Raw genomic sequence first — 518,109 nt, 5'->3', positions numbered from 1 at the left:
CACAGAGGATCAAACTAAACTAACTTTTCTTTAGGTTACTTTTTCACCCAAAAATGTGTCTTAGGCATTTTTCCATGGGAATGCATTTTTTTTTAGTGGTTCCATAGCATTTTATCTTATGGCTGTACCATAATAATTTATTTAATGAGTTGGAGAAGGCAATGGCACCCCACTCCAGTACTCTTGCCTGGAAAATCCCATGGACGGAGGAGCGTGGTAGGCTGCAATCCATGAGGTCGCTAAGAGCTGGACACGACTGAGCGACTTCACTTTCACTTTTCACTTTCATGCATTGGAGAAGGAAATGGCAACCCACTCCAGTGTTCTTGCCTGGAGAATCCCAGGGACGGGGAGCCTGGTGGGCTGCCCGTCTATGGGGTTGCAAAGAGTCGGACACGACTGAAGTGACTTAGCAGCAGCTCATGATGACATTAGATGGTTTCCTGTTATATACTATGCCAAGCAATGTTGCAATAATCATATGTACTTGTATATGAGTTTATATGTAAGAACAATTTATAAAAATGGAATTTCTAAGTCAACAAGTATTTCATTATCAGATGTTACCAACTTGTTCTTTAAAAATGTAATACTGGTTTACACTACCAGCAACAGTTGATGGGAATGTCTTGTTTCCCTTCCCTCTGGCCTATACTGAGCATCATCGATCTTCTTAATCTCCAGTGTATAAGATGAAAAATGATATCCTACTTCTGGCTTTTATTTTGTTTTGTTTTGTTAGAAGTGCCAATATGAGGAAAGTCTTAGTGATTGATGGAACCATACAACAATAAGCAAAGTACAATGACAGAATGTGTTAAACTGAAACTACCAATGTGAGCCATAAAAAGCAATCTTTACTGTGGCAGTCCAGTGCAGCCACAGAAGAGGCACTTTTGCTTACTACCATGCTTATAAAATCCACCTCTGGACCCATACTTTGACCTCTAATGTCATTCTCTTCTAGAGGAAACTGAGGTTTTTGAGGATAGTTAATGTCATGTCCTGCATCAGGAAAAAATTGGAAAGCATCCCCCCCAAAAATTTTTTTTAAAGAAAGTCAGGATGTTCTTGTGATCATTAAAAGGAACTCTAAACAAGCAAAACAGGCCAGTTTAAGGATGTTTCCTTGACCAAGTTGAGTCAATTTGATAATAAGAAATTATAATAATCACGTTAAATTAGAGCTCACTGAATTTTTAAAAGACCATGAGTTTCTAATGATACCCCAAAGGAAAATTTATACAAAGTATAAAAGTGATAGTTGCAGTATAAAAAGATAAATAGAATAGATTATGCCTAACTTCTGTTAATTTTAATAAGTAGAAAAATCCTTATTATATATTACAATGCTAATATTACAATACTATACATTTACATATAATACACTATACATATATACATATGTAGATTAATGAAATGTAAAGAAGAGTCCAGAAATAGGCATATATATGAGATCAATTGATTTTTAACAAATACATAAAGCAATAGGGAAGGCATAGTCTTAAGAAATGGTGCCACTGGTTCTATTGGATATCCATACACAAAAATGATGATACCATATCATCATATATCATATACCGTATTATATTATATCATACCATATTAGTTTTCTATGCTTCCGTAACAAATCATCACAAATTTAGTAGCTAAAAAAATCCACAAATTTATTATTTTATAGGTTAGAGGTCAAACATGGTCCTCACTGAACAAAAAGTAAGGTGTTGGCAGAGTTGTGTTTCTTTCTGGGGGATTTAAGGAAGAATTTGTTTCCCCATTGTTTCTAGCTTCTAGATATTGCCCACATTTCTTGTCTCGTGGTCTCTTTCCTCTGCCTCTTTTTCTTTAAGGTTTTTTTATTTTAATTTGGAGTATTTTTAAAGTCTTTATTGAATTTGTTGCAGTATAGCTTCTGCTTTATGTTTTGGTTTTTTGGCCCCGAGGCATGTGGAATCTTAGCTCCCTGATCAGAGATCCAACCCACACCCCTTGCACTGAAAGATGAAGTCTTAACCACTGAACCACCAAGGAAGTCCCTCCTCTGTTTTTAAAGCCATCAAAGTTGCATTTCTCTTGACCCTTCTTCAATTTTTACATCTCCCTCTGACTGTAAATAGAGGGCACCTGTAATAAGATTGGGCCCACCAATAAAATCCAGGGTAATTTCCCCAGCTCTGTAACCTTAATTACATCTGCAAGTGCCCTTTGCTATGTAAGTGACTTCAGTTCAAAGTATCTGCCAAAGTGGATATTTTTGATCCTCTTGACTAATTTTAGAGTATATCTTTTAATGTGAGGTAGTGGTAATCAGTGCCCTATCTGATTAGATAGGGCAAACTTCAGGATAGGCAAATGGTAGGATTGTTGATAAGGTGAGCCAAGGATTAGGAAGCTGGTAAAGCCATTTGAACAGTCATTTGAGTGATCTCTTGTTCTGGAAAGGGAGCTATTTACACTGATGAAGGCTGTGTGAGTAGTCTTTTGTTCAGATCTATAGATTTTCAGGACATTCTTAAAACAAGCAAAAAAAAAAAATTTATAATTTTATTTTCTGGGGCAAGAATTTCCTAGAATACAGTCATGTTAATGAAAACAGTTCTTAGCTTCTTTAAGCTATGTTGCTTTCAGTTGTTTCAGCTTCAGTCATGTCCTCTGTAAGATTCATCTCATCTCTTTTGTTTAGAAGTCATCTTTTTTCCATTTTGTTATTCAGTATCTGTATCTCTGTGGTTTTTTAAACATTAATTAAAAGAGTACATGAGGCTAGATTATTTACACCTAGTATTCACATTCACACATAGATATCCCACATCTGTACTAGAACATGCAGAGGGCTTAAAACAGTGCCCACCTAGAATAAGTGCTCATTAAATGTTAACTAATAATTATCCCTCACTACAATAAAACATATCAGTAAACTGTAACCAGTTTTCTCAAGGATCAACTCCCTTGTTGTCTTATATATTTTCTATACATCATTATGCTATAAAAGTTTCTGTCTTTTTTTCCATTTTGAAGCATACATACATCCATATAGGCAATGCTGGCACATTCCTGTATGTATTCCAGTCTAAGTTTGTGCAAGAGACATCCTTAACTAACTTAAGTGCACCTCATCAATGTTGTGGTTACACATTGCAAAAAATATAATTGCAAGGTACAGGGTCTTCAGGCATAAACAAAACCCTACTCCATCATTCTCAGGCTCTCTAGTCTACTACTGCCTGAACTTACTCCTGAGGAAACATAGCAGTCAGTTTCCTAGCCCTTTCCAAGAGATAGATATTTGAGCAAATGGTTTGACAACTATTGGGTTTGTGTTGAATGGGTTCTTGTAACAGTCTGTATTTGCCTCTATAACATTTACCACACTTTGAAATTAAGCTCTATGAGGGCAGGGATTTTTATCAATTTTGTACATTGCTGTAATTCCAGTGCCTGACACAGAGATAGAACTTCAATGAATATCTGTCAGTAAATCCCTGGGTTGGGAAGATCCCTTGGAGTAGGAAATGGCAACCCACTCCAGTCTTCTTGCCTGGAAAAGTCCATGGACAGAGCAGCCTGGTGGGCCAGGGGGTTCCTGGGGCCACAGTGAGTCAGATATGACTGAAAGACGGAGCACACACACATGCACACAGTCATTCAATATGTCTCCCGTCTTCTAGAACCAAACGGTTTGCTTATCTCAGCAATATGCATTCAGAGCACCCACTTCTGTCTTGCCCTTGCAGAGAAAATTATTTTCTGTCTTGAATGACTCCAAAATATGTAGAAATGTACATGTTTTCCTCTTCTCCTACTTCTTTTATAAATTGGTGTTGACATTTTTGTTTTTATTAATAGTTTGGAATTTATAATAAAAATCAAAATGCTGACAAGGTCTGTCTCTGATAACAAGTTTTACAGATAGCTCAGAGAATAAAGCTTCCCTGCATTGCATTAAAATTCATCTCTTGGAAAATTATATAATGTGGTTGGCTGGAGATGAAGATAATTTATCAATTTATTTTGTTGATGCATATTCCATGATTGTAACTTTTCTAAAATTAAATCTGAATGTATAACACTTTAAAACACCTTAATGCTAAGCCTTGTCGCTTGAGTTAGCGACTTTTATCAAACTAGAGCTCTAAAATTACCTAGCATCATTTATCCCAATGATGTAACACATCAATGACTTACTTTGTATCATTTATTTTCATAATTTATCTTTCATGAAAAATATTACCAAAAGTGTTTACCATAAAAGTGAGTGAAACTTAAAGACAAAAATAATAAAATTCAAATTAAAGAGAAATAATTCAGAGGATGGGAATCATTGATAAATAAAGAGTGAATGAGGGGATTATAGAAACATCTTATGATGTTCAATTATTGACCCTCTGTAAAGCCAAAACAAAGATCAACAAAGGTCCGTCTAGTCAAGGCCATGGTTTTTCCAGTGGTCAGGTATGGATGTGAGAGTTGAACTATAAAGAAAGCTGAGTGCCGAAGAATTGATGCTTTTGAACTGTGGTGTTGGAGAAGACTCTTGAGAGTCCCTTGGACTGCAAGGAGATCCAACCAGTCCATCCTAAAGGAGATCAGTCCTGGGTGTTCATTGAAAGGACTGATGTTGAAGCTGAAACTCCAATCCTTTGGCCACCTGATGCAAAGAGCTGACTCATTTGAAAAGACCCTGATACTGGGAAAGATTGAGGGCAGGAGGAGAAGGGGATGACAGAGGAAGAGATGGTTGGATCGCACCACCAACTCAATGGACATGGGTTTGGGTAGACTCCGGGAGTTGGTGATGGACAGGTAGGCCTGGCATGCTACGGTTCATGGGGTCGCAAGGAGTCTGACACAGGTGAGTGACTGAACTGAACTGAAAGTCAAAACTCATTTTGCATATGTAAAAAAGTGGTTACATTATTCACATAGCTACATTCTGGGATAAGAGTAAAGTTGGAAGTCAGTATGGTGGAAGATGAGTCACTATGGTGGAAGATAGTGGAAGATATTCAGGGCAAGAATATTATTAAAGTTCTCTAGAGTAGAAATGTTGGGATGATCTCATAGAGAGTATAGGATATTTTAATTGTTGTTGATGATTTCCACTAAGATAGGCTACATTTATGACTATAAGCTTTTAATCACAGATAATAGAATTAGGGAAAACTTCAAGTAATTAATTTACTCCTCTTTCACCTCTGAAACAGTCCATTGGTATACAGTGCAAATATTACTAAGTGTAAAATTAAAAAGAGATACTGTGACCCCTTTCCATAACCAACCCCTTAAGGTGTATGCAACCTTTTTGTTCATTTTCTATTTCTAGAGGATTACACTTCTGAAATGTCTTTAGAATTCCAGATCTCTTTATCTTTTCATTACTACTGTTCTTGTCATCTTTCAGAGTCTAATCAGGTAGCTTCCTAAATGGTATCTCTGTATCTAGGTTTTCTCCTCTTCAGTATATCTTCCATTCTTCTGCTATTTACATGTCTAAGTAAATAGATAATTACATTACTTTTCGATTCACACACATCTGTTGGCATATCACAACTTAAATTTTAAAAATTTCCAAAATATTTAATATGGCATTTGATCTGACTCAATCAATTCTTCCAGATTCACTTAGTAACCAGTTCCCATCCCTTACCACATTGAAATGTGGGCAATATTATTTAAACTTATGGTACTTTATGTTCTCAAGGCATTTCAACTTCATCCACCTGAAATGCTCTCTCACCAATCCTTTCTCCTCTTTTTTGCTTGCAGAGATTTTACTGTTCCATCACAGCATCTTAAATGTCATCTCCTATGTGAAGCTTTCTCGGGTCCTCATTCTCAGACAGAACTGTTACTTCCTCTTGACAGCTATGATTCTTCATTTAACCTCCATCATAGCACTTAGCAGTGTGAATTTAAATGAGACAGTGTCTCTCAAACTCTTAAATAAGGAATGGAGCAGAATGATAGGTTTATTGCTATTTTAAATATAAAGGAACAAGAAGGACATTATGAAGCTCTTCATGCTTAGTGGAGAAATCCTGCAAGCATTTATACTTTTCATAAAAAAGCAGTCAATTTAAATGTTATTATTTGAGCAAGAAGTTATTACATAAGTCTACCAATCATAATTACAGTTTCTGACAACTATAAGGTCCCTTTCACAGGATATAGCAATATACTGAGAAATTCAGGTATCTTAAAAGACTCTTCTTTTAAACAGAGGAAGGTTAAAGTAGATTATGTAGTTTTTACAAGGGCTTCCCTGGTGGCTCAGATGGTAAAGAATCTGCCTGCAGTGCAGGAGACCCAGGTTTGATCATGGGGTTGGGAAGATCCTCTGGAGAAGGGAATGGCTACCCACTGTAGTATCCTTGCCCAGAGAATTCCATGAACAGAGATGCTTTGCAGGGTTGCCAAGAGTTGAACACAACTGAGCGACGAACACTTTCACAGGTCTTCACATTGGATAAGAGATAAGAGTGATATTTTTGTGAATGTTCTAAATTTGTTACTTCATCAGAACTGGATTTACAATATGGGATAATGTGTGCTCTTTTGCAGATCAAGGGAATGTTTTCTTTTCTTCCTGTGAGTCTTATTGTGAGAAGCATTCTCAAAGTCATTAGATTAGTTAGAGACTAAAAGGAGACTTGAGAATCTTAAAACTTACAGTATGGCAAAGAAGAGAGCAGGATAGAAGTTTAACAAATGGGATATTAGGCATATAATATTTTGCTTCCATATCAGAGTTTATTCTGCATGGTATTAGAACATCTTAAAGATTGGTCCTTAATATTATTTAAACTAATACTTTCCATCCTTAACATAAGGAGGTTATTTAAGTATTAGAATGTTTTGAGTGGTGTAACCAATATATTCCCTTGTCTGTCAAAGAGGAAAGAAATTATAATCATCTTTCTATCTATTAGTAGAGTCTCCAATGTAATAGAAGATCACAGGACTAATCCAAAGTGAATATCTAGCCTATTTCCTGGAATAAGCTCAGATTTACTATGAACTTCAGGGAACAGAACTCAAGAGACTTCATCCTAACCCTATGTTTTCCTCTTACTTGAGCAGGCTTCATTATGTTTAAGCACTTTTCCGATTAAGAAGTATATTGAAGACAAGACTACAGGCTCAAAATGGAGATTCTCATACTAAGCCCCCATGTCACCAAACCCAGACTTAAAGAAGCTAATATATGTCTGGCACCCACATATACCGAGTTCAGAGAAATTGCTTAAGTCTGGAGTCTCCCAATTTAGATTCTTACTAGTCCAAGCCAGCGTCCCAAACCTAACATCTTTCTCTTCATTTATTAGAACTTGGTGATTCTTCCTGCTTTCCCAGGATTCTGCCAGCTGACTGGCTAATGTGATAAATTGTACTTATGCTGCTATTTATCTGAAGTAATATTTGCACTTGTACTGAGGTGCAATACATGATTTATGTGGGAAATATAAGGACCAATAGAGACATTTTATATTGGGGGGAAAAAGCTGTCTTGGGATTCCTAAAATTTCAGCTTCCTAGCTTACTCTTTATTCTGAACTTGCATCAACTTAAAGTCTAAAGAGGAGCTTTTCTATTTCCTCAGAATTTCGTTTTGTAGGTATGACTTGAAGTGATGGGGTTTCTGTAATTTTTTCTTACCGACCATGCACAGGTCAAGTAGCTCATATGTAAACTTTGTAGTGTAAACAGTCCAGTGTAAGCCTATGAAGGGCTTGGTTACCACAGACACTTAGCAACTGAAACTCAGTCAGTCTTCAGGCACCAGCTCAAACTGAAATAATTTACAGGTGACAAGCCATGCATGATGGATGATGGCACAGAAAGTGAACCCGTTTGAAACTTTCCTATTTCCATTTTAAGAACAACCTTGGAAAAGAATGAAACCTCAGTACAAAGCACTTAAAAGTGAAGAGGAAGAGCAGTTCAGTCTTTATTTCAGCCAGTGACATACATGAAAAGTCAGGAAGAAGCCTTGGTTCTTTAACTGATGTTTGTTTGAATTGTATCTTCCAAACCATACAAGGTTCAGAGGGGATTAAGGGGTTGGGGTGTGGCTCCTTCATCCTCTTCAATCTGCCCTCAGCATTGTAAACGGCATGATTCCTTCAGTCTGTCAAGATCCATCCCCTTTGTACCCTTCCTCTTCTCCCTCCACTCTGCTTTACAGCTCCTGAGTTTCTTTAACCCAGTGATTCTCAATCCATACTAGACATTAGAATCCCCTAAGGTGTTTTTCAAATTTATTAATACCTAGGCCCCACACCTAGAGGGTCTGATTCCTTTGTTCTGGGGTAAGGTCATGGGGATCTTTTTTTCCCCCTTAAACTTCCACCAAGGCAGCGTACCATCTAGTTTGAGGACCACTGCCCACCTCTGCTCCTTTCACCCTGTGTCCCACTTCTTTATCCCGTTAATCTTGCTAGTCACTCAGTTCCATCAGGTTCCATTACAGGTGGAATGAGAGTCACTGGAAATTTATAATGGAGTAGTTTCAATGTCATTATGTTTCTCATTTTGACTAGAAAGACTAGACAGATCTCCTCTCAGCATGTCTTCTCTTCATCATTATGCTGAGTGAAAAATGTTAGTCACTCAGTTGTGTCTGATTCTTTGTGACCCCATGGACTGTAGCCTGCTAGGTTCCTCTGTCCATAGAATTCTCCAGGCAAGAATACTGGAGTGGGTAGCCATTCCTTTCTCCAGGGGATCTTCCCAACCCAGGGATCAAACCCAGGTCTCCTCCACTGCAGGAAGATTCTTTGCCATCTGAGCCACCAGGGAAGCCCTATTAAGCTGAAACTGCCACTATCTCTTTTACCACCTTGGATTACTTGACCAAATACACCTGCTTATTATCTTTGCCTCAGTACATGCTGGTCACAGCCTTTGAATCTGATCCTGTGCTAACTCAACAAGTATATTTCTGGGCCAAGAAATTGTGCCTTCATTTAGTCCTTTGTAATTTTCTTGAGAATTTTGAAAAGATAACATTGACTTTTTGTTCTATAATTAAGAGACTGAAGCTCAGCAACAGTATGAAGTTTGCTTGTTTATATGTCTATACACATCTGAATTTTAGCTACTGGATTTATAGCCTTTGGATTGGCCCTTAAAATATAAGTTTAATTTGTAAATTCTTCTCTAGTGTGCTCCAAAGCTCCCTCAGTTGCTAGCAACAGCCCTTCAGATTATGAAACACTAAGGAGTTTCTTCAGACATAATCATTAAAAATTTAAATATTTAATAGGCTATTGGCTACTTATCTCTGCTATTGTTATTGTTGTGTAGTTCTTGCTCCTTTATTTACTGAATTTACCTAGTTGAATTGTTTCAGCCCTGCCATCCATATTGAACCTGGGCTAATTTGTTGAAATAGTATCCTCTTATCTTAAGAAGAGAGTTGTTAGATGCAAACTAGAAAAGTGAACTTGGTGTCCATTGTATCCATCAAAGAAAAGCTCTTTTTCTCCTCTGTCATAAAGTAATATGCTATATTTCAGGGCCAAAGCTTTAAATTAAAATAAAGGTCTTTGGATTTTGTATTTGGAAATACACAATCAGGTCTGCTGGAGTAGGCTTTTGGTGCAAGTAGTAGAAAAAAGGACTTCCTGGTGGCTTAGTGGTAAAGAATTTACCTACAATACAGGAGACAGGGGTTCAATCCCTGGGTCAGGAAGATCCCCTGGAGGAGGGCATGGCAACCGACTCCAGTATTTTTGCCTGGAGAATTCCATGAACAGAAGAGCCTGGTGGGCTACAGTCCGTAGGGTTGCAAAGAGTCAGACACAACTGGAGCAACTGAGCACAGCACAGTAGGAAAAAGTCCTCTTGCTGGTGCTAAGTGACCCCAGTCAAGTTATTTAACTTCTTTAGGCTTTGGTTTCCTCATTTATAAATGAAATAATATTAGCCATCTTGAAGGGTTGTTGGGGAAATTAAAGTTAAGAAGTATTTATAAAGTACGTGGTATTTAGCAGGATAAATAAATGAAATCTAATGTTATTGTTTATATCCAAAAATAGCAATGTAAGTTCATATTAGTAACTTTAAATTATTTAAATTATTTTATCTATGCGTGTCTGCATGCTAAGTTGCTTCAGTCATGTCCAACTCTTTGAGACTCTATGGACTGTTGCCCTCTGTCCACAGGATTCTCTAGGCAGGAATATTGGAGTGGGTTACCATGCCCTCCTCCGGGGTATCTTCCTAACCTAGGGATCAAACCCACATCTCTTATGTCTCCTGCATTGGCAGGTGGATTCTTTACCACTAGCACCATCTGGGAAACTCTATTTTATTTGTACTATACGTCAAAGGTAGTTTTGCCTAGACTTTTTTTCACTTTTTTCCTGATGTTACATAGAGTTCCAAAACCTAAGAAGCAAAACAACAGTAAGGGAACTTAGTGTATCTCTAACCTTTTATCAGTTTCTGGAAGACAATCCAGAACGTGACCAGAAGAACCTGGTGGGCTACATACAGTCCACAGGGTTGCAAAAAGTCAAACACAACTAAAGCAGCTAAGCACAGCCCAGTACCAATCCCTTTCTCACATTAAGGCCTTTATGTTTCCATTCCCCTCTGACCTGGAAACCTTTTACTCAAACTGTTTACACAGCTGATTTCTTATCTTTTAGTTGTAGGCTTAATAACACCTCCTAAGAGAGGCCTTCCTGAACACCTTAGCTAAATTGGGCCCTCCCTTCCGCTACTCACTATTACAGTATCTTATTTCCTTCAGAGAGGTTGTTGCAATCTGAATTACTTAATTGCTTTGTTTAGTTGATTACTATCTGTCTCTCCCACTAAGTTCCAGGAGCTGAAGGGCTATGTCTATCTTGAGGAACATTGAAGACCCACTACTTAGTGTATGTTGAAAAGCTAGTAAATATTTGCTGAAACAACTGATTAGTAAGTTCTGTTCAAGTCCTTTCTTTTCCTTTTTTTTTTTTTTAAATTTTCTTTTTAGTTGAAGTATAGTTGAATTTCACTGTTGTGGGAGGTTTCTGCCTTTTTTAATTTATTTTTTATTGAAGTACAGTTGAATTACAATGTCAAGTCCTCTACTTTATAGATGAGGCAGGAGAGATTAAAATGTGACTAACGTAACAGAAATAGGATAGCCAAGCTTCCGAGAGACATTCCAGGGCTCTTGCCAGTGTGTTAAATCCTGTGTCCCTGGACCATACTACCACCATATTGGTATACTTTCCTTTTCCAGCTTCATATCCCATCCTCTTGATCCAGCACCCTTGGAATCTACTTCCAGGCTTATTCCCTGGATTCCTGCTGGTAAATGTCAATCGGGTCCAGGAGATCCTTTGCCATATATTTCTCTCTTCCCTTAATAGACCCTGCACTTTCCCAGGTGGGTCATAACTAAAATTTGAGTCTAGAATTAGCTGGTAAGAGAGAGATAAGACAAGTTCTGAGCAGGGCCAGTGTTATTTTGTAAGATGTGTGACTAATTTGAAGCTTCTGTACAGGTTTTCAAGCAAAGAGAAATTTTTCCTGTCTTCCAGCAAGACAGAGGGCCCCCTCTGTAGGGCCAGAGGGTGTTCAGGGGGAATGGAGTAATCAAGGTCCCAGCAGAGGGGCATGCCCCTCACCAGGCCTTTCATAAGATCACTCACCGGCTGGCACCTGGGACAAGTACGTAGGAAGGTCAGTCATGTGAGCAGGGTGTAGGCGAAGCAGCAGATGTACAGAGAACAAAACAACCACCTTGAGTGGACTGACCGTACAAACAGGTATCTGCATCCCAAGTTTCACAGTTCACTCCTTTCTAATTAGGGCCCTGATTCTGACTGTGGGCCCTTGCCCAGGCTGAGAATCCACCTTCTCTGAAGTTCTGCCACTGTGAATGAAGGTGTAGGCCTGGTCTTCAGCTTAACCTGACCTCTGGTTGCCAGTGCTGAGGATCTCTTTAAAAGCTGCCAACAAGACCCTGGACTCACATTGGGATTTCAGTTGGTGCTTAATAGCTCTGTTCCTGTCATCTACATGGCTCAGTACATCAGTGGTGCTTAGCAACAGCCTCCCAGTTTCACAGTCTTTCAAGTCAGTCTTTCTCCTGTATTGTCAAACACTAGATGCATGTCTACCTCTCAGAAAATAGGAAATAAGACTCAACTCAGTTCAGTTCAGTCTCTCAGTTGTGTCCGACTCTTTGCAACCCCATGGACTGCAACACACCAGGCTTCCCTGTCCATCAGCAACTCCTGGAACTTATACTCAAACTCATGTCCATCGAGTCGGTGTTGCCATCTAACCATCTCATCCTCTGTCGTCCCCTTCTTCTCCCATCTTCAATCTTTCCTAGCATCAGAGTTTTTTCCAGTGAATCAGTTCTTCGCATCAGGTGGCCAAACTATTGGAGTTTCAGCTTCAGCATTGGTTCTTTCAGTGACTATCCAGGACTGATTTCCTTACAATTGACTGGTTGGAGCTCCTTGCAGTCCAAGGGACTCTCAAGAGTCTTCTCCAACAGCACAGTTCAAAAGCATCAGTTTTTCGGCGCTCAGCTTTTTTTAGAGTCCAACTCTCAGATCCAGTCATCCATACATGACTACTGGAATAACCATAACCTTGACTAGGACTTTCTTGCAAAGTAATGTCTCCGCTTTTTAATATGCTGTCTAGGTTGGTCATTGGAGAAGGAAATGGCAACCCACTCCAGTACTGTTGCTTGGAAAATACCTTGGATGGAGGAGCATGGTAGGCTACAGTCCATGGGGTCACAAAGAGTCAGACATGACTGAGCAACTTCACTTTCCTTCTTTCTAGGTTGGTCATAACTTTTCTTCCAAGGAGCCAGTGTCTTTTAATTTCCTGGCTGCAGTGACCATCTGCAGTGATTTTGGAGCCCCCCAAAATAGTGTCTGCACTGTTTCAACTGTTTCCTCATTTATTTGCCATGAAGTGATGGGACCAGAGGCCATGATCTTGGTTTTCTGAATACTGAGTTTTAAGCCAACTTTTCCACTCTCCTCTTTCACCTTCATCAAGAGGCTCTTTAGTTCTTCACTTTCTGCCATAAATGTGGTCTCATCTGCATATCTGAGGTTATTGATATTTCTCCAGGCAGTCTTGATTCCAGCTTGTACTTCATCCAGTCCAGCATTTCTCATGATGTACTCTGCATATAAGTTAAATAACCAGGTTGACAATACACAGCCTTGATGTACTCCTTTCCCGATGTGGAACTAGTCTGTTGTTCCAAGTCCAGTTCTAACTGTTGTGTCTTGACCTGCATACAGATTTCTCAGGAGGCAGGTCAGGTGGTCTAGTATTCCCATCTCTTTCAGAATTTCCCACAGTTTGTTGTGATCCACACAGTCAAAGGCTTTGGCATAGTCAATAAAGCAGAAGTAGATGTTTTTCTGGAACTCTCTTGCTTTTTCAATGATCCAAATGATTTCGGCAATTTGATCTCTGGTCCCTCTGCCTTTTCTAAATCCAGCTTGAACATCTGGAAGTTCACGGTTCATGTACTGTTGAAGCCTGGCTTGGAGAATTTTGAGCATTAGTTTGCTAGCGTGTGAGATGAGTGCAATTGTGCGGTAGTTTGAGCATTTTTTGGGATTGCCTTTCTTTGGGATTGGAATGAAAACTGACCTTTTCCTGTCCTGTGACCACTACTGGGTTTTCCAAATTTGCTGGCATATTGAGTGCAGCACTATCACAGCATCATCTTTGAGGATTTGAAATAGCTCAACTGGAATTTCATCACCTCCACTAGCTTTGTTCATAGTGATGCGTGCTAAGTGATGCTTGACCCCACATTCCAGGATGTCTGGTTGTAGGTGAGTGATCACACCATTGTGATTCTCTGGGTCATGAAGATCTTTTTTGTACAGTTCTTCTGTGTATTCTTGCCACCTCTTCTTAGTATCTTCTGCTTCTGTTAGGTCCACAATTTTCTGCCCTTTTTTGTACCCATCTTTGCATGAAATGTTCCCTTGGTATCTCTAATTTTCTTGAAGAGATCTCTAGTCTTTCCCATTCTATTGTTTTCCTCTATATCTTTGCACTGATCACTAAGGAAGCCTTCCTTATCTCTCCTTGCTATTCTTTGGAATTCTGCATTCAAATGGGTATATCTTTCCTTTTCTCCTTTGCTTTTCAGTTCTCTTCTTTTCACAGCTATTTATAAGGCCTCCTCAGACAACCACTTTGCCTTTTTGCATTTCTTTTTCTTGGGAATGGTCTTGATCACTGCCTTCTGTACAATGTCACAAACCTCCGTCCAGTTTTCAGGCTCTCCATCTATCAGATCTAATCCTTTGAAAATGTTTGTTACTTCCACTGTATAATCATAACAGATTTTATTCCAGTCATACCCGAATGGTTTAGTGGTTTTCCCTACTTTCTTCAATTTAAGCCTGAATTTGATAATAAGGACTTCATGATCTGAAGAAAGATCTCCAGGAAAGGAGACTAGAATAAGCAAAACAGAAACATGATATTTAAAGAAAGAAAGTAAATGAAAGAATGAGATCTAACTGAAGTAACTAACTAGGCAAACCTCCATAGGGAGGTTTTAAAAAAAAGTGTTTAAGAGGATTGTGTGGATAATTGTTTTCAGTCAAATAAACTAATTCTCAGTAGTGAAAGATAAGGACTCCAGCACCAAAGGGCTGTAATGACCCTGAGAGAAGACAAGAAAATCCCTCTGCATGGGCCCTGGGTACTAGACAGCAGGTGGTGCTATCAGCTTGCATAGCAAGGCTGCTCCCCAGAGCGGCAATTCCGTGAAGAAGGAAGCTGAAGTGTAAAAGAACCATTCACCAGCATGGGACTTTTCCAGCTGAGTGTTCATAACTTGAGTATTATATATTTCAGTATTTAAGACCTCACATATCCAGTATATCAACCGATACTTAACTAGTGTTAGCTAGTGTTAATAATATGCCTCCATTGACCAAAAGGAATTTTGGAATGAAATAAACCTAATAACTAGTGCCACCATTCAAAAAAAGTTTTGTAAAAGCACCACATATCTATAAAATTTTTCAACTATCTCTTGATATTCATTCAACTGAAAATCAAATATACTTTGTGTCAATTCTCAATATTTAAGATAAATGTTTTAATTTTGTTTTTATTGCATTTTACTTTTGTTTAATCACTAAAATTGTGATACAGTGTTTCACCATTGTTAAAGATGGAGAGCATTTCAGTAACTTTATAGATTAAATAAATATTTGCTGGCCAGTCTAGAAAACCAAACAACTATTTAAAGATGAGGAAAAGATACACCAGAATAAACAACCAAATATTAAAAGCAGTTCCTGATTGCCATTTTTATATATACGTTTTTTAGAAATACTTGATTATTTCAATTCTCTATGTGCATTACAGATCTCATTTTAATAGAGTGATTTAAATTTTTGTGTATAAAAATTGAAAGGAAAAAGGTAAATTCTTTCTGGCTGGTGAAATGAACTATATTTTCCAAATAATCTAGAATGTATTATTAATTAGATTTGACTTGGGTTTTGTTTTTTAAATTAGACCAATATGTTTAAGATTGGACCAGCATTGTCATGAAGCATGTAAAATTCAACTGCCAAGCAATATCTTAATCTGTTTATCATGTACCCTTACAAGGAACACTATAAGCAATTCTAGGTACCTATGATCGCTTGACAGTGCCTCCTCTTGAAACAATAAAAGAACTGTAATGTGAAAAGTAAAATATTTTGCCATTATAAATTTGGTAATGAAATGCAATGAAGGGAGATTATATTCTGCATTTAAGAAAGATTATAGGCTATGGAGGATAACTCTGGAAAGAGAAGTTTAATAATGAAAAGAAATATGAATTGTTTTAGAGATACAGTGGGGGTTTAAAACATGAGAAACAAGACAGACAGAAGTTGAGGACAGACATGAATGAATTACCTTGCTTTCAGGATGACAAAAGTCCAAGACAGACAATATCTCCATCCAGGACAAGGAAGCTACTCAATCTGCAATAAGACATCTAGCTCTAAAGAGAGTCATTTAATCATAGAACAGAAAGGAAGACTTGGGATCTACTGCTTTTTATCTCAAAGTACCTGGGAGGAATAGCTCTAGAGTTAGAATAAATGTATAAATAAAGGATGAATCAGGCAGACAATCTAAAACTGAGAGTCATACCTATAGAATTCCTGTATACATATTATTATTTGCTAAGCTAATGTGAAACATGGGATAATGTCCATGATTATCTGCGCTATATTTGTATGTATGGAATATGGTACTTTGTTGGTCCTGGACTGGACCCATAAGGCTAAGAGGCTTACAACACTGGGAAGAAAAGACTGGAGAAAAAGGGATAAGGGAAGTCTTAAGGTCTTTGTTGCTTGCTGGGATATACATTAAACAGTGGGTGCTGGCATTAAAAGCACAGAGCATCAGGAAGTTATTAACACTGAGAGCGAGACACATCCCCACAGTAAGAGTTCACGGAGAATGTCCACCCTGAGAAAACTGCAGGACAGTCATTTTCACATTCGAAGTAACTTTACTTCTGCACTTTAGGGGCTCTATTACAGAAGAAGAAGCTGAAGAAGAGGTAAAAGAGAAAAGATTATAGTCCAAAGGTTTGGAGGAGGAACTCCAAGCCAGCATTTCACCAAGTCCTGTACTATCTCATTACCACCACCTTTTAAAATCCCAATGGGTAGAAAATTACTTAAAGGGTGGGAGCATCATAAGCAAATACAATTAGGAGATTATTCTAACCATCTTTGGTATTGTATATGGTGGTGGTCCTCGGTTGTGTACAACTCTTTGCTACCCCAGGGACTGTAGTTGACCAGACTCCTCCGTCAGCGGAATTTTCTGGGCAAGAATACTGGAGTGAGTTGCCATTTCCTACTCCAAGGGATCTTCCTGACCCAGGGGCTCAGTTCACATCTCTTGCATCTCCTGCATTGGCAGACAGATTCTCTACCACTATGCCACCTGGGAAGCCTACTATCTTTATTTCGTTACATTCTCAGCATTCTGAGAAGGATGATAGTGGCCGCCATCCTTCAACCAAGCAAACTGATGAGGGCAGTAGGATGTTGCTTTGGGGGACAGCCTGCACACTGGGACTCACTGATGTGAAAGGTAGAGATCCGAGGGCATCATCGAAATCCAGACAGCCATGAAAGGTGTAGAAAAAGAGACGTATTCTACTCACCAAATCCTAGGATAAGCCGAAGGGGCATCCCTAGAAGTTTGAAAACGTTTTTGAGTAACTAAGATGAAGACAGTAAAATTTAAAAATTCTTTACTTTAGGTAGTAGTGCAGGTTGGAAATGTATATTTATTTAGTACAGATTATGTGATAAGCACTGGGAATAAAGTCAGTCCTTGCTCTCAAAAGGTTCATGGTCTAAATGAGAAGATAGATGTTAAAAAAAAAAAAAATCCCACAAGCGTTTAGCTCAGTTGTGAGAAATCAGGAAAACAAAATTGGACATTGTGATATGAAAGAAAATCTTTATAAAATATAACAAGATCCTAAACACACTGCCATTGATTATTGTATTAAAAGGTTTTAATGTCTTTGATTTTCTCTAATTTCCAGGTTTACTAGAAGTAGATGGTGTGTGGACTTTTCAGATAAAAGCAATGTTTTGGTATAGATTTATCACTTATTATGTTCTTTTTTCCCTTGAAAAGGATTATTATCAGGCAGAGAATTTAGGACAGAGGAGCTGAAAAATATTTATTAGTCTCAGGAATAAGTTTGTTTTTCCAATTGCAAAGTTTCATTACAGACACTTAAATAGAATTAAAGACAGTTAACAATATCTGTAAAACCAAAGATGCTATTTACTTAGCTGGACCCAATCAACATTTGTTTACCATTATTTTAGTTTTTCTTCATGTAGACAGGTACTTTATTTCTTAGAAGAAATCAATGTCCATAACAAAAATAATTATGTAATTGTGAAATTGTATTATTTAAATCAGTCTTTTCTGATTATTGAAAACTTCACATGAAATTAATCTTTATGCACATGATGACATATCTGAAATAGTTTTTCAATTCTTAAAAATTTCAAAGACATCTTTTTTACCATAAAAGACTAAAGGCATTTCCTATACATTAGCAGAATAGGAAAATTAATCTTAACCTAAGCAAAAGCTAAAATATAATTAGGTGAATAAAGAAAACTGTGACATTTGCCCATGAACTCTTCCTTCCCATAATGTATCTATTTTAAGAAATCATAAGACCAGAATAAGACAAAAATATTAGAAGATATTAGGTTTCTCTTACTAGTAATTGTTGTGTACATGCATGCTAAGTCACTTCAATTGTGTCCAATCCTTTGCGACCTATGGGCTGTAGTGAGCCAGGTTCTTTTGTCCATGGGATTCTCCAGGCAAGAAATACTTGAGTGAGTTGCCATTTCTTCCTCCAGGGGATCTTCCCAACCCAGGGACTGAACCCACATTGCTTACATCTCCTGCATGACAGGCAGTTTCTTTACCACTAGCACCACCTGGGAAAACCACTAGCTATTATCAACTATTAGGAAATGAATGTATCTTTTACCTGTGACCTTTTCAAAATCTATACTAAAAGAGAGTGAGACATTTGGCTTAAAACTCAACATTCAGAAAACTAAGATTGTGGCATCTGGTCCCATCACTTCATGGCAAATAGATGGGGAAGCAGTGGAAACAGTGACAGGCTTTATTTTGGGGGGCTCCAAAATCACTGCAGATGGTGACTGCAGCCAGGAAATTAAAAGACGCTTGCCCCTTGGAAGAAAAGTTATGACCAACCTAGACAAAGGTCCATCTAGTCAAAGCTATGGTTTCACCAGTAGTCATGTATGGATGTGAGAGTTGGACTATAAAGAAAGCTGAGCGCTGAAGAATTGATGCTTTTAAACTGTGGTGTTGGAGAAGACTCTTGAGAGTCCCTTGGACTGCAAGGAGATCCAACCAGTCCATCCTAAAGGAAATCAATCCTGAATATTCATTGGAAGGACTGATGCTGAAGCTGAAACTCCAATACCTTGGCCACCTGATGGGAAGAACCACCTCATTTGAAAAGACTCTGATGCTAGGAAAGATTTAAGGAGGAAGGAGAAGGGGATGACAGAGAAGGAGATTGTTGGATGGCATCACCAACTCGATGGACATGAGTTTGAGTAAACTCCAGGAGTTGGTGATGGACAGGGAAGCCTGGTGTGCTGCAGTCCATGGGGTCGCAAAGCGTCAGACATGACTGAGCGACTGAACTGAACTGAACTGAACTCCCACATTGCAGGAAGATTCTTTACTAGCTGAGTTACCATGCCATGTAGGGTCACCCAAGACAGACGGGTCATGGTGGAGAGATCTAACAAAACATGGTCTACTGGAGAAGGAAATGGCACGCCAGTTCAGTATTCTTGCTTTGAGAACCCCATGAACAGTATGAAAAGGCAAAAAGATAGGAAACTGAACGATGAACTCCCCAAGTCAGTAGGTGCCCAATATGCTACTGGAGATCAGTGGAGAAATAACTCTGGAAAGAATAAAGAGACAGAGCCAAAGCAAAAACAACATCCAGTTGTGTATGTGACTGGTGATGGAAGTAAAGTCCAATGCTGTAAAGAACAATATTGTATAGGAACCTGGAATATTAGGGCCATGAATCAAGGTAAATTGGAAATGGTCAACGGTGAGATGGCAAGAGTGAACATCGATATTTTAGGAATCAGTGAACTAAAATGGACTGGAATGGTGAATTTAACTCAGATGACAATTATATCTACTACTATGGGTGAGAATCCCTTAGAAGAAATGGAGTAGCCCTCATAGTCAATAGAAGAGTCCAAAATTCAGTACTTGGATGCAATCTCAAAAATGACAGAATGATCTCTGTTCATTACCAAGGCAAACTATTCAATATCACAGTAATCCAAGTCTATGCCTCAACCAGCAGTACTGAAAAAGCTGGCTTTGAACAGTTCTATGAAGACCTACAAGACCTTCTAGAACTAGCACCCCAAAAAAGGTGTCCTTTTCATTATAGGGAACTGGAATGCAAAAGTAGAGTCAAGGGATACCTGGAGTAACAGGCAAATTTGGCCTTGGAGTAAAATGAAGCAGGGCAGAGGCTAATAGAGTTTCACCAAGAGAACACACTGGTCATAGCAAACACCCTCTTCCAACAACACAGGAGAAGACTCTACACATGGACATCATCAGATGGTCAATACTGAAAGCAGCTTGATTATATTCTTGCAGCCAAAGATGGAGAATCTCTATACAGTCAGCAAAAACAAGACTGGGAGCTGACTGTGGCTCAGATAATGAACTCCTTATTGCCAAATTCAGACTTAAATTGAAGTAGGGAAAACCACTAAACCATTCAGGTATGACCTAAATAAAATCCCTTATGATTACACAGTGGAAGTAACAAACAGATTCAAGGGATTAGATCTGATAGACAGAGTGCCTGAAAACTATGGACAGAGGTTCATGACATTGTACAGGAGGCAGTGATCAGGACCATCCCCAAGAAATAGAAATGCAAAAAGGCAAAATGGTTGTCTGAGGAGGCCTTATAAATAGTTGTGAAAAGAAGAGAACTGAAACGGAAAGAAGAAAAGGAAAGATATACCCATTTGAATGCAAAGTTCTAAAGAACAGCAAGGAGAGATAAGAAAGCCTTCCTCAGTGATCAATGCAAAGAAATAGAGGAAAACAATAGAATAGGAAAGACTAGAGATCTCTTCAAGAAAATTAGAGATACCAAGGGAACATTTCATGCAAAGATGGGTACAAAAAAGGGCAGAAATAGTGTGGACCTAACAGAAGCAGAAGATACTAAGAAGAGGTGGGAAGAATACACAGAAAAACTGTACAAAAAAAAAAAAAAAAGATCTTCCTGACCCAGATAACCACGATGGTGTGATCACTCACCTACAACCAGACATCCTGGAATGTGGAGTCAAGCATCACTTAGTATGCATCACTATGAACAAAGCTAGTGGAGGTGATGAAATTCCAGTTGAGCTATTTCAAATCCTCAAAGATGATGCTGTGATAGTGCTGCACTCAATATGCCAGGAAATTTAGAAAACCCAACAGTGGCCACAGGACAGGAAAAGGTCAGTTTTCATTTCAATCCCAAAGAAAGGCAATGCCAAAGAGTGTTCAACCTACTGCACAGTTGCACTCATCTCACATGCTAGCAAACTAATGCTCAAAATTCTCCAAGCCAGGCTTCAACAGTACATGAACCGTGAACTTCCAGATGTTCAAGCTGGATTTAGAAAAGGCAGAGGGACCAGAGATCAAATTGCCGAAATCATTTGGATCATTGAAAAAGCAAGAGAGTTCCAGAAAAACATCTACTTCTGCTTTATTGACTATGCCAAAGCCTTTGACTGTGTGGATCACAACAAACTGTGGGAAATTCTGAAAGAGATGGGAATACTAGACCACCTGACCTGCCTCCTGAGAAATCTGTATGCAGGTCAAGACACAACAGTTAGAACTGGACTTGGAACAACAGACTAGTTCCACATCGGGAAAGGAGTACATCAAGGCTGTGTATTGTCAACCTGGTTATTTAACTTATATGCAGAGTACATCATGAGAAATGCTGGACTGGATGAAGTACAAGCTGGAATCAAGACTGCCTGGAGAAATATCAATAACCTCAGATATGCAGATGAGACCACATTTATGGCAGAAAGTGAAGAACTAAAGAGCCTCTTGATGAAGGTGAAAGAGGAGAGTGGAAAAGTTGGCTTAAAACTCAGTATTCAGAAAACCAAGATCATGGCCTCTGGTCCCATCACTTCATGGCAAATAAATGAGGAAACAGTTGAAACAGTGCAGACACTATTTTGGGGGGCTCCAAAATCACTGCAGATGGTCACTGCAGCCAGGAAATTAAAAGACACTGGCTCCTTGGAAGAAAAACTATGACCAAACTAGACAGCATATTAAAAAGTAGAGACATTACTTTGTATAAAAAGGTCCGTCTAGTCAAGGCTATGGTTTTTCCAGTAGTCATGTATGGATGTGAGAGTTGGACTATAAAGAAAGCTGAGTGTTGAAGAATTGATGCTTTTGAACTGTGGTGTCGGAGAAGTCTCTTGAGAGTCCCTTGGACTGCAAGGAGATCCAACTAGCCAGTCCTAAGGAAATCAGTCCTGGATATTCATTGAAAGAACCCAAGCTGAAGCTGAAACTCCAATACTTTGGCCACCTGATGCAAAGAACTGACTCATTGGAAAAGATCCTGATGCTGGGAAAGATTGAAGGTGGGAGGAGAAGGGGACAGCAGAAGATGAGATGGTTGAATGACCTCACCGACTCAATGCACATGAGTTTGAGTAAACTCCAGGAGTTACTGATGGACAGGGAGGCCTGGCATGCTGCAGCCCATGGGGTCGCAAAGAGTAGGACACGACCGAGTGACTGAACTAAACTGAACTGACGGGCTCTAGGATGTGAAGGCTCTGTAGTTGTAGCACATGGTCTTAGTTGCTCTGCGGCCTGTGGGATCTTTCTGGACCAGGGATCATACCCAAGTCCCCTGCATTGGCAGGCGATTTCTTAACCCTGACCACCAGGGAAGCCCAAGTCCTATCTTTTGGTGCTTTGACTCCATCATTTGTCTCACTAGACCAGTGGTTCTCAACTTTGTCTACGCTTTAGAATCACCTAGCAATTCTTTTCCTTTCCAAGATTCAATACAGGAAATGAAAGAGAACCAGTTTCAACAAACTAAGTGTAACAGTTTTTACTAAAAAAAGAAGATTCCCTTAGTGGGAATTCAAGATTGAAAACTAACACTTTACAATCTTTCTACTCAAAGTGCCCTATGTACTAACAGCATTTTTATTACCCAGGATCTTGTTAGAAATGCAGAACTTCAGTCCCCGACTGTGAATTAGATCTGCATTTTAACAAGATTCTCAGGTGATTCACAGACCCATTGAAGTTTCTGTTTATTTTTTCTGTGCTGTGTGTCGTTGCTCAGTCATGTCCGACTCTTTGTTACCCAATGGGCTGTAGCCTACCAGACGCCTCTGAGAATCCCTCATGGGGATTCTCCAGGTGAGAATAATGGAGTGGGTTGCCATTACCTCCTTCAGGGAATCTTCCCAACCCAAGGATCAAACTCAGTCTCCCACATTACAGGTAGATGCTTTACCGTCGGAGCTACCAGGGAAGACCTATTTTTTGTTTTCATTTTTATCCATTCATTTCATTATGAAATATTTCATACAAATTAGGCAAGCATATAAACAAGCCCTCATATAGCTGACATTTTGTGCTATGCCTTAAGATGAAGACTACAATGAAAAGAAAATAAGAAATAGATGCAATACTCTTTGTGGTCTTTCTAGACTTTTTTCATATACTTCCTTTCCCAGAGGTGAGGTTGTTCTGAAACCTCCCTGCTATGATTTTATATCTTCATTGTATCCCTTCCTATTGTTTGGTGCTTCCAAACATTATATCTGCATTATTTCTCTTTAATTTCTAATTTGTATGTTCATTTAACATTCTATGTTGAGAATACCCATGCTGATAGATATAAAACCAATGCAATTATTCTACTGTAGTTTCATAGTCTACCATGTGAACATACTGTGCATTATATAATTCATTCTGTATTTTAAATTAATCATTAATCCAAAAATTCAAAAGGTTTTTCATTTTTCACAGTTGCAGTGTTAAATAAACATTTTACTCTGGCTTTCTTTATTACCTATGCAAGTACCTCAATAGGTCATATATCTACAAGTAGATTTTCAACTTTTGCAATTTTATGAAACTCTACTCCAAACCCATTGTGCAAATAGCACAGCCACCAAATCCCAATATTCTGACCAACATTTAGTATTGTCTACATTTTTTCTCATGTGGAATAAATGATATATAACATCTGTATTGGTTTGCATTTCTGTGATTATAGGCATAATTGATAAAATTTGTTAGTTTAGTAACTCTTTAGTTTTGCTTTTCTGCCAGATATTAATCAAATTCTTAATCCATTTTTTAACATATAAGTATTTATAACTAAAAAAGCAATTTGCTTAATTCTACAAATTCTGATATATTGTGTTTTCATTTTTATTCAGTTAAAAAGAATTTCTAAGTTTTTAAGACTTCTTTTTCTTAAGCTGTACAATGGGATGTTGACACATGTATGCATGCGTGCTAAGCCTCTTCAGTCGTGTCCAACTCTTTGAGACCCTATGGACTGTAGCCTGCTAGGATCTTCTGTCCATGGGATTTTCCAGGCAAGACTACTGGAGTGGGCTGCCACTTCCTTCTCCAGGGGATCTTCCCGACCCAGGGATCAAACTCAAGTCTCTAATGTCTCCTGCATTGGCAGGCAAGTTCTTCGATGTGAAATCATCACCACCATATAGCTAATAAGCATATCTGAGTCACAGTTATCATTTTCTTTCTTTCTTGTGTGGTGAGAACACTTAAGACCCTCTTAGCACATTTTAAATATACAGTACAGTATTGTTAACTATAGCCACATTGTTGTACATTAGAACTCCAGAACTTACTTATCTTGAATAACTGAAATTTTGTGCTTTTTGACCAATATCTTCCCACATCCCCCTTCCCACCAAGTCCTGGAGACCATTATTTTACTCTCTGCTTCTCTGAGTTTGACAATTCTAGGTTGCACATACAAGTGAGATTGTGAAATAGCTGTCTTTCTGTGTCTAGCTTATTTTCCTTGTATGATGTCTTTTACCTTCATCCATGTTGTCACACGTGGCAAGATCTCCTTCTTTTTTAAGGTTGAATGATATTTCATGAATATACATAACACATTTTCTTCATCCATTCATCTGTTGATGAACATTTGGCTGTTTTCAATTCTTAACTATTTGCAAATAATGTGGCAATGAACATGGAGATGTAAATATCTCTTTGAGATAAACGTCTCATTTCCTTTGGATATATACCCCAAAGTAGAATTCCTAGACAATATGGTAGTTCTAGTTTAAATTTTTTGAAGAACCTTCTTACTGTTTTCCATAATGGATATATCAATTAACATTTCCACCCACAGTGTACAAGAGTTCCCTTTTCTGCAAATCTTAACCAACATTTATCTTCAGTCTCTTTGCTAGTAGAAATTCTAACAGGTATGCAGTGATAATTCATTGTGGTTTTGATTTATATTTCCCTGATGATTAGTGATATTGAGCACCTTTTCATATATCTGTTGCCCATTTGTATGTTTCCTTTAAAAACAATGTCTTTTCAGGTCCTTTGTCTGCTTTTTAACTGGGTTGCTTGACTTTTTGCTATTGATTTGTATGAATTCCTTAAATGTTTTAGACATTAACTCTTTATCAGACAAAAGATTTGTAAATATTATCTCTCATTCCACAGGTTGCATTTTTACTCAGTTAATTGTTTCCTTTGCTATGCAGTCCCACTTGTCTATTTTTGCTTTTGTTTCCTTTGCTTTTGGTATCATAGCCAAAATAATTATTGCCCAGACCAATGTCAATATGTTTTCCTGTGTTTTCTTCTCAGAATTTTGTGGATTCAAGTTTTACATTGTATTTAATCCATTTTGAGTTGATTTTTGTATGTAGTGTGAGATAAGGATCCAATTTCATCCTTCTGTTTGTGGATACCCAGTTTTTCCAACACTATTTGTTAATATTAAAGTGTTTCTTTCTGCTCCCACCTATCCTTCACATGCCTCCTCTCTTTCCTCAGAAGGGTCAGGGAGGAGACCAGAATCCAAGAGTTAGGAGAAATGATGGTGCCCTATGTGCACTGATGGCCACCCCTGCAGAAAGCAGAATGTATGCTATCCCATCCCTTCATGCTGGAATGCAGGCATCACTGTCCCTCTGGACCCTTGTCCCAACGGCCACTTTGTTATGGTGCCAAACTTAATGATGATGTGGCCCACCCTAGTCCAGAGCTGGTCAAAGCTCCCTTCTGAATACTGCCCTCAGAGGTAGACCAGTTCACCCTGCGCCTAGGCCATGATTCTCATTGGTTTAGTTCGCCATGTGGGGCTCTATACTCATATATCATGATTCCTATCCAGATACCTCTGCCCACTTGGTGACTGGTGTCTCTAATAATTCAGTGCAGTGCTCTGGGCCACCATTAAAAGTGCCCATGAACTTTTTGTCCTTTGGACTGGCATCACTAGCTTTCTCCACATTGCAGATACCACATGTCTACCAAGAAGGGAAAATGAGAGAGTATATGGACTTAAGCAGAAATTAGACAAGGGCAAAGGGGTGTGGGGCTAGGAAACACTTCTGAGAGTTTCCTAAGAAAAAACTCATCTTGGTTATATTCAAACATGAAGTATAAAGCACAACAGAAAAGCAGAACAGTGGGGATTTAGAAGACCTAGTGTCTTGTCCGAGTTCCCTGTGTGACCTTAGGGAAGTCAACCAGGACCCTCAGTTTCCCTCTTTTTAGAATGATGAATAAAAATATTTGCACAACCTGTCTCCAAGTTCTAGTCAAGTTCTGCTGCTGCTGCTAAGTTGCTTCAGTCGTGTCCAACTCTGCAATCCCATGGACTGTAGCCCACCAGGCTCCTCCGTCCATAGGATTCTCCAGGCAAGAATACTGGAATGGGTTGCCATTTTCTTCTCCAATGCATGCACGCACGCATGCTAAATCACTTCAGTCATGTCCGACTCTGTGCAACCCCATGGACAACAGCCCACCAGGCTCCTCTGTCCACGGGATTCTCTAGGCAAGAATACTGGAGTGGGTTGCCATTTCCTTCTCCATCTAGTCAAGTTCAGTGAGATATTTGGAAAGAGGCTTTGAAATCTATAAAATGTAGCATTAATACCAATAATAATTAGCATCATGGTAAGAAAAAAGATAATCTATGCCAAAACTGGCCTCAAAAAAAAAAAAATCATACCTGCTTACCCATGAATTACTTTTACATATTATAAGGCCAAGAGTAAACCTGGAGACTTGTCTAGATTAAAAATTAACAGTGCATTATTAGAAAGTGATATATAGCTTCTACCTTGTAGGGGAAATTGAGGCCATCCAGAAAGAATAAAATGTTTATTACAGGGGGGAAAAGGCATTTTGTTCTAAAAGCATATAATAAAAGATTATCCATATCTTATTTTCTCAAACATCTATGCAATTGTTCAGATCCTAAATATAGGAGGTTTTTGTATTTCACAATGTACCTTTCTATCTCCATAGATTTGAGGCAAAATAAACACCATATACATGCAGTATAATGGCTTTGTTGATTTGGCTAGATTAGCTGAAGGCATTGTTGACTTCATCATTAAAATTCATTTCTCAATGTTTCTTAGCTTTATTAACTCTTCCATCAATTCTTCCTCAGTTCTGTCCTCATTCTTTTCCTCTTGTCTCTTTCAATTTCCTATCTGTAATGCTCCAAAATAATTATCATAAAAACTTTAGAGAGATGATGAAGCTTTTTTTATTGGAAAGAGGCAAACCTTCCAAACTCATTCTCAGCTCATCACCACAGCACCTAGAATATTGAATAGAAATTTGTATCTTGAGAGTGCCTCGGTGCTTAAGCATGCAGAACAGATGTTTCATTTCGCAAGTTTTCCCAATCTATTATACATGATATCTCTATCTGTGTGAGAGGAACACAGCTTTGGGGAATAGTCCTTTCCATTTTTCTCCCCAGCAAGCTGGTGCATGGAAATGGGCTGTTGAGTCAGCTTCCGTTCTCCTCAGGAGAGGTTTTTCTAGTGCTGTTTATTTTCTTACAAGGGCATCAAGGGGAAACAAGTGCAGTTCCACGCTCTTACCTCTGCACATGTCATTTCCCTACCCAGAATGCATTTAGTTGGATGCACCTATCTTGCAAGGCATGGCTTGCATGTGAAATCAACATCTTTTGTGAAATTGATGAGCTTGACTTGGAGTGATAGCTCTTTCTTCAAACAACTAAACAGTATCTGTTGGTGTTACTGTTTTCATCATCATCATTAGCAGTGTTAAAGGGAAAAGTGTGATATTGGCTAAGAAAATATTATCTTCACCTCTTCCTGTTGCATTGTTAACTCTGTGATTACAGAGACCATTCTTATCACTCTTTGCCATCCCTCACAACGGTTAGTAAAGTGCCTTTCATGATTAGTGTTTAAAAGAGATTGTTTAGTTAACTATGTAAAATGGCCTTGTTAACTTTGCTCTTGCATTAAAGTTGGAAGAGAGGAGAAAGAATAAATAAGAAATCAAAAACCCATCCTGAAAGCTAGTAGGACAAAGAAGGGTAAGGAATATTATAAGAAAAACACAAAAATATGAATCAGATAACCTTCAGGTCTGAAGGTCTAGTTCCTCTCCTGGTCTAGACCCTCACCCACCTCTGCTTCTCTTCATTCTCTTTCTTCCCTTCAATGGTTTTCCAGACAACCATGAATTAGTCTTCTAATTTCACATTCCTAGGATATCCAAACCACTTATTCTCAGACACTGCCGGTAGGTGGGCAAATTGATATAACCCTGAATGGTAAGCAACTGGGGAGTATAAACTAAGAGTTCTAAAAATATTCATACCTGTTGTCTCTGTAATTCCACTTCTGTAACTGTATCCTAGCTCTGAACAAAGATGTGCGCCTTAAAGTTTTCAGTACAGCTTTATTTACGCAGAGATGGGAACAGTTCAACAGTTTTGCACCAGTGGAAAAGGTGAAGAAATTATGATACACACCTCTTGCTGGAATGATTAGTAACAAGTTATTTTAAATTATATTTTAAAAGCATTTCAACCTTTCTATTTTTAAAATTAAGATACAATGAAGTTGATTTTTTGTGTTACCAGTTCTATGAATATTAGCATCTATATAGATTTATATAACTACCACCAAAATCAAGATAAGAAACAGTTTGATCACCCCAAAAAACTCCTTGCTGTATTCCTTTGTTATCACACCCTATGTTTGCCTCCCCACCCCAGTTCCTGACAACCATAACTGTTTCTGTATTTATAGTTTTGTCTTTTCAGAAATGTCATATAAATGGATTCAGTGGTATGCACTTCAGTCCTTTGGGACTGACTTCTTTCACTCAGTATGACTGAGTTTCCTCAGTATTGCTGCACATGTCAATAGTTCTTTTCCTTTTTACTGGTGAGTAGTATTCAGATGCAATGTAGCATAGTTTATTTATTTACCCATTGAAGGACATTTGGGTCATTTTGCGTTCAGCAGTGAATAGAGCAACTATATACATTCATGTACAAGATTTTGTGTGAGTATAAGTTATTATTTCTCTAGGGTAAATACTTAGGAGTGGGATTACTGGGTCATGTGTTAAGGACTAACTTCATGAGAAGTTCTGTTTTCTAGAGTTAAAGACATTTTTAATCATAAGGAGAAGTGCTGATGTTACAAATGAGAAAGTAGAAAATGAAATTGTATATACATTATAAAATAGTGCTCAGAGGTCCCAGTTCCTCTATTAACTATAAATATCTAGTCTTGTCCAGAGAACTTCCTCCCTGGTTTTTTCTTATATTAACAGAAGCAGAGCGATAAAGCCAGAACAGCTTCCTGTATCTCTGAAGCTTGCCTCTGTGATGTCTGAGGGTTCTACTTCCTGCCTCTGTGTGGTCCGTTGTGCTGTGCTACCCCCAGCCTGAAGGCTGCGCTTCTGAAAGCTTCCTCAGAACCACCGACTTTAGCTGCTCTTTCACCTCATTCACCAGGAGAGCGCCTGCTGCTCCTCTGGTGGCTCCAGGTAACACCTTTCCTTCTGTCGTTTGCAGGCAAGGTGAAGTGAGGCAGAGACGGCAGGGGAACGATCGAACACTGCTCCCTCCACTGTCTCGCTGACACTAGACGTGAGCCTCACTCACAGTGTGTTCTCTCGGGGGCTAATGACTCTCCCTCCATGCCGGCTCCGGGAGGAACCTAAGACTATCAGGTAGGTCTGTGCATGAGTGAAGTCCACAGTGGATCACAGATGGAGTTCCCTCGCAAGGGACTCCCTCCCTTGGTTGAAATCAGTAGGCCTGCTTCAGCATCCATAGGCCTCCAAGACCAGAAAGAAGCTGCTGGGCAGTCTCAGGCAGCACACCACAGACCTCTAGGGGGCAATGTTGTCTCAAACCACATATTTATCTCTGCAGTGCAACTGGCTCTCAGCGCTCACCCAGCCAAATTATCACTGCTCCTGAATTTTCCAAATTATTTAATGAGGATGCACTACTTTTATAAATCAGAAAAAAATAATAAATTAATAATAATCTGAAGAAGTCACAGTTATTTAAACATGAAAGCAAAATACTCATAGAAGGCATTATCTAAAGTGCAAAATTAACTTCCATTTTTAGCCTACTGTCTAGACGATCACTTTAACTTTTCTCATGATTCAAAGCCCAAAGTTAAGTTGCTAGATTATATGACTCTTGTTTTAAATTTTCTAGATTAAAATAGCATTGACCACCTAGTTTTTAAAATGTTTATTTATTTATTTGCCTGTGTTGGGTCTTAGTTGTGGCATGCACAACTTATATGTGTTGGGTCTTCATTGCATCATGCGGGCTCTTTCATTGCCATTTGTGGGCTCTGTAGTTGTGGCGTGCGAGTTTAGTTGCCCTGCAGCATGTAGGATCTTAAGTTCCTGGGGCAGGGATTGAAACTGTGTCCTTTGCATTGCAAGGCAGATTCTTAACCACTGGACCACCAGGGAAGTTCCTGACCACCTATTTTTAAAGCTTCTAAAATAATTTCAGTAATATCCTCTAAACTTTTTGGGGAAATGGAGAATAATGCTTTTCCCCTTTCTGTTGTACAGAGATAGCAGAGAACTAAAGAGAGAGATATTAGTTCTTACAAGAACATCTATGTAAAAATGCAAAATAAACTTTAAAAAAATATTATTGAAGTATAGTTGTTATATTAGTATAATAACTTACAGGTGTACAATATAGTGATTTGCAATTTTTAATGATTATGCTCCATTTATTGTTATTATAAAATTATAAAATATTGTGTTGTACAATATACCCCCATAACTTATTTTGCAACTAATAGCTTGTGCCTTTCAATCCCCTGCCCTTATATTGTCCCCCCCTCATCCTTCTCCCCACAGATAATCACTAATTTGTTCTCTATGTCTGTGAGTCTACTTATTTTTTCTTATATTCACTAGTTTGTTTTACTTTTTAGATTTCACATATAAGTGACATCATACAGTATTTGTCTTTCTCTTTCATCTAAATGAAATGTAAAATATTCTAATAAGTGAAAAGATAATGTTACCAGTTTGTCCACATAAGAGCATGAGTTTTGAGTCTTTTGCATTGACTATTCAACTTAAATGAGTTCACCCACCTCTATCCTGTGACCAATCCTTCTTTCCCTGTTGCTAGTGGTAAAGGGAGCATGCCGGTTTATCAGTTGTATGGCCCAAGAGAAATAGGCTGTACAGAGTTATGGGTTGACTATAAAGATAACATGATATAAATATATAAAAATATGTAGATCTGACATAAATTCAGATTCAGAAACCAAGCTATTAGAATAACACTTTATTCATTCGCCAGATATTTACAGAAAGCCCTCTACTTGCCAAGTACTGTTCCGGGTACTGGGATATGGTGGAAAATTACATAGACAAAATTCCTGCTCTCACATAGTTCACACTCTGGGCATGGGTAGGAGATAGCAACAAAAGAAAACTAAATAAGAATATTTCTTTGAGAACTAAAATAGGAAAGAAACTGACTTGTGGGGACTACTTTGTATTGGGGGGGTCAGGGAAGGCCTCTTTGAGGAGTAGTATTTTAGTGGAAATCTGAGTGATAAGAAGCTAGTGTTGCACATAACAGATTTGAGGGAGTATTCCAGGGAAAGGAAACGCCTGATACAAAGGCTGGAACATATTGAATGGTTTTAAGAAACAGAAGTAGGCAAGAGTGGCTAGAGCAGAGCACCCAGGGAAGAAGCTGAAATCAGAAAGGTGGGTGAGCATCTACTCATCTAAGTCTTGTGGGCCAAAGAAAGGAATTTGAATTTTATTTTAGTCCATCAAGAGATGTGGGGAATTTCACACAGAGGAATGAAATGATCTGATGTAGTTTTTTAAAATTCACTCTTACTACCATTAGGAGGGCAAGCTGGGGAACGTGGAGATTATTATTATCATTTTAATTAAAATATAGTTGATTTACAATGTTGTGTTACTTTCTTGTTTTCAGAAAAGTGATTCATTTATACATATATATATATATATACATATACCTACCTATTCTTTTCATATTTTTTTCTGTTGTGGTTTATTACAGGATATTGAACATAATTCTCTGTACTACACAGTAGGACCTTGTTGTTTATCCATTCTATATATAATAGTTTGCATCTACTAACCCGAGAGTCCCAATCCTTCTCTCTTCCATCCTCTCCACTTTGGCAATCATGAGTCTGTTCTCTATGTTTTCGAGTATGTTTCTGTTTTGTATATATGTTCAGTTCAGTTCAGTTGCTCAGTCATGTCTGACTCTTTGCGACCCCATGGACTGCAGCACGCCAGGCCTCCCTGTCCATCACCAACTCCCGGAGTTTACCCAAACTCATGTCCATTGAGTTGTTGATGCCATCCAACCATCTCATTCTCTGTTGTCCCCTTCTCCTCCCGCCTTCAATCTTTCCCAGCATTAGGGTGTTTTCAAATGAGTCAGTTCTTCGCATCAGGTGGCCAAGGTATTGGAGTTTCAGCTTCCACATCAGTCTTTCCAATGAACACTCAGGACTGATCTCCTTTAGGATGGACTGATTGGATCTCCTTGCAGTCCAAGGGACTCTCAAGAGTCTTCTCCAACACCACAGTTCAAAAGCATCAATTTTTTTGGTGCTCAGCTTTCTTTATGGTCCAACTCTTACATCTATACATGACTACTGGAAAAACCATAGCCTTGACTAGACAGACCTTTGTTGGCAAAGTAATGTCTCTGCTTTTTAATATGCTGTCTAGGTTGGTCATAACTTTCCTTCCAAGGAGTAAGCATCTTTTAATTTCATGTCTGCAGTCACCATCTGCAGTGATTTTGGATTCTCCAAAGCCAGGCTTCAATAATGCGTGAACCATGAACTTCCAGTATATGTGTTCATTTGTATCTTATTTTAGGTACCACATAAAAGTGATATCATATGGTATTTCCCTTTCTCTTTTTTTTAATTTTATTTTTTTATTGAAGTATAGTTGATTTACAATGTTGTGTTAGTTTCAGGTGTAAAGCAAAGTGATTTGGTGTTTTTTATGTATATATATATTCTTCTTCAGATTATTTTCCTTTGTAGGTTATTACAAAATATTGAGTATACTTCCCTGTGGTTTATAATCAGTCCTTGTTGGTTATCTATTTCATGTATAATAGTATATACATGTTAATCCAAACTCCTAATTTTTCCCTCTTCCTCTTTTACCTTTGGTAACCATAAGTTTTCTATGTCTTCAAGACTGTTTCCATTTTGTATGTAAGTTCATTTGTATCATTTTTTTATATTCCACATATAAGCAATATGTGCTATTTTTCTTTCTTTGTCCGACTTACTTCACTTAGTATGTTAGTCTCTCCATTTATCCATGTTGCTGAAAGTGACATTATTTCATTCTTTTTATGACTGAGTAGTATTCCATTATATATATATATATCTCACCCCTTCTTTATACATTCATCTTGATGAACATTGTGGTTGCTTCCATGTCTTGGCTATTGTAAAGAGTGCTGCAATGAACATTGGGGTTCATGTAGTTTTTTAAGTTAGAGTTTCCTCCAGGTATGTGCCCAGAGCTGGGATTGCTGGATCATATGGTAACTCTATTTTTAGTTTTTTAAGGAACATTCCTACTGTTTGCCATAGTGACCATACCAATTTACATTTTCACCAATAGTGTAGGAAGATTCATTTCTCTCTATATTCTTATAGCATTTGTTATTTGTAGACTCTTTAATGATGGCCATCCTGACCAGTGTGAGTAGGTACCTCATTGTAATTTTGATTTGAATTTCCCTAATAATTAGCAGTGTTGAGCATCTTTTAATGGTTCTGTTGGTCATCTGTATGTCATCCTTGGAGAAATGTCTATTTAGGTCCTCCACCCATTTTTAAAAGATTTATTTTTTTTTTAATTGAAGGATAATTGCTTTACAGAATTTTGTTGTTTTCTGTCAAACATCAACATGCACCCATTTTTTGATTGGGTTATTTGGGATTCTTTGTTACTGAGTTGTATGAACTATTTGTATATTTTGGAAATTAAGCCCTTGTTACTTGTGTCATTTGCAAATATTTTCTCCTGGTTCATTTTGCTGTTGCTGTTCAATCACCAAGGACTGTCTGACTCTTTGCTTCCTCATTGACTGTAGATGCCAGCCTTCCCTGTCCTTCACTATTTCCTGGAGTTTGCTCAAACTCATGTACATCAAGTTGATGATGCTATCTAACCATCTTATCCTCTGTTGCCCCTGTCTCCTCCTGCCCTCAATCTTTCCCACCATCAGTGTCTTTTCCAATGAGTTGACTCTGCATCAGGTGGCTAAAGTATTGGAGCTTCAGCTTAAGCATCAGTCCTTCCAATGAATATTCAGGACTGATTTCCTTTAGAACTGACTGGTTTGATCTCCCTGCTGTCCAAGGGACTGAAGAGGCTTCTCCATCACCACAGTTCAAAAGCATCAATTCTTCAGTGCTCAACCTTCTTTATGGTCCAACTCTCACATCTGTATGTAACTGCTAGAAAAACCTTAGCTTTGACTATTTGGCCCTTTGGTGGCAAAGTGATGTCTTTGCCTTTTAATACACTGTCTAGATTTGTCATGGCTTTCCTGGTTCCAAGGAGCAAGTGTCTTTCAATTTCATGGCTGCAGTCACCATCCACAGTGATTTTGGAGCCCAAGAAAATAAAGTCTGTCACTATTTCCATTGTTTATTCATCTATTTGCCATAAAGTGATGGGACAGGTGTCATGATCTTAGTTTTTTGAATGTTGAATTTAAGCCAGTTTTTTTCACTCTCCTCTGTTACCTTCATCAAGAGGCTCTGTTAGTTCCTCTTTGCTTTCTCTCATGATGGTGGTATCATCTGCATATCTGAGGTTGTTGATGTTTTATCTAGCAATCTTGTTTCCAGCTTGAGATTCATCTAACCCAACATTTCACATGATGTACTTTGCATGTGTTAAATAAGCAGGTGACAATATACAGCCTCTTCATTCTTTCTGGAGCTATTTCTCTGCTCTTCCCCAGTAAGTGTATTGGACACCTTCTGACCTAGGAGGTTTATCTTCCAGTGTCATATCTTTTTGCCTTTTCATACTGTTCATAGGGTTCTCGAGGCAAGTATGCTGGAGTGGTTTGTCATTCCCTCCTCCAGTGGACTACATTTTGTCAGAACTCTCCACTCTGACCTGTCCATCTTGGCTGGCCCTGCATAGCATGGCTCATAGCTTCATTGAGTTATGCAAGCCCCTTCACCATGACAAGGCTGTGATCCATGATCTCCCAGTCCATCGGTTTTCTTTTCATTTTGCTTATACTTTCCTTTGCTGTGAAAAAGCTTATAAGTCAGATTAGGTCCTATTTGTTTGTGCTTTTATATCTATTTCCTTGGGAGACTGATCTAAGAAAACATTGCTATGATTTATGTCAGAGAATGTTTTGCTTGTGTTCTCTTCTAGAAGTTTTATGATGTCATGTCTTATAATTAATTCTCTAAGTCATTTTGAGTTTATTTTTGTGTATTGTGTTAGAGAGTGTTCTAACTTCATTGATTTACATATGGCTGTCCAGCTTTCCCAACACAACTTGCTGAAGAGATTATCTTTTCTCCATTGTATATTCTTGCCTACTTTGTCAAAGATTAATTGACCTTAAGTATGTAGGTTTATTTCTGGGTTCTGTATTCGTTCCCTTGATCCATATGTCTATTTTTGTGCCAATACCATGCTGTTTGATTACTATAACTTTGTGGTAGTCTCTGAAGTTTGGGATGGTTATGCCTCTAGCTTTGCTCTTTTTCCTCAGGGTTGCTTTGGCAGTTCTGTGTCTTCTATGGGTCTATATAAATTTTAGGATCATTTGTTCTAGTTCTACAAAAAATGTCATGAGTAATTTGATAAGGATTGCATTAAATCTGTACATTGCTTTGGGTAGTGTAACTATTTTAACAATATTAATTCAATATTAATTCTTCCAACCCAAGAACATGAGATATCTTTCAATTTCTCTGAATCATCTTCAATTTCTTTTATCGATGTATTATAGTTCTCAGCATGTTTTCACCTTCCTGGTCAGGTTTATTCCTAAGTACTTTAATTTTTTTGATGAAATTTTAAAAGGAATTTTTGTTTTTTTATACTTTCCCTTTTTGGTATTTCATTATTAGTGTAAAGAAATACAACAGATTTCTGTATGTTCATCTTGAATTCTGCTACCTTGCTGAAGTTGTTGACTAGTTCTAGTAGTTTTTGTGTGGAGTCTTTAGGGTTTTCTGTATATAGTATCATGCCATCTGCATATAATGACAGTTTAATCTCTTCCCTTTCAATTTGGATCCCTTTTATTTCTTTTTCTTGCTGTAACCAGGACTTCTAATATTATGTTTAATAGAAGCGGTGAGAGTGGTCCTCCTTGTCTTGTTCCAGATTTTAGTGAGAAGGCTTTCAGCTTTTCACTGTTGAGTATTATGTGGCTGTGGATTTGTCATAGATAACTTTTATTATGTTGAGAAAAGGAGCATGGGGATTATTTAGGCAGCTCTCACTTAACTAAGGATAGAGGTGATTAAGGTTTAGAGCAAGAGTGTATTAGTAAAGGAAGAGTAAAAAGTCACTAAATCTTGCAGGGATGGAGCCGCTAGGGTTAATTGATTCATTAGATATATGTGGTGGAGTATGGGGAGAGGTGGTGAGTCAAAGGATTACTCCTAGATTTTTAGTTTAAACAAGTAACAGGGTGGTAGTTCCATTTCCTGAGATGAGAAGATTGACGGGGGCATGTTCCAGAAGAAAAATTTGGTGTTGAACATGTGGGCGAGCCTAATAGCCAAGACTTTGGGTGACTTCAGGCCTGTCCCTCTGCAGCTGCTGGTTGGAAGGGTATACTCAGACTGGCAAGCATTCTTCTGATCTGATTGAAGTTTTATCTGGAAGGGGATATCCAGGGCTGTTTAATATCTAAGGTCAACAACCTGTCACACCAACAGAGAAGTGTTTCCTAAGGTGATCAATAAATAAGCTTCCAGAAGGAGTAGCTCCTCAAAGTGGTTTAATTCCAACTAGGTGGCTATTACTCATTTGACTCCCACCTCTTGGTAGAACTTTCTTATTTTTTTTAAAGCTATTTAGAGTTATATCTTATATATATTCACATGAATTGAAATCACATATATAATGTGAATTCCAAATACTTATTTTAATATTTCAATATCCCTGAAAATTAAATAAATGGTTTTCATAGAGAGAGCAAACATGTCTGAAAATAAGAAGTCTGAAATGAATAAAAAGAACAAAATTGTAAACAGCTCTTAAAAGCATATTTTCAGCCCCCCAAATCTTTTTTATTTTATTTTATTTTATTTTATTTTATTTTATTAGTTGGAGGCCAATTACTTCACAACATTTCAGTGGATTTTGTCATACATTAACACGAATCAGCCATAGAGTTACACGTATTCCCCATCCCGATCACCCCTCCCACCTCCCTCTCCACCCGACTCCTCTGGGTCCTCCCAGTGCACCAGGCCTGAGCACTCGTCTCATGCATCTCACCTGGGCTAGTGATCTGTTTCACCATAGATAATATACATGCTGTTCTTTTGAAACATCCCACCCTCACCTTCTCCCACAGAGTTCAAAAGTCTGTTCTGTACTTCTGTGTCTCTTTTTCTGTTTTGAATATAGGATTATCATTACCATCTTTCTAACCCCCAAATCTTAAAATGTAAATAAATGCTTTAGCTCTAAACTCCCAACTTAGAGAATTTTCTGTGTTTGAAGAATTTTGAAGTGACTACATTTGCTTATAAAGATCTTGAATAATCGTAGTCCTTAATTGTTCTTACCTCTTCATCATGGTGAGTGTCTTTGTTAATCACTACAAAGATCCTTTTAGTGGAAATGCTCCCATAGATTCAGTTTCCTTTTGGGGAATTAGACCTTTCTACTTCAGCAAATTCTTTCCAGTTGCTTCCATATTTGAGTCTTCAGGGAAAGTCATATTCTTATGAAAGTTGAGGGGTCCCCAGTTATACCCTTGAAGGGGTTGAAGGTTTGGGAGCATGAGAGTTGGACCCAGCAGCCAAAGTCTTATAACATATTTGAAATCTCTAAAGCAAATGCTTAGGGAGGGTCTATCTAGGCATCAACTTCACCTCCTATTTATTTCCCCAGGGTCAACCACAAATTCCTCTGTAGAGGGCTTCCTCTGCACAATTCTCTGATTAGTTGATAGTGAGGTAAGAGGTTAATATTTCAGGAATCTCAGTCATCAACCTTCTGATACTAACTAGTCTGAGGTCTACCTGCTTGTGATGAGCAGTTTTCATCTGGTGAAAGTCTGGTCTCCATAAAAATAACTTAGGAATATGCATCAATTATTATCTATGTCCTTCAGGGAGAAACTAAAGGTCCTGTGACTCTGCTTATGACTCTTTTATTGTTTAAATTGTTATCAATTCTCCTCCCAACTGCTATTTGTCTCTGCATATTCTCACTCTTCTGAATGTTAACCGTTGAGTCAGACTTTTTGAAATTCAGGGAAGTGTCAGAAGACTGATTTTTTTTTTTCTTTAAGAAAGAGATGAGGAACACAAAGGGGTCTGTTATGAAGAAAACCTGTCTGGGGATTGCTCAGTTTCAATGCCACCACTGCTGCCCGTGACCTAACCCAGACATACAATGTCAGCAACTGGTCTGGATCTAAGACTCTTCAAGCCTCAAAGTCCTTTCACAGTCTATGTCTGCCCCCTGCCCTTGCTCCTGTCCACATCGCTGCAGATTTCCTACCTGTCAGTTGGCACCTCTCCCCAGGGAAGACTGGCTGCAGGACAGGATCCCGTCTCCTCTGCCCACCCTTCTATGCGCCTCTGCAAGAGCAGCTCTTTATCCTGTGAAGATTTTTCTGCCAGGCATTAAAGGGAAACAGACCTGGGTTAATAAAAAGCCAAGTACTTTAAAAGGTTTTGAAAGATAAAATTTTCAAAGCTGTGTTTCTCATCTATATTTCTTGACCTTTTTGAGATGTTTGCATAGAATCATCTCTTTTTCTTATGTACCTACTGTTGGGTAAAAAGTACTGTCAGAATCTTTCAGTTATGTAGAATAGTAATAGGAAAAAATTATTGCGCAATTACTGTGTGCATGGCATCATAATACATCTCGGTACAAAATTATTTCATTTAATCCTCACAACATCTCAGTGAGTTTGATGCTGTCAATCTTCCTGTTTTACAGAAGAGAAAACTGGGACCCAGAAACTTTAAATATACTCCACAATATACTTACTTACACAGCTAGTAAGTTGAGGGTTCTAAATTTAAACTACAATTTATCTAATTTGAGAATTCAGATTTTCAACCACTGTAAAATATCTCTAATCATGCAGAAGGCTTATGGGTGCTATCTTCTGAAATTTCCAATAGCTGATGCCATATGTTAATCCATTGAACAAATGTTTTATTGTTTATCATCAATGTAACAGGTAATACTCTAACCGCTGAATAAATAGTGAGCAAACAAAAATGGCCCTTGCACTCATAGAACATGTTTCTTCTTAAAAGCAAATTCCTGCAATCAGGATCAATAGACTTTAAAAGATGTATACATAACCTGTAACCAAGAATTCCATTTGCAAAAATGAAAATAATCTCAAATAGATACAAATAATTATACATAGAGATGTTTATCAGAACACTATTTGTAATAGTTACAAGTGGAAATAACTGATATGTCCAATAGAGGGGGAATCATTAGGCAAAGTTATGGCACTTTCATACATTAGAATATAATAGCCACTCAGAATGTTTTCAGAAAGTTTTTGTATTATGAACAAACACTTAAATTATCATGTTAAGTGAGAAAGGTAAACTACAAGGTAATCTTTTTAGTATGCTTTTCTGTAAGATAATATGTATATGATATTATTTAGAGCAAACCACATGAAATTAGCATTTCTATAGGTCAAAGGATCATGCAGCAGTAATTTCTTGATGGAAAAAATATCTGAAATCAAATAATCTAAAATATTAATGGTTATTATTCTTTGGTGGTAAGATGATCAGCAATTTTCATTCTCTTCCTTACATTTTTCAATATTTTCCTATTTTCAACATTATACATATATTATGTTTCTAATAAAAACAGTATTATATGACAAAAAGAGAACAAATGTTCCTCTTTTGGCCACTTTACTAAATCATAATGCTAAATTCACTCTGGTTGAGTACCTATAATCCATCATGTCAGTAACTGTAGCAAATGTAGCAATAAACTGTAATTTCATTTTATACACATTATGGTAGAGATTCAGCCTAGAGTGATATTTCAGGATAGCAGTCTGAGGCAGGGAATTGGTTCAGATAAAATAGATGCTAGGCTGTCCACACTTCATAGTAATGGGAAACAACTATTTTATACTGACTGTCTTAGAGATAGGTTTCTAGGACCCCACTCATTTCCAAAAAAGCCAACTGAATTTCTTTTATATATATATATATATATATATATATATATATATATATATATTTTGTTGAAGTATAGTTGACTTACAATGTTTCAGCTGCACAGCAAGGTCATTCAGTTATGCATATACACATGTATTATTTTTCAGACTACTTTCCACTACAGGTTATTACAAGATATTGTCTATAGTTCCCTGGGCTATACAGTAAAGCTTTGTTGTTTGCTGCGTATCTATTTTTCTGAATTCTTACTGATGATTTCAATTACTTCCAGAGAATTTTTGGAAAAAAAAAATACATGTATAACCAAAGAAAAGTATGTTATAAAGTTCTAGCTCTTGTGGATATTGGGGAGAAATTTTATATGCTGGAAAGAAGATGTCTTTTTTTTAATGGATGATCTGAAATAACTTATCAGCCTTTCATCAGTTTGTTCTGATGAACAGTCACATCTGTTATTATAGTCAGGAACATTAAACGTTTAAATAAGACAGGTCATCCTTTTCAAAATTTAATGTAGCTGCTCTTTGTACATTTAAGCTTTTAACTCTGAAAAATATACATCATAGGTATATTTTATTATTTTTTATTTTATTTTATTTTATTTTATTAGTTGGAGGCCAATTACTTCACAACATTTCAGTGGGTTTTGTCATACATTAACACGAATCAGCCATAGAGTTACACCTATTCCCCATCCCGATCACCCCTCCCACCCCCCCCTCCACCCGACTCCTCTGGGTCCTCCCAGTGCACCAGGCCCGAGCACTCGTCTCATGCATCTCACCCGGGCTAGTGATCTGTTTCACCATAGATAATATACATGCTGTTCTTTTGAAACATCCCACCCTCACCTTCTCCCACAGAGTTCAAAAGTCTGTTCTGTACTTCTGTGTCTCTTTTTCTGTTTTGCATATTGGGTTATCATTACCATCTTTCTAAATTCCATATATATGTGTTAGTATGCTGTAATGTTCTTTATCTTTCTGGCTTACTTCACTCTGTATAATGGGCTCCAGTTTCATCCATCTCATTAGAACTGATTCAAATGAATTCTTTTTAACGGCTGAGTAATATTCCATGGTGTATATGTACCACAGCTTCCTTATCCATTCATCTGCTGATGGGCATCTAGGTTGCTTCCATGTCCTGGCTATTATAAACAGTGCTGCGATGAACATTGGGGTGCACGTGTCTCTTTCAGATCTGGTTTCTTCGGTGTGTATGCCCAGAAGTGGTATTGCTGGGTCATATGGCAGTTCTATTTCCAGTTTTTTAAGAAATCTCCACACTGTTTTCCATAGTGGCTGTACTAGTTTGCATTCCCACCAACAGTGTAAGAGGGTTCCCTTTTCTCCACACCCTCTCCAGCATCTATTGCTTGTAGGCTTTTGGATAGCAGCCATCCTGACTGGCGTGAAATGGTACCTCATTGTGGTTTTGATTTGCATTTCTCTAATAATGAGTGATGTTGAGCATCTTTTCATGTGTTTGTTAGCCATCTGTATGTCTTCTTTGGAGAAATGTCTGTTTAGTTCTTTGTCCCATTTTTTGATTGGGTCATTTATTTTTGTGGAATTGAGCTTCAGGAGTTGCTTGTATATTTTTGAGATTAATCCTTTGTTTGTTTCTTCATTTGCTATTATTTTCTCCCAATCTGAGGGCTGTCTTTTCACCTTGCTTATAGTTTCCTTTGTAGTGCAGAAGCTTTTAAGTTTCATTAGGTCCCATTTGTTTAGTTTTGCTTTTATTTCCAATATTCTGGGAGGTGGGTCATAGAGGACCCCACTGAGATTTATGTCGGAGAGTGTTTTGCCTATGTTCTCCTCTAGGAGTTTTATAGTTTCTGGTCTTACATTTAGATCTTTAATCCACTTTGAGTTTATTTTTGTGCATGGTGTTAGAAAGTGTTCTAGTTTCATTCTTTTACAAGTGGTTGACCAGTTTTCCCAGCACCACTTGTTAAAGAGGTTGTCTTTTTTCCATTGTATATCCTTGCCTCCTTTGTCAAAGATAAGGTGTCCATAGGTCATAGGTACATTTTAGTGAGTGCTTACTACGTACCAGGCACTCTGTTGAGACAAGGTATAGATTATTGAACAAGACTGAAAAGTCTCTTAACAGCCTAGTGGCAGAGACAGACAAACATGCAAATAAATGCAAAATTATTCAACATGAGTCCTATATATATGTAATTTTTTATGTGTCATTGAAGCCCTCATGAGGATATGAAGATCCAAAGAAGCAATTAGAGTTGAACGCTTGTATACTGAGCTGGATTGAGTAGTGAATTGTGAAAATGTGATAAGGCTGAGGGGGCTTGAGCTAGGGTTGTTAATAGTAGAGAAGTGACTAGGAAGATGAGGGTTAGTTTATAAGGTTTGTAGAGATTCCTCTCAACCACAGTCCCCGTTCCCAGCACTGGTCAGTTGCTGGCTGTAAACAAGCCCAGCAAGGTGATCACCCAGGGTGAGGTGACTCTGCAGCTGAAGCTATCCATGAAGGGTCTGACAGCTGAGGACACTCTGCCAAAACCTTTCCCAGCAGCTGGGGGATAAGTCTTCATTCCTGAAAGGGAGTCTGAGTGGCACATCCTAACATCCATCACAGTGACAAAGCTACAGCTGCTGCAATTTCTACTGCGCTTTGTTGCTGACACTCATATTTGAAGAAAATGAATTTGACTTACAGGTTGGTGAAAATAAATATGTAATTTCTGAATGCCATCAAATTCATGGACCCCCTACATGGACCCGGGTTAAGAAAAATTTTGAGTGAGAAAGAGGCTCCATATTCAGAGGCGCTGTTCAGGCTCTGTGGCTTGCTGCACCAAAGTAAGGCTATCTTGTACTGTAGGGAAAAATGAGCCTGCTTTCCTGAGCTAGAATGATGCCCATTCACAAAGAAAGTTAGACACAAGAGAATGAAGTCCTTGAGGGAGAGACATAGAAACTGAGATGCAGTTATTTGAATTTGCTTTAAAGTTCCAGATTTTAATTCCCCATGAGACGGAAATATACCTCCTTTCTTGATGTCCAAAAAACACCCCTGCATTTTTTAAGGGTTTAATTTTTTTAGATTAGTTTTAGGTTCACAGAAAAATTGAAAGCAAAGTACAGAGATTTTCCATATACCCTCTGTCCCCACACATGCATAGCCTCCTCCATTTTCAACATCACTTACCAGAGTGGTCTGTTTTGTTAACAACTGATGAATCTATACTGATAAATCATAACCACCTAGTAGTTTACCATATAATCGTCCATAGTTTATGGTTTACTCTTCATGTTGTACATTCTATGGATTTGGATGTATGTATAACGACATGTAGCCATCATTATGGTATCATACAAAATATTTTCACTGCCCTAAAAGCCCTTGTTTTCCACCTATTCATCCTTCCCCAGCAACCCCTGATCTTTTTACTGTCTGTGTAGTTTTACCATCTGCACACTTTTCCACAGTGTCATATAGTTGGAATCATGCAGTATGTAGCCTTTTCAGATTGCCTGCTTTTACTTAGTAGTATGCATTTAAACTTCCTCCATATTTTTTCATTTCTTTTTAGCATCCCTGTTTCTTTATAATGAATTTTTATGGTCACATAAGATAATTTAAGTGGGTATCTACAGCTTCCAAGCTAAAGTGCCCTGTTGGAAAACAAGAGATACTTTTTTTTTTCCCTAGCTGCACTGAGGGGCTTGCAGGATCTTAGTTCCCTGACCAGGGATCATACTTGGGCCCTGGTCAGTGAAAGTATCAAGTCCTAACTGCTGGACTATCAGGGAATTCCCCATAAAGAGATATTTTTAACATCCCTTTCCCCAAATTCTTGAAATCTGTAGGAGTTTAGGATGAGGAGCATCTGGCAACAAATATGGGATTGGGAACTGTTACAGCATTGGTGCTAAGGTGTGTCAAGTAAGGCTTTGAAATCTCCATGAAAACACTGACTTTCTCATTGGAGACCCTTGCTATATTCTATAACCCACCTATAAAAATGAATTCTGTTGTAACATACTGTGATAGACTTCAACATTTTCTTGACTGTCACCCTTTAAACTGGGAATAAAGATAGCTATTATATTTTTTAGTTTGACAGAGCAAGGCAGACAATAATGAAATAGTATTCATATGAATAGCAACCTTTATTTTTAAAATCCAAAGGCAGTCAATAATGTGATCTATGTACTTTGCCATTATGATGACATATAGCATATAAAATGTTAAGTATGTCTAATATTTATTTCATTTCAATCACATCAGTCTGTCATTACATAATAAATCAAAAAGAAAGTCTACCAACAGCCCCACAAGCATTTCCTATTGAACTACTCTTAGCTTTTTTTATGTAGCCTCAAAACATGAAAATTGCCTCTAAATTAGCATAGCTATTCACACATTATTTCCACCACTGACAGAGAAATGCCACTGTAACAGTTGCTGAATAGTTTTTTTATGCAAAACTGATGTTAGTGACAGATTTTTAAGCATGTAATTTGTCTCAGCACATGTGTCATTTTATTTGTAAAAACTCCTAGGACTAAAAAATGAAGTTTCAAAAGTTATTTATTTTGTCTCCTTGCAAGGTAGAATAGATATAAACTAATGGACCAACGGAGCTGTGTGATGGTCTATTAGGTTCAGAATCGTACCATCATTACAGAGGGGAAATAAAAGCTATTTCCATTATATCCCACCCCCTATGCTAGAAAGAAGTGAAGAATAAATATACCAAATGGACATAAAGTTGTCCATCGATATCCATGGGAATTAGTTCCAGGACACCTGAAGATACGAAAGTCAATGGATGCTCAAATCCCTTACATAAAATGGCATAGTATTTGCATGTAACCTAGCATATCCTCCTGTATACTTTAAACCATCTCTGGATTACTTGTAATACTGAATACAATGTAATAACTATATAAACAGTTATAAACATGGTATAAATATTATGTAAATAGTTGCCAGCATGTGGCAAATTCAAGTTTTGCTTTGGGAAGTTTCTGGAATTTTTTTTCAAATATTTTCCTTCTACAGTGGGTTGACTCTGCTATTTTGGAACCTGTGGGTATGGAGGACCAACTGTACTTGGATTTGATTTGATGATGCAGCATTTTATAAAGGGGAGCAAATTCCTAAAAAAATTACTCTGCCAGCCCAGTTCAACCCAGGTCTCCCCCTACCAGTTTGAAACCACTGAGTTGTCTGACTGCTAGATCCAAGGGGAGTGTCTTTGGTGGGCTAGCTTTAGCCTGCCCCAGCAGAGGAATATCCAACTCCTTTCAAACATTTCAATTTAGCCTCTATCCTAGGCACACAAGACCCAGTAAGTAATGTTTCTTAAGGAACTCACAATCAAGTATAGAGAAAAAGATTATTAGGAAAACAAAAGATTGAATCTTCTAACTGATGTGAAAGAGGAAAGGAGTTGTGTAACCAACCTCTGGCCAAAGTGAACAGGGAACTAGACGTATAAGAAAGCTATTGTGCAGAACCCAAAAGGCGTGTAATGGGTTAAAAAGGAAGCTAAAAGTTGAGCAAAGATGGATTGTCTAACTTCCTTTGATTCTATTTGCCCCTGTGAAGAGAACAACAACCATTCACTCCTTGGGGCCAGTCAAAATGTGTTTACTCTTGAGGTATCTTTCCTCAGTATTCTCAGGAGAACCAGGAGACCAGACCCACTGCCGCCCTTTTATTCTTGCCTCTGCCAGAGCTTTAGTCAGAGATCTGGGATTGCACCAAACTTTTTTCCTTTATACTGCTAAAAACAAATTGATCATAACATTTTTGAAAATTCACATTGGCTGGATACTGCATTTATTGTTTATTGATTTCTTCATCTGTGAAATGGGGATAGCTACAGTATCTGCTTCAGAGTTGTTTTAAGGTTAAAGATTTTGTATATGTATATTTATAAGTACACATACACATACTCTATATATATATTATATATGTTCTTTACAACAATGCCTGCACATAGTAAAGACTATCATGTGTTAACTGTTGTTTTGTTATATTTGAAATATACTTAATTTTAGCTTTTAGCAACCTAAATTATTGTGTCTTAGGATATTGAATTAGTCTATGCCCAAAGTGAGCTTCACGTGAATATTTGCATTAACCAAGAATGTGGGAAACTGCGTTTCTGGACCACATGCTTTTCAGTCCACAGAGTGGGATTTATCATTTTACCCAGGCACTAGACTTGCTTATGTCAAAATTCTTTACGCTTCGCTCAGTTGAAGGTGTCATTTCCTGAAGCATCTTCTACCATAGTTTTTTTCAAACCGATTGTTTATGAGATCTAAATCACCACTGGGGGGAAAAAAAAAAAAAAGAAGAAATAGGAAAAAAAAAGAGTCAGGTGGTATCACACATGGTAATCTAAGTTGTTTTGTTTAATTTCAGTTTTGTGTGTGTCAGTATATCCAGGATCACAAACCCTCCAATGTTTTTTCTTTCTTTTCTCTCAAAGGTAGCCAAAGTCCTGTTTTTTCTACAGGTTTCTATACCAGTGCCTTTCAAACATTTTCTACAAAAATCATCTATAAAAATTTATGTTCTGATTCAGAGGCAGGGCTCAAGAGTATGCATTTATAACAAGCTCGTGGTGGTGATTTAGTCACTAAGCCATGTCTAACTCTTGTGACCCTATAGTCACACTCCTCCTTTGAATGGCTCACCACTCTACTTTCTGTGGGTCTTGGTTTCAGTGTCATCTTCTCAGTGTGGTCTTCCCTGTTTGACGCTGACTCTGCTTCTACCCCAGCATTCCCTCTTTCCTGACTGATTTTTCCATTAGTCTCATCTCCATCAACATACTTTGCATTCTTTTAAAAAATTTATTTATTACTTTTTCCCCCTTCATTAGACTGAAAGCTCCATGAGAATAGAGATTTTGGTCTGTTTTTATCCTCTGATCTCTCTCCAGCACCTAGCACAGAGTACCTGGCACATATTTTTTTAAGAGTTAAAATATTTATTAGTTTTTAACTTTTCCTTTTTTGTAGGCTAAGTCCCCAAAGGGCAAGCATATGGATTGTTTTTTCACCCTTATATGTAATGTGCACTTGCTTGTAGTCATATGTGATGGCTAATGTTGGGCTTTCTGATATCTGTATTAATTTTTCATTTATTTTTAAATTAATTTCTTTATTAGTTTTTTGTTGATTCTTTCCTGTAACCTTATTTCTGGCCCCATCCTCTTGCTTGTGTAGTATTTAGCCTACACAAGGAGGAATGAGTCTTTTTTAGATGCTGTGTGTAACTAGTCAGCTTACTAGAGATCTTCTCTAGACATTGGAGATAATTATCAAGTTAATGAGTGATCCAGACCAGAACTATATATAATACTGGAAAGAAACTTTAACCCAGGATCTTTACAAGATGGCTGTTTTAGTCTGTTCAGGCTGCTGTAACAAAAATACCATAAACTGAGTGGCTTAAACAATAAACATTTATTTCTCACAGTTCTGGAATCTGAGAAGTCCAAGATCAAGGCACCAGCAGATTCAATGTCTGTTAGGGACAAGCTTCCTGATTCATAGACAACTGTCTTTTCTCTGTGTTCTCCATGGCAGAAACTGATAAGAGAGCTCTCTACAGTCTCTTCTGAGGGTATTAATCCCATTTTTGAGAGCCCCACCCTCATGACCTAATCACCTCCCAAAGCCCCTCCTCCTAATATCATCACATTGCGGGCTAGAACGTCAACATGTGAGTTTTGGGAGGACACAAACATCCAGTCCATAACAGTGACTAAAGGATTTATCAATAATTACTCTATCTTTGGCTATGATGTAGTGAGAGAAGTATGTTCAATTTACCAGGAACTATACAAAACAAGTAGGAGATTCTGATATAAGTTTTCTCTCTCCTTGCTGTGGGTCTGCCGTAGCAAATTATTTGTAGAAGAAGGAAAGTTATAAAATTATCTTTCTGTCTCTCGTTTTGAAGGAAACGGGAGAAGCTAGAAGGATGGGTTTCTGTTCACATATTTTATAGTCTGGCATTCTCTTCTGTCATTCTTGTTCTTTTTTTTTTTTTTTTTTGTCTGTTTTGGGTTTTCATTGCTGTGCGCAAACTTTCTCTGGTTGCGGCAAGCAGGGCTATTCTTCGTTGTGTTTCACAGGTTTCTCACTGCAATGGCTTCTTGTTGAGGAGCACAGGCTCTAGGTGTACAGGCTTCAGTAGTTGCAGCACATGGGCTCAGTAGTTGTGGCTCTCTGGCTCTTAGTAGTAGTGGTGATCAGACTTAGTTTCTCTGAGTGTAGAATCTTCCTGGACCAGGGCTTGAACCTGTGTCCCCTGCATTGTAAGGCAGGTTCCCATCCACTGTACCTCCAGGGAAGTCCTATTCTTGTTTTTTGACTATGCCCATGTTCTAGGTTGAGGCAATAATTTCCCAATTGCAGGAAGTTCTCCATCCCTACCCATTCAAAGCTCATTCTCCTCATGGTGTTTTCTCTTTCATGATGTATGCTCTGTGAAACGACTGCTATGAATTTCTCATTACCTGAGAATAGGCTTCACTTTCTTTTCGATTTATTCTCTTCAAATACTCTCCCTGCTCTTCAGTGCTATCTCTCTACCTTCTTCCTAGGTTGCTTGTCATGAAGGGATTAATCCTTCTTGTGTTTGGGATCGGGATTCAGAGTGACTTCCAAATTGGAAGTGGGATTTAGAAAAAAAGTTCTCTGCATGGCACTTCCTGGGGGTGTAGGATTGGAGGGCACTGGGATACCCGTCCAGATCTCTCTTCGGGAAAGACGTTCTGCTTTAGGAAAGACTAAGCCTCTTTCTTTACTTTGCCAACAAATGTCCGTCTAGTCAAAGCTGTGGTTTTTCCAGTGGTCATGTATGGATGTGAGAGTTGGACTATAAAGAAAGCTGAGTGCTGAAGAATTGATGCTTTTGAACTGTGGTGTTGGAGAAGACTCTTGAGAGTCCCTTGGACTGCAAGGAGATCCAACCAGTTCATCCTAAAGGAGATCAATCCTGAGTATTCATTGGAAGGACTGATGCTGAAGCTGAAACTCCAATACCTTGGCCACCTGAAGGGAAGAACTGACTCGTATGAAAAGACCCTGATGCTGGGAAAGATTGAAGGCAGAAGAAGGGGACGACAGAGGGTGAGATGGTTCGATGGCATCACCAACTCAATGGACATGAGTTTGAGTAAACTCCGGGAGTTGGTGATGGACAGGGAAGCCTGGCGTGCTGCAGTCCATAGGGTCGGAAAGAGTTGGACATAACTGAGATGACTGACTGACTGACTGACTGAAATCTCTTTAGGATTTATTCTTCTAGCTGCTAGGAATGCTGGTGGAAGAATGCCCTCTGGATTAACCCCCTTGAATCTCAGCTGAAGCACGCCCCTTGCCTGAGGTCATGCTTCCTGCTGGCGGCCCACATCCAGTGGCTAGTGGACTAGAGGTATGAAGGTTTGGCCCTCTTGCCCTGCCAAGTGACCTCTGAAGGCTTAATCTCATTTTCAGAACTCCCCACAGGATCAGTTCAGGCTTTATTTGAGACTGAATTAATAACTGGACTTCTGTCTCTGTCGCACTGGCTCCCCTCTCTTCCCTTGCCACTTGCTAATCTCCATCTCAGAGTGGGCTCCTCAGAGAGCTCAGCCCTGCAATGTACTGCTCTATATCCTTCCTGATTTCTTTTCCCAACAATTTCCACCCTGACAGCACTGGAAATGGGAAATCTGAGCAAATAATCAAGAAAGTGACACAAACATAAGGGAAAATAGACAGAGCTCAGTATGGGGACTGAAGACTGAGCTATGGGAAGTAATCTTAGCCAGAAGGCAGAGGTCTATCTACTAGAACTAGTGTAAAGATGAAGGTTGAAATAGCAATAGCTTTAGTACTGAGTAAGCTTGTTAAACATCCTCTGGCTGGGGTCAGGATTCATCTCAGAGTTTGGGAACTGAAAAGGTATAAAGGTGTAATAGGAGAAGAAAGGATATTTGGAGCCTAGAATCTGGTCAGTGTGTTAATTGTAGAGACAGGCAATTAGGCAAGTTAGTCAGCATTTACATGCTCACACTGCTGCTTTTGGGAAAAGAATTGAGCTTAAGGAGCAGTATATATTTTAATTAGCTCTACTTTCCAAGGATTGCCCATCAAAATTAAAGAGTAATTTTTTTTAACCACACCATTCAGCTTTCAGGGTCTTAGTTCCCTGACTGGGGATTGAACCCAGGCCACAGCAGTGGAAGTGCTGAGTCTTAATCACTGGACTGCCAGGGAATTCCCCGAAAGACTAATTTTCTTATTTAAAATTCTCTAATAGATTCCCTGCATGCATTCTCCGTAGCATACCTTACGTACAGGTAACAAATCTCTAGGAAACCCAATGAAAATGTGAAATATAAAAAGAACATCTATATTTATGAGCACAGGAAGGAAGTGTCAGCCAATGACAGGAAACAGAAAAGGGATGTTAGGGTCTAGAAAAGAGCAGCTGGACAAGTCTCGTGACTTTGCTTAGTTTCTTCAGGATTGTAGAATTTGCATTTTGAGCAAGTCCAGCAGATGGTGCTGCTCCAGCAAAGAGCAGAAAAATCATTTCGTTTCCTAAGATGCAATTTATCCTGTTTACAGTTCTGAACTGATAAGATTTTTGCCATAGTAAAATTTCCATCTTGTGTCTTCAGCTGTTAATATATATACAGAAGTTTGTGTTCAACAATAGTTGCCTACCTGGGTCATTCTTACTTCATATAGTGGGTTTTTATCCACAAGGCTCCTGATTTTCCCTTTCTATCTCCTCCTACGACAAGACGTTCTTCAGTCAGTCCTGCAGTAATTGTTATCACCATCACTTGCTCTGTACTGTGTGCTTGCTCTTTTGGTGTGCAAGGTAGAACACCAAAATCTATCTCCAAAAATGCCACTGTTAATGCTTTCTCTGCATCTGTAAATATATTAAGGTATGTTAATATACATTATTATATATAAAAGCTGCAGTAATATAAATAATGTTATATAGGGAGGAAATAAGTTAGTAAATCAGTGAAGGACCACTGTCTTAGTCTACCAGGGTTGCCATAATGAAATGCCATAGACTAGGTGGCTTTAACAATAGATGTTTATTCTCTCACAGATCTGTATGCTGGATAGTTCCAGATCAAGGTCCAACAGCTTTGTGGTGAGAGCTTTATTCCTGATGTAGATAGCTGCCTTCTCACTGTGTCCTCACATGGAGGAGAGAAGAAGAAAGCTTTTTTTCTCTTCCTCTTCTTATAAGGCCACCTATCTATCAGATTAGGGCACCACCCTTATGACCTCACTTAACCTTTATTATCTGATGAAGCTTCTAACTTCAAATAAATTCACCTTGGGGATTAAAGTTTCAACACATAAATGTGGGGGAGATGTAATTTAGTCCATAGCAATCACTAACTACAAATGGACTTAATATCAAGATGTGTCAGTAATGGCAAAATGCAGGTACTATCATATATTTTTTGTCAGATGGAATACCCATTATCCTTGAGTCTAAACTTAATATGTTGGAACAAACAAAATTTTCTGTTTATTTCTAAAATGATTTAAGATTTTCAGCCACCAAGTAGTTTCCTTCGTTGTTTGTTTTCCAACTTAAAAAAATTTCAAACCCTACAGAAAAGTTGAAAGAATATATTCCCATATATAGGCTCACCTTTTTGTCACTTTCTCTTACATCTCAATCATAGCCTCTTAACTTGGACTGCATCTTAAAGAACATTTGAGTCAACTCTCGCCTCTTACACAAAATCAGTTCAAGGGGTCATCCAGCCTCTACTTCTAGATCTCTGATGATGGAGCACTCACCTGTCTTTGAGTCAGCCCCATCTGTTTTTGGAGGCCTCTTTTTGCCACTAAGTTTGTCTTAGAATAACCTGACCGTCTGTAACTTCCCTCTGCTGGACTTTATATAACCCTCTCGACAGACAAACTAATCCTAGTTCTTTTCTCACATGACAGCTTTAAAACATTGGAAGGCACTGCTCATGTCCTCTTCCTTACTCTGAGGGAAGAAGGACTTATCAGTCCTGATTTCCTCATCCATGTTTCATTTGGAGTGGTGAAGAGACCTTACTTGCTTTGGTAGTAGGTTCATGCATTTACAAAGTGTCACTCAATGTTGACAAGACCAATGAGGCTTCTTTATTTCTCTAAGGGATGTGATATTCCTCACTGACTGTGCCAGGTGACTCAGTTTCCTGGAAGTGTGTGGACATCGAGAGTCCTCAAGACCGCCTTCAATTTCAATAATTCACTAGAATACTTGTAGAACTCACTTAACATTGTTATGCTCATGATGATGGTTTATTACAGCAAAAGTTTACAGATTGAAATTGACCAAGGAAAGCAATGCCTGGGGTCTAAGTCCGAAAGAGTTCCAAACACAAACCTTCCAATTGCCCTCTCCCAGAGGAATCTCTGACAGGGCTAACTTCTCTCAGCAATGACATCTAACAATCCGCACAGAGCGTTGCCAGCCAGGGAAGCTCAGTTGAACCACAGCAACCACTGTTTTTACTGGGGTTCAGTCACATAGATATGATTGACCACCTGCATCTTAGTTTCCAGCCTCTCTAGAGGTTGTACTGATGGGGTGGCCCAAAGTCCCAACCATAAATCACATTGTTAGCATAGATTATCTTGAATGCCCCCAAGGCTCCCAGGGTAAACAGCCAGTCTTATCAGGCAGGACATTCCAATGACTTAGGTATTACCTCCCAGAGTAAAGGCCAGATTTTGGGTAAAATTATTTTCCAAAGAAGGTAGATGAGCCATCTTTTCAGTTTCCTCCCTATTCATTTCCCCTTTCTCTATCAGCATGGTATCTGGACATCTGCACCCCATTATGACAAGAGAGATAGGCTTTCATCTAAGTACAGGTCCTTTTCTGACCTGTGCCTCTACTGCAGGGTATCTGATCTAGTTAGGTTTCTGCAGCCTTAGAATGCTGCTTTCCTAAGTTCAATGTTGTTCTTTGGCTCAGTTAGACCCACTCCACCCTATATCAGTCAGGAGCACAGACCCTAAGGAAATAGGAGGGAAGGGAGCAGGGCCCATTTAAAAGAATGGCATAGCCTGAGGACACAACATATACTGATTAGAATCAAATGGGTCCAAGATGGCAAACAAGTCAACTTTGACTTGATCCTCAGTATACTCTCATTGTAACACATTACCAAGCTAAATGACATACCCAGAGGCACCATGACAGCTCCAAGGCTGACCCTCAAAGACCAGAAAGTGGGTGGTGACCCGATTCCTGGAAATCTCTGCCCTTTCCCCAAAATGGTTGGAATAATCCTCCCATTCATTAGCTTATGAAATTAACCAGCCCATGAAAGCTAACCACACGAGATTTTACAGCCACACTCATTCTCTGCGAAAGTCCACACTCTTATCTGTGGTATGTGTTTCTTTCTAAATAAATCCACTTCTTACCTGTCACTTTGTCTCTCACTGAATTCTTTCTGCCAAGAGACATCAAGAACCTGAGCTTCAATAAGTCCTGAAACCAGGCATGTGATCTCAGTTGGAAGACTGTGGGGTTTGGCTGAGTTTGAGTCCTGGCCATGTGGGTTAAAGTCCCAAGCTGGGTTTTGACCAGGTTTGAGTCCTGAGACATGGGTTCAAGTCCCAATCTAAGGTGAACAGATTCATCAAGTATCAGTCAGGACTTCTCTCTGATCCCTGACTGAAAGGCATCTCCCCTTTAGCCTCAATTTTAGGGTTATGTTACACCTAACCCTGAAGCCCTACCATAGCTGTTCTCGAGGCTGCCAATTCTGTTACTTACCATGTCTCCCACAGGGGACTGTGGGAGTTCTTGGAACGCTGACACTTAAGAGCCAAAGCAGGTATGGAAATTGGGCATACAGGTCCTCTCTCTGATTAACCGTAATACCTTGCCATCTTCATTGTACTGTGGTAGTTCTGTATGGTGAGGACATTCTATATGGCAGTCTCCTCTCAGAGTTCTAAACAAATTGTGGTACAAGTCCCTCTGCTTCTGTGTCTGGCTCTCTACCAGTTTATGTTCCATCTCTTCTTCCACCCTATTCCAGATTGTGACCTTGAGGGAGCATAATGTTGTTCTTTAGTTGCTAAGTTGTGTCTGACTCTTTGTGACCCCGTGGGCTGTAGCATGCCAGGCTTCCCTGTTTTTCATATCTCCCAGACTTTGTTCAAACTCATGCCCATCAGGTCGGTGATGCCATCCAACCATCTCATCCTCTGTCACCCCCTTCTCCTCTTGCTCTCAATCTTTCCCAGCTTTGGGGTCTTTTGCAATGATTTTGCTTTTCACATCAAGTAGCCAAAGTATTGGAGCTTCAGCTTCAGCATCAGTCCTTCCAATGAATATTCAGGGTTGATTTCCTTTAGAATTGACTGGTTTGATCTCTTTGCTGTCCAAGGGACTCTCAAGAATCTTCTGCAGTACCACAATTTAAAAGCACCAATTCTTCAGTGCTCAGCCTTCTTTATGGTCCAGCTCTCACATTCATACATGACTATGGGAAAAACCATATCTTTGACTATATGGACCTTTGTTGGCAAAGTGATGTCTCTGGTTTTCAATATGCTGTCTAGGTTTGTCATAGCTTTCCTTCCAAGGAGAAGCTGTCTTTTAATTTCATGGCTGCATTCACCATCTGCAGTGATTTTGGAGCCAAAATTTGTCACTGCTTCCACCTTTTCCCCATGAAGTGATGGGACTGGATGCCATGGTCTTAGTTTTTGAATGTTAAGTTTTGAGTCAGCTTTTTCATTCTCCTCTTTCATCCTCATCAGGAGGCTTTTTAGTTCCTCTTCATTTTCTGCCATTAGAATGAAATCAATCTGCATATCTGAGGTTTTTGTTATCCCAGCCATCTTGATTCATCCAGCCCAACATTTCACATGATGTACTCTGCATATAAGTTAAATAAGCAGGGTGACAATATACAGGAGGCATAATGCTTGTCCTTTTTCCTGTTATGTTTTTTTTTCTTTATTTTTGTTTTTCCCCACAACCCATCAGGCTAAAGGTAGGAATTCACTCACATCATATTTCCCTCTATTCCGATTAAGGATTTCCTCAGGCTCTCCTAGGAGAATGGCTGCAGGGAACCAGATTTATAAAGGAAAGTAAGGAAAAATTTTCACAATATTACCTCAATTATACTTGTAAAAAGAGTTGGGCAACAATGAGAGCCTGGAGTCACGAGAATAGGCAAACCTCTTTCCCATTTCCTTCCCTTTTTTCCATCTTCCTTATTGTCTGAAGTGATTACAAATAGCTTTGCAACTGCAAGTTCATGGTTTTGAAATCAGAGGCAATTCATGATTCCCTAGATTGTCACTTTTCATGGTGATGAGTAGCTTTTATTTATTTGAATACTATATACCAACTATTGTGCAGACTTCATTTAATTCCCCAAAGTGCTATCATTATACCCATTTTACAGATAAGAAAATTGAGTCTCAGAGACGTTAAGTAATCCCAAATCTTATAGCTAGTGAGTTGTGTCACTGAAGTTTAAGCCCAGCATCACTGACTATAGGGACATGCACTGATTAACCACCACTCCAAACTACCTATCCATGAGGCTTTCACATTTCTCCTTTCTTTGTTATCACCATATGAGGGCTTCCAGTAAAGCACAATCACACTCCCAATTTTACAAGCTTCCCAGGATCCCTTGGTGAGAGAGTGGTAAGTGTGGTATTTAAAACCTGGTCTGGTGTTGGCAAGCACCCCGAAAATGATGCTGGGATTGCTGAGGGAATCTGCCGCTTGGGATTCTGTCTTTCTAATCGCTTCTTAAGGGAACTTGTAATGAATCTAATTGGAAGCATCAACTTGATTCCCTACAGGATTATGTCACACAAACTAGTAGCAGGAAAGGAACTAAAATCGGTAAATGAACAAGAAAGAGAGGAGAAAGTTGAAAACATAGAACCAAGGGGTGGAGGGCAGGCAGGACATTGACTTTGTAGCTCAGAAGGGAAACTTGAGCACTTTTTGATTACTGCTATATTTGCAAAACCAATTTACGGTTTGGGTATGGGAACTTTGGGTACATATTTTCCCTTTGACATTTGGTAAATGAAGCTTTGGGAATTGCTATGAGTACTGATTAAAAATGTGTAATGGTGATATATTCAAAGGACAGCACTGCTGGTGGACTTCAGGCCATACAGAGAATCTAGGCTATGTGACTGTGATCAAGATTGTCCTTAAGCTTCTGTTCAGTTATTCATTTACCCATTAAAGAAATGAGCTGGGCTTGAAGGATGGGTAGAAATGATAGGGCTAGACATTTTAGGTGGAGTCAATACTAAGCAGAGACCTAAAGATGGGAAAATATGGTGCATATTTGGGCCACGAGTGTTTCCTTTAGCCAGAGTTTCAGATGGGGAAGAGAAAGAAAGAGACAAATTCCTAACAGTGGAGTGGGATCAAATTGTGTAACGATGACAGTGAGGGTCCCAGGAAAAATTCTCGGTATGAACCTGCAGTAACACTGGGAATGTCTGGGAGTAGAAACAGCAGTGATGTTCTGAGCTTGGGTGGGACAGAAAGGAGAGTTTTATATTTGCTCCTTCATGGGCTACTCATAACAGGACAGTCCTTCAGTCAACCCTTGCCTCATGATTGTCCCGCTATGTGTGCTTTGCAGGTTCCTCCTCTTGGTGAGCCTTCCCCATCCACCAGAGTTGTGTCTGTTGTCTTCCTCTCTTTTTTTCTGCCTCTGATTCTAAATTTCTGCCTCCCCTTTCATTATGCATCTTGACATGTCAAGATGTCTTTTTTTTTTTTGAACAGTTAACATATTAACCTGTTTCATTTAGCGATTCATATGCTTATCACAAATGCAATTAATAATTTGAGTATTCCTAGATACAACATGTAAAATTTTGCTAAAAGTATCTTCATTCTTACTAATTCATTTTATTTTTTTTTTTTTTTTTTTTTTTTTTTTTTTTTTTTTTTTTTTAAATATTATTTTATTAGTTGGAGGCCAATCACTTTACAACATTTCAGTGGGTTTTGTCATACATTGGCATGAATCAGCCATATAGTTACACGTATTCCCCATCCCGATCCCCCATTACTAATTCATTTTAATCTACAGTCCTTCCTCAGCTAAAATTAGACAGTGAGGCTGAGACATCGCCTCGGCGGGGGACTGAAATGGGGAGATAGAAATGAGCCTTGGTTTAAATTAACATTTCTAGAGAGATAGCCCTCAACATTCTTTTATGAAGAGTAATGTCAGCATGGTGGTAGCAGTGGTCAGACTGCAGAGTTGAGGCAGTGACTTAGAAGTAGAGGTGATATTGTCAGTGAAGGTAGAAGAGAAAAAGGTAGGTCATTAAATAATCTTGGAAAAGTCTGGAGACGGGAGTGAGGTTATAGGGTGCTACAAGGAGGTAATTTATGTGCAAACTAAAGGAGAGGGCAGCAAGAATCAAAATTTATTAAACGACTAAGCTTAAAGGATAGTCTCATTTAAGCAACTGATTAGGCTCCCAGAAGGGTAGGGAAGCTACAAACAAATCTAGATATACTTCCCAGTTTGCTTAGGGACATCCATGTTAAAGGTAAAAAATTGAAATCAAGTGCATTTCTATTGCTGTTTTTCTTTCTTTGAAGCATCTTAAAATTCACTTCTTTAATATCTCCTCATGTCTAAAGATCTCTGCCTCTGAGGAAATAGTTCCTCAATTTTTTCCAACATGTCATCTCTTAAAGCAGAAACAACAAAAACCTAAAATTCATTTTGTCATAGGTTTAATAAGTCAATCATCTAGATGTTCAGTCTGCATGAAATCAAATGTACAGATGGACTGAACTGTTAAATGAAATTTTCCTTCCCATAAATGTCTAATTTGTATCCTACCATCTCCATGGAATCATCACCACCTCTATGAATTCATAATAATTGCTGCTTCTTTGAGCTCCCAGATCTCTTTTCTCTGAGTCATGCATTCTAGATGGTAGTCTGAGGTGCATCTTTAAATCCACACACATACACATATATATATATATATATATGTATATGTATATGTATACACACACACACACACACACATTCTAAATTTGTTTTTCCTCCTTTTGGCACAACAAGGCATTTGTGTAGTAATTCTTTTTTCTTTTTAAGATGTAAGTATATGTAATGGGTTGTTGTGTTTTTGTTTTTTTTTTTTTCCCCAAGCATTACTGGCTGGGAGCACAAAAAAATTTCCTGATTCAATATTATTCTAACTCATTTCCTTCAGGGTATGACTGTTCCTTTTTAACAACAACCACTACCATTATTATTGTTATAAGAATAATGAAGAAAATCTTAAAATGCTAATATCCTTGGGAGGGCTTTTATTAGAAAAAGAACATTTTTATTAAGGAACAGATAAACAATACAGATTTGATTTCTTTTTAGAGGTAAGATTTGAGAGGGGAGGCTATCAGTTCTGAAAAAGAGAGAAGTAGGAAAAAAAAAAAAAAAGGCTCAAAGCAACTGATTAGGCTCCCAGAAGTGTAGGGAAACTACAAACCAATCTAGATTTACTTCCAAGTTTTGCTTAGGGCCATCCATGTTAAAGGTAAACATTAAAACTGAGTGCATTTCTATCTGTTTTTCTTTCTTTAAATTTGAAATTCAAGTTATCAGGTATCTACATAAATGTGATGCTGTTTTTCTTTCACTACTGTACTCAGACAAAGCTATATTTATGGTCTGTCCATGCATTGGAATAAATTGAGTTTAAAATGATTTTCAGGGATATTATAAAATGTGTTGACTGCTCTGAAAAAAACCCAAAGCAACTCTGAACAATTCCTGTGGAAAATGACTTTCTACTATTTAAAAAAAAATCATTTGCTTACAAAGAAATATTTCTTTTTAAATTTGGAACCTATGTCACAGATTTAATGCTATGCTCAGCTTGTTGTTCCTAAAAATAGTGAACTGTTGGCAAATTTGTTAATTAGGGTCATGTGTTTAGCAATATCTGTTTGTTTAACATGAGACTTGTGTTCATTACTGCCTATTTCATAAAACAGTTCTGTCCTTTAACTGCACAAGCATGCAGTAAATTATAGACTTGAAATTCCCTGCTAGAGGTCTAATTTAGGTCAGTGCTGAGATAATTGTGCTTCACAACTTAGCCACAACAGAATCCTGATGAATTTGTAAAAGAGCCTCCATACATTGAGAATACTGTCTCAGATGATGCGTATTAAAATGACTGGTACCTTTAGGCAACTAGTGCCTTTTAAAAACCCTAGGTGAAGAGTGATAGCTAATAGAACAGAAGCAATGAGGATCAGAAGTTTAAAGAAATGTTTTGATCAATCAGTTTCCATAAGGACCAACACCTAAGGACCGCCGGTTCTAATTCTTGTGGAACGTCTCTAATAATAAAGCCACTCATTTAAATCCTGACTCTGGACCTTGTCTATAAATATTTTAAAGCTGATACCTAAATTCCTTTTCCAGAGTTTTGATTTTATTGGTGTGGGTGCAGCTAGACCTCAAGATTTTTATGAGTTTCCAAGTGATGGAAAAAAGTAGCAAGGTTGGGAACTTTAAAGGTTTACAGCTCCACAGGTTTGACGGCAACCCAACAACAGCTGATCATTTCCTTTTAAGCCTAATAATTCCATTTAGGGAAGCCAGTGTATGGTGATATCTCTCTAGAAAATAAATATTCAAATTTGGACCTTTCTTGGACTCACTGAATGAGAATTTTTTTTAAAGTGGGCCCCTTGGCATGAATACCTCTCACATCTCCCCAAGTGGTTCTAATGTACAGTCAACAATGCACATTTCTGTTTGTAGTTTTCTAGACCCAGCCATGTGACACTCCTTCAATGTAGACAATGGAAGAAGCTACATGTGATTATTCATTAGAGCATTTTAATTTAAAAATGGATTTTTGTTGAATAACAAATTATTATTTATATTATATGTATAATAGGCTTATTATACATATAGATATTATATTACATATAGAATAGGCTACTTGATCTAACAATAGCATCTGAGAGGTAAATCCTAGTACCTGAGCAAACTGCACCAAGTAAAGGAAAGTGGCATTGTGAATACATTTTAACAGTTTTCTTACCTAAACATGAATGTCTGTCACCCAGTTGCTGATATCAAAAAATTTTTGATAGCTGTAGGGTGTCTACTACTTATTGTGGGTTACTTCAGGCTGCTAACTTGAGGGAAAGTGCTATTTCTCTGTTAAAATTTACCCCTTGTTAACACTATGAAGTTCTTGTTTGGTGGCTCCCCTACTATAAAAGGTTTTATTATCTCTCAAGTGAGCCACATCTTGTCTGCTCTTCTGTGCCTCTGGTCTTGAATATTCCTTCTGCAGTGGGGCAGGCATCCCTAATATCTTCACTGTCCCCCCATCGGCATCAGGACTTCTCTTTCAGTTAATACCCTTTTGATTTGTGGCATAGTTTCATTCATAGGCTTCCTTTGGTTAACTAAAGGTTTAAATTCCTTTTGAAAGAAAATTTATTGAAGTATAGTTGATTTACAGTGTTGTGTTCATTTCCGCTATTCAGCAAAGTGATTCCATTAGACATAGATATATGTATGTACATTTTTCTAAAATATTCTTCTCCATTATGAATATTGAATGGAGTTCCCTGTGTTATACAGTAGAACCTTGCTGTTTATCCATCCTATATATAATAGTTTGCATCTGCTAGCCCAAAACTCCCAATCCTTCCCTCCCCCACCCCCTCCCTCTTTGCAACCACCAGTCTGTTCTCTGTTTCTATATATATATTCATCTGTGTCATATTTTAGATTCCACATATAAGTGATATCACACGGTATTTATCTATCTGACTTACTTCACTTAGTATGATAATATCTAGGTCCATCTATAGGGTCGCAAAGATGCAACTGAAGCAACTGAACATTCCCACATTCACAGGCCTCTCATAAAATAAAATCATTGGTGTGTAGAAATTTTGCCTATCACATTTTACTTTATCAGAAATAGTGTATTAGGGACATAGAGATATCTGTAAATAACAAAACTTCTGTCTAGAATAATTGTTTCCATTGTACAGTGTATCCATATTCTCTCTTGACTTGTATTATTAACCAAAATGAAATATATCCTTCTACCTAGGTTCAGTACTTATTATATAGCCACTATAATCAAGACTGTGGTGCTGGCAGAGGGATAGACTTGTAGACTGATGGAACAGAACAGAAAGACCCAGAGTTTGGTTCACGCAAATGTGCACAAATGATGTTTTGACACTGATGTAAAAGAAATTCAATGGAGTAAAGACAGCATTTTTAACAAATGGTGTTGAGAAATTCATAGGGGGAAGAAATGAACCTTGACTCCAAACTCACATTTTACAGAAAAATTAACTCAAAGTGGTTTACAAAAGTTAAATGTAAAAGAGAAAACTATAAAACTTTTAGTAAAACACATGGAGAAATTCTTCATGATCTTGAACTGGGCAGAGTTATACTTGACACCAAAAGCATGATTCATAAAAGGAAAACAATTAGACTTCATCACAGAAACTTTTGCTCTGCAAGACTCTGTTAAGAGGATGAAAAACAAGTTGCAGAATGGCAAAAGGTATTTCCAAACCACATATTCAACAAAAAGGGCTAGTACTTGGAATATAAAAGGGAACTCTCAAACCTAACATTAAAATCTAACAATCTAATTAGAAAATAGAAAAGACATGAAGAAACTCTGCACCAAAGAGCATATTCGAAGGGCAATTAAGCACACAAAAGGATGCTTGGCTCATTAGTCATTCAGTTCAGTTCAGTTCAGTCACTCTGTCGTGTCTGACTCTGCAACCCCATGAATCGCAGCACGCCAGGCCTCCCTGTCCATCACCAACTCCCGGAGTTTACTCAAACTCATGTTCATTGAGTCGGTGATGCCATCCAGCCATCTCATCCTTTGTCGTCCCCTTCTCCTCCTGCCCCCAATCCCTCCCAGCATCAGGGTCTCTTCCAATGAGTCAACTCTTCTCATGAGGTGGCCAAAGTATTGGAGTTTCAGCTTCAGCGTCAGTCCTTCCAATGAACACCCAGGACTGATTTCCTTTAGGATGGACTGGTTGGATCTCCTTGTAGTCCAAGGGACTCTCAAGAGTCTTCTCCAATACTGCAGTTCAAAAGCATCAATTCTTCAGCATTCAGCTTTCTTCACAGTCCAACTCTCACATCCATACATGACCACTGGAAAAAACATAGCCTTGACTAGACGGACCTTTGTTGGCAAAGTAATGTCTTTGCTTTTTAATATGGTATCTAGGTTGGTCATAACTTTCCTTCCAAGGGGTAAGTGTCTTTTAATTTCATGGCTGCAATTACCGTTAGTCATTAGGAAAATGCAAATTAAAACCACAGCAAGATATTACTGTATACCTATCAGAATGCTGCTGCTGCTAAGTCACTTCCATCATGTCTGACTCTTTTTGACTCCAAGGACTGTAGCCCACCAGGCTCCTCTGTCCATGGGATTCTCCTGGCAAGAATAGTGGAGCGGGTTGCCATGCCTTCTTAGGAAGGGGATCTTCCTGACCCAGGGATCAAACCTGTGTCTCTTATGTCTCCTGTATTGGCAGGCAGGTTCTTTATCACTAGTGACACTGGGAAATCTATACCTATCAGAATAGTTTAAAGTAAAAAAGTAGTGACATTACTTGCTGATGAAAATGAGGAAAAACTGAATCATTCATTCTTTACTGTTGGGAATGTAAAATAGTGCAGCCAATCTGGAACAACTTGATGGAACAAGATTCTGGAACAACATTCTTTATGCATGACAGATTCTAAAGGTTAATATCATATAACACAGCAATTACAATGTTGAGATTTCATCCCAGAGAAATAAAGACTAACATTCAGATGAATGTTTAGCAGCTCCATTTATAATCTTCAAACACTGGAAACAACTCCCATGTCCTCTAATGTATGAATGGTTTAGCTGTGGTACATTCGTACCATGGACTACTGCTACTCAATGAAAAGGGAAGAAACTATTGACACATAAGTAACCTTTATGAATCTCCAGGCAATTATGCTGAGAGGAAAAAGGCAATCCCAAAACGTTAAATACTGTGTGATTCCATTCTATAACATTGTTGAAAATGACAAAATTTAGACATAACAAAAGTATAGAGATTACATTAATGATCACCAAGAGTTGGGAGGATATGAGGGAATTTGCATGGCTATCAAAGGGCAACAGGAAGGATCTTTATGGTTTTAAAAATATTCTGTATGTGACTGTATCAGTGACAGTATCTTGGCTGTGATATTGTATTATATCAACAGTTTTGCAACATGTGACCATTGGGGAAAACTGGGTAAAGGGGAAATAGGATCTCTCTGTATTATTTCTTACAACTTTATGTGTATCTATAATTATTTCAAAATAAAGCTTATTAAAAATAATAATACTCAAATCTTACTATACCACCTCTTTTCAGTAACTTCACCGTTGTTGTAAGGTAAATAAAAATGCTTCATGGTGCTTGATTAGAACTGTGTGATCTAGCCCAGTGATTCCCAGCCCTGGAAGCCTGTTAGAATTACCTACAGAGCTTATAAAAAATTCTGATGCCTGGACCTTTCTCCAGCTCAATTAGATCTGGATCTTTAGGGGTAACTAGACACTAATTCATGTTTTGTTTGATTGAAGTCTGTCTCAGGACTTCCCTGGTCCTGAGAATCTTTGAAATCTTTATTGGGTTGCTTCTCTGGTCTAGTGGCTAAGACTCTGAGCTCCCCATGCAGGGGGCCTGGGTTCAATCCCTGGTCAGGGAACTAGATCCCACATGCTGTAAACTAAGACACAGCACAGCTGAAATAAATAAGTATTTTAAAAAATTAAAAAATTATTAAGAGGATAAATTTGGGAGTTTCTTGGTAGTCCAGTGTCTAAGACTCTTCATTCCCAATGCAGGGGGCCCAGGTTCTAACCCTAGTCAGGGAGCTAGATTGCACATGCCTCAACTGTTCACATGCCACAATTAAAAGATCTGACATGCTGCAACTAAGACCCAGCACAGTCAAATAAATAAATTATTTTAAAAAGTTAAAAAAAAAAAGGTCTATCTCACCACCAGACCATAGGCTCCATGAGGGCAGGAACCAGCCCTGTTTTTGTTGTCTGTTGTACCTCCAGCTCCCAAAGCAGTGTCTGCCAGCTAGAAAGTGCTGGTAAACATATGTGATGGGAAATGAAAGAATGAATGAAGGGAGGGGAAACATAAGTATCCTCCTCCCCTCTTTTACTGCCTCTCTGAAGTCACAGAAAGAGAGAAGGAAGGGATAAAGTGCCTTCCCTCGTCTCACCCTATCTTTCCAGAGCATCATTACAAAACTGCAGTAGAGATCACAGCATTGCTCCAAGAGACATCTAGCCCATAAGAACAAAATCTGAAAATGATGATGGTGCCTCCTCCTTCACACTCAATCAACAAATTTAATGAAAGTGAAACAGAAGCTGACAAGGAGGCTGAAATGACACATAGTCTTACTCATACAGAAATAAAAAAAAAACATTTTAAATGCAGCTAAAAAAAAAAAAATAAAGGCACTGATAAATGAAAAAAGATTTTAGGGAAGGAGAAAAGCTGGGGGAAAGGAGGCTTCCAGCCTCACAACCTAGTAAGCACATTTGCAGAACGTCTTTCTTGTGTGCTGCTCATCAAGCCAGCCTGGTTCATTTAATTTTCATGAGCAAGTGAAAGGATGCCAACAGACACTGAAGGTAGCAAATTCCAAGATACTCTTGAGGTTTATGCTGATTTTCTCCTATTGCCCGCCACCCCCCCCTCCCCCCGCATCTATGTCAACATTTCTAGTGAAACCACAAGAGTTAATGTTTTAAACTATTGCCTTGAGACATCGCAAATTCTGGAATTTTATACAAATCTTGGTGTACAAATCTGCAAACACTATTGTGTGGGAAACATAAATTTATTTTTGGTAACTCCATTTAATCTCCATTTCTATACCACCATCATCACCACCGCCACCACTGCCCATTGTCCCTAGTTGATGGAAAACCTACCTTTTTATTTTCTGAAGGGTCAATGTTTTTCAAATGCTCCCTGGAATCGTCAAGGTTTAGAGTGGTAGAGGGACTTTCCCGGTGGCTCAGAGGTAAAGAATGCGCCTGACAATGCAGGAGATGTGCATTTGATCCCTGGGTCAGGGAGATCCCCTGGAGAAGGACATGGAAACCCACTCCAGTATTCTTGCCTGAGAAATCTACCAGGACTTGCCTGAGGAGTCTACCGGGACTCAAACTTCTGTAAACAAAAGTCAAGAAGTCTCACAGTCTCTTTCTTCAACAAAGGCTGTGAAGGTAGATCTGCTCAAGAAGGGGTTGGGTGGAAGGGGACGGAAAAGAAGGAAAAGGGGACCTGCAGTTAAAGAACATAATTATCTCAAAATATTATCTTAAAACAATAACATTTATTACACGCTTACACAGTGTTCTAGATGTTGCTTTGTGTGGATTATCAAGTAATCCTCATAACCCAGAAATAAGTTATTATTCCCTGGCGGCTCAGACCTGGGTTCGATCTCTGGGTTGGGAAAATCCCCTGGAGCAGAGCATGGCAATCCACTCCAGTATTCTAGCTTGGAGAGTCCCATGGACAGAGGAGCTTGGCAGGCTACCGTCCATGGAGTCACAAAGAGTTGAATACAACTGAGCGACTAAGCACAAACACAAGAAGCCACATTGTACAGGTGAGAAAAATGTGTCCCCAGGAGGTTTAGTCTCCTGCAAAATGTCACACAGCTAGTACGTGCAGGGCCAGAGCACAAACTCAGCTTCTGATTCCAAAGCCCATTGCCTCTGGCCCTGCTCCAGTGTCTGGTTTCTGGTTCATGACACATGTCCCAGAAGGAATTTCTGCTTCATATTTGCAGTGGCCCCTAAGGGCTGATCCAGTAGACGCTAGCTAGAGTAGATGCCAAGGGCTCATCTGAATTACTTCATTTTTGCCAATCAGGTTTTCTTGGAAACTTCCCCTTTGTTCTTTTTCTAGGTGCACACCATGCCCAGCTTTCCAAGGCTACTTGGTGAGTGAGTGAATGGTTAGGCTCAGCAGTACCGTGGAAGGGGGCCACCATCCCATGTTGCAACAGGTAACAGAAGTATGTCCATACATCTCAGGCTTCTATATTAAGAAGCCTTGTAAAGGGCTTTACTGGTGGTACAGTGGATAGGAATCTGCCTGCCAGTGCAGGGGACAGGGGTTCAATCCCTGGTCCGGGAAGATTCCACATGCCACAGAATAACTAAGCCTGCATGCCACACCTACTGAAGCCCAGTCGCCCTAGGGCCCGCTAGCCACAAGTACTGAGCCCCTGTGCTGCAACGACTGAAGCCCTCACACCTAGAACCCCTGCTCTGCAACAAGAGAAAACACCACAATGAGAAGCCTGCGCACCGCAACTGGAAAGTAGCCCCCGCTCACCGCAATTAGAGAAAGTTGATGTGCAGCAACAAAGACCCAGCACAATGAAAAATAAATACATAATTTAAAAAGAAGCCTTGTAAAGACCTATTCCATTTAATGGTAGAATAGTTTTCCAGTGGTCATGTTTGGATGTGAGAGTTGGACTGTGAAGAAAGCTGAGCACTAAAGAATTGATGCTTTTGAACTGTGGTGTTGGAGAAGACTCTTGAGAATCCCTTGGACTGCAAGGAGATCCAACCAGTCCATCCTAAAGGAGATCAGTCCTGGGTGTTCATTGGAAGGACTGATGCTGAAGCTGAAACTCCAATACTTTGGCCACCTGATGGGAAGAGTTGACTCATTGGAAAAACCCTGATGCTGGGAGGGATTGGGGGCAGGAGGAGAAGGGGACGACAGAGGATGAGATGGCTGGATGGCATCACCGACTCGATGGACATGGGTTTGAGTAAACTCCCGGAGTTGGTGATGGACAGGGAGGCCTGGTGTGCTGCAATTCATGGAATCGAAAAGAATCGGACACGACTGAGCGACTGAACTGACTGCCTGACTGATGCACCATGCACTGAATCAGGCAGGGCGGCTCCAAAGCACTGAAGGCTTTTAGCTCATAGGGAAGCCTGTTACATCCATCTTGAGATGAATAAGAGGCTTAAAATGATTAGCTTGCCCAACAGGCAAGCGTGTTAAACACACACACACACACACACACACACACACACACACACACACACACACACAATTGTCCTGTTTTGGCCCCAAGGAATAATAGAGCGTAATAGTGGTATGTAGCTACCACTTTCAGCCTTTAGAACTACCACTCTTACTGTCATTGAGATAGCTCAACCAAAAATACAGATGGGTCACCAAATTACCTGCGCTGAAAACAGGAAAAATGATGAGGTTGTTGGGGGAGCGGGGGAGACACACAAAAATGTAAGGGAATATAAAAAGAGAAAATAATGTAAATAATTATTATAGACACATTGAAATCTGTGAATTTACTGAGTTTTGTCCTTTTAAATTTCCCCCTTCCATGAAGCTTCCTTTGGTTTAGATGTGATTATTGATTCTCTGCCTTTTTTTATCTACGTGGTCTCTTTCAATCATACTGAAAGCCCTGTGGAGAGTTAATATCATCCTTCGTGTAGACATGAGAGAATGTGACTTCAAGAGGTTAATGAATATTTAGGCAGAACTTGGGGATCAGGAAATTATTTTTCTCTCTTTCTATTATATCAAATTGACTCTAGGAGGTCCTTAAAGAGTGGATTTAGAGCTTTGAGGAAAAGACCACATATTAAACAGGTAATGCCTGTCCATTTTGCCTTAATGTAAAGTTGACCTGGGCCAGAACTAGAAAGCATTACATTTGCAATGTCAGGAGCTTCTCTTCCCTTTGGCATTTGAAAATAAATACTGTAAAGCAGTGGTGCACACTGAGAGCTTTAAAAAAATCTTGATGCCTGAATTGCACATCAGACCACTTAAATCAGAATCTGTTGGGGGTGGATTCCAGGTAGCAGGCATTTAAAAAACTTCCCAAGTGTTTCTCTTCTGCATTCACAGTTGAGAACCAGGGCTCCAGAATTTTGGCTCTCAAACTTGCATGTACATCAGAATCACCTGCAAGGCTTGTTAAATACCTGATTGCTGGGACTCACCCCTGGAATTTCCATCAGTAGTTTGGGAGTAGGGTCCAAGATTATGCATTTCTAATCAGTTCCCAGGTGACTAGGGAGGCGAGCTGAAGGAAAAGTAAAACTGCTCTGAGCTTCTCCTCTTCTTCCTGCCTAGGAGATTACGAGGGGCTTCTGTGTCAGTCTACTCCATGACTTCTCACACAACGACTCACTAGACAAGAACACTAGAACATCATTTGCCAGGTAAACGCTAAGTGGCCTGTGAGCATCAGAAGCATTTTGAAATAAATTACACAACGAATCCCATTAGACTTTGAGTGGATTCTAAGAAGTTTCCACAATTTTCGGTAAGAGAATAAATATTTTTCAAAGGAAATTTACCATAGTTAAATTTAGTTATGTCCCTCCTTCTACCAGCATTTCTTCTTCTTTTTTTAAAAAATTCCTTCCAATAACTGGTTTTTATTATTCTTCACGAAGTCAAGTTATAAAGTTTCTGGAGCCAGAACTCAAGGGAGAAGCATAAATTTTCAGGTCTATAAGGTTGCCAGATTTAGCCGTTAAAAAAAATATACCCCAGGACATCTAGTTAAATTTGAATTTCAGGTAAATGATGAATAATTTTAAGATATAAGTATGTTTCATTCATTGTTTGAGAATCTTGATGATGGGGGAGATATTAGCATGAGAATAACAAAGTGCCTGCTTTGGAGAAATAGAACATATTCCATCCATTTTTACTGTGGATACACAGAAACGACCCTCAAACTTGTCCATCAAGAGCTGAACAATCATTGGCTGATTTAATTCAATATGGATACTTAAGGTATAAACATAGTATATAAAATTGCTGAGTGACATCAAAGAAGGATGCTTGATAACTCGAGAACCCAAGATTTTTCTTTTCTGTTACCTCATTTTTGTTACTGTCTAAATCAGTGGTTCCCAACTGAGGGTGATTCCGACCTCCACCCCTTCCCAGGGGACGTTTGGCAACGTCTGGAGACATTTCTGGCTGTCACAGCTGGGAGGGGCAGTGCTACTGGCTTCCAGTCGGTTGGGACCCAGGATACTGCTAAATATTCTACGATATACTGGACAGCCTCCCACAGTAAAGTATTTTCTTCTCCAAAATGTCCACAGAGCCAAGGTTGAGAAAGCCTGGTCTAGATCACAGTGCACAGTATTTAACAAATCTTTTGTTAAGTTACTCCAGATACGTCTTCCAGGTGTCAATTTGGCAGAGAAAATGTCCTCAATTTGCTGTACTATAAAGGTAATCATGGAAGAATTTTTATATGCTCCTTTAACATTTTATAGAACAAAGGAGGTGCTGTGGAGGTTCCAGAAAAAGTGCCAGTCCTCAATTGCTGCTGTTCTCTCTAGCATGTCCTAGATTTGAAGCCTTTGAAGAGTTTGGGTAGAATCTACGAAATCCAAGTGATTGCACTGTGTAAATCTCTCCCTTAGTATGAGAGAGAGAATTTTATTTTCAACCCTCCAATTAGTTCTGGCCATTCAGGACTTGTTTACAAACGATAGTTGGAGGAGACACTGACCCAGTACATAGTCATTATTTTCTGTACTACAGCTGTTGCTGTAATCATTATCTTTAGAAGGCAGATGATTGCTAAATACAACAATAAACATTCTTAATACCTTGACAGTATCTGATATTTTCATTCTGTCTACTGCTAATTAGTTATAAGACAGTTAATATATTCTTATTAAAGACCTAATTAACACCTGTGAAACCCATGGGGAGCAAAGAGGAGGTGGTTTATATTATTCCCGTTTTAAGAGGCGATAATCAAGCCCTGCCTGGAGTTACACACGGACTATTTAAAAAACTGGGAGCAAAAAAAAAAAAAAAAAAAGCTGGGAGCAAATTACAACTCTTGACCAGTGTGATGTGTCTGTTCGTCAGTGCAGCATTCTGCTGACAGTACTGACTCATCAGACCCTGGTTAGTGCCCGGTCATAACTGTCTAATTTCAAAATCCTTTTTAGCTGCACACAGCAGACTGTGAAGAGTGGTTGCTAATTAGAGGACAATACCGCAAGGACATTGCCATGCCTAGTCGTTTACCCTTTTTAAACAAAAACACAGCAACAGAAAAGTAAAAAGGAGAAAAGTGTAAAAGTTCAAGAAATACTATGGGCTACCTGATGCTAACTCCTGTGCTAGGTACTATGGGAGATTAAAAATAAATAAATATCATCAATATGTTATTTAATAGGTAAGCTGTAACTCAAGACTTATCTGCAGAAAACATACAGAGAATTGTCGAAGACATAATGTAACTTAAATAAATGCCAAAATGTGTAAATAGGAGATTTCTATGTCCTGGAAGGGAGAGAAACTTTTATGAAAAAGGTAGACTTGGAGATGGGTTTTGAAATATTAGTAAGAATGGTTCTAGTGGACAGTAGGAATCTGGGGAAGGGAAATAACATTCAACTAGACAAACGGAATAATGAATATGGGTTGTTGTTGCTCAGTTGTGTCGAACTCTTTGTGATCCCATGGATTGCAGCATGCCAGCCTTCCCTGTCCTTCACTATCTCCTGGAGTTTGCTCAAACTCACGTCCATTGAGTTGATGATGCCATCCATCCATCTCATCCTCTGTTGTCCCCTTCTCCTGCCTTCAATCTTTCCCAGCATCAGGGTCTTTTCCAATGAGTCTGCTCTTCGCATCAGGTGGCCAAATTACTGGAACTTCAACTTCAACATCAGTCCTTCTAATGAATATTCGGGGTTGATTTCCTTTAGGATTGACTGGTTTGATTTTGCTCTCCAAGGGACTCTCATGAGTCTTCTCCAGCACCAAAAGCATCAATTCTAATGAATATGGGTGGAGTGAGTCTTGCTAGTCTTTGGAAGAGAAATAAACTTGGGAGCTCTCAAGTGGTCATTTCCTTCTTTGTAAACTGAAGGTGTTACCCTAAAACTGGGTTTGCTTCTTGGTGGGTGTTAAACCAAAAGATACAAGACAAAGATAGGGAGAAGGAACGACTTACTACTTGCAGCAAGTAAGGAGAACACAAAGAATCTTCCCCAAAGCAGTCTCTCTAACAGCAAATTGGAGAAGTTTTAAGTTAAGGATACCTGCATATTCCAGGTATCTTCCCAGGTGACATAGTGATAAAGAATCCACCTGCCAATGCAGGAGAGGCAGGAGACTCGGTTTCAATCTCGGGAAGAGCCCCTGAAGGAGGGAAGGGCAACCCACTCCAGCATTCTTGTCTGGGAAATCCCGTGGACAGAGGAGCCTGGTGGGCTGTAGTCCATGGTGTCACAAAGAGTCAGACACGACTGAGTGACTAAGCACACAGCACACAGCATGTCATGAGAGCCACACCTGGTTTTCCTTCTCCCGGGACTTGCTACCTTATCTACTTAGAAAGGTGGAAAAAGCCATAGTGTAAGGGGAGAGAGTTAACAGGGAAACAGAAAAGGAAACAGAAGGAGACTTCCTGGGTTCCTGTCAATACTCCAGTTCCTGGTTCTGATCTCTGTCTGAGCCTCAGCTGCATCCCTGATTCATCTCAGTGTCTTCAAATAAATTCCAGCTTTTTGTTGCCCAGGGAGAGAACCCAAGCAGTCATAGAAGCCAGGAATCCTAGCCACAGACATAGGAAAAAGGCCAGACAGAGGTTACCAGATCCAAGCCTCAGGGTAAACACTTGGAATCAGCATCTGGTTCTTCTGATCTGATCAAACTTGTTTTGGAAACTGGGCTGTGGGTTGTCCAGATGATGACCTCGAAAAAGGCCTCTAAAGGCCTAAGAGAGCTTACAAGGTCTTGTTTCTGCTACTCAGGCTTTGTGGTTCTAGATTCTCCCACTGAGACAAATTGCCATGGACATACAGAAGCCTCCTTGCTTCTTGAATACTATTTGACTTTGACTATGGTTTGGCGACTGACAACTTCTGCTTATAGGTCAACAGTCAACTGGATAAAACCACTGCATTTTTGATCAGGTACATTACCTTCTGGGCTTCCCTCATAGCTCAGTTGGCAAATCATCTGCCTGCAATGCAGGAGACCCAGGTTTGATTCCTGGGTCAGGAAGATCTCCTGGAGAAGGAAATGGCAACCCACTCCAGCATTCTTGCCTGGAGAATCCCATGGATAGAGGAGCCTGGCAGGCTACAGTCCATGGGATTGCAAGGGTAGGACATGACTTAGCAACTAAACCACCATCACTACCACCACGTTACCTTCTAAAGGTAGAAGGAGTCATTCATCAGGAACTAAACCACCTACTTCAGAATAGCTGTTCTGGCAAGTGAACTGCTTGCTCTAGTATTCGCTCTTAATACTAATTTAAAACATATTTTAATGACAGATTGTGACTTGGAGGTGATTCATTTTTATTTCATAGTTGTCTTGACAACAATGTAATTTATGATATTCTATGTACTTGAGAATCCTAAAATTTTACAACCAAGCAGTATGCTGTTTACTTAAATTTTGAACAGAAAAATACACTGGTAAAACTCATTAGTGTTGGGTGGACTAGAGAAGGACAATTATTTGTTTTCCTTAATTTTTTTTCTTCTTTTTTTGGATACAAATAGTAGTGACTTAACAACCATGACTACATTGAATATCAAGGAGGGTCATCTCAAGTATTTCTTAAAATCATCTCACCTAGAATTTATTTTCACTGCTTTTCAATTTCTTATTTTCCTGAGTTTATTATAGCTCTTTCTCTTTGAATTATCTTATGACATTGGAACAAACTAGAAATAGTTTTATAATTTGCTTTTTTCCATGTTATATATGTATATATACACACACACATGCATATATAGTCTTAAGATTATTCATGGAATTTAGAATGCTTTTTATTATGAAACATTTCAAACAGGAAATTCAGGAATTAAGGGAAAAAAATTACAAGTATCACCCTAGTAAAAGCACTTACAAACAAAAACCACTACTATTTTACAAAACTCAGTTCAGCTTTACATTTGGGGGGTGGGGCACTTTTGACTGGTTCCAAATCAGGAAATGAGTATGTCAGGGCTGTATATTGTCACCCTGCTTATTTAACTCATATGCAGAGTACATTATGAGAAATGCTGGACTGGGTGAAGCACAAGCTGGAATCAAGATTGCCGGGAGAAATATCAATAACCTCAGATATGCAGATGACACAACCCTTATGGCAGAAAGTGAAGAAGAACTAAAAAGGCTCTTGTTGAAAGTGAAAGAGGAGAGTGAAAAAGTTGGCTTAAAACTCAACATTCAGAAAACTAAGATTAAGGCATCTGGTCCCATCACTTCAGGGCAAATAGATGGGGAAACAATGGGAAAAGTGACAGACTTTTTGGGCTCCAAAATCACTGCAGATGGTGACTGCAGCCAGGAAATTAAAAGATGCTTGCTCCTTGGAAGAAAAGCTATGACAGACCTAGACAGTATATTAAAAAGTAGAGACATTACTTTGTCAATAAAGGTCCATCTAATCAAAGCTACTGTTTTACCAGTAGTCATGTATGGGTGTGAGAGTTTGACTATAAACAAAGCTGAGTGCCGAAGCATTGATGCGTTTCAATTGTGGTGTTGGATAAGACTCTTGAAGAGTCCCTTGGACAGCAAGGAGATCCAACTAGTCCACCCTAAAGGAAATCAGTCCTGACTATTCATTGAAAGGACTGATGCTGAAGCTGAAACGCCAATACTTTGGCCACCTGATGGGAAGAACCGACTCACTGGAAAAGACCCTGATGCTGGGAAAGATTGAAGGCGGGAGGAGAAATGGACAACAGAGGATGAGATGGTTGGATGGCATCATCGGCTAAATGGACCTGAGTTTGAGCAAGCCCCAGGAGTTGGTGATGGACAGGGAAACCTGGCCTGCTGCAGTCCATGGGGTCGCAGAGTCGGATACGACTGAGCGATTGAATTGAACTGACTGAACTGAAAGACTCCTTGACACATGTCAACACCAGCTGCTTCCTTGAACGGCATTTTCTAGAAGTCCAAAGTCTGGCCATTCTGCATAAACAGCACTTCAGGGAAATCAGCCAGCAGTTTTCTGGCACTTCCTCAGTTTGAAAAAATTTACGTCACAAGAAAGCAAGCCTTTCTTGCACTTTGGTGCAAACTGATGAAAATATTCAGTAGGACTGCTATGACTCAAAGAGCTTTGCCCTCTGTACACTCAAAATATGTTGCTGAACTGAATTGCAGTTGTTATTTTAAACCCCTACGTGACAAATGTACTTTAAAAAAATCTCCCTGAAAGAGCAGTATAGTGATGTAACAGTGAAGCAGCCAGAGTGCAGGGTTAAGGATGCGATTAAACGCCGGCACTGGGTCACACTGTCCCACCAGTTCACCCTCTTCTGGGGCAAAATTTCATTGCCTCATTTATAAAGTGAGGAGCCCTAAAACTTAGTTGAAATAAATAAGTATAATGTTCACCAGAACCAGCTGGAGCGCTTACTGAGATGGCAGGATACCTCCTCTCCCCTCGTAGTGTTTCTGATTCAAAATGCTGGAGGTCTAGCATTTCTAACAAATTCTCCGGTGACGGCCAGTCATCTGGTCCTAAGGCCACAGGGACCCCAAGTGGTTCGTGGCAGGCCATCAGTAAAGGTTCACTATTAACACTACCATTCCAGCTGCGCACCGCCAGGGGCCCGGGGATATCACATCTCAGGGACAGCGACGGCCTCTGGCCAGCTGTTCCTGCCGACCCACCACGTCTCCTCAAGGAACAGATCAGGAAAGGGAAGCAGCCGGAGCAACAGCGTCACTGCCTTACAGAAGGGGATTCCTTTCTCCAACTTGCGCCTCTGGCAAAGAGCACAGGCCATCCACCCCCGGAGTCCTGCCCTCTCGATTTCGCAGCCGTTTGTTTTTAGCCCTCGCGGAAGCCTGCCCTCTCAGAAACCTAGGGCCAGAGCCCGGATTCCAGCGCCCTCGGGCGGGGCGGAGGCAGGTGCGGAGCAGAAGCTGGAGCCCGGCGTGGGGCGTGGCGGGGAGCCGAGCTCTCTGCTCCCATCCTGCCAACTCTCCGGTCCCTCCCGATTGCCCACCGACCGAGGGCCCAGCGGAAGATGGCTGCCCGGAGCGCCGCGGACAGTCACGTGTCACGGCGATACCGCCGCACGCCCCCTCCCCCGCTCGCCGAGTCCCGGACCCCGCGGGACGCGCAACCCTAGGCTGCCTCTCCGCCACCCGGGTACCGAGCGGTACAGAGGAAGGGAGGATCCCACTGCAGAAAGCCGAAAGCTCGCCCGGGCGCCCGCTCCCCGGGCGCAGGGGTCCGGCTCTGGCAGCCAAAAAAAAAAAAAAAATCTTCCTTCGAGCGACCTGCACCAGGTCGGGCCACTGGGCATGCGCAGTGCTCCGGCCCGCGTTCGCCGGCTCTCCAGCTTTTTCCCGCAGCTCCGTCGGGTCGGCAGGAGGTGGGGCCGGGAAGGGGCGAGGGGCGGGTCGGGGCGGGTCGGGGCGGGTCGGGGCGGGCCCGAGTCTCCCCCCTCCAACTGAAGGTACTCCAGGCCTTGCTCGCCTTCGCTCCCTGTTTTTGGGATGGGAGTCTGTGAACTGAGGTTTGGAAATGAACCGTGGAGTCTTAGGTCCGCCATTTAATTTTTTTGTTTGTTTTTTTAATGATCAGTCACGAGTTAATTCCAAGTGCTGTGCTCCTAGGCTTGGTGGGAAAGAGAATCCTCGGGCAGCCTGCAGCCTCGTGCCTGCGAACCGGGTCTCCAGAAGGCAGAGTTTGCGTTCTCTGTTCCGACCAGCTCCAGCTCTTCAACTCTCTGGTTTTGCCCCAAGTGGAATACTGTCCCCAACCGTAAAACCTGGCTCCCGTCCGGCCTCACTAAACGGCCCCAGAAAAATGTGCAAGCAGGGCGTCTCTCCTCGGTGGAGAAAACACTCGTCTCCCGAGCTTCCAGCTACTTGGAATAACAGGGTGCCAAGCCTCGCTTGCCCCTAGGTGCGCAGTCTGGCCTGGGTCCCGCTGGGTCCCAGGACAAGCTCTCTGCAGACCCCGCCCGCCTGCCCCGCCCTCCAAGCTGCCGCGAACACCCGGAGGAGCGGATTTGCGTAGCGCGGGCAGCTGGGCCGGCTCGGGCAGCGGACTGGGCATGCTCGGCAGCCGGGGAGGCTCGCGGTGGCTAGTCGGAAGCGTTCGCACCAGCTAGGCAGCGGCCGGGGCAGCGGCGGCGGCAGCGAGGGGCAGCACGGGAGCGGGAAGGGCCGGCCAGGGAAGGCTGCTCTCTCCTAGCGCCCGGTGAGCCGGAGAGAGAGCGCAATCCGGGTACGGAGCCCCAACGCTGCCCTGCCCCGGATTTCATTCCGCGGCTGGGGGCTCGGCGAGCGGAATTCCGGCGGCTGCCGCGACTCCGGTACAAGTGAGTCGTGGGGCGGCGGGAGAGAGCCGATCGCTGGGGAGCAGATCGGACACCCACCTCCGGGGCCTGGCCTGACGCCAGGGAAGGTGTGCCGGCAACCCCGGGGCGAGGGGGCGTGAGCGCAGCCCGCTCAGTGCCTGGCGCGTACCTGGCTGGCACTCCCCCCGCGCCGCCGCTCGGGGGGCGGGGGGGGGGGGGGGGGCGGTCCCGCAGCTGTTCTTGGGGCCACGAGGGGGCGGGCCGCCTGCCGGGCTCCGGGATCTAGTTGGGGCGGGGAGAAAGGCGGGGGCGTCAGCGGGCACCTTTTCAGAGGTCCTGCGTGCGGACTGGAAGGCTGCCTAGTGTCGGTTTGGGGCAAGCGGACTGTGGCGGGGCCGAAGAACCTTCGGACAGTGGCGGGCGGGGGTCGGGAAACCCGCAGGTCCGACCCCAAATCACGGCCCTACCCCCACCTGGTGGCGGCGTGACAGTTGGTACCTCTGGGTCCGATCGCAGCTGGGCAGACACTCTGAGTTTCGGGGTACCTCCCCGCCCCCCCCTCCCCCGCTCGATGTCCGTGGACAACATAACAGGTGGGACCCCTTTCGCTGAGCAGCTCGTCGCCCTCCACACACCGCTTAGCAGCCTCCAGGTTTGGGGGCGGCTCTGACACCCGGCGGGGCTGCCCCCACGCTTGAGAGTGCTTAGGGGTAAGGCCTTGGAGGAGCCATCGGCGCAGCCTGGAGCTGCACATTCTTTCCAGGACGCGGCTTTTCCCGTGAATGAGGGGTCTCCGCGATTCCGAGGCGACTTGTCAAGGGCAGAGCAGCGACAGCAGAGCTGCTTCTCCCACCTTCTTAGCCCAGGCTCGGGCTTTCTGCTTCCTCTGGTGGGTCGGGTACAGTGTCCTGGTCCGCCAACGGATACACACTGGAGGCTCCTGGTTAAAGCTTGTTTCCGTCTCCGGAGCTTCGAGTGCAATTCGGGATGAGGCTTGTCAGGGCCGGAGGGAGTGAAGAGAATCCGGATTGCAGGAGCTTCTCAGATGTTTCATTTCACCTTCAGACAGTAGCGACTTCAGCGGTACACGCTGACGACACGAAGAGTGAAGGCTGCTTTTCTGAAAAGGAAGTTTATTTTCTGTGTTATGGGGCCTGCTTACTATTCTAGCTCCGTTGACATTTACCTTGCCGGGCCTTCAGAGCTGTTTGGACAGGTTATTTTGCTGGCAGGTTATTTTCCGTGCAGACTTGGGGGTGTTTGGGGTTGGCTCCCTGGGTGTGGAAGTGGCAGGTGCCTGTCATGGTGTGCTGTGAACTCCCCACGCTTCCTGGCACCGGGGGTTGAACATTCAGGGAGCTGGGGACCGAGCGGGCCGAAAGCGAGGAGTGGGACTAGTGACGTAGCGGCGGTGGGAGTTGCCTGGGGCTGCCCAGACGGAGCGAGGTTGGTTGGCTGTTTTGGCTGGTGCGGAAAGGGAGAGGGCTGGGCGTTTCATTGGTTCGGGGAGTAAGGTGTTCACGGGAGAAGCCGGGCGGGGGTTGGGTCCCCGTCTGGTCAGTGCTCCAAGGGAAGCCCAGGGATGTTTAGTGATTCAGCAGGTGGCAACTTTCCAGCCCTGAAGCCATACCTTGGCCAAGCAAGCCAGCGGCAGCTGCTTGTGCCTGCTGTCAGAAGCGCCAGCTTCTGGGGAATCTCCAGGAGACTTCTGCCTAGAGCAACCGACTTTCCTTATCTTGCTTTTGTGTGTGGCAGGAGGCCCTGGTCTTTTGGGTTCCTTCCCCCCTCTTTTCAAGTGTGTAGCATGTTTTCGAACCTCTCTAGTTCTGTGACCCTCTGAATAGCAGGAAGTGGCAGCTGCCACCACGCACCGTTTATTAGTTAATGTGCAGAAAAAGATAGCAATATGTAAAACAGAGAAATAGTCTGTTCCTTCTGTTTCTGCTTCAGAGATTAGAAATTTACATTTTTAGTTAAATAGTAGGGTCTATTCCTGCAACTCTTCATTGCTGGTAGTGAGCTGTTTCAAATAGCAGAAAGCAGGAAAGAATTAATTCAAGGGATAGATAAATTGACATTAAAAGGACACAATTATTAAAATTGGATGATCTCTAGCATCTTGCACAGTGCCTAACTCAATAAATGTTTATTCGGCTGAAATTTAAAGAATTTTTCATAATCGAAACTTGTTGGTAAGTTTTGACACTTAAAGAACTTTGTGTGTTTTCAAATGTCAGAATTGCCTATGTTGACCTTAGACTTTCAATTTTAGTTAGAAGCCGCAACCCTTTTACTTTTTCCAGGTGAGGCCCCTTAATTTTCAAATTGTGACACATCCTGCAGGTCAGCTGAAAAAGCAGGCAGGCGTGTTTTGCTAACTTATCTCATGAAAATCTTGAAGACTCCTGCATATAACCATTATACTTTTTTTTTTTAAACCTAGAAAGTGGTCCAATTGCATATCAAAACACTTTATTTACAAATCTTAATTTTGTACAGAACGTTTCAGGACAACTGTAGAGTTCCTAAGCCTTTATTATTATATTATCAATGAAAAGAGCTGCCGTAGAAAAGACAAAACAGTGTTTGGAAAATAAAAATTCTCGCTTATTTGCACAGGGGATAATTGGCCCTGTCTTTCAGGGCAGCTGGAGTGTTTGTCTAGTTCTTTCTGCATTTTACCTTTTCTATTCTGTTCCTTCCTCCAGTTGTTAAGCTGTTTCTTCTTCCCCTAAAGACATACTTTCCTGGCATGGACTTGCTGACTTAAAGCTGCTGCATTGTCTGACCTAAAGCTGCTGTATTTTCTCACATAAATTCTATTAACGATGACCTTTATTTTTTAATTGTCCCAGACACTTTCCCACCACTTTATATGATAAAGTGTTCGATGGTCCTTGGAAAAATGGGGGCTGGTGGAGTTGGTGGGGGATGCGGAGGGAGGGGGATGTGACAGATTGTAGTTGGCTCTTTCTTTGCCTTTTTTGGCTGATCTCTGTAGCCACAGCAACAATCTCTTCTGGAAGGACTGTTAAAGTATGCCCAGTCTTAGAGATTTTGGACTTTCTGTTAAGGCTCTCGGTAGGGAATATTAATGGTCACTTATCCTCTCCTTCCACATCCCGTCCCAGGAGTTGGTGATGGACAGGGAAGCCTGGCTGCAGTCCATGGGGTTGCAAAGAGTCGGACACGACTGAGCAACTGAACTGAAACACATTCCAAGAATTTTGACTGTAAAGTATGTCACTTTAATAAGCTACCCAGTTGCCAGAGGACCATATTTTGCATCAGCCCATTTAGACAGGGGATTTGGGAAGCAGTACTGGATGTGGGGGAGGCGCGGGTATAAAAAGGGGAAGAGAACAGTGAGTGGGGTCAGGGAGATGGCTTGATTTTGTAACTATGACTTCTGGTTTCAGTAAAGCAGAATCAAGTGTCTTATCAGTGTGTGTGGCTCAGTCTGTGCTGGAGTGCTCTGATGCCCTCTCTAGTATTCTTCCTTCCTCCAATAAACACACCACACACACATGACCTCAGACAAATTCATAGACCCACACATGCACACACATACTGGCAAGAGACACAGACACAGATGTAGACACATGTATCCTATGCCAAAAGCTAAGCATCCCAACTTCTTTTTAAAACCAATATGTCACACAGTAGCAGGTTGAATTTGGGGGATCTGAAATCACACCAATCATGTATTTCAGAAAGATTCCCCTTTTCTCTTTCCAGGGCAAGCTGATCTGTCCCACTTAACCCGCAAAGCTGCTGGGGGCTTTCACTGAAGCAAACATTAAATGTAAATGTAGCTGAAGTGGTTTTCACCTTTTAGACTTTCTGGTGCTGGGGTTGAATTAACATTCCTCAGTTTGGGGTACCAGATCTCCCTGTACAAAGCCCCTTTCTTGTTTTATGTTTTTCCTTCTTCTCCAGTCTCATTCCCTCTTTGTCAGAGGAACTTCCTCTCCTGCGTTGGGTGTTCTTGGGTATGTCTGTATCCTTGTTAAAGGTGTTGTGCTCTTGTGTACGTGTTTTTAGTTTAGGTAAATAGTGCTGTGCTGCTATAGTTCATTCAGTTGCTTTTCCATTCAATATTAAAACTTTTATTATGGAAATTTTCAGACATTCATAAAAGTTGAAAGAACTTCATTCAGCATTTTATTTGCTATCTGTGGTGGCATAGGTTTATCCAGGGCTTTGCTATCATTGCTACTTGATATGGCTGGCCTGCTACATACCCACTAATCTCACCCATTTTTCTAATTATGTACACTTAGTTCACTTCCATTCCTGCTACCATGAGCAAAGCTGTGATGAAGGAATATCCTGGAGCATCTCTTAATGATACCTGTGAGACTATCTCTACAGTGTTCTTACAGTGGTCCACACCCAGCAGTATCAGCCTCCCCTGGGAAGATACAGATAATCAGGATCTAACCTAGACCTCTTGAATCAGAAACCCTGGGGACAGACACCATCAGTTTGTGTTTTAGAGCAAGTCGAGGGCGTGCTGCAGTCCATGGGATCTCAAAGAGTCGGGCACGACTTAGTGACTGAATAATAAACAAGCTTGGAGACTGGTGCCTGGGAAAGTTTGAAGACCACTGCTCTAAGTGAATGTACCCAGGAGTGGAAAGGCCGGGTTAAAGAGAGCAAACACCTATTTTTACTAAATACTGCCAAGTTAGTCTCCAGTGTGGCTGGATTGGCTGATACTCTCACCGCAGTGCATGAAGGATTCCTGATTCACCACATCCTCCCTAGTGGTTGATACTAACCATCTTTCTAATTTTTTTTAGTACTTGATGGCTATAAAGTGGCTCCTTATTGTTGTAATGTGAATTTAGGTAATTTCTTAATGAATTTAAGCACCTTTTAATATATTTGTTAGTTATTACAATTTCTTTGACTTTAGTCTGTTTTTCTAATGTGTTGATTTGCAGGTGTCTTACATATTTTGGATATTAATTTCATTCTGCCATCTAATAGCAGAATGAGATTATCAATGGTTTTATTCAGTTCACTCACTCAATTGTGTCCGACTCTTAGCCACCCCATGGACTGCAGCACACCAGGCTTCCCTGTCTATCAGCAACTCCCAGAGCTTGCTCCAATTCATGTCTATCGAGTTGGTGATGCCATCCAACCATCTCATCCTCTATTGTCCCCTTGTCCTCTTGCCTTCTATCTTTTCCAGCATCAGGGTCTTTTCCAATGAGTCATCTTCACATCAGGTGGCCAAAGTATTGGAGTTTCAGCTTTGGCATCAGTTCTTGCAATGAATCTTCAGGACTGATTTCCTTTAGGATTGACTGGTTTGATCTCTTGGCAGTCCAAGGGACTCTCAAGAGTCTTCTTCAATACCACAGTTCAAAAGCATCAGTTCTTTGGCACTTAGCTTTCTTTATAGTCCAGCTCTCTCTCACATCCATACCTGACTACTGGAAAAACCATAGCTTTGACTAGACAGACCTTTTTTGGTAATGTCTCTGCTTTTTAATATACTGTCTAAGTTTGTCATAGCTTTTCTTCCAAGGAGCAAGCGTCTTTTAATTTCATGACTGCAATCACCATTTGCAGTGATTTTGGAGCCCAAGAAAATAAAATCTGTCACTGTTTCCATTGTTTCCCCATCTATTTGCCATGAAGTGATGGGACCGGATGCCATAATCTTAGTTTTTTGAGTATTGAGTTTTAAGCCAACTTTTTCCACTCTCCTTTTTCACTTTCATCAAGAGGCTCTTTAGTTCCTCTTCGCTTTCTGCTATAAGGGTTGTGTCATCTGACGTTATGTCTGTGTTATATCTGACGTTATTGATACTTCTTCCTGCAGTCTTGATCCCAGCTTGTGCTTCATCCAGTCGGCATTTTGCATGATGCACTCCGCATAGAAGTTAAATAAGGAGGGTGACAATGTACAGCCTTGACGTACTCCTTTCCCGATTTGGAACCAGTCTGTTGTTCCATGTCTAGTTCTAACTGTTGCTTCTTGACAATTTCAGTGGTAATTTCAGAAATTTAAAATTCTGATACAGCCCAGTGCCATTAATTTTTGCCTTTTGCACAGTAAGAATCTTAAGATGTTCTTCCTTACCCCAAGATTACAAATATATTCGATAGTTTATTGTATCAACTTCCTACTTTTGCCTTCACGATGACAGCTGTGATCTGTTTGAGGTTTGTCTTAATACATGGTATAAGGAAGGAATCTGGTGTTATTTTTTTCCTTTCCATTTTGTGAGCCAGTTTCCCCCAAATCATTAAACTATATCTCTAGTATTTTAGGGATAAGTGTAGAACCACCTCTATCATTCATCAGATTCCCTCATGTCTATTTTTCTACTTTATTGAGTTATAATCTATCTATGGTAAACTTCACTTGTACATTTAAAGTGTACAATATAATGATTTTTTTTGTTGTTGTTTTGGCCACATCTCATGCTATGTGGAACTTCCTCAACAAGGGGTTGAACCTGCACCCTCTGCAGTGGGAGCATGGAGTCTTAACCACTGGACCACCAGAAAGTGAAAGTGTTAGATGCTCAGAGGTGTTCAGCTCTTTGTGACCTGTAATCTGCCACGCTCCTCTGTCCATGGGATTCTTCAGGCCAGAATACTGGAATGGGTAGCCATTCCCTTCTCTAGGGGATCTTCCTGACCCAGGGATTGAACCTGGGTCTCCTGCATTGCAGGCAGATTCTTTACCATCTGAGGCTCTAGGGAAGCCCCCAATTTGATGAATTTTGACAGGATGTGTACCTCTGAAACCACCACAATCAAGATCCAAACCATTTCCCTCACACTAAATCTCATTTGCCTTTCATCTCGCCTTTGTCTCCAGACTCAGGAGGCAACCACTGGTTTGCTTTCTGTCACAAACAGGTTTATTAGCATTTTCAGATTTTGAGATTTTTCACAGGGTTTAAATTCTCTATTCTGTCCCCGTCATCTGTGTATTTCTCTGCCAGATTATTTTTATTATTATAGCTCTGCAGTGTCTTTATGTTTCAGAACTTGTTTATTTGTGGACCTTTCTTCTTCCGTATACATTTTGGAATGCTTATCAAATTCTTAACAAAGTCTTAGAAGTGCAGTGACATTGCATTGAATGTATAGTCTAACATGGGGGAGAATTGACACCTCTTCCTTCTTAGTTGTAATGCTGTCCATGAACATAGTTGTCCTATCTTTTTCTAATGACATTTAATTGAGCTTAGATTTTCTCTATCATAAGATTTTGTTTTAAAACAAAAGTAATGTATTGTTTTGAGGAGAATTTGAACCTGGACTTCTTAGTCTGAACTTTAGAGGAAGGCAGAGTGTACGGGCTTGGGGAACAGAACTTGTTTCAATCTCCATTCTCCATTCCCTTGCCTTAAGTGACACTGGGCAAGTTCTCTCCTTTGGTGGCCCCAGGTTTCTCCTTCCTCAGGCTGGATGCCAGCAGCCTCCTCCCCAAGGCTGCTGAGCTGCTGAGGGCTTTAAATGAGATAATGTAGGAGAGGCAGGGAGTACAACTTTGAAACATTTGCTGGTTAGTGAATGTTGGTGTCATATCTCTCCTGTGCGTGAAAGTCCCTCAGTTGTGACTGACTCTTTATGGCCCCATAGACTATACTTACAGTCCATGGAATTCTCCAGGCCAGAATACTAGAGTGGGTAGCCTTTTCCTTCTCCAGGGGATCTTTCCAACCCAGGGACTGAACCCAGGTCTCCCGCATTGCAGGTGGATTCTTTACCGGCTGAGCCACCAGGGAACCCCAATACCTCCCTTCAGTTCAGTTCAGTTCAGTCACTCAGTCGTATCTGACTCTTTGCGACCCCATGAATCACAGCATGCCAGGCCTCTCTGTCCATCACCAACTCCCGGAGTTTACTCAGACTCATGTCCATCGAGTCGGTGATGCCATCCAACCATCTCATCCTCTGTCATCCCCTTTTCCTCCTGCCCCCAACCCCTCCCAGCATCAGGGTCTTTTCCAGTGAGTCAACTCTTCCCATCAGGAGGCCAAAGTATTGGAGTTTCAGCTTCAGCATCAGTCCTTCCAATGAACACCCAGGACTGATCTCCTTTAGGATGGACTGGTTGGATCTCCTTGCAGTCCAAGGAACTCTCAAGAGTCTTCTCCAACACCACAGTTCAAAAGCATCAGTTCTTCAGCGCTCAGCTTTCTTCACGGTCCAACTCTCACATCTATACATGACCACTGGAAAAACCATAGCCTTGACTAGATGGACCTTTGTTGACAAAGTAATGTCTCTGCTTTTAAATATGCTGTCTAGGTTGGTCATAACTTTCCTTCCAAGGAGTAAGCATCTTTTAATTTCATGGCTGCAGTCACCATCTGCAGTGATTTTGGAGCCCCCAAAAATAAAGTCAGTCACTGTTTCCACTGTTTCCCCATCTATTTTCCATGAAGTGATGGGACCAAATGCCATGATCTTAGTTTTCTGAATGTTGAGCTTTAAGCCAACTTTTTCACTCTCCTCTTTCACTTTCATCAAGAGGCTTTGTAGTTCCTCTTCACTTTCTGCCATAAGGGTGGTGTCAACTGCATATCTGAAGTTATTGATATTTCTCCCAGCAATCTTGATTCCACCTGTGCTTCTTCCAACCCAACGTTTCTCATGATACACTCTGCATATACCTCCCCTAGTGCTGACTTTAAATAGCACAGACTTCATACTTCTACTTCTTAGGGACTGATAATCAAGAAGTGTCAGAAAAGCAAAGTGAACAAACCTATTGGTTAACTGTATAACCCTCTCCAGGTCTAATCATGTAAGTCCATGCTTCTACCTAGTTGTATGGGGTTTCATTGACTGGGGAATAAAAGACCAATATATAAGACACAGTGAGGGACTTCCCTATTGGTCCAGTGGTTGGGGCTTTGCCTTCCTGTGCAGAGGTGGGGATTTGATCCGTGGTCTGGGAGCTAAGATCCCACATGCCTTGTGGCTAAAAAACCACAACATAAAGCAGAAGCAATGTTGTAACAAATTCAATAAAGACTTTACAAATGGTCCATATCAAAAATCTTAAAAAAATACCAAACAATTAGGGAACTCTATGTGACAGATGGCTTATAATCAAGGTTAAGTGGTATGGTGCCAGGGGAGTAAGGAGTAGGGAGAAATGCTGCTTGGCAAGGAGTATTTTTTTAATAAATTTTTTAAATATAAGTATTGTTAATTTACAATGTTGTGTTAGTTTCAAGTGTACAGCAAAGAGATTCAATGATACACATACACGTGCATATATTCTTTTTCAGATTCTTTTCCATTATATGTTGTTATACTATATATAGCTCCCTGTGCTATACAGGCCATCCTTGTTTACCTCCTTGTATATAGTAATGTGTGTCGTTTTTTCAGATTCCACGTATAATTGGTGTTACATGATATCTGTCTTTGTCATCTGACTGACCTCACATGTCTAGGTCCATCTGTGTGTGCATGCTCAGTTGCTTCAGTCATGTGTGACTCTTGGTGACCCCATGGACTATAGCCTGGCAGGCTCCTCTGCCCATGGGATTCTCCAGGCAAGAATACTGGAGTGGGTTGCCATGCCCTCCTTCAGGGGATCTTCCTGACCCAGGGATCGAACCCAGGTCTCCTGCAGTGCAGGTGGATTCCTTACTGCTGTGCCACTGGGGAAGCCCCTATGTCCATCCATGTTGCTGCAAATGGTATTATTTCATTCTTTTTTATGGTAATGTGTGTATATATATATATATACACACACACACACATATATACATATACACATACATATGTATATGTATATATGTATATTTATATATACATATAAAAATAAATATACATATATGAATGTCTAAATACACATACACATACATATATACATATACACATATATATGCATATATATATATATGTTGTATATATGTGTACACTACATCTTCTTTATCCATTTACATCTCAGTGAACATTTAGTTTGCTTCCGTATCTTGGCTATTGTAAATAGTGCTGTGATGAATATTGGAGTGCGTATATCTTTTCAAAATAGATATATATAATATATATATGCCCAGGATATGCGAGATATATGTCCAGGATATGTCAGATATTTGCCCAGGATTAGGATTGCAGGATCATATAGTAACTCTATTTTTACTTTCTTAAGGAATCTCCATACTGTTCTCCATAGTCGCAGTATCAGTTTACATTCCCATCAGCAGAGTAGGAGGATTCCTTTTTTCTGCACCCGCTCCAGCATCTGTTATTTGTAGACTTTCTAATGATGACCATTCTGACTGGTGTGAGGTGATACCTTATTGTAGTTTTGATTGTCATTTCTTTAATAGTTAGCAATGTTGAGCATCTTTTCACGTGCCTGTTGGCCATCTGTGTGTCTTCTTTGGGGAAATGTATTTAGGTCTTCTGCCTATTTTTTGATAGGGATTTTTTTTTTTTTGCTGTTAAGCTGTATGAGCTGTTTGTATATTTTGGAAATTAAGCCCTTGTCGGTAACATGGCTTGCGAATATTTTTCTCCTAGCTTGTAGGTTGTCTTCATTTTGTTTATGGTTTCCTTTGCTATGCAAAAACTTATAAGTTTAATTAGATTCCAGTTGTTTATTTTTGGTTTTATTTCTATTATTGTAGGAGACAGATCCGAAAATGAATATTGCTGTGATTTATGTCAAAGAGTGTTCTGCCTATGTTCCCCTCTAGGAATTTTATTTCCATTTAGGTCTTAAGTTCATTTTGAGGTTATTTTTGTATGTAACATTAGTGTATGTTCTAATTTCATTCTCTTGCATGTAGCTGTCCAGTCTGCAAGAGTTTTGGCTCGACTTGAGTAGAATTAGTTTACAGGGTAGTGAAGAGGCTGGAGAAACGAAGTGTAATTAGCATTTCTGTCCAGGTTTTGGGAGCCTGGTATTGAACCTCATGATGCTAGATTTTGTGCCAAAAGTTAAGTGTCTTAAAAATCATTGCTTTGGAATCAGTGATAAGTGACTAGTATTGCCTAGGTAACTAACAGCTCTTTGTCATTTAACATAGAGGTTAAGAGCACTGTTCCTGGGTTTAGGTCTTGGCCTTACTATCTAGGAGCTATGGAACCTTAGGCAAGTTATGCAAGCCTTCCATGCCTCAGTTTCCCTAAGCCTCACTGGTGGGTCTCATAACAGTAGTCCTCAGAGGTTGAGGACTATAAGTAAACCTTTGTCAGGTGCTTAGTTCCTGGCAGAAGGTGATCACAATATAAATGCTGTTCTTATGTCTACTGTTGTTAATATTCATTGCCTTCCTCTCGTATCTCCCTTGAGGTGTGTGAGGCCTTATGCTCCAGAGTTGTTGGATGTCCAGAAAGCCTGCTGGAGGCACAGTCCTGTAGAGAGAATTTTTTTTTTCCCCCTGCAGATTGCGGGCATATAGTGGGCACTTAGTTTGTAGGCTGAGCAAGTAAATGCGTGACAGACTATGAAGCCACGCACTGCCTCTCAGGCGCTGTCTCTTGATCCTGAATGTCCTCCGTCAGGTGGTTGAACCTGGGTCTCCTGCATTGCAGGCGGATTCTCTACCGTCTGAGCCACCAGGGAAGCCCCTTGGGAATAGCAGAGGCTTGCAGTTCAGGACAAGCAAGCCATGGCAAAAATCATAGGCAAGTCCAACAGGTAAAGGAGAGAAATCCAGTTAAAAAAAAAAAAACAGGAGGAAGTTGGAAGGGTAGTTTTGAAGGAAAGTCCATTGGAAAAAGGTGAGAGTTCAGGGTGATGATAGTGTCTCACTCACTGAGTCGCTGGAGTATAGTTGATATCCTATAAGGAGATGCAATGTTCATCTTTTCCTGTTGGGCCATGTAAGGTTTCCCTTTATTAATTTTCACATTAGCATGCTAGAAGCAGGTTTTATTCTGCTGTATTCCTATTTTGATTAGACCTTTTAGCAAAGGTGTAGTAATTATAGGGATTCATGCTTGTTGAAGATGAGCTGTGTGCCAGACCTTGTGTAATAAGCTCTTGACTCTTGTGACAGTCCTATAAGATGGCTGTTCTTATTATCCCCTTTTAGAGAAGAGTGTGGAATACAAGTAATTTGCTCACGTAGGAGGGTCCTGAACTTTAGTGTTTGAGGCCTTTGCCAGTTGGCAGCAATTACCAGGGTAAGTGCTGTTGGTATGGCGCCATTATAATTACATAGAATTGGGAAACACACGTTAGCCCAGCAGGTCATTCCCATGACCTTGGAGTTTTATCAGCCTACATTGATGGCTCTCAAATTTCAGCACGTGTTAGAATCACCTGGAGGCTTGTTAAAGCGCTTGTGCTCGGTCCACCCCTACAAGATTTTTTGAGGCAAGTATCGATAGTTTGGGCTGGGACCTGATAGTTTACATGTCTAACATGTTCCCAGATCATGCTGATGCTGCCGGCCACTCTGAGAACCACTTGCATAATCAATACTCACATAAGTGAAGAGTCAGCTGCTCTTACTTCTACTTACACAGGTGAGACAATTGCAGATTCAGAAATTTTAAATACTGGCCACCTAATGAAGTAAAAACTGAACTCACGTGGTCCAGTTTATCTAGGCCAGCAGAGGGATGTCTGAGCCAGGCCACGGCAGTGTAGAAAATGCTTTCTGTCCTTGCCAGTGTTTTCTGATATGGGTTAGATGGATGAGGACCCAGGGTGGAGAGAAAATTTGGAAATGCAAGTTAAGGCTTAATATTAGAAGCATGAAGTGCCATCTAGTGCATTCTATCTTAGGAAGATGCCTGACTTGTTTTTATTTTGTTATTTTCCACCCTCCGCACTCCCTGCCATAGCCACAAAAAGGCTTGGTGTCCATTGTTTTAACCCTTTGGGAAACTTTACACGTGGAGAAATAAAAAATGTATGACGATGCATAGCCTAATAGTAGAAAGATAGAAGATTATCTTATTTGACAGGATTAATTTTAGTAGAAAATTACCTGTTTGTAGGAAAGCACTTAAAAAGAAGGGCTGTGTACCCCTCTCCAGTTGTGAGGTAAAATAGCCACATTGTGTCCAAATTTAGCTCACACATGGAAAGCCCTCACCAAATGCATGATCCACTGTTATTCCAGCCGAAGTTTTCTGTTTTGCAATTAAAAAAGACTGCATTTCCCTCATCTGAGCAATGTTACACATGAAACAGAGGAATCAGAACATTTTCAAATTGCAAGATTTTGTAGGAAATGGTGACTTAGGATCACCTCAGAGAACATACAAGTGAACTGGGAGGAAATGTTCCAGATTTTCCCCTGTGCTAGTTGTCGGGGCTCTCCTGTGGCCCCAGGAGCTGGGATTAGCTTGTTTGCTTGGTGAGGTGATGTGGCAGGGCAGAGAGGATGGGAGAGGGCCAAGGGAAGACTGGGCAGGCCAGACAGGCCTGTGCACATAGGCCAGGTGTTCTCAACCTGGGCTCCACAGCGGTGGAGGGTGAACATGTGCTGGGGGTCAGCTATGGGCCAGACCCCCGTTGGGCCTTGCGATGCTGAAATGCGTGAGATGGGGTCTGGGTTCCCAAGGGGCTCATGGGGGAGACAGGCACATCTGCAGATAAAGCCACCGCCAAGTAGTGGGTGCAGTATGGCAGCTGCACACCGGGCCCCCTGGGGTGGGGCAGAGAGCTGGACAGGGAGGTGGCCCCGCCCTGGGTCCCCATGTGACAGAGCACGGGAGAGGCTGGTACCATCGGGTAGCACAGATGGAACTAGATCTGGTGCATTTTGGTTTTGTTTCCTTTTTTCTTTTGTTTTTGTGATTTCCATTTTAAGTGAGGGGATTTTGACTGCAGAGGGGAGTCTGGGCCCACAGATGCTATAAGAATCCAGAGCCTGGAGTGCCCTTCAGAACCACTCAGGAGGTCAGGGGGCACGTGCCCGTTGACTATCTTTGATAACCGTGGCTAATTTTTAGCTATTTCCTAGGAACATAAAACCTGCAGAAGATGAATGACTTTCTATCTTTAAGGTATATCAGCTTTTAAAAGGAAGATTCTTTATTAAAAGCAAGGTTCTGTTTGCCTTTAATTTCTGGCAAAGTGCTAAATTCCACTTTCATTTCTGTTTTCGGTGGTTTGTACTTCTCATTTTCCTGGTCCTCGCTTCTCCCTGCCCCTCCTCTCCTTAATGCCTTTACAAACACCATACCAGCCAAGGCATGCCTGCCCCCACTGTGACCTTGGTGAGCTTGGGCCTCAGCTTCCTTATCTGTCAGTGGAAAGCTTGGATTAGCTGACTCCTAGTCACCTGGTCCCCACATCTGTGAGTCCTGTGACTGGCCGACACCTGAAAGAGTGACTGGTGAAGTCCCTTTCATCAGTCGTTTATTATTCTGTTAATAAAAAAAAGTTATTTTAGAACTGCCTTCCTCGATCCTATTAGTTGTGTATCCAAACCTCTTTATAGAAACAGCAGTAAGTGGTTGATTCTCCACTATCGTATTTTACAGCTTGTGATCCATGTCCTTTCTGGCAGGCTGTCTGAGCTAAAGGTGCAAAATGTGCAGCGTTCAGTGTTTGATTCACAGGCCCACTGTGTGAATCCAAGAAGGATGTTATAACAAATGTTACCTAAGGACAAATCCTATGGGACGTTACCATTAATCTCAGGTTATGGGGTGGGGCGGGCTCTTCAGCTAAGCTGGCGGGGATGGGATGGCGGCGGCGGGGGTGGGGGGCTGCTGGTTGGATGATACTCAGGTTAGGAATGGACCTTCCAAGGGTCACAGGTCAAGTGAAGTTTGGGGGTGGAAGGAAAAAGTCCCAGGAGCTGAGAGGTGGAGAGAGAGTCATGAAGACTGTCCGCTGAGGAGGAGGGGAGGGTTGGCCGAAGGGCTCCCCCTTCCCACTGTGGGGGACAGTAGCATAGGCCGGAGGTATCAAAAAGGGGAGAGAAAAAGCAGCTGGCAGGGAGAGGTGCTTTTTCCCTCCTGGCAAACATAGGCTGAGGGTTTGCCTGAGGCCAGTCCAGAAAGGGGGCTTGAGGCCAGAAGGGCAGAGTCTATTGCTCTGAGGGAAATCAGGAGGGATGGGCAGGCTGGGTGAGTGGAGGCTGGGTCGTTTGGCATCGGCTCTACTGCCGCTCTCTGCGCAGTGACACCTGAGTTCCTTTGAAAGGCCCTGGAGAGTTGGCAGCAGTTGTGCTGGGCTGGCTTCCAGGTTTCCAAGGGGCCCTGGACATGGTGGACTTTCCCCTCCCTCTGATTTTAGACAGAGATGGGGCAGCATGAACACCCCAGGAATATCTCAGGCCTCCTTTTGGCCATTGGTTTGAAGACCCAATCAGTGGTTCAGGGGTTCTTATTGGGGTCCATAGATGAACTTCCGGAAGCCACTTCAATCCGGTTTGTCATTCCGGGTGTGCATTTTTCTGGCGAGAGTGTCTAAAGCTTTCATTAAATCCACCGGGAAGAGCTCTGAAAGGTTTATTTTTGTGAAAGTGGATGAAAAGATAGAATTGGGCCATTGAGGGCTTCTCCTTATTGCCGCCTGTCCCCCTTTTAGAGGAACTAATGAGATGTGATTTGCCTAAAGCGGGGAGGCAGACACAGGCTGAGCGCCTCAGTACAGTTATCTGGGACTTGACATTGCTGTGTCTTACGGTGGGAACGCATTCAGTTATTCCTCTGAGAAAAAAGAAGCAAACGATAAAGCTAGCATTGTGGAAGACCAGCCAGCTCACTGGGAGAGGAGTAGGGGAGGCGTGTGTGATGCTGCAGCGTGGTTTTGTCCTCCGCTGAGCAGGAGACGGCTGAGCCTTGGGAGGAAAGCAGAAGACCACTTGAGCAGATGCTGCTTCTCAGGTTTCTGGGTCTGATGGGTACATAGGTCTAGAGAGGACACTGGCTGTTGGACTTTGGCTGTTGGTGTCAAAGTGTCCTGTCTTAGGAGACTCCTCTGCTTGAGACTTCCACAGTAGTTTCCCCAAATACTAGAGTTCATGACAACTGGCCCTCAAGATGAGGGTAACTTCTAAGAGGAAAGGCATTAGTAGTGAATTATTATTTGATTCAGCAGTTCTATTCTAGGGGTTTATTTTAAGAAATAAAGACCATTGTTTATCACAGAGATGTTTGTCATAGTGAAAAGTCGAAAAGCTAAGTATACAACAGTTTGGGGTTGGTTAAGCAAGTGACATATATTCAAATAATGGAATATTTGGCAACCCTTAAAAAGAAGGTTATCAGAGGAATATCTGTAGAAAGTTTTCCAAAAAGCATTGTTATGTATAAAGAGTTCTATACAGCATTCGTGAGAAATACATCTTCAGAAAACACTAGTTGGGTGCCTCCTGTGAGCCAGGAGCCCTGCTGGGTGCTGGTGACGCAGGGATAAACTAGGCGTGTGGTTCCTGCTCTGAACTAGCGTATAGTATCCTAGCAAGATAGGCAAGCCATATCGACTCTCTCATTAAGCTTTATAAATACTCATAAGAGGACTGTAAAAACAGCGACTCCTGAACAGGCACGTTCAACCACCTGTGAGGTCAGATTTTGTCTGTTATACCTGTTACTGGCTACATCCTTGACCTGAAATCACTGATTTTCTGGTGAGCTTGAAGTAAGTCACTGAGATATTTTACTGATAACACCTTCCTATTAAACTGTCTTCGCTTCTACACTGCAGTGCACGGCTCTGCGGGTGAAAGGGTGGTGAAGGCACAGTCGTATGGGGAGTGGGGCACATTCCCGCTCTCCCTTCTGGCTTCTGTTCTCAGCGCTCGAGTTGTCACAAGCCCAGTCAGCAGCTCACCTCGAATTGCCTCTTGCTCACTGTCGCCTCTCGTGGGCCTCACCTCATTCTGACTTGGGCCCCTGACTTGCTGTCGTCCGTGGTGTTTGCCACTACGTGGAAGAGTGCTTCATTCTTAGAAATCCCTTAATTAATTTCATTCCCTTCTTGGAGCCTGGTGAAGCCTGGACTGGAATCTGTGCATCCTGCCTCCCAGATGGGCATCTTTTCGATGAGGCAGTAGTGTGGCTGCTCCGTCACCCAGGGACAGCTCTTCCAAGCAGGTCTGCGCCCAACACCAGCCTGCATTTCAAACTGGTGGCCCCATAAATCTTCAAGAAAGCTTGATTCCTTCCAAGGCAAACGGGCAGCAGGTTTCTTGAGGAAGAGGAACTGAATCCCTGAATCTGGTCGTGTGGCCGCCTGTCCCAGTGTTGAGACCCAGTCAGAGTGTCATTTGGTGAGCCTGGGAAAGGGCTGCATTCTCGGCCAGACTCCGCGAGCTCCTACCGCGTGTGAGCAGGCCAGCTCCTGGGGTCCACGCAGGACGGCATGTGGGTCTCTCCTGTCGGGGGTCCCTCTCCAGACCGAGCAGTCGAGATGGGCCTGACGACCATGAGCTTGAGTGCATGAGATGCCCATCAGGGACTCAGGACGCGCAGATTCCAGTCCAGGCTTCTCCGGGGTCCAAGAAGGGATTGAAACTAGATGATTTCTAAGAATGAAGCATTCCTCCGCATGGTGGAAACACCACAGACGACAGCAAGTCAGGGGCCCAAGTCAGAATGAGGTGAGACCCATGGGATGAAAATGCGGTCACGGACTCCTAACAGCTTGGACTAAAATGTTCAGGAAGGCAGTCCCTGGGAAGGGTGGCTTTGAGGACAGGATCACTAGGGACACAGCCAATATCAGAGTCCATGTGAAGGTGACTGCTGGAGGCAGTGGGCGGCCTGTGCTGGCTGTTCAAGGCTGCTTGGCACTTACTTGCCTTTTAACCTAAGTTTGGCTTCTCTTTTTAGAAAACCTTTTCCACCTTCTCCTCCTCCTCCTCTCCCCATCTTAGCCTGTTCCTTTCCTTTCTCCCTGACTCCTTTTGCTCCTCTTCCATTTAGAAAATATATAAGCAGAAAGAATATCCTTCATAATCCCATCACCCAGAGATAACTATTAATACTGTTGTTTGGATGTGTTTCCCTCCCATTTTTTTCCTGTAAATACTAGACGTGCACATTGAATAAACATTTTCACCAAATGCCCAAGGATGGAAATGTTAAAATCTAAGTATCGCTGTTTCTAAAATTGACTTCTGAGATATGGAATATAAATCTGAAATTTTATAAATGTTATTAACGATGCTAATATGAAAAATTATAACAGAGTTTGACATTATGCCACAAGAACTTCATTTTTCAGCATGTGTGATCAGTGTTGTGAACATTTTTGAACCTGGGTACATGTCGACTTTCTGCTGAGGTGGAGGAGGTAGGGGCAAGGCTTTTATTCATTTATTTTGTTATTTATTTGGTTTGGTTTTTGAATTATTTTTTATTATTTTGGCTAGCTGTCCATCTAAGATGCTGTAAGGGGTAGTTTGTCTCCAACTTACTGAACTTTTGAGCAATGACTGGCATTTCCTCTTTAACTCCTGGACATAAAGATTTCCTTGGTGATAATACAGGTTCCTTTGAAGTTATCCCTCACCCTGGCTTAGTGTGGTATGCAGAGGAGAATATGTCTGAATGATCTCAGAAGCAGAAATAAAATCTTACACACATTTTCCTTTGATATTTTGGCCTGTGATCGCTGCTTCCCATAGCAAGCTGAGAGAAGAGCGCATCCTTAAGCCTGGGCTCTGGAAGTGTGGCGGTGGAGCAGTGTAATTGGCTTTTAAGATAACAAAGCTATTTTTCAAATCTCCATCTGCATCTCAGCTTTCACTACGTGCACACCAACTTCAGCATCTCCCCTGGGGAAGAATGACAAAAGAATCTTTGTGGAGGTAATATGTGAGAAATGTTTGCTCCTTCAAGGCAGCTCAGTTCCCAACAATCGACTCCTTTCCCTACAAGCAACCCTGGGTTGTCAGCAAGCAGGCTCTTTGATATTGTTAGTAAGCGTCCTGTGTCAGGGCTGTTATCTGCAAAGTGCAGTGTTAGAATTTCCTTTTATGCAAACAGCCTTTTCAGATATGTAATAACCAGCCTTCCCATCCCGTCTTTGAACATCTTGTGTAAGTACATGACAGAATCCTTTGGGCGTCACATGGTTTGCCTTTGGGTGGAGGAGCGTTTTCTTCCGAGGTATGCTTCTGGGATGCTCACCAGCATTTGGAAGTGAGTCTTTGGATGTTAACAGAAACTGTCTGAAGAATGTGCCTGGTTTATATGGCTGAGGCTGCCATGCTCATGTGTAACCTGAGTGGTGATGCAGTCACTGATCACATGCCTATTTACGAATGCTAGCAATGACGTTTGAAGAAAGCATTCTGCTCTTTGGCCTTCTATGTCAAAATCAAAGATGGGACTTCAGCCAAGAATGGTAACTGGAGACAATTGCATTGGATCCTCAAATAAACAGAAATATATGTATATATATATTGTATTTGTATAGGTCTAAAATATATTTCTAAGATGTGACTAAGCAAATCTATAGTTTGCTTTTAAAAAGAACAAACATCTTTTATTTATTATTCTGTTTTAATTGTGGTAAAATATGCATAACTTAAAATTTACCATTTTAACCATTTTTGAGTGTACAATTCAGTGGCATTAAGGACATTCACACTGACGTATGACCAATACTACCGTCGGTCTTCAGGATGTTTTCATCATCCCAAGCTGAAACTTTGTGCCCGCTAAATAATAACTTTCCATTCCCTCCCCCCTCTAACCTCTGGCACCACTGTTCTACTTGCTCTATGAATTTGACTATTCTAGGTACCTCATATAAGTGAAATAATGCAGCATTTGTCCTTATATATGGCTTATTTCATGTGGCATGTTTTCAGGATTCACCCATACTATAGCATATATGAGAATTTACTTTCTTTTTAAGGCTTAATAATATTCCATTGTATGTAGAGCCTGTACTTTTTTGTTTGTCTGTTGGTGGACACTGGAATTGCTTCTACCTTTTAGTGTGACTAATGCTGCTCTTGTGAATTTCTTGGAGTGAATCATCTTTAAATAGACTTTAAAAAAAAGAAAGAAAAATCTGTGTCATTTTGTGATTAGTTTTATTAGAGGGCTACTATGTCCAAGTTTGGTCCAGGAAATGCCTACCTCACAGACATGAAAAACACCCAAGTACTTTCAACAGTGTTCAACTGAAAGCTTTAGTATTTGCCTGAGGTCAAGAGAGCAGTTTCATACTACTTCTGAGCGGTCTCACCAGTGAACTTGGCAGCAATCTTGAGTGAGGCCTGTCAGGGTTCTTGGAAAACAGCCTAATGTTTTCATACCTTTTGCCCTGCTAGCTCTTGCCTGTCAGTACCTCAAGAGGGAAAAATCTGGCAGTAGCCCTGCTTCCTCACTCAGTTTTAGCTGCTGAAAGTCTCATTCGAACCCTTTCTGGATATGCAGATAGGGTTTATGTAAGGAGTTTGCCCTTCAGTGAGCCTGTCTCTCTGTCTGGAGGGGAGCTCAGGGTCTGGGCTGCAGGCTGTGTGTATCCCACAAGCCCTCTTAATTTAAACTTACATATTTTTCAAATCAGTGTGATAAGAGAGGCCTGGTGGAGAATATAGGGTGGCAAACTCTCCTGACTCCACTCGGTGGTTTCCTGGCTTAGCGGTGCCTGGTCATCCTGCAATGACATCTGAGGTAATTTCTGGAGAAGTGGGAAATTAAGGTTAGTTTCCTGTTTTGTGGAAAAAGAAGTGAAATGTTTTGTACTTTGCAGGCTAGATAACAGTTACCTGTAATTAACCATGGTTTAACTGAGGCCAGTCAAGTCTGTTTGCTTATGCTGCTCATGTTTTCTCAAGACAAATGATATATCTGAACCCTGCCCGTGAGTTTAGTGATAGCATTGTGGATTAGATATATATATATTTATTTCATTTTATTTATTTGGCTGTGCTGGGCCTTAGCTGTGGCACTCAAGATCTTTTTCTTTCTTTTTTTTTAGTTGTGAGATGGGAACTCTTAGCTGTGCCTTGTGGGATCTAGTTCCCTGACCAGCGATCGAACCCAGGTCCCCTGCTTGGGAGTATAGAGTCTTAGCCACTGGGCCACCAGGGAAATCCTAGCATTGAAGATTATAGTTTTATACTAAAGGTCTGTTTCCTTGCTGTATGCTCTTTCTTTTTGTTCAATTAACTTTTGTCTTTTCTCTTGGTCTTTTTAGTGATATGTATGTGTATAGATTTGTAGAGCTGTGGAATAGATTTTAAAAGGTCCTCAACTTTAATAGGTGATCTCTGGAACAAAATAACATACATGTTTAATGCTCAGTCATATAATTTATATACAAAAGAGACTGATGATCTCTTTTGACTATCAGTCAAATTTTCTACGTCAAAGAATAATTATATTACTGTCTAAATCAATTTTTTTTATTCAAAATGCAAGATATAATTGGGGGTGTGTCTTTGGGAAAAAAGATAATTGGGATCTTTCTGTATCATTGAAATTTTGAGTGCGGCTCACTCACCTGGCAATGTGTCAGGTATTTAGGCAAAAACTTCTTTCTCTTCCTTCTGGACTGTTGGGGAGCTCCTTTCTTTCATTTCCTTTTCCTTCTTTGGTTCTTGGGGACTCCGTGTATTCCTGTCCTCTTCTCAATTGTTCCTTCTCTGACTCCTTCCCTAATACCTCTACCTGATCTGTATGGATGTGTGCATGTTCCTGAGGTTCGACCCTCAAGTCTCCCTGCGCAGCAGCTCGGCCTATACAGGTTTCTGCAAGGGGCCACTCCCCTTTCTCAGAGGTGGGAGGAAGGAGGTTAGGGTCCAGCTGGTAGAAAGGGCTCTGGTTCCTCATTGTTTGGGACCTGTGGTCAGAGTAGTTTAGGTCCTGATATCCAGACTGTGCGGGAAGAAGTGATGGAGAAAGTGCAGACCTTTTTGTACCAAGGTCTCTATTTTAGGAGTAAATTTATTGATACATAGATTAAATTTGATCATTGCATTTTCTAATTTGTATTTCATTTCTAGACTTGTTAATGTGACTACTGCTGGAATAAAGAGTGGCCTGTATTTTGAATTTAATGCTATTCTTAATTTTTGAGAATTCAGTAAATGATAAAAATCTCAGCATGCTCACAAAGGCTCTGGTTTGTCTTATTCCTCTGTTGACATGTAGAGGGTGAGTTTTATATACTGTCCACAGTAAGAAATGTCTAAAGATAAATAGTATTAGAAATCGACTTTAAGAATTCATTTTTTTCCTCTCATCAGTTTGTTGCCAGTTGCATCTTTAAGATCCCTTCAGATGTTATGGCTGTTTAAAATAGTTACACGGTATTTCTTTTATGACTGTAGAGGATTGTATGGTTGAATTCTTTACCACTCAATTTTGTTTATTACTTTGAATTAACATTTGGAGGTACTATTTCTGACACTATGCTTCAAGACTGTAGTTTTTTGGATTTTTTTTTTTTTTTAATTTACTAAACTGCCTAGTGGAGATTTTCTTTATCAGATTCACTCATTTGTGGAGCCCAGATGTTTATGAAAAATGAAAGGGATTATCAACTATTGGAAGGCACACAGCATGGTGTAATGAAAATAAAATCAGGGCTTTTGTGTCTTGGCAGAGATGGGTTTGGGTGCCTGCTCTGCCATCCTTGACAGCAGGATGTTGATCTAATGACTTGAATTATTTGCATCTTAATTGTCACGTCTGTAAAATGGGGACAGTAATGCTCATCTCACAGAGTCATGATGGGGTCATGTCTGTAAATGCCCAGCACACCGTGGATATAGAGTAAATGGTAGTCATTATTAATAGCACTTCCTCTCCTGTGGCCAAAACGTGCTAGAAAGTGATTATAGTTTTCTGTTATTTTCTTTTATCATTTACCATTTTAGACGATATGGAGGTAGAAATGAGGAAAGTCTAGAGTGACTTGAGAATCTCATTTATTGTTGGATTAAATTCATATCATCTATGTGTGTGCATTTCTGTCTTTCCCCTGATTGCTTCTTTCCCCTGCTGTGAAATATGGTGTTAAAAACAAAACAGGTTACAGTAAGATTTTCTCTGTGTAGAACCTTTGTAAATGAATCAGTCTGACTAGCTAGTTCCTTCCCCAGGGAGTGGAGGCTTTTCACTTATTTTTTCCTCATCTTAAATATTTTTATTATGAAAATATTTTGAACAATTAGAAAACGGAATAATATAATGAACCCAGCCCTCAATTTTGTTGGATGTTTGTTTGATGTGTTTTGGTGTACATATGTTATTATTATTATTTTAAATATCCTATCTCCACCAGACTATAAGTTCCGAGACCTTGGTGTCTGGTGCCTAGGACAGCGCTGGGTGAGTGACAGGCTCCAGATAAGCTCTGTGCATCCTTCTCCAGGGCCTGGCCCTCCCTTCTTCCCAGAGGTAACGCTGGCATAGGTAGGAGAGCCAGGAGGAGGAGAAATATCATGCTGGGTTCAGCCAGTGATACGAATATGTGTAAAATCAGGACTACCCTTGAGGATGTTAGTGCCATGATGTAAGATAGGACAGATGAATTCAGAAACAACTCCTATAGAAATCAGAACATTCTCCCAGCATTTGCAGAGCCACAGAGTAGCTGGTTATCAGAAGTAACTGTTGGAATGAGCTTTAGTAAGCATGGATGGGGCTGGATTCTGTAGGCTGACAGGACAGTTGGGCCAGCGCTCAGCAGTAGACTGTTTCCAGGGACTGGAAGGAGGTAGTTCAGGCCTGGACTCTGTTATTGGAAGGAAGTGGCAAAACAAGAGTAAAGTGGCCACGGAACAAGACTATTGAGCTCTTATTATGTGTAAGTCATATCACTAGACCCTTAATGAGGCAGTGTAGTATTCTAGGTGAAAAAGTGACTTTCTGGAAGCAGACAATCCAGGATTAAAGTGAAGTCCCCTCTTTTGCTAGCTGTGTGGCCTGAGGTAAGCCACTTAACCTCTCTGAGCTTCAAGTCTGATGTGAGGGCCGTTCCTATTTTGACTACTGAAGGTAAGAGCACCGAATTGAGTTCCTGCCCAGACATTCCATCTTGCCTGTGGGAATTCAAAATAGACAGGTAAATGTTGAAGAGTGTGACTTTTTGGTTGGTCAAAAATGTACAGAGTGACCTCAGATACGTGAAGGCATGTATAAAATGACACAGTACAAAGTGAACTCACCTTGCCCGCCGTTTCTATACTTCTCTAGTATCTTGTGAAAAGACCATCGTCTTTCAAGTCATTAAGGCAGAACCAGGGAGGCATCAACAGTTCCTGCCCCATTACCCCTGTGTCCCTCCAGCCCCAAAGCAAGGTCACTTTACCTCCTTACCATCTCTTGTGTTCATCTGTATCCCCAGGCCCTCATCGCTTCTTGCCTGGATTTCTATGTGGACAGCCCTCCACCTCCCGCCCTGCCTTCATTCCATTCTCCCACCTGTTGTCGCAGCCCTTTTCCTCACCTGCGGGGGTCGCCATGTGAGTCCTGCCTAAATAGGTCCATGGTTCCCATTGCCCTCAGGAGAGACCCTGAGCGTGAGTCTCCATTGATGGTCCCTCAGGTACTCTTTCCCTTCCTGAGTGGGTCCTGCTTCCACGCCTTCTGCCCACTTAGGATGCCTTTCCCCTGCTTGGCTCCTCTCATTTATTCTCATGTTTCAAGACTTGACCGAGTCAAGTGAGGAGCCCGCCCTCCGAACCCACTCGGCGCTCTGGGCTGGGGTTTCCCCTCCGCCTGCCTCCTTTATGCCTCCAAGCGGCTGGGTTGTGAAGGGGTCCTTAGCTGTTTGCAGAGTGAACATGCTTGGGAGCACAGCCTGTTTTGTTAAAAAAAATAAAAAAAAACAAGCTCATGCTTCTTTGTGCCTAGCCTGGTGTCTGATACACTGAAGGTTCTCAAAAAAGATGAGTGAAATATACACGGATGAGAAATGACTTTTTTATCTTCCTCAAACCAGGAGGACTGAGGCTGGGTAACCGAAGCGTTCTTCCTCCCCGCTTTCTGCCTGTATCCATTCCAGCATCTGCTCAACAGCCAGCTGTGACGGAGGAGAAGCATATGGTTCTTGAAAGAGGCGGTTGGGATGTGACTGCCTGTGAAATATATTCACCTGCCCTTCCACCCCAGCCCATTCAGGATGCAGTAATGACACCTCATATTTGTCTTTTTATTTGTGTTCTCCTTAAGTGCCTCTGCAGACATGATCTCATCCGGTGCGAGGGGCTGTAGCCTGATTACTGGATGGGAGCATGCAATGATGATGACCCCTTCTTTGTAGATGCGGAAAGGGAGATAAGGAGTGAAGAAATTTGCCCAAAATGGACATGGGTTTGGGTGGACTCTGGGAGTTGGTGATGGTCAGGGAGGCCTGGCGTGCTGTGGTTCATGGGGTCGCAAAGAGTTGGACACGACTGAGTGACTGAACTGAACTGAATTGAGTGGTGGAAGGGCTTCCCCAGTGGTCAAATGGTAAAGAATCCACCTGCAGTGTGGGAGACCCAGGTTTGATCCCCGGGTCAGGAAGGTGCCCTGGAGAAGGGATTGGCTACCCATTCCAGTATTCTTGCCTGGAGAAGTCCATATGCAGAGAAGCCTGGTGGGCTTCATGAGATCTCAGAGTTGGACATGACTGAGCGACCTTCACTTCACTTTAGTGGTGGAAGAGACCAGATTTTGAGCTGAAGTCATTTTCTCTTTCTCCTCTTTTGTAACTGGTAGAACCGGGTTGTATCAGATTGATATTTTCACCTACAATCCTTAAAAAGGAAGATTGGCTGAAGAGGTGGTGGTAATTTTTCTGTGTATTAACTTGGCTTGCAGGTGTGCTTTTTGACTCTTAATTTCCCTGATCTTCCTTTGGCTCTGGCTAAGTGCTCAGAGTGGTAGTGTCATTGGTTTCATTTGGCTGAAATAGCTGAGGCCCTGTAAGTGTGGTTCTGAGGCCTGTTCTGGGCAGAAATGAAGAAGTTGCCTCGCTTCAGTTGGTCAGTTTGGGAATATGATTAAATTCAAACAATTTTCCTGCTTCACAAGCCAATAAAGTGACAACAATAAAATCTTAATCCTTTTTAAGGTGTACTCTTGACATTCTACTAAACCCTTTAAAAATGATTTTTAAAAATTTTCCTGTTCTGAAATTCTGGAGTCGTCGCATAAACTTATGCAGCACAAGAAAATGGCTTGCTGTCCTTCAACAGTCCCATTGTCAATTTCCAGGAATATCTAAATTTTGAAAATTGCAGCCTCTGAAGTGGGCTATTGCAAGGGAACCATGCCTGCATGTTTAAATTAAACTTTGGGCTTCTGACAGCAAAGATGAAGGTAGAAGGAGATTGAAAATGCAAGGGTAAAACAATTAGGACACAAGATAAATTCAGAAAGGAGCAAGTCTTGCGTGGTAGACTTTTTGTTACTTTGTTGGGGGACAGGGAGTTGAACACTCACTCTATTGAGCTCTGACAAATCTGTCTAGTTTTGTTGTCTTGTCAGTGCTCATTCTTCTTAACTCATTCAGTGTTTGGTCACTGAGTTGTTCCAGCCCCCACTACATTCTTCCCCCATGCAACCTTCCTTCTCCTTCTACTATGCAAAAAATGGTATTCTCAGTCTTCTCCGATCTCTTGCCTGCTGTTGGTTACTTCTACCACCATCACTCCACCATCCAGACTCATCTGTGATTTTCTCATTATTTTGGTCCCTGATGGTGTTTGTGTGGGTGCATAGCAGTTTTTCTGTATCTAGGTATTTTTACTTATTTTTCCTGTTGTCTTCCTAGACTCGGTAGCTTAAAAACAAACTGACTTTGCAGTGTTTGTGGTGGAATGAACCTTTAAGATCATTTGCTTTGTTGTCTCATGCTAGAATTAAAAGGCTCAGGGAGGAGATGTGGTTTGTGTAATTTCAGAGTCATCAGTTAGTGAAATCAGGCGAGAACCAAGGTTAGGGCCAGGCTAGAACGCCTCAGAGCCTCTGTGTTGATCTCTCCTCACACATGGACTCTTCATGGTCTCCTGTACCACCACTGTTCCCTCTGCAAGGAACTTCAGAGCTATTTGGCTTTCATGTGTCCCCTCCATCACCACAAACCAAATGTCAAGTATCCATTCACCAGGACTTACCAATTCTTTCTATTGGTAAGAATTTCTATTGTAACAATTTCATTCTTTAATAATGAAAAAAAATTTACCAATAGTGAAATTCTCTTTTTTGGAGCATGTAGTTCTATGAGTTTTAACACATGCATATAAACAGAGCAGAGAATAACCCAGCACCTCTCACATTCCCTGGTGCTGCTTGCCTCTTTGTAGTTAAACCTTCCTCCTCCCCCTGGCAACACTGATCTGTTCTCTGTCACCATAGTTTTGCCTTTTCCAGAAAGTCGTGTAAGTGGAACTGCGTAGGGTCTATCCCTTTGAGACTTGCTCCTTTCATTTAGCATAATGCATTTGGGATTCATGCATGTTGCTGTGTGTATCAATAATTTGTCCCTTTTTATTATTAAGTGGTATTCCACAATATGGATATACCACTGTTTGTGTTTACTCATCATACCAGCAATGTGTGAGAATCCTACTTGCTCTGAGTTTTTGTCAGCATTTTATAATGCCAGATTTTAACATTTGATAGATGTGTAATGATATCTTATTGTGATTTTAATTTGCATTTATTTCTTTAATGATTAATTATGTTGAACATCTTTTCATCTGTGTATTTGCTGTGCAGATTTGCCTGTTAGGTATATCTGTGCATCTTTTGTCCTTTATGATGTTTGTTTGACCCCACATCAGTATCACAACCCCATTCCATCTGGTTATTGTGCCTAACTTTCTATGTCAGCATTATTTCCCAGGTACGTAGTACATTCCAAGGTCAAGGCCTGAGCTGGGAACTTTGTATACATAATCTCACTTTACCCTTATAAAACCCTTGTGAGGTAAGCGGTGTCTTCTGTTTTTATGTTGCAGAGCCCCTGTTCAACAGGTATTTATTGAATGCCTACTATATGTATGCAATGAGCCATTATTATACTCATTGACAAGTTCAGTGACTTTGGGCCAGTCATTTCACCTCCGAGTCAGTTTTCTTATCTGTTTAATAGGGATCTATGTCACAGTATTTTCTCTCAGGGTTATTGAACAAAGGTTTTCTTTCTTTCTTTTTTTTTTTTTAAGATTATTTTTTTCGGGTTGCCCTGGAGGTCAAGTGGTTAAGAATCTGTCTTGCAATGAAAGAGACACTGGTTCGATCCCTGGTCTGGGAAGATCCCGCATGCCACGAGGCAGCTAAGCCCTTGTGCCACAACTGCTGAGCTGACAATCTAGAGCCTGTGCTTCACAACAAGAGAAGCCACTGCAACGAGAAGCCTGTGACCTTCAACCAGAGAGAAGCCCCCTGCTCAGCGCAGCTGGAGAAAGCCTGCACACAGCAATGAAGACCCAGGGCAGCCTAAATAAAGAAATAAAAATTTAAAAAGAAAAAATAAAAACCACTTTATAGAAAAAAGATTATGTAAAAAAATTATTTATTTCTTTGGCTGCTCCGGGTCTTAGCTGCAGCGTGTGGGATCCGCGATCTTTACTGTGGTGGGTGGGATCTCTAGTTGTGGTATGGGAGATCTTATTATAGTTTCCTGACCAAGGATTGAACGCAGGCCCCCCTGCATTGGGAGTTTTCGCCATGTCCCCATAAGCAAAGGTTTTAAAGAGGAATGTAGAAGGTCATTCATGGTATATATTGGCAGTGGCGGCTTCTATTATTCTTTTCAAACACTTCATACTGTACTGAGGCTGTTTCTGCCCCTTGCTGGGTACCTTCCTTTGAAAAATTGCCCCTTAGCAGGTCTCCTCCTCCACTCTGGATCGAATATTAGAACCAACATGAGATTGAGCCTTTTTGATTTTAAGAAATATGTTACTCTGGTTGCTCTGTGTAGTGACTCAGTACAAAGTGGCCAAAGTATTGGAGTTTCAGCTTCAACATCAGTCCTTCCCATGAATATTCAGGACAGATTTCCTTGACTAGACAGACCTTTGTTGGCAAAGTAATGTCTCTGCCTGTTAATATGCTGTCTACGTTGGTCATAACTTTTCTTCCAAGGAGCGTCTTTTAATTTCCTGGCTGCAGTCACCATCTGCAGTGATTTTGGAGCCCAAAAATCTTCACAGTAACCCTTTGAAATAAAAGTTAGCCCCATTTTACAGATGAAAATGTTGTGTTCAGTGGCCATTTGAGTTGCACAGTGTGACTGCTGGATCTTTGATCGTGCTCACTGCCCTTATTGGAGACCACTCTGCCTCAGAGCCTGTCAAGGAGCCATGACAGCTGCTGCCTGCCGAGTGCCAAGAAAGCTGGCCCATCTTCTCCCTCTGTGACATCTGTTTCCTTCATGGGGGCTGTTCCCAAGACCCATGGTCAACAATTGTCTCCCCCAAGCCTTGGGATCAGGTATTTTTATTTTTTCCAGAAAGTCCATGATAGAAAGAATATGAACTTTAAGTCAGAGACAAGGTTCAAGTGGTGTCTCAACCATTGTCTTTATTGCCTATGTGACTTTGGCCAAGTTATGTAAACTCCTAGAGCATAGATTTCTTCAGCTGTAAAATGGGAATAATTCAGGCCTGGTGGAGATGTGGGGATAGAAATAACACGACACAGCACTTAGCAAGTGCTTGGCCCGTTGCTGATGCTTTGTAACTGGTAGCTACAGTTACTGTCACCATGGCAGGCAGGGCGTTCTAGCTAGTCTTAGGAGGCTGAAAAAGCTGCTGAGAGTAGTGGTTAGAATGTGGATTCTGGGGTAAACCGGGTTCAAATCCTCGTTCTACCACTTATCAGCTGTGTGCTGTGCACAACCTAATTGCTTTCTCTGCCTCAGTTTCTGCCATCTGTGAAATGGGTGTAGCAATAGTTGCTACCTCACAGGGAGAAATCATTGTAAAGAGACAAGAGGTTGAGTTGAAACAACCCCATTTAGGTCACTAACACCATTGCTTCTTTCAGTGACATGATACAAGTCTCCTTGAAATTTATAGTAACCTTTCTACTCTCCTTCCTGCCCAGATTGAAAGAATTTCTCATTTTTTAAAAATTTAATGCCAACAGAAATGTTTGATACTATGATTTTACTGGAAATACAGATTAAATTGTCACAACATTACTATCTCCACCTAAGACATTGAAATAACTAAACCTAAATAGAATGTCTTTTTGTCTAGAGAATACCTAAGAGTTTTTAGGTGACTATATAAAAACACAGGCAACTCTGTATTAAAACAATAACAACAACAACAGCAACACACTATTTCTTTGAAAGGATTAATCTTGAATTTGGCTGGATTGCATGTGAGTTAATTTTTTTCCCCTTCAAGTTGACAGGAGTAAGCGGGGACCATAGCTGTGAGTCCATCAGGTAGAAGATAACCTCTGAATTTAACACAGGTCTAGAAATCTAATTTGACTGATACCCGTGGGCAGTGTGTGGTGCCGGCTGGGTCTGCATCATTATTCCGAAGTCTGTCCTGTGACTAATATGTTCCAGCTGTCTGGGTCACTGCTTTGGAGTACTGTTTATTTGCAGCAGCGATGCTGCAAATAGGAAACGCTTTCCCTTTTGTTGGTTGAAAGCTTTGCTGGTAATTAGCAAAACAAGCAGGCCTCTTATTTGGAGAGAGACGGAAAGGGTGTCTAAACAGTCAATTGTGGCAGCTCCTTTGGAAAACGATCTGGCATTTCTGAGAAGCTGAACGTATGTGGTCCCAAGCCCTGTTCTCTTCTCCTAGGGATACGCCCTGGAGAAACTCTTGCTGTGTGCACCAGGGGACGAGCACTAGAATCTAAATGGCAGCATTATTCTTAATAGCGAAAACCGAACAATCCCCAGATGATCCTCAGCAGTAGAATAGAGCGGTAAATTGTGGGTAAAGTCACACAGTGAGAACAATATGGTGGTGAAAAATCAGCTATAGTCACATGAGTCAAGAGGGATGAATCTCAAAATCAAAATCTCAAGAGGCAAGTCTGAATACAGTCCTGGTTTCCTTTGTATAAAACTTAACTAAAACCAGGCAGAACACGACAATATATTGAGAATACAGATGTGATAAAACCATAAGAGAAGCAAAGGAGTGAGTCAGAATTCAGGCTAGTGGGTTATCTCTGGTAGGGAGAATGGAGGGTGCAGAGCAGAGAAGAGAGGATCTTTAGTAACACTCACACCAGGGTATGTGGCATAGAGATGGGATTGTATGTATCTAGACTTTATCCCACATGTACCTAGATCTGGCAAAGATCGGGGACTCCTGAGTTTGAAGAGAATACCCTGAAACAGACCATGATGAGTTTTCTGGGTGTACTGTGATATTAAAATGCCCGCCAGCTTGACATGTTCTCCGAAGGCCGTCTTTAAGGAAAGAGAGAGATTCCAGCCCTCACTCCCTTCCTCCACCTGTCAGGGTGTAACTAGAAATGAACTAGGCAAGTAAGGGTAGGTATTTTAGCTTAAAAATTCATGCAACAATTGCATTCAACTTCATGATGCATGTGTGTTTCATAGTGTCACAGATTCATGTGCTTATCCTTCCTTGCCCCAAATCTGGGAGTAAAGTTGCTTCCAAAGGTACATCATGTTTTTTCCCTTGGTTTAGCGTTGCTCTTCTTGGTCAGTATTCCTGGGCTCCAGGTGCTCTTGTCTGTGGGACGTTGAGTCACATCCTGTATTTTTTGTGAGCCTCAACATCCCTGTGAGCAGGTATTCCAGTCCACAGGAGAGGCGGCTGCTGGGGGAGGTTCTCTCCGTTTTTCATCAGGCGAGTGAGTGGAGGAGGCAGGACTGAGGTCCAGGGGAGGGGGTCCTTGACTTTTGTACACCAGCACCTTCATGTGGCAGACTCGTACCCTCTAAACCATTGTGTATTGCCTGCAGCATTTTGGTGACCTGCGATGAAGGGCCGCTTGAGGCCGTCGTGGAGGGCTACTGTCTTCTTCCAGTGGTAGTTTTGATACTGCTTCCATCTTTATTGGCAGAACAGTCAGTGTCTGTGCTGTTGTATTTGACTACATTTTGCCTTTTATAAAAAAATGAATGGAAAAATCCTCAACAGTGAGTGGTAATGGTCTATTGTTGTGGCAGAGATGAAAATTACCTGGGGTGCCACGTGAGGCTTGTTTTACTTCCTTTGGCCAATAGTGTGCCCTCTTGAAAAAGAAGGAAGAAAAATGAAATATATATATGTATATATGAATGTCAAAAATACATTAATGGTTACTGTGTTTCAAAGGGAAGTATAATTACTGATAGTAATTATAGTAATTGGTAATCACAAGTACAATATTCATGGTACTATTAAGAATGATTATTAATAAATACTCTTAGGCTGTGTCTGCCCTCCATCCACCCCACTCCCTCTTCCCCACCCCCACCCCCCATAATGACATGTGGCTCTGTTGTTTGGTCATTTGGCATTGAGCTTGGTTTTCAGGATGCTGCTGTGTTGGTGGGTGGGGTGGGGAGGGTGGGGACAGCCTGTATAGTGAGATAAACCCTGAGCTTGGGGTCAGAAGATCCAAGTAGCAGTTTCATGTCTGGTGTTTTCTAGTTGAATGCTGTGTATCATCTCTGACACGTAGCTGCCTTCTCTGGAAAATGCATTAAGCAAACACCCCTTGCCTCACAGGGCTGTGGCGAGATCAGATGTGATAGATAACGTGAGGTGTGGTGGAGGCATCAGGTCTGTGGCCGGCAGGCCCCTGGGCCACGGGGCCCGGGGAGCACAGTGCTCGAGCGAGCGTGTGTCGTAGTAATAGATCCGTCCTGGATGCCTTTGCTGGGGTGCAGCAGGAAACGCCAGTTTCCTGGAGGTGCAGCAGGTCTGGTGTGGTTCTGCGAGCTAAGTAGGTGCCTTCCAAGTGTAGCCTCAGAATACAAAGTCAGAGTCAAGTTCAGGTCCTTAATAGAGCCTCAGTTTTTGTTCTGTTGGAGTTTGGGCTGCATCACTGCCCTGAACTTTATGTGAATTAAAAGAAATTTGCTGAGGAATTCCTTTGTTCCAGAAGTTCCTTGAGTGGGTGAGGCCAGCGGTTGCTCCCTGCATTCAATATGCGATGGGATCGTTTTTTTCTCCTTTCACTTTTCTCCTTGCCTAAAAAATAATTACAACCGTATTTTAATCTACAGGCTCAACACAGATTAAGAACATTGTGTCAACTGAAATAGCATTAACTTAATAAAAATCATTGATGGTAACATGCTGTTTTGCTTCTTCTTGCAGGATGAGGACAGCATGAACATCCCTAAGTGTGCCTCTGGGCATATTTAGCCATTCGCTTCTGATTAGAAGAAAGAAGAAGGCCATCCACTTGAAAGGTGAGTAAAGATTTCCATGTGTCTTTTTATTACAAAAATTTTCAAACTTACTGAAGAGTTGAAGGATGAGCAGCAAGTTTTCATGTGTCCACTACCTACATTTAACATTTGTTGCATTTTGCCATATTGTGTGTGTGTTCAGGTTTCCACATTTTCCTGCTGAAACATGTGAAAGTAAGTTTAAGAGATCATGATGTTTTTATCCTTAGTTCTTGGGGATGCAGTTCCTAAAAATAAGGCTATTCTCTCCCAAGAGGCAGTTTAGAACATGTATAAACTCTATGGCAGAATCATTTAGTTAAGTACAATTATATTTAGGCAGTGACTTACTTAGTGGACAGACCTGTAATGTGAATTTGTTTGACACGAAAAACATCTGAATATAAAGAATTGGAATTTGCGTTCTGCACGTGCCCTGCGTGGCAGAGGATTCCTGTGCTTCCTCTGTTTCTGGTAATGTGCTGGTCTGCCCCACTGTGGCTGATGCTTGTTCTTAGGTCAGGGGATCAGATTGCTGTTCTTCCTCCTGCCTAATCAGCCTTCACACGTAGCCCAGTCTCTGGATCTAATGTGATCAAAGGTCTTAACTGATTTTTTTAAACCAAAACTTACAGGAGAATATGAAAAGAACATGAGTAGTAACGTCTAGTTGAGTTTCAGTTCAGTCGATCAGTCATCTCCGACTCTTTGCAACCCCATGGACTATAGCACACCAGACTTCCCTGTCCATCACCAACTCCCGGAGCCTGCTCAAACTCATGTCCAACGAGTCGGTAATGCCATTGAGGTACTAGTTGAGGTTAGTATAGTGAAATCAACATTAGAAAGTCAGAATGATTCCCTGCCCTGTAATTTGACTACCTGCATTGAAACTTTACATGCATTCTTAGAGATGTGTGTTCTGTTCTGATTACAGTTATATCAAGGTCAGTTACACAATTGGTCATTAAAATTCTGTGTAATTCTTGCAGGGTGGCTGTTGGCTATTCTACATTCTAATCTCAGTTATGTTTCATTTATGGTATCTTCTTCAAGTAGTCCCTGAGTATTGAAGCATTTCTTCATAGATGTTTATGAACTAGAGTTACCTATTCAGAGCATTATTTTAAAAGACGTATATTTAAGTGAGCCACTTAGAGTGGTGGAGTCCTTTTTAATATTCTCTCTTCTCATTTAGAACATAAGTTAGCAATAGCAGTAAACTTTCTGAAGGGCACTAACATTTTGAAGGAGCTGAGACTGGAATTACAGATATCTCGGAATGATCTAGTTTGCTTTTTCACTGTCTGATTATGCTTTGAGATGATGAGAAGGATGGTTGGGGCTCCATATGAGGCAAGAGGCTCTGAAGGATGGTGGAAGGGGAAGCCTTATGGGGTTCTGTGTGGGGCCTTCATATGGCTCTCTGGACCACTTCCAAGTGGTGGAATGTTTTTATTTTATTTTTTAAACTTTCTATTGAAACAGAACATATATGCAAGAAAATATGTATAATGTAAGTGTGTAGTTCAGTGCAGCTTACAAACTAAGCTCACATTTGTCACTAGAAGCCAGACCAAGAAACATTTTTACCACAGCCTCATGCCTCCTCTCAACACTCGATACTGTACACAACCTACTCGCTGGGGAATTGCTCTCTTGACTTCTAAGAGCATAAATTAGTTTTGCTTGTGAGAGACAGAGAGACAGAGAGAGAGGGAAAGAGAGAGAGAGAGATAACATGATTGTATAATGCAGATTGTATTCTTGTGTCCAGCCTTCTTCAATCAACAATGCATTACAGAGATGCCTGCATATTGTTGCATTTAGTTGTAGATGGATCATTTTCATTGCTGGAGAGCATTCCATTTGTGAATTCAGCAGTTTATTCCTTTAGTTAGTTGCTGGTGATTGGGGTAGGGCACCCTGAAGCTTTAACCAAGGTTTGATCCTTATTGTGGTTGTGGTTGAGATGTCCTGAGTTGTCCAACCTCTGCCCAGCTTTGCTGTGATATGAAGAAGAAATCGTGGGAGCGGATATAAGGTTGAGACACAGTTGGAAAAGATTGGTGTTTCAGTCCTGTGATGATTCCTGTTGTTTTTCCTGTGACTCACCATGTCCCTTTTCTCTTTGCTCTCCGCTCGCACATGTTTTGTCCATCCTTTTGTCAGCCACTAGAACTTTTTCTGCAGCCCCTCCTAGGAGACCATGACTGTATCAAACACTAGGCAATCAATAAATATTTAAAGTTCATTGGGTGTTGATATTAGGTATTAGATGAAAGGTGAAGAGTTGAAAGTCATGGGCTTGCTCTTGAGGAGCCTATGTTGTGGTTATGGATTCATGGTTATGGATATGGGCCACATTTCTGGAAACGAGTTGTGCTGTAAAGTTTAGGGTGTAAACTCAGAGGCTTGCATGGGACTGGCTTGTAACATGATTGAAATTAGTAGGGGGCAGTGTTGCTCAGTAAGGGGTGATGGAGCTGTGAGGGATGATTATATATGCCCTGCCCAATTTTTGGCCCATCAAAACATACCTGGTTGAATTTAGCAAGTCCACCAATGTCCCGCCTTTAGGAATAGAGTGTTCACTATAAGTAAGTGGTTCTCACGGGATTTTAATGATTTTCTAGCCAAATTCTGTTTTTATAAAGTTTTATTTGAATAGCACAGTCATGCTCATTTGTGAATATATTGTCTATGACCGTTTTTGTGTTACAAAAGCAGAATCAAATAGTTGTGAAAGACATTGGAGTATCTGCAACAGTGACCATATGGCCCACAATGGCTAGAATATTTACCATCTGGCCCTTTGCATAAAAGTTTGCCACTTTCTGCTTTACTTCATCAAAGCTAGGACATAGTAATAATAACCTCTCTAGGCTTCCCAGGTGGCACTAGTGGTAAAAAACCCACCTGCCAATGCAGGAGACAGAAGAGACATACATAGGTTCGAGCCCTAGATCAGGAAGATTCCCCTGGAGGAGGAAATGGCAACCCATTTCAGTATTCTTGCCTAGAGAATCCTATGGACAAGAGGAGCCTGGTGGGCTATAGTCCATAGGGTTGCAAAGAGTCAGACAGGACTGAAGCGACTTAGCATGCGTGCAGAGGCATGAAATGGCCTTTATCCATTTATTTATTTGTTATTTTGGCTGTGCTGGGTCTTCACTCTGGCACGTGGGCTCGTGAGTGGGCTTGCTCTAGTTGCACAGGGGCTTCTTTGTTTGTGGCTCGAGGGCTTAGTTGCCCCATGGCATGTAAGAACCTTTATTCCCCCACCAGGGACCAGACCCAGGTCCCCTGCATTGCAAGATAGATTCTTAACCACTGGACCACCAGGGAAGTCCTTTAATGCCTTTATGGATTCATTTATTTATCCAACATACAATATATTTACAGAGTGCCTATTGTATGTCAGGTGTAAAATGGTGATAGATATGATTCTGGCCCCTGTGGACTTGACAGAAACCCCTATGAATTTAAAATTCCATTGTAGGATTGTGCTTTTTGTGAATCAGAACAAAAATATATTATGGAAATAGCTTTACTAAATCCTCAATTATACATTAATGTGTTGGCTATTTTTGCTAATTTTATACATTTGATGAACACATTCTATGTAAACTAATGGTTAGCTCAATTTTAAAAAAGTATGTAGTATGACATCATATAAGCAATTATGTGTTTAAAGACCCTACTAGTTTACATGTGGTAACAAAGATGGTTTGAACACAGACTGTCTGGATAGGGCTGTGAGCTTTGAAGAGCTCCCCAAAGCAAGCCAAGCCAACCTTCAATCTTAGGTTATAATGATAATAAAAAATAAACCTCAAAGGAAAGAACCACATACAGGGTAATAAAGTTTGGAATGTAGTTAAACAGATTAATCTATCTTTGTTGGTATGCTTATCTATTTGTTTACTTGAGGCTGTTAAATTTGTCTCTTCTTAATAGGAGCAGGTGGTGCTAGTGGTAAAGAATATGCCTGCCAACATGGAGACTTAAGAGACCTAGGTTCGATCTCTGGGTCGGGAAGATCCCCTGGAGGAGGTCATGGCAAGGCATTCCAGTATTCTTGCCTGGAGAATTCCATGGACAGAGGAGCCTGGTGGTCTATGGTCCATGGGGGTCACAAAGATTTGGACTTGACTAAAGCGACTTAGCACACATGCACGCATAGAGGGTGATGCAATGAATGTAGAAAAGAGAGAAATACTGTAAACTTTTCTCCAAGGAATGTGAAAAGTGAAAGTCACTCAGTCGTGTCCGACTCTTTGAGACCCCATGGACTATACAGTCCATGGAATTTTCCAGGCCAGAATACTGAAGTGGGTAGCCATTCCTTTCTCCAGGGGATCTTCCCAATCCAGGGATTGAACCCAGGTCTCCCACATTGTCGGAGGATTCTTTACCAGCTAAACCACAAGGGAAGCCCAAGAATATTGCGGTGGGTAGCCTGTTCCTTCTTCAGGGGATCTTCCCAACCCAGGAATTGAACCAGGGTCTCCTGCATTGCAGGCAGATTCTTTACCAACTGAACTGTCAGGGAAGCCCGAAATGATATATACCCATACATAACTTTCTGTTGTGTTTAAAATGTTTTTAAAAAATCAACCCTGTTCTTCATTTTAGTAGTTTTTTGTAGTGGTTTGGATTTAGGGGTAACTGAAAAATCAGAAGACCAAGAAGAAATAAATATCACAGTTATTCTCCTTACAGAGCTGAAAACTCCAGGGTTAACTGTTTTGGTTAAAAATAAATTTTCATGAAACAAATTTGATGATAGGCCAAGTCACTCCATCTATGGCATTAAAAAACAAACAAACTGGATCTTCTGTTCTACATAATATGGAGTTATTTTGTCAGGAACTCCAGCTTCAGGAGTGTTTAATTTGTCAAGGCTAACTAATTAAAATTTACTTTCTCAGTCTCTCAAGTTTTATTTTCAGAGCAGGAAAGGACTGAAGTGGTGCTGAATATAGCTTGATAGAATGAAACATGTTTTAGAAAGAGATCAGGATGATTCTCTTGGTTACAAGTAACAGAAAACCCAGTTCAAATTATCTTCAGTAAAAAAAAAAGTGATTGGTTCAGGCAGTTGAAAGCCTTGAGATGAATCTGGCTTCAGGAAGCACTAGACTGGGGATTCAGACAATGTCAGGAGGGAGGCTCATTCTTGGCTGAACGTTCTTGGGCTACAGCTGAGACCGCCAGCATCTTCAGATTGCCGTCTTGGCAGAGACAAGAAGACAGTGCAGAGACAATTCTCTTGGCCTGGTGCTTAGCACTAGACCGGTCCCTGTGGACAGGGACACTGACCTCTCCTGATGGGATCGCCCAGGTCATGTGCTTCACACCTCGAGTCTGAGATCAGCACCTCTTCAGCTGAAGATGAAGCATTAATGACAGTGGAGAATGTCATTATCAGAACTGTAGAAATCAGGGAGGGTCAGTGGATGCTGGGAGGCAAAATAATAATAGTAATAATAATCATAATTGTATCTTTTTATGGTTTGCAAAGCAAACCATTCAGGTATATTCTGTTTTTAAAAATGTTTTAATTGGAGGATGCTTGCTTTACAGTGCTGTGTCGGTTTCTGCCATACATACAACAGCCTGAATCAGCCATAAATATATGGGTGTATTCTCTTGTTTGACCTGAAGGAAGTATCAGGGAAGCAGGATAAAGAAATGATTAAGAACATGGATCCTGGGGCCAGACTGCATGGGGTCAGTTATTAGCTATGTAAGATTTTGGCAAATACTTAACCTCTCTTTTCCCCAGTCTTTTCAGCTGTGCAGTGTGGGGTAAAGGTATCCACCTTATAGGGTTCTGGGAAGGATTAAATTATTGGGTATTTGTGGGGCATTTAGAACAGCAACCGATGCAGGCTGGTCCCTCTGTCTCTTGTTACTGTTGTTGATCTTTGAGACAATCCTGCCAGCAGACTGACAGGTGTGCTTGCGGAAGTCCAGGGTCACATGGCCTATGAGCAGTCAGGTATCCCGGCTTCTTCCTGATCCGCACAGTCGCCTTTGTGTAATGATTGTGGCGCATTTGGATTTAATAATAGATCGAAGAGGCAGTGAGAACTTCTACAGAGGAAGCCTGCTGTTTGGCAATGTCTACATGTACAAGCAGGGCGGTGTTACATATTCTATTTGCAAGCCGATCTTTAGCTTCTCAGGTATAGAGTGCCCCCAGGGATATTTAGGGGACATCACTGGGGGGAGCGTTCGTACTGGCATTGTTTCACTCTGGTGGGCACAAGCTTGGGACAATCGGCCGTATCCAGAGTTGGCACTCATTCGGGAAATGTTTGCTGATTGCTTAATCAGATCCAGTAATTGTGAGCTTTTGGGCTTCCCAGGTGGCTCAGTGGTAATGAATCCACCTCAAATGCAGGAGACGCAGGGAACATAGGTTCAGTCTCTGGGTCGGGAAGATCCCCTGGAGGAGGAAACGGCAACCCACTCCAGTATTCTTGCCTGGGAAATCCCATGGACAGTGGAGCCTGGCGGGCTACAGTCTGTGGAGTCACAAAAGAGTCAGACACGACTGAACACACAAGAGCATGTAATTCTGAGCTTTAGAGGAAACCAAGACTTGTGTCATTGGAAGGTGATTTGAACCCATCAGTATGGTGTGAGGATGTAACTTCTGACAGAGGGACTCCCACCACCCTAGAATGCTTCCAAGGCTTTTAACTGTTTCCGTCTAGAAAAAGAAACCATTTTCTTCATTAAGAATGCATTCCCACGACAGTGAGGTTTTGTGGGGAAATTACTCAAATGACTTAATGCAGGAGGCTTGCCCTGGGGACTCAGCTTTGGTGTGACCCAGACATTGGAGGGTCATGTTGCTTTCTGAGAATATAGACAGTGATTTCTTTGTGCTGACTGTGGACTCAAGACACTGTGGCACTGTGGATGACCTGTAACCAACCCCTACCCCCAACATGCAGCTACACGTGCAAGAAAGAAATGAGCAGAAACCATAAGCTTTCCTCTCCCTACAGTGCTTTTGAGGAAAAAGGGTGCGATTCAGCATTCCCAAAGCTTGTTTCATGGGCAGACCCACATGGGCAGACTTCTCTGCAAGACAGACTCTGCCCTGCAGTGAGTGACGCGTCCTCCCCCACCGCTGTTGTGCCTGGTATGTGGGAGGCACTCAGATATTTCTTGAATGAACAAACCTCTTTGAACTATGCCTTTGTCTTCATTTTCAATCTCCTTTGACGAGAGCTCGTTTGCCACATAGACGTCTCCAGGAGTTTCTTCTGAGTCCTACATTACCTTCTGTGTGAACTCATTACATGATGTTGTTTCTTTAGATGAGGGATGGTGTTTGAGTATTGATTCTAACATCTGCTTTTTACCATTTATACTCCAGATAACAACACCTATTCAGAGAGTAAAGGGATTAGCTAGTAATTCTATAGAAACAACCCTTGGTTTGCCAAATGCTTGTAGGAATCATAAAAAGTTCTTAGATTTAATCCCCCTTACTTTGTTCTTAGGTCCTTGGGAGCTTTTTGTCTTGCTTAGTGGCCTGGGATTGAATATTAATAGATTCTTCATTGTCTTTAACCTGACTGCATTTCATAGCTGGAAAATCAGGGGCAACCTTGTTTCATGTAAGTCAACAACAAAAGCAATAAAGTTATTGTTCCTGTGTGATGGGTACTGCCCTGAGTTCTTTTGTTGATTATTCTGTTTAATAGTCTCAACACTCCATAACCATTATTTTATAGATGATGAAATGGAGGCACAGCCAGGATATGGCTGAGTAGCCCCAGGCCTCCTTGCAGGGCTCACACTTGCTGCACTGCGTATTGGCATCCAGGCCAGGGGCTCTCAAACTGCCTGCATATTGGAATCGCCCTTAAGGCTGTAAAAGCCCTCCGTGTCCAGGTATTCTCCCACTTCCTCCCTTCATGTTTTTATTTACTTGGTCTGGGGTTTTGGGTGAAAGTGCTGCACACTTAGGACTGAGAACCTTTGAACCTGAGCAGTGGTTCTTAAAATTTTGTCCCCAGAGCCGTAGCATCAGCATCACCTTGTCACTTCTTAGTAGAATTTCTTAGGTCCCACCCACACCTACCGAGTTGAAACTCTAGGGGTGACGTCTAGCCTTTCTGTTTTGATGAGCTGTCTGTGTAATTCTTTTCCTTAAGTTATAAAAAACATAAACTTCACCATCGTAACCTTTGTTGAACGTACAGTTAAGTTGTTTAGTCGCTCAGTTGTGTCCTACTCTTTGCAACCTCATGGACTGTCGCCCACCAGGCTCCTCTGTCCGTGAGATTTCTCAGGCAAGAATACTGGATTGAGTTGCCATTTCCTCCTCCAGGGGATCTTCCCAACCCAGGGACTGAATCCACGTCACCTGCTTGGTAGGCGAATTCTTTACCACTGAGCCACCAGGGAAACCTGTACAGTTCAGTCACGTTAAGTATATTCACATTGTAGGGAAACAGATCTCTAGAACTGTCTTGGACATCTGAAGCCCTATACCCATTAAACAGTTCTTCGTTACCCTGCCCCTCTCCAGTCCCTTGGTAACCACTATTTTACTTTTGTTGCTGTGAATTTGACTACTTTCGATACCTTGTGTAAGTGAAACTTCGGGTGATTCTTATGCACAGGCAAGTTTGAGAACCCCCGAGCTCCAAAATTTGATTTGGCTTATCTCCCTTTAGAGTCCTACCCACATCATTAATATCAAGCATACTGTGATCTCAAACACACCCTCTGCGTGCCACCCTCTGCCTAGTTCTGCCTCTGCCCCTGTTATTCTGGGTCCCTCTCATCAAGGTACTTAACTTCCTTGTGGTGGTTCTCTCCTCTGTATAAAGGAGGTAACCTAACTTGCAGAGTTTGGTAAAAGTTCAATGGTTAGACACCTGTGACAGTATTTTATAAGCTGTCAGGTGGAGTACTAATGAAATATTAACGTCTCTTAATGAAATATTAGACGTCTCTTTTAAAAGTTTAATTGTTTTTTAGTCACTCTGTCATGTCTGACTCCTTTGCGACTCCATGGACTGTAGCCTGCCAGGCTCCTCTGTCCCTGGGATTTCCCAGGCAAGAATACTAGAGTGGGTTGCTATTTCCTTCTCCAGATTTTTAAAGTTTAGCTTTTGTTTTATTAAAGTTACACAAGCTTGATTTTTAAAGGATCTGTGCAAGGAGGTCTCTTACCCCTATATGCTCTTGTTCCCCCTTACCCCCAGTTTATTTGGTGTTATCTTCTACTGTATAAACAGTATTCACAGATATGCCATATAGTCTAGTTTGATTACCTTAACTTCCCTGCACACACTTTTTTCTTAGATTTAATAATTGTCTTGTTTTTTAAATTTTTGTGCACTTTTCACTAAGTTAGACACAAAGAGCCTTCCATGTGAATCTCTTCCTAATATCTTAGGTATTTTATCAACTTTATCGTATTGACATTCTCTCGCCTGAAGTCTTAGGCCCTGCCCCAGTCTAGACTGCTTCCTCTCCAGGCCTGTTGTGCACCATGCCTTGAGATGGACTTTTCCTTCAACAACATTCTGGGGATTTCTCTTATCTTACTTCTGTTTGGGCCTCCCTGTTTTTCTCACTCCATATACTTGTCTTTCTTGGTTTATTCCCTTATTTTTGCAAACCATATGCTCTAGAATCTTCCAAACAGGTTACACCGGAGGTAAGTCTGTGAGTTGTTTTAGGTCTGAGAGCATCACATTTATATTTAATATACAGACTGGCTGGTGTCCATCTGCCAAAGAAGGAGACATAAAAGATGCGGGTTCGATTCCTGGGTTGAGAAGACCCCCTGGAGGAGGACATGGTAACCCACTCCAGTATTCTTGCATGGAGAATCCCGTGGACCCAGGAGCCTAGTGGACTATGGTCCATAGAGTTGCAGAGTCGGACAGGACTGAAGTGACTTAGCATGCATGCACACGTACTGGCTGGCGTAGACTTCCAGACTGGAAGTCTCTGAACCTCAGAACAGTGAGGGATTTCTCATTACCTTCTGGCTTCCAGTTTTAGTGGTGAGAAGTCTATGACAGTGTAAGTCCCAGTCCTGGGCAGGTGACCAATCTGTCTGACTTTTTCTCTGGGACTTCTAGTTCCTCTCTTTATCATCAGCGTTCTGAAATGTCATATAATATTCCTTGGTGGGGAGGGTCTGTTTTTGTTTATTGTGCTGAATTCCAAACAGGCATTTTCAGGCTGGAAACTCACCTCTTTCATTTTTGGAATTTTCTTTAAGTCTGTCATTTTTGATGTCCTCATCTCGTTTCTCCATTCTTTCCTTCTAGAATTCCTGTTAGATGTTGACTGACTTGTCCTGTGCTGTGATCTTTTCTCCTGTTTCCCACCTCTGTTTTTAAGGTGTTGTCTTAAAATATTTCCTTAACTTTACTTTCTAGTCTTCTAAATTTTTTCTGTTTGTTATGTTTTTGTTTTTTGACAGCGCTTTTTTTTTTTTTTTTGGTTTGTTGTTCTCTGATGCTTTTTTTTAAAATATTATTTTATTAGTTGGAGGCCAATCACTTCACAACATTTCAGTGGGTTTTGTCATACATTGACATGAATCAGCCATATAGTTACACGTATTCCCCATCCCGATCCCCCCTCCCACCTCCCTCTCCACCCGACTCCTCAGGGTCCTCCCAGTGCACCAGGCCCGAGCACTTGACTCATGCATCCCACCTGGGCTGGTGGTCTGTTTCACCATAGATAATATACATGCTGTTCTTTCAAAACATCCCACCCTCACGTTCTCTTTATAGAGTCTTAATGACAACACACTCCAGTATTCTTGTCTGGAGAATTCCATAGACAGAAGAGCCTGGCAAGCTATAGTCCATGGGGTCATAAAGAGTTGGACATGACTGAGTGACTGTTACTCACTCTTTTCTTAGCTATTCTCTTAGTTCTCTTAGGAGATTAATTATACTTTGTTTTTTCTTTTTTAAAGTTGTTTGTGTGTGTGTGTGTGCACACGCGCGCGCACCATATGTATCAAGTCACTTTTTCCCCCTGTTTGTTTCTGTCTTTCGTATTAGATACTTTCTTTCCATTCCTGGTGACTCTTGAGTATAAGTTCACCTTTAAGAATTCTTTCATTCATGCTCAGTCACTCAATAGTGTCTGACTCTTTGCGACCCCATGGACTGTAGCCCTCCAGGCTTCCCTGTTCATGAGATTTCCTGGGCAGAAATACTGGAGTGGGTAGCCATTTCCTTCTCCGGGGGATTGAACCCATTTGTCCTGTGTCTCCTGCACTGCTGGTGGATTCTTTACCCGGTAAGTCACGGGGGAAGCCCACGTGTGAGAATGTGGCTTCCCACATTGGAAGATATGGCTTCTTTGGGTCTGCAAAATCAGTTGCCATTATCCAATTGATTCCCAGCTTTAAAAAGTTTAAAATTTAAGTCTCTCTTATTATCCTCTGTCCTTATGGATTTATGCCTTTAGAAAGCAGTAAGTGTTTGTATTGGGGGTTTAGGAGAGAGAAGAACTAAACATGTGTGTCTATCCACTGTCTTTAACCAGAAGTCAGTATGGAAGTCTTAAGAAAAATGCAGGGCAGGATTTGTAGCATTGTGGTTCTTTGGTCAGACACATACCTGCAGTGGTGAGTCTTAGTTGGTGTTCTTTTATTTTTAAGTCATGGTATATATTTAGATTGCCTCAGTAGAGATCTTGGCTTTCTTGTTAACATTGCAGCAGCTGCCTCATTTTCTTGGTTAAAGCCTTTCATTTAAGATGTAAAATACCAATAAATTTATACATAATTGGGCTTTGAGATAAAAAAACAATCCTTAAAAAAAAATCCTTATTGATGTTTCTAAAAGGAATTTTCCGAGGGTAAGCATCTAATCCTTAGATTAAAATGCAGCTGACACATTAAGCCTTCTTACATGAAAAGCCCAATAATAGGCTTTAATGCCATTTGTCCTTGACCACCCATAAAGGGCACTGCCGCAGGCCATGGAGATGAGACATAAATACAGCACGGGGTGTGAGGCAGTGTTTGTGTTTGATGCTTCAACAAAGCATTCAAACTCAGATCATCAGAGAGTAGGTAAAAAACTAGCCTTTATCCTGATAGCAGGTCTCTGCCAAAATTAAGCGGTTTTGGGGAGTGTGGTGTGGTCCTTTTAATATAAGCCAGCTGACCGTGGGTTACTGGGTTACTTCCTGCTGTGCCCCTTGTGATGAGGAGTTCAGTGGCTTTCTCTCCCCCCTGAGTGTTGGGTGTGTCCTGTGTCCGATCCTCTTGCTTCCTTCCCGATCATTGGAACACAGCGCCTCAGAGGAATGGCTTGGTCACCCGGTGATAGCTGAGATGGTCGTGGCTGGCCTGGTGGTGATTAGATAACAGCTCCTTTCCGGAGACTTGCAGCTCCGCACACAGCAGCCCTTCAATAGCTCTAACTTCACCACTGGGAAACGAAGAGAAAATGTCTCTGCTTCTGTGCTGATTGCTGTGGAAGCTTGCCCAAGAGCCTTCTTTTCATGCTGGGCTGTGTGCAAAACCGAGAAATTGCTTTCTACTTAAAAGCATTGGCCTTTTATTACTCTATAAACCTTTGGGGAAATCAGATTCATACGTTTCCTAAGTTTAGGAAGTCCGTTACTCACTCTTGTTATTAAAGCTACCGACAATCTAGGGGTAATTTTAGTTATTGTCTTGAGGCTGAATTAAAATTAAAAGGAGCACACTATGGTAGAGATGCCTGGTTGGTTGCTGTGTTTTTTTAAACAAGCGAAATAGAAATAAATTACAAATTCTTGTCAGTTAGGAAGGGACCCGTTTTGTTAAACTAGCTACTTCTCTCTCTGTATATACTTCTGTCTCCTTGCCCCCTAATATATATGGTAGCAACATGCCCTCCTGGCACTGTGTCTGTTACTTCGCAGGCAGAGGCTAAAGTTCTTAGTGCAAGAGGGAGACTTGCAAATGATGACAGGTTAGCTGATCAATGCCCAGCCTGAGTTTTATGAGTGTTGTTATCCTTGTTGATTATCAGCATTGCTGCCTCTGTCACACTTCCACTTTTAAGCTCTAGCCAAGGCACGAGCAGAATATTTCCTTGGTTACTCTCAGCTTAATTGACGCAGCCTGGATTTTCTATTTTCTACATTCTGAGGGTCAGCAATGGAAAACAAACCTTTTTTTTTTTTTTAACTTAAAAGGAGAACTATGACTGTTCTTTGCAGAAACTGCCAGTTTCTGATCTTGCTAGAGCTGTTTCACTCCCAGGGCTTAAAATCCCAGCTCTGTGCAGTATTTATAGATTCCTGAATAAAGAGTCAAGGAAGAACCAAATATGTAGAGCTTCTAAGTGATTTCTATTATATGCCCTGTGGCATTTTATCATTAAAATTCCGTTCTGTTGCCAACATGATGTTGGCACTTAGTATGTGATAGTTATGGTTTGTATTCTTCAACAAACTTCTGTTGGCAGAGGTTTTATCACATACATACATTATAGTGTGATGTATAATATCAAAAAGGGAGGCTTGGGAGGGAGGGGACGTGAGTGTACCTATGGCTGATTCTTGTTGATGTATGACAGAAATTCACAAAATTCTATAAAGCAAATATGCTTCAATTAAAAAAATAAAGTGGAAAAAAGAAATGAAGGGTTAAATTTATGAGATAAATAATTTTGTGATTGAAAAAAATTATCAGATGGACTATAGTTTTGTTATTTGTGACTTGAGATTGCATGAATAGGCCTTCATCTGGGGCCTATTCTCAACCTCATCTGGTTGAGAATTTTAAGTACCCAGTTTCTCTATGGGAAAAATTATTCTTCAGACAGAATGTGAATGAAATATTCTATCCATTGTGGGACTCCCCTAGCTCTTGCAGGAGGATGAGAAGAAAGAGTGGCATTTATGGCTGTTTTGCTGAAGTGAGTATGTTCCTCCAGCTACAGTGTAGAGGCTGCTGGGAGGACGGAGGAGTCAAGGGTGTCTAAAGAGGCTCTAAGATCAGGTACTTGGTGAGGGGTTTCTGAGGTTGCTGGCTTTTCACATGAGACCCAGATTTGATGCCTTTTATGGAGGCCGTGGTTATAAACTTGTTTGAGAGATTTACTGTTGGGTCCATGGCGAGGATGAACTGGCTGTGCTTCTGTTGAGAGAAATTGGGTCTCACCTGCAGGGTGAGCTGCTTCAGCTCATCCATCACCCACCTTTCTGTGGGGTATCTCTGATCAGAAACTGGGCTGATCCAAATTAGGTGGTTGTGTTGGTGGGGTTACTGTCTCCCGCTTGGGAGCTGTTGGAACCTTCTTTGGTGATATGGTGTATAAGAGCCCAAGTTTTGAATTAAATAAAACCGATATGGGTGTGTATCCTAACGTCTTGCCTGTGCCCCAGGGAAAGTTACCTAACCTTCCTAAATCCTGGTTTTCTCATCTTTTAAGATGGGGATGTTGTTTGCTTCAAGGTTATTTTAAGGATTAAATGAGATTTTACATATATATTTAGTATTAATTGTAAATATATTAATATATTTAATGTTAAATATGTAAAATGTATATGTTTTCTGTGTTACTATATGGATTTTTATATTATATATGTGCACATAGACATGTGTATTGTATACACATATAGTAGTACCTGGCATATATGTGCTAAATAAACAGAGGATGCTATTATCATTGTTGTCGTTCAGTCGCTAAGTCGTGTCTGACTCTGCGACGCCGTGGACCATAGCATACCAGGTTTCCCTGTCCTTCACCGTCTCCTGGAATTTGCTCAAACTCATTATCATAGTATAATATATTATATGCTGTGAAAAGTGAAGTTTTAGTTGCTCAGTCATTTCCGACTCTTTGCAACCCCATGGACTGCCAGGTCCCTCTGTCCATGGGATTCTCCAGGCAAGAATACTGGAGTGGGTAGCTGTTCCCTTCTCCAGGGGATCTTCCCAGCCCAGGGACCGAACCCGGGTCTCCTGCATTGCAGGCCGATTCTTCACAGTCTGGGCCACCAGGGAAGCCTTTCCTATGCTGTGGTTACGCTCAACTATTGTGATGTGCTGGCTACTGTCTAGTGACCCTCCTGGTACCTCCCTTCTGGACCCATCAGTGCTCACTGTGGGGAAGTGGAAAAGATGTCTGGTTTTGTTTTAATTGCATCCAGATTTGAATTTGCTTTTCTTAGTTCTTATTCTTCTGACTCTTCAGCTCTTGCCTTTCTTAATGTTCCCCATGTTCTCTTAAAATATTAACTATTAAAATGGACAGGACAATTCTCTGGGCAGGGAACATAGCCTGCCTGGGCATTGGCAAAGTGGCTGTATAAAGATGTGTTTCTTCATTGACTTTTTAAAGTTTATGTTTCCATCCATGAAGGCAGTTTGTTTGCAAAACAAGCAACATATTAGTCAGCCATTAGTTTTTCTACTTTTTGTCAGTAATTTGATCCTTGGGTAGCAAGAGAAAACTGGAGTTTGCAGTTGGACTCAATAAAATTCTTGCTGGAGGCAGACCATTCTATCACTGCAGGATAGTAGACAGAAGTGGTTTCTTTTACCCTTTTTTGAAATAAAAAATTGAAGGGCCCACTATATGATGTGATTAGTAACGTAATAAGGAACTGTAGTTACTCTGCAGTAGCACATAGACTTTGAACGTTACCTCTCATTTTGTTCATTGGGTCTTTATTCTTACTTTGGAAGAAATGTAGTGGTACTAGCTATACTTATAAGGGTCCGGGTTATGCTGATGTTTTTTGGGATTATTAAAAAAAATAAATTCAGAAAATTTAAGGTCCACAAGGAATAATGTTGGCAGAATTAACCTGAGGCTTAACAGCAGATTTACCAGAAGAAGGTTTCTGTTATGTTCAGTAATTTTGTGTAATTGAGCTCCAGTCCATTATTACCTCTGCTACCGAGGGACCCAGAATCAAAGATGTTTCTTGTGTGGCTTTTTCAGCAGGCGAGGAAGGCTGGTTCAAATAGTAAAGATTATGCAGACACTACCTTCCATGTTCCCTGGACTTCCTTTAGGGGACGAGAAGCCAGAAGCCTTGAAAAGTTTTCCATTAGTCTTTATGGCATCTTTCCCTCGGAAGGTCCACAGTACGCAGTGCTTCGCCAGCACACATACACAACTGTTTTGGAAAATGGAACCAGACGTTCCTAGAAGGTCAGCAGAAGACCTTGAAAAAAGGCGGGGGAGAAGCTGAGCCCGTTTCCGCCGCTGTGGCAGTCCGGGGGCCGGGTGGTGCCATCTTGTCGCTTTGTCACACCAGCCTCCCTTGGTGGGGCTCGCCCCAGCTTCTTCACAGGGGACAGAGTCTCTGGGAGGTTCTGCCCAGGTTGTGTTTTGGTGGCTGAATCCGCACTGGCTCCAGGGCCATCCGACTCCAGAGTGCATGCTTTTTTTAAATTTAATTTAATTTTATTTTTTTTTATTAGTTGGAGGCTAATTACTTCACAGCATTGCAGTGGGTTTTGTCATACATTGATATGAATCAGCCATAGAGTTACACGTATTCCCCATCCCGATCCCCCCTCCCACCTCCCTCTCCACCCGACTCCTCTGGGTCCTCCCAGTGCACCAGGCCCGAGCACTTGTCTCATGCATCTCACCTGGGCTGGTGATCTGTTTCACCATAGATAATATACACGCTGTTCTTTCGAAACATCCCACCCTCACCTTCTCCCACAGAGTTCAAAATTCTGTTCTGTACATCTGTGTCTCTTTTTCTGTTTTGCATATAGGGTTATCGTTACCATCTTTCTAAATTCCATATATATGTGTTAGTATGCTGTAATGATCTTTATCTTTCTGGCTTACTTCACTCTGTATAATGGGCTCTAGTTTCATCCATCTCATTAGAACTGACTCAAATGAATTCTTTTTAACGGCTGAGTAATATTCCATGGTATATATGTACCACAGCTTCCTTATCCATTCATCTGCTGATGGGCATCTAGGTTGCTTCCATGTCCTGGCTATTATAAATAGTTCTGCAATGAACATTGGGGTGCACGTGTCTCTTTCAGATCTGGTTTCCTCGGTGTGTATGCCCAGAAGTGGGATTGCTGGGTCATATGGCAGTTCTATTTCCAGTTTTTTAAGAAATCCCCACACTGTTTTCCATAGTGGCTGTACTAGTTTGCATTCCCACCAACAGTGTAAGAGGGTTTTCTCCACACCCTCTCCAGCATTTATTGCTTGTAGACTTTTGGATAGCAGCCATCCTGACTGGCGTGTAATGGTACTTCATTGTGGTTTTGATTTGCATTTCTCTAATAATGAGTGATGTTGAGCATCTTTTCATGTGTTTGTTAGCCATCTGTATGTCTTCTTCGGAGAAATGTCTGTTTAGTTCTTTGGCCCATTTGTTGATTGTGTCATTTATTTTTCTGGAATTGAGCTTCAGGAGTTGCTTGTATATTTTTGAGATTAATCCTTTGTCTGTTTCTTCATTTGCTATTATTTTCTCCCAATCTGAGGGCTGTCTTTTCACCTTGCTTATAGTTTCCTTTGTAGTGCAAAAGCTTTTAAGTTTCATTAGGTCCCATTTGTTTAGTTTTGCTTTTACTTCCAATATTCTGGGAGGTGGGTCATAGAGGATCTTGCTGTGATTTATGTCGTAGAGTGTTTTGCCTATGTTCTTCTCTAGGAGTTTTATAGTTTCTGGTCTTACATTTAGATCTTTAATCCATTTTGAGTTTATTTTTGTGCATGGTGTTAGAAAGTGTTCTAGTTTCATTCTTTTACAAGTGGTTGACCAGTTTTCCCAGCACCACTTGTTAAAGAGGTTGTCTTTTTTCCATTGTATATCCTTGCCTCCTTTGTCAAAGATAAGGTGTCCATAGGTTCGTGTATTTATCTCTGGGCTTTCTACTCTGTTCCATTGATCTATATTTTTGTCTTTGTGCCAGTACCATACTGTCTTGATGACTGTGGCTTTGTAGTAGAGTCTGAAGTCAGGCAGGTTCGTGGCCGAGTGATTAAGGCGATGGACCAGAGTGCACGCTTTTAACTAGCATGCTCTGTTGCCTCCTAGCTAGGAAGAAAATGTGCCGTCTCCAGAACCTGGGTTCTTTCCACTGTACCATGCTGGCCCCATGCCCTGGCATCCTTTCTGTTCATTCCTTCAAAAAAAAAAAAAAAGCTTCCAATCCACACCATTTACTACATCTATAGGCATCCCAGGCAGTGCTTATAGCCCTCATTTCTTTGGGACAAAGAAATACCACCTCAGTGTATTGTAGATTATTTTTCATTATTTATGTAGGGAAAACATAATCACAGGAGCATAAATGTGAGCTTGCGTGTTGGTTTTTATAAACCAACCTTACTTTTAGTAAAGGTTTTTAGGAAAATGAGCCTATAGAGTATGAATCCTAGCATGTGGATGGCAGTGGTGGGAGAGCTGATGGGCTGGGTTTGGACAGATAAAGGAAGGGCATTTAGGCAGCTGCAGGCCCTGGAGAGCAGGCAGTGAGGGCTCCTTGTGGGGCCCTCTGCCTCAAAAATAATGTTATTCTGTTCTCTTTCGTTTCTGTTCCTTTGTTCATTCCTTCATTCCCTTTTTCATTCAAGCTTTCAAGCACTCACCAAGTGTTATTAAATGACTATTCAAGCTCTTTGCAGTGCTATGTGTGAACTAAAGGTATGAGCAAATTTTGCCTGCCTCCTCTTAATGAGAGAAAAAGGAAATTTGGAAGAAATAGAAATATGTACATGCAGCAGTTTCAAAATATTGCCCTGATAGCATCAGATGCCTTTTACTCTTAAAAAAAGGATGTTTGATATATTAGAGAAATACGATGGTCAAAGCAAGAGTGTTTAAAAAGTCTTGAGGTTCTTACCCCACCTGGTTTTTTTTCCTTCTAAACTTGACAGGTGTTCCCAGGCCCTTCCCTACATCTAAAGGGTGTTATGTGTATAAACCAGGGAGGCAGAATGTTTTGTCATTTCCTGAAAACAAATATTTAAGTACAAAGTGTGATGCAATAAGAGATGCAGTACTTTATAAATTAATATTTCCAGAAAGTTTTAAAATCCAGGAAATGTTTCAAGTTGGAAAAATTTTGTTCTTCCTTTTTTTCCCCCTTGTGGAAAAAGGAAGTTTTGAAGCATCTGAATTACGTGTGTGTGTGTCTCTTTTTTAAAAGCCCACTTTATGATGTATCTAAAACAAGAATCCATAGTGCCTCTTTGGACCAGGCAGGTAAAATAAATTTGTAAAGTGGACTTGATATTAAATAAAATATCAGAGCCTGGGCCCTGTGACACATGGGAGAGCTTATAACTGGAGCAGAGGGGGCCAGAACTCTCTCCATGTTGTTAGGTGGCAGCCCAGGCCAGGAATAGGGAACTGGATCTTCCAATTTTCATAGATACACAGAGCTTTAAGTAACTGATAGGAAACCTGAAAAAACACCAACGCCATGTAGCTTAAACAAAACATGCCTGTGGTTTGCATTTAACTTATAGGTCACCACTGTGAACCCTTTTAGTTTTATAGCACTAGGATATATTGTATGTAACCGTAAGTGCTCCCACAGTAATTACTTTGGTGTTTTACATTTAAAATAAAAATTTCAAACATTAATTACAAAATTTCTAGTTGAATTTGAATAGAAATATCTCCATTTGTTATGAGTTTAGCTTTAATGCATAGCATAGTGCTTTGCACGTAGTAGGCCTCAGATAAAGATTTGTGATGTACAATATGAGAGTTGGTCCATAAAGAAGGCTGAGTGCTAAAGAATGGGTGCTTTTGAATTGTGGTGCTGGAGAAGATTCTTGAGAGTCCCTTGGACTGCAGGGAAATCAAGCCAGTCAATCCTAAAGGAAATCAACCCTGAATATTCATTGGAAGGACTGATGCTGAAGCTAAAGCTCCAATACTTTAGTCACCTGCTGGGAAGAGTCAACTCATTAGAAAAGGCCCTGATACTGGGACAGATTGAAGGCAAAAGGACAAGGGGATGGCAGAGGATGAGATGGTTGGATGGCATCACCGACTCAATGGACATGAGTGAGCAAACTCCGGTAGACAGTGCAGGACAGGGAATCCTGGCGTCCTGCAGTTCATGGGGTCACAGAGTCAGACATGACTTAGCTACTGAACACCAACAACAAACTGAACTGAATGCTAAGGAGTTTAGTAAGCTGTCACCTTCCAGTTTCTAGGAATTGGCAAGAAATTTGAGAAGAGAAGAAGCTGTCAACAGAATAAAACAAAGAAAATCAATGTGTTTTCTGCTTGTAGCATCTTCCACTGTGTCAAGCAAATAGAGAGAGCATCAGTTTTCAAAAATGAGGGTGCTGTTGTAAAGGTTACGCTGCAGAAAAAGAGGAGGCAGGGTCATTGAATACCACTCTAGCAGCGTGAATCTTTTGCTTGGTCTTATTTTCTGAGCCATCGCTTCTCTGGTTTCGCTCTTTTTGATGTTTTATTTTTGTCATCCTCTCGCACTTCTCAATGCCAAAGGTCATCAGAATTTTCCCACTTCTGACCATGTGTTCTTGGTAGCAAACAAGAACTTAAGCAGAAGGATACACTGAAAGGATATCCCGCAGTTGCCAAAGGAGGCTGGGCTACCAGAAGCACAGCAAAACCCATAACCTAGAAGAGTGACACCATGTGTTATGAACACCCAGTGAGGACATGCTTGCTGGCTCCAGCCAGGCCCTGGATGTACAGTCTCTGCGGTGCCACTCTGCCACATTCCCCTCTGTCCCTGTCTCCTGGGGCCCCTCACTCCAGATTCAGGGTCCTGGCCGGAAGCATCTGGTTGTCTAGGCCTTGCTGACACATGTACACACGAGCTGCCAGGGATGGAGGGGACGATGGCCTTTCTTCCCAGGGTCTCTGATGGGGTGGGCCCCCCTCCCACCAGTGCTCACTTATCAAGGAGGGCACCCCAACAGAGGAGATGCTGATGTTGGATGCCAGCTTGTGTTAATTATTAAGTCACCCCCAGAGGGAGAGGCTGGAGATGTGGAACCTTCCTAGAGATGAATGAGTCAGATGGCCTGTCCTTTATAGGACCTGGAACTTTGTGACCAAATGGAGGGTTCAGAGAGGTCAAGCGACTTGCCCAGGATCTTTATACTAGAGTTGGGTTAGATCTTAACCCATTTGTACTCGACTCCCAAACCCAGGCCTTTAACTACTTACTAATTCACTTCTTAACCAGATGTGTCTTTCCTGTAACACCAATGCAGCATTTAAGAATCCTTCCCCAGTCTCCAGGCTGAAAGGTGCTGGTACTTTCTGTTCTAAGACGGTGTGGTAGTAGTCAGCGCTGCTGCCTTGACATAGATTACAATGTAATCTGCTTTGCAGCAGTAGGAAGTTCCCCAGTGTTGGTATAGATGCTTTTGGACATATCAGTTCTGTTCAGTTCAGTCACTCAGTCGTGTCTGACTCTTTGCAACCCCATGAACCACAGCACACCAGGCCTCCCTATGCATCACCAACTCCCAGAGTCCACCCAAACCCATGTCCATTGAGTCGATATGCTATCGACCATCTCATCCTCTGTCATCCCCTTCCCCTCCTGCCCTTAATCTTTCCTAGCATCAGGGTCTTTTCTAATAAGTCAGCATCAGGTGGCCAGATTATTGGAGTTTCAGCTTCAGCATCAGTCCTTCCAATGAACACCCAGGACTGATCTTCTCTAGGATGGACTGGTTGGATCTCCTTGCGGTCCAAGAGACTTTCAAAAGTCTTCTCTAACATCACAGTTCAAAAGCATCAATTCTTCGGTGCTCAGCTTTCTTTGAAGTCCAACTCTCGCACCCATACATGACCACTGGAAAAACCATAGCCTTGACTAGACGGACTTTTGTTGACAAAGTAATGTCTCTGCTTTTTAGTACACTGTCTAGGTTGGTCATAACTTTCCTTCCAAGGAGTAAGTGTTTTTAATTTCATTGCTGCAATCACCATCTGCAGTGATTTTGGAGCCCAGAAAAATAAAGTCAGTCATTGTTTCCACTGTTTCCCCATCTATCTGCCTTGAAGTGATGGGACTGGATGCCTGGTTCTATATAAAAATTCCTCTGTGGAAGGGATCCCAAATACTGTGCAAAGTCCAGAGATATCCTACCGAATTGAGAAGGACCATTTCTACCCTTCAGTATGTACTTTAGGGGCACGAAAAGGGTATGGAACAATATATAAACACCTTGCTTAGTTCATAAAAATCTGACAAAGGGAAAACTTTGGAGGGTAAAAAAAATGTTAGAAGTCCATCTGATAAAAGAAGAAAATCATTTATGCTCACCCGTCCCCCAGTGCTCCCATGACTCATGACACGGGGGTGAAGAGAGTGGGTGCCAGGAAATAGGCCAGCCAGCCAAGGACAAGCCGGGGCACAAGACCAGTGAGAGCACTCAGGGTGTGTCCTACCTGAACTAGCCTTTTCAAATCTGCTTATCTGCCCTTGTCTCATTCTCTGTTCTCTATGACGTATTTTCTTTTCCCAGTGGATAAAACACTGGTTTATTGTAATCCGTTAACTGTGGGTAATTCGGTAATTCCCATCTTCATATGTTCTCTTCTGCCCGTAAAGTGCCACGCTGGCCAGCCCTACATTTGAGCTATGGAGTTTGGAGAACCTTGTAGACAGTGGACGCTGCTCCTAGGTATGTGGCCACCAGGGGGAACATGGTCGATAGCTCTGTTGTCACATGCTCTCAGTTTGATCAGCCGTTAGGGATGTGCGATCCCAAGAGCTGGAGCCTGGTCTTCTTGTATAGTTTCATATCAGGTGCCTTTTAAAAAAGCTGGACACTTTCATCAAAGTACATAAAACAAAGATGTTCACAGTGTGAACACGTTATCATCACCCAGACCATTTTAGAAGCTCTCCTGTGCTCTTCCCAATCAGGACCCTGTCCCTTCCCACAGGGTGGCTTCCTTGTCCTAGTCCCTTCTTGCGGCCTGGATTTGCTGTTGCACGCTGCGTCAGGTCCTGTCTCCCTCTCCACGTCTCTAACTGTGTCCCGTCGGGGGACTCAGGAGAGCCAGGGCTCTAATATGCAGACTCCACGTGGCTGTACGTGGTCTGGAATGTCTTTGGGTGCCAGGGTGTCGCGTTCCTTTTGTGCTTTAATGTCACATAGGACACAGGTTATTGTGCTTGGCTGGAGGCCTGATGTGGCCCAAGGCCCTGAGTGGTGCCTGCTGTTTTTTTCAGTCTGAGCCTCCCCAGCCCCTGTAACACTTCCCCTGGTGAGGTGCTGGGTCTGGGAGCCGTCATCCGTGCACTTCTGGCATGGGGAGGTAGATTGTCGGTACCTTTGTTCCAAGGGATGCACAGTGTAATCAGAAACCCTGCACCTGTGGATTCCTGTAACTTGAACCCCAGTCACTAAGGGACTGATTGCATAGTAGACGAGTTCCATAAAAAGAATTTCTTATATAAGAGGATTTAACACGGTTTTCAGTATCGTGGTATTTTAGCCAGGTTCATTTTAACTGTGGTGTAATATATTCCTCTAGTTGAATTACCAGCCTCTTGGCATGATTTTGTCCCAATAGTCACAAGACTGCTTGGCCCATGTATACAGGATGCCCTTCCTGTGGGCACGGTCTGTGAGTGTGGAAACTCGAGGCTCTCGTCAGGCCAGAGAATGTTGGGTTCAGAAGCAGTGATCATCAGGGGCTAGTCATCAGGCCCAGGTGGTCCACTGTATCCCACCACACATTTGTAGGTGCCCCAGAGTGCTCGATAGGAACTTGGCATCCACTTATATAGTTCCCGAGTGAAGCTACTGCTCTGACGTTCTCAAGGCAGTCACTCAGTGCTAGGAATGATTTCGTGAGGCTGCCAGGAGCTCTGTTGCTGGTTTTTTGTTTTTGTTGTTGTTGTTTTTTGACAGCACGGAGCAGAGCTCACCCAGTGAGGGCCACAGCAGTGCTCAGATCAGGGGAGGGAAGTGTGTTTTGAAGGTGGGTTTGGGAATCACGGGCAGATGCACAGGGCAAGGGAAACCAGAGAAAACCTTTCTGTTCATCTACAGTATGGTTTAGGCTATGATTTAAAAGAGATGTGACTTTGAGCAATAATTACCAGAGGGGAAGGGGTTTGGCGGGGGTGGGGTGGGTGGATCAAATGGATAAAGGGGGTCAACTGTAAGGTGACGGATGGAAACTAAACTTCTGGTGGTGAGCACGCTGTAGTTGTACAGAAGTCGAAATATAATGTATACATGAAACTTACATAGTGTAATAAACCAATGTCACCTCAATTAAAAAACAATTAAAGAGATGTAACTTTGTTCTTACATTCTCTGTAGCATTGTTTTTCAAAGTGTGGTTTTCTACCTGTGTACATGGTGGAGGAGGACGGGGCGTGTTTGTGTGTGTGAGGCATGCATGCAGGGAGTGTTAGGGGAAATGTGCATTCTTGAGCCCCAAAGCAGGTCCACCAAACCATAGTCTACTGGTATAGAGGCTGGGAGTCTGCATTTTAATCAGACACCTGGACTTTTGTGCACAGCTGAGTTCCTAGGATCTCTGATCTAGAAAGTGGTCATTTCATTCATTTATTTGGGTAAGGTGAGTTGAACTGAGGAGAGATTGGAACTTGAGAAAAGAAAGAAAAGAAAGGGTGGCCTCAGACTACTTTGCTGGTCTGAAAAGAAGGAATGCACGTGAACTCGGGTGGGCTTCTCTGATCCTAGACGAGGACATGGTCTCTGATGGCTTGGAGATGTCGCTGCAGTCCCTCCTCTCTTGTTTTGCCTAGTCGTGGAGGGTGGGCAGGCTTCTGGAGTCCTCAGTAGCGGGGTGGGGGAGGCCCATCTGAAATACTATTGAGCGGAAACCAGCTTTTGAGCCTGGAAGCTGTCTGTGGTTTTATTTCCAGTTTCACTTATTCCAGAAGCAAATGTTTCTCTGTCTTGCATCCTTCTGCTTTTCAAGTTAGTTAATAACTCAGTTCTTCTGACATCAATGGAGAGCTGAATCTTCAAGAAGCATTTGAAGCACCATATGGATTTCTAGTTTGTTTTAGGTTGACCTTTCATTAAAGTCAGAGTTTGAAGTCAGTGGTTTGGTAGCTGCTTTAAATCTCACAGTGTTTGAAGATAAAAGATTAGTTACTTGTGACCAGCGTTGAACAACTACAAAAAGCTGACGTGAATGTGACCAACTAAGCACTCGACTGTCCGAATCACAGAGGGTCTGAGCTTTAAGGAACCCCAGAAATCCTCTGATCTAGCAGCAAGATCTGGCTGCAGATGGCCTATGCTCTGTCCTGGCTCTGCCAGTTGATACACACTTTGTAAGTTCATGCCCCTGTTTCTTCAGCTGTTAAATGGGGGTGATGATACCCGCTCTTCATGTTGTTGTGATGGGCTTCCAGTGAGCCGAGGTATGCAGAATGCTTGACCAGTATCCAGTGCTCAGTTAACACTCACAGGCCGTATCACAGATGGAAAAACAGACCCAGAGAAATTTTGATTTGCCTGAGGTCATATCCTTACTTCATATTTCAGAAACTAGGCCTTTTTTTTGCTCCAAGTCTTCTTTTGTGCCTATTGACTGTTTTAGTTTACTGGTTCTTAAACTATGATTTAAAAGTTTTTATCTGCCCTATGTAAGTACTAAATTGGGTGACAGGCTGCTTAGCTCAGAGACTGTTCTTGAATAACAAGGCATGATTACAACACAAAAAGACACAGCAGGTCTCTTCCATCCCAATGATTGTGGTCCCTTACTAAGTAATGCAGTCTTTGAAAACTGCTGTTAGGAAAACTGTGTAGCTGGGTGCAGAAACTATATGTGGACTCTGATCACAGCTGGGTAGAAACAGGATATGAAGAATGGGAGGAAGTTCACGAATATGACATGCAAAGGGAATAGGAATACTGGGTCAGAGAGTATGATGCCTTTTTTTTTTTTAAGTATTTTTATTTTATTTTATTTATTTATTTTATTAGTTGGAGGCTAATTACTTCACAACATTTCAGTGGGTTTTGTCATACATTGATATGAATCAGCCATAGAGTTACATGTATTCCCCATCCCGATCCCCTCTCCCACCTCCCTCTCCACCCGACCATTAAAAAATTTGACATGAGCTAATTTACAACACTGTGGTAGTTTTAGGTGTACCACAAAAATGATTCAGCTATAAATATATTCTTTTTCAGATTCTTTTCCACTATAGGTTATTACTAGATATCAAATACAGTTCTCTGTGCTACATAGCAAATTCTTGCTGCTTATCTGTTTTATGTATAGCAGTGTGCACGCATCAATCCCCAACTTTTAATCTTCCTCCTTCTCTGCCCCTTGGCAACCACCCCCCCGCCCCCGCCACTGTTATCCCCTTTGGTCAACGCAAGCTTGCTCTCCCAAGTCTGTGAGTCTCTTTCTGTTTTGTAAATAAGTTCATATGTATCATTTTTTTAGAGTCCACATAAAAGTGTAGAGATCATATGATATTTGTCCTCTGTCTGACTTACTTCAGTTAGATTAATAATCTCTAGGTCTGTCCATGTTGCTGCAAATGGCATTGTTTCATTCTTTTTTTAAGACTGAATAGTATTCCATTGTATACATATATACCCTATCTTCTTTATCCATTTATCTGTCAGTGAATGTCTTGGCTACTGTAAATAGTACTACATGAATATTGGGGTGCACGTGTCTTTTCAAATTAGAGTTTTTTTTTCCAGATACATGCCCAGGATTGGGATTGCAGGATCATGAGGTAGCTTTGTTTTTAGTTTCTTAAGGGACAGCTATACTGTTCTCCATGGTGGCTGCACCAGTTTACATTCCTACCAACAGTGTAGGAAGGTTCCCTTTTTCCCACATGCTCTCCAGCATTTATTGTTTATAGATTTTTAAATGACGGCTGTTCTGACTGGTGTGCAGTGTTATTTCATTGTAGTTTTGAGTTGCATTTCTGTAATAATGAATGGTATTAAGCATCTTTTCATGTGTTTGTTGGTCATCTGGAGTATAAGCCTTTTATGGTTGTTGTCAGATCTTTTGCTGAAAGGATTGGGCCACCAGAAATTTGTAGAGAGGGCCTCTCGCACTCCATTGATTTGATTTGTACTTGTCATTGTTAATATTCTCTTTTTGTTGTTGTTGTTAATATTCTTTCCTTGTTTTCTCAGTGCCTGGCATTAAGACTTGATAGTTGTATTGCTAGAATCAAGAAGGAAAAATATAAAACAGTGTACACACACTTCCGTACAAATGTATATGTATGAATGTATGTATCTACAGTAAATTGAAGGAAAAATTATGAAAGTTCCCACTAAGAATCACTTTCTTGCTGAGCTATTTATAGCTGCCTAGTTCCTTTCTTCCATCTTAACAAACTTTCATGTATTTAAGCAAGAGATGTCAGATGCTTCCTCCAGCTTACATAGCCGACTTGAAGTCCTTATAGTTTTACATTGGAGAGAGCAGATTTTGTTTTTAGGAGTTTCTAAGTGATGGGACATACATTGAATATAATCTTATCCCCTATGTGACTCCTAAGTGCCCCTTCCATGCTGTGGGTGTCTCCCCAAAGCTTGCTGTATGAGAAGCTTTATTCTCCTCTGCTGGTGAAAATATTTCCTGTGTCCTTTGGGCAGGATCAGCCTGCTGAAACTGCTGACACTAGACAGATAGACCTTTACAACCATGGACAAGTTACTTAACTTTTCTGGGACTCGGTTTCCTTAGCAGTTAAATGGGTTTAAATCTAGAATATGTCTGATAGACAGATCTCCCATATTCAGACATTAGGCCAAAAGGTAACTATATTTAACCCTTTCTCTTTTCCACTTTCACTCCCAAAGCAGTCTGTGTATTTATTGTGTGTGACTGCCTTTGTGGACAGCAGAACAGATGTGGCAGCAGACACAGAATATGAGTGACTGCAGATGACGTGGAAGGAGAGATCTGGCACGCCTCTGGCAGCTGGAGGGGAGTGGGCTTCGTGGGTATACAGTCAGTGGACGGGACACTGTTGTTGCTTAAAGAAGCAACAGTAAGTGGAGGTAAAAGACTGTGGTAAATAAAGCAACAATTAGCAGTCTTCCTTGTCCAAGCCTTGTAGTTTTAGTAACAGGTCTTTGATATGTGGTGTGTACTCTGTGGCATGTTTGCCAGTTTCCCTTAGCTTTTGTGGTCTGCTTTAGGTCAGATTTCTCTTTTCCTGCTGTTGTCTCAGTGGATCATTGTGGGGCTGCCCTCAATAGCTTCTAGACCAATGCATATTTACATATACTAAAGCAGTAACTATTAGGTCCAAGGCCTTGAAATGTCATATCCTGGAATACTGACAGCATCCAGTTCTCCAGTGAATCAAAAGATGCCAGCTGCCATTTTTCATCCTGGTGTTTTGGCTCATTCCAAGTTGCTTATCTGGGATATTTCAGGCATGAAGTTTAAGCAGCCAGGAGTGACTTGTTTATTTTTTATGGCAAGAATGGGGAAGCTTCCAGTCTGGGGAATTAGATTCAGCACATGGGGATAAAAGCTGGTGTGGTACCTTTAGGTAAAATGTTCTTATAATTAAAAAAATAGATAAGCAGTGATAATGATGGTGATGATGATGGTGTTAACGAGAGTTCATTGAACCATTAGCATGCAAAACTTGCCAGTCGTACTCTGAAATCATAGGGTCCAGTTGAAGTAGCATGGATAGTGGCTAGTAGGATGGACCTGGAGCCAGAATCCATGTTTGTGTCTGGCTTTTCCCTGGTGATTCAGATGGTAAAGAATCTGCCTGCAATGCAGAGACACGGGAGACGTGGGTTCAGTCTCTGGGTCGGGAAGATTCCCTGGAGAAGGGAATGGCAACCCACTCCAGTATTCTTGCCTGGAGAATCCCATGGACAGAGGAGTCTGGCGGGCTATAGCCCATGGGGTTGCAAAGAGTTGGACACGACTGAGTGACTTTCACACATACATCACCGCTTAGTCGCTGTGTGAAAACTAGCTTCTTTTCTCTGTGCCTCAGTTTCTTCTTACAAGATGGGGGTAGGTTTAATAATAGCATTTATCTCTTTGAGTGACTGTGAGGATTATATAAATACATATATGTTAAGTGGCAGGAATAGTTTCTGTCACTGAATATGTCTATGTTAGTTCCCTCTGTAACCTTTAATCTTACAAACTCCCATACTCTTCCTCTGTCTTTTCCTGTTGTCCACCTGCCTACAGCTGGGAAGAATGTCCCCATGGGTTTCTCTTGTCTATGGAGGCAATGATTTCCCTTGTTTGTACAGAGAATAGCCTTGAAATGGATAGTATCTCTGGAGCAATGGACAGGCATACTCATTGCTTTTTATAAAAGATTTGGATTCCATAAGTTCACATAAAGTCATTTCCTTCTCAAACAATAAAATTATTTTCCTGGTTGTCTTGCTTTGGTTTTGCTGTTGAAATATTGTTATTATTATTTTTGCTACTTTAGATTTTTAAATTAGAGTCTGATTTCTACAACAGTTGCATCTGTTCTTTGCATTTCTTCTGGTAAGCACATTTTCCTCTTAAACATCTCCTCGTTTTTATTAAAAAGTTTACAGTGTTTAAAGCATATCTAGCAACAAGCTAGTTAATTTGCTTAACCTCTCTTAAAGTACTTCCAGTGTGTTCTTATTGCTCTTTACTCATTATTATGGATATCTAAAAAATATTGAATAAATAAGAAGTACGTTTAGTACATTTACAAAAAAAGTACCCTATTTTTAATATTCAGATACTAAAAAATGTTTCTGAACATGATCCGATAATGTCTAAATGATGTTAACATTTGGGTCTTCCAGCAAGGTTCGCAGCACTATATAGAACCAGGGTTTGTAGATGGCATGCTATGTGTAGCTTATTAACATTGACTCTGTGGGACCGACTCAGCATTGGCAGCGGACAGGACTGAGAACACACTTTAAGAACAGGGTAACAGCTGTAAGCAAGACCAGGTGACTGGATAGCGGCAGTATCACTTCTATGTGCTCCTGGCCCAGTTCTGGAAAATGTTCGCCTTAACCTTCACCTCTGCACGTCAGCATCTGTGCTACTCCTTTGGATTTGATGTCCTTGGATTCTAGGTTGATGGCTGAACAAGCGGGAGATTTATGATGCTTTCCTCCTATTTCTCAACTTATTTTTCTCAAGATTTGGAAGAACTGTACATTTTTCAAGAAATCCCAGATAGGAATTGCTGCAAGAAAGCCTCGTTCCCATTTCACTCCAAAGGCACTTGTGGTGGTCACCGTGAGCCCACACACACTGCGGGCTCTGATCCTCTCTGATCGCACCTCTTAGGAGTCTCGCCCTGCTCGCTGTGGTCCAGCCACCCTGGCCTCTGCTGGCCTTAGATGCACAGGCTCGTGCTCCTGCCCATCTGGAATACTCTTTCTCTGATCTGTCGGTCCTCTCCCCTTCCGTCAGGACAGGCTCACATTTGCTGACCATGTAAATAAAGTAACCCAGCCCCCCGCCCCCCATCTCCCCCCACGCACTTCTTGTCACCTCCCCGCCTTCTTTTTCTGATACCACTTGTCTGATACCACTCTGGGATGTTCCTGAGGGGCAAAGATTGCTGGTGTGCCTGCTCCATCCTTGTGTCTGAAACAGTGTCTGTCACTTACGAGGGGCTCTGTAAATATCTGTTGAATGAGAGAAAGGGATTCTTGGCAGTCTTGTAGGGAACAAATGGGATTGGCGACAGAGACGAGTGAGGAGGCTCTTATTGTGGTCACCCTGAAATTTGGTGATAGCCTAAACCGAGGGGCTGGAGAGGAGAAGAGAGTCAGGAGACAGGGGTGGCTAGGGTGGTGGATTCCACTTGGCAATGGAAAAGAGAGAAAAGGGAGCCATGTGGAATATTCCCTGTTGCTAGCTTGGCAATAAAGTATACCAGAAAAAACCCCTAAGCATTTCTTTTCTAAAGCAAATTGTATTAATAGGATAAGGAATAACTTATTTCTGCAATTTGTGTTTATCTGAAATACAGTTTCTCAAAGACTGTAAATAACCCTTGCTGAAATGCTGATTTTAATTTGAGGTCAAGTTTCCTAAAATGTTTTGAAAGCTAGCCATGCCAGGAGGTTTGGGCCTCCAGGGAATTTATAAGTTTAGACAGAAAGGTTTTTCTATATCCGGGAGCTAAACTGGAGTTTCTGAAGGTCTGAAACTTAATTAGCTTTTTGGTATCTTGAGTTAGTAACAGCATTAATGTTTCAAATACAAAGTTTAGAGTTCTTTCTTTTAAGACTATTTCCTTTTATAAGAATGGCCTCTGAGGCAAAGGCCTCAACCACATCCTTTATTCTACTAGTTCCCCTCTGGATTTACCCCTGAGGTCCAGGAATTGGCATCTTACGGATGGCTGGAGTAAACAGCTTACTTGGAGGCCAGGCCTTGCCCTGTTTCTTTAAGGCCTGGATCAGGAAGATGGTGAATTTCATGAAAATGTCAGTTGATTCCACTTCATGTGTGTTTTGGAAATAGATAGAACATGACTGCTAAGGGAATTCTAAGTAACTTGGGTGAATTTAGAGTAATTCCAGATATTTGCTATTAATAATTTAAAAAAAAGCCAAGTTGATGGCTGTGAGGTTCTTCACTGATTACAGTTCATTACCTTGTTTTTAGATACTTTAGCTCTCTTTTTGCTCTTCATCTCCCATATTGGAAGCTCTGCTCTTCTGAAAAGCTGAGATGATGATGTGATGCTGACGTCACCCTGTGTTGGGGGGCTCTGCTTCTTTTCTGTGTGGTTGAAGGACCTGGGGACCTCTGGGGACCACATCACAGAAGGGAAGGGATCGGCCTAGAGACTCTGCAGTCATCTTCTAGCATGGAAATTCTGTATTCTAACTAGTTATGGTAAGAAGGATGCAGTAGATCTGCATGTACTGATGTGGAAGACTGTCCATGACATATTGTTAAGTGAAGCAACTTGTAGAACATTTTGTGTGTCTAGAATAAGAAGCATACATAGTGATCCAATCTATTAGCAATTGGGGGAGTCAAGGGCAAGGATTTTCACTTCATTTATATTCCTTGGAACCATATTTTATTCACTCACATGACTATTATAGTCTTAAAAGGAAAGCAAGCAGACAGTCAGTGGTTCTGTGACTGTTTCGATGGCCTGTGCTGGCGACAGCCTGGAGCCATCTCTGGGGACCCCCGCATCCCCACTCCCACGGCCGCAGCGGCCTTGGGCTGAGCAGTGACTGCCCCCTTGGACGTTCCATCTGGCCCCTCATGCCTGCCAGCTGCAGCCGTTTGCTCTCCATGCCTGACTCCACTGGCGTTTGGGTTTGCGATCTCTGTTTTAAAATTTTAAAATAAAGGAAGTGCTTCTTAAAAATCTCTTTTAACCTTTTCAGTAGTTGAAGCTAACTTTTCGAACTAGCAGACCTCACTGAGGTTTTGGTGGTCCCTGATCGACAGACCAGGACAGCTTGTCGTGTGTGTTTACTGACGTGTACACTGGATGCCGTGCGTCTCTTTGTCACCACCAAGCAGGTGATGCTATCTCTCCGTCTTGAATGTGGTCAGAGGTGTGACTTGTTTTCATTTGCTCCCCGCAGCCCCAGTTCTGCCATAACTCTCTAGTGTGACTGGTGCCTCTGCAACTCCTCGGTTGTGAGGGGATGGCCTGTGCGGGTGTAGAAATCAATGTAGATATTCTGAACTAACTCGCACCGGCTGTGCTCTGAGACCCCTACTCTCTGTGCTTCTTGCTAAGTCCCTGTTTCTCTCTGCAGATCCCAGGGGTGACTCAAGATCCTTTAAGTTCTTCCAAGCCTAGTCCTAGAGCTGACCCCAGCTCAGCTGTCTCCTTTGTCACTAATGGGGCAGACCGTTGTGGACTGGCGTTTAGGGGTGTGGTGGGGGTGTGAAATTTGTTGGTTGTGTTGATGACACTCTTTTTTTCGTCCTTGTCCCATGTGACCAGGCAGTTCTCTGTTCATCTGTGGTCTGTTTCTTGTGCTCTATCAGTGGGTGCCTTGTCTGCCTGCAACAGCCCCCAGAAGTTGAGGAGGCCCTTTTACACCTTTGTTGGATGTTCTTAGTTCCTGTGTCTTAAGGAGATCTTGATCATTTTTCTTATGATATCTGCTGGTTTCTCATGCAAATTCAAGTCATCACGGCCCATCCTGCTTCACCAGAATTCTAGGAAATTTATAGATTAGGTTGCTTGAACTATAATTTTTTTTAAGAATTCTTGATTGTGACACCCTAAAGGAGAGTGAAGGTGGTATGATTTTTTTTCTATATCTTTTTTCAGAAAATGCCTAGTATCTTCCTACAGCCCTACTTTGACTCTTTTACTCTAATGAGTACCAAAGTACAGAACTAGTATTAAAATACTAATTTTGCTAAGGATTCCTGCATTTTCATAGAAGTCTCTTAAAGGCTTGAGGAGTTGAAGTTCTGTGTCTCAAGCACCTGTGATCAATGGTGAGCCAATATTTATGATCAGGTATGTTGTATGGTAACTCCTAATTCACTCACGTAGGCTGGTCTCACTATAATGTGACAGCAAGTGGTGCCTAGGTTGTCTGCAGAGAATAGTGGTAGATGGGTTGAGACCAAGAGGTGGAAGACATGCTGGGAGGCTTTTCTACATTACGCCATGACCCTTATCTCTTTGCTGTTTTCAAGGGCCTTGTGACAGACCTGTATTGGGGCCTATCAGAATCGTTCTATCTGTTGCTGTTAATATAAGCATAACCACACATTAAGAAAAAGACTAGCAAATGGAGCATGCAGCTTAATAATTAAGAAAATACGTCTTTGTTGACTCTTTGAACTAACTAATATAGATAGCCCCTACAAGGGAAATAGCGGTAGGCCTTTTAATGAACGACATAATTTTAATGCATGACACTAAGCGCCTGTCTTAGAGCTATTAGCTGTCATAATTTATCAAGTTGCATATTAAAAGCCATGATTCAGAGAGGCAAGCATGAACTTTTCCACTTGCCTTACCTTGCTGAGGTCATTTTAAATGTCTTAAGTTAGAAATTGGGTAAAGATATTTAGTTTGCCAAACTGAAGATAACAGAATATGACATTTAGCTTGGAGTTGAAAGTAGATTTTTTTGGCCTCTAAGTCACAATACTACTGTAATGTAATAATAGTGATTTTCATTTTTTGAGTGAGTATTGTATGTCAGAAATTAAGTGCTTTTTATACATAAGCTTATCTAATCCACAGAGCAACTCTGTGAAGATAGTCCCATTTTACAGATGAGACAGCTGAGTTACAAAGAGGATAAATGCCTTGACCGAGGTCATATAACTAACTGGTAAATGTTAGAGCTGGCATTTGAACTGAGGTGGTTTAACCCAGGTCCAGATTCCTGACCACTGGCATCATCCCTTAAATGGATGATGACACCTCACTTTCTCATTGTTTAGTTGCTAAGTCATGTCTGACTCTTTTGCAGTCCCCATGGACTATAGCCTGCCAGGTTCCTCTGTCCATGGACTTTTCCAGGCGAGAATACTGCAGTGGGCTGTCATTTCTTTCTCCATCTAGGTGATCTTCCAGACCCAGAGATCTAACCCATGTCTCTTGCATTGATAGGTAGATTCTTTACCACTGAGCCACCAGGAAAGCCTGGAAACCTCACTAGCCAAGGCTAACTGTGACCTGGATTGTGGTCAGGGCTAATTTGACTTCACTTAGGAATGTTTAACCTCAGCAAACAGCACAGCATCACGATGTGTGTTGTGGCTGTATTACTTTTCTATGGCTGTTGTAATGAATTACCACAAACTTGGTGACTTAAACAACACGCATTTATTTTCTTCCAGTACTGGAGGCTAAAAATCCAAAGTTAGTTTCGCTGGGCTGACCTCAAGGTGTTGGCAGGGCTGTGTTCCCCCTGGAGGCCCCAGGAGACAGGCAGCCCCTTGGCTCTTCCAGCTGCTGGTGGCTGCTGACACTCCTTGGCTTGTGGCCTCCGTCCTCTGGTCTCTACCTTCTGGTCACGTTGCTTTTTCTTCTGTCTAGTGTCCAATCACCCTCTGCCTCTTTTTTATAAGGATACCTTTGTTTGCATTTAGGGCCCATCCGGATAATTTTCCCATCTCAAGAACCGTAATCACATCTGCAAAATCTCTTTTTTTTTTTTTACCATGTAAGGTTACATCGAAAGATTCTTGGGATTGGAACATAGGTATCTTTGGGTGGGGGGCCTGCATTATTCAGTCTGCCATAGTGACAAGTAGAAAGAATTAGAACTTTCAGTCTACCTTGTAGGAGTATGCTTGATTTCAACAATTCCCTAACTGTTCTGCAGACACAGATGCTAAAAATGTGAAAAAAATTTCATGGTCTAACAGATCTGAGAGTTATTGTGTAATATATCCCTCTTTAAGGAGATTCACAATGTACAATGAAGGCTTTGAAAATTCTTAGGACAGAGAAAGTTGCTTAACTTAGTTGAACCCAGAATTCCTTAGACATAATTGATTTAAAAGCACTTCCTTTTAAGGGTACACCTATTAACATGCATTGATATACTTGTAACACACTTTAGGAAGTATAGTACTAATAAGCAGGTACTAGTATTTATTACCTGCTAGTCTTTGGAAGGCATGGGGGAATGTCTTCACTGGCTTTGTGTTACTTAATAACTTAAACATACTTGGAATTGATTTGAAAGAACTACCCTAAACAAATACACAACACTGAATGATACTGTGATGATTTTTAATATTTTCACTGATATTGTGCCAGATGAGTTACAAGGGTCCAGATAAAGCAGAAATTTTTCTTGTGTGGAATGATCTGAAGACCCTTCCTAGACAAGGGACCCTAATTCATCTAACCGGAGGAGAAGTAGGAGTACATCCACGTAGGAGCAAAGAACTTAGCCAAAGGAAGGAGGGCTCATCTGGAGAGAAGGGTCAGGGGTTCTGTGGATTATGCCTTGAATGTTTGTTTAAGGGTTTAGACTTGATTCACCAGGCCAGGGTTTGACCCACTAGATATATGTATGCCCCCTGGGCCAAATCCAGCCCTGTGCCTGTCTTTGTTGGAACACAGCTACAACTGTTGGTTTACCTATCTTGGATGGCTGCTTTAGTGCTATATTGGCCAAGTAGGGTAGGCTTGCCCAGCTTAGAATTCTTACTGTCTGGGCCTATATGGAAAAGGTATGCTGCTCCTGATATAGATAAGGGGGTTGGCTATTGAAGGGCTGTGATCAGAAAGGTGTTATCCTCAGATTTGTGTGTTTGAAATCTTATTCTGACAACAGTGTGGGGGATGGATTGGGGAATAAAGACTAGAGAGGGTAATGACCAAGGAAATGGGAGAGAAGAGAACAGAAAGAGACATTTTGGACGACAGTAGGGAAGATGGAGGAGCCAAGGATAATCTTTCAAAGCAGACTTTTAATTTTAGATTAGTTTCAGATTTAGAGAGAAGTTGCAAAGACAATACAGAGAGTTCCTGTATGTTCCTCTTGCTCAGTTTTCCCTGCTGTTAGCATCCTATATTAGTATGGTACATCTGTCATTAACTAATGATTCAATATTAATGCTAAAGTCACATTCTGTTCAAATTTCTTTAATTTTTTACATAATATCCCTGTTCTGTCTCAATATCCCATTCAGGGTGTCATGTTACATCTAGTTGTCATATCTCCTTAAATTCCTAGAATGTTAGATTATGGTTGTTTTCAGATATTACTCATTTTTGATGACCTTGATAGCTTCGAGGATACTATTTTTTTTCCAGGTATTTTATAGAACGTCCCTCATTTGGGATTTGTCTGATGCTTTTTCATGATTTGACTGCGTTATCCATTTTCATTGTGTCTATAGTACATAGTGTCAGCATGTCTTACCACTGTTGATACTGACATTGATCCCTTGATTGAGATAATGCTTGTCAAGTTTCCTCGCTGTACAGTTACTTTTCGCCCACCTTTCCATCCTCTGTTCTTTGGACAGAAATCAATTTGTACCGCCCACACATAAGGAGGAGGGAGTTATACTTCACTTTCTTGAGGGTGGAGTATTTACATAAATCATTTTGAATTCTTCTGCACAGGCTTGTATATACTCCCTCATTTATTCATTCAATTATATCAATAGAGTTCCCTGACCATTTAGTTTATGTCTGCATTATTTTTTTGTTGCTCAGAATTGCTGTAGCTTTGGCCATTGTGAGGTCTTTGACTTGGCTCCTGTAATCTTGAACAGGCTCCCATTGTTTTGTGTGTGTGTGTATGTGTATACAACGCACGAATGTGCATTTTAGCAATGTTTCTGTCCCTACAGCATCTTTTAGGCTTATCTTGTGTATTTCCTGCTCCAGCCTAGAATCAGTGAGTTCTCCAAGGAGCCATGGCTAGAGATAATTTTGAAATTTCTGGGTAAGACAGCACTACCTCCATTTCTGACTCACAAACTTCTACTGCTTAAATGAAGAAGGGAAAGGGGTAGGATCCTGGGAGGTGGCTGTCCATTTAGGGATTGAACAGAAGTAAAAGTTGTCAAAGGATGCTGAGGAAGAGGGGTAAGAGAAGCAGGTGGCTAACAGGAGTGGTAAATAATGCGGCCTCCCAGGTCGAGGAGTGTTTCAGAGTGATCAGCATGCTTGTAAGTCAAGGAGAGCATTGTTTAGGGGTGGATAGTATAGGAGTCTGGCTGGACTGGAGGGTTGGGAAGGAAGAGCAGTAGGAAATAAGGTGGGGCTGGATGTCCGGCCTTGCAAACAACAGCATAGAGAATTTGCCTCTGTGTTCAGGAGGAGGGCTGAGCAGAGTGTTGCATTAGGATAATTAGTTTGGCAGCCCTACACAGATTAGATAGAGGGGTCAGAACTTGTAGCTGCTTCGTTGGGAAGCTCTTAGAAACAGGTGTCTGGAGAAATAGTGAAGAAATGTGGAACCCTTAAGGGACCATTAGCCATCATAGATTTTTGCATATACTAGGATTTTTTTCCATTATATGAAGAAAAAAAAGTGGAATTAGTGATTAAGCATTCTGCTTACAAACAATAAGCTTAAACCACTGAAACATCAGGCTGTCTTGGGACTTCCCTGGTGGTCCAGTGTTTAAGACTATGCTTCCATTGCAGGGGTGCAGGTTCAATCCCTGGTCCGGGAACAAAGATCCTGCATGCCATGTGGTATGGCCAAAAAAGAAAGAAAGAAAGAAAGAAACTGGTGGGCAGGTTTCTCTGTTCAGGCAGGAGAGAGGTTGGAGCTGATGAAGATGGATGTGATTAGGAAGGTGCCTCAGCTAGCTAGACCAGCCTGTGATTTGTTATTTGCATTGGGTGGACATGCTTAACTGAAAAACAAACAAACAAAAACCAGATTGTCCTAAAATACCTACCTGCCTTGTTGTAGTTTTGTGTCTCTCCTTTTCTTGGAGAAGAGTTAGAGATGAACTTGAGCTCCGCCCAGATTGGAGCTCACACCATCCAAGTTAATGGGATATGAAGTTTAAATTTGGTTTTCATAGGCTGACTCCAGTCAGTTTCAGAATGATTTCCTGGAACTTCCAGGAACTTTCCAGGAACTTCCAGGAATGTTCCAGGAACTTCCTGCTTCATCCTCTTTTGGTGGTGGTTTTGTTTTAAAAGTTGTGATGCTTTCTGAGATAACTGATGGTGGAGAGGGACTTACTGAGCCACAGTCTTGCGGAGAGAGTAAGCCTGGGAATACTTACTGTTCACTGGTTGCTGGCATTTTGAACTTGTCATTTCTTTTGCATACAACTAGGAAGATAAATGTTCCTACACTTGAATCTACCTGTTTTATTAAAAGGGAAGCATATTCACTAAATTAGTGGTATGATCTGAACTTTCAAAAATCGCCCTATTACTCCTGAAACATTTTGGACACATACCTCTGATTCTGAAGTAGAATCCTATTTTATTATCTAATTCAGTCAGCCTCAAATGCTGTAATTTGTGCATTTGGTTCAATAGAAGCAGTGGGTAGCTCTCCTTTGCCTTATTTCCACATCAGTCCTCTTTAGGTGAGAGTGAATGAATTTAATAAACCAGATCATCCTCATTTATGTGACCACCAGCCCATTTCTATCAACCAGGAGCCTCTATTAGGCTCTTTTCTGTGCAGTGACACCCACTATGGGGTGGAAACAACATTTTGTTAAAGAGAACTTCCAAGATTTTTTTTTAAATGAGGATAAAAATTCCTACCTCATGTGGTTCTTAGTAGGTCTAAGGGATGAAATCCAAGTGCCTCATGTTCTACGCAGTCTTGTTTTTTAAAATTCTGTCTCTGGATTTTGCTGCAATGGCTATGCCTTGTGTTTGTTGCTACAGAGTGCTGTTTATTTAGCAGGAAAATCATATGACACAGATCCCCGAAAAAGGAAATCGTTTGGTCTCCTCTCCTATCATCCAAACAGCAAAATCACCAATGAGGGACACACCAGCACTTCTTTCCAAATTCACTGCTTATAGGAACAGGAAGGAGAAATTTTAAAAAGCACTGTTGAGGATGGCCACTTCCTCTGTGCTCCACTAAGGCCAGGAATCTCAAGTATGCCAGGCACAGAGGGGCCTTGTGATTGCCTGTAACGTTACAAAACTTCCCCTGTTGAGGCAGGTTCCCAATGTTCTTTCCACACGTGTTTCAGAGAAACAGCTGCCTTGGCATCCTCAAAGCTCGTCACTTCCCCTTTGCTTCACTTTGGTAATATTGTACACATCTTCTTAGAGCGACCACCCACGCCTCGGCTGCTTTCCTTTCATCTCTTTTTCCTCCTTTCAGGCCAAATCTATGAAAATTTAACCAAATTATTTACTAGCTGCAAATCGAAGATGAAGGTGGTTTTGATAGATCGGACACATAAATGGAAACAAATGGCACACACTTCTCAATTCCTTTTGGGCACATGAAGAGGGGTGGTTGCCTCGGGTTCCCACCCTCGGAGTTTACAGCAAGTTTGGGCAGAGCTTACAGAACACGGGGCTGTGTGTTGCAGGCGCCCTGGGCGTCATGCCAGCCCCTGCTCACACTTTCTGATTTTCCCTCTCCCTCACGTTGTCAAAACCCTTAACCCTCTGTAACTGCAAGGTTGCGTTTTAGTTTATTGTTGAACAAAGGATCTATCTCAGATTTACTTCGTGGATTTGAAGTTAGTTGGACCTGATACTTGGGTCTGTCTTAGCTTTTCAGTAAAAGCTTTTGATTTAATTTTCTGTTAAGGAAAGAACAGAATGTGAGGATAAACAAACTCTTAGATGCAACTGAGAATCTATCTTAGAGATGGGAACACAAATGGAGTGAAGAAGACTCTTCAACCGACTTGCCTTCGCTGCAGCAGGCTTGTGACATGGTTCATAGAGTGTTTAGGTTTAGGGGTAGAAGTATGGGGTGTAGAACTCCAGGTTCCAGAGTCAGAAACGGTGTTTGCAAGAGTAGACGCTGTGGTTCATCCCCTCCCTGTGTGACCGGCACACTTCACCTCTCCTTTCTGACCTTCAGTTTCCTGACCTGTGAAAAGGGACAATAAAAGTAACCCTCTCAGAGTTACTGCGAAGATTAATGGGTTAATTCGTAATAACACTTCAGACACGCCCAGCATTCAGTAACTGTTATATGATATTGTGTTATTATCACAGTCCTACAAGTTATGTCAGCGCTTGTGAGTATAGCAGGTAAGTACAGCAGACATTTAAGAAATAGATGCATCAGCACTTGTGCATCCGGATGGGCCATTTTCTTCCTCAGAATGGTCTCTGGTAGAGAGTGAGTCCTGACTGTGATAGTTCTGCCTGTGCAGGACATTCTGGGGATGTGTGCCCCGGGATTGCCTGTGATGGCTTCTTTACTGGCTAGTTTACTGTCACTTGAGTGAATGTAGGTTTGAATTTATTTATTTTTTGAAGTTAAAAGATATTTGGAATCAAGTCAAGTGAAACAATGTTGTGCTTTAAAAACTTATCTGTAAAGTGTACTCATAAGCATAGTCACTGGACCACACTTAAGTTTTTGGTGGCAACATGCATATTATTTCGCTTTGGCTTTTGGGAGCCAAAGGCTTCCCTGGTAGCTCAGATGGTAAAGAATTTGCCTGCAATGCAGGAGACGCAGGTTTGATCTCTGGGTTGGGAAGATCCCCTGGAGCAGAGCATGGCAACCCACTCCAGTGTTCTTGCCTGGAGAATCCCATGGACAGAGGAGCCTGGGGGGCTACAGTTCATAGGATTGCAGAGTCAGACACAACTGAGTGACTTTTACTTTCACTTTTCACTTTTTCACTTTGGGAGCCAGTAGTTTATATCTACTTCTTGCTGAAGCAACTACTCCATGCCTGTTTATTTTGCCCTCCCTTTCTCCTCCGAAAGTAGAACATTACATCTGTTTCAACTTTGTTTCAGGGATTCACTCACTTGCCCGTTATATCCCTACGAAAACTCCTTTTTACTTGAATTTTTACCCCAAACCCTTTTGTTCTAATGGTTAATACTTTTTAATGACTAGATATGTAACATGTATATCCACTTGCCTTGGCTTTTTAAAATAACGATTGTCAGGCCTGCTGCGCGGATGTGCTGGAGCATACTGTCTCATGTCCTCAGTCTCCTCCACTCCGCTCCCTCCCTCTCCCCACTGATTCCAAGTGATGTGAAAATCCCTTTAGAGTCACTCCTAAGTCAGGTTGCCAGCCCCTCTAAGAGTCTGTTTTTCCAGCAGCGTGTTGTAATGGAAAATATCTATTTGCCTTGAAACATTCAATGCTCTGCGGAAAGTCAACACTTGGTCTCCAGCACGGTTTCGGTACAGACATAACTCCTCTGTGCTGTCTGGATGGTGGCAGATCATGTTACAAACAGTAAAAACTAGGAGATTAGAAAAAACTTTATTCTCTTTCACAGTTGGCATTAAATTGCAATAACTAATCCCCCTTCCAAAAATATGCATCAATGTTTGCTGAAAAATAAAAACTAATTAACAAATAAAATTGGGACTTTCTGAACAATATATATCATTGTGATATATATGTATATAATTTATAGACAGCTAGCTTTTTATACTTTTATATGTAATATACATAATATACATTATATATAATATGCATATGTATGGTTTTATACATTTTATGTATTAAATACATTTAGCTTTTCTGTTTTCTCACAAACTTTTCTTTATGGTCCTTAAAACAATTTTTTTTTAACCACTTTACTTTGACTCATGCTATTCATAAATTCTCCCTCTTCTGACCTTTATTATTTCCAGACAAAAAATATTTTATGCATATTTTCTGCTTTAGCCTAGATGGATGAAGGTATAGAAATTCTAGTTTCTCTGCTCTCTCAGTTTTCAGGTGTCTCACAAGCTATTCTTAAACAGATGTCTAAGAATTCAATGAGTGGCGGCACTTCAAAATAGTGGTTTGTAAATATGTGCATCAGATCTTTTTGAATTTCTAAAAATAATTTGGAGGGGAAGGTGAAATGCACTTCTGGTGATTTTAGACACACAGAACCTGGAAAATTTTGTTTACACACCTCTTTTGGATGAAGTGCAAGTCTTTGAAGAATGAAAAGCAGAAGTTAGTTATAGGGTGTGGTTGTCTTAAACTTTTTTTCCCACAAGGTCTAATTTGGTTGCTGGAACTTCTAAGCAGTGCCTTGAGAATCCGGTGTTAGTGGTGGTGGCTGTGGGAGGATTTTAAGAAAAAGTAACAGTTTCCACCAGAGTGATTTTAGGCAAAGGTGTGAGACATGCAGCCTTTTCCATGTCTATGCACCAACATCTTGAGCTTTTCCTAGTAAAACCTGTTTGCAGGGAAAGAAGTCAGAAATTCTCTTTGAAGCGAAATAACTGTCAGTTTTAATGCCTTCTTCCTAGGAGATTTGTGTTTTATCAGAAAAGAAAATGTTAGTCCTCTTTTTTTTTTTTTTAGGTGGATGAGTCCAACAGTTGGTTCTAGTCACGACTTTCGGAGACGCTACTCTAGTTCTCTTGATTGAATTTGCAACAAGCCTTTTTATCCCCCCCAATCTCCTGAGAGTGATGGCTCTATTACAGTTTCAAGGATCTTGGCCCCATCTCCTAGCCTTGAATCCAAGTCCAGCATCTTACAACAGCTCTATGCACTTGGAGTATGACAGCAAGTAGAGCTAGGTGGTCCCCATTCCCTGAATGAGGGGATGTTCTGGGAGGGGCTCGAGATCATCATATAAGCCGAGCTCTGAAATATCAGTTAATGCCCCTTATGAGGATATCGTTAGGGTATATAAGGTATTTAATCTCCAGAGAAAGATAAAATTATGTTGGTGTGCCATACGTAAGAAGGCAGAAAAGTACAAAATTTTTAGGAAATATTTTCAACAACAGGAGTTTTCTTGTTGCTTGAATTAACTTGTTATGAGACGTGAAAAATTGGAGTTAAGTGCTGTAATTTAGAAAATCAGACACTTATATGATAACGTTTCTGCTGCATTAAGTCTTTACAGGTGGAGTAGCATAACTGTTAAAAAATTTAACTAGATTGGAAAGCAGAAGATACAGGATTGATGTTTTTGGTCTCTTCTTCGTCTGTTCCTACAGCCCCCAGATTTTCAAATCTTAAATCTCTCTTAAGATCTCCAGCCATGGTTGGTCCAGCTGCCTTGTAGAGTTTCCAGTTGAATGTGTTCAAAGCACTTTAATCACAGTTGCATCTTAGTCTCCTTCTTTCCTCTCATCCTTTATATCACGGGTCCCTAGCCCCCAGGGTCTAATGTCTGATGATCTGAGGTGGAGCTGATGTAACAGTAATAGAAATAAAGTGCACCATAAGTGAAATGTGCTTGAATCATCCCAAACCAACTCCCAGTCTGTGGAAAAATTGTCTTCCACAAAACTGGTCCCAAAAAGGTTGGGGACCGTTGCTCTGTATTCTTTCCCAAACCAAGTCACTATTGATTCCATCTTCCAAATGTATCTAAAATCCACCTACTTCTCTCCAACTCTTTGCCACCCACCTGTTCTGGTCACTTGGGTCACCTCAGTCACTCTCTGTGTTTACTGGGACTCTTTCCCATCTTCTTGAAATGCAAATTTGCTGTTCCTACTCCACCCAAAAAACCCAACCCAAAACAAAACTGGGGAACAAACAGGCATTTCTCAGCTTTTCCGTCATGTCCCATAATCTTCAGTTGAAATTATGATCTTAGAGTCCTGTGTGACCTGGCTATTGCCGGTCCACCCCAGCCTGCATACCCTCCCCGCACCGCCCTGTCGGTAATCCAGCCCTGATTGGCTTGATTTCAGTTCCTCAGAAATAGCATTGCCTTCCACTTTCCTCCCAACTTTTTAGGATTTGGTTGACTTCTATTTTCCTTCAGCTGTCCCCTTAAAATGCCATCGTTGTTGTTGTTTAGCTGTTAAATCACATCTGACTCTTTTGCGGCGCCACGGACTGTAGCCCACCAGGCTCCTCTGTCCATGGGATTTTCCAGGCAAGAATACTGGCGTGGGTTGTCATTTCCTCCTCTAGGGGATCTTCCTAACCCAGGGACTGACCCTGTGTCTCCTGCATTGGCAGGTGAATTCTTTACCACTGAGCCACCTGGGAAGCCCTTAACCTACCATCTTGTCAGGTAAAGCCCTAGGTTAGGTACCATCATCCTGCACCATCCTGGTAGACTAAGTCCATCCTGTTGGTAGACTTAGCACTCTTGGTATATCCCTGGTACCCAGCGTAAAGCTTGGCATGCACTTAGTGGTATTTGTTCAGTGAAGGAAAGCAGTGATATTTACAAACAGGTTAGCTTCTACATCTTCCGAGGGGTGACCTGTCTGGCCTGTGTGCACAGTTGTTGTTGTTGAGTCACTCAGTCACGTCTGACTCTTTGCGACCCCGTGGACCACAGGACGCCAGGCTTCTCTGTCCTTCACCATCTCCTGGAGTTTGCTCACACTCATGTCCATTGAGTCGGTGATGCCATCCCACCATCTCATCCTCTGTCATCCCCCTTTCCTCCTGCCTTCAATCTTTTCCAGCATCAGGGGCTTTGCCAACGAAGAAGTGTGCACAGAGGTCTCCCCTTTTCTCTCCTGTGCTCGAGGCAGACATTGCTCATCTGCTGTGACCCCCTTCTCTCGGGCTGGCTCTCTTAGTTACTGTGTAGGCAGCTGTTTCTGGTCTGCTGGCCCGTCTGAATTGGCAGGTGGCACAAACCCTCTTTTCCGTTTCTAGTCTAGGAGGAAAAGATACAGCATTCCAGAAGTGTAGGTTCTTGTTTTGTTCTTTAGACATTGGCATGAACTCTTTATGCCTGTTTGCATGAAGTCTGATGCAGATAATCATATGGTTACCTAAGATAATCTTTCATGAAGATAAAGTAAGAAATACTGAAAAATGAGTAAAACTATCCAATTATAAGGTAATAAAGTTACAATCAGTGTGCTTTGTATAACAAATACTCATCTTGTGATCAAGCACTTATGTGGAGAATAAAATGTAAAATTTTTAATACACATAAATACAAATTTTAATTGCAGGATTGCCATTATCTGTATATAAGTACTTTACAACAGGGACTCTAATTTCCTCAGAATGAAGTTGATCTCTCAGTTTTTTTAAAAAAAAAATTATTTCTTTTTAATGGAAGGATAATTGCATTACAATATTGTGTTGGTTTGTGCCATGTATCAACATGAATCAGCCATCAGTACACATGTGTCCCCTCCCTTTTGAACCCTTCTCCCACCTGCCACCCCATCGCAGCCCTCTAAGTTGTTACAGAGCCCTGGTTTGAGTTCCCTGAATCATACACTGAGTTGAGTTGAGTTCCCTGAATCCCACTAAATTTTATGTATGGTAGTATATATGTTTCCATGGTATTCTCAAGAGAAAAACCAGTATCGTTTAGTTTTTATTTTGCTAGTAAAGAGTACATTTCAAGGTGATAGAATACAAAGTATCAAGAAAAAGCTAGTTTTTTTCTTTAGTTTGCAGTCATTTTGTGACCATGTTTCATAAAGTATCCTCATGGATCATCTGTATCAGGAACACCAGGGACAGGTTAAATTACAGATTCCTGCACCCCTCAACTGAAGCAGGTTTTCTGAGGCCTGGAAATCTGCTTTTTAAATAAGTCTGAGCACCACAGCCATATAATACCAGTATACGGTGCATCAATAGCAAACATTGAACAGGATCTGTAAAAGACGCCTCATTCAGACGCCTCATTCACTGCTCTCTTCAGTCTCACCTAAGTGTAGCGGTGACGTCAGAAAACATGTCCCTGCCAACACTGTCTGGTGAAAGGTGAAGATATTGATGGTGGCCAAGGTTGAAATCAGTCAATGACCTTATGCAACCAGAGCACGGAAGATCAAGGACTTAGACACACTCACCCTCTGGGCACAAACTCATCCTTTGATCACAGCCGATGTGGGCAGAAAGGAACCAGGAAAGGCAAATCCGGGCCAGTCCTGCGGTGAAGGGCCTGTGCTTCTTGTCTGGGTCTCTGGAACAGCCCAGCAGGGTTAGGCTGGCAGTGTGGCCTTCGCCTTCCGCGGGTCTCCCCGATTTCCTGCCTTCCCTGAGAGCCCAGAATGCAAGGAGAAAACTTGCCCCGAATTGGAAGGCAGAAACAATAACAGCGTTTTAGAGTTGGCATTGTCAAGCATGTAGGATGTGGTTTACTTGCAGTCACTGGTGTAATCAGCTTACCTGGTGGGGGCGGGGCGGGGGGGGGCAGGCCTCGGTGCTGGTGAGACAGTACATCACAGCAAACTTTCACCCCGGATTGGACTCCTTAGAGAGGTCACAGCTGTCTCTCTCCCATGCCTACAGCCTGCTTTGCACCTTTCACCTTCTTTGATCCTTGGACCCTTTATGGTGCTTAGAATTTGCGTAATTCCATATCAGATTGATAATTGTTTTCTGTCATTTCCTAAGTGTTCATTCCATCTCAGCAAAAAGAAACAGAGATTCTCAATGGGTGATGGTGTCCTCTGCACCCTCCCCCCACCCCGCCCTCTCCACCCTAGTGTTTAGAAACCTGTAAGGACATTTATGGTTGTCATGGTGACGAGGGGTGTGTATCTTAGCCCTGAACATCCCGAGGGTGTGAATACTAAGTGTCCCCCAGACCGTGGACGGTTGCCCACAATGAAGGACTGTCCCATCTGGAATGCTAATAATGCACCCGCAGGAGGAGCCCTAGAGCTCTCTGGGTTTGCCCACATCTTGTCCAGAGGTTCCTTGAGAACAGACCTAGCGTCTATCTTGTGATGAATCTGCGCTACATAATAGATGCGGTCTGGGCTAAATTGCATGCTGGGAAAACAAACGAATGGACGAAGCCATTTCTGTGACTGGCGGTCGTGCCCTGACAGCGGAGCTGTCACTCTTCTTGGACTCCGCTTTGCAGCGTGGCCCTTCCCGAGGGGACGCTGTAGACTAGTTATGACCCAGACCGTAAACCTGAGCTGCTGCCGCTGTTCCACTCAGGAGACACTCTGCCGTAAAAAGAGTACCTCTGTCTGCTGTCCCACTGACACCTTGGTCTCACAAGATAAACAGGGTGATGCTAAGCAAATTGAATATTACATCGTGAGAGGGGGGTGGGGACAGGAAGTTCATTATTTTATCATGGACATCCTCCCAGGTGAGTGTTCATATCAGTCATTCAGTTAAAGCTATCAAAGAGACAGACAGATGGATAAAAATTTAGGAACACAAAAGAGAGGGTGACATCAGCTCTTCTTTTAAAAGACTAAGAGTTATACCAGAAAGCTTGTTGACTTAAGGATATCCCATAGACCCTGGGATTTGAATATCTTGCAAACCAGATAATAATTAGGCTGACAGTAAAGGCGACAGGGACAGACTGGGGAAAGGCAGCCACATGACGTTGAGAGAAATGCAGACTGAAATGACTCAGAGGGCCGGGTTTTCCTTCCAAGGTCTTCTGTGACCCAGTGAGAAACACAGTGTTCTTCTTTGGACTCAGTGAGCCTACTTCTAGGAGTAATTTCTGAGGAAATGAGTAGAGCTTTGTTCAGAGACTTAGGTCAGAGAATGCTTAGTGAGCATTGTTTGAAACTGAACACTGGAAGCCACCCAGATACCCCCAAAAGGTCTGGGGTGCGTTTGCTATGATTCATCTGTGTAATGGAATATTCTGTAACCATGACAATGATACTGAAGGAAAATACTGACCTGGACGTATAAAAAATAGGCTGTCATAGAATATATAACATTAACATTTTCAATAAAGAAATAAGTTAATATAAAGGGAAAAAACCAGCAAAGGCATTAATCAAAATGTTCGCTTGGAGTGTCTTTAAGTGGTTGAATTCCAAGTACCTGAAATTCTTTCTTGGGGCTTAAGTTCTTAAAAGGTTTAATTTGAACATGTGTAATTATTTTTGTGGTTAAATAGCTTAATGCAGGAAGTAAAAACATGATCAAATGTTTTAAAAGGTGCTTTGTCAACCTGTTATCCAAATATTTCAATATTTAATCATTTTTTAAGTCCAAACATTCCTGGTGGTTCTGAGGTGCTATTAATTCCTCACATCTTATTCTGGATTAGTTAGCACAGAGGAAATGAGGGTTCTGATCACAAGGAATAAATGTAAGCGAAGGTCAATTAAAGACTGGAAGAAAGAAGGGATATCAATGTTGTTGAGAGGAATATAGATAAATTAAGTGAAATACATTAATAATGGCTGTATTTGCCCAGTTTGAGACTCTGCTTAGGAAATTCCCTCCTGATCCATCACACACTCGTGTCTTTTAGGGTGGCTGGGGAACCCTCACTAAGTCTAGGCTTGACTCTCTTGCCCCCAAAGTGACTGAGTCAGATCTGCGGTGCTATAAGTTTTCCAGCCCAAGACCTAGTCTATGGGAAGCCTCCAGTCCCAAAAGGGAGGCCACTGAGTATATGAATGAATCAGTCCGTCAAGAATTTAGGTCTTATCTTAAGGAAATACTTTGCAGCAGCATTTCTTAGAAAATACTCAGTGGGGCACTATTCCTATGAAAAGGCTCCATGGGGAAAAATATAAAAGGAGGTGGGAGAAGCCGGTTTGTGACGAGACAGGTCAGCATGTCCACCAGCCCTAGGCCCTGACTTGCCTCTCACAGTTAGTGTGTTGAGGCTCCAGAGGTCTTACCTTAAAGACATCCTTTGAGTTTGGGTTACCCCTGAGTTTACTAAGTTTAGTTAGCTATGGATTTTTTTTTTTCACATAAAGATTTTTACAACTATTTAGGTGAAGATGGATACTCTTGTATGTGAATCTAGGGCAGTCTTTTGTCTGGAGGATCCTCATTCTAGCTAGAGTTTAGAGCTGAGAGCTTTGAGTGGATGAGGCACTCCAGGAAATACAGAATCTTCTCCACCCATGTGGTGTGACCTTACTCTTCTGGGAATAACACTGTAAAGTGAGGTCCAAGTTCACTTGATAATAAGAAGTGTCTGTCTAGCTTAGTGATCTTCATAGTCTAGGATCCTGTCTTTGTTGAAATCTCGAATGACAGAGGTTGGCAAGAAATACTTAATGATGTGAATGCCTTGTCCCTCTCTTCTGATTTCCCTTCAGTGAGTCTATCCTGGGCTTCCCAGGTGGCTCAGTTTTCAAGGATCCACCTGCCAGTGCAGGAGACGTGAGTTCGATCCCTGAGTCGGGAAGATCTCCTGGAGAAGGGAAAGGCTACCCACTCTAGTATTCTTGCCTGGAGAATTCTCATGGACAGAGAAGCCTGGTGGGCTACAATCCATGGGGTCTCAAAGGATCTGACACAAGTGAACGACTTAGCCACACACATGAGTATACGTTACTATGTGAAGCTCCCCTTCCCTCAAAGTTTTATTAATAAGACAATGGGCATATAGTACTTTCAAGCCATTTCCTCTTGAAAAGAACAGGGTAGACAGGCTGCTAACACACTCTGTAGAGGAAGGGTCCCTGGTTGTCACACCTGACATCTCTGCTCCCCCATGCTCGAGGGAGGAGTTCTGGAGAGCAGAGGGGCTTGTGAGCCAGGGGTGATTCCTGCTGACCCCCTTGACCTGGAGATACTGAGGTATCGGTGGGCCTGGGCCTGTTGGAAAGTCCGAGAGGGAGAGTCAGACTGGGAGCTGATGCTTGCAGGTCGCTGCTGCCTGCTCTGGCTGCTGTGGTTCTGTTGGGGCTGGAACACGGAAGCAGCTTTCTAAGTCTGGGAGGTCAGCGGCAGTCACCCTGAGATAAGAGTTTGATTTCTTAAACTCCATTATAGGGCCTCACATGGGAGACCAGGGACATAGAAAGATAGTGTAGAAAAAAGTTATTTTCAGTAAAAATTGTTCGTGTGTACTCAACTCACTCAGTCATGTCCAACTCTTTGTGACCTTATGGGCTGTCCATGGAATTTTCCAAGCAAGAATCCTGGAGTGGAGTGCCATTTCCTTCTCCAGGGCATCTTTCCCATCCTGGGATCAAACCTACATCTCTTGCAAGAGTCTCCTGCATTGGCAGGTGGACTCTTTACCACTGTGCCACTTGAGAATTGGCTCTGATTAAAAAAAAAAACTTTTTAGACCCTTTAGGAGAGTGCTCATCTTGTGAAAATGTGGCCAGTAATACATGTGGAAAATCTGCAGAAGTGTAAGTAGTGATAACTCTGGGCAGTGCATCTTTTCTTTTTTTTTTTGACATGAGTGAGAGCCTTAATGAGTCAGCTCAAGCCAAACCAGAACTCTGGGAGGTTCACGGGGGCTCAGGCCCCTCTGAGGCTCATCATGGAACCGCAGGCTCCCTTCCTGCTGCCCTGCAGCCCCCACCTTCACGGTTCAAAGCTCAGTCAAGTCCTGCTGTGGTATTGGTAACAGGAAGTGGGCCAACAATGGGTTTTGACCCTGGGGATTAAAATGTTCAACTCTTCTGAGTTCAGCAGGAGCAAACAGTTTGTCCTGTTTTCAAGTGAGACCCCTCTGGGAAATGAATTAAAAGGAAAGTATTCTTGAAAAATAAACCTTTAATTAAAACTTTGTTACTGGCACTTCTAGTAAAACCAAGTGGAACACATTACCCACAAGGCAATTTTAGATAAGAAACTAAACATCTAGGTGTCTCTTCCTTTCTTTAATAATTCTACATTGATTTGGTTCCTGTCACAAATGTGGAAAAACAAGATAAATGGTACTCGTATGACTCTATTTTCTGGCTCCTGAGAATACTTAGAGCGTAGTAGACTCATTTAATTCCGTAGCTGGAATGAACCTTAGAAAGTCGGTTTTTGCTGAACATCAGGGTATAGGTTAAAGATAACAAGGACACTAAATTCCCAGGAACCTAACTCTTGAGTCACACTCACGTTGGTAAAGCGATGGAAAGGAGCTGAATATCATTCCTGCCAAGTGAGCTTTTTACTGACAGATGGGCCAAAACCTCCCCCTCCCCATAAGTGATGTTTTCACTTCAGTGTTCCAAACCGGAACCTCCTTTTTCTTTTTTTTTTAAGTCACAGTGTATGCATGTTGGATCTTAGTTCCCCAATGAGGAATAGAACTCGTGCCCTCTTCAGTGGAAGCGTGGAGTCTTAACCACTGGACCACAAGGGAAGTCCCCAGGCACCTCTTCCTAACATATGTTTGATATATTTGTTATGAATAGCCAGGGCACAAATAAAAAAGAGTGGACACTTTAAAAAATGATATTTCTTGTTTTTAATGGTGAAAATGGTTCATTCAGTTATGTCTGCATGCCTACCATGAGCTGGAAACTGTTCTAATTGCTATGATAAGCAAAGAAGAAAGGCACAAAAACATTATTTTGTCAACTTACATGGTATATTTTGCCTATTCCTTTTCTGTGTATACATATTTGTATGTTACCTTATAAGGATATATTTGTATCCTGTATTCCTCATTTAATATTATATCTTAAGCATTTCTGCATGATTGTAATTTTTAATGTTGGCATAGTATTCTGTTTTGTGGCTATTTCACAATTTCTTAAGCCATTTTCCTATTGATCAGTTAGAAATGTTTGAATTTTAGTAGTGAAAACAGGGATAAACTGTGATGTATAAAAGTTTATACTCATTTCGAATTATTTTCTTAAGATAGGTTCAAACTGGAACTGCATCAAATGATATGAGCTTTTTAAAGGCCCTTTGTACATGATGCCAAATGCTTTCTTGTATAGGAGAAAGTATTCACTTCACTTTATCCTCATGGCATGTTTCTTTTCTTTTTTTTTAGTGCTGATGCATGAGAAAGCATTTTGGATATTGGTCTTTCCTAGAAGGTCTTGTTTCCGGGACCAGCTTCTCTGTGACACCTTCCTACACAAGGTGTTTTCAGTCATCTTATTTAGTACTCTGGTGGCGCTAGTGGTAAAGAACCTGCCTCCCAATGCAGGAGACGTAAGAGACATGGGTTTGATCCCTGAATAGGGAAGATCCCCTGGAAGAGGGCATGGCAACCCACTCCAGTATTCATGCCTGGAGAATTCCGTGGACAGAGGAACCTGGCAGGCTATAGTCCACGGGGTTGCAAAGAGTCAGACATGACTGAAGTGACTTAGCATGAACACCCACATTTAGTACTTTTAAACTTGATAGAAAGAAAAGGTATTTATTTGGATATTGTCAGTGCCTCCCTGAGCACCTTCTTTGAAGTACACTTTAATATTAGACTCATAGTAAAAATATAAGGAACCATGTAACACTGCTTCTTCATGTATTAGATAAACCATTGTTTAAAAAAAAAAAGATTCTGTTTCTCATTACCTAGGGGGAAAGGCCCTTTTCTGTGCTTCCTTTGATCAGAATTTTGTGGCCTGCCTCATTTCCCCTTTTGCTCTGGTTATTAGGACTGTAGAAATTTTACTATTCAAGTACACCAGCAACTTTATCTTGTAGTTGGAAAACCAACTTTTTTTTTCACTTCATGACTTTATATTTGTGACTTCCATGTACATATGTATCTTTTATTGAATGTTGTCTCAGATCTTTCTTGCAGATGGGTAGCATGTAAATAATTCAATAAAATGAGCTACTAATGATGAGGTGATGATTTTAGATAAAGAATTCATTTGGCTTGTATCTTTAAGATTTTTGGACAGAAAATTACATACAGAATTTTGGACAGAAAATTAATTGGGTATAAGAAAGCTAGTAATTTGGGAGAAAACATTAGGGCCAGAAAATTCTGATACAGCTTTTATAAACACTCAAATTGTGTATGTATTTTAGCAACCGGTATTATATTTGCAACCAACCGGTATTATGGTGCGGCTGATCATTAATTGAGAAACTTCTTATCTAACTAGTGTATATTAATGTGCAGTCTTTCCTGGGGATGTGATGATGTTTGAGGAGCATGGTGACTGTTTAAAGTACTTAGTATATAAACAAACTGTGCTGCTTTTTTGCTTTAAAGAAAAATGCGGATTGGACAAGGAAATTGCAAAGGACTTTGGGAAAAGAAAGATCCTTCCTCATATGTGGGACTGAAACGCATAGCAGGCTTAGTCATGCCTTCCTCTGCACCCTTCTGCACTCAGCTCTCTTTGCCAAAAGCTCTAATTATATGGTATTGTAATTATTTGTTTACAGTCTGTGTCTCTATTAAAATGTAGTTGGCCCAGCCTTGTTCTCCATTGTGTCGGCTGTGACCAAGCACAGTTCTAGCTGTAAATTTTTAATGTATATGATTCATGTTTCTGAAATAGCAGGTTAGAAGGCACATTTTAGGTCAGTAAGTATCTCAAAATATTGGTAAATATTTTGAATAGTCAAGAGGAGTTGGGAGGCATTTTTTTGCCCCTAGTGTGTACCTTCCAAAAAAAAAAAATCATAAAATCTACTTTCCTGAAATCCCGTGTTTCTTTATTTTTTTTAATAAAAAAAATTTTTTTTTGATGTGGACCATTTTTAAAGTCTTTATTAAATCTGTTACAATGTTGTTTATGTTTTGGCTTTTTGGCCATGAGGTATGTGGGATCTTAGCTCCCGAATCAGGAATTGAACCCTCACCCCGAGTTGGAAGGTGAAGTCTTAACTACTGGATCACCAGGGAAGTCCCAATCCCACATTTCTTAGAAGTATTCAGTTGCAAGCAGCATTTTGGCACTGAGGCCTGCTTGAATGAGCTAAGCGATCCTTCCTGGGCAGCCCTTCTCACCCATTCTCCCCTACTTTTTTTTGTGTGTGTGTGGCCTTGGAGCGGTTTGTGGGTTCTTTGTTCTCTGACTCTGAATTGAATCTGGTCCCTCAGCAGTGAAAGTTTGGAGTCCTAACCACTGGACCGCCAGGGAATTCCCTCCCCTACAGTTTTATATTTTTCTGGGTGTGAACATCACACATATTTATTGGAGTCCTGTGGTCTACCTGTCCATGTATTGTGCTGAGGATACAGTGGTGACCAAAATGTGAACTCTGTGGTCAAAGATGGAGTTCATATTCTGGAAGTTTTAGAAGCAGACTCAGGTCTTACAGTGAACTTCCCTGTTGCCTCCATTTTTTTTGTTGTGGACAAGTTGACACATGCAGAACCACAAATAAGTCTGTGAGTCACTGATTTGACTATTTGTGATAAGGATCCTCTGCTCTAGACAAAATGAGAAAAGGATATTTCAACTCACCTTTTCCTTCTGTATCCTCACCCCAAACGTACTTGGTATGGTGCTGTCAATATTCATTTTCACAGTGTCCCTGCTCTAGAACCCAGTTTGTTCTTGTGTGGAAATCTAGTCGCTTTTGGAGAGCCATAAGTGTAAGTGAAAATCGCTCAGCCGTATCTGACTCTTTGTAACCCCATGGACTATACAGTCCATGCAATTCTCCAGGCCAGAATACTGAAGTGGGTAGACTTTCCCTTCTCCAGGGGATCTTTCCAACCCAGGGAAGATCTCCCACATTGCAGCAGGATTCTTTACCCACCGAACCACCAGGGAAGCCCAAGAATACTGGAGTGGGTAGTCTATCGCTTCTCCAGGGGATCTTCCCAACCCAGGGATTGAACCGGGGTCTCCTGCATTGCAGGGGGATTCTTTACCAGCTAAGCTACCAGGGAAGCCCTAGTAATTTGTAAATCCCCTCACTGATCTTGTTCCAAAGGGCCATAATGACTAAATTGGGTGATAGAATGAGATCCATGGTAGTTTGTCACCTTAATGGGCGACGTATCCTGACTTTGCAGTGACTTGGAAGTCTTCCTTAAAGCACAGAACACATCTTGGGGATGGGAGCTGGATTGCACGGAATGTTTAAAATTCCACTGGGTGCCAAAGAAATGCTTAGTGGAGGGACTGCCTGATTCCGAAATTGCCAACCTGCTTGTCTCATTGGTGAGTCTTCTAATTTTTAGCAGCAGTTTCCACTGCTTATTGTGGAGCCTGTCGTTAACCAGTGAGAGGCTCAAAATCCTCACCTGTAAAATTTGTACTGAAAAACTTATTTACAGGGCAACAGTGGAGAAACAGACATAGAGAATAGATTCATGGACAGGAGGAAAGGGGAGGAGAGGGTGAGATGTATGGAAAGAGTAGCATGGAAACTTACATTACCATGTGTAAAATAGATAGCCAACGGGAATTTGCTGTGGGGCTCAGGAAATTCAAACAGAGGCTCTGTATCAACCCAGCAGGGTGGGATGGGGAAGGAGATGGGAGGGAGGTTCAAAGAGGGGTGATATATGTATACCTATGGCTGAAGCTGAAACTCCAATACTTTGGCCACCTCATGCAAAGAGCTGACTCAATGGAAAAGACCCTGATGCTGGGAGGGATTGGGGGCAGGAGGAGAAGGGGACAACAGAGGATGAGATGGCTGGATGGCATCACCGACTCGATGGACATGAGTCTGAGTAAACTCCGGGAGTTGGTGATGGACAGGGAGGCCTGGTGTGCTAAGATTCATGGGGTTGCAGAGTCGGACATGACTGAGCGACTGAACTGAACTGATGGCTGATCCATGTTGACGTTTGACAGAAAACAACAAAATTCTGTAAACCAGTTATCCTTCAATAATAAATAAATAAATAAAAACTTGGGATCATTTGATGAACCTCTGAGTGGTTTTGAAGACTGAGTAACATCTGTGAAGTGACTAAGAACAGTCTGCTCTTAGTACACACCAGCCTCTCTTATCTCTTAACATGGAAGACTTTCTTATTCCCTAGCATTTAGAAACACAGGTTTATAGTGTTTTTAAGTTACAGTAGTTCATATTTATTAATAATGAATCCACAGTGTATTTCAGGTACCATAGATTGAATTCTTCTTGATTTATAAACTAATATTATCTAGTTGTTGGGATTTTTCCATATGGCTTAGGACAGTGTAGAAAAGCAAATTTGCAATTATTTAATTAATGAATATTATTATTTTACTTGTATAGTCCTCAGTACTAAGTACTAGAATGAAGTTCTCTATATAAATTATATCATTTACTCCTTACAGTGAAGATGCTGAAGCACACAGAAAGGTCAAGTAATTTGTTCAAGGCCAGATTGGAGGGCTCTGAGCACTCCTCTTTCCCTTTCGTATGTGTTAAATCACTGAGAAGCGGGCCTCTCGGAGGGCAGACATCAGTGGTTTGTGGATGGCTTTCTGTCCGGGTTGGTATCATATGCCTGACCATGTCATTTCGTGGTTAGAAGGACTCATGCTCAGTGTTAGGTGTAGAGCTAGCACAGCTCACTCATGAGCACTGCATTTTATTTATGTACCTTCTGGGACCTTCCTGTAGTCTGTCCTCTCTCTAGTTCTTAGTGGCCTTGGAGGAAGCAGTATAGCTAGCAGTTAAGAGCCCAAGGCTCTGAAATTGGACAGCCTGGAATTAAATTCGAACTGTGTCAGTTACAAGCCTTGTCAGCTAAAGCAAGTTACTTATTTCTGTGTCTCAGATTCTCATCCGTAAATTGAAGATAATAAATAGTATTTACTTTAAAGAGTTGTTGTGAGGATTAATAGAGTATACACACACACAGGCTTCCCAGGTGGCTGGCTCAGTGATAAAGAAACCACCTGCCAAGCAGGAGATGCAGGTTCAGTCCCTGGGTTGGGAAGATCCCCTGGAGAAGGAACTGGCACCCCACTCCAGTATTCTTCCCTGGGAAATCCCATGGACAGAAGAGCCCGGTGGGCTACATAGCCCATGGGGTCACAAAAGAGTCAGACATGATGTAGCCACTAAACAGTAACAACAACAACAACATACATGACACATACACGCACGCACGCACGTGCGCACACACACACACACACACACACACACAGAGTACTTGAGGTGCTTAGAACAGTTCCTGGCACATGGTGAGTATTCTGCAGTGTCTGCAGTTGATAATAAGATGATGGTGTTCTTTGAGCATATCTATGGGCCATGTCATTTTTGTCTTCATATCCTGCACAAGGTCTGCCCCAGTGTTCTACATGTGGTGGGCATTCCATAAAGGTCTGTTGATGAAATGGATGGATGTGGCTGGGTGGAGTGGTTGAATGCATGACCAGTTCTTTTTTACCCTGAAGTGGTATTTGCCTCATTGAAATAAGGTCTCTGTTTAGTTTCTGATTCAAGATTGAGTAATCAGAAGTTGACCCAGAGAAGTTAAGATTATTTGTCAATCATAAATAGTTATTAAGTGCTTGCTGTGGTGTGGGCACAAGCAAACCATTTTATGGTTACCTTACAGGGCCTTGAGAAGCAGGTCCCACCCCATTTTACAAACAGCATGTTCCATGTTGCATTGTGTGCTTGCTTCGTTGTGTCTAGCTCTTTGAGACCTTATGAACTCTAGCCCGCCAGGCTCCTCTGCCCTTGGGATTTTTCAGGCAAGAATACTGGAGTGGGCTGCCATTTCTTCCTCCAGAGGTCCTTCCTGACCCAGAGATCAAACCTCTGTCTCTTGCCCTGGCAGCTGGCTCCTTTACCACTGAGCCAGTTGGGGAGCATTCATTTTTATCCCTGTAGTTAAGAGGTAGGACTTTGAATCAGGGTAAACTGTGAAGCTGTCATCTCAGCTCTGAGATGTGTGACCTTTAGCCTAGAGTAAAGTACTCATAGACAGTTGTATTATCTGTTATTATTGCAGCTTCTCTGAGGCAGAATCATAAACACCAGTACTACTTGGATACAAGTGTGAGAGCCGTGGATATTTGGTGCTTATCATATCATAGCAAGCATGTCATGGGTGTACAAACTACATATTCCTTTGTTGAAAATTCTGGCTTTGGGGAAAGTCTTCATATGGAAGCTAAAATTTTAGTACTTAAGTTTAAAATTATTTTCTATATGATGTCCTTGGTGGAAATGGAAAAATGCTGTCCATGGCTCTCAGTAGTGCTTAAAATGAGTTAAGTGTGGAGTTGTCTTCATTTTCTCTTTCATAGGTTAAACTTTCTCTTTGGGTTTCATACTTTTCATCCCTGTGGGTTTCATTTACCTTTGGTTCTTTTCTGGTTTTGTTTTCAGTTTTCCCCAGAAGTATTAAGAGCCCAGTATTAGTCACTCTGAGCCTGGCTGATATTTATTGTGACCTGAGGTAGTATATCCTCCCTCACAGTCAAAGTCTGTGGGATGAAGGATGAAGATGCCTCTCCTGTGTGAGGAGAAGATGCCTCCCCTGTGTGAGGCGATACACAGTACTGAAACACTGGTTGGAAAGATCCACTGGAGAAGGAAATGGCAACCCACTCCAGTATTCTTGCCTGGAAAATTTCATGGTCAGAGGAGCCTGGCAGGCTACAGTCCATGGGGTCACAAAGAGTCGGACACAACTGAGCGACTGTGCACACACACGCACAATGTGCTTATCCAGTATGGAGAACATATGCTCGAGAAGCAGAAAGAGGTCATTCCATTCTGCCTGGTGCACTGTATGCAAAGCTGTGTGTGCATATACATGTGTGCAAACATGTGTGTGTGTGTGCATGTGTATGTGCACGCATGCTGTCGGCACAGATCTGCTGACTTGTACCAGGAAAGACCTATTCTCCATTTTCCTGAATGGCAAACTCCTCTTTGCTCACAGTATGTGAGATGAAAATATTATTCTTGTTGCCAATTTCCTTTTGATTAGCTTTGTATCTAGGGTTGCAAGTTTTCCTTTGGACTATTTTTTTCTGATTATTTTCTCGCCAGTGCTTAGGAATAGAAATGGAAGGATGCCAGAAAATGACTTATCTGAAAAGGAGTCTTTTCCCCACCCCTAAGTACATGCGCATAAACAGGAAGAAAAACGAATAGCAACTAACTTTTGATTCCTTGGCTAGATTATAGTGTTTTATTGTGCCACTTAGAAGAAGAGTTATGGAAATATATGTCAGAGTGATAGCCAGCTGGCTATCTGAAGTGAGTATCAGCTTTCTGGAAGCAGTAGAGACATTTTCCTGTCATTTTATAACATTTTTTTAGAATTGCCTGACTGCTAGAGAGTGTTTCTCTTGCCACAGTGCTGCAATAAAAGTAAACACATACATTTCTAAGAAACAGATTATTAGGGAATTTCTTTGAAGTGTTTAAATAAAGAGCATTTGTTATATGCTCCAAGCGTTTGATTCTTAATTCTTCCCAATCGAGCAGCCTCGTGCCTCTCAAACATCACTTAGCACTGAAGGACTCTAGGGAAATTGAGAGGCAACCGGTGCTGGCCCTGCCCTTCTCTGATAAACTGGAGACCTGGATGGCACACCAGGCAGTTACTGTCAGTCACAGGAACACGGGCAGCCAGGACTTTGGTCCTTGAGGGAGGAGTCACATGAAGTAAGACACACATTTGCCCTAGTTTTCTGCTGGAGCTCATTCCCTGTTGTCTGCTCTCCTTGGTCTGGGTACCAGGCGGGGAAGCCTGTTACAGCCTGGTGGTCTTCAGAATTCAGGGCTGTTGAAGAGGCTGAAGTTTGCATGGCAGGCTACCAGGGAGGAGGGAGCTGTGAGAGGGGAACCCAGAAGCTGAGGTGTGTATCCGTACTGGTTGAGAACTAGCAAAGAGCAGCTTCTCCCAGGTGGGAAGGAGAATGGCCCTGGCTGGGGTCATGCAGTCTGGAGAGAAATGGAGGGTTCTGGGTTAGCCAGGGTGGAGAGACCTCATTGAGCCCCTTAACTGTTCCCTTGAGACACCAGAAAGACCACATCTAGGGATTAAGGTCATGCATTAGGACTGAGGACATAACTCATAGACCCATCTTAACCAATTATAAAGCCAAAGTTGACAGGACTGAGAGGATCTGCCAGTGACTTAGCTGCCATCAGCTCCATTAACATGTTATAGCCATGGTAGTGAAGTTCAGGCCAGGCAAGGATCACCAATGAATGCTAAATCTAAGGGGAAATTTGATGAAAGACAAGATGTTTGCATGGGCTGAAAGTATCTCCCCACAGATTACTTATTATAAGGGGAAAAAAATAAAATTTCTGGACAGTGCTGGAAATTGGACAGCACTTTGGCTCAGTGATCAAAAGTTATATTGCCAGGGAGGGGCACATAGACTTCACATACTTTCAGCTATGACACCAAGAGAAGAAAACATCACCTCTGTAGTTTTCTGGATGATAATGCATAAGGTGAATTGAATCATGAGGAAATGTCAGACAAGTCAAAATGGAAATGTTTTGTTAATATAAGAAAAGGAAAGTGAAAGTTGCACAGTTGTTTCCGACTCTTTGCGACCCTATGGACTGTACAGTCCATGAATTTCTTCAGGCCAGAATACTAGAGTGGGTAGCCTTTCCCTTCTCCAGGGGATCTTCCCAATGCAGGGATCAAACTCAGGTCTCCTGCATTGCAGACAGATTCTTTAGCAGTTGAGCTACCAGGGAAGCCCAAGAATACTGGAGTGGGTAGCCTATCCCTTCTCCAAGTGATCTTCCCGACCCAGGGTCTCCTGCATTGCAGGTGGGTTCTTTACCAACTGAGCTATCAGGGAAGAGGAGGACTATATAGCCCCTTGAACAGCAAGGAGATCAAACCAGTCAATCCAAAAGGAAATCAACCCTGAATATTCATTGTAAGGATTGAAGCTGAAACTGAAGTTTCAATATTGGCTACCTGATGTGAGAAGAGCCAACTCATTGCAAAAGACCCTGATGCTGGGAAAGATTAAAGGCAGGAGGAGAAGGGGGTGACAGAGATGAGACGGTTGGATGGCATCACTGATTCAATGGACATGAGTTTGAGCAAACTCTGGGAGATGATGAAGGACAGGGAAGCCTGGCGGGCTGTAGTCCATGGGGTCACAAAAGAGTCAGACAAAACTGACTGAACAACAACAACAAATACTCTTCTGAAGTGTCAGTATCATAAGAGATATAAGAGCTATATGTCTCAGATTAACGGCAGCTAAATGCAATATCTTACCCTGAACTGGATCCTGAATTGGAGGAAAAAGAAATGCTGTATAGCACATTATTGGGTTAACAAGATGGTTGTCAATTGAAGTATTGTATCAATATTAGATTTACTAAGATTGATACTAACATTATGGTTATATGAGAATATGCCTATTCTTAAGAAATAAATTCTGAAGTATTTAGCGCCATGATGTATGGAACTTTTTCCCATGTGGTACAGACACAAAAAAATGTTGAGTGAATGTAGGTATCTATAGAGAGAGAAAGAGTGAATGATTCTATGTGTTAAATGTTAACAGTAGGTGAATATTTGAGTAAAGAGTACATGGCATTCTTGATATTATTATTATTGTACAACTTTTCTCTACACATGAAATTATTTCCAAAAAGAGAGAGAGAAAGAGAAACAGAGCCTAGCAATTCTATGACTTAAAGAGAAAAAGAAGGTATGTGGAAAAGAAACATGTGTTTCTTAACTGTCTTGTGGATTTTCCACCCTTTGAGTTGTCTCTGGTAAATAAACATTTAATTCTATGGCACTGTCTGTGTCACTCAGCATCTGCTGCTGCTGCTAAGTCGCCTCAGTCGTGTCCGACTCTGTGTGACCCCATAGACGGCAGCCCAGCAGGCTCCTCCGTCCCTGGGATTCTCCAGGCAAGAACACTGGAGTGGGTTGCCATTTCCTTCTCCAGCGTGTCACTCAGCAGGCAAAGGCATTTCTGTATCTGTTGGCTGAGAAAGTGTATGAAGCACAAGAAGAAATAATAGTGCTGCTTTTCAGATTGAAACCATTGTATCATTTGGTGCCACGGAAGAGATTGGAATGAGGAGTCATCTAGTTCGGTTCAGTCACTCAGTTGTGTCCGACTCTTTGCCACCCCACGGACTGCTGCATGCCAGGCCGCCCTGTCCGTCACCAACTCCTGAAGCCTGCTCAAAATCATGTCCATTGAGTCGGTGATGCCATCCAAACATCTCATCCTTTGTCATCCCCTTCTCCTGCCTTCAATCTTTCCCAGCATTAGGATCTTTTCCAATGAGTCAGTTCTTTGCATCAGGTAGCCGAAGTATTGGAGTTTCAGCTTCAGCATCAGTCCTTTCAATGAATATTCAGGACTGATTTCCTTTAGGATGGACTGGTTGGATCTCCGTGCAGTCCAAGGGACTCTCAAAAGTCTTCTTCAATACCAGAGTTCAAAATTATCAATTCTTCAGTGCTCAGGTTTCTTTATAGTCCAACTCTCACATCCATACATGACTACTGGAAAAACCATAGCTTTGCCTAGACGAACCTTTGTTGGCAATGTAATGTCTCTGCTTTTTAATATGCTGTCTAGGTGGGTCATAACTTTTCTTCCAAGGAGCAAGCGTCTTTTAATTTCATGGCTGCAATCACCATCTGCAGTGATTTTGGAGCCCCCCAAAATAAAGTCTCTCACTGTTTCCATTGTTTCCCCATCTATCTACCATGAAGTGATGGGACCAGATGCCATGATCTATTTTCTGAATGTTGAGTTTTAAGCAACTTTTTCACTCTCCTCTTTCACTTTCATCAAGAGGCTCTTTAGTCCTTCTTTGCCTTCTGCCATACAGGTGGTGTCATCTGCATATCTGAGGTTATTGATATTTCTCCAGGCAATCTTGGTTCCAGCTTGTGTTTCATCCAATCCCGCATTTCTCATGATGTACTCTGCATATAAGTTAAATAAGCAGGGTGACAATATACAGCCTTGACATACTCCTTTCCTGATTTGGAACCAGTCGGTTGTTCCATGTCCAGTTCTAACTGTTGATTCCTGACCTGCATACAGATTTCTCAGGAAACACATCAAGTGGACTGGTATTCTCATCTCTTGAAGAATTTTCCACAGTTTGTTGTGATCCACACAGTTAAAGGCTTTGGTGTAGACAATAAAGCAGAAGTAGATATTTTTCTGGAACTCTCTTGCTTTTTTGATGATCCAGCAAGTGTTGGCATTTTGATCTCTGGTTCCTCTGCCTTTTCTAATTCCAGCTTGAACATCTGGAAGTTCACAGTTCAGGTACTGTTGAAGCCTGGCTTGGAGAATTTAGAGCTTTACTCTGCTAGTGTGTGAGATGCATGCAATTGTGTGGTATTTTGAGTGTTCTTTGGCATTGCCTTTCTTTGGGATTGGAATGAAAACTGACCTTTTCCTGTCCTGTGGCCACTGCTGTTTTCCAAATTTGCTGGCATATTGAGTGCAGCACTTTGACAGCATCATCTTTGAAGATTTGAATTAGCTCAACTGGAATTCTATCACCTCCACTAGCTTTGTTCTTAGTTATGCTTCCTAAGGCCCACTTGACTTCGCATTCCATAATGCCTGGCTTTAGGTGAGTGATCACACCATTGTGATTTTCTGGGTCATGAAGATCTTTTTTGTATAGTTCTTCTGTGTATTCTTGCCACCTCTTCTTAATATCTTCTGCTTCTGTTACGTCCATACCATTTCTGTCCTTTATTGTGCCTGTTTTTAAGGAGTCATAGAGTGTTCATTCCTACTCTGATGCTTGCTGGCTGAAGGGTCACTGGAAAGTTCCTTAACCTTGGGAAATTCGGCCACTGCATTTTACAATAATATTTGCCTAGCCTCAGTATCTTACAACTTCAATGCGAAAACACATATGAAAACTTTTTGTAAATAATAATGATTTCTTCTACAAACATAAAATTACTATTAATAGCTTAGTTAAATATGCAAATTGCCTTGGACCAACGTAAAGACTTCCCTTAATTCAGGTGGCCTTTCTTCCTTTTAAATGTGAAGAATGATTGTACAAGAGTGTGTTCCCCCCACCCCCACCCTTGGACCTTTTTGTTCCTTCTGGTTGCCTCATTTCTAATTCCCTGCCTTTATTATTCTAGGCAAAGCTGCAGTGACCAAAGAAGTGGTGTAATTTCTGAATTTCAGGAACAGTGACTTAGGAGATGGCAGAGAGCGTATAAAAGGACACGTAAGTCAAACTGAGTGTTTTATCTGTTCTCAAACATCTCATGGATCTGAAGTTCCTCAGAATCTCTCCTGCTTAGTTCTGCCATGGTCTGTGAGGCTCTGATGGATGGAAGGATCTTTCAGGTCTTCAGCCCCAGATGAAAATCAGCCAAGGAAAGGCCAGGGTAGTTTGCGGGAGGAAGGAGAAAGGTTTGAAGAGGCCACTTTCCTCGTTGGAGGCAGAAGGCAACATGGGCCAGGGTGGGAGAAACACATAAAACAAAGGGCACCAGAAACAGTGTCTCTCTGAGTCATTGGAAGTGACGGAAAAGGGCCTTGCCAGATCAGAAAGCTTCAGGGAGGCCGGGGGGAGTCATTTCCTCTAATCAGAATTGCCTTGGGTCATAACTCCTTATCCAGGAAGATTACATTTACCAGGTCTGCTCCTTCTCTGGAGTTGAGGAGTCTAGGCCAGTGCTTCTCAGACATGCGATTAAGAATTTACCCTAGAACTAAATGTGAAAACTTCTTCACTTCTTTTCAGAGAAAGTCTGTCTACCAAAAGTAAAAGTCATTTGAACTGAACAGTGTTCTTTGTAGTGGTAGTTAACTTCCATTCTGGCGCATAATGTTACTATGTCCATATATATATATATATATATATATATCCAAACAAAAATTGCCTGGTTTTACTTGTTTATAATCTTGATAAGAATAGTATATTGAATGTGATATTCTGCAGCTTTCATTTTTTTCACTCAGTTGTGTTTTTAAGATTCACTTGTTGCATGTAATAGTAGTAAATGAATTTTTATTGTTAAATAAAATTCTACTCCAAAAATCTATCATAGTTTATCTGTTGCTCCACTTTCTTCTAACTTTTGGTGTTTTGTTGCCATTCTAATGAGTATAAAATGGTATATCATTGTGATCTCAATTTACATTTTCTAATGAATGGCGAAATTGAGCATTTTTTTTTTAAGTGTCCTTTGGAGAGCAGAGTTTATGACTTTAATGTAGAGAAATTTTTCATTCTTGAAGTTTTGTTGGTTTGTTTTTTGATTTTGTTTTTTGAAAATAATCTAACAGTCTCTCTTTCAATTATGTTGAGGTTTCATTGCTCATCTTCATTCTTTTTGATTGAAATTTTTGTTGATTTGTGTTCTCATATATTATATCCTTACACATTTACTTGGGTTCTTTTTCTAGTTCTTCCATTTAATATTTACTTCCTTGGAAGGTGGAATCGCTACTTTTAGAATAACTCCTAAGAACAGAGTCATAGTCTATTTTCTGCTAAAGTATCACTTTTCTTTTTACCCAGAATCCTAGATATGTGGATCTCTGACTGAAGAGGCCCTTCTTCCATGTGTGGAGTACAGGAAATAGATATTTACTGCTGTGATTTAGAGGCATCATCTCTGTAGACTTCTGCAGACTTATATTCTGCATCCTCTTAATGGACATAGAAAGTAGCTTGAAGATTTTGTTCTCTAAAATGTTAAATTGCCTTGTCCTTCAGCACATGGGAAAAAAATATTATTTCAAAATAGATGTCAACTGAGAGTGCTGACTTAATAGTTTTTTAATTCATTCTGCAACAGAAACATCATCTGTAGGCAATCATACCTTTTCAGAGACCACACAGATTTGATGGAAATGTGTGGATTAGGATTTTGTATTGACAGTGACATGTTAGGCAGGTTCCTACTCTGCAGAATCTTTGTGCTTTGCAGGCTATAAATTGGATTTTTTAATGTTAGTGTTATCATAGAGAAGGTAGGCACAGAAAACATCCCCGGAGAATGCTGAACTCTGTGATGAGAGATTCTCCGAGGGGCTACCTCTTATTGGACCCATACCTTCACTTGGAAGATATAAATATCAGGTAATTCTGTCTTTTCCTCCCTTGGATAGCAAATTCTAGTGAGTGGTTACTTAGTCTGTGTTCTTATTTGCGTGGTTATTGTTGGCTGTCAGTTCATGTTCTACTGCCATCTTGGTTTGGTTGGCTGAACACTCCAGAAACTTTGCCTGGAGCGCTAGGAAAGAGATGGAGAAGAAATGGAGAAGTTTACCAGGAATGGCCAGTGGGTCCCTGAGGAGATCCTGTCCAGGCTTTGGGCCGGGGAGCCATCATTCACAAGTGCAAACCGCTTGGGTCTGAAGAGGGTCTGATTACCACTTCCCCCAGTTCTGTTGGCCGGGACCTGCAGTTCATTTGATAGATCAGCAACTGGCCCTTTGAGCCATCCAGTTCTCCTCTTTTAACTATAAATGTATGCCTTGGAAGAGTGTGATTTGAATCATTAGCATGATTTTAATACAGTTCATCTGAATGCAGTTTCTTTCCTGCTGCAAAATTGTGACTCCAGTTGTATCAAAATGGTGCAGAGAGAGAGCTCCAGAATGTGGTCTTTCAAGTGTCATTTTTAGTCAGGGCATCAAAACTAGGGCTTGACAGGCATTGTCAGGATGAGTGAGCATAGACCTGAGTTTGCTCGCCAGGCCCCGTTGTGTGACCCAGAGCTATGCTTTGCTTCACGCTCACCGTGCATCTCCTAGACTTCTGTCCTGATCGTGCTCTCTAGACCAAGAAAGGTTCCTCACTGCTCTCTGACTCAACCCTGGAAAACTTAGCCATTTGTAACATTTTCCTCCTTTCTCACATGACATCATAAATTTGTATATTTCTAAAGAAGGTTCTGAAACATAGAATTGTTTTAAACGCCTTCTTCTCCATCCTGCCCTCCTTGCTCCTCACCAAATTCGCATCTGAATACTTGTTATTGCGCCCTTTGTCTGGTGCCTGCAAACATGCCCACAAAATAATTTCTGTTTGCCTTTGTCTCAGGCCAGGTGTTCGGGGTGGGAAGCATGATTTAGAGGGAGCCACGTTAGGTTTCACTTTTCACTTTCATGCATTGGAGAAGGAAATGGTAACCCACTCCAGTGTGCTTGCCTGGAGAATCCCAGGGATGGGGGAGCCTGATGAGCTGCCGTCTGTGGGGTCGCACAGAGTTGGACACGACTGAAGCGATTTAGCAGCAGCAGCACGTTAGGTTCATTAGTAGCCAGATGACCTGGCTTCAAGTTGAATGTCTGCTTGAAGTCTGTATGACTTTGGTTAATCACTTAGCTTTTCTGTGTTTTCATCTTCCCACCTCATCTATTCATATGCTGGAGCAATGATTCTCAAATGTTTTGGTTTGAGGCCCCTTTATACTCTTTAAAAATGATTGAGGGCCCCAAAAGACTTTGTTTATATGAGTTATAGCTAGCATTTTGCGACAGGCAGAGAAATAAGCCCCCACAGATGTCTACTTACTAATCCCCAGAACTGATGCATATGTTACTTTACCTGGCAAAAGGGACTGCCAGTGTGATTACATTAAGGATCTCGCAGTGCGGAGATTGTCCTGGATTAATCAGGAGGGCTCAGTGTAGTCAAAAGAGTCCTTATAAGAGGAAGACAGGAGTGTCAGAGTCAGAGAAGCAATTACAGGAGCAGAGGTTGAAGTGATGCCGTTACCAAAAGGGGGAACCATGAGCCAAGGAGTCCAGGTAGCCTCTAGAAACTGGAAGAGGCAAGGGACACGTTCTCCTCTGGGTTCAGGAGGAGCTCAGCCCTGCCAACACCTCTGTTTTAGCCCTGGAAGGCCTGTTTGTAGACTTCTGACATCCAGAACTATAATTTGTGTCATTTTAAGCGACCCATTTATAGCTATTTGTTATAGCAGCAATGGGAATCTAATGCAAATATTTTCTGTTAAAAATTAAAAGTGAGAAATTTAAAAAAAATATTTATTTAGAAATAATAAACTCTTATAGGTTAGCATCAATTACTTTTTTGGGGAGGAATAGCTATTTTTCAACTGTTAGTGAGACAACTACCACTGCTATACATTTTTATAAATCTTTTTTAATGTCTGGCTTAATAGAAAGTACCTGGATTCTCAAATCAGCTTCTGCATTCAATGTGTGATATCACATGTCATGTAGCCTCTGAAAAACTCCCCTGAATATACACACAGAGAAAGAGCATTGAAAAGGCAAATACCATCTTAATATTATTATAAAAATAACTTTGGCCTCACGGATTACCTATAACATAGGCCTCTTTGGAAGTACCCTACTTTGAGAACAGCTGGGGTAAAACATCGCCACACAACTATACCTAGCTGCCAAGAGTCTGAGAATTACAGTTCTTATTCTAGATGCTAGCTTTTAAAAGTGAGGGTTTAGAAAGGGACATTAAAGGACATTGATTATTATATATCAAAGTTTGATACCCATGGTAGGTAGACAATTGCCAGAATGTTGGTTTCCCTTCTCCTTGTCCTCTTATTAGCTAGGAAAAATGGGCATTCTGCTTAGACTACATCCTTTAGAAATACCTACGATGGAACACAATGGCATGTAGGTGGAGTCATAACTGCAAGGAATTGCATTTTTAGCATTTGTAGATTGATAATATAAAATATCTTTTGTTTGGTGCTCACAGACAGCTTTTGATCCCTTGTTTGGGCCTTTTGAATTTAACAATGCACTTCCTTTCCTTGGGTAGGATTATAGTTGAAATTGAACTTCAGCCTAGCTTTGATTCATAGTTGTCCTTTATGGGTTTGAAACTACAAGGGGAATAACATTCCCTCTTGGTCATTTTGTAGATAGTTCCTGATTCTCCCTGTCAGTATTCTTTTGCTGAAGAATAACCCAGTTCCAGTTTCTGATGTGAAAGAGCAGTTAGGAATATTTGTGCAAAATAGCTTATAGTTTAAAAAAAAAGATGTATGTAAATATAATAAAAACAGTTTGGGGTTAAGTGGTATGATTTTGAGCTTAATATAGTGCTTAATATATAAATCTCATTAATTGATAATATGTGTTTAATGCATTTTTTTAGTGCTATTATCATCTTTAAATTGATTATTATAATAGCTTTTGGGTGAATAAGGACTTGGAAGATATTTTAACATCCTGAATATGGTTAGTTCAACCTCTGGAGTGGGAGAATCCTTTGTATGTTTCACAGGGTTGACTGTCTATTTCCTGACTGAACTGATTGGAAACAAGTTTTGATTTTGGAATGGGTGTAGGGGAGGGGAAGCAGAATTTAGAGGCTCAAGCACTTGGGGAAAATGTGTACCTGATGTTTCCTTGGGGAAAATGTGTACTGGCTGGTGGGTACTGTGGGCCAAAAAAAAAAAAAAAAAAAATACTGCCTGTTGTTTTAGTAAAGGATTTAGTCAGGCCTGTTGTGGCCATAAAGCCATCAACCACTGTAGCAGCCACCCAGACCTTGTAGCCTGAGGGGAGCTCAGGAGGGAGAAAAACAGGCTGCTAGCCTTCAAACTGTCAGCCACTTCAGCCACCTGGATGGTGAACCATGAGGGGAATTCAGGATGGAGAAAAACCCGAGACTGGCCCTGTATAGCTAAGATGCTTATCAAAGGAACAGCTTCAAGAAACCCAGACTCTTGCGTCTTCCACATACATAAATTAGCCTGAGATATCTGGATTTTGTGATTAACAGCAATCTTTTGATGTTTAACCAGATTTTTCTTTTCCCTGTAGGAAAAACTCCTATATCTCCTGGCTCCTCCCTTATCTCTTGGAAAGAGTTTTTCAAAGCTATCTGCAAGACAGCAGTCCCTGGCTATCGTCCTTAGTAAGGTCTGCAAACAAACATAACTCTCCACTTTTAGGCTGTGCATCTTTTTCAACTGACAGTGCTCTGGGGGCCAGAGGGTCCTTGCAGTGTCTGCTGACAGTTGTGAACTGGAGCTGGTCAGGGCAGTTTTCCTCGCTTTGCTCCTTTCCCCAGTAGCTCCTGAAAACCATCTAGTGATTGTCAGTTTCTGCTCTGCCCTGTGGTATCCTGTGTTAGCAGGAATTGGATTGAAACCTTAGTTAAAGCAGAGAGAGTGGAAGCAATTTTTTCGTGACTCCAACTTGAGGTACCACAAACCTCCTGGTACTAGGCTCCCTGGATCTGGGGTGCTCAAAGTTTTTAGTAACCAGCATCATAATGGCAGCACTTATTACACATATATGAGCAGAACAGAAAAACTGTAAGTGAAACTGATAGGAAGGGTTGTCCCTATGTTAGTTTTTGAGTACATTTCAGAGCATCACCGGTGGTTCTCCAAGCAGGTCATCCCTGAGACTTGCTAGGTGTTTCAGGAGGCAGAAGTGAGGTTGCCCATAGCGCACCCCCCTCTTCAGGGGGTTTACAGTCACATCCATGGTGTGGCAGAGGTTAGGGTGCTGATTCAGCGAAAGTCTTAGTTAAAAGTCACATGGTCATTCATTGCAGCAGCTAGTGATTTTGAAAACATGGACTGGAATATTTTTCTGATACTTTAAAATAAGAACAAAACAGTTATTTTAAGATTGCAAAACAATGAGTGTTTTGATTTGGCAGTTCCTGCATTTACTAATCACTAAATGTAAACGATTTCTCTGTGCAAGAGGCTCCACTAGCCAAGAGCTGTGCTTTATTGTATTTTTTCATCAGCTCTTTAGCAAGCCTGGGCCCAGGAGGCCAGCCCTCCCAGGCCTCCAAACACACTTTGTTGCCTCTTTCACAGAGGGCCCCAGGGTGTTTTGGAAGCCATGTGTGACTTTAAGAAAAAGATTAGAAAGAGGCAGAAACATGTACTACAAACTAGCTGCTTTGGGGGATTTTTTTTCTTTCACTCTCATTTCTGACTGATTTCCGGGCTGACTCCCACAGCAGCTGTTGCACGCGCTTGCTCCTTTTTGAATTCCTGGCCTCCCCTAGCCCAGCCCAGGGCAAAGGCCCTCAGAAACGAAGCCCTGGAGGGACTTCTCTGGTGGTCCAGTGGTTAAGAATCTGCCTTCTGATGCAGGGGACACGGGTTCGATCCCTGGTCGGGGAACTAAGATCCCACATACCATGGGGCAATTAGGCCCCTACACCACAACTAGAGAGCCCGTGTGCTGCAGTAAAGGTCCCATGTGCCGCAGATAAGACCCGATGCAGCCAAACAAACAGAATGTTTTTTAAAAAAAGAGAGAAATGAAGCCGTGGGCACAGAGCCTGCGCTCTGCCTTCCTCCTCTCCACCACAGCCTAGCTGCCATTTTCCTGGCAGGTGTCACTGCTGGGCTGGTCCTGAGCTTCATCGGGTACAGGCGTGTCTTATTTCTTCCTCCCTCACACATCTCCCGTGTCCTGCCCTCCCCTCTCTCAGGTGTCCAAGCATCCTACTGTTACATTTAGCTACCCTGTTGTACGATTCTTGAAATGGGTCAACTGTCCGATGCCTGCAGTGGTGTCTTTCACGTTCAGACTCATTCATTCCCTCAAAGCCACACCTCACACATTACAATCTGATAGACGTGCCTTGAATATTCAGAAAATGTTTACTGACCACCTCCTGTGTACACAGCAGCTGTGTGCAGATGCCTGGAGATACAGAGACAAATCAGACCCTTTGTGCTGTTGGTGGAGAAGGGGAGAGAAATGTGGGAGCGAATAGTCAGAGATGACTTCTAGTAAAAACATGGACTAGCTATAGTGAGGACACAAGGGGAGAGGGAGCAACTTGGTCCTGGAAGGTGTGTGAGTATGGCCCCCGGGACAGAAGAAGAGGGTCATAGCAGCCAGCAGCCAGAAGCGGATGGGGCGTTCCTGTGACTCACCCCCTTCCCGATGGATTCCACTGTGACTAGTCTGGAGCAGGGGGACGCCTCTATAACAAAAGGATCTCTAATGGTGGATTTGGCTCCCTGTGGCAGAGGGTTGAAAGGAATTTGGGAGGCTGCAGCTATCCCTAAAGTAACAGCATGGGTGGGCTTTGACCTAAGAAGGTGAACAGTCCTTGGTACAGTTCCTCAGTGCTGGAGGACTTCCTTATATTCTTCCGCTTTAAGAATTTGTTGGTCACATACTCACTGTTTAATGGCCCTGATACTTAGATGCTGTGTTTTTGTGGGAAGGCCTCATAAATACTGAGTTTCCGAATGAGCGTAGAGTACAAAGACCTCCCGGTCCAAACCAGATCATGTTTTACTTCTCATTCATGGATAGCACTTGTCCCAGTTTGTAACTGTGTGTGTGTGTAAGTATCTCTCCACTCTTAAGTCCCTTTATAGATGAGAACTGTTGGTCTCCTTTTCAACTTTACGTCCATATTGCCTCCGCTGGGCTTGGCATATAATAAGGAAAGAATGAACAGGGCAGACACCCAGCCTGAAAAGTGAACAGAAAAGTCAATGGTGGGGTTTGCACAGTGAAGCCTGAGAATAGATAATTGACATTTTTTTTTTTTTTAATTTAAGTGTGGTTGATGTACACAGGTGTACAACATAGTGATTCACAATTTGTAAAGGTTATACTCCATTTATAGTTATTATAAAATCAGTGGCTATATTCCCTTTGTTGTGCAGTATATCCTTGTAGCTTATTTTATACCTTAGACTTAGTACCTCTTAATCCCCTACATATCTTGCTCCCTCCCCTTCTTTGCTCTTCCCACTGGTGACCACTAGTTTGTTCTCTATATCTGTGAGTCTGTTTCTTTTTTCTTTTAAATTTTGAATAACAGTGTTCTAATTTGGTCAAGGAAAAAGGACAGAAGAAAGTCATCATTTACTGGTAAAGTCCCTTCCAGCAGATGATGTTTACAGAACCAAAAATGTCTTTTCAGAATAGAATGTGCTTAATGGAGCAGATATATATTCTGATTATAGTAGTGCTTATATGAATCTATACATGTGATAAAATACTATAGAACTGCACACGAAAGAAAGGGGCAGGAATTGAACATGTCAAAACTAATGAAATCTTAACAGGATCTGTATTTTGGTTAGCAGTATTGTACCAATGTCAAGTTCTTGCTTTTAATAGTTTTATTGTGGTTAGGTAAGATAAGAGGTGCATGCATGGGAGCTCTCCACTATTTTTGTAACTTCTGTATGAGTCTCAAAGTATTTTGGGAATCCCCTGGTGGCTCAGTGGTTAAGACTCTGTGCTTTCACTGTTGAAGGCGAGGGTTCAATCCCTGGTTGGGGAACTAACCACAAGCTGTGTATCACAGCCAAGTATCATGGCCAAAAAAAAAGAGTTATTTAAAGGCAAATAAAAATAGATATTATCAAGTCCTGGCAGAGATACAGAACAACTTAAACTCTGTTGCATTGCTAGCAGGAATATAAAATGGTACAGCCACTTTGGAAAACATGTGGGGTTTTTTGTTTTTGTTTTTTTTTTACAAAGTTAAATATATACTTACCATACAGCAATTTCACTCCTAGATACTTACCCCAGAGAAATCCTCTGTTCACATAAAAACCTGTAGGCTAATATTTGCAGCAGTGTTATTTATTTTATTTATTTAGTTTGGCTGCTTGCAGGAACTTAATTCCCTGACCAGGGATTGAACCCAGACCCTCAGCAGTGAAAGATCAGAGTTGTAACCACTGGACCACCAGGGAGATCCCAACAGCTTTATTCCTAATTGCCCATAACTTGAAAAGACTCACATGTCCTTCAACAAGAGAGTGGATAAGCAAACTGGGCATCAATGGATATTACTCAGTACTAACAACAAACAACTAACTGGATGAATCTCAAATGCATTATGTTATGTGAAAGAAGTCACACTCAAAAAGATACATTCTGTGCATGATTCCAATTATATGATATTCTGGAAAAGGCAAAAGTATAGGGTTAGAAAAAAGACCAATGGTTTCCTGGGACTGGGAATTGGGGAGAAGCTCGACTGGCTCAGACAGTAAAGCGTCTACCTGCAATGCGGGAGACCCGGGTTCAAGCCCCAGGTTGGGAAGATCCCCTGGAGAAGGAAATGGCAACCCACTCCAGTACTCTTGCCTAGAAATTTCCATGGATGGAGGAGACTGGTGAGCTATGGTCCATGGGGTCGCAAAGAGTCGGACACAACTGAGCGACTTTACTTCACTTGACTTACAAAGGGTATAGGGAACTTTTACCCGTATCTTAACTGTGGTGATGATGACATGACTATATGTTTTGGTTGAAACTTATGGAATTGTTACCTAAAAAGGATGGATAACTGCATGTAAGTTATATCCCAATAAATCTGACTTTAAGATGAAAACACCACCACCAACAAAAGTGAATAATTAATGATGTTCTTTAGATTAAATACTCATGAAGAGTTCAGTGTCTGTCACTTGCCCATGATTGGATGAGGATTTGTGAAGTCACTGATTACAATGATGTCTTGTTCAAACACCAAAGTGTAGCCTCTTTAGTACTTTGGCCTCTAATTGAGCAATGGAAATAACTATGACTGTAGAGATAGATGTTCTAATATTTTTAAACAATGCTTTTGGGAGATTAAAACAAAAGCTTCTGACTCTTGCTTTAGCAGATGCAGTCTTTAGTGCGTGAACATTTAATCAATTGTTGCTCTATCTCCTTTCCTGGCTTCTTTGCCGTTAGAACAGTCATTAATGGAGTAGACTTACATACATTTTTAGATTGTTTTAAATCTCAGCTATAACAACTGGGCTGTGACTTTTTTTTTTCCCCTAGAATGGATGATACAATATTGTATTGGGAAAAACCCAAGTTTTGATTTAGATGGGAAGAAGGAAGGCTTATTTCATCACTATAGCTAGTATAATTTAAATATAACTCGCAAATGTTGATAGCAGGAATTAGAAGATTCAGACTGAAAATTCAGTGGAGCTCTGAAGCAGTATCTCTTGATAAGCACCATCTTCTGTAAATTGAAGTCAAAATTTGATTTTGAAGGAAGATTGAACTCTGCTTGGTTTGTGGGGCTGAAGGATATAACTTCTCCCTTTATGGAACAGATAGCTGGATAATGTATGTGAGATTGCAGCAGTCTTTTCCCAGTAGAAGACTCCTTGTTAATTTAAAACCAGGGCTTACTAGGTTGGTTTGGATTTAATGCAATCCAGTATTTCAGCGGAGCAAACACTTAATCATTAACCACTTGCAATGCCTATTATGAGGGTTGGGTTTGCATAGCCAAATAAGCCGCAAGCCCTCTTTTCAAGGAGTTCACCATCCAGTGTGATCACCTGAGCTGTGTGCAACCACCTTAAGTGCAGCTGCAGGAGAGACCCCCTAAGGAGGAAACCCTGACCTGGGATGTGTCGCTTCAGTTGGGTCTTGTAAGTAGACTTTTGTTTGGTCCTGAAGGAGAGCACTCAGTTTTTCAGGCAAAATGAACCAAGTGCCATATGAAAGCTTTTGTGATCAGGGAATCATAACACTGAAGCAGGATAAAGAATTTCTTCTCTTCCTTCCCAATTAAATAAGAGTTAAAGTCATAATATAAAAATTCAGACAAGAATATGGATAGATATAAATACTAGAAAGAATATTTAAAATCATACTAGAAATACTGGAGTACTAGAAGGATATAAAATTATAAGTAAGTTACCCCTTTTACTCCTCTGTTAGTTTCTATTACTGGTATATTTTTTACCACAATATTACTGTTATGAAACAACACAAATTTATTATCTTAATGCTTCTTTAAGTCAGAAGCCCAACATGGGTCTCACTGGGTTAAAATCAGCGTGTCTGAGACTTTTGGCCTTTTCTGGGTTAAAATCGGTGTGTCTGAAACTTTTGGCCTTTTCTGGGTTAAAATCAGCGTGTCTGAGACTTTCGAGAGGCGGCCACTATTCTTTGGCCTGTAGCCTCTTCCTCCATCTTCTCTCTGATGTTTATTTGTGGTCAAATCCAGGAAAGGGTTTCTGATTTGAAGGACCCATGTGATTAGATTGGGGCAGCCTGGATAACCAGGATACTCTTCCCATGTCAAAATCCTTAATTTATCACATCTGCAGAGTTAGGTAACATAGTCACAGGTTCTGTCCACAGGATGTGGACATGGGGCCATTATTTTGTGTACCATATCTGTCTACCCTTATTCCTTTTATTCTCCCCACTAGTAAATTATTTGGACACCAAAGCTAACATATACATAGTGTATTTATTTATGAAAGTCACTCAGTCATGTCTGACTCTTTGCAATCCCATGGACTGTAGCCTGCAAGGCTCCTTTGTCCACGGGGGTTCTCCAGGCAAGAATACTGGAATCGGTAGCCATGCCTTCCTTCAGGGAATCTTCCCAACCCAGGGATCATACCCCAGTCTCCTGCATTGCAGGCAGATTCTTTATCTTCTGAGCCACCAGGGAAGCCCATACCTTACTTTCCTTTTATTAGCACTCACTGAACTGCCTCGTTTATTGCAAGTGCTGTGATTGAATTCTAGTGAGCAGGTATTACTTTTTTTTGAAGATCACAATTAATGCTGGAGTGAGCATCTTTGGACATATATCTTGATATTCTTTTCCACACATATTTGTAAGGAAAATATGAATATATGTGGGTTGTTAATTTTGAAAGAAGATTGTAAGCAATTAATAAAAGAGGAAAAGAAAAGGAACACATGATACTAAAGAAAGTTCTCTAAAACCATTGAAGAAGGAAGCGAGCATTAATTTGTGGTTTATTATGTGCCAATCACTGTGCCAACAGATGACTTCCTTTTTCTCACATCATGTTCCATGGTGATACCAAGAGATCTGTTGTTAGCCCGTCTACTGATGAGGGAAATGAGTGGTAGAAGTTCGTGTAACTTGGTCCAGGTTGCGGCTCTGGGATCCACATCACCCTGCCTCCCCAAAGGACAATGGGGACCCCTTCAGGTTATACCCCCTGCAGCCCAGTCCTCAGATGTGGGCAGCATACCAACTGGTGACTCTTCTGACACCATTAGGTTGTTTAACTCTTTGAATATTTGAGGTGCCCTCACGTGCATCTCTTTCACTTAAAAAAAGATCTCAGGGAATGAGTGACCGCAGTTTTAAATCCGGCATTGCTGCCACACAGCACCCTCCAGGGACTCGTGTGTTGTGACCAGTGGCTCTGGCTGGGCAGCGGGGGCTCCTGACAGTGGGCGACCGTCAGGGCACTCAGAGAGATGTCCTGATGGGTTCTGCTGTGGGGGCTGATGTGGGCTGCACCCTGTCCTGGGCCAAGCTGGGGCTCCCATGTTGCCAGGGGACCAGTGGTCTGGAGGCCCGGTTGGAACAGAAGTTCTCCTGGGACTCCCCCTGCGAGGTGTTCGCAAGCTGGGGTTTGACCCTCCCGAGGAGGGCATTAGGCCCAGTTGGGCTGCTTTTCCAGAAGAGTTTCCAAACACCAAGCACGTGTAATTGCCGCCCCGGTCCAGCCTGGCAGGGCTCATGCTGGCTGGTAACCAGTGTGATACCAGGCTGTTGGCTGTCAGCCGGCTCACTTGGGATGAGGGCAAGGGCTTGGGTTCCATGGTACATTGACCTTGATGCGGTGATGGTTTTGCTCCTGGGGTCATAAAAATCAGGAGGCTGTTTCAGGGTGCAGGAATGACTTCCCTGGTTCAGGTCTTATTCCTGAACTTGCTCTTATACAGAAAGAAGCGTGATCAGTGTGTGCAAAATTGTGTTTATCGCTTCTCCAGAGTGAACAGCGTTTGATGAAGAGATGTCAGAACCGCTTGCTTTTCAGCCTGTTCAGCATGGCTCCAGCTGGCCTGGGCCCAGGGCCTCTGTGTTCCTGGGCTTCTGTCGCTTGAAAGAGCTGCGTGGCGGCCGGAGACAAGGGGCTGCTTGTGTGCGTTCCGACCAGTGGCAGCTGCAAGAAAGGAGAGTGATAAAGTCCTTCTGTTTTGCTTTTGCTCAACTCTAAAGGCTACTTTAGGATTTTTATGACATTACCGCATTCCTTAGGAAAGCTTGACTGGGGACATTTATTCTGAGGGTTTTAGAGATCTTTTGTGAGGAGAGGTACTATCTGTCAGGAGGACAATCCCACAGGGATGGAACTCTTGGCTGCCCCCAGCTACCATCACGCTGTGTGATCTTGTGCCAGTCACTCCCCCTCGGTCCTGTAAGCTAGGGAGCTGGGACGAGAGCAGCCAAGTCATTCACACTCAGAATCAGCACTCTGGACACACTTGGTACTAGAGCACTGCGTCCCCACTGACATACTTAGCTGAGGATTTGGAGCCTGAAAGAGCTGCTTCTGATGCCCAGGCCGTGCCACTTATGACCTCTATGAGCCTGAGCAAGTGACGTTATCTCTTTGGTCTCCTTGATCAGATTGAGGATCAAGTCACTTCGATCATGGGGTGGCTGCCAAGATTCAGTTCAGTTAAATGAGGTGGTGTGTGGGGAAGGCACTCTGCCCAGGGTCTAGTTCCTGGTTAGGGTGCAGCTCAGGGTAGCCGCCCACCGTTAGCTGTGAACTGTCTGGTATGTGAGGGGCTTGTGACACTGTCCTTTTACTTCTTGTCACAGAGCGAGTGGCTCCCATTAGCTTTAATTAAAATGAAAAAGTTCTGATAACTGTGAACCAGAGGGAAGTCTGCTCTTCCCTGTTACTTTAATTTGCTCCTTGAGGAGTCCTGTGTGGTCTGAGGAATGGGCTCTGCTTAACTGGGCTTCCCTTTAGGAAGACAATTTTGTAACATGAAACAAAACTAAAAAAACAAACATGACCCAAATGGCTCCTCTCGGGACTTCTCAGTTTGCAACTTCATTATTTCAGCATGGCCTTTTCATAGTTCCTAACTTTAGTCAGGAGAAGACAGATTTGTGAGGTGTAGATGGTGCGGTGGAAAAATGCAACCCCGTATTTTCCTTGAGAGAGAATACAGGGACGTGTGAGGAGGAAGGCTTAACTTCCCAAATATGTATTGAACTCGGCTATTTTTTAAGACATTTGGAGAAGCAAAAATGAATTTAACTGATGTGGTCCTTGTCGCCATAGAGATTAGTTTATTGGAACAGGGCAGCCATTAAATTATAGAAATAATGATTTAATTAAAGCTGTGATGGTGCTGGGAGAAATGCAGGGTATAATAAGTGGGCAGTGGAGGATCGCATGTGGTGGGAAGAACAGAAAGTCACCCCCGGGCAGTGGCTTCCAGCTTAAGGTCCAAAGAATGAGAGGGAAGTGTGTCCGGGGAGACGAGGAATGCGTCTCTGCAGACAGGAGCAATTGGCAAAGGCAGAAAGAAGCGAGGCTTGTTAGAGAGACTGGAGGAAGGCCAAGGCGGCTCAGCAGCTGGTGCGCCCTGGGGACTAGGATCTGAATGACTTGGAGAGGTAAGCAAGGGCTGGACTGTGCCGTCAGGCCTGGGCATCCAGGATCCAGGGTTTTTTTAATTCTAATTTTTATTTTGTATTGGAGTATAGTTGATTTACAGTGCTGTTAGTTTCAGGTAAACAGGAAAGTGATTCAGTCATACTATGTATACATATCCATTCTCCCCCAGATCCCCTTCCCATGTAGGTCATTACAGAATATTGAGTGGAGTTTCCTGTGCTATAGGGTAGGTCCCGATTGATTATCTGTTTTATATGTAGCAGTGTGTATATGTTAACAGGATCCAAATTTTATTTCAAAGAGCAGTGGGAAGCATTGAGCTAGAAAAGGGCCTTGGTGAGACTTCATATGTGTTTCCAAGCGGTCACTCTGGTTTCTTACTGGAGCTTGGATTTTCGGAGATAGGAGCACAGAAAATATGGGGAGACCAGTTTGGAAGCTGCTGCAGCCATCCAGGTTTATTACCATGTCCTGTTCTCAAGTGGGGAATGGAGATGAGTATTTAGGAGGTGCAGCCCACAGGACCACCTTGATTGATGGGATGGGGAGATGCGAGGGAAGGGAAGGAGCCCAGTGCAGTTCATGTCCTGAGCATCTGGGAGAAGGGTGGTACTGTCTGGGCAGATAGAAAATTTGGTGGGGGAGGACTGTGGTTTAGACGGGGATGGAGGAGTGTCTGCTGGACACAGTTCTCTTTCTTTGGGGATGCACTCACCCTAGATGTTCGCCCTCTGTTTCCCTGAGGCCTCTGCTCAGACGGCGCCTTGTTAGGGAGGCCTTTGGAGATCACTGCTGCAGTCCTCTCCATAGCACCTGTCACCATCTGACAAACTGCTTCTTTTCTTATTTCTTTAGAGTGTATATCCTCTTAAAAGAATGTGAGCTCCTTAGAGGCAGGAGTTTTTTGTCTGTTTTATTCTCTGTTGTGTATCCACAGCACCCAGAACAGTGCCTGGCATATAGAAGGCCCTCAATAAATACTCACTGAATGAATCCAGGAGTATTATTTCCATTCTGGTTTTTTGTATCCTGTTCAAACTTGAGTGACTTCTAATTAACCCAAGCCCAGGAAGAGGCATAGGGACACTGTTCATTTGTTATATCAAGTGTTTTCTTTTTTTTTTTTAATCTAGGCAGAATGAGCAGAAAAATTTGATTTTCTTCTTTTTTTTTTGTTTTTAGTGTTAGAAGTGATAGATGAGGGCAGTTATGAAAATATTTGAACATCACACCTTTTTTTTGTTCTTTACCAATCAGTATAAACATCTAGCCCTCCATCTGATATATTGTTCAGATTTGGGGGCTAAATTATAGCATTTTGTAATTCCTCTGAGCTTATTATCTTTTTGGGGGGGGCGGGTGGTCATTGACTTTTTGATTACATCTTTTCAACTTGCTGGGGAAAGGTATGGAGACCAGGATCCAAATTTGCTTAAAGGCGAAATAAGAGGACGGAACAGAATAAAAACCTTTTGTTAGAGATATTGCTGGATCCCTGGATCTCTGCATGGCTAGTAATTTGAAAGTACTAGCAATTCGTAAATAGTTTCCTAAATCTTTTTTACTTTGGGTTCTAAATCAGTTGCTACCACTTGTAAACAGAATGTCTGCTTGTGAAAGAAGAGGTTGTATATATAATGGTTAAGGGTGCAGCTGTTAAGAGTCACACCTCTGTTTGAATCCCTCCCCACACTCCCTCCCACAATCATTTGCTAGCTTGTAACTTTGTACAAGTTACTTAACCTCTTTCTTTAAAATGGATATTACCAAAATTGTATTATTTGAGGAGTTAGGAGAAGACAGATACTCATTATTGTTACCATTTATAAGCTTAACATGATTGATGGTATTACTAAACGGGATTTAAATGTAGACATATCTTAAAGAGAACTAAGTGTTATAGAGTATAATTGACTCAATTCAGTGTTCTCCAAACTTGCCAGAATGTAAGAATCTCCTTGAGGTGCTTGTGAAAAATATAGATTCTCAGGCACCTCCCAGATTAACTGACTCCATCTCCAGAGGAGGAAGCCTGGGAATTTTGCTGGGTAGGCAGGGCAGTGACGCGACCTGGATTTTGTGAGACTGTCCCGTGCTGTGTGCTGCGATCAGTCACTTCAGTCATGTCTGACTCTGTGGCTCCATGACCGTAGGCCACCCGGCTCCTCTGTCCATGGGGATTCTCCAGGCAAGAATACTAGAGTGGGTTGCCATGCCCTCCTTCAGGGGATCTTCCTGAGCCAGGGATCGAACCCAGGTCTCCTGCAATGCAAGTGGAGACTGTCTTTTCTTTCAGAGATTCTGTTTAGATTCTAGATGTGTGTTTATACTTGTCAGAATGTGCCCCAATTTTGAGATAGGAAACATGTCACCATTTATATACGCCATCTTATTCAGAATCTTCTCTCTAATCAAAGAAGACATAACATGCTTCTGGGTTCCAAGGAACATGAGAGGCTGGATAGCTACAAATTAGCCATGTTGGTGTAAGTTACTCAGCTTTCTTAGCTGCCTTTCTTTCTCATTGCAAAACCTATCTGATCTTACTAACCTGCTCTGTGAAATATAGGCAGGGACTGGTTAAGTATCTGGGCAGCCTCTGTCCTCGGAGTCTCTGAGGTCTCAGTAATTCCGGGCTGTCCCAGCGGCAGTGACCATGGATGCAGTGTCTGTGCGTGGCGGCGACCCCCGGGCTTTGTTCAGTGGAGGCCAAGCCTGAGGGCTGCCCTTTGCTCCCCTGAGAGCCGGGAACCAGGAAGGAACGCTGCCCTCCACTGCACTTAGGACAGTGTGTTCTTAGTCAGCTGTCCTGGAAAAACAGCGTTTTGTTGTTTTCACACAAGCCTGCAAGTTCATTTCCCTCCTCTGGCCCAGGCAGTAGGGAATCAGTGACAAAGGAAGATGAACAGCTGAAACTTTTTATTCTGAAGGCTGAGCTTTCTGCAGGCATCACAAGTGGCGTTGACTTGTGTATCCCCTAAGGAATGCGGGATTCTCATTGTCTGGAAGGCAGTTCCTCCCCAGGCCGGGTAGGGCTCGGGGTAGCTGTGTTCTCACAGGAGTCTATGAAGTGTAAAAGAAGTTTCTTCTGGGACTTCCCTGGCAGTCCAGTGGTTAAGATTCCATGCTTCCAATCCAGCGGGTGTGGGTTCCTGATCGGGAAACTAAGGTCACCCCCACCCCAGATGCCGCACAGCATGGACGAAAAAAGAAAAATTAGTAAAGAATTTTCTTCACCAGCCATTATTCATATTGGTCATGGTTTCATATTGATAGTTTAATTTCAGGTTGGGCTTAATTGTACCTTTCTATTTACATTATTGTGGGAGAAATTGATTTATGCTGAGAATCTTATTTGGATGATAAGTACATTTTCTGACCTGTAACAAATCAATCCACTGTTTATAGCTCTTGTTAAAATGGAAAAGTTGACATCCATTTATGAATTTGCACATTACTACTTCCTTAGAAAAAGCCTGTGAGGGCTTAAGGACACCTACCTGGATGTAGTTAAAGTTGAGGATCTGGAGGTTGGTAGGAATGGGAAAGGCGTTTCTTCTTTACTTTTTCATCCTAGTAGTCTTGCCTGACAAAACTTTCTATCTGCACAGTATTAAATAACAGAATCCTGAAATTTTAGTGAATTTAAGAAGAGCTCATTCGGGAAATGTTGTGAAATGTGGGCAGATAGATCTTTGTCATTCTGTGGGCAGACCTAAAGGACTGAACCTTCCCAGTAGAAAAGGCAGGAGGCGGGTCCGTGTGCAGGTGAGTTTTCCTGCTTCTGGCCTGCGGGCAGATAAGAGGAAGCAGGCCTGGAGTGGGGACTCCCCTCGACTCCCTCAGGAGCTCGGTTATGGGATGAGTCCGGGCCTGCAGCTTTCTTTCCCAACTTCTCTTGCTGTTTCAGCTTTTTTTTTTCTTTCCTCATCTGAAATCATCTTTGTATGGGGAGAGGCTGGAGGTGGAAATAAAGAGTCTTCTTTTTAACAAGGAGTAGAGATGATTACCCAGGTAAGTGGTATTCTAATCAGCCATAGTCACAGATTCCTATCTTGTCAGGTAAGAGGCGTCTCAGGGAGGAGGGAGTCTGTGGAAGGCCCTCTGGTTCTGTTGACAGGGAGGAGGCAAGGCCCAAGGCCTAAGCCAGGCATTTCTAAAGTGCAAATACAGCATGTAATAAAGACACTGTCTACAAAGCCAGACCTCTGTTTAAGCAAATTAAAAACCAACCAACTCTGCCTTTCCTCCAGCGAATATACATATAAACAACAAAAATGGACGGTGATGCAAGATGTGCAATTTTAATTTTGTTAAATACCCCTGCTTAAAATTGCCATTATTTATATAACTATGTGTAATAATCTAAGAAATAGTCCTAAGGTTTTTTTTTTTTGGCTAGAGTTTTAATGATACCATATATTTTAACATCTTACCACATTGTCTAACCTTGTAACATAGGAACCTGAGGTTCCTATCTCACCATTTTTTTTGCAAACTCCTGTGGCACCAAATAGAGAACAGAGCACCTTATAAGGACTTAGAGGCGACTTGTTGAATTGGATTGAAGCATGACTCAGTCCATTTATGTAGGTGGAATTCTACATTACTTGCTTGTGGGTGTTCACATATTCATGATGTTTATTTACAAGCTGTCTAAGCTAGAGAAATGCCTGCTAATTTTCTTAGTCTGTGTGTGAATCATATGGAATTATCTCTGCAAATTAATTCCTTTAATTAACCCAGAGAAGAGGGAAAAATCAAACATTAGGTTTTATTAAGTGCTCTGCTGAGCGTAGTTTAAAAATGTAACGAAGTACCCTTGAATATAATACAAAATTTTGTATAAAATGTCTACAACGAAAAGCTATAAGTAAGAATGGTAGTTTGTGGACAGGCTTCCTTCCTCCTCTCTAGTCCTCAGCATTGAAGCGCGGGTCCTGGAGACATGCTAGAAATGGACAAGGAGAGGAGTTCCTCCATGTGAGTGAGGGGTGTAAGAATGGGGGGCACACTGAGGGAAGCAGAGATGTTACTGCCAGCGCATAACATGGCGAGAAGATGACAAGAGATGAACGTGGCAAGGCTGGGCACTCCTCCAGGATCCTGGATGTCCAGAGAGCATGGTGCTCTTTGGATTTTAAGCAGGAAGGAACAAGATGCAATTTCTGCTTTAGAAGGTTCTGCACCTTTTTGGATCCCGGGCTCAAAGCCACGACAGCAACACCAGCTCAATTTACTCTTTCTCCAGTCCTGCCTGCCGGTCTCGGCTTTATATCCTTAGAAACACTTGTAACCAGGGTGCCTGGTGTATGCTTTATTTACTTGCCCACTATCTGCCTTTCTAACTAGAATGTAAACCTCCTGAGGGCAGGGATATAACTGTTTTCCCAGTGCAGCATCTCCAGTACCACCAGCATGCCCAGCAGGTTAGCAGGTGCTCAGCAAATAGCTATCAACCAATCAAATGCAAGGGTTGGTTTCTGAAATCAGTGTGTTGTTGTTCTCCTCACAGATTTAATAATTGATTACAAAAGGAAAAAAAAGTAACAGTTCAGTGGAGACCCTGGACAACACTTAACAAGGAGTCAGAATCCACCAGTAGTGGCTTCCCAGGCGTCACTAGTGGTAAAGAACCTGCTGCCACTGCAGGAGATGTGAGAGACACAGGTTCGATCCCTGGGTCAGGAAGGTCCCCCGGAGGAGGGCGTGGCAACCCACTCCCGTCTTCCTGCCTGGAGACCCCATGGACAGAGGGGCCCGGTGGGCTACAGTCCATGGAGTTGCAAAGAGTCAGACAGGACTAAAGCGACCGAGCACACGGGAACTCACATAGTAAGAAGCAGTGAGTGTCACATGTCTCTGGGTGTCACACTCCGTCAGGAGTCGAGATCCAATCATGAATAGACACCAGAGAAACCTAAATTGAAGGATATTCTCTAAAACTTATTGGCATGTATTTTTCAAAAATATCAATGTCCTGAAAGACAAAAGCTGAAGAACGGTTTCTGTTTAAAGGAGATTAAGGAGACCTAAGAGTTAAATGCATTTGTGATCGTATGCTGGGTCCTGGGAAAAAGAAAACTTCTGTGAAGGACATTAGGATATTTGATGAAAGCAAAATATGCAAGGGGAGAGGGGACAAACTATGAGTTAGAGTACTTCTCTGCAGCTGAACTCTGGATAAATGATCAGGATTCAGAAGCTACATCTCTGGGTGGCCTGCGCTGTGCTTCAGGACCCAGGGCAGCAGATGAAAGATCTCTAAGGGAAGGAACCCTGGCCTGGGATTCTGGAGACCTGGCCCTGATACTGAGCTGCTGGCCCATTGTTTCTTCTCAGAGGTTGGGGTTCTGAGGCTCAGAGACTCTGGCCGCTACATAACTTTGAGCAGCAGACTTAGTCCTAGGGCTGTGAACTTTAGGCAGGCAGAGGTGGTAGGAACACCTACAGGTCAACTGTGGCCGCCTCTGCGGGTGGGATTCACATTTCAAAAACCAATAAAGGAAGAAAAAATAAGTACAGTGACTTAACAGGGTGTCTTGTTTGTTAGCGCTGATGTTCTTATTCTTGTCAGTGTCTTTTTGGTGGTCAGATCATAGTGAAAACTCAGAGGGAGGTGGAGACAGAGAGAAAAGATTAGTATTCAAAACATACAGCTTTGGGGAGAATGTGTGGTCTTTTTGTCATTTAAAGCAGTGAAGCTAATTGCAGGGATTTATTTTATAGGGCAATAACTTCAGCCCTTTTCCTTCTACCTGACTCTAGTGATCACTGAGAGCCAGTGACAATAGTCATTGACCATGAGCCTTTCTAGGATTAAAGAGTTCATTGAAAAATCAGTTGAGATCACTCATTAAATCTTAAAACACCAAAGAAAGAGTTAAAAATTATATACCAATATGCATTAATTTTTGAAGTTAGAAAGTAATTTTAAAACAGTTAAAGTAATAATGGTTGTGGACTTCAGTGGTCCAGAGGTTAAGACTGCCTTCCAGGGCAGAGTGTGTGGTTTCAATCCCTGGTTGATGAGCTGAGATCCCATATGCCTCTAGGCCAAGATACCAAAATATAAAAATCAGAAGCAATATTGTAACAAATTTAGTAAAGACTTTAAAAATTGTCAAAAAATCTTTTAAAAAATTGAAAGAAGGTAACAGTGGTTGAAACAGAATTTGCTGATTTAAATCTGAACCAATAAACTGAAATAAATGCCATTATCAGGATATCCTAATGTTTTGAACCACTTGTTCGGGTGGATGGGAGAAAGAGTCTAGTATGAGTTTGTATTAGCCAAGATGGAGAGATGAAGACCATCTAGAAATCTGAAGCCAGTAACATAATTAAGGTTTTGGAGTATTGTTTTACCTGAATAGTTCTCAGTGGAGTATATAAAGAAATAATATGTCCAAATTTTAAGGAATAATTTAAAATACATTTATAATATTGTTGGAACCCAAATCAGAACGCTTTATAGATGTCAAAAGTGTTAATAAGTGTAAAGTCCTTAGAATGCCTAATGTACATGTGCACACGCCCTGAGCAGTCTTAAAGTGTTTTGATGATGAATCTGTACCCTTTTGATTTGACTTTTATTTTAAAATTCGTTTGTGTCTATTTGGTTTGCTTAAATTTGAAGTATGCATAGATCATTTCCACCTGCTTTGGGTTCCCAAGTGTTTTGTATGTTACTGTAATTTATCAGTAAGTCAGTAGAAACATATCTAACTATAAGTGGTTATATGATTTCTAAGTATTTCTCTCAGGTCCTGTGAATTTAAACAAGAATCCAGATAAAGATGTAAAGTAAAAAACACCTAGAGATGGGACTTCTCTGGTGGTCTGGCGGCAAAGACTCCATATTCCGAATGCAAGGGGCCTGGGTTCGATCTCTGATCAGGAACTAGATTCCACATGCTGCAAGTGAAGATCCTGCATGCCACAACTAAGACCTGGCACAGTCAGATAAAATAAATAAATTAAAGAAAAATACCTGGAGAGGCTTCAACAAGTAAAGCTTGTTTTTTTAAATGTAGTGTGCAAATTTAGCCTAAGCCATACTTCAGAAGATAACCATTTAGCATTGACTCTTTAATTAAAAGAACAGAGAAAAACAACCTTATCTCACACTGTACTCCCACCTTTTTTCTCTAACTGGATGAAATATGCTTTGAACTATGTGACAAGTTATCGTTACTGCTTTTTCAAATTTTGGAAAGTGCATTTTGGGGCTATGCTACTATTGCTTAGTTTCTGATATCCTGCATACACTGGAGAAGAATATTTATGTTTATATATTTATATATAAGAAAAATGCTACCGTGGCTACAGTGACACCTTTGAGATTTGAGGAGTAGATGTATAAATTGTGTAAAACAATACCTGAATAAATGAGGAAAGGCTACGCATATATAAAAGGCAAAATAAAAGATCTTTTTGTGACTTACCTTTTAGTAAGTATTCTCAGTATTAGTATTACTACTAGTATTAGTAGTATTCTAGTAATAAGAAAACCTTCCTGCTCCTTATCATCATATGTCGATCATTTAGTGTTTGTTCGGTGCTAGGCACATGCTAATGTGTACTTTATACAGTGTTGTGATTCAGTTCTCCCACAACTGTAAGAAATGAGTCTAGCTTCATTTCACAGATGAGAAAACTAATATTCAGAGGTGGTACTTTCCGTACCTCAGAAGGGGCAGTTTCAGATTTTAATACAAGGTGGTTTTTGTGTCCAAAACTTTTTGACTCTTAGATGCTTTATTGCAGTTACCTCTCAGAAGATTAATATTTAACACACTAACGAGAATCAGATTTGCTAATATTCTTAGCGAACTCCGTAGGTGGAAAAAAAGTTAAGTCAGTCAACCATTTTAAAGTTAAAAAAGTAAAGGATTGCCATTAGGATGCTACTATCAAGAAATTAACCAGAATTTAACAGAAATTAACTATCAAGAAATTAACCAGAAATTAAAAAGTGTTGACAAGTGTGTGGAGAAATTGGATCCCTTTTGCGATGCTAGGAATGTAAATGTGCATCTGCTTTGGAAAACCATATGGTATTCCTTTAAAAAATTAAAAATAGAACTAACATATAATCTAGAAGTCTCAGCTCTGGACATATTCCTCCCAAAGAATTGAAAACAGGATCTTGAAAAGATACTTGCACACCCACGTTCATAGTAGCAATATTCACAATACCTGACAGGTAGAAGCAACCCAGATGTCTATTGCTGGGTGCATGGAAGACAAAATGTGATAGAGACAATGGAATATTACTCAGTCTTAAAAAGGAATGAGCTTCTGATACATGATGAACTTAAAGACATTATCTGAAGTGAAATAAGCTAGTTGAAAGAGGATAGACATCATATGATTTCACTTAGATGAGATTCCTAAAGTGGTCAGATTTGTAGAGACAAAGTAGAAAGGTGGTTTCTAGCATTTGGAGGAAGGAAGGAATGGAGAGTTCTTGTGTGGTGGGTACAGAGTTTCAGTCTGGGTTGATGAAAAAGTGCTGGAGATGGGTGGTGGTAGTGGTTGCACAACAATGTGAATGTTCTTAATGCCACTGAACTTGACTTTGATGTGGTTAAGATGGTACATTTTATGTTATGTGTATTATATCACAATTGAAAATAATAGTTTAAAAAAAGGTTGGGGGGAAGAGTGAAGTGACTGCCTGTGAACTCTTCCTTGTGAAGGATAAAATGGATTTTTATCATAGTCACATATACTGCAAGTTGAGTTATTCCTGCCCACCCTAACAGCATTCACTGGAAAAGCAAGGGTGGTGGAAAATCATGGAGATGTTGAGTTTTATTTCCCTATCCCCCAAATTGCTTGAAGCCTTCATTCTTGTCATCTTATCCAACGCAAAATGAGTTAGACTTTTCTTAGAAGTTGAATTCTTTGGAGGGTGGTATCCGGAGCCTTTCACTCTGAGTACTTCAGCAGCAGCTTTCTCAGCCTGAGAGGAAGAGCCAGGGGCTCACATTCAAACAGATAAATGAGATGCTTCCAGACATGACACTTGTAACCGAGAGTTACATATTCTTCAGTTAGGCTTGGTATTAGATGGTAGATGGATGAATCATCTAGTCTGAGCAGGTCAACTAAACGATGAGGAATTGGACTAATATCTGGTTATCTTTAGGTTTATTGCTCAGAGTCTCACTGGTTCTATTCAATTCCAAAAGTTTAACGTGATGCAACAGTGAAGCTGGTTTTCCTGGCTTCCAGCTTTTCATGGTTATAAGAACTGTAATACTTGAAAAGAGGGATCTGTGACATTTCTTGTTGGTTGACAGCTGTTTGAATGCAGGTGTCTCGTGGTGAATGGAGCTCACAGTCTAGCACAGAATGGTCCTTATTTGGCTTCTTTTAATTTATAGGTGGGAAAAGTTCAATGAAGTATTGGGAGCATCTGGCACGGGCCTTTACCCTCTCTGGGAGGAGAGCAGTATGGGTGGAGCCAGAGTGTCCCGAGTTAAAGGGCTCCCTGGAGAGGTTTGCCCCAAGGCTTCTGGACTTCATTCTAGCAAGTGGGGGCTCTTATCACTTTTCAGTGGGGAGAGGAGGGTAGATGTAACCAGGATGATTAAATCCCTCCCTGCTTTTTTCCCTGTATTTATTTTTTATTTTTATTTTTTAAACTTTCTACTTTATATTGGAGTGTAGCCAGTTAACAGTGTCATGATAGTTTCAGGTGGAGAGCAAAGGGACCCTGTCATACGTATCCATGTATCCATTCTTCCTCAAATGCCCCACTTTGGAGGCCACTTTTACTGCTGGATAGAAACTAGAATTAGGAATAGGGAATTAGGGAGACCAGATAGGAGGCTTCTGCAGGCTTGTATCCAAAGATGATGGTGATGGTAGGAGCTGACACACATGGAAGGCTACCTTGGGTCAAAAGCTCTACTTGTCTGGTCCTCACACTGTGAGCTCTGTGTAGGTCTGTGGCATTACTGGTACCATTTCATAGATGACAAAATTCAGGAACAAAGAGACCAATAATTTTTTTTTTTTCTTTTAGATAATACAGCTTGTGTTGAATGGATCCAGGATGGTAGGAACTAGGAGCTGGTAGAGAGGAGCTGTTTTCATCCTTCCAATGCCATATGATCACCAGGAATGTAGTGTAGGAAGGAGCAGAGGCAGTTGATTGTGTTTAAACTGGGGTTTGGAAGCCATGGTGCATCCCTGACCACGTCTCTTCCTTCTTGGGATAGATGACAGCTGTTGTCAGGAATCAACCAGGTTGGCCTGAGTTTGGGGAGGAATGGACCGGGTGGGGGTGTTGATGGAGCTGTGTGCTCCCGGGTACCCGGCTGCTTTTCTGGATGTGGCAGTGGTGGGGTGATGGGCGAAGTGTGGGGGTGGTGGCAGAGTACACAGTGTAATTCTGATTGATGAGCGAGCTCTTTGTGGATGTTTATTGGTGTGAGCAGGTTCTGTCAGTCCCCTAGGCATTTGGTTGCGAGATAGCGAACAGTCAACAAGCCGTGGAGTGCTTTTTGTAATGTTTGCTTAATGGAAAACTGGGTTTGGCACTACAACCTGTTTGACAAGAGAGGCAGCAAGAAATTCAGAGGCATTTGAGTTCTTTATACCAGAAAACAAACACGGTCTTTTCAAGTGTTTTATAGGCCTGTTTCTTATAGGGGTCTGTGGAAATTGTTTATTTTGTCCCTTAAAATTTAGGAAAGGTGGTTAGCAGTTTTATAGAGAAGCAGGGAACTGTAATTTTTCACTTTGTTTTTAAAAATCTACCTGCCTTGGTCATGCTTATTGTTTAATGTGTTGGATTTAGTATTAAAGGAAAACTGACAGGTGGGGAGCATCTGTTCCTTTGCTTTAAAAAAGTTAAATATATTGTTTCTTTTTTTAATTAAAAAATGAAATGCAAAAAATTCTCCTGATAGTCCTGTGGTTAGGACTTGGTGCTTTCACTCACAGGGCCTGGGTTCAATCCCTGGTCTGGAAACTAAGATTCTTAAAGCTACATGTTGTGGCTAAGCGCCCCCTGCCCCCGAAATAAAACAAAACAAAAAAATGAAAAATAGGCACATGGTTTTAAAAAATTTCCTAAGCAGCATAAAAGCATAAAAGAAATCCTCCTTTAATTCTAGTCCTCCCTTTCCTTCTCCAGAGATAGTTTCAGTTTTTTGGGGTGTATTTTTCATGTATGGGCTATGCAAATACAAACATATCCTGCATACTAAAAAACAATAGAATGGGAAAGATTAGAGATATCTTCAGGAAAATTACACATACCAAGGGAACATTTCTTGTAAAGATGGGCACAATAAAGGACAGAAACGGTATGAACCTAACAGAAGCAGAACATATTAAAAAGAGGTGGCAAGCATTCACAGACCTATACAAAAAAGATCTTCATGATGCAGATAACCATGATGATGTGATCACTCACTTAGAGCCAGACATCCAGGAGTGTGAAGTCAAGTGGGCCTTAGGAAACATCACTACAAACATGGCTAGTGGAGGTGAAGTTCCAGGTGAACTATTTCAAATCCTAAAAGATGATGCTGTGAAAGTGCTGCACTCAGTATGCCAGCAAATTTGGAACACTTAGCAATGACCACAGGACTGGAAAAGGTCAGTTTTCATTCTAATCCCAAAGAAGGGCAATGTGAAAGAATGTTCAGACTACTGCACAATTGCATTAATCTCACATGCTAGCAAAGTAGTGGTCAAAATTCTCCAAGTCAGGCTTCAACAGTACGTGAACCATGAACTTCCAGATGTTCAAGCTGGATTTAGAAAAGGCAGAGGAACCAGAGATCAAGTTGCCAACATCCATTGGATCATCAAAAAAGCAAGAGAGTTCCAGAAAAATATCTACTTTTTTAAATTGACTACACCAAAGCCTTTGACTGTGTGGATCGCAACAAACTGTGGAAAATTCTGAAAGAGATGGGCATACCAGACCACCTGACCTGCCTCCTAAGAAATCTGTATGCAGGTCAAGAAGCAACAGTTGGAACTGGACATAGAACAATAGACTGATTCCAAATCGGGAAAGGAGTACTTCAAGGTTGTATACTGTCACTCTGCTTATTTAACTTATTTGCAGAGTACATCATGCGAAATGCCTGGCTGGATGAAGCACAAGCTGGAATCAAGATTGCCTGAAGAAATATTAATAACCTCAGATACGCATATGGTACCACCTTTATGGCAGAAAGTGAAGAAGGACTGGGGAGTCTCTTGATGAAGGTGAAAGAGGAGTGAAAAAGTTAGCTTAAAACTTAACATTCAAAAAACCAAGATCATGGCATCTGGTCCCATCACTTCATGGCAAATAGATGGGGAAACAATGGAAACAGAGACTATTTTTTTGGACTAAAAAAATCACTGCAGGTGGTGCCTGCAGCCATGAGATTAAAAGACACTTGCCCCTTGCAAGAAAAACTGTGACCAACCTAGATAGCATATTAAAAAGCAGAGACATTACTTTGCCAGCAAAAGTTCGTCTAGGCAAATCTATGGTTTTTCCAGTAGTCATGTATGGATGTGAGAGTTTGACCATAAAGAAAGCTGAGCGCCAAAGAATTGATACTTTTGAACTGTGGTGTTGGAGAAAATTCTTGAGAGTCCCTTGGACTGCAAGGAGATCCAACCAGTCCATCCTAAAGGAAATCAGTCCTGAATATTCATTGGAACGACTGGTGCTGAAGCTAAAACTCCAGTACTTTGGCCACCTGATGCAAAGAACTGACTCATTGGAAACGACCTTGATGCTGGGAAGAATTGAAAGCAGGAGGAGAAGGGGATGTCAGAGAATGAGATGGTTGGATGGCATCACCGACTTGATGGACGGGGGTTTGAGCAGGCTCCAGGCGTTGGTGATGGACAGGGAAGCCTGGTGTGAAGTCCATGGGGATGCAAAGAGTCGGACACGACTGAGCAACTGAACTGTGCTTTACTGTAACTGTATCCTGCATAAATATACACACTATTCAGTGCTTTGCTCTTTTCTTTGTGTGATATTGTACTTTTTCAAGACGATTTCATATCAGCACATATAAATCTACCCCATTTGTTTTAATAGTTATATAATTCCAATGAATGGAAGAAGCAGAATTTATTTACCAGGCCCGATTGAAGACCTTGGGCTTCCCTGATGACTCAGTTGGTAAAGAATCTGCTTGTGATGCAGGAGATCCAGGTTCAATCCCTGGGTTGGGAAGATCCCCTGGAGAAGAGAACGGCAACCCACTCCAGTATTCTTGCATGGAGAATTCCATGGAGAGAGGAGCCTGGCAGCCTACAGTCCATGGGGTCTCAAAGAGTTGGACAAGACTAAGCAACTAACATACTTTGAGACCTTAATGCCTTTAGAACTAATATTGAGAGGTATACCCTTCTGTGTCCTCATTATTTCTCACTGTGTGAGTATATGTATAGAATAAACTTCTCTGTCAAAGTATAGTTAAATTTGAAATCTTAGAAGACTTACTCTTGGGCTTAGTGAAAGTAGAATTTGAACACCTGTTGGCATGAAAGATCAGTTATTTTGGGGAATTTTGCTTGATTAACGTGGTTTTTAATCATGCCAGGGCAGCAGTTGTGAAAAGATGCTGATTAAATATATCACATCTATTTAAACATTTACTCCTAAAAGTATTTCAATCAAATGTTATTTCAGGAAGATACAATTTAACCATTAATTAAGCCCCGCCCTTGACAGAATACAATCTTGATTCTGAGCCCCCAGCCTCCCTCGCCTCCCTGCCCCCCATTAACATCGAAGAACTTCAAGCTAAGCTTAGTGAGCACAGGGACCATGCATGTTCCTGATGAGAAACTTCGTGATCCTGGAGTGTGGCAAATGGATGCATGTCTGTTAAAAGGACAGCCTTCAGCTGCTGAGGGACCTGCAGTTTATTGTAGCCAAAGGACTGTGTTGCTGTTCCTGAGACATTTTTCTACCAGCTTCATGCTTGTCAACCTGCCTAGTGGCCTGGGGGCTTAAAACTTCTGATCCATGTTAATGCATTTCTGCAAATGGTGTTTGTTATTTTTCACCATCTTTCCAGAATTAAATGTTATTCACAGGGTGTGCTGCTGCTGCTGCTGCTAAGTCGCTTCAGTCGTGTCTGACTCTGTGCGACCCCATAGACGACAGCCCACCAGGCTCCCCTGTCCCTGGGATTCTCCAGGCAAGAATACTGAAGTGGGTTGCCATTTCCTTCTCCAATGCATGCATGCTAAGTCCTTCAGTTGCATCTGCTTGAGGGGTTTTGAAAAGCTAATAATGGGTTTTTGTTTTTGTTTATGTTTAGATTTTTCAGTATTTACCTGGGGGTGTCGAACCCGGACTTTGCCATTTGATCCTCTAAGCTATTAATTATGTTTTGGGACACACCTGGAAACCTTGTGTAGGCTATGCCTCATTAGTCAATGCCATTAGCATGCCTTAAAAAAAAAAAGGCACTAGCATACAGATTTGTTTTGAAAGACAATTTGCTAAAATATCAGTTAATATCATTGAAGAACAGGCCCTACTTCTTTTGACTGTTCCTGTCAGTTGTGATCTGAGATGGGTGTGGTTACTAAGCTTTTGAAATTGTGTACCTAGGTTCCGTAATATGGCCTTGAGAGGCCATGGAGTCAGAGTACTCATTGAACACCTGTTAATAATCAGCCCTGCACTAATAATAATAGCTAACATGCCTTGAGCCACAGCTCATCAAAACCCTGCACTTTTTTTGCCTAAGTTTTATGGGTAAGGACAGTGAGGAGGTTAAGGTGAAACATACAAGGGCCTACCCTTTATAGAGCCAGGATTAGAATGTGGACAATTTGCTCATGCTGTTTTATATGTCAGGCTACAAAAGAAACCTTTGAAGTTGATAATTATAGTCCCATTTTTACCTTCAGGGAGCTTGAGGCTCAGAATTAAATGACTTTAACCACTGGTCATTCAAGGTCACAACTCCTGAGAAACCATGTGATCTGAAATTCAGATTCTTCCTTGCTTGCTCACAGCTGTGATTTAAGGGAGGACCTCATGTGTGGGTCTGCCCCACATTTTCAGGATGTTTAGCATCCCTGGAGCCCACTCATTAAATTCCACTAGGGACCTCTATCACGGTGCCATCCAAAAATGTCCCCACGTGTTTCTACTGTTCTTCTACTAGGTGTCATATTTACATTTCTTAATTTCAAACTTGTCTCTTGTCATTATACTACATTGCCTCCCACAGCAATTTTTTAATCAACAGTAATCCAACTCAACTCTTGCTCATAATATGGAATAGTTAGAATAATTGGAATAATTTTAATGCAAATCATTTCAGTACAAACTTACAGATGAGAGAGAGCATCTCCTCCAGATCCAGATCCCTATTTTATATGTAAAACACACACACAGACATGCCCACAGACACACACGCACACACACCCTCTACCCATGCTGAAGCACAGTCGGTCAGTTCAGTTGCTCAGTCATGTCCGATTCTTTGAGACCCCCATGGACTTCAGCACTCCAGGCTTCCCTGTCCATCATCAACTCCTGGAGCCTACTCAAACTCATATCCATTGCGTTGGTGATGCCATCCAACCATTTCATCCTCTGTCATCCCCTTCTCCTCCCATCTTCAATCCTTGCCAGCATCAGGGTCTTTTCCAATGAGTCAGTTCTTCGAATAAGGTGGCCAAAGTATTGGAGTTTCAACTTCAGCATCAGTCCTTCCAATAAATATTCAGGACTCATTTCCTTTACGGTTGACGGGTTGGATCTCCTTGCAATCCAAGAGACTCTCGAGGGTCTTCTCCAAACCACAGTTCAAAAGCATCAATTCTTCGATGCTCAGCTTTCTTTATAGTCCAATCTCACATCCATACATTGACCACTGGAAAAACCATAGCTTTGCCTAGATGAACCTTTGTTGGCAATGTAATGTCTCTGCTTTTTAATATGCTATCTAGGTTGGTCATAACTTTTCTCCCAAGGAGCAAGCGTCTTTTAATTTCATGGCTACAGTCACCACCTGCAGTGATTTCAGAGCCCCCCAAAATAAAGTCTCTCACTGTTTCCATTGTCTTCCTGTCTATTTGTCATGAAGTGATGGGACCAGATGCCATGATCTTAGTTTTCTGAATGTTGAGTTTTACACCAACTTTTTCACTTTTCTCTTTCACTATTATCAAGAGGCTTCCCAGTCCTTCTTCACTTTCTGCCATAAGGATGGTGTCATCTGCATATCTGAGGTTATTGATATTTCTCCCAGCAATCTTGATTCCAGCTTGTGCTTCATCCAGCCAAGTATTTTGCATGGTTACTCTGCATATAAGTTAAATAAGCAGGGTGACAATATACAGCCTTGACGTACTCCTTTTCTGATTTGGAACCAGTCTGTTGTTCCATGTCCAGTTCCAACTGTTGCTTCTTGACCTGCATAACGAATTCTCAGGAGGCAGGTCAGGTGGTCTGGTATTCCCATCTCTTGAAGAATTTTCCACAGTCTGTTGTGATCCAAACAGTCAAAGGCTTTGATGTAGTCAATAAAGCAAAAGTAGATGTTTTTCTGGAACTCTCTTGCTTTATTGATGATCCAGCGGATGTTGGCAATTTGATCTCTGGTTTCTCTGCCTTTTCTAAATCCAGCTTGAACATCTGGAAGTTCATGGTTCACGTACTGTTGAAGCCTGGCTTGGAGAATTTTGAGCATTACTTTGCTAATGTGTGAGATGAATGAAATTGTGCAGTAATTTGAGGATTCTTTGGCATTGCCTTTCTTTGAGATTGGAATGAAAAGTAACTTTTTCCAGTCCTGTGTCCGTTGCTCTGTTTTCCGAGTTTGCTGGCATATTGAGTGCAGCACTTTCACAGCATCATCTTTCAGGATTTGAAATAGCTCAACTGGAATTCCATCACCTCCACTAGCTTTGTTCTTAGTTATGCTTCCTAAGGCCCACTTGACTTCACATTCCAGGATGTCTGGTTCTAGGTGAGTGATCACATCATTGTGGTTATCTGGGTCATGAAGATTTTTTTTGGTATAGTTTTCTGTGTATCTTGCCACCTCTTCTTAATATGTTCTGCTTCTGTTATGTCCATACCATTTCTGTCCTTTACTGTGCTCAACTTTGCATAAAGCACAGAGGTGGCAGGAAAGACTTTCTCAAAGTCAGAAAATACACTGGCAGCTGACTAGACTCAACCGTATTTGTGGAGGGCTGATTGGCATTTCTTTGTGTTATCAGTTTGTTTCAGGCAAATGTATTTGATTGAGCTGTGTTTATTTTCTAATGAGTGATTTTGGCATTTTAAAGGGCGACATTTGGAGGGTTGATGTAGTTGAGTTGAAAAGGCAAGCCAAGAGACTGCAGTACAAGATTGTGGCTATTTTGCAAAAGTTATTCTGCACATAGTTTTTTACAGTTTGATAGTGCTGGCAAAACTAGACACATTTGATGAGGCTTGTCACTGTTACCTTGGCAAATGTTTGTGCAAGCTGCCATCGAATTTAAGTGGAATAACAGGTAGGTTGAATAATCTCATATATATTAATCCTGATGGTTCTCATGGAGCAAAGAATTTTGGTGAAAGAAAGATGTTATTGTTTGAGAACCTTCAGTTGTTCAGAAAATTTGTTCAATGCCTATTATGTGGCAGATACAGGTTTCAATTTTCATGGATGAGGTGGGCGTAGATTTTGCCTGTTGTTTACGGTGCTGATTGTTTCCAAACCCTTTCTGTATCTTCACTAAAGGACAACTTAAAAAAAAAAAGATGACTTGCCTACATCCACTGAGGACAATACACAACTGTATTGTCTGTTGTATAGAACCAGGGTTACAGGTTAGTTCTGGTAAACATCTTCACCTTATAGTACAATCTCACTTATTTAAGTGTATGCCTCTAGAATATCAAATGTGTTTTTGGGAACAGATTTAATGAGGAAGTTACATGGGAGGGTCATCAGATGAGTCTATCTTTTATTTATTTATTTATTTTTTTGAGTCTATCTTTTAAAAAAGCATTTCTAATCTCACAGAGTTCTTAGCCCTCAAATATGAATCTTTGTTAATCAGTTAAGTCACAACGCTTGAATTCAGAAGCCATGACCAGTGCCAAATTGTCTTCTGATGAATGATGAGAGAGAATTTGCAGATGTTGGAATAAACTTGCTCCAAATACTCATATACAAATTTGAAGGTGATGAGGGATATGCGTTTCTTACTGACTGTGGAAAAGAAAAAGTTGATTGAAACTGTTGACATAGACTTTTCATTAGTGATTCAGAAATAGTAGAAGTTGTTTTGAAATCACCCAAGTCATAGTAACAGGAACATGATTTTTCTCATTCTCATCTGTTTCCCCTTCCTCATTATTATTATTATTAAGAGAGTAGGAAAATGACTTGGGAAAAGTCTGTTTGAATTAATAACTCACTTGGCAGACACGTCAACTGATTGAAGTTTTATGTCTCTTTTACTTTCATGAGGAAGAGACCACTGATTAGAGAGCTAGTTATTGGAGAACTCTTTTAAAAAACAACATAAACAAACCAATAAATCAGCCCAGACTTATTAGTCTATCCTGGCATCATTACCCTGATTTGTATAATGTATGATTTGCATCCAGAGCTACAATATATTACAATAGTCAGTGTTCTTATTGGTGACCTTTGACTCATGACAATCATGTGAAACTGGGTTCTGAGTATTCTTCTTGTTTTTTAGAAAAATCAGGCAATAACCCCAGAAGTATTTAAGGAGGTACAAAAATATTTGGGATATAATGTGAGTAAAAACAAATTATAAAGTAGTATGTATCTATATCCTCAATTTGATAAAGCCCAAAGGCATTTTCCAAAATTTTACAGTGAACCTGGGTAACTCTTATAAAAAACTATTATTAGAAGTTGGGAGGAAATCCTGATTCTCCACCAAATAGTTAGGCAACCATCTCAAAATAGAGGAGGGGCAGAGGGCTAAGATATAGAAGAATATTGAATAGTTTAATAGTCTGGAAACATATCCACATGTTGTAACATGAAAAATTATTACAAAACAGTATGCATAGTCCTAAATTTGTAAAATGAATGAATTTATAAGGTGAGAAGTAAACCAAAGTGTGTATAAAAATTACACCATATATACAAAGTTATGAAAAAAATACACAAAATTTATACAGGAAATAAAAGTATTTATTTATGGACTTCTCTCATAGCTCGGTTGGTAAAGAATCTGCTTGCAATGCAGGAGACCTGGGTTCGATCCCTGAGTTGGAAAGATCCCCTGGAGAAGGAAATGGTAACCCACTCCAGTATTCTTGCATGGAGAATTCCATGAAGAGAGGAGCCTGACAGCCTACAGTTACAAAGAGTTAGACACGACTGAGCAACTAAACATATATATATATATATATATATATATATATATATATAGTGGAATTCTCTAGGCCAGAATATTGGAGTGGGTAGCCTTTCCCTTCTCCAGGGGATCTTCCCAACCCAGGGATTGAACCCAGGTCTCCCTCACTGGGGGCAAATTCTTTACCACCTGGGCCACAAGGGAAGCCCCCAAAAACTGGAGTGTGTGTAGCCTATCCCTTCTCCAGCAGATTTTCTGACTCACGAATTGAAATGGGGTCTCCTGCATTGCAGGCAGATTCTTTACCAACTGAGCTATCGGGGAAGCCCATATATATCTTTGGGACACCAGAAGGTCAAGGATTTTTGTTTGATCCAGTCCTTCTGGTGTCCTAAAGAAAGGCTAGAAAGAAACATTTCCAAATAGTGATTCTGACTGAGGGCTGAGGTTATTGGTAATTTTTCTTGTCTGTGTGTATATTTTCTAATACCATTCAGAGAGTATCTGTTACTTTTACTAACGGGGGAAAGCAAGAAAAAAAAATGTAATACATTTCAGAAAGATCTTCACTTACTAAAAGAGAAAAAAAAATTATCCCAGAAAGTCACTTTTCTTTCATCTGGCAGTTAAGCCTCCACTTTACTGTTTGATAACTGAGCCATTTGAGGATTTTTGTTTTAACCAGGTCTGCTAAGGGAGGCAATGCTTTGTAGCCCATGGTTGTTACTACTTTAATGATGCAAACTTAGAACATCAGGGCCATGAGTGAATGGATGCATAATTCTTGGGCAGTTCTTCATGTCCTCTAGTGACACTTGGGAGGTGAGACCCCCTTGTCCCTGCATGTGGTTGGCCTGGATGGATACTTAACTCTTGGCTGAGAAATAAACCTGATGGAGGAAGCTCAGGAGCCAAACCAAGAGCATCATTTTCCCTAGAAATTTTATTTCCAAAATCTAGTCTTTGGAGTTCTGAGAAGTGAGAGGCGGTATGTTACTGCAGCCCTTTCTTGGAGACTCTTGTGCTCACTAGTCTCTCTGCGCTTCTGAGAAATTCCAGAGCAACATAATTACTGCCAAAGGAAAGTTTTATTTATTTTTTTTTTTGGAAAGTTTTAATTTATTTTTATTTTTTTGACCACACTGTACTTCATGTGGGGTCTTAGTTCCCCAACCAGGGATCAAACCTGTACCCCTTGCAAGGGACAAAGTCTTACCCACTGTACCGCTGGAGAAGGCCCCAAAGAAGGGTCTTTGAAAAGCAGAATTTGGCTGACTTCTAAGCAGTGGGGAGCTGGATGAATGGGGCTCGGAAAGGAAAGAGTAGTTCTTGAAAAGGAGGAGGAAAAGACCTTATGCATTAAGGGGGTCCCTGCACAGATCTGGGAGTGACATGAAGTTTGGTGTTTCATGGATGTGGTTTCAACAGCAGCAGTTTTACATGTGCATGAAGTTTTAAGTGGTTTCCTGAAGAGTTGTCAAGGCCTTCAGAAGTATGCTTCGATCACATGTTATAAATTACATAAACTTATTTTAAGTCTTAGTAGGACACTTGTGACTTGCAAATCGTTGTGATTTTGGCTGCATAAATGGTTAGTGGAAATACAGTTTCATACATCATATTTACTTATATCAAGAAACTCCTATTGACTCTCAGTTGATGGGTGTTTTCTTTTTTATAACATTTAGAAAAATGAATGATTCAATTACTCCCACTCACTGTTTCTATAAAGTGGAATCATTCAACCCTGTTTTCTGCTAATGTTTTTCTTTTAAGGCAGTCTTATCAAATGATGAGTAGAGACGCTTAAGCCCACAATTTTGAGGAGTTTAAAGGTTGCCAAGAATTATTTTTTTAATTGCCTACATATATGTGCCTTGCTTTGCTAATTTAGACGTGTACTTACTTAGCTCAGAAAATGAAAGGACAAGAGCAACAGGATAAGAGCAACAGATTACAACCAAAGTTATTTATTTATTTTTCTAAATAAATAGGGTTGCTTCACGTTGTAGGTTATGTGTCCCACTGGTCTTTGTTGCATGGATCTGACTGTATATTTATTTGTGTTTTTCTTTGTCACACACACACATTCATATGATTTTCTATATGAATTTATTTGGATTTTATTTACACTGTATCTGTTAAGAAGTAGATGCATGATATGTATCTATGCAATCGGGATTCAAGGCTTGATACCCACTGAGGTACATAAAAGACCAAGAATGTAGCTTGCTTTACTGATGAGATTGCTGTGTTGTCATTTCCATTTGTCACTGTATTGCAAGAATCTGGCTCCCAAATAGCACAGACTCGTTATTCATAGCCTGATAGGTTATACCATGACCAGTTGCTGTGAGTGACAGCAAACTCTCTTCTAGGTGTTTATAACAGAGTTAATTTTTAAAATCATATTTGCTAAAAAGTAATTTTCAAAAAAAGTTTAAGAAGTATTGAATGTAGATATAAAATGAACATATATCATAGTTTTTGTTCAATTATTGGAATTAAAAGAGTATTTGAAAAACAATAAAAAAGCAGAAATGCTATAATGAATTTGTTAATAAATAAATTTTAAAATAACAATAAAATGTAACATTTGCGTCATGTTTCATTTCAGGCAGGTCAAATTTTACTTACATTGGTATGGGTAAGAATTGTTTGGAAGTACTGTCAGTTTTATAGAGTTGTAAATTAATAGTGGGTCAGAGATGGATTGCCGTATTGACTCAGAAAATCCCCAGAAGGCCCTCTGGGTGATGTCTAACACTCACTGAAGGGACAGGCACCTAGGAATGTCTTTCGCTTGTTACAAAGTCTTCAGTTCAGTTCAGTTCGGTTGCTCAGTCATATCCGACTCTTTGCAACCCCGTGAACTGCGGCATACCAAGCCTCCTTGTCCATCACTGACTCCCAGAGTTTACTCAAACTCGTGTCCATTGAGTCGGTGATACCATCCAACCATTTCATCCTCTGTTGTCCCCTTCTCCTCCTGCCCTCAGTCTTTCCCAGCATCAGGGTCTTTTCCAGTGAATCTGTTCTTCCCATCATGTGGCCAAAGTATTGGAGTTTCAGCTTCAACATCAGTCCTTCCAATGAATATTCAGGACTGATTTCCTTTAGGATGGACTGGTTGGATCTCCTTGAAGTCCAGTGGACTCTCAAGAGTCTTCTCCAACACCACAGTTCAAAAGTATCGATTCTTTGGTGCTCAGCTTTCTTTATAGTCCAACTCTCACATCCATACATGACTACTGGAAAAACCATAGCCTTGACTAGATGGACCTTTGTTGGCAAAGTAATGTCTCTGCTTTTAAATATGCTATCTATGTTGGTCATAACTTTCCTTCCAAGGAGTAAGTGTCTTTTAATTTCGTGGCTGCAGTCACCATCTACAGTGATTTTGGAGCCCCCAAAAATAAAGTCTGACACTGTTTCCACTGTCTCCCCATCTATTTGCCATGAAGTGATAGGACCAGATGCCATGACCTTAGTTTTCTGAATGTTGAGTTTTAAGCCAACTTTTTCACTCTCCTGTTTCACTTTCATCAAGAGGCTCTTTAGTTCCTCTTCACTTTCTGCCATAAGGGTGGTGTCATCTGCATATCTGAGGTTATTGATATTTCTCCCGGCAATCTTGATTCCAGCTTGTGCTTCTTCCAGCCCAGCGTTTCTCATGATGTACTCTGCATATAAGTTAGATAAGCAGGGTGTTAAGAGGAAGCTAGTGTTCAGTAATTAATGTTTCAGAATCTTATTTTATTTGGAAATGACCTGGCTATTCCATAAACTTTCATCATTTAGTTTAGCCCAACCCTAGAAATTAAGTTACCCAAATTTGGAAAGACTATTTTAGACAGACATTCCTAAAGCATAATTATTTTTAATAGAGTTTATCTAAAAGCTCATATGTCATTTGCATTTTCTTTTCTTAGAAGTTTCATTGCTCGAATTACTTTCCCTGCTGACATATTTAGAACAGGTGTAACAAGACATTAAACCTAGGTACAATGAAATATTATACTTAATTGTAATGACCTTTAGACATATCTATATTAATTAGATCAACAAACATTAATACCAGGTATTAATTTCATATTGAATATTTCCCAGTTCACATGAACCTGAAATTCACTTAGCTTAATTTCTCTTGTGTTTAGAATTATTTGATTTGTTAACACTTACTTTTCTTTAGGCCAGTTAGATTAGAGCTCATTTACAAATTAACCTCAGCAATATTATCCAAAGACAAAGATATATACTGAGACATATATCCAGACATACATACATATATCCAGATAGATACAACAAGAGATCTTTATTTTCTAAACTTAGTCATGAATCAGATATCACAATATACAACTCACTTATTGTAAATAACAGTTGGAATAAGAAAATTTTAAAAGGCTTTGTTCCCCTCCTCCCTCCCGCTCACCCCCAGTTTCAGAAATTGGAGATGGTCTAGGTAAGATAAAAATCTGATAGTCCACTGAGTGCGGGTTTGACCCTTGGGTCAAGAAGACCCTCCACAGTAGGAAATGGCAACCCACTCCAGGATTCTTGCCTAGAAAATCCCATGGACAGAGGAGCTTGGCAGGCTCTGGTCCATGGGGGTCGCAAAGAGTTGGACAGGACTGAGTGCCTGAACAGGTAGGCAGATAAAATAAGTGGTCCAGAGAGCTCTGATCTCAAGAAAGAGAGAATGAAAATCAGGTTCACCTAGTAGGAGTTATTCCCTCAGGGTAAGTTATTCCCTCAGAGAAAAAGCTTCTGGGCCAGCGAGTTCAAACAGAAGAGGATGCATGGGAAGAGCAGAAGGAAGAGGCAGTTAGTTCTAGTGGCCTTTGCTAGTTCTGATAAACTTTCAAGCAATTTCTTGTTGGTTTCCTGCAAAGCAGTTACTTTGTCATTTCCTCTTTTAGAAGCTTCTAGATACCAAAGTAGGCATTCTGTTCAGTATGTTTGATCTTATAGCCAGCTTTTCTAACTGTGTGCACAAAAATACCCGTTTTAAAATATCAACAAAACCCTGATTTAGCCATTTTAGGTTGAGATCTCCTTTAGTATAAATTCCACAGCTAAGTAGGTACTTGGAAGTATAAATTTTGTGTGTACATAACCCTGGCTGGAGTGTTGGAGGCTGCTTTCTGATGCCCTTTCGTTTCTCTGTTTGAGAGGCTTTTTTCCCCATTTTAAGTTGAATTTTTATCACTAGATAAAATTTACTAGTGAAATTGTTTGGTGGGCTAGTGTGCTTTTTGTGAGCTTGACTTCTCTGGGAATTACTCCAGAGCCGATTCACCTGGTTTTTACATGTCATGGTTTCTCCCTCTGGCAGTCTAAGACTACTTGTGGTTGCTCGGATCACTGAGTGAGTAAGCAATTAATTAATAAGTGGGTTTCCCTATGGGACCACTGCATGGTGTAAAGACTTGGTCTCCGCCACTCCCGCAAATTTCTCAGTCACCTGAGAAAACCATGACTGGCCAGGAGAAGTTTTGTCCCTTTTCTTTGGAGCTAACCTCTCATGCGATATCTTCACTTTTATCCTGACAAATTCTGTTACGGCAGCTGAATTGAGGAAAAGCATCAGATCAGCCTCTTACCTTATACTGAACACAGACCAATCTCCTACAACTGAGCAACCTTGGTATCTTTCAGCCGAGCCCCAGGTATTCCTCAATATCTTTGAATCAGACTCCACCTGCCCCCCTCTCTAGTACCTTTCCACTGGGTGGGTATTCCCCTGGTATCTTTCAGCTGAGCCCCATTTACTGTCTAGGTGCTGAGTGGATATGCCCCAGTAAATCCTCTCCTTCAGTTTCCACATTTTAATAGACTGCTATTTGTTAACCTGTCCTTTTCTTTGCAATGAACTTGTTCTCTATTCGAATGCATTTTAGAGAGGAAAAGGGAAAGGAAAGGCCATTTGAGAGGCAAATTGGGCAGTTGCTAAACTCCCAGGGAATTTAGTTAATGGATGGTCTTTTATATTTTGTGTTTTCTCTTACACCTCAGCCAAGCAACTCAAAGAAAGAACTCTTGTGATTTACCCAAGAGAATCCAGACGGGTTGCAAATTGAGGCAGGCTTTGGGGAAGGGCTGAGAGGAGACATTCAGTTTATTCTTTGTGTAATTCTTTTAATTTGGAAAAAGTAAGGATGTGCTGCAGTGAAGGAGAGAATAAGGCTGGCCTCCCTGGTGGCTCAGAGTATAGAGAGTCTGCCTGCAATGCAAGTAAGACCCAGGTCTGATCCCTGGGTTGGGAAGATCCCCTGAAGGAGGGAATGGCTACCCACTCTAGTATTCTTGCCTGGAGAATTCCATAGACAGGAGCTTGGCAGGCCACAGTCCATGAGGTCGTAAAGAGTTGGACATGGCTGAGCAACCAATTTTTTTGTTTTTTTTCACTGAGTGGAGTTGAACCATGTTCTCCCTGGTGAAGAGTGCTGGTTCCAGCTGCTAGCAGGAGGAAGCCTTGCGATGTCTGCAGCAGGAGACTGAAGCTTTCAGTCACCATGAACTAGACAGGATGCCTGGGGCTTTGCAACTGTACTCTTAAGACTGTAAAGATTCCTCTCCAAGCCAAGAAAGAAAGGAAAGTTTCAGTTAAATTGTGTTTACTGAGAGTTAGATATTAGAGGAAGAAAGCACTAACTCTGTACTTTGGATTTTGAATTCTCTTCAAATTAAGATTTAATTGGCACAGCACGCTGTTTATGAGTGACAATGAGGAAACTTTCAGTGGTTTTTCGTATTCTAATAAAGGGTAATTCTAACAGAAATTTTCATGAAAATAGAAAAATATAATGAAATCAATCTTGTGCTATTATTGGTCTCTCTGTATTATTCAAGTCTAATTACACCGTCTTGCCCCTGAGAAGAGGCAACTGAAATATAATAGTAGTGTTTGGGACACAGCTGCCACAAAACGAAGCACGCCTGCTGTGATTTCTGTGTCTTATGTCTATGTGGACAGTGGCAGCTGGTTCCAGAATTGTCTCCCCGTGCTGTTTCCTGGGCAGCCACTTCCTGTCAATCTCGCAAGCAGCCCCAAGATGATCCATTGCCCTCTTTGATCTCAGAAGAGGTCATAAGCCTTGGAAGGACTGGCCCTCCTACAAATACAAGCTTGTAAAGTAGGAGTGTGCCAGGCCTTAGAGAATGCTGTGAACTCAAGTCTTTTCCTTCCTCAAACTTGCTCCTCAGGATCCTTCCTTTTTACTTTGAATCTTTTACTTCAGTGTGTTTTTTTCTTGGGAGGAGGTCTCCGGTAGTAAAAACACAAGAGTTTGAGTATTTCTCTACTAGAATTATTGAGAATAAGCAAATTCTGTCCTTCCTCTGTCCCGCCTCCCCCAGTATTCTTCCGAGTATCACTGGGTTAATGTCTACCAAGATCGTTGCCCTACTACACTCGTTATCACTGAAAGCTTAGAGCCACGGCCATCCAAGTGTAATTTGGGTAATTCTTTTTCTGCTTTAGTGTGCAAGGTGAACATAGTTAACTCTGTTACTCACTAGTCTTAGGGAGAACTCACATTGTATCTGCTCAGCATGTGTCCACTGTCATCAAGCCTGCTGCTTTTACTATGCTTCCCCTGTGCTAGATCCCATATAAAGACAATCGCTGGAGAGCTCTCAGCTGCTTTAGCAGTTATCTCATCTATAAAAAGACTCCATCCAGACCTATTTTTGTTTCCTGTCCACAAGCCAGTGGCAAACAAGACACTTCCCCCCATCTCACAGAAGGAAGACACGTTCATAACCTTTGCTTAGGGCATATCAAAAACAGCTTGAAACTGGAAAATAGTGAAATAATCATTAAATGATTTGGAATTGAAAAGCCACATTTGGTTGCTTTCATCATTAAACCCAAACTGTCCTGTGTCTTGGGCATTCAACACTCTTGATTTGGGACCTTTTCCTACTTCCTTGCATTGTGCTCTTGGACACACTTGTGACTTTTGTCACAAGACAATTTTCTGACCTTGGACAAGTTAAATATATAACCTGTTTGGGCCCAGTGTCTGCATTTGATTAGTTGGTGATGCTGACCCCTCCCCCCTGGTAGGATTCTTTTGGGACTAAATGTGAAGGCATTTCATGATGTGTGACTATCATAGTTATTGTCATCAGCACATTATTTTGTATTTATAAGTGAGGATGCAAGAAGGCCTTGTCACATAGCCTGATAACAGCTTTTCTAGGTATTTTATTTCCTCTCCCTCTCAAGGAACAGAATACCAAAGTTCCTGTTTTGAAGAGTGTTCCCTTTTTGGCCCCAGCTCTTTGTTTTTAAAAAAAAATTTTTTTCTTTTATTTTTATTAGTTGGAGGCTAATTACTTTACAATATTGTAGTGGTTTTTGCCATACATTGATATGAATCAGCCTTGGATTTACATGTTTTCCCCATCCTCAACCCCCCTCCCACCTCCCTCCCCATCCTATCCCTCTGGGTCATCCTAGTGTACCAGCCCTGAGCACTTGTCTCATGCATCCAACCTGGGCTGGTGATCTGTTTCACACTTGATAATATACATGTTTCAATGCTATTCTCTCAGATCATCCCACCCTCGCCTTCTCCCACAGAGTCCCAAAGTCTGTTCTGTACATCTGTGTCTCTTTTTCTGTTTTGCATATAGGGTTATCATTACCATCTTTCTAAATTCCATATATATGTGTTAGTATACTGTATTGGTGTTTATCTTTCTGGCTTACTTCACTTTGTATAATGGGCTTCAGTTTCATCCATCTCATTAGAACTGATTCAAATGAATTCTTTTTAATGGCTGAGTAATATTCCATTGTGTATATGTACATAGCTTTCTTATCTATTCATCTGCTGTTGTGGCCCCAGCTCTTTGAAAGTACTTATTACAGCATTAGATATTCATGCAGGTCTGGCATGTCATTTGAAGGTGATGTTCTCATAGGTTCTGGTGATCACTTGCCTTCTGCATCTGTGGCTTTCTCTGAGGGACACCTTGTTCTTTTCAAGTCCCCCATACAGAGTGGCTAAAACAAAGTAGCATGTCAGAAATGTATACCTTGTGAAATTTAAGCATTACTTTTGAAACTTCTCCTTTGAGGTACAGAAGGATGAGTAGACCTACTTTACAAGCAAAAGAATCATTTAACTTTTTAGTAATTCAGAAGAAAAACTTTAGGGAATTTGAATTACTTGGTTCTTTTTCCTTTAATGATTCATGGGCGGGGATAACACAGTATATTCTGTATCTAATGACAATGACTTCTTTTCTGTGAACATTTTCCTTTTTGTTTTCGGTATCTCTAGCCCTGCATGCAAGCTGCAAAGAAGAACAACTTTGCATCATCTACTAACTGTTTAACTTTAGGCACTCTGCTTTGAGACTCAATATCCTTCCCTGTCAACAGGCAGATAAGATAGGCTATCTTCAGAGCAATTAGAAGATCAAATGAGATGATGCCTCAGTAACTTAGTCAAGCTTGTTAGAAGGTGGTAAAGAACCTACCTGTCAATGCAGGAGACATGGGTTCAATCCCTGGGTCGGGAAGATCCCCTAGAGAAAGAAATGGCAACCTACTCCCAGATTCTTGCCTGGAAAATCCAATGGACAGAGGAGCCTGATGGGCTACAGTCCATGAGGTCAGAAGAGTCAGACATGACTTAGCAACTGAATAATAACAACAGACTAAACCTACTAGTTTGGTAATTATCTTTTATTTTAAAGGTGTTTTTGTATCTATAGAAAGGAAATTCAAACTGCCTTGCCTTCTCCCCTCTGCTCTGCTCCCACTTTCTGTATCTCACTCCCAGCAGTACACACATCCTGGACAACGTGAAGGAGGGCCCTCTTCTGCTATTTATATCACAAAACAGCTTCCGTTTCCTCCAGTCTCTGGAGACCTTGCAGATTGATTCCACACAACCACGCAGCCAGTCAAACAGTCGTACCATCTTAGACACGTGAACATCTTTCTGAAATAGTATCTTCTTGCTGTCTCTGACTACTTGCTTCTCTTTTCCTAAAGCATTTTATTTTGGTTCAGACGCAGAGATTCTTAGACTCTCAGAAAAACCCTTGATCCGATAGGCAAAACTAACATGTGGTATTTGAAGTCATCACAGTGGTGACCTTTGGGGGAGAGTGGTGGTTACATGTATGTGTTCACTTTAGGAAAATTAATCCACTCAAGATTTCTCTGCTTTTCTTGGAGTAGGAAATGGCAAGCCACTACAGTATTCTTGCCTGGAAAATTCCATGGACAGAGGAACCTGGTGGGCTATAGTGCATGGGCTTGCAAAGAGTCAGATATAACTGAGCGTGTGCACACACACAAACACACACACGAGATTTCTGTGCTTTTCTTTGTGCATACATTAATACAAATGTTTATTTTTTAAAAGGTAATTTTCCTCCTCTTTTTGCAGATGCTGTAATTCACATGTATATATTCACATATATATTTTCAAAGGGTTATATTTCATTTTTAGTTGAGAAAGTCTTTCATGAATGTCAGTGAGGGAGCATTTCTAAACCTTTAAGATGATGTGGGTTTAAGTCTATTTATAAACTTTGACCGTGTGTGCATGCTTAGTTGCTCATTTGTGTCCGACTCTTTGCAAACCCATGGACTGTAGCCTGCCAGGCTCCTCTGTCCGTGGGATTTTCCAGGCAAGAATACTGGAGTGGGTTGCCATTTCCTACTCCAGGGGATCTTCCTGACCCAGGGATCAAACCTGTGCCTCCTTCATCTTCTCCTGCATTGCAGGTGGATTCTTTACCACTGAGCCACCCATAAACATATTTACATGGTCTATAGTTTCAGCTGATATGCTCTTTTTTAAAATTTATTTTATGTAAATATAGCTGATTTACAATGTTGTATTAATTTCTGCTGTCCAGCAAAGTGATTCAGTTACACATACATATATTCATTTTCATATTCTTTTCCACTATGGCTTATCACAGGATACTGAATATAAACATGTTGCTACCTTTTTCACTCCAGAGTTACAATTCTTATGTTTTGAAAATATACTTTATAGCTTCTTTATCTTTCTCACTGTTGTCAGTTAGCCGTTACTTAGCTGAATGGTGATAAGATAATTTATAAAATATTAATATATGAGTCTAAAACTCTTGTGAGACCTTCCCTGGTGGTCCAGTGGTTAAGAATCCACCTGCTAATGCAGAGAACATGGGTTTGATCCCTGGTCCAGGAAGACTCCACGTGCCATGGGGCAACTAAACCTGTGTTTCACAACTGCTGAGCTCACGCACCACAACTACGGAAGTCCACGCACTCTGGAGCCCACGCTCCGCAAGAGAAGCCCCCACAGTGAGAAGGCTGTGCCGGGCAACTAGGGAGTAGCCCCCGCACCCCTCCCCCTGCCCTGCACAGCAACAAAGACCCAGTGCAGCCAAAAGTAAAACAAATAAGTAAATAAGTTTAAAAAGTGAAAAGAAAACTCGTGTGATACCTTTAGATGCACTTGGATGCAATTTTTTATTGGCATTGACTTTACCTGCTTGCTTCTGCATGGCTTTGTGTTGTAGTTTACTCTGAGTACCATCCCAGCTGGAAATTAGCTGGCAAGTGCAGAAGAATGGTTTTTGCTATGACGAGGGGACAAGAAGTAAATAGTCACCTTGGATTTTAGCAGTTTTTTTTTTTCCTTATAAGCAGCTCATTACCAGAAGAATGCACTTTAATTTACTTCCTATTTTCTTCTAGATTGGAAGAGAAATAAGATGATTCAGGTCAATGGAATTAATTTCTTTATGTACCTTTTATGTTTAGTTTATATTTCTCATGTTTTCCCACTGAGAAGAACAAAACAATTTTTGTGGTCAACTTCAATGTATAAGGGATGTTTTAGGCATATAGAAGTATTAGTCAAGTACATACTTAATGCCATTTAATTAATTTACTGACACATGTGTATTTAATAAGAACATATTTATATGAAACATAATTTTACAAGTAATACTTTTTCCTACTTCAGAATAATTTCCTTCCAATTCTTTACATACCGTATTTGATGCCAATGTCTTTATTATTAGAGTCATCTTTGAAGCATCCAGTACTATTTTCCAAGTATGTTATCATTTTACTTGTTGGTGATATAGCACTTTTGGAATTCATGTATGGTGCTGTAACTGGAAATTTTGTTCCAAGTCACAAGGATCTATTTGCATAATGTTGGAACAGTTGCTATTTTCATTCTTTCTGTATAGATGAACATTGGAGATCTCCACTGTGTAATAGTTTGTAGATTTTCTCTGTTGAATATTCTTGCTTTCCTTCTTCCCTCTCTTCCTTCCATCCATTTATTCATTTATTTTACTTATTTTGTGGTAATCGCATGTACATTGTTGAAAATTAAAATAGTGCAGCTGTACCTGTTCTTGTATCCCCATTGCTCCTTTATCCAAAGATAGTATTTTTCAGTTCTTTTAGTTATATTTTCTGATACTCACCTTCCAGTTTCTAAATGGCATGATGTATGCTTTAAGTGGAGGCACTGAATTTTTTTAAATTTTAGACTGACACACTTGTCCTCCTGAGGACTTGCCTCTCATACACAGTTCTTTACCATCAGTGCTCATCTACACTTCTTGCCTCATGCAATCAGGCCACAGTCCATGGTTAAATACATATTTAATGTTTGCTTTATTGTGACAGTATTTTTTTTTTAATGACTGAATTTTTTGAGACTTATGTAGCTGTGTCTCAGGCCATTTTGTTTTCTAGTTGGTTCTGTGTGAACTGTTTGATTTCTCTGGAAAATGTTTGACTCTTCTTTATCCCCAGAATTCTGAAATCCATATTGGAACCTATGTCATACAGTTTATCGATGTACATGATCCTTTCAATTAAAAAACTGATGTCCTCTGATTTAGAAATTTTTCTTTTACTGTTTCTTTGACAATTTCCTTTCCTACACCCTTTTCTCTATTTTCTGTGTTTGTTAGTTGGATATTTGGACTTACTGGCTTAATTTTCTAATTTTCTTATGCATATTTCTTAGCTATCTTCTAACTTTGTGTTTTTTTCCCCCCAAGAGGTTTTCTTAGTATGTTTTGAACTTTAATTTCTGCCAGCATATTTTTCATTTCAAATTTAATTTTTCATTGGCTTCTAAATATTTCATTTAAAAATAGGATCCTGGTCTTATTTCATGGAAATAATGTTTTCTCTTTCACTTGAGAATATGAATTGAATTATTTTGCTGTTGCATAGTTTTTGCCTGCTCTTCATACTTTTCTTTTTTTAATCAGCTTGTTTTGGCCCCTGATTTTAATGTTAGAGGCTTTTCCCTAATGGTGAGACTTTAATAGCCTGTTCGTATTTGGGAGCGACACTATAAAAAATGGACGGGAAGCTTGTTTACCTAGTGGGCTTTACTATAGGTTTTTGGGGTAGGAACCCAGATGTTTGAGCTGCTGACTCCTAGATATCAGAATCTGCAAATCTTTTTTTCTTGGATCTTTCTATTTCTCCAAAAGGTCCTCCTTTGTTCACCTTTTCGTGGGGTAAAAGCCTGCCTGTGAGGGTTTGGGTGAGCCACATGGGGGAGGGGGCAAGAGGTCTCACCACCCAAGCCTATAACCACTGAGCTCTTGATGTGTCTCTTCTGACCCTCTAAGTCTGAAATCTTGCTATATCATTTTCTCCAGAGAGTAAACTACTTTCCGTCATGGAAGTAGGGACGGTTGGTCTGGCTCTACCAGTTGGGGAGAAGACCTGAGGTATTAACTACATTTTTTGGTTATTGTTTAAAATAACACAAGTTTATTACCTTGAAGTTCTGTAGGTCAGAAGTCTGGCATGGGTCTTACTGGAGTAAAGTCAAGGTTGTCTGCAGGGCTACATTCCCTTCTAGAGGAGAGTCCATTCCCTTGCTTTCCCAGCTTCTAGAGGCTGGCTGCATTCCTTGGCTCTCGGCCCACCCCCACCCCCTCCTTTAAAGGGGCAATGCAGGTCAGATACATCTCATGTTGCATTTCTTTGACCTTCTCTTCTGCTTCCCTCTTTCATTTTTGAGGACTCTTATGATTATGTTGCCCTGGAGGAGGGCATAGCAACACACTCAGTATTCTTGCCTGGAGAATCCCCATGGACAGAGCAGCCTGGCGGGCTACAGTCCATGGGGTTGCAAAGAGTCAGATATGATTGAGTGACTAAGCACACAGTACATGATTACACTGAGCCCATCTAAATAAATCAGGATAATCTCCTTAATTTTTTTATTGGGGTAAAAGTCATAATTTAAAATATACTATCTTAACCTTTTCAATGTGTAATATAGTAGTGTTAAGTGTATTCACATAGTTAGGCAACAGGTCTCTGTAATTTTTTCTTCTTGGAAAACTGAAACTCTATACCCTTTTAATCAACTCTCCTTAGCCTAGCCCCTAGCAACCACTATTCTATTTTCTGTTTCAATAGCTGGACTTCTTCAGTTGTCTCATATAAGTGGAATCTTACAGGATTTGCTTTTGTGATTGGCTTATTTTATTTAGTGTAGTACCCTCAATCAAGGTTTATCCTTGTAGCATATGACAGTATTTCGTTTTTTTTTTAAGAGTAAATAACATTTTACCTTTTGAACTTTTTATTTTGTATTGGGGTAGAGCCGGTTAACAATGCTGGGATAGTTTCAGGTGAATAGTGAAGGGACTCAGCCATACATGAACATGGATCCTTTCTCCCTCAAACCCCGCTCCCAGCTAGGCTGCCGCATTAACATTTAGCAGAGTTCCATGTGTAAAAAAAAAAGAGTAAATAATATTTTATTATATTTACATACCACATCTTCTTTATCCATGCATCTGTTGCCTCCTGGTTATTGTAAATAAAGCTATAGTGAACAAGCTTGTGCAAATACCTCTTTGAGATCCCGCTTTCAGTTTTGGGCCTGGGGTAATAGACCTGGAAGTGGGGTTGTTGGATCATGGGGTAGTTCGGTTTTAATTCTTTGTAGAACCTTCATGCTGTTTTCCATGAAGGGGCTGCATTATTTTACATTCCTACCAGCAGTGCACAAAGTGTTCCCTTTTCTCCATGCTAACACTTGTTATTTGGGTCTTGATTGTGGTCATCCTCACAGGTGTGAGATTGTATCTTATCTGGTTTTGATTTTCATTTCCCTCATGGTTAATGATGTTGAGGATGCTATCATATGCTTGTTGACTGTCTGTACATCTTCTTTGGAGAAATGTCTCTTCAGGTTTTGTACCCATTTTTTATTTGGGTTATTTGGCTTTTCGTATTGAGTTGTAGAAATTCTTTCTACATTATGGGCATCAATTTCTTATCACAAATATATTTTGCAGATACTCTCTTCTATTTCATTGGTTGCCATGTCACTGTTTCCTTTGCTTCACAGAAGATTTATGTTTGATACAGTCTCATTTGTCTCTTTTGAAAGTTTTTCTTGCCTATGCTTTTGGTGTATAGTTAAGAAATCATTGCCAAATCCAGTGTCATGAAGATTTTGCCCCATGTTTTCTTCTAGGAGGTTTATAGTTTCAAGTCTTACACTTAGGGTTTTAATCCATTATGAGTTCATTTTTATTTAAAGTATAAAGTAAGGGTCCAACTGCCTTTTATACAGTCTGTCAGTCCACCTCCCTCTTCTCAGCTCCTTCCTCTCTTCTCCCAGGAACCAGAAGCTCCATTTCCTGAGCCTTTCTGGAGCAGTCAGGGGGATTTTTGTTTGCTTCTAAGGCAGTGAGCTTGTGGCCTGCTTTCCTCTGCTCTACTCTGTTCAACAGTCATCTCTGCCTTCAGCTTACAGAATGCCATTGTGGCCTTCAGCTTACAGAATGCCATTGATGTCTGTTGTCCTCACTAATTTTCTGTTCTCTTTGTCCTTATGGATTTGTATCTTTTGTCCTCTTTGCTATAATTTTAATGGGATTCAGAAGGAAGTAGAGATAAACAGACCTATTCCATTGGGCATCCATAATTCCGATATCCATGTTGCTTTTTAAAGTGATATTTAAAAGACTAAAAAAATGATAATTTGCATTTGCTATTGTTAGATCCTACCTCTGAAAATAATTGTTCAATCTGTTTATTTGATTCTTTTTATTAACCACTTTCTGTCAAGTGACCTATAAGCATCCAAGGATAGCGTTAATTAAAATTATTTTCCCAAACATTATTTCATTACTCAAAGTAAACAGATTTTTGTTCATGAGACTTAGTGAGGTCTTGAATATAAGATGACACCCTGTTTCCTGAGGTTTACTTTTTTTAGGTGCAGTGGAGCCCTTGACTTACCTTTAGGTGTTTACACTCTATTTTGGTCAAAAGATGGTGTTCTTGGGAATTCCCTGGCAGTCTAATGGTTAGGACTCTATGCTTTCACTGCCGAGGGTGTGGGTTCAATCCCTGGTTGAAGAACTAAGATCCTGCAAGCCATTTGGCATACCCCTTCCTCCCCCTCGAAAATAGAAGATGATAATGTTCTTTTGTATAAATATGTTTTTCTCTGAAGCTTTAATTGAACAGTTTAAAGGTAATGGCAAGAGAGTCTTTTTTGTTTGTTTTTAGTTAGTTTGTGACAGCTTTCTTTTGACTGATTATTTACAAAGGTGGCGCTATTTCTTACAGATAGGATAAAGACTGGTTAAAATGGGAGATTGCTTAGTGTAACTAGGTCCTTAGGGACTATCACAGAATTAAGCCTGCTAGCTGGCTTAAGATAGGAACCCAGTTTGGTCCATGTAAATCCCTAGGGATTTTATCCTGGGGGTCCAGGGATAGGCTTCAAAGAGTTCAAGATCCTCCTGAAATTTGAGTGGTGGTATCCCCTGGAAAAGGAAGTGGCAACCCACTCCAGTATTGTTGCCTGGAGAATTCCATGGACAGAGGAGCCTGGTGGGTTACAATCCATGGTGTCGCAAAGCGTCGGACTTGACTGAGCAACTGACACTCTCACTTCAGAACAGGCTTGGTTATCAGCAGATATCCTATGATGCAGGGCTTATGTGATCCTGAAAAGAGTTGAAGACCCACATCTAATAGACTAATATAAAGAAAAGAAATAGAATGTTACTGATTAAATCTAACATGATCAAAATAGATGCCATTGGTTTCCACATTCTTTCACATGTAAGTACAAATCACCATCAGTAAGGGACTAAATGAACAACTTTCTTAGTATTTGTTGGATGCAAAACATTATCTCCAGCTTCCTGATTATGCACCCACCCATTTATACATATGTAAGTATAAAAAGTATCATTTATGAAGGTAATGTTTTAGCCTGGAGGAAAACACCTTTTTATCAACCAACTTTTAAAGTGGGTAATTTAGTAATTGCCGTTTGTTTTCATAGTGAAACTGCTATAATTTTTGAATATCAGTTATTTGTTGACAATTGAAGATAACAGATGATATATAGAAGGAGAGATGCCTCTATTATAGAGGCATAGATAGAGGATTACAGACTTTAGTCTTCAGTTAAAAAAAGATGAGATAGGTTTTATGTTATGCATATTTTATGACAATTTTTATAAAAAGCTTGAAAGAAAGAGATAAAGAAACAAAAAGCTGGGAATGAGAAAATATGGGGGTGGGGAAGGTCAGTTGTGAATTTTTTGTCTCCAGCCTGATACTTTAAAACTTATTTATGCTCTTGTTTACAGTGAAGTGTATTCATTGGTAAGATCTCTTTCCACATAGGAATTCCATTTTCAAGGTGATTAAGCTTAAATTGCTCTTCTCTTCTAGGTACACCATTAAGTTCTTTGGAATACACAGAAGTATCTGACAAGAAAGCTTATGAAATAGAAGACAAGATCCTGCCTCAGGAAGTGTACATGAGAATAATTTTAAAGGAACCCAGCGATAAATGCAAAACAGTAGCTGTTGGAGGTATGTCATGACTTAGAACTTGCATTGAGCCTGGTGTGGCACACTCTGCCATAGGAAGTCAAGTGGAGCCGTTCTCTGGGAACCTTCAGAGAGCAGGACCTCAGTCTCTGGCCTCACACACACTAGTGGCTGTTGTTCTCTGAACTTGACTTTGTAATGGGGTGAGTTCAGTCAGTCAGTCAGTTCAGTCGCTCAGTCATGTCCGACTCTTTGCAACCCCATGAATCGCAGCACACCAGGCCTCCTGTCCATCACCAACTCCTGGAGTTTACTCAAACTCATGCCCATCAAGTCAGTGATGCCATCCAGCCATCTTATCCTCTGTCGTCCCCTTCTCCTCTTGCCCCCAATCCCTCCCAGCATCAGGGTCTTTCCCAATGAGTCAACTCTTCACATGAGGTGGTCAAAGTATTGGAGTTTCAGCTTCAGCATCAGTCCTTCCAATGAACACCCAGGACTGATCTCCTTTAGGATGGACTGGTTGGATCTCCTTGCAGTCCGAGGGACTCTCAAGAGTCTTCTCCAACACCACAGGTCAAAAGCATCAATTCTTCGGTGCTCTTTACAGTCCAACTCTCACATCCATACATGGCCACTGGAAAAACCATAGCCTTGACCAGATGGACCTTTGTCGGCAAAGTAATGTCTCTGCTTTTTAATATGCTATCTAGGTTGGTCATAACTTTCCTTCCAAGGAGTAAGCGTCTTTTAATTTCGTGGCTGCAGTCACCATCTGCAGTGATTTTGGAGCCCCCAAAAATAAAGTCTGACACTGTTTCCACTGTCTCCCCACCTATTTGCCATGAAGTGATAGGACCAGATGCCATTATCTTAGTTTTCTGAATGTTGAGCTTTAAGTCAACTTTTTCCCTCTCCTCTTTCACTTTCATCAAGAGGCTCTTCAGTTCCTCTTCACTTTCTGCCATAAGGGTGGTGTCATCTGCATATCTGAGGTTATTGATTTCTTCCAGCAGTCTTGATTCCAGCTTGTGGTTCTTCCAGCCCAGCGTTTCTCATGCTGTACTCTGCATATCAGTTAAATAAGCAGGGTAACAATATACAGCCTTGACGTACTCCTTTTCCTACTTGGAACAGTCTGTTGTTCATGTCCAGTTCTAACTGTTGCTTCCTGAGCTGCATACAGGTTTCTCAAGAGGCAGGTCAGGTGGTCTGGTATTCCCATCTCTTTCAGAATTTTCCACAGTTTGTTGTTATCCACACAGTTGAAGGCTTTGGCATAGTCAATAAAGTAGAAATAGATGTTTTTCTGAAACTCTCTTGCTTTTTCGATGATCCAGCGGATATTGGCAATTTGGTCTTGGGTTCCTCTGCCTTTCCTAAAACCAGCTTGAACATCTGGAAGTTCTCGGTTCATATATTGCTGAAGCCCGGCTTGGAGAATTTTGAGCATTACTTTACTAGTGTGTGAGATGAATGCAATTGTTCAGTAGTTTGAGCTTTCTTTGGGATTGCCTTTCTTAGAGATTGGAATGAAAACGGACCTTTTCCAGTCCTGTGGTCCCAGCTGAGTTTTCCAAATTTGCTGGCATATTGAGTGCAGCACTTTCACAGCATCATCTTTCAGGATTTGAAATAGCTCAACTGGAATTCCATCACCTCCACTAGCTTTGTTCGTAGTGATGCTTTCTAAGGCCCACTTGACTTTACATTCCAGGATGTCTGGCTCTAGGTGAGTGATCACACCATTATGATTATCTGGGTCGTAAAGATCTTTTTTGTATGGTTCTTCTGTGTATTCTTGCCACCTCTTCTTAATAGCTTCTGTTAGGTCCATACCATTTCTGTCCTTTATTGAGCCCATTTTTGCATGAAATGTTCCCTTGGTATCTCTAATTTTCTTGCAGATACCAACGAGTTCTAAAGAATAGCCAGGAGAGATAAGAAAGCCTTCCTCAGCGGTCAATGCAAAGAAATAGAGGAAAACAACAGAATGGGAAAGACTAGAGATCTCTTCAAGAAAATTAGAGATACCAAGGGAACATTTCATGCAAAAATGGGCTCAATAAAGGACAGAAATGGGATGAGTTAACTCTTTCTTAAGCAGCTCTGATCAGCCCCTCTGGAGCCCTTCCTATTGCTTGGCAGATGATAAACAATAGAGACAATATTTGACTCTGGACATTTGAAAGCAATAGTAAATTTCTAACAAGAAACCTCACTGTCTTCTCTTCTGAGAATGGGCCAGCCAGTATCAAAGCTCAGTGAATGTGTCCTTTGAATAAGCTGTTATTTATTGGCTTTTTCTCTGCCCTATGTGACATCAAGGCCATATCTGAGTCTGATTGGGTGGTGGCTACATTGGATTCACTAGTTCCTTATTAGTCACTGAATTTGACCTGCTAGTCTCCTTGACCTTCCAACACCCGCCCCCCACCCCCAACCAAGTTACAGTGTTAAGTGGTAAACTTCATTTTCTTGCTCATAGCGATAATTCTTATCTTCTCAACTAAGTTTATCATCAGGGTCAGTGTCATGCATTGTTTTGTATTTTGTGACTTTCAGCAGATGTCCATCTTTTGATTCACAGGCTCTTTTTTTAATGGCATAGCCTATGTCATGTTGTAAGTCACGTTGATACTTTAGGGTTTTTTTCCCCATCTACCAATGTAAAATACTTTAAATGAACCCTGTGCCAAGTAATTTATTTCTTTAATCATCACACCATCATGAGAACATTAAACAACTCCTGCTTTTCTAGATGAGGGTGCTGAGGTTCCACATGGTTAAATAACCAGCCTACTATTTCTGAGAGAGTAAAGGCAGACATGGGATTCAGCACTGGGTCTGTCTGTCCCGTATTGTGCACAATAAAGACAGTATACCGTGCCCTTTCCCCTTTTTGAAGCAGGGCTGGAAAAATATCCAAATGTTTATTGAATTGTAACCTTCTGCTCTACCTTCTTCACAATTTTTTGTTACTTTTTCCCATTTCGTGGTTTCTTATTTGGTTTATAATTATATATATTTATAGCATTAATTAGCAAATTAAAATCAAGTATTTTCTAACTTTATAATTTTACTGAGAATATATTGTTGGTATGAGACATCACTAAAGTATGTCCTCTTTCTAACTGAGGCTCTGATATCTTTGTTGATGCATTCTGAATTGCTTATGAGGCCAGTATAGGAAGTACAGGGCTTCCCCCGTGACTCAGGTGGTAAAGAATCTGCCTGCAATGCAGGAGACCCAGGTTCAATCTCTGGGTCAGAAAGATCCCCTGGAGAAGGAAATAGCTACCCACTCCAGTATTCTTGTCTGGAGAATTCCATGGACAGAGGGACCTGGAGAGGTACAGTCCGTGGGGTCCCAAAGAGTCAGACACGACTGAGTGACTAGCACTTTCACTTTCTTTGGGAGTAAGAGTGGACCTTGACGTTTCTGATGTAATCCTGTTGTGTCTCCAGCATTTGCACCAGTGTCCAGATACTTTTAATATTGAAGATGATATAGATAAGGAATGATGAGATTTTGCTAGAAATCTTCTTGCATGGTTCACAAACTTATTTCAGAGCCTGAATCCTTTAAAATATAGAACCACCTATTCAAGTGCTTAGTTTTGGCTCAGATGATTGTTTTGAAGTGTGTATATAGGTTGGACATTGCCCTGAAAGATGTGTTTTAAGTTTGAGTTTAAGAATACATCGTATCTTTTTTTTTTTTTTTTTTCGATCCCCAGTAGTGGGCTGCATGAATTGAAAATCTGTATATTTAGACTTCTAAAATATTTTTATTAAATTAGCAGAGGCTCTGTATACTGAGAGGTATTTTGAATCTTCACTAAAATCCTGGGCGGGTTGGTGTGGCAACCTTCTTTGAAAGATGGATAACCTGAAGCTTGTGATATTACAAAGCTTGCCCAAGCCTGTGCAGTTAGAGAATGGTGGAGCCAGAACCCGAACCTAGATTTGTCTGATTTCACGGATTGTGCTTTGAACAATTACTCTGCCCCACTGATTACACGGTGGTGACATTCAGATTGCAAATGTGTCCAAGGATTTTTTTCTGCTTTGTGTTAATACAAAGGCAGTCTTAAAACAAACAGTTAAATAGGCCTCGTCCTCACAGAAGCAAAGGCTTCTAGATAGGCCTGGTGCAGTCACTGATGGGGTTACAGCCAAACAGTGACAGTTCTGTTGTGATGGGCTGAGAACTGGGAACTGTGCCTCGCTGTTTCTGCTTGTCCTTTCCCACACGGAGCCTATTACACTTCGTGTTGTGTACTTACTCGGTAAGTCATGTCTGACTCTCCTTTGACTGCACGGACTGCAGCCCACCAGGCTCCTCTGTCCATTGGATTTCCCAGGCAAGATTACTGGAGTGGTCGCCATTCCCTTCTCTAGGGGTCTTCCCAACCCAGGGATCAAACTCAGGTATCCTGCTTGGCAGATGGACTCTTTACCGCTGAGTCATCAGGGAAGCTGCCAGGAACAATTAGGCTTGGCTCACCTGAGTCCCCTCCAAAGCAGGTGTGGCTGGAGTTTGTCTACACAGTTATACAGGTTTGGCATTGGGATATGAGTCTCAAAATTTATGAAATATACAAACCTTGGAACTTCAGGTATATTGTATCAATTTTATTAAAAGGGAAATTTCTTTTTGTTTTTAAATGTACTGTTTTCCTGATTCTAAGTAGAAAGTTTGGTAAGTATTAAGTTCAAACAACAACAAAAAAAGCCACCATTCTGAGGTAACCACTGATAATATTTTGGTGTGGCTGCTTCAAGATTTTATTCTTAGGACTGTGTATACCTTGTAAAAAGTTCAAAATTAGAATTAAAGTTTTCTAGATCCATTTTTGCTCAGTATAACTTGTTTTTCCCCATTTTTAAGTTTTCTTTTACATCATGCTAAAAAGTGGCAACAAAGTATTCCATGTGGATAATAACATAAGTTATTCCATTCAGTCAGTCAGTCAGTTCAGTCTCTCAGTGTCTGACTCTTTGCGACCCCATGAATCACAGCACGCCAGGCGTCCCTGTCCATCACCAACTCCTGGAGTCTACCCAAACCCATGTCCATCGAATTGGTGATGCCATCCAGCCATCTCATCTTCTGCCGTCCCCTTCTCCTTCTGCCCCCAATCCCTCCCAGCATCAGGGTCTTTTCCAATGAGTCAACTCTTCACATGAGGTGGCCAAAGTATTGGAGTTTCAGCTTTAGCATCAGTCCTTCCAATGAACACCCAGGACTGATCTCCTTTAGGATGGACTGGTTAGATCTTCTTGCAGTCCAAGGGACTCTCAAGAGTCTTCTCCAACACCACAGTTCAAAAGCATCAATCCTTCGGCGCTCAGGTAGACCTAATTCTCATTCAGTTTTGTTAATACCCCTCCACATTAGGACACTGTGGTAGGACAGAAATATTAAAAGAAACAAGAACTCCATAAATGCCACTAGTTTTCATGGTATCTTGTAAAATAACTAATGCTGGTTAAGAATATGATGAGAAAACCCACATCACTTCTTCTGACACATTATAAAGAGAACCTGACTTGTGAATTTCCCATTACAAATGCATGAAGGAAGTACTGGAAATTCCCCATTGACATGTAAAATTTGAAACCTCCTTTTTCTTTCATTGAGGTAACCCATCTATGACAGGTAACTTCAGTTTTTTCTGTGTTTACAAGAAACTTCTCAAATCCTTATTTGTAGATAGTAGTTTGGTCCTATGAGCTTCTCAAGGTACTTGATGCTTCATATACTAGTTAGTTGAGCATTTCTCCCTCGGTTTTTTTTTTTGCCTAAATATTTTATAAGTGTTCAACACTAAGTCAGGCAGCTGTCGTGACCTGTGGAAACCTGAGTGATGCTGCTTTGCAATCTCTTAGATAGACATTCACGGTACAAATATGGCTTCTCTTGAGCTGACGAGTTCTGTGCTTCTAGGAGTCAGAGTTCTGAAACAGAGAAAGTAGTTATAACTGAGATGGGTCAGCATTTAATACATGCTTTCTATTCAGGACGGCTTCCCATGTGGCATGGTGGTAAAGAATCTGCTGCTAATGTAGGAGTCACAGATTCTATCCCCGGGTGGGCAAGATCCAACAGAGGAGGAAATGGCAACCCACTGCAGTGTTCTTGTGTGAAAAATTCCATGAAGAGAGGAATCTGAAGGGGTCACAAAGAGTCCAACATATCTGAGCATACACAATACTCAGAACAGGCTGATATGGAGGCGGGACTATAATGTATTGATGCTTATTATTCTTCTGTAAAGATATCATTGTTAAATTAAATAATCATCATTATCATTATAACATCATCACCAGGCCAGTGTTTTTCAGACATGGTTCCTTTTTGCCCTTGGATTTCCAAATATACCTGGGGGTACATGTGAGGGAGGAGGGCAAGACTTTTGACCTCCAGCAGCTCTGCTTTTATATGTTCTATGTAGTGAACTTCCACAAAGTTTTGTTTAAAGAAAGCTTTGTTTACTTCCTCGAGGAAGTAAAGACTGAGAATCATTGTGGTATAGAGAACCTACAGAAGTAAAACCTACAAAAGTAAAAAACCTAAAAAGAAGTAAAATAGATGTTCACAACAGTATTACTTCCAGTTTTTATCATGCCCATAATTCTGCTCTAGGGACACAATCTGTCTTGGATTTGGTACTTAACCATAGGCCTTCCGGTTGGAATTCCTATAGACTGACCTGCTTTAGGACAGTGGTTTCCCTAGAGGTGCCTTAGAAGTTCTAAGGTTAGGAGAGACGAAGTGATAACCTTACACTCATTGGTGGTTGAAGGTAATCTTTGGTGATGGGGCCAATGAATGGTGCTAAGTGTAATGCCTGAAAGTTTAGCCCTAGGAGGCTAGTTAGCCCTCTGTATTCTGGTTGATGTGGGTAATACAAGGTTTTCTTGTCTTCAGGTAATGTGGTAGTGAAATTGAGCCTGACATTCTGTGAAATCTTCATCATCTATTTCTAGATTCTTTTAAAACTTTGTGGGTGGGCTGTCTTAAATTGAAGATGGATAGTAATGAGTCACAGACCTGAGCCTTCTTGAATCAGGCACTTTAGCTATGTTTGTGTTACAGCTCAGTGGATTAAATAAAGAATTTCCCTAAAGAACAGCTTAGTAATATTTTTTAAAATAAAACTTTGCTTCTTTTCAAATTTTTCTTTATTGAGATATATTAAGTACACTTATTTTATGCTGATAATTCTAGGATTTCAAGTCTTTTTAGATCTGATTTCATTTGCCCATTTCATGTTGGTGCTCATTCATAGTACCTTACTTCCTTGTGTTTATAATTTACTGACTGCGAGCTCATGTTCCTTGAAAATTGTATATGTGCGAGTTCTTCAGGGTCAAGATTAAAAAGAGGTTTTTCCAGGATTTGTTTATATTTGCTTCTGCCAGGTACCTCTGAAGTCGCTCAGTCGTCTCTGACTCTGTGACCCCGTGGACTGTAGCCCACCAGGCTCCTCCGTCCATGGGATTTTCCAAGTAAGAATACTGGAGTGGGTTGCCATTTCCTTCTCCAGGGGATCTTCCTAACCCAGGGATCGAACCCGGGTCTCCCACATTGTAGGCAGACAGTTTACCATCTGAGCCACATCAGTCTGGATAGTCTTAAAGTTCTCTGCTTGGGCTTTCTCAAAGCACATAATATGAATTTAGACCACAAACCACACAAGTAGTAGTTGTTGGCTGTGAATTCTCAAGGGAGATTTTCCACCCAGACCACTGCCGTGCCTCACCCCACCCCTAAAACGCTGTTAGGGTTAAAAAGCAATTTTTCTTCTCTTATGGTGGAGCAAGTTTATTTCTCATTGCCCATATCCTGAGGGCATAGTTCTGTGAAGTTCCAGTTTTAAGATGGGATCTCTTTAAACTCACAAGCTCGGTCCTGGTTTTATCTCCTCTCTTGCTCTATGTAATTGTTACCAGGGTTCTGGCTTTGGTGGTTTCTTACTTCCCAGCTTTTCTACTTTTACTGTCTCTTACTTTGTTGTCACTCTACAGGTACATTTAAAAAGATATTTTCTTCTTTATTGATCTTTAGGAGAGTAGTTGAAGGTATCTATTGTGTCATTTTACGCAAATGAAAGAGATCTTTTTTCCCTGCTGTTAATAGGTGCTTCTAATAGATGAGGTGGAAAGATATTTAGGGCAGAGCTCAAAAAATTATTAAAAATTTAGATACAAGTCCAGCTTCCCCCACACCTTTTAAAATGTTTATTTTAGTTTTGGCTGTGCTGGGTCTTTATTGCTGTGTGCAGGCTTTCTCTAGTTGCGTTGAGTAAGGGGCTGCTCTCCAATTGTGGATAGGCTTCTCATTGCAGCAGTTCTCTTGTTGTGGAGCATGGGCTCTAGGGCGTGTGGGCTTCAATGGTTGTATCATGTGGACTTAGTTGCCCCACAGCATGTGGCATCTTCCTGGATCAGAGAGCAAACCCATGTCCCCTGCATTGGCAGGCAGGTTCTCAACTACTGGACCACCAGGGAAATCCCCAGCCTTCCCTTTTAATTGGAGTATCTGCCATGTACAGTTGAACTAGATCAGGACTGAAGTGGAGAATAATTCCTCGTAATATGCTGTCTGAGTTGGCAGGGACCTTGATGTCTTTGACTCATTACTTACTGAGATGAGATTTATTTTTGTTCCTTGATTTGACTGATTAATTATTTGCCTAATATTTTACTATATCATACAAGTTTACCCTTCGAAGTAAGATTCCTAAGTAACTCCCCCACTTTATGAGCGGTTATTTCTTATATTTTTCTTATGTTATATCTGCTAATCTGCCGTGGGTCTACATGATGATGCCCTGAGAGGCTCTGGTGTATGTTGACTCATTTATTTAGTATTATTTCATTTGATTCTGAATTAGTGGAATATTATTTGAAAGTGAAAGTAGTTGCAATTAATATAATATTAATAATAATTAACATGTCAGCAATACAAAAAATAAATCAGTCTCAAGGAGAATTTCTTAATGTTATGGTTTAAATGTACAACATGTAGATCTGTGGAATCAGTTTAATCTGATAATTCAGCTGACTTATTATTCTTTGACCACAAAATAGGGAGATAGCAAGAAACATTGCCATCTGATAGAAATTTGTAATATGTACTGTGCCATTTACTAATCCATATGAATCACACACTGTTGTGAACTTTAATGCCTTTGTTTTGAGACCCCCATATTAGATTAATTTTGCAGAGGTGGACCTGCTATTGGGGTTACTGATCTAACGTACCTAGCCTTCCTTGGTCCATCTGTCAGTCTGCGCTGCTATATCAGAACAGTTTCCTGGAAATAGCCATATTTTGGTATGACTTAAACTAATGAATACTTTTTTTCAGCATATAGTATCAGTTCAGTTCAGTTGCTCAGTCGAGTCCAACTCTTTGCAACCCCATTGACTGCAGCACACCAGGCCTCACTGTCTATCACCGACTCCCGGAGTTTACTCAAACTCATGTCAGTTGAGTTGGTGATGCCATCCAACCATCTCATCCTCTGTCATCCCCTTCTCCTACCTTCAATCTTTCCCAGCATCAGGATCTTTTCAAATGAGTCATCCCTTTGCATCAGGTGGCCAAAGTATTGGAGTTTCAGCTTCAGCATCAGTCCTTCCAATGAACATTCAGGACTGATTTCCTTTAGGATGTACTGGTTGGATCTCCTTACAATCCAAGGGACTCTCAAGAGTCTTCTCCAACACCACAGTTCAAAAGCATCAATTCTTTGGCGCTCTGCTTTCTTTATAATCCAACTCTCACATCCATACATGACTACTGGAAAAACCACAGCCTTGACTATATGGACCTTTGTTGGCAAAGTAATGTCTCCACTTTTTAATATGCTGTCTAGGTTGGTCATAACTTTCCTGCCATGGAGTAAGCGTCTTAATTTCATGGCTGCAGTCACCATCTGCAGTGATTTTGGACCCCCAAAAAATAAAGTGAGCCATTGTTTCCACTGTTTTTCCATATATTTGCCGTGAAGTGATGGGACTGGATTCCATGATCTTTGTTTTCTGAATGTTGAGTTTTAAGCCAACTTTTTCACTCTCCTCTTTCACTTTCATCAAGAGGCTCTTTAGTTCTTCTTCACTTTCTGCCATAAGGGTGGTGTCATCTGCATATCTGAGGTTATTGATTTCTTCCAGCAGTCTTGATTCCAGCTTGTGCTTCATCCAGCCCAGCATTTCTCATGATGTATTCTGCATGTAAGTTAAATAAGCAGGGTGACAATATACAGCCTTGAGGTACTCCTTTTCCTATTTGGAAGCAATCTGTTGTTCCATGTCCAATTCTAACTGTTGCTTCCTGACCTGCATACAGGTTTCTCAAGAGGCAGGTCAGGTGGTCTGGTATTCCATCTCTTTCAGAATTTTCCACAGTATGTAGTACGGTGCTAAGCAAATGTGAAATGGAATCAATGTTGATTTAAATTGGAAGAAAGTTCAAGTTATGATGACTAGGATAGGGATAACGATTGCCTGGAACATTTATGTATTTTGAGGTTATGAAAATTAGTAGTGTGTTTTAAATATTTGCTGTGGAAGGAATAGAAACATAACCTGGTAAGCATGCCAGCTGGATTAATAGCATGATTTGTCAGCTGTACATTTAGATAAGACCACATTATGATTAGAAATTTTAAGATTAATATTTGAGGGGCTTAGGAATGTTTATTTATTATGATTTTTGAGTAGCTGTGTTTGGAAGTTTTAATTTTGTAAAATGTGTTAGCTTAACAGATCTTCATATTTAGTTCTGAAAAAATGGCTGTTTGTTTATTTTAAAAATATTGTAGTGTTTACTTTGAATTGGCATTGGTGGAAATAGTTTCTAAAGAGGAAACTGGTTTGCATTCCATGTTGCAAATATTTTCAGACTTTCAAACTAGTCAACCTAAAGAACCACTGTTTATTATTTTTGCTTAAATTTTGAGAACATAGAATTTTCCTAGTGTTTTCTTTTTCTCATCACAATTATATTTTTCAGCAGAGTACATTTCTGAAAGTTATACCATTGATATTTTAAATAAATTGAATACATTTAAATTGACAAGGAAAGTTCACTAATTTTAGATGAATTCTTAAGAAATCTTTAAATAAAATGAAGAAAGCTTTCTTGATGTGAATAGGTTTTTTTCTCTTTTTTATGCAGAGTTTTTTAATCTTGGAGCACTATTCTGATATTAAAAACCTCTTTTAATATCACATTTGAAGATATGTGAGTATATTTTTTGACTGCATATATTTATTGCTACCTGTGTTAATTTGGGAAAGAAACCATAATAGAAATGAAACAAAGATTATATAAGAAATAGCTCATCTCTAGAATTTTTTTCTTCCTAAATATTTGATGGGAAAATGTTAATTATTAACACAGTCACTTTCAAAGTTCCACACAGTCAGAAAAGCAACTGTTAAGACAAACGTTTAAAGATATGCTTACTGTTCTAACATTCTCATGTTCCCTCCAAGAGGGACTGCTGATGACTGGGCATAACTGTCATTCCCACTGGGGCACCTAAATTTGGGGTACTAGCTGTGATTTGAGTCCATATGCATTACTTTTCTTTTTTTTTGGTCAGAATGAAGAAAAGTATTTTTAAAACCTTTCTTTGGATAAAACATTTGTTAATGTAGGTTCTGTTTATGGCACTATGAATTTGATATTAATTATGATGAAGTAATCCTGACACCCATTTTTGGAGTCGTGACCAGATTGATTTACTGTGGGGTTTTCTGGTTAGTTTCAGTGAATTTCAGCGGCAATGAGAACCTAGTTTCTATTCTAGTGTCCTCTCCCTCTTGGAACCACTTTGTGAAGATGCCTGAGAAGTTAGGGTAGAGCCTGAAAGTTTGGCAAGTAGGCTAAGAAGGCTAATCATTTTCCTCTGTATGGACCTTTCCTTCTTTTTTGTGTAAGAAAAGAATTATGTCTATAAAGAGTATAAGATTTTACTGAATTGATTCAGGTGACATTCAAAGGAAACATTCTGGTTCCAAATATGTTTGTGTATTTTGGATGAATTTTGAGAGCTACTATTAGAGGTGAACAAATGTTTGGTAATTACTTAGTTCTCTGACCGGCTGGGAGTGCTATCCAACAGTAGTTCTTGTCTCCTCTTATTTACAGCCTCTGTTTGGTAGTGCTACTTTTTCCACTTTTATGGTTTCTTCTTCACCGTGCTGGTTTGCATGTGGTTCTCCTGGCCTTTCCACCTCATCACTTCTGCCTTCAACTCCCAAAGCTACTTGGACTCACATCTCTGTTCATCCACTCAAACTGCACATTGAGCACCTGCTCCCCAGTAGACAGTGTTCTAGGTACTGGGATCCAGCACTGAAGCAGACAAAGGCCATCTTCTCATTGCATGAGGGCAGGGAAAACAGACAAAGAGCAGACAAATGTGTCCAGTAATGACAAGTTTTAGGAAGAATAGTAAAACTGGGAAAAGTTATGAAGTGGCAGTGGGAATGGCATCTTCCATGTGGAGTGTTTGAGTGCTGATCCAGGAAACAAACCTCAGTCAAGGCGATCTGAGGGGATTGGGCTTCTGGCAGAAGAAACTGTAATTGCAAAGACCATGAGAGAGTGTAAGCCTGTAGACCAAGGGGCCGGGGTGGCTACAGTGCATTGTGCAAGGGGAGAGCTTTAAGAGTTTGGAGAGGTGGTCCTGGCCCAGCTCTCACCTCTGTTGGCTCTGATGAAGAGTCTAACTTTTGCTCTGAGTGAGGTGAGAAGGTACCTGCCGTCTTAAGCAGAGAAATGACTTATGATCTGACTCATACATTAAGTCCCTCTGGTTGCCGTGTGAAGATTATGCCTAGGAGACATAAGAAGATGCTTGCAGACCAGGTAGGCTGTTGCCAAAGCCTAGGCCAAGATGTGTAATTTTGAACCAGGATGGAAGGAGTAGTGGAGAGATAAGAAGTGGTGAGATTGCAGATATATTCCTGAAGGAAACTCATCAAATTTGGATATGCGGTTAGATGTGGATTTGAAACAAACAGAGGCATCCTGGGTTTCTCCCAAGATTTTGACCTGAGTTGTTGGTAAGTTAAAGTTATTATTTACTGAGATGGGAGAAAAGTGCAGGAGGAAAATGTTGGAGTAGGGCAGGTGGGGAGTAAAGACTTTATTAGTTAAAATAGTTACCTGTTAGACATCTGAGTGAGAATATTGCATAGGCACTTGGCTATTTGAACCTAGAGTTTAAAGAATGCAGCCCAGAGGTTATCTTTTTAATTGAGAGCTGTCCTAGAAGAGATGGTATTTAAAAACCATGGGCTTGGATGAGAGCATCTAAAGTAGTTCTCAAAGCATAACAGGGATCTGTGGGTTCCTTGGACCTTTATAAGGAGGTCTGCAGAGTTAAAACTTTTTATAATAATACTGAATGTGCCATTCAGTAGTGTTTTCCAGAAGCATGTGTGACATTGTTGCAGATTGAATGCTGATGCAGATCTGGGAATCTGCTTTTTTATATTAAGCTAGGTGTGAGGAATATGTTTTAAAAATATAAACTGCTATTCTTCTTACTAATGTATGTATTTTTATTTTTGAAAATGAATTTCTATTGAAGTATGTTATTTGTGTTGATTTGTAATGGGTTTATAGTTGCTTTTAGATGCATTAATATTTAAAAATCTTCTCAGTTTTCTAATGCAGTAATTATCTATAGGTATCATGCTCATACACAAAAAATTTTTTGAGTTTCTTATTAATTTTTAAAGTGTAAAGGAGTCCTGAGACCAACATACTTGAGAACTGCTGACCTAGAGAGCTAATGATAATAAGGAAGAGATCTGAGAATTGAGGGAACTTCTGGGCAGAACTCACAGAGATAAGAACGAGCGCACAAAGGAAAGTGAGAAGAAACTGCTGGAAGGAAGGCAGTGGAAAGAGTGTACGGTGTTCTGGGGACCAAGTAAAGAAAGCATTTCACATGCAAGCAAGAGGACAGCTGTGTAGCCTGCTGCGGATAGGTCATATTAAATGAGAATTGAGAATCAGCCATTGGCTTTGACAATGTTGGAGGTCACTGCTGATTTTGAAATGGGTAGAGGGAACAAAAGTTGGCTCAGGAGAGAACAGAGGGGAAGGGATTTGTATGACAATTAGTGTCCTGAGGGTGAGAACTGACTCAGCCCATTGCTTCATTTTGAGGCGTAGTCTGACCAGCCTTCAGGTTTAACTCCTATAAGCACCCACCTAAGGCAAACCAGCTGTGAGTTTGGAACGGAGGATGTGGGCAAGTGGTACAAGTTATCTAATCCCCTTTGCTGTGGAGATCATTTCCTTTAAAATGTACTGGGGTTCTTTTTTTCTTGGGTTAGAAAAAGGTTTGTCCTTCAAAAAGAATAACTGAATTTACTATATTTACTTCTCGTATATTATTGATCATTATCAAATATTATGGTTTTAGAGGGAAAAGAAGTGATATATTTTCCCCCAGTGGGGAAATTTAAATTACTAATTTAAATTTAACTGCCAATTAAATTGGTAGTTGTAAATTACCAACTTATATTCTATTTATTTACTTACACTTTACAGTAGTTTATCTTCCCCCTGACTGAGAACTCTTCAATAATAAGGTGGAATTTTTTCATTTTCATTTCCCTAGTGACTATCATCTTGCCTGGAATACAGTAGGAATTTAATAAATATTTTAGAATAGTAAGATATTAGAACATTTGAATTTATGTTTCATAGTTTACTTTTGACTCCTTTTTTCATTCTGCTGTTAAAAGTAAACTTTAAATTGTTAGTGGGGTAAATAGCTCAGCTGGTAAAGAATCCACCTGCAATGTGGGAGACCTGGGTTTGAGCCCTGGGTTGGGAAGATCCCCTGGAGAAGGGAAAGGCTACCCACTCCAGTATTCTGGCCTGGAGAATTTCATGGACTGTATAGTCCATGGGGTTGCAAAGAGTTGGACAGGACTGAGCGACTTGTACTTTGACTTTTCACTTTCAAAGGGAAGATTGTTTTAATTCCACTAAGTTGGAGCAAATATCAAAAAGAGAATTTTGATAGGAATCAGATAATGGTTCTTTTTCCTTTGCTTTGTTTGGGTGTATATTTAAAAAAAAAAAAAAAAAAAACAGCGTGACTAAATATACACCTTCTGTTTTTGAGGCTTTAGAAGTTGTCCCCAAAGATAATAAGAGAGATAGCTTTGACCTGTGAGAGACCATATCTCCTTCAGAACTAATTCAAAGGAAGTTGCTTGTGAACTTTTTTAAAATTTGGATATAATTTTGCATACTACACAACGTACAAATTTTGTTGTCTCTCTCAAGGTATAAAACATTTCTGTCACCCAGAAAATTCCCTTCTGCCATTTCGAGTCAGCTGTCTCACCCCAGAAGTAAACAGTAGCGTGACTTCAATCAATAGAGCTTACTTTTGCCTATTCCAGAGCTGTGTAGAGTTATACAGAGTGTACTTGTGTGTCTGGCTGTGTTTGCTTCATTTAATGGTGTTTTTGAGAGTTCTATTTGTTATGTGTATCAGTAGGTGTTTCTTTATGTTGCTGAATAGTATTCTATCATATGAAGTTATCTGTTTATTGAAGGACATTTGGGTGGTTACAATTTTTGGCTATTATAAATATAACATGATTATACAAGTCTCTTTATGGACATATGTTTTCATTGCTTTTGGATATACACTTAGAAGTGCATCAGAGGATAAGTATATATTTAATTTTATAAAATATTGTAAAATATTTTCCTACAGGGGTTGTATAATTAAACATGACCATCAGCAATGTATGAAAATCTCCGATATGATCCAAGTCTTAGCCAGCACTTGCTATCATTGTCAGTCTTTTCAATATTAACACTATAGTGGGTGTAATGTGATATCTTGTGGCTTCCTGATTTCCTTTATGATAATGATGTTGAAAAACTTTGCTTGTACTTATTGGCTATTTCTGTGTCTTCTTTGATGAAGTATTTAGTAAAGTTGTTTTCTATTTTAAAAACTGGGTTTCATGACTTTTATTCTTGACTTTTTATGCTTTTCAATTCTTTTAGTATTGATAATTCTTAATGTATTCTAGGTATAAGTCTTTTGTCAGATATATGTACTATAAAGATGTTTCAGATGTGGTTGCTTCTTCATTTTCTTGATTGTTTTTTGATTCCTTCAAAAAGGAGCAGTTTTAATTTTGATGCAGTCCAGTTTATCAATGTTTTCTCCTACCCATACTGCTTTGCCTAGTAAAGCAGAAAAATATCTATTTCTGCTTTATTGACTATACCAAAACCTTTGACTGCATCGATCACAATAAACTGGAAAATTCTGAAAGAGATGGGAATGTCAGACCACCTGACCTGCCTCTTGAGAGACCTGTATGCAGCTCAGGAAGCAACAGTTAGAACTAAACATGTAACAACAGACTGGTTCCAAATAGGAAAAGGAGTACATCAAGGCTGTATATTGTCACCCTGCTTATTTAACTTGTATGCAGAGTACATCATGAGAAACACTGGGCTGGAAGCAGCACAAGCTGGAATCAAGATTGCCAGAAGAAATATCAATAACCTCAGATACGCAGATGACACCACCCTTATGGCAAAAAGTGAAGAAGAACTAAAGAGCCTCTTGATGAAAAGTGAAAGAGGAGAGTGAAAAAGTTGGCTTAAAGCTCAACATTCAGAAAACTAAGATCATGGCATCTGGTTCCATCACGTCATGGGAAATAGGTGGGGAGATTTATTTTTTTGGGCTCCAAAATCACTGCAGATGGTGATTTCAGCCATGAAGTTAAAAGACACTTACTCCTTGGAAGGAAAGTTATGACCAACCTAGACAGCATATTAAAAAGCAGAGACATTACTTTGTCAACAAAGGTCCGTATGGTCAAGGCTGTGGTTTTTCCAGTTGTCATGTATGGATGTGAGAGTTGGACTATAAAGAAAGCTGAGTGCCGAAGAATTGATGCTTTTGAACTATGGTGTTGGAGAAGATTCTTGAGAGTCCCTTGGATTGCAAGGAGATTCAACCAGTCCATCCTAAAGGAGATCAGTCCTGGGTGTTCATTGGAAGGACTGATGTTGAAGCTGAAACCCCAATACTTTGGCCATCTGATGCGAAGAGCTGATTCATTTGAAAAGACCCTGATGCTGGGAAAGATTGAGGGCAGGAGGAGAAGGGGATGACAGAGGATGAGATGGTTGGATGGCATCGCCTACTCAATGGGCATAGGTCTGGGTGGACTCCGGGAGTTGGTGATGGACAGGGAGGCCTGGCGGCTGCGGTTCATGAGTTGCAAAGTGTCAGACACGACTGAGTGAGTGAACTGAACTGAACTGATAGTGCCTTGCCTGCTTAATGGTCACAAAGACATTCTCCTGTTTTCCTGCTTCATAGTTTTAGCTTTAGTTAGTTGTGGCTCAGTGGGTAAAGAATCTGCCTGTAATGTGGGAGACCTGCATTTGATCCCTGGGTTGGGAAGATCCCCTGCAGAAGGAAAAGGCTACCCACTCCAGTATTCTGGCCTTGAGAATTCCACGGACTGTATAGTCCATGGGGTCACAAAGAGTCGGACATGACTGACCGACTTTTACTTCACTTCTTTTCAGTTCTATGTGAGATGTTGATGTCAAGATTCATTCTTCTTTCCATATGGATATCTATTTGTTCCTGTCTAATTTGTTGAAAAGACCATCCTTAAATCAACTAATTATTTTGGCCTCCTGGTAAAAAAAAAAAAAAAGTAACAGTTGACCATCTATGCATTCTCTATTCTGACTTCTATTCTCCTGCATTGTTCCATTCATCTGTCCTTATACCTTACAGTAGTCTGTTAAGGATTTTTGCATATGTTTTCTGGGTGTTAGAGGCCTACAGTTTTCTTTTACTTTCTTTGCCTGGTTTTTGTATTTTGGTTGTATTGATATATCCACCTGTTTATCTATCTGTGTCTTTGCATTTATGGCATATCTGTTGCATTTAAAACACATCTATCTTTGCATTTAAAAACCAGTGTTATTAATATTTGGGGATTATTTTTTATGTATTCTGGCAATCTGCCTTTTAATTGAAATGTTCAGTCTATTTACTGTAATTATTGATATGGCTAATTTTATATATATAATTTTGTTGCTTCCTATTTGTCCCATCTTTTAAACTTTTTCTTAAATCCTGTAATTCCTTTTCTCCCTTCTTGTTGTTTGTGCTTTCCTGATGGCTCAGATGGTTAAGAATCTGCCTGCAATGTGGGAGACCTCGGTTTGATCCCTGGGTTGGGAAGATCCCCTGGAGGAAGGCATGGCAACCAATTCCAGTATTCTTGCCTGGAGAATCCCCATGGACAGAGGAACTTGGTGGGCTACAGTCCATGGGGTCGCAAAGAGTCTGAGTGAATAAGCACAGCACAGCCTTCTTGTTATTTAGTTGAATATATTTTAGCATTACATTTTAATTTCTCAGATTTTCAGCTACACCACTTTGCATAATTTTTGTAGTTTCTCTGCAGATTATGATATTTATCCTTAATAAAAAGTCTTTGTTGAATTAATATTTTACTACTTTCTATAAAAATGTAAGAAACCTACAACATATGGTTTCATTTGCCCCTCCCCATCCATTGCACTATAGTCTTCATATATTTTACATCTGTATTTGTTACAAACTGTATAATACAGTATTATACTTTTAATATAATATGCCAAGTATATATAAAATACTTCTATACATAAACTATATTTATATTTGATATAGTATAGAGCATGAGATGGCTGGATGGCATCGCCGACTCTACGGGCATGAGTTTGAGCAAACTCTGGGAGTTTGTGATGGACAGGGAGGCCTGGCGTGCTGCAATTCATGGGGTCGCAAAGAGTCGGACACGACTGAGCGACTGAACTAATTAACTAATAGGTATATCTTAAAGAAATTATGAGAAGTAGTCTTTCATGTTTACCTATAAATTCACTATTTCCAAGGTTCTTCATTTCTTTCTGTTGCTTAAAATTTACATCTGAAAAAAAAATTTACATCTGGTATCACTTCTCTTTAGCTTGAAGAGCTTTCTTTAGTATTTCTTGCAATCAGACAGTTTCTCTCAGTTTTTATTTATAGGGAGGTTTAAAATTTTTTCCTTTATTTTTGAAAGATAATTTGGTTGTCAACAGAATTCTAGATTGACCATTTTTTCTCTGCTTTACTTTCAGTGATTTGAAGATGTTGTTTTTTTGTGTTTTGGTCTCCTGTTTCTGTTGAGATGTCTGCCTTCATTCTGATTATTGTGCTCACTGTGTAATATGTCCTTTTTTGTTTTTTTGCTGCTTCTAAGATTTTGTTGTTGTTATCTTTGGTTTTCATGACTATGTGAGGTTTTCTTGTGGCTAAGATTTCTCCTCTGGTATTGTCCTGGTTTTGCTCCATTTTGAAAACTTCTGGCCTGTGTTTCTTTACACATTTTTTTCTGCCCCATTCTCTCTACTCTTCTTTAATGTTTACATGTTTAGGCCACTTGATACTGCCCCGCAGATGATTGAAGTTCTTTTAAAAACATAGGTTTTTCCTCTGTACGTCAGTCTGGATTCTTTTTTTAAAGATTTTTTTTTATATAGACCATTTTTAAAGTCTTTATTGAATTTGTTACAATATTGCTTCTGTTTTATGTTTTGGTTTTTTGGCCACAAGACATGTGGAATCTTAGTTCCCTGACTGAACCCTCACCCGCCCTGCACTGGAAGGCAAAGCCTTAACCACTGGACCACCAGGGAAGTCCCAGCTTGAATTCTTTATACTGATACACCTTAAATTTCACCAGGCCTATTTCTCTATTATGTCCAACCTGCTATAAATCTAATTCAGTATGTTTTTATTTCAGATATTGTAGTTTTGAGTTCTAGAACTTCTTTTTTTATTTTTACTTTTTGCAGTTTCTGTATGTCTCCTGACATTTCCTATTTCTTTACCCAGTAAATCTATCTTTCTCTGTAAATTCTTTCAATAAGTTTTGCATTGTTACAGTCTGTCTTCTGATTCCATTTTCTGGATTATTTGTAGGTCTGTTTCTGTGCACTGATTTATCTTTAATTATGGGGTTGCATTTTCCATTTGCCTCATGTCTATTAATTTTTCATTGTATGCTAGACATTGTAGATGCTACATTGTAATGACTGGGGATTCTGTTGTGTTCCCTAGAGAAGAGTTGAGTTTTGTTCAAAAAGTAGTTAAGTTGGGAATCATCTTGAATGTTATACAGGCTCCTTTTTGTGCTATTTCCATTTTGCCTATATTTCCCAGGAAATATCCTATAGTCAGGATGTTCTTTTTTCCTAATCCATGATGCTTTTTTGGCATCACAGAAAAGTCTGAGGCCTTTACCAAGCCCCTGAAACCTGGTACAACTTGAGCTTCAAACTCCTCTGAGGGGGCAGCTGTTGGAATTTGTCAGCTTTCTGAAAACTTTTCAAGTGTTGTTTTTCTCCTCCCTGGGATTCTGGAAGTCTTATAGTTCTGGGTGTAGCGAATATTGTGTAGAATTCATTTGCAAATTTGGGGCTCTGTCCTCCATGACTTCCTCATTTGGTGGGAATTTTCTTCTGTTTTTAGCTACCTTGACTGACCTATATTCTGACCAGCAAGGCTGTGGTTTCCTGCTTGAGTTCCATCTGCTGCAACATAAACCTCTTGGTTGTGCCCTAACAGAATAAGTGGTACAAATGTAAATTACTACTCAGTGTGGCTCCCTTATTTAAGGGCTGGAGATCATGAACTTTTCTCCTGCTTTTGGTTATTTTTCAGTGCCTTCAAATTGCCTTTTACATTCGTTTATAATTGTTATTGGTTGGAGGGCAGTTCTGCTACCATAAAGCCAGTCTCTTAAATAATTTGTTTTTCGTGGTTTATTTCAGTCATTTGTAAAGAGGTGTTGAATCTCATTTTCATGTGGAGTTTAAAAATACCTTTAAGTCATGCATAATGGATTAAACTTTTGTTATTGGCCAATACAACATTGTTTAGACACAAGACAATATTTTTGAAATGATTAGTATTTATGAAAGGAAATGTAACCTATTAAAGCATACTCTAAGATGGGAAATTTGATAATCTCTCTGATTTAGTCATAGGCTGGTGTTAGATAACCACAAGAATTCTAATGAAAGATACTTATTATATGTATTTGAAGACTCCAGTGTAAGCAATGGAAGTAAATTTCAAGTAAGTACTTCAGCATTTCCAATGTCTGACTGCCAATTTCTGACCTATATAAATAACCTTTAAGAAAGAAGATCTCACTTTTAAAGTTTTTTATCTGCTCCTATTGCATTTTGGTCACTAAAATTGGCTAGGTAAGTTAGTGCAGTTCTCAGAGTCCAAGACCAGAAAGAAATTAGGCCAACTTAAAATATATCATGCTCCAGGAAAAGTAAGGATGTAGTTAGAAACTGAAATTAACACCCTCAGCATTGGTACTATTTCACTTTTGTCTGCTGATGCTCGCCATGATAAGATATATCATTATTATGGTATTGGTAGGAATGGGTGAACCTTTAAGGAGGTCAGAAACTTTTTTTTTAAACTCTGTCTGCAAAGCTGTGTTAAGTAATACAGCACTGTCCTGTTTCACATTTTTGTTATGTATATTGTTTCTTTCAAACAACTTTGAAGTATCAGCTAATCAGCAAGGATTTTTATTTTAAATGAATTAAAAAAAAACTCTTTTAAAAATGTGTGATCACTGTATAGAAAGAAGAAAAGACTGATAAATAAAAGGGGAAAAAATTAAATTAACCCAAATTCCTCTACCAGGTATAACTACTTTGGGGAGGGCATACATCCTTTTAGTTATTTTCCTGCTTTGGACTACACTCTTACGTATTTTATAACCCATTTTTCACACCCAAGTAGTTCAAGCAGTTCTATAGGCATGTGTATGTATTTAAATATAAAGGAACTGTGCAGATATTTCTTTTAAATCTATCCTGCTAAATATCTTTGAATATGCTAGGGCCTAGGCTAGTAAAAATTTTATCATTAACCAAAACCACGTTTGCTTCCCCCCCCACCCCTCAAACTTCTAAGAATGGGTAGCCTTCTCTGATTCTGTTTAAACATAGGGCAGTTTGCTCCCTGGCACCTAGTCATAACCTTCCCTCTTCCACTTTATCGTATCGTACTTTTCTGAGGCTGGGAAAGACCCAGAGTTGCCCTGTGAAGTCGTGTGTTGCTGATCATCACCAGCTGTATACTTAGGCACTGGGTGCAGGGTGTCAGTTTGAAACATTCAAGCCTTCTGTTGAATCAAGGTCTCATTTCCAGCTTTGTACCCAGGTGTTGAGCAAGGCAGGTTTCTGGACCTTGTAGTCTAGAAGGGAAGCAGACATTAAGCTAGGAAGGAATTATAGGAGAGTCATGAAGTCCAGTGTCACTGAAGTGTATGGCCGGTGTCTTGACCTCCCTGGCATGTTTTTCTGGAGAAAAGGGTGTTTAAATAGACACCTAAATGAGGAACAAGAAGTAGGTAGGGAAATGGGACAGGGAAAGTCAGGGAGAGTTTTCCAGGTGAAGGAACTGTCAGAGACATAAGCTAGGATTCATTCAGTTGCTTCTCTTGCCTCTCAGTTTTCTTTTGTATTTATTTTTGAAACATTGGGATTGATTTTTCCTATAATCATCCATGTAAAATATAGGGTAAGCCTGGACCTAACAGATCTGTGAATCATAATCAACACAGTATTTTACAGATTGGTTCTTTGCATGTGAATAATTTCGGATAAGCTGTTACTGAACAAAGGCATCACTCAGTCACCTAATCAGAAGGCCATGCTAAGCCCCCAGCAGACTCGGTACTTATGGGAATGGTAGCACTCGGAGTACCTGCTACCAGCAGAATGATTATGTTGTTCCTAGATTTTTTTCTGTCGGGTGCAGCATCTTTCTTTTTGCTTCTTGAGTATGTCATAGGCTTCCTGTTGAGGCCAAGTGACTGTCCTGGTCAGGCGTTAGCAGACTAAAACTGAACAGCCAAATTTGGCTGGAGACTAGTTTTTGTCAATAGAGTTTTATTGGCATACAGCTATGTTCTTTCATTTTCATGTTACCCATGGCTGCTTTTGGACTGTAATGGCAGAGCTGAATAGTTTAAAAAGATATCCTATGCCATGCAAAACCAAAAATATTGACTATTTGGTCCTTTATGGAAAATGCTCAAGTTATCTGCATTAAAATCTATAACACCCCCTCCCAATCAATATTACTGAATGAAAGCCTTTTTAAATGTATGTTTAAAGTCAGACATATTGCTTTTTGAGATTAAAGGAAAGATCAGATGATAACTCTAAAAACTAGAGACATCTTTATTCCTGGATGACATAATTATGGGTAGTATTTTTGTCACTGTATTTTCTATGGTAGAAATTGATGCAATTGATAAAAATACAGACTTGGCCAGGCTGAAGATAACATATACTATTGAAATGTATAACCTGTTTTGTGAAAATAATGTGACTAGCAAAGCTAAGGAATTTTCCATTATCTTGGATTAGGGTACAACAATAGAGAAGGTTACCTATGTGGTTTTGTCTGGAAAGGAGATGGTGGTTTGAGGTCCAACACAGAGAAGAAAGTGGAGGAATAGCCTTGTCTTTTAGACACCACGTGATAGTGAGTTCAAAGAGCGGGTTCACTAATGACCCGCTCTGCAGATGCTTTGTTGAACTGTGTAGTTTATGTACTTATATCTCTTTGAGGAGGGTTTTGTTTTACTTATTTTGTGAAAGAAATATTTACCTTTTTCACAAAGATCTTGTCACCCATTTCTGTTTTAAAACTTACTGGTGCCAGGGCTTGAGAGGATGGAGAGTTGACTAATACCCTTGTTTCTCACCCAATTTTGAGACCAATGGCTAGACCGGCCAATGGGAGGTAGACAAGCACAAGTTTATTAGCATTGAAGCTGATTAGAGGACTGTGGCTGAGTGGGTTTTCTGGTATTTCACACTTGATTGAGACCAATTTCCCCTCACAGTGTTGGAGGGAGCAGCCTGGACTGCCCCCTAACCTCATCTGTGGGCAGGCCAGCACTGAAAACAGAACTCAGGAGAGTCTGGGCCATGTTGTCCAGACCCTGCCCCCAGACTCACCTTTCACACCGTTCACTTCTCACCTGGGGAGGAAGCTGGGAGGAGACTGGACTGTTGGCTAATGGAAAGTCCTCCACGTGGAAACTTGATGCCGGGGAAGTAGAGGTTTCTGCTAAGGCTTCAGTTAAAGATGCCTCTTGAGTGATTGTGCCTGCCTTGTCAGTAACTCTATCTCAGTTTTATCTTCTGTAAAACCAGGATAACAATAGTAACATGGCTCATAGTGCTCTTGTCAAGATGAAATGAACCTGTGAAACATTTAGAAAAAGTCCCGCCTGTGGTAAACAGTTTGTTTTTACCTTGAGTAATATCAGTATCTGTAATACTCTGTCAAAGCATGTAGTTAAAACAAGGGGAAATCAGTCCCAGCGAGGGTAATACCCGTAGCGTGTAAGTTTCATGTTGAGGAGAGAAAACTGCTTGCTATCTAGAAGAAAATAAGACCTATTTCTTTTTTGTTTGTTTTAAAGGTGTGTTTGTTCTTGCGGCTGAGAGGAAAAGATTAGGAAGGAGAATGTGGGGGTGAAAGACCACTTTCTTTTAGGCCATGGAAAGTGTTCCCTAGTGAGAGTTCTAGAAGGATACCACCTGTGGATGTTTAACCCCTTCATTTTGGTAACTCCTGCTATTGCCCTATAGGCAGTATTATTACACAGAAAAACAAGTTGAGGGACTTCCCTGCTGGCCCAGTGGTTAAGACTCTGAGCTCCCAATGCAGGGGGCCCAGGTTTGATCCCTGGTCAGGGAACTAGATCCCACATGCTGCAACTAAGACCTGGTGCAGCCAAATAAATGAATAAATATTAAAAAAAAAAAAGAAAGAAAAGAAAGAAAAACAAGTTGATTTTTATTTTAAATATGGAAGTTTCTGGGGGAATTAGGAGAAGACCATTAAGTCTCCATTCCTAATAGTATATAAAAAAAAAAAAAAGAAAAACTGCTGGAAATCTTGGTCTCTACAGTGGTTTCTTATTTACATGTGGCTACTTCTGCTGAAAATATTAATAAACATTACTTAGGTTCAAACAGTTTCCTTTTATACAGCACCTACTATGCCTATGCCAAAGTGTTTGTGTAATGAATATATCTGTGCAGTGAGTCAATGAATTTATGAGTGGGGATTTATGAAGCAGGAGAATAAATGCACTTGCATAAGTGTTTTTTCTATGTTTTTGATTTTCCTTCATACTTAGCATTCACCAAAAAAAAAAAAAGGCAGAGCATTCATAAGAAAAGGCAATCTATTTTAGGGGCATCTTAGTTTACTTAAAAAGTTCCACGAATTGCTTTGGAAAATGGATTGAACACTTAATGTGAATGTCTATTCAGTGTTATTTTTCCCTCCTGCCACAGATCTTAGTTTTGTTTTTTTTTTTTTAACTTTCTATTTTGTATTGGGGTATAACCCATCCTAAAGGAAATCAGTCCTGAATATTCATTGGAAGGACTAATTCTGAAGCTGAAACTCCAAAACTTTGGCCACCTGATGCAAAGAATTGACTCCTTGGAAAAGACCCTGATGCTGGGAAAGATTGAAGGCAGGAGGAGAAGGGGATGACAGAGGATGAGATGTTGGATGGCATCACCGACTCAATGGACATGAGTTTGAGCAAGCTACGGGAGTTGGTGATGGACAGGGAAGCCTGGCGTGCTGCAGTCCATGGACTCGCAGAGTCGGACATGACTGAGTGACTGAACGGAACTGAACTGAACTGATGGCCCCTTAGCAATGTTATCATAGTCTCAGGTGAACAGCAAAGGGACTCAGCCATACATATACATGTATCCGTTCTCCCCCAAACTCCACTCCCATCGAGGCCGCCACATAACATTGAGTAGAGTTCCATGTGCGGTACAGCAGGTCCTTATTGGTTATCCATTTGAAATATAGCAGTGTCTACATGTCCGATCCCAAACTCCCTCACAGATCTTAGTTTTTACAAGTTGGGACTTTGTAGAGTCAGAGAAAGTTTGTCCCAATTTTCTTCCTCGTGGAATATTTGATACCACTGATTTTATTATGTCTGGAGTTGAAGATAAGCTTTGGTAGTGTTAGGTTGTTCACTTGTGTTTGACCTATGGACTGTAGCCCGTCAGACTCCTCTGTCCATGGAATTCTCCAAGCAAGAACACTGGAGTGGGTAGCCATTTCCTTTTCCAGGGGATCTTCCCAACCCTGAGATTGAACCTGGGGCTCCTGCATTGCAGGCCGGTTCTTTCCTGTCTGAGCCACCCAGGAAGCCCCAGAGTTTGGTGAACTTGAGCGCAGACGCCCGGGCCACAGCGGTCCAGGCTGTGCTGCTGGGTGACCCTGAGCAGGCTTCCTCAAGCCTTTGGGTCTATGTGTCGTTATCTGCCAACTCCGAGCTAAGACAAAAAAACTAATGAGGATATTCCAGCTTTCAAATGATGCGGTTGTAGGATTTCCCTACCAGTTTCTGTGTGTAGCAAGACGGCCCATTTAGGTAAAAGATCTCTGGTTCAGTGAGTCGTAGCTGTTTGCTCTGCCTGAGAATTGTTACTGGAATGAATTTGTAGAAGCTGTTAGGTATTTGCTCAGCAGATTTCAAACTACATGTTTGATTTTTTTAAGAGCCTGTATTAGCATATGGATGGAACTTTAGATGTTTGAATTTTTATTCTGTCTTCAAAAGCACTGCTACAGAAAGTAGAAAGTCTTTAATGTGTCTCTCTAGATATGTGTTCTATAAAGTGTTTAAGTCCATTACATCAGATTTAAGACACACTTTTACTAAAATTATTTATAGGTAGGGTCATAGTATAGCTCATAAGATGGTCAAAGTCCTTTTGCTGTTTCTTTTCTTCTTTTAATTAATTAATTAAATTGAAGTATAGTTGATGTATAATGTGTTAGTTTCTGGTGTACATCAAAGTGATTCAGTTTGTATATATATGTGTGTGTATATATATGGGCTTCCCTGTGGTTCAGAGGTAAAGAATTTGCCTAACAGTGCAGGAGATGCAGGCTAGATCCCTGGGTCAGGAAGATCCCCTGGAGAAGAAAATGGCAACCCTCTCCGGTATTTTTGCCAGGGAAATCCCATGAACAGAGGAGCCTGGTGGGCTATAGTCCATGGGGTTGCAAAGAATCTGGACATGACTTAGTTACTAAACAGCAACATTTTATACACACACACACACACACACACACACACACATATATACATACACATACACACATATATACACATACTTTTCCCTTATAGTTTATTATCATATTGAATTCCCTATGCTATACAGTAGGATCTTGTTTATCTATTTTATTATATAGTGGTATGCATCTGCTAATCCCACACTCTTATTTATCCCCTTCCCACACCCCTGTCCCCTTTGGTAGTCATGTTTATTTTCTATGTCTGTAAGTCTGTTTCTGTTTTGTAAATAAGTTCATTTGTATCATTTTTTAGATTCCACATACCAGTGATATCAAGTATGTCTTTTTTTGTCTGACTCACTTGACTTGGTATGATAATCTCTAGGTCCATCCGTGTTGCTACCAATGACATTTAATTGTGTCAATGTTTGGCATGTTAGATAGCCTTTGCAGGCCAGGCAGGGAACCTGACTGCCGTTTATAAAATTGTAATTTCCTTGGTAATTATAGTCTACTTTGTCTTCCGAATGATTAAAAAAAAGAATGACAGGATGTGTGTGGTAAGAGAGGAAACTGAGTGTCTGAGTCAGAGGTAGTTGAAGAGGAGGATGCGTTGCCAGTGTGACGGCAGGATCACTCTCCCAGGCCCTGGCCCCGGACCTCCTTCCTTCCCCTCCTCTCTCAGAAGAACAAGTGGTTGCATCAGGAACCTGTGCTTCACCTCCCTTCTCTATTGGTTATGCATAGCTGCATGACAGCACCACTACCAACTTAATTGCTGAATTAGTGCATAAACTCTCTGGGACAGTTTCTGAGTGTCAGGAATCTGGCTGTGGTTTGTCTTGGTACTTTATAAGGCTCCAGCCAGGGTGTCAGCCAGGGCTGCTGTCTCATCTGAGGCTCGAACGTGGAAGGGCTTTCTTCTGAGATCACGTCATTGTTGGCAGAATTCAGTTTCTGGTGGGCTCTCAGATGCTTGTTCACTGTCAGCGGGAGGCTGCCTCCCTCTGGCTCCCTCTATAGGCAGTCCACCACTCGGCAGCTTGCTTCTGCTTTCCCACAGAGAATCTTGCTGCAGAATGGACGTTACTGTCTGATGTGCTATAACTACGTGCCCTGTCATTTTTCTCTTATTCTTTTGGTTACAGGCAAATCACAAGTCCCACTTGCAGTCAAGGGAAGAGGATTACACAAGCATGGATAATAAGAGATGGTGGTTATGGGACTGTTTTGGAGACTGGCCAGGAATATGACTTCTTTTTATCACTTCTCTCCTCTCTGGGCATTCTTCTACTTAACTTAGGGCACAGTTCTTCTGTCTTATCCCTTCCTTCTGGGGGGAAGGAATTCCAACAGGGGGAATTCAACACCCTGGTGGCCTTTCTTCAACTCTTTTCTTCTGTAGAAACACCAGGAAGAGGTAGCAAGAAACTCAGTCTTGGTAAGAAACTCTCATGCTTTTGGGGCTCTCCTGTAACACCTTGTATTTTGTGTGTGTGATGTGATTCCTGGCAGGTGTTTCTAAGCCATAATGCAGCTAACACAAATGACCTAAGAGGCATCTTCTCAGCTTTTATGTCTTCTATTCACTGTTGACTTTAAACAAGTGTTGAAGCCCAAAGCTAGTTCACTTTCCCCTGGTAGCTGCCCATTTGTGTCATTTCCCTTGGTACCCTCTCCTTTTCAGTCATCTTTACAGGGTTTCTTGCTTTTCTCTGGCCTGCTCCCGGCCTGTGACTTGGTCCATCTCCAATTACTGCTCTTCCTCAATGCTGAGGAGATAGCATAGTATCAGGTTAAGAGCAAGGACCGAAGCCAGACTTCCTGGTTTTGAATCTCAGCTTTGCCATTTATTAGCTGAGGAATCTCAAGCAAGTGGTGCGGTTTTGTTTCCAGGTGGCTGCTGTGAGCTGTTCTGATTTTCTCACTGGCCGACAAGCCTCTGCTTGCTGCTCCTGCTCTCACTTTGCTCCCAAGATACATGCACAGATATTAGACTGATGTGTGCTTTACCACTCACTGGAACTTTAATAGACAAAGCCTTTTTTATCTGGTGAAGTAGGCCAGAACATTTCTGAGCTTATGAGGATACCTCTTTTTTTGGTTAGTGTTGCCTTGGAACTTGCAAACCTCCTAAAGATGAGGATAGTTTACTTCTTCCAATAGCCCATTTAATGAGCACTTAGTGTTTGTCATGAGCTTTATAAAACTGTGCAGGCAGTATATCTTTAGCCCATAAAGCAACAATACGTTGTAGTACTACTGTTACTCCCATTCTATTGTTGAAGAAACAGAAAAGTGAAAGTTTAAGTCGCTCAGTCATGTCTGACTCTTTGCGACACCACGGTCTGTAGCCCATCAGGCTCCTCTGTCCATGGGATTCTCTAGGCAGGAATACCAAAGCTCAGCGGAATTTAATGACACACTCAAGGTCTTCAAGGTAGATTGGGGAATGCAGTTCTGTGTAATTGCAAAGCACATGCTTTTAATGACGGAAGGACACCATCTGCTATAGAGAAAATCTAAGCACTTTTCGTGAACTCTTTAGGAGAAAAGAGGCTAAAAATGCAAAGCAATCACGTCTTATGATACAAGAGCTCCTATCTACTTCTGCTGCAGTTTTAGTGCAAAGGCCATCCTCTAGTGTCTCAGCTCTCAAATGATCTTGGCTTTGATGCCCTCCAGTCACCTTCAACCTTTGGGAAGTTTGGCCTCACCCTCAAAGATAAAGTGGGTGTTCGAGAAGTTCTGTATTCTTGTTAGCCAGATTTCTTCATGACTGTTGCAGAATCTTAACATTGTATATGAGATGTGATTAAGAAATACGGGGTTTTTAACTATCCCACCCAAGATTTTATACATCCAGATTGTTCTCCTTAAGTGCCTCAGCTAAGTTAATTCCTTGTATTCTGGTAAAACTGCCATTGCACAGCATTCTTTTAAATGAACTTCACCTCAACCACCTTATAACTCCTTCCCCACCTCATTAGTGAGCACAGTGTCTTCTGCCAGCTGCATAGTCCATTGTTGAAGTCACTTATAATTCTTTCAGATAACCATGGTGGTGGCCAGTGACCATCTTTGAGGAAGAATTTGATTCCTAGAGCCTATTAAAATGCTTTCCATCATAGCAAAGAATGTGTTTTTGTTCAAAAATCAGGAGCAACTAAATTGTAATGAGACATTTTCTCATGGGTTTTGAAGGTACAAGAAGAGTATACAATTTACTCTGAGCAGTCAGCATCACTGGAGTGAGTCCCAAAGAGATGAACGGGATCAAGGAGTACTTTTTGTAGATAGAAAGTTCTGTTTAAACGTGGGTATTGCTTTACCTCTTGGCCTTTGTTTTCCTTAAAAACATAGCTGATAAATTCTTACTGTTGTTGATGAGGCTGTAATGCAAAGCTCACCTTGGAAATAAATAGGTGGATTGCCACTCTCAGTGTGGCTTTTATTTCCCATAAATGCCCACCAAGTGTTTGGCATTATAATGCAAACCAGAAGAATTAACACTAGTGGAAACCATTCATTCCCTCTTTTAAGAATTTATCATCAAAAAAAGAAACTTGGTACTGATACAAAAAATGCCAACAAATGCATAACTAGAACTTTTGGTTTGCATGTTAGTAAAGGCTGCCAATGAAAATGGAGATTTTTATTTAACACTTCATTAGGATCGAGATAGAAATGTTTCATGTTGCTGTCAAAAGTATCACTTGTTCCAAAACGTTCACCTACAGAAGAGTCTGAATTTAATGGACTCAATACCATAATTGTGCTGGTAGCTATGAATTAATAGACTATCATGCTTGCACTAGCAAACACAATAATTATAATTACATTTGAGGGACATATTCTGTGGCAGATACTGTACATGCATTATTTCTAATCAGCACAACTACTCCCCAGGGGGCTGTATTATTGTCCCCATTTTACAGACCTGGAAACTGAGGCTTAATAATTAAATTACTTGGCAAAGACCACGTTGTTGTTAAATAGCAAAGGGTGGAGTTCACACCTATGTGTTTTAAACTTACATGAAATCCTCTGCATTTTCCATGCTTTTAAAAGGCTTCCATGCCAAGTGACCTGGAGTATAAAGCTATGGCCAGCGTATGAGCAAGTTCCTCTGTGCTGGGTATAATCTATAAATCTTTGACTCTTCATTCCTTCCCTGCTATTTTTGTTGGTGTTGACAAGAACTAGGAAGTTTTCCAAATTGGTGCGGTGTTTTTCATTTCTCTCCCTTCTTTATGCCCCTCTTACACACACACATACACATACACCCTAATGGTCTGGATAACTTGGAGTTTCTGCCTATTCTGTAACTGAGGTTAACCCTGTCTCATGGTATCTCAGTGTGTGGGGCCATTTTATAATTAATATTATCTCCTGTCTCTGAACTCCTTTAACACTGTGGCTTTAGGTGAGGAAAGGTAACAGGTTCCTCTTTTAAAAGTGTTGTCTACTTGGAGCCATATGTTCTTCACATAAAATGAGCAGTCCTTGCATTCTGCTTGGTAGCAGTGAGATGTTTTCATTTGGGCTGTACTGTAAAAGGAAAGGAGAACTTCCTATCCCTTGGTGGTGGGCCCTAAAATGTTATGAAATTGAAAAACCGAAGTAAAACATACTCTGAATCACTTCCTTTAGGTAAAAGGGGGACAGTTTGCTGAGTGTAATCCATTCAGTTCAGTCGCTCAGTCGTGTCCAACACTTTGCCACCCCATGGACTGCAGCACGCCAGGCCTCCCTGTCCATCACCAACACCCAGAGTTTACTCAAACCCACGTCCATTGACAGTAATGCCATCCAACCATCTCATTCTCTGTCATCCCCTTCTCTTCCTGCTTTCAATCTTTCCCAGCATCAGGGTCTTTTCAAATGAGTCTGCTCTTTGCATCGAGTGGCTAACATTGGAGCTTCAGCTTCAGCAGTCCTTCCAATGAATATTTAGGACTGATTTCCTTTAGGATGGACTGGTTCGATCTCCATGCATTCCCAGGGACTCTCAAGAGTCTTCTCCAACACTACAGTTCAAAAGTGTCAATTCTTCGGCACTCAGCTTTCTCTATAGTCCAACTCTCTCATCCATACATGACTACTGGAAAAACCATAGCTTTGACTAGATGGACCTTTGTTGGCAAAGTAATGTCTCCACTTTTTAATATGCTGTCTAGGTTGGTCATAACTTTCCTTCCAAGGAGTAAGCATCTTTTAATTTATTGGTTGCAGTTACCATCTGCAGTTATTTTGAAGCCCCCCAAAATAAAGTCTGACACTGTTTCCACTGTTTCTCCATCTGTTTGCAATGAAGTGATGGGACCGGATTCCATGATCTTTGTTAACTTTTTCACTCTCCTCTTTCACTTTCATCAAGAGGCTCTTTAGTTCTTCTTCAAATTCTTCCATAAGGGTGGTGTCATCTGCATATCTAAGGTTATTGATATTTCTCCCGCAATCTTGATTCCAGTTTGTGCTTCATTCAGCTCAGCATTTCTCATGATGTACTGTGCATATGAGTTAAATAAGCAGGATGACAGTGTACAGCCTTGACATACTCCTTTCCTGATTTGGAACCAGTCTGTTGTTCCATATCCAGTTCTAACTATTGCTTCCTGATCTGCATACCAATTTCTTAGGAGGCAGGTCAGGTGGTCTGGTTTCCCATCTCTTTAAGAATTTTCTACAGTTTGTTGTGATCCACACAGTTAAAGGCTTTGGCATAGTCAATAAAGCAGAAATAGAAGTTTTTCTGGAACTCTCTTGCTTTTTTGATGATCCAGTGGATGGTGGCAATTTGATCTCTGGTTCCTCTGGCTTTTCTAATTCCAGCTTGAACCACCTGGAAGTTCACGGTTCAAATACTGTTGAAGCCTGGCTTGGAGAATTTTGAGCATTACTTTGCTAGTGTGTGAGATGCGTGCAATTGTGTGGTAGTTTGAGCATTCTTTGGCATTGCCTTTCTTTGGGATTGGAATGAAAACTGACCTTTTCCAGTCCTGTGGGCACTGCTGAGTTTTCCAAATTTGCTGGCATATTGAATGCAGCACTATCACAGCATCATCTTTGAGGATTTGAAATAGCTCAGCTGGAATTCCATCACCTCCACTAGCTTTGTTCATAGTGATGCTTCCTAAGGCCCACTTGACTCCACATTCCAGGATATCTGGCTCTAGGTGAGTGATCACACCATTGTGATTATCTGGGTCATTAAGATCATTTTTGCATAGTTCTTCTGTGTATTCTTGCCACCTCTTCTTAATTTCTTCTACTTCTGATAGATCCATACCATTTCTGTCCTTTATTGTGCTCATCTTTGCATGAAATGTTTCCTTGGTATCTCTAATTTTTTTGAAGAGATCTCTAGTCTTTCCCATTCTATTGTTTTCCTCTATTTCTTTGCATTGATCACCGAGGAAGGCTTTCTTATCTCTCTTTGCTATTTTTTGGAACTCTGCATTCAAATAGGTATATTTTTCCTTTTTACCTTTGCTTTTCATTTTTCTTCTTTTCACAGCTCTTTATAAGGCCTCCTGAGACAACCATTTTGCCTTTATGCTTTTCTTTTTCTTGGGGATGGTCTTGATCCCTGCCCCCTGTACAGTGTCATGAACCTCTGTCCATAGTTCTTCAGGCACTCTGTCTATCAGATCTAATCTCTTGAATCTATTTCTCACTTCCACTGTATAATTGTAAGGGATTTGATTTAGGTCATACCTGAATGGTCTAGTGATTTTCCCTACTTTCTTCAATTTAAGTCTGAATTTGGCAATAAGGAGTTCATGATCTGAGCCACAGTCAGCTCCTGGTCTTGTTTTTGCTGACTGTATAGAGCTTTTCCATCTTTGGCTGCCAAGAATATAATCAATCTGATTTCCATGTTGACCATCTGGTGATGTCCATGTGTAGAGTCTTCTCCTGTGTTGTTGGAAGACGGTATTTGCTATAACCAGTGCCTTCTCTTGGCAAAACTCTATTAGCCTTTGCCCTGTTTCATTCTGTACTGTGAGGCCAAATTTGCCTGTTACTCCAGGTGTTTCTTGACTTCTTTCTTTTGCATTCCAGCCCCCTATAATGAAAAGGACATCTTTTTTGGGTGTTAGTTCTAGAAGGTCTTGTAGGTCTTCTACCTTTTGAAAGAGGTCCCTTATCATCATTACCTCCACCATAGTTTGGCCCCAGGTAAATAACAGGGAGTGAACACAGCCCCACCCATCAGTAGAAAATTGGATTAAAGATTACTGAGCATGGCCCCGCCCATCAGAACAAGACCCAGTTTCCCCCTCAGTCTGTCTGTCCCATTAGGAAGCTTCCATAAGCCTCTTGTCCTTATCCATCAGAGTCCAGACAGACTGAAAACCAGAATCACAGAAAACTAACCAATCTGATCACATGGACCACAGCCTTGTCTAACTCAATGAAACTATGAACCTTGCTGTGTAGGGCCACCCAAGACCGACGGGTCATGGCGGAAAGCTCTGACACAATGTGGTCCCCTGGAGAAGGGAAAGGCAAATCACTTCAATATTCTTACTTTGAGACCCTCATAAGCCGTATGAAAAGCCAAAAAGATAGAACACTGAAAGATGAACTCCCCAGGTCAGTAGTTACCCAATATGCTCCTGGAGATCAGTGGAGAAATAACTCCAGAAAAAATGAAGAGATGGAGCCAAAGCAACAACACCCAGTTGTGCATGTGACTGGTGATGGAAGTAAAGTCTGATGCTATAAAGAGCAATATTGCATAGGAACCTGGAATGTTAGGTCCATGAATCAAGGCAAATTGGAAGTGGTCAAACAGAAGATGGCAGCAGTGAACATCAACATTTTAAGAATCAGTAAACTAAAGTGGATTGGAATGGGTGAATTTAACTCAGATGACCATTATATCTACTACTGTGGGCAAGAATCCCTTAGAAGAAATGGAGCAGCCATCAGTCAACAGAAGAGTCTGAAATGCAGTACTTGGACGCAGTCTCAAAAAGGACAGAATGATCTCTGTTCGTCTCCAAGGCAAACCATTCAGTATCACAGTAATCCAAGTCTATACCTCGACCAGTGTAATCCATTAGTCCACAAATTGTATGGATCACCAATATCTGAACTGGAAGTATAGACGAACTAGCAAGTTTTAGCACTGAGTGCCCCTTCTTAGATCAAATCATGGTTGACTTTGGCAAATCATGGCTTTCATTTTATTTAATCTGAACAACCACAGAGTATAGTAGGGGCCATTTGATCCTCTTTCAAAAATAAAGAAATTGAGGCTGGGGAATGTGAATGGATTTTTCCAAGATCATGTGACTAGAAAGTGGTAGGACTTTGAGCAAAGCTTTTATCTAGGCATTGTCCTTTGACAGCTGGTGGTTTGGGTTGCCTAATCACTTGTCTCTTCTATCCTGTAATCTTTAAACAGTTTGTGAAATAGAGCAACAATTCAAGTGGGAATCAACATAGGTAGTAACTTAATTATTGATAAAAGCAGGATTGGAAAACTCAGAAGTGTCAGTTCCCTCTTTCTGTAAAACATGCATTGGCCCCCAGTAACCCTAATGGAGTCATCCTAGTCCAGTAACTCTGCTGGAGAGAAGCCAACAGAGAGAGCTGGCTGATCCTCCCAGAAACAGGCGGCTGTGGTCCTGTTTACTGTGGGGAAACTAGGTTGACTCCCGGTGCTGGAGAGAACTGGGGGGAGACCCTTGCTGCCCAGCTCAGCGTGGGGCCTCAGCACTAGACCAGTGCTTCCTCTAGCCTTCCCAAGTGGTTAGCCACTCACTTTTGAGAAGGAAGAAGGGGTTTTGGGAAGAGGGGAGAGAGAAAAAGTGGCTTACTCTAATACTGCTTCCTCCCAAGAGACAGACTGAAAATTTCTTCTGGAAAACATAAGGGAAGGTATTTTAAAAGTCTTCACCCCAACCCCCCACAGTAGAAATAGGGCTCTTTAAAGTTTTTTCTCCTGAGGTAATCTTCTGTGTTGTTCTCTCCTGCCTTTTTGATTTTGGAGAGAAAGGAAGAGACGACCACATTTCTCTCTAAGTTATAAAGAAAGAAGACTAATGTAGTAGAAACCAAGAAATGGACTTTATGAGACAGATAATCAGATTCTCTCTTCTCATGGCAGGTGATGGAAACGTACAGGAACAGTGGGAGAAGCTGGTAACTTACAGGAAGCCAAGATGACAAGAATTTTAAAGAACAATCCGTGAGTAAAATTTTGTTAGCTCTTTGGCATTACTTTGACTTCAGGGTGAATTTTCTGTAAGAAACAAAGTTAAAATAATAACAATTAAATACCTTAAAAGTTTAAAAAAGAAAATTTTGAAAAGTAAGTATCTGAGTAAGTAAATACTTCTGAAACTTGGTGCCAACATTTCAGAGATTCTTTTGCATTGTTCTTTCTTGGCAGAGTGTCTCGTTTTAAGTTGGGTGTGTCAGTTTGGTGGATAGAGTATAAATATTTAAAAAACTGAAAGGGGATCCCTCTTACATTAACCTTGGACTTAGCCTGTCTCAAATGCAGATCATTCTTTCTTCCACTGGTTCCATGGGTCTTATTTCTTACTCACTTTTTGTGGGTACATTTTGGAGGTAAATATGAATAAACTTGGTGAATATGAAAAAATCGAGCTCTTTGTCAATTCCTCTTCAGTGTACCTTTTTTTTTTTCTTTTAACATGTAAGAGGCCATTAGTATTTGCAAATTATCTGACAGTTATATGTGATTGATTTTAGTTTCATTATGGTAGTCATAATGCTAGTAAGTAGGTAGTTAGTGGAAAGATCATACATTTTTGAGTCAGACATTCACACACCTGACTCTGGCTTTTGCGCTTTTAGTCGTTACTCAGCCTCTCCACCTCAGTTGACTCATCAGTATCCTGGATTTGATAATATTTCTCATGAAATGAAAGACTTTTGGATAGTACTTTGTGCTGTAACTGTTACATTACAGGGCCACAGTAAAAGCAGTTACTTTCCATCCTTATATTTGCATCATGATTTCTAGTTTACAAACCTTTATTTTGATTTAGGAGACTGACCAGCTCAACTTCCTGAGCTACTGTCAGGCAGTGGTGGGTGAACATTGCAGATATTGATATGCAAGTAAATGTTCAGAGTCAGCCCTGAATGGTGGCGGGGGCGGGGTGTGTGTGTGTGTGGTTGTAGTGTTTGCAAATTTCTGTAGTGTGAACACTCCCACCATCGCTGATTTCATGCTACCAGCAAGCATTATGGCCGGCAGAGTTGAGAAGTGATTGCAGGAGCACACCTTTATATGATTTCCTACCAACCAGGTACAGTAGTTGCAGAGAACATCAAAGATCATTGATCATAGTAAAACAGGAAATGATGTGTTTTGAATACTTATGATCTTTGTTTTTAGTATAGTTTATTTTAATTGTATGTTTATATAATTTAGCATTTACTGATGGTGTGTTTAACAATCACCTTGCCCCAAATCCTGAGAATATACAAGGTTTTAAGGGACTGATGCATGAGCTGGCCTCAGCACACCAATGATGGTAAGTTTCCTATTGTGAAGACATTTCCAAGCCACAAATCTTCAATTATCTTTCTCATCCCTGATGGTAAGAGTTTGGTTTGGTTGATAAAAGCAAGGTCTGCTTTCGAATCCATGCTAGGTAACCCAAGCTGTCATGCCCCCACAGCTTCTGGAATGCAGATAATTGCCAAGATCAATCCAGAATTTAGATCTATTTTCATAAGTGTGTGACTAGAGTTCTATGTTATTAACTCAGCTTTGTAACTGGCCGCTGGCACCCCTCACTTCTGGCTTTTGAGTGATAGTGTGTGGAGATAAGTCAGACTGTTTATATCTTTTGAACCCTTTTCTTTCCCTTCTTTGTACTCCGGTGAGTCTGCATTTCCTCAGGTAGTGACACTTTGGGGACAAGCAGCCAAGGTGCCTCCTGACTAATGATGGCATGTAGCTTTGCTTTTGACTCAGAAATTAAGAAAAAGGAATTGCCTCTAGAGAGAACGAACCCAAACCAAAAACCTGAGCAGTTTAAAGTTCATACCAGCTGCATTAAGATCTTAGGGAGTAAAATGGAGAGAAGAAAGGAAACTGGATCAGATATCTCAGTGTTTCTTCTGGAAGCAATTTCTTCAGTCTTGTCACTTGCCCTTTAGAAGGGAACAATTGAAGCCTGAAATTGCTAAGTAACAGCTAAGATCGTGGTGCTTGTATTTATTTTAAATCTCACCCACCTAGTTCTCAAAACACATTCTTTATTGAACCTTCAAAAAAAAAAAAAAAACCACACGCCTTGGCTATTTCAAAACCTTCGTTTATGTCAATTCCCTGAATCAGACTTACATAATCTTAAAACATTTTATTTCCCTTATTTCTTCCTAAAACAATAGGTATTTATTTATATTTCCTACCGAGTCAGGATTGGACTTGGATTGTTATAAAAGTAGTTCTTGTCCTTTTGAAGAGGAAACTCATGGATAAAAATCTGAGAGACTAATCTCTGGACTAAGTATTATTGACTTACATCTTAAACAAGTTGAATAAGGGTGTCTTTGGTAACTCTGAAAGCAAACATGGGAGTAATGATTAATAGGGAAATGTTGCCACAGATAAAATATCCTGACTGATAATTTTTCTCTCCAAAATGGACCCTATGCATCTTTGGAACATCCCCACAGTAGATGAATTTTTGATTACAGCACTAGGTGTACAAACTTCAAATGTGCAGATTGTATAGCCTTGCTTTATGTTCAAATCAACATACTCAGTAGTGTCTGGATACTTGAGAGTCATGGGTCATTATGGTAGATTCCCTGATGACTCAGATGGTTTAGAATCTGCTTTCAATGAAGGTGACTTGGATTCCATCCCTGAGTTGGGAAGATCCCCTAGAGAAGGGAATGGCTACCTACTCCAGTTTTCTTACCTGGAAAATCCCAGGGACAGAGGAGCCTGGAGGGCTACAGTCTATGGGGTCACAAACAGATGGACAGGACTGAATGACTAAGCACCAGTAAAAATAAAACAGGTTTATTCCACTTATTCAAGAATTGATAATCAAGCCTGAACAGAGAAAATTGTCATTTCAAAACAAGTGTGGTAAATGTTATAATAGATATATTAAATACTCAGGAAACAGACAAGAGAGAGGAATTACCTGTGTGATAAGAGTGAGCTGGGGTGGGCTGTGTTCAGGATCAGATGACATTTGAATTGCGTATTTAATGATTAATGCCTTTTAATTAAAATGCCTTTTTTAGGTTATAAAAGTTAACCGTGCTAATTGGAAAGAGTGTTAAAATGTGAAAATTATTAAGATTAGAAAACTCATTATCACTACTCAGAGATATGATTATTAGGGATTTTTTTTTTGTATTCTGCATACTGTTCCTGTGTCTAAATTAGATATTTTTCTCCCTAAAATGGATCATTATCAATATTACTTTGAAACCTGATTAGACTAATAATAAACTGAGACCACACCAAATCAATAGGTATAATCTACATCATTTTTGTTACTGTTCTATAGCATCCCATGTATATGTGAACTATAATGTATTTAGCCATTTCCTTACTAGTGAGCATTTAGTTTGTTTTCAACTTTCCATTCTTTTAAAGCACACTGTGATGAACATCTTTGTGTGTGCACTGGGGTTCACTTAACCAGTTATTTGGATAGGATCTTTGAACAGAGTGCGTAGGGAATACTCTATGCAGAACAAACAGTTTTTGAGCCAAGACAGAGAGGTGGGAAAGGAGGATTCCATTCTGGGGAAAGGTCAGAACTGTAGTTTGGTTGAATGCAAAGAGAGAAGGCAGATAGTGCTAGTTAGGGCTAGAGGTAGAAGACAGAGGTAGAAGCATCTTTGATGCTAAGTCCTTTATTCACTCTCAGTTGGAAGCCACGTGTGGAATCTCTGTCATACTTGAAATGTAGACTGTCTTTAATTGCCCTTCATTTCTCTTGTTTGGGAAGAAATAAAAAATTAATAGTGCTGCCTTCTGAAACTTCTTGAGAGTCTTAAGAAACTGACCAGTCAGGAAGACAAGTAAGAGAAGTCATGGGGAAAGTATGTGTGTGTGCTTAGGAAAAAACTCGACTAGAGTAGCTTATGGTTTTGACAGGGGAAGAAAATATCATTAATAAATGCATTTTCTACTTAAGAAATTTAAGGATAAATTAATTAATTTGGGAAAGATATGGGATAAGGGATAAATATCATAATTTAATAATAATACAACTTTTTTTATATTTAGCAAGTACTTTTTGTGCTTATGTGTTTTAAATATATTGTTTCACTTAATCTTTCAACAACTGTCTTAGAAAATGTCTAAGATTATCTCCATTTTGTGGGTGAAACCGAAATCTCAAAAGGCTGCTTTGGTAAGAGATCACCAGAATTGGGTTCCAATTCAGGTGCCGATGGGGCCTTGGGCAGGTCCTGGAATTGCACTAGGATAGTTGTCAGAATACGGTGAGACAATATCTGAAAGCTTATGAGAGCAGCATAAAGTACCATAGAAATGAAAAGACTGCTTTTTATAATAGGAAACCTTCTTCTCTCATAAAACTTCCCTGGTGGCTCAGATGGTAAAGCGTCTGCCTACAATGCAGGAGACCCAGGTTCGATCCCTGGGGCAGGAAGATCCCCTGGAGAAGGAAATGGCCACCCACTCCAGTACGCTTGCCTGGAAAATCCCATGGACAGAGGAGCCTGGTAGGCTGCGGTCCATGGAGTCGCAAAGAGTCGGACACGACTGAGTGACTTCACTTACTTACTTCTTCTCTCATTACTGAAGGGAAGAAAGCACTTCTCTAGCCATTTTCCATTCCCTTTGCCGTAGGTTACATTACCATCAAAACATTTGCTATTCCTTCCTACCCACGCACCATCCTGTGGGAGAATTATGCTGTCACACCCACTGAGGGTTGAGCCCCATGGCTGTCTTGGCCCTTGGACTTGTAAATAACAATGACATGTGCCATGTGCAGGCAGAAATGGAATCTAAATTGCCTGGTTCTACCATCTCTCTTTTCTCTTTGCATGAGATCAACCTGTCCCAATTAGGGCTGCTACTTCTGCCTTGGTCCCAGAGGGAAAAGGACATGGAGCCCAAGCTCAGCTCACCTGCAGAGAACCAAACAGGAGTCAGAAATAAACCTTCCTCTGTTGTTGGCCTCTAAATTGTTGGTGTTACTTGTTACTGCAGCATAATTTAGCCTGAACTGATACACCCCTTTTTCACCCCTTAAGTACCACCCTTTAGCCCTTTCAGGACACACACAGATACTCTGTACAGAGAGCATCTTTGTAAAGTTGAGAAACGGTGCTCCCCATCATCAGTTGTATTACACTCTCTCCTGCATTGAAGAGGCCAGCCTTCATCAGAGGTTATTACTTCAAATAAGGCATTTAAATAAGGTACTTAGGGTTGACCAACTTGACCCTTATTTTTTTCCCCTTCAAACATTTGTAGAATGTGTCCCATGTCAAAGTATGGACATCTAGAGGTTTAAAAAAAATCCAAGCCTTGGTCCTGGTCTTAGAAATCTTAAACAGTCGGATGCAGTCGGATGCTGTGTATCTAATGCAGGAGACACAAGTTTGATCCCTGGGTCAGGAAGATCCTCTGGGGAAGTAAATGGCAACCCACTCAAGTATTCTTGCCTGGAAAACCCCATGGACAGAAGAGCTTGGCAAGCTATAGTCCATGTGGTTGCAAAGAGTCAGACACAACTGAGCGACTGAACAAGAGCAAATCCTAACAGCTATAAAAGAAGGCAATGTCGGGTGGTGAAGGAGAGTGCCACTTTGATGAAGGTGTCTGTAGGTGTTCATATAGGTGTCCCCGTTTTGTTGTATGCCATCCTTAAGATGTTCTTTAAGTATTGTTATTTTCTTAGTTAAGCTTATATTCCTTTTCCCATCTCTTCCTTAGCATGTATTTATTGTGTCATTTAATTGTACTATGTGCTAGGCTTCCTTATTCTCGGTATGTAGTTTTTAGTCAAACAGTTTATACTGACTCACTCACTGAGTGCGTATGCCCTTTCTCTTTGACATATGGTGTAAACTCTTTGGGCTTCCCTGGTGGCTCAGCTGGTAAAGAAGCTGCCTGCATTGCGGGAGACCTGGGTTCGATCCCTGGGTTGGGAAGATCCCCTGGAGGAGGAAACGGCTACCCACTCCATTATTCTTGCCTGGAGAATCCCATGGGCAGAGGAGCCTGCCAGGCCCCAGTCCATGGGGTTGCAAACTCTTTAACTTCTTTACCTCAATTTTTCCCTACAACTTAGTTGCTTAACACACATTAAAACAAAATTATATTCTTAATAAAGGATTGACTCTTTTCTTTGGTTTTTCCCACTCTCAAGTTTTGAGTTCTTCTCACCATGATATATGAAGTGAAGTTCACAGTTGTTAATCCATGTGCTCCGTTTTTTCTTCTTCTTCTCAGGGTATCTGATGTGCTTAAGGCTCTGCATGGGAGAACCAGTTTGTCTTGGCTTAGTAACACCTTACCTCAATTTGGAATAATTTCCAGATGACTTGTCATATTTCAGATCACATGCCTAATAATGTGACTAATGACTAGTCCTGGCTTTGGATGATGGAATAAAACCAGAAGCTTCTACAAGTCTGTCTGGCCAGCGGTTGCTAGGTTAAGACAGTGTACAATCTAGCCATCCCCTTGCTTTATGATTGAATTCAACTGTTTTCTATCTTATTACTTCTGGCCATCTCTCCAGTTTGATTTCAAAAGGCATAACAAGGTTAATTTATTATCAAAGTCCCCTCTTGGATCAAGGGCTTTTAAATTCTTTGTCCAACATGCACAGAAAGAAGGGATTGTCCACCTCCATCAGATGGGAAGGAACACTCAGGGACCTGCCATAGTTTATCACTAATGGTCTGCTTTTAGGTTGGGTGATAGGTTTATGATTGCTGATTTTATTATTATTTTTCCTGACCAATATGTTAAATATATTCTCTTATATGTAACAAATACTTCTTAACCATTTTAAACACATTTTTAAAAATGTGATATACAGCTAAAGCTGTAAAGTGCATCAATCACATTTATTTTGGCAGAACTGAGTCACCTCAGTTATTTTTGCCACTTTAATCTTTTTAAAAACACCTAAGTGCCCTCTTAAGATAGTGCCATCTTTTTTCAACAGGGCAAAACAAATTTTCTATGAAGATCCTATTTATAGACCCTTAATTTTCAGACGATCTTCATGTCAATACCAGCATTTGTATAACTTAAGGCTTACCCAGAGAAATATATTCTTTTGTTTTGCCACAGAGAAATACCTTTTCTTGGGAAGATATAGAAAGTTAATGTCTGGCTATTGACTATGACTGCCCACTAGTTCCTTCTCTTGTCTGCAGGGAAATCTCGATATTTACACAGAGTTGAAAATGTTAGCTCAGCTCTCAGTCACCTGAACTAAAAGCCCACTCTTGTCTGGCTGCTATGGATATCGGACAGAATACTACCAGCTCTGGGGTCAGACATTCATAGCTTTGAAGCAGGCTGTGACATGTCTTCATGATTGACCTTAGGCTTCAAAACCTTCTCGAACGCCCAGTTTCCTCATGTGTTCAGTGCAGTTGTTAATACCTGCCTTGCTGTACTGTGTGTACAGATTAAATGTCAAGTGATACGTGCACGATGGAAGCCACCATCATTACCAGATCCTCAGTAAGTGAATTCAATTGAGCATGTTCTTCTTGCTGTAGGTGGAATTTCAAGTACATTTTCCTATAGGAACAATGTTATGAATGGGGTTTGAGTATTGTATTAGAAATATTAACATTATACCTCAGATAAATCATGAGTTAAATAGGCCTCTAAAGACTGGCCAGAGAAGCCAGTCTCTCTACGTCTGGTCTCTAGTGAAATGCATTTCAAGTGCCACAGAAGAGTTCATTAAACAACTTTCAGAATGTAATTTATTACCAAATTGAAGGCTGTTTAGGTAAGCTTTTGTGTTAGACTTGAAATAGAATTTCTTGATGGGTGCTGATGTTTGGGGGACAGACAAAGGAGCCCCCTTTCTACTTCTGGGAAGTGAACACCTTCTGGAGAACTTAGTTGCACTTTCCTCTAGTTCAGGTAGGTAGTTCTAGTGTAGACCGGTCAGTCATGGGACCTTGGCCACTGGGGTGGCTACATGGTCCACGCTGCCCAGTGTGAGTTTTCCTTCAGAAGTTTTAAGATTATAACTATGGGATAGTCCCTCTTAGTGCCAGAGCTGGGAGTTAATTGGAAGAAGGCAGGTTTAGGAAGGGAGAACAAAGCCAACATGTAGAAGCAAAGATGCCCTTTTGCCCTGGTGGAGTTCACAGTGTAATGGCCCAAAAGCCTAGCCACCCCTGTGACTTTCATGTTGCTAGCCCTGATGGCTCAGCAGGTAAAGAATCCACCTGCAGAATCCACCTGCAGTGCAGGGGACACAGGAGACGCAGGTTCTATCCCTGTATTGGGAAGATCCACTGCAGGAGGAAATGGGCAACCTGCTCCAGTATTCTTGCCTGAAAAATTCCATGGACAGAGGAGCCTGGTGGGCTACAGTCCGTGGGGTTGCAAAGACTTGGACATGACTGAGTGACTAAGCACAGAGTCAGTCAATCTATCTTACTTTTGCCTCTGCTGCTTCAAGTGCCATGTTACCTGCAAATTAAAGAATACTAATTAGTTTGGCTCTTTATATTTGGAATATTTAAGAAGTGTGTCCTTGTCGTGAGCAGTTATAATAAATGTCATTGCATAGTAGGGCAGCTGATTTATCACAGCTCTTTTAGAACAACAGTAGTGTTTATTCTTATCTCATAAAAGTAGAATTGCATTAGCACTAATCAAAAGATATGAGTGACTCTGTATGGATGAGAATGACTCTTGAGTAGAGGCTTGTTCTAATGCAAATGTCATATAAGTTTTTATTTTAAAATATATAAGCAAATGGAAACTTATGATGTTCTAACAGTTATATGTTGCCTCAGACAACTGCCATTTGCTAACTTTTATGCTTAGGAGCACTTTAAGGTAAACAAGTCAGATATTTCTATTTAAGGAGGAATTGGTCTTTGGTAAGATTGTCAACTATGTATGTATGTGTTCCTTATTTGAAAGGGAAGATAGAATGACTTAGTCTCTCTGTTCTTGTGAGTGGGTTAGTGTTTGGGGAACTGAGATGGTATGTGCTGACACTCTTTTGTAAACTGTACTTCCTTTTAGGAAGTATCAGATTTGCTTTCTCAGTAGTGGCATTCTTTATTGTTGGAACATGTCGTAAAGAGCAAAGACTCACATCTGTCGCTTGGGTTCTGATTGCCAACTGGGTTGAACAGCTATAATGTTTGTGTATTCTTGATGCGTCAGCAGTCAAAAGGAAAGTTTTCCTTTCTCCTTTGTGGCTGTTATATGACTTAAACACCATTATATCAACAACAACTATTTATTCAGAATCTGCTAGGTCCTGGGGACACAAGGCCTCTGAAACATTGTCTGTGTCTCCAATGGACTTTGTCATCTGAGAGAGAAAAGCCAGAGATTTCAAACAGAAGGAAGACACTTAGGCTCTCTAAGTTAGTTTTGAGATGGAGGTATTAAAGAACAAGTCTGTAGGCATCTGGAAGAGAGGAGAGTTCCCTGAGATTTGAACCAGTCAATAGGGGTCCAGGAAAGGAAGGGGTTTGAGAGGATCTGAAAGGTGGTAACTTGTATGGAGAGTGGGAGAGACAGAGGCCATGGTGTAGGCTCAGGTGTGGAAGTGGTAATGTGCCCGTTGCTTTAGGGGAACAAGAAGTAGGCTGGTGGGATTATTTGGCCAAAGGTTTTTTAAGTGGAAGATGGGGGCTGAAGAGGTGAAAGCCAGCTTTTGAATTACTAAACATTATGGCCCCCGATACTGGGAAAGATTGAGGATAGGAGGAGAAGGGGGAGGCAGAGGATGAGACGGTTAGATGAAGGCAATGGACATGAGTCTGAGCAAACTCTGGGAGATAGTGAAGGACAGGGAAGCCTGGTGTGCTGCAGTCCATGGGGTCACAGAGTTGGATACGACTTAGCAACTAAACAACAGCAGTGTCATGGCATTGGGATTGGAGCTAATTGTTTCTTTTTTGAAACCATGGATTGCAAAGTACAAAGATTGTCATTTTAACTTTGGACACCAAAGACATCCTAGAAATAGTGACCCTTTTTCTATTGTGAGAACGTTCTGATAACGTTGGTAATTGTGTCCTTATTTCCAAAGCATAAGGATCATTGTAAACATCTTTCAGGTGCTTTGAGCTATGATCACAGGTGCACTTATTTATGAACCTTCCTTCTTCTTGAATGGAGCACCAACTCTATACATTCTCAGCTTGACTGGATCCCAGATAATGGAAACAAACTAGAGTATCTCTCTCTCTTCCTGTGTGGGTTACCTTTCCCGTCCTCTTTTATCTGCATATGGCTGCACAAATGCATACAGTTGCATATTTTATTCTATTTTTTATTTTTTGGCCATGCTTCACGGCATGTGGGATCTTAGTTCCCCCAAAAGGGACTGAACCCACGCCCTGTGCATTGGAAGTGTGAAGTCTTAACCACTGGGCTACCAGGCAAGTCCCCAACTGCACATTTTAAACTCAAGGTCACGAAGCTTACTGAGTTGCTCATATTCACATAGGTTTTATATATATGTATACACACATATTCACACACACACATATAGTCTTTTCATATAATATAAAAGAGCTACAGTTCTTGATGTAACAGCCAACATATTATCAGTTTGGCCAGTATAATTGACAATAATGGTTTCATAAGCAGAAAATCAATGTGCCTAAAAATCAGTATTAATTTCAATGACTGTTTGAAGAAAGTTGCCTGCAACGCACATGTTTTCCTCTTGATCTCTACTACAAAACTCTATTTGTTTAACTGATAAGAGAGAGGAAGGGTTTATGACACGATGGCATGCTGGACTCTGACAGTTACCACGTGACAATGATGTCCTGGAAGCAGAGAGGATTGGACCTGGCGGCAGGAGCAGCAGTTAGGAGACTCAGCTTTAGTAACCCTGCCATGAGGGCGTGGATGCCTGAACCAGAATGGAGAAACCAGGACAGATATGAAAGACATCCAGAAGCTGTCATCCCGCCAGGTGATAACTGAATTGTCAATAGGGAGGGAGGGAGCACAGATGATTCTAGACTTCAATTTACAATGTCTAAGACCATAAAATTAACTTTATAAGGAATATGCGGGTCAAGAGACATTTATCAGTTTCATCATCTAGGATATAGGCCCAGTTTATGTGAGTCCCTTGGACTGCAAGGAGATCAAACTAGGCAATCCTAAAGGAAATTAGTCCTAAATCTTCACTGGAAGAACTGATGCTGAAGCTGAAGCTCCAATACTTTGGCCACCTGATGGGAAGAACTGACTCCTTAGAAAAGACCCTGAAGTTGGGAAAGACTGAAGGCAGGAGAAGGGGATGACAGAGGATGAGCTGGCTGGATGGCATCACTGACTGGATGGACAGGAGTTTGAGGAAGCTCCAGGAGTTGGTGATGGACAGGGAAGCCTGACTGCAGTTCATGGGCCCGCAGAGTCGGACATGACTGAACAACTGAACTGAACTGACTGACTGACTATGCCTGTTGCTAAGGTTAAATGTTAGGTCATAGGCTTAGCTTGTGCCTGCCCTGTTTGGGGCCATAACTTGCTCTTAAAAATGAAAGAATGCTTAGGAATCTGCAGAGAGAGATGAAGCAGTTTACGCAGGGCCACGTACCCGATCACTTACTGGCAGAGCTGGGATGAGGACAGGACCTTTGGACTCCTGGTGAAGCGTTCTTTCTATTCTTCCATGATGGTTCGCAAAAAAAGAGTAGCATTTTAGAAAGAGCCCTGGATCTCCCTTGAGATTTTATCTTTGCCTTAAAAGAGTATTTTAAAGAAATCCTGGCCTATGGAATGACTGGTTTTAAACAAATACAAGGAAGTTAAATTTAGGAGATCTTCTCTAAAGCCAAGATGGTTTAATTGGTAACTTAAAAAATAAAAAAATTATTCCTCTGTAAAAACTCTGCCCCCACTAGTAATCAACTGGTGCTCAGGACCTAGCAGTTCTATGGGCTCCTGTAATTTGCCAATTCCAAACTACTTAAAGTTTCTCTTTTCAATCTTTCTATTCCAAAATGGTGTTTAGGGTACAGTGACCAGAAGAATGAATATTTCCAAAATCACGCTTACTTTTTAAAAGTTGGTTTAACTGTGGCATAAATGGAATCACTCCAATTCTAAGCTTTTTTTTTTTCCTTCCTGCTACTAATTAAATTTCTCTGGTAAAATAAGAACACCATATTCAAGAATTCTAAACCAAAAGCTCCTTGAGTTTTTTTACTGCTTAAATAAGGGACACTCACACCATGCAAATACCAAAGAACTATTCGAGTTCAAAAATTTTTTGGATATTTTAACTTAACCAGAATTTAAACAGAAAAATTACGGGCCAGTTTGGCCACAATTTTGGAGATTTTGAGTCCCAACTCAGAGGGACAGACAGCATTGTCTGAATGCCTAATCTACACGTCACTGTGTCAAATACTCTGCCTGTATTATTATATATAATCTGTCCAGCAAAGTGCTGGATGGGCATTTTATCTCCCTCATTGCAGATCATTAACCCCGCAAGACCAAACAGTGTCAGAGGTTAGATCTCAATCTTAGAGGTTAGATCCCAATCTGCTCCGACGCCAGATTCCAAGCTGCCATTCAGGATCGCTGCCTAACTCAATTAACTAAGTAACAGAAATTAACATATGTCCACTGATCAAGTTATCTATCATAACAGAATTTATCCTTGTTTTTCTTGACGTTGTGAAAGGCTTAAGTTTTCAAAAAAAAGGAAAAAAAAGTCTGTAAAAGGCTCCTAAGCCTGACATAAATCAAGAAAGGCAAGTTCCGCCTTAACGGACTGTGAACACGCTTATTGGTTAGGATCGCACGGGCTGACTCATTTCTTTTTTGCTGTGTTAGAGGGCCACACCCTGAATTCCAAAAAAAAAAAAAAAAAAAAAACCCAAACCTCTGCTGCCCGGCCACACCCGCGGCTTCCCTGCTGGAGCCTCCGGGGGTTAGAGCCGGCGTGCGCGCTCACAGCTGCCCCCCGGAGAGGATCCTCCCGCCGCACGTCTGTTCGTCCGCCCGCCCGCCCGCCAGGGCGCCGGCTGCGAAGCGCCGCGGTCCTCGCACGCCGGCCCCGCAGGCCGCGGGAGAAGGCGGGCCGGGCCGGCGGAGGCGCGCCCGGGAGCCGGAGCCGGGGGTCGGCGCGCCGCCGGCCGCCTTCCCCACTCCATCGGAGTCCCGGCGGGCAGCGCGCACCCTGAGCGCGCCGTACCCGCGCGCGGACTTGGCGCCCCAGGAAGTTTCTGGAGACTTGGCCTCCAGGGAGGAGAGACCGTAAGTACTGCTCATTCTGGGATGCTTGGCTTCATTAATAGGCTCTCTGGGGGCCGCGTCGTAACACTGTCAGACAGAGAGACCTGGTTAGAAGCTGGGAGAAACAGCCTTCCCTGCCTTGCAGAAAACACTTGGTACCGCAGGCTTTGCTATTCCCTCTCCTAAGGGACTCTTAGTTTTTACTGGATGCGCTTTGATGATCCAACAGGCAATTGCTATTGATACCTGAGAACTCTAACACGGTAGTGACTTTAGAAAGTGGGGTCTCAGTAGAGCTAGGTAGGCTGCATCAACAGATGCTTTAAGTGTTGGGGGTGCGTTTGAGAGTCACGGGGTCAGGGGTTGGTTTCAGTTTGGGTTTATCAGGCTTTCCTAATGGAGGGTTTTGAGGGAGTGGGGTTGTATTTACAGCTTGGTTGCTCCGTGTTGGGGAAGTACTCACTTTCTCAAACTCCAGTCCTGGTATAGAAAGGTTCTTTAGCCAACTCCTGTGCCTGATTGGGAGCAGCTGGTGAGTGAGCTCAGCGCGCAGTGCCAGAGGAAGGCACGTGCTCCGGGTATTTTGGAATGCGTGTTTACTCCACAGCAATGCTCTCTGCTTATTGTGGGCAGGTAACTGCTCCTGTGGAATTTGGGGAAATAAAAACACTGAGAAGGCATGGTACTTGCTTTCCCGCACTACCCCACCTGTTTGTGTATGCTATGTGTAGACGGTACTTAAGTTGTAACGGGAGCCAGAAGATCTAAGGTCTGTTGACTCTGTTGAATTGATCACTGTTAAATTTATGTAGAAAGAGTGAGCCTCTATGAAAAGTCTGGTTTTATTTAAGACTGCTTTTATGTAAAAAGTTATCAGCACGTGCATAGCGATTTGTATGGTGCAGGCAAGTATTTTCTTCTGAGAGGGGTGAGGAAGTAGAGAAGCAGATTATTGCTGTGATTATTGCTGTTTTATTGAGGACGCAGTATGACAGTTGTCACCACCAGAAACTCTGTACTGAAAAGTCAGGCTGAAGATACAGCAAGAGCATAAAGGATGACAGGAAAATGTAAATGAATTATGAAATTACACCTGTGAATTATAAAGGTATGAATAGTGCCTTTACTCTTCATTTTTGTAGATACAAACTAATGCAACAGAGAGAATGAGTTAAGTACTTAAGCAGCTGACTTTTTTAAACTCTGTAAAGGAAATGTTTCTGGAAAGAAATCACTTCTAAGTGGAATAATTAGAGTAGTTTGTTAGAATTTTTAATCAGTTGCCCTTTGAATTCCTAGTTCCACTGATTTTGTGCTCATACGCTCATGGTTAAATTCAGTTGCTTCGAGTTTAACTAATCAAAGGCCTCTACATGAAAGGTGACATCTTGGGATCCCATTTCTTTTGGAAAACAGACTGTGATGTTGACAGAAATGACCATAAGTCCACTGGGGTAGTTGGAAAAGCACCCCCCGCCCCAGGTGGTGAGAATGGGAAAATATTTAATTAACTCTAAGATGTCTAAAATCTACAGGGATAATTAAATCCAAATTTTGCTTTGAGTTTCAGCTGGTAGCTATAACAGACCAGAACATTTAAGTGAGATGCTTCACACCTGCGGCCTCATTTTCGTTTTTCCCAGTAATGTTGAGAGGTAGAGGTATTATCAGCTCTGCTTTCTAGATGAAGAAACAACCTCAGCAAATTTACCTCATCTCCAAATTTTGTAGCCGGTTAATTTAGTTTACAAGGTAACATTTAAAGTTTGTCATTTTTCCCCATGTGGCCCCAATTGCTCCTAATGTAGTGTTGATTTTCCTGTGTGAAGTAATCCCGAGGAGGTTCTGGGTTCAAAGCAGATTTTCAAAGGGGTTTTAAGCTCCTCATTGCCCCAGTGCCAGAATATCAAGGTTCAAGGAATAATGCATTTACTTTGGAAGCTTGCCGTTTTCAAGTATTTACTAAGCAAGCCCTCTCCTTCACAAGCCCAACTGATACCCGATGCTGCCTCATGGTTGCTGGTTTGGGGGAACTTTACCTTTTTTCCTGAGGCCCTGCTAGTTGAGTGTGTGCAGATTCTTCTGTTTCTCACCAAGTATGGCTCAGCCATTCTCTAATTTTAATACCAAGCAGTTGAGCTTATGGTCATCCAGTGGTTGAATGTCTAAATGCACTCCTGCAGTACTTTATATGCTATGTGAAATGTTTTAAAATTTCTACTAGCATTTAGGTTAGTGCTGAACCTATTTGTTAGCAATGATAGGGTCGTGAAAAGCATGCTCTGTGAATGGTAAAGATTTTGTTGTTGTTGTTGAAGGTGGGATAGGCTCAGCGCGTCTCACCAGGGGTGGCCAGTTCTGAGAGTCCATCTGCTGGATCATCTGTTGGTGACTTTCAACCTCACAGAGCCTCTCTGCCAGGCTCCTCTATCCATAGGATTCCCCAGGCAAGCATACTGGAGTGGGTTGCCATTTCCTTCTCCAAGTGATATTCCCAACCCAGAGATTGAATCCATGTCTCCTGCATTTGAGATAGATTCTTTACCGATTGAGCCACCAGGGGATCATCTGTTGGGATGTCACATAATACAGAACAATGCCACTTTCTTAGAAGACAAAGAACTACATTGTCTGTTCCAGGATGGAATATGGCTCACATGCCACCTCATCATTCTTGGCATCTATCTGACACTGAATACCCACCCACCTTCCCAGGCAAAACAAGGATGCCTTGGCTTCCTTCTTAAACCTCTCTGAACCTCCAGCTGCTTTAAGTAAATGGAATTCTTGAGGGTGTTGAAAGGACATGCCCATGTGCTGAGAAAACCATTTTGGGGTGATCTTGAGAAAATTGTGGAGAGGAGGAATTGTGCCAGTCCACTTTGATTTTTCACAACTGGGGAGATGGTAAATTATGGAAGTTTCAGCTGCAGCATGTATGTTGCTATTTAGCAGAATAATGAATCACATTTTTGAAAAGATGAATTGGGATCACTTAAAAAAAAAGTGGTGGTGATCAATATTTAGCATCACTCATCTCCAATAGACCTCATTTCTTTTTCAATCTCTTGGATCTTGGGTGTGCTTTGCTTGCTCAGTCGTGTCCAGCTCTTTGCGACCCCATGGACTGTAGCCCACGAGGCTTCTCTGTCCATGGATTCTCCAGGCAGGAATATTGGAGTGGGTTGCCGTTCCCTTCTCCAGGGAATCTTTTGACCTAGGGATGGAATCTGAGTCTCTTGTGTCACCTTCATTGGTAGACAGATTCTTTTGCACCTGCGTCACCTGCTACTTAAAAAGTATACAAGGATGTGGACATGCCATGCTATGGATACAACATGTCTGCTCTGGCAAAACATTTAACAACGTGCTATGTGTTCTTTACTCAAGATGGACAAATATGGGATGGACAGCAGCGTCAGTAAGTGGGTATGTGTCTTGTCATTCCCAAGGAGGGATTATCAATAGGGTCACCTCAGACTTGAATAAGGTGCCCACAGTATCCCTTGATGAGGGCATTTGCTACAACTGGACAACAAAACTCACTGGTAGAGACAGAGAATTTAGAACCCGGGAGGTGATAACCCTGCAGTTCTTTGAAGTCCTGTAGATAGTGGTTCAGAACAGGGATTTTGGAGCCTGATCTTGGGCAAGTTATTTGAGTGCTCTTTGCCTCCGTCTCTTCATTCATAAAATGCAGGTGATACTACTTCCTTCACACGGCTGTTGAAGATGGTAAGGATCAAATCAGATGATTCAACCCAACTGCTTGAAAACAGCCTGATCGTAAATCGTGTGTGCCGTTTTAGTCTTTGTTGCTACTGCCTTTTCTCCTGTGGCAGTGTTGTGCCTGTTTCTGGGTCTGTGTTTAAGTGTGTCCGGAATGGAGTAATCAGGTTTTCGGAGAGGGCCTATGAACTCTATGAACAATGGTTGAAGATGCTGAGGATGTGTACCATAGTGTAACAGCTTAGAGACAGTAAGCATATACCGAGAAGTGACCAGAGGTGATCACTTCTGAATTCTGAGATACTTCATCCAGTCTAAATGCTTTCTCTTAAGGAACTGTAGCTTGGTGTAAAAGAGGTCTCCATTAAACTAGGATTTTGTGGGATTCTTTTCTGGCTATCAGTACAATCTTTAACCAGGCCATTAACTTAACACAGTGGCTTTCCATGGCGTGTGAGCTACCCCTCAGGAGACGTTTGGTCATAGTTTTGATGGGCACAGCTAGGGTGGGAAGAGTGCTGCTGGTATTTAGCAGGTAGAGACCAGGGATGCTGCTGACATCCTGCAACGCACAGGACGGCCCCAAACTGACAGTTATCCTTTTCAAATGTCGATGGTGCCAACATTTGAAAAACCCTGGCTTACCTCTTCAATGTATGTGTTTCTCTTTGTGAAATCTGAGTACTGATCTTGGCTTTAGCAACATCACAAAGTAGCTTGAAGAGTGTATTTATGAAAGGGCCTTTGAGAGTTAACATTTTCTGAAATCTGCAGATGTATACAGCATATACATTTTATCAGCAGCAACACAGTAAAGTATCACTTGCTCCATTGCGGGGAGAGAGAGATTATGGTGGTTTGAGAATCTGATAAGTCTGTGCTTGAGTCTCAGCCCTTCCAGTTTAACTGGCTGTGTGATTTGGGGCAGGTTTCTTTAGCATATCCCTAAAATCAGTTGAAAGTTAATGTCTTTGACTTACGAGTTTCACTGTGTGTGTATGCGTGTATGTGAGAGAGAGAGAAGGAGATAAGGTTTGGATTGAAAGATCCCCAAGTGTGTATAACCCACCTGCTGTCTACCTTGTAAAAGCAGAATGCTTTGTAGCAATGTTTATCTTTCAAGGAGGTAGCGGTAAAGGTTCCCTGAGTTAGAGAGAGGTTCTTAACTCAGGTTGGAGAGTGGATGTTAGTGGTTTTTTAAAGAGAAGTTACTTCCTAACTTTTTTCTCACAGTCCTCACTGCATTGGAACTGAATTGTTTAAAACTCACATAAACACATGAGCCGAGCCCTTAGGTGGAGGAGGTGTTAGTCCCCCGACAGCTGGCCTCTCTGTGGGCATCGGGAAATGTTCCTCCCGGAGCGGTGGGGAGAACTCGAGGCTGGCTTAGACCACGAGAGCGATGGCAGCCTCGAGGTGAAGTGCAGCAGCCGCAGCCTCCGCGGCATGTGGAAGGGAATGACTTGAGGACCAGCTTATACTTAGGAGAAATTTATAACCCAGATTAAACTTTGTTAGTGCTTGGAGCCTTTCATTAAGCTAACCTTCAAGCTAGCCTAAGTCTCCTGATGGTACAGAAATAGAAGGTGGTGTTCAGACCCTCAGGGTCTCCAGCTGCCCTTGAGTTGCTTGGTAAGCACTCTTAGTGAAAGCTCAGTGATTCTAATGGAGAATCTTGAACTGGTTACACAAAACTGCATACCTCTGTGGGGTCAGAAGGCAAGAGTTTGATATTCAAGCCAACTTGAAAGTCAGGTTAATAATAAACTAAATGAGGTTAACAGAGGCATCACAATTTTAGATAGTACCAGTGACCACAATTCTTGAGACAGCTTAGATGATTGCTCCACTTTGTAGGTACATCCTTATATATATATCAATCATTTTGATTTCTCCGATGTAGGTGAGACCAGAAAATTCCACAAGCTGCTGAAAGTGTTGTTGAAAGTGTTGGAAGGCTGATTATGGGTTTGCAAAGGCCCCTGGGCATCAGCTTAGTGAAACTGGGCAGTAGTGGGTATCAAAATCCAACTTGTAACCTTGTGCTGAGTCAACAGATCTAAAGATAGATTTCTTTGAGTCTTGAAACTAGAATCTCACCAAAAGACCCCAACAAATTTTAGACATAGAAGGAACAAAGAGATTTAAAATGTCAAAGTAGAGTGCAACAGGATAGCTCACCCTCCACATCTAAGGCCTGTTGGTTTTTTTGGCGTTTAATGATTTTTAAAAAGTGTACGTCTTTCAATATAAGTTGTGAGTGGAGTTTTTTTGTTTTGTTTTGTTTTGTTTTTTTTAAAGCAGTCCATCCCCCTTCCCTGAAATTCCTAAAACCTTCATCTCTCTGTGGAATCATTGGCTTCTACCCAAAGTGTGGTATGCATACCATATACATGAGGGCCAGCAGGGAGAGCCCTTCTGCTTTCAGACCTGAATTAAAAGATGAGACCCCAAAAGAAACTGTAAAATACCTCTATAATGAATGGATCACAGAAAAGATAGGTGAAGTAAGTAAAGAGATTAAATGGCTTCTAGGGTAAAATTATAACTTAGTCAAAGGTACTGACATCTTAGTCTGATAAAGCATCCCTTTGAAGGGGAGTTCAGTGGAGTGAAACTTGGAGAGGTCAGGTTGGCCTTTCTATCAGAGAAGGTCCCCTGCCCCTCATATAGCATCACTGGATCTGCCTAATGATCTTACCCCAGTGGTGGGGCCATCTGTGGGTTGACATCAATTGGTTAGGTTGCAAACCTGACTTAGACTGTAATCTTGCCCTCATCACTGAACACCGCTGAGCCTACCTGAACGCTCACATGCAGTGTCAGGCCACACAGGAAGCCACAGAAGCCCTTCTGTGCCCGTGATGCATTCTTCTGATTATACTTTGGGTTCCTCATGAATTACGCTTTTTGGGAGACATAGGATCAGCACACATCAGCATCGAACATCTAGTCTACATCCTGGTATTAAACTGACGTTTTTACTTGAATGTCACCCTGAGTGTGGTTAGCCCGAGCCATCTCCTGATCACCACATTTGTGAATGCAACATTCAGGGGTCAGCCTTGAACTGTGGCAAGTCCACACCAAATGATGGTACTCTGTGGAGACTAGTTGGCTTCTCCAGCGTTTATCTTTGCCCTGAGTACCCTTTTCTGTATGACCAGCAATGTAAGAAGGTGATGCCCATCTTAATGGTAGTATCTTTTTTGCTTTTTTGATAACAGTGGGAAGAAAAATGAGTATAACAGTGCTTTATCATGATGGAAATAACGGTGGTCTCTTGTTAGTGAGTCACATAAACACAAATAAAGCTAACTAGAGTACATTGTTATCGGTACAATTACAATGTAAACTAATTCCTGCTTTGCTAGTTAGCATATCCTATAATTCTCATTTAGATGGCACAGATTACTAAACAATTACAGAAGTCCCCAGTCAAAGCAGTTCCTAACCAGCGTTTCACAGTAGCATTTTGCAGTGTGATTTAGTATGGCTAAGATTCTTGTAGATTTATAAAGCATACTTCTATTTGGTTCTCAGGATAGCATGGCCAGGTCTTTGGGGGCATTTGGGTTCCAAAAGCTGTGGTACTTGTAAAGTCCATTCAGGTAAAACTATGCTTTTAATATTATTATATTCCCACAGATATACTGAAAGAATTCCCTGAAGTTAAGTACTGTTGATAGGAAGTGATTGTGTGCTGTTGAGGCATGGTTAGATAATACCAGTCTACCATCCTGGGAGAGTCTTAAATCTTTAGCATTTATTTCCAGGAGCGGAATTCTCAGGAGAAGCAGGAGCCTGGTGATGTCATTTATGCTGATGATGTCCATGTAAAGGTCAGAGATGTGAAAGTGCATGCTTCTAACCCAGAAGTTAGTCATGGCTGGTCTATATCAAAGGGAATGTCTTTCTCAATTGCAGCAGCGCAAGGACAGATGAAGGTATGTCGTGTGGCCAACGCACAGTCCCAGGAGGACTCTAGAGGAATCCTCTGGGAAAGAGAGTAAGGATCGGGCTGGGACAATAGGAAATTAGCATGGCGTGGAATAAGCATGGGGTAGTTCCCATTGGGTTGAAAACTAGGGAACACAGAGCAAGAATTCTGTTACTTACAATTCCAGCGCTCCTCCTCTTACTGGCATGAAGCCTGTACTTCTCAACAACCCACATTTCCTCCAGACCTTCATTCTCCGGCTGTCATTGTGTTTAAAGGAAGTTTATTCTCTAAGAAATTTGTTCACCGAGGTCTCTGAGTAAATTGTGTGCTCCTGTGGTTGGGGATAAGGTAGGCCAGAGGTGGTTAGAGTTTTACACTGTGAATAGAATGAACAAAAGGGCTGATAGTTCTACAGTTACTGTGCTTCTCTCTCTGCCACCTGTTCCCCACCAAAGTCCACAAAAGCACCCACAGCAGGAATCCTTTCCCACCATAGAGATGACCATATGCTAGACCTCTGCTAGCCAACACTGTAGCCCCTGGTCACTTGTGGATATTTAAATACAATTAAATGAAACATTCTGTTCTTAGTCATGCTAACCACATCCAAGTACTCAGAAGCTGCATGCCTGGTGGCTGCCATCGTGGGGTGGAGCAGATACAGAACATTGTCATCAATTCACCCCAGGAAGATGATTCAGCCATAAGAAAGGACTGGATTCATTTTCGTATGTACTGGCTCCATCTCCAAGGAATTCCTATATAAGCCAAAACATTTCTAGGGTCTAGCAGTTGAGTCTTTTAGGCCACATGAAGATACATTATCGAAAATCAGAGTTTTCCTCCAGTTTCAATTTTGAATTCCAGCAGAGCATGACTGCTTTTGAGTCGAGGTGAATTATCAGCACATTAAATGCAACTGGTTCGTGAGGGACTAAGTGGGAAAACAGAAGCCGTCTTGTTTAGAGTTGAGGGTATTTAGTGAAGTTCCTCCATGGGTGATGCTACAGCAGAAGTCCAAGGAAGAACCCTAGAGATTAGCCCCAGCCAGAAGTCACTACTCTCCTTGGGCTGGAGGGACTCGTGGTGGGACCTGTTACTGAAGCCCAGGGGCAGATAAGAGCCAAAGCCCCAGAGGAGAACCCAAGATAATCAGCAGATATCAGCAGATAGAAAGGTGACAAGCCTTCCGCTTTGCTGTCCGCTCTGCCCTCCAGTCTTCTGCCACTGCCTCCTGTTGGTTGAATCCAGCAGGTTGATTCCCTGTGACTGCAGAGCAGAGGTGGGGACCAGAAGGGATGGATCTGTTAGCCCAGGACTGACACAACTGGTATCTGTTGATAGAGACAGCTGTTACACGTAGGGTGACCGCCTCAAGTGGCCCCAGGCAGGCATGCACAATCATGCGGCTTTCTGTACGCCACTTCCCGGGATGCTTTCTGTGTTTCTCTCTCGAGAGGAACTGGAAGTCCTGGGCGGCAGGGGCTGTGTTGCAAGCATCTAGGTATTTCGGGCCCCTGGCACATAGTGGGTACATGTTTAGGTTTTTAACAGATTGGTTCACAACTTACTAAAGTACATTCTCTGGAAGATTCTCAGAAAGTTTCTCAGAAAACTTTTCTTTCTTTTCTTTTCTTTCTTTTTTTTTTTTAAAAGAATATGTTTGCAGCTGCCAGTGTCCTCTCCTAGAGGGTAGGAACCTAGGACTGTAGTAACATGAGTAAGAAGAAGAGCAGGAGAGGGGAGGGCCTGGAGACAGGGAACCAGGGTAGGAACATTCTGGGGAGTTCATTAGGGTCTCATAAATAAATGTCTGGATGAGCCTACTTATCACAAGGGCTAGCTTCTCAGAATCCCTGCAGCTTGTCATTTTGGCCTCAACTAGGGAAAAGCGGAGGCCTCTGAAAAGAACATCCCCCGGCAACTAAAAATACTAGACACCGATTATACAGAAATGTAATTCCTAGTATTATAGAAGAGAAATCAATTCTTGGTATGCTGTCAGCTTTGACTTTTTCTCCCAATATTTTAAAATTTATTCTAATCTCAGAGATTTTCTACACTGAGCCCACTACTGTCCTGACTCATGTGGTGTTTTATGATAACAGTAAATTTGCACCTAGCATAAAGTAAGTATTTGATAAATATATGTTCACCAGGTGAATGGGCGTATGGTTAGGAATCATAATTTAAAGCATTTGGCTGTTTTTCATAACGCGAAATCATTGTGGAGAGTGCTGATCTAAACCTGTACATTTCATTATCTACACTATGTCATGTAGCAATATTAGTTTACTTACAGCTGTGCACCGTGGTTGGGCCTTATCTCTTTCCTTCACAGCTGTTGTGTAAGGTCGATATTATTATTCCCAGTCATGGATAAACTTGCTGCTGCTTCCATGTAATGGCTAGATGTTCAGAGAAGAGTATGTACAAGTTGGTGTCTGCCCTAGAGGGGTTCAAAACCTTGAACGTTGGGTCCATTTCAGTGGAACTAATCCTGTATCCAAGGGGGTCTCTTCCAGGGGCCTTAGAGGAGCAGGACTTGCTGGGAACAGGAGGGGACCCACACGAGACATCTGAGCCCAGGTTCAGAGGCCTTGTGAGGGCTTGGAGCCCTCAAACAGCCTGGCACTTTGGGGTTTCTTGAGCCACTGAGGCAGACCAAAATGCAGAGGCAGGTAGAGTGGTCTCCTATAGGATGATGGTGGTGTCACGGGGTGATTAAATAACATTATACAATTTTGTTTTTAAGCTGAGAAACTCCGATGACAGGGAGGATCTTGCATCTTCCTGAATTGTAATAACCCACATGAGCCCCTCTGAAGGCCAGAGTGTAGGCAGCAACAGTGGTTCCAAGCAGGAGGGGACATATTCCATTTAGGAGAAATCTGTGGAGTAGAATCGGTGGGATTTGGTGGCCACGTTTATGTGAGAAAGTGATGGAGTGGGACAGGGTGATGGCACTTCTTGACCCACAAGAGAATGCCTTTCCCTACTGTTCTTTTTCTTCCTCCCCTCATACTCCAAAAAAAGTCCCTTTTTTCATGACATGGAATTTAAGCTTACAATTAATTACACAGGTCTAATCTAACCAGGAGGTCCTCTAGGGAGAACCACGCTTTTTTTCCCCCCAAAGTTATGTTCATCTAAACTCGGAAACAGTTTTAATACAATCAACAAATCATAGAGCTTCTTACTTTCTGCCCTTCTCTGACTGTTACTTAGAGTTTTGTTGGGAGAATAACTTGAAAAGTGAGAAATAGATATGTCAGATTTTTCCTGTCTCCCTTTTTTGCTATATTTGTTTTCTGAACAGATCTCCTGATCTTTGGAGCCTGGAGTACTCGGCAAATTAGGGCTCAGGTTCTCCATGTGTCAGAGTGCCAGGTGTGGATAACTAAAGGCATGTCAGGTACTTCGGGCTGGGTGCTGGGTTTGTGTTTCGCCTATGCTAGCTTAACTTAATCGTCACAGCGCTATATTATAGATAGCAAAATTTTATATATATATATATATGTATATATATATATATATATTTTTTTTTTTTTTTAAGTGAGCAACTGAGGATGAGAGAATATAGGTAAGTTTAAGGCCATGCAAACAGGGACAGAATTGCAGAATGTAAATTGCCTGATTGAATGAAAGAAAAATAAAAGTTCTGAGAAAAGGGTGGGCTTTTGCCCCTCCTTATGCCAGTTATCAGTTTACTGCTTGTCAGTCACAAGCTCACACTTTACTGGTCTGCAAAAATGGATCTGAACCCCTGAATTATTTTTTCACTAGCTCACTTGCATGATGTTAACCACTGTTGGCAGAAGATGCCAGAAGGGCACTGCTGGGAGGAAGGCCCTGCGCTTCCTGGGTCCGTTGTGCTCCTTGGCAGCCCCGTGCTGCCTGGGCAGTAGTTAACGTCCTCAGACTTTGAACACTGTATGGTTTGATTACCTATGTTATCCATATAGTGACTGGCCACTAAGGGTGCTGAAGATTGTTTCTTTCCTTTTTTATTGTTTGCCTCTTAAACCTCGGATAAATACATGGATAGTCAAGAGTTGGTGCCGTTTATGAAGTGTCGTCCAGCCAGATGACATCCCATGCTTTTTGTTTAATGCCTGTGAAGATGTTTGGTGCAGCCTAGAATTAAAATTGTTGTTCAGTCGCTAAGTCATATTTGAGGCCCCGTGGACTGCAGCACGCCAGGCTCCTCTGTCCTCTACTATCTCCCGGACTTTGCTTGGTTTCATGGCCACTGAGTCAGTGGTGCTATCTAACCATCTCACCCTCTGAATTATAATAACATGTGAAATAATTCAATTTGAGATTTATCTCTGAGACTTTATAAATATTTGCCAAAGGATGTTACAATATAATATGGGGTTATGGTTTTATTTGTCTGTACTGAATTTTTTATTTGGTTTGCTAGTGCATTTCTTTACTGTTTTCTTGTGAATTTGGAAGAATAGACCTTCCAGAAAAGCTTTTTAAAGTTTTTCCCTCCAGGTTGTTTCCTGCGTTCCATAGCTTTGAAACTACTACATTTCATGGCAGTCTCTTGCTCCCTAACACCATGCAATGCCTAATTTATCATTTTGTTATCATTTTGTTTAAAACATTTGAAAGGGACAGATGCTCAGCCTTGACCTTGAACCCAAGTTGATACTTGATCTCTCTGTGCTGCTTTCATTCTCTCTACTTAACTTTTTATTTTGGTGTGTTTTTCTCCCTCAGAACTCTCCTAAAAAAACCTTTAGCTCATTAAATATATTTTCAGAGGTTCAGACTTTAAATTTAAAAAATATTAGATTTTATGGAAAAACAATGTATAGAGAGATAACTGCCCATAATCTTACATTTAGGTAACCCATGTTGATGTTGAAAATAAACAAAAAACAGTGCACGTATGTGGTTAGCATGCAAATGGCACCAAAAGATACAAAAAGAGAAGGAAAAGCCTTTCCGCAAATGTAACTGTTAAGTTTCTTGTGATTTCTCCCAGGGGAAAAATGTTTTTGGTGTATATCTACCTGTCTGTCTCTGCTTTTCACATTTTTTTCATAAAAGGATTCAATTACACTTTTTCTGTACTATTTTTGATATATTTTTCCTGTGTGTGTGTGTGTGTGTGTTTAGAGCTCTTTCCTATTAACATACAGATATCTTCCTTATTCACTTTAATATGATATGGTTAAGATTTCATTGTTTCTCCACACTATGGGTGTGTAGTAGTTGACTTTACCTATGTCTTAATTCTAGCTAGTTTAGTAACTGCCAGGTATTTGTGGGGAGGAGTTGTGGTTACCTAGTGGAGTTACTGTAGTTTGCCTTTTTGTAAGTAAACATCCTGCTGATATATCAGTAGGTTACATTCCTAATAGTGAGATTGCTGTCAGAGAATAAGTGCATTTTTAACTTTGTTATTATTCAGTCACTTAGTTGTGTGCAACTTTTGGGGATCCCGTGGACTGCAGCACGCCAGGCTTCCCTTTCCTTCACTATTTCCCAGAGTTTGCTCAGATTCCCGTCCATTGAGTTGGTGATGCTGTCTACCCATCTCGTCCTCTGGCACCCCTGTCTCCTCCTGCCCTCAGTCTTTCCCAGAATCAGGGTCTTTTCCAGTGAGTTAGCTCTTCATATCAGGCGGCCTAAGTATTTTATCTTCAGCTTCAGCATCATTCTTTCCAATGAATATTCAGGGTTGATTTCCTTTTGGATTGACTGGTTTGATCTCCTTGCTGTAAGGACTTTCCTGGTACCTCAGCTGGTAAAGAATCTGCCTGCAGTGCAGCAGACCCCGGTTTGGCTCCTGGGTTGGGGAGATCTGCGGAGAAGCGACAGGTTACCCACTCCAATATTCTTGGACTTTCCTCGTGGCTCAGCTGGTAAAGAATCTGCAGTGTGGAAGACCTTGGTTCGATCCCTGGGCTGGGAAGATCCCTTGGAGAAGGGAACAGCTACCCTCTCCAGTATTCTGGCCTGGAGAATTCCATGGACTGTATAGTCCATGGGGTTGCAAAGAGTTAGACACAACCGAGTGACTTTCACTTTCACTATCCAAGGTACTCTCAAGAGTCTTCTCAAGCACCAGAGTTCAAAAGGATCAATTCTTCAGCACTCAGCCTTTATAGTTTAACTCTCACATCCCTACATAACTATTGGAAAAATCATAGCTTTGACTATATGGACCTTTGTTGGCAGTGATGTCTGTGGTTTTTAATACACTGTCTAGGTTTGTCATAGCTTTCTTTCCAAGCAATTGTCTTTTAATTTCATGGATGCAGTCACAATGGCACCCTACTCCAGTACTCTTGTCTGGAAAATCCCATGGATGGAGGAGCCTGGTAGGCTGCAGTCGATGGGGTTGCTAACAGTCGGACATGACTGAGTGACTTCACTTTCACGCATTGGAGAAGGAAATGGCAACCCACTCCAGTGTTCTTGCCTGGAAAATCTTGCCAGGGACAGGGGAGCCTGGTGGGCTGCCATCTATAGGGTCGCACAGAGTCGGACATGACTGAAGTGACTTAGCAGCAGCAGCAGTCATAGTCCGAGGTGATTTTGGAGCCCAAGAAAATAAAATCTGTCATGGTTTCCATTTATTCCCCTTTTATTTGCCGTGAAATGATGGGACAGGATGCCATGACCTTAGTTTTTTGAATGTTGAGTTTTAAGTCAGATCTTTCACTCTCTTCTTTGACCTTCATCAAGAGGCTCTTTAGATGCTCTTCGCTTTCTGCCATTAGAGTGGTATCAACTATGTATCTGAGGTTGATATTTCTCCTGGCAGTCTTGATTCCAGCTTGTAATCCATACAGCCTAGCATTTTGCTTGATGTACTCTGCATTTAAGTTAAATAAACAGGATGACAATATACAGCCTTGATGTACTCCTTTCCCAATTTTGAGCAAGTCCCTTGTTCCATGTTCAATTCTAATTGTTGCTTCTTGACCTGCATGCAAGTTTCTTAGGAGATAAGTGAAGTGGCCTGGTATTTAACTTTGATAAACATTACCAAATTGTACTCCAGAAAGGCTACAGAGATTTGTTTTCCTTTACCAAGTTTGTATCCTTCTCAATCTTCTGTTCCCAGCCCCTGTAAATCACCAGACTTTAACAGTTTTGCCAATCTGAAAAGTTAAAAGTGTTATCTTTGTATTCACTTGCTTATCTTTAATTACAGGTTTAATATCTTCCCATAGGTTTGTTGAGCATTTGAATTTCTTTCTGTAAATTGTCTGCTCTTGTGCCTTATGTTGTACTATCTTCTTCCTCTTCCCCCTCCTCTTTTTCCTCTTCTTCCCTATAGGGTTCTTTATTTTTGTCAAATTGATTTATATGAGCTCATTTTAAATTAGGGAAATTAGTCCTTTTATATATGTGTTGCAAATATTTTTTCTCCTGTTCTATCCTGTCTTTCAGTGTTCATTAAAAACTTTGTTGCTGTAAAAATATAAAACATTTTTTTTTCTTAAAGAAATGAAAGAAGGGTGGAAATTTAGAAAAGCTGGGCATACTTTATCCTATGTTTAAGTGCTAGTAGTTGTGGTTTGGAAGAGTGTGTCTTCTTAGCCCTGGAAACCCCATGCCATCAGACACACCAAGACCAATCAGAAGGAGTAATGGGTATTGGTGTCCTTCCAACCTCCAAATTTGCCTAGGTCCTCAGTAATTTGTTGGGTTTCTTAAGAGCAGGTGAGCTAATGAACAGCCATATCTATAAATGCCAAATTTAGCCACTTGATGAGATGATTCCTGGTGGCCAGACACCATGGGTAATTCTCACTTCTGTATCTCAGTACCTAGCACAGTCCCTGAAGTGAAACACTGTGTGTTGAATTTATGGATGGAGACCAGGAGTAGCAAGAAATTCTAGTAAGAGATGAGCAGGAATAATGAGCTTGAGCAAAGGATTGACTTTAGAATGCTCTAGTCAGCTTGATGTGTGCATGCCTGACCTATGTACATCCCTAGTGTCCAGAGCACTTCATTTCCTGCCATCGTAACCCCTTGAAGAGGTTTAGCTTCTAGACAGCAGAGTTGATCCTAAGATAATGATATATTATTTATCTCATGATAAATTTTATAGAATATTGAATGTGGAAATAGTGAACTGGCTCCAGGTTCACTGGAATGAACCTCTTCTTTCTTTGTGTTCACATGGTTACCTGTCCATTGGCCAGTCAGAATCCTATCTACTCTCTTGTGAGTAGAGTGTTACCAAAACATTATTTTTTAATCTACTTTTAAAATCATGAAGAGATCAAGAATGGATACCTCTCCAAATTTCTTCAAAGAACACACTTTTCATTTGAACGTTTAAAATGTAAGATTTTGGTTAACAAGAATTGAGTATATAAAGGCTCGTCTTATATATATAATATAAATGAAGACTCAGCCTATACCCAAGGAAAATGTTTATTTCACTAGTTCTTTATTTAATTAAATATCTCCAGAGAAGATTTTAAGGATCTCTTGAAACTTTATATTATATATATATATATAATATACACTTCATACTTTCACACATACAGAAAGCCTTTTAATGGTATCCTGTAAAGGGCAGTATTATGGTATAGTATTTTCTTGGTTTGACCTACAGTGCTACTCCCTGAAAAATATCAATGTCTTAATTTCCAGTAGGATCCTGGCCTTTTCTTCAAGTCATTTGACCTAAGATGAGATGTCTAATGGGTTTGTTTACTCTTCATTGTTCCATGAAGGCAGTTGATTCTGTTAAGCTGAATTTACTGAAATAAGAGCCTTACAATAGGAAGATGGATTTATTTTTGAGAAAGCTAATGCTAAGCTTTGACTTCTGCAACTGCTCAGTGATATTCAGTGCAAAAATAATTGGACATCAGAACATTGAGAGAACTAACCATTGTTGTTTTGGATGATCATGGTGCTTATTAAGCCTTCCTTTCAGTGCAGACTGCTGAAATAAGTGATGATGTCATTAATTGGTCTTAACCAGATAAAATTTTTTGTAGTTTGATAATGGCACTTTTCTTTTCTAAACAGGATATCAAAATGAAAGACAAATGGAGATGTCAAAAAATTCCTAGTTGTGACAAAGGGAAGCTCACAAATGATTTCTCGGGCACAATAGTTCTGTACCACTGTAATCCGATTTGTATCCCCAGCTTTAGCTTATTAATCAAGTTGACTAAATAAGGCTGACAGAAATTCTTTTGTAAATTTGTCTTTGACATTTTATACAGGAGGATAAATGAATAAGATGAATGGACTCTACTTTGAAAAATGAGTTTGTAAAATCAGGGATGTCTGTGGTTTGTTCTACTCAGTGAGGATGGGTTGGCAGGTGACAACTTGGTGCCTTGTCAAAAGGCATCAAGTGGGCCTTAGAGAAACTAAGCAAATGAAAAGTACAATATTAATATCAACAGTTACCATTGTAAAAATAAAAATATGCTTTGAGAAAATGCAGGACTTTTGTGGGATATTTTTGATTAACTGGTGTAAATTCTTGGTGGTTATACACCTTTTGGAGGAATGCTTTGCAGTTGAAATAAAAAATGCGACCCACTTGAGAATGAAACTAGTGAGACGTACAGTGAGTGGGAAGTCAGAGGCTTTGAAAATAGAAATTTCTGCATTTGATTCTTGTGTTGCCCCTCAGGGCTGTTCCCAAATAGGGAACACACTCTCTCCAAGCCTCTGTTTTTTTAATTTGTAAAAGCAGAGGTTAAAAGACCTCCCTCAAAGAGTTTTGAACTCCCGTGGATGAAGGAACCTGGTAGGCTACAGTCCATGGGGTCGCTAAGAGTTGGACACGACTGAGCGGCTCCTCTTTCACTTCTCACTTTCTTGCATTGGAGAAGGAAATGGCAACCCACTCCAGTGTTCTTGCCTGGAGAATCCCAGGGACGGGGGAGCCTGGTGGGCTGCCGTGTTTGGGGTTGCACAGAGTTGGACACGACTGCAGCAACTTAGCAGCAGCAGCAGATGAATTTGGTAGATAATCATCACTGGACAAATATATGTATCCTTCCTCTAAGGAGGTTTCTGGTATTGTGCAGGTGGAGAGAGCAGCTGCCAATAACGGTCTGGGTCTGCTGACACTGAATGGACCTCTTACAGCATCAGGTATGGGAAATGGGGCTAGTTGAGAACTTGCTGTTTTTCAGGAAAGCAGAGATGTTGCTCTGTTATTACAATGTGATAGTTAATGATTTTTCTCATTGCTGGCTCAAGTGTCAGATAATTGACCCTGGTTTATGTTGTACGTCTCGAGATGAAGCTACAAGTCCCACTGAGGTCAATTATAGGCAGAAGTATTTATATTGGGGCATTTGTGTTTCTGGAGTCCTCTGCCACTGGGTCTGGTCACACAGGCTAATTATCGCCACTGTGAGACAGCAAAGTTGCTTTGGCGGCAGCCGCATTAAAAATTGGTCACAACACGTTGAGCCAGGGCACTTGGGAGCTTCCCACCCAGGTAGCCTCTGGCCTCCCGGTGGCTCACAGGGAGGTTGATTACATCATTGTTGGTCATAAGACAGGCTCTGATGACTTCGATCAATGCCTGCTACATCCTGCTCACATACTCATATTGAAATACTTGCGGCAGTGGAACAAAAACACAGTGCATGTGATTTTTTTTTTTTACCCCAAAAGCATTTTGTGCTAGCATATACCTGATTAGCAATGTTGTGGTAGTTTTAGGTAAACAGTGAAAGAACTCAGCCGTACATAATACATGTATCCATTCTCAACTAAACTCCCTCCTATCTAGGTTGGCATATAACAATGAGCAGAGTTCCGTGAACTATACAGTAGGTCTTTGTTGGCTATCCATTTTAAATATAGCAGTGTATACAGGAGCCTGGCGGGCTGTAGTCCATATTGCAAAGAGTTGGACACAGCTAAAGAGACAGAGGAGGCACGCACGCACATGATGAGTGCATCTGATTTTATACTTTTCTTCTCCCCCACAATAAAGTTTCTTTTCATGTTTTATTCCTAACTAATAATGTATTTATATATATGCTAAGTGCTAACAGGTAATACTTACTATGTACTGTACTCTAAGTGCCTTGTGTTTATCATATACTTAGTTAATCCTCATAAACTATAGTGTAGGTGCTATTATTATCCTTGGTTTACAGAGACAAAAAGCTGTGGCACAGAGTGGTTGGGTAATTTGCTCAAGATCTCACAGCCATAAACAGAGGAGCCAGGATTTAAATCTGGGTCATCTCTTGACTACTACTACTATATCAACCTTCCTCTTCAATAAGAAAATTAAGATAGTTAAAAAGAACATTAAAAAAAAACACATATAAATCCTGTGTATCCGGTGACATCCATTTTCAGCACTTCGATGCACTTACTTCCAGATTTCTTCCTTGAACTTTGATGGAAAATCCTTTCTCCCCATTTCTGCTTCCAAGGGCTAATGAAGCATCATGAACAGCTTGTTATTTATCTTCCCAAATATACATGCAAACACATGCACAGGCATAGATAATTCACATCCATTTCTTAATGTCCTACCATATGTATTGTTTTGCAAGGCAGTTTTTCACTTAGTATATGCTGGACATATTTATCTATGTATTGTATATAATCTAACATATATATTTTGACTGATAATTTAGTTTGAATTGTACTATTTCAGAGGATGACTGTACCATAATTTCTTCCAGTGTACTGCTTTCATTAATGGACATTTAGATTGTTGCCCACTTTTCCCTACACCATTTACAGTAACTGCATATATTTTACTATGTGAAATTACTATAACTAACTTTCCTCTTACGAGAGTCAGGTTGTTAGAAAGTATTAGGATGAACATTCTCACAACTGAGGATGTGGGTACATCCTTACTTAGTTATTTCCCAGTCCCTAACCAAACTTAATATTGAGGTATATTTTACATACTGTACATAATGTAAAACTCACCTCTTTTAAGTGTATAGTTCAGAAAGTTTTAATAAATGTCCTGAGTTAAGAAACCAGCACCATAAACCAGTTATATTAATGAAACATTTTCATTGGTCCAGTGAGACCCCTTTTGCCCTTTTACACTTACTCCCCATTCTCATCCCCAGCCCCAGATGACCACTGTTTACTTTCTGTCTCTACAGGCCTTTTCTGGACATTTCACATACCCTATCACTTTTAAGAGTTTAATATCCATGAGTAGTATTTCTTTTCTTATTCTTGAATAATTTGGCTCACATAAACTCCTGGCTAGAATTCATTCACTATATAAGAGCTTAGTACTGTCTTTCTTGAATATTATTATTATTATTATACATTTTTATCTTATGTTCCACAAACTGCAGTTGTGAAGCTTCCTCAGTATCCCTTGCCGTATCAAAAGAGAACTGTTGGGTGGTTTTTCAACTTGTTTAGTTAGTTTCTTCATGTGGTGGCTTGATAGTAATGGAGATTCTTGACTTAGTTTGAGAATATATGCTGATTTCACAGAAGACATGCTACTAAGACATGTCAAGAACTTACCAGGATCTCACCTTTAAGAAGGGGTGCCAAAAAGTTCTTAGCTGTGATATCCCAAACCAGTTTGGGGTACTAAGTGTTAACTTCATGTTGCTTAGAAAAGTTGGGCAACCCATTTGGACTGAACAACTCTGTAGTGTTAAAATAATTTAAAAATTGTAAAAGTTACAGTTGCCATTCAATGCTTTTATAAATTATTTTGAATGAAAAGCTGATAATTTTAAAACTTAGGATAATTTCATTTCAATATTTATTATTTCAATATCTGATTATCCCTGCAAATACTTTCGATAGAGGTGTGAATAATCTGATTATTTTTATATCATCTGTTTGGGGATTTCCATTTGAAGTATACACACAATTACTTTTGTTATTTCAAGTGAGTAATTACTATTGCCCAAAGAGCTTTTCATTTTTAAGAAGCTCAGAGAGAGTAGAGAAATAAGCAACAAGCCTGCCTCTTTTGTTAATGAGAAAAAATGCAGTATGATATTAACTATATGCTAAAATATTTGTTAGCACACCAGAACGCGGGGTCCAGGTGTGGGATTATTTCTGTGTGTAGTCTTTTGACAGTATCTGGTACATGGAAAAGATCCTCCCAAGTCATACACCGAAGAGATGTGAAATGATTCAGCATCACAGTTCTCAGCTGCCACTTCACTTGTTGAGGTAAATTTCATCACCATCATCCCTGCGAAGGCCCCCAAACTCATTTGCCTTTAGCGGCTCCTTTATGAGTCAGTGATTAACTTCTGTGGAAGGGAAGAGCTCTTTCTTTAGAAGCAGTAACAGATTTATCTTGAATACCTTTGAAACCTGAATGATTGCTTAGGTAACAGCTGTTGCATCTTAATGATCTTTGGCAAACGGGAAAGGCAACTTTCTCAACTTGTGTTTGTCCTCCACAGAGAAAACCAAAGTAATGCAGAGTTGTGGATGTTTACCCAGAAAAGGTAACTCATGTGTATAGAGGCAGAGAGTTGTAGACATCTGCGTACACCCAGGCACTTTGTTCTTCAGAACTTTTAGAAATTGATTTTCTCTGTCATGGAAGGGAAGTGAGCTGTGATGAGCTGTGTGTGTCCGTGAGTGTTGTCGGAGTGTTGTTAAAGCTGGCTCTGTCCTTTTGTTTCCCCTTTCTCTTTTGGTTTTGTATCATGGCTGACGCCTTTCATTTATGGGCCAGGTCACTCCCAGACTTATTCTTTCCTGTACTCTTCAATGCTTTCATCTTGCTTTATTGTGCATGTGTACGATTTCAAGCTGCAGGATCCTTCTCTAGAATTGGGCGATGACAGTATAAACAGACACTGCCTGTGACCACGTATCCTGCCTGGTACCCATAGAGCACCCCATCCTGAGTCGGCTCTCATCTAGGTGTGCAGTGAACCAGCACCTCAAGGATGAGAATCTGCTGTTTGCAAAAAGTGTACAATTTGAATCTCTAAATCTAGAAACTACATCAGATATCTTAGATGATCAGATTCACTGCGAGAGAACAGGTTGAGGGAGTATTGATGTAAAGAGGATGAACTGTTTTCTGGGGGGTTTGTTTATTTTTTATCTTACAGTACATTAATTTTGAGTAAATTTAATAAATCAACCGATGTTCACATTTTGAGTGCCCCATATTTTCACAAGACTGAGCATTATTTACAAGTGTATATCTTGTACATAATGTTACCTCGCCATATATAGCTTTCTTCATTAACAGAGCCCCTGAGTTCTTGCATAGGGAATCATTGAGTTGTGGGAACCCAGCTAATTATAAGAGAATCTTTCGAGTTCTTTGGGGAGGCAAGATGTGAAAAATAATGCCATTGGGGGGATGTGGTTGTTAGTGGGGTTTGATGTGAGGAAGTAGACTACTAAAAGCAGCCATGATTGATTGAGTACCTACTGTATGCCTGGACTGTAATAGGTACTTTGTAATTGTTTATTTCAATTAATCCCAAGAAGTAGGTGGTGGTGCCCTTATCTTTACATACAGGGAAACTGACTTAGAAACGTTAATTTTCCCAAAGTCACAGATGGAGTTTAAATCTAGTTCTTTCTAATTCATAACTCATTTACTTTGAAACTAACCTGTTCCTTGCTATCCCTGGTTCCAAAGTATCTCCCCCCTCTACAGTCCTGTGTTTTAACTTCCTTTTTGTATTCTCTTAATCTGCTACCACTTACAGATAGATCTTCTGAAATACCCACATCCTGGGCAAAAGGAATACCTTTGTAGTGTGAGTTGACTTTGCTTTACTTTGCCCAGCTCCTAGCTGAGCAGACTTGGATTTGAGATACAGAGGGTTGTAAATGCAAAAGAGAGAGAAGAGGCAATGTTTAACCTTGGCCTCCAGACAGACTGCCCTTAGAGCCCCCCCTACAGAGCCTGCTGCTGCTGCTGCTAAGTCACTTCAGTCGTGTCCAACTCTGTGCGACCCCATAGACAGCAGCCCACCAGGCTCCCCCGTCCCTGAGATTCTCCAGGCAAGAACACGAGTGGGTTGCCATTTCCTTCTCCAATGCGTGAAAATGAAAAGTGAAAGTGAAGTCGCTCAGTTGGATCCGACTCTTAGCAACCCCATGGACTGCAGCCTACAAGGCCCCTCCACCCATGGGATTTTCCAGGCAAGAGAACTGGAGTGGGTTGCCATTGCCTTCTCCAGGGCCTAGGAAAGTGCAAACTCCGGAGAACTTGACTGCTGCAAAGGGGGAGAGATTTCATCAAGGCCAACTGTCTCCCTTTCATTTTTGCTCAAGTTCTTCATCAAGGAAAGAAGAAAATAGAATGGGAGAGTCCAGATCTTGGTTTAGTTCCTTAGAGAAAGTTTTTTCAAGTTCAGTTAAGATCCATAGTTGTATGATTAATCATTTGAGAGTAGAGATAATGAAAAAATGACATGCTACCTTCAACATTTTATTAAACTTAGAAATATCAATGCTAAAGGGATTGGTTAGTCTTTCATTGACTATCGAGAGTGTTTTTTTGGATGTCAGCCCTCTGTTTCGTGTTCCGTATTGTCTTTCCTTCACAAACCATAGTCTGATGCACCATCGATGATGTCCAGTTTTTATTTCTTTAAAGCCAGAACATGAAGACTTTGCAAGCAGCTCAGTACTGAATCCCTCTAGATTTTAAGTTACATTTTCCATTAGAGTCTTACTTCCAATACACCTAATTTTTCAGCAGTCATTTTTAGCTAGTTTCATATTTCAGGTGTTCCTAAAGCATTCAGTTAATTTTATAAAAACGACAGCTCACTTTTTTTCAAACTCAGATTTCATTTATTACTTCATATTTTGTTAAATTATGTAGTAACAGAAACAGGTACAGCCTGCCCAAACAGGTTTAGCAGCAGATGTCACTTGAGTCTTGGTTAAGCATTGCACATCTGCCAGCAGAAACAGAGCTGTCAGGCTTGTCTGAATTAACTCCAGTCAGTGACAGTGGGTGGTTACTTAGCCATCCGCATGCTTTAGTATGTTGTGAGGGAGGGGTTAATTTAGTCTAAGATTGGTTAAGGTATCCCGGGGACCCCACCAACTCGTTACTATGCTTTTTACTATGAATTGCTTGGTGAGTTGTAGACATTCAAGACACTAATCATCACAGTAACCCATAAAGGTGTTTTTTGGTATCTAATCAACAAAAACAAGTAACCATGTGGCTCGAGTGAGCAGGGCATGGATTTTGCCATCACCTCAAGGCTTGCTGGGCTTCCCAGGTGGTGTGGTGATAAAGAACCCACCTGCCAATGCAGGAGAATAAGAGGCACAGATTCGAGCCCTGGGTTGGGAAGATCCCCTGGAAAAGGAAATGAAAACCTGCTCCATCATTCCTGCCTGGAAAATTCCCTGGACAGAGGAGCCTGGTGGGCTGCAGCCCATCGGGTCTCAAAAGAGTTGGACACGACTGAACAGCTGAGCACATGGCTTGCTATCTTATGATATCCCTGGATTCAAGGGATAAGCTCATGAGTTAGACATGAGCCAAAACTCTCAGCTAACTCAAGTGCTTCTGCCAAGCTTTTCCTATTACTTAAAAACTAAAAGGAATCCATGCAGATTACAGTGTTATTTATGATAATTAGTTCACAGAGTATAATCATTTCATGTAGTGATTTGTTAATTTGGTACATTACTTGATTTACTTTTAAGAAGCAGTCGTTACCTTCATTATCTTTGCTTTTTAGTTAGGCAGCAGTTTTCTTTGTAGCTCAGTCAGTAAAGAATTTGCCTACAGTGCAGGAGACCTGGGTTCGATCCCTGGGTTGGAAAGATCCCCTGGAGAAGGAAGTGGCAACCTACTCCAGTATCCTTGCCTTGAAAATCCTGTGAACAAAGGAGCTTGGTGGACTGCAGTCCACAAGGTTGCAAAGAGTTGGACACGACTAAGCGACTAACACTAGACAGAAGAAGTTCATACCACTCATAACTTGGTAAACCATTTGGTGTTGAATGAGAAGCAAAAACCTAGAAAGAGAGAAACTTTCACTCTTAACAGCCTGAACGCTGGGGTCAAGCTCATCTTGCTTTCCTGCCTCTCAGATTAAATTAGCTATGACTTTAAGCAGAATGTATAGACAGCTATTAAAAAAAAAAAAACTCTAGTTTTTTTGCTATTGCGTGTTTATTTCACATAATCTCAGATTTATTTTTATTTGCATTTCTTAGTGCCTGGCACCAGAATTTGTATAGACCTCTTGAAAGACCACACCCTCTGAGAAAATTCACACTTTGAAAGTTACCGATAACTGCATGAGAAGAGAAGTTTCTTAGTGGATGTGGTTCTTGATCAAGTCCGGAAAATTCTTCCCTGTCATGTGTCATGAAATATGGTCCAGAAGGCATCTAACATGCCAGGGGAAAACCAGCTTTATGCCATCACCCATGTGACCATCCCTGACTCTCATTTCTCTTGAAGAAAAAACTCACGTGGCTGGTGACATTTTGTTTTGGGATCCACGTAGCACACACTCAGACTTGTTAAGCATCAGCCTTGAATCTTTACATCTACTCCAGTTGTTAGATTCGGCTCAGGGATTCCTGGTGGGCACAGCAAAGTGGGAAACATTGTAAGATTCATATTATCCATAAGATGGGAACTGACCAGTTTTTTTTAGAAAAACAAGTTTCTTCTAAAAGTTCAGAGAGGGACTTCTTTGGCGGCCCCGTGGTTGAGCCTCCATGCTTCCACTACAGGGAGCACAAAGTGAGTTTGAACCCTGGTTCACAACCTGGGATCCCGCATGCCACAAGGCATGGCCCCTCAAAAAAATTCAGAAAGAACGGATGTGAAAATGGAATGTAAATACTTTTGCCCTTTAACCCAGAGAATGTCCTTATGTGACAGTTTTTCCTCCAGTTTTTATGTGTCTCTATATAAAGAGGATGTATGACTCAAGGGGCGAAGGTCAGGAATCTGGACATTTGGGTAGGGAGTACCTTGCTCAGGGAAGATTGAGCACAGTCTCCCGAGGACACATATGAGCAATAAGGTTCTCCTTGTTTGGGGACTTTGTCAGCTCATCTGCAACATCTTTTTCAGCTGCCCTGTTCAGCCATTGCTTTGGTTACCTGTATCCTGGATGTCCATCCTAATAGAAAACATTTTGCCCAGAGAATCTTTTTTTCTTGTTGAGAGACAGATATCAGATTCACAGTCTGGGTAATTATCCTCACTAATTCCTCTCAGAACTCTTTATCAAATGGAATTTCTGGTGTATCATTGCTTAACCTGCCTCCTTATCTCCCACTACTAGAGTTTCTCAGATATTTCCTGATTTTCTTATCAGCCTCTGGACCTAAAAAGGAAATGTGGAGTGAGTGAGGAAATAGTTAACAGTGATAACAACCCCCCCACCCCACCCCACCACATACACACAGAATAAAGCTTTAGTGTGTATCTTCCTGGTAAATGGCAGACGGTGATTTTGGTGTCTTTAGATTTTTATCATTCATCTGATGTGAGGTGTTCTTACTTGTCAGTGTTTGATCTTTTTGCCCCCCCCCCCCCCTTTTTTCTCTTGTTGACTTGACCTGATTTTTGGTTGTTTTTTAAAAATATATGTATAATCATGTTTATTTATTTTTAATTGATTGATTGTTTTATAATATTGGTTTGATTTCTGTCATACATCAACATGAATTAATCATAGATATACATATGTCCCCGCCCTCTTAAGCCTCCCTCCCACTTCCCACCCTTTCCCACACCTCTTGGTTATTACAGAGCCCCAGTTTGAGTTCCTTGAGTCATACAGAGAATTTCCACTGTCTGTCTGTTTTACATATGTTAGTGTATATGCTTCCTTGCTACTCTCTCCATTCATCTCCCCCACTCCTTCCTCTCTCCCACCCTTGACCACAAATCTGTTCTCTGTCATTGCTGTCCTGCGAATAGGTTCATCATTACCATCTTTCTAGATTCCATATATATGCATTAATACATCATATTTGTTTTTCTGTTTGACTTATTTCACTCTGTATAATAAGCTATAGGTTCATCTGCTTCATTAGAACTGACTCAAATGCATTCCTTTTTGTGACGGAGCAGTATTCCATTGTAAATATGTACTACAGTTTCTTTGTGCATTCATCTGTCAGCGGGCATCTAGGTTTCTTTAGAGAATCTGGAAATGTTTTCATTCTTTGAGGAAGAGCTATGGGTAAAAGCCCCATTGCCTGTGGGTACTTTAGGGTGGGTAATATTGGGGTATACTTTTAGGTTCAGGTATCACCTTGCTCAGAAAATGTTGTGTGAGTGGGTAGGTTATTAAATAGACAGTAGTTTGACACAGTATATTGTGTATCAACTCACTGTATTGTGCAACTTAAAAAAACAATTAAGTGGTAGGGGCTCCAGTAAATGTTGGTGAATGCATGAGGCTTGGTGGAGAGAGCTTCTGTTTACTGTGAGTACTGGTTAGTAGCTGTGTGTTTCATTCTACCATGCAACATAATTTTTTTGATGTATTTGTTTTAAATAGCTCTTAACATTTTGCCTGTGTACTTGACAGTCTCCACTTGGTCTCTGTATACTTCTTCCATTTATCTCATCTTTCCTGCTCACTGCCCAAATACACACTTGCCCTGTGATTTCACCTCCTTCTCCTCCAAATCTCTGCCAAGTGTATATTGTTTGTGTTTTTATTTATTGTATTTTGTTTCTGTCAGTAGAAAGCCTAGCTGAACATTTCTGTAGTTTTGGCCTGGGAAAAAAAACTTGATACCATTGACAACAAAATGGTAACTGAAAACTACAAAGAAATAAAAATGATAGAAATTAATACTTGAATATCAAATGCCTGATATATGTCAAAAAAGACTTGAAGGAAAAAGGTGAATGACATGTAGAAAGAACATTTCTTACAGTCAAGTATATAATAGAAATACTACTACTGATTGTTATTCTACAGTATTTTATACTTTACATTACACATCCACACAGTTTATTCCACAAAGACTTCATAACAGTCCTGCAAAGAAGGTGGAAAGCAAGGTTTCTGAGCATAGGCACTAAGGACAGGTCATTCTTGGTTGTGGGCATTGCCCTGCTGAGTAGCACCCCCTGGTCTTTACCTCCTGGATGCCAGGAGTCTCCCGACCCCCACCCTCGCCCATGTTTTGACAAGCAAATGTCTGCAGACATCACCAGATGTCCCTGGAGGACGGAATCATCACCAGTGGAGAACCACTGCCAGAAAGAAATAGTATCTCCTTTTTTATAAGCTGGGTGAAACTAAAAAGTTAATTGTTTTGCCCCAATACACCCCTGCCCTAAATGCCCTATAAAGCTGACAGAGGACACTACCATGAACGCCTTGGGTGAAGCACTAACTGCCATCACATGGATGGATTGTGATTTTTCTAAGCCAGCTGTCTTCTGTTACAGACCTCTCTGAACTCACTCTCTTCTCAGTTGATTCAGTCATGATTTCAGGCCTCTTTCTTTCCCCAAAAGAAAAACATTCCATTATAAGTTTCAAGTTAGAAATACACATTGAGAAAATTTTACAGCACATGCCTAACTCCTCTCCCCAAGGGAGATTGATTCTGTCTTAATTTGTACAGGATTTATGAAAAAAGCTATTACTCTTATTAATCAGACAGCTAATATACCATCCAGCCTTTGTGATCCACCTCTGTCAGACACATAGGAAACACTGAAAGTATTCTCTTTTTATACAAGCAGCATAGCAGGAAAGCTAGTCATATACTGGGAGGAAAAAGTAAACTTGAAGACACTTTGATTTATATGACCAAAAATACTTCCAAATAGACTTGAACTTCTGTTGAAGCTTTGTGAGTTTCCTTAATGATCTGACAGTGTGTGGTCTTATTCAGTGCAATAAATAGCAATTCTTTCTTTCACATTATCATCCTTTCCCCATGTCTGAAAAAATACTAGATTCTCATATTTAATAATTCTAAACACAGACACTTCAAACAATTGATCAACAACTGTGTCTAAGCTGTGTTCTTCCTCTTTTCAAACTGCTTCTCAGCAACATAGAAAAAGAAGAATGGAATTGTTTCATGTAATGATTGCCATCTGTGTGCAGACTGATCAGATGAAAAGAGAATATTTGAAAGTCAGGGGAACTTGGTTGCAGAGCACACCTTCCGTGACATGCACCAGTGACCCCACCTCTCCTTCTTTGATGATGCAGCTGTCTTTGCCCTACTCCACCGGGTACATACAATCCACAATCTCTTGGGTCTGCGACAGCTCCAAGTTCTTCATAAAGTCATTGTCAAGGATGGCTCCTTTATGAGATCCTTGGACCTGCGGTAAGAGAGAGAAGATTTACTGGCGCAACTGACAAGCGCTTTCAGTTTGTGAGGTTGAGCAGAGCCGGAGAGTGTGAGGCATACTACAAAGGCATTTTCTTGTTAGGAATCCAATAATTTCCTGACCAGCCTGAGAAAAGAGTGATTCTATGGAAGCAGGAAAGACCTGGAGAAATTTTCCTTTAACTATCACTTAATGAATACGGGACCAACAAATAAGCAAAATTACACAATTCCATTTTGTTTTAGGACCTTTTTAAACCCAAAGATCATGAGCAAGCCAGTGGACAGACATTTTAAACTAAAGCTTGCAACTTAGGTGAAGAATGAATAGGAACAAAATACAACAAAATTTTATAGAACACATAGTATTATTGCCATGTTTATGTTTTATAAAAGACTATCATGATGTATTGTACTACACACAATTGCAGTAAAACACAATTTGTTTATTTTTTGGGTGCCTCTTCCACTAGATGTTATACTTCATGAAGGCAGGGATCATCTTATTTTTTTTCTCTCGTATATGTCCAGCGTCTGCTATGTCAGTTAAAGTACAGGTGTTCAATAAGTATATTGGATTAAAAAAAATGCTACTTAATTAGCTGTTAGGAATAACTGGTATAAATGTGAAAGTTGAATATTTATTTCTTCAAGCAGCTTAAATTGAGGTAACCAGGCTGACAGGCAGATAAAACTCTATTGAGCAAGTTGTTTTACACAACAAGGCCTAGGGATTAAAGAGGTAGTCAGTGGGGAACATGTTTACAAATTCTTTGAGAATCCGTGGTTAACAGGAAAGTTTTTCAGAACTTGAAGGAGGGTGATCATTTAATTCTTCGTGATAAGAAGTGCCAGATGACTTCTGGGATATAAAAATCAAAGTAAAGGGTAGTGGAGAAATACTGTGTCAGGAGCTGCACAGAGTACTGTCAGAGAAGTCAGGAGCTGGATGAGACAAAAAAGACCTTAGCAACGTGGAGGGTAAGCAACACATCTGGAATTTTATATTAAACTTCTTAGTTTGGAAAGCATCTGACTACAAGCCGGTCCTTATCCTCATTTGCTTAATGAGTGGCTTTCAGGGAAGCGACCTGCCGTGGTGAATGCTGACTACGGCGTCAGCACTCCCCAGTTCTGCTTGACTTCCACCCTAGAGAGGTCTAGGGTGAGTCTAACTCTTCCAGCCTTCACACATGATAGTTTGTAATGACTTGACTCTGAGTTAATAAAAAGGTGCACATCAAAATGAAAACAATGTAAAATTTATTAACATGAAAAACATACTTAAAATGGACTGTTGTGAGACAATTAAATTCTTTATGAAGAGTGTTAATGACATAAGATGAATTATTATACTATTTTTAAGTGAAAAAGCAGGATACAGAATTGTTTTTAGAATATGAAAGTGTGTGTGTGTGAAGTGTAAAGAAAATAGGCTTTCACATTAGATATATTTGAGTCCCAATCCTAGTCCTGACATGTATTAAACATTTAGCAAGTTGTTTTACTTTTCTAAATTTTCATTTTATGATCTGTAAAATGATATTGAAAATTACCAGCCACCAACAGGGACATGAAAAGATGCTCAACGTCTCTAGTCATTAGGGAAATGCAAATTAAATCCACACTAGATATCACCCCCATGGCTATCAGAATGTCCATCACCAAAAAGACAGGAGAGAACAAATGCTGGTTTGAATGCAGAAAAAAGGGAACTCTTGTGCACTGTTGGTGGGAATGTAAATTGCTACTGTTACTATGAAAAACAGAATGGTGATTCCTCAAAAAATTAAAACTAGAACTACATCATGGCCCAGCCATTCACTTCTGTGAGTATATCCAAAGGAAGTGAAAGCAATAACTGGGAACAATATCTGCATTACCATGCTCATAGCAGAATTGTTTACAGTCACCAAGACCTGAAAACAACCTAAGCATGCCTGAGTGAACAGATAAAGAAGTTGTGGTGTGTATAGCTATAGATATGCAATGGAATATAATTTAGTTCTAAAAAAATGAGAAAATCACCATTTGTAACAACATAGGTGAATCTTGGGCATTATGCTAGGTGAAATACATCAAACAGAATGACAAATACTCTATGGTCTCACTTTATGTGGAGTCTAATTAAAAAATAAAACTCATAGAAGAGATCAAATTTATGGTTATGAGAGGTGGTATGTGGGGGGAGGAAGAATTTGAGAAAAGATGGTCAAAAGGTACAAACTTCCAGTTATAAGATAAATAAGTACTAGTGACATAATGTATGAGATTATGACTATAGTTAATTACCATATAATACATAAGAAAGTTGAGAGTAGATCCTAAGAGTTCTCACCACAAGGGTAATTTAACTATTTTTTTCTTTTTATTTTATCTACATGAGATGATGGCTGTTAACTAAAATTATTGTGACAATCATTTCCCAATATGTAAATCAAACCATCGTGCTGTTTTGTACACTTTAAATACATATGGTGATATATGTTAATTATTTCTTGATAAAAGTGGAAAAAAATAGGTGAAGAGTGGTAAAAATACAATGTTACTTTGAGTACATGATGGGTGAAAAGGTGGTGGTAGTAACTGCAGTAGGGGTAACAGGAAGAGGAGTAATAGAGTGTACAGTCATGACTTGGAACAGTATCAGAAGGAAATAAGTAAAATGTTGGCATACGTTGCCTTTGATGACATAATTATATTTTCTTTATTCTTTTCTCTATAAAATTTTCTCGAATGGGCATACTGGTTTTTTTTTTTTAAATATGGAAAACTCTTATTAAAGGTAGTTTCTGAAAAGTAACTGTGCTATGAGGAAAAGTAAGAATAATAATATATTGCTCATTCAAATAATGACTCAGATACTTAGTATTGGTTGACTGCTATTGGTATATTCAATACTACTCTTTCTAGTAGATTCCCTTTCACATGGCGTGTGTCTAAATGCTAATGATGGGAATTTTCACTTAATAAACGGATAGTTATGGATGGCCCAATGGTTAAGGGCTACAGGATAGACTCTTAAAAAATCTTTTTTGTGAGAATTTCACTTTAGTTACTCAGAATAATTTAGCTACATGTTTCCTTTAATGTTGCTTTTTTTTTTTTTAAATTCCAACTTGCCAAAACTTTATTTCTCCTGAGACAAAGAGTTGTTTTCCTTGAGTATTCAACACAAGGTGTAAAACTTTGTCCCCGTTTATAAGTTTCATAAGCTCTCCTTTCTTAATTATCTTCACCATTCTTATTTCTTTTTTTCCAGGTGCCTTATGTTTTTGTGTGTGTTTGTGTATAATTTTCAAAACAAAATTGGAATCCATACTGTTTTATGGCTTAAACATTTTGCAGTGACCGTTTTTGCAAATGTGAAGTGACCAGTAGCACCGTCTCGATGCTTATCACCCAGCATTGACAGCCATCAGCTTTCCGTGATTCTTGTTCCATCTTTGCCTCTGCCCTACTTTGTTCAGGGTCAGGGGAGGCAGCAGAGGGAGCCAAAGCAAACTTCAGACATCACTGCCATTTCCTTCCCGGTACTTTGTTCTCATGTTTGTTGTTCGGTTATTTACTTTTTGTCTGTTGACCTTTCTTTCTCTTGTTATTGAAGTAGCTCTTGGAGTGTGCCCTGGTGGCGTGATGCAAGTTTGCTCTTTTGGAGGCATGTCCTCTGCACGGGGCTTGATGGGCTGGTCTTCAGGGAGCCCGAGGAGGATGGCACTGTTGGTGTGGAGTTCATGGTCCAGTTGCTGGTAGAACCCAGAGGTATGCTTGTTGCCTCCTTAGCCTGTGGAGTCAGATGTACAGCAGGCCTTTATTGTGTGATGGTGTGTTTAGAAGAAGTAGACCCAAATCTAAGTCATAATGATTTGTATTATTTATTAAACTCATACAGAAAGCATAGCGTTGAATAAAACTGTCTAAAGGATTGTGTGTGGATCCTGTTTTGTTTCTTTAGCTACCTAGACAGGAAGCTGTTGATATTACATTTTAATCATTTATAAATTTGCCATCCTTTGGGTACTGTAGTGATTCTGTGTAACATTTCACGGTTTTGGAAGGTTTGTCATATTCAAGTCTTATAATAACATTGTGAGGCAGGAAAGATATGAAATTTCTGCTCAATGGACTCAACAGAGAAATTGGAAGATGAGAGAGGCAGTTATTGACTTGACTTGAGGTCTTATGTCTTCCTGCCTAGGAGTCTTTATGCTTTGGATGGTTTTTGAGTTGCTTTAGAATGTGTTGTGAAATTGGAACTTGCATTTTCCTTTATACTTAAACATTGTTGTTTTAAATGGTTGGGGAATTTGCACCACCTTGGATGAGGTCTTGGAAATACTTGGGGAAGGCCATACTCTTACTGGGCCTAATTCCCAGACAGGGCTGGGGCAGCAAGCAGAGCCCTTGTGGAGTTGTCTGATTGCCAACATCAGCGTCCCTCGCCATGACACTGGTTTCCGCCTCCCTCCACTGTTATCCCAGACCCAGACTCCCATTGCCATCTTTACCTTCATCCACTGGTTACTTTTGTGACAGAGTAAAATTCATTTGAGCCGAAGATCTCTGAAATTTTTCCTGGGAACTGGAGATACTTGATCCAGTAGAGAAATTATTCGAACATTCCTTCACTCCCATAGGAATTTGTGCAAGCTCCAAATACCTCAGTCCCTCCAAAAAAAAAAAAAAATCTAGACGTGAATGTTCTATTAGCTTAAATTCCCTGAGGGAATACAGTGATTCTTCAGAGTTGACGCTTTGTTCAGAACATTTTTATAGTAGCAGTCTAAAAATGTGTATACTTATTTCTCCAAGAGATAACTTTTTTTTCTTTCACCAGTTAAAATTGGTTTCCTGCTAAAGTGTTTTGCCTGCTGCAGGTGTCTTTCGTAAAACATGATTTATGCATTTGATTTATGGACATTACACACATATAAAGTACCAAATATTTTGAGGAAGAATGGAACATAATTTCAGTGCACATATTTTAACCCATGTTTATTATTCAAGGACTTCTTTGTATAAAATAGATTAATCTAATTTTTAATATAATTGTATTTAGGTAGTTAGTTTTGGCTGTGCTGTGTCTTCATTGCTGCATGGACTTTTTCCTCTAGTTGCCGAGAGTGGGGGCTATTCTGTAGTTGTGGTGCGCTGGCTTCTCATTGTGGTGACTTCTCTTGTTGCGGAGCACAGGCTGTAGGACGTGCGGGCTTCAGTAGTTGTGACTCCTCGGCTGTAGCACGCAGGCTCAGTAGTTGTGACGCATGGACCTAGTTGCCCCATGGCATGTGGGATCCTCCCGGATCAGTGAGCAAGCCTATGTCTTCTGCATTGGCAGGCAGATTATTTACCACTGAGCCACCAAGGGAGGCTGGTTAACCTAATTTTTTTCGGGGTCCAGCCCCAGCGGGTCCAGGAATACCTAAAGGATGAGTGGTGTCGGCAAGGAAGAAGACAGACACACACAGGAGGTTGCGTAGAAGAGATAGCTTTTTTTTTTTTTTTTTTTTTTAGGACAGCTCAGTTTTTATAGAATGAACGTTACCTCCCCCTTAAGTCACCACATATTACATCAGATATTGGTTTTGTGCTCCTGTCAATATTTTTCTTTCCCATGTTTTTCCCCTATGCATTCATCTGGAACGTTTCTGATTACAGGGTTTTTTCTTAAATGTCTTCATTAATCTTCTTGCCTCAATGGCCTAACGTTTTCATTCTAACAAAACAATGTTCTACAAATCTCAGGTAGAATGTAAATTCTTTGGACAATAGAACAATACATGGGAAGGGTCACAGTAACATGTTTGACATTTCTGAGAATAGTACCATGAGAAAAACCTTGATATTTTTCTTTACCTGAAACCACAAAACCTCAATTTACAATGATTACCTGTTAAACAGCAAAAACACCTTTAAAGCAGCAAAACACCTCTATTAATGGTGAGATAATGGCAGTGAAGCTGGTTAATATAAGTCTTCTATTGAAATCCTATGTACCCCATTTTCTAATTCTACAAAAATACCCATAATATCCCATGTTGTTTAAAGAAAGGGAAACAATGAACAAATAGCAGCATAGAAATAGCAATAATGAAAACCCTCTCAACCAAGGAGCAAGTAAACTAAAGCAATGTATATCTACTTCTAAATCTAAATGCCTCTACTCTTTTCTATTCTAGAACATTATAATCTATAATTCTAGAACATTATAATAATTTAAGCAAGCAGCCAAACTATGCCTATGGCCTTTTCTTTTTTTTGACCTGATGTTTATGGTCATGTCCTGAGCCAGAGCAATCATGAGCATTTCCAAAAAGGCTTGGACTTTTCCAGGGAGGCCTTATTACTATATATTATATTTCCAAAAATTAATAGAAAGCCCAACAACAGTAAGACAGAAAGAAGAAAGGGCCATAACGGGGCCCCGGGACAACCTCGAGGGGTAGAGCTGCCTTGCAGATTCCTTTCTCGTCCCGTGACCTTGTCATGGCCCAGGCGTGTCCTGGCGGCTCCCCACAAATTTTAATATAACATTGCTTTGAAACAGTGAAGGGAAATCCAACTAAAATCAGGGGACTGTGTATTATGGAAGATATTAAGCAATAGAGAGAACTGTTTTCAAACATTAAGTTAGTCAAAAATGGTTGGTTAACCAAATGTTTTCATACCAAGGTTCTGGTCTTATCAAATAAGTAAAACACACAGATCTGCAATTAGTGCATTAACCAATATGCAAATGGTACAGCCAGGATAATTACTAAAGTGCTTAGAAACAGTTTTGTTTATAAAAACAAAAAAAGTCTTCATACAAACTCTAATGAGATACAAGTCTTGTGGGAGGTTTTATGTTTTGTGGGCACAGCTGGACTCAGTGGTTCTGCAAAATGGATGTGGGCCCCCAGATTCAGGTAGATATGAGAGGGTGTTTATTTGGGGGAGTCAGTGGTAGCTGTGTGCAGGATGGGTGGAGGTGGGGAGAAAGTCACCCAGAAAGACTTAGGCTCTCATGAGAAACTGCTCTCACAGCCTGCTCTCAGCTTTGCCAGTCTTTGCCATGTGATCTTGGGCAAAGCACTGATTTTGATGACCCCAGTTTATTTAAGATTCAGCTAGAATCTGACTTACATTGGAGTGCTTGAATTCCCCCATATGTGAGGTGGTGGATCAAGAAGTGTGAAGTAACATGATAAACATATTTCTTGAAGATTTGGGCAAAGACAGTGATTTTTCTATTAACATAACCCTTATTATAGAGCAAAATACAACATTTACATGTAACTTTAAGGTCAACTAAACATAAAAATTGTCCCTCTTACAGAGTCTGTGCATCCAGAGTTTTGGATGGCTATATTTACTCTCTCTCTTTGCCAATAGGAATCTTGGAAGGAAATGTTAGAATGATAATTGATATCTTTGCCAATAGCTAGATGAAATAAAAAAATCTTCTTTAACTCTTAGTGTATACCATTTCTCTTATAAGAACCAATCATGATCACCTTTCCTTGGCAGTGGCCAAGTGTTTTTGTTCTGCTCTTGTTGTATGTGACTTACAACAGGCAGAATAATTCCTACCATATTGGAAGACATAGACTCATTTGCTTCTTTCATTCTGCAATATCCGTGGAGTGACGGCTCTATGCTAGGCACTGTTTGGACTTTTAATAAGTCCATTTTCTCCATTGTATGTTTAACTCTGCTATTATTTTTAAGTAGATAATGCATTCATATGGTTTCAAGTTCAAATGGTAAGAAAGGATGTCTGGTGACAAGTGTACTTCCCATCCTCACCACCCAGGTCCTCCTCCTGGAGTCAGTTGCTATGACTATTTATTTTGAAGCCTTTAAGTGATATTTTATGTATATATTTGATATGTTAACAAATAGGTATCTATCTCCTTCCCTCCCTCTCCTTTAGACAGATGATATTATACAATACAGGTAAGTCCGATCCCTTTCTTTTCTCTTTTAACAATTAGATTTGCTTTTTTTTTTCTTTAAAGTCCTGAAGGCTGAACATCAAACTGTTAGAACTGTTTATCTCTGAAGGATGTGGTTGAGGAAGCTTGCTTGCACTTCCTTCCTCCCCCTCTTCCTTCCTATCTGACTTGAATGTACTTCTGTATCATTCGAATCTCTTTTAAGAGACTATATTCATTTTAGAAGAGGGAAAGTCTTTTTTGAAGAAAGAAGTAGCATAAGGTAAATAAGTTCCTGCAAACAGCTGTAAATCAGTTATTTGGTCCTTCTAACAGCTCCTTAAGGCGTGGGGCCTGAGGGAGTAGGAATATGGGTGGGGAGAGCTTTCTGACCTGGGCGGGGAGCACTCTGAAAGAATCCCCCAGTAACGTTCTCGTACTTCTGCTCAAGAGGTTGAGGAAAGTGAGCCACAGGGAAAGAAGAGAGAAGAATTTGTCAGTCACAGGGTTGTGGCGACCGTGCACCTCATTTTAAGGAACTGAAAACACGTTCCAGAGTCTTCTGTCCGCTTTCCCCTGTGGCTTGAAGGGAAGGGACAGCGTCACACTAGTGGCGCGCTGCCCAGTGTGCAGCACACAGGTGAAGGAGCCCAGTGTTGGCGCCCTGCTCCGGCACGTGACCTTGCGCACCGGGCCTTACTTCCACGGCCTCAGTCCTCACCTGTCAACAGGCATTCTTAACCCTTTCTGTAGGATTGCTTGGATTTCAATGAGTGTGTATTCTAAAAAGCTTAGGTCCTAGTTCAGTTCAGTTCAGCCGCTCAGTCGTGTCTGACTTTCCGACCCCATGACCTGCAGCACGCCAGGCCTCCCTGTCCATCACCAACTCCCGGAGTCCACCCAAACCCATGTCCATTGAGTCAGTGATGCCATCCAACCATCTCATCCTCTGTTGTCCCTTTCTCCTCCTGCCCTCAATCTTTCCCAGCATCGGGGTCTTTTCAAATGAGTCAGCTTTCCGCATCAGGTGGCCAAAGTATTGGAGTTTCAGCTTCAACATTAGTCCTTCCAATGAATATTTAGGACTGATTTCCTTTAGGATGGACTGGTTGGATCTCCTTGCAGTCCATCGGACTCTCAAGAGTCTTCTCCCACACCACAGTTCAAAAGCATCAATTCTTCTGTGCTCAGCTTTCTTCACAGTCCAACTCTCACATCCATACATGACTACTGGAAAAACCATATCCTTGACTAGATGGACCTTTGTTGGCAAAGTAATGTCTCTGCTTTTTAATATGCTGTCTAGGTTGGTCATAACTTTCCTTCCAAGGAGTAAGCGTTTTTTAATTTCATGGCTGCAATCACCATCCGCAGTGATTTTGGAAAAGAAAAATAAAGTCAGCCACTGTTTCCCCATCTATTTGCCATGAAGTGATGTTTACTAGGTCCTAGTAAACTCTCATTAATGTTAGCTAGAAGATAGCGCAGAAAGGTGAGAGAGCAAGTAAGTAATGGACCTTCCGTCTCACACGTGGGGCAGAATTGTGCTGAGAAAGAGACCTTGGACTCTTGATCCCACTTAGTTCTCTGCTTAAACCGTCCTCTGAAAATTCAGTACTCTTCATTGTCATTTATAGGTCACATGGTCCTCATCCTGGCCTGGGAACCAGAGCCATCAGGCTCCATCTGGCAGATTGGTTTTTTCAGAGAACTACATGTGCATTTTATTTCAGCTCTGTGGACATACAGGTTCCCGCTTTGGCATAGAGAGAAGTTAAATGGCTGTTAACATCCTAGTCTCTAAGGTACAGGTACTGTAGAGCTCGACTAGTAATAACAGTATCTTATAGAAGGCTGATTTTCCACTTATCAATACTTTAACACTTAATGATGCTCTGATAGTTTTGTAATCAGTATTTATGCTCTATGAAGTAACACAGTTCTTATTGTTACTATCCCATGTCTCTGAATAATGACATGGCTTTCGAAAGCTGAGGTTAAATCCACAAAGGCTGTGGTGTAGTAATTACTTCTATGATCCTTTATGTGGTCTGAGAAGTGTTTAAAGTCCAGATGCCCCAAGGATTAGTTTTCCACTTATTTTCTGGTTTCTTTAGGGTTAGGTTTATTTTTTAAAAGGAAGAATGTATTTTAACTACCATATGTTAGGTGTGTTAGAAATCCTCTCCTATCTACACCTGAGTGTAACAGCAGAGGCAGCTGCAACCAGTTTGATGTCATGTGTCATAGCCTAAAAATCCCTGCAAGAGATCCTGGCAAGCAGAAGGTAGGGATTTTACAAGAGAAGATTAAATAAGGGAGGAGCCTCCATGGCATGGAACAAGTAATTGGTTCTTGCATCATGGGGTTCTCTGCCAGAAATCAAGCACGTATGTCTTTGGGTTCTCAGGCCCCACTTGCAATGCTAGTTTCCACAAGGAAAGATGAGATGAAATAAAAGGGATGTGCTCTTTGTTCTTCCATGCCTCTCCCCCCATCTGACATCTTTCCAGCCTACTCCTACTCCCACAATGCTCTAACTCACTTTCTTCCCCCCTCAGTTCTCAGATTTCTTTGTCTTAAGCCATAGTGCTTGTTTTGCAGAAAAATAGTAACTTACTTAAAAAATAATAGTCATGATTGATTTCATGGAACATGCATAAATTCTAGGCGTTAAATACTTTACTTGCATTATTTCATTTCATCTTTTTTATAACAGCTTCGTAACAGCTTCACAAGTAGTTTTGTCTTTAATGGACACTGTGGAAACTGGGGAAGTTAAAAAAACTTGTCCACGGTCACATGGCAGGAACTCGTAAAATGAACATTGGAACCCAAGTCTACATACCTCCAAAACTTTTGTTCTTATTTTGGATTTTACCATAACAATAGGTTGACGGCATGTTCTCAAAACCACCCCATAGAAAAACAACTTTCTTAAAGAATCATGGTTCGCATTGCCCCGATATGATGTATAAAGGTCATGTAATTAACTCTTGATATGATTACTGAATAGGACACAACATCACTTCTAGGTATTCTTGCCCAAAATGCATAACTTTCATCATGAAAACATTGCCCCGATATGATGTATAAAGGTCATGTAATTAACTCTTGATATGATTACTGAATAGGACACAACATCACTTCTAGGTATTCTTGCCAAAAATGCGTAACTTTCATCATGAAAACATTTGAGAAACCCAAACTGAGAGACATTCTACAGAATAACCATTTCAGTTCAATAGTATTAAGGTCATAATGGCAAGGAAAGATTGGGGAATTGCCACGTATTGGAGGAGATTATGGAGATTGTGGGAATAGAAAGAGGAGATTGGGGGAAAATTGGTGAAATTCAAGTATGATCTGTTTTTAAGTTAGTAATATAGCATTGTTAATTTCTTGATTTTGATAGCTACTCTGATTAAGTTGTTAATACAGGAGAAATGTTGTGAAGGGTATACCTCAGTTTTCTGTTCTATTATTTTAACTTTTATATAAATCTATATTTATATCAAAATAAAAAATATTTTAAGCCATCTGAGATCAATATTATATATTCTCAGTTTAGAGATGAGGCAACAAAAGTTTCAACTGTTAGGTAACTCACCTAAGATCATACAAATGGTAGTTATTGTTAGTGAAGGAATGAGGAAGAATTCAAACTCAGTCTTGGAGATTTCCAAAGCTCAATTTAATCACATGCTTTATGGCTGCCTCATGTTTAAATATGTGTGTTCAAAACATTAGTTAAACTCCATCCGCATTAGACAGTCCTTATACTAGGAGGGAAAAAAAGCAGCAACTTTGTGCCTGTTGAGAAAAAGCAATGCATATATTTCATTGCTGTTGTAAAATTGCATGATAAATTTTGTGTGTATATATGGAGCAATATTAATAGAGAATTTTATACTTAAGGGAATTTTAAATCAAAGTTATATAAATTTTTACCAACAAAAATGAGAACTATTCATTATAAAGCTGTTCTTATTTTTTTCAAGTAATTTCTACATCCTACATCTCCAAATTAAAAATATCATGTTTCTGTCTCTTCTTGCTACCCAGCTCTCTCAAACTTTTTTCTATAAATGTCATTGGCACAGTGAAGCTAATACTGTTTAATGCAAAAGATCCAAGAAGAAAGCCATATTTTTGTCTTATTAAAAGATTGATATTTTGAGGGGAAAATGGATAAAGTGTTTTAAAACTTCAAGCTGAATAGGAGAATACAAAAAAAATCCTCTGTAAGTTTTAAAAATCTTGATAAAATATAATTACAGTAGAAGTCTTTTTAAACTTTAAAAGAAAAAAATAAGTGAATCAGTTGGCTTTGTTCATGTCTAAATAATTTAGTGATAAATTGTGGATAATTCTTTGATGTATAGAATTGTGGCCCTATTCTAGTGCTAAATGTCTAACTTGAGGTTGCTTAGTTTCTGAGCCTCCGTGTCCTCAGCTGCAAAATGGGTACAATAAACTTACCCAAAATTTTGGCTTAAAGAATTGGATAATTTTATAGTTTATATACCTTCACATAAGAGATTTAAGCATTCGTTGTTTTTTTTTTTCTTATTAAGAATCTATTATACGGTTGATCGTAACTCCTGAAGTTAGTTTGCTTCTAAAGACTTTGACCTTTGTTATTTTGATTTACATGTGCTAGGTGTTTCAAGGAAAGTCAGCAAACAAGTTTCTCTTTGCCAAGATGTTACACCAACCAGCATGTTGTGGTACTATTTTTTAATAGTATATAATTCCTTGTGGCCATTTGATAAAACCAGAAGCTCATAAAATGAAGCCCAGAGTGACAGACCGAGGAAATTTAGTTTGGTAAAACCAGAGCTATTTCCGGGGGTGCTTTGAGAGGAACTCTTACCTTGGATCTGTCTGCTAAATTTAGTCTGTCACCTGACAGTTTCTTTTCTCAGTTTCTATTGATAATAGAGGACATGGGGGTGTGTCTGAGGGTTTTCAGTGGGAAGAGGGAAAGTGTGTGTATTGGGGGAGAGCATCCACTTTTAAAATAGCTATTTATTTCTATTTATTTATTATAGCCTTTTATTGATAAGATATATGTCTGAATCACTTTGTTGTCCACCAGAAGCTAACAAAACATAGTAAATTAACCATACTTTAATTGATCAATTAAAGTGCTTAGTTATCAATTAGGTGCTTAGTTATTCTAGACACTATTAATGATAATTCCACTCCATTCATTCATTCATTCAACAAATATTTATTGAAAGCCTATGCTGTGTTAGATGTTATACTAGTTCATTGAAGGTTTTAGGTGCGACTATTTATTTCTACTCAAGTTTGGAGTATTTTGAAATAAAAATTTTCCGTTAGTTCACAGATACTTCTTGGGACTTCCCTGATGGCTCAGATGGTAAAGCATCTGTCTATGATGTGGGACACCTGGGTTGATCCCTAGGTTGGGAGGATCCCCTGGAGAAGGAAATGGCAACCCACTCCAGTACTCTTGCTTGGAAAATCCCATGGATGGAGGAGCCTGGTAGGCTACAGTCCATGGACGCGACTGAGCGACTTCACTTTTCACTTCTTTGAGTATTATGGGTCGTATGCACTATTGGATTGAACAGGGGCAGATAAAGCTTGCCAGTGATGTCTTTGCTGGAGTATATGTTGTTGTTAAGTCACTCAGTCGTGTCCAGCTCTGAGACCTCATGGACTGCATCACTCCAGACTTCCGTGTCCTTCACTATCTCCCCAAATTTGCTCATACTCATGTCCCTTGAGTCGATGATTGCATCCAACCATCTCATCCTCTGTCGCCCTCTTCTGCCCTCAGTCTTTCCCAGCACCAGCGCCCTTTCCAGTGAGTCAGCTCTTTTATCAGGTGGCCAAAGTATTGCAGCTTCGGCTTCAGCATCAGACCTTCCATTGAATATTCAGGATTGATTTCCTTCATGATTGACTAGTTTGATGTCCTTGCAGTCCAGGGGACTCTAAAGAGTCTTCTCCAACACCACAGTTTGAAAACATCAATTCTTTGGCACTCTTTATTCTTCTTAATGGTTCAACTCTCACATCTGTACATGACTATTGGAAAAACCGTAGCTTTGACTATATGCATCTTTGTCAGCAAAGTGATGTCTCTGCTTTTTAAGATGCTGTCTAGGTTCATCATAGCTTCCCTTCCAAGGAGCAAGTGTCTTTTAATTTCATGGATGCAGTTGCTGTCTGCAGTGATTTTGGATCCCAAGAAAATAAAGTTCGTCACTATTTCCCCATCTATATTTTTCCCCATCTATTTGCCGTGAAGTGATGGGACCAGATGTCGTGATCTTCATTTTTTGAATGTTGAGTTTTAAGCCAACTTTTTCACTCTCCTCTTTCACTTTCATCAAGAGGCCTTTTGGTTCCTCTTCACTTTCTGCCATTGTGCTTTGCTTAGTTGCTCAGTTGTGTCTGACTCTGAGACCCCATGCACTGTAGCCCACCAGGCTCCACTGTCCATGGGAATTCCCCAAGCAAGCATACTGGAATGGGCTGCCATGCCCTCCTCCAGGGGATCTTCCCAACCCAGGGATAGAACCCAGGTCTTACGCATTGCAGGCAGAAACTTTACCATCTGAGCCACCAGGGAAGCCCCTGCCATTAGGGTGGTGTCATCTATAATCTGAGGTTGTTAATATTTCTCCTGGCAATCTTGCTTCCAGCTTGTAATTCATCCAGCCTGGCATTTTGCATAATGTACTCTGCGTGTAAGTTAAATAAGCAGAGTGACAGTATACAACCTTGCCATACTCCCTTCCTAATTTGGAACCAGTCCGTTGTTCCATGTCCAATTCTAAGTGTTGCCCCTTGACCTGTTTACAGGTTTTGCAGGAGGCAGATAAGGTGGTCTGGTATTCCCATCTCTTTAAGAATTTTTCACTGTTTGTCGTGATCCACACAGTCAAAGACTTTAGCATAGTCAGTGAAGCTAGAAGTAGATATTTTTCTGGAATTCTCTTGCTTTTTCGATGATCCAGCAGATGTTGGCAATTTAATCTCTCATTGCATATAGTATGATGGAATTGAAGTTTACTAAGCTTAAGAGGGCATGCACAAGGAGTAGGTGTGGAGAAGAGTTGGAATTTGATTTTTGGACTTTTTAACCTAGTTAGACAGGAACCATGCTGTATGCATCCCTGTCTCCCAGGATGCCCATGACAATGCTTTATGCATAGCACACACTTAATTAATGTTTGATTTTATTTGGATTCAGTGATTTGGCTTTTATTAGTATGTATACTTTTCAGTCTTTGGCTCTTTAGTGCTGGCTTTGTTTATGCCAAAAAGAAAAGCTCATTATGAATATAAATAGAAAATAAATTTGAGCTGTACTTTCAGTGAAGTTGATGTGCCTCACACCTTGCCAGAGTGCTTTGTTAATAGGCTCTCTGAATTCTGATCATCAAGTTCTTTAATGAACTGGATCTCTATAATACAGACTTAGCTCTTTACAAAAAGAACTTAATTTAGGTGTGCAGATCTTTTATTATGCGTGCGAGTTGATTCTTGTAGCACAGGTGTGGAACATAATCAGATGTGGATTAGAAACCCACAGGATTGCCACTGTTATTTTATGGTAAGAATGTAGTTTTCAGAAATACTTTGAAGTGCCGTTTTGGGCATTTTAGGGGAAATTTTTATTTGCCCTCCCACTTATTGAGACACTGAGAGATTCTTTTGTCCTAGATGTAGTCTGTCATTGTTCTTAGTCATTTTTCCAGTTTCCATCTTTGTGACTGGTGTTTTATGTCTTTACAAATTAAATCCATATTTTCCCCTGCTCCCCTTTCTCTTTTATACTGAAATAACTTGTGACATTTGAAAGTTAAATTATTTGATCTCACATTTTACATCTTTAGATCATTTGACAGAATTTTGAAATGCTTTTAATGAGCTATGTCACCTTTTCAGGTTATGATAACACAGTGTTCTCATTGTATGTAAAACTGACATTTTGTCAAATGGTTTAGGTATTAATGCATATAGAATTTTGAAAGAAAGATGAGACTACATGATCTGAACATTAAGAAGCGCAACTCAGAACAGTGATACTTGTAGTTCTATTTTAGTGGCCAGGGCCTAATAAGGAGTGAGTAATTAGGGACTTGCCATCTCCATGCATTTGCTCAGATGTGCCTGTATTACTATTCCAGCCAGTGTCTCAACAGCTAATGCAAATTAATGGGAACAGCGCATCCAAAAAGGATCTGGGAGTCGCACCTTCAGAAGCAGTTGGGAAACATCTGTAAGGTCTCATTTTAGGCTCTTTCCCACTGTGACACTTAAAGATCTGACTAAACATACTACTGAGGAGGGTTTTAGTAACTTTGAGAAGTGTGAGGGCCTAATTATAGGTAGAAAATGGCTGTGTATACAATTTGGGGGAAAAAACAAGTATTTTTACTTAATTCACTATTGTATAAATATGAAATTATAAATGTTTGAATACCTTTGGTTTTTGTGTTATGACATTGACTCTGCATTGTCTTTTAATTTGCTCATAACAAAGAATAAAAATTAAGGAACCTCTCTGAGCCTTCTCTTCAGGTATAACAACTGGATAGTGATTTCCTTTTCTATGTTTAAGGAATTAAGTTCCTACCAACAGGGATCAATGTTATTTTCTTCTCGTGTTAAAGAAAGTCTAAAAGGAAAAAATGGTATGATTAAAGGAAGTATGTTTTCCCACCTGAAAAACATCCTAGCTATATTTCTTTTCAGGAGATTATATTTTAAAGTAACTTTTTGATGAAATGGTTTATAGATTTATTCCTTTTTTTTTTTTTTTAGTTAGGTGGGAGTTGTAAAGAATTATTGGGAATGATGTGGTCAGCCTCAGATGGTGAAGAATCTGGGTTTAACACCTGTGTTCTTAGAATCAAATACAGTCAACTGCCTTCCTTCTCTAGTATTTATTTTTCACTCATGAAACAGATACTGATATTGAATGCCTACTGTGTGCTCACTCCCAAGGATACAATAATGAAAAAAGCACAAGAGACCTTGTATCTTGGAGCCTCCAGTTTGGCAAGTAAGATGATGTCAGTAAGAGGATGGTCATGAAAGGCTTGGTGAAGAGATGACATGTAGGAGTGGAGGCCTGAGAGTTGAGTGTGGAAGTCTATAGTGAAGAAGGAGTAGGGTGAGAGTGTGCAGGTAGTGTTAACAGTATGTTTCAAGACCCCGGGGTGGCTGGAAACTGAAAATAGACTGGCATAGTTGTTGTGTAGTGCACAGTGAGGGTACTTGGTCTACAAAGGCAGGACCAAGTGTGGATTTTATTCCAAGAGCGTTGGCAAGCATTGCAGGATTTCAGATATGGGAATCACACAGTTGAAGAAGTTCTCTTTGCTGCCCCATGGCAAGTGCACTTGGTTTGGACACAAGAACATCATTGAGGAGGCCATGGCAGTAATTTAAATGAAATGTAGTCTTGGCTGAACTATGGTGGTTGTATGAAGTAAAGAGAAGTAAATAGATTTGTGGTACAATTGGCAGAACTTGAATCCTTGGTGACATTTTTGCTATTTTCAGTTATAGTTCTTTTTCATCTTTGCCAACTCAATCACTGAAGAATGGCACCATGCTATTATATGTTTATTTATTTTTTAACTTGTGAGATTTAAAAAAAATTGTGTGTGTGTGGCCTATTTTCAATCAGGCCAAATCATTGTTTAATGATTTGTTTAAAATGATTAATGATTGTTTAAATGATTGATTAATGATTGTTTAAAGTAATTTCCTTAACTGATTTTTAAGAGCTCTTGATATTTGTGATCTATGACAAATATAAAAAATATTTTGTCTTGTGTTGTTTGTTTTTTAATTTCATCTGTGGAATATTTTGACTGATATTTTTATAGTTGCTTAAAGCTCTGTTTTATACATTTGATGCACATGTATTAATGTTAAGAGACTTCAGAAATGCATGTGAACATGCATTCAGTTGAGATAATACTTTGTATATGACTTATTTTGAAATTAGGTCACGATAATGTAGCATAGTAATATATGTTCAAGGCTTTTTAAGAACTAAGAATTTATTTCACCTGATGCACAATAGCTTTAGCTGTGCTTGTTCAGATCTTTCAGTTTTATCATGCCTTAAAGAAAGTTAACTAATTTAATAACTTACGTAAACTTACATATTTTTGCATCACTGATTTAGTTGCAGGGTTCTAATTTTGTTGTATTAAGTTATAGTTAAGGAAGCCAGAAAACAAAGCCTATTACATTTCTGTATAAACCAGCAATAAATATTTAAGTGATTGCCTTAAGGTTAGTGCCTCTCATAAACCGTGTTCTTTAATTGTAGGCCTTTGCACTTTGAGGTCCTGCACCCTAGGCATAGTCTCCTTTAGGTGAGATTGCAGAATAGCCCAGATACGCAGTTTGTTTGAGAGACTGTGGAAATGGCCATGTTACTAATTGTAGAGTTACTTGAGCCACGTTAGAATCACATGGGTAAAGTGTAAGGAGCCTCAGTTGATGATTTAGAAAACAGGGGTTCTAGTTCTTGCAGTTTCACCCCTAGATGTATTGCTTAGGTGTAGGGTCTCTGTTGGAAGACGTCTCTCAAACCCTTAGTTTGGGAAGGGTGCCGAGTCTGTAATTTCATAGGCTTTCTGCTGCCCCCTGGTGGTATTCTACCTTAGTCCACCTCCACAGCTGGAACTTTTACAGATCCCTTTAGACCTGAATCTGTGTTCCAGTGCTGACTGGCTTGATGAGTGAGGAGCATCCCTTTTGTGCAGCTGAGCTTTGGTTCTGCTAACCATTGGCCAATTGATAAAGAAACTCAGTGAAGGTGAACCCTGGAAATTTGGGAAATTACCAGATCGTTGGAGCCAGGAAGACAGCCAGTGATCACTAGACAGGAGTTGACCAGTTGATGGGTATTCATTTTTAAGAGTTAGTATAATTGCTGTCAGAAAAATGCTTAGTGTTTTGTTAGGGTTTTTTTTTTTTTTTTGAGTGTGGAGATAAAGGTAACGAAGACCTACACTTGCTTTTCCTGAAATCCAGGGGCCTGGGGAAGGAGACTGGCACAGGGAGCCATTTGTGGGAGAATAAAACATGATGGGAACATGGACATCACCTTTCTGGCTAGGACTGACCACAGGATGTGCATTTAGGTGCCGTCAATTTAGAAATTACCCCTTTAGATCACCTCTAGGCCGAAAATAGTTAAAACTCACCTAGCTGTCAAAGTTAGTATTAGGAATTTATTTTGGGACGTAGACTTGAACTTGATTTCTACTATCTGGGCCTGTGCCTTGTTGCCAATTATGCAGTGTGGGGTTGGTCACCAGGGTCATGTTCCTTATATTAGCTTTTTTTTTTACTCCGTGAGTCACATGTATTTTTTATTAGTGTAGATTTAGAAGAGATTTTATAGATATTTTTCTCATTGAAAGGAAAAAGTTTTTGTTTCCCAGCCTGTGGGGATTTCTGATCCTCAGTAGACTATAAAAAGTTGTTTCACTTTAGATCAGGTTTTTTTATTTTACATTAATCAGGAAATTGTGTCTTCTCTTGACCTACTATTAATCTGTTACCAACACTAGGCAGTCCCAGTGTAAACACCAACGGTATACTTTAAATTAGTTGTGTTTTGTTATTACATGTGGGGATCAGGGCCCCCATCAGGCTTCCAAAGTCTGTAGATTATTAAAAGTGGTGATGCTGGGCTTCTCTGGTGGCTCTGTGGTAAAGACTCCGCCTGCCAGTGAAGGAGATGCAGGTTCGATCCCTGATCTGGGAAGATCCTACATGCCACAGAGCAACTTAAGCCCGTGAGCCCCAACTACTGAGCCTGTGTTCTAGATCCCAGGAGCCACACTCCTGAAGCCCACGTGCCCTAGAGCCTGTGCTCCGCAACAAGAGAAGTCACTTCAACAAAGAACAGCCCCGCTCACTTCCATTAGAGAAAGCTCACACAGCAATGAAGACCCAGCACTACCAAAATAAAATAAAATCATTTTTTTAAAAAGTAGTCTTTGGGGACTTCCCTGGTGGTCCGGTGGTTGAGAATCTGCCTTCTAGTGCAGGGGGTGCGTGTTGGCCAGGGAACTTAAGATCTCATATGCCTCATGGCCAAAAAAACCAAAACATAAAACAAAAGAAATAATTTAACAAATTCAGTAGAGACTTAAAAAAAATGTGATGCTTCTGTTTAAAATTATTAGCACACATCTAACTAAAAAAATTTTTTTAACAATTTCTAGGTAGTGGAAGCATTCTGGGAGAGAATTAATTTAGAAACTGAAATAGTAAACCTTCTTGTACATTTTGATGATGTATGAGATGAGAAAAATACACTTGAAAACTGAACTGCTTTAGAAAATATGAGGAAATGGTTATTGTTTATAAAATATATCTACAATTTATGATACTGTTATTCTCCAGAAAATTTTTAGAGTAGCGACAGGACAAAGGAAAAGACTTTAAGCTTCTAGGGGAGGGAAAGGTGAGAAGGCAAATACACGGGAAAATTAATGGTGGAGAAGGGTTAGTGTTAGCAGGGTTTGTTATATAGGGTTTGACAGCACCATCTCTGGGATGATGAGGTTTTAGACTCTTAAAGTTGTCTCCAGTGACTAACTTCTGTCCTTCCTTGTAGAGCAGGAAGAGGGAATATGTCTACAAATTTACACCCTTAGTTCAGGTCTGTCACTCAGTCGTGTCCGACTCTGCGACCCTGTGGACTGCAGCATGCCAGGCTTTCCTGTCCATTACCAACTCCCAGAGCTTGCTCAAACTCATGTCTGTCGAGTCAGTGATGCCATCCAACCATCTCATCCTCTGTTGTCCTCTTCTCCTTCTGTCTTCAGTCTTTTCCAGCATCAGGTCTTTTCCAGTGAGTCAGTTCTTTGCATCAGGTGGCCAAAGTATTGGAGTTTCAGCTTCAACATCAGTCCTTACAATGAATATTCAGGACTGACTTCCTTAAGGATTGACTGGTTTGATCTCCTTGCAGTCCTACTTTTGGACAAATAGGGTGATAGCAGAGAGCTTTTTCTGAATCTGCTTCTGTTGTCAAGCCCATGTTTGGGTGCCCAATGCACTGTGAGGCCACACCAGATTATTGAAGTTTGGAGCTCACAAAGGTTTATTGCAGGGCAAAGCAAGGATAACAGGTAGCTTGTGCTCAAAAAGCCTGATCTCCTCAGTTCAGTTCAATTCAGTTCAATCACTCAGTCATGTCCGACTCTTTTTCTTTTCTCAGGGAAGAGTTTTTATAGGAAAAATTGATTTGAGGGGCAGGGGAACTGCAGGGTGTATAACCCTCCTTGGTTGGTTGCTGTAAGCTAACAGGCTGGTGTTCTAGGACTCTCAGTCATCTGTCTTCTGGCTCCAGCCAGTCTGGGGTCCACTGTTTGAGCCCAGTCTGAAGTTACCATCATCAGCCTGGGGTGGGGGCCCTACTTCCTGCAGAAGAACTCAGAGATATGTATCAGAGTATTATGCACCTCCCCTGGGGAGGAACTGGGACCCTGCCCTATCCTGCACTATTGTTTCTTTCTGTATTCCCTAATTCCCCTGATTAGTAACTGTTTGAATCTGCCCTTTGGAGCTCAGAGAAGGTCTAGGAACCTGAAAGCCTTTTCCCTACAAACAGGAAGGTGATACCGAAAGGCTCTTGTGCCTGGGAGGGCCCCACAGCATCCCGCTTGGTTTCACTTCTTCTCAGTTGCCTTCCGCTCAAAATAATCATTTGCCAGAGTAGTATATTGTGCTCCCCTTCAAGACCAGAACACGGTCTTTGTGCTTTAAGCCTGCAATGGTCCTGGGACAGAAATACCAGTAAGGAATGTCAAGGATGGAGATGGGCAGTTGTGGTTTGAGGTACGTGCATACTAAGTCACTTCAGTCATGTCTGACTCTTTGTGACCCTGTGGACTGTAGCCCACCAGGCTCCTCTGTCCATGGGATTCTCCAGGCAAGAATACCAGAGTGGGTTGCTGTGCCCTCCTCCAGGGGATCTACCCTACCCATGGATCTCTTAAGTCCGCCTTCGTTGGCAGGCGGGTTCCCTGTGGTTTGAGGTAAGGTGGTCCTACTAGTCACATATTAAACTTTCTAGATGACTTTTTTTTAGCATTCTTACCTTTTCTCTCAGTTTTCCATCTTTCTGTCTTGTTCTGCTTTCTGAGATATTTTTTCCAACTTTATTTTCTGTTGAAATTATCATGTTTATCCTGAGTTTCTAAGACCTTTTAAAAAAATGAATTTTTTTGGATACCGTTTTGTTCTTCTTCACTGTTTCTTTGAGAATGTTCATAATAGTTTTTCTTAACATTATAATTTCCCTGCTTAGTGTGTTCTTCCAAATTCTTTTTTGTTTTAAGCTCTGGCTTTCATATTTATTAGAGTTTCTTCAAATGTCTATTAAATTTTTTTGACCCACTCTTATTTTTGAAAAAGCACGAAAAATGCTGTTTGAAAGCACTTTGCATGAGTGGAACTTGTTTGCATGGATTTCAGTGCAAGATATCAGTGCTATTTTCTCCTAAAGTGTCTGGAGTTCCCTGGGGAGGGGGTGGGGTGGAGGTCTGCCTGGAAGTTTTCATCCTGGCCCCCAGCATGCTGGGTGTTTAATGAGGTAAAGGATTAGGAGAGGTCTGGCAATATCTGTTTGTAACTTTTATTGAAGCCATTGTAGTTAGTACCCCACTTTCAACTGTGTTCTGTCCCTTTTCTAGCAACTCTCCATTTCCCTTTTCCAGACAATAAACTTCCTGTCTTCTCTGGTGCTGGGAAGAGGTAGTTGTTCAACTGTGGGAAGTGAGAATTGGAAGGTCACTTTTTTGATGGTCTTTCAACCAGTCCTATTTTTAGCTCCACCTCACCCCCCATTTTGCAATGTATCTATGCCTCCAGTTCCTCATGCTTCTAAGGCCTCTTTTTACACAGACTGCTTTTCATTTCTCCTCCTTACTGGCTTAGGGTTTTGTTTTCTTGGGTTTTCTCTTAGCTACCACTAAGTCCATCTGCTTCCCAACCTTTAAAATTAGTTGTTTCCTGTTCTCTTTGCTGTTTTCCCCCTCCTTTTTCATCCCTGTATTATCATTTCAGGAGAGTTTTAAGAGGCAGTGGAAAATAATGTGTGTGCATGTGTGTGTGTGTGTGCTCAGTTGTGTCCAACTTTTTATCATCCCATGGGCTGCAGCCCACCAGGCTCCTCTGTCCATGGGAATTCCCAGGCAAGAATACTGGAGTTGGTTGTCAGTTCCTTCTTGAGGGGAGGGATCTTCCTGACCCAGGGGTTGACCCCACGCCTCCTACATTGCTGCTGGATTCGTTACCACTGCACCACTTGGGCAGCCCCCAATGCCCATGTTTAGTTAGATATTAATATATTTTTAAAAATAAGTTCCATCTTTTGATGGACTGGATCCTGCTTTCCACTCCTTTTCTGCCTATAAAGAGTGTATGGGTACTGGATTGCTTGAGTTTGGAGGATTGAAAAAAACCTGTCAATTGCATTTAAACATATACTGTGTATTTTTGCTCATTTCCCCTTCTCTTATGACCTCCCTTTAACCTTTGGCTTTCTCCCTTTTGTCCTGAAGTATCAGCCCACCACAGGCTAAGAAGAGAAGCTGGGATTTTCCTGTATTTTCTTTCAACACACCTGTCTTGTCTTTTCTTTTTCCCCTACCATGTCTTATTCTTTTATTAATGTTTTAATTCTCTTCTATATCATTAGTGTGCTCACTTAACCACCTCTTTAAACTTATTTTCTCAAGCTCATGTTGTTTGTCACACCTGCTAGGTTTACCTTATGGTGGATTATGTCCTTATATGATTTACAGTTTTCAGTAACTTGTTTATCCCTAACTGAGATTACTTTTTCCATGGGAAACCTGTGAACTCTTGCTTGTTGAAGAGTCTCTAAGGGGTTGTTGTGCATTTACTTCTGTTTTGTAATTTACATTAATTTCTTGAAGTTTCTTTAAAACAGAAGATAGTGAAACATGGCCTCATCTTTTTTCCTAAGCCAGTAACTTTTTCCACAGCCCTCATTTATGATAGATTCAGAGGGATGTGCAATCTTTATAATTCCAGCTAAACAAGCAGTCCAGTGGAAGCGTTTTAGCTCTTATTTTAAAAAAGCAGAATAGGAGAAAAAGAAGAGGAATGAAGTGAGGTGTGGTGGAAATAAGAGCCTGCGTTGGCTGTTCCCAGGCTTCTTGAGGCAGATAGATCACCACTGTGCACATCAGCTGGACATGAGAGCCGATGGAATTTGGAAACATCAGTTATGTCCTAATAGTCTTGAATGCTGCCAGATTGTATCCATGTCCCAGAACTACAGATTAACTTGATGAATGTTATTAAATAGCCCTGCTATTTCAGACCTAGAAAGGCAGTTCATCAATTGAGTGGGAATAGACTCTTCAGAGATTTGGTCATTGTGTTCGAAGAATGAAAATCCAGGGGAAAACTATCATGATTAGTTGTCATTAGTGTTATGCAAAGTTTTCCTTACTGTAATGACAAGGCAGAATTTTCACATGGGTTTTACATTTTGGCAGTAGGCAGGAGAGATGGATATTGAAGAAAATCTAAATGATAGAAGAGTTGTCATTCTGATGGTTGTTGTTGTCTTCTCTCTGAATTGATAGACAGTATCTGAGACCGGAATTTTTTTATGCACTTAGATTCAGATTTCAGCTTTATCCTTGTCAGTGGTTTGGCTCATATCCTGAGACTATTATGTTTAGGGAATTTGATGGCTTTGGAACCCAATTATACAGAGAGGGCAAAAGTTCCAATTATTTAGAGAAATCTGCAAGCCCATTTCATATTTTTAAAGAAAGCAAATGTAAGAAGCATCTATTTTCGATTTTGCAATGCTGCCTACACATTTAAAAACATAAAACATACTTGAAGGAAAAATAAGCTTTTTCTTTTCTGAACACAAGTAATGTGTCTTTATCAAGGAAATTAGAAAACACTGGAAAAAATAGTTGGAAATTATTTCATAATTTTGTCACCCAAAGGTAACAGTTTAGAAGTGATCTACGCCTTGTAGACTTTTCTACTGTGGATATTTATGATCGTGTTTCCAAAAATAGTATCATTCTCTTTGTAACCTGTTTGACAAAGCTACACGTACATACATACATATAAATATGTATCACAATAAATATAGAAGTAGAGCCTAGTCTTCAGTGGAGGCTTCGTATTCTGTTATATCATGATTTATTTAGTTCTCAATTTCAAAGATCTGTTTCAAAAGGAGTGATTTCATTTGCTAACCAGAGTCTGACTGTGGAATTGTGAACCCTGTACATTATAGCAATTTAAAATAAATTGAAGTTTAAAGGTTAAGGTATCAGAAGTAATCTGAAATTTCCTCAATAGTAGATTGAAGCTATGTGATTGTTATTCTGGCCATTTTTTTTTTCTTCTGATAAATATAGTTTTATGACTTCTGCCTATTTAAGTGAATTCTTTACTTGTTAAGTAATAACAAAAAAAATTTTATAGCTACTTAAATTGGTTTGGAGAAAAGCAATCAGGAGTCATCCAAATTGAGTCAGAGAAGACACCTACCTCATGAATCTTTTCATTGGGCTGCATTGCCCTAAAAGGTCCATTACGTTACTATTGACTTTTATGGAAAGTTCTAGTAGACATAAAGACCTTTATCTGAACTAGAAGTGTTTACAATATGGCAGTTCATCTATTTCCTGATAAAATAATAACAATACTTTGTGTTTCTCTTTAGCAAGTTTTCCACAGGTAGTTTAATGTTATAAAATCTTAGCTACATATTACATGCTCAGCAAATTTTGATCTTGTACTAAGTTGATTATGTAAGCTAGTAGAGTAAAACCACATGTATACCCCAGGTTGCTTTTGTTTTTAGAGATATGATACATGGAGCCAAAAGTTAACTTCTCTGTCATGCATGCTTTGTTTCCTACTTTCTTTTGCCATTATCAGCATTTAGAAACTTCTAAAACTTCCCTTTAGTTTCTTCCCTGACACACCAGCTATGTTTGTTCAATCTTGGGTCCACCGTGCCTTTAACAACTCATAAAAATTCACTTCTTTGTATTAATTTTATATCCTGCAGCTTTACTATATTCGTTGATTAGCTCTAGTAATTTTCTGGTTGTGTCTTTAGGGTTTTCTGTGTAGAGGATCATGTCATCTGCAAACAGTAAGAATTTTACTTCTTCTTTTCCAATCTGGATTCCTTTTATTTCTTTTTCATTTCTGTTTGCTGTGGCTAAATCTTCCAAAACTATGTTAAATAGTAGTGGTGAGAGTGGGCACCCTTGTTCCTGACTTTAGGGGAAATGCTTTCAATTTTTTGCCATTGAAGATAATGTTTGCTGTGAGTTTATCATGTAAGGCTTTTATTATGTTGAGGTATGTTCCTTCTATGCCTACTTTCTGGAGGGTTTTTATCATAAATGGGTGTTGAATTTTGTCAAAGGCTTTCTCTGCATCTATTGAGATAATCATACAGTTTTTATCTTTCAATTTGTTAATGTGGTGTATCACATTGAGTTGCGAATATTGAAGAATCCTTGCATCCCTGGGATAAAGCCCACTTGGTCATGATGTATGATCTTTTTAATATGTTATTGAATTCTATTTGCTAGAATTTTGTTAAGGATTTTTGCATCTGTGTTCACCAGTGATATTGGCCTGTAGTTTTCTCTCTCTCTCTCTCTCTTTTTTTTTTTTTTTTTGTGGTATCTTTGTCTGGTATTAGGTATTAGGGTGATGGTGGCCTCATAGAATGAGTTTGGGAGTTTACCTTCCTCTGACATTTTCTGGAAACATTTGAGTAGGATAGTGTTAGCTCTTCTCTGAATTTTTGGTACAATTCACCTGTGAAGCCATCTGGTCCTGGGCTTTTGTTTGTTGGAAGATTTTTGATTGCAGTTTCGATTTCTGTGCTTGTGATGGGTCTGTTAAGATTTTCTATTTCTTCCTGGTTCAAGTTTGGAAGGTTATACTTTTCTAAGAATTGGTCCATTTCTTCCAAGTTGTCCAGTTTATTGGCATATAGTTGCTGATAGTAGTCTTTTATGATCCTTTGTATTTCTGTGTTATCTGTTGTGATTTCTCCATTTTCATTTCTAATTTTGTTGATTTGATTCATCTCCCTTTTTTCTTCATAAGTCTGGCTAATGGTTTGTCTGTTTTATTTATTTTCTCAAATCCCTTGAATTCCTATACACTAACAATGAGAAAACAGAAAGAGAAATTAAGGAAACAATCCCATTCACCATTGCTATGAAAAGAATAAAACACTTAGGAATAAATCTACCTAAAGAAACAGAAGACCTATATATAGAAAACTATAAAACACTGATAAAAGAAATAAAAAATGGTGCAAATAGATGGAGAAATATACCATGTTCATGGATTGGAAGAATCAATATAGTGAAAATGAGTATACTACCCAAAGCAATCTACAGATTCAATGCAATCCCTGTCAAACTATCAATGGTATTTTTCACAGAACTAGAACAAATAATTCCACAGTTTGTGTGAAAATACACAAAAACCTCGAATAGCCAAAGAAATTTTGAGAAGGAAGAATGGAACTGGAGGAATCAACCTGCCTGACTTCAGACTATACTACAAAGCTAGTCATCAAGACAATATGGTACTGGCACAAAGACAGAAATATAGATCAATGTAACAAACTAGAAAGCTCAGTGATAAATCCATGCACCTGTGGACACCTTATCTTTTACAAAGGAGGCAAAAATATACAATGGAGAAAAGACAGTCTCTTTAAAGTGGTGCTGGGAAGACTGGTCAACCACCTGTAAAAGAATGAAACTAGAACACTTTCTAACACCACACACAAAAATAAACTCAAAATGGATTAAAGATCTAAACATAAGACCAGAAATTATAAAACTCCTAGAGGAAAACATAGGCAAAACACTCTCTGACATAAATCACAGCAGGATCCTCTATGACCCACCTCCCAGAGTAATGGAAATAAGAGCAGAAATAAACAAATGGGACCTAATGAAACTTAAAAGCTTTTGCACAACGAAGGAAACTATAAGAAAGGTGAAAAGACAGCCTTCAGAATGGGAGAAAATAATAGCAAATGAAGTAACTGACAAAAAATTAATCTCAAAGATATACAAGCAGCTCATGCAGCTCAATACCAGAAAAATAAACGACCCAATCAAAAAATGGGCCAAAGAACTAAACAGACATGTCTCCTAAAGAAGACATACAGATGGGTAACAAACACATGAAAAGATGCCCAACATCACTCATCAGAGAAATGCAAATCAAAACCACAGTGAGGTACCATCTCATACCAATCAGAACGGCTGTTCTCAAAAAGTCTACAAACAATAAATGCTGGAGAGGGAATGTGGAGAAAAGGGAACCTTCTTACACTGTTAGTGGAAATGCAAGCTAGTGCAGCCACTATGGAGAACAGTGTGGGGATTTCCTTAAAAAACTGGAAATAGAACTGCCATATGACCCAGCAATCCCACTCCTGGGCATCCACACTGAGGAAACCAGAATTGAAAGAGACACGTGTACCCAAATATTCATTGCAGCACTGTTTACAGTAGTTAGGACATGGAAGCAACCTAGATGTCCTTTGGCAGATGAATGGATAAGAAAGTTGTGGTACATATACACAATGGAATATTACTCATCTATCAAAAAGAATTCATTTGAATCAGTTCTAATGAGGTGGATGAAACTGGAGCCTATTATACAGAGTGAAATGAGTCAGAAAGAAAAACACCAATATAGTATATTAACACATATATATATGGAATTTAGAAAGATGGTAATGATGACTCTATACACAAGACAACAAAAGAGACACAGATAGAAAGAACAGACTTTTGGTCTCTGTGGGAGAAGGCGAGGGTGGGATGATTTGTGAGAATAGCATTGAAATATGTATATTACCATATGTGAAATAGATGACCAGTCCAAGTTTGATGCAACCCACTCCAGTATTCTTGCCTGGAAAACTCCATGGATAGAGGAGCCTGATGGGCTGCAGTCCATGCAGTCACAAAGAGTTGAACACGACTGATCAACTGTAACACTCAAATTCTGTAGTGTTATGGAATAAAGAGTTTATGTGCAACTTTTATCCTTCTTTTACATGTTTCCAGTTCTGAGAACTAAGTTTAAAGATTTGAGCTCTGCGTTATTTCTCAACTTTCTCCCAGTAAATGGATTCTGGGTAGCATCTCTGGATGATGGTGGTAATATTAGTTTTCTGAGTCCAGGCTTACATACAGTCTTCTGAGTCTAGATAAGAAAGCACTTTGCCTTTCCCATCTCAGACACAACAGTATGCTATAAATTGACTGTATAGGCCCAAGATGCAGTCACTGTCTCACTTCTCCTACAACCAGTCTCTGGGGTCTCTGAGTAAGTCCTCATCTTTTCGCTGTGGCCTTTGAAGTACTTGTTGTGTGCATGCTCATATCCGACTCTATGGACTGTAGCCCACCAGGCTCCCCTGTCCATGGACTTTTTCAGGCAAGAATACTGGAGCGGGTTGCCAGTTCCTACTGCAGAGGATCTTCTCAACCCAGGGATCGAACCTGCATCTCTTGTGTTTCCTGCATTAGCAGGTGGATTCTTTACCCCTGTACCACTTGGGAAGCACCCATACTACACTTAATCTTAGCTTTAGCCAAAAGGCTGGAAAGTACTGAGTAGCTGCCTAATGGTTACTTCCATAGAAATGAGTTTTTTCCTTATTGTGTGATTTCAGTATTAGCTTCAGGAAAGCAACATGTATGCCTTTATTTTCACGCTTCAAATCTTGCTTGAAAAAGAAACTTTCTTTTCTCATGAAATTTGGAAAGATGTGCTTACTACTCTTGTGTCCAAATGATTTGGGCTTTTAAAAATGCCATTTGGAAGTGACTGCTTCATTTAATAGTAATGAAATGTCACTGTGGGCCCTGGTGGACATTAGAAAGGAAGTAGGACATTACAAAAAGAACAAGACATATTTCTTGGAGTATTTAATGGCTTTCATTCCTTTTACATGATCATCACAGCAGTAGCAACCCATGTGAGGACAGGTAAGGTAGTTAGTTGTTAATGCCATTTTCCATCAGAAGCTGAGCTTGAAGAGGTTAAAGGATTTTGTCAAGAAGGGAGGTAGCTGGAGCCCTTCCCACCACATCTTGGACACGAGACGGTTAAATTGTATTCCGTGGCATCGATACTAGAGGTGTACAAATTCAGAGAGTGGGGAAGGATTGTGAGGGAGTGGCCCGGAAAGGCCTTGCAGAGAAGGACCTTACAGACTGAGGGAAGAATCTGGGCTTGTTGAATAGTAGATGGAGCACTCCAAGTTGGGGGCGGTGGATCACAGGGACTGTCTTAAGGAGTGAAGAGTTTTTTTGTCCCAGTTAATTAATGGAAGCTATTAGTTTATTTTGCTGTCTCTTTTAAGAATTTCACTGGTTATTTCAAACTGCCTGATGGACTTGTTTTTTGCAAGATTAGTGTTCTTTCATTTGGATAGAAGCTTACAGTTCCAGAATATGTGTGTGTGGTGTGTGTATCTCATGGCCCTGGATTATCTCCTACCATTTGATTATTTTTCTGCTTTGAAGAACATTGAGTCTGAGAAGGATATTATCTGACTGTGTTTCCCCATCAAAGAGAAGTGAAAACATACCTTGTCCTTGGTCTGGTCTTTGTGGTTCTGAGGGGTTTTCCCCTCCTGGTAGACTTCCTGCATTGGGCAAAGGGAGAAATGAAGAATTTGTATGTATGAAGAGTCCATGTTCATTTCTTTGAGCCTGAACATTCAATCACTAATTTTTCTTTAGAGTTCTCGTAGCCACTTCAAGGTGTTGAGCATTCCCTTGGCTCTATCCTGATTGCTGCAGGATATTTGGGGAGAGGCCCGGGGTCTGATGCCAAGAGATTTCCTTTCCTACAGCACCTTCTGCTAGGACTCCCATTTGACAGATGTCTTCTTGTCAGTCTAGGTAGGTTAGTGGTGATTGAAGCCCCTCTATAGTGGTTTTTAAGTGGCCAGAGATTCACTTTGGTTTCATATTTCTCTCTGGAGGATACCCATCTTATTCTCCTTGACCATTCAAATTGTTTGAAAGCAGTTTTGTGTATCAGTGGCATTTTCAGTAGGTTTACTTTCCATTAAGCCATCTACATGTTGCTAGTTGTAAGGGACATTTTCTTGGATACTGAGACAATATTGACTGAGCAGCTTTTGGCCCCTTTGAAGTTGAGACGTGTGGATGCTTAAGGTTGTAGCCCTTCCATGGCCCCTAAGAGTCCCCTGGGGCAGTCTAGACAGACCCTTAAGCATGAGGTGATGTGTCAGGAAGGTGCAAAGTGCTGTGAGCTCTCAGAAGAGAATTCTTCTGCAAAGCCTGGACCAGCTGTCACGCTCCACCACCATTTGGTTGGTTGTTGTTTAGTCTGGAAAGTTGGGAGTTGGACATACTGTCCATTTTCATACCAGGGTTGTGTTTGAGGGGTTTGGTAGAGACAGATTTGATCTTTGAAATCAGAAGGCCTGAGTTCAGGTCTTGTTTGTGCCTGTACCTCCCAGTGGGTCCATTGGGAGCTCATAGTTACTAGGGAGGAAACAGGATTTAAAGCAGGACAGCCCAGATGAGGTCAGTTTAAGAAATCCTGGTAGAGTTTCTTTACTGGAGGATTTCCAGGTGATTCTGACATACTCATATGTACTGTTGGCCCTTGGAAGGATAACTCTGCCGTTCCTAGGCTCATTTGGATTTTTTAAAACTTGGAACATTTTCTCAGATTGTTATTCCACAAAGCATACTTAGGGAACACTGTCATTCCTAATTTCTAGCTCTTAAACCTACAAATCTGTGCAAGTTTTTTTTTCAGTTAATACAACATTCTTTTGAGAAGTTAGTCCACAGTTGAACAGTGCATTTTCATCATGAGCTTTAGCGAACAGTAGCTATTGGTTATGATATAAAATTTGAGAAAGTAAGAAAATATCATTTTACTTTTAGACATATTGACATATAACATTTTAGTTTTATATCTGCAGCATAATTTGTTACTTGTATATACTACAAATTGATCACCACAGTAAGTCTAGCTATCATCTGGCACTATGTGATCGACTCCTCCTTCATCTATTTCACTTACCTCCAACCCTCTCCCCTCTGGTAGCCACCAGTCTCTTGTCTATAAGATTTGTAGTGTTTATTAATTTGTTTTTTAGATTTCACAGATAAGTTATATCATACAGCATTTGTCTTTCTCTGTCTGACCTATTTCACTTAGCATAATAACCCCTAGGTTCATACATACTGTGACAGACTTGTCACAAATGGCAAGTGTACACTGTTGGTGGGAATGTAAATTGGTACAGTCACTATGGAAAACAGTATGGAGGGTCTGAAAAAAATTGAAAAGAGAACTGCCGTGTGATCCAGCTATTTCACTTCTGATATTTATCTGAAGAAAACAAAAACACTAATTCACAAAGATATATGCGTATTCCCTTTGTTCATTGCAACATTATGTATAATATCCAAGGTATGGAAATAATCTAAGTGTCTGTCCATGGATCAATGGATAAAGAAGATTTGTGTGTGTGTGTGTGTGTGTGTGCGTGTGTACACACACAGTGGGGTACTCCTCAGTCATAGAAAACAGAAACAGTGCTGGATTGTATATCCTCAGCTTTCACGTACGGATTTTAAAGTACTGACAGCAACCCTGTGAAGAAGATATTTGATCATGGCCATTCTGCAGATTAGTAAGCTGAAGTTCAAATAGTAGGCTATGCATGGAGATGCTGAAAACTATGGTCTGCCTTTCACCAAAGGCCACATTTCATTAACCACAATGTTTTGTTATAGAGCTCAGTCTTTTATTTTTAACTTCTTGCTTTTTTAAAATTTTAAATGATTATTACAAAATTAATATATATTTACTAAAGATAAGTATGTGAGAGAGAAGTAGAAAATGCCCCCCAAGCCCATCATCAAGTAGAATTTCAGTCAGTATGTGATTTCTTTCCCGGTGTTTTATGCAATGTTATGTTCATTAACCATAATTGTGGTTAAATATATGTATGTACAACATATATACATTTTTATACTCTCTCTATATATATAATTTTGAATCTCCCCTACAGATGTGCATTTTGGTTATTGCCACAACACTGATAAAGTAATTTAATAAGCACACTGAACCAGGACTTGGAAACTTAGCTTGTAGCTCTTTTATACAAGCTGCCGCTTGACTGTGGGCAGGTTCATTGACCTTCCTGCAACTAAGTTTTCTTGTGGATAAGTGAGGGAGTTGGATCAGTTCACTGGTTTTGAAGCTATGGTTTTCCACACAGTCTCCTGGGGGCTAGGGGTGAAGATGTCATCAGAGCAGAGAAGACCCTGGCCCTTTACTCCCATCTGTTTTCACTCAGGCATCCACTCTTATACCTCTTTTATAGATTTGGAGTCCAAGCATATTTGCAAAGAGGAACTCACTGATTTTTTGTGGAAGAGTATAAAATTGTTGGACCTGATGATCCTGAGGCTCGACACTTCTATGATTCCCTTTTATGATGTCTGTTAAGTTCTGTGTGCTCTGCACATTTAGAACATTTCTTCATCAATCTACACTAATCTAGAGCGGTAGATTAAGCAGATTTGCTACAGTCTTTCAGCTGATCTCAGGAACCACATAATAAGCACAAAAGTAATCCCTGATCAGTGCTGAGCAATGTTCAAAGCACTGTTGAATTGTTTCTTAGCAAACTTACCACTGTCTTTGACTTGATCCATCTCAGGTCCAATTTAATGACTCTTTTGGGAAATACTAACCAGGTAGTCCCACTTCAGTACTCTTGCCTGGAAAATCCCATAGATGGAGGAGCCTGGTAGGCTGCAGTCCATGGGGTCGCTAAGAGTCAGACACGACTGAGCGACTACACTTTCACTTTTCACTTTAACTCATTGGAGAAGGAAATGGCAACCCACTCCGGTGTTCTTGCCTGGAGAATCCCAGGGACGGGGGAGCCTGGAGGGCTGCCATCTGTGGGCTTGCATAGAGTCGGACACGACTGAAGTGGCTTAGCAGCAGCAGCAGCAGCAACCAGGTAGTCATTGGTTCCTTAAAACTAATATATGTTTGAAAACTATGGACTCCACCAATAACTGGTTTTCCACTTTCCTTATGCATGTGAAGGTTATGAATCTTGAGGGATTAATTTGAAAGTCCCAGTAGCTTGACTTGTTTCTCTTGCCTCCACAGAAGGAAGAATCTTCTTCAGAAATGAGGTGAATTAATGCTCGGGCTCTCAAGAACCCTGGACAGCTACATGAGGTGTTTAAAACCTGCCCTGACCATCTCGCCACACAGCTCCGTTATGAGGCCTGACAGGATGAACGCAGCGTGGAGGGACAGTGTCCTGCCCTGTCGGAGCGGTGACTGCTGACCCGCTGGGAGCAAGCAGGGGGGCCTCACGTTGTCTGCCAGCACAATGAAGGAAGTGGTCTACTGGTCACCCGAGAAGGTGGCAGACTGGCTGCAGGAGAATGCTATGCCAGAGTACTGTGAGCCTCTGGAACATTTCACGGGCCGGGACTTGATCAGCCTCACCCAGGAGGATTTCACGAAACCCCCGCTGTGCCTAGTCACCTCTGACAACGGGCAGCGGCTCTTGCACATGATAGAGACCCTGAAGATGGAGCACCACTTGGAAGCACACAAGAACGGCCACGCCAACGGGCACCTCAGCATTGGCACCGGCAGCCCGGCCCCTCACAGCAGCTTCAGCATCAAGGTCAAACCCAACGGGATGCCCAATGGGTACAGGAAGGAAATGATCAAGATCCCCATGCCAGAACCAGAGCGCTCCCAGTACCCCATGGAGTGGGGCAAGACTTTCCTGGCCTTTCTTTATGCACTTTCCTGCTTTGTTCTCACCACAGTGATGATCTCGGTCGTCCATGAACGAGTACCTCCCAAGGAGGTGCAGCCTCCACTACCGGACACGTTTTTTGACCATTTTAACCGGGTGCAGTGGGCCTTTTCTATTTGTGAAATTAACGGCATGATCCTTGTGGGACTCTGGTTAATTCAGTGGCTGCTCTTAAAGTACAAGTAAGTAAAGCACAAGTCTGCAGTTTCAGGGATTGGGAGGTGGCACGGCAGATGTTTAATATTCATTATTGGGAAATGAAATTGATCAAGCAGTAGGAATCAAAGCACATTTCTTTCTTTCTTTCTTTCTTTCTTAAACCTCATAGTCTGTTGAACCAACCAAAGCTCTGGCAGCTTTAAGAAAGTGCTATGTTTTGTACCAGATTCATACAGAGTGATGAACAGGATTGTTAGAGATGAGGTTTTTCTGTTTTCACATCACAGGAAGGAAAACCCTCAGATATCTTCAGAGAGTACAGGCTATTAAACCACAGAAAACTACCCAGTCTTGGTGTGTTTAACCCATCGAAATCAATGGTTGACAGTTGGCCTGTGGTCTATGAATGACCTTATAGCTTTTTCCACACAGAATCAGATATCTGAACCTTAGTAATATGTATCTGAAGATGCTTCACACATAGAATTCAGAACAGCTAGTCCAGAGTCATATGATCTAGTGGAGAGTGATACCCACTTTAGGTGGGATGTGGATGAACCTGCATGGCTTTCTACCTTTCTTTGGAACGTAAGGCATTTAGAACAGTATTCCATTCAAGTTTCTCAGGATTTTAAATAGGCATCTCCTTTTAGTTTCAGGTGAATCCAAAGTGGCTTTCATGTCCCAGGCTCTAAACTCAATGCAGCAAAGTTGTTTGCCTCAGTTGCATATAGCAAACTGAACACATACTTTGCCCTCCTCACGGATGTCTGATTTTTCCATTAGCAGAACATCTTTATAGCTTCCACGCATGGGAGTTGGAAATTGGTTTGCTAAGGAACTGAGTTTCTCTCTGGTAGACTATGTTGCATGACCCACAGTGTGGTTGAATACTAAGGAAATCATCTTAAATAAAGAAAACAAAATGCAGACTGAGAATTTATGTTGAACTTCAATGGAAATTATCAGTTTTTTTCTTGTGTGTTTTATGAAGTCTGTGTTTTCTTCCCTTATAAATTAGATATCTACAAGTGGAAATAAAAGCAACTCCTGAGTCTTTGCCAGTAAAGGACTATCTTTATGTTGTATATAGGAAGCTATTTAAGTAGCCAGTTTTCATCTGGGGGCTGGTTTGGCTATCCCAAGTTTAAGCAGGGAAGCCTGGTATGCCCCAGTCCGTTGGGTTGCACAGAGTTGGACGTGACTGAACAACTAGAAAACAACAACAGAGTTTAAGCTAAATTTGATACAGGAGCAACGGTCTGGGATGCGTTTGAGTTGGTGGAAGAAAGACTGTTTCTTGTGCGCTTTAGTTTTAAGAGGCTGAATAGATAAGAATAGGCTGTAGAAATATGAGATGCTCAAAATTTACTAATTACATTCTTCTGTCAGACTTCAGTTCTGCTTTAGACTTTCAAAATTTTTTCCCTAGAAGCTCATTAGGGGGAAAAAAATTAATATCTGTATATTTTCCCTTAACAAAGGCAAGGTCAACTCAAAATTAGGTTTCCTGGGGTCTTCCTGATTTTTGTTGTTTTGTTTATATGAGTTTGTTTTCTGGTTTTTATCAAAATTCTTACATGCCAGCTAATAATTTACTTCCCAGAACAGAACACTTATGTACTTGTGTATGTGCATCGAAACCTTTCACAGAACTGTGGCTTTTGAATAATTTTATTCTTGTTCTAAGAAATGTCCTAACCACAGGGATAATTTATTTAAAGTATATTACTATTTGTATTTCTCTCAGCAGGGACTTTTCCTCAAGTCTGTTTCCCTTGAAGCTTTCTGATTTTGTGTTTTACTGGTATTTGTTACTAATACTATAGTCATTTATATATTTAAATTGTTCTACAGCCGTAAATCAGTTAATTCATGCCTAGGGCAAAGTTAACCCAAGGCTGGGACACAGGCAGCCTGGGCCCCAGCCCCAGCCACGTGCTAGCATGCTGGATAGAGTGGATGAATCTCCAAATCTCAGGAGCCTTGGTTTGCTCACAGATACAATAAAGACCTCTCAGTCTAGATGATTTCTGTTGCTCTATACCACTGTGTTGTATTTGATTACAAAATCACTGAATGAGCCAGTTGCACTTGAGTGTTATTAGCTGCAGAGCATTTGCAGTTCAGAATATGTCCAACTTTAAAGGTTCTTTAAAGTCCTCTCTCTGGTTTCCACATTGGCAGGATAACCCAGTTGTTTTCATGAGCGTCTTCAGCATCCCCGCCCCTGTCCTACTACTGGGGCACATCCCTAGCTTCCCATCTCCCTCCTTGAGACCTCTCTGGAGTGTGTGTGGCACACCAGACCTGGGAAAGGCAGGAAGAAAGACAGAGGTGGACACACCCAGCAGTGGCTTTTAATGAGCTCCCTTTCCCTGGCCCTCAGAAAGGTGGAACTGCTTCCTAGTACAGAGAGACAGCCTTTTTCCAGTTATTTGGCTGTGGCAGTGTAGCAGTCTGTGGCGCTGTAGCAGTCTGTTATTCAGCATGTTGGGAAAATGGATCCTTCTGGCTATGGAATATTCCATTTAAAAGCAGTAACCCTCTCATTTTTTCTGTGCTCAACTCTTCTGACACTTGACCCCTCTCCCTAGCCTCCACTCAAACTCAACTTTTCTAAAATCAGATTTATCATCTTTTTCTTTCAACTTCTTCCTTCTATGTAGGCAGTGGCATTTCCTAGAAACCTACAACTTCTCAGTTCCTTTCATGTAAATAGTCACTAAGTTCTGTCAATTCTAATTGCAGTTTCATTACCTCTTTTCATTCCTACCTGGTGATGTATAGTGAGTGCTTAGATGGAGGCGCAGTTCCCTAGCCTGAAGCTCAAGGTCCTTCCTAATCTGGCCCCAGGCTGTTCGACCTCATCTGTTTCTTCTCTACTCAGCGGTTTCCCTTGAACCCTCCAAGCTCATGTCACATTCTGTTCTATTCCTCCTGTGTGTGTGTGTGTGTCTCCTTTACTGCTAGACTTTAAGTTCCCCAAAGGAAAGGACCAGATCCTATTTGTCATTCATCTTGGTATCCCACTACCTCATCTAAAGTCTGGCACATAGAAAGTACTTGTTTAAAATTCATTCACTGAGACTCTCGTGTATGCCAGGCACTGTGGTAGACCTTGGGGCTGCACAGTGCTTAGAGGCCCCTGATGCTCACATGGAGCTTGTGTGCTCACCAGGGTGAAACAGTTTGTGAACAAATGAATATATACTGCCAGGCGGGTAAGAGAAATGGAGAAAAATAAAGCAGTCTAAAAGGTTAGTGACTTTTGGAGATAGTGGGAAGGGAGTGGTATTTTAGATCAAGTGTTTAGAAAAGGCCTCTAATGAGGTGACCGTTGAATAGACACCTGAATCAAATGAGGGGGATACCAGTTGGTGTTTGGGGCAGGAGCAGTTCCGGTAGGAGACACAGCAAGTGCAGAGTCTCTGAGGTTTACCTGGGGAAAAGCCACAGGCCAAGCAAGCTGGGAGAAAATAGCCATGCAGGGTCAGGGAGGTGTGGACAGCATATGGGTCAGGGAAAAAGAGGCAGTTTTTTGTTCCAGGTGTAATGATAAGTCATTAGGGAAGAATGATGTGGACAGGTTTGTATTTTAAAAGAAGCACTCTGGCTGCAGTGAAGAACAGGTCAACGAGACTGGAAGCATGGGTTAGGATGTTATTGCAGATGGTCCAGTTGGGAGATGACCATGAGGTAGAGTCATGTTTGGCCAATGAATACATTTGGTGCTGGGATGGTGGGAAGGGACAAACTCTTTCTAGAAGCCATGGCTTCTGTTACATTTAGAGCTCCTTATCATTTATAGCCACAGGGCTGGGTTCCGTTACAGAGACTCACATAAGGTTTTTGGGTCTGTCTCTGAATCTCTGAATTTTATATGAAATTTAATGAGGAATGAATCATAGATTGAGATTGAATTCACTTATTTGGGAGCTCTCACAGCTTTGCTGGAATATATTTTATTTCAGAGCAAAGTTGGGTAATATGTATATTCTGATATTTGTTTTCTGTCACGGCTGCTTTTGGATCAGATATTTGCCTGCAGGGCTTCCCAGGTGGTGCAGCGGTAAAGAATCTACCTGCTAACACAGGAAACACAAAAGACAAAGACTGCAGTTCAGTCCCAGGTCAGGAAGATCCCCTGGAGGAGGAAATGGCAACCCACTCCAGTATTCTTCCCTGGAGAATCCCATGGACAGAGGAGCCTGGTGGGCTACAGTCCATGGGCTCTCAAAGGGTCGGTCAGACATGATGAGCAACTGAGCACACACATTTGCCTACAAGGTGTAGCACTAGTCATTTGGGGGTGGGAGTGGGTGGTATAAAGATGAATTAAATATTGCAGAATGTGTTGGTCCACTGGTGGTGAAAAGATTTGAAGAAAGGAAAAAGAAAAGGAGCCACGGGATACTTGGAACATGAGGTGGAGTTGAAAGAACTTTGTGGTTGAGCATTTGGGGCATGGAGTAGAATATTCTGGCATAAACCATTGTATAACATTATGGAGAGAATGGTCACCACATAGGTTCTTTGAAAATTGATCTCAGGCCAAAAGGGAAAGAACTGGAGAAGGGAATGGTGTTGGCCGATCCTGCCTTAAGACTTGATGTCTCTACTCAGAACTGTTTCTCGGAGTTTCATTGATCCCGCAGGAAGGAACAAGTACAGGTTTCCAGCATGGCTTCCCAGGATTACACTCTGAGAACACTGCAGTGGATTTTTAGGTGTTTGGTGTTGGGGAAGACTCTTGAGAGTCCCTTGGACTGCAAGGAGATCCAACCAGTCCATCCTAAAGGAGATCAGTCCTGGGTGTTCATTGGAAGGACTGATGCTGAAGCTCCAATACTTTGGCTACCTGATGCCAAGAGCTGACTCATTTGAAATGACCCTGATGCTGGGAAAGATTGAAGGCAGGTGGGGAAGGGGACGACAGAGGATGAGATGGTTGGATGGCATCACCGACTCGATGGACATGGGTTTGGGTGGACTCTGGGAGTTGGTGATGGACAGGGAGGCCTGGCGGCTGCAGTTCATGAGATCACAAAGAGTCGGACACGACTGAGCGACTGAACTGGGGCAGCAGTGTGTTTTTTATGTTCAGAGACCGCTTTGGAAAAGACTTACTTTGTGTTTTATCCTTTGATAACATGCCCTGAGTTTGGAGGCCTTATTTGTTAGGAGGGTGTCTGCAGCATTTGCCTCTCTCCTGTGGATGGAATCTAATTTCCAAGGACATAATCCTTGTGCTGATTGGCAGCTGCTGTTCTCAGATGCTAATTTAATGTTTTTGTTTGTTTTGTGTTTTATTCAGTAGAGAAGATTTGTCAGCATGTATCTTTCATTTCACCCCAGTTTAATTCCATCAGTGTCTCTTTTCACATTAAGTTGATTGGTTTAAAGTACTTATCTCTTTCATCTTCTAATCCTCAAAGTAGTTTATGACCACAGTTATTGTCAACATTTAAAAAATTTGTTTTCAAGTCTTTGATGATTGTGATTAAGTAAAGTTCTTAAAAGCTGTTGATGTAGAGCATTTAATGTGAAGGAGTTCCCTCCAATAATTTTTTTTTTCAAGTTCTAGAAGAGCCTTTCTTTAAAAAGGCCATTTCACTTTATTAGAAATCAGCGGTGCCCTGTGGACCACTAGGCTGGTCTCCAAATGGAACTTCAGGGCATCTTTACATTTAGTAGTTTATTAAGAATTATTAAGATTAGTGCTAGAGATATAGCACTGAGCAAAACAAAGCCTCACAGAAGCAAAGCTACATAATTATCTTCTGGGAGTTTTTCTGAGTTCTCACAGTAACATCTCAGGTTTTAAAGTGGGGGTTGTCCCAGACTCTGTCCTAAAGTGCAAAAGTCATGAGGACAAAAATTCCCTCCTGCTGTTGCAGCGGTGAGGGCACCTAGTGCATTATTTAATCAACTGATAAACCATCATATTCCTCTCCAGCCATAAAGCAAGATAAGAGCCCAGAAGTCATCATTTCCCTCGCTTGCTTCTCTCTCTACACGTGTACCTACATCTATTATATACTTACTCAAAATCTATTCTTTTTCATCCATGTTGTCGAAAATCATTATCGTCCCGTTCACATGGCACATTCCAAACATTTGAGTAACAGGAACTTTTTTTTTTCCCTTACATGCATTGTGTTATTTGATCTTAAAATAAGTACTATTGTCTTGTCTCTGTGAAGATAACAAAGACACAGAAAAGATGCTGACTTGCCCAAGATCCCACACAGAATATTTAGAAAATTGAAAGTTTTTCAGTGTAAGTCCACTGAAATGTCCTGGGGAAGTGTATTTTCTTAGCAAATATAGTACCATTGATTCGACAAGCAGAGGATAGGTAGAATGAAAACAGGTAAGTCCTGTGTTGAATAATAAGGTTTATACATTGCATACAAACCGGGAGACATTCCTACTTGCCCCAGGATTGGACCTGCCAAGGCTGCAGGCCAGCCTGTCTTGCTGGCCCACCGTAGTTCATGGAAGTGTACTGAGTTCTGTCCCAGCTGACTGCTGTCCTCTGACCTGCCAGGTATGGTGTGGTCCCTGTTCACCACGGGTCTAGGAAAGCCCCAGTGCCACCCGTTGCAGTAACGCTTTTCCACTGCAGACCACCAATCAGGAGTGCCCAACCTTGTTCTTTTATTTTATTCAGTTTTAATTGGAGGATACTTTGCTTTACAATATTGTGTTGGTTTCTCCCATACATCAACACGAATCAGTCGTAGGTATATGTATGTCCCGTCCCTCTTGAACCTCCCTCCCACCTCCCACCCCACACCCCACCTCTAGGTTGTCACAGAGCACCAAGTTGAGCTCCCTGCATCATACAGCAAATTCCCACTGGCTGTCTATTTTACACTTGGTAATGTGTGTGTTTCCAGGCTGCTCTCTCAATTTGTCCTACCCTCTGCTTCCTCTGCTGTGTCCATAAATCTGTCCTCTGTCTACATCTCCGTCGTTGCCTTGCAAATAGGTTCTTCTTCTCCTTGCTGTTTCTAGCCAGTTTTCTCCCCTTGAGTCTGACCCCATCTGGGCTGCAGAGCCTGGGCTGAGGTCCTATTTTCATTCTGGGGACCTTTCCTGTCCCATTATCTTCCTGTGTAATCTGGACCTCCCAGGTGTTTGCCGGCTTCTGCTCCACCTCCCTGGGAATGGGAAAGAACAGCCACTCTAAGCCCTCAATGATGGGTTCGCTGCCAGGCTCTGTCTCACTTCTCATCCTCACATTAGCAAACAGATGGTCTTACCTGCTTTCACCTTTCTTTTATCAGTTTCAATCTCAAGACCTAAGTATTAGCCTGAACTCTAGGAATTGTCAGGAAACTAAATTCAGTAAGCCCAGCAACTTAGGTTTTAAGTTAGCATAAATATTATAAGTGGCTTTTTAAACTGAGAGGATAAAAGGGAGAGAGAGCAAAAATAAATAAATAAAATACAGAGGTGCAATAAATTATAGTTTTCATGAGTTAGTTTTTATTTATGACAGTAAAGAAGCTAAGTAATGTACCTTGCTTATGGGCAGATTAGAAGGTAAAAATAAACATAAAGGAAAAATTTTCTGATGGCGCCTAAGATAAATATTGCTAACGTTTGATTTCATATTTGGTTTAATATTTTCCTGTATGCTCATATATGTGTAATCTGTATATATGTGTATTTTTAGTACCATATTTGCCTTGTATTTTACAACGTGCCTAGGGCTCATCTCTGACCCTTTCTGTTAAAAAATCATCATGGATGTCTAAGTATTCATGATCTTATTTAGAAGTCACTGCGTCTGTCCCTTCCAGCCTGTTTGTATCAGGGCAATGGCAGTTAAGCACATGTTATATTGTAAATCTTAGTTTAAGATCATCTTAACCCTACAGGCACCTTTTGACTGGAGGTGAGTTTGGTCAGGTTACTTAACTACTTGTAGCATTGTTTCCTCATCTGTAGAATGGGAACAATAAAAATAGTGTCTGTCTCAGCATTGTTGTGCCGATGGAGTGAGATATATGTATGGAGGAATTAACCAAGTCCTTGGCGTCCCCATCCCCATCTTATGCTCAGTCAGTCAGTGCTATCCGACTCTGCAACCCCATGGACTGTAGCCCACCAGCCTCCTCTGTTCACTGGATTTTCCTGGCAAGGATACCGGAATGGGTAGCCATTTCCTCCTCCAGGGAATCTTCCCGACTCAGGGATTGAACCCACATCTCTCGCGTCTCTTGCATCTGCAGGCTTATTCTTTACCCCTAGCACCACTCCGGAACAACATGTCTGTCTGTCTGTCTGTCCTCCGACTCTCAGGCCAAAGGTCTTGGTTTTGTTACTGGTCCCGGCTTCCACCCACATCTGGTCTTCATCCCACCATTTCTCACCACCTTGCTGCCCTGCGTGTCACTGGTGGCATCTCCTCCCAGTCTGCTTCCATCCTTGCTTCCCTGACGTCCCTTGTCAGCTCCGCAGACAGAATGTGTAACTTCACGAGTGAGTGGGTGTGTCGCTCTTCTCTCACCTGATGACAGCTTTTAGGTTGGAGGTGACCAAGGAGGTCCTCCCAGACTGCACGTCCCCATGTCCTCCTTCTCCCTGACCCTCCTGCTAGTCTCCAGTGCCCTCACATACTGACCTCTGTTTAGAATCTTCTCCCACAGAAGACGGTGGGGCCGGGGGTTCAGGATGGGGGGCTGGACAAATGTATACCTATGGCCGATTCATGTGGAGGTATGGCAGAAACCAATACAACATTGTAAAGCAACTATCCTCCAGTCAAAATGAACAAAAGGAAAAAAAAAAAAAGAATCTTCTCCCACAGATATTCTCATGGTTAACTCTCCTCCCATGTAGGGACATTCTCTGATCAACTTACCCCCAAACTGTAACCTCCTATCCCCCAGTGACACTCTCGCTTAATTTTACCCTTTAGACTTTTTCCAGCATGCTCTATATTTTACTTAGATGTTTATTGTCTGCTTCCTTTCCTAGAATATAGGTACCACAAGGCAAGCTTTTCGTCCATTCGGTTCACTGCTGTGTTTCCAGAATAAGGTCTAGCACATACACATGTTCATTAGGAGAGCAGATAAATAATAACAGCAGCTAACATTTATTGCGTATTGCACTGTGCTGACTACTATGCCTAGAATTTAATAAATGTTAGCCATTGCTGGTGATGTATGTGCTTAGTATGTTTCTAGAAACCAACCCCCTGATAAAGTGAAAGTGTTACTTTTAAGGATGATCCATGAGCTTAAGGGCAAACATTAATTGTTGAGTTCAGCCAGCTGTAACTGAACAAACATTAAGAATGTGATTCAGGGTGGGTAAGTTTTGATGAAGGAAAAGAATGAGAAAAGATCTGCATGTACGTAATACATATTTACATTATGTGTACACACTCATGGGCTTCCTAGGTGGTACAGTGGTAAAGAATTCACCTGCCAGTGCAGGAGATGCAAGAGACTTGGGTTCAATCCATGGGTCAGAAAGATCCCCTGGAGGAGGAAATGGCAACCCACTCCAGTATTCTTGCCTGGGAAATCCCACGGACAGAGGAGCCTGGTGGGCTACAGTCCATGGGGTCACAGAGAGTCAAACATGACTGAGCACGCACACACACACAAACACATGTATTTGTATTATACACATGTATGTATGTATGCACACATGCTATTTTTGCTAATAGCCTAAAATACTAACAAGAAAGATAACTTCTTTTGTTTGATACATATATGTGCTGTGGTTTCTGGAGGAGGCTTGATTTTGATTCCTTTTAACTCTCTCACATAGACTATATAATCTTAGAGGGTAATATTTTTTCTTTATATCATGTTACAATCTATATTTAACTCAGGAAATAATTTTTTAAGGTGGCTTTAGTGCAGGCAGTTTTATCTTCTGATCTGTTCTTTACAGATTCCCTAAACCAGTACAGATCATTTTCTAAATTTAATCAACTGTTGCATTATTTTGCAGATCTTTTACACGAGGCTTAGAAAAAAATATGTCGGTACCTTTTTTTTTTTGTAACTTGACAGCTTTGTTAGTGAAAACAGCAGCTAATCAAAAGTATTATTGTTGTTTAGTCGTGCCTGACTCTCTGGGGCCCCACAGACTGTCACACCGCACCCCCTCCCCCCCACCCCCCCACCGGCTGGCTCCTCTGTTCTTGGGATTTCCCAGGCAAGAATGCTGGAGTAGGCTGCCATTTCCATCTCCAGGGGATCTTCCTGACCCAGGGATCTAACCCACATCTCCTTCATTGATAGGCGGATTCTTTGCTGGAAGTCAACAGGGAAGCCCAATTGAAAGGATAAAGACTTGGTTTTTGTTGTGGCTCTTTCTTGACTGACTCTCTGGCCTCAGACTAGGTAGTCTTTGCATCTTAATTCTTTCTTCTGTAAAATGGGATGATAGTATATGCTGAACAGTAATGTGGTTAAAATAATTAATAGCAAAAATGCAAAGGTCTCTTTGAGTTGGACTTCTGTGAGGTGGAGGACTGTGCTGTACAGACTCATTCCTGGGCTGGGTGCGTAGTTCATCTCATTCTGGTTCATAGACTGCCATCCTCCTGTGTACACACTAGGAAATAGTCAACAAGTTCTAGATCTCCCCGGAGAGCATGTATTTTTACTTTCTGTTTATTCTATTTTCATTCTATAGCATTTATTCTTTCCTTTTTGTTTTACATCCCTTTCCTTGGGACTTCCCTTCTTAAAGTATAGAATTAAGCCCTGGGTTTTCATGATCCACCGTCTGGAGAGTTGTGACCCTCGTGATGGGTAGAGAGGCCAGAAGGGGCAGCGAGAAGACAGGGCAGGCGAGGGAGAAAGATGGCAGGACCCACAGCCCTACTTGGATGAGCGCAGCCATCTTGACAATGGCTGTCAATTAAAATGTAAAAATGATGCAGCGTGAAGGACTGGTGAGCATCGAGAGAGGTTATTTCCCACAGATGAATGAAAGAGTTTAAAGGACAAATATTTGTGGGAAGAAGCAGGAAAGCACTATCAGAAGTAGTAAGAAGTGAAGCCCAAAAGCACAGAACTGCAGGAGATTGTCCGTGTTACAGGCACCATCATAAGTCTGACTAGTACTAAGACATAAGTAAGGAGCGGCTTTCTTTAAGAGCTTTCTTTGAGAGAAAGAATGCGGGCCTCTGTTGATAATGGTAATGCCAATCTCACTATTAAAAAATACCATAAACTAGAAACCAAGTTCTGAAGTGATGTGGAGAATGAAGTGGCTCTCTCCAGTTGGGAACTTGTGGGAAGCTGCATGCAGAGCTGGTATGTGAGGTAGGTGGTTGGGGTAACAGGAAAGACCAGGCAAAGAGATTTGCTGGCAAAAGCAAGAAACTTGGTGAGTGGAGCCCCTTTTGCCCAGGGTGGTAGAATTCATGTCTGCGACATAAAATGGGAAGTAGCTTGGGGTCATGTTGAGAAGAGCCCGTGATGGGAACTGGAACTTCTGGTGATGATGAGTGGTTATCATCATGCAAGGAATCCCAAGGCTAGTAGCAAGGAATTAAAGGGAGGAAAACAGATTTAAGAAGCTCTTTGGCGTTAGCTTCCGCAGAATGTGGGCATGGGAGTGGGAGGCTATGAAGAAAGTAAAATAGGTAAAGGTGGTACCAGGTGCCTTCTTTAGAGTAGATGGTCTATCAGAGACCTGACGACAGGCAATGTTCCCGGGGTCCAGGCAGAGGGTATGGCTGGCACAGAGGTCTGCCCGAGGTGGAGGGACTTGGTGTGATGTGTTCAGTTTCACCAAGGGCATCGGACTGAAGTTTAGGAATGATTGGGGAGAACAGAGGGAGGGGAGCTTGGCCCAGATCATCTAGGGCCTCATGAGCTTGGTAAAGGATTTGGATTTTATTCAAAATATATTTGGCAGCTATTGGAGGGTTTTAAAGGATATGCTGTATTTAACTGCATTTAAAAAGATGATTCTGGCTTCTCTTTGTAGAAAGGCTTTTATGGAGGTACAAATGAAATTAGGGACAGTAGGTCAAAGGTCATGGTAGCAGTTCAGGTGAGATAGAATGTAGAAAAATGAATAACATCTCAGGAAGGTGTTAGTTGCTCAGTTGTGTCCGACTCTTCGCAACCCTATAGACTATAGCCCTTCAGGCTCCTCTGTCCATGGAATTCTCCAGGCAAGAATAATGGAGTGGGTAACCATGCCCTTCTCCAGGGGATCTTCCCGACCCAGGGATTAAACCCAGGTCTCCCACATTGCAGGCAGAGTATTTACTGTCTGAGCTACCAGACTGATCAAACATTAGAGGGATGTAAGCAAATCTTACTGGGCACAGACTGTGCAAACAATAATGGAAAATGAACAGTTTCCTGTTTGATACCTAGAAGAATCTTTCTCAGTACTTTTATAACTAACATGCTTATCATTAAAATAACTGTCAAAAATGCTTACTTTGCAGAGGTCTGGGTCAATATGAAATATGACTTAAAACCCTAAGTGAAAATTGTGAGTTAAGTAGATTTTATAACTTAAATGAGATTGAATGTTGGCTTATCTATTGGTTCACAGCAGTGTAGTTTCAAAAAAAATTGGGATTTCTTACACAATCTGAAGGCATTTCCTGAACCTTTTTGTGTTGGGTAATGTATTTATATTTCAGCTTAAATTCTCTCAACTGCAATTTTCCTATCTGTAAAATAAGGGTCATAGCATTGCAGTGCAGGTTGTTCTGAGAACTAAATGGCTCAGAGTTTGGCATAGAGGAGAAATTTGGCAAAACCCTAGTTACTGTTAATAGCAGCCTGGGGAAATTCTTCAGTAGCATTTCTCTGAATCATAAGGAAAATATCCTTTTGCTGGCTGGGAAGCCAATTTCCAAGAAAGTTAATTGAGATGATCCAGATCATCAAGAGGGCTTTTGTTAAAGGCAGAGCCAGCATCTGTGTGTAGATGAGCTGAAGACGCCTTGTCCCTGTGGCAGTACTGGAAGGACCTGAGCCGTTCACTGGCTTCCATGGTTTCTCCGGAGACGTGGGGCTCCCTGATCCTTGCCCCGATTAGCGTGCCCTCCCCCTTGTTGATCGCCTCCTACTTTGGAATCGTAACTTGGATCCACTGCCATGTCTCAGGACCTGTTTGTTTCTAAAAGTCAGTAACTTCCCTCGAGCTGGCAGAGCAGGTCTGAGCGCTGAAAGAACTACGTGTGTTCTGATTGTGGCTTAGTTGAGAAAACTTGTGGGAAACAATGGAACTTTCCAGCATTTTCCTTTTACTCTCCAGTGCATTCATTTCTCTCTTCATTTTTCCTTTAGAACTTTAGACTGTCATTTCAAATGCCGAAAACAATGTAGTACTGCTCTTTTAAGCCTATATTTGGTGTAGTAAGTAATCAGGTTCTGAGTACTCATTTCTCTTTGAGTTGGGAGAATAAAAAGTTTAATAAAGTTATTCTGAACATAGCATACTATTCTTGCAGATCTTAAAAATATTAACACTTTTATTCATATATATATATATATATATATCAGATTTAACACGTATGATTTTCTTTTGTATCAGAGAAAGTAGTAATGACTATTACTCAACTACTTGGGAGAAGAATAGATAATTACAATCATACACAAGTGTCTATGACGTGACAGTCATTGCAGAGTGTGAGCAGATAGGAAATAGACTTCTTTCCAACATGAAAGAGACATTTCCCATGTGAGAAGAACATAACTGTGGTTTTGAGAATTGTAATGTGCATCTTGTCCTTGGCATTTGCTTAATCTCTAGAAATACCTCATTAATGTTTCCTCTGTGGCTCTTTTGTTGCCTTAGTTACATTTTTAACTATTTTAGATCTTTTTTTAAAAAAAAAAACAACATGTCTTGAACTTTTAAACTGAAGAGAGAATTCTAATGTGTGAAATTCTTTGATTAAGTAAATAATACATTAACAGGATACAAGATTTTGAAACGCTTTTCTTTTTTATATCCTGCTTTCTAAAGTGTATAGTAGGAAATTCTCGTTTAAAATTATACGTTGAAGATACTCTAAGCATAATTTCAAAAAAGATTAAGTAAATGCCAGAGATCAGAAGACTCTTATTAACAGCCACTGCCATCTTGTCGCTATGTTAATGTTGATGACGTCACATGGGTATAAGTCATTTGATTTTTTTCACTTCAAGTCAAAGACTAAATGTGACTGAACCTTAATGTGTGTTACCTTTAAATTTTTTTTTTTTTTTGTAAAAGAATTTGTCTTTTCTCATCCTTTATCATTTTTTTTGTATACCTCATTCTCAGGTAATCCTGGGTCTTTTCACTGCTATTCTATGACTCAGGTTTGAGCTATGGAAATAGGTGTTTGTGCATGTATATATCTTGTGTACACCATGAAATCATCAGACAAAGTGATTTTAAGTTGGTAATATTCATCCAGATGGAGTGATAGCAGTCATTTTGTTTCTCTTCCTCTGAAGAGATTGGCCTATCTAAATAGACTGAACAGTTTTCTGTTGTAGATGTTTCTTGTATCATTCAAGTAAAATTGAAAGTAATTTCTGCTTCTTTGAACAGAATGGCGTGAGAGGGCATTTTCTTTTTGAGAAAAATTATCATTGTATCTTAAAATGTAAAATTCAGTTGGTTATTTCAAGTATTTTGGTAAGACATTTCTAATCTAGTAATGTGATCTAGTATTGTCCGTCTCTATATTGCTTAATTATACCGCACTTTTCATAATTCCTGGAATTAGAGGCACATACCTTTATAAAGACAGCTTTGTACTGAAAAAATTCTTATCCTTGGGAGTGACAAGCACAGCTTTATAATAAGAGAAAATCAGACAGTTCTCTGTGGTAAGCAATTTTTTGACCCAGTGCCTAAAATTGGGGTTAAGAGTCACAAGACCTGAACCCGACCTTTACAACCTAAGGACCTTACATTGACTGTGTAGTTATGAATGAAACACTAATATGGTCACATGGATTATTTTTAAATTAATTTTCAGTCAACCAAGTGACATATCACTTCATCTGTCTTGTTAAAAAATACAGATGACACAGATACTCCTCCTGCAACCAGACTCCAGTAGGAATGTCCATCCTGTGTAAAAATAGAGCTACCTTGTACAATTATGGAGCAACTAAGTGTTCAGTATCCTCAAAGGAAAGACTGTTCATTGTTTCTGAAAATATTTGTGTTTAAGTCAGATTGCGCTGGGCCAAGGAAAAGCTTGAACTTCTCAAGGCTGAGGAGGAGGAGACCCACAGGACTGAGATTTTGGCCTGTGGTAGAACAGGATAGAGCAGGTTGAAGTAGAGAGGGAAGGAACATTCTTATCCAAGGAGACACTGAAGTTGGTACAACTTAATCTAGTTAAAGCCAAACCTACATGAGACTTACTATTAGGAGAAGCAATCAGACTCAATATACATGCTCACGTGTACATGTCAAAGAATTTCGCCAGAACCATCAATAAATTTGAAATGGAAAAGATGCCTAATTCTTGCTTATTTGGTTATTCACCCACATAATCCATACACTTGTTGACTACCGTTGTGCATAAATGGCAAAGATTGTCCATACCTTATTTCTCATGTTCTTATCCCTGGTCTACAGATTAGGAGACTGATACTCAGAGAGTGTCAATAGCCTATCCCAAGGCCACATTGTTAAGAGAGAGAGGTGTGGGTTGGATGCTGTCAGTCAAACAGGCTCTTTTCTTGGCATCATGCTTCTTTGGAGATCAGCTAAGAATCAGTTTCTGGGATATACAGGTAAAATGGTTTAATGCCTTTGACTCACTAAATGTCAGAAAAGTTTTGAATTCTCTTGGCATAAATTCATTACAATTTAATACCATTGTAATTTTCTGAGCATCTGTCTTATGACAGAAAAGACACTCCCTAAGTGTTTAACCACAGACCCTGACTCAGCTCTGGCCCATCAGTTTAAACCCTCCTTGTCCATCAGTTGAATGTCAGCTGGTGTTTCAGGCCTCAGGAAGTCCCATTAATAGCAGTGGGGAGTGTTTTAAACTCCCTTGACCTTTACGTTAATTTAAAACAAACAAACAAAAAAACAGTTTCATCCTCAAAAGCCTCACCTTAATCTGCTCTTGGCTATAGTTTCAACGTTCTGATAGCAATCTCTCAGGTTGTTTGGGGGTTTGTATTGTTGGAGCACTGAAAACTTAAATGAACCTGCAGAATTTCATGACTGAGTGTCTGCCCTGTTTTTCCCTTTTTCTAGGTCTATTATTAGCAGAAGATTTTTCTGCATAGTTGGCACGCTGTACCTGTATCGGTGTATTACAATGTATGTAACCACACTCCCAGTACCCGGTATGCATTTCAACTGCTCTCCGAAGGTAAACCTTTCCTCACTGTAATTTCCCTTTTTGTTTTTTCTCATCTTGTTCAGGGGGTCCTTTGATTTAGGCCAGAGGTGAAAATTTCTTTAGAATCAACCCCCCTTGCCTTCATCTGGGAACATTACTGAGCAATATAGTTAGGTGACCCCACTCCTTCTCAAAATTCCCAAACCTTGCCAGCGCTTCCCAGCTAGGGGAATATGTGGTCTAGTTAGTGTGATGGAAGCAGTTAAGCTTTGTGTGTGGGTGTAGCTCTTTGGTTTCCTGCCAAACTTTTAAAATGTCATTCGCTCCCTTGTTAACAGCTCCAGAAGCTTTTATATGCTTTTTACTTCTCTTAGATGGAAAGTTTGATTTCAAATAATATTTTTTCCTTCTTTCTATTAAGCCCTACAGTGGGAATCCAGAAGAGCAGAGCTAGAGACACCATTCCTGTCTCCTTGCACCCTTTTGCTGTTCGATTGCTCAGTCATATCCGACTCTTTGCGACTCCATGGACTGCAGCATGCCAGGCTTCCTTGTCCTTCACTATGTCCCAGAGTTTGCTCAAACTCATGTCCTCCACCCACCAAATAAGATCTCTCCTGGTGGGGCACTTCACTGTCCTGATCTTCTCTAGTAGCAAATAAGCTTTTCTTTAAACTCTATTCCTCTCTCACTGTCTCTACCTTCCCATCAGATTCACCTAACACTCCTTACCCCAGCCTCTGTCTCGGCATAATTTCAACTGGGAAGATCATCATAACTTTATGAAAGAATTAGCAGGAGATTTAGTTTTTGAAATGTTTAACTGCATGAAAGCTCTTCAATGCAAAAAGAAGTAGAAACAGCTCATTTCCTCCATCTGGGTGGGAGAAAGGGTGGAATGCTGTGATTGTATGTTTGAAATGTTTGGAAGCATTTCTTTGTATTACACTTGTGCTAGTGAAACACCCTTTCAGTTTCATCCATTTGCCCTTGTGTTCCTTCCATACAAGACATTCTTTTTGATAGAATCTTGGAAGAGGGCTGAAAAAAATCAATCCCTTGAAAGAAGGATTTTTAAAGTGGTGACTTTATCATTTGAAATTTTGGATTTGTTTAGGTCGCTTGCTTATTGTGGGTCCCCTTCCTTCCTAGACCTAACATATGTGCTCAGAGGTATCTCGTTTCTTCCTCCACTCTTGCATTCTTGCTGCAATCTGTTTCTGTAACTAGAGAAGCCACCCTGGAGAATGAATGGTCCCAGGCTTCCATCATCTCCCTCAGCAGTCCTGCCTCCCTGCACCTCCTTCTTGCTCTTTCTTCAACCGTTGTAGAGAAAGCCAGCCTCACATCTTCTTTATCCTCAGTGAAAACTCTTCAGCACTTTCCTGAAGCTCCTGACTCATAGGAGGTTTCTTGTTGTCACTGAGGACCCAGTGATGTAGACTCCCACGGTGAGGCTGGCTTGATAAGCAGTGTGTTTTCAGTAGTGGGCTGATTGGTGGTTTAGTTCAATCCTTAAAAAAAAAAAATCTGTGCATGGGAAGTTTTTCCACCAAGGAACATGTCATACCAGTTTAGGCAGAAATGGAGTCTGGTCAAGCCCATGTTGAAGATAGACCCAGCATCAGGGGACTGTGCTGTGTAGCCTTTCTCCCAGATCTGGTTGCAGCCTGTTTTTTCTTCAGACCTCTGCAGCTCCACTAGTCACCAGCAAACCCACTGTTGGTTAGCACTGGCACTTGCATCTTGAGTCATCAGCATGTCTAACCAAGATCCTACAGTTAAAAATAGCTTGTGGGTTTTCTTGGTAAAGATAGAGGTTAACAGGAACTGTGTGCCCAACCAAACCCAAACATGTCACGTGTTTATCATGCTGCCAGAAATCCCAACTAGGGCTATCTTTCTGTGACAGTCTTCTGGAAATTGGAGTCTTTAAAGTGAAGTATACAGGAGGGAGTGAAATGTTAGCAAAAATTATTAGTAAAAACTCATTAAATCTAATTCTTTGGAGAACAGAGCTCACCTAAGAATGGGTTCAAATGACAATTTTTTATTCTGAAATTTTTCAACTGTATCCCGAGGAAGAGAAACCAGTCATAAGGAAACTTCATATACTAACACCCAGATTCAGTTTTTATCAAGATTTGCTTACATTTGCTTCATCTTACTTTCTTTTTTTCTCTTGAAGTATTTTAAAACAAACCCCACACAGTGTTACTTTGTTGCTTCATTCATATTTAATATGCATCTAAATTTTTGGACATTTTATTTCATAACTTTAATTCTGTTGATACCTTCAGCACAATTAACCGTAATTTTTTGGTACTGGTGCTAGTTCATGGAATATCTTGATTGTCTTTAAAACTGTCCTTTTTAAAAAAACAGTTGATTTGTGTAAATTAGGATCCAAAGACCGTATATAACATTTAGTTGTTCTGTTAAGTCTCTACATTCTAGAGCAGTTCTTTCCTCCCTACCCTACCCTTTTTTAAATCCCATCAGTAACTGGTAGAGATCTAGCAGTTGTCCTGTAGAAGACACCACATTCTGGATTTATCGTGTTTCTTTGTCGTTCAGTAAACTGCTTCCTCTCTCTTCCATATTTCCTCTAAATAGAAAGTTGTTGTGGAGACTTGATTCAGTCATTTTAATTTTTTGGCAAGAACACTTCATGAGTTAATGAGAGTGATTTCTGAAGCTAGACAGAAGAATTGGAAAAGGTCTTGAAGGCTTGATGGTACCTCTTGGAGTCAGATCAAGCTTAAGAAATTGGAGGTGAGACAAGGGCCAGAATACTACAGTGGGGAACAGTGTCCGAAGGGAGCAGAGGGGATTGCTAGAGAGATCCCAGAGACAGCTTTGCCTGCCTTGGAGCCGTAACTGGGGCTTGGCTCGTCAGGACAGAAATGAACCTTACTGAAAGTCATCCAATCCAGTGTCTTGATGTCCTCGCCACCACCATCTTAATCAAATTCTCTCTGAACCTTTGCACAGAGAGGGAGTTATTACCTGTAACAATGCAAACCTGCCCAGCAGGAGAAAGAACACTGGGGTCAGAGTGAGGGTAGTGTCACCTGGCGCTTGCTAATTGTGTGGCAGTTGCGTCTAACATCTCAGAGCTTTAGTCCCTTTGTTGGCAAGACAGGGCTTATGACACTTTTTGTATTGTCATAAGGAATTGTGAGAGTGAAAGAAGGCAGTGAATACATGGGGTCTGTCACTGTAAAAGGCTGTACGGAAGGAAGAAAGCTTTTGGTGTCACCATCGTGCTTTCACCCCCTAGACTGTGATTCATCCTCTGAAAATGTACTTAACGTGCATTAAGCACCTGCTGTGACTGAGGTACTGGAGAGCAAGGGTGGGCAAAGTCGACGGAAGTCCCTGCCTTTGTAGAAAGTGCCTGAAGACCACCTCAGCCAAACTTGCATCTTATAAATGTGGGAAATACTGTTATATGAGGGCCTTAACCTAAGCCGCTGGCCCTAGGGATAGAGAGGAGGAGACCGATCTGAGTAGTATTTAAGCAGTTGAATCAGAACAACTTAGCAATACATTTGATATAGGGAATGAGGAGAGAAAGGAAGGATTTCAAAGGCGACTTTAGATTAAACAAATAGAGATTGAGGTACTTGCGAGACATCTAATTGGTGGTGTCCAGACCAATGAATAGTGTGCGTCTGAAGTTGAGGGGGAAATCAGTGCTAAAAATTAAATATTTGTGATTCATCATATCCTGGATGGGATGGATGTGGATGAAAAGGCCCAGAGATAGGACATAAAAGTTTAGGCTTCCAGAACTGGGTATCCCCTGACTTGAGACACCATCGAAGGCCTGTCTGCTGGTGGATACTCTTAATGATTATCAATTATCGTTAAACTCCAAGGGTAGAGAGTTGATCTTTAGAATATGGTTTCATTTAACATAGGCATGTGAACTTAAACTTGATTCTGTCATCATACAAAACTCTATAATTAGTATATTTAATTCTTTTCAACGCCCATTCTCAAAACGTATGGCTTCTAAGAAAAATGTTCCCACAGGTATACAAATATTAATTATAAATATCGTCCCTAGTGCTCATTCATTTGATGGCAGTGTTCTCTTTACTTCATAAAATGTTATAGCTCAAGGAAGTAATTGTTGTGTGAAATGATGAGGTGAGGAAGAGAAGGAGTCATGTCATCAAATACTCCTGTAACAGAGATGAGCCGCTGGGGAGTGGGATGGGAAGGAGGCTTTCACTTCCTGGGTCAGGAGCTTCTGGGAGGCATTTGACTAGTGTCCCAGTATGTGACGTGCTGGGCTTAGGAGGTGGCCAAGTTTGTGACCTCTTGATTACCCCTTTTTAATAATCTCAGCACAGCTTTTCTCCAAGGAGCATGTATCCAAACCAGAAAACACCCTCTTGTCATCATTTCCAACTTTCTAGGATTCAGTTTTTAAAAACAAACAAACAAAAAAATGCAGAAGCATTCTTCTCTGTCCTAAGACTTCTGTAAGAAAAATGTTGCTGTTTAGCAGACTCTACAAGGAAAAAAAAATCCAAATCTACCCCAGGCCCCAGATACACAGATACACTAATGTTATTTAAAGAGAGGGTATAACTTATGCTGTTTTCAACTCTCATTTTAATAATCACATGTGTTAATCAAGTGGCTGCACTTTAAAGTGAGATTCACATTGGTTCTGTTTTTTGGTCTCCATGGTGACCTTAGATTTGAAAACCTTCAAAAAAGAGAGTTATGTTCCCGCCTGGGTACTTAGCTGGCTAATGCCTTAATCTGACATGGTGTTTTCAGTGAAATAATTCTCTTGAACTTCAAAGATATGTCTTTTTATTTTTCCTTTCAACATACTTGAACATAGCCCACTGTTGGACAAGGGTTATGTTTGGGTGGCATCTGAGATTAATTGTTCAGTGGAGCAGTAAAACACACATGTAATAACAGAGAGATCTTCGTATTCTTTACTGCCACTGTCAGCGTTTGTGTGTGTGTGTGTGTGTGTGTGTGTGTGGCACAAATTAGACGATCAAAGCACTCCTTCAGTTCGCTGCTAAGCCACGGTGTAGTAATTCTCCCCCTCCCGGGTCTCTTTACTGGCACGTGTTCAGTCTTATAAGACACAGGATTCATTGCTTTTCAGGATTTTTTAATCTTTTTAAGTTCTTTCCTGCTTTCTTAGGTAGCAGCTTGAGTGTTTGAAAGCTGCCCTCCTAACTGACAAATTGTGATACTCTGATTAGCTTCTGCTAACCTTATCTGCATTTCAGAGTATGGCTTGTGTTCTGCTACCAAAATAACTTTATGTCATCCCAGTGAGTTGTGTGGAGCTTGAATTGTCACTACTTGATTACCTGATGTTCTGCTTGCCTCCCAGCTTCTTTTCATCAATCTAGTTTTCATTTTGTTCATTCTCGTTTTTTTAAAAAAAATTCTTGCTTATGATTTCCGATATCCTTCTCCATTCCAAGTCTCCTGTTCACTTTCCTTTTTCTCTCTCCACTGTTCTCTTCCGTTTTCAGCAATGAAACAGAAAAAAATAAATGTACTAAGTCACATATTTTTTTCTTTAAAAAAAGATTTTTTTCCTCCGTTTTAAAGAAACTCTTCAGTTGTTACAGAGACATTGTTAAAAAAAAAATTATACACTCCCAGCCTTATGTTTCAATATATTTCTTAGTTCTTTATGCATATTTTTCTTGGGTAGTTCTAATCATCCTTTCCTTGCAGTTATTCCTGTGTCATTATAGTTAACATTTGTTATATGCATTTTTACATGATCTTATAAACCTTCTAAATGGTTTTAGTTTATGAGAAATCACCAGGGATCATGAGGCAGAGAGAGTATAGATGACTTCTTTTCATAAACAAACAGATTGCTAACTTCCATTTTTTTAAGATTCATTCATTTATCTATTTTTTTTGGCTGTGCTGGGTTTTCGTCACTGCATGTAGGCTTTCTCTCGTTGCTGTGAGCAGATGGGTAGCTCTAGTTGTGGTGCACAGACTTATTGCAGTGGCTTCTCTTCTGAAACACAGACTCTCGGCATGTGGACTCAGTTGCAGCTCCAGGGCTCTAGAACATGGGCTCAGTGGTTGTGGCACATGGGCTTAGTTGTGGCTCGGTATGTGGGATCTTCCTGGACCAAGGATGGAACCGATGTACCTTGCATTACAAGGCAGATTCTTAACCATTGAACCACCAGCGAAGCCCAGATTGCTGATTTCTGAAAAAACATTTCTAGAGGACTTGTCCTGTGTGGGGTAAGTTTTGAGGGTACAGATGTATCAGTCAGTCACAAAATAGGAAGTGAAAGTTGCTCAGTTGTGTCTGATTCTTTGGGACCCCATGGACTATGCAGTCCATGGAATTCTCCAGGCCAGAATACTGGAGTGGGTAGCCTTCTCTAAGGTTCCTTCTCTAAGGGCTCTTCCCAACCTAGGGATTGAACCCAGGTCTCCCGCATTGCAGGTAGATTCTTTGCCAGCTGAGCCACCAGGAAAGCCCAAGAATACTGGAATGGGTAGCCTATCCCTTCTCCAGTGGATCTTCCCAACCCAGGAATCGAACCAGAGTCTCCTGAACTGCAGGCAGATTCTTTACCAGCTGAGCTACCATGGAAGCCCATATCAAACCAGTCAGTCCTAAAGGAAATCAACCCTGAATATTCATTGGAAGGACTGATGCTGAAGCTGAAGCTCCAATACTTTGGCCACCTGATGTGAAGAGCTTTCTCACTGGAAAAGACCCTGATGCTGGGAATGACTGGGGACAAGAGGAGAAGGGGGCGACAGAGCATGAGATGGTTGGATGACATCACTGACTTGATGGACATGAATTGAAGCAAATTCTGGGAGATAGTGAAAGACAGGAAAGCCTGCTGTGCTGCGGTCCATGGGGTCGCAAAGAGTCAGACACAACTGAGTGACTGAACCACAACAAATGTATCAGACAAATGGGCATCCAGAAACCGTGACAGACATGTAACGTGTAAGATTACTCTCTGACTACAGTCCTCACTCTAACAGACGTTTGGAGTTCAGTTGCCATGGAAACAGGGAAGAAGGTGGCAAACTCTCCTGGGAGTGTTGGCTCTACTGAGTGGGTGCTGTCCGAGCCAAGTCTGAAACGGATGAGAGGCAGTTGGCCAAGTGGAGTTGATTGCTCGGTGGAGAAAACAGAGAGGGTGTGAAAGGGTGTCTGAGGGCGCAGTAAAGTTAGACACACCTGGCATGTGATCCTGTGGGCTGCGTGGCCAGAGATTAAGCCAGAGAGGGAAGCTGTGGGCAGATTTTCAGAAGTCTGGTCATTCTTTCCAAGGAATCTGGCCACAGGAAACAGAGAAAGGTTGAAGCAGGGAATCTGATGTGATGACATCTGTCTCTTAGAAAGCCATCTCTGTTGTAATATGGAAAGTAAGCTGTTTGGAAGGTGGGGAAGGAGATAGACGTTGAGTAGTGCCAGTTTATGTGTACCTGTTTTCATGCCAGGTATGACTCAGGATGCTTTTTCATTGCATTCTCACAGTCGTGAATGAGAGGAAGTTGCAGTTGGTCCAGAGATGCTGGACTTGGCTGTTGTCTTGCAGGAACTAAGTGGCAGAGGCAAGAAGTTCGGCCTCGTCTCTGTACGTGGCACTTCACGTGAGGGAGACATATGAGGCTGCTTTTGTGCAGTTTTTTCTGAATTTAGAGAAGAGGAAGATCTAGACCAGGGCAGACATGGGGAAGGTGACAGAGGTTCCCTACATGGCAGCGGCCATCTAGTGTGAAGAGAGAGAGCGTTCACCAAAGACATCCAGAAGAGCTGCAGAGGTGACTCTGTATGACTGCATGAGGCACGATCCAGGGTACAGGCAGATGGACAACAAGAGCTTCATCCCAAGGAAGTTTCCAGATCTTTCCAGACACTACGGGCTAGTGGATTCGACTCAGAAGCCATACTGTCCTGCTTGAGAGGCTCCCATAGGCCACGTCTGAGACAGTTTGAGCATCACAATGAAATTATGACAGTAATTATACATTAATCAGAAACGTTTAAAAAATTAGTGATAAGAGAGAAGAAATTAACTACTAGATATTAAAGAAATACTGGAAATAGTCTCCATTTTTGAAGCACTGTAGTAATATTTTAAACAAAAATCATCAATAGATGCTAAAAACCATTGGGTGAAAGATGGGGCTCACAATGTTTAAATCATTTCAAAAAGTCACATACAGCTTATTAATAATAAAGGGGCAAAGGTGTGTATTTGGTTGAGAAGTCTGTCAGACATTCTGGCAGCCACCTGATAAACCCGCTGCAGGACAAGCGATACCAGACGTTCTTTGATTTGATACATTGGGTGGGCACATCATTCTTTGTATTCCTGCCAATAACATTTAACCTGAACTTAAACATAAGGAAACAATCAGATAAAACTAAGTGGAAGGGCATTCTATTAAAAAAAAAAAGCAAACTAGATTGCACTCTTTAAAAATTGACATTAAAAAGTGACTGAGAAACTGTAGTACAACAAGAAAATTCAAGAGGGTGACAGGTACCCTCAATTCATCTCCTCTGATTGGATCCTAGATTTGGGGGGAAGTTATACAGGACATTGTTGAAACTATGGGGGAGTCTGAATAAGCATGTGTGTTAACCCCAGTGGTATTGTATCATTGTTAAGTTTTCATGAGTGTGATTATAGAAGAAAATGTCCTTGTTGGCACCTTTAAAGGTGAAGTGTCATAATTATTCAACTTAATTCTCATGTGGCCCAGGGGAAAAAATAGGAGAAAGAGGAGAAGCAAATGTGGCAAACCACTGATAATTGATGAGTCTGAGTGAAGAGTCTAAGGATGTTCGTTCTTTTCTTTAGATTTACACATTTTCAAAGCAAACATCTGAGGGAATATTTTTTCACTTCATGACCAGGTAAGCTAAAGGACCTAAGTGATAATTTTTGTTGAAGGGAAATGTTACCTGACTGATGTAATGGATTTCTTTAATGTGACAAATAAGTATCTGGATAAATGCAAATCCATTGCTGACCTTTATTTAAGATTTTATGAAGCTTTTGATAAGTCTCATTACTGAAGGCCATGACAAAATTTTTTACTTTTTTTCTGGGGGAAAAGGGAGGCTGATTGAGGATTAGTGTTTTACTGCTGATAATTATTTCAAATGGGCTTCCCTGGTGGCTCAGTGGTAAGAATCTGCCTGCAGTGCAGCAGACATGGGCTTGATCCTTGAGTCAGGAAGATCCCCTGGAGAAGGAATTCCAGTATTCTTTCCTGGAGGATCCCATCGACAGAGGAGCCTGGCAGGCTTCAGTCCATGGGGGTCACTAAAGAATCAGTCACAACTTAGTGACTAAACAACAAATAAATTATTTAAAGACCCCCCTCCCCACGTGGCCTACCTGGCATAGGAACTGATGGTTATGTTGGATATTGGAGCACAAACAAACCCCTGAGAACTTAGTGAAGGGAAAGTGTTTTTTCAAAGTTGTATGTCTGGGTTCTAAGAGGACATGCATAGGGGAATCTCCCTGCTTCAGATCATTTGATGTGATACAATATTTGTAGATGAAACTAAACCTTTCCAGGGCTGAAACTAAATCTTTGAGATTACCATCTGAGGAAGAATTCATAGAAGTGATCACAGATGAACATGCATGAAGGCTGTGTATTTAAAAAGAGAACAATCCAAATTTCACTTCTTGGCTGCTAGGCATTGAGTTCTCACTTAAGGAACCTCTCTCCCAAAAGACAGACCTAACTTGGTCATTGTAATGCTATCTGATCTCTTTATAGCTCTTTATAATTTTAGCAATCACTTTTACAAACATTATCTCTGTTTGATGGTGAGGAGGTAGTGTTGTCACCATTTAACAGATGAGAGAACTGGAGCTAGAGTGGATAAAATGGTTTGTCCAGAGCCACCTGGATAGCTAGCCCAAAACTGGACTATGCTCCTTGTCATTCTTTTTTTGTTGTTTTAATTGGAGGATTCTTGCTTTACAGTATTGTGCGGGTTTCTGCCATGCATCAATAGCCACATGTCCCCTCCCTCCTCAGCCTCCCTCCCATGCGCCCCCCACCCCTATAGGTTGTCACAGAGCACCAGGCTGAGCTCCCTGCATCACATACAAATATGAAAGTAAACTTGGAGATCTTTGGAGCAGCCCTCCCATACAGCACAATATAAAGCCAGGAAAGTTAAAATCAAATTGCAAACACCTTGTTTAAGAAGGTGGAAGATATGCAATTTGTTTGTGAAAGAGTCCTATAAAAATAACTTTTGGAAATGAGAAGTTTGATTTAAGTGGAAAAAGCAATGAGAAATCTTTAGTGAATAATGAACAAAGTTTTTAAACTATTCAGCTATATTGAATGTTATGTGTAAAATGAAGCCTGCCTAGCTTATTTTTCAGGGCTGCTGGTAAGATGAGGCATTGGTAAGAGGCAAAGGTTATATTAAAAAGCATTTCCCCTCTTTAGCACTTTCAGCCCTTCCTTCAAGTTATCCCAAAGCCCTGGATTCATGCATTGTTGTTTGATGAGTTTGGGTTCCAGGTTCTCCCTCTCCTGCCAGCAGGTGGTGAAGCATAAGTGAAAGTCCTGGCTTTTCAGATGTAGTTAAGAGATAGGCAAGTGCATAAGGCCATCTGCCCAATGAATGGTGTTAACAGCCCATTGCTAGAGAGCTGTGTACTCAGCATTGAAAACATACTTGGGGGAACCTGCATTTAGTAACCAAAGGCTCACTGGTTCACACCCCTCTGGAGTGGTCTTTCTCATTCAGAAGCCTCTCCCTCTGCCTTCTGCTCTGCGTTTCTATGTCCTGTATTGCTTAAGTGATTTGGCCAGTTTCCTTAATTTCTTGACCTTGTATTAGAAATCAGAGAAAACTGCTTTGTTTTTACCGAAAAGTGATTTTCCTCTGACCCCGGGAGACCATCATTCACATAAGCATGTAGATCCAAGACCTTGTCGCAGCTTTGAAGTGCCCACTGAGGAAGTGCTTGTGTGAACGTCCCCCAAATATCTCTGCTTTCATAAATGAACACTTGAAAGCCTCCTGGTGGGGAGGTTACAGCTCCAGGGACACTCCATCCTCTTTTCCACTGAACACAACCCACAACACAGGCCATGATGTCTGGAGCTCTTTGATGACTCTGGAAAATGGTAGTGGGCAGAGTGGAGAAGGGAACTGAAATGAGAAGTGAGAAGAATCCAGCTGGGAGTCTCCTGTTTTTGTTGCTCCTGCTTCTTCCTCTTCCCCTCCCCCTCCCTTCCCTCCTCCCTCTTCCTCCTTTTCCCTCCTTCCTCTTCCCCCTTCTCTTCCCCCTCCTCTTCCCTCATCCTCTCCCCGCCCCCCGCCACCGCCTCTTCTGTTTTCTTCCCCTATCTCCTGCCTGTACTCAAAGGTAGCATACATCTCAGAACTGCACAACTCCAAGGGACTTGAATGGAAGTTAACCTTGGGGCAGAGACCAGGAAAATTTCTACCAATTCTCTTGCAAACTATGCTAACATGTAGTGTGTACATCCTAGACTTTTTCTGTGCGTGTTGTTTTTTAACAGTGATACTTATACCAAACATTTTGTTTTGTCTTTTCCTCTTGATAGAAGAAAATATTTTATGATATTTTACTTACTACATAGTCACCGTATACTTATTTTGAGTAATTTATTTAAGTTATAATTACAGCCTAGTTCAGTGTGGTTAAATTGCTATAGTATACTTCTGAATTACTTCAGATTCTAGTTCATTAGGTCCTGAAAGGGTACAGACACACCTCATTTTATTGAACTTCACTTTATTCAGTTCAGTTCAGTCACTCAGTCGTGTCTGACTCTTTGCGACCCATGAATCACAGCACTCCAAGCCTCCCTGTCTATCACCAACTCCCAGAGTTCACCCAAACTCATGTGCATTGAGTTGGTGATGCCATCCAGCCGTCTCATCCTCTGTCGTCCCCTTCTTCTCCTGCCCCCAATCCCTCCCAGCATCAGGGTCTTTCCCTATGAGTCAGCTCTTCTCATGAGGTGGCCAAAGTATTTTCAGCCTCAGCATCAGTCCTTCCAATGAACATCCAGGACTGGTCTCCTTTAGGATGGACTGGTTGGATTTCCCTGCAGTCCAAGGGACTCTGAAGAGTCTTCTCCAACACCACAGTTCAAAAGCATCAATTCTTTGGCTCTCAGGTTTCTTCACAGTCCAATTCTCACATCCATACATGACTACTGGAAAAACCATAGCCTTGACCAGAGGGACCTTTGTTGGCAAAGTAATGTCTCTGCTTTTTAATATGCTGTCTAGGTTGGTCATAACTTTCCTTCCAAGGAGTAAGCGTCTTTCAATTTCATGGCTGCAATCACCACCTAGAGTGATTTTGGAGCCCCTCCAAAATACAGTCTGACACTGTTTCCACTGTTTCCCCATCTATTTGCCATGAAGTGATGGGACCAGATGCCATGATCTTAATTTTCTGAATGTTGAATTTTAAGCCAACTTTTTCACTCTCCTCTTTCACTTTCATCAAGAGGCTTTTTATTTATTTATTTATTTCATTTGTTTTTATTAGATGGAAGCTAATTACTTTACAATATTGTAGTGGTTTTTGTCATACATTGACATGAATCAGCCATGGATTTACATGTATTCCCCATCCCAATCCCCGCTCCTGCCTCCCTCTCTACCCAATCCCTCTGGGTCTTCCCAGTGCACCAGGCCCGAGCACTTGTCTCATGCACCCAACCTGGGCTGGTGATCTGTTTCACCATAGATAATATACATGTTTAGATGCTGTTCTCTCGAAATATCCCACCCTCGCCTTCTCCCACAGAGTCCAAAAGTCTGTTCTGCACATCTGTGTCTCTCTTTCTGTTTTGCATATAGGGTTATCATTACCATCTTTCTAAATTCCATATATATATGTTAGTATACTGTATTGGTCTTTATCTTTCTGGCTTACTTCACTCTGTATAATGGGCTCCAGTTTCATCCGTCTCATTAGAACTGATTCAAATGAATCCTTTTTAATGACTGAGTAATATTCATTGGTGTATATGTACCACAGCTTCCTTATCCATTCATCTGCTAATGGGCATCTAGGTTGCTTCCATGTCCTGGCTATTATGAACAGTGCTGTGATGAACATTGGGGTGCACGTGTCTCTTTCAGATCTGGTTTCCTCAGTGTGTATGCGCAGCAGTGGGATTGCTGGGTCATATGGCTGTACTATTTCCAGTTTTTTAAGAAATCTCCACACTATTCTCCATGGCGGCTGTACTAGTTTGCATTCCCACCAACAGTGTAAGAGGGTTCCCTTTTCTCCACACCCTCTCCAGCATTTATTGCTTGTAGACTTTTGGATAGCAGCCATCCTGACTGGCGTGTAATGGTACCTCGTTGTGGTTTTGATTTGCATTTCTCTGATAATGAGTGATGTTGAGCATCTTTTCATGTGTTTGTTAGCCATCTGTATGTCTTCTTTGGAGAAATGTCTGTTTAGTCCTTTGGCCCACTTTTTGATTGGGTCATTTATTTTTCTGGACTTGAGCTGCAGGAGTTGCTTGTATATTTTTGAGATTAATCCTTTGTCTGTTGCTTCATTTGCTATTATTTTCTCCCAATCTGAGGGCTGTCTTTTCACCTTGCTTATAGTTTCCTTTGTTGTGCAAATGCTTTTAAGTTTCATTAGGTCCCATTTGTTTATTTTTGCTTTTATTTCCATAACTCTGGAAGGTGGGTCATAGAGGATCCTGCTGTGATTTATGTCAGAGAGTGTTTTGCCTATGTTCTTCTCTAGGAGTCTTATAGTTTCTGGTCTTACATTTAGATCTTTAATCCATTTTGAGTTTATTTTTGTGTGTGGTGTTAGAAAGTGTTCTAGTTTCATTCTTTTACAAGTGGTTGACCAGTTTTCCCAGCACCACTTGTTAAAGAGGTGGTCTTTTTTCCATTGTATATCCTTGCCTCCTTTGTCGAACATAAGGTGTCCATAGGTTCATGGATTTATCTCTGGGCTTTCTATTCTATTCCATTGATCTATATTTTTGTCTTTGTGCCAGTACAATACTGTCTTGATGACTGTGGCTTTGTAGCAGAGCCTGAAATCAGGCAGGTTGATTCCTCCAGTTCCATTCTTCTTTCTCAAGATTACTTTGGATATTTGAGGTTTTTTGTATTTCCATACAAATTGTGGAATTATTTGTTCTAGTTCTGTGAAGAATACCGTTGGTAGCTTGATAGGGATTGCATTGAATCTATAGATTGCTTTGGGTAGAATAGCCATTTTGACAATATTGATTCTTCCAATCCATGAACACGGTATGTTTCTCCATCTGTTTGTGTCCTTTTTGATTTCTTTCATCAGTGTTTTATAGTTTTCTATGTATAGGTCTTTTGTTTCTTTAGGTAGATATACTCCTAAGTATTTTATTCTTTTTGTTGCAGTGGTGAATGGTATTGCTTCCTTAATTTCTCTGTTTTCTCATTGTTAGTGTATAGGAATGCACGGGATTTCTGTGTGTTAATTTTATATCCTGAAACTTTACTATATTCACTGATTAGCTCTAGTAATTTTCTGGTAGAGTCTTTAGGGTTTTCTATGTAGAGGATCATGTCATCTGCAAACAGCGAGAGTTTCACTTCTTCTTTTCCTATCTGGATTCCTTTTACTTCTTTTTCTGCTCTGATTGCTGTGGCCAAATCTATGTTGAATAGTAGTGGTGAGAGTGGGCACCCTTGTGCTGTGTTCCTGATTTTAGGGGAAATGCTTTCGATTTTTCACCATTGAGGGTAATGCTTGCTGTGGGTTTGTCATATATAGCTTTTATTTTGTTGAGGTATGTTCCTTCTATTCCTGCTTTCTGGATAGTTTTAATCATAAATGGGTGTTGAATTTTGTTAAAGGCTTTCTCTGCGTCTATTGAGATAATCATATGGTTTTTATCTTTCAATTTGTTAATATGGTGTATCACATTGATTGATTTGTGGATATTAAAGAATCCTTGCATTCCTGGGATAAAGCCCACTTGGTCATGACGTATGATTTTTTTAATATGTTGTTGGATTCTGTTTGCTAGCATTTTGTTAAGGATTTTTGCATCTATGTTCATCAGTGATATTGGCCTGTAGTTTCCTTTTTTTGTGGCATCTTTGTCTGGTTTTGGAATTAGGGTGATGGTGGCCTCATAGAATGAGTTTGGAAGTTTACCTTCTGCAATTTTCTGGAAGAGTTTGAGTAAGATAGGTGTTAGCTTTTCTCTAAATTTTTGCTAGAATTCAGCTGTGAAGCCATCTGGTCCTGGGCTTTTGTTTGCTGGAAGATTTCTGATTACAGTTTCGATTTCCTTGCTTGTGATGGGTCTGTTAAGATCTTCTATTTCTTTCTGGTTCAGTTTTGAAAAGTTATACTTTTCTAAGAATTTGTCCATTTCTTCCAAGTTGTCCATTTTATTGGCACAGAGCAGCTGCTGGTAGTAGTCTCTTATGATCCTTTGTATTTCAGTGTTGTCTGTTGTGATCTCTCCATTCTCATTTCTAATTTTGTTAATTTGGTTCTTCTCCCTTTGTTTCTTAATGAGTCTTGCTAATGGTTTGTCAGTTTTGTTTATTTTTTCAAAAACACAACTTTTAGCTTTGTTGATTTTTGCTATGGTCTCTTTAGTTTCTTTTGCATTTATTTCTGCCCTAATTTTAAAAATTTCTTTCCTTCTACTAACCCTGGGGTTCTTCATTTCTTCCTTCTCTAGTTGCTTTAGGTGTAAAGTTAGGTTATTTATTTGACTTTTTTCTTGTTTCTTGAGGTAAGCCTGTAATGCTGTGAACCTTACCCTTAGCACTGCTTTTACAGTGTCCCATAGGTTTTGGGTTGTTGTGTTTTCATTTTCATTCATTTCTATGCATATTTTGATTTCTTTTTTGATTTCTTCTATGATTTGTTGGTTATTCAGAAGTGTGTTATTTAGCCTCCATATGTTTGAATTTTTAATAATTTTTTTCCCTGTAAGAAGAAAATAATTTTTTTCTTACTGCACTGTGGTCAGAAAAGATGACTGGAATGATTTCTATTTTTTTGAATTTACCAAGGCTAGATTGATGGCCCAGGATGTGATCTATTCTAGAGAAGGTTCCATGTGCGCTTGAGAAAAAGGTGAAGTTGATTGTTTTGGGGTGAAATGTCCCATAGACATCAATTAGGTCTAGCTGGTCCATTGTGTCATTTAATGTTTGTGTTTCCTTGTTAATTTTCTGTTTAGTTGATCTATCCATAGCTGTGAGTGGGGTATTAAAGTCTCCCACTATTATTGTGTTACTATTAATTTCCTCTTTCATACTCGTTAGCATTTGCCTTCCATATTGCGGTGCTCCTATGTTGGGTGCGTATATATTTATAATTGTTATATCTTCTTCTTGGATTGATCCTTTGATCATTATGTAGTGTCCTTCTTTGTCTCTTTTGACAGCCTTTATTTGAAAGTCTATTTTATCTGATATGAGTATTGCGACTTCTGCTTTCTTTTGGTTTCCGTTTGCGTGAAATATTTTTTTCCAGTCCTTCACTTTCAGTCTGTATGTGTCCCTTGTTTTGAGATGGGTCTCTTGTAGACAGCATATATAGGGGTCTTGTTTTTGTATCCATTCAGCCAGTCTTTGTCTTTTGGTTGGGGCATTCAGCCCATTTACATTTAAGGTAATTATTAATAGGTGTGGTCTCGTTGCCATTTACTTTGTTGTTTTGGGTTCACGTTTATACAGCCTTTCTGTGTTTCCTGTCTAGAGAAGATCCTTTAGCATTTGTTGAAGAGCTGGTTTGGTGGTGCTGAATTCTCTCAGCTTTTGCTTGTCTGTAAAGCTTTTGAATTCTCCTTCATGTCTGAATGAGATCCTTGCTGGGTACAGTAATCTAGGTTTTAGGTTATTCTCTTTCATTACTTGAAGTATGTCCTGCCATTCCCTTCTGGCCTGAAGGGTTTCTATTGATAGATCAGCTGTTATCCTTATGGGAATCCCTTTGTGTGTTATTTGATGTTTCTCCCTTGCTGTTTTTAATATTTGTTCTTTGTGTTTGATCTTTGTTAATTTGATTAATATGTGTCTTGGGGTGTTTCACCTTGGGTTTATCCTGTTTGGAACTCTCTGGATTTCTTGGACTTGGGTGGCTATTTCCTTCCCCATTTTAGGGAAGTTTTCAGTTATTATCTCCTTGAGTATTTTCTCATGGCCTTTCGTTTTGTCTTCTTCTGGGACTCCTATGATTCGAATGTTGGGGCGTTTCACATTGTCCCAGAGGTCCCTGAGGTTGTCCTCATTTCTTTTGATTCTTTTTTCTTTTTTCCTCTCCGCTTCATTTATTTCCACCATTTTATCTTCTACCTCACTTATCCTATCTTCTGTCTCCATTATTCTACTCTTGGTTCCTTCCAGAGTGTTTTTGATCTCATTTACTGCATTATTCATTTTTAATTGACTCTTTTTTATTTCTTCTAGGTCCTTATTAAACATTTCTTGCATCTTCTCAATCTTTGTCTCCAGGATATTTATCTGTAACTCCATTTTGTTTTCAAGATTTTGGATCATTTTTATTATCATTATTCTAAATTCCTTTTCAGGTATATTCCCTATCTCCTCTTTTGTTTGACTTGGTGGGCATTTTTCATGCTCCTTTACCTGTTGGGTATTTCTCTGCCTTTTCATCTTGTTTAGATTGCTGTGTCTGGAGTGGGCTTTCTGTATTCTGGAGGTCTGTGGTTCCTTTTTATTGTGGAGGTTTCTCCCAGTGGGTGGGGTTGGACAAATGGCTTGTCAAGGTTTCCTGGTTGGGGAATCTTGCGTCAGTGTTCTGGTGTGTGGAACTAGATTTCTTCTCTCTGGAGTGCAATGGAGTGCCCAGTAATGAGTTTTGAGATGGGTCTATGTGTTAGGTGTGCCTTTGGGCAGCCTGTATGTTGACACTCAGGGCTATGTTCCTGCGTTGCTGGAGAATTTGCGTGTTATGTCTTGCTCTGAAACTTACTGGCTCTTGGGTGGTGGTTGGTTTCAGTGTAGGTATGGAGGCTTTTGGATGGTCTCTTATTACTTAATGTTCCCTGTAGTCAGGAGTTTTCACGTGTTCTCAGATTTTGGGCTTAAGTCTCCTGCCTCTGGATTTCAGTTTTATTCTTCCAGTAGTCTCAAGACTTCTCCAACTATACAGCACTGATAATAAAACTTCTAGATTAATGGTGAAAAGATTCTCCACTGTGAGGGCCACCCAGAGAGGTTCACAGAGTTACATGAAAAAGAGGAGAGGGAGGAGGGAGATAGAGATGAGCAGGAGGAGAAAAAGGGGGACTCAAGAGGAGAGAGACAGATCTACGCAGTTCTCTGTTCCCACAGTGTTCTCCGTAGCCCAGACATCCACAAAGATTCACAGAATTGGATTGGGAAGAGAAGGGGAAAGGAGGAAATAGAGGTGTTCTGAGGTAGAAAATGGAGAGTCAAAAGTGGGAGAGAGTAATCAACACACTCCTGAATAAAAATGGGAACTGAATATTGGATTCTTAAATGTCCAAAATTTATATCACATACTGAAAAGCAAAGATTAAAAATCTAGAGTAGAGGTTAGACTCTTAAAAATACAATATTAAAAACAAAAACAAAAACACAAAAAATTTTTAGAAATATAAAGTTCAGTTTAAAAATAGGGCTTCTCTCTCTTTTTTTTTTGCAAAGTTATAGTGAAATGAAAATGAAAATTAAGAAGTAGTAGAGGAGTAATAGAGGACTTTAAAAGAAAATAAGAAAAAAAATAAAAAAAAATTTTTTTTCCTAATTAAAAAAATCATACAAATATATGAAAATGAAAGTTAAGGAGTAATGGGAGAGTAATAGGGAATTTTAAAAGAAAATAAAAGAGCAAAAATAGAGAAAAGAAAAAACTTTTTTTTTCTTTTAACTAAAAAAAAAATAGGTAATAATATATCTAGGAATTTCTCTGGAGCTGTTGTGGTCAGTGTGGGTTTGGTTCAATTTCAGATAGCTCCTCATTCCAGCTTACACTTTTCCATATCTATAGGTTCCTTCCTTTGTAGTTGGTGTTACCTACAGGGATTTTAATCTGTTGCACCAGTCCCTTCTGAAGCGGTTCCCTTTGTTTATTTGGCTTCTGTTTGCTGGTCTCTTCAGTGTCTATTTTCTGCTCTGACACAGGCGGTCGGAGGTGGTCTCTTGTTTAGGTTTGCTGGTTCAGTCCTGCTGCAGGGGAGGGAGGGGCGCTGCAGGCAGATCTCGCTGTGTGTGGGGAGCACTCACAGTGTTCCGGCCACACTGGGTCTGCCCAGCTCACGGGTGTGTGCTCTCCCTTGTCTATGCTGCTCATGCTCCCGGCTGCTCTATATGGAGCGTGCCCTACGTTGTGTGCAGTTCCAGTTTTCGGGTACTCCACAAAAGCACGGACTCGGTTGCGCCTGCGTTTTGTGCCTTCCCTGGCTGAGCAGCTCAGGCAGCCAGGAGCTTGACGGGCACACTCTCCCTGGGTGCGTGCGCCTTCTCCCCTCCGCGGTCCCAGCCCCAATCCCTGCCCACCCAGGTCGGGTGTGTGCGCCTTGTGTTTAGCTGCGACCCTCCCTGCGGATGTCGACCATCCAGAATCTCAGGAAGTCTGGTTAGAAACTGGAGGCCTGTTGCAGTTTGGTAGGGGTTGCCATCTCTGGGGGAGTTTGCCCCTTTCCCCTACCCTCTGCCTCCTGCCTCCGGTGGGGATGGGCTGGTCCGCAGCCGGCTAGCTCTCTGGACTTGCTCCGTCCCTTTGTTCTGCGAACAGCCGGCAGTGTGTTCCAGCCAGTTAATATTCTCTCTCTCTCTTTTGCTATCCCACAGTTTAAGTTGCTATTTCACAAAAGCTCCCTCCGATTGCCCTCAGGGCACTCAGACCCGGTCCTTACCCTAAGCAATGCCGCCTGCTCCTCTCCTTTCCGCCCCCACTTGCTGGTGGCGGATGCGGGCGTCTGGGGTACTTTTCTGCTGGGAGTTGCTATTGGGCACGTAATCTGTGGGTTTTATTTATTTTTCATCCCAGTTAGGTTGCCCTCCGAGATTTGAAAACTTCCCCCCAGACCCGCCAGTGCGAGGGTTTCCTGGTGTTTGGAAACTTCCTCTATTAAGACTCCTTTCCCGGGACAGGTCTCCGTCCCTAGCTCTTTTGTCTCTCTTTTTATCTTTTATATTTTGTCCTACCTCCTTTCGAAGACAATGGGCTGCTTTTCTGGGCGCCTGATGTCCTCAGCCAGCGATCAGAAGTTGTTTTGTGAAGTTTGCTCAGTGTTCAGTTGTTCTTTCAATGAACTTGTAGGGGAGAAAGTGGTCTCCCCGTCCTATTCCTCCGCCATCTTGGCTCCTCCCCCAAGAGGCTTTTTAGTTTCTCCACTTTCTGCCATGAGGGTGGTGTCATCTGCATATCTGAGGTTATTGATATTTCTCCCGGCAATCTTGATTTCAGCTTGTGCTTCTTTCAGCCCAGCATTTCTCATGATGTACTCTGCATACAAGTTAAATAAGCAGGGTGACAGTATACAGCCTTGACGTACTCCTTTTCCTATTTGGAACCAGTCTATTGTTCCATGTCCAGTTCTAACTGTTCAATTTATTAGACTTTACAAATACTGTAGTTCTTAGAAGCTGAAAATTTGTGGCAATTCTGGGTTGAAGAAGTCTGTCAGCATCATTTTCCAAGATCATTTGCTCACTTCATGTTTGTGTCATGTTTTGGTAATTCTCACAATTTTTTGAACTTTCTGTATTTGTTACGTGTTTTGTGGCCAGTGATCTTTGATGTTACCACTAGCTGAAGGCTCAGATGATAGTTAACATTTTTAGCAATAGTGTTTTTTAATTAAGGCCTGTTTTTAGACTTAATGCTATTGCACACTTAATGGACTACAGTATAGTGTAAATGTAACTTTTTATGCACTGAAAACCTAAAAATTAGTGAAATTGACTGAACTGGAATATTCTCTTTATTGCGGTGGCTTTTAAACTATGGTGTGAGAGAAGACTCTTGAGAGTCCCTCGGACCGCAAGGAGATCCAACCAGTCCATCCTGAAGGAGATCAGTCCTGGGTGTTCATTGGAAGGACTGATGCTGAAGCTGAAACTCCAATACTTTGGCCACCTCATGCAAAGGGTTGCCTCATTGGAAAAGACCCTGATGGGAGGGATTGGGGGCAGGAGGAGAAGGGGACGACAGAGGATGCGATGGCTGGATGGCATCACCGACTCGATGGGCATGAGTTTGAGTAAACTCCAGGAGTTTGTGATGGACAGGGAGGCCTGGCTTGCTGCGATTCATGGGGTCTCAAAGAGTCAGACACAACTGAGCGACTGAACTGAACTGAATTGAACCCGAAATATCCCCAAGGTCTGTCTGTAATCACAGCCAACTCCTGGTGTTGCCAGTATTCACTCCCCTGGACCAAATTCTGAATAACAAGGGAACAGTTATTTAATAATTCCAATTTAGGTTGTTTCCAGTTTGTTGGTTTTATAAATGCTGTTTTTCAGAAAGGTTTTCTTCCTTTCCGGATCGTTTCTTGGAGGTAGATTCCTAGAAGAGTTAAGCACTGACTCACACACAAGTCTTGGCTGTTTGGATTGCTGGTCAACATTGATGATTATTTTTGCAGAGGATTTTTGCCAGTTGTAATAAATATATTACTCCCCAGGTTGATGACGAGCAAATTGAGGATGAGAATGGTTCGGCTGCCCAGGATCAAACACCTGATGGGTAGAAGAGCCATGATTTTAGCGCAGCCTGTTGGCTTCAGAAGCCACTCTGCCTGTTCCTGTCTGCATGCATGCTGGCTGGCTGGCTGCTGCAGTCACCACATTCCTTCCCTCCTCTTAAAGGAGCCTGTTTGAGAAGATCAGTGACATCGCCTGTGCTCCACCATTGGCTCTTTACTTAGCTTCCCTAATTCGATATAGGAAAGAATGAGCTCCTCTTAATGTTAATTTTTATTTCTATTTGTTTGATAGAGACAGGGGCTTCAGCTGGTCACATCCTCTGTCCTTTGATAAATTTTGGTTCCTAAATGGTCTTATTTACTTGATTTATATGTGCTGTGTACATGATAAAGACGTTAACTTGTTTCTGTTCCAGTTGTTTTATAATTTGTCTTACAGTTTATTTGCTTTTCTAAAGCATAATTAAACATTTTAATGTAGCTATAATCATCCATTTTGTTTTCCTGTTGCCCTCTGAGCTTAAGAGATTTCCCCCTTGCAGAGGCTTGACAATCACAGATAGATATTTTTAAAAAGAAAGCATACATAGGGATATTAAGGGTACTTGTAAGAAATGCAGCAATTTGGGGCTGTTTTTCCTCAAGGCCATATTTACTTCATAATCTCTCCCTCTTTTCCTACTCATACAGTTTCCCCACAGACGTTTTCCTGTGAAAATGGGAAGGCTGATTTTGAGGGGTGGGTGGTGCTCAAGGATATAATTTATAGTTTTCAGAACACAGAGGGAGTTTGGGAAGGGCAATTTGAAATAATGTAAAATGAAGAATTCCCTAAGCCTTTTTTTACCATAATTTTCTACTGTATATTATCCATTTTTATGACAAAACTAGACAAAGCTTTCAACATAAAACTTTCAGAAAATTTTTATCATGTTTTTACACACACACAATCTAAGAAGCAAAATTGTTTTACACTACTTATTATGGAAAACAGTAGTCCTCAACCCTCACCCTAACCCTATTCCTCTATTCCAATCCACTTTCCTACTTTCTTGCAGCTCTGTTTAAGTGAATCTCATGGTATTAATGTTTACCTTCATTTCCCTTTTTACAAGATTTTTTGTGTATGTGCTTATCCTCAGGTGTCTAAGTGACAGGGCAATGGTGTTTCTTTATCATTTCTAATACAAGCAGTTACCCACTTCCTGCTGGTGAGGGTCAGGATTTAGAGTCCTGTAACTCTGCACCCCCACATCCACCAGCTTGCATGCATTCAGTGCCTTTTCCTTACCTTCTTTCCCTCCCCAACCAGCCCACTACCAGAGTTAATGCTTCTTACCTTATCTCCCCAGTGTAGTTTTCTGTCTTTGATTTAACTGAATATTCAGTACTTACATTATTACAGTTTTGTAAATGCTATTCATAGCCTAGTCATATACTTTCCTATAATTACTTTTCCTTTTCAACACAATATTTTGTTTCCTACAGAGTTGGTAATTGCCTTGCTTTTTGTTCTGTTAGTTTTCTGTGTACTTACTCCTCCCATCCCCAACCCACGTTATGACTCAGTCCAGCCACAGGATTGGGTGTCCTGTTAGGGAGGGCTCTCTCTCTAGGCCGGAGCTCTCAGTCCTCCCTTTCTTTGCATCCTAGCAAATCCCATTTCTTCTTTTTTCTGTTTACTCCTTTGCTTTGTAGAGTGTATATTCTGTAATTTCCTGCAAGAAGAGTCATAGGTGGTAAACCTTTTGAAATCTTATATATGTGAAATAGCTTTAGTTTATCTATCCTTGATCTATTCTTTAAGTTTATGCTCAGTTAATAATGGGGCTTTGCTGGTGACTCAGTCGCTAAGGAATCTGCCTACAGGGCAGGAGATGAGGGTTTGATCCCTGGGTCAGAAAGACCCCCTGGAGAAGGGAAATGGCAACCTACTCCAGGCTTCTTGCCTGGGGGATCCCGTGGATTCCTGGCAGGCTGGCAGGCTGCAGGCTACAGTATATGGGGTGGCAAAAGAGCTGGACATGACTTAGCAACCACCACCACCACCACAGTTAATAATATGACTGAGTATAGAATTCTAAGTTGAAAATCATTTTCCCTCAGAATTTGGAGGCATTTTTCTGAAACCTTTTCTTTTCTATTACTGCTTTTGAAAAAGCCTGATTCTTGATCTTTCGTGTGAAGCTTGTTTTTGATCTCTGGCTGCTTTATGGTCTCTTGTTAACCCCAAGTTTCTGAAGTTCCTAACACAGCTGAGTTTAGCTGTGTAATCTGTTTGCTTCTATTGAGCTGGGCTTTCATTGATCCCTTGCAGTTTAGAAATCCATTTCCTCTATGTGATATGTTCAATATGATGTCCTTAACTAGAAATCTTGATCAGTTTTTAAAAGGGAAATTATAATGAAACATGCTTCCCAGAGCCTGAAATATTATCATTTAAATGTCAAAAGGGGATTATGGTCATTAAATTGGCTAACCAGAATTTAAGAGAGTGCTGACAAACGTAGAATACAGACAGTCAATATTTCATTTGCCAGAGCAAATAAGTTGTTCTTGCCATTGATTGCTCTAGTATCCAGTCTTTCAGAGAAAGATTTTATTTATAAACTTTTATTAAAAGGAAAAGCATACACTTCTATTTTTCTGGGCTACAAAATCACTGCAGGTGGTGACTGCAGCCATGAAATTAAAAGACGCTTACTCCTTGGAAGGAAAGTTATGACCAACCTAGACAGCATATTAAAAAGCAGAGACATTACTTTGCCAACAAAGGTCCTCCTAGTCAAGGCTGTGGTTTTTCTAGTGGTCACGTATGGATGTGAGAGTTAGACTATAAAGAAAGTTGAGCACCAAAGAACTGATGTGTTTGAACTGTGGTATTGGAGAAGTCCCTTGGACTGCAAGGAGATCCAACCAGTGCATCCTAAAGATCAGTCCTGAGTGTTCTTTGGAAGGACTGATGTTGAAGCTGAAACTCCAATACTTAAGTCAGCTCTTCTCATCAGGTGGCTAATTTGAAAAGACCCTGATGCTGGGAAAGATTGAAGGCAGGAGGAGAAGGGCATGACAGAGGAATGAGATGGTTGGATGGCATCACCAACTCAATGGACATGAGTTTGGGTAAACTCATGGGAGTTATTGATGGAGAGGGAGGCCTGGTGTGCTATGGTCCATGGGGTTGCAAAGAATCGGACACGACTGAGCAACTGAACTGCACTACCCATGTAATTTCAGAAGGTTGAAAGTACATTCTACTCAGTCCCTAGCTTTAGTTTGGTCCCCTAAAATCACATACCCCCTAAAATTCACTTATTTGATTTTCCAGTCTCCAGCTGCTTTAGCTATTAAGTCAGCAGAACATTTATCCTCTAGGCCAAGGGTCCCCAACCTCTGCGATCTAGTGCCTGATGATCTGAGGTGGAGCTGATGTAATATAATAGAAATAACATGCACAATAAATGTAATGTGCTTGAATTATCCTGATACCATCCCCGGTCCTGGGAAAAATTGTCTTCCGTGAAATTGGTCCCTGGCGCCAAAATGGTTGGGGACTGATGCCCTAAGCCAAGTGTGTGAAATAGATCTTTGAATTTTTCTCAGAGTTTTCCCCCCAAATGTCAGTTAAGGTAGTAAATCAGTCAGTGTTTATCAGTGTAAAGAAAAATATTTAGTAACTAACCATGACATGGTTGGATGGCATCACTAACTCAATGGACGTGAGTTTGAGCAGGCTTCAGGAGTTGATGATGGACAGGGAAGCCTGGTGTGCTACAGCCCATGGGGTCGTGAAGTGGGACACTACTAAGCAACTGAACTGAACCATCTGCTAACACTTGCTGTAATAAGAGCTCACATCTAAGGAGAGCTCTGAAGCTGCACGCTTCACCTCTAGGCCCACAGTCTTCCGGGGGCCATCAGAACAGCAGTGAACGTTGAGCAGGCACACCTCATTAGGGGGCGTGGGGGGTTTTACACATCCTAATGTAAATTTGTAAAGGAAAAACACTCCAGTGTCTCCTGTAGTCTCAAATCCCCTGCTGAATACTTCTATAACTAGATGTATGTGTTTTTATCTCCAAACAAGCAAGCGTCTCTCTTTAAGTCCATTTTGGCACTGTCTACCTGGAAATAGCGTCAGATCCCACAGGTTAAAGGCTCAGTCTCACACCAAATGCCTTCCCTTCCCCAACCCCCACCCCCCGACTTCAGAATGCTAATTGCTGGTTCAGATTGTTACCTGTACTGCTTATCAGCTAGCTGTAAATTGGAGGTTCCTATGACCCCCTCCTTGGAGTTGGTTAATTTTGTAGAGCTTCTCACAGAACTCAGGAAAACATTTTACTTACCAGTTGAGCAGTTTTATTATAAAAGAGTATAACTTAGGACCAATTACATGGAAGAGACATGTAGGGTAAGGTATATGGGAAGGAGAGTGTACTGCACTCCCCACATCTTCACATGTTCACCAGCCTAGAAACTCTCCAAACCCCATCCTTTTAGATGTCTGTGGAGGCTTCATTATATAGCCATGGTTGATTAAATCACCGGCCGTTGGTGATTCACTCAGCCCCCAGCATCTTTCCCCTCCTTGGAGGTGGGAGGAGGTGGGAATGAAATTCTAACCCTCTGGTCACCTGGTTGGTTCTCCTGGCAATCACCCCCTATCTTTCGGGACTTTCCAAAAGTCACTTTAAACTCAGGAACATGAACCCAGGTGTGATTGAAAGGGGCTTTTATGAATAACAAAAGACTCCTTTGACTTCCCAGGTGGGACTGGTGGTAAAGAACCCACCTGCCAATGCAGGAGACATAAGAGGTGCAGGTTTAATCCCTGGGTCAGGAAGATCCTCTGGAGGAAGGCATGGCAACCCGCTCCAGTATTCTTGCCTGGAGAATTCCATGGACAGAGAAGCCTGGCGAGCCGTAGTTCACAGGGTTGCAGAGAGTTGGACGTGACTAACGTGACTGAGCACGCACGCAGACACCGTTATCTCGTCTCTCTTAGGAAGTTGCAAAGGTTGTAGGAGCTCTATGCCAGGAACAGGGACAAAGACCAAATATATATTTCTTACTATAACTCACAGCATGATAAAACTGAATTCTGAACACAAGTTGTAATCATGGCGTACTTGTATGTGGGTTAGTAATGAGCCTGATTTCCTCTTCTCCCACCAGCTTTTTGGAGACTGGGAAGCCCAGCTGCGGAGGATAATGAAGCTCATCGCTGGCGGCGGCCTGTCCATCACAGGCTCCCACAACATGTGCGGGGACTACCTGTACAGTGGCCACACGGTCATGCTCACACTCACCTACCTGTTCATCAAAGAGTGTAAGTCTGGAGCGGCCTTCTGTGAGAATTTCCTCACCTGCCGTTTGCCACGGTTTCTGGAAAGTCCACAGGAGCAAGATGGGATCTCGGGAGGGCAGCCCCTCGTCTCACTAGCGTGCTCACACCCAGCAGGCACCCAGGGAAATACATGTCACAAGTACCTGTACTTCTCGGGGAAAGTGTCTCGTTTCCTTAGCTGTCAGCTGTGGTATCCGGGTGTTTTATGACTGCTGGAAGGAGCCAGAAGGGAGGAGACAAAATTCCAGGCCTGGCTGGATGATGGTAGATGTTGTGTTCACTTGGCAGCCATTTTTCAGGCACTGGGTGCTGTACCATCTGCTCTAAAGAAGCGCATGGGGATTGGTGGTGTGTCTTCCCTCAGACAAGCTCTGGTCTCAGGGAAACTAAATGACGCAGATATTAAATGGGGTATTTCTGTAAAAAATGTACTTAAAATATTTTATTATGAAACATACAAAAAATAATATTACAGGTACCCCTGTATGCTGCTCAGATTCAATATAAGTATTTGTCATAGCTGTTTCAGATGACCCTTGTCAAAGCAAAGGAAATATATACTAATATATATTTCTTGTTATTAATATATATTAATATAAATAATTATAATAAGTATTGTTAATATATAATAATAACATATTAATATATATCTAAAGTTTTTCATTCCTTCCCCCTCCCGTTTTCCTCTGTTATTTCTCAGGTGTGTTTTAGTCCTTTCTCTACTTGTAGAAAATTCCATTGTCCTCGATATTCTACCGTTAGAAATAGTCTCAGTGAGCTTTATCTGGGCAGTTCCCATGAAGAGCAACAAGAGAAACCAGGCTGTGGGTATCACAGAGGAGGGATACCCTTTGCATTCTGGAGGTATTTGAGAGCCTGTGGCACCTGTTGGAACATCAGTGTGGTTGGAATTCAGGGAGGTGGTAATAATGAGAATTGAAAAGTGAACTGGTGAGTAGGAACCAGATTGTGAAACATGCCTTGAGACACAATAAGGAGTCTGAATTTGCATTCTGACAGACATGAGGTGCCCATTGAGAGGTTGTAACCACTGGGCGGTGTCATCTGACTTGTCCTTTAGAGAGGGAGAACCCACTCCTGTAATGACTCACAGGATGGATTGGAGAGGGCAGAACAGGAGTCGAGTTGGCAGGCTGGCTGCCGCTATAGTCCAGGAAAAAGATGGGAGTGGCCCAAGCTCTCAGGGAGTGGCCCAAGCTATCAGGATGACATTGGTGTGGAGAGAAGTGGGGGAAACTGGGAGAAACCCACAAAAAGGAGCCTGCAGGTAACAGGATTGATTGTGGGGGTGCAGGGGACAGGTGATGGACTGAAGGGTGAAAGCCCAATTTTGGTCTTAAAAAAACTGGGATGGGGAACACAGGAAGAGAAGAGAAGACGTACTTCGGGGCACTGAGTGAGAAGAGAGACCGCAGGTGCTCTGCTTGTTCTTAGTAAATGACCAGATAGAGTGGATTCGAGCAGTGTCTGTTCAGAACTGTCAGGGCCTGATCTGGCCCTGGCACTGGAGTGTAACTGGGCATGGGAAACGGGCACAGAACAGGCCTAACGTCAGCAGCCCTGGGAGCCAGCAGCTGCTGCTGGTTGGTCCCTGAAATACTTCAATGGGGTTAAGCTTTATTCTTGAAGATGAGACTGTAAACCAAGTTGGATGACGTGGGTCACAAACCGATTCTGAATCCTTGTGCTATCACTTACTTGCTCTGTGACCTTGGGAAAAACCTCCGATGTCTATAAGTCTTAGTTTCCTTATCCTTAGAATCAGGTACTGATAGCTCCTTCATGGCTTTCCCAGTGGCTCAGCAGATAAAAAAATCTACCTGCCAGTTCAGGAGACACAGGTTCAGTCCCTGGGTCCAGAAGATCCCCTGGAGGGGGAAATGGCAACCCACTCCAGTATTCTTGCCTGAGAAATCCCATGGACAGAGGAGCCTGGCGGGCTACGTCCATGGGGTTCCAAAGAGTCAGACGACGAAACAGCTAAGTCACACACACAACGCCTTCATCAGTGAGGGAGAGGTTGTGAAAATTAAAGCAGATGGCATATGGGGACACTAACAGAGGAGCTGGGAGTGTGAACAGCAGCTGCTCTTTGTTGTTGTATTGTTATGGTATCAAATACAACTCTTCCTGGAAAGGGAACATGGAGCCCTGTACACACACTAAGACCTCTGCCCCAACCCCTGACCATGCCATTAAACCTGCAAACATCCCTCCCTTCACCGTCTCTGCTGCTAATCCTGCTTTATCTTAAATTCAGAGCATTTAACACCTTCTAACATAGAGTATAGGTTACTTGATTATAATTATTATTTATTGTCTCTTTTCATTGCTGGGAAGCGATCTCCCCACAAAGGCAGGCTGTTTGCCTGTGACCTTAGTTGATCCCAAGATCTAGTGACTAGATCTTGTCCTGGCTACATTGTAGATGCTTAATAAATAGTGGGTAAATGAATGACTGATACTTGGACCCCCTGAGGATCCTATAAAAGGCTAAACTGTCTTCCCCAGGGTGAGGAGGGTAGATCACATTCAGACAACATTTTTGCCTAACGTATCAGATCCTCTGAAGCCCATTCATGGAGAGTACATGGTAGAAGGGCCTACACCAGTAGAGATTTTGAATCTCCCATCAAGTGACTTCCCAGATACTGTCCTGTCCTTGGGAGTGGACCTGGGCTAGAATTCCTGGTCACTTGGATTCTCTTATTTGTATTTGAGAAATGGACACCTCAAAGACTTTAAAAGTAGCATATGGTTGCAGAGCTGGGAAAACAAATAGAGTGGTTGTATCAATTATAGTTGTCTAGTCTGTGTATGAGGATCCATAGACCAAAAGGTATTGATTTTTGTACAGAGCATTAACCCCATATTATTTCCAGGTAAATTTAATTATCAATAGGCAGTTTTGTTTTTAATGGAGTGTGATGCATTAACCTGTCCTTGTTTGTCCTTTGAAACTGTATTTATATTATATGGGTCAAGTAATAACCACATATAAATTACTGTGGCTAATAAAATCACTTGATGAAATAAGCTGCTTCCCTTCTAACCTTGGTTACGTGGACGCCAAAGCCCTTGGATTTGCCACCCTAAGCTATCTGTTTTCAGAAGGAAAGATCCAAGGTAATTGGATTCAGAATGAATAGTTGAGGCGTGGTTGGGTGTCCTTCATCATACTTGACTAATAGTACTCTTCTTGCAAATTTCTCCTTTGCAGATTCCCCTCGACGACTGTGGTGGTACCACTGGATCTGCTGGCTTCTCAGCGTGGTGGGAATCTTCTGTATTCTCTTAGCGCATGACCACTACACTGTGGACGTGGTGGTGGCATACTACATCACCACAAGACTCTTCTGGTGGTACCACACTATGGCCAATCAGCAAGTGAGTTTTTCTCCTCCTTTGGTGTTAACTCCTAATGCTCTTGACTAGCTGTTGCTGGTGTGGCAACAGGGGGCGTCAACTGAGACTATATTTTGTCTCCTGATCCACTTCTGAATCAAAGCTGAACCAGAAATGTGTTTCTGTAATGACATAGGAGATGGCATCCTTCTAAAACAAGTATCACATTCTCATCATCCCTGAAAAATACTTTTTTAAGCTGTGCCCACCTCTTGCTTGATCTTGCATTCCTACCTTGTTTTCCATCTTGGGCCCCTCACCAGCTTAATACTTAACATTTAATTAAGTCTTTCCATTTTCATCATAGGAGAGTAACTAAAGCACTAATTGAAGTATTTATTTATACACAAGAGACTTAAGTAAGCCACACGTTTTCCATGTACTCCTGGCATTGGAGTTGTTTGTTTCTCTGCTAGAGAAACAGGTGTGGTCTGGTTTGCAGTTGGTTACAGAGTGTAGAATGGTGGTGTGCGTGTGAACCTGAGGCTATAAAGGTGATCAGGGGCTGGATCTGGGGGCCTTTGTGGATTTCAATATGGAAAATATTTGAACCTAAAGTGAAAAATTATGAGAATCATGTGTATATTCCTATCAGGGCTGAAATAATCAGTTGTTCTTCCTGACTCGGTTTTCTCTTTCTGTGTTCTCTTAGGTGCTAAAAGAAGCTTCCCAGATGAACCTCCTGGCCAGAGTGTGGTGGTACAGGCCATTTCAGTACTTTGAAAAGAATGTCCAAGGAATTGTACCTCGATCTTACCATTGGCCCTTCCCCTGGCCGGTAATCCACCTTGGTAGGCAAGTTAAATACAGCCGACTGGTAAATGACACCTAACAACTCTACATGGTGGAGAAAAGAGGAACTGTCCGAAGTGCTAAGAACTCCATGAGAGAAGATGCCATAAAATAAACAACACCCCTAATCCTATTATCTTTCAACAATTACCTTGACTTAACCTATTGAGTTACCTGGTCAGCACTGTGATCTTTTTTTCTCTCCAAAGGACCTACGTTGGACAACAATAAAGAAAACTCAACCTATCATACACTGTACACATTTCCTGTTCATAAGTTTGGGATTTACATAATCTGCGACCACCATGTTCCTTTGTATATGATGCAACAGCATAAATGTAAGCTTTTATATCATCAGTTCTGGTCTTTCCAGTTACATCTGGAAATAAAGCGTATTATTTTCTTGGGAAAACATACTTTTCATATCTCTTGCCCCAAAGATTGGGCTGTAAGCCATTTTCTAGCAAATGTCTCTATGAAGGTTTCTTAAGTACCTGAATGGGGTTCGATTCTGAAATCTTTCTACCTGTTGCACCGATATTCAAATAAAAATGACAGACACAGGAAGGTTTGGTAACTTTGGGTTTTGTAAAAATCAGCAGAGACAGTGTGTCAAAAAGTGCAAAAAAAAAAAAAAAAGATTCTGTTATAAAGTGATTTTCTAAGTATTTCCTAACTTTATTTTTCAAAATGATGTTATGAAAACCAAATTTAAAGATTTTTACATGTCAGAGAACAGAGAGTTAAAATTTAAAAATGCTTCTTGGGAGAGAAATTTGTCTATGTTTCTAGTGCCTTTCTTGTCTTGATTGTATGGTCAGTAGGCAATCTTCAATGTTTTTATTTAAAATAAATATTCCATGAAAATATAAATGTATGTATACACTACTAAATTTTGCATTTATAGCTAAATTCAATCAGAAGACTGTTTATGGTTCTCAAACTGCTATGAATTAAAGAATGGGGAAATTAATTGGAAAGTCAGAGCCTGTTCCCATATTGTGAGCAGGTGGCGATGACTTGTACCACTTCAGTTATTTTACCATCTATTTGGTAGTTCGATTTTAACTATACAATGAAACAGCCATGAATACTTTGTTTTTAAAAAGAGAGTTTTGAAAATGATCACTTAACTAAAACTTGAAAGCTATAAATTAGTTCTCCATACTCTCATGACAATTTTGTTGGTGAACAACAAAAAAGAGATCTATTTCTTTAAAATATATTTGTGCAGGAACTGCATGTAGTTCTAAGTTTTACTCCTAACAGAAGTATGTTTGGGGAAGTATTCTATTCTATACTTGCCAATGTGGAGAACAAAATAGTTTTTTAAGGATGAAGAAGTATATATATCCATTCTGTATTTTATGTGCAGCAGAATTATCTTCCGTAGGGTTTTTTGTGTATTCACAAGGTGATATTTGTATTGTAAAACAATAATGGTGAAGGAAATAAAAAGGCTTTTAAAATTTTGTTTGTTTTAAATCTTTGTAAAGTTATTATTCCAGAGAGTATACTGATTATCTTAACAGCTTACCTAGATCATAAATTAATCAAGATGCACTTTTTAATAAAAACTGATACTTAAAAAATGTCTGCTCTTTCTAATGTGTTCACATTCTTCACGAGTCAGAAATGAAATCCTTGAAGCAAGATATAGAAACAAGTTTTGGCATTTCCTCACTGAGTTTGTTTGAGAGACGGCCTTTATAATCATGTTTACCCTTGAGATTCCTTGAAATGTACTCTAAACTTCAGTATAACCTCTACAGACAGCATGTATTTTTAAAAGCATAAGAAAAGACTCACAGCTAAGTTCAAATTGCAGACCACTGTTTACCAATAATTTTCAATTCTCCAGTTCTCAATCAAGTCACTTACTTCCCCCCCATAACTGAAAGTAATATAAGTTTTTCAGTTTAGATGGAAAGGGAAAGTAAATTCCAAAATGAGAAATACAGTCATAGTACTTTGAGAATCAGTGGTAAGAAAAACTTTTTAAAGAGGAAAAAAATATGTTATTCTTGATGTGGGAAAAAAATGAGGATGTTAACAGTGGAAACCTGTTCATGTGAAGGGAAGCTGTTGTCTTAACCTGGGAGGCTACAGCTGTAATACTAGAAAGATTTTCTGCGTGGGACCAGATGCCGTATTTTAAAAAGGTAAGTAACTTGAATGATGAAAATGAATTCTTGACATATGCTAAAAACAGCATTTTTTCCCCTAAATCAAAAGTTATATTTAAAAAAATCATTACTTTAAGTTTACCTACTACATTTGTACCAAGAAGTTCCCTTAATGGTTGTACCTCATGCCTGGTTGTGTAGAATCATGAATTGACATATCTTGTGGCTCTCAAGTTTGCAACTTCCAGGTAGAAAAAGAGAAATCTTATGTTCTGGAGAATTGTGCTACACTTGATAATGACTGCCAGAATGAGGACATGTGCTTTTCTGTGCTTTAGTTTAATAAGCCAGAGCCCTAGACCATAGCTTCTTTATCTAGCACTCTAAGAGTTAGGCAATTCTCAAGCGTTATCTTGTTAACCCTTACATCACCACAAGGTTCCTTATTAACCCCATTTTATGGAGGTTGATTTAAGTATGTTTAATAACTTTCCCAAGGGCATGCAACTGATAATAATATGATTGAAGTTCAAGTTTTCACCCACTCCTCGACACCCTCTCCACCCACATACTGTGAGCTTTCATAAATTCTTCAGCAAGAGTCCACAGTGAGAGAAATCTGACTGGTGGTCAAGCTAAGCAGAGTGACTTACTGTGAACCAAGTACCAGGAAGTTCACACCATGAGGTAGAGAGATTCATTTTGCCAGTTTCTGATTGTTGTATTTGTTTTATTTGTATCCCAAGCAAAAACCAAAGTTGATAAATATGACAAGTATCTCAAAATTATAAATATTGCGTAAAACGAGAGCGCCTACTAGCTTTTTAAAGTTTTTATTAGAGTATAGTTGATTTACAGTGTTGTTTCAGCTGTATCATAAAGTGAATCAGTTTTACATGTATCCACTCTATTTTAGATTCTTTTCCCATATAGGTCCTTATATAGAGCCTATGGAGTAGAGTTGCCTGTGGAATACAGTAAGTCCTTATTAGCTACCTATCTTATATCTGTATATGTCAATCCCAATCTCCCAGTTTCTCTCTCTCCTCTCTCCTCTGGTAACCATAAGTTTGTTTTTTCGACATCTGTGACTGTTTCTGTTTTGTAAGTTCATTTGTGCCAGTTTTTTAGATTCCACGTATAAGCAATATCATCTATTTGTCTTCCTCTGACTTCCTTCACTCCATATGACAATCTCTAGGCCCATCCATGTTGCTACAAATGCCATTATTTCATTCTTTTTTATGGGTGAGTAGTATTCCATTGTATATATGAACCATATTCTTTATCCATTCCTCTGTCCTCTGTGGATGATAATTTAGGTAGCTTCTGTGTCTTAGCATTGTAAATAGTGTTACTGTGAATGCTGGGGTGCGTGTATCTTTTTGAATTATGGTTTTCTCCAGATATATGCCCAGGAGTGGGATTGTTGGATGATATGGTAGTTCTGTATTTAGTTTTTTAAGGAACCCCCATACTGATCTCCTTAGTGGTTGTACCAATTTACATCCCACCAACAGTGTAGGAGGGTTCCCTTTTTTTCATACCCTCTCTAATATTTATTGTTTGTAGATTTTTTTTGATGATGGCCTTTCTGACCTACTTGAAGTGATACCTCATTGTAGTTTTGATTTGCATTTCTCTAATAATTAATGGTGTTGAGCACTTTTCATGTGCTTTTTGGCCAGCCATATGTCTTCTTTGGAGAAATGTCTATTTAGATCTTTTGCCCATTTTTTGAGTGAAGGTTTTTTTGTTTTGTTTTGTTTGAGCTGCGTGAGCTGTTTGAGATTAATCCCTTGTTGGTTGCTTTGTTTGTAAATATTTTCTCTCATTCTGTGGGTTGTCTTTTCATTTTGTTTATGGTTTCCTTTGCTGTGTAAAAACTTTTAATTAGGTCTCATTTGTTTGCTTTTATTTTCATTATAGTAGGAAGTGGTTTCAAAAAGATGTGCTATGATTTATGTCAAAGAATCTGCTTTTACTTTCCTCTAAGAGTTTTATAGTGTCTGACCTTACATCTAGGTTTTTAATCCATTTTGAGTTGGTTTTTGTGCGTGGTGTTAGAGAATATTCTAATTTCATCCTTTTACATGTAACTGTCCAGTTTTCCCAGCACCACTTACTGAAAAGACTTGTCTTTTCTCCATTGTATGTTCTTGCCTCCTTTGTCAGCCTGCTAACACTAATTTGACCACCACTATACAAAAAGTCAGGTTTTCAATTAATTGGGAAATGGGATGTGCTCCAAGGAGCCCTTCATATTGACAGACTTTTTCTCTTTTTGGTGGGGAAACTCATTTTGAGCAAATCAAAGCTGCTGTCTTGAAATTCTGCTTATCAGCACCTTCACATTCTTGTCTGTCTGCTGGCCCAGACAGAAATAAGCAGAAACTTAAACAATGCCTGCCTTCAGAGGGCCCAGACTCCAGCTCCCACAGGAGGGCAGAGATGGGCATGATGAGTGAGAGCTGGACTCAGAGTGAGGGGAAGTGACAGGGAAGAAGGCTGGAGTTGGGCCCCAGAGGATGTAGAGGGTTCAAAGAGTGGCTGAGGCGGCAGCGTTCCAGCAAGGCACAGAAGGACGTTTCGAATGGCTCTGGTTTGCTCTTGGTGAGAAGAATGAAGTGAGGATTTATGTGAGAGTTCCTATTTATCAAGTGTTTCAGAAATCCTGTTAATTCTTGAGCCCTGATGTGGCACAGTGGTATGGTTTAGCATCAAATGATGGAGAAAATACACGCTTATGAATTAGAAACGTCCTCAAGAGGATTTGTGGTTTATTAATCACAATAGCACATATGGACTGTTTGGTCAATGGAAATAGTATTTATAAGAGCCATTATTCCGTTAACACATCAAGGTTTTTGTGTGTAAAGATTTGAGGATCTCTTGAGACTTCTTGGGGAAAGCTTACCCCAGAGATTATAAGGTTATAAAGAGTTCAGTGAAATAGGCAGAGTCCTTTTTTTTTTTTTTTCTCCAAAGTTTAGCAACAACAAAAAAAAGGAGTGCAGATCCAGAGGCCTATGTAACCTCCAGTATCATGGTTTTCTGTGTCAAAGGTGTGTGGCTACAGGGAGCAGGAATGGCATTTCAGGTGAGGACAAAGAAAGGCTCCAACACCCAAGAAGAACCAACCCAGAGTCCCCTCTTAACCCCATGGTGACCCAGAACCACACAAATGTAGATGTTTTGTTCTTAGGTGTACACACATTAGGGCTATTTTCGTTTTGTTTGAGAACTGACCCCTTTATTAATTTTTTTTGAGCTTTTTATTTTGTATTGGGGTGCAGCTGATGGGCAATGTTGTTGTAGTTCCAGGTGAACAGTGAAGGGACTCAGCCATACATATACAGGTATCCATTCTCCCCCCAAGGCCTTCCCATCCAGGCTGCCACATCACATTGAGTAGAGTTTCATATGCCATAGAGTAAGTCCTTGTTGGTTATCCATTGTAAGTATGGCAGTTTGTACATGTCTATCCCAAACTCCCTAACTAACCCTTCCCCCTGGCAACTATAAGTTTGTTTTCTAAGTCTGCGAGTCTCTTTCTGTTTTGTGAATTCATTTGTGTCATTTCTTTTTTAGATTCCACTTAGAAGGGATGTCATACGGTGTTTCTCCTTCTCTGACTGGTTTCACTCAGTATGACACTCGGTTCATCCATGTTGCTGCAGATGGCATTGTTTCATTCTTTTTAATGACTGAGTAATATTCCATTGTATATATGTACCACATCTTTTTTATCCATTCCTCTGTCAGTGGACATTAAAGTTGCTTCCATGTCTTGGCTGTTGTAAACAGTGCTGCAAAGAATATTGGTCACCCCTTTGTTATATCATCTGTCATCTCTCTCTTTATTTGTTCAGTCTCCCAGTCATGTCCAAGTCTTTGTGACCCCATGGACTGCAGCATGCCAGACCTCCTTGTGCCTCACCATCTCCCGGAGTTTGCCCAGTTCATGTCCATTGCATAGGTGATGCCATCCAGCCATCTTTTTATTCCTGATCATTTTTGTTGTTGTGAAGTCTGTTTTGTCTGAAATGAAGATAATTTAAGATAACTGAGCTTTATTTTGACTAGTGTTTGCATGGTAGATCTTTCTCCACCCCTTGATCTTTAGACTCTTTGACTCTATGTTTAAAGTGGATTTCTTATAGACAGTTTATGATTGTTTTAAATGTATTTTGAATCTCTGCCTTTTAATTAGTGTATTTAGATCTTTCACATTTAAACTATAATGTATATGTATTTGAATTGATATCTACCAAGTTCTACTTTTTATATTTGTACAGTATTTTCTGTTTAGTCAGTAGCTTCTCATTTCTTTTGATGAGTACCCTTTTTTAGTTTGAACTAATACAAGTTCTAAATGTTTTTAATCTGGTAACCCAACACGTTTTCCCTGTGTGAGTAGGAAATAGCAAGGGTTTTTTTTTTTTTTTATCTCTTTAGATATCCCAATCCATATTATTTCCAGCAAAAACTTCAACCATGATATCACACTTGCCTTTATTTCCCAACTAGAGCTGTGTCCAATTCCTCTCTCTTGAATAACAGTCTTAGATGCACTAGTTCTTAGACATAGGAAGGCGCATTCAAATATAAACCAAGGGAGCTTCCTAAAAGGACATGAATCATTTAGGTCATTTGTTAGAGTAATCTAATCTAGAGACATCCTGATTTTAACAGTCTGCTGTAGTTGATGGGCATGAGTATGAGTAAACTGCAGGAGTTGGTGATGGACAGGAAGGCCTGGCATGCTGCGATTCATGGGGTTGCAAAGAGTTGGACACAACTGAGCGACCGAACTGAACTGAACTGTAGTCATACTTTCTCTAGAAACCCTTAATGTGACCATCTACTTTTGTGCCATTTTGGAATAAAAACCATGCAACCATGGACTCAGAAAACCATCGTGGATTGTGTAGGTACCTACTTGTTTGTGGAAAGCGAAAAAACCTTGTGGGGCAGGAGTAGAGGAAAATAACAGGTTCAAAGGAAATGCTTTCTCTTTGGGAAGTAAACTAAGCACTTCTTTCTGTTTAAATTTGTATTAGGTACTTGATAAAGGCATGGTAGTTGAAAGGGTCAATGAATGAATGTCTCCATTTTTTTATGAATAATGGGAGTAATTTTCTAGGGCGGGAGAAAAACTCAAAGAGAAAATAGGGTGTATCCTTAGGGGTATGAACTCAGATATGTTCAAATCCCATCTCTGAAAGTTGATAGGCACTATATGCCTTGACCAATTTTTTCTGAGCCTGTTTCATCCCTTATAAAATAGAGACGATTTTACTTATGTTGTGATGTAATGTGGGGCAGTTTGCAGCATGCATTCAAGTTAAGTGCTCTTTAACAACCACTGTCATTCTAGAGAGGAAAATGAGAGAGATGAAGGCCCTGTGGAGCCAAGAAAGAAGTCCCAGTCAAGGAAAAGACTGGCCCCAGCCACAGAGAGACTGAGACACCGAGAAAAACCAAGTCCACACTCAGCCTTTATTGGAACTTCCGAGTGAGTATACATAATCAGTCATCTGAACCTACCTGCTTAGTCACTCAGTTGTGTCTGACTCTGAGACCCCCATGGACTGTAGCCCGCCAGGCTCTTCTGTCCATGGGGGTTCTCCAGGCAAGAATACTAGAGTGGGTTGCCATTCTCTTCTCTAGGGAATCTTCCCCACCCAGGGATCAGACTTGGGTCTTCTGTACTGGCAGTCAAATTCTTTACTGATGAGCAACCAGGGAAGCCCTTACATCTTACTGTTTTTGGTAAAATACTTGCCCCAGAATTTTGTATGTCTGATGTGCGTGCACAATGGTTGTTAGAAGAATTGGTTGACACTGAAGCAGTGTGACCTAGTCTTCTTTGGGGATGAGCCAGGGCAGCAATGAATAAAAACATGGATGGCTACCATGATTTGTTGGCACTTAAGAGTCTGCTCACTAGGCCAGCTCTGTGCTGTCACATGGAAGAACTGGTATTTGTCTGAATTGTTTTCTGCTAATACTATTTATCAGCCTGAGAGAGGAGAAAAAAAGATGGTTTCAGCCAAAGCAGTTTATCTTTTATGCATTCTCTTTTATGTAATGAAGAGCCTGGGACTGTGGAAAGGCAAGTATTGGGATTCCCATTGGGATGTGTAGCAAAAACTTCCTGATACTTTAGGATGGTGGTTCAACTGGGGGAAAAAGTCATTTTGGAAAATGCATGATCTGACTAAAAATGTTTGTTTTGAAGTCATCTCTGAAATCATTGGCCTTTAGGGGTTTTGTCTGTTTCTTTTTTTTCTTTTTGGCTTTGCATTTTAAGAGGCCACAGTCAAATCACTGCCGCACTTGATAATGTATTCACTACACACCTTAATGGCCGAGAGACTTTTGACCTCTGGCTGGTGCTTGGCTGTGACTGAGGCCCCTGACGGGGGTAAGAAGTGAGAAAACAGGAGTGTTTGCAGCATAAACTTCCTTTTTACAGCAGGCAACATTACAAACTGTTTCAATGACCCTTGCAGGCTCCCTACCAGAGGCGGGCAGATGAAGCTGCAGGCGGTTGCTAGCTCCGCTTCTCCACAGGCTCCAGGGATGAACATGTAAAAGCAAATGGCTTGAAAGGAATTGTGTCCAATTAGTGCTCCTGGCACATGTGTGCTTTGGAAGCATTGCTGGCCCTGGATTCTGGAGCGCGTTCCTGAGCTCGTGAGCTGACACTGGGTGATTCCATAGAGCTCATGTTCCTGTTCACTCAGCTTGCAGTGGACACTCAGAGCCCTGGGGCCAAGGGGCTGCCTAATGAGATTTCCCCTGGGGCTTCTGTTTCCTGAGCCCGGAGGGAAGCTGCTGCAGGAGGCAGAGGAATTGAAGCCAGGAATAGAGCTGGAAGGTCTTGTTCTTGTACAATCCTCTGCACCAATTGCACCCAACACACAGCAAAAGTTGTTGTTGGGGGTGTGGGGTGGTGATATGGTTCTTTGGGAGAGAAAATGTCATTGCATTCAGCACATATAACCTCCACATGCTATTAACATTCACACAAGTCTGAATTCAAACAAAGTCACCAAAATTAGATGGGAAGGTAGCAGAAATGTCACTTTAACACATGGCGAGTATGGAGAACTGTGACAATTTGGCTTCCCGTAGATCTGCGCTATCAAAACTGGCTTAATTTCTCAAGATGTTCAGAGCTTAATCACCAATTAAAATCAGTAACGACAATGAATTTGCTTGGACCCTAGGAAATCCATTTTCTTCTTGAGAATGAAAGGAGTCTGAATCCAGGTCTTTTTCATTTGACAAAAATGATGAGGAACGGATGGCAATCTTCCTATTGCTGAAAGGAGGTCAGAGCGGGAAAGGCAGCCAAGCTCACTAGAAAGACCTGCTGGTTTCTGTTCTGATTTAGAGCAGCTTGTATCATATGCCCAGGACTGAAGGCAGATGAGCTGGTGGAAGTGGGGCTGAGGCCTCGGGGATGAAAGGCGGATGGTGGTCCCTGGAGGGCAAGGGGCCTTTGGGGACCAGAGAGCACAGTGTTCTCTGTTTCCCAGTTCTCCCTTCCCTTGCAGTTTGGTTTCGATGTTGGAGAAAATCTAAGGTACAAAATACACACAGGCACACACACACATGTATAGAAATTTCAGCATTCATATCAGTGTATTTAAGACTCGAATAAATCTTCCCTTTAAAGAAATCTTAAATTTCATTAATATTTTCCAAATTTATCTGGCGTTGAAATCCTTTTCATTATAAACTCATTCCTTGCTAATGTTTTATTATGGAAAAATGTAAGTGTACACTAAATTGAGGAGAATTTCACATGAAGAACCCCTGGAGGCAACACCTAGTTTCTACCATATTTTTTTTAACTTGCTGTAACACATACCGATCCATTTGTCTACCTTTTTATCTGTCAGTTACTCTTATCTTTACAAATTCATTTGAAAGTCAATTGCTGACATCAGTTTACTGCTGCCTAAATACTTTGGCATTCATTAATCAAAACTCAAAATTTGTTCAGTTTTTTTCAAGGTGAAATTTATAACTGAAGAAATACACAAATCTTAAGTGCGTATTTACCAAGTTGACAAATGCACGGACCTATGTAACTCAAACACCTGTTGTGACCTTGAACATTAGTATCTCCCCAGAGAGCTCTATGCCTTACCAGTCAGTCCTGGCCAGTCTTTCTGCCTCTCACTCCAGAGGCATGTATCCTTTTTTTCCGCCATTGATTTTTTTTCCCCTACCATGTACTAGGTTAGCAATCTGTGTCTCGCTTATTTCACTCTGCGTAATATTTTTAGATTTATTTATGTTGTTATGTGTACTGATAATTTATTTTTTATTGGTATTTCATTGAATAAATATATCATGGTTTGTTTATCCACTCTTCTATAGATGGATATCTAGACTGTTTCCAAATTTTGGATGCTATAAACCAGGCAGGTCAGAACAGTCTTGTATGTTTTCTATGTGTGTGCGTGTGTGTACATGTGTGCCTGTATGTATAGACATACCTCATTTTATTGCACTTTGCTTTACTGCGCTTCAGAGATACTGCATTTTTACAAATTGAAGGTTTGTGGCAACCCTGCATTGATCAAGTATTAGCGCCATTTTTCCAACAGCTTTTGCTCACTTCATGCCTTTGTCTCACATTTTGGTAATTTTTGCAACATTTCAAACCCTCCACCAGAAAGGCTCAGATGACAGTTGGTATTTTTTATCAAGAAAGTATTTTTAAATCATGGCATATACATTTTTTAGACATAATACTATTATTGCACCCTTAATATAGTAGACTTCGAGCATAACTTTTATAAGCATTGGGAGATTCATGTGACTTGTGTTATTGCAGTGGTCTGGAATTAAACATGCAATATCTCTGAGGTATGCCCATGTGTATATATGTTTTCTTTTCTCATAGGTAAATAGCCAGGTGTGGGATTGTTGGTTCAGGGTGTGTTTGATTCTGTAAAAAACTACCAGACCTATTATACTTCCAGGAAATTTTTCTTGCTCTTAAAAAGGCACCCAACATTGAAAATACTCCCTTCACATTGACAAGGTTGAGTCTAGATATAATGCCTAGAAGTTCTGAGGGCATAACTGACGTAGTATCATTGAGGAACTGGGTCCTTAATGATTTTATTGATGCTGAAGTAACCAACTCTGGGGCTGCCTTCCTTGGACTTGTTATGTGGGTTAGCAATGTTCCTTATTAAGTCATTTTGAACCAGAGATACTTAAAAAAAATTGAACAGAGTGCAACTATTTTCAGAAAATCTACCAAAGTATTCCAGACACACAGAAAAGTATACACAGATTAATTTTCACAAACTGAGCGTACCTAAGTAGCTGGCCGCCAGATGGAACAGCAGCATTACCTGTATCACGGGCCTTGAGGAAATAGGGCTGTATCACACACCATCAGAATTAGATGTGGAAAAATTAAATTGGAGGCCCCATGGAGTTTGCTGGTGAATTCTACCAAACATTTCAGGAAGAAGAAATTATACCAGTGCTCCACAAAGATGAAGTTGACAGCCCCATTAGAAACCCCTCGCTCCTCCTCCAGCTCTCTGCTGGCTTCTCTCTCCCCCAAACCTCCTCTTGCAGCCCCCCTGCTGGCACAGGTTTCTCTTCTGTATTCTCTCTCCATATTCCTCTCCGCTTGTATGCTTCCTTCAGCAAGGCAAAAGCCTTATCGTTAGCTAAAGTAGTAATCCCTGAAATTTTCCCCCAAGATGTCCTGGGTGCAGGGTGAGGGGAGCTGGGGAGAAGGCAAAACTATGAGAAAGGGCCCCAGCAAAGTGCTTGTTGTCACCACTGAACAGTGAACGTAGGGCCAGAAAATGACTTGTGTCACTCCCCAGCCTTGTGACTTTGGTCGTGCCAGTACTTGAGCCTTGGGTGTTAGTTGTGAGTTGGGTAGATTAATAGCAGCTACTTCACAGGGGCTGCTTTGAGGATTGAGGGTGAAGAACTTGCGTGTGTTTAGGGGGTGCAGTAGTAGGGTCATGTTCTGGGTTTTGTGGGCTAAATTCTTTCCAGCTTCTACCATAAGCAGGAAGGGATTCTTCCCAGGAAATGCTGTTGACTAAAGCACTTTTGAAAGTCCCTAGGACTGCAAGGAGATCCAACCAGTTCATCCTAAAGGACATCAGTCCCAAGTGTTTATTAGAAGGACTGATGCTGAAGCTGAAACTCCAATACTTTGGCCACCTGATGCAAAGAACTGACTCATTTGAAATGACCCTGATGCTGGGAAAGATTGAAGGTGGGAGGAGAAGGGGACAACAAAGGATGAGATGGTTGGATGGCATCACCGACTTGATGGACATGAGTTTGGGTAAACTCTGGGAGTTGGTGATGGACAGGGAGGCCTGGCGTGCTGCAGTCCATGGAGTCGCAAAGAGTTAGACATGACTGAGCGACTGAACTGAACTGAACTGAAGATCCTGGTGTCACAGGAGCTGCCTACAGACTCAGGTGAAGTCATTTGCTGGGATTTGAGGATGGGGGTTAAGGCAGGACTTATGAAGCAAAGCATCTTCTTTTCCAGAAATGAACTACAAGAACAGCAATTAGAGTGTACTTTGAATAATTACATATAATCTCCGAATGAGATGGAGAAGGAAATGGCAACCCACTCCAGTATTCTTGCCTGGAAAATCCCATGGACGGAGGAGCCTGGTAGGCTACAGTCCATGGGGTCGCAAAGAATCAGACACGACTGAGCAACTTCACTTCACTTCCGAATGAGAATTATCTACAAATGCTATATTTAGCCTTCGATATAGAACACACCCACTCCTGCACTAATCTCATCTGAAAAAAAATTATGTTTGGGGGAAATCACAGAAGACAATTAGTCAACTGTAAATGAGTAAGAATTTGGATGGAACAGAACAGATTCAATGGTTAAGGCTTCTCAGAGACTGACCTTTAAAGATACTTAAATTAATTGGATATTAAATTATATACCAGTTTGTCCCAAAATTCATCCATTAGTGAATAGTTGATATGATTTTTTCCCATAACTATTTATCACTTGTACTATTAATACCTTTCTTGCAATAAATTCCTTTAAAAATTGCTTTAGCCTGATTATATAATTTATATTTCTAATTCACATCAAAATCAATTCATAACTATCAAAAATGTCCACCTTGTACAACATAGAATCCTATTACCTTCTGGGACAGAGTTTTACTCTCATTATCTTTGCAGATACTAGATCACTTCTGACCAACGTCTGCTGACCATTTTCATAAGGTCTTGAGCTAAAGAATCCCTCCAGAATTATTTTTACAGATACCCAGTGCTTGATTCTCTTCAACCAAACCCACTTCTCTCATATTCTTCCCGATCTCAGCAGAAGTCAACTCCATTCTACCAGTTCTACAAATCTGTGGAATCATTCTTGACTCCTATTTTCTCTGTCGTTTATGAATCCCAACAGGAGACCCTGCTGGCTCTGCCTTCAAAACACATCCGTGTGATAACCACTTAACATTATCTCCTCTTCTAGCATTCTAGTCTAAGGTTTTTGCTTGGATATTGCAAAAGCCTCCAAATTAAAACCTGTGCATTGTGTGTGCTTTCACATAGAATCCAGGTGATGGATACTAGAGTAAGCTTTCTAAAAGCCAGATCATGCAACTTCACTGCTCCAAAATCTGTGATGACTTTCTAATCTGGAGCAAAATCTCCATGCTGCCTGATTCATGAATCACTAAATGAAACTCAGTAAGATCTTTACACTGTACTCAGTTGAATTTTGTCAATATTTCCAAGAGCTAGTGTTCTAGGAAACATGGATGCTGCACGACTTTTTGCAACCTGGCCTCAGAAGTCATGTGACTTCACTTCTACAGTCTCTACTGTCAGATATAAGCAGTCACTGGCCCTCCAGACTCAAGGGAAGATGACATAGATCCCCACTTTTCTATGGATGGCATGTCAAAGGATTTGCAACCACGTTTTCAAACTGCTTCAGCAAGGTATGATTCAGTTAAGTGGGGAGTAGTTGGGAAAGTGTTCTGGGTGAGGGTGAAAGTTTGAGCAGGGGTAGGATACGACAGGTCCATTTAGGAACGTAAAGAGGTGCTTCTTCGGCAGCACATATACTAAAATAGGAACGTAAAGAGAATCCATGTGTCCAGAGTGGGAGACTTACCAGGGGGAATATCAAAAATAAAGGAAAGGACTTGGACTGGGTGAGTTTGAATACCTGGTTAATGGGTCTAGTCTTTGTTCTATAGACAAGTGGTCTTTAAACTGTTTTGCTTACATATCTCTCAAAGAATTCAGCATGCATTTTTAGGTTGGCATCCAATTTTCTCCCTTATATTTAAAAACACAGGCATTCCTCAGAGACATTGTGGGTTCAGTTTTAGACCTCTTCAATAAAGCAAATACTGCAACAACATGCAGAGCCACATGAAATCTTTGGTTTCCTAGTGCACATAAAATTCATGTTTATATAATACTGTAGTCTATTAACTGTGCAACATTATGTCTAAAATAACAATATGTATACCTTGATTAAAAGTAATTTATTGCTAAAAATTGCTAACCATCATCTGAACCTATAGAAAGTTGTGATCTTTTTGCAATAGTAACTTCAAAGACAACTCACTGATCACAAATCACCATGACAACTGATCATAACGAAAAAGTTTGAAATATCGTGAGAATGACCAAAATGTGACACTGAGACAGTAAGTGAGCAAATGCTGTTGGAAAAAATGGCTCCTTTAGACTTGCTCCTTTCACGGTCAATACAAATCTTCCATTTATGAAAACTGCAGCATCTGCAAAGCACAATATGGTGAAACAATAAAAAGAAGTATGCCTGTCATTATGAAGGTTAGCAGCTCTCTCTGTGTGGTCATTCAGGCTGATACAGGCTTTTCATCTTCTTCTTTCCATAACCTCCAAGGTCACTAGCAGTATCTCCCTCCAAATATTTGCCTGGAGCCTGGAAGATCACACACAGGGAAGATTTTATAGATAAAAAATGGAATTGGTACATATCACTTCTGCTCACTTTCCATTGGTCAGACTTCCAGTTGCATGGTTATTCCTGATGGCAGGGGAGGTAAAGAAGAGAGGAACACAGATTCTGTAACAAGAACTGCTGAGTTCTTGCTACAGAACATAGGTAAAGCATTTGGCTCATTGACTGGCAGACAGTAAGCATTTAAATAGTAGCTGCCCCTATTGCTACAATATCACCATTATTGCACATTCAGTTTACAGGCTGTGTTCTATGCACAGATGGATTTGCACTACCTTTGCTGGAGCTTACAGGCCCCTAAGGTAGATACAACTTTAGGCAAAGGAGGCCCTAGAGCTTTGGAGCCCAATTAGTAGCTGATAAACCCAAGCTGGCAACTCTGTAACTACAGTCAAAGGGGAAGAAGAGGGAGCTGTTGCACTAAGTCCCCACACAATTGCATGTCTATTTCCTGCCTGCCTGCAATCATTCATTTCCAAACAAATGCCCCTTCCTGTACACTCCTCCCTCCTCAACTTCCTCTCCATGTGAATCCTAGGCTAGACTCAGCTAAAGCCTGAAAAAAAACAAGGACTTGACCTGGGCTGGGAGGAAGTTTTCTCCCCAGCAGCTGCTAACCCTCCAATAACTGGAAAAGCAGTACGGGTTTTCTTTAGGAATTCTAACCTTCTGTCTCTGCCTTCTGTGTGTGATCTGGGTGGAATGAAATGGACTTCAAAGACTTAATCAAACGTTAGAAATCTTTGCTTTGCTTCTTTTCCCTGCCTTCGATACCTACTGATCTGGGCCCTAAGGGGTTAGAAGAATGAACAACATTTTCACTAGGGATCCTAGTAAACATGTGATGAAAAAAAAGACACTTGTGGGAAACTGCTGTTTGGTTTAGCCTGAGAAAGACATCAGGGAAAATGTAAACACTGTCGTAGTAGATGCTTCTCCAAGCTACCAAGGTGACTATGTGTAATCAAGTTTCTCTGTCTGGCCACAAACTTTCTAGAAAAGAGGGAACATCTCCTTGCCCAAAGTGTTGGTTGCTCAGTCATGTCCGACTCTTTGCAACCCCATGGACTCTAGATCACCAGGCTTTTCTGTTCATAGGATTTTCCAGGCAAGAATGGTGGAGTGGGTTGCCATTCCCTTCTCCAGGGGATCTTCCTGACCCAGGGATCGAACCCTAGGTCTCCAGCATTGCAGGTGGATGCTTTACTATCTGAGCCACCAGGGAAGCCAAGCTGAAATGACTCATCTAACAAGGTCCTAACTTACATCTCTGTGTTGATCTGTCCTGCAAAGTCTCCTCTAAGTGGTGTGTAGTGGGTGTAGTGGGGGAAAAATTTAGTATTTTCCAAATCAACTGGAAGGAGCAGTTCAGTGTGAGATAATGAATGATCCTTCCCCGACTATACAGGATGCAAAAAGGTGAGATGAGCTCCGGATGTGACCTTTTTCAAGGATGGTGCAGGACTTCAGCCCGTAAGCAGGCTCTGCTGGGGTGCGTCCTGCCCCGTGCGTGAATCAGCACGTAAGTAGTTAAGTTGGTTGGCGAGCCTTGGCTTGCTGGGGTAGAGCATTCAGCCTCCAAGCGTTAGCCTGCAGCCTGACTCAGAAGAGCAGGGGCCGGGGATTCAGAAGCGTCCTGGCATTCAGGCTTGAGGGAGCAGTGACACGCGGTTCTGAACAAGCAGCTGCCGCAGTGGGTCTAGGTACGTGCGTAGATTTGCTTTGATTGATAGTGTTTTGTTTTCTCCCGTGAGAACAAAGCAGTGGTTGTTCATGTTTGCAAACAAGAACCCTTCACACTGAAAAGGAACAGCTGTTTATTAGCTGCTGTTTATAATGAAATAATAGAGGGGCAAGGAAACAGATTCTTAATACTCATTATGTTTCTGATTGCAGTGGCCAAGTTTCTTTAATTTTTATCTGAATTCTGGGGCTGTGTGGTCAGGTCATTTGAATGTCATGGTAATAGTAGGATTGAAAAGGTATCATTTTGGCTATTCTTTCTGTGAATGATCATATCTACATTCAGAGATATGGATTGAGTTGGCAGAATTATTTGCTGAATGGATGAAGCCAAGTGTCAGAAATCCACTTTCCTACCTCATTTTGGAAAGCAAGGTTCATATTCTTAAGTTTAAAACACAAACTTCTCCAAATTTACCAAATGCCTGAGTGAGAGCAGTCGCGTTTGAATGTGGTCTTTATCTTTAGTACAGCTTGACTTTCATCTCAGGTGTGTGCAGCATGACCTGAAATAATCTTTAGAATCTCAGTTCTTTTTTTAAATGAATCCCCTCATCTGGATCTCCTGGGCTTTCCCAACACTTTTAGTGACTTTCTCTATTTTATTGATTTTAGAACAACTCAGGTTTAGAATGGACTAGAACTACTCCAAAAACTTGGATGGGATAGAATTTCCAAGGCTACAGGGACTTAAGTTTGTCTGCATCTCGTTGCATCTCCATTCTGACTCTGCAGCAACATCTATTATCAACTGATACTGATGACCTTTTTACCAGTTAGTACCTGCAAGATTTAAAATGGCAGCAGAGGGGGTTACTCCTTGTCGAGTTTATTGTTTAGTCACTAAGCTATGTCTGACTCTTTTGAAAGCCATGGTCTGTAGCCCACCAGGCTCCTCTGTCCATGGGATTTCCCAGGCAAGAATACTGGAGTGGTTTGCTATTTCCTTCTCCAGGGGATCTTCCTGACCCAGAGATTGAACCCGTGTCTCCTGCATTGGCAGGAGGATTCTTTACCACTGAGCCACCAGGAAAGCCCTTGTCAGGCTCAAACCCTACTTAACAAGTTCCTGCTTCTCAGCACAGTGATCAAAACTGGTCGTTAATCATCCTGGAATTGCCTAGAGTATTTCCTCCCCAGTGCCCACTGGAGTGGGTAGCCTTTCCCTTCTCCAGGGGATCTTCCCAACCCAGGGATCGAACCCAGGTCTCCCACATTGCAGGTGGAATCATTACCATCTGAGCTATGAGGGAAGCCCCCAGTGTCCACAGCTTCTCATATATTCACATGAATTCTCCCATGGGAGAATCCTTTTGGTAAACAAGTTTTTCTTTGAAAAATGCAAACTATAAGATTTAGGTAGGCTGTCTCAGTCCTTAATACCATCATACAAATCAGTTTAGTGCCCCTTTAAAATCTCTTCCTGAAGTAAAGGCATTTTTCCAGAATGAAGGAAAGGTGGTGAGAATCAGGAATTTGAAGCCTAGGTTCTGAAGGCAGAGGGTTAGAGAGAGAAATCTAGATGGGTACTGCAGTAGTGGCCAGGGGGCCAGTTTGAGAATCCCGAGTCATGAAAGAGGGAAATTCGGGATGTGAGAGCAGGGTCTAGAAGGCATCGTTCATAGTGGTGCAGGTGAAGGTACCTGAAGATTTCAGGGGCTGCTGGGCATAGTTAGCATTGAAGGGGATTAACTTCCAGATTCTCAACTTCCATTTGAACTGCTTTCCAAGAACTTTTTTGCTGGAGGATCCATATGAGTTCTGCTTCAGAAAGTAAAGACAAACTTCTACTCATCTGGAGCCTCACTCTGGGCATACAGTCTCACTCTGGTTTCAAGACATATAGAGATCTCCTGGGCATCACCCCAGAGATGATTTCAGAGCACATTGTTCCAGAGAGGGAGCCTGGTAAGCACAAAGCAAGCAGAAACAGACCGCATCTTGTTTCTTTAGGTTTCAAACTTGTGCCAAGTACTGTGTCTTGTCTCTCTCAGAGTTTCAATGAAAGAGTGAGAAGGTTACCACATAGATAAAGTGTATGTGTGAATATATCTATTGAAATTGAAACTGAAGTCTGATAGTTTCTAATAGTAATTCTGGTTTTGGCAGCCCAATTTGATAAAAATGGGTTTGACTAAGGTCTGTGGATATTTTTTTGTAAATCTAACATACAGATTCTTCTGCTTAAGGTTTTGGCCAAAATAAATTTGAAATGTGTGTACAGTATACAGAAATTTAGAAAATACAATTTTTCCAAGTATTTCAGCATGTAAGAGCTTTAGATGTCCTCTTTTGAAACACGCGAAGTGTTTGCTTTAGCAGCACATATACTAAAATTGGAATAATACAGAGATTAACATGGCCCCTGCATAAGGATGATACTTAAATTTGTGAAGCACTCCATAGTTTTATTTATTTTCAAGGAAGCAATGGAGAAACAGACATAGAGAACAGACTTATGGTCATGGGGAGAGGGGAGAAGAGGGTGAGATATATGGAGAGAGTAACATGGAAACTTACATTGCCATATGTAAAATAGATAGCCAACGGGAATTTGCTGTGTGTCTCAGGGAACTCAACAGGACCCTGTATCAACCTAGAGGGGTGGGATAAGGAGGGAGTTAAAGAGGGAAGGGACATGTGTATACCTATAGCTGATTCATGTTGAGGTTTGACAGAACACAACAAAATTCTTTAAAGCAATTATCCTTCAATTGAAATATAAATTAATTAAAAAAAACACACACACACACAAGGAAATAGAAAATTCTTTTAGGGGTTTCAGGAGCCAGAGCTTGTGAGGACCACTGGTCTGTATTATCCTTGAGGTGTGATATGCCTGCCTGACAGCAAGTGCCTCTGCCCTCAGAGAGCCCCAGAGTCTACTCCTTGTTTTGTGCCTCCTGCATCTTTACTTCCACCCCACTCCCCAGCTTCAGGATCTTGCCATTTCCATCACTCAGCCCCCATATCACTTCCTCTATGACCTAGCTGATTGATTGATTTTGTATTTAGTAGTTGCCTGGTGATTTGAAGATAGAGTGTGAGTGGTAGAGCAAAATTTTCATCAGGCAAGGGTTGAAGAAGAGGAGGATTTATAGTGCAGGTTACTGATCACCTCTCCTGTGTCAGGGCGATGTGATGACTGCAACTGGAATCCAAAGATGTGAATTCACATCCTGTATCGGCAGCTTACTAGCTCTTTGAACTTCCCTGAACCTCGATTTCATCATTTGTAAACTTAGGGTTCTGTGTGTGAAACTCTAAGATGGTACAAGTGATACAGGGAGGAACAGAATGGGACTCGAACACCAAATTGACATATGTTCATTAAATAGTAAGTTCCAGAATAGAAGAGTGTATCAAGTTTAAGAGGAAGAAATAAATTAAGCCCTTGACTCCATCTGTGTGATCACTGTTGGGATAATTAATGGCTTTTCAGCACTCTGCAGTTTTCACAGCAGTATCATACATTTCCTCCGCGTATGGCTTCCACATCCTGGGAAGTAGGTTCTCGGCAGGAAGATGAGAAAAGGCATGCCCCCCACCCAGTCATCTGTGCCAAAAGGAAACAGTTGTACAATGATGGGATACCAGGAGACTGAGCCTCATTGGTTAAAGCAGAGATGTCAAGAGCCAGCTCCAAGTTCAGTTCAGTCGCTCAGTCATGTCTGACTCTGCGACCCCATGGACTACAGCACGCCAGGCCTCCCTGTCCATCACCAACTCCCGGAGTTTACCCAAACCCATGTCCATTGAGTCAGTGATATCATCCAACCATCTCATCCTCTGTTGTCCCCTTCTCCTCCTGCCCTCAATCTTTCCCAGCATCAGGGTCTTTACAAATGAGTCAGTTCTTCGCATCAAGTGGCTAAAGTATTGGAGTTTCAGCTTCAACATCAGTCCTTCCAATGAACACCCAGGACTGATCTCCTTTAGGATGGACTGGTTGGATCTCCCTGCAGTCCAAGGGACTCTCAAGAGTCTTCTCCAACACCACGGTTTAAAAGCATCAATTCTTCTGCCCTCAGCTTTCTTCACAGTCCAACTCTCACATCCATACATGACCACTGGAAAAACCTTGCCTTGACTAGCTGGACCTTTGTTGGCAAAGTGATGTCTCTGCTTTTTAATATGCTGTCTAGTTGGTCATAACTTTCCTTCCAAGGAATAAGCATCTTTTAATTTCATGGCTGCAGTCACCATCTGCAGTGATTTTGGAGCCCAAAAAAATAAAGTCAGCCACTGTTTCCACTATTTCCCCATCTATTTCCCATGAAGTGATGGGACCAGATGCCATGATCTTAGTTTTCTGAATGCTGAGCTTTAAGCCAACTTTTTCACTCTCCTCTTTCACTTTCATCAAGAGGCTCTTTAGTTCTTCTTCGCTTTCTGCCATAGGGTGGTGTCATCTGAATATCTGAGGTTATTGATATTTCTCCCAGCAATCTTATTTCCAGTTTGTGCTTTCTCCAGTCCAATGCTTCTCATGATGTACTCTGCATATAAGTTAAATAAGCAGGGTGACAATATACAGCCTTGATGTACTCCTTTTCCTATTTGGAACCAGTCTGTTGTTCCATGTCCAGTTTTAACCATTGCTTCCTGACCTGCATACAGGTTTGTCAAGAGGCAGGTCAAGTGGTCTGGTATTCCCATCTCTTTCAGAATTTTCCACAGTTTATTGTGATCCACACAGTCAAAGGCTTTGGCATAGTCAATAAAGTAGAAATAGATGTTTTTCTGGAGCTCTTTTGCTTCTTCGGTGATCCAATGGATGTTGGCAATTTGATCTCTGGTTCCTCTGCCTTTTCTAAAACCAGCTTGAACATCTGGAATTTCACGGTTCGTGTACTGTTGAAGCCTGGCTTAGAGAATTTTGAGCATTATTTTACTAGTGTGTGAGATGAGTGCAATTGTGCGGTAGTTTGAGCATTCTTTGGGATTGCCTTTCTTAGGGATTGGAATGAAAACTGATCTTTTCCAGTCCTGTGGCCACTGCTGAGTTTTCCAAATTTACTGGCATATTGAGTGCAGCACTTTCACAGCATCATCTTTCAGGATTTGAAATAGCTCAACTGGAATTCCATCACCTCCACTTGCTTTGTTCGTAGTGATGCTACCTAAGGCCCACTTGACTTCACATTCCAGGATGTCTGGCTCTAGGTGAGTGTGAGTGATCACAGCATCGTGATTCTCTGGGTCATTAATATCTTTTTTGTACAGTTCTTCTGTGTATTCTTGCCACCTCTTCTTAATATCTTCTGCTTCTGTCAGGTCCATACCATTTCTGTCCTTTATTGAGCCCATCTTTGCATGAAATGTTCCTTTGGTATCTCTAATTTTCTTGAAGAGATCTCTAGTCTTTCCCATTCTGTTGTTTTTCTCTAACAACATTTCTTTGCATTGATCGCTGAGGAAGGCTTTCTTATCTCTCCTGGCTATTCTTTGGAACTCTGCATTCAAATAGGAATATCTTTCCTTTTCTCCTTTGCTTTTTGCTTCTCTTCTTTTCACAGCTATTTGTAAGACCTCCTCAAACGGCCATTTTGCTTTTTTGCATTTCTTTTCCATGGGGATGGCCTTGATCCCTGTCTCCTGTACAATGTCACGAACCTCTGTCCAAAGTTCATCAGGCATTCTGTCTATCAGATCTAGTCCCTTAAATCTACTTTCACTTCCACTGTATAGTCATAAGGGATTTGATTTAGGTCATACCTGAATGGTCTAGTGGTTTCCCCCACTTTCTTCAATTTAAGTCATTTGGCAATAAGGAGTTCATGATCTGAGCCACAGTCAGCTCCCGGTCTTGTTTTTGCTGACTGTATAGAGCTTCTCCATCTTTGGCTGCAAAGAATAGAATCAGTCTGATTTCAGTGTTGACCATCTGGTGATGTCCATGTGTAGAGTCTTCTTTTGTGTTGTTGGAAGAGGATGTTTGCTATGACCAGTGTGTTATCTTGCCAGAACTCTATTAGCCTTGGCCCTGCTTCATTCTGTACTCCAAAGCCAAATTTGCCTGTTACTCCAGGTATCTCTTGACTTCCTACTTTTGCATTCCAGTCCCCTATAATGAAAAGGACATCTTTTTGGGTGTTAGTTCTAGACGGTCTTGTAGGTCTTCATAGAACCATTCAACTTCAGCTTCTTCAGCATTACTGTTCAGGGCATAGACCTGGATTACCGTGATATTGAATGGTTTGCCTTGGAAATGAACAGAGATCATTCTATTGTTTTTGAGATTGCATCCAAGTACCGCATTTTGGACTGTTTTGTTGACTATGATGACTACTCCATTTCTTCTGAGGGATTCCTGCCCACAGTAGTAGATATAATGGTCATCTGAATTAAATTCACCCATTCCAGTCCATCTTAGTTTGTTGATTCCTAGAATGTTGATGTTCACTCTGGCCATCTCCTGTTTGACCACTTCCAATTTGCCTTGATTCATGGACCTAACATTCCAGGTTCCTATGCAGTATTGCTCTTTACAGCATCTAACCTTCCTTCTATCACCAGTCCCATCCACAACTGGGTGTGTTTTTTTTGCTTTGGCTCCATTCCTTCATTCTTTCTGGAGTTATTTCTCCACTGATCTCCAGTAGCATATTGGGCACCTACTGATTTGGGGAGTTCATCTTTCAGTGTCCTATCTTTTTGCCTTTTCATACTGTTCATGGGTTCTCAAGGCAAGGATACTGAAGTGGTTTAACATTCCCTTCTCCAGCGGACCACATCTGTCAGACGTTTCCACCATGACCCGTCTATCTTGGGTGGCCCCACATGGCATGGCTTAGTTTCATTGAGTTAGACAAAGTTGTGGTCCATGTGATCAGATTGGCTAGTTGTCTGTGATTGTGGTTTCAGTCTGTCTGCCCTCTGATGCCCTCTCTCAGTCCCTACTATCTTACTTGGGTTTCTCTTACCTTGGATGTGGGGTATCCCTTCACAGCTGCTCCAGCAAAGTGCAGCCACTGCTCCTTACCTTGGAAGTTGGGTAGCTCCTCTCGGCCACCGCCCCGACCTTGGACATGGGCTAGCTCCTCTCTGCCACTCCTGCGCCATTGCAGACACTGCCCCTTCCAAATAGGCACCTTTCCAAAGCCCTTCTGCAGGGAGTTCTTTGCTAGTCTCTCCATTTCCCCATCAGAGAAGGAGGTGCCTGGTTCTCTGCTAAGAGCCAAGGCTAAGTCAACAATGGGTGAGAAAAATGGAGAACATGTCAAATATCGAGTGCAAATACCCTGTTGAGAGGAATGGGAAGAACTAAGCTTACATGGACCATCTCTCAGGGCAGGCATCAGGGAAGGAGGAGTATCCCTGAAAAAATGGTCATAGGAATTTTGGTATGGCCAGTTTTCCATTCCCAGGATCAAGACTCCAAATCAGGAGGACAACTACCCCATGTCACCAGACATGAATGTGTGAGGCCACCCTAAAGAGATGGATCTGTGACACCCAGGCTCCCTGCAGTACAGGGTGCTTCTGGCTGTGACTCTCAGCTAATTTCCCATTCAGATGAGGGAATTTTCCCCAAACTTTTCCAAAAGATGTCCCCCAGGACAGCAGTGTTATCTGAGACTATACATGAGAAATGCCTCATTGGTGGCTTAAGAGGTGGTTTGTGTAGTGACAACGATGTATTGAAGAAAAAGTTTATTTTGGCTGACTGGAGCAAATTGTGCATAGATCTTCCAACTTAACATTCCTTTGGTTGCTTGAAATCAGCCATGGTAGGAGTAGTTTTTGTGTTGTGTGCTTTTTTCAAAAATTGAAGTATAGTTGATTTATAATGTGTTAGTTTCAGGTGTACAGCACAGTGATTCAGTTGCACACACACACACACACACACACACACACACACATTCTTCAGACTCCTTTTCCTCGTAGGTTTCCTGTGTTATTCAGTAAATCCTTACTGGTTACCTATATTATATTATATTGTAGAGTGTATATATTAATCCCAAACTCCCAATTTATCCCCTGCCCTTTCTGCTTTGGTAACCAAAAATTTGTTCTGTGTCTGAATCTCATTCTGTTTTGAAAATAAGTTTATTTGTTTTTTAGATTTCACATATAAGCAACATCATGTGGTATTTATCGTTCTCATGTCTGGCTTACTTCACTTAGCATGATAATATTTAGGTCCATCCATGTTGCTACAAATGGCTTTATTTCATTCTGTTTTATGGATGAATAATTGTCTGCCTAACTTCCTATATAGGAAAGACACCTCACAGGAGGTTAACTCTCTGACTAGTGTTTCCTTATGTCTTCTCAGAGTGGGGAGGCCTCTGAGAATTCCCTTTACAGAAGGCATTAATTCACTCACAGGTCTTAAAGTTCCTCCTCTACTCATGCCAAGTCAAGGGAAATTTTTGTTGTGGAAAATAGGAGATCTCCTCATGGGTTAGACTAAAGTATGAGAGGAATTGTTCATTAGTTCTTGGTAAAAGTTTCTATACCAAAAAAAGGGTAATTGTGAAGCAATCCTATTTAATAATTTTTAAGTGCACTTACCATGTGGTTCTCAATTAATCCTCACAACAACCTTTAGAGGTTATGACTATTTCTGTTTTACAGATGAGGGACTGGAAGCATAGAGAAGTAAGTGACTTCCTCTCGTTAGGGCAGTAGTGGGATTTGAACTTAAGAAATCGTGAGCCAAACCCGTATTCTAAACCACAGTTATTTATCCTCTCCATGCAAATTTGATGTGCATGCATGTTCAGTCATGTCCAACTCCTTGTGACTCCAAGGAAAGGGCTAAAACTCCAGCCCCTTTCCTTTGTATATGAGACCCCACTTTTGTTGCATGAAAACCTTTCTCAACCAGCAGCAGAACAGTAGATTTCATAATTTAATGGAGTCTTTCATGTATCTCATTAAGTGCGAACTTCAGACACAGAGCCGAGGTTGGAAGATGGAATGTGAAACTTCAGGTTTCAGGTCCAGAGCAGAGGTTGGAAGATGGAACGTAAACATCAGGTTTCAGCTTACTCAGCTGTGGTCCATTAGGCAAAACAGAAGTCATTCCTCCCAGTGTTTCTTATGCAAAAGTAAAACAACACTCTTGTGCAACCATGTTTTCACCTTTCTTCCTTTTCTGGATTCTGCCAGAAATCTTGAACAAGGTTGTTATACTTTTAGGCGAAATTAAGTCTATTTCTCTCCCATATGCATTTTTTTTTTTTTCCCAATTTGCAAGAATCTTGGAAGAACTGCTATATCCATGAGATTTTTGTTTTGTGTTGTAGTCGCAAACATTAACTTCAGGTTTCTCTCTAATGCTTTTAGACCTGCCTGAATAGCCAGTACTCAAATTGAATTCGTTTTAACAATTTGTTTTCCCACATCTCCTTGGGTTAGTGGCATCAAATTCTCTCAGTCTTAAAAAAATTAAAGTGATGTCTGGTTTCCCCCAGTCCTTCACCTCCCACATTGAAAAATTGTCAAATCCTGGTGACAAGCTTCACCAATCCTTCTCAAACATATTCCTCTTTCCATTCCCACTGCCACCTCCATGTACCACCTTGGTTCTGCTTCCCTCCCAAATGGGATTTCACCTTTCTTTTTAAATGGTTTTCCATCTCTAACCCCAGGTTCCAAAATGTATTTTTAGCTTCCAAAATATTTTTCAGCATCCTTTTTTTTTCTTATTACCAACTTTTAAAAATTGAAGTAAAATTCATTTATAATGTTGTCTTAATTTCTACTATACAGCAAAGTGATTTAGATATATATACATTCCTTTTTAAAATATTTTTTCCATTATAGCTTATCATAGAATATTGAATATAGTTCTCTGTGCTATACAGTAGGACCTTGTTCATCCATTCTATACGTAAAAGCTTACATCTCCTAACCCCAACCTCTCTTTACATCCCTTCCTTCTCTGACTAGTTTTTTTGTTTTTCATTTTAATTTTTATTATTTTCTATGTCTGTGAGTGTACTTCAGAAAATAATTTTGAATCAAGGAAGCAATGGATTAAATCAGCGGTTACAACTTGTGGTTGACATGTGTTAAGTTTGTCACATGTAGTACTGACCTAAATAATGATAAAATATTTATTCAGAATTGTTTGCCTGCATTTGAAATCAAGAAATTAAGATTAACACTGATATAACTGGCTTTTTGGACATAAAGTTTATCATACTAAGTGAAGTCAATGAAAGACAAATATCACATGATATCTCATATGTGGAATCTAAAAATATGATACAAATGAACTTATTAACAAAACAGAAACAAACTCACAGACATAGAAGACAAACTTATGATTACCTGAGGGGAAGAGAAGGGAGAGATAAATTAGAAGTTAGGGATTAACATACTCACTTCTATAATATAAAATAGATAAACAACAAGGACCTGTTACAGCATAGGTTGCTATATACAATATCTTGTAATAAGCTATGATTAAAAAGAATCTGAGAAATATGTATATGTATGTATTTGCTTGTGTATATGTATCATGGAATCACTTTGCCATACATCTGAAAGTAACACAACATTATAGATCAATTTTACTTTACCTACTGACTTTTCTTTAAAAAATGAGAAAATCTGTCAACACCAGGCTTTCATCCCCTTCAATGAGCACACACTTTCTGACTGGGACAGTCCTCACTGATCCCGTTTTCGCCTCAACACCCAGTGTTGCTATGATGCACCTATCTGGCAGATGTCTTTGAGTTTCAGTCAGCTAAAGCACACCCCAATCCTTGGGAGAGTTGCTGATAAACATGCCCACTTATTTATTTACACCTTCAATGTGCGTATGATGTAGGCAGTCTCCTTCCTGGGCAAGATTTTAAGCATTGCTTAGCATCTCATTTTCTCCTCTACAAATTGGGTTTGTTTTTTCTCCCTGCAAAGACTTTTCAAGGATAATTTGGCTTATGACCTGCTTAAACTAGAGCAAGATGTTTTCTTTTGTTTCATAATTCAGTTTGATTATGGCAGGAATTGTGGTTTGGCTAGAGATGTCCTCTCCCAGCAGTGCTGGCAGGCCTGTCAGCAACATCATGCCAATTTTCTGACTTTTTTTTCTCCCTTTAATGGTGCTGTTAAGGGCCTACATAAAACCTGCTATTGGTGGCCTCTTTCAAGATATTCTGAGGTAGTTTTTCAGCAGTGTGAGGTAAGATTGGAAGCCCTTTTTCTTTTGTTTTGGTTGACTACTCATTCTATTTAAAAGACATATAGCTCAGTGGTTTGGTTTTTGAAAGAAATAGTTCCTTAGCCAATGCATAATTCCAGGTTTTAAAAAGAAACTCACTAAGGCTGATTAATGTTCAGCAAGAATGCATTGATGTAAACAGACCAGTTGTTTACCCCGGCATATCTTTAAATTTGTCAGGAATCAGGCTGAACCTCAGCAATTAAATCTTTTGAATATACCAACCTGGGAATTGACATGCTGGAATGGAAAAAATATGAATTTTCCATCCTGTCTTTATCTGTGGACTCATTTTTTAGGCAATAGGTTGCACAACTTGGTCACAACCCTATGTTACATTGTGGTATCTGTCCTTTTAGGGAAACACCAATATCCTTATCAAATTCAGGATAACTTTGATCTCTTATGATGCATCCAAGGTTTAGCTCACCTGGGCATGAAGAGGCAGCTCAGTCTGTTTACTGATTAGAGAAATTAATAAGCAGGTAGAACCTGCTCTGTTCCATTAGACATGACTACACTAGTTGATGCCTCAATTTTTCTAAAAGTACCATATGATCTGATTATTGATGGGTTGGTTGGTTAGGAGCTTAACCAAGTTGGAATCAGGTGAGCACTGTCTGCCTCATGTTGCCAAGAAAAAAAAACAAAAACTATTTTCAGTGGTGTTTTTCATTTGATGATGCCTAAGATTGGCTCTAGGTGAGTGATCACACCGTTGTGATTATCTGAGTCGTTAAGATCTTTTTTGTGCAGTTCTTCTGTGTATTCTTGCCACCTCTTCTTAATATCTTCTGTTTCTGTTAGGTCCATACCATTTCTGTCCTTTATTGAGCCCATCTTTGCGTGAAATGTTCCCTTGGTATCTCTAATTTTCTTGAAGAGATCTCTAGTCTTTCCCATTCTGTTGTTTTCCTCTGTTTCTTTGCATTGATTGCTGAGGAAGGCTTTCTTCTCTCTCCTGGCTATTCTTTGGAACTCTGCATTCAAATGGGAATATCTTTCCTTTTCTCCTTTGCTTTTTGCTTCTCTTCACAGCTATTTGTAAGGCCTCCTCAGACAACCAGTTTGCCTTTTTGCATTTCTTTTCCATGGGGATGGTCTTGATCCCTATCTCCTATACAGTGTCACAAATCTCTGTCCATAGTTCATCAGGCACTCTATCAGATGTAGTCCCTTAAATGTATTTGTCACTTCCACTGTATAGTCATAAGGGATTTGATTTAGGTCATACCTGAATGGTCTAGTGGTTTTCCCTACTTTCTTCAGTTTAAGTCTGAATTTGGCAATACAGAGTCTGAGCCACAGTCAGCATGGTGTTGGAGAAGACTCTTGAGAGTCCCTTGCACTGCAAGGACCTCCAACCAGTCCATCCTAAAGGAGATCAGTCCTGGATGTTCATTGGAAGGACTGATGCTGAAGCTGAAACTCCAATACTTTGGCCACCTCATGCGAAGAGTTGACTCATTGGAAAAGACCCTGATGCTGGGAGGGTTTGGGGGCAGGAGGAGAAGGGGATGACAGAGGATGAGATGGCTGGATGGCATCACCGACTCGATGGGCATGAGTTTGAGTAAACTCTGGGAGTTGGTGATGGACAGGGAGGCCTGGCATGCTGCGATTCATAGGGTCGCAAAGAGTCGGACACGACTGAGTGACTGAACTGAACTGAAGATTGGCTCAGTGGATAACAAATCCACCTGCAATACAGGAGACACAGGAGATGCTGGTTTGATCCCTGGCTCAGGAAGATCCTTTGGAGGAAGAGATGCAACCCATACCAGTATTCTTGCCTGGAGAATACCATGGACAGAGAAGCCTGACAGGCTACAGTCCATGGGGCTGCAAAGAGTTGGACACAACTAAACATGCAAGCATGTCCTTGTCCAAGAGTAGATTAGCAGGGTTGACACCATTTTTTTTAACCTAGTTGAATTATTCACTCAGTGTGACTTTTTCATACCCTGCATTTATCCTTTAAAAAAATTATCTTTGTATCACAAAAATAATACATGATCATTGCACAAAAATTAAATATTTAAGTAAAATGCAGAAAATAAAAATTCTCCAAATCCCAACTTAATAAAACCTTGTAGCATTTGGAAACAGATTTGTTTGTTTTTGTCTCCATCTTCATTTTTATTTTTTTTAATAACTTTAAAACATGGAGTTCTTTCTTTTAAACCCCAAACTTAAAAAAAAAAATCTTGGAGGAAAATGTTTTCAAATATGGTACACATTCTTCTGCTGACTTACAGACTGTTAAACAAAAAGGACTCAAGCTGTTTCTCTGATCACTGACTATTGTCATAGACTGAGTCATTTTTCATTTGAGCCCTCTTTCAGCTATCACTTTTGCTACCTGTGTGCTTGCTTCTAGAAACAATCTGTGATTGGAAGACAAAGAATGGTTGATTAGAACTTTATGTAAATTAAAAATCACCAAGCCCTGCATGAGCTGAAGAGACTCTCCTATGGTATAAAATGCATGGATTTCCTTTCATAAGTTTCTGTGACCTGGGAGCCTTTTATATTTCTTCCCCATTTTAGCCATGTCTTAGAGTTGAGAGTACATGAAATATGATCTCTAAATTTGAGAAATTTTAATATATTTCAAAATGTTATGTTGAGCATCCTTTGATATACCCTTTCATCATTTGGATGTCTTTGGGGAAAAAACATCTATATATTTCCCCTGCTTATTTTTAAATTGAATTGTTTGTTTTTTGTTGTTGAGTTGTATGAGTTCTTTATATTTTGGATATTAACTTCTTATCTAACATATGGTTTGCAAATATTTTCTCCTGTTCTGTAGGCTGTCTTCTCATTTTGTTGATTGTCTCATCTGCTGTTTGGAAGCTTTTCCATTTGCTGTAGTCCCATGTATTGATTTTTGTTTTTGTTGCTTGTGCTTTTTTTTTTGGTCATATTCAAAAAAATTATTGCCAAGATCAATGATCTTCCCTATATTTCTTCTAGGAGTTTTATAGTTTCAGGTGTTATGTGTAAACCTTTAATCTATTTTGAGTTAATTTGTGTGAGTATTGTGAGATAGGATTTCAATTTCAATTTTCTGTATGTGGAAGTAAAACTATTTGATTCATGGAATTTATTGGACTGAAGGAGATTTTAAAAGAAGATTTATAATTTGGGTAAGGAGTCAGTGTCATTAGCTGATACTAATCAGGTGGCTGTGTTAATCAAGATGGAGGGGGTCTTTGCCATGGTAAAATCTTTATTTGCTTAACACATAGGCATTTACTTCTTTATGCAAAGCACACTCCCGTCTGAGGACTCTGAGGTAGACTTCTTCCAAATGGTGCCTCGGAGATCTTGTAACCTGGGGAATATGCAGTTACTGGGGTCACCACAGCAGGGAGATCATGGAGAACTCACACTTGCTCTCAAATGCCTCCACATTAATACTTCAGTCCAGAGATGACACCCATCAATGCCATCTCCAGTCCATTAACCAATGAAATGTCTGCCAGAGGGCTGGAAAGTGTGAACTTCCTGTGTGTCTGCAGAGGAATGGAGAGTCAGATATGGATGAGTATGAAGTCTCAATGACAGTGACTTTGGGCAAGTAACTTATCTATATGACATGGGGGTTGGACTAGATGATTTTAGAATCCTTACCTCTTCTCACAATTCCTGAGTCTAAATATTTGACCTCCTATTAGCCTTGGTTTTTTTAAAAAATATTTCTTTATATATTTATTTGACTGTGTTGGGTATTAATTGCAGCACTTGGGACCTTTTGTTTGGCCCATGGATTCTCTAGCTGTGGTGCATGGGCTTAGTTGCTCTGTGGCATGTGGAATCCTAGCTCCCCAACCAGGGATCAAACCCATGTCCCCTGAATTGCAAAGCAGATTCTCAACCACTGGACCACCAGGGAAGACCCAGATCTGTGCTTTTGACTACTTTGTAGGAATTATTTGATTGTTACCCTAAGGAGGTTGGTCTTCCCTGGTCACTCAATCGGTAAAGAATCTGCCTGCAGTGCAGGAGACCTGAGTTTGATCCCTGGGTTGGTAAAATCCCCTGGAGAAGGAAATGGCAAACTACACCAGTATCCTTGCCTAGAAAATCCCATGGACAGAGGAGACTAGTGGGATGCAGTCAGGCACGACTGAGTGGCTAACATTTTCACTTTCACTAAGGAGGTCGGATATGTTAATACTATTAATAGTAAAAGACTTTTATTGCATGGTGTAGCTGATGGTCAAGCTGGAGGGCTCTGAAGACAGATGATCTGGTTTTGAATCCAGCTTCATCTCCTACTGGCAGTAGGACTCTTGGCTATTTGTTTAACTTCTCTATGATTGTTTTTCTTTTCATTCAAATGGAAAATAGGGATAGGAATAATAACATCCTTAAAGTATGAGTATTAAATGAGGCCGGTTGTGTAATGTTTTTAGAAGAGGTCAGAAACATACGAAGAGTTCAATAAGTTAGTTTCATGTTATTTTTTATTATTATTTTAAAAAGATAAGAAGTCCTCCTTGTCCTGTTTTAATAAATTTCTACATGGCAGCAGCTCAGTAGGTTGTCACCCTTTGTGTTGGTGTGATTAGCCAGCCCAACCCATGCAAATCTCCTTAATCTACTGATGTGCAAGTTGGAGTCACAAACCCTACTTATAGGTGATCTGGGTCTTTACACAAGACCATGAACCCTTTGGGATTTGTGTCTCATCTGCTTTAGCTTAGATTTCATCCCTGCCTGCTCCTGTCTTGACTCCATATCTGATGGATCCTGCCTTTGACTCCTGCAAGGTTGAGATTCCTGCCTGGTTCTGACTTCATAGGCTGACCTCCTTGATTCTTGGGGAATCCACTTACCTCCAATGGGACCTCCCTACCCTAATCTCAGCCTCTCAGGATCAAAACCCTTCCTCAGCTTCAGGTTCACACTGAGGCTTGGTCTTGGCCTCACACAGTGGAGGGAGTATCAGACAGATACCCCTCTCAATTCATTGGCCCTACCATTTGAGTTTGGCTATCTCAGAGGCCACCTAAGCTTATAACCATCCCAAATCAATATCAAACCCACAATGTTAAGTTCTCCTGCAGACATTTTATCACTCCAGGTAGAACACATGAGTAAGAACTTTTTCTTCTTTCCCCTGGATCTTAAGTGGGTTATCCTTGGGAAAAAATCAGACAAATTGCAGCAAGAAAGAGCATGAGAATTGGTATGTATTTGCTCTATAGCATAGGGATGGCCTGCTTTCCTTCCCCTTTGCTTTTTGGCTGATCCAAGGCAGGGGAGGGGGTGGGGGTGGGAGAAGGAGTGGAATCCTCTGTGAATGGTTCAAGTACATTTGCTACAGGCAGGGGGAGACAGTAGTTCTCACCAGGCAAGCTTCCTCCTCAGGCTGGTTCTGCTTAATACAAGAAAGACAGGGCACTTAAAAAAAAATTTGGTTATCTCTCTTTTTAAAAAATTTTATTTCATTTTGGTTATGCTGGGTCTTCATGTTGGCTCATGGATTCTTTGTTGCTGTTTAGGTTTTCTCTAAAGGAGTGGAGGGCTGCTCTCTAGTTGCAGAGCATGGATTCTAGAGTGCACAGGCTCTGTATTTGTGGCACTTTTAGTTTCTGACCAGGGATCGAACCTATGTTCTCTGCATTGGCAGGGGATTCTTAACCACTGGGACACTAGGGAGGTTCTGACAATGTGCTTTTTTTTTTTTTTTTTTTTTTTTTTTTTTTTTTTTTACTTATCAAGATGAGTTAATATCTTATTATCAAGATAATATCTTTTTTTTTTTTTTTTTTTTTTTTTTTTAATATTATTTTATTAGTTGGAGGCCAATCACTTTACAACATTTCAGTGGGTTTTGTCATACATTGACATGAATCAGCCATATAGTTACATGTATTCCCCATCCCGATCCCCCCTCCCACCTCCCTCCCCACCCGACTCCTCAGGGTCCTCCCAGTGCACCAGGCCCGAGCACCTGACTCATGTATCCCACCTGGACAATGTGCTTTAGTGTCAAGTTCCCATTGGTCCTAGAGAACATTGAGTCCCATTGGACTTTGATAAGCAAGTTGCCGTCTGTTTCTTTGGTCCTTTTTTTCCCCAAGTTCTAGCAAAGGATTGTGTTGGGATTTTTCCTGGTGGCCCGTGGTTAAGACTCTGCACTCCCAATTCAGGGAGCACAAGTTTGATCCCTAATTGGGAAACTAAGATCCCAGATGTGGTGAGGTACAGCCAAAACCTCAAGAGCAACGAAAAGGACAGTGAGGTCCTTTTCCCCACAAGTGCACAGTTCAGGTGGGAGATGCTATGCATCTGAGATTTATGTGGAAGGAAAAATTACACCAAAGATATTGTCCTTCGTCCCTGAAATCATCATGATAAATGCAGCTGTAGCCCGCTTTCCTCCAATCAGCCTTCATAATCTTGTATGGCAAGCAGTTCAAATTTGTCACTGCCAAATGCAGTAGATTCTTATGTGTGGTTTTGGAAAGAGACAAATCATCAGGAAAATTTCCAAATGCTCTGCCAAGTTATATAGCTCCACACTGTTTATCTAACGGTAGAGAAATAGGGAAGTTTGGCAATTCCAATTTTATTTAAATTTTAAAATCCTATGGAAGTTTTGAAAATAGCAAAAAACCTCCTCCCCAAGGTTGAGTGTGTCAGACTCTAATAGGGAGATCCATAGAACCAAGCTTGAGGAATACACCAAGAAAACGACTGTGCTATAAGGTTTTAAAGGTGCAGAACCTGCCACACTTGGGCAGCCACATTCAATTTAATAACTCATTTGCATCATGCGGTAGAGTTAGCAAAGAACTTAAAAAAAAAAAAATACCTGCTCTCCTCCTTCCTCCCCGCCTCCCGTTGCCGGTAGGACCCATCTCCCGCTGCCGCTGGGACCCTGTGTCATCGCGCGCCGCGAGCACAATGCCCCCCAAAAAGGGAGGTGATGGAATTAAACCACCCCCAGTCATTGGAAGATTTGGAACCTCCTTGAAAATTGGTATTGTTGGATTACCAAATGTTGGGAAATCTACCTTCTTCAATGTACTAACCAATAGTCAAGCTTCAGCAGAAAACTTCCCATTCTGCACTGTGGATCCAAATGAGAACAGAGTAGCTGTTCCTGATGAAAGATTTGACTTTCTTTGCCAGTACCACAAACCAGCAAGCAAAATTCCTGCTTTTCTAAATGTAGTGGATATTGCTGGCCTTGTAAAAAGGGCTCACAATGGGCAAGGCCTGGGAAATGCCTTTTTATCTCATATTAGTGCCTGTGATGGAATCTTTCATTTAACATGTGCTTTTGAAGATGATGATATCACACATGTTGAAAGAAGTGTAGATCCTGTTTGAGATATAGAAATAATACATGAAGAGCTTCAGCTTAAAGATGAGGAAATGATTGGGCCCATTATAGATAAATTAGAGAAAGTGGCTGTGAGAGGAGGAGATAAAAAACTAAAACCTGAATATGACATAATGTGCAAAGTCAAATCCTGGGTTATAGATCAAGAGAAACCTGTTCGATTCTATCATGATTGGAATGACAAAGAGATTGAAGTATTGAATAAACACTTATTTCTGACTTCAGAACCAATGGTCTACTTGGTTAATCTTTCTGAAAAAGACTACATTAGAAAGAAAAACAAATGGTTGATAAAAATTAAAGAGTGGGTGGACAAGTATGACCCAGGTGCCTTGGTCATTTCTTTTAGTGGGGCCTTGGAACTTAGGTTGCAAGAATTGAGTGCTGAGGAGAGACAGAAGTATCTGGAAGTGAACATGACACAAAGTGCTTTGCCAAAGATCATTAAAGCTGGGTTTGCAGCACTCCAACTAGAATACTTTTTCACTGTAGGCCCATATGAAGTGCGTGCATGGACCATCAGGATAGGGATGAAGGCTCCTCAAGCTGCAGGAAAGATTCACACAGATTTTGAAAAAGGACTCATTATGGCTGAAGTAATGAAATATGAAGATTTTAAAGAGGAAGGTTCTGAAAATGCAGTCAAGGCTGCTGGAAAGTACAGACAACAAGGCAGAAATTATATTGTTGAAGACGAAGATATTATCTTCTTCAAATTTAATACACCTCAGCAACCAAAGAAATAAATTTTAATTATTGCTCAGGTAAAATGTACAACTTCCAAAAGGCATATACTTTTTTTTTAATTAAAATTTCTGAAAACTGAAAGGGGAGGTAAAGTTGGGGTGATGGGAATCTTCTACAAACGATTATTTTTATTTGTTTTAAAATTAAAATACTGTGTACCTCCAATGAGACACAAGTTCACTAAATGTGAACAGCTTTGCTTTTCACGTGATTAAGACCCTACTCCAAATTGTAGAAGCTTCTCAGGAACCATATTACTGTCATGATACTTCATTAATCTCCATCATATATGCCAAGCCTGACACATTTGACAGTGAGGACAGTGTGGCTTGCTCCTTTTTGAATCTACAGATAATTCATGTTTTACAGCACTCCAGATGTCTACACTCAATAACACATTTGACAAAACAAAACAAAACAAAAATACCTATATTAATCAGGTGATTTTTGTGTTAGTTTTTATTTTTCACACAAGGAAAATGAAACTTAGAAGGATAAAGATCACTGAGAAAAAAACCTCAATCTTCAGATTCCGAATTACAATCTTTTCCATACCCCCAATGTTTCTGTTTATATTTTGCCCTTGGTGTTGAAAGTAGGACTGGGGTAAATTTGTGAAGAGGAGCTCTGTAGACTTGGAATAGTTTGTCTACCCTTTTGTCTGAGAAAAGCAGGATTGTCAGTATTTCTGGGAACGTGAATGAATGCTAAGTTGCTTCTGACTAAGCTAAGTCATGTCTGACTCTTTTTTTTTTTTTTTTTTTCCCATGTCTGACTCTTTTATGACCCCATGGACTGTAGCCTGCCAGGCTCCTCTGAGCATGGGATTTTCCAGGCAAGAATACCTAAGTGGGTTGCCATTTCCTTCTCTGGGGAATCTTCTCAACCCAGGGATCGAACCCACATCTCTTATGTCTCCTGCACTGGCAGCCAGGTTCTTTACACTGGTGCCACCTGGGAAGCCTGGGAACATGCCTGGGAATATGGGTTTTGGAAATTCCTAGGGGAAGGAGAGCCATGGTGAGTCCTCTATCACACGCGGTCTTCCTCCCACTATGGTCAGAGCTGGGACCTCCTTTATAGCAGGAACTTGGGCTCCCAACTGAAGGGAATAACATTTCTTAGTTGTATTATCAGGTTTAACATATGACAGGTATCTAAGGAAATCAATAAACATTCTCTCCAGTTTGGAACAGAAAGAACTCTGTTCTCTCTTCTATTCCTTGTAGTTTGAGGTAGAGATTTAGCTGCGACAAGTGAAAACATCAGTCAACTGATGATGGGACTGCTTTTGGGTTCAAAGGGATTTTTCAGCCCTTTGTAAAACCCATAACGTGATAAGGTATCAGTATGTCAGCCCTGTGTACTTAAAATTATTTTCTTTGCAGCATAATGAAAAGTTCATTGTGCCAAACTGCTCATCAATTTTAACTTTAAAAGTGTTCCCAGAGGTGGCTTGGTGTACAGTGTCCAATGCACATATTCTCCATAGAGGTCCAATACTCATTCTTGTGAGATTTAGCTTGGATGAGTTCTTTACTGGAGATAACAGAGTCCCCTCCTGTTAGCTAAAGAAGAAAGGGCTTTATGAAGGGAGAGAGGTCAATTGCAGAATCTTTGTGAAGGTTAAAGGCAGAGAATTGAGACTGAGCTTCTAGGAACATCTTGCCTCCCCACCCACGCACCCCCCACCCCCGCCCCTACCACCACCAACTTAAACTGCAGAACTGATCTGGTTAGGGATGGGCTGTCTTGGTCATAATTATGGAATAAGGAAGCAGCTCAGAGTCATGCTGCCATGCCATAAACTAGTAAGATGGATGTCCCATGCTCTCTCTTCCCAAGTAGCTCAGTTCTGAATCAAGGTCTCATATGAGTGCCTCTGAAAGGCAAAACCTAAACTACATCTGGCATTCAAAAAGCAGATGAGGATCTAGACTCTGCACACAGGTGGGCCTAGAAAGGGTGTGGAGTGAAGTTTGCCACAGTATCTGCTGCAGGGCTTTAAACCGCCTCTCTGCTGTCCTCCGGTATATTAAAGAGCACAGCTGACTTCCCCTCCACTGGTCCTCCCATCTGTCCTCTCTGTCTATTACCCACCCATTGATCTGAGTTTTGCACTTTTGGTATTGTTTCCTTTTGCAAAAAAAACCCTGATACTGAATGTATTTAAAAGATAAAGATTTCAAAAAATATATAATCATAGCAGCATTATCTCACTAACATTCTAAATAATAATCCCTTAATATCACCAAATAGCTAGTCAGTTTTTTCCCAACTGTCTCATAATTTTGAAAAACAGTTTGAATCAGGTTCCACGGAGACCACAATCTGGGTGTTATATGAAATAGTTCAGTTCAGTTCAGTCGCTCAGTCGTGTCCAACTCTTTGCAACCCCATGAATCGCAGCACGCCAGGCCTCCCTGTCCATCACCAACTCCCGGAGTTTACCCAAACTCATGTCCATTGAGTCAGTGATGCCATCCAACCATCTCATCCTCTGTTGTCCCCTTCTCCTCCTGCCCTCAGTCATTCCCATCATCAGGGTCTTTTCAAATGAATCAGCTCTTTGCATCAGGTGGCCAAAGTATTGGAGTTTCAGCTTCAATATCAGTCCCTCCAGTGAACACCAGGACTGACCTCCTTTAGGATGGACTGATTGGATCTCCTTGCAGTCCAAGGGACTTTCGAGAGTCTTCTCCAACACCACAGTTCAAACGCATCAATTCTTTGGTGCTCAGCTTTCTTTATAGTCCAACTCTCATATCCATACATGACTACTAGAAAAACCAGAGCCTTGACTAGATGGACTTTTGTTGGCAAAGTAATGTCTCTGCTTTTTAATATGCTGTCTAGGTAGGTAGCTCAGGTGGTAAAGCGTCTGCCGACAATGTGGGAGACCCGGGTTCGATCCCTGGTTGGAGAAGAACCCCTGGAGAAGGAAATGGCACCCCACCCCAGTATTCTTGCCTGGAAAATCCCATGGATGGAGAAGTGTGGTAGGCTACAGCCCATGGGGTCACAAAGAATCAGACACAGCTGAGCAACTTCACTTTCACTTTCTAGGTTGGTCATAACTTTCCTTTTTAAAAGTAAGTTATTCTTCAATTATTCCAAGAATTAAAGAATGAAAAAGGATGTGACCATTAGCATGGAGCATATGAAATTAGCATGAAACCTTTTAAGGCCCCTACCTTGCAGGCATAAGTAAAATATTAAGAGAATTCATAGTGTTAATTACTATCGGTTAATGGTTTAGGAATTGGGTGCTTGGGAAAGTCTCCCTCAGTGTCAGGATGTTAAGAGACCGAAGGCATGGTCACCTTCATCATCTGCTAATGAGGAGTGAACACATAACTTATCTATCCCCAGAGCTGCAATGCCAGGTCCAGGGTGGGAGTGCGATAGATAGTAAGAGTTTGATGAAAGGCAAGAGGTCTTGTCTGGGAATCTGGAGACCTGGATTCACATCCTAGAATAATTATTATTTAATCATGTTCGCTTTTAAGCATCCTTTCCTGTTCTGGAAGCCCTTTAACCTTTGTATGTTTTCTCATCTGTAGAATGGGTAGAACATAAGTGAGTGTCTTGGGGTGATGAATTGAAAAGGATAGCCATCCGTATCCTAGCAAACAGGGTTTATCTGGCCATTCACAAGACAGAGTACTAACTACTATATGATCATGGCTGTGTGGCCATTCAGACAGAAATAAAATACATGTACAAAATATTCACAGTGATTACATTTTCCCCTCATCCGGAGATAGTCTTATTGCTGACTATTGGAGCCCAGTGTCTTTCTGGACACCACAAATCCCCTAGGCCCAACATTTTTCCTTCACTGACTCTGTCACAGTGCTTGGAATCTCCTTGATTCTCACATCCTTAGTGTTCTGGTATGGGCGTTCAACTGTTGTCTGGGAGAAATGCTATATTATGCCATGATTATCTTCTAAAACTCTGGTTAAAGTGATCTTATCTGACTCCATTGTGGATCATCTTGCTAGACTCAGTGGGAACAATCATGGCATGGCTCCATATTATAGAGAGAAAGATGGCTGGAGAGGTCCCGAAGAGACCACATTTTAGATCAAAGGGCCAGTGTAGAGGGCCTCCCCCATAAGAGAGGATGAGAGAAGGAAGTCTAAGGCCAAGTCACTAGTGGATATGTTGTTTCTGTTGTACCTTGATTGTATTTTGGAGAACTAACCTTCCCTCTTTGGGTATGGCCTTGTTAAATATCCCCTCAATGGAATATGGAGATGGGGAGATATATATACAGGTATATGGACAGGTATATGATCTGAGCTAAGTCAGGCAGATGCTATCTTTTAGGTACTGAATCCAGAGTGGAGCAATCGAAAGACCTAACATAGTTGGCATGCATCCATCTGATGGTGATGCCCTGAAGAAATGATTCAATAGCTCCTGCCACATAGATCCTTAGAGCTTCCCTCTAGCCTTCCTGAGCCTTCATTTTCAACTTCTTTTGATGCCTTCTGGTAAATATTTTTCTTTCTCTTTCCCCAGCTACCTTTAAGTTAGCTAGATTTGGTCTCAGAATTCTTGGTGTCAAGCAACAGACATAAATATGCATGAAAAGGGAAAACAAAATCTTATCTAATACCACAGTTTAGCCTTTTCCCCTCTGTTGTAGCAAAGAGGTAGCTAAGACACATTTCTAAATACCCTATCTGAAAGCACTTAAATCTAATATTTCCATCAGAACTTTGGAGTTGGTCTCTCTTAAAACTCTGTGTAAAACTTAGCTGCCTATGTGGTCTTCAAATTGCTTCCTGAACAACATGGATTTACCAGGAAAGAAGGAGAATTTTGGTCTATTTCTTGTCTCTGTCTTTTGTGGGCCATTGATCAACTTCAGGCTGTTATATAGGATACATTCTCTGAGATGAGGTAAGACAGTTTAGTTACAAAAACAGCTATATGACTTATTATAGAAAATGCCAAGAACCAGAAAGATGAAAACAAAACTCACCCATGATCTCTCACCAGATAATTGCTTCTTAATATATTTTTGCTGTACTTTGTAACAGTCTTTATGATCACAAAAAAGTATTATATATTTTATATATATTGTATATTTTGCAAAATATTGTAAATATTGTATGTTTTACAAAAATGAGATCATAATGTTTTGAAAATTTAATGACATGAAAAAAATTAAATGTCTTGAAATTGTTGTAAGTGTTGCCTAGTGGGACCCATAGCCCACACTAAGGTCCAGCATACATTATCATTCCCTCTTAATAAACTGGTTGAGTGACCAGGGGTAAATAAATAAAGCAGGTACTTTCTGTGTGTGTGAGATCCAGGTTAGAGTCTTACACAGACCTTGATGGGCTGGAAGAGTTGTGTTGAAATCTGAAATGACCTTCACCCTGGTAGGTCTTCTGCAGCTCAGATCCTCAGTATCAGGCTGTGCCAGGGGAGAATTCGCTAATAAGCCATTTGTTATCAATACACTAATCTCTTCCAAGTACCAAACCCACAGAACTGTGCTAATGAGAACTCCTAACTTGCTTGCACATGACTGTGAAGATCTTTCCTCAGTAGGTTTCAGAAAGTGCTGAGAAGTCTCAACTGAGCAGTGTTCCAGGGGACGGGGGACAAGATTCTGGGCCACCATCTGCTTTACCAGGACACGCAAGTTCATCTGAGTGGTTGAGTCGGTAAGAATGCCTGCATTTTCTTGGAGGGAGGGATCTTGAATCATCTTGTCTCAGGGATCTTAATTACACCTGATTTTCTTAGCTTTGGAAACCCATTTTGCTAAAACACTAATTTTACTGTTGCAGTCCTGAAAAATAGGGGACCTCAGGGTGATATGGCAAGTGACATGCTACTGTATCATTACTGCCTTACCATTAACCTTGCAGGATTGTGTTAGAGTAAGTGGGAAGTATGTGAAAGTGTACAGTTCTTTGTTTTTAAAAATTTATATATTTATTTACTTTTGTGGTGAGTGGGCTTTCTCAAGTTGCGGTGAGCAGGGGCTACTCTCTAGTTGCACTGCATGGGCTTCTCATTGCAGTAGCTTCTCTTCTTGCAGAGCACGGGCTCTAGGGGCATTTGGGCTCAGGAGTTGCGGCTCATGGACTCTAGAGCACATGTGGCACATGCGCTTAGGTGCTCCACAGCGTGTGTGATCTTCCTGGGCCAGGGATCAAACTCATGTCCCCTGGCATTGGTAGGCAGATTTTTTACCACAGGACCACCATGCAAGTGTAACAGTCCTTTAAAATATAATCACTGGTTCAACTTTCCAAGGCACATTTATCTTTTGAAGAGAGTATGAGGCATTTGCTTTCATGTTTAAATTCAGATTTTAATAATTTTTAAAGGATAGTGTGTTGAAAAAAAATGGTAATATTGGGTTGGCCAAAAAGTTCATTTAGGTTTTTCTTTTCTTTTTTTTTTAAATTTTATTTTATTAGTTGGAGGCCAATTACTTCACAACATTTCAGTGGGTTTTGTCATACATTGACACGAATCAGCCATAGAGTTACACGTATTCCCCATCCCGATCCCCCCTCCCACCTCCCTCTCCACCCGATTCCTCTGGGTCCTCCCAGTGCACCAGGCCCGAGCACTCGTCTCATGCATCTCACCTGGGCTAGTGATTTGTTTCACCATAGATAATATACATGCTGTTCTTTTGAAACATCCCACCCTCACCTTCTCCCACAGAGTTCAAAAGTCTGTTCTGTACTTCTGTGTCTCTTTTTCTGTTTTGCATATAGGGTTATCATTACCATCTTTCTAAATTCCATATATATGTGTTAGTATGCTGTAATGTTCTTTATCTTTCTGGCTTACTTCACTCTGTATAATGGGCTCCAGTTTCATCCATCTCATTAGAACTGATTCAAATGAATTCTTTTTAACGGCTGAGTAATATTCCATGGTGTATATGTACCACAGCTTCCTTATCCATTCATCTGCTGATGGGCACCTAGGCCATTTAGGTTTTTCTATATGAACTTTTTGGCCAACCCAATATGTTGGTGGTAATTTTGGCAACTAAACAGAGTGGTGAAATATATGAGATATATCACTGTAATCTGCGTAAGAGGTAAACTCTAATGCCAAGTGCCATTGTTGATTTGTGTAAAAGGTCAGTGATGACAATTAGTTCAGTAGAGCAAAAGTAGCAAAAAAAAATAAATCTGTATACACACATTCATATACATATTTCATATTATGTCTATTATACAGGCTTTTACCATGTAGCCACATTTACACATGTGATCTGCATATACATGCTTTAAGGTTGAGGGGTCTAGCTGCCAGTCTGGACCATTTTTAATGGCCTTCTTTGTGCTATCTCAGCTAGCAGGAAGGCTCATAGCAACCAAAGCTTCAAGCAAGAACTAGGTTTACAATGTCTGAAGTCTGCTACTGAAAACAACAGCAACTGACTAGTAAACTTCTTTGAGTTATCAAAATTTTAGATGCACATGTTAGATGTGCTTTCTGACTCAGGGCTGACAGTGAAAGTTGTTTTGCCCTAAATTTGAAGATGTCTCTACTGGTCGTGTGTAAGACTGACCTCAGTGGTGATAAATGGTTGAGGAATGCCTACTAACAACCAACCAGGAAGTACAGGAAGATGTTTCAAGCTCTTCATCCACTCCCAGTTCAGCACTACCTCTGAAGTGTTTGCTGTCAGACTGATTATTAACCTTTAGTCCATGGGTTGCAAAATAAAATGATGACAAAGACCATATAGATACGGCTCACTGGGTACAGTGGCAGGTTGCAGAAGGGCTGCCTCATTGAAAGCGAACAGCGGCTACTAAGTTTTACAAAACTCTTGGCGCACAGGAATGCTGGCTCAGTGTTGCCATATATTATGGAATATTTTGAAAGGAAGCCTGAAATTTCCTATATTTGCAGGAAGCCTATAGTTGTAAATGTAGATTCTATTTTTACAGATAAATTGTCACCTCTATCTTTCATCTTGTTGATTAAGTCAAATTGAAATGAAAAATTGGGCCATAATAAACACAGCTGATTGTTGCCAATTTAGAGCTCTTGAGGGTAGCACCATCTTACCCAAGACTCGGGACTCCGGTCCCACCTTACTATGCAAGCTTCCTTAAGATTAAGAAAATAGACTCTGAAGTTCCCACCTTGGATTTGTGATTCTTGAATACTAGTCTCATATAAACTCTCTAAGGCCAGTGAGGAGCACAGAGCCTTTGCTATTTTAGAACCTAATTGATAAATGCTAACATTCTGAACACTTACTACATTCCATGTAACAAAGTATTACTGTCATCTCATTTTTATAAAAACTATACAATAGGTACTAAAATTATCATCGTCACATCCCTATTTACAGATAGGGAAACTGAGGCTCAGTGTCAGGCACAATTTCCCGGGGTCATCTAGTAAGTGGCAGATGTGAGACTTTAACTCTGACACCAGATCTCACAACCCAATTTGTAACCATATTATACTTTCTTCTGCAGCATTATGTGAATCTGTAGATTCTCTAGTCCCTCTGAGTTGTGATGAATTCCAGGCCTAAAATGTCTTCATGAATCAGTAAGGACATTTTCTGCTTTTGTTGCACACAATGGCATTATCTTTATCCTCATCCTTTGACTTGGGGTTTGCAAAATGTGTAGGATCCTTCCAATCACTGAAGAGAGAAATTTTACAAATGCCTGGCTTTAGATCAGAGATACCAATCTCCTTTTCCATGTTGTTTTCTATTCAGGTAGAAATCAAAAGTTAGGACAGGAGTTTTAAAGGCCAGAGTTATGTGTTTCACCTCCTTGGGGACAAGTTATTTAACCATGGCCACAAAGTATGGCCCTAACCACAGTCAGCTTTCTCACAAGTACAAGCCATGTGGGTACATCAGTTATCCTTGTGGGCAGAAATGCTTCAGCTTAGACCAATATACAGAGAGCACCATGGCTGTGAATGAAAGCATTATGATGTATCCTAGGAGTACATATAGGTTTTAGCTTTGTTGTCAATGCCAGATGATGGGTGGCAGCTTCCAGGATGAGCACTGTGCTGAAAAGTATTTGGAAACCCCATGTGAATTCATCAAAGAGTGCTGTAATTGATTGGTCATGGACCAATGGGGCCATGGGACATGGGACGTGGACCTAGAGGCATTCCTGGTACAATCTGTTCTATGAAAGAGCTAAGATATCTTAGCCTTTGCAGCTTGAAACCTGTGTATTTTGTTATTCTTTTACCTGTCTCTTTCACAGTTCTCCTTCTGACTCTGCTTTTCCTCAGAAAAAAATGGCCAAACGCACCTTTTCCGGCTTTGAAATATTCCTGATTTTCCTCCTCGTGTTGATGACGGGGATCACGGTGGCTCTTCTCAGTCTGTTGTTTATCACCAGTGGGACCATTGAAAATCACACAGGCAAGTATCGTGAGCACTCTTGGATGCTATTCCTAGCCTGTAGGAAATTTCTTCATTATGGGGAATACCAAGGCAAGAAACAGTGTCTGCTGATACTGCTGATAATAGGGCAGTTCACTGTGTACTTAGCACCAAGGGATGGTCATCTAACCTTTCCATTAGTTGCTCTTTATGCATTGATAGCAATTTTTATCAAGTTTACCTTTGCCCCCAAACAGCCAGGGTGGTGTTCTGACATGCACTTATTTGTCTGACTTTTCCATTGATCTAAGTACAGCTTAGGATTCTTCAAGGCCCAGGGACTCCTGAACCTCTTCTTTTTCTCTTTGCCTTCGTTCTGGCAACATCTTCTCCTGGGGGGCCAAAGGAGAAGGAAAGACCTGCTGAATGTCAATTAGTCTGTGAAACTTTAGAGAAGGGATCTTGAACTCAAATCCTATGAAGGTCAATCAAGTTCCATAAATGAGGGGAGGTGGCCCACGGTGGGGGGCAGGTGGCAGGTATTTCCAGTGAAGAGGGTCCACAGGCCCTCCTGAGTGCCAACTGTTTGTTGTCATGTTGTCACATGGACTCAACTCTCCTGAGTTTTCAATGAAAGCTAGAAATTGGGGGAGGCAGTTTAGACACCTTCTAGTTTTTTTTTAATGTTGGAAACTAATTTAGATTTGAAAACTATCTAGGCTCCATTTACAGGAAATACCAGGTCCATAGGTCTTTGATGGTGCCTTTTCTTTGATAGGTTATATACCTAATAAACCTGCCGAGATTTTCCTGCCAAGACAGTGCTTCTCAGCAGGAAAGCCATGACAGACAGTGTGTTGAAAAGCAGAGACATTACTCTGCCAACAAAGGCCCTATAGTCAAGACTCTGGTCTTCCCAATGGTCATGTATGGTTGTGAAAGCTGGACTGTAAAGAAGGCAGAGCACCAAAGAATTGATGACTTTGAACTGTGGTGCTGGAGAAGACTCCTGAGGGTTCCTTGGACAGCAAGGAGATCAAACCAGTCAATCTTAAGGGAAATTAACCCTAAATACTCATTGAAAGAACTGATGCTGAAGCTCCAGTATTTTGGTGATTTGATGTGCTCAGACAACTTGTTGGAAAAGTTCCTAATGCTGGGAAGAGGGCATCAGAGGATGAGATGGCTGGATAGCATCACTGATGCAATGGACATGAACTTGGGCAAACTTTGGGAGATGGTGAGGGACAGGGAGGCCTCTTATGCTGCAGTCCATAGGTTGCAAAGAGTCAGATGTGACTTGGTGACTGAACAACAATAACTAATAAACAGTACAAAAGACAGGTGGGGATTGAATGCTTTGACCAAAGTAAAGGGTGGGCTTTATTACCAAGAAGTTCATCTCTATCATCTTCCTAGATTCCAGAGATTGGAACTGACATATAAACACCACTGTGTATAAAGTAGATAACTAATGAGAACCTACTGTATAGCACAGGAAACTCTACTCAGTGCTCTGTGGTGACCTAAATAGGCAGGAAATCCAAAAAAGAGGGGATATATGTATACATACAGCTGATTCACTTTGCTGTATAGTAGAAACTAACACAACATTATAAAGCAAATGCATTCCAAAAAATGGGGGGCAGGGGGCGGAGAGAGGGCTGTCCTCAGCCAGTGGAGAAAGAGGCAGTGTTATTGAGCTCACTTTTCTCTTTTGCGGCCTCTTCTCTTTTCCAGCGTGTTCTCTACCTGTCTTCATATTTTGGATTCCCTGAAAACCCAGAGAAACGGATCCTCTTTTCTGGCAGTGGACAAGAATGAGTTTTATTGCTAGAAATGAAAGAATCCATAGGACTTAACCTAGTTTTTTGTTTTAAAATCAGAGAATCTAGAGTCTGAGGTTCAGAGAGGTTATAGTGAAAATACTGGCCACTATTTTCATTTTGTGTACAGGTGTGTTTAGTTGCTCAGTCATGTCCAGCTCTTTGCGACCCCATGGACTTTAGCCCACCAGGCTTTTCTGTTCATGGGATTCTCTAAGCAAGAATACTGGAGTGAGTTGTCATTTCATTCTCCAAGGAATTCCCAACCCAGGGATCAAGCCCAAATCTGCACTGCAGGCAGATAAAAGGAGAAATTTACATAGAATGCTTACCATAGCGGTTGTTGCGAAGCAATCCTTCCATAAACAATAACTTCTACGATGAAAATAGTAAGCATTCTATGTAAATTTCTCACTTAATTCCTACAAAACTCCCATAAAGTTAGGTGCTAGCCTTAGTACCATTTTAGACATCTGAAACTCCGAGATAGAAAATAAGCCCCTTGGCTATCATGATTAGATTTGGCGTTGGCCTGCAGCACGTTTCTATGTTGGTATCAGGGAGGCAGTAGCGAAGATGCCTATTTCCTTCCTTGCAATACTTGATGTTTTGTATAAAACTTGGGCTTATGGTTGGGAAGGCATGGATTCTAACTGCACTTAGAATGTGCATGAAAGAGCAGTTGATTCTAAGTTGGAGAATCTGATCGGGCACCTGATTCATCATATGCTTTCTATGGAAACTTGGTTAAATCATTTCTCTGGGTTTCAGTTTCCTTATAAGTAAAATGGAAGTGATTGGAAGATGTGATCTCTAAGCTTTCTTGAGTTCCAGAATTCTGGAACCCAGAAGTCTGCTGTTAATCTCTTGCCTAAGTACTTTCTGACCTCTGATGCATGTAACACTGACATGTGTTGCTTTGGCCAACCCTGGCTGTTGTCTGGGGTAGAAACAGACAAAATGAAATATATAAAATGTCTAAATATAAAACTGAAGCTATATGTCAGCCATTGTTCTAAATTTTGACCATGTATTAAGATATTAATTGTCAATAAACCCTAGTAAGTAGGAGATGATTTACGTTATGAGAAAGTTATGTTACTTTTATTCATAGATGAAAAAAGTTGGGGTAAAGTAGGTTAAGTCATTTATTCAGCTAGTAAAGGTAGAGTTAATTTTCAAACCCCAGTTGTTTCTGATATCTACCCTTTTAGTCTCTATCCCATTTTGCCTCCCTTATATTAGGGTGTGTGTGTGATGTTAATATAGGGTATATGTATTAGAGTGCATACCTGTATGGTGATATGAGAACAATTAACATAAGGTGGGACTGTGTTAACAAGTATCCAATAATCTAAGTTGCATTAAGAATAAAAGATCTAGGTTGCATTAAGAATAAAAGATCTAGAGCAGGGTAGAGAGAGTTGGGGTTACATTCTGGAGGTAAGGAGTTGAGCTGGATTTGGGTAGGATGGAAATGAACCACTCTAAACTGTAGTGGAGATTGACTGGTAAAACAGAGAGGAGTAAGGTCTCTGGATGGAGAGAATATTCGAACCCAGAGGCTGGGTTTAGTAGACTGTGGGCCAGGAACCTGGTGCCTGATTTGTTTGGCTGGAGTAGAAGTGCCAGGTGAGTGAATGAAGGGCTCCAATTTAACAGGAACAGCCAAGGGAGAAATTGAAGGACATTTGTCAGAGACCTTTATTGTTAGGCTGAAACATTTCTGATCCATGAAAAAGATCCTCCTTGGGATAATGATACAAACCAAGTTCCTGAGATGTTTCTCACAGTATATCTTGAATGTAAGAAAATATACAGAGATTCTTCCTTAGGAACCTGAATCTGTGTGTCCTAACTGAGGCCAAGTGCATGGGTTAAAATGTTGTTTCTTAAATATCTTATTTTGGTTTTTGATTCAGGTTCTCCATCCACCCAGGGCCCTCCAGCTACCCAGGGCTCTGCAGCCCCTCAAAACTCAACACCCCCCTGGGGCCCCACAACTACCCAGGCATCTCCAACACCCAGCACCCCAGAGCCTACTCTCTTTCAGAACTTCAGTGGCTACCATATTGGTGTTGGGCGAGCTGACTGCACAGGACAAGTATCAGATATCAATTTGGTAGGTAAATCATGGGATCCTTGAAGAGACTGTGAAACAAGTAATTGTATTATATAGTACCCTGCATTTACTCCTAATTGTTGTCTTAATCTCCTCCATTTGTATTGACTTCACTGCTGTCTAACATTTTAAATATTGTACTATAAAGAAGAGCGAACTTTTACTTAACCACAACTCTCTTGTAAACTCAACTGGCCCGTTTTTTATGAATGAAAGTGGCAGCGTGGGCAAACTCTGATACTACAGGGGATGGGCAGGTACCCCGAATGACTGAAGCAGGCCAATACAAGATAAATGCCTAGTGAGTCCTAAGTGTGGGGGGCAAGAGAAAGTGGTGGGGACTGTGGTATAACTAGAAAGTTTGAGTGGTTTTAGCTGATCATTGCCATGTAAGAGTGTGAAACTAGGGCTGCCTCACCTTATAGTTCTTTAAAGAGAAGCCAGGGCTTCCCTAGAGGCTCAGACAGATTAATAATCTGCCTGCAATGTGGGAGACTGGAGTTCGAACCCTGGGTTGGGAAGATACCCTGGAGAAGGGAATGGCTACCCACTCTAGTATTCTTGCCAGGAGAATTCCATGGACAGAGAAGCCTGGCGGGCTACAGTCCATGGAGTCACAAAGAGTTGGACATGACTGAAAGACAGAGAGAGAGAGAGAGAGTGAAAGAGTTTCTGGATTGAAAATCTGAGGACTTAAATCTCTCTGTTGGAGAAGGCAATGGCACCCCATTCCAGTACTCTTGCCTGGAAAATCCCATGGACAGAGGAGCCTGGTAGGCTGCAGTCCATGGGGTCGCTAAGAGTCGGACACAACTGAGCGACTTCACTTTCACTTTTTACTTTCATGCACTGGAGAAGGAAATGGCAACCCACTCCAGTGTTCTTGCCTGGAGAATCCCAGGGACGGGGAGCCAGGTGGGCTGCGGTCTTTGGGGTCGCACAGAGTTGGACACGACTGAAGCGACTTAGCAGTAGCAGCAGCAGTTGGAAAATGTAAGCAACTCTAGTTAAAACTGGAAATCTGGTGTGGGCCAACACTGAGTTAGCCAAGTAAAACCCTTTTCGGGGCCAGGGGTGGCCTGTGGGCTGCTGGCATGCAACCTCCTGGTGGTGATGTTAGACACACACTTCTAACTACCCTTTCCTAGGGAATCAGAGCATGAGATTTCCTGATAGGATTTTTTCCCCTCCAACCAAATAATCTTTAGATTCTAGAAATTATTCCTTGTTGTCCATTCTGAAAAGTGACTCTGGAATGTAAACTTTAAATGAGCACTTGCATGAGGGATAAGGCAAGCTGTAGAGAGACCATGCTGAAGACCTGGGTGCAGCTTTTATGGGTACACTTTGTGACATGGTGAAAGAAGGGGTTTAAGATTGATGTATTTGATGGGCTACAACATTGGGAAGGACAACATTGTAAAAGCCAGGGTGAGGTACCCTCAGTAAAGATAACTGTGTCCTAAAGAAACCATTTTCTTTAGGAAAAAAAAACCAAAAAACAAAAAACCACACACCAGACAACCAAAGTGAAGAGGACTTCAGTCTTCAGGGTTTTCCTAGAAATGTAGGATGATAGTCGAGGAAGTATTTTCTTCTGTAGTACCTTACATAGGCTGGAGAAAAGATCCTGTTTCAAAGAACAGAAAAACCCTGAAAGGTCCCCAGCATTATAACACAATTCCCAAGTCACGCCAGCTCCTGCCTTGCCCATAGACCAGCGAACAGCTTCTTCCACCCTGGCCATTACTTTGCCTCTTTCTACACAGAACAGTAAAGACTGTTTGTGTGTGTGTGATGTTGCCTTTACTCTTGAAAACACATGTCCTGTCTCAGAGCCACAGTGTCACGTGGATTGCTTTTCTTTGTCTTTCCTAAGTAGTCTCTTGTGTGGTTGTGCCTGGCTTCTGGTAGCAGGGGAATGAGAAGTGAGGAATGGTCTGATGCTCTCTTCCTCTTTAGATGGGCTACAGCAAAACTGGCCAGTATGCACGGGGCATCCTCACGAGGTTGTACAGTCGTGCGTTCATCATGGCGGAGCCGGATGGGTCCAATCGCGTAGTGTTCGTCAGCATCGACATAGGCATGGTATCCCAGCGACTCAGGCTGGAGGTAAGTGATTGGGGTGGGAAAGAGTTGCCGTGGTTTAAAGGCAAAGCCTGCAGGTGAATGTAAATAAGGAACTAAGCTCTCCTGGGTTTCTCACCCGGTGAATTTCCACTACCCTCAGGGTTATAAGCTCTTGACAATCCAGCTGATAATCAAGTGAGGAGGATGAACCTCATTATTCCATTCTAAGTCATCTTGGTCAGAACTTGCTTTCCATACTGCTGATGGCTTATCATCATTATTAATGCCAATATATTTCACAAGCTTCTTATGTCCCAGGTTACTTTCCTGTACACTCTGTCATTTAATCTTCCTTGTTAGAAGTCTGAGAGTGCCAGTTAATTACTAACCCTTCCCTCAAGCTTTTAGACAATTGAAAATAGTTGCGAGGAATGAAAGAGAATTCAAATGCAACTCTGAGATGAAATTGGCCATAAATTGCTGAAGCTAGGTGAAAGGCACACTGTACTATTCTGATGTGTACATATTTGAAGATGTCCATAATAAAATTTAGAAGATTACATTAGCCCTCTTAATCTCTAAACTGTGTTGCAGAATATCACAGGGCCTGTGATTTTCCCCCAATTTAGATCATGTTACCCCACTGTGGGAAAGATGGGCTCAGCAGCAAGGTACCTGGGCGTCCTGGGCAGGCAGCTTGTAAGATGCAAGGGGTAGAGGAGGGAGAGAGAAATAGTGATAGACGGAGGGACTTCCAAGTATGTCTCTCAGTCAATTTCTAGACCCTGATCCAATTATATTTTCTCCAGGGATCAGGACACAGAAAGAAAGTATACGCTCCATGTCTGCTCACATATTCACAAATGTGAGAAAGAGGAGAGTCTAGAACATCCAGAATGATGACCATCAAATGTCCACTATTCAGTGTCATGTTCTATCAACCTCACCAAATACTTGCTCCTCTTGTGTGAAAGGACTGTGTGAAGGAGCCAGGAAGAGGGATGACAAGAGAGCTTAAAAACATGTCTTCAGTGTCACCCACTTATGGGGAGTAGGATGGGAGCTTCTCACATCTGTGGAAACATAAGGAGCAGGGGATGCAGTGCTTTTCCAAGCCCTGCACTTAACACAACTATGAGGTGGGTCTGTTGTCGTCCCCAATTTATAGATAAAGAGAGTGAGTCTTAGAGAAGGTTGAGTAACTTTCTGAAGTTCACGCAGTCAGCAAATGGTAGAGCTGAATTCTGAACACATATATATGTCTGGTACCAGAGCCTACATTCTTAAAAGTGAGGTCATTCTCTTATCTTGGAGAGCATTGAGTTTTTGCAAGGCACTTTGTTGGTTACTTCAGGGGGCACACAGCTAAATGAATCATAAGCCTTGTTGATGAACTCACTACCTAGTCAGGGGATTAGAGGAAGGACTGTACCAGAAATACACAAATAACTTTAATTTATTGGAATGAAGGACAATGGTGCATTATAGATATCTATTCGTGAGTAATAAATAGCTCCCCCCAAGTAGGGACTTAATGGACATCTGTTATTTTATCTCATCATTCTGTTGATGAGGAATTCAGAGCTGACTTAGCTAGGTGGTTCTGAATTAAAGTAGTTGGCAGTCAAGGTGTTGGCAAAGGCTGCAGTCATCTCAAGATTCAGGTAGGCTAAAAGATCCACTTTCAGGATGATCCACTCTTGTGGCTACTGACAGTTTCCTCACTGTCCGTATCCTCATGACAGAGCAACTGGTCTCCCTTATAGTGAGTAGCTCAAAAGAGCAGTGGAAATGACACTTGAATGGGTAGAGTTTTATTTATTTAATATTTGTTGTTATTTATTTATTTGGCAGCACTGGGTCTTAGTTGTAGCATGTGAGATCTAATTTCCTGACCAGGAATCGAACCCAGGCCCCCTGCATTGGGAGCAAGGAGTCTTAGGCCCTAGGCCACCTGGGAAGTCCCTGAAAGAGTAGAATTGGTTGACTTGGGGGAGAAAGCTATCAAATCAAGGGAACAGCTTGATTTGTACATGTACAAATCATATACACAGAAACACAGGGAGAAATATAAATGGAAATATGCCTGGAAGATATGTTGGTCATAATTTGTAGGCCTCTGGAATGCTTGGTTGTTTATAATTCTAGGTGATGGAGATTCTTAGAAAACTTTTGCAAGGGAGTGGTGCAAGCACAGTTCTGCTTTGGAATGATTAATCAGATGGTGATGTTTGAGGTAGGTTGAAATAGACCAGCGCTAGAGGTGAAGACACACATTGGGAGTGTCCTTAAATTAACATCCAGGCTCTACTGATGAGACTTCAGTTGGGAAAACAGTAATCACACCAGGCATTTCAAACAGGGGATAAGGTATGGGGAGATTTTACAAGGTGTTATTATGTCATCTGACAGATTGGGAAACTGATTTTCAGAGTACCAAGTAACTTGTCTAAGGGTACTCAGCTAGGAACCCTCAGAACTGGGATTCAAACGCTGACATCTTCCTGCTGGAGAGTAGGGTCATAGCCACAGCACTATACTGTTTTTCTGAGGAATCAAAAATGGTTCTGATTGGGAAATGGTGGGATCATTAAGTCGAAAGAAGACTTCAAACTTCTGTGCTCTCCACACTCTACCTTTGGGGGTAGAGTATGGGGGGGATAGGGATTTAATGTGTTGGGTTAGAGACCACTATCCAGTCAATTGGAGAAGGCAATGGCACCCCACTCTAGTACTGTTGCCTGGAAAATCCCATGGATGGAGGAGCCTGGTGGGCTGCAGTCCATGGGGTTGCTAAGAGTCGGACATGACTGAGCGACTTCACTTTCACTTTCACTTTCATGCATTGGAGAAGGAAATGGCAACCCACTCCAGTGTTCTTGCCTGGAGAATCCCAGGGACGAGGGAGCCTGGTGGGTTGCCGTCTTTGGGGTCGCATAGAGTCGGACACAACTGAAGAGACTTAGCAGCAGCAGCATCCAGTCAATAGTGGGCACCATTTAACCATCTCTTCCAATTTTTACTTCCCCCTGCAATCTGAGACCCAGAGGAAAGACTTTGAAATGAACCCACTTACTTATCCCATTAATTCAAGGGGAAAGTGTGAAAAATAAATCTAACTAGACTAGTGCCATTAAGTTTATGATAACACCCGGTTTTAGTCAGGTTCTCAGTCTCACCTTTAAGAGTGATAACATTTGCAGCATGAAGAAAAGATTAAAGAAAAGATCTCCAAGCAGTGATGCTGGACAGGAGAACACAGTGATTTTTCTAGCTCTTTCCATGTCACGTTTCCAAGAGTGTCAGCAATAGGAAATGGAATGGAAACTGAAGTCAGACAATTGAGCTATAGACATTAATATAACTTTATAGGTCTATATAAAAATACTCCTCCTTTCATGAAGTAGGAAACATGCTACTTATAACGGTTATTGGCAGGCATTGTTAATAGATGATGGGGTCTTTAATTTTTTTCTTTTTCCCAGGAGTCTCACATGTCTGACTTCATCTCAGAGACTAAAGCTTAGGATAAGATTTCTGTGAGCTGTTTGTAGTCTTTTCGTTTTAAAATTTGAGATTCATGATTTCTATGTTTTTAAGAGCTTGATTATTGCATAGAATGTACTTAATGTAGTTAATTCTAAAAATCCTGTTACAGTTCATTAGAAATAAAAATGGGTGGGACATTAGAGTTTTAAAGTTGACTAACAGTTCTTTCTTTTCCACGACCTTCTTGCCTTGGTTACATAATTGTAAAATATCAGCTTCTATTTTTAATAAAATTTTTATTTTATATTGTGGTATAGCCAGTTAACAATGTTGTGATAGCTTCATGTGCACGGCAGAGCGACTCAGCCATACATATATACTTATCCATTTTCTGCTAAACTCTCCTCCCATCCAGGCTGCCACATGACGTTGAACAGAGCTCGCTTTGCTTTGAGTAGGTCTTTGTTGGTTATCCATTTTAAGTATAGCAGTGTAGAACATCAGCTTTTTACTTTGCTTAAGCTTTCATGTTGTCCATTCATTGATGGTTTCCCCTGCTCCCTACAGACGTTTCTTCTTCATGAAGCAGTAATAGTTACTGTGTAAAATAATATGTAAGAGTGATGAAGAGTTGGGCTGAAATTAGAATCAAACAGAAAGAATATGGAGCCTTATTGGGTTGGAGAATGTGGGCTTGTAATGTTGGTCTTTATTGTTGTTGTTAAGTCACTAAATTGTGTCCTACTCTTTGCGACCCCATGGACTGTCCATGGGGTTCTCCTGGCAAGAATACTGGAGTGGTTTGCCATTTCCTTCTCCAGGGAATCTGCAGATCAGGGATTAAAGCTGTGTCTCCTGCATTGGCACACAGTGCAGATTCTTTACCACTGAGCCACCAGGGAAGTCCAGTGTTGGTCTAATTCCTTTCTATTTCCTTTCCACATTTTCCTGGTATTGCTTACATGGATGTGGTAAATCTAGCAATCAGTATTTGGGACATGGAGAGGTTAAGGAGACCAGATGGTTTGTGATATCTCTTCCTAATTCAATGACCACATGACTAGAATGAGGGTGGTGGAGCTCTTTACCTAAAATAGAAGAAGTTAAATGGATGTGTTTATGTAGGTTCAGTGGGTAACACACCAGTTGCTGCTGCTTCTTTATGTACCCGTGGTGTGCTGGAACTGGCTTGTACCACCTCGTGAGGATTGATTGTCAAATATTTAGAAACTCTGTGAACTGGTGGTTAAACTTTTGGTACCTTGAAATTTACTATGGTGAGAGTATTTACATCATGGAAATTGGCAGATGATACAAATAAGGGTTTTCCTTTCTCTTTCAGAGAAACTGTTTATCAGCATGCTACTGCCTATACCATACTCAAAATGGACAGCACTACTAATAAAAAAGGCACTCTTTTGGGTCTTCCCTGATGGTCCAGTGGTTAAGATTCTGTGCTTCCCTTGCAGGGGGCTTGGGTTTGATCCCTGGTCAGTGAACTAAGATCCTACATGCCCTATGACATGCCACCCCCACCCCAAAGGTACTCCTTTTTGCTAAGCCCAGATTTGGATTCAGAATCCTTCTCCCCATACTACTTCTGATAGCAGCCACGCACAAACAGGACTAAATGCATGAGATAAGCAGTATTTGCCAGCTCTGACATAAATGAGTTTTCACTATTGTCCCTGGTATTAGGTTATGGTATCTTACATCGAGGAAGGTTGCTTTGGGATTGACACTTTTGCTGGAACATTTTAATAAGTTTTGACACAAAAAGATCAAAACATATTTCACAAGCAGCCACAGTGATATCAAACTTTATATTGGAGATGTTTAAAGCAAAACTAGAAATAGGTATTCAGCACTAATGCAGTATTTCAAAGTCAATTGTAATTTATGTCGGAGAGTGTTTTGCCTATGTTCTCCTCTAGGAGTTTTATAGTTTCTGGTCTTACATTTAGATCTTTAATCCATTTTGAGTTTATTTTTGTGTATGGTGTTAGAAAGTGTTCTAGTTTCATTCTTTTACAAGTGGTTGACCAGTTTTCCCAGCACCACTTGTTAAAGAGATTGTCTTTTTTCCATTGTATATCCTTGCCTCCTTTGTCAAAGATGAGGTGACCAAGATCTTCTATGACCCACCTCCCAGAATATTGGAAATAAAAGCAAAAATAAACAAATGGGACCTAATGAAAATTAAAAGCTTTTGCACAACAAAGGAAACTATAAGTAAGGTGAAAAGACAGCCCTCAGATTGGGAGAAAATAATAACAAATGAGGAAACAGACAAAGGATTAATCTCAAAAATATACAAGCAACTCCTGAAGCTCAATTCCAGAAAAATAAACGACCCAATCAAAAAATGGGCGAAAGAACTAAACAGACATTTCTCCAAAGAAGACATACAGATGGCTAACAAACACATGAAAAGATGCTCAACATCACTCATCATCAGAGAAATGCAAATCAAAACCACAATGAGGTACCATTACACGCCAGTCAGGATGGCTGCTATCCAAAAGTCTACAAGCAATAAATGCTGGAGAGGGTGTGGAGAAAAGGGAACCCTCTTACACTGTTGGTGGGAATGCAAACTAGTACAGCCACTATGGAAAACAGTGTGGAGATTTCTTAAAAAACTGGAAATAGAACTGCCATATGACCCAGCAATACCACTTCTAGGCATACACACTGAGGAATCCAGATCTGAAAGAGACACGTGCACCCCAATGTTCATCGCAGCACTGTTTATAATAGCCAGGACATGGAAGCAACCCAGATGCCCATCAACAGATGAATGGATAAGGAAGCTGTGGTACATATACACCATGGAATATTACTCAGCCGTTAAAAAGAATTCATTTGAATCAGTTCTAATGAGATGGATGAAACTGGAGCCCATTATACAGAGTGAAGTAAGCCAGAAAGATAAAGAACATTACAGTATACTAACACATATATACGGAATTTAGATAGATGGTGGCGATAACCCTATATGCAAAACAGAAAAAGAGACACAGAAGTACAGAACAGACTTTTGAACTCTGGGGGAGAACGTGAGGGTGGGATGTTTTGAAAGAACAGCATGTATACTATCTATGGTGAAACGGACCACCAGCCCAGGTGGGATACATGAGTCAGGTGCTCGGGCCTGGTGCACTGGGAGGACCCTGAGGAGTCGGGTGGGGAGGGAGGTGGGAGGGGGGATCGGGATGGGGAATACGTGTAACTATATGGCTGATTCATGCCAATGTATGACAAAACCCACTGAAATGTTGTAAAGTGATTGGCCTCCAACTAATAAAATAATATTTAAAAAAAAAAAAAAAACAAAGTCAATTGTACTTCAATAAAAAGAGACATTTTAGCCAAAAAGAGAGAGAGAGAGAAATAGGTACTTGGCAACATCACTAATTTTCTGTTGTTTTCTTGATGTGTGTATATCCTCCAAAGACATTAATTATTTACTATTTCTTTGGATGTTCATTGACTAATTCAGTGAACATTTACTGACTCTTTGAATTAGGTATCTACTGCTGTGCAGTTAGTCATCAGAAAACTCAGTGGCTTAAAGTAACAATAATTATGTATTATTGCTCAGGATTTTGGTGAATGGCTGTGTTGGGTGAGTTTGACTTGTGTTAGAACCACAGCCACATATCATTACTTTTGTATCATGAGGTTTAACTCAAGATATTGGCTGTGACTTCAAGTGTTTGAAGCTGGTCTGAGGCTGAAGGATCACCTTCTATGGTTGCTCACCAATGGCTAGGAAGTTAGTGATGACATGATGATTCCTTTCCCCACGCACCTACCCACAGGGATGCTGGGGTGTTCTCAGGTCATAGCAGGCGGTCTTCCCCAGACCAATAAGTGTAAGTGTCTGCGTCTGGGAATACTGAGTTCTTCACTTTGGGAAATGAGACAGTGAAGAGGCTTTTCCCGTGTCTGTTCACTGCTCCCAGGGTGCTTGCCCCCCCCCAACTCCGGTATTGCATGACCATCTTGCTCTCTTTGGTTAAGCCTCTGATGAAAGGCAACATCTGTGGAAAGATCTTTCCTCACTAATGCCTATCACGTTCTTTTTCCTTACCTAACAATATTTTTTCTTAGCATTTATCACTCTGTAATGGAATATTACATATTTATCTTTCCCTAACTAGAATAAAAACTTTTTCAGGGTAGGGACCTTGTATATCCCTAGTGCTTAGAACAGTGTCTGGACAATGAACTGGTGAGAGTACTAGGTCTATAGGTAGACTTGGATCTAGACTCTGACTCTGCTATTTGTTATATTACCAGGCAACTTATTTTACATCTGGACACATCAATGTTCTTAGCTAAAAGATAAGATTAAAAATACCTACCTCTTGGTGGTGTTATAAAGATTTTTAAATGGCATGATGTAATACCTAGCATTGTGCCTGCACATGGGAAGAATCTATAAAATGTTAGCAATTGCAATTATGGTTGATGTCATTGTTACTGAGATGATAAACTCAAGCATAGAGTGAAAGGTCACTTAACAGGGGTGTCCAGCTCAGTGATTAGTCTCATCAGAGCTTTTTCTCAGGCTAAGCACCTGTGTTATTCCTTCTTAGTTCTGATTGTTCTTTTCTTCTTCAAGGTCCTGAGCAGGCTGCAGAATAAATACGGCTCCCTGTACAGAAGAGACAACGTTATTCTGAGTGGCACACATACACACTCGGGTCCAGCAGGATATTTCCAGTACACAACGTTTGTAATTGCCAGTGAAGGATTTAGCAATCGAACTTTTGAGTACATGGTCACTGGCATTGTGCAGGTAGGCAAGGGAACTTAAAGGCAACTGTTGTTTAGCATTGCTTACAGCACCTTAGGAGATCTTATGTATGTATCTCTTATGATACAAAGAGTCCTTATGATACAAAGAGATCTTATGTATGTATCTCTTATGATACAAAGAGTCCCTATAGGATCTCGGATACCGGCGCAGAATGACACCAGCTCTGTGGCTCTCCAACTTTCATCTCATAGCAGGGATAAGTTGGAGACAAAAGAAATTGTCCACAGTGCTCTTCTATTTATACCAACTAAGTTCTTATGCCCACTAGGATTTCTAACTTTACAACCTTTTTTTTTTTTTTTAACCCATAGAGCATTGAGATAGCACACACAAATATGAAACCAGGCAAAATCTTTATCAATAAAGGGACTGTGGATGGTGCACAGATCAACCGAAGTCCTACTTCTTACCTTCGGAATCCACAGTCAGAGAGAGCAAGGTGAGGGGGCCAGTTATCGGAATGAAATGCATGTGCTTTCCCTAAGGAACTATCAACAAAATCTAAGAACAGGGTTGTTAGTTGATGGATATGGTGAGAGCCTGAAGGAGTATTAAGGCTGAAATAATTTAAAAGCTGTCTATAATCTAAGACAATCAGAAATAAAATGAGACTGTAGAAGCATAGAAAAACCTGTGTACACATCTTCCTACTTTGCTGGCTGTGGGAATTGGATGTGAATGTTTGAAGGACTCTAGGCTTTCAAATCAGGTGCAACTGTGGTCTTGTCTTAGCTTTATCACTTTGTAGTTGTGTGACCTTTATTGATTTACTTAAATCTTAATTTATTGGCTCTCAGCTTCTCATCTGTAAAATGCAAAAATATGCATAACATATATTTGTTCAATTAATGAATAGCTCTTTTTATTACATTTTTCAGAAGAAATCATTTTAGTCCAGGGGAATGTAGCAAGATAGATAAGGTAAAAGAATAAAGAATTTGGCGTGAAGAGCAAGCCATAAAACTGACATAATTGAATGGGGCAACTTAAGAAAGGTCATTATTTAAAAATTTTTTTAATGTGATAAACTGGGTTTATGACAGAAGAGAAGTACTTGGCTACTATGGCAGAATAAAATCATATCTCACTTCAACCTGAAATTTTTATTTGTTTACTTTTTTTTTGATAGATTTCAAAGGAGTTGATTTTTAGAAAATATACTCTGATTTCCCTCCGAAGGACATAAAAGAACCCTTTAAATTGTAGGTCAGGCATGCTTTTGAGTTTGCACATTACCTGCTATTTTTAAGAGATTTCACTAAAACTTGATACAAGTAGAAATTTCAAAGACTAATCCTTTCCATAAGAAATAATATATGTTATATAATATTGCAGATATTATATAAAAACATACATTTCATCTCCAGTTATCTGACCTTTGCCCCTAACTTTAGTCACAGTTGCAAACATTTCTTTAGCTAAGAAATAAGACCCCGGATGCAGTTTGTAGGATTACAAGTATCAGGGAACCTTGCTTACTGAGAGTCATTTTGGTTTTTGTGTCAGCTTCTGCTTTGTCACACACAATGGCCAGGCTCTAACCTAGAACTCACTGTTTGTTTATTTTGCTGACTAGGTATTCTTCAAATACAGACAAGGAAATGGTGCTCTTGAAAATGGTGGATTTGAATGGAGAAGAGCTGGGTCTTATCAGGTACTCTGTTTATTTATTTTTTAAAAAAAATTCTGTTTGGATACATTTCTTTATATTACAGAGAGGGAAAAAAGAGACTGGAATAGTGTCAGCAGAGGCTAAGAATAAGCTGAGTGGTTGAGTTGGAGATAGGATCCAGCCATGGGCCCTTGGGTGTGGTTCTCAGCATCCCGGGTCTAATAAAAGGATTATGTGGATGAGGGATCTGAGTGAAGGAGTTTAACACAGTGTCTGACATAGGATGGACTCAGTAAATGCTAGTGGTTATTACTGTATCAAGATCTCATGTGGAGGTGATTATTACTTTATCAAGATATCATGTATTAGATAGAGGACAATGATCTCTTGGAAATGAGAAAACAGTCTGACCAACCTGGCACGTGACTATGAGTTTGAAATTATTGACCTGTGTTTTTCTAAAAGGAATAAGTTAAGTCTAATGCAGTACAATGCCAATTAGTGATGAAAGCAGAACTGAGACCACCTAATAGAAGCAAATGAGGTAAAATTACCACTTGGCAGAGATTTTAGGCCCCATTTTATATGTAAGAAAATACATGGATTTTGTTTTCTTTGAAAATAAGACATTTGTATTCCTGTGATTTCGGTTGCTGTAACTGAACGGACTAAGGTGTTGCCTGGGTGGGTAACAGTCCCAGACACTTTGTCCAGTGGACTTCCAGATTGATGCACGAATGCCCTGAGGACGTGGATGATAGCTCATGGGTGTGAGAGTCAAATGGCTGGGGTTCACTCTGGACTCTGGTTCTTAGTGGCTGTGTGACTTTGGTCAAGTTTCTTAGCTTCTCTGTGTCTGTTTTCTTACTCTAAAATTGAGGGATAAAATGAGTCCTTAAATACTGATAATAACTTCATAAAGGAAGTAGAGATCTATCAGGGAGGATTATAAAATATCTATGAAAGTGAAATATCTGTGAAAGTTTCTGTGTGAGTAAAATTAAGTAACTTAAAAGTAATAAGAGGTGAAGAAAAATATGAAAGATTATGTTTAGTCAGTTCAGATACTAGAGTTGGTCCTAACTGCATGGAGAACACATCATGGCAAGGAGTTCACATTTCAGTCTTAGGTACAGGTTTTCAGATTTGAATTCAAGCCCAAGCCCTGTCTCTTACTAACCCTGTGTCCTGGGGAAAGTAATTTATCTGCTTATATGTCAACTATCCTGTTTGAAAATGAGAATAGTAATACCTCTTAGGATTATTTGAAGATTAAATGAGAAAATGCATGCAAAACTCTAGTTCTGTGTCTGGCATAGAAAGAATTTAATAATTTTAGCTGAAAGGTAAGAAGTAAATAATACAGTACCTCTTCTGAAAATTCCATTATTGGCATATTGGTATGCTTGAACTTCTTAGCATTGGAGTTAGTTCTTTGGAGTTAAAGTGAGGTTACTAAAAATTCCTTGATAAAATAAACATTATTATTATGGGTTGATGTAACAGAATTCATTCTTTGAGTACAGTTAATTCATCTATTGATTAGTTGCCACCCAGCATTTAACACAGTAGTCTTCATAAATGTCAGACATGCAATTATGTTCTTGAGGTATATTATTATGAATCAAACATAGACCCTATCTTTAAGAGTCTTACAGGCTAGTGGGATGGTTAGGGCTGGAGAAAGAGACAGAGACAGACAGACAAGGAATCATAATGTAAATCAGATGGTTGTCAGTGCTATCACCTGGAACTGAGCTCTACCTGGGAGCTTAGTGGAAGGCTTCAAGGAGGAAATGACATTTGAACTGTACTTGAAGGAGCCATGAGATTTCTCAGGGGGCCATGAGATTTCTCAGGGGGCCATGAGAAAACTGCATTATGAGGCCAGAGTATGAGCTTAGGTCAGGAAGTGGGTGAGAGATGAATCTGGAAGGGTAAGCTACCTCTTAATTTTTGAGTACTTTCGTGGGGAATTTGGTTAGGAGACAGTCAGGGAGAACATGTATGTATGGCTAGTTAGATGAAAAATCTCCAAATTTGTTAGAAAAAGAAGATGCCTTTTCCATTATAGTTTCTACCTAATTCTTGGCTGAATGACTGAGACCATTCATGATTCCCTTTTATTAGTTTCTGAGTCATTGAACAATGCCAAGAGAACTCTCAATGATATTTTGGGGGCCAGATGTTTCTTGCTTCCTTGCATATAACTATATAATATATCTGGAAGTCCCAGGGTCAACTGTCAAGGTTATAATGATGCTTTTCCATCTGCTGTGCTTAACAGCCTGCAATAACTTTCTATTGTTTCTGTAGCTGCCATATGTTATCCTTGATGTAATTGCCCCTGCAATTGCCTCTTGTTGCATAGGGATAATTACTCTCTGAATACATTAAAAATGATCCAAAACATAAAGTCAAATCTGGGCCGCTAAGTAACTCAGCCACCATATGTAGGTACCTGCTGTGAGATAGAATCCCAAGGTATGAGGAGTTTGGAAGCACAGCATCTCAGATTTACAGAGTATAAAGTCACCAAGTTTAAATTTCAGCTGAGGCCTACAAAAGTGATGCAACCTGTCCAGTGTCATGGCCAAGACTATTCTCTTCACAATGAAAACCATGTTGAAGTTCATCATTTATTCTTTGCTACTTTCATTTTTCTTTTCTTTTCTTCACTTAACATGTCTGAACCAGTCACCTACTATATGCCAGGCAGTGCTTTCCAGTTCTTGAAATGATTCCTTTCTAGTAAAAGGTCCTAATGTAAGAAGTCAAATACCTGTGCCTGTGCTTCTTGAGCAAATCCTTTAAAATCTGAGCCTCCACTTTCACATTTCTCAAGTGTAGATGTACAATATGATCACATCCCTCCACATACAGATGGTTATGCATTCATTTTTTTACTAAATATTGTAGAATACATGTGTCATGAACTGAACTAGTACTATAGAATACACTGATGAGAAAAAAATCGATGTCCTAGTTGTTGCTCCTTAAAGAACTTATAGTCTATTGGTGGAGACAAAGGTAATCAAACAGTCATACAAATCAAAGTATAACTATAACTGCATTAAGTGCTAAAAAAGGAAGGTATGCAGAATTGTAAAGGGATTTGACCTGATCAGGGAAGTTGGGAAAGGTTTCCCTGACAGCTCAGTGGGTGAAGAATCCAGCTGCAATGCAGGAGATACAGGAGACACGGGTTCTAGCCCTGGATCAGGAAGATCCCCTAGAAGAGGAAATGACAACCCACTCCAGTGTTCTTGCCTGAAAAATCCCAATGGACAGAGGAGCCTGGCAGGTTATAGTCCACAGGGTTGCAAAGAGTCAGACATGACTGAGTACACATGCAGATGTCAGTTGTCCCCAAGGATAAGACAGTGAAACTGAAAACCAAGGCAGGGTGATAATTAACTGGCAAAATGTGGGGGTGGAGAAGAGCTTTTAACACAGAAAAATATGTGCAAAAGTCATGTAGCCTGTTTGAGGAGTTGATAGAAGCTCTGTGTAGCTGAAGTACAGAGGACAGTGAGGTAGGGTGCTTCGAATTAAAAGTTAGAGGTAGAGGTTAGACACCATGATAAAGATTTGGGCCTTTATACAAAAAAATAGAAAATCACTGCAGTGTTTAAAGCTGGGGTTGGGAATTGGGGGCTCTTGAAGGGTTAGGAAGCGTAGTGACTTGAAGCATGAAAGAATCATGTGCATGACATTATTTCATAAAGCATTAAGTCCCCTACAATTGTAAGGCCAACACTTGCCTCGGTTGATCAATCTATAAGGAAAATAATTCTTTTTGCCTAGTACCACTGTTTGGTGCTGCAGTGGTAAAGAATCTACCTGCAATGCAAGAGAGCCAGGTTCGATTCCTGAGTAGGGATCCCCTAGTGAAGGGAATGGCAACCCACTCCAGTATTCTTGTCTGGAGAATTCCATGGACCAAGGAGGCTGGTGGGCTATGGTTCATAGGGTCTCTGAGTCTGACATGACTGAGTGACTTAACACTACTACTACCGCATGCAGACACAGTAAATGATTTTTCCTCAAACGTGGCGAACATGTTTGGAATGTTTTGAATTAAAATATAAGCTGTGTGGAAGTCAGAAATTCACTTTCGGAGGTTCTCGAAGGCATCTCAAAGGAGTCAACCAGTAGGGATGATGACGAGTCCTGGGAGACCCTGAACGATGAAGGGAGAAAACAAGACATATTTCAACAGACTTACAGACTTAGAGAACAAACTTACGGTTACCAGTGGGGAAGGATAGGGAGAAGGGATAGTTAGGGAGCTTGGGATGGACATGTACACACTGCTATACTTAAACTGGATGACCAACAAGGACATGGAATACCACCAAGGACAGCACATGGAACCGCTCAGTATTATGTGGCAGCCTGGGTGGGAGGGGAGTGTGGGGGAGAATGGATACACGACACATGTACATACATGGCCGAGTCCCTTTGCTGTCCACCTAAACTGTCACGACATTGTTCATCAGCTGTACTTCAATGTAAAATAAAAAGTTAAAGAAAACATGTTTCAAATGTCTGCACCAAACAGAAGGTCATAGGGTCGGGCACTTCACCCGAATGGCTGCTCTGGTGGTGACAGTCCCTTCCTATGCAGTTGAGAAAGGGCAGGTGGCTCTGGCAGTGGCAGTTGGGAGCACTGACTCTTCTCCTCAAGGGTAGGACAGCAGGACAGCCTCTGTCTCACTGCTTTTCCCTTCTCCTAGCTCATTGCATTTGCCAAGTTTCCTTCCTCAAGTATGCAGGAGTGGCATGGACCCTCCTTTTTTTTCTCATCTTGTTAGCTCTCTAGGAGTCAGTATGACATGAGCTATAAGAAAGGTCTGAGCAGGGTTTTGAATGATTTCTCTATTGCCTTCTGTTTTATGCATTGCAAATCCTTTTATTATTACAGAAGGGGGTGAGCCTTTCAAGGAACATTTTAAAAAGATAGCAAGGGACAGTAATTTGCTCAACCTATTTGAAGAATTTTTGCACACACTTAGAAAAACCCAATTTATGAAATTAATTCATTTGAATGATACTTACAGAGCTCATTTTGGGGTGTATGTGTGTAAATCTTCTCTATGATCTTTGCCTATGACTTTCTGGATTACTTGAGAATTATTTATTCTCTATGGTTTGCCATCCTCCCCGCTGCATTCTCCTTTCACTGTGCTTAACCTCACACCAAGAGCAAATATGGAAATCTCAGTGACTGCCCTTCATCAGCCTTTCTTGACCTCTTATCTTTTCTCCATCTCATTGCATCATGTCTTTATAAATACATTCTCCATTAGCCTTCACCCTGGTTCGTGAAGACTCACTCTCTGTTTCTGCATCCTGAATTTCTCCCTCCTCTACTATGTGGTTGTGAAGCCTGATGTTCTCTTCCTGCTCCAACTTTCCTATCAGATTATTGGTGCTGTTTCTTTCCAGTGAAGTAAGTGTTGGCCTTGGTGGTGTAGTGAGTCTTCTGTGTCTAGTCCATCCCCATGTAAAGTGAAGGTGCTTACTAAGAGCTTTCTGATGACAAAGGTGATGATAGTTGACTGATAACAGATTAATCATGCTTGTTAATGTAAAGGTCCCAAGTTTAGAAACCAGAGCTATAAAGTCAGTTGTCATAACTGGCAGAAGACATTGGACTTACTTCCCAAAGTCAACCATGGTTAATATTCAGGTACATTTTCTCCTGCCTATTTCCGTATGTAGAATGTATTATAAGAAATATGCACAATTAAAAGGTCATACTGTAAACATAGATGCTTTCTTAGTCTCATATACTATGCGTATTAGAAATTTTAAAATACTGTGAAAAATGTTAATGATGTTATTTCCATGTATCTCAGTGTCTTTTGTTTTTTATAGTGATTCTCTTTATATCTTATAATTTTTGTCTAAGTTCAGTCACTCAGTCGTGTCCAATTCTTTGTGACCCCATGGACCACAGCATGCCAGGTCTCCCTATCCATTATCAACTGCTGGAGTTTACTCAAACTCATGTCCATTGAGTTGGTGATGCCATCCAACCATCTCATCCTCTGTCGTCCCCTTCTCCTCTTTAGTCTTTCCCAGCATCAGGGTCTTTTCCAATGAGTCAGCCCTTCGCATCAGGTGGCCAAAGTATTGGAGTTTCAGCTTCAGCATCAGTCCTTCCAATAAATATTCAGGACTGATCTCCTTTAGGATGGACTGGTTGGATCTCCTTGCAGTCCAAGGGACTCTCAAGAGTCTTCTCCAACACCACAGTTCAAAAGCATCGATTCTTTGGCACTCAGCTTTCTTTATAGTCCAACTCTCACATCCATACGCTACTACTGGAAAAACCACAGCTTTCACTAGCCGGACCTTTGTTGGCAAAGTGATGTCTCTGCTTTTTAATATGTGGTCTAGGTTGGTCATAGCTCTTCTCCCAAGAAGTAAACCTCTTTTAATTTCATGGCTGCAGTCACCATCTGCAGTGATTTTGGAGCCCAAAAAATAAAGTCTGTCACTGTTTCCCCATCTATTTTCCATGAAGTGATTGAAGTGATGTGACCAGATGCTGTGATCTTAGTTTTCTGAATGTTGAGTTTTAAACCAACTTTTCACTCTCCTCTTTCACTTTCATCAAGAAGCTCTTTAGTTCCTCTTCGCTTTTTGCCATAAGGGTGGTGTCATCTGCATATCTGAAGTTATTGATATTTCTCCCGGCAATCTTGATTCCAGCTTGTTCTTCACCCAACCCGGCATTTCACATGATAAACTGCATGTAGGGTTTCCCTTGTGGCTCAGCTGGTAAAGAATCCATCTGCAATGCGGGAGACCTGGGTCTGATCCATGAGTTGGGAGAGTCCTGTGGAGAAGGGGAAGGCTACCCACTCTAGTATTCTGGTCTGGAGAATTCCGTGAACTGTATAGTCCACGGGATTGCAAAGAGTCAGACACAACTGAGTAACTTTCACTTCATTTCACTTCACTCTGCATATAAGTTGAGTAAGCAGGGTGACAATACACAGCCTTGACTTACTCCTTTCCCAATTTTGAACCAGTCTGTTGTTCCATGTCCAGTTCTAACTGTTGCTGCTTGACCTGCCTACAGATTTCTCAGGAGGCAGGTCAGGTGGTTTGGTAATCCCATATCTTGAAGAATTTTCCACAGTTTGTTGGGATCCACACAGTCAAAGGCTTTGGTGTAGTCAATAACGCAGAAGTAGAAGATTTTCTGGAACTCTCTTGCTTTTTCGATGATCCAATAGATGTTAGCAATTTCCTCTGCCTTTTCTAAATACAGCTTGAATGTCAGGAAGTTCATGGTTCATGTACTGTTGAAGTCTGGCTTGGAGAATTTTGAACATTACTTTGCTAGCATTTGGGATGAGGGCAATTGTGAGGTAGTTTGAGCATTCTTTTGCATTGCCTTTCTTTGGGATTGGAAGGAAAACTGACCTTTTCCAGTCCTGTGGCCACTGCTGAGTTTTCCAAATTAGCTGACATATTCAGTGTAGCACTTTCACAGCATCATCTTTTAGGATTTGAAATAACTCAACTGGAATTCCGTCACCTGCACTAGCTTTGTTCATAGTGATGCTTCCTAAGGCCCACTTGACTTCACATTCCAGGATGTCTGGCCCTAGGTTGGTGATTACACCATCATGATTATCTGGGTCGTAAAGATCTTTTTTGTATCGTTCTTCTGTGTATTCTTGCCACCTCTTCTTAATATCTTCTGCTTCTGTTAGCTCCATACCATTTCTGTCCTTTATTGTGCTCATCTTTGCATGAAATGTTCCCTTGGTATCTCCAGTTTTCTTGAAGAGATCTCTAGTCTTTCCCTTTCTATTGTTTTCCTCTATTTCTTTGCATCGATCGCGATCAGCAATCAATTCTTTGTCTCAAAATCTGTATATTTTCATGTTCCTATAACTAACTCAGCTCTGTGTAGGTTAGAATTTGCCATGTATATTTCTCTGTCATTTTCTTTCATTTTTTTTGTTTGTACATTTAAAGGTGTCTGTTATGAATATCATACAGCTTTATATGTTTTTTAACAATCTTCATCTTTTAATGAGTGAGTTTATTTTTTGTGAGCTGTGATTATTGTGCTCTTCACTTTGTGCTATTTAACTTACTTTTCAATGCTTTTTATTCTCTTTTTAGGATTGATAGAGATTTATAAAAAAACATATTTAAGTGGAATATTATAGTTTCCAAAGGCAGTGGAACAACAGCTCTTGTCTTACGTATTCTATACAAAGTGACCTTGCCAGTTCCCATCAAAAATGGAAGTTTTTCCAGCCCTTGAAACTTGGCCAGCCCCGGGACCACTGTGGTCAATAAAAGATGAGAGAAGTGACACTGTACCAGGGCTGTGATAGTTTTTTTTTTTTTTTTCTGTAGACTATTTTTTAGAATAGTTTTAGGTTCATAGCAAAACTGAACAGAAAGTACAGAGATTTCCCATGTATACCCGCCCGGAAACACATGCACAGCCTCCCTCATTACTAACTCCCGTCACCAGACTGGTACATTTGTTACTGTCAGTGAACCTACACATTTTTGTCACCCAGAGTCATGATTTACATTAGCATTCAAGCTTGATGCTGTATTTTTAAAATCTTCCCTTTCTCCATATATTTCCTAAAAGTTTCAATAATGAATCAAAATAAAACAAAATTTAAAATCATCTGGTAATCCTAAGACTCAGTGTTGGTGATTTAGTCACTGTCACATCCAACTCTTGCGACCCCATGGACTGTAGCCCACCAGGCTCCTCCGTCCATGGGATTCTCCAGGCAAGAATACTGGGGTGGGTTGCCATTTCCTTCTCCAGGGGATCTTCCCAACCTAGAAATCGAACCTGGGTCTCCTGCACTGCAGGCGGATTCTTCACCACCTGAGCTATGAGGGAAGTTCTAGGACTCAATAATTTCTAACGTTTTGTTATATATTCTTTCCTAATCATGTTTATATCTTTTTATTTTTAAAGAGAGATTTTACTTTTAAAGAGATTATTGTATATACAATTTGATAACTTTCTCATTTAGAAATTCTTTATGAATTTATTTCAGTGCTACTTTGTATTTTTTAAGTCACCATTTTTAAATTGTTGTGTAGTATTTCATTATAATACAGGAGACATGGGTTCAATCCCTAGGTCAGGAAGATTCCCTGGAGAAGGAAATGGCAACTCACTCCAGTATTCTTGACTTGGAAAGCCCATGGACAGAGGAGCCTGGCAGGCTATTGTCCATGGTAATATATCCAGTGAGTCACCAATCATTTGACATTTTAGTTTATAGTTTTTCTGTCATACACTGTTATAAGCTTTTGTGAAGAGACCGCTCCAGTATTCTTGCCTGGGAATCCCATGGACAGAGGAGTCTTGCAGGCTATAATCCATGGGGTTGCAAAGAGTCGGCCATAACTTAGCGACTAAAACAAAACAACAATCTGGTATATATTTGCCAATGGTTTCCTAACAGTGGGGTTGCTGTGTCAAAAGGGAACATTTATTATTAAGGATTGTCTCATAAATTTCCACATGATCCTTTTGCTAGTTTACAGTGCTTCTACCCAAGCATGCATGGAGTGTTGTTTCCCGTGCTCTTGCCAATCTTAGTATTTTCAGGCTTACACATGTTAAGTGATAGACCCAAAAAAGCTGAATCATTTTTGTCTTCCTTTCAGTTTCTTCAATTCCTGGGTAGTTCGGCTGAATTAAAATAAAGACTCTTATCAGCCACTTCTTGCCTTACTACTGTTGCTTGTTTAATCATACTATTTAGGTTGCAAGAATTTTGATTGCAGTAACTTAATGCACTTAATGGAATCCACCCAAACCAAATATCTCTCCATTAACATTATTGAGAGGTTTCCGCCCCCCACCCCTACCCCATCCAGGACTTTTAAAGAAAACAAAATGAGTAGGTGAGAATGGACATCTCTTCTTTGGAGTAGAGATGGTCAGTTCTCCAGGATACTGGCCACCAAGTGTACCTATAACTTCAGAAGCTGTTCTCTGGCTATGGCTCATTGTCTTTCTTTAATTTGAGCAATCTGGTCTGTAGTCATTGCATCTGCTTGTTTCGGATTCAAGCTGTCCTTTGCATAAAATTCTGGGCCTAATAACCCTTCCAATATAGCACAATGAAACATTCTTTCCTTTCCTTTTCCCAACTGTCTGTAATGGGGTGGGGCAAGGAGGAACATAAAACAGATGAAAAAGACATGTGTTGATTAGATGTGTGTTCAGAGATGTATTAACTAATGCCAGGTGATGCAATAGACCTTGAAATTACAGTGGCTTAACACATGACAGATTTTAATGTACATATTTGCCGTTCATGCAAAACGTCATAAAATTTGTGTGGTCCTTCTGCACATATGTTACTATCCAGATTCACGTGCTCCACCCTGCCAGTGGAATTGGGAAATAGAGGGCACACTGGTATTTTGTAAGCCCTCAAGTCCTTGTCATAAGAGGGAAGGGTTTCTTCTTTTAATTATTTAAAGCTTATATTATATGGGGTGATATACATGTGAATACATACACGCACATGCATCATATATTTTAATATTGTATTTATCTTATTAACTATACATACACATACACATAGCTTTGTATAGTTTTTTCCTTTCTATCATCATTATTACTGCAGCAGCAGCAGTATCAAAACTAGCATAGCATCATCACAGTAATGATTTATTCCATTCTTAGCCTAGACTAGTCTATGTGCTAAACACTTCAGATATATTTGTTCTCTTAATTGTCAAATGCCATGTAGTAGATACTACCTATCATGTTACAGATATGAACATTGAGTTCAAATAGGTTAGGTATAATAACTTAAGTCCAATGCCAGAGCTCTAAGCCACTAAGATGTATGGTCTCTGTATTAGTTTCTTAGGGTTTCCATAACAAATCACTAGAGACTTGCTGGTTTAAACAGCAGAAATTTGTTCTGTCACAGATCAAGAAGTGCCAGAAGTCTGAAGTCAGGGTCTTGGCAATGTCAGGTTAGTTTATTTCTCTCCCTCAGTTCTTGTCTCATTGCTACAAAGATTTGGAACGGCGGACTAAAGAGTTTAAAGCAACAGACAAATTACAGCTCAGGCAGACAGATCTTTTATTAAACAGACACTCCCAAGACATAGGAATTGTAACGATCCCTCTTGACTTCCCCTTTTTATACTTCCCATCTCCTCCTCCTTTTGGTGGTGCCCTGTGCAAAATAGGGCTTGTATCTACCACCAATAAGGAAAGGAAATGCAAACGGGCATATTCTCAAGGCTGATTGACAGTTGCAACTTATATAACACCAGGCTTTGTTGTACATGTCTTCCCATAATTCAGTCTGTTATAAGCAGACATAGACATATGTAGAATATTTATGAATCCTTAATAGACTCCCAGATGTCTAAGGTTACTTGAGGAAGTCCCTGAGGTTAGTCTGTATCCACTGTGTGCAGAGGGCACCTGTGCAGGAGTTGGAAAAGTCTCCGTGGTTATTTTTTGTAGTATATCTATGAGCCCTCCTGGATGCATCTGGGATGGGGTTTAGAGATCAACCTGCATCCTTTTTGTCTGGGACCCTCCTGGTTGCTCATGCCTAACTTCCTACCTAACAGTAAGGTTGGTTATTTCTGGAGGCTCTGAGGGAGAATCAGTTCCATGCCTTTCTCTTAGCTTCTGGTGACTGCTAGCAATCCTATCCTTGGTTTGTAGATATATCACTCCAGTTTGTGCCTCCATCATCACATTTCCTACATTCCCATATCTGGGTATCTCTCTGTCTTGTTATGAGGGCACCAGTCATTGGACTCAAGACCCAACCAAAGATAGTATGGTTTTACCTTGTTTACATCTCTAAAAATTCTGTTTCCAAATAAGATCCCATTCTGAGGTTCTGCTGGGCATGAATTTTTGGGGTGACACTTTGAATCCAGATGATACACCATTAGGGCAGAAAGTGAAGAAGAACTAAAGAGCCTCTTGATGAAAGTGAAAGAGGAGAGTGAAAAAGTTGGCTTAAAGCTCAGCATTCAGAAAACTAAGATCATGGCATCCGGTCCCATCACTTCATGGCAAATAGATGAGGAAACAGTGGAAACAGTGGCTGACTTTATTTTTTTGGGCTCCAGGATCACTGCAGATGGTGATTGCAGCCATGAAATTAAAAGCCACTTACTTTTTGGAAGGAAAGTTATGACCAACCTAGACAGCATATTAAAAAGCAGAGACATTACTTTGCCAACAAAGGTCCATCTAATCAAAGCTGTGGTTTTTCCAGTAGTCATGTATGGATGTGAGAGTTGGGCTATAAAGAAAGCTGAGCACTGAAGAACTGATGCTTTTGAACTGTGGTGTTGGAGAAGACTCTTGAGAGTCCCTTGGACTGCAAGGAGATCCAACCAGTCCATCCTAAAGGAGATCAGTCCTGAGTGTTCAATGGAAGGACTGATGTTCATCCTAAAGGAGATCAGTCCTGAGTGTTCAATGGAAGGACTGATGTTGAAGCTGAAACTCCAATACTTTGGCCACCTGCTGCGAAGGGCTGACTCATTGGAAAAGACCCTGATGCTGGGAAAGATTGAGAGCAGGAAGAGAAGGGGACTACAGAGAATGAGATGGTTGGATGGCATCACCGACTCAATGGACATGTGTTTGGGTAGTCTCTGGCAGTTGGTGATGGACAGGGAGGCCTGGCATGCTGCAGTTCATGGGATCACAAAGAGTCAGACATGACTGAGCGACTGAACTGAACAGTGTCCTATATTGTATTTGTCCAAAGATCTCCCATGTTGTTACATATTTTCATGAACACTGCCTTTGAATGGAGGTACATTATTCTCATTCTCCTCTTTGGTGGACATTTAGGTTGGAGATGGCCATTCCTGGCACATAGGACTTGCTGCAAAGCACATAAAGATGCTGCCTTCTCTGGGCTGATGGAGGTGTGCTTCCCTTGGGGAGCTGAGTGGGAGCCGGATTTCAGCCTTCACTTACCCCTTTGCCAGTCACCTTTGTTCAGACCTTGGCTTCCATGTGAAGAGGGCAGCTCAGATCTGAGAGAACAGAACCTGGGATGGGTTATTACTGTTTCAGAATGTTTAAATAGCTCAATTCGGCATTTGGCTTTTCTGTTTCACAACAGGAAATACACAATGTCTGAATTGAAAGAGACACTAGAAATACCTCAGTTACACGGGAGGAGAGAATAATTATTCTATATTAACCTGCAGTTTATTGATTCACTGTGTATATGTGAGTGTGTTCACTTGTGTCTGATTCTTTGTGACACTATGGACTGTAGCCTGCCAGGCTTCATGGGATTTTCCAGGGAAGAATACTGGAGTGGTTTGCCAGTTCCTTCTCTAGGGTATCTTCCTGACACAAGGATCAAACCCCTGTCTCCTGAGTCTCCTGCAATGGCAGGCAGATTCTTTACCATTTAGCATGATTGAAATTTATTTTTCAGAAGTTTTTTAGAAATTTGAACTAACTTTGCTACTTACAATGATTAGATCTCAAATCTCCTGACTTTCCTCAGTACCGGGATTGCATCATGATGAATCAAGTAGAGTCTTGCTCTAGCTGTGAAATTATTTTAAAGTCATTGTTTCAAAATGTTTATTATCAAGGACATTGACATCCTTTTATGGCTGTATTCTCACTTCTTTTGAAACTACCTAAACCTTTCTTCCTCTCTTTGAACTTTATGTAGATGAATATTTTTTGACCAGATAAAATAAACAGTAAATGTTTTTAACATTAAAATGATCACTTTTCTGCATGTCTTTTTAAATATTCATCTCTTACCAAAGGACTTTGTTTGCTTTAACAAGCCTGATATTTTTATAGCATATATTTTAAAGGGCAGAAGAGGAAAGATACAGCATCTTCCTATTCTGAAATGCAAATAACTTTTCTGATTACTATTTTTTTCAGTTTGGTAGAGAAAAGTTCAATCCATTTTCTAAGGCCTAAAGTAAATGAAAATAAATAATTCAAGTTTACAGTGTAATTAGTAGACCAAAAATTTTTGCTTTTGCTTTCTCCCCAGATATTATTATGGTTCCTTGATGGCAGAGAACATACCTGACTCTAGTGTTGAGGTTTAACATAATGCCAACCACACACTACTAATGCATTCATCTTGATTGAATGAAAAGAGCAACTGGCCTCTCTCCTTCCCCTCATCCTTTCTACCCTGGTCACCCTGACTATCCCGTCTCTGAACACACTGCATCATTTCCTTCCTATCTCCATACCTTTGCTGCAGAGCCTTTTCTCTAGTCATTCCCCTGCCAAGTTCCTACTCATCTTTTAAGACCCAGCTTCACATTTTTCAAGGGTGAAGCATTTTTCAAGGGTGAGGTGATGCTTCATTCATCTCTATGTCCCCAGTGTCTGGCACAGAGCCAGAGTTAACTACATGTATATTGAATGAGGTATTGAATGCTCAGTTTTGTGCACCATATTACTTGGGTAAAAGTATTTAAAAAGCTTTTTGTGAAGAAAAATCAAAAGATTTTTTTAAAGTCCTAAATTAGCTTGAAAATTTATGAATTGGAATCTCTCTTTTCTTGAATATTCCTGATAGTCTGCTTTACAGCCTTCTATCCTGTAAACACCTTTTTCACCTGTGTGGAGGTTTGATCCTCTGAAAGCCACTGGACAAGGTGTCACAAGGCCCAAACTTTAGCCTTGGTCCTCTGTGACAAGTAGGCCACCATGCTGCTTCTTTGAGATACCTTGTACCATGCAGGTAATAAAAACCTACCTCTCAGGGTTGCTGTGAAGTTAAAATGAGGTAACAGATGTGAAATTAACTTGTAAACTCTATAGCTTTACAATTAAACAAGGTATTACCATGCATAAGGGTATATTGAATTAGGCATAGCATCCTCTTTCATACCCATGTGCACTTATTCTGCTGTTCTTTCTCCCTGGAATGCCTTTAAGAATTAATTGCTAGTCATCTGTGGTCCCCAAACACTTTATGATTCCTTATTTATAGCATTTGTCACACCGTATCAAGGCCATTTGTTTATATCTTTGTCCTCTGCAAGATTCTAGAGTAAACTGTGATTGATTCAGTGTTTGGTACACTGCAGACTCTCGGTAAATGTCCATTGAATTGGATAGGATTGATTCAAATAATTATTATGTATGTACCTGCTTGAAGGACAGTCTATGTTGATACAATTCTGTAGGTATATTGTCTGGTAACTAACCAGTATTGGCTCTTGTTAAAAGCTTACAATGAAGATGACAGTAATGGAATATTTGTAACAATAATTTTGTATTGTTAATTTAAGTGATCAGACTTCTTGAGTATATTATTTGTAATTTAAGTTTGTTAGCAATGAAAGAATGCCTATTGCCAAAAGCAATTTTTTTTCCCCTGCTGGTGGAAATGTAAGCTCCCAGATACCATTTGTGACTCCATTTATTTGGTTCTCATCATTAACTTAGGTCTTCTTGCTCTTTTACAGCTGGTTTGCCATCCACCCAGTCAGCATGAAAAACACCAATCATCTTGTAAATAGTGACAACGTAGGCTATGCATCTTACCTTTTTGAACAAGAGAAGAACAAAGGTTATCTACCTGGAGAGGTGAGAATTTATGTCACTGAAAGCTTCATCTTAATCACTGAGTATCATCATTCATGCAGTGTTCAGAATAGCTGATTCAGATCTTCAGAGGAAAGTATCATCATGGATATCACATACTGATGTGCTTGGATAGGAAGAATTCTCCAACCTCTGTTATCAGGAAAGAAAAAATTTAAATGATTATTGACTTTGTGTCAAATACTACTTATATTGATGACTTCATAAAGTTTCAGTTAGTTGGATTAGGAAAAACAAATAAGATTTTTGCAACATGTAATAGTTTTTGATCAACTTGGAGATATGAGAAACTGTTGATGTTTACTTTTGTTTTCAGAGATATAAAATTATTAAGCAATTTTTAATGTTGTAGGAATCCAAATGAGGACAGGGAATGAGTTATTTTCTCTGGTCCAGCCTTCCCTCTTAATTTCCTTTGAAAGACTTTGTTCCACTTTCCTGCAGTATGGTCTAAGTCAGAGACAACCCTAATCCATTAGACTGGTATTTGAAATGCAGTGAGTGATGGAATCAGAGCTGGGGGGTCCCGGAAACTAGTCCACGTACTTTAGGAAGCTCGTCAGCTCTGTGTAGATTATGGACTGCTGATAGGTAAGTGGTGAGGAAGGACCCTGCTCTGTTTGACCACAGCATCCAAACCTGAAATGCAGGAGGATATATGACGAGATGAGAACCCCAGGTCCTAGACTAGACTAAGTGTTCTGTTACAACAGTATTAGCCCTGTGAACATTTGGCTTGACTTTTTAGCTCCTTAATTGACAATCTTCTATTTGTTTTTTCATTTTAGCCTGTTTTTTCATTTTAGCCTGTTTTTTAGGCCCATTATTTTTTTTAGTCTAAGAAATGACACATAGTCTCCTATGCTTGATTATCTCTTTCCTTAAGTAAATTTAAGACACTTAAGGTAAAATGGTAGACCAGTTAGGTTGAGATTAAGGTCTTGCCCTACTGAAAAAAGATTATGCATAGTTATTTCTGGTTGAAGAGATGGAGAAAAGATATGCGGAGGGCAAGTTTGGATGGTGGATGCTATATTTAGGTTCAGTTGTACAACAGAAATATCCAGGCTGACTGTTTACTTTTTAAGCCAATAAGCTATTTATTTTTAAAGGAAAAATGGCTCTCTGAGTTCCAGGTACAACACCAAACATGAGGTTACGGGTCAGCATTTTATAACTTGTTGCACATCATATTTCTTGTCAAAATGTTGCTGTTTGAGACACAAATTCTTAACTCTCTTACTTAAAATAGTTTCATTGATAATTGGAATATTATGAGTAATAATTTATATGTTGACTGGAATGTGAGTCTTTACAGAAACAAAAATCTTTCTCAGAATATTGTACCTGAGAAATATCCTCCTTTTATCCTATGCAAATGATTTTGAATAGTTCACCAGAGTGGGTTGAATGTCTGCCTTTTTAATGGACCTCGTTGCAGTAAATAAGAAAGCATACAAGGCAATTGGATGTTTCTTTTGGCAGGGACCGTATGTAGCAGCTTTTGCTTCATCAAATCTCGGAGATGTTTCCCCCAATGTTCTTGGCCCACATTGCACCAACACGGGAGAGTCTTGTGAAAACGCCAATAGCTCTTGTCCCATTGGTGGGGTAGGTAATGATGACATTAAATCTTTGTTTTTGCATCTCATGGACATTTTATGTTTAAGCATTCACTGTTAATTTACAATTATGTTCTCTTCAAGTATACTCTGGCCTACTTACTGCTAGCATTTGCTCTTCTTAAGAGGACCCACTAAATTTTGATTGGATAAAATTATAGTTTTCCATTTGATGCTTATATTTTTTGAATGGTAAGACAATTTAGTAAATGTCACAGAAAATATCCTTTCCTAAACTTGGACAGCTTGATACATTTTGCCTTGGCATTTCTGAAGTCACAATTTAGTACAAAAACTGCCTGCCTGAGACATTTCTCTCTGATTATCACATCTTTAGGGTTTTTCTAAAAATGTAACATCAAAATTCTTTTTCTTATAAATTACAAAACAAAAAAAAACAGTGTTGCTGTAAAAACTTGAGGCTTCCCTTGTAGCTCAGTTGGTAAAGAATCTGTCTGCAGTGCAGGAGACCCAGTTTCAATTTCTGGGTCAGGAAGATCTCCTGGAGAAGGAAATGGCAACCCACTCCAGTATTCTTGCCAAGAGAATTCCATGAACAGAGGAGCCTGGCAGGCTACAGTCCATGAGGTTGCAAGAGTTGGACATGACTTAGCAACTATACCAACACCACCACAAAAATTCAAACCACATGGAAATCTTAAAGAGCAGTAAAAAGTGAAAGTCCCTGCTTACCTTCCTCCCCTCCACTGCTCCTTTTCCCCAAAATTACCACTATCACACCTCTTCCTACATGTGTGCATCCATGAACAACAATTTATAACTTATTTATTGAGGTTTTGTTTTTTTGTGTCCAGGATTTGTGTTTTCTACCTAATTTGTCTGTAAAAAATCTCTTTATCCCTCTAGATAGTTCTGTGTAGTAAGCTTTACACTCAACAAGTGAGGCTGTACCATTGTTTATTTAACTGCTTCCCCTCATCTGCATTTAGATTTTTCACCCTTGACATGAGCAGCAGGTGCTAGCTTCTGGTTCTTATTCTTTGTGTTTATAGAATATTTCACCTGTGATATTGCTTTTATTAAACACCATGTTTGGGCTATTTATTTTATCCCAGTCAAGTCCATCCACCCAATGAGAAATATATTTTTAACAATTATACTTTTCTCTTATACTTTACTATTTTACATAGAAAGTCTTCCTATTGTAAAGCAATGATACCTCAATTTTTTAAAAAGAAAAAAGAAAGTCTTCCTACACCAGAAACTAATACAGCATTTTTAATCAATTATAATTCAATGAAAAAAAGTCTTTGTTACCCTTCATTTGCAAAATTTTTACACATTATTAATTCACATTAGAGTAGATGATTATTTTTTAAATTCCAAAATTCATACATGAAATGGTTAAGTAAATTATGATATGTATTTGCAATAGAATATTATGCATCAATTTTATGTCTTATGTTAAAATAGATGAATTCTAGCAATGTTCATGGCTCCAATTCCAGAATGATTTTGTTTTTCATCATCTGTAAATTGGGAGAACATCTGGAAAGAGAGACTGGAATGTGGCCTTAAGAAAAATCTCTTTGCTGGGACTTCGCTAGTGGTCCAGTGGTTAAAACTCTGTTTCCTGTGCAGGAAACTTGGGTTCAGTCCCTGACTGGTTGGGGAACAAAGGTCCGACAGGCCACACAGCCAAAAAGAAAGTCTGTTTGCTCAGATTCGCTTATCATTTTCCATCCCTTGAAAGAATCGCTTATTTCACTAAGAACATATCTTGCGTCATTTTGTTCCAGCCTAGCGTGTGTGTTGCTGTGGGCCCTGGGCAGGATATGTTTGAAAGTACACAAATCATAGGACGGATAATATATGACAAAGCAAAGGTAAGCTGCGGGCCCTGCTGCTTTTATCTTCATTCAAAACTATACTTTAAAATCCACTGACATTTTTCATTAGGAAGTTGGTCTTTGTAAGGAAGACAGCAAGAGCTCAAGGTGCACCAAGGAGTCTGGAGGTACGAATGCTGTTTATTGTCAATCAGGAAGGTTGTTTCACATACCGCACAGGAGCCTCTCTCTGACTGCTTGTGACTGACTTCCTACAGGAAGTAAGTACATTTAAAAGCAAGTGATCAGGAAAACATTCTTTCAGCCAGAGTGCTTGCTTCAGGCAGTTAGATGATAGATTGTAGTTTTCAAATAACGTAGTATCAGATATGACCCCAATTCTCAGAAGTCTCTGGGGCCTTTGCCTGCCAAGTCCCCTGACCATTTCCTATCTTTTCTTTGGGGACAAGGTAAAGCTGAGTGGCACAATTCCCAGTTCTTGCAGTTTGCATTCAAATTAGTCCCTGGTCTTTTTTGATATGGCAAAGATCATCCATCTTATGTTTTCTTTTCTTTTTTAAAAGATCTCTTGATGAAGAGAGAATCTGGTTTCCAGAGAGCTTACTACCAGTTACTCTACCCTCCTTCCTCTCCTAAATTTTACCTTCTAGTTTGCTCACAGATTTTGTATCAGCTCCGATGGAGATGTTTCCAGTGGAAAAGACAAAAGGATAGCTTTGAGCTCAACCATCTCTAATAAAGATAGTTAAATCTCTGCCTTTTTATAGCTTACCCATACCTTTAATGAGCATGCCCATCAATGTGTGTGTGTGTGTCTGTGTGTGTGTGTCTGTGTCTGTGTATGTAAATATTGTGTCTCAAGTGTTCTAAACTGTTTCAGGAGCAATTAAGAAAGAACAAAAGCACCTTTAAAAACAGAAGACACCAGCCAGCCTAATTGCTGCAGTTTCTTTTTAATTACTGTGGCATCATCCCTGGATTGTTCTAAATTAACAGATTCTATTTAGGGTGTACACCTGTGACACAATTTGGCATCAGAAATTTTGTTACCATTCTGAGCCTAGAGACAGAGAGATCAGTCCCACATTCTCAGCGTGGCACAACTTTCCTCTTAATCAGGGAGGCAGTCATACAGGACTTAGGAGACTCAACAACAGCAACAACAACGAAATCAGGGGAGGTGGGCTGCAGCTGGTGTTTCTGACTTATATCTTGAGTTCCCATGTGGCAGCGGAAACTGGGATGGCAATAGAATGAAAATGAGTTAGATGTTGGGTAAGAACACTGGTGCTGAAGCAGGGTTTGCCTCCTCTACTGCAGGATAGAGATGAATAAAAACAAGCATTGCCAGGGACCTCCTTGGTGTTTCAATGCTTAAGACTTCACTTTCCAGTATTCTTGCCTGGAGAATCCCATGGACAGAGGAGCCTGACGGGCTATATTACAGTCCATGGGGTTGCAGAGTTGGACACGACTGAGCAACTAAGGCTTTCACTCCTAACCTTAAAATTTCCTGACTATCTTTCCAGTGAGGTTGGAGCATCTTGTGCCATAGCCTGCATTGCTGGAATTTCGTACTTGTAGGCAATAAACCCAGGTCAACAGTCTCAGGGCCTTTGGTTTCTGGGAAGTCACTATGGGTTTGGTGGAGAGTTGAAAATGCTCTGACTAATCAGCCAGTGCCACAAAACTTGACTGAAAGATGCTTTTCCAAATTGGCACTTGTTGGGTAAAAGTGTATAGTATTCATTTTAGCTCGTTTGCTTTTCATGGTAAGGCTGTGTGGGTTTTCTAGGAACTGTATGAGTCCGCCTCCCAGGAGGTAACTGGGCCACTGGCTTCAGCTCATCAGTGGGTGAATATGACGGATGTCACCGTCTGGCTCAATTCAACACACACAGTAAGTGTCACCAAGTCATACTGGTTATGTGCCACAAGGAAAAATCTCTGGGCTGATCTTATCGTTGAAGTTCAACTTCTGTTTCTTTTGTTTGTTTTCATTTTTTTTCCTTTAGGCAAAAACATGTAAACCGGCCTTGGGCTATAGCTTTGCAGCTGGCACAATCGATGGATTTGGAACCCTCAATTTTACTCAGGGTGAGTTGCAGTCTGATCAGGTTTATGGTTCTAGATTCTGAACTTCAGGATTCTGTTCCCTAACAGGGTTTCATGTAGCCAATGCATTTACTATTTTAATTTTTAAAATTTAGGGATAGGTACACTTTCCAGATTTGTACATGATTACTCAGAGGTCGGTATCTTTCATAATTTAGCTTTCCACTGATTCAGATAGAAGCAGAGATTCTCTCTGCATTTCAACCTGTGGAGGAATAGTTTTAAATTGGGCAGGAATGGATTTGGAGTGGTGCAGAATAGGAGTGTCATTTTAACACCCACAATATGAATTGGCCTTTCCATCTGGTTATTAGTGTCTCTTTCTTGGAATTCTTTATTGGAGCCCAAATTCCTCAGAACAGAAGACTTCAGGAGCATACAGTTTGTGATCCTGGGTCTTCTTCCTGTGTGTATTTCCATGAATTTATAACTGATTATTATAGATTTTATACTTTATCCTGATTATCACTGTGATAACATGCATTGGAAAGTACACAAAGTTAAACAAATTGAAGAGTAGCAACAACAGGCAATATTTTGACTTATTTCATGTATATTTTGGAACCATTAGTTGAAAAATAAATATAGTTGTAACATGATACAGTTGGCATCATCTTTCCTGGCAATATTTCATCTAGCTTGGTCTAATGTTCTAAAATAATTTTTGATAGCTTTATTGAGACATAATTCACAGAACATAAAATTCAGTGGTTTTTAATGTATTCACAGATACATGCAACCATCACTGCTATCAATTTTAGAACATTGTCATCACCTCAAAGAGAAACCCTGTACATTTTAGCTATCACAGCCCAGTCCCCATCTCTTCCAGACCTAAGAAACCACTAAACTCTATCTCTATATTTACCTCTTCTGGACGTTTCATATAAATGGAATCATAAAAATATGTGGCTTTTTGTGTTGGCTTCTTTCACTTAGCATCATGTTTTCAAGGTTCATCCATGTTGTAACATGGATTCTAAAATAATTTCATGGCTTTTTTTCTTTTTAAAAATTGTTTTATTGAGGTAGAGTTGATTTCAGTGTAGTGTTAATTTCTGCTGGACAGCAAAGTGATTGCTATACACAAATCTGTATATATATAATGTATGTGTGTGTGTGTGTATATATATATATATATATATACATTCTTTTTCATTTTCATTTCCCTTGTGATTTATTACAGGATATTCAATATAGTTTCCTATGTTATACAGTAGAATCTTGTTTTTCATCCATTCTCTATATAATAGTTGCATCTGCTAATCCCAAGCTCCCAATCCAGCCCTCCCCCTTGGCAGTCACATCTGTTCTCTATTATCTATGAGTCTATTTTGTAAATAAGTTCATTTATGTCATATTGTGACTGAATAATATTTCACTGTATGGTTTTGTCAGATTTTATTTATGCATTTCTCAGCTGATGGACATTTGAGTAGTTCTGTTTTGGGCTGTTAGGAATAATGCTGTTATAAATATTCATGTCCAGGCTTTTGTGTGAGCATATGAGTTCATTTCTTTGGGACATGCCTAAAAGTGGAATTGCTGGATCACATGGTAAAATTCTATGTTTAATCATTTGAGGAACTACCAGAGTATTTTCAAATCATTGTACAATTTTATGTTCTCATCAGTTTCTCTCTGAAAATTCTAATTTTTTTCACATCCTTACCAACACTTGTTTTTATCTTCCTTTTTGTGATTCTAGCTACTCCTGGGGTGTGGAGTGGTATCTCATTATGGTTTTGATTTGCGTTTTCCTGGGATATTGAGCATCTTTTGTTTTTTGGCCATTATCGTGTCTTCGTTGAAGAAATATCTCTTCATATATTTTTCTTATTTTTAAATTGGTCTATTTGTCTTTTTATTATTGAGCTAGAAGAGTTCTTTGAGAGTCCCATGTGTGCTCTGTAAGTAGGTCCAAATATGTTCATAGTAATTATATTTTCCTGATTATATATTCTATGTTCTTAGGTTTTGTAGTTAACATAGCTTTTTCCTAGATTATGGGTGTTAGGCTTGGTGGTTTTTAATTGCTCATGTGTGTGTATACACATAATTAAGTGGAGATAAAGAGAGGGTCTTTAGAGACCACAAGTTAAACAACTGGTACTTCAAACTGGAGATATCTTTTATAGTTTTCAAAATAGGAGAAAGATAATTCAGCTCATTGACCTGCATTTAATTATATCATATTTTAAAAATTGGCAACATGGTTGAGGAAGAGCAGTAAAAACAAAACCTGAAAGATGTAGAACATAGACATTCTTTTACTCTATCAACCACACTGAGGATCTAATTAAATAATGGCTCCTACTTTACTATGTACAGGAAATTTTACCTCTTCTACTATGCAAACTGAAATCATTGAACAGCAATCTTAATAAAATCTCTCAAAGTTCTAAAAGCATTGTTCTACAACATTTGTCAAAATGATGGCATTTTTCAGAGGGTTGCAATCGTATTAATCATAACATTCTTAATAGGGATGATGGAAGGGGATTCATTTTGGGACACTCTTCGGGATCAGGTTCTGGGCAAGCCATCTGAAGAAATCAAAGAATGCCATAAACCAAAGCCAGTCCTTCTTCATACTGGAGAGGTAATGCATTTGGATTATCATGGTGAAATTAGTATATTGTTGTTTTTAAATTTATGAATTATCAGATATGAATAGGTCTGTGTTGAATAGTAAATCTGTGTATTATACAAATGTTCCCAAATCAAATTTTTAATATTAAAAATATGGATGCCATAAGTTTAACTCTAAAGAGGTAAGGGGTATGATTATTAAATATACTGACTTAGGTGTTTACATCCATAGTAAATAACTGAAACAATTAGAACAAAGGAAAAGGAAGAATAAGATTAAGATTTATGAGCACAGAATTCCTCACAGAGAAAGACATCTCAGGTTATTTTTCACAACTCAGGCAACATTATTAACTAAAGCAATATTCTTTAAATACCCTTTGGAACATGGATTTTCATATTCTTGCCAGTGTTTGTCATACCATGAATTTTTGATGTAGAAACAATTTTTAAATACAGTTTTTTGCTAACATTTACTTAGAAATTTCTCAAGAAGGAGAGGAAATGAAGGAATTGAAGGAAAGATTCTATGCTAATCTGAACATGGTAAAAGGATCCACCCTCTTGGAGAAGAAAAGTAAGGCAAGACTTGGTAACTGAAGATTTAAAGTGCTAGTTAGAATAAAAAAAGAAATAATTAAGTTATTCCAAATGATGGTAATTCCTTATTTGTCTTGTATAGGCATAGTCACCATGGTAATATAGGAGAACCTTGGTTATCTGTTACACATTGTGATTCCATAAAGATAAAGCCACCAAAAACTTCATTGATGAGAAAATAATTCCAGGTTAATGGGACACTGGTATTTGAAATTCACATATTAATACTAGACAGAATATTTAATACTGCATGACTTAGAAAAAAATCTGCGACTGTAGGATAAGACACCCCAAACAACTGGAAACATTTAATATCCATTAACAAAGGAAATTCTGTGAGCAGCATTGGTCTCTTGAGCAAAAAGACTAATATTCTTAACACAGTTTTCATGCTTTTGGTTCTCAGCTGTTAAGACCTCATCCCTGGCACCCAGATATTGTTGATGTTCAGATTGTTACTCTTGGGTTCTTGGCTATCACTGCCATCCCTGGGGAGTTCACGTAAGTTCCTCTTTTTTATTTTGTGAGATTTTTATGATAGTTGTAGATGTGTTTCTGTTGGAATCACTTCTTATCATGGACAGATAACCCTGTACTAACTCTTTTGTATCCTACTGTGCTATGTATGGCAACAGTGACAAATATTCCCAACCCTCTTTTGGTGGGGCCTCTGAAGAATAAACCTCTTTATGCCTCTCACTAGTAGGTATCTTGAAGTAAACATAAAAATTTGAGAAGTTATCATTCCAGATTAAAATTATGCAGTGACTTATTATGTCAGCAGAAAGACTTTAAATAATATTAAAATACAGGAACATGAAACAATCAGTTTAGGTATTAGAAGCCTGGAAACATATTTTAAATTTGCTATTTATGCCATGTTTCCTGTCTTAGTAAGTACCAATTTTGTATCTTTCCATTGCTCGGGGCCTAAATCTCAGTCATCCTGAATTCTTTTTCAATTTTCCCTGCTTTAAATCCCTCAGCAAATTCTGCGTATTCTCTTCAACTCTTCCCATCATTCTGCCCCCACCCACCTCCTCCCCACTTGTCTAAGTCACCATTGCCTCTCCCCTGGATTACTGCAATAACCTTCTCACTTTCTTGCCTCTCCCTTACTCCTCTATAGTCTTTTCTCAACATTATAGCCAGAGTTATCCCTATAAAGCATAAGTTAAATCATGTCACTTATCATAACCTTTCAATAGCTTCCCAACTCTCTAAACCCTCATACCCTTATAATATCTAGCAAGGCCCTCTGCGATGCTCTCTTCAGCAAACCGTCTGATCTGATTTTGTACCACTCTGTACAAAATTGATTTGCCTCAATCACACCTGCTGCAGCCACCTTGGTTCCACTGTAATTCTCAGACTACCAAGCATGCTCCTGTTTTAGGGCTTTTGAACTTAAACAGCTCCTTCTACCTGCAACGCTTACCCTCCATATATCTCCATGACCAACTCTTTCATTCCTTCATTGCTCTGCTGAAAACTCTAACAGAGATGCCAGTCCTTCTTACAGTACATAACATTGTTTTCACCCACCACTGGTACCAGCACCATTACATCACTACCACCATCACCACAATGACCACCACCATCCTCTTTCATCCTTATCCTACCTTATATTCTCCATTGCACTTATTGTCATCTCACTTTTTAATTTTCTATTGACCATCTTCTCTTCCAAGAATGTAAGCTCCATACTGTTGAGTCCTCAGCAATTTGAAGTGGATCTGGTATAAAGTTAGTAGTTCAGTTGTGTCCCCATGTACTGTAATCCCCCAGGCTCCTCTGTCCATGGAATTCTCTAGGTAAGAATAATGGAGTGGGTATCCATTACCATCTCCAGGGGATTTTCCTGATGCAGGGATTGAACCCAGGTCTTCTGCATTGCAGCTGGTTTCTTTACCATCTGAGCTAAATAAATGAATGAAGAGTAAGTTCTCTGTAGGCAGGAATAGTACTCTCTACTTGCCTCAGCTCTTATTAACATAGAATGTAACCAGCTGTTGACTCAGTGAATGGAAGACAATTGTGATCTTCTGCCAGTGATATTCACTTCTGTTCTCCTCCTTCAGCTTGTCTGGTTTTGGTTTAGGATTTATTTTGAAGATAAGGCAGTGTGGAAAAAAGCTCAACTAGAACTTGTGTTGTTTCTACGCACTTTACTATTGTGTGTGTTGTTTCTATACACTTTACTGCTGTGTAGCCAGGCTAACTTTTTGGCTTTCATTCCAAGTCTTTCTGTGTACCTTGCATACATTCTGAATAGGAAGCCACTTAGATAATTCTGTTTTCTTGACTCAGGACCATGTCTGGACGAAGACTTCGGCAGGCAGTTCAAGAAGTAAGTTACAACTGAAATAATATATGTATGCGTTTTTATTTGGAAAAGAGAAAAATTCCCTATCCTTATGATCTGATACCTTTTATTTTTTTTTTTTATTTTTTATTTTTTTTGATCTGATACCTTTTAAATTAATCTTTGCTAAGATGATAAGAGTTTTACACTTCTTGAAAGTAAAGGCTGGAGGTGAATATGAAATATTGATGGCATAAGAATAAACTTAAAAAATATAAAGGAAATATAGTAGAATTAAAATATTTTATTTGTATTTATGTACTAATAATTTAAAATTGATGAGTTTTATGGATTCAGTAGTAAATGACCCCAAGTACATTAATATCTTAAAGTCCTGTATAAAAAAATCTAACACATGTTGAAAATTATGTGTTTTATCTATATTTGTGATTTTCTTTATTTCAGAAAGTATTGTCAATGGTTCTAAAATGACATGATCAGCAAACGTCTTATTATTTGGAGCTGGAAATAGCTACTGTGGTTAGCTAATAATGCTTCCTTTAGATTTTTTAGGAAATTGATTAAAAAAATCTATATTTTTAGTAATAAGGTTCTGCATCAGCAAATACAATTATTAGGATGTTCATAGTTCCATTGACTTGCCCGACTGAAGGGCAGAGTTAAGCCTTTTAACTTTTCACCAAGGACTCTCTGATTCTCCTGTATTCCTGGGCAATTTTGATCATTGGGAAAGATATTAAGATAGATATCTTACAATAAAAATTCATATGGATAATTGTATGTTAAATATAACAAAAATTATAATACACTTTAAGATGAAGAGTAATTTTATTGCACTCTCCCTTTTGCCCTAGGAATTTGAAGCTTATGGGATGCTGAATATGACTGTTGTTATTTCAGGTCTATGTAATGTATATACACACTACATTACCACATATGAAGAATACCAGGTAAAGTAAAAGTTCTCATCATTTAAATGAATTATATCCTGGTCAAAACGATTGCATCAAATGCAGATTTTCTTTCTGGACTTCCTTAATCATGTTTTTTGAGAGATGATTTTGTTTTAGAGCAGGTAAGAGAAGGATAAGCCAGAGGTCATATTTGGGAGTTCTAGGTTGACCACTTCCAAGTTCAGTTGAGAATTCTAGTCTCATTGACTTCCACTTTCCCTGAAATAAATTTCTTGGTCAAAGGCACCGGTAATGAGCCTGGGTTATGACATACAACATTTCTAACTCGATCCATAATGCTTTTGGTGCCTTAAGCTTCTGTAGAACCTGAGAAAATGCCCATTGGCAACCACTATCTAGTGAAAGCACTGGCTAAGCACCTTGCAAATGTGATTTTATGTAATCCTCTCAGTTAGCCCTGACTGAAATAAGGTATTGTTATAGCGTGATCCAGATTAAGAAACAGAGCCTCAGAAAATTAGGGAGGCTGCTGACTGGTGATGTTTTTATTTTGTTTGTTACAAATAGTACAAAAAGTAGCCTAAGTACTTTTAAACACCAGTAGCTAAAAACATGAAAACAGGGTAGAAGTCCATACTTACTAGTTTCTAATGCATCTGAGGTATAACTTAGCAATTCATAGCGTGGCACATAGGCTCTTGACAAATGCTCAGTAATTCCAGCAGTGGAGTCTGCCCTGCTGCCCTCTTTTGATTTTACTGAAGGTCCCTGCCTTTGAGGAATTCCTGTTGAATAAAGGTTCTTAATTGCGATAAACTTAGATGAGAATAATAAGTTAGATGAGAATAATTCCATTTTTGCCTTTATCTGTAACTATAAATTAGCATTGGAGTAGGAAATGGCAACCCACTCCAGTATTCTTGCCTGGAAAATTCCATGGACCAAGGAGCCTGGTGGGTTATATAGTCCATGGTGTTGCAAAGAGTCAGACACGACTGAGCATGCTCATAAGTTATTTAGCACTTCTTTCAATTGTGCATGTAGGCAACAAGTGACAGTAATATCAGTACTATGACTTTTGTCACCAGTAGGAACCATGAATATTTTTACATCACAGATAGTAACTGCATATATGGAAATACCTTTTATTCTCATTGAAAGTGAAAGTCACTCAGTTGTGTCTGACTCTGCAACACCATGGATTATACAGTCCATGGAATTCTTCTGGGCAGAATACTGGAGTGGGTAGTCATTCCCTTCTCCAGGGGATCTTCCCAACCCAAGGATCAAACCCAGGTCTCCTGCATTGCAGGTAGATTCTTTACCAGCTGAACCACCAGGGAAGTCTTTTATTCTCATTGCTATTTTAAAATCACAGTAATTATTAGATCTCCTACAAGATCTTGTTATTCAAGGGCATCACACAGAAACACAAAAGTTGCTCTGTCACAAAGCTAGTTTATTATTTGATTTCATTTAATGGGTTTTCTTTGTCTACCCATGTATTTTATTTTATGTGTTTAGAAACATTACTCTTAGAGGGGTCTATAGGCCTCAACAGTCTGCCAAAGCAGACCATGGAACAAATAGTTAGACACCCCTACTAGCTTGTCTCCTGATTAGGGACATGCATAAATTAGTATTAATTGATTAATTGATTTATTCACTCATTCACTCAGCAGATGTGTTTTGTGACAGATATTGTATTAGCCACTATCTGGGCATGACAATGGCTATGAATCTGCTCCTGCCCCCAAGCCCACTAGAATTTATGGGTCAGTAAAAGACATAAAAGACATAGAGGAAAGCAGATGACTCCATTTCTGTGAAAGAGATGCACAGGGTGTTATGAAAATGAAAAGGGCATCAATTTAGACTGGGTGTTTGACATTGTGGACTGGCAAATTTTCATGAAGATACAGTGTTTGTCCAAGTTCTTGAGAATGAGTAAGGACTGATTAAGCAAATATAATGAAAGCTAATGGAAGGTGTTTCATATTGAGGGAGTTACATATGCAAAGCTCCAGAGGGGCAGGCTTAGTATATTTAAGGGGCTGCATTTAGCTGAATACCCTGGGATAAACATGAGGAGGGTAGTGAGGTGGGCTAAAGTGGGAGGCAGAGATTAGTCAAAGGAGAATCTTCTGTGGTGTGCCACAGAGCTCTGACTCAATAAGGAGGAATTTAGGGCACTGTAGCCAAATTCAAAGGAAAGAATGCTCTGATTTAGAAAGCTCACTAGGATGGCAGTGTAGAAAATGAATTGGAAGGGCAAGTGTGGAGGCAGAGAACGAACTGAAGAAGAAGCTATAGTTATGATCTGGGTGAGAGGTAAGGGTTTGACCAAGGTAAAAGCCGTAAAGAAAGAGGAAAATGAAAGAATTCAAGAGGATTTTAAGGAATGATGACTTGGAGACTTACAGGATGACTGCCAGACGATTCTGGCATAGGCTTCACTGAGATGAAGAATGTTGCAGGGAAAGCGGATACATTTGGAGGGATAAGTTCCATGTTAGATTTGATGAATTGAAGCTTTCTGTGAATAACCAAATCTTTGGACTGCAGGTGAAAGGAAATGTATTTGGTTTTATTTTGTATTTCTGTGATGGTTAAATGGGCTTCCCAGGTGGCTCAGTGGTAAACAATCTGTCTGCTGATGCAGGAGATGTGGGTTCAATCCCTGGGTCAGGAAGATCCCCTGGAGAAGGAAATGGAAACCCACTCCTGTATTCTTGCCTGGGAAATCCCAGGGACAGAGGAGCCTGGCAGGCTACATACAATCCATGGGGCCGCAAAAGAGTCAGACATGACTTAGCAACTAAACAACAACAAGAAGGATGGGTTAAATGTCCTTTTCCAGATGGTCCTATAACCATTCAATTTATTCAGGATGATTTCTTTCAAATAAATCCCTCTTTCAAATAAAATGGATTGACTGTCCAAATGGCATGAGCCAAGAGAATTCATTGCCTTTACGAATAGTTGATGGGAACCATTTACTTCAGCTGGTAAATGGAAATGCTCACCCTCCTTTGTCATAATTAGTTTTGAATGATGTCAGTTTGGATTATGCAAGATGTCCAATCATCACCTGTCACTAAAATGCAACACCTGCAAATGGATCGAACTATGCAGAATGGCGAACAGCTCTGCCCTGCCTCTCCTGCAGGCTCAGCGGTACGAGGCAGCATCCACAATTTATGGACCACATACTCTGTCTGCCTACATCCAACTTTTCAGAGTCCTTGCTAAGGCCATTGCTACGGTAATCAAAAATTGTATGTTTGTGTGTCTCAGGGGTGGGGAGATGAAGAGAGAAGCAAAAAAGACCTTCACTTTGAGTGTTCAATTCCTTTAAAAATCTTTATATTTAAAAATATTATAGCTGTGAGGTATCTCTAAAAATTGAAACCGATAAAATTAATTCAGAGTCAGTTAGTCATCTTTTGGTAGCGACCACTTTTTTCATATATATTATCTCATATTATTCTTGCAGTCTTCATGTGAAGTATAGAGGTATCATTTTCCCCCATTTTTCAGATGAGCAAATAGGTTCAGAGATGAGAAGTGATCAAGCTTACGATAACTGGGAGTTGAACCAGTGCTCCCTAATCCTGATCAGTTTCTCTCCATTTGCTTCATGAATTGAGTGGTTTATTAATTCTGACATGTCCATTTTGTGTATTAGAACATCTCTGAAATTGGGATGTATCTTCCAATCAAAGGAATCTTACAATTATACATTAGCATGTTTTTACTTTCTTGGTGGTTCAAAAATAATAATAGTTATTATAATCGATAGAGCCTTAGATTTGATAAAGTATAAGAGTTGCCTTCAAATGTACGTATACATTGTATCTACCTAAAATATGTATACATAAAATATGTACACCTAAATGAGTTTATTTAAAGAAACAACACTTGTGTAAATCTTACCTTGGTATATAGATTATATACAAAGGTGCATTCTGGTGGCAGAAGATTAGTCAATATGCAGGATGATGACTTTAAAATAATAAATGATCCTTGTATAATACCACATAAGACCCAAAAGGCTATGAGGCAGGGATGGCATAGCCAAGACAATAAAGCCCTTTCAAAGAAAGAGCTTGGATATATCAAATTGAAACAAAACTGCTATTTCTGTAGGTCAAAACAGTGAAATATTGGAAATTTCATATGCCTCCACCTAATTAGCTATTGACTGTATTTGAAATCTCAGTAGAAGGAATCTACTTTAAGATATATGGGGTTGGCCAAAAAGTTCATTCAGGTTTTTTGTAACATCTTATGGAAAAACCTGAATAAACTTGTTAGTCAACCCAGTATCTTAATTACCTCATTATTGTTGTATCATAATATGCCTCTCAATTTTAGATCTGATACTTTCATTTCAATTATTTTTAGTTTTTATCATAAAACCTGTACCTATTTGTAGAATATTCAGATTATAAAGATATGTATAAACCTACAAGCCATCTCTAGAGATAACCACTGTTTAACTTTCATGCAATTACAGGTTTATAGTGCTTCCCATAGAAATAGAGGCATCACATTTTATAGTGATATTTAGGAAGTGTGATTCACTTCACAGAAATTTGTTTCACAATTTTATGGTTATGTGTCTAAGAATATCTATGTGATCTTGGGCAAAAATACCACCGAGTATCTGCAAACCTATTTTCCCATTTGCAAAATGGGAATGATAATGAGTAGATTATATGGCTGGTGTAAAGATTAAGTATATAGAGCAAGGATTAAAGTATATTAAATACATATGAAGGGCTATTTAAAATTTGAGATTAGAATTTTGATGACACTATTAAAGGTGACACATTTTATGGAAAACAGACTAAACTGGGTATGTTATAAGCTGATCTTAACTTTTAAATTAAAACTATATTTGTTATATTCATTAATTAGCACAGAGAAGGATTTAGGAAAATACTTGGTAGTGACTTTGGATAAGAGAGACTTAACACTTTTTAAACATTTTAAAGAATAATTACAATGTCATGTCACAGAGGCTGACCATGTGTTCCTATTCAGAGTCATACACGTAAAGAATGGTTGTCCCAGAGTCTAAACTCATGTAGCATGATTCCTAGCTTATACTCAGATTATACTGACGAGGGGAGTGAAAGTGTTTCCTGTGACCGAAATGTTCTTCTGTCACAAAAGTTAAAATTATGGACATCTAGGCTCCTATTTCAGCAAAGTTCCCCTCATATTTTATTACAGTTGTTAGCTCTTGGGAAGAGAGAGAAAGAGTGAATGTGTGTGTGTGTGTGTGTGTGTGTGTGTGTGTGTGTGTGTGTGTGTGTTCCAATGAAGACATTTTGAGGGGGGTGTGGTCAGAGGAAAGGGTCCCCACTCTACACTGTACATGCCTTAAGCAAATGCTCTCTGTTCTAGGGTACTGTAGCCAATCTGAGCAGTGGTCCAGAGCCTCCATTTTTTGAAGAACTGATGTCTCCGTTAATTCCAAATATTGTGGATAGAGTGCCTCTAGGCACAACTTTTGGGGATATCCTGCTGCCAGCGAACTCTACATACAAAGTGGTAAGGCTTGCAAAGGGATCTTGGGATCCTTCTGAAGCTTATATTTGAAGATGGCGGGGGGGAGGGGGGCGGAGATGTTGTTTAAAAGTCACCACCTGTCTTGAATCATGCCACAGACCAGTTGTTAGCAATGATTTTGAAAATTGTTCTTATCTCTTCAGATAAGAATGAGAATGGGGAAGTGTTTATTTTTTGGATGGCAATTTTGGAAAAATTGAATTTCTAAAAATAAAATTATTCTTTTTTTCTTTTAAAGAGATAGGCATGGAATCGTTCATTGCAGCGTAGAAAAGTGGTTTCTTAAGTCAAGGGTAGGAAAACACATAGAAATGAAGCAGGCTTTCTACCACTAGTACTTTATATAGATCTTGTGTCTTGTAACTTTGCTAAACCATTTATTAGTTTCAATAGATTTTTTTTTTTGGTGTGGATTCCTTAGAAATGCCTATGTATAGTATGTCATCTGTGAATAAAAGTAGGTTTACTTCTTTTTGAATTTCTTTTCTGGATACCTTTTATTTTTTTTCCTTATTGCATTGGCTAAAGTCTCCAAAGCAATGTTGAAAGGAAGTTGTAAGAATGGACATCTTTATCTTGTTTCTAATTTTAGGAGGAAAAGTATTCAGTTATTAACTATAATGCTTTCATTAGAATTTCTGTAGATGCCCTTTATTAGGTTAAAAAATTCCCTTCTATGTCTAGTTTGTTGAGAGTTTTTATGAAGAAACGGTGTTGACTTTCTTCCAAATGCTTTTCTGTGTCTACTGAGATGATCATGTGGCTTTGTTTTTTTTATCTATTAATAGGGTATATTTTATTAATTGATTTTCAGATATTCAATAAATACCCTTTAGTTGTGGTATACAATACTTTTTACATGTTGTTAAATTTGGTTTAACAACATGTGAGCTTCCCTTGTAGCTCAGGTGGTAAAAAATCTGCCTGCAATGCAGGACACCCAGGTTTAATCCCTGTGTTGGGAAGATCCCCTGGAGAAGGAAATGGCAACCCACTCCAGTTATCTTTGCCTGGAAAATCCCATGGACAGAGGGGCCTGGTGGGTTGCGGTCCATGAGGTCACCAAGAGTTGGGAACAAGTGAGTGACTAACACTTCACAACTAACACTTCACAAATTTGGTTTGCTAATATCTTTCTAAAGAGTTTTCTACTCATGTCTATGAGGGGCATTTGTAGTCTTCCTTTCATGTGTTGTCTTTGCTCTTGCTATCAGGGTAATACTGGTATCAAAGAAGGAGTAGGAAGTGTTTCCTCTCACATTATCTGAAAATGTATGCGAAAGATTAATATTATTTCTTCTTTAAATATTGGATCAGATTTACCAGCAAAGTCATTTAAATTTGGGTTTCTCTTTATGGCAAAATTTTAAATCAGTAATTCAATTTCTTTACTCGATTCAGGCATATTTAGATGTTCTATTTTTTTCTTAAGTCAGTTGTATATCTTTCTAGCAGTTTAATTTGTCATTAAGAATTTTCCCATTTCATATAGTTGTTAATGTGTTGGGATAAACTCGTTCATAACATCTCCTTATAATTCTTTTAATTCCTGTAAGGTCAATAATGATGTCCCCTTTCTTCCTGGTTTTGCTGACTTGTGTTTTCAAAGAGTCATCTTTTAACTTCATTGATTTTATCTGTTGTTTTTCTATTTCATCGATTTTTGCTCTAGTGTTTAATTTCCTTCCTTCTGCCTGCTTTGATTTTATTTTGCACTTCTTCTCATTTCTTAAGGTGGATGCTTAGGTTATTTTTATGTGTAGTGTCCTTTTATAAATTCCTCTGTTGGTTTTTTTACTATGTATATTTTTAGCTATTTTCCTGATATTAGGGACTTGGAAAAGAACTGTTTCTGGTCTTAACCTTCCACTCTCAATACTTCTGACAGCAATTGTGTGGAGGTTCCCCCCACAGTAATTGTGTGGAGGTTCTCCTATTCCCTGTGGACACCAATTTGATGCCTTACAAATCAATTCTGATGTTATTTACTTGGAGTTAAGGGCTCAGTGGGCTTGCCTCGTGGCTCAGATAGTAAAGAATCTGCTTGCACTGCAGGAGACCCAGGTTCAATCCCTGGGTTGGAAAGAGCCCCTGGAGAAGGGAATGGCTACCCCACTCCAGTATTCTTGCCTGGAGAATCCCATGGACAGAGGAGCTACAGTCCATGGGGTTGCAAAGAGTTGGACCCATCTGAGCTACTAACACTTTCACTGTTTTTTTTTCCATAAAGTCTCAGTTCCACAAGACAGCACCCTCCCTTCCCACTTCCTTCCCCTCATACACACATATTTCAGACACCAATGGTAAATCTAAGTTGTCACCTGTGCTTCTAACAGCCTGGTTATAAATTGAAGATTCTCTGGCTATAAATTGGAGATTCTCCTCCTCAGGTTTAATAACTTGCTAGAACAGCTCACAGAACTTTGGAAAATAGTCTACTTACTAGATCACCAGCTGATTATAAAAGGTTACAACTCAGGAACAACCCATGGAAGAGACGCGTAGAGCAAGGTATGGCGGAAGGAATGCAGAGCTTCTCCAGGCATTCCACCTTCCAGAATCTCTGCGCGTTCACAAACCTGGAAGCTGTCTGAATCCCATGCTTCAGGGACTTTTGTGGAGGCTCCCTTACCTGGGCATGATTGACTAAATCATTGGCCATGTGTGGTTAACTCGCCCACTAGCTCTGTTCCCTCCCTGGAGATCAGGGAGTTGGAATTGAAAGTTCTAACTCTCTATCACATGGTTTGTTCCCCTGACAACTAACTCCCATTCTGAGGTTATGTAGAAGCCCCCAGCCACCAGTCATCTTATTTTCATCCAGAAAGACACTTTAGTAGAGATTTTACGGCCTGCTCCACTCTGGTTGAACTATAGTACCACAGAGGATGAGCACAACCCTGGTAAGAAAACCAAAAATTTGTACTGTGCTTACCCTAAGTTTAGTTGTTTTAATGAACAAACATTTCTCAGTTTGCAGTTATTTGAAGTGCCAAAATGGTTGTTTTTAGAGTTACATGTGATCCAGCAGTCCCACTTTGGGAGTATATCCAGAGGAAACTCTGATCTGAAAAGATATATGCACCCCAATGTTCATAGCAGCACATTTACAATGGCTAAGGCATGGAGGCAACCTAAATGTCCTTCAGCAAATGAATGGATAAAGAAGATGTGGTGTATATAATACACAATAAATACTGCTCAGCCATGAAAAAGAGTGAAATAATGCCATTTGTTACAGCGTGGATGTACCTAGAGATTATCATACTAAGTGAAATATGTCAGACAGAGAAAGACAACTATGATATCACTTATATGGAATCTAAAATATGATACAAGCAAACTTACTTACAAAACAGAAACAGACTCATAACCATAGAAAATAAACCTTTGGTTACCAAAAGGGAAAGGGATGGGGGAATAAATTAGGAATTTATGATTAGCAGATACTAACTACTATGTAGAAAATAAACAAGTTCCACTGTATAGCACAGGGAACTATATTCAATATCATTTCATAACCTATAATATCCTAAAATGAAAGTGAATATGAAAAAAATATATAATTGAATCACTGTACACCAGAAACGAACATAACATTGTAAACCGACTATATTTAAAAAAAATAAAATAAAATTTAAAATCGGTTATTTTTGATAGTTTTGTCAATATACATAGTTGCTTTTTAGGGAAAGGACATACTGACTTCCTTATGCTGTCATGTGAGAAATGTCTGTTCTATACCACTACCATTTGGATTGGTACATTATATCTCTATTGAGGTTGTCTCTCGTTGTTAAGATGAGTGTGAGTGAACAGGAATTGTGATGGTAGGAAAAAAATCAAGGACAAGAACATGTAAGGATTAGTAAAATTTGGCTAATCATGTGCAAATTTTATTTTTTGAGTGAACCATGGTATGGTTTGCAGGGATGATTGCTCTATATAAAGAATAGAGTGATTTTTGCAGAAAATTCTAACTCCTGTTGAAACATTTTGCTAGCCATTAGTGAGGCTGGTTAATTTGATAATCTCACTGGTGAAAATGAAGAAAATTAGAAAAAATAAATTGATGGTAGTTATTCAGGGGTGTTAACAGTAAATAATTGAACTGCACATCTCTGCTTAGATGGTCATCGTTGATTATGAACCCATGGAATATTTTTATTAAAACATGTTTTTAATATTGGCTAGGTCTTGGAGGATAGCTAGGAGTTTATAGTGCCCATCAAGAGACCTGGATCTCCTGCATTGCAGGCAGGTTCTTTACCAGCTGAGCCACTGGGGAAGCCCCAAGACATACCACCTGTAGGTATGTGGACTATAGTGGGCTTAAGGTGGAGCAGCCGGTGGGAACTTACCTGTAAAAGGTCTTGTATACCATGGTAAGTCATGTGAAGACTTATTTGTTAGTTTGTTATTTAAAAATATTTTTTTGATGTATAAATGACATACAGTAAACTGCATCTTTAAAGAGTATAGTTTGGTAAGTTTTTACTAATAAGGGCATCTACTTCTTGAGTAATCTTTAGTAATTTCTATATCTTGAGGGATTTTTCCATTTCATTTCATCCAAGTTATTTGAATTTGTAGATATATAGCTCTACATCTTCATCTACATCTGAATATCAAAAGCAAATTCATTGATCTAAAATTCTGAAGTAATTTACTGGGTCCAAATTTCTGTTCCCATTGTTACAAGGGTATTTTCTCTAATATTCTCAGAAGATTCAATTAAATACAGTATAAACTCTACAGGTACCCAGACTCCTAGGAATGTTTCATAAATAATGTGCCAAATATGAGCGTGGAAAAATACTATTATTAGAACTCATGAAATGAGTTTTTATTTTCAGGGAGAAGTTGTTGAAGTTACCTTTGTAGGTGCTAACCCGAAGAATTCAGCAGAAAACCGAGTAAGCATTAATGATTCTTTTTACGAATTTAAGTCCATTTCTTTAGCCTTTCACTTGCATATCCCTCTGAAGACTAAAAAATAAAGATAGAATGTTCTAGCTTGCTTTTCATCGTATTTTATAGGTGTGAAAATTTTCAGGGGGAACAGTTAATATAGAGTTGGGTCTAAAAAAAGAACCCCCAGGAGATATTTAATTGGCTCTACTTAGGACCACATATAGCACACTGTACAGAGAACTGCGTTGTCTCTTGAGATGATGTAGATTTGAATACAATTCCCATTTACGAATTCCAATTTTAAAAACTCTACTGAATTTGGTAAAATAATCCGAGGGCCAGTGTGAAGCGTATCTTTGGCTCCTTTTCACCCCCTTTGGCTCCTCTCCCCTTCTGCACTCCTGACTCGGGTCCTGCTCCCATCGCTGTGGAATGATCATGGATCCCTGAGTGGACACGCTAATGACTGGAGCCCTGGCCCGCATGCTTTCCTTTTTCTTGCACTGGCCATTTCCCTACTTCTTGCTACTGGCACTAATAGAGTGTTTATTTATTAATCTTGAAAAATGACAAAAGAAATACAGATTCCCTGTAAAAACAGACAATACAGAAGTTCTTAAAATAAACTATGAAAGCACCTCTCTTTTCATGAACATTTTTAGAGGCAATCACTGTTACCAATTTCTTATCTATCATTTCATATTTTTTTTGTCATATATCTGTATTTATGTATATGATAAAGTATATAATATATACAGATAAAATGAAGTAATTTTATTCCTCTGAAACTCCCTTGGAATGTTCTTTTAACTATATAAGCAACAATTAGATATGATCTATCTGTAAGGTTTCAAACAATAAAGAAATATATAGAGGAAAAAGAAAATGGGTCCATGAAAGTGATTTCAAGGTGAGATTTTTTTCCTGTGGCAGAGAATGCATTCACTCTATGAAAGAGTCATTCCTCCCAGAGCCCATTGTTGCCTATAATCCAACATGCCTTTCTTTCAAGTGAGCCTTCCCATTTCTGTTTATTAAAATATGATGATTCCTTTGATAAAAGTTGTGACAATGTGACATTGTCAGATATAATATTTGGAAAGATTTTTCTACTGTTTGGATAGTCAACATGCACCTGTTTGAAATAATTTCTCTAGGCAGTCAAGTCTTGCCAGAATATTTACATGTTTACAACATTCTTTTCTTTTTTTTTTTACAACATTATTTTCTAAAGATATTAAAGTGTTGTAGCAAGACTGCAGGATTAGCTGTCACCTGATATCCTCAGGGTGGAGAAATACCATCATCATTATTGCCTGGAGAAGCAGGGGACTAAACTACTTAAAGAACTGTGAGAACAGAATTAATTCCTAAGGCTGTTTTGGGACTTGGCATAAAACAATTTCTGGTACCCTTTAGTATTAGTGATCATCATATCCTTACCACTATGTGTTGAATGCTCACCATGTGCAGGTACTAGGCTAAAGGCTTTACATACATCATCACATGAATCTATTTAATCCTCTCTACTACTCAATGAGATACATTTTATTATCTTTGTTTTACAGATGAATAAAGCGAGACTGAGAGAAATTAAGTAACTTGCATGAACTAATTGTGGATCTAGAAGAGATTAAGGTTGGGAGGCAGGAGAGGATGGTCACAGAGTTTGCACATTTGGCATCCTAGCTTTGTTCTCTGATCTGCACTCGAGATCTATACGCTGGGGCCCTTCCTGTTTCCTTCTCCACTGAAGGCCTTCCCAGTGTCACTCTGCCCTAAATGGCCATGAACAATTCTCTTTTCAAGTCACTGTTGTTATGGAAACTTTTTTTTAAATTGAATATTATCCATAGTTGAGTAATCAGTGCTTTCCTGGTAGCTCAGATGGTAAAGAATCTGCCTTCAATACAAAGACCCAGGTTCAATTCCTAGAGAAGAAAACGGCAACCCATTCCAGAGTTCTTGCCTAGAGAATCCCATGGATAGACGAACCTGGCGGGCTAGTCAGTGGGGTTGCAAAGAGTTAGACACAACTGAGCGAGTAATTAAAGTTGAGTAATTAAAGAAGAATTTTAAAGAACCCCATGGTCCAGCTATAAATAAGTGATTGATTCAGCAAAGGTTTATTTGAACACCTGTAAATGACAAGGTTGTAATGGATAAAGGTGAATTAGACATAACTCCTGGCTTCCCGGGTGGCTCAGTGGTAAACAATCTGTCTGTCAAGCAGGAGATATAACTTTGATCCCTGGGTTGGGAAAATCCCCTGGAGAAGGAAATGGCAACTCACTCCAGGATTCCTGCCTGGGAAATCCCATGGACAGAGGAGCCTGGCGGGCTACATGGAGTCACAAAAGAGCTGGCCATGACTTATCAACTAAACAATAACAACAACCTGACCTTAAAGGCCATGATCTAAAGATTTTTAAGGAAAATTGGAGATTCATGGCCTTTGTATGTTTTATTATTATATTATTTAAATATGTGCTTTATTTGAAGCTGAATTCTTGGTCTAAAACAAATTACTATGACCAATGTGGAAAATTTTATTTTCCATTGGGAAAACATAATCTGCTTATGATGTGGTGTCTAGACATCTATTATGACAAAATATAAGGATTGCTTTTAGCTCCCCAGGAGTAAGAAGGTTTACATATGCTTTTCAATTCTTTCACTCAGACAGGTATATACTAATAACTCATTTACCTGGACATGTAAAGATGAGGAAATTTCCCCACTTTTCCCTCCTAAATCTGGGGGTAACTAGAGAAAGTCTTAGAATACAGATCAATGAACGTGTCAGAAATGGTTTGCTGCCTTTTCTAAATCTTGTTTTATTTGATCTCTTCTTTGCTCTAATTTCCAAAATTTACTGTCAGCTCTAAAATTGTTCTTCATTCAATTTTATAAAGAGAAGTCATGGTTTTTAATAGACTGGATGAGTTAACATTCTGAAGACATTGCATAGATTGTTAAGAGGAACACCTGAGGATTTGTATGAAATTCTAATACATATACTCATCAGGTCTTGGGAGGTTAGCAATGGTCAACAGGGGATTATGGGATTTCTACAGTTAGATTTCTTCTGTGACTGTGCAGTGTCTGATCAGTTATATTAATTGCATTTCAGACCCATCAGACCTTCCTCACTGTGGAGAAATATGAGGCCACATCAGATACATGGCAGATAACGCATAATGATGCCTCCTGGGAGACTCGGTGAGCATGTCTGTTGAATATTTTGTCTTTCAGGCCCTGAAAAGAGTTGGTTAGTAATGCAGAGAAGACAAATGGGAAGACTGGCTCAGTGCATGATATTAATAATATCAAATTCCCAAAAAGCCTTCTGGTTTTATTTAGTTGATTTATTAGATTTCATCTTGATCCTATTTTTCTACAAAACAATGTGCTGTGTGCATCTGTAAGATTAGGTGCTAATAAGGTTATGACTCTATGCTTACAAATATCTGTTGGTTTTGGTTTTTTCCATGGTCATGGACATAACCCCTAAAAGCTAATTAGTCTTCCTGCAAAGTGGTTGCAAGGCCTGCTGGGTGAAGATGTATGAAATTGCTCTGTGGAGCTTGATATTTCTCCTGAGATAATAATGACTCTATACTTACCATGTGTTGCATGTTTGTATATAGTCAATGGTTCTTCATTTGAATTACTAAAATACAATAAGCTTGAGTGTTTAATTCTTGCTGACCCAAGTAGGAAAGGAATATGCTTATAGAGTTTCCTCAGAGAAACTTTTCTCTGTGTTTTTGTTATCAAATACCTGAGGTGGATAGATAATATGAAGATTTGAAAATATGTTTGGAAATGTTTCCATTCCTATATATATAAATTTCACACCATGGAACAGTAGTATGGACATGAGCAAAATTTTTGGTCATTTGGTCTAATTCAAATGACCTCAAACTAAGTGATTATTTGTATGTTAGTTTGGTTTCCATGGTTAACTGAAAATAGAGATTTGACCTTATTGTGGCCTATTTGATAGCCTCCCAAAATTATGGGTATAATGTTTTCTCTGATCTTTAAGACTCTAGGTAGTATTTAAACAAGAAATACATGCATATTTATTGTTAAAATATGGTTATACAGGTAACAAAAAAGGATAATTTAGTTTCAAAAACCTGAAGTCAGAATAGTAGTTAACACCAAGCAAATGTAGTCTTCAGCCTTGTTTGCAAGCAGCAGTATCACCAGCTATTTATAGAGAACTCGGGACCTGTCACTGAGGAACCATAGGATGCTGAGCACACCTTTCTGCCCAGAGGGTTTATCCTCTACACAACCAAATCAGTTTGTCCATTGTGCCTCTCAGTATTTAGTAGCTGACCTCCCTACCATGATCTACAAGGAGCAACATGATGTGATTCCATCTGATTCTATCATCTCAACCATTCTGCCCTGATCCTACTCACGTGCATTCTGTCTCTTGGCTGCACTAAGTTTGCTTCTGCTTCAAACACTTTGCATTCTCTGTTCCTTCTTTCTAGAATGTTCTTCTACTAGACATGTGTGCGTTCAGTGTAAAGGACATCTCCTTAGAGATACCTCTCTTACTTTCTTCATTTCACTTATCTTTTTAATTTTGCTTTTAAATTATTTATTCTTTTTGGCTGCATTGGGTCTTCAGTTGCTGCCCTCAGGCTTTCTCTAGTTGCAGCAAGCAAGATCTATTCTTCATTGCAGCGCATGGGCTTCTCCTTGCTGTGGCTTCTCTTGTTGTGGACAGCACAGGCTCTAGGGCATCTGGGCTCAGAAGTTGTGGTGCTCGGGCTTTGTTGCTCTGTGGCATGTGGGATCTTCCCCGACCGGGGATGGAAATTATATCTCTTGCCTTGGCAGGCGGATTCTTAACCACTTGACCACAAGGGAAGACCCTCACTTTCCCCTTTTAAAATTACTTGTTGGTTTACTTTTTTTATTGCTTTTTTTTACTATGCTTGTCCTAGTTAGACCATAAGCTCTGTGAAACTTTGGATCATGTCTGTCCCGTTCACTACTGTATTCTCAGTACCTCTAGCATAGAGTCTGACATATGAGCTCATGAAATGCGTATTTTGAACAAATGAATCTAGATGCAAAAAGTGTCAAGTTGAAGCAGAGGATGGCAATGGCTGAAGGGATGCTATAGCAGTTCTAAAGCAGGGGATATCCTTTGTTCTGAATATCAGGGGAGGCTATCCTAGGATGGATAGAATTTAGGTAGTTAGGTAGAATAAATAAAGATATTTCTGCAAATGACTGTTTCTTGAAGATCTGCTCCTAGGAAGTATTTATCCCTGTTTTGTTCGTTGCTCTATTCTCAATATCTAGTAGAGTGCCCTTGCTTATTGTCAGTACTCTTTTAATATTCATTTATTGACTAATCGATCACTTTTTAATCACACATTTTTAAGAGTAAAATTGGGTTTGTTTGTTTCCTACCAACAGTTTCTATTGGCACAAAGGATTACTGGGTCTCAGCAATGCAACGATACAGTGGCACATTCCAGATACTGCCCAGCCTGGAACCTACAGAATAAAATACTTTGGACACAGTCGGAAGCAGGACTCACTCAAGCCCGCTGTCCTACTTTCATTTGAAAGCACTCCTTCTGTTTTTGAAGTCATAACTACTTGGTGAAAAGTTGATAAAACATTTAAAGAGAAACTGTACTCTGTATGATTTATATGACTGATTTCATGTGAATGTAATCTATTATGATGACTTCAATAATTGTCCTTTGGGGACAGATAGTTTACAGCTAATGGGACAGGTTTGTGTGTGTGTGTGTGTGTGTGTGTGTGTGAGAGAGAGAGAGAGAGAGAGAGAGAGAGAGAGAGTGAGAGAGAGAGATGTGTATCCTGTTTACCTTGCTATTGTAGCTTACTTTTATCTTATGGTTGCTGTCTAAAGCATAATTTCCCTTGGGGCCTTGTAGCTATTTTAAGAGACAGTTCCCCTCAATATGGAACCTCTGAGATGTTAGTGAGAGTATTTGAAGATGTGTGAACAATATTTAAACTATTTATTTATAGAAATTATGAAATGTTAGCACTTAAAAAGCTGAAAGAGGTTATCTAGTTGGATTCTTCATTTTATAGATGGGAAAATGAAGTTTTATGGATTTAAGATTAGCATAAGGCTAGGGCCTTTCCCTTCAGTCATTTAAAAAGTATTATATACACATTGACCATAAATGTATAAGCCCAGTTAGAGAAAGTTAGCATGCCAGTTTTTCCTATACTGAGGGGTAGCCTTTTCAAGCAGTCACCCTGGCCTTGATATAGCCGATCCAGAGTTGTTTTGGATGTTCAAATCATTTCTGGAATTGCCTTTAGAGCCCAATTGTGGGAAAGTCAGACTTGTAATATTTTGGTCTTGCCTCTGTTTCCCTAAGTGCCCTTATCCCACTGAACTGAGTCTCATATTCTCATGACTTGTTCTCAGTGATTCTGAATTGTTTTCACTAATCAAATTCACTGCAAACCCACAAAGTTTTGTTGTTAGTGTAAATACTAAAATGAAAGTGATATGGGCTTGAAAAGAAGTCCTCAAAGAAGAGGCTCTGAATTCATTTATCTGTCATTATTCTCTCACTCACTCACTCACTCATGGACCTATTCAATCTTAGAATATTTATGAAGGCATATTCTCATACCCAGCACTGTACTAGTGTGGCTCTGACAATCAGATCATATTTAGGATGAATGTATAAGTGTCAAAAAAGGTCACTATTTCAAAGGAGAAAATATTCAATTCAATGTGTAAATTCTGGGGAGGCATTGAAAAATCAATAATCGTCAAGTCACATCTTGTGTATCACCTTTGCTGAGTATTCTAATTAGGGGGTAAACTGAGGCTCCAGGCAATTTGGAGAAACCTGTTTTGAAAGCTATTTTTGGATATTGTGAAATATCCAGTCTAATGTCCCAGAGAATAAGCTGTGACAGTCTGACATTGGTTGCCTGAAAGTAGTAATTGCATTTAAAATTATCCAAGTTAGCTAGGAGCTCCCAGGTTGCAAAATAAATTTCGCAAAGCTGAGTCATGCTTTTGCATGGGTATAAATGCTTTAGAATTTTTTGGAAAAATCAACTTTTCTTTAAAAAATAACTTTCAAGTTTGAAAATAGTAATGATATCAATAATAATATTTACATCTATATACATAAAGACTTTAACATGCTATTTTGTATTAGAGTGAACCTGGAATATTTTTGATGAATCAGTGCTCTAGAGCAGGAGTCTACAGCCTCCAGAATCTAATGCCTGATGATCTGAGGTAGAGCTGATATAATAATAATAGAAATAAAGTACACAAGAGATGCAATGCACTTGAGTCATCCCGAAAGCATCCCCTCTTCCTGGTCAATGGAAAAATTATCTTCCACAAAACCAGTCCCTGGTGCCAAAAAGGTTGGGGACTGCTATTCTAGGGGCAGTTTCTGTGCAAGTTAATTGTGGAGAATTAACTAATTATGATTTCAATGGGTAGTGATCGTTTTTCTTAATGATACCACACTATTTAGGATAAAAATTCAGAGACCTAAAAGAGTAGACACTTCTGAAAGTAGTTGGCCTCAGAAAGACAAATTATGTTACAGCTGATGATAATGTTTTTTAAAGTATTTCTTATGACTCAGAAGAACTTTTTAATTATTTCCCACCACCTCCATGCCTCCCATTGAAACTTTTCTCAGCCGGCCTGGGATTCCCTACAGTTTACTTGCAGCTACGCCAAAGCAGCCATTCTATTCTACTCCATCAGCAGCCTACTGATCCTTCTGCACCCCACCCTCTGACACCAGTGCTCTTGGCCACATGTAACACCCAGAAACCTGTTTTCTCACTAGCTTCCATCTCTTCCAACTGAAGTTCCATTTCTGCAGTTTGTAAGTAAAAACAAAACAAGATCCCTACATCATAGATATTATAGTTATTCACTTGAACATGAAAAACAGCACATAGATGCTAATCTGATCTGTCCACATAAAAACAGATCCAGTTGGTGTCTGGGGCTGTTGCTGGGAGTGGCCCATTGAGCCAAAGCACCTGGAGAAATGAAAATTAGTGGAGAATGTATAAAGGATGGTTGAGTGTGTGGGAGAATTCTTTTGAAGATTTTGTTTCTGATGTCAAAGTGTCGGTGTTTTATTTGTTGTACTCTGTCTACTCTGGTGTGTTAAGGATGCTATGACTTCTTTAAAAAGTACTGAATGATCCATCTATATTTTCAATCAGTATTATGTAAAATTGTCAGTATTCAATAGAATGTTTAATAAATTAATAATTGCACCTGGGACATTATTTTCTAATGAGAGGTGTAGACACTCGAGCCATTTTTTCGTTTTAAGAGATGGAACAAATGGCGGTAGATTATATGTAAATCAGGTTGAAAAGTGATATTGCAGTAGGTTTCGTGGAGGAAGTGACATCTAAGCTAAGACCTAGAGAGTATTAGGTAGGAGGAAGGTGAAGGGGTGTGTGTGTGTGTGATGCACATGATTGCATGTGTGTAAGAGTAGACTATTCCAGGTAGAGGGAATATCAAGTAGTTTATCAAGGCTGTAGTTAGATTGCAAGGGAGGAGTGGTCAGAAATGCAGCATTGAACTTTGCCCTCATAAAAGCAATTTGGTCTTAAATTTGTATTAGCATTTTTTCTCCATGAGACTTGTCACTTATAAATATGCCTGAATGTATTTCCCCTTTGCTATACTGGTAGAAGATGTATTTTATACCCAAGGAAACTGATTTCGGTTCTCAGTCTGCAGTGATATTAGATACCATCCATCTGTCTTCGTGGACTGTTCTTGGAATTGGATTTTAGAGACTCCTTTGCTTCTGTACATCTCATGTTTTCAAATCTTGAGTTCCTTTTGCTTTTTCATACCTGCTGAGTTGTTAAGTGTAGCCAATAAAGACCACTCTCTCCCTTTGGATGGAGTTCCAGAGCTGTATCCTATATCTTATAAGTACTTCTAAATACTGAAAAAACGGATCCAGCCACATGAATTTCAAAGTACATTAGCATGCATAATTCCCAGTCTCTGTTTTTCTTTTTTTAAATTTCTGGCTGTATTTTAAGATAATAAGCAAACTAGAAGCTTGGGGTATTGGCTCAACACTAGTCAGAGAAGAACAGGCAACCTACCACCCCACTATTTGCCTGAGTCCATGATAGTACCTGATGATCAAATCATTCCTTGACTGCTTACTCTCAGATGGTTAAGTGAAGAGAAAATAAATTTCCACCTTATTTTCAACTGTTACATTTTGTTGTTAGAATAGTTGAGAGCAGTATTCTAACTGCTATACCGTTTATAACCCCCATGAGGACTGTAATTTAGACCCTTTCTTCTGCTGTAGATAGAACAAATACCAAAATATTTGTATAAAATCAGAAAGCAGATCTTTACTAGCTGACCTAAAGAAAACAGTATGGTGACCTCCTTCCATTTTTGGACTCTCTGCCTGTTATGGATTGAGTTGTGTTCCCCAAAAAGGTATGCTGAGTCCTCAACCCCAGTACCTCAGAATTTGGAAAAAGGATCATTGTGGATGGTAATTAGGTAAAGCAAGGTCATACTGGAGTAGAGTATGTCCCTAATCCAACATGACTGGTACCTTTATACAAGAATGCCATATAAAGAGGTGTACACAGGAGACGGCCATGTGAACAAGAAGATGGAGACCACAGTGCTGGGTCTGTAAGCCAAGGAATGCCAAAGTTTGCCAGTAAACCATCAGAATCAAGGAAATAAGCACAGAACACATCTTCTATCAGTCTTTGGAACAAACCAACCCTGGTGACTTGCAGCCCCCAGAACCATGAGGCAATAAATACCTGTTGTTCAAACCTACCAGTGGTGGTATTTAGTTACGACTCTTCTAGGAAACAAATTCACTGGCCAGTGGGTTAATTCCCACCCCTAAGGTACCTTGCCGAAAGAGACTTTTGTGAGGCTCCCGGTTTGGAGGACCTAGGAAACATGTCCTCTACTCTCCTGGATAATATGGTCACTTTTTGGCAACAGGTCTCATCTGTTATATCACTGACTGCCAGTGAGCATCATCCATCACTATCACAAACCATTAGTTTTCTGAAACTAATTTACATATAATAAAAAGCCAAATGAGTCAGCTATGATGCAGCTTTAACTAAAATTTTATGCAGAATAAACATTCTGTAATTTGGAAATCGATCTTTTATGGGTTGTGAGTAAGACTATGAATATCTACTATATTTATTTAGGAGATGACAGAATGAGGACACACACAATAATGCATGTTTATTCTCGGTTCTTATTGAACTGAGTTGGTTTTTTTCCTTCCCAATTTATTATACAGCAAATAGGGGACATGTCACATGTATTTACATGGAGGCAAAGCTAAAAGAGAGTCATGATATACTTCAAGAATTTGTGCCAATTTTAAATTAAGGCAGAATATGTTTGTATTCATGTTGTAGAAAGTGATTGCAAAAAGTAGTGAGTTTTTTTTCCCCCTCTCAATGGGTGATTCAGTGCATTTTTAAATAAATGAATAGTTTCTATTTCAAGAAATGTTTTTATGAATAAGAATGCTTTCAAGACTATTGAAGAGAAATCTTTCTATTTTTGGAGGGCCTTTTATTTTCTCTGGATTAACCAAATAGCATCTCAGTGCTCATTTTTAGAATAAATGTATTGGGGTCCTGTGAGAAATGTGATGTTTGCTTCTGGTAGGGGCATGAAGCCACACAGTGAAGTCCAAAAATCTCTTTCCAGAGAGATCATCTTTCCTATGCCTCCACCATGATTCCAAGGTTAAATGGTCATTGAACTTCTTGATCTTAAAAAAAATTTCTTATGGAGAATTTGAAACATGTAAACATGTAGAGAGAATAGTATAATAATACCTCGTACATTCCATCATCCAGCTTCAGAAATTATAAACATTTGGCCTATCTCATTTCCTCTCTCCCTTCACATTTTGTGGGGTGGGAGTAGGGGGAAGCTGCAGTGTTTCTCTTTTAAATATTTTATTATATATATTTTTTAAACACATAAACGTGTTATTCTATTACTTAACTGCAAGGTCACTCTTATATCTAACAAAGTAATCCCTTAATTTCACCTACTATTTAGTCCATGGTCAAATTTCCCTAATTGTTTAAAAAATGCCCTTTTACAGAAGCTTCTTTATTAAAGGGTCCAAATAAGTTCAGTATATAGCATTTGGCTTATTTATCTCTTTTCTTGCTCTTAATATGTAACATTTCTCCTCATGGTACCCCCTCTGCATGCTATTTGCTTAATAAAGAAACCATAGTGTTTATCTAATATAATTTCCCACATTCTGACCTTTTGGGCTCATGGTGTGTTTTAACTTTTTAAAAATTTTATCTATCCTTGCTGTTTCTTACAAATAAATCTAAAATGTTGTTTAGATTCAAGTTAATATTTTTGTTTTCTTTTGGCAAGAATGCTTTGTTGTTAGGACTGTTTATTTTTTATTTCATAAGATAGGATATACATTGGAGAAGGCAATGGCAACCCAATCCAGTACTCTTGGCTGGGAAATTCCATGGACAGAGGAGCCTGGTGGGCTACAGTCCATGGGGTGGCTAAGAGTCGGACACAACTGAGCAACTTCATTTTCACTTTTCACTTTCATACACTGAAGAAGGAAATGGCAACCCACTCCAGTGTTCTTGCCTGGAGAATCCCAGGGACGGGAGCCTGGTGGGCTGCCATCTATGGGGTCGCACAGAGTCAGACACAACTTATATGACTTAGCAGCAACTTATGTGACTTATAATATCTGGTTGTCCCACTTATTTTAGGATTGACATGACATTCAGTTGTCAACCTGATCCATCCATCATAAAGGTCCCTGTCCCTGTCATAAAGGTCCTTTGGTCTTCGATTTTCACAGCCATAGATGTGTTAATTAGATCCATTATTTCTTTAGGAATTACAAAGTAGTAATTTTATTTTTTACCTTCACTGAGGCATAACCAACAAAATTTTAATATATTAAAAGTGTATAAGGTACTTTTATATATGCATGTATTGTGAAAGAAGTCTCACCACTGAGTTAATTAACACACCCATCACCTCAAATAGTTACCTTTTATTTGTCTTTTTCTTTTTCGCTGAGAACACGTAACTTTTACTCTCTTTGTTGTTGTTTAGTTGCTAAGTCGTGTCTGACTCTTCAAGACCCCATGGACTGTAGCCCACTAGGCTCCTCTGTTCATGGGATTTACCAGGCAAGAATCCTGGAGTAGGTTGCCATTTCTTTCTCCAAGGGATCTTCCTGACCTAGGGATTGAACTTGCATTTCCTGCATTGGCAGGCAGATTCTTTACTACTTTGCCACCCTGGGAAGCCCACTATGCTCTTAGCAAATTTCAACTATGCAATACAATGCTATTGACAGTTACCATGTTACATATTAGATACTCAGACTTCATTCATCTTATCAGAATTCACCATTCTACTCTCTGTTCCTAGGTGCTCAATTTTTTTTTTCCAGATTCCACATATAAGTGATATGTTTTTGTCTTTCAATTGCTAAGTTGTATCTAACTCTTCGCACCCCTGTGGACTGAAGCATGCCAGGCTTCCCTGTCCTTCACTGTCTCACAGAGTTTGCTCAAACTCGTGTCCACTGAGTCAGTGATGGCATCCAGCCATCTCATCCTCTGTCACCCACTTCTTCTGCCCTCAGTCTTTACCAGCATCAGGGTCTTTTCCAGTGAGTCAACTCTTTGCATCAGGTGGCCAGAGTATTTGAGCTTCAGCTTTAGTCTTTCCAGTGAATGCTCAGGGTTGATTTCCTTTAGGATTGACTGGTTGGATCTCCTTGCAGTCCGAGGAACTCTCAAGAGTCTTCTCCAGCACCACAGTTCAAAATCATCAATTCTTTGGCCCTCATCCGTCTTTATGGTCCAACTCTCTCATTCATACATGACAATACCCATGAAGGGGATATAAGTGAGACTGTTCAGTATTTTTTCTCAGTCTGGCTTATTTCACTTAGGAAAATGCGTCCCCCCCAAGTTTATCCCGTTATGTTGCAGATGTTAAAGCATACTTGTACCCCAGGAGTTAATCCCACTTGATCATATGGTATGACCCTTTTAATGTGCTTTTGAACTCAGTTTGCTAATATTTTGTTGAGAGTATTTGTATCTATATTCATCAGAGTTATTGGCCTGTAATTTTCTTGTAGTGTCCTTTTTGCTTTGGTATCAAAGTAACACTGGCCTTATAATAGAATTTGAGAGTGTCCCTTTCCTATTTGTAAGGCAGCATGTTATACATTCTCCTTTGTGTGAGGCGAGCAGAAGTAATGCCATGGCAGGCAGCTTAGATTAGGAGTAGGCCTTCCTACTTCTGGGTGGTAAGATTATCAGGCCACCTGGATCAGCTTTCGCTTAACACTGACCACTGTTTGCCAATTAGGAACCGGGCGGAAACCCCCGGGAAAGTTCCGCGTGCGCGAAAGTTTTGACCAATGAAATTGCTTTATCCACTTAAACCAAATACCAACGGCGTGTGCTCACCCTATAAATTTGTGTAACAGCTTGGGCTCGGGGCTCTCTGACCCTGCACCACTGTGTTGGTTGCGGCAGGAACCCTGACTCAAGTCAGCAATAAACTTCCCTTTCTAAGAGTTGCATTGTCTTGGAGGCCTTCTCTCTTCCCGCTCGGGGATTCGGACATGGGGCATAACACTTTGCATCTTCCTTATTTCACTTAAAATATACCAAGAGATCATTCCATTTCACTATATCAATATTATTATTTTTATAGCTTTCCAATACCATAGTTTGTGCATATGTTATAATGTATTAATCAGTCCTCTGTTTTAAACATTTGGATTGTTTCCAGTCTTATGTTATTACAAATCAAGTATATTTTTGCCAGTATATCTTTGAGATAGATTCCTTGCTATGAGATTGCTAGATAAAAAGTGAACATATATGCAATTATTAATTGCTAAATTTTTCTTCACGGGGTTTTTATTATTTCATATTTTCTTCAATTTGAGTGAGAATGTCTGTCTTCCTAGAGCCATGCTAATGGTATATACTGTCATGTTTTCTAATTCTTGCTAACCAATTAGGTAAATGGTGGTATTTCAATGTTATTATTTTGGATTTCTCTTATTAAGACTGAGATCACATTTTCTTTACATTTTCCCATTTATTATTCATATATTTTTTCATTGTAGTTAGTTGTGTGTCTATTTTTCTTAGGTGTTGTTTTATTAATTAAAATTTTAACTATTTTATTGACATAAATATTATATATAAGTTGTATTAATTTCAGGTGTACAATGTGTTGATTTGATACTTGTATGTATTATGAAATACTGTAAAATGATCACCACAGTAAGTCTAGTTAACATCTGTTATCATACATAGTTATACAACTTTTTTCTTATAATTAAAACTTTTAAGACCTGTTCTAGCAAGTCTTGAATATCCAATGGTGTGTGTATATACATATGTTTGCATGCGTGCATGCATACTCAGTCAATTCTAGCTATTTGTGACCCCATGGACTATAGTCTGCTGGGCTCCTCCATGGATTGTCCAGGCAAAAATACTAGAGTGGGTTGCCATTTCCTCCTCCAGGGGATTTGCATGAACCAGGGATCGAACCCACATCTCCTGCATTGGCAAGTGGATTCTTTACTGCTCAGCCATCTGGGAATTCCCATGTATATGTATATCGCATTTTATTTATCCATTGATGGACACTTATGTTGGCTGCTTCCATGTCTTGGCTGTTGTAAATAATACTGCAATAAACATGAGGATACAGATATATTTCCAAGTTAAATTTTTCATTTTCTTTGGATAAATACACAGAAGTGGATTTTGCTGGATCTCAGGGTAGTTTTATTTTTAATTTTCAAAGATACTCTGTACTGTTTTCCATAGTGGCCCCATCTGTTAACATTCCTACCAATAGTACACATGGGTTCCCTTTATGTCCTTACCACATGTGTGGACTTTACTGCATATGTTTTCTTCTAGGCTTTTAAAGTTTCAGGTCTGGTGCTCAAGTATTTAATCCATTTTAAATCTGGTTTTATTTTATAGTGTACAATAGTGGGCCAGTTTCATTCTTTTGCATGTCCAGTTTTCCCAAGGCCATTTATTGAAGAGACTGTCCTTTCCCCCTTATATATTTTTGGCTTCTTTGTTGTAAATGTATGCATTGTTTTATTTTTAGGCTCTGTGTTCTATTCCATTGATCTTTGTGTCTGTTTTTATGCCAATACTATACTGTTTGATTACTGTAACTTTGTATAGTTTGGAATCAGGAATATTTTTCTTAAGTTTTAGATAGTCTTTACATATTTGGTATATTGACCTTTATCCAGCAATTTGATTAGTTTTTTTTCCCCCAGTTTGTTCCTTGTCTTTGACTTTGTTTATAGTATTTTTTTTCCATGTTAACTTAAAGTTTTATTAGCTGTATATTACTTATTATTTTTTGTACCTGGATTTTGAGTAAAGAAAATTTTCTCTGCTTCTAAGCCTTAAAGGAATTTACCCATGTGATCTTCTAGTGCTTACCTGGCTTCATTATTTACATTTAAAAGTCTAATTCATTTGAATTTACTTTGGTGTATGGATCATACACCATTCTGTCTTTTCAAATGACTATCCAACTGTCCTAATACTAACTCATCTATCTATTCTTCACTGATTTGAGATTCTACTAAATCTTTAATGCACTTGGATATAAGGACTTGGACCTCTAATTTGTCAAAAGTTTAAATTCCAGTATATTGCTTCCTTGGCATCCATTTTGTGTGGTCACGTGTCTTGCAGGGGCCATCAACTGACGCTAGCCCATTCTGTGCATTCTCTAGATAATTATCCACAGAGTCATAAGTAGATGTAAATTCCTGATATGACTTTCTCAGTGGTCCTTATGATAGAACAATGCCCCTCATCTTCCAGGGCACTCACAATTTGTGCCCCTTAGACTTGCAGAGCTCACTGAAACCCTGATCTTTTGGGGATTTAATTAACCAGTCTGGTCTTAGCATTGGCATTCTTTTTTAATTTTTTTGGTCAAGTATCTTTCTTACATCTATGGAGTGATTATATGATTTTTCTGTTTAACTCTATTAATATATTCCATATTCATAGAGCTTCTAATATTGAGCACTTTCGCATTCCTGAAATAAAAATAATTTTGTAATGATGTACTTTTTAATATATTGTAGAATTATATCCTCAAAATATTTACAATTTCTGCCACAATATTTATAGATGAAATTGATCCCTTTTGTGTGTATGTTTTCAGTATTTTCCTGGTTTTTAGTAACAATGTTATACTGAATTTATATAAAGGTTTTGAAAATCTGAAGCTTTTTTTTCCTTTTTGTGCTTGAGACCATTTTAAATGTTTTAAGGATTACTAATAGTTTAATGTTTTATATAATGCTCTTGTGGAAACATAGGCCTGGTGGCTTTATTTTATTTTTAAAAATTTATGGGAAGTTCTTGGACATTATTGCTTCTGTAGAGATTGGTCAATTTAAACTTTCAACTAATTTCCTAGGCAGTTACCAATTTTATCTAAGTTATATTTATTTGATAGCATTGTACAAAACAGTCTCTCATGATATTTAAAAATTTCCCTTTGATTTTCCAATGTGTTTTTCATGTGCTCTTTCTCATATTTGTACTTCTCTCTCTTATCTTGGCTTCCCTGGTAGCTCAGCTGGTAAAGAATCCACCTGCAATGCGGGAGACCTGGGTTCATTCCCTGGGTTGGGAAGATCCCCTGGAGAAGGGAACAGCTAACCACTCCAGTATTCTGGCCTAGAGAATTCCAGGGGCTGTATAGTCCATGGAGTCACAAAGAGTTCAACACAACCAAGCGACTTTCACTTTTGTCCACTCTTATCATGTAATTGAATTCCCCTTATCAAAGGCACCCTCCTTGATCACCCTGTCTAACATAGCTCCCTCCCTCTCTCATGTCTGTATTATTTCCTTCGCAGCAATTGTCACCTTATGAAATTGACCTATGGAATTGTTTGTCTTGTTTACTGTTGTGGTCTCAGTACCTAGAACATGGCCTGATTAATAACTTTTCTGAAATGAATGAGAAAATGAAAGAATGAATGCATCTTTTATGTGCCCAGAGATAGACACAAGTTTTAGAAGAGAAGAGTACTATAATTTCTGTCCTATTTTTGGTGCCTTTCTCCCCAGGCAGAAATTATATATCTCCTTAATCTGCTATAGAAGAGGATGGTCAGTCTTTTGGTTAGGCCTTGATGTAACTTTGAAATTAAAGTTCTTTCCAAATACAAGGGTATTCACTGCAAATGGTGACTGCAGCCATGAAATAAAAAGACGCTTACTCCTTGGAAGAAAAGTTATAACCAACCTAGACAGCATATTAAAAAGCAGAGACATTACCTTGCCAACAAAGGTCCATCTAGTCAAGGCTATGGTTTTTTCTGTAGTCATGTATGGATGTGAGAGTTGGGCTATAAAGAAAGCTGAGCACTGAAGAATTGATGCTTTTGAACTGTGGTGTTGGAGAAGACTCTTGAGAGTCCCTTGGACTGGGAGGAGATCAAACCAGTCAATCCTAAAGCAAATCAGTCCTGAATATTCATCGGAAGGACTGATGCTGAAGCTCCAATACTTTGGCCACATGATGCAAAGAACCGAATTCTTGGAAGCGACTCTGATGCAGGGAAAGATTGAAGGCAGGAGGAGAAGGGAATGGCAGAAGATGAGATGGTTGGATGGCATCACTGACTCAATGGACATGAGTTTGAGGAAGCTCTGGGAGTTGGTGATGGACAGGGAAGCCTGGTGTGTTGCAGTCCACGGGGTCGCAGAGTTGGACATGACTGAGGGACTGAACTGAACTGAACTGAAGCACACAGTCAGGGCGGTAAATGTTTCTGCACAGATAACAGCAGACTGCTCAGGATGATCAGTTAGAGTGTAAGAACAATATGTGTCTTTAGCTGGAGCCCAAACAGCTGTGCACTCTGAACACACTGGCAGAGAGGTCAGCACAGCAGTGCACCTTGGCCCATAGTTTGAGGCTCACCACTGCCCTCAGTGGTTCTCAGCCCTGCGGTTCTCACCATTGCTTTGAGGTTCTCAATCTTTTCTGTACATCAGAAATACCCAAGGAATACTTTCAAAATATACTGATGCCTTGAACCTACTGCTGACATTTTCCTTTTATTGATGGGATAAGAGTCCCAAAGTCAGTGGGCTTTAAAATATCCTGAATAGGGGACTTTTTCCTGGTGGTCCATTGGCTAAGACTCTGTGCTCCCAATGGAGGGGGCCTGGGTTTGATCTCTGGTCAGAGAACTAGATCCCACATGTCACAACTAAAGATCCTGTATGAAGACCCAGTGCAACCAAATAAATAAATAAAATAAATAAAATTTAAAATCTCCCAGGTACTTTGAATGGGCAGCCAGAATTGAGATGCACTGTTAAAGGTGTTATTACTACATTGTAAGAAGAATAAAGGAGTGATGGACTCAAGGGAGTTTGTGTCAATGGTAACAAGTGTTATCTTGCAATTCACCTTATTTACACTTCTTTCAATACAATCCCATCTTTTAGTAATGGGGCACAATTTTAATTTTATCCTTGGAGTATGTCAGTTCTTTTCTGAAGCTATTTAGGGGATCTAGAACTCCCACTAGAAGCTAGAGGAGTCCACTAATGAATTTCTGATAGACCCTAGAAAACTCTGGAGAATTCAAGAGAGCACATATTGGCTGAGCTCCTAGGAACAAGGCATTGTACCAAGTGTGGAGATTAGGAAATAAGCCACGTGAATATGATACTGGGGACAAAGGCTATTGATTACAGTATAGTTTTTAATTTTGAAAAATTGCAAAATAACCTGCCTTTCAACAGAATAAATGGATTACTAAACTATGGTGTTCCATAAGGAGATGCTATAAAAAAGTTAACATGTGTGAACTAGGGTGGCCTGTCTCAATGTAATTTATCAAAATATGAGGAAAAGCATGGTAAGTTGCAGATCATATGTACTACATGTTAGTAGAATACCATTTAGATAGTTCTAAAATGTACAAAAGAACAGTATATACTCTTTTTGGATATATACAACATGATAACTGAGAAAAGATATGAGAAAAAAATTGGAGTGATACTTCTGTTTGTAAGCTCCATGAAAGCAGAGGGTGTTGTTTCATTTACTGATGTACTTTCATTCCTAGACCAGTGCCTGGCATTTAGTAGTGGCTAAAAAATTTTTGTTGACTAGAACAGCGGGTAAAAGGGAGGGAAATGAAGTCAGGAATGAATTTACAAGGTCTTGAACTCTAAATGGTACTTTTCTTTCTTAAAAAACATTAAGGAATAATAGCAAAACACAAGTATTTGATAGAGCTTAAAGGTGGATACATGGGTGTCCATTATGTTACTCTTTTTATTTTTTTTTCCTATATGCTTAAAATACTGCTATTGATAATTTTGAAAACACCACAGATGCAGAACAGACAGGAATGAACATAATTGATGAGAATGGGGTGAGGGGGCTTCCCTGGTGGTCCAGTGGCTAGGAATTCACCTGCCTAGACAGAGGACATAGGTTCAGTCCCTGTTCCTGGAAGATACCACATGCCACGGATCAGCTAAGCCCATGTGCCACAACTATTGAGCCGGTGCTCTAGAGCCTTCAAGCCTCAACTACTGAAGCGCGCATGCCTGGAGCCTGTCTGTGCTCAGGAGCAAGAGAAGCCACCGCAGTGAGAAGCCTGCGCACCGCACCTAGAGAGTAGCCCCTACTGTCTGTAACTAGAGAAAGCTCGTGTGGCAGCAACAAAAATCCAGCACAGCCAAAAATAAATAAATAGATAAATCTTAAAAAAAAAAAAAAAAAAGAATGGGGTGAAAAAAAGTGGGAGTTGAAAATGATTGAGATTTCAAATCTGGGTGGCTGCAGAATAGCAATGCCTCTAAGTTGCCATTGCTAAATGGAAATCAGGAATGAAACAGAGGATAACAGCACCTCTTTTGAATGTATAATACTCAAAATTCAGGCTGCATGTCATCTAGAAATGCCCCCAGGCCTCCTGGAAATGTTCATTCTGATACCATCAGTTTTGAGAAGAAAAGTATCAGGATGTCGTTTAAGGGCTTCACACTCAGCTTTTTCTGATGTACTTTCAGAGCAACACAATTAAAAGTTGAAAACTATGGGAAGTTCCTGAAAAGCAGTATTAATGAAGGGACCTGCCATTTGGCTCTAAATTAATACCTGATCACCTTAAGTGCCAAGGGATTAAAAGCCTTGGCATATGGAGGTGGTGAACTCTGGGGAAGCAGTGACTAGAGGGCAGCAGAACAGGATTTTGTTGGATCAAGATAAAATTGGCCTAAAAACAAGGTAAAATTGGCCTGCCAGGCTGGTTGCACAAATACTAGGCCCCCACAGACAGCTTTTGGGCTTAACTTCTGCCTATTTTTGTCCACCTCATTCTCTCCATGTGGGTAATTGGTTCATGTGAGAACAGAAACACCCCTAGCACTTAAATTATCTGGACTTGGTTCTCAGGACTTGTACTTAAATAGCCTGGCTCTTAGCAGGAGGAGATGTAGACTGGGTGGAATGAAAACTCTTCAGTGAGAGTCAAAAGGCCTGGATCCCTGTCCTGGTCCTGTCATAAACCAGCTGGTGAGTTTTGGATAGCTTTCTTTGTGTCTCACCAAGCATTTGGTCCTTGAAGTCTCTGAACTCTATGGCTGGTATTATAAGTAGATTTCATCTTTAGTGCTCTTGTAGACTGATAGTAGCTACTTGGAGAAGTATACGGAAGAGAATTGAGAGGTGGTGTATGGGTCCAGTGGGAAATTGTGATCTCATTGATTTGCACTGTCTAACGTGTGTGGGGGCTACATTGTGTAAGCTTGTGTTCAGTCATGTTTGACTCTTTGTGACACCATGGACTGTCGCCCGCCAGACTCCTGTGTCCACGGGATTCTCCAGGCAAGAATACTACTAGTGGCACCTAGGAAGCCCCAGGGTCTAGATTAGTGATCAAATAATGGTCTTTACCCTTCCTGATCTACAGAATTCTATAAATGAACCTTTTCAGGGAGAAGATGTGTGTGTGTGTGTAGTTTCCAGAAGGGGAAGAAGAACATTTCTTATCCAACTTCAACCTTCCCCTCCAGCAAAATACACCGCTGATAGATAATAGCCTCTCCGAGAGAGAGGAAGGGTGAATCTACATTTACTCTGTGGGATTTTTCTCTGTGTTAAATCTACAGTGCCATCTACTGAATCAGGTAGGAAATAATACAAAGACAGTAAAAACATTTTACAGTCAAAGAATGGGATGGTTGGATGGCATTACCGGTGCAATTGACTTGAACTTGGGCAAACTTACGGAGATGGTAAGGGACAAGGAGACCTGGCATGCTGCAGTCCATGGGGTTGCAAAGAGTCAGACATGACTGGGCAACTGAACACCAAAAAAGCATTGCAGATGACAATGAAAGGAAATCTGCTTTTCATTTAAGACCATATATTTTAATCTCATAATTTAACTGCAATTTCATTATAATATTTTGATATGAGAACACTTTTGAAAAATTCACAGCATTTTTAAATCCATGTAAACAATCATGAGTATGTTGTTGATATGTATTGAATCACCTGTTTCCCTTTTTTAAATTAGTTTTTTAAATCATAGAGTCAAAGATTAAAAACTCAAAACCCCAAAGTACATTTCTGATGTCCTTGTAGCCACAGTAAGGTCTGTTTGAGTCTATTAGGTTTTGCTCCAAATTAGTATTGGCAGAACTGTTTAAACTAGTGTCATGAAAGCAGCTTCATGATCCAGTAAATTAACTACTGTATGCTCAGCCCCCATCTCACAGATTCACAATGTACATTATAATCATAGAGGTTTTCAGACACTCTGAAGGCCCAAAATTTATTTAATTTGTCTAATTCAGTGCTTCCTAAAGTTCGTTGAAGCATTTCAAATTCGAGGCTTCACTATTGACTCAGTGGTAAAGAATCCTCCTGCCAATGCAGGAGACTTGGGTTCAATCCCAGGTTGGGAAGACCCCCTGGAGAAGGAAAATGGCAACCCACTCCAATATTCTTGCCTGGGAAATCTCATGGACAGAGGAGCCTGGGAGGCTACAGTCCACAGGGTCACAAGAGTCTGACATGACTTATGACTTGAAAACTAGCTGGCAACGATTTCAAATATTGGTCTTTCGTATGCCAGACACAGTGTTGGGTGCTTCACATATGTTAACTGATTTATGCTTCATTATAGTCATTTGATTCTAAATTGTTGAAATGGTTGAAATAACTTTTGTGGAGCATATGATTAGAATGTGGCAGTGTTAGACTTAAAACCCAGGCCTGCCTGCTTCCTCAGAAGCTGCTGTTTCTAACTGTATCATGGGATCTCTCAGCAAGGCCTTTCAGGTACCGAATAGCTGAGGACAGAATCTTCTGCTTGACAAGGGGATGGGAGTCACAAGAGCCCTGCTTTCTGTTGGCCTTTCCCCGGGGTAAGACACTTTCAAAGTCTGCTTTTGTAGAAGCAGCTGATTCTCTTCTCCAGGAGGTAAGAAATCATGGCCTGCTGAGCTAGCTGGTCTTTGCATGTTACTCCTCAGAACCTTCACCATCTACTTCCACAGCTGCCCTTGTTTTGGAGAATACCTGGAGAGAAACAGTGTCCCTACAGATTCTTAATTTGCATAAGATGTTTTGCCTCTAGTCTCTTTCCAGGTCTGTACTAGGTACTGGTTTTGTTAGCCATGAAAGCAAAATTTACAGTCTAATTCTCTGAGATTCAGTTTTCAAAGTCACTTCCCTGAAGAGATCATAGCTTTTGTATCTTACTAGTAAAGAACAGCTATTAAAGAACAGATAACTTCAGAAGGTCACTTGTCAAGAAGCTATTTTTAGGGATACTATTTTGGGGACTTTCTGTAGGAAAGCTGGACGAGAGCAGGCTTTTAGGACAGAGGAGAGGAAAAGATGGGCTCTTTAAAACCTGGCTGAAACTCTTGCTTTCTGTGTGATTCTCAGAGTCTCAGTTTCCTCAGGTGTTGAAAGGAAGTGAATATAACTAGTACTTGAGGCTGAATTCAGTACCAAATGAGATCCTGAAAATCTGCGTTCTCCCACTCCAAGTTGTTATAAGTCTATAAAATCCAGCAAAGACAACAATGTGGGCAAACAATTGACAAGGTTTATTAATATGGTGAAGGAAACTTGCATGTCTGATCCATGATATAGAAAATGTTTTGGATTCTCTCACCTCTTCAAATGGTAGATTAAAAGGAAAGTGAATTTCAACAGTTTGGTCTGGAGAGAGGCAGCCAACATGGTGAAATAGGAAGACCCTGAACTCGTCTCCTCCCATGGGTGCACCAAAATTACAACTACTTGCCGAGCAACCATCTATGAGAATGACCTGAAGACTAGCAGAAAAGATTTTTCCATAATTAGACACACAGAATGGAATCATAATGAGACAGGTAGGAGGGACAGAGGCACAGTATAGTCAGGACACACTCCCCAGGGTTGTTGCTCCACAAACAGGAGGAGTATGACAATTGTAGAAGTCTTCCTCGAGGAATGAGGGGTCCAAGTCCCACATCAGACTCCACACCTTGGGGGTCTTGCACTGGGAAGATAAGTTCCCAGAATGTCTGGATTTGAAAGCCATCAGGGCTTATGTTTGGGAGAGCCAGAGAGTTATAGGAAATACACTCTATTCTTAGAAGGTACAAGCAAAACCTCACACTCTTAAAGTCCAAGTAGAGAGGTAGTAGATTGAAAGAAACCTGGATCAGACCCACTTGCTGATCCAGGAGGCAACAGGGACTGCCTCTAGGGACGGAGATGCTAGTGGCAGGCCTATTTGAGAGCTCATTCTACCATAATAACATTGATTCTGGCAAGCAGTATTTTAGAACTCTCTTTAGACTATTAACCCTAGAAGTCCAGTCCTACCTTCCAGAAGACTGACATCAGCTCCATGTGCCCCCCCCCCCCCCCATGCCCGGGTCATACAGCCAACCATGCAGGAAAGCTACCTTTATCTCCAGCAGTCCTGCAGCCACTACACAAGGCTCAGCCTTACAACCAACCAGACTGGAGGCCATCCTCGCCTAGCACACCCAGAATAGTCAGCCCACTACATCAGAAAGACACATGCAGCCCATATAGAGGGCACACCTAAAGCACATAGCTCTGGTGACCGTAGGGGACAGAGCCATTGAGCCACATAGGACATCTATATGAGGCCACTTGTCCAAAATTGGGAAATACAACCAACCAACCACCTAGCACAGAGACACAGAATTGGGCAAAATGAGGGCATAGAGAAATATATTTCTGATAGAGGAATGAGACATAATCTCAGACAAAGAACTAAAAAGTAGAGATATTCTATCCAATAAAGAGTTAAAGGTTACAATCACAAAGATGCTCACTGATGCAGCAGAAAAATGGATGAACGTTGAGAATGTCAACAAGAAGATGTTATAAAGAACCAAGCAAAGTAGAGGGTCCCCTGGTGCCTCAGACGGTAAAGAATCTACCTGCAATGTGGGAGACCCAGGTTCAGTCTCTGCGTTGGGACGATCCCCTGGAGAAGGGAAGGGGTACCCACTCCAGTGTTCTTGCCTGGAGAATTCCAAGCACAGAAGAATCTGGCGGGCTTAAGTTCATGGGCTTGCAAAGAGTCACACATGATCGAGTGACTAACACTAAACAGAGCAGAAGAATATAATGACTGAAATAAAAAACACAATAGAAGGAATCCACAATAGATTAGATGATAAAGAGGCATGAATCAGTGAACTGGAAGACAGAGTTGGGGAAATCATTCAAGCTGAAAAGAAAAAAAGAATTTTTAAAAATTAGTATAGTCTGAGACCTCTTGGACAACATCAAGTGTACTAACATTGGCGTTTTAGGAATCCCAGAAAGAGAAGAGAGTAAGTGGTATTTCTTCTTCTTATTTGAAGAAATAATAGCAGAAAGTTTCCCTAATCTGGGAAAAGAAATAGACATCCAGGTCCAGGAGATACAGACAGTCCCAAACAAGATGAAGCCAAAGAAGTCCACATCAAGACACATTATAATTTTAAAAATTAATTTATTTTAGTTGGAGTATAATTACTTTATAGTATTGTGATGGTTTTTGCCATACATCAACATAAATCGGCCATGGTATACTTGTATCCCCCCACATCCTGAAACCTCCGACCTCCCTCCTCACCCTCTCTCTCTAGGTTGTCCCAGAGCACCAGCTTGGGTGCCCTGCTTTATGCATCGAATTTGCACTGGTCATCTATTTTATATATGGTAATGTACATGTTTCAATGCTATTCTTTCAAATCATCCCACCCTCACTTTCTCCCACTGAGTCCAAAAGTCTATTCTTTACCTCTGTGTCTCCTTTGCTGCCTTACATGTAAGATTGTCAGTACCATCTTTCTAAATTCTATATATATGTGATAATATTCAGTATTTGTCTCTCTCTTTCTGACTTACTTCACTCTGTATAAAATGGCAAAAGTTAGAGATAAACAGAGAATCTTAAAAGCAGCAAGAGGAAAGCAACTACTTACACAAGGGCAGTCCCAAGAGTCATGTGTGACTCTTTGCGACTCCGTGGACTTAAGTCCGCCAGACTCTGGCTGACTTTTCAGCAGAAACATTGCAGGCCAAAAGGGGGTGGCATGATATATTCAAAGTGATGAAATGAGAAAAACCTATAATCAAGAATACTTAGCAAGACTATCATTCAGAGACAAGATAAAGAGTTCAGACAAGCAAAAACTAAAAGAGTTCAGAACCACTAAACAAGCTTTACCAGAAATGCTAACATGACTTCTCTAAGTGGAAAAGAAAAGGCCACAACTAGAAATATGAAAATTACGAAAGGAAAAATCTCACTGGTAAAGCAAACATACACTGAAGATAGTGGATCAGCCACTTACGAAGATAGGAGGAAGTTAAAAAGACACAGGTAGCAAAATCATCTGTATCTATAATAAGTAGGTAAGGGATATACCAAACAAAAGTATGTAAAATATGTAATAGAAAATGTGGTGGAGGGAGGAGTTAAAATGCAGGGTAGCTAGAGTGCATATGAATTAGATCAGTTTAAAATAGTTATACGTAGGTTGCTACATATGGACCTCATGGTAACCATAAACCAAAAACCCGTAATAGATACACAAATGAAAAAGAGAAAGGAATCCAAACATAACACTAAAGATAGTCATCAAATCATAAGGGAAAGGAGTAAGAGAAGAAGAAAGGAACAACCAAGAACAATAAAAACAACCAGAAAACAAGCAACAAAATGGCAATGTGTTTAAAACTCCAGAGATTCAAGGTCAAACCTGCCAGAGGTCTAGTTGCCTGAGAAATCCAGGTGTCTGAGGTGAAAGAAAATTGACCCTCGCGGCTCAGCTCATCTGCAAAACTACTCTTGGTTCTGGGGAAATCATTTAAACATCACAATCTGCACTTGATGGAAAGGAGTTCAGTCTCTTAGGGGGTTGCTGTGCATCTTCTTCTTGGAGAGATGAGAGCAGCTAAAAGGGAGGGGTTAAGGAATGTCTCAGGGTGTGGGGGTCCTCAACTTGGCTTCTGGCCTAGCTTCCTGCAGAACAACTCTTTGTCTTTGGAGGAGGGGAGCTATAACACAAGATTTAATCTAATTGAGGGGTTGTGTTAGTTTGGAGTATATGAGAAGCAGCTGCCAGCTATTTTGCCTTTACAAGAGCCCAGTAATAAGCCCAGAGCTGATTCTTCATTTGCAGTTCTTATTAGTGAAAGATGGAGGCAGGATGGTCAGAGAGATTTGAAGATGCTTTACCACTGATTTTTAAGATGGAGGAAAGGCCTTGAGCCAAAGAATGCTGGCAGCTTCTAGAAGCTGGAGAAGATAAGGAAACACATTTCCCCTTGGTTTCTGGAAGGAATACAGTCTTGCCAACACCTTGATTTTAGCTGATGGGATCCATCTTGAACATCTGATTATACTGGTAAGATACTAAATTTGAGTTTGTTTTAAGCTATTAAATTATAGAAGCGCTAGGAAACCAAACTGATATCCTGAGTTTGGCCTTTCTCTAGGGATTTTTCCCAAAATGTTACATCTTATGTTTCAACAACGCTTTTGAATCAGTTCTTTCTTTTTTAAAAAATATGTATTTTGCTGTGCTGGGTCTTAGTTGTGGCTTGCAAACTCTTTGTATCATGTGGGATCTAGATCCCTGACCAAGGATGAACCCTGGGGCCCCCTGCCTTGGGAACATGGAGTGTTAGCCACTGGACCATCAGGAAATCCTGTTAATTCCTTCCTATCCAGCCTCACAGTTTTGCCCCTGGGTCAAGCACACTCACAATCTAACCCCAGGGTCTCTGGAGGACCTGCTTGTACCTACTAGGTGATTCTTGCTATACTTTCTGAGGATATAACTTATTTTCTCTCTTATTGAGCCCAGCATGGTCCAAGCTGATTTATGCTGGATTTAACCCTATCTATCATCCTGGCAGTTAGGAGAGGAGGTGGGAGCATCACTTTGGGAGTTACCTGTTGGAGTAGGAAGGAGAAGCTTTGGTAGTATCTTCTCACACAGGAGAAGTACTAGTTCTTATTGTGGATGGGACCTCTGGAAACTCTTGGGGGAAGGTCTATGGCATGAAATCCTTGAGGGAATCCACCCAGATGTGTCCATCCCACATTTCTAGGGTCCCATGTTTTCTCAATCGGAGCCCTGGCTTTAGCTTAACTGACATATTTTGGCTGAGTCTTGAAATGTGAGTAACTCTAAATCCAATGGCAGCACTGTAAGAGTCATCCAAGTTATGTACTGTGCACAGTAGACAATCAGTATTAATGAAATAAAGAGGAATAGAGTGGACACCCTCCGATACTTCTGAGAGTACCATGTGGACTCGAATAAAAGATGAGAACAGGTGTGAGAACCACCAATGATGTTTTGTTTCTTACTGAAATATCTTTGGAGTTCTGCAACACTATTAACTTCTAAACACGCTCTTCAGCTGTGTTTGCTTTTCCCCTGCAAGAAATAAGCTACCAAAGAGGCCCTCTGCTTCTCTCAGCCAGCCAGCAACCACCACACCTGTTTCACATTACTCCTCTGTGGTGCACTAGAACAATGTGGTAACTAACTCCGGAGACTAATTCTCTTGTCTTTGTAGGAATTGTTCCCCAATAACTTTCAAATACCTGAGTCATTGGACGGCCAAGAGCATTTCCTTCCTACAGAGCATTTTCTGATCAGTCCCGGTGAAATCTTCAGCAGCTGGACTGCGCCCTGTGCCAGGGACTGTCTGCGCTCTGCAGTCTCCTCAGCATGGAGTCATCCCTGACATTCAGGTAGTGAATGAGCCGGTCCCGACACTGTAATATTGCCTGTTTTTTTGGACCACTTCTGGTATCACCTGGGTCATCCAGGAAGCAGATACCAAGATGAGATTAGACATCCAAGAGATTTATTGGGGAAAATACACATTTAGGGAAGGGAACAGAAGCAGGTTAGAGAACCTGCAGGCTGTGGTGCAGACCTGGCGTTTGTAAGAGGAGAGAGGGAGGGAAGGAATTATGGCATAGGAAACTCCCCAGACCGCAATACAGTCCTGGGAAAGCTTGGTTAGGCTGATAGGGAATCTCTGAGCAAAATCTGATTGATAGAGGAGTCCTGTGCTGGGCGATGATGGCCCAGTTCTAATATCTCTGCTGTGCTCTTTGTCTGGGAGCAGCCTGGGGCAGGTGTAACCTTGTCATGAATGACCTGGTAGATCCAACCATGCTTCCTGTCCTCTTAAAGAAGGTCTGAGTTGTGGCCTTCCATTGCCATGACAGTGCTCAGGGATTGAAGTTTGTTTGTGCCATTTGCTCTTTGGTTATTCATTTCTCTAAGCCCTAGTTATCACATCAAAAATCGTGAGGTTTATAGTAAACCTCACAGGCAAGCTGTGAGGCTTAAAGGGTTAATACATGTGAAATGCATAGAAGACAGATTTTCACATGGAATAATCAATGATAGTAGACAAAATAGGATTGGTGACTCTGAAACCTATTCTCCTCTG

At 40.5% G+C, this 518,109-nt stretch overlaps 2 protein-coding genes, 3 non-coding genes and 1 pseudogene across 10 annotated transcripts; 5 read left to right on the top strand and 1 right to left on the bottom strand.

Annotated features, from left to right (window-relative positions):
* Positions 1 to 50,884: 50,884 nt before the first annotated feature.
* TRNAG-UCC (transfer RNA glycine (anticodon UCC)) lies at positions 50,885 to 50,956 on the bottom strand. Its single transcript has one exon. It is a non-coding gene; the product is annotated as a tRNA-Gly (tRNA).
* A 25,966-nt stretch (positions 50,957 to 76,922) lies between these two features.
* Positions 76,923 to 390,796, top strand: SGMS1 (sphingomyelin synthase 1). 6 transcript variants are annotated; one of them, XM_065922842.1, is made up of 11 exons: positions 76,923 to 77,236; positions 110,359 to 110,453; positions 174,604 to 174,692; positions 227,906 to 228,049; positions 264,398 to 264,478; positions 295,433 to 295,499; positions 340,880 to 341,731; positions 357,945 to 358,062; positions 384,934 to 385,087; positions 388,347 to 388,513; positions 389,184 to 390,796. In XM_065922842.1, the coding sequence occupies exons 7-11, from the start codon at positions 341,109 to 341,111 to the stop codon at positions 389,361 to 389,363; spliced, it is 1,242 nt and encodes a 413-aa protein (XP_065778914.1). In that variant the 5' UTR covers positions 76,923 to 77,236; positions 110,359 to 110,453; positions 174,604 to 174,692; positions 227,906 to 228,049; positions 264,398 to 264,478; positions 295,433 to 295,499; positions 340,880 to 341,108; the 3' UTR covers positions 389,364 to 390,796. The 6 variants fall into 6 exon arrangements, with proteins under 6 accessions (XP_065778914.1, XP_065778913.1, XP_065778916.1 ...); XM_065922841.1 differs by lacking the exon at positions 295,433 to 295,499; XM_065922844.1 differs by lacking the exons at positions 227,906 to 228,049; positions 295,433 to 295,499.
* Positions 268,848 to 268,920, top strand: TRNAC-ACA (transfer RNA cysteine (anticodon ACA)). The gene has a single exon. It is a non-coding gene; the product is annotated as a tRNA-Cys (tRNA).
* Positions 390,797 to 408,525: 17,729 nt separating the features above from the next.
* LOC136162112 (U6 spliceosomal RNA) lies at positions 408,526 to 408,629 on the top strand. Its single transcript, XR_010661959.1, has one exon. It is a non-coding gene; the product is annotated as a U6 spliceosomal RNA (small nuclear RNA).
* A 15,643-nt stretch (positions 408,630 to 424,272) lies between these two features.
* Positions 424,273 to 425,516, top strand: LOC136158207 (obg-like ATPase 1 pseudogene; annotated as a pseudogene).
* Positions 425,517 to 431,142: 5,626 nt separating this feature from the next.
* LOC136158206 (putative neutral ceramidase C) lies at positions 431,143 to 494,614 on the top strand. Its single transcript, XM_065919991.1, has 22 exons — positions 431,143 to 431,207; positions 434,800 to 434,932; positions 435,535 to 435,549; positions 438,642 to 438,841; positions 440,804 to 440,953; positions 449,031 to 449,207; positions 449,540 to 449,667; positions 450,805 to 450,882; positions 466,336 to 466,456; positions 467,960 to 468,085; positions 469,857 to 469,943; positions 471,703 to 471,807; positions 471,923 to 472,004; positions 474,509 to 474,624; positions 475,621 to 475,715; positions 477,525 to 477,564; positions 478,395 to 478,490; positions 481,624 to 481,719; positions 483,870 to 484,016; positions 488,891 to 488,950; positions 492,082 to 492,170; positions 494,400 to 494,614. Exons 2-22 carry the CDS (start codon positions 434,806 to 434,808, stop codon positions 494,590 to 494,592), a joined length of 2,328 nt encoding a protein of 775 aa, XP_065776063.1. The 5' UTR covers positions 431,143 to 431,207; positions 434,800 to 434,805; the 3' UTR covers positions 494,593 to 494,614.
* Positions 494,615 to 518,109: the final 23,495 nt, after the last annotated feature.

Source organism: Muntiacus reevesi, chromosome 2, assembly GCF_963930625.1.
Source record: "Muntiacus reevesi chromosome 2, mMunRee1.1, whole genome shotgun sequence".
NCBI classification, from domain to species: domain Eukaryota; kingdom Metazoa; phylum Chordata; class Mammalia; order Artiodactyla; family Cervidae; genus Muntiacus; species Muntiacus reevesi.
Note: the sequence above shows the minus strand (reverse complement) of the source record. Positions and strands in the feature narration are given on the sequence as shown.

Excerpts from the sequence above, each read along its gene's own strand:
- SGMS1 (XM_065922844.1), top strand. The coding sequence starts at position 341,109 with ATGAAGGAAGTGGTCTACTGGTCACCCGAGAAGGTGGCAGACTGGCTG. Across the intron at positions 341,732-357,944 it reads TGGCTGCTCTTAAAGTACAA|GTCTATTATTAGCAGAAGAT; the intron begins GTAAGTAAAGCA and ends CCCTTTTTCTAG. Across the intron at positions 358,063-384,933 it reads ATTTCAACTGCTCTCCGAAG|CTTTTTGGAGACTGGGAAGC; the intron begins GTAAACCTTTCC and ends TTCTCCCACCAG.
- LOC136158206 (XM_065919991.1), top strand. The coding sequence starts at position 434,806 with ATGGCCAAACGCACCTTTTCCGGCTTTGAAATATTCCTGATTTTCCTC. Across the intron at positions 471,808-471,922 it reads GGCTCAATTCAACACACACA|GCAAAAACATGTAAACCGGC; the intron begins GTAAGTGTCACC and ends TTTTTCCTTTAG. Across the intron at positions 475,716-477,524 it reads GCCATCCCTGGGGAGTTCAC|GACCATGTCTGGACGAAGAC; the intron begins GTAAGTTCCTCT and ends TTCTTGACTCAG.